This window comes from Ailuropoda melanoleuca, chromosome 1, assembly GCF_002007445.2.
Source record: "Ailuropoda melanoleuca isolate Jingjing chromosome 1, ASM200744v2, whole genome shotgun sequence".
In the NCBI taxonomy this organism is placed as follows: domain Eukaryota; kingdom Metazoa; phylum Chordata; class Mammalia; order Carnivora; family Ursidae; genus Ailuropoda; species Ailuropoda melanoleuca.
The window spans coordinates 154,939,241-155,504,045 of record NC_048218.1 but is presented as its reverse complement, the minus strand read 5'-3'; the positions used below and the strand labels follow the sequence as shown (position 1 = coordinate 155,504,045).

Genomic DNA, 564,805 nt, shown 5'->3' with positions numbered 1-564,805 from the left:
TCCTGCATACGGTTGTGGCAACAGGCCTTTGTCCCTCACTGGCTTTCTGGAAAGTGGCCTCCTTTCCTCACCGATGAGCCTCTCCAGAGGTCCGCCTCAATGTCCTCATGACATGGTAGCAGGCTTCTTGCAGAATGAGTAATCCAGAAGAGAGAACAAGAGAACATTTCGATCCTTTCTGTGACCAAATCTTGGAGGCCATGCACTATCACTTTTGTCTCGAGCCACTCATCCACATTGATGCCCGAATCTCTGCCTTTTCTCTACCTCTGGCAGGGACCATACCTGAATCTTCAGACCCTGGCTTTGTATAGAATCTTAAGTGCCCACAGGTGAAAGAAGGTTACAGATTCTCAGGGACAGTTCACTGTTCCCTCTAGGGTTTCTGTCCCTTGTCTGTTTGATTTCAGCCCCGCTTGTCCAGTGTGTCTCTATCCTGTCTGTGTTACGCTGTGGTGGTCATCTGAGCACCATCAGACAGGAGGAAACGTCACTCTGCTTTTTACAAGCTTCTGATCTAGCTCTTCAGCTCAGCCGGGGAAAACCAGCAAGGCATTTTGTCTCTCAGCACCAGGCAACTGCTAAAAGCTTTTCTGGTTTCTTTTTCCCCTAGCAGCAGGCTTCCGGCTAGGCCAAGCTCACATCATTAGCCCGCACCCGCACCTGGCAAATGCCTTCAAAGGCAATGTGAAAGGACAATAGGCTGAATAAACAAATTGTGGTATCATCGTACAATGGAACACCATACAGCAGTGAGAACGACAGCACTGTTGCCTCTAGCAACAACACGGGTGCATTTTACAGTATTGAGTAAGAGAAGCCAGACACAAAATAATTCAACTTCTCTGATTCCATTTACATGCCTTTCAAAGACAGACACGATTAGTTTATGGTTTAGAATTCATAACAGTGATTCCTCTTAAAGGGTGGCTACTAATAGGGAATAGGACTGGTAATAGGAATGAAGAAGCCGTTCACATGCTGGTAAGTGTCTTTCTCCATCTAGGACTGCTGTTACATGAACACGTTCATGTTTGAAAATTGGTTGAGCTGAACACGTAATGATTCGTATACATTTCTGTATACATGTTTCACTTTCACAGAAACATAAAATGTGTAGGGATTATATTATTGGCGTTTCTGCTTATGTTTACGTGTTTCAAATAATATAACAAGTATATAATATGCTTAATCACAGAGAAGTTTAATAAACAACAGAAATCCACTAGGATTTCTAGAAATACTAGGGGTTATCTCAGTGTCACTGTGAGCATTTGAGCAGGTTCTCTGCCTTTCTCGTCGAGGTATTTTTCCTCTCGTGTTGGAACTGTGTCCCAGTTCAAGGATGTAATAGCCATAGCTGATCTCTTCATGGACCTTACAAACACAGCATCTTCTGGGTCATTGAACACAGTTCTGCAAAAATGGCAATTATGTCAGGAAAAAAAAATCCATTAAGCCACAGTGAAATTTTAATTTAAACAAACAAATGCCATATTTTTCCATGCTATTTATAGCCCAGTACCACTAACAAATAACTTTGGGCCTCTACTGACAAATGATTTTCAGAATAAGAAATGCTATTCTTATTATATATATTATTTATTTTTTTTAAATTCAGTTTTTGAACATATGTGGGATCGGCTATTCCAGTTTAAGCCTCACACATTAATGTGTTTATGATTTGAAACCAGTGTTAAATGAAATGATTAACATATTTGTAGATGTCATATGCATATTAGTATCTTAAGTACATTTTGTTAGAAAGTTATGATTTCTCTATTATGCTATTATTTTATAAATGTGCTTGGGGATAATATTTTTCAACCCTAAATCCAAAGAAAAAAAATACCAAATTTCAAAAGAATGATGATTCTAAAGTTCATCAATGTTCATGAATTTGAAATGTTTTCCATAGTTTAATGAAGTATTTGCTTTTGAAAATGTAAATTCCAGGGAATATAAAATGTTAATCTACATAACTGCTCTCACTGAACTTATTTAGAGAAATATTAAACATTTGTAATTTGCTAATAAGTCTTAGGTTTTATTTTTTATGCATTGAATCAGCCTTTCGTTTTTTTCTGGTTATAATAATAATACTAAAAACCTAAGGATATCGAATATGATTGAGCTTATTCATCATAGAAAGACAGCAATTCTTCCCATCTATTGAAGTTAGTCATTTTTTAACTCATTAAACTCTATTTTGGGAAATGAAGATGATTTAAAGTCAACATAATCAAGAAATAATTGGATAATAAAAGTAAAGTTAAAAATCACTTACTTGTCTACATTATTCGCAAATGCAAAATCTAAAAAAAAAAATTTCTAAATTAGTATTTTTCAAACGTTTATTCAGCATTTAAAAACAATGGAACAATGCTATAAAGGAAAAGTCTAGAGCACGATTCTCTGCTTTTTGAGTGGTTTTTTAGATGACTAGTTTAATCCTTCAAAAATGCCTTGATACCTAAACTCAAACTGAACTTTTCTCGTAGATATAGTGCCTCGGGTTTGCCTTGGGTTTTGAGGCAAATTCTTTAATTCAATACAGATCTCAAAACTCTGAGAACAGAATGCTTAATCAGTTAAGTTACCAGCAGAATCCAAGTGGGGATTTTTGTAATTAAGATATTGGGTCTCATGCAGAAACCAAACCTTTTTTTTTTTTTTTTTTTTTCAGATAGACACACACATCTATAAATGGACTAACAGACTGAATGAGGAGAAATATTTAGGGCAATTTAAACCATTTGGATTCTTGGCATTACTTCAAAGAAATCAAATAAACAAATCCTAGATCACAAGAATCTCTACCTTCCCTAGCTTTGGGAGCTCAAAGTCTAGCAAAGCCGGGATTTCTTATGGTATCTTCCAGAGACCGTCATTGCTTTGTTCATTCCTCTCCAAAGGCCTAGTGCCAGGCTAGACATGGAACTTACCAGCACCTGCTGGGCCACCAAAGCCCACAACATGAGTCCTGCTAATCCACAAGCAGCAGGGAGCACACAGCCTCTGCCTTAGAAGAATTCATGGCATCGTTCCCTTCACAAATGGGTAACCCAAGGCTCCCATTCCCTTTCTGATCTCCCCAGACTCTTTTCCTACATTTTTTTTTTAGAATTTATTTATTTATTTATTTATTTATTTATTTATTTATTTATTTTTAAGTAATCTCTACACCCATTGTGGGGCTTGAACTCACGACCCCAAGATCAAGCGTCCCATGCTCTTTCAACTGAGCCAGATAGGCGCCCCTCCTACATTTTTTTAAATTACAAACTGCACCTTTTGCTTATAATGAATACACACAGGAAAATAGTAGAAAGTGAAATTTCTCTTGAGCTTTCTCATTCCTCTTATCAGAGGTATCACTATTAAGAGTTTTCTATGTATGTTTCCAGCCTCCTATGTACACACACGTGTGTACTCACACACATGCATATATCCAGTTCCAATTTTCTTAGTACTCTGGATTGCATTACTCCATGATGTATTTTTTATACTCAATATATCATAGAATAATTCTCAAGTACAACAGTTCATAGTGTATGAATGTGCCATAACTTAATATTCTATGAAGGGCCAGAATGTTTTCGCTATTTTTTCTATTACACAAAATGTTTCAATGAACAGCTTTATATGCAAATCTTTGTTCATATGTGCAAATACTTCTGTAAAAGAGACTTCAAATTTAATTGCTATGTTGAATGATTTGCACGTTTTATATATTGGTGGATGGTGCCATATTGCTATCTAGTCTTCCAAGAAAGTTGAACTAGTTTACACTATTATCAATAATGTGTAAGTTGTGCTTTTTCTCCCTTAATTATTAACCTTTATTAACCTTTTCAACTTTTATGTATCTGCAGCATGAAAATAATATCTCATTGTTTTATTTTGCATTTATTTGCTCACTAGTAAGGCTGATCATTAGACATCACATTTATTTCCATCTCTAAATGTTTTGTCCACAGCGTTTGTCAATTTTTTTATTTGGAGTTTACAAATTGATTTATAGAAACACTTTAATATAATGGAAGTTTTAACTTTCGCCTATTGTATATATTGCAAAGATTTCTTTCTATTATGTCTTTTAATTTTGTTCCTATATCATACAATGGTTTTCATTTATATGTAGTTTAAATCTGTTGACATTTCATTTTTATAGCCCTGGGTTTTATGTAAAGCTTTGCTTGGCCTTCTTCTCAGAATTATAAAAGTTTTTTTTCAGTACTTTTCAATTCATTTACATAGATTCTTAATCTCTCTGGAATGTATTTTTCCTTATGATGTCTCCCTAAGAAAGTGGTTTTAGTTTCTTCCTTTCTTTTTTTTTTTTAAGCAGGTTCCACACCCAGTGTGGAGCCCAACACAGGGCTTGCACTCACAGCCCTGAGATCAAGACCTGAGATGAGATCAAGCGTTGGGATGCTAACTGACTGAGCCATCCAGACGCCCCAGTTTTAGTTTATTTCTTTGGCCCAGGACGCTCCAAGGCACAACGCTAGCGGCCCCCAGTCATTGTTTTCTATGTAAATGGTGCCAGCCTGGCTTCCACAGTACACTCTGCAGACAGCTGATTTTTGCCTTCACAAATTCTTCTGACCCTGCAGTTTTCGCAATTTCCAAACAATCTCCAGATCTCACACCGGCTTTTGGTACCTCTCTGAGGCTTCACGCACAAAGAGCACTTGGTATTTCCTTCCCGGCGTATGCCTGGTGTTACTGCTACCCAGAATCAGGGATGTCTTTAAAGCCTGGTTTCCCAAGCCTTCGATCCCCCAGCTCAAAACTTTTAATTTTGGGGGTGCCTGGGTGGTGGAATCAGTTAAGCATCTAACTCTTGGTTTTGGCTCAGGTCATGATCTCAGGGTCATGAGATCGAGCCCCACATTAGACCCTGTGCTCTGTGCAAAGTCTGCTTGAGATTTTCTCTCTCTCTCCCTCTGCCCCTCCCACTCCTGCCCTCGCTCTCTCTCAAATACATAAATATTTAGGAAAAAAAACTTTTAGTTTTTACTTTTCTCTGGATTTTGTCCTCTTGCCTTATATCTGGATTCACTCACTGTGGTGAACTACCATTTTTTAAACAGTCTACCTGATTTTCTTTTTGGTTTTCTTCTTCACTCTTCCTCTACACATGCTTCAGCTGCTAGGCCCAGGCTCTGGGACATCATCATCTCCCAGCCTGGTCTCAGCACCAGGAGTTCTGTCTTGTTTAGGGGAGAAGAGCAAATATCACAGAAACCCAGCAGTTTCACTTGGACCACTAGAGGACATTTAAAAATTTTATTGATATTTTCATTTCTTTTAATCGGCCTTAATGTCTTTCCCCACTTAGGTAGCTGGTGGGAAATCTGCAAATACCTACTTCTTTAAAGCCATATAAAAGCCCACAGCATTTTGATTCTGAGGTCATTGGTTATCGTGCAATAAGCACCAAAGACATTAGTGGAAACAGGTGCATGTGTTTTACTCATATCTATTCAACAAGTATGGATAGCTGGGATTTGAAGAAACTCTGAGTTGACCTTTGCTTCTCAAGCTATTGGAATATAATTGGTTTCATTCCCAATTTAAAATTAAAGATAATGAAATCAAAATGTGGTGCTAAAATTGCCTTATGAACAGTTTTAAGTATGGTTTCTTTCTTAAAGAATTCAGAATCCTAAATGTTCATGTTACAGCAAGATGAGATTTATATCAAAGCAAACACAGAAACTATAAAACTGTAAGATTATTTTAAAAACTTACATAGCGGGTTTTATTAGTTTCATTTTACATGGTCAGCTATTAAGATAAGCTAAAGTAAGCCAAACTAAAGTATTGGACTAAAAATACTATGTAGTTGCTATGATATATTGGCATTTTGTAGGATATGAGTAGATTAGAGTCATGCCAATTTTTAGGAATGCTATAGTCAGCATAGCTATGAATTAAGAAGAACAACTCTCAAATGCAATAAAACACTCTCCCTATTCTTTCTTCCTCTGATTTTGTTTTTGGAGGCTTAATATGGAAAAGCAGTAAAGAGAATAAAATGCTAATAGTTTTTTCAGCAATCTGGTTGCACCAAAGAAAAGTGCTAAACGTCGTGATCAGTGGTCCTCCTCACACCTGTAACAGTTGTAGCACTGAATAACGGATGGGGTGGTCTTACATTGCTTGCTATCATTCGAGCTATTTTTAAGAGTGGAGATTTTCTATCCAGAGATTCATTTCCTAGCACAGCATGGCTCACTCGCACTAATCCGATAATACTCAGTTTGCGCATCTTAACAGGAAGTGAAAGAAAAACCAAGGTCGAGGCTAATAGAGCAGCTCAGTTTATCATGCGCTTGATATGTGGCAGATCAGATGTTGCAATGTTTCCATACTAAGTGTCATCACACCCAGAGGAAGATATGGTCCCTATTTTTAAGAGTCGGAAAGCTGAAGCAAATCAATGTCCAGATTCGTAACGCTTCTAATTACTAACACAGCTGGTGTTCAGCCCTACGGGAATCTGATCCCAAAGCTTGTGCTCTCGCCTCTACACTGGTGGTTCTTTAACTGGCATGTGTATCAGGATCACCAGCAAATCTTGTTAAAACACAGGTTTCTGGGTCCCATCCTTGAGTTTCTAATGTAGTAGATCTCTTTGGGGGCAAGAATTTGCATTTGTAACAAGTTCTTACGTGATGCCGCTGTTGCTGGTCTGGGGACCACACTTTGAGAACCAGGGTGCTGCACTACACACTTCTGCATCCAGAACATGTCCTACAGACATTTCTTCCAGTCTCTGGGACATCAAGCTACTAAAGGAACAAGTTCAATGACACCTTGTGGAAACAATCATACAAATTGATGCATTCTACAATGTAACTGGCCTCGTCCCTAAGAAAGTCATGGAAACAAATGTAGAAATCTACTTTACATTTAAAAAGAGTAAAGGTCCATAACAACCAAATGTAATTATGAACCTTGACTGATTTCTGGTTTGAAAAAGCAGCTAGAGCAACCATCTTGGAACAATTGGGAAACTTTGAATATGTATTATTAAATATTAACAAATATGAGTACACAAAGTATTTTTTTAGGTATGATGGTGGCATTATGGGCATATAAGAGAGTGTCCTTATTTTTAAACTTATAGGCTAAATTATTTAGGAATGAAGAGTCATGATGTCTACCAGTGAAACATTTAAATGGTTCAGTGGTATTTTGATGTTTTCCAGCTTACAGAGTTTGGTGATGACCAATCAGATGTAACTAGAAACTTCTGAGGAGGTCCTTCATGAATAAAATGCAAAGCCTCATATATGAAGGGTGAAAATGACAGAATATTAATAATTATATTATACATGGGCATATTACGTATCTAACGTTCTTCCAAATTTTCCCGTATTAGGAAAATTTCACATTAAAAAGTTGAGGTGAAAGTCTTGATTTTGCCATCTTTTTTTTTTTAATCTCTTGCTCATTTTTTACTAACTTAGCTAGTTGTAGAATTTTTGGTTGATAATTACTTTTCCTCAGCATTTTAAAAGTCTTGGATCGCTGTATTCTGATTTCATAATTGCAGTTGGGGAGTTTATTGTGAGTGTATACATTATTATTTTATAGATAATGTCCATTTTCATTCTAATTTTTAGATCATTTTTGTCTTTGGTGTGGATTTTTGTCATCATGGTACGTTATTTATGTCTTTGGATATCTAAGGATTCATAGCTTATCAAAAATCCTCAGTCGTTATCAGTTCAAACATCACCCTCTGTGCAATTTCTCTATTTTTTTCCTTGCAGGAAAAATAAGCTGATACTGGACCTTCTGTTTCTAATGTCTCCTTGTCTCAATAGCTAATTAATATTTTCTATTTCTTGCTTTCTTTATGCTGCATTCTGGGTAATTTCTTCAAGATGATTTCCCAATTTAACATTTTTTCCTTCATTTCTAGAAATTCTTTTTTGGTTTATTTTTTGCAAACCTGTTTGTCTCTTGGGCAAAGTGTCGTGAGGAAAAGGTTTTTGTCTTTGCACTTTTTTTTTGTACCTCTTGTGATGCCTGGTGGTGTAACAGCCACCTCGTAACCAAAAAGCACACTAAGAGTGGAACAAAAGAAAGATATGTTCTTGAACACTGATGATATCATTAAACTTTGCATTAACACTGAACACCCTACCATTGTACTCTTTGCTGTGTGGGAAAAAAATCTACTTCCTTGTCATTGAAGTTGAATTTCTGTTACATATAAGAAATTAAATTCCAACAAATGAAATATTCTGAAGACATTCAAGTTATACTTGTATATAATGACTGTGTATATGAATCCAACCAAAACATTAGCAGTGATTATTTCTGGGTGAAGGAATTGCAGATGATCTTTATTTCTTATTATTTTTTTCCATATTATCAACAACTTATAGCTTTAATCGGTGAAATTGTCCAGTGATAGTGGTAATAGTAACAATCACAGCTTATTTACTGAGCCTTTTATACTGCACTAGATACTGAAGTAAGAACTTCAAGGTAATACCTCATTGTTATCACATTACTTCACTTAATATACACAAATGAAGATAAAATTGCATATTGCTTTACTTAGACTAATAAAATTGGAAAATATTCATTTCACTATGTAGGTGCTTCACTTATTATACATTGCAGTTGTTAGTCTCATAATCAAATTAGCCAAAGTCTGAGGAATTTCAATTTCATTTTTCTTCTTTTTTCAAAATACCTGGAGGGACTCTCTGGGCTGGTTTTTGCTTAAATGGTGCTCTAGGATTCCACGAGGCATCTACTCTTCCTCTGAATGCTATTGATTGAACAACATGAGTCCTTTCATGGTTAAAAATGGTAATCATTGTTCTTCTTTCTTCTGCTGTAACTTCTGACAAATGCAAATAGTAATGTTATTGTGTAACATTATGTAACATTATAGAGATGCAGAGTCATTCAGAATACAATGGAAAACTTTCAATAATGTGTCCATCTGAACTATGTTATATGTGAACACTCTGTCAAAACCGTGAAGGGCAATCACAGTTATTTCCATAATCTTCCAGATGCTCAATATACGCCACTCATGTCACAAGGCACAGATATTCCTAATGCATCCCAAACACTTTCTAACACATCACCATGGCTGGTTGAAATCAACCATGATACATTCCTTCATTTCCTCAGGGCTGGGAGGAATAACAAGAATAAACGTAGTTTTTATATATCTTCATTAGGAAGTTAGTAATTAATAATTAAGAATGTTCAAACCTATAGAGATAGAAAGGTAGGTAGACAGATGGGGGATACACCTGGAGGTAAAAGAGGCTCCCCCAAAAGTAAAGTGTAACATGTAAATTGTATCTTTGTGGCTTATATTAATCAGACATACTAGTTTATCTACAATGTTTAAGATGTATTCATAAAGAAGTTATCATTGAATATATAAGTTTTAATATATATATATTTGTACAGAATTTCAAAGAATACAATTTTTAGAACTTAAATAAGCCTTAAGAGATTTAGTCCAACTCTCATTTTTGAAATAAAACACTAAAATGGCAGGAAAGATGATTTGGCATTCAACACAGTCATGTCAAAATCAGGATGAGGAGACCTATTCTCACACTCAGTTAGATGGCCTTTTCAATTCAGTGACCAAGAGAAATGAATTCCTAAACTAGGGCAAATTTCATAGAGCAAAAATTTCAAAAATAAATCACTGAAAAACTGTCACTTACAAAGAGAATTATTTTCAAAGACTTTTAGCATTTTTGAACTAGTGAGTTATAAGACTGCCTTTCAAATATTTCTCTGCAAGAGGTATCCTTACGTTTTCGGTCAAGAAATTGTACTTCTGGAAGGTGGTAGATTATATACAAACGGTACAGGTTATATTGGCACAAAGGGTTTTGGTGGAGAGCTGCAAAGAAAGAATCCAAATTAAGATGTCAGATTTCAAAACTGGTTTCATTTATCACTTGATAAAAGATAGGAAATCACAGAATTAATATGAAATGTAAGAACATGTAAAACTCTGCTTCATAGACCAAACCAGTGGCCTCACTAATCTCAGTTATTCAGAGCAGCACTTATTTCCCATTTGCGAAATTCATTCATTCAACAAATACTTTCCGAGTGCTTTACTATATACTAAGAACTGTGCGAGGTGCTGGGGACATAGTGTTGACCCAAATCTACCACCAATGAGGAAAGTTTTAACATGTCCATAAGTTTATTAGTAAAGGAAGAGCAAGATAGCAACTCTGTGGAGGTCTTTTTTTTTTTTTTTTTAATTTTTATTTATTTATTTGACACACAGAAAGAGAGAACACAAGTGTTGGCCGGGGGGAGGGTGCTGCAGGCAGAGGGAGAGGGAGAAGCAGCCTCCCTACCAAGCAGGGAGACCGATGTGGGGCTCCATCCCAGGACCCCAGGATCATGAGCTGAGCTGAGGCAGACGCGTAACTGACTGAGCCGCCCAGAAGCCCCCAGGTCTTGATGCTGTTCTTTATTAAAGGATTTGTTCACTTGGTTCTCTTCTTCCAGTTTCAAAGATCACACGGGTGCTGTGTGGGGATGGGCAAAGGCGCAGTACACGGACCTAATATAATTTTCTTTCTCCACTTAAAACCTTTGCACATAGTTCCGAGCACGGAAACGCCAGTAGCCGCTTCAGATCTCAGCAGGAGCAGAGCTGAGCAGGTGCTGATCTTGCATCGTGTCTACCTCTGGCCAGACGCACGTGCCTCTGACTTCCTTCGCTCAGGTGACGGGGCAGCTAATGAATCGCGCAGTCTCTCAGGGTGGCTGGAGGTGGGAGGCAAGCGCAGGTGGAAGAGCTCCCAGGGTTGCTGACGTCACATGCCGTACGCATCTGCGTGTAGGTACATTTTTAAAAACCTTCAACTAGAAGTCGTGAGGGTTTTACTTCTAGGGATAAAGTCTCTTCTCTATTCTTCCCTGGATATATTAAACAGGGTTACTTTAGTACAGTGTGAAATAAAACTTTTATGATTTTCACGTGGGAATCTTTAGCTATTGGATTCTGCCTACATGCAATTTCTAGACACTTCTGGAAATTAGACCTGGGGAGAAGAACCACTAGGTGGCAGTAGTAGAAAGAGTTCCAGCCATTGTATAAGCGCATCATTCCCTCACGAAATGGGGCTCATTTATTGCACATGTTAAATTTAGGAGTAGTGCTGTGGCATTTGACAGTAAAATAGAGAGAGGCTTGATAAAAGCACGAAAATATTAAGCATTAGAAGCCCAGGAAAGAACAGTTGGCAACATAAAGATGGGGGCGTGCTTGGAACACAGTGATTTTGCTAAAAACTGAAAAAGTTAATCATCTAGATGTTTTCCCCATAGGTTATAAAACATTTTGATATTTATCTTATAAACACAAAATTTCTGGCTAATAAAATCATTACATATCCCTCTTCCCTGTGGAAAACTGGAGCTTTAGAAGGACTTACAGCAGGTAACAGAAAGCACCTGGTAGCTCATAGACAAAAGCTATCAGAACGAGGAAGGCATAAAAGAAACTGGACAGCCAGGAGTAACCAAGAATTTAAAAGAAAGGAAATGTGTATGCAGTGGGGGAAAGGAGAGGAAAAATGAAATGGAAGATTTGCAAGATGTCTCGAGTGACAAAAGGGTTTACATTTTAATCTTAAAAAGGAAGGAATTTAAAGTGGTAATGAATAATTACAACTACTGGACAGGGAGCAGAATGGATGTATATGAAACCAGTAATAAGGACAGATTTTATTTTTATTTATTTTTTTAAAGATTTTATTTATTTATTTGACAGAGAGACAGCCAGCGAGAGAGGGAACACAAGCAGGGGGAGTGGGAGAGGAGGAAGAAGCAGGCTCCCAGGGGAGCAGGGAGCCTGATGCGGGGCTTGATCCCAGCACCCTGGGATCATGCCCTGAGCCGAAGGCAGACGCTTGACAACTGAGCCCCCCAGGCACCCCATAAAGACATTTAAAAAGACCCATAGGGATCATGCACTGTAGTTTGAGCCAGAAAGAGAAAAGAACATCCTTCAATGATGGAAAAGCAAAACACCATCATTGTTAATGAGAAAGAGAAAGTCACAAATGCTTTAGTGCAGAAGTCTGCTCTGCAGTTGTGTTGGAGAAGCACATCGGACAACTCATAACCCCGTCGTACATTCAAGCAGCCGGCAGTGGGGTCTGCCGCTGCCCGTGATGGTCGTAGAACGTGTACCAATGACATTTACTCTTTGCATCCCCTTCATACCCTTTTCCCTCTGAGAACATTCCTATTTCATTTCTTTTCTTGGCTTCTTCTCCAAGTCTTTACTTAAGTTACTTCTTTATGTAAATTGAAAACCTTCTAACTTCAGTAAAACAAAACATCAAATTTAGATTTACTGCTGTTACATGACTTATTAAGAACGCGTCCCAACATTGAAAACTCAATGCACTTATTGTGAGTGACCGTTTATCTCAATCTCACGTAAAATCTAAGGGACAGCAGGTCAGAACACTGGGCTGTTAGCCCTGCCTCTGCTTAAATTAACTTAAAAAAATAGAATTAAATAATTGAAGAGGCATCGCATCCTTATGATTTTTCATTTTTTTCCTTGTCTTAAGTTTTAGAAAGAGGCAATCTTATTTTTAACCTTTTTTCCCCCTCTTCCATGCTATTAAACATTTAACATTTTGGATTTATGAGTTTTGGATTGATGCTATAAAAGTACCATAAATTAAGTTTCTAAGATATGAAATCGGTTTCCTGTGTCTGAAAGTTCTGAAAGCCTTCCGTGATGTGTCGGTACATTCCTTTAGAAACTATGAAACAAAATTGCTTACACTTTCACTTTCAATGGGTTAATACTATTTAATCCACTTTCCCTCTAGGCTACTTGAAGAGTACACGGTGGTGGCGCCAGCACTGTCTTGCTTATCTTAATTTGGGATTCTGAGTCTAAGCAATTTACATCTATCCAATAATATATCAAAATGTCTCTACTACCTTACTGCACAAGCTTGAATTACATGAGTCACATGTATGAAGCTACTTATTAGTGAAACAGAAGAGAAAAAAAAAGTTACCTACTTGGCTTCGATTTTTTAAAACTTTGAAAGCTAAATTAAGAGCCATCATTTAAATGAATGTGAGTTTTTCAGACCACCTTTGAAGAAAGTTGATGTGATTGATAACATACCAAAACATCCACTTTTTAAAAAGATTTATTTATGTACTTGAAAGAGAGAGAGACAGTGCATGGGGAGGAGCAGAGGGAGAGAGAGAGAGAAGCAGACTCTGCTGAGAATAGAGCCTGACATGGGATTTGATCCCACGACCCTGAGATCATGACCTGAGCCAAAATCAGCAGTCTGACACCTAACCAGCTGAGCCACCCAGGTGCCCCGAAACAGCCATTTTAATAGATGGGGAAAATGATACCGAGAAGTTAAAAGTAGTTCCATACTATGTCTGTACAGAACAGCCACTGGCAGGGGGTTTAGCTGCCAATGGTCAGACACTATGATTTTGAGATTCTGGCTCAAGGTTACTTAGCAAGGTCAGCATCTCCATTGTTACCCCCATCTTGCTTTAAAACCTTTGGGCCGCTGCACACCACATGCTTGTACTGAGTATGGAAATCATGCCCAATTTTTGAAAGGTGAAGTTGGACTAAAGCAGGGGATGAAGAGAGCTGGAGGGGTCAGAATATTCTCTTCTTCAACACAAACAGCAAAGACCTGATTGGCTCTTTTTATTGGGTGGTTGTTCTGTTTTGTTCTTTGGGAGGGGTGGTCCCACCTTGAAGAGCATTTCAGGTGGAAGCTCAAATGAAGAGACCATTGAGATCATAGTCCCACCCTGATCTCAGTGTCCCTCTTCAGCTCCTGGCTATTTGCCATCAGCCGTGGACTGGGGCCAAGTGAAGAAGGATAGAAAACGTTTAAAAGCAGAACCTGAAGAAGATGGAGACCCTCTCCTGAGAGGGGCGCTCTGCCTTTAATGGTGAATCCTTAAGGCACTGCTAGGAGCAACTCCTAAAAATTATAGAAGGCAGGTGTCTAATTGTACTTTCCAACAGTGGAGCTTAATGAAACAAAGAAAACATGAGAGAAATGAGGAGAGTAAAACTTTAGAAACGGGAGAATCTAAGTATTTTGTGGCTGCTGGTGGTGGTGTTTTCCCCCACGTGTTGGCAAAGAGGAAGAGACTGAAGGTCAAGGAAAGTCACCAGCCAGGAAGTAGGTCCTGACTCAGAAAGACTTGGCAGAAAGGGAAGGAAGAGGAAAATGGAGCTGGAGAGGAAGGGTGTGGAAAGGTAGACCGCCTGGAGAGAAGAGGTGGGGCCCTCCTGACTCAGCCTGGAAGTCGGGAATTCCAGTTTCCAGGACCTCACACTCGGCAGCTGGGTTAGGCCTCCCTGAAGCTCCCAGCCCTGTGTCTCCTGGGCCATCTCTTGGCAATCCTCCTCATAAACACCAATGGAGGGGAAAATGCAGAAATGGATTAAAGGTTTCCCCTCCAGGCTATTTTCTCACCCTCTGAAGACCTTGTAATTGGATTGGAATAATAACAAGACTTCAGCATTTTATACGGTTTTAGGGCTTGAAAGGGCAAAAATTTTAACACTTGAAAGTGCATGGATCTCTCATTTTAACTAATGAGATGAATCTAATCTGTGATTGCAAATGAGGCTCATAGAAACGTAATCTGGGCACATTACTGCCCAAATACAATTAGTAGTCTAGTACTTGGGAACCTTTTTCCCATATTAATATCTTTAACCAAAATGGGTCAAGTGTTCACAGTGTGCATACTTGCTACCAAAACTTTTCTAAAAATGCTTTTTTTTGGGGGGAAAGTGGACATAGCATTCTCTCCATTTCAAAAAATGATCTCACTACAAAGACTCTCAGTAGGAACCATTGTAGTTACATAACTTGAATTATAATCACTTTGATTTTAAGTAGAGGTCACTTAAACTGTCTGGACAGGTAATGATAGAGACATTATACTACCAGGGGGCAGAACAGCCTTTCAGAGAATAGGAAAAGGCACTCCTGTACTCCACCTCAGGGATGACACAATTCTAGGCTCACACACACGCGCTTAACAAGGGAGGCATGGACTGGATTTCAGACTCCAGTCACTCCCTGGGCCAGGCACCTTTGTTCAGGGCATAATTCTGTTGACTATGATAGGACGACCTTGACTGCTAACTTCCAAATCCTATATTGTAAAATAAATTTGCTTAAGTTAATTGACTTCTTATATTTAGCAAATCACCCAATTAGTTTCATATCAAGCTCCTTCAGCTCTCTAAAAAATATTTAGGCTGAAAGTTATAAAACCATAAACCATGGGACTTCCATGTCCCCATGTATTAGAGTGTCACGTAGTGAATGCATGATATTTACTGAATGAATGAATAAATGATAAATATTTATTAAACAAGTGAATGAATAAATGTGAGACAAAGAAACAAGGCATGCTTTTAAGTTTCGACATTTCCCAGTAGTTTGGTTAAAGCTCAGAGACTTGCATTCCCACCATTCAAGAGGAAATCATTCTAATCACATCATAGGATTGCTGTGAAGATTTAAATGCGACTATAATAAGAAAGCATTTTCTCAACAGGAAAGACATTCAATTATGTTGTTATAACGATTATTATTTCAAATGTCAGTTTTGTTGATAAAATCCATTTACTACTTAGCAGACTTTCTAGACTGCGAGCATCTTAATCCATCCTCTAATTTACATAATCCACAGCAAAACCAGTTTTGTTTTTGTTGCTGCTTCAAAATAACATTAATGTCAAGAAGTCTTCTTTAAAAACATGTCTTACAGAGTTAGTCTAATATTTGAGGTGATCCTGAGAGCTAACTGGTAGCCCATTCTATGGAAAAATGAAGATAAGTGAGAATTCCGAATCTAGTGTAGTCAGTCTTTTCATCACTGAAGTGTTTGTTCAGCACACAGGGGCCAGGTAATTTCGGGACACGGGCGAGTCCTGAGTCTTTCACAGACCTTATCACGTTTCAAAAATAAGCATGGTATTATTTGCACGTTAAAAGGTGTCTACGGTGGCAAGGCGGCCATGTTGCCAGCTCCAGGGGCCACCATGCAGTGTGTAAATAGAAATGCACCTCTTGGACCTGTGCTCTGAAAAGGACAAGATGGGAAGTAACCAGAGATGATGAAAACCCATTTAAATGGGGGGTAGCAGAGAAGAAAGGGTGGTGATAGGTACATAGTAACTACTGAGTGGGTAAGGACGGTAATGGATGGTGGATGGTCTTGACCAACTGCCCAGTTTCTGGCCTGAGTGGATGTGCTGAGGGGAGATGTGGGATGTGGGAATCAACTCAGATTATTGTATGTTTGTGAATATCTGCCTCCAACTTCTTTCCAAAGGGAAAATCAACGAATAAAAAAGCGTGGAATTCCCATGAACTTGGTATAATTTTAATAGTTGGGTTTGAACAATCTACGTATAAGCACATGAGTCACTTTTCCTCACTACAGTAGGTGTTGCTGATTAGCACTGAGAGTATATGAAAACTATAATTACTCTATGCATTGATCTGATCAGAACCTACACCATCAACACCAGTTTGCACATATTCAAAACATTGTTTCAGGCAATTCTGAGAAATGAATAGAAAATGAATAGGAAAAAAACCCACATCTATTTCATGACATTATATAAACAAGTCTCCTAGCTCTAAAGTTTGAAACCCACTCATCTGTCTGAGTGTCTTTTCCCCTGGTACACCCAGAAACATTTATCCTCTGTTGCAGTCGTGTACAGGCTATTTACCCTTCAAGATTATAAGCTTATTGAGCAAGAACTGTGTATTATTCATTTTTCCAACCCATTTCACACTTTCTTCCACTACGTACGTCACCTCCTTGCTGGGTGTGATTCAATATACATGAGTGAAATTTGCTGTTCACCCAGTGGAAAGCTTAAAAAAAACTTAATTTTTTTCTGTTGGTGTCAGCTTAACTAATGTAATTCATATACCACATGATTCGCCCATTGTAAGTATACAATTCATGTTTTCTAGTATATTTGAAGAGTTGGGCAACCATCACTGCAGTCAACTGTAAAACATTTTCATCACCCCTAGAGGAGCCCCCAAACCCCTTAATCTTTAGCTATGGCTCCCCGGTCCCCTCTGTCCCCTGGTCCTAGACAAACAAGAATCTCTTTAAAAATACTTAGCGCTCAGTGTGGTTATCCCCATAGGTGTGTCTCTTCTGGACATGTCATGTAGATGGAATCATAGAGTGTGTGCTAAAACTTAGTTCTGAGATAAAACCAAACACACAGATTGAAACAGGTAAACTTTTTGTCCCTTTTGTCACTTCCCTTTGGTATGCAATGTCATCCCTCAAAACTTTTTTTCCACCTGTGATTCTTGCAAGAACATGTTTTAAAAGAGAATAAGATTAAATCTTGTTTTCAAGAATATTTCAATAGTTCGTTATAAACATTGGTCGATTTTGACTTAAAAAATGAAGCCTGTCCTGTGTCCTGACTGCTTTAGCTGGTGGCCATATAGACAAACAAACGGATACTTAGGATCTTCAGGTTTCGCATCCCCTTCAATTCCCTCACTGTGGCGTCAATATTGGTCAGCTCGTTGTGGTGCAGCAAGAGTAAGTACAACGAGGGCAGAGAGTGCAGGCCTGAAAGACATTTTTTTTTTACAAGATTTTAAGCATTTCTAATGCTAATTAAACATGCGAACGAAACAAAAGCAAAGAATACATTTCAGCTGGTACAAGGAGTCATTATTAATAATAATGTGATTTATCATTAAGAATACAACAAAGCACAAGGATTCGAATAATTGAGTGTGATGTGGACATGCAGAGCCAACTTCTTTCCCTTGTTATTGCTTCGTTTTTTTCTGCAGCAATAATTGTTTTTGTTTGATTTCAGAAGGGTTATTTTCTTTACTCTTCTTTTTGTTGTGTTTTGTTTTGTCAGGGTTACTTAGATTCATAATGGCAATCAAAGGAAAAATTACTCATTTAGTTCAATACCTTCCCCCCAAATTGCTCAGCTTAATATTTTCTTTACACAACAAGATGCCACATATTCATATCACTTTAGTTGATTTGAAATTTCACACAGTCCCACATTTTTCACAGAAATAAAAGTGGGTGTGTCTGTACAATAGCTTCATCATAGTTGAATTGGCAAGATTTTCTTTCTCTCTGGTACATGGAATCATGGTGGATCTGAAAATTTATGACATTTTGACTCTACGATACATGATATTTTTTTAAAAAAATGTTTTGTGCTGTACTTCTTTGCATTTCGTGATCCTGGTACATCATGTACTTTTTATACCTGACTTGAATTGTCAACTTAGGGATAGTTACACATGTAAGATTAACTCATAGTGAAAAGAGGAATTTGGCTGGTAAAAATGGCAGCCACTGAAACCATGAAGACCATTTATCAAGTTGTTATATTTATTTTTTTTAAAGATTTTTTATTTATTTATAAGACAGAGATAGAGACAGCCAGCGAGAGAGGGAACACAAGCAGGGGGAGTGGGAGAGGAAGAAGCAGGCTCATAGCAGAGGAGCCTGACGTGGGGCTCGATCCCATAACGCCGGGATCACGCCCTGAGCCGAAGGCAGACGCTTAACCGCTCTGCCACCCAGGCGCCCCCAAGTTGTTATATTTATTAATGCTCCCAAATATTGTTAAAATTTGCTTCCCTAATACCCACTTTGTGTGCAGTGGAATGACAAAATTTCTATTTTAAAAAAAAGATTCTTTTACATTTTCAATAAGGCACAGGACAATATTACATTAAAACTAATCTGAAGCACATTTTTCAAAATGAAATGTACATAAGAGCGTTTTTAAAAATGGGTTTCATCACATATTTTCAAAAGAAATGTTCAAATAGATTTTGGCATGCCATTAGCAGTACCATAGTTATCAGTTACTACTCAATTGAAAATCTATTCAATCAACAGAAAACATTTAAGACATACCTTCTAAGTCAAATATGGCATTGTTGTTTAGATATAGTTCTGTCAGACAGTAGTTTCTAGTTAGAAATGTTATTCCCTGGAGCTGAAAATGAGAGTTCGAGAATAATATACTTTCTATAGTAATTATATATATGTATATATATATATAAACAAATGCGTGTGTATATATATTTATAAAATTATAATAAGATCATAGAAGTTTGATGTTTTCTATTATTATTTCTAACTATTTGGTCTGGGCTATGAGTTTCCATCTGGATTGTCTTTGAGGCCATTGTGATGAAAAGGATGTTTTCAGCTAATTGAAGACAAACTTCTCATCTGTCTCTCCCAAACTTCTTGCATAACTTTCGATGCCTCTGTAATCTGGCCTAGCCCTTTTGCTCTAACCTCGTTTCTCAGAGTTCTGCCGCCTGCAGTCTCATTGCATCTGGCCCCACGTACCCACTAACTCACCATCACACATTATTTAGAGATTAGTATGTGCCAAGGGCTTTCTCCTCAACACTGAATCCATTTCTGCATCTGTGTATGAATCATGCCTTCTCTTTGGCCTGCATGACTTTTTTCCTGGTACATTTCTTATGATTCTTAAGGATCAGTCTTTGTCCAACAGGCATACCAAAACATGCTTGAAGGGCGCCTGGGTAGCTCAGTTGGGTAAGCCCCCCGCTTAGGTCATGATCTCAGGATCCTGAGACCGGACTCAGGGCTTATACTCAGAGGGGAGTCTGCTTGAGATTCTCCCTTTCCCTCTGCCGCTCCCCTTGCTCACGTGCATGTGCTCTCTCTCAAATAAATAAATAAGATCTTTTTAAAAATGCCCCTCAAAGGGGTGCCTGGGTGGCTCAGTCATTGAGTGTCTGCCTTCTGCTGGGGTCATGATCCCGAGGTCCTGGGATGGAGTCCGGCATCTGGCTCCCTGCTCAGTGGGGAGTGTGCTTCTCCCTCGCCCTCTGCCTGCTGCTCCCTCTGCTTGTGCTCGCTCTCTCTCAAATAAATAAATAAATAAAATCTTAAAAAAAAAAAAAACAACCCCCCAAAGCAAAAAATAAACAAGCCCCATGCTTGAGTGGGCCTCTAGAGATTTGTTGAAATGGTCCTTTGATCTCCTTGCTCTCACTACTATCTTCTTGCTCTGTTTTGAGCCAGTTTTTATTTCTCTCAAACTTCCTCCTGCTGCAGCACTTTGAGTCGATAAACAGTCTCCTCTTCTCGCACTCGCTGTCCTTCTACAGAGGACTCTAACGTGAATACACACAGGCTGCGGCCCAGGGCTGACAGCGCAACCAGCCACAAGAGGCAAGGAAGGGCCAAGGCACAACCTCGTCCTGTGGCTTCACAGCTCACCTTCTTAAAAAGGCCTTTCTTGACAACATCTACACCCATGAACCTCCGCTTTCTCAACCACTCCAACCCTTCATTTGCTTTGTACAGTGAATCATTTCACAGTTTTATGTCTTAAGGAAAGGAACCATATTTCTTCAGTATCTTACCCCCTCCCCCTCCCATTTTCCTAAGAGTATGTTGAAGTTACAGATTTATTTTTTCTTAAGATTATGTTTATTTATTTGAGAGGGAGTGGGAGAGAGAGAGCAAGCATGAACAGGGAGAGGCAGAGGGAGAGGGAGAAGCAGGCTTCTCGCTGAGCAGGGAGCCCCACGCTGGACTCAATCCCAGGACCCTGGGATCATGACCTGAGCTGAAGGCAGATGCTTAACGGACTGAGCCACCCAGATGACCCTCACATCTTACTTTTAAGATTAGATTTGAAATTTAGTTCTATGAACTGTAAATAGTCAAAAGCAGTCTTGCAAATTCCTCAAACGAACCATTAAGTACTGTATACAAGAAATGGGATATTCAACTCTAGACTGAGGGTCAGAAGTGACTGTTACTCTGCAGAGAGAACTCCGTTTTTTAAAAAAAAATATTGACTCTATAACCTCGATAAAATTTAACAATTTGTTTGAATTATGAGGATGGTAGAGCCATAGAGGTGGGGCAGGTAAGTTAAATATGACTATCTTTCTACTTAATACAGGATCTATCAGGGAGAATATTCCCATTAAATAGTTATTGACCAGGTGCTTTGTACTTTCTATCCAGAAATATACAGAACTTTCTATACAGAAGTACATGCTCATGATTATAAATTAGTTTCAGGTGTTTATTAAAACGTATCATAGCAATTATTGTTATCAGTTAAATAGAACTGCTTCGGCCTTCAATGGGTTGATTCAGGTAGATGCCAACGCATTTGATTTAGTGAGGATTTATTGCAAATTTTAGTCCTGAGACATAGCTCAGAAAAGCTATTTTAGATTTGTATGAGAAGTTTCAAAACTGATTTCTTTAATGAATTTTCTTTAATTTTATTGTTGTATTTGCAACATTCACAAATTATGAGGCTGTAAAAGGCACATGTGCTGCTCATCTCATCATTTCACAGATTCATCTGCACCCGATTATGTCAGCACCCGTGCGGGAGGACCACCAGCAATTTCCCACAGCTTTTCTTAAGTCGTCAGAGGGACCATGTTCCTCCCAGGTAGGAGACCATGCAACACAAAGGGGGTGCAGGGTTCCCGGTTGGCTTCCTATCCCTTTCTCCTCTTCCTACTGGCCTCCTGACAGCAACTCATTGCCTTCCATCCTTCCTTCCTCTCACCACTCCCTGATTGAATGATAGCCACACCTGACACAAGTATAGAAAACAAACCCCAGTGGAAACCATGACTTCTTCTCTTCTTTTCCAGTTGTCTGCCCGACCACATATCAACAGAACATTTCTAATTACTCAAGACTTTAATTTCTCTTGCATTACTTATTAACACAAGAAGAATACTAATAAACTCAATAGTTTCATCTTGATTGTAGAATCATGATTTTCCCAAGAGCTTTAATACCTTTTGCCATAATTACTGGGATTTTAAGACTGCACTGTTTGTTGGGGTGAGATAGGTAGGCGAATGGAGTGGAAAGAGATAAAGCACGTTCATGAGGACCCTGGAAGTTACTACAAGATTTTGTGCAGAGGACTGTGACTGTCCAATTTTATTTTAGAAAGAAAATGGCAGGGAAGAAGATGGTTCAGAAGGGAGAGTAAGTATAATAGCAGGAGTTGAATGAGAAGGGGGTTACACTAATTCAGAATAGTATATGGTGGCCCAGAGTAAAGTAATGGCAGTGGGAGAAGAAAAAAGAGGGAATTGAGAGACAGTTCCAAGGTAGAATTCACAGGACTTAATAGATACTGCAATGTAGCAAGCTGTTGAAGTCAAGAACTAGGAATGAGAACTGGAAGACATGCTTATTTGACACTCAAGCCATTGTTAAAGTAAATGATATATATATATAACATATATAGTGTTATAATTATCCATTTAGAAAAATCTACACTATTCATTTTGAAGGATCACCATAAGATTTATATTGAATGTGACGTTTCACAAAACATTTATTCTAGTTCAGGGCTTGGCATGTAACAAGTGCTCAATAAACCAGAGCTATTATTACTTAACCATTATTTTTTAGAGAGAGAGAGAGAGCTGAGAGTACTTCCATTTAATGTAAAGCATTTACAGGTAGCCACTGACGTCCTAGTGGAGAAAAAACTATGCCAGCATGAATTCAAAATTAAGGAGGCATTCTTTTAGAACAGGGCTTCTCAACCTCTATAACTATTGACAGGTAGGGCCAGATTATTCTTGGTTGGGTTTGGGACGGCTGCCCTGTGCGTTGTACTATTTTTAACAGCAAATCTAGTCTCCCACTAGATGCCAGTAGCACACACACACACCCTCCACTTGGGGCAATCAAAAGTGTCTCCAGAGATTGCCATATGTCTCCTGTAAGGGATAGATTGTGTGTGTGTGTGTGTGTGTGTGTGTGTGTGTGTGTGTGTGTGTGTGCAAAGTCACTTCTTGTTGGGAACAGCTGATTTAGAGTCGAGGGAAGAGGGGAGAGTCATATTGATTAAATGCTCATTATCAGTTTGCCCTGTGTTAGATGGTTTCACAGACATTATCTAATATAATGCTTACAATAGCCCTGTGTTATTTGTTTTATCCCTTATTTACCTAGGAGGAAACTGGGCTCAGCGAAATTAAACAACGTTCTCAAGGTAACAGAGCAAGGATTCAAATCCAAGTCTGTCTGATTCTCAAATCAAAAACTGGCATATAGTATGTCATAATTGGGTTCATTAAAATAGAGGAACCCCTGTATAAAGTAACTAGAAGACATTAATTTGAACATACTTTGAAGTAATGGAAAATACTGTTAGAGTAATGGAAAATACTCCATAAGTTATTTTTCTACTATTTCAGCAACGTTTTTCACCAAAAATCCTGTTTAAAATAAGTGCAAAAATATTTGGCATAAAATGGAAAACAACAGAAGACTAATCTCTCAACATATATGTCTGGCAAAGTACTATACATATACTGAACCAACTAAAATTCCATGATGTATGTTGTAAAGCTACCTGAAAAAAGGTAGCAATTCAAAAAAATTCTTTACAAATATTTAAAATAACACCTTAAAATTATTTAATTTTTCAAATGCTCTAAGCCATTTTTAGAACAAGGTATATTAGGTAGTAAATGAATGTGTGTATATATATATATAATATATATATATACTGAAACCTTATTGAAGGAACCAACTAAAATTATATATATTGGCGTATGGAATATTTTCCAATACTCAATCTAAAATTTTCCATTGTTCAAACTACTAATATTTTCTTTTCAAAATATTTTCAAATTAATATTCTCGGTGGTATATGTATTATATATATATATATATATATATATACTTATTTAATCTTTGCAACAAACTCACAAGCTTTGAGTACTATTATTACCTTATTTAAGGTTAAACCATAACTAGATATATAGTGTAGATATGTATAATTTCACAACCATGCAGTGAAGCCTTATTTAGGCTATTTATGTTGATTTACTTTTTTTGAAGAGGTTTTAAATATTTGGCAAAATATGATTCTTTCAACAGCGTTGACATAAAGGATAGAATTAATGTTGCCCTGAGGCAACAGAAACATGTAAGAGCCCAAATAATGTGGAATGCATGCTAGTTCATTTTATCCTTTAACAGCTCTTGTGCTCTACTCTGGGATTTGTGCTGCTCTAAATTGTTTTTTAGAACAAAGTATGTTAGTATAAATGAATAAATAAATATATATATACCTAAACCCTGTTGAAGGAACCAACTAAAATTCCATGATGTATGTTGTAAAGCTACGTGGAAAAAAGTAGTAATTCAAAGAATTCTTGACAACTATTTAAAATAGCACATTAAAAGTAATTATTTCATTTTTTAATTTATTCAACAGAGATAGAGACAGCCAGCGAGAGAGGGAACACAAGCAGGGGGAGTGGGAGAGGAAGGGGCAGGCTCACAGCGGAGGAGCCTGATGTGGGGCTCGATCCCACAACGCCGGGATCATGCCCTGAGCCGAAGGCAGATGCCTAACCGCTGTGCCACCCAGACGCCCCTCGATTGCTTTTTAGATGATGAAGGTTATAAGCAATGACTTTGCCAGAAGAGGTATTTTTTTGAATTTAGTTTGTAAATGTGTCAACTGTTTGTTCTTTGCTCCCTGACAGAAACTCAGATTCCATTTTGGACAGCTGCTTGGTGAAGCATTCTACAGGGTTTGCATCAAATGCTTCTTCTAATCTGAGCCAAATGAAAAATACGCAAGGACTGCTAGTTCTTCCCGAAATGAAAGAATACCAGCATTGTGGCACCAGTATTATGAGTTCATTACTGAATATCTGTAAAAGAAAACTTTTGAGGTGAGGAGCCCCAAACACAAATAGATCAAATGGGTAGATCATTTGAAACTTTAGTGTTAAAGGCAAGTCACTCCACTTCTCTTGGAAGATTGGAAAGGATTGACCGTGGACCTAAAACTCCCTCGGTCGGGCTTGCTGGAAGATGAGGCAGGAAGGGAGTCTTTAGAAGGCCTCAGCCAATGTGCATCTAAGAGCAGCTGCCTCCCCCTGATTCTATGAGGGAAGCTGAGCAAAAGGTGATCCAGAAATGGAGGTGATGTAGGACTAGTGACTAACAATGCAGTACGAGAAGCAAATAAGCCCTCAGAGAGCATCCGAAGGAGCCAGAGTCGATTGAGCAAATCTAGCACAGCTGGGGTGTTGGAAGCAACTTGCACCTATTTCGTCTGCTAGTCCGGGGTCAGACCAGAGGCTCCAGTTTGATCACCCACTAGGTAATAATGTGGAGAAGGGCCTCCGCTCCTAGCGTGTTGGGTTCCAAATACATCAAACCATGTTCATTGCCTCCCAAGACTCTTGTTTTCTTGCAGTCCATTCCAGGCAATTTGCAAATGCCGTGCCCTCACCACGAGCACAGCCACTCCCTCTGCCCTTAATTTTGTTATTAGAGCAGGTGCCGTCACATTTATTGTTATAAATTCTATCAGTGGCCTAATGCAAGTACAGAACAAGCCACATCAGATAGGAGGCTTTTGGCTCTGGGTAACTTCTGAGCTCAGCTCAAACTGGCCCATTAATCAGTGAGAAACTTTATTATCTCACATACCAAGAGGTCCAGAGGTTGTGAAAGCCTTACTATTAGTATTGCAATGATTCTCTGGGCTGTGCTTTTCCCTAAATGTCATGTACATTCTCAAGCTGATGGGATGGTTCCTGCTTCATATCTGGGGAGGAAAACATCAGGGAAAAGAGGGACCTCTCTTCTAGTGCTCTCTTTAGGAATGAGGAAACCTCTCACAAAAGCCTCCCCGCAGATCCTATGTCTCTATTACCATAATTGAGTTCTGTGCCCATTCGTTGACTAACCACTCACAAGGACGATGGGATTACCCTGAATGGCTTAGACAATTCAGGATCCGCTCCCTAGAACTGGGGATGACATCACCTGCCTGAGTAAAAAGGAGACATGTGTACCGAAACCTAAATCCAGATTCTGTTGGATAGGTAAAAGGAGAAAATGGATATTGAATGGACAACCAATAATATCCAGTACATACACCTCAGCAAAATTTCTGATTGAATAAATGAATAAACAACAAAGATGGGTTCATTTTACTACTTTGTGCCTTCATTTTTCTCAAATAGAGGGTAGTTTAAGATATTCACTAGTGTGAGAACAATGCTGATCACAAACTCAGACCATTGTTAACAAATGCGGCAGTTCTAAATATTTACATTCTTATGTCAATGTTAATAGTGTTTTTCACAAAACTTCTCCACATTATGTCTGTGCTGGCATAATGACTTCTTAGTGGTGATCCTAGTGCTGTCTGGATTTTAAAGAAAAGTAATCACCAAAATTTTACGTATGAATTTTGGTGAAGTACTATCATAGCCAGTATGCTCATCAGAGTTTGGGATTCCGAAAAAGACTTTAATTTTTCATGGAGTGTGAATACTCAGGCAGCTTAGCGACCAATTACTGACCAATAGGAAGACTCACATGAGCTTATTTACTTCCCCAAGTAACAATTAAAACTTATTTTGGGCAGGATACACTTTCAGCATTATATGAACTAAACAAGTCTGTTATTGTAAAGAACAAAGTCAAGTGATGATGATATTGGAAATCATATAGGTAGTTTGTTGAATGGAAAGAGCCAAGCATAAGAAGAGAATTCAGCCTCTTGTTACATTCTTTCCCCACCCACTGCCCTTCAGAAACAGAAGAAAATGAAATAGTTGGCAGTGTATACAATCCCTTCCTATGTACATAATGTGTCTGTAAGCCAATTGTGTGAAAATTCCATGGCTGGAGATGGGATGGTGTTCACTACCAAAAGCCAAAAAATGTTTTTAAAAATCCCTAATTATATCTCTCTCTTTAGACACACTGCTGACATTTGTATATGTTCTTTTCTTCAGAACTGAACCCCACAAGAGGCACACATGGAAAACAAAGATTAGTCAGTTCTGCCATGCTTTTGATGATTTCCATCTTTTTCTCATCAGAGGTCGCACACTGTGACCCAGGATAATTTCTGGCAGGGTGTTTAAAAGAGTTTTTAACTTCTGTGCCCTTAAGTGGTGTGTGCACTTTCCATTCCAGTTGCTAGTCGCCTGGGTCTTGAAGGTAATTGTGTTTGTTCTCCTAGAAATGATTTCAAGCTTATGAGACTTATGCCTATACTTAATATGAGAAGCACTTTCATTTTCCATTTCCCACTTAGTAGGTTAAAAAAAAAAAGACCGAAATGCCATGTAATATTGCAATGATTTTATAAACATGGCTGCTTAGGGATTCAGCTCTGTGATTCCGGGCTACTGTTGACAAGCTGACTACTGCTGAAAACTGAAATGATTTCTTTTTGATCAGCTGGTGTTTCAAAGTCTAAATTCAAAATGTTCAGATTGGATCATCAATTCAAAAAGAACAAAAACACAAGCTGTTGAAACGTCAAATTTTTGAAAGTTGAGAATAAGCGACTGACTAGTTAACTCCAACGATTGTTTGGGTTTGCATTTTAGTTCAGCCCTGCTCTTTGACGTGGAGGGAACTTGGAGCCCCAGTCAGACACCCACTCTAGGGGAGGCGGTGGAGGGCATCGCCTCCTGAATCCTCGCCTCTAAGAGAAGCTTTAAGGGCCATACTCCGTGACCTTGATGAGAGCTGCCTGCAGTTGGGGCCATGTTGGTTGAGTGTCTGGCAGTTCCTGAGAAAACTAGATCAGCTTGGGGAGCAGCTGGGAGGTAACCACCCCCCTCGGCTTCTGACGGCAGGACAAAGGTGTGTGAGAGCTGGAAAGCGCACGTCAGGCCACTGAAAGCATATTGATCTGGGGTACTTTACGAGGAATCCTGCCCAAGAGAGTAGTTTGCCACGGGCTGGGGACTGTCGGTTTAGGTACCACTGGGATGAAAGGGGAGGGGAAGTCAGGAGTGGCCAGTGAAGAGGAATTAGAGTTGAAAAAACCTACTTCTGAATAATCCATTAAGAGAAAAGAAGTTGACTTTGAACATCTGTTAGTACCAGATGATACAGATCAGATAAGAACTTTGTCTCTCTGTGTAGCCCTTCCTCCACACCTCCCCACTCCATATCAGCCCTGGGTAAGGCTGGGGAGAGGGAGAGGAGAGGAAAACAACCAGCTACAACTTCTGAGCTAATGAAAAGGCGGGTGGCCACCTGCAGTCAACCCCAGCTGGACAAGCAAGGGGATGTAGGGAGATGTCTCATTTACAAATGAAGATTGAAAGTGGATTAATATCTCTCCTAGATATTCTCATTGCCTTTTTTTTTTTAGATTTATTTATTTATCATAGAGAGAGAACACGCATGCTAGCTCACAAGTGGAGGGAGGGGCAGAGAGAGAATCTTCAAGCAGATTCCTCCCTGAGCCTAGAGCCCTATGCAGGACTCGATCTCGCAACCCATGAGATCCTGACTGGAGCTGAAACCAAGAGTCTGACGCTTAACCACCCAGGTGCCCTGACATGCTCATTTCTGAACTGGAACCCTGACCAGGATTCCAATGGACTGTAAGATTTTTAATTACATAAGAGAGATGAGAAAAGTCACTAAGACTGCCAAAGTTTTCTTCCAGGAGTCCAGGAAGAAATAGCCTCCATTGGGCAGTACTGACAGAACATGAGAGACGAAAGTAAAGTTGCAGCCTGATAACATCTCACGGATTGTCCTCTTCAATACAGTAGTGTATGTATGTGCGTGTGTATGAAGTTTCTTACCTAAAGTTAAATCAGGAGTATAAAATATTAATACTTTTAAAGATTAACTCCATTATAAACATGAGATTAAGATAGTGATTTAATTACAGAGCTATTTAAAGATAAAATATAACACTACCTTGTTGTGCTGTACCCATAAATATTTTAATTTTTTAAACCTAGATAGATCGATGACCTCTGTCAGATCCCTGGAAAGGAAAGAAAAAGTGAACATTAGCAACAATTAATTTATTCATGGGTAAGGTGGGTTATATAGTAGGACTTTGGAATAACTGGAAAGGCCTCTCTCTTTGTTCTTTCAAAATTGTTGGCACACCGACCTACTAATTTCTGAAATACCATCATTAAAACTTCATTCATTTGGATTAAGATTTTTGTCAACCAGTTTAAAGGATTACATTTATTGGGATCTCAATTTGAAAAAAAAAAGATTTTACTGGAGACAGGGCAGAGGGGAAAAAGTAAGTGCAGAAGACATTGGATTTGTACCTAAATGTGGAAACATTATTGGTTCCTACTTGGACAATGTCTGCAAGGTTCTTACTTTGGACTTGTCCAGATCTTGGCCACATTGTATTTAAGACGTGGAAATGGCAGTATGCCAAGAGTCAGAGACTAGGTGTTTTATTCTTCCTTTTTGTTTATTAAATATGGGGTCAAAATATTACCATCCTTCTTGAACTGTACAGGTGGTCCTGAACTTTGTTGCTGATGCCGCTCTCTCAGCAAAGGGACAGGCATGGGGTGGGGAGGAGGAGTGATCAGCAAATCTGGCAAAGCCCTGAGGATAGTTGGTCCTTGATTGCTGTGGGCTGCAATATTCGGATCTCTTTTATTTCTCAGGGAAGAAACTGTGCTCAGGTCGGGTGTGTATCCATATGTGTCTCTATGCATCATTTATTTTGATACAATCTGTGATAAATAAGTCAGTAGAGGTTCCACTCTTCCACAGATTCCTCTGAGAAGAGCCCTGTGCCATTCAACTGGTGAATGTCTGAACAAAGTCCCATCTCGTATCCCAGCCAGAGCGCACACCTTCCATGTTGTTCCTGTCCATTGGTTGCTTCCAAATCCAGATGACCTTTATCCCCAAAGTAAGTTCAAAACAGTTGGCTCAGGCATTCCAGAATCTGCACCCCTCTTAATCCCGGGTATATCACCAGAGGAATAAAGCCCCCGCGGATAGCAAACTGGCCCTCCTTAAAAAGCGGCTACAGCCTCTGTGTGGCCTCTTTGCTCAGTTTCACCATACACGAGGGTGGTGTAGCCCTCATAATGTTAAATATTTTGCCACACTTATGCTCACCCTCTCTTATCTATGTAATGTATGGACTTATTGGCTGACAATTTTCTTGCTGAATCATTTGAAAATCAACTGCAGACTTCTCATTGTGAGGGCTCTCCTTCCTAAATACTGTGGCATGCATATCCCTCAAACAGGGACATTCTCCTGCATAGCCACGATACAGTTATCACATCTAAAATTTAAATTGAATTTAATAATATCATCTAACATTCTTTTCATGGTCAAGTTGTCCCTGTTGCTCCTATATTTTTTTTAATAGTTTGCATTTTTTTCCATCCAGAATCCCATCAAGTTTCATGCATTGCGTTTCAGTTGATACAATCCTTTAGTCTTTTTAAACTTAGAATACTCTCCTTTATTACCTTGACATTGACTTTTTGAAGAGTCCAGGACAGTCTGATAGAATGTCTCACATTCCTGACTTGTCTGATTGTTTCCTCATGATTAACTTCAAGGTGGACCATTTTTCAGGAACAAAGGTGGTGATTAAGGCATCAGAGAAGGAGGCAAGTAATGCCACTTTGTCCCCATCCTCTTGGGGAAGGAAGTTCAACCACTTGGTTCAAGCTGCGTCCGTCAAGTCTCTCCATCGTAACAGCACAAATGCTCTCACTGAGAAGTAATATGTGGGGCGAACCTCTGACGACTGTGTGTATGTCTCATGCCCCAACAACTTGTTCAATGGCTTTAGCTTCATCTGATGATCCTTGCTGAATCAGAAGATTTGGGATTATAAAATGCTGATTTTTCCCATGCTCTCATTCTTTTTACACTTATTAGCTGGTATCCTGTTAAACAGGTGATGGGTATTAAGGAAGGCATTTGTAATGAGCACCAGGTGTTTTATGTAAGTGACGAATCCCTAAATCCTGCACCTGAAACTCATATTGCACTGTACGTTAACGACCTGCAATTTAAATAAAAACTTGGAAAGAACAGCCACCCCTCTCCTTTCCCTCTTTCAGTCATTCTCTTTCCCACCCTACTTGTATTTGTATTTTCTTCTTAATCCTTTTCCATTTTTTAAAAATTCTCAAAATATCCCAAGCAAAAGACTTCAAGAAGACTCCACATCCTCTAGATATGCCCTGGTAGTCTTTGAACACTTCTCTGGCACAACAAAAATATTCCAGACTCTTCAAAAGCAACTTCTAATAGGAGACTTATACACAAAATGCATTCTCCTCTGTCATTGTAAATATGTAGCCTATTTCCAGAAAGAAGCATTTGGAGCCCGGTATGCCTAAATTATTGCATTGGGCAAAAAAGATAATACATTAGCTTCATCCGTTCCTGTGAAAAATAAATCATTATGTGGTAGCAGAGAAACTCAAGCACCGCTTAGAGGATTTCCCCAAGGATTTCCCCAAAAAGTTATTCTAATACATTAATACTTTGAAATATCACCTGTGTCAAATTAATGTCATTAGTCAAATTAGTGTCATTAATTTTCCTGATATCGATGCTGAATTTCTAGCTATTATATAATGTAATAAAGTGATTCCCTTTTAAAGGGATTTTAACTCAAGTCAGAGGGTTAGTTCTGCACATAAACCTGTTTGAAATCAATACTGGGCTGCTGCATTTCAAGGTGATACCAATGGAAGACAAAGAGAGGAAATTCTATTAACGACGGGAATGACTCGTGCTGACAATAGTATGTCAGCACTGTTGAATGCCTTCTCCATGATTACTCAGGAGACGTTGATAAGATCCACCCCCACACACACCCAGGGCAACAGAGACTCAGGCAAATAACCTAGTTTACCCAGTGTATTGGTGTCTGGACTGAGAAACATTATTTTGTGTGTGTGCCTGGATGCATTACATGGTAACTTAGTATTTTTGGGATAGAAAATGTATTGTCCTTCACTGGAGAAGACCACTAATTACCTACTGTCAAAGGATCAATATTTCTAATATTTTTCTAGTGTTTTAAAGCTTTTCTTATTGTTCTTTATTTACCCTTGCAATGTATTGTTGTTAAAATCATGAAAGGCTTAGAGTTGCCATCTCTGACCACATAAAATATGTATTGTTATTGTAAAACTCACTGATCTATAGAAAGATTCAAAGTGTGACTTTAAGTGTGTCAGAATAATCTACCATACCTGTTACAATCTAAAATGTATATATTAAAAAATCTTAAATTGGCCAGCTATTTTCCCCCTTACTAACAAGAGATTCAGGACCACTACCAAGCTAAATATTTTTCTCTGCACTTGCAATCTAAAATATATATATTCATAACAAAAGAAATGTGTTTATTAATAAAGGATTTCCTCCAATCACCAGCGATAAAGTGATTAACCTCAATGATAAAGTGGGACATCTTCTTTAGAAAATTGCTGAGTTCAAAAAAAAAAAAAAGGTAGCACAGTTCCAAAGATTACATATGAGTAGAAATATATCAAACCTATTTTAAAATCATACATGGAGTTCATAGAGATTAAAAAGCATGAAGGAGGGAAAGAAGAGTAGGAATAGGATCATTGTTATTAATGCAGAGTCTAGTTGCACATATGTCACTTGCTGGCAGGCAAAAACTGTGGTGTCAGAGTCCCATTCAACCCGTAACTTCGTCTTTCTCTTACACCAGAGTTCTATCTCAGGCACCGTCACTGCTCTGTAGAAGAACCCACTTTGCTGGCTGCCACCTTGGGGAGTTGGAGGGGATTGTTACATACGGGAGTTTTCCTACTTCCCAGTAAAATTAGTATAGGGGTTGTTGGCTAGGGGTATTGGTATCATAGGGTTGTTAGTATAGTGGAGGGGGATAATGAGCCATTATTCTCTAATAATAGCAATACGATTCACTGTATTAATGCTCACTGAGTGCTTACTGTGTACCAGGCCCTCTACTATTTCTACTAACTCACCTAATCTTCACCTAACAACCCCGTGAAGAAGATAACATTGTTCTACTCAGGCAGGAGTCTTGTCAGATGAAATACAAGACCCATTTATATGTGAATTTCAGAGAAACCCAGGGAAGTGTGGGACAAACAATACTAAAGAAAAATTATATTCATTTATTTCTTTGAAATTCACAAGTAACTGGACCTACTGTATTTTTATTTACTAACCCTGACAACCCTAACAGGGAGGTTGATGACATGCCCAAGATTACCCAGCTGGAAGTGACAGAGCTGGTCTCCAAACTCAGCCTGGTCCAAATCTTTGTTTTTATCCATTTCCATCTTGCCTCTCTAATAGAGACTGTGAACACCAATGAATGGTAAAGTAATTAGAGCATGGTACTTGCCTATCCAGTCCTTGGGGGAAAAAATGGAAAAGAACACTTGAATCTGTGAAACATTATAATATGATGCTCTCCTATTTCTTATATAAAGTACACTTACTTTTGAGAAAGGAACAGCTCAGAGACATCAGCATCCCTCTTGAAGCCACATATCTTTAGTTCATCTTCAACTACCTGATAACATATAATTAATCTGTCAAGCCACATTCCACTGAGCAAAAATACGGAGACATTTGCAGTCAATAACAATAACGTCTACAAGAAGATCAAAAGAAAGGTGAATATGGAGGCAACCACTCTAAACTGATAAATTCCAACACTACAATTATATACTGTTTAATCATTTTTGTGGTTGAATTTCATTATCCTTAATCCTGGGCACAGATGTGTAAATAATTTTTAATCAAAGAGAAAAAAATGTGTATGTGTACATATGCACCAAAAACAAGTTTTCAATTCTCTATGAGGCAGAGTGATTTTGTCTTTAAATATTCTTAAATGTTCTTTCAAACATGAAGAATTCATATTTATGGAAGATATTTGGTAGCAACGATTGCAGGTGGAGTAGGATACAATGCACATTGACACTGTGAGTTCTCAATAAATGTCAGACGAATGCATGAGCGAATAAATATCATTTCCCTTTCTTTGCAAAGGAACAGTGTCTTCTTTTTTCATCAGTTACTAACATAACTTGCACCATGGGAATTTTTGCTGGAGAATAAGTAATTTGTATTCCCATAGGCTTTGTTTTGAAAATGCAAATCCAACAACAGCGATTTAAGTGCTTTGCTTTTTCTTCTTAAGAGCCTTTGCTAGATTACAAAATAACATTTACAAGCCACATGGCCTAAGATGATATGGAAAAACTAAAGCCCATCTATAATTTGCCACGAAGGAGTACAGCTAGCAAGACACAACAAAAGGGAAAAGTATAATTGTTGCACTCCTGGAATCTGACAAACATCGTAATTATCAGAGTCAAAACAGTGACCAAATTTCAGTTGGGATTTGTTGTGGGTGGTGAGGTTGTGATGTAAGTGATTTATGAAATTTTGACAAGAGTTTTGTTATTTAGTAGAAGACTTTTAAGAAAAGTTAGATTTAATGGGATGAACATATATCGAAAGAAGTGAGGAAGATAGATATGTCAGGGATTGAGTGTCTCTGTTAATTTATATTCCAAACTTCCTTTGTTACCTTGTCGCACAAGCTGAATCTTGGGGCTTAGAGAATTCGTTGGCACAGGTGGAGGCATTTCCATCAGGGTATTTTGTGACTTTATAAAGAGCAAGCTGAATTTAAGGCTTAGAAAAAAACCTATTGGAGGAGGCTTCTGCATCCGGGTCTGGATGTTTTAACTTAAACATCTAAACTCTCAGCTTCTACTGATAGTCAATCGCAACTGTGTCAAAGTGTTTGGGATGTCAAAGAGCAGTCAAAGTAGATTTGAAACTTTGCAACACTCTATGAAAATTATAAACGTGCTTTTTACTCCATCCTGCCATTCTACATCCAGCACTCCAAAATATAGCAGGATGCACGTGCGCGCACACACACGATTTGGTTTTCACTGTTTATCTCAGCATTATCTACAGTTGTGAAATACGCCTCACATTAATGGGAATATAGGTTAGATTAACATGTAACTTCATAATAGAATCCTGTGTAGTAGCTTAAAAATATACAGAGATAGATATCTACACATCCAAAAGTAAAAATGCCATTGGTGGTATAGGTCTAACATTATTTTTGTTACCAATGACATCTATTTTTTATTTACTTATGTATTTCAGAAGGAGAGAGAGAACACAAGTGGGGGGGGCAGAGGGAGAGGGAAAGAGAAACTCAAGCAAATTTTGTGCTGACTTGGAGCCCCATGTGGGGCTCAATGTGGGGCTGGATCTCATGACCCTGAGATCATGACCTGAGCCAGTCGTTTAACCAACTGTGCCACCCAGGTGCCCCACCAATGACATTTATATGCATACAAATGCACACACTCCAAATTGTTAACAAAATTATCACTTGAGATCATGCAAGATTTTCATGTTCTGAGCAATACATTTAAAAAGACTTATTTGACAAAAATAAAACAAAAATAAAAATAACATTTGAATATTTTAAAATAGGCACCTATTAATTTAGTCATCGGAAATTAATACCAATTTTGAAAATTATAGCCATGGAATGAATATATAAGGATTTAAGTCAAATTTTGAAAATTAAGAGATGAAAAAGGAAATTGAAACTATCAGCATAATATGTAAATTACTGGTATAATTAATTATTTATTTTCACAGCTTTTTATCATGGTATGTTTTATTCCCACCAAAAATTTCATATGAATCCAGTAACAAGTATTAATGTCAAAGTGCCAAAGAACACAAAAACATGCCAAGAAGTTTCGAGTTTCAGTGACTCCGTGGTGGAGCATTTCCAGTTCCCAATCAACACACAACTTCAAGAGCAGTATATTCCTTTCATCTAGAGAAGCACAACAAGCATTCTTTCCCTGAACTATTTTTTTATTGTGGTAAAATATGTATAATCCAGAATTTACTATTTTAACTGTACAGTTCTGTGGAACCATGGCCATCATCCATTTCCAGGAGTTTTTCATCTTCCCCAAATGAAACTGTATGCATTCAACACGAACTGCACATTTCCCCCTTCCGCCAGCCCCTGGCAACCACCCTGCTATTTTCTGTCTCTATGAATTTGGCTACTCCAGGTGCCTCATCTAAGCGGAATCAGACAATATTTGTCCTTTCGTGATTAGCTTATTTCGCTCAGCATAATGTCTTCAGGGTTCATCCTAGTTTAGTGTGGGTCAGCATTTCCTTCTTTTTTAAGGCTGAATCATATTTTATTGTAGGTATATACTACATTTTGTTTTTCCTTTTATCTGTCTAGGGACACTTGGGTCTCATTGATCTTTTGACATAGCGAGGCCTCAAGAAGATCACTCCAGCAGCAGCAACATGTACGACGGTCCCAGGTGCAGAGAGAACAGCAGACAGGAAGCCAGGCTGCCTCTGGCAAATCAAGGCAAGGCTCCAGGAGAGTGGCAAGTGGGAAGGAGCAGTCAGCAGATGTGACAGAGGGTATGCAGAGAGAACTGATGGAAACTGGCAAATAACGAGGCAGAGAATAAGGGAGAGCAAAGTCACAAGTGGTGATGCTAATGTGCTGATGTGATGATGAGAAGGTGAGTTGGAAGAGAAAACGAATTCAGCTGGAAACACTGAAGTTTTGGCGCTGGTGAGACACACGGGTTAAGATGTCCACCGGAAAGCTGCCGCTGGAAGAGAGGAGGTCAGCAGAGACGTCAGGCTGGGCATGGACGGAGTGGGGCCCCAGTTCAATCATTGGGAAGTGTCCACATTTAGAGAGAGGAAGAGGGACTCAAGCTGCAAAAGCATAAGGAAGGGGGTTTGGAGAGATGGTTACAAAGTTAGAAGGAGAAACAAGAGCACAGTGGGCGCCGAGAAAGCAAATTTCCGGGAGTTAGAATTTGAATCTGCAGTGTTACGTAGGGTAGTAAAGGATATACTCAGAAGAGGTATTGAATTTGGACAACAATTACAATTGCTTGATTGGGGTTGGAGGGTGGGGAACAGTCAGATTTCAAATTAACTCATTAACCAAACAGGGAAATAAAAACAATCAAACATGGAATTGAGGGGTGGGCAATTCTGGCACAGGGAGGATAGCAGCAATGTCCTCCACTGCCTGTTCCCTGAGGATCTAGATAAAACAGGGGAAAAATTGTTTGAAAACTGTGAGATTATTAAATCCCAGAAAAATGAAGTCTGTATTAAAATCTATAGAAGAAAACATTCTCTTTGCTGAATTACCTACTGCAATGATAAATTCCTATATGCAACCCACATGCAGGGAAGCTTAGTTAGGACTTAGTGTGAGTAGCTTTCAAATCCTCACAGAACCCCCAGCCTTGATTTACATGGCAGTCCCAAGCTTCCCCAGAAACGTCCTAGAACCCTTCAGCATTTGGCTAGCTCCTATGGCCGACAATTCTGACTTTTTTTTTCCCACTCAAGCATTCTTTAAGCCTCTATCTTAACTGCCCTCCACTCTGCTTGTACTGTTCATCAAAGAAACTCTCCTCCTCCGTGTGTCCATTTGCACTTTAGGGGAACAGGATTTCCAGGTTATTCATATTTGTGGGAGAGTCAAGATTCCAAATTTATGGCTTTATTACCTAATCTCTAACCGGCCATAGTTACATATGCGGCAGATGGTAAGCCAGAAAAGGTTCATGTAAGTCCACCAGTGGGGATCAGAGGCATCCCAAACCCTACCCTGGAGATTATGGACCTCTAGCCCCAGTGGAGGGCCTGGGGTCTGCCATCGTTCCAACCCCTCCGGCCGACCCCAGAGGCAGCCTCGCGCTGGCTGGGGCTTTGGCGCAGGGACCCCAGGGGCTCGTGGCCTGGAGAAGGGGTGCGGCTTACCCTGCGGCTGATCTCGAGAGCAACTTCCGGAGACCTGACTACGCTGGTAGAGTGTCGGGAGATGCGGGAAGGATGGTTCGGGCCCCAGGCCATCAGGGCACCAGGGAGGCCAGCAGCACCTCCCATCCACCCAACCCAGCCCTACAGCTCATTGTTCCGTTACCAACAGTTACCGCAATCTGGGCGACTAAAAGCCAATCCAAACTAGGGAAGATGTGAAGCCAGTCCCTTCTATGACGTTTTCGCGTGTGGCCCTGCAGCGCCCCCCACGTCGTACGGTGGACACACTCGCGTTTCTCCAGCGTGCGGTGAAGCTTGCTGTGGATGCCAGAAGATCGGGTGATCAGCTATGCCAGAGCACCCCAATGACAATCACCCACTAGTGATAATTTCATTGGCCTGAGCTCTAAATATCAGAAAACTTAGCTTTCTGAAGATTATATGTACCACTGGCCACATGTGGAGGGTGGGGGCGAAGGAATGCCTTGCAGAATCGTAGTGGAGCTTGAAGCAGAAAAGAGGAAAAATCAGGACTGCGGGTCCTGTCTTTCCTTAAAATTTTAACATTCTGCTCATCGTGAATGCTGTTGTATTAATTTTGAATTTCTAAAAAAAAAATATTGCCTAAGACATTTGTTTTGATTGCTGAGTTTGGATGCCTTACATTTTTATACTAAGGCCAGTGTCTTACTTGCCTCCTCCTAGACCCAGTGCTAGGATGCAGGTGGAGGTGGCTGTATCAAGGAGCCCAAGATTCCAGGTGCACAGAACAATGGAGCTCTTGGCTGATCTTATTGTGAGGGGGAAGTGCATGTTGGTTCGGTAGCTGAAAAGTCCTCCCTCTAGCAGAAAATGGGTAAGTTGAGCCACTATTTGGCAAGTTTTTTTCCAATCTGTAAGCTGTTGTTGATGTTTAATTGGTGCTCTCCTGGTTCTACTGGCACCTCTTACATAGGCTACGTTATGTCTTATTTATGTGAGTCTTGTTAGCTTGGGGTACTTTGGAGGCAGGATTCTCTCTGTGTCATCGCTATTTTCTGCCCGGGCCTAGTACACTGCATTCAGTAAATGTTGATTTAGTTGAATGAGTTGGTTTCTTGGGTCCAAATTTGACCTCGAAACCTAGAATTAAATGTACCTGTTAGAAATGGGTCAGGCTACTTGCATTAAAAAAATGCTGGTGTTGGAATAGAGCGTTTAAAAATGTCTCAGAAAAATCACACACTCTTTTAGTACTTCTGGTCTGGTGGAGGTGGGTGAGTAGAAGTCCTCCAAGTTATCACAGAAGGAGGGATCATCTGAGAATGATTTTGAAGTGGTTTTATATCCCAGAAATAAAAATCAGTTGAGGAATGATCCACTGAGAAAATGCATAACATAATTTACTGGTCTCTCATCTCCCATTTTTGCCATTAAATATGAGTTATAGAATTTCAAATATCATTCATGTATATGCTACATGAAAAAAATGGAAATAGATACTATTTGTTTGACTTCATACATTACACGAATGTGAGTTTTAGAATTGTATGCAAAATACTTTTACAGAGCGTCTTACTTAACTACTAATCAGTTGATTCCTACTAAAATCACATTTAAAAATTATATTCTTTATTTTTAAAATCTTTTTACTCAATATTAAGAAGAGAAAAAGAATTTTTAAAGACAGCTCTATTCTTAGTAAAGGAACTCAGAGACTCATTTATTATAAGGTCTTAATGTGTTCTCTCTTTGAGAAAAATTCACAATTTAGCTGACCATGAGGACTAAAATAATGCAATTTTAATTATAGAATGTCAAAGATGGAGATTAGCAAAGCACTTATTGGTGAAAAGGAACTTCCTAGAAATCCTCACATTGGTGGCAGAAAATTTTTACAAAAGAAGTATCCCCAAGCAGAGTGAGCAGAGAGATTTTTTACCTCCGTGAGATGGGATTAGAGCCTGAGGAATTCAGCTTGAAATTCTAAAAATCCATGTAGAATGTACATTCTGCTTTACAATCAATCTTGTTTTATTATAAAAATAAAGTGGCCCCCCCTAACTCCCCTCAAATCTTTGAGTAATATTTACATTGAAGCAAGACACCCTGTGTTTATCCTGTGGCTTTACCTCCCTGGCATACTGCCATTGCCTGCAGGGGTGTGCATACCCCAGTTTGAAAGCTCTATCATATCATGTATGTGGCTTTGGATAAGAAGAAAGAGCCTGTGCTCCAAGTCAGGGCATGTGGGGTTTGGTCTCAGCTCTGACATTAACTAGTTGTTGGCCACTTTCAAGTCCCTTAATGTCTCTGGGCGTCAGTGTCTTCAATAATAAAATGAAGAAGTTGAAAGTTTAGCCCAAAAATCTATTTTTTAATTACACTCCTCTAGACAAATAGTATGTATTGTTCACAGAGTAAAAGGTTCTTGTTGAGATGTTGACATGATTGTTTTTTAAGAAGAATTTTCCCGTGGCAAATGTGCGAGAAAAAAAATTAAGTGTCTGATGGCTATCATTAAAGCTAAATAATTTTTTAAAAATCTTCCTAATTTTACCTTGAGTAACTCCAATACTCAGTCTGACATTATTTTTCCAAGTGAGTGAAAAATATTTATTGCGTGAAATAATCATTATGAGCCATTTTCTACTGTGTAGAATGTGCACGAAGTGAGCAACAGAACAGCCACAATCAAAACATATTCTTATATGTATAAAAATATATCTTTTTTATGATATTTGATAAGCACTGTATCAACATTTTCATTGTTATAAGTTTAGGAAAATATCATTTTAGTTGACAGCTACAATTTTTTTGTTTGTTTACACAAAATGAGAACGAAATGGAATATTGAGAATTCATGGAATTCTCCATGAGTCTTTCATGTTTCTGTAAGTCTTATAGGAAGAGACGCTGACTGCCTTTGTTCAGGACTATATTTTAAATTTTTATAATGAACACCGTTAGAAGATGTAGTGTGAGCAAATAGTGGGCGTGTTTTCAATTTTTATTTTTTACTAAGCAGCGTCTCCTGCCCTTATAATAAAGATAAGATCAGGCAGGCTTTTACTGCCTAGTATAAAAGATTCAGGTTTTCTAAGTTTAGCATTCTCTTCCTCTAACACAACCCACTGTATGTGATCACATCACCTGGCCTGCTTCTCATTGCCCTTTGGAAATTGTGGCTGGAGAAATTGGTGCAAATACTGATACTCGGGCTATGCTGTTACTGTGAGTAATAAACTGTCCTTAGTCTCTGACCCAGAAGTTTCATATCATCTGCCAGCACCTATGAAACTGTGACTTGCTAAGTTGCTTTTGCCTGTGTAGGTTTTGTGGGGTTTTTTAAGTTTAATTTAGCTTTGTTTTGTTTTTAATGAAATACATCCCTCTAATTTGTTCTCCAGCTTTCCTGTTTCTCTTTACCATCTCGTGAACTTCCATCTTTTAACTCAAACTACTGAGTTGAATTGTTGCATTATGTTTCCTTGTAATGTTTCTTATGGTCTATTCATTCGTTACTCTATTGATAGACATTTATGTTGTCCAGTTTTCTTTTCTTTTTCTACAATAATCAATGCTGTAAGAAGCACCTTTGTGCTCCTGGATATTACATCAGGTGAAATTCTTTGATGGTATGTGTGTAGGATGATACTTTGTTGAATTTTGCCAACCTGATTGGAGAAAAATGTTATCTTGATGTTTTAATTTGTACTTATTTAGTGAAGTTGAGGGTCATTCAAATGCTTATTGGTCCTTTATATTTTTTTCTGTGAATTGTCATTTCATGTTAATTGCTTAACTTTGAACATGCAAATCGAAATGAAGGAAGCCCTACAGGCTAGATCTATAGTTTCCCAGTTATTTCTTGAAGTCACCCAATGACTCAAGTCATCTTGTAGCATCCTGCACAACTGTCTTTCCTTGCTTTCTCTCCCTGGCTAATGCCTGCTTCTCTTCAGACCACTGAGATAAACTTTATTTCTCTGTCTCCAAAGTACTCTTTCACTAATCTCCGGGATCCCTGCCTAGGATGCTATCACCTGATGTTCTAAGTGTTGCCATTGTTTAAATTATCAGAGGGATGGTGGGTTCTGAGCTAATAGGGAAGCATCAATCGCTCCCCAACCGTATGACACATTTTGTCATCGTGGCTCTGAAGGAAATTTGCCCATATATATTGGTTCTTGAACTCTCACAGAAAAATAGTCATTTCCAGTTGTTCCATATATACCTTATTTCCTCACAAAATTCACACACAATTCTCCAAATAGCTACCTGAATAGGAACAGGAAGTGGTTCAAGTCTGGAAACATTCCTGTACTCTCTGGAAAAGGTAAAAACCTCCAGACAGAACTACAGCTTCACCAAAGAGTATAATTTTCAATTCCAAACCTGTGCTGGATTCGGTGTGATGTTACATTTTCTCCCAATATCAATGGGTCCCATGTCTAAGCTCTATCCATGCCCTCACATAGCCACACTTTGACTAGTCCTTGTGCCTCGAGGAGCACATGCCCATCAGGGTTCTAGGTATAGAGTGTGAAAAAGATGAGGGGGCAAGAACTCCGGGTGGGCTCGTCCGGTTGTCCCATGGGGTGGGTAGGATTGGGGGTGGTAAGTTCAGAGGAAGACCTGAGCAGGGGCTTTTAAATCATGGGACCTAGAACAGAAGACCTCTTGCCTGAAATTAGAAATGGTAACTGGGTGGAAATGTCATACAACTCTTTAAAATTAATTTCCATCATAGGATTTCATTGTGTGATATCATTAAAACTACTAACCCTTCCCTCACTTGGTTCAATTTAGACTTCTTGAATTATTGATAGAAATTTATCCTAAACTGGCAAAGAAGTCTTGATAATACATGATTTGGTGGGGGGTGAGGAATGCTGTGTTTTGTCACATACATGATGTCACAACCAGGCATTTGAAGCATAAATTCTCTCTATAAATGTGTGGGGATGGTGTGTATATATACACATATATGTATGTGTGAGTGCATGCATTCACACACACATGCCCATGCATACGCAGACACACACAGCAGACAACTTCTACAATACCCCCAGTGATCCCCACCGCCTGGTTTTCACATTCTTGTGTAACTAACTCCCTTCCCTTGCACGTGGGCCAGATTCATGGGCTTCTGATAAATAGAATATGGCAGGAGGACGGACTATCACCTCTGAGATTAGATTACAAAAGGACGGTGGTTTCTGTCTTGGGCCCCCTCTCTCTCGTTCTCTGGCCTGGTCTGAGGTAAATTTGCTATCATGTTGTGAGCTGACCTAGAGGAAGACCCACATGACAAGGTATTGTCTCTAGCCAAAAGCAGGAGAGGACTGGAAGCCTGCCAATAGCCATGTGAGTCAGCTCGGGAGTAGACCTGCCCGCTGAAGCCCGCAGATAACTCTAGCCCTGGTCTGGCTCGTCGCCTTGTCGAGACTCTGACCCATGGGCACCCCGGTGAGCCACACCCACATTCCCGACACTCAAAATGGGGATAATAAATGTTTGTTGTTTTAAGCTTTTGAATTTTGTAGTAATTTGTTATGCAGCAAGAGGTAACTAAGTATACATGTATATGTCTGCTTTTGTATTACATGTATATTAAATATGTATATATGAATCTAAATTACAAGTACAAAGAGGTCTGAGAAGCTATATTCCTACAGTCAACTCAGTTCTCAAAAGAATTCTTGTCTCCTGCTACCATATGTAGTAAAAATTTGACACAATTTCTCCTCCTGACAATTTCCAGATTAATATTGAAATCTGGAAAGCCAAATTTACTCTTGGAATGTTAGCTACATGCAACCACATGTTTAGATGTAAAAACAAACCTAACTCTTTTATCATAATAGATGGTAATTTAGTTGAAAGATAATTTTTAAAATATTTATTATTAAACTACAACTTAATCTAAGTTGTGTTGACTTAAAAAATCATTACTGAATGAATACTATTAGCAAGTCAATCAATTTTTTTCATCTCTTTATGAAAATTTTTTCAAATGTGATATATGCTTAAAAAACAATGGGACAGAATAAAGTACTATTATTTTGTCAAATTTGGGGTGTTCTGTTGAGGCTCAGTTTTACCTCTTAACATAACAAGTTTCTCTTAGACTCTTTCTAACTCAAGCATCTGAAACTGCTTGAGTTAGAAAGTGATATCTTCCTTATCCTATTGAATATACCTGATGTATCTAGAAACTTTTTTTCCTTGTTCATGGTATTGGATTATCACTAGCCTTCTATACCTGTTATATACCTTCTCATTCTAAAAAGAATATATAAGTCACACATATTTAGTAAATATAAGGCCATTGATTTGCATTCAAACAAAGGCAACCAAATGTTGGTTTCGCTGTGTAACTCACTGTGTACAACTTTTCTTTCTTTTCCTTCTTTCCCCTCTTTTCCTTTGCTGCTTGCATCCATCTAACTGTTGATGCCATTGAAAGAAACCCTGATCAAGCAAGGAGAAGCAAAAAGAGAGAGAGAGAGAGAGAGAGAGAAAGAGAGAGAGGAAAAACTGTTGGAAAGGCAGAACCTCGGTAGTGACGGAGCCAGGAACTCTAAATCTGCAGGCATCCCTCACCCACTTTCTCCCAATTCTACCACTCTTCATGTGTTGGCTTTTCATTCCCAGCCCAGCCCCTTTACATGGCTGGAAACATGCCTGGCGGCGTCCTGTCCATCGTCTCCTCTTCAAGTCATTGGGAAGGGAAGGAGCCCCACCCCAGGCTTCTGGGGATGACCAAATGCATGACACCTGACTCTGGAGAGATGCAACTGGTAGCAGTTTATTAGTGTCCTGTACTCATAGCCCACGGGAGGACACTGCAGGCCACGCAGGACTACATAGGGGCTGTGCTCTGGAACACAGTGAATGGCCAGAGCCTTCGGGAGGCAGACTTTGTAGTAACAAGGAGGTGTGATGCCTTGGTTCCCATACGTGGATGTGATTGGATTGTTGGAATAATTCTTTGGCTTGCAGGGAAGTGAAACCTGCTACTCAGGGATAAGCAGCAATTATATTTGTTCTGTTGGATAAGGAGGGTTGCTTGGCTCGAAGACTTTACCTGTGGGAAGAGAGTCAGGAAGGGAACATGCAATTCAGTCATTTTAGGCCCTCCCAGTTTTAGATATTAAGGCAACATGTAATACTAACTTTAAGTCTTATACGACATAGCTTCGCCACCAAGAACAGACCCCTCCCTTTCCCCTTGGTTCCAACTGGAAAAATCTAGGACTGATTATTCTGCTTCGCCTATCTTGGATTATATGCCCACCCTTGATGCTGGGACTTTTGAGAGCTATAATTATCAGCCTCCCTGGGCCATATAATCAGGGATAAAGCCGTGCCTCCAAAGAAGGGTGACGCTTTTCAAAATATGAGAAGCTGAGGGTGATCAAAAGACAATAAAATTCCTGATCACAATTGTGTCCCTTCCTTTGCTACTCTCTTCCCTTACTCTCTCACCTGCTTCTCTACATTTGTTTTCTTCTCTTTTTTCTTGACTTCACCCTCTGTCTTCTCTTTTCTCTCCACCCCCTTCCCTTCTGTTTTTCTTCCCTTTTGCTCCATCTCCTCCTTCTCCTTTGTTCTAGTCTCTCACTCCCTTTCCCTTATTGCCCCCCTGTTTTTAATAGTCCATGCTTGCAAAGCCCCTCACAGCCATCACCTATACAAATAGGAATCTGGTGGCCTTGAGCTTGATTTCTGCTTCTTTTGCTGCATAACCCAGATCACTAGGAAAAGGGTAAAGAATTGGGCAAAACCTAAATGAGCTGTTTGTCTATCTTTTCTACCCAAATTTAAGGAAAACTGCCAAACGTCTTGGAAACTGAACCTAATTGTGGAAACACATTTTCTTTCTTTGTTATAACCTGAAATGAATTCGTGAAACAAAAATTATTTTCTAAAACTTTGGAAGCATTAAACTTGCAATGCAAAAAACCTCTTCATGTCTTTGTACTTCTTCTGAAAAAGATTTCTTCTGAACTACTTTCCAAAATGCGGTGCCTATAATTAAAATGATTATTGAACCTTTGTCTCCTATTTGCTTTGTGTGAAAAGTTGGTAATGAAAGCGTCATTAATAAGAACCTTACAACGGAATAAAGGCAATAAAGAGCACACAGTTATTACAGTCAATAAGACAGTTTGGAATTCTGTACAAGGGTAATTGAAACACTTCAGGCTCTAAGCAAATAATAGTAACATCTTTAATGATCCATTTGAATGCCAGCCAATATCAAGCAGAACCAAACACAATTAAAGTATGTTTAGAGCTATGGGTGCTAATACTATTTGCTTCGTAACTCCCTTTCTTTGGAGAGTCTTATTCACATTCTCTATTCCTTGGCAGAGAATGTGATTTATAGTAGGGATTCAGTCAGTTTCAATGCCTGACTGAATGAATGAATGCATAAATGAAGGATGTCGGGACATCTAAAATAGCTTCCTCATGCAGAAAAAAGAGCTCTTTAAACGGCTTGATGGCCCAAGTCTGGCCACACATGGTAACCCAGGCTTCCTGGAGCTAGTTTGGGAGTCTCTTCCTGTCACTATAGTATGTAAATAAAAGCAACAAAAAATCTGTCCCCAAGAATTTTGGATGCCACCGCTAAAAGCGATCTTATTATGCAAAACTAATCCAGGCCGTAAAGGAAAATGACTTCCAAGCTGAGTCTTCATTCTGAACTGTAGTTTAAAAGTTACGGGAGTAACTGTAAGATATCACTTTCCTAACAATCACCCCATGTGGAAGTCAAGTATTAAGAAATTAGACTATAACCTATAAATAGTATTTATATTTAAAAGCACTGAAATTCTTTTTGAAAGCCCCACAGTTTTTCTGTCTAGAAAATGAAGGGGTCTTTAATTTATAGGCTGATGATCATTAGAAATTTTTTTTTATAGAGGTGAAATTCACAGAACATAAACACCATTTAAAAATGAGCAATTTAAGGGCACCTGGGTGGCTCAGTTGGTTAAGCGTCTGCCTTTGGTTCAGATCATGATCTCAGGGTCCTGGGATCGAGCCCGGCATCGGGCTCCCTGCTCAGTGGAGAGCCTGCTTCTCCCTCCCCCTCTGCCTGATGCTTTCCCTGCTTGTGTTCCCTCTCTCTATCAAATAAATAAATCAAATCTTTCAAAAAAATGAACAATTCAGTGGTATTTAGTACATTCACAATGTACTAAAGAGGTGAAACCATCACCTCTGTCTGGTACTAAAACAATTTCATCATGCCCAGAGGAAACCCCATTCCCATTAGGTAGTAATTCCCCATTTCTCCGTCCCCGCTACCTCTCCCCCACCCCCGTAACTACTAATCTACTCTCTATCTTTATGGCTTTACTTGTTGTGGATATTTCATATAAATGGAATAATATAAGTCTAACTTCTTTCACTCAGAAGAATGTTTCGGAAGTTCATACATGTTTTACAATGTATCAGTCATTCATTCTTTTTAAGGCTAACTAATATTCTTTTGTGTTGCTATACCACAGTTTGTTTATTCATTTCTCCGTTGGTGGACATGTGGGTTGTTTCTATCTTTTGGCTATTGTGAATAGCGCTGCTATGTAAATTTATTTGTAAATCCTGGTTTGAACACTTGTTTTCAATTCTTTTAGGTGTGTGCCTGAGAGTGGAATCACTGGGTTGTATGGCAGTTCTGTTTAACTTTTTGAGGAGCCATCAAACTATTCTCGACAGTGGCTGCACCATTTTACGTCTACCAGCAATGGATGAGGGTTTAATTTCCCTGTGGCTTGCCAGTACTCATTATGGTTTGCGTATCCCTGATGACTAAACATGTTGAGAGTCTCTTCATGTGCTTGTTTGCCATTTGTGTACTTAGAGAAATTCTATTCAAGATTTTTGCTCACTTTAAAATTGTTTTGTTTGTTTGTTTGTGGTTTTTGAGCTCTAAGAGTTCTTTATATATTCTGAAGACTAGACCCTTATGAGATCCATAACTTGCAAATATCTTCTTCCATTCTCCAGGATGTCATTATAACTTGAAGATTTTCTGCAGACCGTTTCTACCCCTTCTCTAATTAATACTGATTAGAACTAATCCTATGTTATTATTATTGAGTATTCTTTTTTATACTTTATCCTTATAATGATAAGTTTGGTTAAAGCACAAATAAGTTAGAATATGCATTGCATGACCTTACCTCCCTGGGCACAGTTTTTGGTCTAAACATGGGGACCTAAATGTAACTGGACTTCACAAACTAAACACAAGTATTGGTTAGCCACAGAAGCCAGTACAATCAAAGTTTTTGCCTAGAATCTTTCTATTGTCTTATCATTAAGTGTATGAGTCTAGAAGCTGCTATTAGCCATGTTTCTACATAGAAAGTGGACTTACAGTAGAAGAGAATAAAACTAACATACAGGGCAAAAGAAGGTCAAGTCTAATGGTAGTCTCCCCTTGTAGCTAGCTCCACACCTGCTTTTGGTTCACTGCAGTTTGGTTATGCAAGTCTAATATACTTTCCTTCTGATTTAAGCTAGTTTGCATTAGATTTCTCTATTTTAAATCAAGAGTCCAATCAAGTTCACTGATGCGGTAATATTATCTTGCGTGAACCTCATGATGTCATGGTATTTTCACATATGTGTCATTTATTGGGTCTACATCCGGCCCACACTGACCCTAATTTTTACTCTAACACTTGCCCAGAGCTTGTGTCTACTGACCTCTCTGTCCCTCCCCTCCCCTCCACTAAATTAATAACTAATAGGAAAATGTGAAATTATTTCTAGTAGCATTGTATCTTTTTCTTTCTCTCCAAAAATCTACATTACAGGAATTGGATAGCTGCCAAGAGCTTGAAGTACAGCTGCATTTTTGAATTAATTAAATATCATAATCCTGTTTGCAGCTTCTATCAGTAACTGGAATGAATGTTATAGAAAGAACATTTACTAAAAGGAATGTGTGGTGTAATTTAATGTATGCTAAATGTAGGTGGTCTAAAAATTATTTCACTGCATTCCTACTTTTGCTCATAAACTTTAAAAATTCTGTCACTAAAGTGTGAATACCATTCAACAAAAGGAAGTCAACTAAGCCTTTTATATAACATTATTTTAAGTAATCTTTTCTGTATTTTCGAGGTCAGATTGTATAGTTAGTTAATCCATCTGCCTATTGTAGTATTAGGTGGTGAAAAACATCCTGCATCCTGTCTCTATACATTCTTTTTCAATTTCCTTTTGTTGACTTTTGTTATATTTTGTATCATAGCTTTAGTAACTAGGATGTCTTTGGGTGAAGAAAATCCCTTATTTCCGATCTTTGTCATTTACAAATTAGTGACTCAAAGTATTACATGTGCACTCCCATAATTGTTTATCTTGGTGTGGCCCATGCTGAATATTATTGCTACTATCAAAATTATTTTGTTCCTTGACATGATCTCTTGGTATTTTTTGGCTATGTTTTCTCTAAAAGTTCAGGAATTGCTTGTCGGAAATCCCTTGACAAGAAAATTTACCAAGGACGTTACTGCATTGGCAAACTTGACAGTTTCTTTGCTAAGAAATTCTAGTTTCCAGAGCTTAACTTCTTCTTACCCTACAGCTATTTTTTCCTCTCACATCATTGTCTTCACATACTATTCTTGTTTGAATAAACTATTTTTTATTAACTTCATTTTATTACTTTGATATGGATCATACTTGAACCGTACAGTTATGGTAACGTAACAAGTTCATACTTTGTATTAATTAAGATAATTTAAGAAACTTTATTTAACTGGTAGAATGACCCTGAGGCTCTCGTCTGGAACTCCACCTAGGAAAGACCCATTGGAAAATCACAAAGTCTGGCTATGGCTTTTTCCTACGGCAGCTTCCGTACCCTGGATCAAACACTGTTTATCTATAAATGATCTTGGTGGTTGCTTCCAGTAACCCTGAGCATAAGTCCCTCTGATTCATCGTGCACAGGGCCACTAGCAGACTCATTGTCAGGGACAGGTGCCAGCTTTGGAGTGAAGGGATTATCATCAGTTATGATGTTTTCCATTATAATACCAGGACCCTAAGCTTTACATGTTTAAACAGCACGGAAATATCTTGCATCCATTAACACGAAGTCTGAAGGGAGATCGGTTCTAGGCTCTAGAGAGTCAGGGCCAGAGCTCCAGGTCTCTGCTCATTTTAAATCCTACACTCCTCTGAGTTGGCTTTCTTTTCCGGTTTTCAGTTAGCCTTTCCCCTCACGAGACAATAGGAGCAGCTCCAGGTTTTACATTCTGATATGCCACCATGGAGAGGAAGAAGAGGGCTTGCTTTATATTCACCTTAGGAAACGGGCAACATTTCTCTGAATGCTTCCCTTCCACGTATCCTTGGCCAGAATGGATTCACATGTCCTCCTAAAATCAGTCCCTGGCAAGGGGAGTGGTTTTGCTATGATCGGTCGATAATCAGGATCCACCGTGATGTGTTCTCAGGTTACCCTGCCAGGTGGACTCGCGCATCCCTCACTTAGCTTGGAAGCGGAGAGTTCACACCCATCTGCCTGGACTCCCACATAAATGCCCATAGATGCCTCCTCCACCCGCTGAGCCTCTGCGCCACCCACCAGGCTGCCCTTCTTCCACAGGACGTGATCCTCATGCGGCTTGAACTCTGACACTGTCCACACTTGTCTTCCCATCTACCCTCCCCCACCCCCTGGGGCTGCTCTGGCATTGCACCGAGGCTCTGAATTCCCCGTATGGGCCTGCTGTATGCGTGGACACCTTTTTCACTGGCTTGGGCTCTGACACCTGTGCCCTCCTTCCTACCGCAGAGACTGACTGCTTGCCCAGGGGCGTTTTGTTCCAGAAAGAGTTAAACTTTGCTCAAGGCAATTTTTGTAGCAGTCTATTTAAAGAATAACAAATAGCTATCTATTTAAAGAATGGCAAATAGCTATGTACAAAGTAAAAAAAAAAAAAGTAATGAGATTTTTCCACTCACAGAAAAAAAAGGTGTCAGAATAGAGAGCTGTGATAGTGTGTGCACTGTCGCTATAGTACAGACAGCTAATAAGTGTGGTTTTCATAAATTAAGAAAAATATGTAACTATTTCCCCCACCCATCAGCAGTATCCCAAGTTATAAAAATGGAGAATAGCAATTTCAAAGGATATTTTAACCTTTAAACCTGGGTAGTGATCCTTGCCAATTGGCAATCTAAGAATAAGAATGTGGCTCTGTTGTTTCCAAAACTGAACTTAAAATAAAATAGCTGCTTTTTAAGAATTAATGTCAGGTTACTTCTGATCGGTCCCCAGCATAAGTGCATTACTAGAAGGCAACTTGGAGAGGCAACAAACCTTTGAGGTGGCTACATTACCTGCAAGATTTCCACAGCAGGCTCATTTTACAGACGAGAAGCCTGAGGCACTGAGGCTTAAGTACCCAGTCCAGGGTCACACAGCCGGTAAGCGGAACAGGCAACACCCAGCCCCAGGCCACCTGGCTCCTTTGCCCTTCTTCCCTAGAGTGGGTGCCGATTTGTGGGAGGGACACCTGACTGCAGTATTATCTTTAATAGGAGAAAACTGGGAAGTAACTGGAGAAGAGAAAGGTTAATTAATCCTCCATTCTATGGAAATAAAACAGCTGTTAAAGAATAATGCAATCTAGTCGCATTTATTGACAGGGAAAGGTGTTTCGTTCATCACACAATGTTTGCTGTAAAAACTGAGTAAGGACCATCTACAGATTATAAAGAGAGTATTTGTGTAAACCTATAAATGCCCAAAGCAGGATAGAAAGATTCCAGCCAAAACGTCCACAGTCTGGTGGACAGTCTGGTGAGGAGAGCAGAATTTGGGATGTGAAGAGAGGAATGTCAGGGAATGGAGGTCTATCAACAGAAAGGAAAGGTGGACCAGGTCAGGTGAGGAGGAATGCTCAGGAGGGCTGTGCTATCCAGAGGATGGGGGTGGATCCCGCAGGCTGGAGGTGAGGGCTCTCCTCTCTCAGTTTCATGCAGGGAGATCAGCTGCCCAGACCAGCTCCAGGGTGGTATCAGGCATATCTAGGCCGGGCGTGCTCAGCTGGGTCCCTCATCTTTTCAGGGTTGACAGGAACCCTGTGCCCACCAGCCCATCTCAGGTAAATGCTGCACAGAGCTCGGGTCCGTGGAGGGTCCCTCATCAGAAGGAAAAGTTCAAATAGGTCCCAGAGACTGAGGTGTCCCTTTTGGAGCTTCTGTTGGGGATTGACCAGCCCTAGCTCATGAAAGGTCTACTCAGAATATTCTCACCTGGCTTCAGGAGACGTTCAGGAACCTCCACCATGTTCTGGGAAGGTGGCTGGTGTGGGGGGCCTCACACAACACTGAGACTCAGTTCTTGGCCTGGGGGGTGAGTGGCCACGGTTAATTTGCCAGTCTCTTGCCTTTGAACCTTGTGCCATTCCATTCGAGAGGTTGTGTTTTCTTTCTGACGGTGAGGACCAACTTCCGGAATTCCGGGTCAAATGGGTAAGGCTTGGATACCTCCTGTTATTCTAGCTTCTTCTGTTTTCGTATCAATCATCATATGATGTTATTTGTCAACATATGAGTAACACTGGGCCTCCCTGCTGGAGTTAAACTGCACAGGAGCAGATCCTGTCCCCATGACCCCAGATCCTAAGACCAGGATCAGAGAGGGACGACTCAGCCTGGCCCCTCTGTGTGGCTTCCTCTACCTGGTCACAAGGTCCATAGGATAGTCAGGAGAGCCCTCGGTACTGGTAAAGAGGGAAGGTCCCCACGCTTGAAGTCTCCATTGCTACACTGTGATGGTGGCCCCAGGGTCGGAGAGGATAGAGCTCCGAGGCTTCTCCCAAGATGGCAGGGTGGTTATCCTCATGCCGTTTCATCTCTTAGCAAAGTCGATACTCAGTTTCAGCATTTTCCTAAATTAATCTGTTTAACAAATATCAGAGACATTTTGGGTAAAATTTGATGACTTATGGAAGTTAGAAACGTCATGAAATTAAAACGGAAATAATTTTATGGTGAAAAAAGCCCAATTGGGGTTGCATTAAATTTATAGATTAATTTAGGGAAAATTCAAATCATTATAAATTACTGTGATTTCCCACCCAGGTGCAGGGGCATGAAATCTTACTTGATTTGAGATTGATATCTCAGAGGGCTAGGTCATCTATGCTACTCTCCTCCCCCACCTTTTTAAATTTTAAGGCTGACTTGGCTGTTTGTGGTTAAACATGTGATATTGGGCAGAGTCCGTGACAGAATTCGTGCTTGATCTTAATTGGGGTAAGCCTTCTGGAGCAATTTGAGGAAGTGGTAGCGCAGTCGCTAAGCGTCTGCCTTCGGCTCAGGGTGTGATCCCGGTGTTCCGGGATCCAGCCCCACATTGGGCTTCTCCGCTGGGAGCCTGCTTCTTCCTCTCCCACTCCCCCTGCTGTGTTCCCTCTCTCGCTGGCTGTCTCTCTGTCACATAAATAAAAATAAAATCTTTTTAAAAAAATTTTTTAAAAAAAGATAGCGTTATTCCAGATATCTTTGGTGAATCATTTGACTCTGGAAGTTTCTTACGTGGTGATTTTTGAAATAATAGCTAGTTAGCCATAGTGATTCTATTAAGTAACATTACTATTAGCTCTCTTCTTTCTGTCCATGCTTACTTCTTACAAGAATTTTATTTACCCAAAAATATCCACTTAAAGTCTCCTATATTACAAGCACTGTTTTAAGCCCTAGGGATTTCAATTAAAAATGAAAATCTCATTAAGATTACATTTTAGTGAATACAACTCAGTGGTACAACATGATGCATCTTTGTCCCTAGATGTGTCTGTGAAAACAGGAAGAAGTTGCCTCTCTCTCAATGAAGGTATAGTACCGTGTGAGCTGTGGGTCATGTTTCTGGCCTTCCCCGCTTCCCTGCACACGATTAATTTGTACTGCTTTGCTCTCTTCTGATTGATTGGGGCCAGGTGACTAGTTATTGCCGATGAGTTGTAAATAGAAATAATTTGGGTCATTTCTGGGTGGGAGCATTTAAATGGCAGTATAAGATCGTCCAGGATGCTTCTTCAGCTGGCATGAGGGTGGGAAGTATTTGAGATGGTGGCTGCTTCATCAGTCTGGGCTCCCGACTGACTACTATACAAAGAGACCACTTCTCCCTCACTTACTCCCAATGGATGAGAGTAGGACTGAGACATTTTGTGATATTGATCCTTCAAGATTTTCGGGGTGGGGAGCATTGTTTGTTACTGCAGAATAGCTCAGCCTATGCTCACTGATACAACACATGTAAAGGAAAATGAAGTGAAGCATTTTATATGAAGGCCTGTGAGCGCTCAGGTGCGGAATTATACTTGTACAGCACAAGTAAGGCAGATACTGATTAGGCTTTGTCCAATATTCCTTTCACTAGAATTCACCGGAATCATGTACTAACTGTCTCTCGTCTTTTCCATTTTTCTGTTCCTGATCACTGGCCCCACATTCTGTGCTCACAGCTCTGGGTCCTTCCCTATTTAGTGCCTGAGACCATTTCTTCATACACTCTGTAACCCTGTTGAGTTGGGTCTGACTTTGACCTTTTATTGTGAATACCACCTATTTCTGGTTTCAGTCTTTCTATACTCTACATTGCCCCAAGTACAACAGGAATGTCTTTTTTTGCAACCAAAATAGAACGTTCGGTCTCCATGACATGTTAATTTATTTGAGCGGGCTAAGGTAATGCTACATTGTTCCAATGCATGTTGATACTTAGGCCGACTATCATTTCCAGCATTATTACTTTTTTAGTAAATGACATTTTAGTTATCTATGCCCAGTCCACTTTCCTCCCCAGTTTAAATGAATGGGGATTGATAATAGTGGATGACCACTTCATCAACTAGAACTCTGGGGTATGTTTTGAGGGCAGTATTTTTCAAACTGGCTGTGTGATAAGATCAGGAGATCTAAAAGATCCCAGAGCCCAGGCAGCACCCCAACCAACTGCAATGGAATCACTGAGGTCAGGACTTTGGCATCAGTATTTGTTAAAGCCCCTTCCCCACCCCCCGACTCTGATGGGCAGTTGAGGTTGGGAATCACTCTTTTAGACATTAGTGCTGGGTCGGAGGAAGGCGGGTAGCCTCCGTAACTAGCAGCACAAGGACAGAGAGGAGAACAAGGCCTAGCAGATAAAGTCTTGCAAGGTCTCCCAGCAAAGACTGACCTGCCATAAATGTTGTTCCTGACATGCATCCGAGTTGGGCTTAGACGCACCTGAAGACTGCGGATTCTGTAATCCGTGTGAGCTTCTGCTCCTCTCTTCTGCTGTAGACAGAGCATGAAAAGCTACTAGCAAGTATCTAAAAGTCACATGTAGGTGAATAGAATCATTCTGCAAAGGCCAATGAGAGAGAGGCAAAGCCTAAAGTATGAAAAATCAGGAAGACACTGGAATGGAGTCAGGGAGGTGAGCAAAGGTGAGAGGGAAGGGTGGAATTCAACACACAGGGGTACAGCGAGGCTGGAGAGACCCAGCTCCGTTGTTGGGGCAGCCACCTTCAGAGAGCATGCTGAGCCCGGGCAGGGAGGAAGTAGCAGATGGCACAGGGCGTATTTTGAAATAGAAACCCATCCTTAACAAGTAATAAAACAGCCTTCTAGAAAAATTGCTTCTGTATTTATTCTCCTTGAATAATACAATAGGGCTGCTTCACACGTTTTTTTAGGCAAAGAATATTGTTCATTTATGAGAAAAAAATGTCAAGCAGTTGAATGTCTCATAAAAATGACACATCTTAGGGAGAAAGTAACCTGAGTCCACCTAGATATTGTACCTCAATATATAGGGTATGTGAGGGGTTAAGCATTTTACACTTTAAAGATGTATAAAGGTACTCTGTAGGCTGGTTCGGCAGCCACGTCCATGCTTACGTGCTTTTCCTTTCTCCCCACTCACATCCTTTTTATTCCCTGACATTTTCTCTCTCTCTCTCTCTTTTTTTTTCTCATCTTTTTCTAGCCTTCTGCATTTTCTCGGTCCCCTGTCTGCCACAGAGACGTCACCCGCCACACCAGCACATTGGGCAGCTCTTGCCCTCACTTCTGCTCATTTAGTCCATTCGTCAGTGCCACCCTTTCTGGCCACTTGTGTCTCTTCTCTAATCTCAAATTCTTGCCTCTGTCAGGAGGCTTTGCCTAAACTGTGTGACCTCATTCTCTGCGGCTTCCCTAAGACCCCTGAGAAGCCTGAAGCTGCAGCTCAGCCTTCCAGGACTCCTTGCAGCCAGCGACTGACTTATCCCGTGAGGCTTTGTTTAGCATTCCCAAGAAATGAGTCACTGGAGCCCTCCATGTTCAGGGAGCGCGCCTGCTTGCCTAAGGAGGCTGATGGTGAGGCTGTGTGTTCCCTGAACCGGAAATCAGCCAGCCCCACTTGAGAGTGTCGTTATTTCCTCTCCTTGATCTTCTTGCTTAGGATCTAGTGGATCACCTCCTCGTTCTGTCTGTTCCAGCTGCAGGCAGACCCTGCCAGAAGTCTGTCTGGGCATGATTCCCTTGATGCTTTGTCTCTATATGGTGTAGTGGGAAAAAATGGCGAGGTTTCAGGTAGAGGAGGTTGGGGGTAGCTCCCACATTCATTCTGTCTCTGTGTCTCACTCTTTGATGCCCTGGGACCCCTTGCTTCTCTGCTGTCTGTCTGCTATCTCCCCCACCTCTGTCATTAAATGAAGATTCTTAACTTGGAGATGAGGGGAAGCTGGGATAGGAGGGTGAGAAGAAAGAACATCACAGAATCCCTGCAAGTGGGAAATTGTTTTAAAACTTTTCACTATTATAAGATTACTGTATATTTTTAAAATAAACAAAAAGTCTTGCTTTTTTTTTTAAGTTATGCTCCAGTGATTTCATATTGGTTAACTGCAAAAGTCTTTAGAGGCATCTTATTTTTCTCAAAATAGGGTCAATTTTGTTACTGGTCAGTGTAAAATTCCTTACTTGGTTCATAGTTGTTACAAAATAGATCACTAAATTTTTACTGTCCTATTAAAGGACCCGCATCTCATACACAATATGCCCTTAACAGAATTTTTCAGCATATTCCCATATACTGACTAAATTGTTTTTAAGTATAACATGTATTTTTAAACTAACGAACCCTGGCTCTATTCTTTTTCCCTCATGGCCTTCCTTTATCATCATTATGGATGACATTTTTCTCTATTCTTTCCCAACTTTTATTTTAATTATTTTTTTGAAAAGATTGATTTATTTTGGAGAAGGAGAGAGGTGAGGGAGTGGGAGGGAAGGGCAGAGGGAGAGAATCCGGAAGCAGACTCCACGCTAAGTGTGGAGCCAGAGCAGGGCTTGATCCCAGGACCCTGACATCACGACCTGAGTCGAAACCAAGAGTCGGCTTCTTAACCGACTGCACCACCCAGGCACCCCTCTCAACTTCTAATAAAACATTTCAAACACACATATAGAGATAGTATCTTGCTAATCTTGTTTTATCTATCTTTCCATATTTTTAGAATATTTATTTTCAAATATCATATCATTTAACCTTTGATACATTACTGTAAGAGGCAAAGAATTTTAAAAATGTAAGCATAGGGACAAAGGTGATTAAGACGACTAAATTAAGCATGCTTGCTTACTATCATCTAATCTTCATTTCATGTTCACATTTCCTCAGCTCTTTCAGAAATGTCCGTTCATGGTTGATTTGCTTCAATCAGGACCCAAGCAAGGTCCACAATTAGAATTTGGCTCATGTGTTTCTCAAGTCTCTTCCAGCTACTCTCACTTCCCACCCTGCCCATTTTAATACCACATAGCTGTTGAATAAGCCAGCTCATTGCGCCTGTGTAATGTCTTGTCTTCTGTGCTTGTTTGCTCACTAAAAGATACTATTTATTTTGTATTTCTGCCAGCTGTTTTTTTCCTATAAACTGGGAGCTGGAGTTTTTCAGAGGGTTGACTAAGATTCTGGTGCTTTTTTTTTTTTTTAGATGGGGGGGCAGAAATACTTTATAGATGGCATTTTGTACGTCTTGTTACATCATCCAGAGGACCCACAATGTCTTCTGACCTGTTTTGGTGATCCTAAGAGGGGTCTGCTGGTTCAAGAGTTGCCAGCCAGATGACCCCATTGTCACATTCTTATCCACCTTTTCCCTAAAGGTTTAGCGCCTTTGATATTGCCTAATTTCTTTATTCCATCAGGGATTGCAAAATGGTGACTTTTCTTGCAGTCTCTCTGTATTTATTCACTGTGATTCTCTCTAAATAACTTTCTCCTGTCAATGATTTGTTACCCAGAAGTACAGTTCATACCAGCACAACAGAAAAAGTACTTCATGTTTTCCAATTTATTGATTCATTTTCAGAACAGTGGATTGGTACTGGAAACCTCCAATGATGACCAATGAATTTTTGTTAAAGTTTTAGTCTGAATTCATGGATATTCATGGATTTTCACGTGTTTCAATCCATTGTAGTCATTGTTATTTTTTAGTCTACTGTTATTATAGTTCAAATAGCAGAATATTGGGGCGCCTGGGTGGCACAGCGGTTAAGCGTCTGCCTTCGGCCCAGGGTATGATCCCGGCATTATGGGATCGAGCCCCACATCAGGCTCCTCTGCTGGGAGCCTGCTTCTTCCTCTCCCACTCCCCCTGCTTGTGTTCCCTCTCTCGCTGGCTGTCTCTATCTCTGTCAAATAAATAAAAATAAATAAAATCTTTAAAAAAAAAACAAAAAAAACAAATAGCAGAATATTAAGCTTTTCCAAATCTTCTTGTCTGATGAGTAAACACAGATGACACAGAAGAAATTCTTAAGGTGACCTGTGTGTCTGACCACGATGAGCAGGGGTTGGTAGTTGTTTTATGTTTATGAAAATGGGCGTGGGTAGGGTAAAAGACTAATGATAAAGTTATGGTAAAAGGTAATGGACATACGAGTATTCACTGTAAAACTCTTTCGGCTTTGCTGTAAGTTTAAATTTTTTCACAATTAAAAAAATAAAGAACTTGGATATTCAGTTAATACTCTGAAATGAATAAGTGGGAGTACATCAAACTAAAAAACTTCTACACAGCAAAGGAAATCCTCAACAAAATGAAAAGGCAACCTATAGAATGGGAGAAAATATTTGCAACTCATATATCTGATAAGGGGTCAATTCGAAAAAAAATTTAACAACTCACACAAATCAATAGCAAAAAAGCCAAATAATCCAATTTAAAAATGAGCGGAGGAACTGGATAGACACGATTCCAAAGAAGACATAAGATGGCCAACAGGTACATAAAAATGTGCTCAATGGCACTAATCATCAGGGAAATGCAAATCAAAACCACAGTGAGATTTCACCTCACACCTGTTAGAATGGCTATCATCAAAAAGATAAAAGAGATCTCAAGTGTTGGTGAGGATATGGAAACAAGGTAACTCTTGTACACTGTTGGTAGGAATGTAAATTGGTGAAGCCACCATGGAAAACAGTATGGAAGTTCCTCAGATTAAAAATAGAGCTACCATAAGATCCACCAATCCCACTTCTGGGTATGTATCCAAAGGAAATACAAGATTTCAAAGGGATACCTGGACTCCCATGTTCATTGTAGCATTATTCATAATAGCCAAGCCATATAAACAACGTGAGGTCTGTCAACAGATAAATGGATGAAGAAGATGTAGTGTATCTATATGCAATGGAATATTATCCAGCCACAACGAAGAAGGAAATCCTGCCATTTGGGACAACATGGATGGACCTTGAGGGCATTATGCTAAGTGAAATAAGCCAGACAGAGAAAGACAAATGCTTCATGGTGTTTCTATGTGGAATTTCATAGAAACAAAATAGAAAAGTAGTTACCAGGGGCTGGGAGATGAGGGAAATACAGAGAGGTTGGTAAAGGGGTACAAACTTTCAGCTGTAAGATGAATAAGGTTTGAGAATCTAATGTATAAAATGGTCTCTATAGTCGATAACTCTGTATTGCATAATTGAAATTTGCTAGAAGAGTAGAACTTAGATGCTCTCTGCCCTTCCATGACCACAAAAAAGGTAAATGTGTGAGGTGATGGCTTTGTTAATTAACTTGATGAGGAGAATCCTCTCAAAAATATACATGTATGTCAAATCATTATGATGTGCAGTTTAAATATCTTACAATTGTATTTATCAATTATACCTCAGTAAAGCTGGAAGAAAAAGCCTCATTTAGTGAATGCATTGAAGGTTATAGCATCACACAAGAGAAAAAGAAGGAGTTTTTAGATTTTGAGTATAAAAGGAGATATATAGTCTATCTTTCCATTAGTGCATTGACATTTTTCACAGTGGCACTCACACATCTACAATGTCTGTTGACCTATGATATGTGAAATTTTTCTCAAATTAAATCAAGACTATTTAGCTATGTAGGGATAAAAGAATCTTGATTTGTTTGAGAAACACATTTTGAAAAGTTATGATGAAGTTTAATGGGAAACATACTTGTATAGAAGCCTGGGCATAAGGTTGAAATTGATCATCACATTGTTTGTTTAGAAAAGAAAACATAACATTCAAAGAATATGTTGGAAGCATTGGATTTCTTCACATGAGAACACACACATTGAAAATGATGAGGCTTGGATAAAGCATAAATTACAGCTCTTTTTTTCCTTACTTAGAAGTGTTGAGCTTTAAAAAATATGCATATATTATTGGGTATTCTAAAAATCAGAATATTTTTGCATAGGGAATACTTTTGGGGAGAAAAGATATAAAGTAATAGAAATATTTTGGAATAATACTGATGATCAGACTCTGACAATTAATCTACAAATGGAAGAATAAGATGACAGACAATTTACAGAAAGCCAAATATGTAGATTTTAGGCAGTAGCCTATCATTGCTCGCCTGGGTGGTCTCCCATTTCCCAGAAGAGAGAATCGCTGAACTTCATGATAGTCCATGATATACTCTGTACCTAAGGGGCCTCTGTGTGTGGGGAGGGTGAAAGGAGGGGGGATAACTTTTTAAAATGTCATAGAGAGGGGTCAAAAAATCATAGAAGAAACTTCGTGAGTTATATAAACCAACCTATTTACCCCTAAGAAAAACCACACCTAAATTCTTCCAGACAGATTAGAATCTTTCTTATTTCTAAAGACCTCCTGAGAAGGAGTTTCCATTTCCTTACTTTAGTATTTAACAGGCTTCACTCTCAAGAACACTGCTCTCTTGCCTATGTTACATCTTTCAGGATACTGCCAAGATTTTATTTGTTCTTGTAATTTCCTCTACACGGAAGGAGGACAGTCGACGAGCTTGCTTCAGGAACTCTTCGTCCCTCTGTTCCCCTTGTCCCCCGCCCAACCCCCCGCCTTTTCTACACTTACAATTTCCCCCTTCTAAGGCAGGGATTGCAAAACCTTCAGGGGTCAGGTGGGTAATATCTAACTTAAAGGATTTAAGATTGTAGGGAGTGGTGGCAGAGGGGAGAATCAGTGCTCCTTTGAAGGCATTTAATTGCATGGCCATTATATGCACATTATATGACTTTGGGGTGAATTCTGCTTATGAGCTACACACTTACATCCTTGCTTTAGACCTTCCTAAAGGGTAGAACACGGTAATAAGATTGCATTTGGCTGTGTATACAAGTGGAAAACCAAGTCTTAGTTTAACTCTGGTAAAAGATGCTGTCTGTATTCTTCAGTACTCTGAACACTCTTATAATATAGTTTCTTCTGGACACAAATATTCTGCCGGAGAGTTTAATGTACACATTAGCTCCAAGATGGCCCTCGGTGATCCTCGTCGCCTGGTATTCATACCCTTGTGTGTTAGCTGTGTGTGTGCAGCAGGATGCGGTCAAAAGGAGGATGTGCGCCTTCCGACACTAAGTCGGTAAGTCATGTGCAGCTTTCCCTTTGTCTCTTAAATCACTTGCTCTGGAGGTCGCTAGAGCTGTACCATGAGGGACCTTCAACAGCCCTGTGCAGAGCACCTGAGCCCCCCAGCCAACCGCCGGGCCGAACTTGCCAGTCTGATGAGTGGGCCCCCTTGAAAATGCATCCGCCTGACCCAACCCAGCCTTCAGATGCCTGCAGGACCGGACAACAGCTGCCTACGACCGAAGGAAAGATTCCGAGTGAAAACTGCCCCCAAAAGCCCTGAGTTCGTGACCAACGGAGGTTTTGGAGGAGAGTGATTGGGCAGCCGTAGATGACACGGCAAGTGGAGCGGGTGGGTTTAGAGCCACACGGCAGCAGCTGTTACTTAAAAGGAGTAGACAACTCAGAGGAGCTGAGGAAAGAAGCCGATGTCTAAGTAGCTGTGATTTTTTTAAAAAAAATGCTATATAATTTCTCTACCTCAAAATAGGCCTACAAATCAGCACAGTTTCATAAGGATAAGCCTTACGTGTTTTTCAAAATTCTCTCTCCACAGAGTAGTGAGCCAGTTACTGAGTATATATTTGGTAGGTGTGTGTTTGGTACCCCTTCCGGTGAAAGCTGGTGTGTAGCACCCCCGTCTGTGAAAGTGAGCCCCCTGTGCTTGCGGTTGCAGGGAGCCCAGCTGAGCCAGGGTGCCAGTCCTGGGCCCCTCCGGCCGTCCCTGTCCGCACTGAGGCCATATTTCCCGGGAGCCATTCCTGCTCAGTGACTGAGTGGGCAGGGTCACAAATAGGAAGTTCCATCTGTGCGGGTGCAGGACCCCTCTGAAGGATGACTCTGTGAGGTTCTGCTGAGATCTCTTACAACTACACCGCAGTCCAAGCCTCGCCCTCCCGTCCTTTTCCCTTGCCTCTCTCATTCACCTGAGGTGGGACAAGCATTAGGGTCTAACAGGCACCCCCTTCCGCTGTCCCTCTCCGGGTTCCCCTCACAAGTGTTGTTGCCTCAAATTTATCTCTTGCATATTTACTTCTGTCTTGGCATCTGCTTCTTAGAAGGCATGGACTAGCATGTACCGTAGCACATGGGGCATCTGGATGACAGTGTGACAAGATGTCATGAGCAAGCCTAAAAGGATTTAGGGAGGATTCAAAAGATAAGTAACAAGTTGTATAATTTTGGTTAAGCAACACTGGTGCTGTGCTTACAAACAAATCAAAGATAATTTATGAGGACGTTAAGAGGAGCCCTATTAGCAATAGAAGTGTGATCTAAAAAATGAAGATACATAAGGATAGGAAATGTGGTGTTCTCTCTGTTAAAGTGAGGTAGATTTACACATCTAAAATAAAGGATACTCACATGTAGCAGATGCTTGGTGCCCTGCTTCATCTTGCCCTTGGCCCACCTCTGATTTTAACTGTGGCAGGGGTGGACGATTCTAGACAAGCTCAGACTCGTGATGACAGCATCCTACCTCAAGCATGTGCCAAGAGAAGAGTTACCAGATTTAGAAAATCAAGAAGGAGAAGGAGGAGGAGAAAGAAGGAAGAAGAAGAAAAAAGGAGAAGAAAAAAGAAGGAGGAGGAAGAGGGAGAGAAAGAGGAGGAGACAGTTTGCCCAATTAAATTTGGATTTCAGATAAATAATAAATTTTTTAGTGTAAATATGTCTCATGTAATACATATAATAAAAAAGTATTTACTATTTATGTGAAGTCCTAATTTAACTGGGCATCTTGTATTTTACTGGCGCCCCTGGCCAGGAAGGTCTCCACTTTCCTGTCTTGGAGCTTTTTTTGAAGCTTCAGGAGCTTTCTCGACCTGCACCTCTGCAGCTCAGCAGTGAAAAGGTTTAATGTCCCAGCAGTAACCCTCAACTTAACGGAGAACTATAGCTAAGGGATCAACACTTTGCACCTGTCCTTCCAACGGAGAAGGGAGTGTTCTGTAGGTTTCTGAGTTTCTTGCAATATGGAGCCTCTGTTTCCTACAGCAGCAGTCTCAGGAACACAAGCCTATACCGGCCTCTCCTTGTCTTCTCTCTCTTCCTGATTCTTCTGCTTTTTGTGATTGCCCTTCAAATAAATCTAATTCCATGTCTTAGGATTTGCTTTTGGGGGAATCTAAATTAAGACAACATAATTATGGATAAAGGCGAGTATATGCAATCCCTTTTCCCAAAAATAATTTCAAGCAGCCATAAATTTGAAAAATGAGTTTGCAGAAATAGATGGTTACCTAATTATATGAAGATATAATTTTAGATCCTACTAAATAAAAAATTAGGCAATTTACTTTTCAGGAAGGGGCATTTTTCCTTATTCAACTGTAAATAAAATAAACCACATATTAACTTACAGCTAAAAAAAATTCTCGTGAAAACATTAACCCACCAGTATGTAAAAAGTCAGCAACTAAAGCTAAGCAAATCTGTTTTCTAACATATGCACTTTAAAAGGCAGTACGAGTTTTGTTTAAAGAAGCGATAGAGGTATGGGTTCCTGTAGTGAGTTTGGGAAGTTTGTGATTATGAGCTCTCAAGTACTTCTGATCATCAGTATAAATATTGTGATACTACTGAAGAGTTACGTTTATTTTTGGCACAGTTTTGCATTTCATCACAGTTTTCCAGTATCTTCAGACTGCACAAAGTTGTACATAAAACAATCAATCATCCCCTTTTGGCTGTTTGGCAGAGACAGCCAATGACTTGTTCTGTCATGAAGTGAATTCATATATATTCATGAGACCCAGAGAAACACTTCATTGTTTCAGATTGTTTTGTTATTTTAGAATAAATCATAAAGACACCATCCCACCCATTGCTGGTAAAGAAATATTTGTCCTATGATCCTCACCTTTGTGGTTTGTAGTGTTTTAACTTGCACAGCTTAGCCCACATTACATGTTATTTTTTTTTTACAGTAAGTTGCATACCTTTTTTAAAAGCACCATGCCTGTGTTCCCTTGTATCAGCAAAAATGAGAAAAATCCAAAGACTGAAACGACGTGTGTCCGAAGTTAGAGTGATTTCATTTTCACAGACTGAGGGATTCCTGGAATAGTAAACTTCCTACAGGTAGATATTGTGTAAGCTTCCAAATTCTAGCAATCTCAAACTGTTTGTGCCCCTCATTTATTTGTGCAGAACTTTCCAAGAATCGGTTGTAAGTACATAATTTTGTATTCTGCCAGAATGCGTGAACTTTAGTGAAAGCCACAGTAGCACCAGCATTTTAACACCTCTGATTAACAGGGGAGGGGATGGATAGTTATATTCAAAGCCATCCAAATTCCTCACATTGTGGTCTTTCCTAATCAGTAATCAGATGCTGGGAAATAAAATCCAGAGACAGTGAATCCCAGAGACATAAAAGCCATTGAACACTCTTACTCGCCACCAACATGGTTCTCAGAAAAGACAGTTTATTGGATCGTCCCTTTGAATTATGAGTTCAGCAATAAGACTTGATTCAAACATTTACTGTCTTGGCTCCTAACAATGGCTATTTGTTTAGGTGGCCCAGTGCCTATTGAAGACTTAGTCAAATTCTTGCCATGGGGATCAACAATGTCTAAGAGGACAAATGGTAACATAAATGTGGCTCCACACAGGACTGAAATCAGACGACACGGGTTGAAATCCTGGCCTTGAATGTATTAGCTGGGAAACTCAAGACAACTTATTGATTTTTAACCCTGGATTTTCTCATCTGTATAATATAGATAATAGTGTTTATCTTATTATTATGTGAGTATGTGCTGGCCGTAAAGTAAGGATCTATGCATTTTAGCTGTTGTTTTTATTCTTGTCAATTGGTGTGCTTAGCTGCAAAATGTTGAGCCCACTCCAGCTAGGTTAAACAGAAAAAGAATTTATTAAAGGAGACCAGGTGGCCCAAACATTTTGGAAGCACAGAGAATCAGACTTGAAAGTGACATGAAAGGGGCAACCGTCTATGTCATATTGTAGAGCAGCTGAGGGGCACGTGTACCAGGATTTACTCAGGAGTTTCATAAATTGTGCAGCACAGTGCAGAGGGAAAATATGAGGCTACGTGTTCAAAAGTTAGGAAAATTTCCATTAAAGACACTAAAATATAAATCTCCTTTTTCTCTGCAGTTTCTCCAACAACTTGTCATGGTGGCTTTTTTGTTTGTTACTTCGTGTTGTTCTGAGCAAAGAAAAACTAAATTTTTAAAATTTTTAGTACGAATTTTATTCCTCTTCATGTCGTACCTTGTCAGTCATAAATGTAGATACAGGAGCATTTGGCTCATATGCTGGACGACCGAAATCACCACAGTTCACAGAAAGTAACCTGTTGACTAACATAATATAATAAAAAAAAACATTAAAAAAAAAAAGAAAGTAACCTGTACATGCATATGTATTTCGTTCTTATCAGAAGAGTAGAAACACTGCCCCAAATTAACTCAACTTTTTATTTTTGATGTGTGGGCATTCTACCAAAGCTCTCTACCTGTGGCCTTCTAATGAACAGGAAGAACTGATAAGAAAAAAAAGACATAGGTTGTCCCATTTGTCCCTTTTCTTCTGTATCAGCCTTTTCAGTGTCATGGAGTTGGCGACCGCAGAGGAATAACATGAGTGAGAAGCTATGAGAAGGTTCCTTGGTTGTTTGCATTTTTGCTGTTGGAAGCAATGTCTGGTTCAAATGGGGATGTGCATTTTTGGAACATTTGCATTTTTGCTGTTTTGGAAGCAATGTCTGGTTCAAATGGGGATGTGTGGCCTCTTGGGGCTGTCAGCGCTCCTCACCCCCACACCTATCACTCTGTAGTAGATGTGAACACATTTATTTTGTCTTTGCTTTGAACCATGCTGGACTCCTACACGTCATGGGTCTACGGAATGCTGTGCTTACTGGGTCAGTAAATGCAATATGCAGATGGGCGGTAAGGAGCTGGGGATGTGCATACTGTGCAAATTATTACATGTACCATAATCTGGGTCGGGGTACTCCTTGGAAGGTTTTATTTTCAACCCAGGAAGGCGTATCCTCACTGTCTGAATGTTCTTTTTAAGAAATTAAATGCTAGTGTCAGCAAATGCATCTATTTGGAGAAACTCACAGCAGGCTGCATGAGGCTAAGCGGAAGAAATGTATATAAATTCATCAGGGTCCTGTTAGGTGTAAAGAGCCTAAGGACAAATGTCATCTGACAGAGTATGTTGCTTATGATCCATAGCTAAATAAAAATTCCCTATTGGAAAAATTTGCAGGAGCTTAAGCCATCTTTGTTATCCCATAAAGTCAGTTCCCAAGGATCTTCTCTTGCAACCTATCATCAGTATATACCCTCAATATACACTGATGAGCTGAACTCCTATAAAAAAAAAATGCCTCCCCTCTAATAACTGGGTTTGAATGTGTAAAGTCATCACAGTAGGCTGTCCTGAGTTCTTGAAATTCATTTTCAAATTCATTTTTCATTCTATTTTAGTCTCATATTATTATTACAAGTCAAATTTGTTCTTTAACTTTTAAGGCACATTAATTTTGTTATGTAACATATTTCACTCTATCTGGTGTATTATTCAAATAAATTACATGAAGAATTTCTTGGCTATAAGATTGTTGGAATATTAATCTTCCTTTCTGTTTTATTTCATCATTGTAAAGTCCTTACATTCTGCATGCTATAACAAAATGTTAGGTCAGAAATACACAATTCCTTTTTTCAGGGTAGAAATACTGTAGATAAACTGGCTTCTATTTCTTCACTAATATTTATCAATTCAGATGATTCAGATGAAATTATATAATTCAGATGCACACTGGGAGCCTACTTTGTTACTTTATTTCTGGTGTGTTTTTAGAACTGACACAAGACCCTATTGCTCAATAACTATTTGTTAGGACAGATGATTCTAGGAGTAACTTAACGAGTGTTCTAATGAAGACGTTAACCCACCTCATAACAGATCATGTCTCAGGTAAAGAAACTTCACAAAACCAGTTTCTCATTTTGGGTTACTAGCATTTTCAATTACATTTTAAGAAATTTTTGAAAAGGGATTAGATCAAGAATTTAGAGAAAGAAAGTAAGAAACTTCTCTGGAAAAGTGGTCACATGGGTGTTCTTTGAAACTGAATCATGACGTTATTGACCACAGCCTTTATAGTCAACATTCTGCCCTTAATCCTCAGGAAAACAAAATGCAGGTGGACTCATCATGGCCCATATTAACTTCCAGACCCTCTTGACGCTAGCTGTGGCCACGTGACCGGATTTTAAGACCAATGAGATATGAGCAGAAGAGATGTGTGCAATTCAGATTGTGTTATTAAGGGTAGAAGAATAAAAATCAATCTTATACAAGTCCCTGTGATTTGGGATTTATAGTATATACGGCCACCTTTTTGTTCTAAATAATGCAATAACCCGAGATAGAATGTTTTTGAGTACAAAAATATGGTAAGAACTCATTAAATTTCCAGTGACCCAAATTAATGTAAGATGGGAATAGTTGACATATATATATATGTATGTACATATATATATGTATGTATACATATATATATGTATATGTATATACATATACATATGTGGGCATATACATATACATATGTATATATATGTGTATATATATACACATAGATATGTGTGTATGTATATGGTATAATAATTAAAGATTTATCTTCCCAATAATTTGCCTCAATTCACTACTTGGTTTTGGAGCTCCAGTTTTCATCAAACAGTTGCCTAAGCTGTCTCTGGCCTTTAAGGGGGCTTGCGTGCCAGTAAGGTGGTCCTGAATAGCTTAGAGAATAAAGTTGATTTCCTATAGGACATGGAAAGACGTAAAGACATTGTTAAGAAAGTCAAGTTACAAAATAATGTGTGAAGTATAAATTCAGTTGAGTAACAAGTGTAATAAATAAATTTACATATAGCTTGGTATGCATACATGCAAACTCGTGTGTGTGTTTGTTCATGTGAATGTATAAATTAATAGAAAACACTTTTAAAGATATATGGAGGGGCGCCTGGGTGGCACAGCGGTTAAGCGTTTGCCTTCAGCTCAGGGCGTGATACCGGCGTTATGGGATCAAGCCCCACATCAGGCTCCTCTGCTATGAGCCTGCTTCTTCCTCTCCCACTCCCCCTGTTCCCTCTCTTGCTCTTGCTGGCTGTCTCTATCTCTGTTGAATAAATAAATAAAATCTTAAAAAAAAAAAAAAGAAGTCCTTTAAAAAAAAAAAAGATATATGGAAAATTTTTATAGTAGTTAACCTCCGGAGAAGGGCAGGCATTTGGAAGGGAGGCAAGAGAAGGTGAAATTTAATTTATTAGTGCATATGTTTTTTGTTTGAATGCTGTATAAAGAATATGCATTCAGAAATTACTTGTGGATTTTATATATGTGTCTGTGTAATGAAATTGAAATATATATTATCAAAATTAAATATATATAATATATACTTATTAAATATTTCTACATTTATGACAAAAGTAAAAGCAAACTCAGGAAAGCTTAGTTTAGTTATGTTGCCTGGGGAAAGAGACTTTAGTTTTTTTACTTTATGGTAAAATCATCCCTAGTTTGACTCCTGGTTCAACAACTTGCTGGCAACCGCTAATGGGTGAGTTACATGCATTATTTGAAAAGCATAGGTTATAATGGAACCTTGGAGTGTGGCTGTTAGTACCGTATGTAATATCACCAGACCATTCATACACCATTGCCTGATGCATTAGAGGCACTCAGTGGATGCTATGATTATTGAGATTATTTTTGAATGTGGAAAACGGGAATGAAATCTTTTTGATATATCATAGTTATAATTTCATGAAGCCAGGTAAAAATTATGGTGAAGGAAAAGAGGAAGTTTGACAGGAAAAATGTAGGCAATGTTTTATTTTTTCTTAAAGATTTTATTTATTTATTTGATAGAGAGAGAGCATGAGGGGGGGCGAGGGGCAGAGGGAGAAGAAGAAGGCAACTCCCCACTGAGCAGGGAGCCTGAGGTGGGACTCAATCCCAGGTCCCCACGATCATGACTTGAACCAAAGGAAGACGCTTGACTGACTGAGCCACTGAGGCACCCCGTAGGCAATGTTTCCAATGAGCATAGTTTGTAAATTAAAAATGTTTTATAACATACATAATGTTATTTTTAAATTAATAACATTATGGATCACATGGAAAATAAAATGAAGAAGTCCTATTCATAATAAAGAAACCAATAGCAACAGACATAAGAGAACCAGGAAAAACTTTAAAAAGAAATCTCTCAATCTTATATAAAGAAGATCAAAAAAAGTCATGTTTAATCTTCTTAGATTGTATATATGGGATATATTTCATTAAAGTAAGTAATTTATAAATTATATAAAATTCCTAAAAATCTGATGTGTTCTAGTATAATGTTATCAGTCATAATTTAAAAATGTATGTCATAAATATATTTGTCAGTTGTGTCATTTGTGTGTGTGTGTGTGTGTGTAAATTCTCACTAGATTCTTAACCCTGGCTATGTGTAAGTCTTTTCCCATTCACAGTTATTGTTTTACTCTGATGCTTTTGCAAATGTGCTCCTGATAAAAATGCTTCATCTTCTATGAGATTTGTGGAAAAAAGCCTGACAAGTACTGTAAAATGAAAGATTCTGATAACTTTAAGAGCATAACACTGAACTGGGTAAGAATTTCTACAACTCTAAAGGAAAACTGATTGATTCATAAAGCTGTTAACCAAAGATGGAGCAAAACAAGAATTAACCACATAAGATGAATGAACTGATGAAAATGTTATGACTTTTATGACTTCATTTAAAACATTACTGGTTCTTTAATGCTTTTCTTTCCAGATTTAAAGTACTGCTTTTTCTTTTCTCTTTTAAGCTATCTGGTATTTATCTTTTTCTCCCTACCTAATCCTTCCAGAATTCAGAAACCTTTATTCTTATTTTTCATGACAATATATGTATTTGCATAAATTCTATAAGAATTTGTTTTCCTTGTAACAAGACGCAATTGGACAAGTCCTTGGCTTGGCTTTCTAGCCTAAAGAGGCTTTTGAAAGTCCCATCTGAGGTTCCTTATGAAAAGTTCCAGCAAGGCAGATTTAAAAGAACCTACATGATCAATGACTATTCTTGCTGTACTTATGTAAATATTCAGACCAAGTTTATTGAAACTAGACTTAATTTGCAAACAAATCAGTGTTACTATAGTTATCTTTGATAGAAATGGGGGCGATTATGAAGAGAAGAAAAATTATGTTTCAGTAATACCCCTTTGTGGATGTCAGATTCTAGGTCTGTTAATTGTCTTTGAGGTTTTGTTTTCTACCTGTAAACTGGACTGAATCATAAATTCTTAGAATTTCCTCTAATATTTGCCTAGAACTTTCCAAACTAACATTTGCAATTTTCTCCCACACTTTTGACTTGGAATCACTATAAAACTAAAACTGTCATTTTCCTGAAACCATGCAAGGTAAAGCTAGACAGCTTGATATAAACTTTAGAGAAATCAGCACAACAGCTTATGTGTGGACAATCTTTATGCTTGTTGCTACCTGGCCATTTAGGAAGATCACCAGGGACATTTATACTGCAAACTGGGGAAATCTGTCCGATGGTCACTGTCTGTGCTCACTCTCTCTGAAGATGCTTTGTATTTTCTGACATCTAGAAGTTTTCTCAACTGGCTGCTGTCCAAACTCAGAAATGGAACTTTCAATTTGTTCAAACTATTAACCTTTGTTTTTCTTTTGTTTCCATAGAAATGCATCTTGTTAAAGTACCTGATTGGTCCCATCATATAGAGGCCTAATCTAGGTGGAAGCTTGTCTACAACACCATCCCTTTAAAAAAATATCCTCATATTCATTCTGTCCCAGGTAATCATGAAGATATATGGTTTCTAATACATCGTGTTGTGCCAATGTAAATAACATTTAAAAATCATAGTTCATTTGAGTTATTTGATTGTGTAAATCTTGGCTCCTGGGACTCTTTGCTCTGGGGAATTTTTCAATCCTTGGCTGCTGTTCTTATAGGCATCATATTAACCTCTCTGGTGCATTGTACACTCTTGGGTGCTTTAAGTGCCTGTCGGCAGCTGCTCAAACACCAAGTGGTATCCATCAGGATTGAACAACTGGATGAAATCAACAAGAACCACATGAATGATGAAGATGGTGACTACATGGCCCTCTGGCCTGATGACTCAACTAATGGAAAGAGCGAGTATGTGACTCTCGAGCCAGGCTACATCCATGGTGTAACCGAGCGTAATGATGAATGCTGCTCTGGTTGGTCCTAGTCTCAGCCTGCCACCAGGGGAGAATCATTAACATGAAAACATGAAAACAGAGACCAACCTTGAAAATTCCCTGAGCAGACAAAACCAGTGTAATCTCATGAACAAAGCTTAATTTAGCCTATTTTCCAAGACTAACGTGACCTGGGCCATTTCTTGCTGGTGCCTCTGAAAATCAAAAGCAAACCTTCAAATGCTTCTCAAGACTGGTAGGAGGTAACCTCCGACCAGTTCTTATCACTTAAGAAAATTCCGATTATTATAACCAATCGCTGTGAAGAATAAACAGTCACTGCTTCCTTACTGTGCACGTGGCTTTGTAACAAAATAGCCCTAAGCCTCATTCCACGTTTTGGTTTGCGTGTTCCCCCTCTGCAGACTGTCTTTTCGATGTGTGCACAGTAAAATTTCATAATTACTGCTTCGGGGCCTCATGGGTTTCACTTTGGCTATTTCTGAACTTTTGACAATTGGCACTTCTCCCAGTTACCCACTGGAAGTGGCCTCTGGAAGGGTGAGACCCCAGAGGAGCTGCTGGCTAGAAGGTGTCCATGCAGTCCTCACAGATGGGCCACAAGCCCATCCTTGAAAGGGCAGCTGGGGGGTGCACCTTCGTGTCTGCCACGTTCTGGGGACAACTTGACAAAGTAATTTTAAAGCTGAGACTAAACAAACAAGAAGAGCCAACAAATTTTTGAAAAAGGAGACTAATGAGAACAGATTCTCTCTGTCAGGTATTAAAACATATTTTAAAAGCCTCAGTAATCCCTGCTAGTACTGTCATGGGGATAGACCGAAAGCTCAGTGACACAGCTCTGAAGGCTCAAACTATGTCCTGCTCACCTAAATATTTAGTGCATGGTTGTGGGACAGCAGTTTTGTTTTTTGAGATCCTCAGAAGGTGAAGGCAATGATATAATTCATGAATATCAGGGTACTGTCCGGTAGACTTGCTGATATTAGGGTTTCTAAAAAAAAAAAAAAGAAAGAAAGCAAGCCTGGATAATTTCATGCTCATAAAAATGTCCGTCAATGGAAGCAATTAGGTCGTTGATGTAAGATCTTCTGGGATGACGATATATAAGCCCCAAATCTTTAAGAGTCAGCAGAGCTGGAGGTCAGCTGTTCCTCTGCTATACCAAGCCTGTGGGTGGAGTGTCACCAGTCACTGTGAGTCCGGGGCGGAAACCAAGAAAAAGCACCTGGATACAGTGCACCTGCTCCTGTTCCGTGGGTCTTCGCATTTACGCACATTTAGCTAATTAAATCATAGTTAACAGTACATGTGAAGAAGAGTAGGAATATGAGGCTTAGTCTCTTCTTATTAATCTAGAATTCTCTTGAGACTCTGAAATGTTAAGGGACAAAATCAGTGGGAAAGGTTTAGATATTCAGTAGACTTTATTTAAAAATTTACTTAAAAATCTTTTTTTTTTTTTTTTTTCCCCGAGAGGCACCTGGGTGGCTCAGTCAGTTGAACGTCCAACTCTTGGTTTCAGCTCAGGTCATGATCTCAGGGTGGTGAGATTGAGCCCTGATTCGGGCTCTGTGCTCAGTGGGGGGTCTGATGGAGATTCTCTCTCTCTCTCTCTGCCCTTCCTCCTGCGTGCATGGTCTCTCTCTCTCTCTCTCAATCTGTCTCTGAAGTAAATAAATAAATCTTTAAAAAAATATTTTGAGGGGATGGAACATAACAAAAAATATCACTACCTGCACCCTATCCCAAATAAACTTTTTAAAATAAAGTCTGTGAATCACGAAGAAATAAAATATACGTGTATGTTTATCTGACCCTGGTGATAGGGAAAGCCTTTATAAGCTTGAAGATATAGCTAAAAGATAAAGATAAAATAAATTATATACGTGATCATACATACCTATGCCCATACACGGACATAGATTAAATCTTACTTGCAAAAATCCTAATGATTGCCCAATGGAAGTGGCCTCTAAGCAGAGTCTAAGACAAAGATCCGCGTGTGGGTAGTTTATCGGGAAGTGTGATCCAAGATAGCAGCAGTGAGTGACAGAAGGAGGAATATAGGTCCGCAGAAAAAGCGAACGTGAGGACATAATCCAGTTTGCTGCCCTCTGTGTGTTGGATTACTCTATCCCTAGAGATGTTCTGAGAAGACTCCAAATATCCACTTGAAGTTAAAAGGAAAAAGTTCCACTGCCCCCAGACCTCCTTTGTCAAAGGTCGCAGTAACCAGAGAGTATTAATTCCTCCACATTTTGAGGTTGCAAAAATGAGTACCAGTGCATTCCTGGGGGTACACTACCATGAGAGAGAGAGTCCAGAGCAGGAAGCAAGAGGTTTGGGACGAGGGTTTTAGGTGGATGCTCTCAGGCTGCACCCAAGGGAAGCTGGGTGTAGCCAGCCAGGAACCGGGCTCCATAATAGTGGCTGGAGTAGGAGATGAGGCTGGAGCCCGAGGGGGCGCACAGGAGTGCTCAGTACAGCGAACAAGTAAAACCATCAGCACGATCATGTGGCAAGTGAAAAAATTGAAAAAATACTTTCTATTCATGATAAAGCATTAATAACTTTATAGGTAAAGATCCCTTATAAATACATAGAAAGAATAAAGTAAATACAATTTAAAGATGAAGAGGCAAGGTGTAAAGAAAGAAAAAATCGGACTCCAAGCATGAAAAATGATCCCGTTCGTTGACAGTTTTAGAGATGAAAATGCAATATTTAAGATATACAATTTTCTCCTATTAACTTAGCAATTCAGTAAAGAAGTATTCTTCTCAGGTTTAGGGTGGATCGAAAAAAATGGGCACTTTCACACGTGATTGATGATTATCTAATAGAATATTTCTGAAGAACAACCTGGCATTATTCACCAACGTGCTAATATGAGCACATACAATAATCAAGGAATCATTCTTTTTATTATACTTTCAGAACTTAAACTAAAAAAAAATATGGAATAATTTGCAATATAAGTAAAAATGGCCAATTAATAAATGAAAAAAGCACCGAATGCAATAGTGAGCAAAGAAATGAAAAAATGTAGTATTTCTTCCCCAATTAAATTTTAAGCTATTCTTTATCAATTAAATATCTGGGATTTAAAAATTGGCAATGCTAAATACTTTTAAAGCATATGTCAATCATACCTCAGTAAAGTGGGGGTTTTTTGAAGAAAATAATTTCTGTCTTTTTGAAGATAAAACCGCTATTGAAATATCCTGACTCTGCCCTCCCTGCCCCTCTTTCGTCCCCAAGAGGAGAGCTATGATTTATGCAGCAAGTGTTTCTTCCAAATCACCTCCACTTTACCCCCATCTTGGTCTCCTCTTCCCTCTCCAGTTCTCCGGTCCTCTTACTTCTCCCATTTCCCTGGCCTTTTCCATTTCTCCGTTTCAGTTTTTCTTTCTTTATGGTAGTCCTAACCCACAGAGGTGATGGTTCAACCCTCAGCTTTGGGCCCAGCCCTGTTTCCAAGCCTGGCTTCTCTCCTCAGTCCTCCATTTGATTTGAGATGTGTTCACTCTATGCTAAATATTTCTAAATTTAAAATTCTTCTACAATCCCTCAGAGTTATATATCTAAAACCCCAAGCCAGTCAGTGTCACTTTGCTCAAAATTCTTCTAGGCGTCCACACTGACTTTATTATTTTTTTTAATACTTTATTTATTTATTTGAGAGAGAGAGCAATCACAGAGGCAGAGGCAGAGGGAGAAGGAGGGTCTCTGCCGAGCAGGGAGTCCGATGCGGGGCTCGACCCCAGGACCCTGAGATCATGACCTGAGCTGAAGGTAGATGCTTAACTGACTGAGCCACCCAGGCGCCCCCACACTGACTTTAGAATAAGATTCAAAATCCCTAGGCTGACAAAATACGGTTATTCATACTCTCGCAGTGCTTATTTCTCCTGCCTCTCTTCTAACTAGTCCATGGGATGCATTTCAAGGCAAGCAAGATAGTCTTAGTTCCTAAAACGTGCTGTGCTTTCTCTCACTGCCAGACCTTAGTGCACACGCTATTTCTTCTGTCTAGAATACTGCAACTCACTTGCTTTTTCCTTTGCCTGTTTCTATTTATCCTCAATGCTTCGCTCAGAATTCGCCTCCCCTGGGAATCTTCCTGGTCCTCACCAGCAGCTTTGAGCTCTACTTATAGTCTTTGAGTCTCTCCTCCCCTGACTTAGCTCCCTATTGTAATTATCTATTTGCCTTTATCTTGTGCAGTGAATTTAGGGGAGGTAGCTTCGTTCTATCACTGCAGGGCAAGCCACAATCTCTCGTACATAATAAGCGCTCAGTATGTGTTAGTTACAGTGGTAAATGAAGGGGAACAAAGAAAGTGTATTATAAATCCCACGGGGGGGAGAAAACCTCATCCCTTTGGCATTGATAAGGAAAAAAATCCGTTTTTGGGTCGAACATGGGGAGGTTGGGCAATGAAGATGAGGATTTAAGATGTGAATTCTTGAAAGGCTGTAGGCCTTGTTTTGAATCATATGATGATTTCACTGGATCAAAGAGTGGTTTGGCAAGCAGTTGTTAAGGAACACTGAAACTGTGCCAACATTTCTGAGCTGATCTACTCCAGAGTGAATAAATTTTAAGGAACTGTAATTATCATGTGCATTAGCCACCTTTATAATTGGAAAGGTAAAATAACACTGAAACAGTGCCGTAAATGACAACATTTATGTGCTTAAGGGTTGTCTTTAAAGGCTCAATCTTACGAAGATTTGATCTGCGGGGATGCAAGCCTTTCAAGTGCTTCAGCCTCCGACTTGCATGGTATTCGGAGACAGTCACCCTAGGGCGTGGCTGTGCGCAGTTGTATTTTGTTTTGCTCAACTTCTGAGGCTAGCCAGACTCCCGGGACTACCAAGTATGGCAACAAACCCAGCAGGACATTTAGATGGTCACTAAACAGCTTGCAGTGTCCTGGCAGGAGTGGACTTTCCCCCAGCCTGTTTTAAGTTCTCCTTTGGCTCTCTTTCAGAGGAGCCTTGTCTCCCCAAGCGCTGTCAGGCCAACAGCCCCCAACTGCTGTATAAACAGGCTGCAGAATGAGGCCTGAAGGCAATCTAAACTGTTGGTTGACATAATAAAATTCTAAGCCATAAGACATTTTAAGGATCCTCTCTGTCTTTCCATGTTGAAAGCAATTTTAATCAATGCTTCTTAATCAGAGAATAATGGTTAAATTGTTTCCATGAGATTTTTAATTGACTTAATCTTTTGCCAACCTTAAACCAGGCTAAAGCCTTCAATAAAGATTGCAAAAGTACCAATTAAAGGTAAAAGCAATGGCAAACGAGAAATTAATGGTCATAATGCAGGCATGGCTTTTCCATAAAGAAATCATTTTTCTCTTAAAAATAAACTATTAAACCTTTTCTTTTCATATTATGTGTTCCAAACTATGCTTGATGTCAGTGTGAAATCAGAGTGATATAATAGATCCTCAAAGTAGTAAAGGCATGGTTTATTTTTGTTGGAATTGTATTCTAAGAGAGCAAATGGATATCACAAAATTCGACATGTAACTACGTCAAGATAAAAGAACACTATTTCAAATGGGAATGTTCTCTTTGATCAATGATAAGGAGCTATCCTCTTATGGATAAAGAGTCTCCAGAATTAAAATGCAACTTGAAAAATACAAAAATATTTAAAATAACTTGGTATTTTGGAAATTGCAAATGTTTAGGAAGATGGTATGAATTCCAGGGTAGGAAGTCAGATGTGCAAAAAATATACATTAAATACATGAAAATGGACATGCATTTCTTTATATTTTTAAATCAATTTAATTTAGAGCCCTGGCCCCCATGCTCCTTTCTCTCCTTCCCTTATGCCTCATCAAGGGCTTTGCAGAGTTTCCTCCATAAGGCCAAGGCACCAGAGAGGTTCCTCTAGGCACTAAGCATCAGCAATCATTCCTCACTGGTTACTACCAAGTTATCCAAGTCCAGGCCACATGCTCCCTTCAGGTCCAGAGGCTCTGGAATTACATGTCCTACTGGAATCTCTAATGAAGGTGGTTATCATGCCTTTCTGAACTAACCACCTGTCTGGTACACTGTCAGAGAGTAGGGCTTGGCTTCTGGTCTTTCCTGAGGTACACATACCCAACCCCACTCCTTCACTCCCAATTCTACCCCCTCCTCAATTGCCTGGATGAAGGAAAAGGGGAAGATAGGCTAAATAATTGTTCAGAACAAATGTCCACCCCATACATAAAGGAGATCATCTAAAAACTATCTAAATATTTCATCAGTAGAGAATTAATGGATAGTTTGTCATATCCATATAACCCATCCAATGCTAGGGTTAAAAAGAAGGGGGCGAAGCTGTATGTTTTGATATAAGAAGATGTCCAACAGAGGTCATTAAATATACAATGTAATTTGAGAAATGTATAGCATGATCCAGTCTTTATGACAGAAGTTAAAAATATATATGTGTATGTATACATACACAAATACATATACCTAAATGTGCTTGTAAATGCAGACAGTGTTGGAAAATGTCACAAGAAACTTAACTGTGATTATTTCTGGGCGGTGGGGTTGGGGAGAAATGGGAAGAGGTGGATTTTATCCTACTTGATGAACTACTGACATTTTGTACAACATGCATGTGTTCTTTTCAGAATTTTATAACCCCAGTTTTTAAAAAGGTAGAAATCTGATGATATGACTTTTTTCCATAGTAGAATAATTTTTGTGTTTGTTCAATACGTCTTTCAATAAGCTTAAATATCCATGAGAGCATTAAGAAGGATACTTGTTCAAGAAAATTTAAAAATGTAAAGCAGTATTCTCTTTCAAGTTTCATAAATTAAATAATATTCTGTGCTGAAATCTGCATATATTCTTTTCTCTACTTTAATACTTTATTATACTTTAAATAATTTTACTGATCTTAAATGCATTGTGCTGTATATTAGAGTTGGAAATGTAAATCCCGTGATTTTACTGTGATTAAAATGAATGTCTTTATATTATTTTAAATTGTAATACGTAATTCTCAGTGACCCATCTCCCACATGTTCAGAAAAGCTTCCTTTACCCCCCAATTGTCCTTTCCTTTGTTTCTCATTATTTGTTAATTTAGTCTATATATTCAAGAAAGACTTCCAAGAACAGAATTTTGAATAATGGAAAGAACATTTGCAGGAATGATTGGCATAAAGGCATTAAATCAAATGGTGAGCTTGAGAAACTCCGATAGAAGCATAAAATATAGGGGTGCCTGGGTGGCTCAGTCAGTTAAGCGTCTCCCTTCAGCTCAGGTCATTGAGCCCCGCATTGGGCTCCCTGCTCAGCAGGACGTTTGCTTCTCCCTCTCCCTCTGCCCTTCTGCCCTGCCTGTGCCCTCTCTCTCACTCTATTTCAAATATATAAATAAAATCTTTAAAAAAAGACATAAAAGATAACTAAGGAATGGCAAGAAAGGAGAGTAGCTGGCTCATGAAAGTGTTTGTTCTGCAAGTAAAAGGATCAACTAACATTTTAACTGTTTTTTATTTATTTATTTGAGAGAAATCGAGAGAGCGTTAGCGGGGCGGGGGGTGTGAGGGGCAGATGTAGAGGGAGAAACAGACTCCCCTCTGAGCAGGGACCCCCGGACATGGGGGTCAGTCTCAGGATCTCAGGATCATGACCAGAGCCAAAAGCACACACCTAACTGACTGCGTCACCCAGGCGCCCCATCGACTAACATTTTTAAATGAGATGTTCAGATATGCATTTTTAGAAGATCCTGCTGGATCTTACTGTGGAGAGTGCATTTTAAGGTGATGAGAATGAAAGATGAGAGATCAGTGAAGAAGTTAATGACAGCAGCCCAGACAAATAATGATGAAACTTGAACTAAGCCAGTGACTATCAAGGCAATAAAAAAAGGGATGTTGAGAGATGTTTATCATTTATGGTTTCACATAAAACACAAGGCTTACGTTTTATCAACTTGTAGAAATATATCCTCACAGTAGTTCATACTACTTGGGAAATACTGAAAGTAGGGAATTAGATTTAAAAAAAAACTAGAGGCAAGATTAGATGACGGTGGATATGTAAATGGAAGTCTTAGTGTTACTTGACAAAAGGTTTCTAAACCAAGTCCTATCATTATACTCTAAGAAAGCATCCTACTGAATTTGGTGTCAGTCGCCGGGCAGATTTCTTGAGCTCTGATTCCAGTTGTCTCTTGGAAGACTTCTCTTGGCTTCCCACCAGCACCCTAACCTCATCTCAACCCAGTCTAAACTCATTATTAAACTCTAAGCTCTTCCATCCCTGGTTCCCCTGACACTTCAGTCTTCTTCCTCACCCAGCTTTAAAACTTCGTTTTCACCTTTGTCTTCATTTCCAGTCACCTGCGAACCTACCTCCTGAGTGTCTCTAACCTCTGTCCTAGCCTTTCCTCTTTCCTTCAAGTTCAGGATTTTATTATTTTTCACCTGAGTTCTTGAAATAACGTGCCCCCTTCCTGTGTTCCAGCATAACTCCACCTAACCCGTCTCCCACAATGTAGCTAGATCCAGTGTCCTGAAACAGTGCTGGTCTTGGCCTTCCCTGGCTTAAAATCTGCCAGGGCCAGATTTCAGTTAACGAGATCACTTGGGAAAACTGTTTGTTATTATCTAAAAAAATAAAGTTGAATATACAACATCCTCTATCTCATCCATTTCACGAGCAGATTTATATCTAACAAAAGTGCGTGTCTATAGATGCATCAAAAGACAGGTGCAAGAATGTTTATAGCAGCTTTATTCCTAATAGCCACAAGCTAGAATCAATCCAGGCTAGACTGGATCAATAAATTATGGATGTCTATGAGATGCGATAGCATACAACAATGACAAAAGTCATTTTTGTATCAAATTCTAAAACAGGCAAAATTAATAACTGGTGTCAGAAATCAGAACAGTCATTTATTTTAGTGAGGAGGGAGGAAGTGATTACTAGGAAAGGGGAGACAGGAGGGGGAATTCTGGGTACCGGAAATTTTCCGTCACTTTACTTGGGTACAAGTTACACGGTGTTTTTACTTTGTGGAAATAAAAATAAACACACACATACACATCCTTCAATGGCTCTTCTTTGTCTACCAAATCATATCCAAACTTCCAAACCTGCAAAGCAGGATTGTAGTCAATGACCTGCTCCAGTCTACCTTTTCAATCAATGGAGTCACGCTTGTTTTCCATGTTCCCTACCACATACCCATGGTTCCAGCTACGTGGTAGCTACGCGGCCCCTACACCACAGCTTCCATCTGTGCGTAACTTAGAAGCAGATTAGTTCATTAAAAATATCAAAATTGAACAAAATTAGAAAAATTAAAAAAATATCGGAATTGAAATTAGAAATTTCTGCAGCACCTTTATTTCCCAGAACATACTGTAGTGGTGTTGGGCCAATTTTTCTACTGCATTCTTTCTGTTCTCCAGTTTTCTGACATACCAGGGAGTTACAAACTCTTAAGTTTCTGCTAGTGATGGAAGGACTTCACAGATTTAGGCTCGGCCAGAAGGCCCGCTGGTACCTGAATAAGAGATTCCCCAGGAAAGAGCGAAGCCAGAATGCATGCCGCCAGGGCTAGGAGCCTGATGTGGCTGTGGAATGCTCCTGAGGTTAGTGGACAACAATTAAAAGCCCAGTGATTTTGCCTAAATCTGGGTCAATGCTGATATCTGTGAGAATCGGGTATGGCTGCCAAAATTTCTAGTAAGCAATGATTTCACCGTAGGTAGTAATTGTCGTGTCCATCTCTGTGGAGCAAAGCATTAATCAGTCACTGGAAGACACCGAGAATATCCAGGCCCTGGGGAGAAATAAATATAGGAAGAGGAAATGGGTTCAGGTTTTGGCCAATTGAGCTAAGCTTTAGGGCCAGGCTTCCATCTGACTGTGCAGACTGGAAGAATCCAGAGCAGAGTCCTAGTTAAAGAGATTAGGCAACTGTCACGGAGACTTTGGGGACAGCACACAGGTGTATTCTAGGGCACAGCACCTCAAAGTTTAGCATGCATAACAATGACTAGGAGAGTTTGTTAGAACAGAGGTTCCTGGGTTCTGTACTAGAAGATTCTGACTCAGGGTCTGAGGTCAGGCCTAGAATTTGCATATCTAACAAGCTGCCAGGTAAAATATACTTTTAGAACAACTATCAGGCTTGTGGAACAAAACTAATTCTAGCTCCCACTACTGGGGACAGGTTATTTAATATGCTACCAACTTTGGTCACACTGATTTCAGAGACTCGCATGAGCTGAACGCACAGTGGGGACATCAGTTCCTACCTTGCGAGGTAGCAAAGGCCAGTGGAAAGGACAACTTACTACTCTCCCTACTTTGTACAATCATATGGAAGCCCCGACTGTCTTCACCTGCTCCCTAGAACTTACATGGGAGGTTTTCCTTAATAGTAGCTTGCTGGCCTTTTTAGGAAGTTTACTGGAGAATTTGCCTAAACCAGTAGTTTATAACCCAGGACTATTTTGCACACCGGGGATACATCTGGCAATATCTGAGGATACTTTTTTGTTCATAGTTGGGGGAGGGAGGTGCAATTGGTGTCTGGGGGATAGAGCCCAGGGATGCTGCTACCCTACCATATACAGGACAGCTCCCATAACAAAAAATTACCTGGCCCAGAATGTCAATAGTGCCAAGATTGAGAACTTCATCCAGAAATACATCCACTGGGGTTGGAATGTTTTATTTGGGTTGTATTTCAGGTGACACTGGGCATTATGTCAGTAAATGTTGTCTATGTCGTGGCAGCTTATAACAGCAATAAAAACACATTTATTCTACAAATAAAACCAAAAAGCATTTAAGCAAAAAGAAAAAATAAATAAAGAGATGACTAATAAAGGTGATGAGGGAGGAAGAAAATTGTACAGAAGGATCAGGTTAAGGGGAATTCCTTTACTGGAATTCTAAACAGGAGCTTTTGGGAAAGGAGAGACAGCAAGCTCCATGTCTCATGCGGCTTTGCAGACCCTGGCCTACAGCGTCTTTGACGAATACTGGGCTCAACACATCATGATACGAAATGAATAAAAGATGTTAATCAATCCTCTCTTTAAGGATTTTTATGCTTGAAGATTCTATAGTAGTTCTCTTTTTCTTCTAAACTAATGACAGTCAATTACTTTGCCAGTTAACAAGCTCTATCTTATTAACTGGAACTCTCTGAACAAAGTTTAAATCCACAGAGGACCAGATATAGCTCATTGTTGCATTCAATAAATATAGTTTGTTTGTATTTATATTTATTCTGGTTCTTGCCCTGTTAGAGATTAAAAAAAAAAACACAATTGGTCTGGCTAATTATTTTTAAGCAAAAAACATTTACACATTTTTTATTATTTATTTAATCAAGCTAAACAATCTCCTTCCTTTTATCCTTTGTTCTCCACCTTAAATGGAGTTAATTGTATTTGTTGGAGACTTCTCTAATCTTTCCAAACTCATTTTTAAATTCAAAGACTCTAATGAGAAACAGTACTCTTCAACTCATATTCAGTCACTATTTTTTCCACATTTCTTCTGGGCCAGGTTTTGTGCTAGACACTCTCGTGTTTTTTACTCCTCAGTGAGATAGGTAAGTTTGGTCATGTTTCACACATGAAGCAATTAACTTAGTTTCAGGAACTATAACCAAGTTCAAAGAGGTTATAAAGAGCAGAAATAGATTGAAATTTAGATTTTCTGATTCCAGAGCTAGGAGTCACTGACCAACAATATTATTTAGAGCATTAAAGTTACTTTCCAGCTTTTGCACATCAGACCAAAAGTAGTAATTCTATATTGTTATTTGATAGTTAATAACAGAACAACATTGATGACTCAGCTGAGGACTGGAAAATAGGTTTCAAAGCCCCAGGAACGGAAGTTGCCTAGCCACCATATTGAAGGGTTTCACATCTAAAGCTTCCAAGTCTCTAATGTTATTCACAAAATTAATAGTTTAATTACTATATCTTCATTTTTAAACAGGTAATATCATATTATCTATGGATGTGCAACAAATTACCTCCAAACTTAGTTAAAATAACATGTATTATTTCATAGTTTCTGTGAATGCCTCTGACTTAAAGAGTTTCATAAGGTCACAGGGCCTAAGCCAGGGCTGCAGCCTCACCCAAAAGACAGACTGTGAGGTTTGCTTTCAAACTCACCCCTGTGACTGTGATAGAATTCAGGTCCTCACAGTTTGTTTGGCTGAAGGCTTCATTCCCTTGTTGGTAAGAGACATCCATTCCTTGCCACTTGTGCCAACTCTCTGGGGGAAAGCTTATGTCATGCTAGCTGGTTTCTAGCAAAGCAAGTGAGAGAGCTAGAGCAGGTAAGGAAGCCTGAAGTCACAGTCCTTTGGTAACTTATTCATAGAAATCGTGTCTCATTACTATATTGTATTCATTAGCAGTTAGTCCCTAGGTGCAATGCACACTCAGGGGAGCAGATGGCTTCAGGGGTGTCAATACCATGAGTAGAAGATTATTAGGGGCCATCTTTATGATTGCCTACCACAAATATTAACCAATTTCTGACTATGTGAAAGGATAGCTCTTTTTCTGTTTTTCTTGAACAACTAATTCATCCACTTACTCAATGCTGTTCATAAGATAAAAATCATTCTTGTATCAGAAGGCTTTCAAAGCCATCAGACAACTAGCCACTCTGGTACAATGGATGGGGCACTGACTCCAGACTTGAGGAGTAGACAGCAAGGGAGTTTCCTTGGTCCTAGTTCTATTGAAAGTGAGACTTGAAGGAAAGACATGTATTAGCCAATGAAAAAGGGAATGAGGAATGTATTACAGGAAGATTTTTCAAGCAGAAGGAAAAATATGTACATACAGAGTTTTGGAGATGAAAAAGACCATAGCTTGTTCAGGGGAATACTTTCTTAATCAATTATATCAAATATTTCTACCCATAATCTTAGAGTTTGTGGTTATTCCTAATGTAGTAGTTTTAAACTGGACAGACGAACTGTTAAATAGCAAATTTATGATTACTTCTATTTTATCGAAGTAATTTTCTAATTTGGTCCCCGGGGATGTATTGGACCTAAGAGCTTGGAATTTTTCCTGTCCACATGCACCAGCTATATTACCTTCATCCCTAATTTGCTTCTGTCTGGGGTATTATCAGGCAGAATACTAGGCACAGATTTAACAATTATAAATAAATTCAGTCAATCTGATTAACCCACCACAATAAACCGCAAATTAAAGTATCTTCTCCTTCTGACACACACACACACACACACAGACACACACACACACACAAAATAGTGATGGGGAAGAGATTAGATTACTTTGATCCTCTTACTTCCTTTAGGCATTAGGTCTACTGGTCAACGGTTAATATTAACATGCTTCATGTAATTAATACCAAGTACCCTGATAAGTAGTAAAGAAACTTCTGTTACTATTTTAGAAGGATACCTGTTGTATTATCTCCATGTGCCTACAATCAACTGATAAATTATTTTTCCGAAAGGATATTAGAATAAATGTCTACACATAACTTTAGGATAGGGATCTGATTGTTATTAAGCCATACATTAAATTGATTTTTTTGCTTATTTTTTAAATTTTTGATTATGTAGAATTTTGAATATACACAAGAATAAACAGAACATCCACCTTCCAGTCCTAACAACCGTTAACCCATGACCAGTCTTGCCTCAGCCACACTTCTAACTAACCCCCTCCCGAATTATTTTTGAAGTTTATTCCAGGCATCATATCATTTCATCGAAGACTATTTCAGTATATACCTCTAAAACAGAAGTAGTTGATTTTAAACAACAAAACCATAATAATACTTCTCTTCTAAAAACCCTCATAATTTCTTAGTATTATTAAATAATTAGTCTTTTATTCTTAATTTTACACTCTTTTTATAGTGAGATAGATAGTTGGGTAGGTAATCGGGAGTTCTCTGCTAGGGTGATTTTGGCCTGCAGGGGATAGTTGGCAAAGGCTGGTGACATTTTTTGTTATAATGGAGGGGGTGGGGCTATACTAATGGCATCTAGAGGGTAGAAGCCAGGCATGCTGCTTAAGTCACAGAACAGCACCCTACAACAAAGAATTATCTATTCCTCATTGTCAATAGTGCCACTTGGCAACACGGATAGGCAGGTAATAGGTAGATAGATAGATAGATGATAGATAGATAGATAGATAGATAGATAGATGTGATAGGTATTAAAAGTTTATAAAGGAAAGAGATACAAAATATCCATGCTCTGAGGTCATTTTAGGAACCACACAAAGGGCAAAAACAGATCCAAAACTGAAAAGAGGATTCAGAGTATGTAATTATTCCAATCAAAACGTCCCATAAATCAGATGAAATTTCATGATTTTTTTTTCTTTTTTAAGGAATGGAGAATCGCAGTGTAAATGGCACATCTGTTGCAGGTGTGGATAAAGAAGTTGAGGAAAGTACTAATTTCTTACGTGGGCAGCAGAGTCAAAGGAAGTAATGAACAAAGTGCTTAGTAAATACAGGTAGAACGTGTGTTACGCAGCACATGAAAAGCCTAGCAAAATTATTTTGAGTTTGCTAAACAATAATCTGTCAGAAATGGCTTTTTTTCCATGCAAAATCATGCTGTGAATGTTCATGACTGTGACATATTTTTCAGATGAAAATTGTTAATAGTTATTTTAATGCAGAAAGAGCACTGCTCATTATTCTCCACACAGAACCCCTGGCAATAATTTACCTAGCAGAGCAGCGGTTCACCCAGATCAAAGCTGCATTATTTAAGTGTGTCCAGGGGGCAGATTTGAGCTCCGTATGCTTTATACTTTAAAGGAAAAAAAAATATGTTGGTTTGCTTCTTGAGAAACAAAATATGTCTAATAGGTGCTTCTTGCAAGTCCCACACAACTCACACGAATTCCTCCTATTATCTGGGACGAAACCGCCCCCCACCCGCAATATTTCAGAATCTGAGGGGAGTACAAAACAACCGTGGGAATGTAAATCTCTTCAAATGAACAGCAATGTATTCTCATTTAAATTAAACCCGAATGTGAACTAGATTCAGGAGAGGAAGTGGCAGAGGGAGATGGTCTGGAGTTGCTATAGAATGTGCCTGGCTGCTTTAGCTCCCAGAAACGGATGAAGTACAACTCTGAAATTTCAGGCAATTTGTATACCAGGCTCCTCCTTTTCTGTAGCCTCCTCTTCCATTGGTAAAATTCTTTTGCAGGGTCATGTAGGGATCCCACCCCTTCTCTGTGTTTTCACTCTGAAGCTCTATACAACTTTACACCTGAATGAACGCCAAACCTCACTGGATATATAAAGGGAACCTTGAGGAGGAATTTCACAGTTACAGTGCAGAAGCAGAAGGAAAGGAATTAACCAGCTCTCCAGCCAAGCAAATCCTCTCCTCACCATGCTTCCTCCTGCCATTCATTTCTATCTCATTCCCCTTGCATGCATCCTAATGAAAAGCTGTTTGGCTTTTAAAAATGATGCCACAGAAATCCTTTATTCACATGTGGTTAAACCTGTTCCAGCACACCCCAGCAGCAACAGCACGATGAATCAAGCCAGAAATGGAGGCAGGCATTTCAGTAACACTGGACTGGATCGGAACAGTAAGTGTGTTTTACTTGCCTGGATTTGGTTTTTTTCTTCTTTTTTGGTAGCATTAGCTCACATTCCTATAGAATTGTTTCAGTGCTAACTAACCTGAACCTTGTATATTTTGCTAAACGAGCTGGGAGTAATCTACTGCATGTGGAGATTGGCATTCTTCCCTACAAAGTTAATATAACTAAAGCAGTGGCTTGATAATGCAGGCGTGGACTTAAGTTCTAGCAAACATCCAAAAAAGAAAATGTTTCTAGGAATTAAATTGTTGCTTTTTAAAAATCGTGCAAAATGAGAATTTTTTAAAAAAGTGTTGTTCTAGATAGCTTAAATTCAGGTTGTTTTCTGTGTATTTCAGGACATGTACAATTGTGGTAAAGGGTATAAACATAACTAAGCAAAGTATGTATAGGAAATCACAGGCTTTCCGGGGGGGGGGGGGAATGGCTCACACAGAATTCTAAAATATGTCCAGTGAAATAGTTGAGAGTTTTAATGATGATCAGTGTCAAAGAGAGATATAACCGAAAATACTGGAGAATCATATTTTTCTGAGATACTTACTTATTAACCAGATCAAGATTTGGGTAATTGTATATTTCTGGGAAAGACTGGGGAAACTTTTATAACTTAAGAGATTTAAAGTAATAACAGTACAATAATATTTTGTATAGCGAGTATTTGTTTTCTTTTCTGTTTGCTCAACTGACACACTAATGAACCACTACTTAGAGGGATTCAAATTTCTTCTCCTAACTTTTGCTTCACTTCTTTCCTTCAAGAAAAGTTCATATGTTAACAATCAGGTTTTAAGAGAGACATAGAGAAACAGTGCACAGGAAATCTGACACACATCTTTTGCTCCACCTCAACTCCGTTCAACTGCTAAAAGTAGCTTCTACCTTTAAAAAGCAAATATGAGTATTAATGTCTTTCTAAGAAAACCAAGGTGTTTTCACTTCCATGAAGAGAGTGCTTTTGGATACACAAGAAGGCTCTGATTATTATTAGATTACCGAGCAATGTGGTGGTTATTCATTGTCAATGAGCTGTCACTGCAAAAATGCTGAGTCTCTATGTACATGGGAACAAAAAGTTAGGCAAGGCAAAATCATCTCTGGCTGTTTCCAGGTGCATTTCTAAGGCAGATGCCGGAAGGGAAGCTGGAATCAGAGTCACAGTGGCAGAGCTCACTGACCAGCCAACTCGTTTGTTCTTTCATTTTACTCCCGCACTGTGTACAGATGTGTGTACACCTACATACATTGTTTTACAACTACTACATCCCTTTAGGCTACATCTCTCACCTCCAAAGTACTGAGGCAGAGAGACAAAGTACAACTCCCAAGTCAGTATCTCCTTCAAATTAGCTTTCGGTTTTCCACTTCAGTGCAAGGCTACTTCAACGTTCCCTATAGTTTTTAATCTTTCGGATTTCGGCAGTCTGTACTTATAAACATTCTTTTTTTCTGGTTAACAAGCTTTGATTTCTTTTCAAGTTTGTTATAGGCAATTCTCCTCGAGTTTAGATAACAAAGTCATGGAAAGGAAAACTCAAATGTTTCAAGATTAATTTTTGCTTTAATTACATAAGGCACATAACCAGAAACAGCCAATTAGAGAACATACTTACCAAATTCAAGTAACTAAACAAAAACTTTGCCATGACCAATGTTCAGGAAACGAACACCATGGCTCCTTTTGCAGTTGTAAATCAGACATGTTAGGCATTTTTCTGCCATAAAATTCATGGAAATGTAGCCAAGTTGTTATGGCAACCATACGTTCCTGATTTGGGGGCTTTTATATTCTTCGAATTTTGAGTTGCAGTGACATTTTGCATTTCAAACATTTTAATATTTGTTTTTAAAAGAGAGCTTGGGAATTTATGTTTAAAATGTAGTTATTGAGTTTGATATGCAAAATGTCAGACGTTGTACACATATGTACGTATGATTCTCTGCAGCTGAATTTTTAATTGAAACAAAATATTGTAGAGAGCATAGGCATTGTACACAATATTTAAATACTTTCCACATTTTCCCAGTAGATTAAAAAAAAACCTAATTAAAAGCACTTGCAGATATTAACTGATATGACCTGTGAGAAAAAGAATGTTTAAGTATACTCTTTTTTAGCTTACTGAAGAATGCATATGTCACACAAGTTTAACAGCTGCTTAACCCTTACTGGGGTGTAAGTCTAATAGAAATGGGATTTTCAAATACTTTAGTAAGCTGTTAGCTAATATTATCCATGAAAACAGAAATCAAGCCTAGGTTATTTTGTTTCAAAAAATGTATAGGCATGTAACTGATATAATTTTCATGAAAGTATCTCTATCACCATCCAGGCAGATTTTTGCATTGTGAAAATAATATAGGGGTTTGCTTTTCTATTTAACAATTTGCTATCATTTGGGTACAATTTCTTTTCTTTTTCTTTTTTTTTTTTTTTTAAAGAGTGTTCATTTGCTTCTTGTCTTTAACGCACCTTCTCTTCTGTTTCCTGCAGCTCGAGTTCAAGTGGGTTGCCGGGAACTGCGTTCCACTAAATACATCTCTGATGGCCAGTGCACCAGCATCAGCCCTCTGAAAGAGCTGGTGTGTGCTGGCGAGTGCTTGCCCCTGCCGGTGCTCCCCAACTGGATTGGAGGAGGCTATGGAACAAAGTACTGGAGCAGGAGGAGCTCCCAGGAATGGAGGTGTGTCAATGACAAAACGCGTACCCAGAGAATCCAGCTGCAGTGCCAAGATGGCAGCACGCGCACCTACAAAATCACAGTGGTCACCGCCTGCAAGTGCAAGAGGTACACACGGCAGCACAACGAATCCAGCCACAACTTTGAGAGCATGTCGCCTGCCAAGCCAGCCCAGCAGCACAGAGAGCGGAAAAGAGCCAGCAAATCCAGCAAGCACAGCCTGAGTTAGAACTCAGACTCTCCAAACGAGACTGACTCGTAACCATCTGCTTTACAGATTCGATCGCTTGGAAGACTCGAGCCTGCCATTGCTATTTTGTTACTTGAAAATATATGCTTTCTGCTTTGATCAAACCCACCAAGCTGTCCTAAGTATCAGGACCTTCTTTGGGAATCGCTTTTCAAGTTTTCAAGATGTACGCATATCCAGGAGGACGATTTGCATTTAAATCCCAGGCCACCTGTAGTTTTAATTCCCCATGGTTCTCCAAAGACTGGTGATACAGTACACATCACTGAATCATAACTTTTTAAAACAGAAAAGGTCTTCAAGTTTACCCTCCACTCCCCAGCCCATCCCCCACCCCATCCCCAACAAAACCCCTTCAAAATTAAAAAGTTAAAAAAAATAGTTGCCACTGAACCTTCACAGTAACACTTCGGAAAGGTGCTTTTTTGGGGGGGGGGTAATTTTCATGGAAACAGTTTAGCAGCCATGAGTGATATCCTTTGAAAGAGGGCAAGATATTGTGACATTTCACTTCAAAAATCAGCCCCATAGCTTTTGACAGTCTCATAGTATGAAATTATACCCTGCATGCTGACCCTTGCTTAGAATGGAATGCCAGAAATGCATGGCAGCAGCTAATAAGTAAAACTGATGAACTATTTATTTGTCAATGTTATTATTTAATGAGCTTTCACATGTGATTTTTTTTTCAAACTGTTAATTTTTTATGTTTTGAAGCTTTCCCATGTACCTAAATATTTTCCTGTATGATTTGTGGTTGATCTAGAAATATGAGAATACATGTTGTAGATATGTAAAATAAATATTTTAGTCTCCTTATTACATATATGTTGTATCATGAACTTTATCAATAGTATGGATCTTTTTAAATCAATAAGATGCTTTGTAAAGCTGAAATATGTAATACTTTTTTGTTTAATCTGTGCAATCAGAAGGCGATTTAACCTTCAATTCCATCAGTTTCTTTTAACAAAAATAAACACTACTAGAAGCTATTGTCCTTGCCTTTAACATGTATGGAAAAGGTACATGTTTACAAAAATTAGAATATGTGTAGCAGGATAACTGATTTTTTTGATAAGGCACATTTCGGTTTTGACAGAAAGTTCTGCAGTAAGAGAGGAGAGAGAGGAAGAGAAACAATCTTTCGGTAAAGGGATGATTTAAGAAGTTAGGTGGCAATCCAGCAGTGAGTTGTAATGAGAATATCATATTTATATACACCAAGGATGCCAGGTCCGCTGCCCATTACAATCACATGGAGGAGCTAGTATTAGACCCAATGTCCAGGCTACCATCCAAATTACATCATCATTTCTGGCAGTAGAAATCAGGTATCAGCAGTTTTTAAGGTTTTCCAGGTGATCTCAATGGACAGCTAGGTTTGAGAAAGAAATTGTGAAAAAATCACTATCACATGTTGGGAAAATTTTGAATACTATTGCATGGCCCTGAAAACAACAAAGAAAACAAAATAAAAACAACAAAGAAAACAAAAGCTAATTTTTCAATGTTTTCAAGTCTGTCATGTTATAATATTAAGCAATATAATCACAGTCTTAAACCAGATTTTTTACACACACACGTATATATATATGTGTATATATATATATATATGTATATATATATATATATATATATATAATATATATNAGGGGCTTGGTTATGTACTGATAAGATCTTCTAGGTTTTCCCTTTTGGAATCTGAAGGGAAGGGGTTCTTGGTACTCTTTTGTAGCAGATTGTTCCCTTTGTAATTGCAAGTTTAAAAGTCACATGTATATTACACATGGCACAGTGAGTTAAGTAAGGACATTAATATTGTCCCTTTCCCATGAGAGGTAGGAGAGTCTCAACATATATAAAGACAGAAAACATCTCTAGATTTTATAATAATGTTAACTATTGTACCATTAGATAAAGTGACAATTCATAGTTCACTATCGATTTATCTTCCAGCCTTACTAACTAAATCTTAAACTATTTCATATTATATCATCATATTAATATTTGAGACATTCATAATAATTATATCATAGGTTGAATATACCAAAAATGTATTAGTCTCATATGTTTATTTCAGTTGCTTATTATTGCTCCATATGGGATATTTAACATAATAGAAATTTAAGACACTTTAGCCATTTTTTCCCTCACAACTAGATAGCACCTTTAGTAGATGGCTTTAGAGTTAATCTTAAAAATTAAAGTGTTCCAAAATCTGAGGCATGAAAAGGTCTTGATCTGACAATAGCTTTTCACAATCAAGAAGACTATATTGTTGCCCTTTAATAAGAAAACATTGAAACGGGGTGCCTGGGTGGCTCAGTTGCTAAGCATCTGCCTTCGGTTCAGGGTGTGATCCCAGAGTCGGGGATCCAGCCCCACATTGGGCTCCCTGCTCCACTGGGAGACTGCTTCTTCCTCTCCCACTCCTCCTGCTTGTGTTCCCTCTCTTCACTGGCTGTCTCTCTGTCAAATAAATAAATAAAATCTTAAAAAAAAAACAAAAACATTGAAACAAAAGTTTTGGTGATAATAAAATCATCACTGTTTTGATTGCTAATCATGAATTGGTAAATGAATATACTAGGAAAAATAAAATGGAATAAAAGATTATAAGTAAGACTTCTCTAGTCTCAGCTAAGCCAAGAATTGGATCTATTTCTCATGGTCACATTCAATTTACTGATCTGTTTCTGGCCTTGTTACATTGATGATATATTCATGCATGGTATTTGACATCAAATGAGAGGAAAAGGTCAGCAATCAATAAAAAAGGCCTAGGATATAATCAGGCTTCCAGAGAAGTGCAAATTAAAAGTCAACAGAAAGAGTAGCTTTATAGTTATTATTTTAAAATGCTAAAAAGCACTTGCATCTGAATTGCTGATTATATTTCAGGTTTTTTTTCCTCCGGTTAACTCACATATTCCCATCTGATTAAACTCTGCATAATTGTCTTCTCGCCTTCGTAACTATCATTTCAAAATGGTGAATTGTGATGATTTTAGCAGAGTCTGACCTCTAGTTCACATTCAGTAATATCTATCCATAAAATATTTGTTATCAAATTTATTTTTGCTATTATGAATGAAGGACTTTTTCAAGAGGCTCAATAGATATTAATATTGATATTTATACATAGATGTACAGACTGATGTCAATAACAAGAATGAAAGGAAAATTAATAGCACATATGCAAATAAATAATACATATAGTGTGCTACACCCAAGTTAAACATGGACATATGTAGAGCTTTGGAAATATCTAGTTGCAAAAAAAAAATTTTAACTACAAATCCTTTATATTTATCCATTTATGTTAATTACAAAGAACTCCTAATTGGCAATACTCTATTAGCCATGTTTATTTTACTGTGTATTTTTTGAAAATCAATGAAAATTAAGTCACTTTCTTTTAAATTAAAAAAGACTGAATTTTAATCTACTCCAGCTCAATATCAAATTAGTAAGGTTTTTATAGGAGATCTTGTTGTATCTTTCACTCTATCTGCTACTAGAATTATTATGTTTTAATTATGTAAACTGATATGTCTATTTAGCATGAGATTCACTTTTTTTAAAGATTTTTTGTTGGATATGGAAATCTGGATTCATCAATTCCCCCCCCCAGCACTTTATTTGTTTATTTGTTTGTTTGTTTATTTATTTATGTATTAATACAGTTGACCCTTGAACAACATGGGTTGGAACTGTGCCAGTCCAATAATAAATGGATTTTTTATGGTATAGTATTGTAGATGTATTTTCTCTTATGATTTTCTTAATAGTTTCTTTTCTCTAGCTTGCTTTATTGTAAAAATACAGTATATAATATATATAACGTACACAACGTGTGTTAATTAACTGTTTATGTCATTAGTAAGGCTTCTCATCAACAGTAGAGTATTAGTAGTTAAGCTTTTGGGGAGTCAAAAGTTATACAAGAATTTCTGACTGCAAGAGGTTGACACCCCTAACCCCCCACATTGTTTAAGGGTCAACTGTGGCTGACAATTTATTAACTGGAGCATTCTATATATATTTTTTTGCCTTGTTTCCTCTCTTCTCATTTGTGTTTTTTTCGTTCCTCAAATTTAGAGGGTTAAAAAAATTACCAACTCTTTCTTGCTACATATTTCCTTATTGTAAACCAAAGATAAAAATTGCCAGTTGCGTTTAATAATCTAATGAAAGTTTGCCATTTTGCCTGTTTGATACTATCTTTCCTAAGAACTGATTAATTTTGTGTACTTTGTGTACTAATTAAGAAGGGTTTTACATTTAATCTGTGACAGTTCAAAAATTTTAAAAAAGTAATAAACAATAAAGTTTTTAATGGTGAATTTGCAAGTATTTGCAATTTTTTATGTAGCCATTTTATACAAGTGACTTCAAGACATGTGAACATTTTTTTAAAGTTTTTATTTAAATTCCAGTTGGTTAACATACAGTGTAATATTAGTTTCATATATACAATATAGTGTTTCGATACTTCCATACGATACCTGTGCTCGTCACAACAAGTGCATACCTTAATCCCCATCATCTATTTAACCCATCCCTCCACCCACCACTATTCTAGTAACCATCAGTTTGTTCTCTGTAATGAAGAGCCTGTTTTGGTTTGCCTCTCTCTCTCTCTTTCTCTTTTTTCCCTTTGTTCTCATTCGTTTATTTATTAAATTCCACATATGTGAAATCATACGGTATTTATCTTTCTCTGACAGATGTATTTTGCTTAGCATAATACTCTCCAGCTCCATCCATGTCATTGCAAATGGCAAGATTTTATTCTTTTTATGGCTGAGTAATATTCATCGTATGTGTGTGAGCATGCATGTGTGTACCACATCTTTATCTATTCATCATTTGATGGACACCTGGGGTGTTTCCATAATTTGGCTATTGCAGATAATGCTGTTATAAACATCAGGATGCATATATCCCTTTGAATTAGAATTTTTGTATTCTTTGGGTAAATACCTAGTAGTGTAATTGCTGGATCATAGAATAGTTTTATTTTTAACTTTTTGAGGAAACCCCATACTGCTTTCCAGAGTGGCCGCACCAGTTTGCATTCCCACCAACAGTGTAAGAGGGTTCCCCTTTCTCCACATCATCACCAGTACTGTTGTTTCTTGTGTTGTTGATTTTAGCCATTCTGACAGGTGTGAGTGATACCTCATTGTAGTTTTGATTTGCATTTCCCTGATGGTGAGTGATGTTAAGCATCTTTTCATGTGTCTCTTGGTCAACTGTAGTCTTCTTTGGAAAAATTTCTATGTATGTCTTCTGCTCATTTTTTAATTGGATTATTCATTTTTTCAGTGTTGAGTTTTATAAGTTCTTCATATTTTCTCGGCACTGACCCTTTATCAGATATGTCATTTGCAAATATCTTCTCTCATCCCATAGGTTGACTTTCAGTTTTGCTGATTGTTTCCTTTACTGTGCAGAACATTTTTATTTTGATGAAGTCCAAATAGTTCATTTTTGCTTTTGTTTCCCTTGCCTCAAGACATATCTAGAAAGAAGTTGCTATGGCCAATGTCAAAGAGGTTACTGCCTGCATTCTCCTCCAGGACTTTGATAGTTTCTTGTCTCACATTTAGGTCTTTCATACATTTTGAATTTATTTTTGTAGATAGTGTAAGAAAATGGTGTAGTTTTAGTTTCATTCTTTTGCATGTAGCTGTCCAGTTTTCCTAACACCATTCATTGAAGAGATTGTTTTTTTCCCTTTGGATAGTCTTTCCTGCTTTGTAAAAGATTAACAGACCATATAGTTATGGGTTCCTGTCTGGATTTTCTATTCTGATCCAGTGATTTATGTGTCTATTTTTGTGCCAGTACCATACTGTTTTGATCACTACAGCTTTGTAATATAACTTGAAGTTGGGATAGGCGATGGCTCCAGTTTTTGTTTCCCTTTTGCAGCATTTTTCACAGAGCTAACATTGTGAAAAAATGCTGACTTGTGAACTTGTAAACAGAAGACCTGAGATATAGTTTAGACTATGCTGCCGCTAATTGGTTGGGTGAAATTATACTTGTGTCTTAATGTTCCTATGGCTCGACTACTTCATCTGTAAAATACGGGAGGTGATCTAGATAATATTTAAAGTGACTTCCAGCCTAAAATACTCATATTCTATTAGCCCAAACAATTTATCCATCTTTTCAATCCCACGGACACCCACAAAGTCAGGTTTGACTGGTTCTGATGCTACTCTCTGGTTCTGATGATATTTCCAGTTCACTTAATTGTGAAATTTCAGAACAAGATTTTGATCAGGCTTGTTTTGGGGAATTGGTACATTCCATCATAATCAATATCTTGTTAATGCAAGCAATGTAAGATGAAAGTGGAGACCCAGCTTTAGGAGGAAGGCTGAGACCACGGTCTGTTACTGGGCATTTCCCCCATTTTTATCTAAACTTGAGCAAACACCAGGTACATATTAAGGACCAGGGAAAAGAGGAGGCAACTTTGCACAAAAGGCATTAGAAATGTGCTCTTCAAAAAAACACTATTGCTACTCCATTGCCTACTCATTTCTAGAGAAAATAGTAAGAGAAAGTGGCTATAACTTATACAGAGAATTGGGTTTTATTGTAAAATAATTGTCCTTATGTTCCTGTTGACAGTTTTCATTTTGAAAACCTTAAATATGATTACATATTGTGATGTAAATGGGATAGTGATATTTCTGGTCAAAATATTTTGTGATATTTGGAATTCATTCATTGAGCTATTCATTCATTTAGTATTTGTTGAAAATCTAGTCTGTGTCTGTTAGATTCTCACAACACGTTGGTGGACAAATGGCAATTTAATTAAGAAAATAACAAATGCCCTACTGCAAAATGCAAAAGTAATTACATATAATCTCATTTTGAGCAAGATTCAGAGGGCAACATTGCTATGATCCATTACCTAAATTCCACTCTCTGGACTTAAAACGGGAAGAATATATTTAAGAAGAGAATGCTAACATTGTCAAAAAATTCAAAGTAGACTATAGCAAACAATAAAAGTATACTGGAAAACATTTTTTTTCCTTATAATTGTTAGGTCTGTCAAATAAAGCTGAAGCCTTTATTTTTAAGCAGACATAATCTTAGCACTAACTTCCTGAAAAGAACCTATCTTCTTATATAAAATTGATATAAATTTTATAGAGATTTTCCTTATTATTTAGATATTCCTATAAGTAGCTTTTTTCTAGAGACGATCTTTTTCTTAACATTGATATTAAATATAAAAATTCCTGTTTCCTAATAGTTTCCATAAATTAAGTGGAGCCATTTTCTTGCTGATGACAGCATGAGTAAAGGCAATAGCTATAGACAATTCTAACAAACAAAATATTTAGATATTTGTTCATCTAGGACACCAAATATTGCTTGTACCCAACATTTACATAGAAATTTTAAAATAATTGTAAACTTTAGAAATAATATCATGGTAATCAATTTGCTCAGGAGAGGAGTAGCACGACGATTAGCATGAGCTAAGTACGATGAACTCCCAGCAAAGCAATCTGCAAAAATACAGAGACTTCTATGGATTACAGCAGATGATTGCAGTGATATCATGAAACCCATACTGATATTACATAACTTAAGCGGGTTCTCAGTCATTAACATATGTTCAAGGGTAATAATATTTTAAAGACTGAATTGCATTTGTATAAATGTACATTATAACCCCATTCTTCAATCCATATAATTGAGGTGGGGGGGGGAATCCAAGAGAATGCCTCTGGCAGATGTTGGAACAGGAACAAGGCTCTTTTTTGATTATTGTGTTCTTTTGGAGTTAAGACACTTACGATTCAGTAATATTATTAAGCTGAAAGAGGTGTGCTTTCTGGACATTCTGGGTTAAGAATTTTCTATTGTGTTTTATTGTTTCTTTTATTACCAGTAGTCATGATAAGTACGTTCGATGGGAAGATGACCACAATGCCAGAACAGCCGTACGTGGAGCTGAAAGAAGAGCTGGAAAATGCTGATGACAGAGGAAAAAGGCTTGTAAGGACACACAATCAACACCATAGCATAGCTTTGGAATGAGTTCTGAAAAGCCACAGTCTCTCAGGACTGCTGCCCAGAATAGGAACCTTTAGACACTGTTCAATTTCAAGGCCATCAGAAGACCTGCTGCTCTTCTTCCCTGGTAAAAACAACCAACAAACAAAGCAAATATAAACAAACAAAAATCCACTCTCCAGCGCTTTTGTAACTACTGATACCCAATATTCTACAGTAGAAGATCATTTCCATTTTTTAACATCTTCAGGGTTTTTTAATACCTTTTTAAAATTTCAGTTCAATTAGCCAACATATAGTACATCCTTAGTTTTTGATATAATGTTCAATGATTCATTAGTTGCATATAACACCCAGGGCTCATCTCAGCACTCCATTTTTTAACATTTTTGATCCCTCTCGAATACACATATCTCGGGAAAAGAAAATATACCAAGGGAAGGTTTGCAAAGTCAGTACCTAGTAGGACCAGTAAGTGGGGAGTAAGACAAGGGAAAATGATGAGGATGTTAGAAAAAAGTCCCACACAACAGAGTACTCTGACGTATAGTAGCAAAATCCCATCAAAAGTCCAAATACTTTATATGAACTTTCTTAATTTTTAAATATTAGCAGTAGACTTAAAAAAAATTCCTTACCTGCCAAACTATGCATACCAGTCTACTTGTTAGGTTTAAGTTCTTAAAGCTGTTTAAGATCAGTTTAAACTGGTCTGTGGGCCATATGGGGCTACTTAAAGGATCTCTCAGGAGTTAGGAGACTTGAATTCCAATCTCAAGTCTACTATTTCTGAACAACTAAATTATATACTTCTTGAGATCGGAGTTGACATCTCTGTATTAGTTAACGTTCCAAAAGAAAACAGCACACTCAGAAGAAGTTAAGGAGGATTTATTTACAAGGGGACTAATTATAAAAGTCTGGGTGGGATGCAAGGAAAGCACAAGGCATAGCGGAGGAGCACAGGGCCAGCAACAACAAAGCTGCCACACGCCCAGAGACTAAGAAGAGAGGAAAGGATGAGGTCATTGGATTCTGGCTGGGGAGGGCACACATTGAGAGGAAGAGTGGACTATGGTCGATCTGAGGAGTTGGTCAGAGGATCCCACAAATCTAGGGAGCCAGGGGAATAACACCTTTGTCACTCTCCTTTCTCCTACTTCTTTCTGATTGATCCCCTGCCAAGGCTCTCCATTGGCAGTCCCCATTGGAGGCCATGGGTCTGGGAGTGGTGAATGTAATCCATATAGGTTAAACTTGGGACAGAGGGCAGAGTGAAGGGTAGAGGGTAGATATGCAGAGCAAAACATAAGCTGCCTGGCACAGTCTCCTCAGGCATACTTTTCTTTACTACATTCATAACAGTGTACTACATTAAGCAAGCACTGAATTGTTATAGAATCTTTCTTTGTTGTCATTCTAAGCTTTCTACTCTTGATTTCAGTTCAGGTCATCTTCTCAGGGTTGTGAGGCTCCATGCTGGGTGTGGAACCTGCATAAGACCTCTCTCTTCCTCTGCTCCTCCCCACCACCTCTCTCTCTCTCAAAAAAAAAAAAAAAAGTAAGAAGAATCTTTCTTTGTTTTTCATTTCTAGAATGTAAATACTAAGATGCTTTCCAAGGTTCCTTCCACCATTAATCTTCCCATTTCATTATTTTATACTTGAGATGAGAATCTGAAAGAGACATTTGGGAGAAATTCTGAGATTTTAGATGCCCTAGCTTACGGTTAGATATCATGTAATTCAAAAAGCCAACCAACCTAGTAAAGCCAAAAAGATACAAAATCTGAGATAATTTTTTGAGCAATACTTCATGTAGCACATGAAAAACTGGGGCATATTCACTGTAGACTCCTTTAGCTTCTGAGACACTTTCATATATTTACATTCTATGGATAGAGTGGAGGGTAGGAGTTAGGTGTTTGTTTTTACTATTATTGTTGTTACATATTTAATTATTTTATTTTATTTTTTTAAAGATTATTTATTTATTTATTTGACAGAGAGAGAGCCAGCAAGAGAGGGAACATAAGCAGGGGGAGTGGGAGAGGAAGAAGCAGGCTCCCAGCGGAGGAGCCTGATGTGGGGCTCAATCCCAGAATGCCAGCATCACGCCCTGAGCCAAAGGCAGACGCTTAACGACTGAGCCACCCAGGCACCCCTGTTGTTACATATTTTAATAACAACCAAGTCATTAGGACATGCAGTCACAGGTGAACGATTAACTATAAATCAATTTCTATTTGAGTTTATATCATGAAAGCTATTCAAGCTCTGAAATAGTCTATCAGTTGGAAAGAGAAGAAACCATCAAATCCATAAATCCCTCATGAATTAACTGAGAATGACTCACCAAATATGATAATGCCCACCGAACGGCATTATCTAGAATACAAATATATATTATGTTAAGCCTGTTCCACACACTTTGAAAATAAAGCATTTGAATCTGGCAGTGTTTAAGCTAGGCAGCCATTGTGATCTATGGTGAGAAGGAAACTTCAGAACTAAAACCATAATGTTGAAGGTCTGTGAATTTAAAAAAGGCTGGCTACATTACTCCTGCATGATTTCAAAACGTGTAACTCTTACCCATTCACATTGTACTGTCCAGCACTCATCAGTGTAACCCATGAACTACACAAAGTTGTGGAAGGATATAATCATGGTTCCATATGTAGCTAGTCTCTTCCTTTGGGACAGAGATGATCATATCACAGTTTCACAGAGTGGGACGAATCCAGGGAATGATGGCAGCAGAATGCCAAGACACTTTAAATACACATCAAAGCCAATTTTGAAACTTGGCTTAGGTGTGGAATGATGGGAAATGAAGCACTTGGCTTTCAGTATTTCAAAGACTCACTTTAAGAGGAAGCACTACATAGATAAAAGACGATGAGAAAGAATGAACAGCTGTGCCAGGCTTTGCTTAGTGGTTACACTGCCGAGCACAGCCTTTAGATGTACAAAGGATAAGAAGCAGTGCCAACTTTGCAATTTCTTCTTCACCTACATCTGAATGCATAGCAATAACATCTGTAACTGGAATAGATCCCTGTTCTTCTTATTCCATTCCCTTACACTTGAAAGGCCATATGTTGGGTTTAATCTACTAACGATACTATTACTTGATCCAACAAAGGTTCTAGAATGTTAGGATCCTAGGAATGGGAGTACAAAGAAAAGATTAAATGGGGAATCCATTTAAACCATTTGTAGATTATGTGGCATATTGTTAGATAGTATTGCATTGTAGTCAAGAGTAAAGGTACTGGAGCCATAATACCTGGGTATGAATCCTGGCCTTGCTCGTAATAGTTGACTATTTAAGCAATATGTACCTCAATTTAACCCTATAAAATGGGGTAATTAAATCTGCTTTAAACAAGTTCCTGAATGTAAGGGCTCACAGTGTTAGTTGCTACTGCTATTATTATTATTATTATTATTATTATTATTATTATTATTATGCTTCTTAGTTGAGACGAGCTTGCTGAGGAGGGGAGAATGTAGACTTGGGTAGGAATTTCTTCTCTACGTCTTTGGTCCAGAAAGTAGACTAAGAGTAAAAGGGAGAAACACAGGAAAGAAGGAAGAATTAGATGGTAGGAGAATGCAAGGTCAAGGACAGAAACATTTTTGGAAGATACTCTGGATTTGATCTTATTTAATTTTAAGTAAAAATGACAAGTTCTGGCATTTTGATAACTTTCAAAGAAGAAGGGTGCGTGCTCTCTCTGTGTCTCTTTTGCTGTCATTGCCTTTATCCATTGCCTTTTTGAATCATCCTAAGTTTGCTTTTCTTGGCTATGTTGACATTTCCCATTTATTTCATGTATTTTGTGACACAAAAATTGATATAGGAAACATTTTCATGAATTTATGCTCCTTTTGCCCCTATACTTAATCCTGAAAACTACTGGATTTGCACACTTTACTAATATGTCACCCAAGGCTCACACTTTCTCATTCATTTCCTCAAAAACAGAAACAGTTTTCCACTTCATTTCTGATTTTTTGTAATTCCAATGCAATATGTCAATCCAATTTTAAATGTTCAGACTATTGCTTTATTCTAATTTTTCTTTTTATGATTTATGTTAACTGATGACTTTTAACTCTCTAAAGTCATTCTCTAAATGTTTTGAGCATGGCTCCACAAGAAAAAAAAAACAAAAAACAAACCTTTGAGTACCTTAATCCAATACACATTTATTCACTTACAAATTATGTAGCCATATTAATGTATTATGTACATTATAAAACACAAATTAAAAAACAGGAATAGAATTAAATGAGTTAAAATGAATACAAATTATTTTTCCTGTAGCCCAGGGGATCATTAAAACTTAATAGTAATAATAATAATGACAAAGAAGAACAATAACATGTGAACTTGTCTATATTCTTTGAAAATAGTAAATGTCATATAATTTTGGAAAGCTTGTGCAAGATTTTATACTGTTTCTTTAAACTATACTTCTAAGTATTTCTTGCACATTTCTCAGTCCTCTTTTACAACCCCCTTAAAATGCTCTATGCTCTCAGTAATTGTGTTTTATGAATTATCATCTTCTTTGACAACCTGATTAACATTTCCCTTATTTACTAATTTCTTTGTTAAACATATTTTCTTCTAGATGGCAGGATAGTTTTATGAGGAGAAACCCAGAAGACAATGACATAAATGGAAGTAAAACATTTAACACCATTCTGAAAAGCAATGGCAAAATTCCAGGTTAATATGCCGCTGTATCTGGAAGTATATCTTATCCTTGGCCTCACAAGAAGATATTTAGAAGGTATCAATAGGGGCTTTGTTACTAAAGATTCTTTCAACATAGTTTACTGGCATAAAAAAACTGATGAAAGTTTTTTTTTTATACCAGTATATCCTTAATGTGCTTGGCAAATTTGTTTTATACCTTTCAGAAACATTACATTCCTAATTAACGCTTGTATTAAAATGGATATTAACTCTCCATTTCTATCTTTTTTTATATTGGAAAAGGAAGAAAAACTAGAAACATTAGAATTTCCCTTTCTATAGGTGAAAAAACTTCATTTTAAAAATTATTCTATACTAGAAATGAGGTATGACTTGGTAATTTTTATTTTTTAAAATATTTTATTTATTTGTTTGTCAGAGAGACAGAGCACAAGCAGAGGGAGAGGGAAAAGCAGACTCCCCACTGAGCAGGGAGCCTGATGTGGGGCTCAATCCCTCCACCCTGGGATCAGAACCTGAGCTGAAGGCAGACGCTTAACCAACTGAGCCACCCAGGCGCCCCTGAATTGGTAAATTTTTAGTAGTAGTTAGCTATTTATCACTTTTTTCTCTCCTGTTTTGTATTTGCTTTCCATAGGTGAAAGTACAAGTTATATACAAATTATACCAGCTCTGATTAGTAAACTATTTCAATTATCATACAGCACATAAACCTTGGATTAACAATCCAACTCTTTCGAAATGGAAATAGAAATCATACTATTGAATGCCTATCTCATCTATTGCAACCACATACTCAACCATTTAATTGCACTAGGTTTTGTGTACATCATTTCTTCCCCCTCCAATTAGATTGAAATTTCTTGGAGAGATAAACCATGTTTTGTACCCTCTGCATAGCTCTTACGTAATAAGTTGGTAGGCTCCTGGTGAGGAAGAATTCCTCTTGTTTTTCCAAACCAGGGAATTTCTTAGTGGATGAGGGAGTTGGGATTGACTGTTGCTGTGAGACAGGCACAGGCTTTTGAGACCCTGTTGACGTAACAAGATGGCCAGAAGTGCCACCTCTTGTTCTTCCCACCATTGGGAAGGAGGGAAATGGGAAATGTCTTCCAAACTGTTGCAAGGAGGCATGGCTGCAACTCCCCCCTCCTGCTGATGGTAGGCCTTGCACAATCCTTGATTCCTGGCTGGTTGGGATCCCATTGCAGCAGATGAATGCTACACTGACAGCTGTAAATTAATTAACAGAAAAAACAAAAAGTGTTGGTGAGGTTTGATGGAAGAGGCAGTTTAAAGCAAAGATTGGATCCAGCATCCATCAAGAATTCATGGAAATTACAGGGGATGTACTGTATGGTGACTAACATAATATAATAAAAAAACATTAAAAAAAAAGAATTTATGGAAATTTATCTATTTCTTGTAGATGGTGTTTTCCCCAATGTTTCTTATTTCTTTCCAAATTTTTCCAGGCTCATTATTTCAACTCATTATTTCACACTTGCAATTCCCTTCCATATTTCTTGATTCTAGAGTTCAGTCCTTTTGAGAGGTGAAATCAGCATCTCAAGCAGATTTTTGAAGCCCAGATGACTAATTACACTGTATGTACACTGCTCTTAACACAAAGATTCATTGTCTAATAAAACAGAAAAATCTTAGCAATGTGGATGAAACAAAGCAGGTTTTTGTGCAAGTCTAATTGATGCATGCTCTCTTTGATATGGTTTTCTACATCAACATAGGGTTGGTTGAGTCAAGCAGTAGTATTTTGATTTGTTCCTTCTTTCTCAGTCCTAAGCTTCTTTTAAGGGTGTTCATACAAAAATCTGTTTTCAAACCATACCCAAAAAGATGTCAATATTGCCATATTCTTTTAACTTGATGAAACCTGGGAGAACTTAGGCAGCTCTTCACTTTAGCCCTTGCTTTCTACAATTTGTTATTTCTTTTTGCTACTATAGATGAGACCTGAGATTTAATAGGCCTTAGCAATGGCCTAAAGTGAGTAAGCGGTTTACTCTTACATAGGATCTAGATGGGTGGAAAGGATTCCAATCTGTAAGACATTATAAAAGTCATTTCTGGGCTAGTGGTATGCCCTGTGCCCTCATTTCTCTGGTAGATCTAAGAAGAGTTGTTGATTTTTTAGTGGGTTGTTTTTTTTTAACTTGTTGTTAGAACAGAATGTGATCTCTAAGCTCTTTAAATGCTGAACTGTAGTCCTGTTTTAAGACTCTCTCTAGTTATAACTTGGATAAGCCTCTTCCCACTGATGAGTTGCCCTTGCTGTGGCACCTGCCCCTTTTACCATCTTCTGGGAAGCGTGATCATAATCAAGCTGTGCATACCTAATGATCCTGTGTCATTTAACTATGTCTTTAATGCCACTCCATTACAACAATCACAAAATTCCAATGGCATAACATCATAAGCCCTTATTTAGATCATATGTCTAAGGATTTTCTGGGGGTCAGTTGATCTAAATGTGGTTTGGATTAGCATGGTTGATATCAGCTGGACTAATTTCTGCATCTGGAGGACAACTGGAGTTCAGCTGGTACAGGCTAGGCTCAGCTGGAACATTTGGGTTCTGCTCCTCATGTCACTCAGCCTCCTGCATGACCTGGCCTGCTAGCTGGGTATCTCATGGAAAGGCTTATGGAGAGGCTTGAGAAAGCCTACTAGCACAGGCACTTTTTAAGCCTTGGGTCACTCATGTCCTCTGACATCCTATTTTCTAAAGAAAGTCACATAACTAAATTTAAAATCAAAGGGTGGGGAACTATACTGTGTTTCTTTACTGGAAGAAACTGCAGGTAACATGCCAAAATGTGTTGATACTCTAGAAGGGGTAAAGATTTGATGCAATTAGTAGAATATACTACAGACAGCTTTATCCAAATCCAGTCTATGTCTCAGACCTTGGAACTCTTCAGACTCAACCCTCTTCAGTGTATTTGTAGTTGTTGAGGAAGAGCACAGTAAATTTTGAACTGAATTTCTCTCAATTTTCATTGTATGTACTATAAAGTACCTATTCTTTAGATGAAAGACTGAAAACTTTATTACTCTTCAACATGATTTTGTTAGCTGCATTTGATAAAAAGAAGAGAACAAATAAAAAGTTAATACAAAAAACCCACTGATTCTTAGAACTGATTTTGATCAGACTGTGTAAAAAAGAGAACAAATCTCATCCCAAAGAGAAAATCAAAGCAATTTTATACACTGACAAAAATAATTTGTTTTATTTAAGTAATGAAAAGGATGAAAGTGTTTTGGAGGGCAGTCACAGTAAAAATATGAATTTTATACTAATGGAATAAAATCTCCAATCTGTTCCTGGCCAAACACATTTTATACAAATCAAATAATCATTTAACCCAAAGTTTTAAAGAAACAAAGCATATGTCCACTTATAAATCCCAAGAATGTTTTCTTAATCTCAGGGCACCTAATTTGATTTATTTAGGTCTCCTTGTCTTCGGCTATATAAAGAGAAGCTGGAAAAGATGAAACTAAAATGCCCTCTCACGGGGCGCCTGGGTGGCAGAGTGGATAAGCGTCTGCCTTCAGCTCAGGGCGTGATCCCGGCGTTCCAGGATCGAGCCCCACGTCAGGCTCTTCCGCTATGAGCCTGCTTCTTCCTCTCCCACTCCCCCTGCTTGTGTTCCCTCTCTCGCTGGCTGTCTCTATCTCTGTCAAATAAATAAATGAAATCTTTAAAAAAATAAAATAAAATAAAATGCCCTCTCACGCTAACATATTCTGTTATGTTGTCAAAGTGCTATCACTTATTCCATTGCATTGACTGTGCTTGAAAACAGCATTCAGTGAGGAGATCTTTTTTGCAGGAACAGATTACCTTGGGGTGCCTTTTGGCAAAATTGTGAAGTGGGCTGGAAACTGGTTTGGCTTCTTGCAAACCTGAAACATGAATGAAAAGTTAATAGTCATTTGGATACTTCTAACACCTATCTATTGAATTTATTCAGCCAAAACTTCTTGAGTGCCTACTAGGTGTTCAGCACTAAGAAAGGTGCAAGATATACATGGGTGAATGAACCAGGTATGATTCCTCATTTGCATACTACTGGTAAAAGTGGAAATTGGTTTAACCATTTTGGAAAACTATGTGACATATCTACTGAAATTGAACATATGCATACCCGATGGCCCAACAATTACAGAGCTTGGTATATATACCACAGAGATATGTACATGTGTTCATCAAAAGACGTGTTTTTCATGAACGTATATTTATAGCAGTATTATTTGGAATAGTTCCAAATAGAAATTACCCAAATGCAAATCAATAGTAGAAGGGATAAATTGTGGTGCCTTCACACAAGCAATAACATAGAGCAATAAGGGTGGTTTACAACTACACAAAACAATATAATTCTCAAAAAAGTTATGTTGAACAAAGGAAGCCCAAAACAAAATAGTTACATACCATATAATTTTATTGTTATTAAGTCCAAGAAGAGGCAAAAGAAATTTTAGCTTTTAGAAGTCAGGAAATGTTTACCTTTGGAGTGTAATGACTTAAAACATAGTACCGAAGTCTTCTGGCATGTTGCTAATCTTCTGTTTTTTAACTTGGTTATTTGTTATACAGTTGTGTTCAATTTGTGAAAGTTGGTTGACCTCTACACTAAGGATATGTGTACTTTTCTTCATGAATATTATAATTTGATTAAAACAATTTTTCCCTCCCTAAGAAAAGTGATCATGGGTAGTTTACAGTTTAGAGTGACAAATAAATTAAAAAATAGATAAATGCCAGTAGGTGCAGGGAAGAAAGGGAAGAGAGTGTAGCAAATCTTAATCAAGTATCTACAATAGGGAAACCACAGAAAACAAAACAAAACAAAGCAACTGATCCCTTGTTTTGCTGATGATCCCTTGTTTGACAATGGAAGTCAATATAAACAGAACATCTGGCTATTCAAAACTGCCATTTGCCTTCCAGTACTGAGAGTACTCATTAAAAGGGAGGTGCCCCATCTCTACTGGAAGATGTAGACTGGTCAGTTGATTGTTGTGATTGTTCAGTAATGTGTGATTATGCAACGCTCCTTGCATATTCTTGTTTTAAGATCTCTAATTATTTTGTCCAACATGCCTATGGCTGCTTTTCCCCTAGCATCTGTTCTCTTTTTTATCTCTCCTGCCCCAGAGGAGGTCCTGTCAGCATTTGAGGACTTATAATGGGTTGGGTGACATTAAGAACATCTGGGAATCTGGTACTTTGGCTTCGTTGTAGACAAATACTATTCAGCAGGCCTATTAATTAATTAATTTTTGCTAGCTGAGATCTAGATATTGCACAAATCTTTTTTTTTCAATCTTCAAAAGAATTTTTTTTCTTGGCTATATTCTCAGGCATCTGCAAAATCCATTGCATATATTTAATAATGAGAGTAGCATCTGTCACTTAAAAATATAGCTCCACGGTAATGTAGTAAATGAGTATTCATAGATTAAACTCTAAATTAAGTTCTATTTGAGCCCAATTTAGTCATCCACCCAAGAGAAGTTTAATTATGCCAATCGGCCTGTGAAAATCCCTGGCATCCTAGGATATGAGCATGAGTCAATAACTAAGCCTTCATCATCACTTTTGCTCATAATTAATGTGTGAGCAGAAAAGTCTTTTTTTTTTATAATTATAACAATTTTTAAAAGCACAAAATCTGTTTAAAACATGCTGTTAATATGTAACAGGCTAAGCAATGACTAAGAAGTGTAATTCTGATTAGAGAAAGATTCATTTCCACTTACCCTATGCTACCAAATTTCTGGGCTTGGCCACCAGACCCCTACATGTTGCTTGCTGTCAGTTTACATTATCTGGATGAGAATCAAACTGACAAATTGAACACTCCAGACTGGTAAGGAGACAGCAATTTAAAGTCCTTTTGAAAAGAGCTATTTTAAGTCAACTCTTGGATCTAACTACAGGATCTAATTGTCTAGTTCTTTTTATCCGGGACTTTGCCTTTCCTCTCACTCCTTGCCTTTTGGTCAATCCATTCCTTATTCATGGACTCACCAAGCAGTGGGCAGGCTGAGAAAAGAGAAAGGAATTTAATTGGTCAATTGAGTAACTGTACACAACTTTGAGCCTCTTAGTATTCTTATTCTATAAACCTCATAGAGATAATGTTCAACAGTTTCAAAAAAGTGTTAGTTAGCAAAGTGAGAAATATTGTAGCTGAATTTTGAGTCTTAAAGCACATTTAAACAGTATTGAAAATGAGATATTTTCTGATCTTCAAGTTCATGATTCCATTTCTGAAAGTAAAAATAATGATATCTTGAATGGTTGAACCTTAAAATTCGTCTATAATCTCTTTGGTTTGTGTGTAAAATAATGTCTTGGGTTATATATTTGGAAAAAGGTATGATTGGTCTGAAGAAAGGTACACCCTTAAGAATGGATGTTCAAACAGTGATTGCTTTTTTTTTAATTTTCCTCAAACATGAAATGATGGTCCTTAAAAAAATAGAAGCTTAGATAGAACTGGGTTTTAATTGAAAGGATGCCCATTATTTATGTACATTTAAAACAAACATGCATACACATAAACGCAGGAAAGTAATTGCAATGTAATTTGAATATGGGGAGGGAGTTTAAAACACTGGAAAAGAATTTGGTACAAACTCTAGTTGTTTTTGGTTTTTTTCCCCAATCTTTTCTATAAAGACAGAAATTGGGGGAAACTTTTGCTGAACTGAATCAAATTAATAGTTGGATAAATACTTCAAATTTTTCAGTTGAGTACACATATTCTTCATTTCCATGAGATGTTTAATTCATCTTCCAACAAGTGTATTATTTATTGAGCACCTGGATATATCAGGCATTGCTCTGGCCCTAGAATTGCTGTGGAGATATGGATTTAAATTCTCTATCCACAGAGATTTCATTACGGGACAAAGTGACAAAGAAGCACCATTATGGAACAAACTCAAAGGATCATGAACAGAGAATAGAGCACAAAAATTGCCTTGCTGATTAACTGCCAAACTACCAACACTTCTGTGGGTGGCAGGTTGATTGCCTAGGCAGGTATAAATCAAGCATTCTCTTCAGTACATGCTTTGCCTTTTTACTGATAAAAAGTGCTTGGGGGGGACACAAGTTGGTACTGGTTGGAACCCCTCAAACACCACAATCTTTCCGTTCAAAAGCACAGGCAGGCTTGAAAACAGAAGGCCACCATTCTTTAACCTCCCCCACCTCCCCCCACCCCAGGCTTTTTTTTTTTGTTTTGTTTTTAAGAATTCATTATGGGGAAAGCATTGTGTTAGATCCTGAAGGGAATGCAGCAAAAGCACAAGGCAGGGAGGTACCTTTCCTTCTAGTTGAGTACAGTTTAGCAGAAGATGACAGAACCACAAAAATAACCATCAATGTTAGCATAGAGGGTTTTTTAGAGCTTATGACAAAATTTCATTTATACGATTCACATAAATTTTGTTCTGAAAAGTACCCTGTGAGGTAAGGCAGGAAAATGATATTATTATGGCTCATTTACGAAGGAAGAAACTAAGCTCATCAAAAATGAATAACTTTTTCAAAAATCAGAGAGCCAATGTTGGAGCAAGATTTAACTTGTTTCTTCTTATTTATGATCGTTTGTTTCAAAGCACATCTTGCTCTTTCCTATAAGAATGTTAGTGATATATAGACCTCCATTCATTCATTTATTCATCTATTTATTGAACATATTCTATTTGCAAGCCACTGTAAGAAGTCTCGGGGATACAAAAATGAGCTATTGTCTATTCTCAAGGTGTTCCCACGCATTTGAATAGCACTTTATCTCTTACAAAACTCTTCATAAAAAGGATACAGTCATCACTACATCCTCTGTAATAAATCATTATTAGTTATATTTTGCACATAGAGGAATTTAGTAACTCACCTAGAGTCATAAAGAAGTTAGGGGCCCAGGAAGATCCAGTCATTACTTAAGTGCTAAAATGAGTACAGAACTATTGAATGTTGGCTCTAAATTTTGCTGGATATGTATCTCTATCACTAAAAAATTTTTGAGCATGCACTAGCAATATACATGTAACGCATTTTTAGCTAGTATACGTCTGCTGCTATACTAATGTTAATACATTTCAAAATTCACATAAAAAATTTTAAAAAGATGAAAATGAAAGCAAATCCAAATAGAAGCTTTAATATTTACTTTCTGTCCCCAATGGATGATCTTGCACAACTTTGAGGGTACACATACCTTTCTTTGGAGATCACTATTATAGTAGATGATTATAAATAAGTATTAAAAAGGGTCAGCCAACGTGGGTGGGTGACAGAGGAGGTGGTATTGCACTGAGTTCCGGGCATCTTTTAAGCTATGAGTGAATAATCAGCAATCTAAAAAAAAAACAAAACTTGATCTTCAGACTCTGGTCATAAATGCCTCTATCAAAGACTAGAGAGATGCAAGTTTTTTATGTTCGCTTCTACTTTGTGTCTCAGTTGTGCTTTTCAGCTTTTTGACACCATGACAACAAGAGTTTGAATGCTAATGATTACAGGCAAGAAAATTTGAACAAATGGATGTCTGCCCCAGAAACACAAAAAGGAGAAATACTTAGATTTTATTCTATTCATGTGACAAAACTTAATTTAAAGGGGAACCTTTGAACAAGCAACATTTTATTACAATGCCCAACTAGCTATTAATATAATTTGTGCTGTTGCAATAACTACATGACTTTACGAAAACACTTAGCTATCATTCACGAAGAAGAGATCACTTTCTCTCCCACAACAAACTCCTTAGTGGAGCTCCATTTTAATTGCTTTTTAATAATTTGAACAAACTCTTCCTTCACAGAAAACAATTTTCCACTTCAAACTTAGGGTAAAATTCAATTTTTTAGATGTTAGCTCAATGAATAGTTTTTACCAGGAAAAAATGAGCAAATTTTAATTCATCCTTTCTTTGAGGGATCTAAAACATGCAATTTAGGCGTATAAAATCACTTTTGTAAAACACCAAACCTAATACACACACACAAAAACCCTCACAGTCTTCTAAAATTAGTTAACAACAAACAATGGAATAATAAATGAAAGTTTTTGTCTGTACTGTTGCATTACCCAACTCTAGGAGGCAAAGTTTGCAGCATATTTTCTAGGCCTGGTGTCTCCTGGAATTTTGCAACACGGTGGCTTTGGTCCCTGGGTATTATGCTAGGACAAGCTAGGAAATGAAAATATTGTTTTTGTAAAGGGTAGTGATGTCTCTGTGTTATACCAGGGATCTTTGAAAGAAACAACTGAACATGTTTAAGACTTTCAAAAAACTTTTTTCAAATTCAACAACAAAGACCATTAAAAATTGAGTCACTGTGAAATTTGGGGGACTATTTCATCATGAATATGGAGCTCAATTCCGATTTATTCATATTACACTTCTATTCAAGAAGAGTTGTGGTGGCTTATGTCAAACCATGTTTGAAATGAAAATTTAGAAATAATAGAGGATATTGAAGCCAGGTAAGAAAATGGGAAAGTAGTAATATTTGGAGAAAAAATTTAATTTGTGTTCTAGAATGATGATGTTAAGAGCCATCATTCACAATGAAAAATCTTGATTTCTAGAGCATCTTATAGTTTTCAATGCCTTCTTTGCTTCTAGGCTTAAAAACTTAGCTCATCTCATGTTATGAGTGCCTGCTATAGGAGATATTCCTCATCATTCACTGAAGAATAGTTTATTGTAAAATTTGGTCAAGATCAGCAGTAAAGAACTGAACCTCACTATGAAGAGTACTGAGAACAAACTGAAAACCTTGACCTCCCCTTTGGAGGTCAGCGTAATTTACACAGGCCTGGCATCCCAGCCCACTACTTCTTTTGTCAAGTCACTAATTTCAGGCTCCCCATCAGCAAAAAGGCAGCAACGATCAACTTCCATTTTACACATGTAGTTGTGAGACCTGACAGAATTATTGATATAAACACATAAGACTGTTCTTTGCATGCAATACACATTGTTAGTTGTAATTACTTAACAAGTTTATGGAACTACAGAGAAAAAGTGGACCTCTCCCTTGATTCAGTGCTCAATCCATCATGCAAACCAGGTCAGATTTTCCACCTTTGTATATAATCTAGTATAGTGACTGCCAACAGAGGTGCTCCCCGGAATTAGAACTTCCAAGCTGTCCCCTCAGAATCTGATTCAGCATTTGCACCTGTAAAAGCCCTACAGATGATTTTGATGTGTAGCCTGTCTGAGAACTACTCATCTATATTATGTGCCAAGAAGGAGCTGGACCTGCTTTTAACCTCCCAAGTTTGTAGATCATCAGCTGCCTTTGTCTTAGCTGCTGTTATTACTAAGGGGGGGGGGTGTCTCTGTTTCCACCTGCAGTAAGATCAGAAGTTTGAACATACAGGCCAAAGTCAAAGTCAGCCTCCCTCTCCCACACCATCTGATTTTCCCCATCTGTTGACAGTTTTTTCCACTATTTCCTAGCCTGACATATTTACTCATAAACTTGTCACTTACTCTTCAGAAAATTTGGAACTGGGCACAATGCTCTCAGAACTACTTAATCCAGTTCTAGTCCTAAAATATGAAGAAGCAATTCACAGTTCAAATGTGGCATACATGATTTGAAAAGAGAGGTCTAATTCAGAAAAACAAGGTAGTTGAAATGGGATCACCTGTCCATATGAAAGGAATGAGTCAAGTGCATTATTTTTCTCCAAGTGTTACCAGCAGGGTGTTGTTTATAAAAAATTGAGAACCAGGGAGTCATTCCATCGAATCAAGTTTGTGCATCTGTAACAGATATTAGATGCTTTGGCCGTCTTTCCAAGACAGCGTAGATTTAATGTTCAGAAATTCCTGGTTGGCTGAGCCTATAACTGTAGCTGAAGAAAATAAAAACCCATATCATTTTGTAGAAATGGCTCTTTTTTAGAATAAAGAGCCACAACAAATTGTAATAGAGCTAACGGTTTTCAGTTTGGGAGTAAAGGAATTTGCTTTCCAAATTGTTCATAGACTTTGAAAGAATTGTGTTTGTCATCTCTGTTACTGCAAGTACTTCCTCATATTTTTAGCTTTATTGAATTCTAAATTAAGAACACCATTAACACCATTTGAAATAGTTTTAACTGATTAAAGTTGAATTTAGCACTTGTGATTAAAATTTAAAAAGTGAAAGAAAAGACAAGTAATGAAAAACTGTCACCACCACCATTTTGCCCTCTAATAAAGTGCTAGCTAACACAGTATGGCTCAGAGGAGAGCTTCTCTTCGGAGAGAGACCAAAAGTTGTCAGATCTTGGAAATTTAGTTTTTGGACTACCACTTGGTATGTATAATAACAAGGCCTTCATTTAGTAGCAGAAACAATTTCTTTGGTGCATACTCAGTTTGCTAATATTTTAGCCCTAGTTTTGGCTTTTACAATAGTAAAGAGACGGTTTTGGACTGTTATTGATAGCTTATAGTATAATCTGTAGAAACAAATTCCAAAGAGCAGATAGGGCCATTCAGATCGCCCTGCATTTCTTTGACCTCTTTCTCTCTTAGGGAGTACCCTTTGAATCCTCTGCTATGCTGTGGCCAGGAATCTATGGAGTCTGTAAACCTGAGTAGATGTTGCCCTGATCTAAAAACACGTGAATCCCCAAAATGGGTGACTGCTGCCTTTAGAAGGTTGTCTGCAAAGATCGTCATTACTAATTACTCCGTCCCTGTGTGTGCTATTCTTTGCATCAAGGTGTGGAGACATTTCCCCTCTTCTTAAATTTGGGCTGGTCTTGCAACTTCTTTTGACCCATAGAATGAGAAGAAGTAATGTTCTGCCAGTCCTGGGTATAGAATCTAAGAGGCCTAGTGCAATCTACCTTTGATTTCTTAGAACTCATCTGCTATGTAAAGAAGGCCATGGTACTCTGTTGGAGAAAGATCACGTGAAGAGAACTGAGACGCCCTAGCCAACAGCCCAACACCACGGCCCCAGACCTTCTCCAGCCTCAGTTGAACTTCCCCAGTCAACCCCAAAGGAGAGGGAGATGAGCTGTCTTCATTCAACCCAAGCCAAATTCCTGATCTGCAGAATTGAGAGCAATAAAATGGTTATTTTAGGACTCTAAGTTTTGGAATGGTTTGTTGTAAAGCAATAGACAACTGGAAAAAAAGTACTAAAATAATATACTTCTTGTTCTTCAGAACTTAATCTGATTTAGCAATTTCATAGCATACTTTGACCATCCATTCGAAATAAAGACTAGTAAGTGGATCATTTTTAAGATTAGACTCTCACTGGTCTCATGTGTAAGGTGTTTCTTGAGTCCTTTTTATTATTTCTAGGCCTTGGAAGTTTCCTGAATTAAAATATCATGCTTTTATTTTTATTTTATTTTATTATTTTTCAAAGATTTATTTACCTATGAGAGGGAGAGACAGAGAGCACACACGTGCACATGAGTGGAGGAGGGGCAGAGGGATAGAATCGTTAAGCAGACTCCCTGCTGAGCGTGGAGCCCAACATGGGGCCCCATCCCCCAACCAGTGAGATCATGACTTGAGTCAAAACCAAGAGCTGGATGCTTTACGGACTGAGCCACCAAGCTACCCCAAAATATCCTGTTTTTAGATTATGATTCTGATATTTACTAAAATGGAAATGTCTCAACTTTTATTAGTTGTCATTCCCCAAGATAAATAAGATGGTTAGATTTTCATCACTTTGAGGTCCGGGTTTAGTTGGGTAGAAGGGCCTTCATGTCATAACTCAAACAATCCTCCACCTTAGCAGCAGCAGCAGCCCGTGTGTATGGAAAGTAAATTAAGGCCAGGTTATAGAACATCCCAAGGAAACCCAGGCGTCAGAATTCATGGGCCTGACACTGTGGTGGCATCTGTTTTTACGTGATTAATTTTTTCAGAGAAGTTATCCAGCCAATTAGTTGGAAATCAGCCTTCTGGTGACTCAAGATTTTCCAGTCAAACTGGGGTCCTGTTTCACCTTATGCCAAAGAGATGGGGAATTCTAAGCAAGAGGAAGGTTGCAAGAAGGTAGGTATACCCCACGAACAGTAAGGCAGATCTTCTAGACAATGAGACAAATTCAAAATGGAACCATCCCACAGGATGGAGCTGCTTGTCCTGGTCAGGCCTGGCAGGGTTGAGTCCACAGGTGAAAGCCACAGATGAACTATACTGGTCAGAGAGCTCATGGGGAGATACTCAGTTCAGGAGAGAGTGGGGAGAAGGAGAAAAGGATCAGGAAGGCAAGATGCCAGGAGGGCCAAAGACAAACATACAGAAATGTGAACATTTGTCCAGGATCAGGAGACTAATTGCTAAGGAAAGATTTGACAAAAGGGAAATATTTTTCTTTTTAATCTTTTGTCGGGGTCTTGAGGTCTTTTAAGGAACAAATGATAGGAGAGGTAGAAGAAATATGAAGCTGGGGTGAGGAGGGTGAGCGCAAAATTAAAATCAAATTTTTTGTTTTCATTTGGGAATAGTTTTAAGCATTCAAATGTTTCTGAAGACTAAGTGAGAATTGGTCTTTATGCATTAGGTTTATATCCACCAGCACATTGAACATTCTTTCGTTTATTCATTCATTCTTTCACTTCTGTCTTAAACCAATTAGCGGTAGCCATGGTCATAAATGGAAATATTTAATTTTTCTATTTAAATTATTTCTATTCACATACAGTATAAACAACAGAGTGACCTAATTTCTCCCTCTTTGCGATCTGCCACAAGTTATTTCTACATGAAACATTGTCTCTCTGTCACCACTAAGTGCCTCTTGTCTAAGCCTGTCTAGTTTATTGTTCTAAGTAGAATTTCCAGCATCTGTCCAAACTCTGTGTCCTTCTTGTCCTCCTCCGCCCCCTTTGCTTCTTCTTCCCTTCATCTTTTTCTTCTTTTTCATCTTTTACTTTCTTCTCCTTCTCCTCCTCCTCCCCTTCCTCCCTGTCACTAGCCCAGCAAGTTCCCTATAATAGAGAGCAATGAAGCACTTTTTAATTTTATTTTTTTTACAAAAATTAGAAACTTGTTTTATATCCTCACATCCTTCGGATGTCACTGAAGAAACTATTTTGCCAATGTCTCAGTCTTTTCTCTCTCCCTTCACCCTGCTATCTCACTGGCCTCTCTGTACCTCTAACTTACCATAGTGTCTTTTGATCTACTTAAGATCAAGATCCGGTATCCTCAAGGTTAGGGGATTATTAGGCAATGATGTCCCACAATCAGATTCTATCAGACAGCTCACCTCCTATATTTATTCTGTACTCTGCAGGGTGGTGGTAGTTGTGGTCATAATGGCATGTCCAAATGTCCACATTCTTCTTATTTCTCAGAAGATACAGTAATGATTGAATTTTCCGGACGCATTAAAGCCTGTTTTTTTTTTAAGTTATTTTAGTAATGAGTTGCAGTTAAAATGTATAGGAATAGCTGCTATTAATATCTTGCCTTGCACAAAAGCAAATCTTCCTTTTCTAGTTTTTGCTCTTCCTTGATGATTCTGATTATTCTTCCCTTCCACAGATTATGAAAAATAGACTAGTCATCTGTTTTCTAAACAAACTTTTCAAAGATATTACCCCTCCCACATTCCTTATGTGTAGAGATCATTCCCCTCCTTTAGTTTCTGGAGTTATGTGGCATCAACAATAGAATTGTATCCTTTAGTTCTATGCCCAGATGCAGAATTCCAATTTCATTTCTGCTTAAGTTGTGGTCAAAGATATGGCCTTTGGTGGCTCTCAGAGGTGATTTGTTTTTAAATGACAGTTCTGTAGAAATACTAGGGAGATAATTCAATTTTCCATTTCTCTAACATCATTTTCTCCCCCAGCCTTTAAATATTTTTCCTTTGTGTTTCCTCCTTATATATTAGCAAGGAAATAGAACATAACTGTTTTAATGGATTTCTTATGCAAGTTTTATATGGCATGTTTAATGTATTACATGCCTTTGCTTTAGGTCTTGAAATTAAATGCATTGAATATAAAGTGAATTGGGTGTAATTTTTTAAAAATTCGGTGTTTATTTTTATTTATTTACTTTTAAAGACTTTAGTTATTGAGAGAAAGGGCATGCATGTGCACAAGGGGGTAGAGGCAAAGGGAGAGGGACAAGCAGACTCCCTGCTGAGCAGGGAGCCTGACTTGGGGCTCCACTCGGGGCTCCATCCCAGGACCCTGAGATCATGACTTGAGCCAAAGTCAGATGCTTAACAAACTGAGCCACCCAGGATCCCCTTAATTGGTGTTTATTTAAGTCTGGTCAACACTTACATAGAATCACCTAAGGAAATATTTAAAAAAGCAGATTTCTGGGCCTACTCCAGATCTACTGAATCAAAATTTCTGTCAGAGGTTGCCAATAATACATTTTCTGAGATTATTATATAATACGTAATAAGTAAATGATATTATGTAAAACACATAAGAAATACTATATTTGTTAACAATTGTCCCCAGGTCATTCTTACGACAAGGGAAACTTTGGTAGCATTAATGTTATCAAGTTTATCATCCAGTCCTAAGGCTATTTATCATTGTTTCCTTTTTTAGCTATAATAGGAAAAACAAAGTAGGCAGTTGAGACAGTTGATAATTTGCTGTGTAAGAAATATTGAGAAATGAAAGATGGTAATCTTGTTGTCATGTGGTGTTTAGTCTGAATTATCCACAGAAAAGCCTCATTGTGGAGCATCATTTTTCTTATGTATAAAAATGAGTTAAAGGTCAGAGGTTAATAGGCTATAGCATTTACATAAGACACAATGGCAAAACAGGAATTAGGATTCATAGACTGACAGAAATACTGGGACTGGCCCATGGTAGAACAATAATATAGTCTGTTTGGCTCCTATTTCAGCAGAGTTAAAGGGTAAACCATTAAGCTGTTCATTAGCATTTGTGAGCAACACCCCAACTAACCTCTAGAAATGCTGTTAAAACAGTAAGTGTGGTTGGGGAGGGGAATGACTGGCAGTGATAATTATACTTGGATTAACACTAAAAAAAACCCCTCAGTTTAATCTGAAATTCACTAATAATAGTAATAATAATGTCCTCAAGGTAATCTTCCAGGGTACACTGACATAGAAACAAACAACAAAAGGGTGTTTTAGGCCTTTCAGATATAAAGATGAGAGCCACTTTCATCTAATGGGGACTTCTATATGCTTAAAAAAATAAAGACATGTTAAAGTGAGTTTAAAAAATTGTGGTATACATTTAACAAAGCTATGCTTTGAACATTCGTGGTACAATAAAACACATTTTATTAGTCACAGGATAGTTAAAGGGTATTTTAAAAATTATAGTGCACTGAGAGTGTAGTTATGGAACATAAATAAAGTCAAATGGACAGTGTTTTCTTTCTTCAGTCCCATCAGTATACTTCCAGCTATGTATAACTTCATTTGGAGATTATAGTCAACCTGTTGTTATGTTGTAACCCTAACTTATTATCTAAGTGTAGATGTGAGCAGTCTCAAAATGGTTTGGCAGGGCTACGTTTTCTGGTTCCTTGCTCTATGCAGCTTCTAGAAGCTCCTGGAATCTTTGACTCGTGCTTCATATCACTCTGACCCACAACTCTGCCCTTACACTTTTTTCTCTGATTCTGACCACTCTCTTATAAGGACACTTGCAATTATATTGGGCTCACCTGGATCATCCAGGATACACTGTGGCTCTGAAGGGCTTTAATTTAATCACAGCTGCAATGTTCCTTTTATAAGGTCAGGTAACATATTCACAAGTTTCAGGGATTAGAACATGGGCAACTTTGGGAGACCATTATTTTACCTACCACAGAAGCCCAGGCTGAAAACCACTCCAAGAAATTTCCCCTTTGTGTGCTCTGCATTGTGATATAGCTGGGGTTTATTTTTTCTAAACTTTACGGAAAAGTGGTTACTACCAATGGGTCACAGAGGATCTCGCTTTCCAAGGTATGCACTTTTAGCTACTCATTGCAGAGAAGATAATTTCATAATGTGGCTGCTACAATTGGTATAAAACTACATGGAAACTACCATTTTTACCCAAAGTATGCATAATAAGGAACTAATTATTTATATCTAAAAGATACAGAAAAAATGTTGCTTTTTCATACTGTGGTAGACAAATGAACAGTCTGTCCTTTACTTTCAGTACGAGTCTGTTAAATATTGTTAACATGCAGTATAAAAGATCTAAGATTCATAGTGAGCAGAGCAAAATTAATTGCTCTAAACCAAAACTAAATCAATAAAACACGATTCTTGCTAAAATTTTTTGAGATTTATTTATAATATATAGCAATTAATTTAAGACTTTTATTACTATGCTTTTTTTGCCGAAGATTAAGAAAATGAAAAGTAGGGTTGCCTCAGTGGGTCATTTGGTTAGGCGTCTGCTCAGGTCATGATCCCAGGTTCTAGGATAGAGCCCCACATCCCACATTCAGCTCCCTGCTCAGTGGGGAGTCTGCTTCTCCCTTCTCTCCCTGTGGGATTTCTCTGTCTCTCAAGTAAATAAATAAATCTTAAAAAGAAAAGATAATGAAAAATAGCTTAAACTCCACTGCTAGATTAAAAAGGGAAGCTAAGATCAATATTAATAGAAACAATTATTTGATTTGGATTTCTGCCTCTGTATAGATTCCTTTATTCATTTATCTATCCAGTTAGTCAACAGGTATTAATTGAGTGTCTAGTATAGGCCAGTCACAGGTGTGGTGGTGGTGCTACCAAGTCAGGTGTATTATGATGCTTATTTTTCACCTAAGAGTCAGCAATAAGACAAACTGCAAATATAATGGAGCTAAACACTAATTATAATAAAAGCACTTTTTTGTTACTTTTGTATTGAAAGTACTTCTATATTGAAACTTGTGTACTGAAAATACAAGTGTATTGAATGTATTAAGAACATGTTCAGTCACTGATAAATGGAGAAAAATTATATTTTAATTTTGTATGCTTTAACCTAAATTGGGAAAAATGGGTAAAAATACTGAGTTGGAATATTATAACATAATATCTTCAGCACTTAAAAGATTCCTTTTTAAAAAAATCAATCTTACATTAACTGTAGGTGAAGATTAAATTAGCAAACATTTAATAAATATACTTCAATTATGATTGACTCAATCAGTAGTTCATTCAATACATATCTATTAAATTTCTTTTATATTCCAGGTTCTGGGCACAAAACCTAAACCAAAAAAGTAAGCATCCTACTCTCATGGAGTTTGCAATCCAGGAAGCTAATACAATGGGTTCTGACATTCCAAATACTTCACTACATTTTTCTGGTAAACACTGCCAGCAAGGACAGTACTAAATAAGGGCATATATGCTCCAGGCCTGGAATTCTTCAACTCTGGCTGTATTTCTGTGCAAGGGCCTAAAGGCGGCTCTGCCACTAGGTGTGCATTTTTACAAAAGTTATTTAAACATTACAACCTTTTTTCTTTCCCCGTAAAAACAAAAGCAAAACAAACAAACCCCAGTAACAGGTTGTCCTGGAGATTAAATGAGCTGATGTGTGTTGCTCGTTCAGCAATTATTAGTATTATTGCTTTGGCTCTGTGGGCCCAAAACGTGCCCGCTCATTAGAATGAGCTAGGGATCTTTAAAAACATTCTAAAACTCCGGCCACAGACCAAACTAATTAAATCCCAATCTCTGAGAGTGGGACGTAGGTGTTAGCACTTTCTGACCTCCCCAGGTAGTTCCAATTTGCAGACAAATTTGAGATCCGTGGCAGTTTGGCATATGAATATATACGGTTCATAATAACAATTGCCCATCCACCTGTCTTTTCCGAGGTGGAACCAGGAAGCCTCACGGGCTTAAAGGTAGAAATCGAGGTGCACGTTTCTCTGCCCCATTGTGTGACTTGAATCCTATATGTCTTTAAGGGGAGAGGGACTGGAGAGCGTCCTGACCTCTACAGCCTACGCACAGCTGTTAAGCTTAATGGGACCCGTAGATATGCAGGGAGGGCTGACGCTTCCACCTGGGGCGACCGCCCGGCCCGCCAGAGAAGCGAGGCGGCGCGGAACTCAGGCCTGCCGGGGGCGCTGGGCTCGGTGCAGAGGCCGTGGACGCCACAAGCAGCGGCTCCGCGCCGGGAGCGTCCTGGGGGACACGCCGCGGCCCGGCCCTCGCGGCTCTGGTAGGCGCCATCCGCCCTTCTCCCATTCCCCGGATCCCCGCCGTGGGCCGGGGCAGCCGCGGGGCGCTTGGGCCCAGGGCAAGCCAGGCCTGCCGCGCAGCCCGCCGCCATGGAGCCCGCGCCTGCCGCACCGGGGCCTCGTCTGGGCGACTCGCGCGGCGCGGAGCGAGCGGCCGCGTCCTCTTCGCTGAACCCGACCGGGGCGGAGGCCCAGCCCCGGCGCCGCGCTCCCGCCGTGGCTGCCGTGTTGCCGGCGGGGGGGAGCGGGGAGAGGATGGGCGTCCCCACCCCGAAGCAGTTCTGTCCCATCCTGGAGAGGCCGCTCATCAGCTACACCCTGCAGGCCTTGGAGAGGTAATGCGGCGCCAGGCGCGCCCCGGTCCCCCGCCCGGCCTCCCGTTCCCTCCCGGCCCGCCTAGGGCAGCCCGCGACACCTGCCCCTGGCGCCGCTTTGCGCGGGCGCCTTCTCTCGGCGGACTGCGGGGCCGACTGCGCCGGCTCAATCCCGCGGCCTCGGCTCCGTCCTGGCTTGCAGTTTAGAGATGGGCAGCTCTGCTCCTCTAACAGACCGGCATGCAAGCGGGGGCTGCCCCTCAGAGCCCTTCCAGTGCCCGGGCCGTCGGTGGGGGGAGCCCGGCTCGTGGAGTTGGACTAAGGAAGGAGAGATGGGTTGGGACGAAGAGGCATTTAGTTTTAACAGCGGCCCCAGTGTGGCCTAATGATAGGCCCTTTCAGGAGTCCCCTCTGCCCGTCTGCTCTTATTTGACCTCTCCGTGCATGCGTGAATTGGAGTTTTATTCGTACATCTAACTATACGAACCTTTGTTCGCTTTATCCATTCATTTATAAACATTAGCTGAGTATCTCTTATAACCCTGTGTTGATTACGAAGTGCTGAAGGTGGACTGAGGGGCAGAATTTAATCCAAGCTTTTCAACGGTGGATATGGATTTAAGGGTGCGAGATTCTGAAGGCCAGTATACGCCTTATCCTGTTACAAATGCACTGACTTGTAGGGGAAAGGGAGAGGGAGTGGAGATAGGGAGGACTAGGAGAGCCTCAGTGAGGTGAAAAGGGGGTGTGTGGTTTATCTTGTTTTAGCGCCCAGTAATAACAGCGTGCGGTGAGGCTGGAGGGGTAGAAATAGGGCAGTTGAAAAGGTCTATAGACGTGTTGGTAAGGTGTTGAAACGTCTTGAAGCCAGTGTGGTGTTGTGATAGGACGTTAAACCGGCGAACTGAGCCCTTTGTATCTCCAGAGATGACCTCCTTTAGCATATCCTTTGCGGGTAGTTTTGATGAACACTAAGCTAATGAGCTGCTACTAATTAAAGGACAGTAGCCTATTATCGAGGAAAGATCTCCCTGCCCCACCATGCAGGCATGCAACACAGAAGCCAAAGGGCCCAAGTTGCTTTGTGTATGGTTATCTTCCTGAATGTTGGCATTTAGAAAATGGAAGCATGAAGAATCCTAATCACCCTTGATTCAAGTAATCAAGCCAGTGGTTCCATCTGAAACTCAAACACTGAAAACAGTTTCAGGTGCTTCCCCTGTTCTGTGGTCTACCTTTTCTCTGTGTATGCATCATGTAACTACAGTATTCTGGACCTTGTGACAACATAGCTCATGATGTAGGTAGTGTTACGGGACACAGTGGATTTTGGCCAGCAGAATCTAACTGCTTAATTACCAGGTGTAGGGGAATATAGTGTCTCTTAACATTTAATTTTCCTTCCTATGAAGGAAATTAGCATTATTAGCATGTTCGCATCTTCTGAGGGAACCTGAGTAGATGGTCACTGGAAAAATCTTTTAAAGGAGAGGAATGTTTGTGGAAAACAAGGAACACTTGTTTTCTATTAATTGATAACAGCAGTGATAGAATTCTAATAGTAACCACTTCAACCTTCATTTTGAAATACTTCACGGCTCATTTTTGTCACAATGCCTGAATAACTTAAGGAATGCTTATATTTGGGGTGTGTTTCAAGAAATCCTTGGAAACCTTGCATTACAGGGGTTGAGGTATGGGAGTTTGTGCTCTTTGATGAAATTATGCCCCCTTACCATTTACTAAGGGGAAGCACAGCTCTCAGTATCCCGAATCAGAAAAGCTGTAATTGGGTGTCACCACGGTCTGTCATCTTGGTTTATTTTAGGACACTGTCCACTCTCCTTGCTCTCTGAGGGCTGTGAATATGGGTTGTGTCGAATTTGATTTCAAAGCTCCTTTGTCCCTCATAAGTTAAGATGTTCCTTCCTCAAACTTTTGCCATCTCACTGAGAGGTTGCTGTGAGTAATCTGAATTTCTTAGTTAGTCTTGACTACAAAAGATAGTCATTGATAAATGACCCTTATGGTTTGATCTGTCTTTTGGAATTTTGAGCTCATATAAAACTACAGTGTACGAGAGATTTCACCTCTGAAATTTGGTCCAAGATTCTTAAGTTGGGATAGGGAAATGTAAAGACATGTAGCTAGTCTTGGTTTTCGTTAAACACGTTAAACACAATTTCCATTCTTGAATTTACCCACCCAAAGAGACTAGAAAAAGTATAGCCACACAAGAGAAAATGAATGTAAGAGGTGCTAGATAAAAGATGACAACAAAATGTTGGAAGAACAGCATGGTAATCAATCAGACTTAACAGTCCTAAGAAAGTGGGAACAGCTGCGAAGAAGCCTGTTGGTTGAAGTCCTGGGATCTTGGAAAGGTTCAGGAATTAGAGGTACAGGGTACTTCTGAAAGTGGGGTTAGACAGCTGAAAAAAGAAACCCCCGAAACAACAAAAACAACTGGTGGAAACCTTCAAAAGAAACGTTTAAGCTCCTAGATTGCTGTCAGAATGCTGGAGGCTTATTCTCTGACTCAGCGCAGCCAGTGGCAGAGTAAGGGGTTCCATGGCCATAGAGGAATTAAGAGCAAGACTGCTGTGTGGAATGATGAGATCCTTAGCTTCTAAGGTAAACTCAAGGGAGTTTCTTCTCAACATGGTATATATTAAAGCACCTGCTTTTCAGTCACTGAAAAGTTGGAGGGGACTTTCAGAGAATCTATCTTGTGAGTTGGCCGAGACTTTAGGTTGTAATCATTTTTGGTGAAATTGGAAAAATACTTTTTTCTAGTTTAGCCAAGTTCTTGGGTGCCACTGAAATTTCTTAATTACTGAGTTAAATGAGATTCAAAAGAATCTCTGTACCCTCATAAATCTGAGAGAAATTGGCTATGGTTCTGGACAAATGGAGATTCGAAGTCGCTCAGTTGTGTGTGCCTGTACTTCTGTTAAACACTACAGCTGGTGTGTTCAGATCTGTGCATGTGTGTATAACTAAAAGGATCAAGGAACGAGGGCCTTTCAGAAGTTGATTAAAAATGTTTCTAGGATTTTGAAAGTTTCCTTTTGGCCTTGTAGAGGGAATTGAAGTTTAAATTATCAAACCACAGATGATAACTTGAGCACTTTTTTGCCCCCATTACACTAACAAGGAACTGACAAGGGTCCTAGTCCCTTATGTAACTATCGATTTATGACCAGAGTTTCTAAAAGAATTATTGCTTTAAGAAAACATAGGTGACAGTGCTATTGGAGGCATAAAGCTCTGACAGTTAAATTGTAAAATATACTCAAAATTGGTCCGCTCAATTATTTTACTATCTAAAACATGTTTCCCAGGTCTTAGGAAGTAAAAATTCCTGCCAGCAATCTTATTTTTGTTTTTCAAATAAAAGAAAGCAACTGTCATTAAGAGTGGTGAGTTAACCTGGCATAGCTGGATGAATAAAACTGCAAGAAAAGCAAGCCATCGAGGCAAACACGGGCTTTTGCCACTTCAGATTCATGGTGGAGGTGGGCTGGGAGTGGGTGTTTTCTGCTAATAACCTTTGAACAAGGTCTGGCACAGCGTTCTCCGTAGTTGGTGAGGTTTCTCATTTCCTGAGGTAAGAGGACACTGCCCAAGAGGACTTGTTCCTTGATAGGGCTCAGTGCACATCAAAACCTTATAATAAACTGGCAGCCCGTATACATCTTCTAAGGGGAGGAAATGGGCCGTCCCACTAATAAAAAAGCATTCTAGATTTATGATTGTAATGTGTATCATTTTATATTAACATGTTGGCCTTCTACTTCAGGTTTTAGTCTCTTTTAGTTTGGCTAATGTGCGTTAGTCAACATAAGTGTGATAAGGTCAGATGAATTAGAAATCTGTTTTATTGATTTATATGTGTTTGTCTTAAGGAAACTGATATTTGTGGTTGAGCTGGGTTGCCTTCTTGCCACTTGGAAAATCAGTGCAAGTCCAGTTTCAGTAACTTAAGCTCCGTGGGGTGTGTGTTGGTTTTATTTGGTTCAGTCTGTATGCTTTTTTAAATTGAGGCATAATTGACATATTAGCTTCAGGTGTACAAAGTAATGATTCTATATTTCTGTATATATTTTTTGTTTGGTTTTTTAAATCTATTTTTGTTGTAAGTGTACTCTTTAATCCCCATCACCTGTTTCACCCATTCTCCCACCCACCTCCCCTCCGGTAACCATCAGTTCTCTATAGTTAAGAGTCTGTTTCTTGGTTTCACTCTTTCTTTCCTTTTGCTTGTTTTGTTTCTTAAATTCCACTTATGAGTGAAATCATACGGTATTTGCCTTCCTCTAACATATTTCACTTAGAAATATATTTTGCTCTCTAGCTGTGTCCATGTTGCAAAATGTCACGATTTCATTCTTTTTTAATGGCTAAATATTATTCCACTGTGTGTGTGTGTACACACATCAGTTCATGGACATTGGGCTGCTTTCTTTATTTGGCTATTGTAAGTAATGCTGCAGTAGACATCAGGGTGCATGTATTCCTTTGAATTAGTGTTTTTGTATTTTTTTGGTAAATCACAGTACGATTACTGGATTTTACTGTAGTTTTATTTTTACTTTTTTGAGGAACCTTCATACTGTTTTCCCCAGTTTGCATTCCCACCAACCATGCATGAGGCTTCCTTTTTTTCTACATCCTTGTCAACACTTGATGTTTCTTGTTTTATTAATTTTAGCCATTCTGACAGCTGTGAGGTGGTATCTTGTGGTTTTCATTTGCATTTCCCAGATGAGTAATGTTGAGCATCTTTTCATGAGTCTCTTGGACATCTGTATGTCTTTCTTGGAGAAATGTGTGTTCATGACTTTGCATTTTTTTTAATTGGATTATTTGTTTTTTGGGTGTTGAATTTTATAAGTTCTTTATATACTTTGGACACTAACTCTTTATCAGTTATGTCCTTTGCACATATCTTCTCCCATTCTGTAGGTTGACTTCTTGTTCTCTGTCTCTGTTTCTCTTTCTGCCTCTTTCTTACGAAGGGGCGGGGGTGGGGGTTGGGGGAGAGAATATTAAGCCGGCTCCACACCCAGGCCAGAGTCCAACTCAGGACTCGATCCCAGAACCCTGAGATCGTGGCCTGAGCCGAAATCGAGACGTGGACTGTTAACTGACTGAGGCACGACTTTTAGTTTTGTTAATTGTCTGCTTCACTGTGCAGAAACTTTATTTTGATGTAGTCCCTCAACTCAGGAGACATAAGTAGAACAATATTGCTATGGCCAGTGTCAGAGATTACTGCCTGTACTCTGTTCAAGGACTTTTATGGTTTCAGATCTCACAATTAGGTCTTTATTTTGAGTTAATTTTTGAGTGTGGTGAAAGTGGTCCAGTTTCATTCTTCAGCATGTGGCTGTCTAGTTTTACCAACATCATTTGTTGAAGAGCCTCTCTTTTGCCCATTGTATATTTATTTCTCCTTTGTCGGATTAATTGACCATGTAATTGTGGGTTTGAGTTTTTTTCTGTTTTATTGATCTATGTATATATTTATGCTGCTACCATACTGTTTTATTTTTTTATTTTTTTTTTTACATTTTATTTTTTTAAGTAATTTCTGCACCCAACATGGGGCTCACACTTATAACCCCAATATCAAGAGTCACATGCTCCACCAATTGAGCCAGCTGGGTGCCCCCATACTCTTTTAATTACTACCAATTTGTAATATAACTTGAAGTCAGGAATTGTGATACTTACAGTTTTGTTTTTCAAAATTGCTTTGTCTATTTGGGGTCTTTTTTGGTTCCATACAAATTTGAGGATTGTTCTAGGTCTGTGAAGGATGCTGTTTGTATTTTGATAGGGATTGCATTAAATCTGTAGATGGCTTTGGGTAATATAGACATTTTAACAATATTTGTTCTTCCAATCCGTGAACACAGAATGTCTTTACATTTCTTTGTGTCGTCTTGAATTTCTTTCATCAGTTTTTTTGGAGTACAGGTCTTTCACCTCTTTGGTTAAGCTTATTCCTAGATATAATGCTGTGGGTAGGACTTCCAGTACTGTGTTGAATAAAAGAGGTGAGAGAAGAAAGACATCCTTGTTTTTGTTCCCGATGTTAGGGGAAAGCTCTGCATTTGGCACCATTGAGTATGTTCACTGTGGGTTTTTCATACAAGGCCTTTATTATGTTGAGGTATGTTCCCTCTAGACCCGCTTGGCAGAGGGCTTTTATCATGAATGGTTGCTGTACTTTGTGAAATACTTTCTCTGCATCTACTGAAATGATTATATGGTTTTTATCCTTTTTCATGTCAATGTGACCTACCATGTTGATTGGTGAATACTGAACTGTTCTTGCATCCCAAGCATAAATCCTACTTGATAGTGGTGAATGATTTTTTAAAATATATTATTGGATTTGGTTTGCTAGTATTTTGACGATTTTTGCATCTATATTCATGAGAGATACTGACCTGTACTTTTTTTGTGGTATCTATATCTGGTTTTGGTATCAGGGTGATAATGGCCTCATAGTTTGAATTTGGAAGTTTTCCTTCCTCTTTTATTTTTTGAAATAGCTTGAGAAGAATAGGTATTCTTTAAATGTTTTGTAGACTGCCTGTGAAGCCATCTGGTTCTGGACTTTGGGAGTTTTTCAATAACTGATTGAATTTCATTGCTGGTGATTATTGGTCTGTTCAAAATTTCTATTCCTGCTTTAGTTTTGGGAGGTTATGTGTTTCTAGGAATTGATCCATTTGTTCTAAGTTGTTCATTTTGTTGGCCTAGCAGTTTTTATAACCTTTTAAGATTTGTATTTCTGTGGTGTTGGTTATTTCTCCTCTTTCATTAGTAATTTTGTTATTTGGGTCTTTTTTTTTTTTTTTCTTTAATCTTCAGCAAGTCTTTTTAAAGGGTAATTTTTTCCCCAAAGAACCAGCTCCTGGTTTCATTGATCCTTTTTTTAGGTTCTATAGTAATTATTTCTGCTCCAATTTTTATTTCCTTTTGCTGGATTTAGGTTATGTTTGTTCTTCTAGCTCTGTTAGGTGTAAGGTTTGGTTTTTTTGAGGTTTCTCTTGCTTCTTGAGGTAGGCCTGTGTTGCTATAACCTTCCCTGTTAGAACAGCTTTTGCTTTATCTCAGATTTTGGACCATTGTGTTTTTATTTTCATTTGTTGCCATGTATTTTTTAACTTTTATTTCCTGGTTGACCCATTCATTGTTTTGCAGCATGTTACTTTAACCTCCATGTGTTTGTGGTCTTTCCAGATTTTTTTCTTGTAGTTATTTACTGTTTTCATAGTATTGTCAGAAAGGATGCATAGTATAACTTCCATCTTTTTCTGTTTGTTGAGGCTTGTTTTAAAGCCTAATGTGTGATCTATTCTGGAGAATGTTCATGTGCTCTTGAAGAGATTGTTTAGCATTCTGTTTTAGGATGGAATGTTCTGAACATGTCTGTTAAATTAATTTGGTCCAATGGCTCATTGAAAGCCATAGTGTCATATTTTACATCCTTTTTTTCATTAATGCAATGTTTAATTTATACACTAATGAATTAAGTAAAATACATCAGACAACAAATTTTGAAATTTTAAAATCACCAGCAAAAAGAGAAGAGAGCTGGTATTTTTGAAGGCCTATCAACATGTCAAGGGACAGGCTTTTGCTAACAGGATCTCCTATACTGCTTACAAGTCCATCAAGCAGCTGCCAGTTTCCAGGGGAGGCCTGGGAGGCCTGGAGAAGCCAGGTGACTTTGACCAATGGGTACTAATTCTTTTCAGTGTGCCACACTGCGATCAAAAGTCAGAAAACACTATGAAGTCAAGGAAAAGCAGAAAGCAGTTGTGCTGATCACGAAAGGCATCCCCATAGATAGTCATATGGTGTGGTGATCCTTGTGGTTAAAAATTAAGAACACTGAATTTCAATCTGTGAACAATTCACAACGGAATGTTTAGACAACTTTCTGCCATTATAAAATCTGAATGCTTTGGGGAGGACCTTTTTGCATTTCTATGGCCAATTATAGAAAATTTTGGCATTTGGTTGGGGCTTAGAGTTCCTGAAAACAAAGAATTCCCCCCCACACCTTTTTTGTTTGGAGAAGGGGACAGATGTTACTATGCAAATCTTCAACACAATGACAATGGGCATAACTAGCTAAGCATACTTTTATTGGCAAGGAGAGAGTTTTTAAGTATTTTTATGTACTGGGTACTTTTTTTTTCCCCAGATTTTTGATTTCTTCTTGAGTGAGCTTTGTTTTATTATTATTTTTTTTATTAACATATAATGTATTTGTTTCAGGGGTACAGGTCTGATTTATTAGTCTTACACAATACACAGTGCTCACCACAATACCCCCACCATGTCCATCACCCAGCCATCCCAACCCCCCAAGTCTTCCAGCCACCCTCAGTTTGTTTCCTGAGATCAGAAGTCTCTTTAGTTTGTTTCCCTCTACATCCTTTTATTTTATGAATCCCTTGACTGATTTTTTTTTCGTTTTTTTTTTTTTTGACAGTAAAAGATACTTTTACTGCTTTTTTGTTTACTTTTCATACTCTGACTTAGTGTTCCTTTTCACTGGCGTCCCTTAGGGCTGGTTTAGTGGTCATGAACTACTCTAGTTTTTATCTGAGAAACTTTTATTCAGAATGACAGCCTTCCTGAATAGAGGATTCTTAGTTGCTGATTTTACCCTTCCCACACTTTGAATATATCCTGTCACTTTGTTCTGGCCTGCAAAGTTTCTGCTGAAAAAACCCCTGATAGCCTTATGGGTTTTCCCTTGAATGTAACTTTTTTTCCTTAGCTGCTTTAAATTTTTTTTCCTTTCATTACTTTTTGTAGTGTACTTAAAAAAAAAAATCTTTTAAATTACATTTTAATTTACATTTAATTACTATATATCTTGATGTGGACCTACTTGGGTTGAATATTTTGGGTCGGGATCTCTGTGCCTCCTGGATCTGCATAGGTTTCTCTCATCAGGTAAGGTAAATTTTCAGCTGTTTCTTGAAATTTTCTGCCCCCTTACTTCTCTGTCATCTGACATCCCTATAATGCAGAGTTTTTATGCTGGGTGTCGTGGAGTTCCCTAAGACTTTTCTCAATTAGCATAATTCTCTCTCCTCTACTTTGCTCAGATTGATTATTTATGTTCCATTACTCTTCCAGGTTTTTAAATTGTTTCTCTGCTTCATCCAGCCTGCTATTTATTCTGCTCATCAAGTGTATTTTTAATATGACTTACTGTGTTCTCGATCTCTGATTGGTTCTTTTTTCTCTGTTATGGTCTCACTGAGGTCCTCCACTACTCTCTCAAGTCAAGTGAGTATTTTTATGTTCATTACTTAAAATTCTCTATGAGTCCTATTACTTAAATCTGTTTTGGTTTGGTCTCTTGCTGTGGCTTGGTCCTTTTCTTTCATTTGGGAAATGTTGCTGTGTCTCCTCATTTTGTCTGTCTTTCTGTGTCTGTTTCTCTATGTTAGGAAAGTTAGTTACTTCCCTTGCTCCTAACCATAATAACCTTATTAAGAAGAGGTCCTATAGTGCCCTGCAGTGCAGTTTCCCCTATTCCCTAGGTCCTGGTGCTTCAGGGACTCCTGTGTGTGTTGTGTGTGCTCTGCTGTTGAATCTTAGCCTCTTTTTCCTTCAGTTGTTTGCAGAGGCCTTTTCTGCCTGTTGTGGGCAGCAAGGTGTGTAGTGGTTTGCTTGTGAGTGAAGACTTACCCATGCAGGAACTGAGGTCCTGGAGAAGCACAGGTCAAGAGATGGGGTGTTGGTAGGATTTGTACTGGTCTTCTGGGGGAAGGGGCTGCTGCAGTGAGACTGAGGTAAGAGTGACTGAAAAGGGGTGTGTTCACTGAAATGTGTTGGGGTGGCATGACATGGTGGGGCTTTGTGCAAGCAAGTTAGGAGTGTCAGCTCTATGCTGGTTCTCACAGGTGGCCATTGCTTATGCTGTGGGGTAGGAGGAGGAAATGGTACCTGTCAGCTCCTTTGCTCCTGGAAGGGTCTCCTAGTTTTAGCTGTCTCCTTAGGCTGTGCTCTGAGATGAGCAAATCACTCTCCGTCTGACTTGCCCCCAGTATTTTTCAAACTGCTGGTTCTACAGTGTATCCACATGGGGTATTGGTCCTGCTGTCTCTTTAAGGGCAGGGACTCCATTTCCTTAAGTCTTTGGGGCTCTCTCAGAGTGGAACCTGGGGATTTTAAAAATTCCAGGCTTTAAGTCCTGCTGGTTTTTAAGAACTCAGGAAAGGTGGCCCATTTCACATTCAAAGGCAAATAAGAGATTCCTTCTCCCAGTGCATGGGCTGCTGGTGTGAAAATCTGTTTTCTGCCCTTCTCAGTGCCATCAGCTCCCTCCCCACCACAGGTGGCAAGGTCCCTTTTGCTCTCAGACTGTGTCTTGGCCCTTCTTACCTTGGCCTCCTCCCTGCCTTTAGTTGTGGAGTTTGTTCTGCCAGCCTTCCAGTCGCTTCATGGGTTATTGAAACTGATCACATTGTTAACTAGTTGTATTCGTTGTATTCGTTGGATGAGGTGAGCCTAGGGTTCTCCTATTCCACCATCTTCCCAGCTTATAGGTGTATTTGTGTAAGTTGATGATCTCATGGCTTATTAGATTTTCTGATTTATTGGATTGTCTCTAATTTTTGCTTTCCTGTGTACTTGTTCTATCTTACTACTCTTTCTGAAAACCCCTGTTTCTATTTAAACAAAATAAAAGAGAAATACATAAATGTTAATTTAAATGAGCAATGTTGATTGCTGGAGTTAAGCTGAAAGTTGGAATGGAGTAGGGGCGACAGGAGAAATCTGTAGACAGGATTGACAGGTTTTAGTGACTAATTGGACTAAAGGTTAAGAAAGAAAAAGGCACTTAAGATAGTTGAATGAATATGTTCAAATACATGAATTTGATATTAAAAAATTATCTTAATGCTTCATTAAGAAAAGGGTCAAATCTGAGTCAAGGGAAGCAAGCAATAGGCCTATATTATGTATTAAAAATACAATAGGACTGTGTTTTGTGTAGGTCAGATGACTAGATGTTTTTGTTAAATTCCCAGTGGGAAGTCCCTCATGGGGCTACTTCAAGAGGAGATTAGGACTGGTAGGTTGGACTTGACAACTGGGAGTCCTTCATGGACCATGATAAGGAGAACTGGCCTTGTGAGGGCAATTGGGAACCAGCCCCTTCACATCAATTCAATACTTTGTTGCTAAAATATGAGGGTGGGTATGGAGGGATGTAAATCTACCAATAATGGCCACAGTACGATCCACGGGTCAGCTACAGTTGCCACTTCCCTTGGGGCCAAACTCCTGCAACCTGGTAAGAGCTCTTTAGAGGGTTTAATAGGACCTGATTTTCCAAATGCTTTATTTAAAAAGCATTTGTGTAAATCTTCTGTTTTCAACTGATCATATTAAACTGCCTAAGCAGAATATTCGAAGTGATTTTTTTAAATTGTGGGAGAAATAAGAGGAACGAAAATCTTCTTCAAAATGTCTGTAGGTGTAATGGAGCTTGAGGTTAGACTTGTAAGTGCCCATGGAATGTGCTAGAAAGGAAATGAGAGAACTTGATAAAAATCCGGCTACAGGAGTTCAGTGTGGACTTGCCTTCAGCTAAGGAGGTCAACCAGATTCATTTATTCAGCAAATATTTGTTCAATAGGCACTGCGTGAGGTAGTTAAGGTTTTTTTCAGTCTTATGATTCTACATTATTAAACTTTAATACTGTAAAAGGCTCTTAATTCTATAACTAGAAAAGAATGTGAATAAATCCTTTGAAATATAAACAGTACTTAAAGGCTTGTACGTGCTGGGAGTATGCTTGGTTGCTGAACAAAATAGCATAACAACGTCATCTCTCAAGAGTGGTCTAAAACCATGTCTTTAAAAAAATTTTTTATTGTGACTTGTTTAAAAGAACATTTTGCATGATGACTCCATTAAACATGTACCTAAATACACACATGTGCATATATATGAAAGACTTTCAAGAAGACCTATCCTTACTCTTTGCTATGTGCTCTAACTTTACTGTTTGGATAATTTCTATTTCACAAAGTGTTAATCTAAGCTCACTAAACTGGCACACTAATAGGTCTTCATCTACAGTTTGAGAAAGACTAGTTTAAAACACTTCACTATTTAGAATTTCCTACAACTTTTGGAAATAGTCAAAGGCCATGGGTATATCTAATTATTTACATCTATTTTGACTGGCTTTGTTTGGAACTTAATTATTTTATAGCTCTTTGAGGGCATTCTAGTAAAATTGGGATTTGTCTTTGGGAGTTCATTAATTCATTGACTCATTGTGCAGATATTTGAATGACAAGTCTAGCAATGTCTTGTCTATTTCCCTCTTACTCAATATCAATATTTGAAAGCAATTTTTGTGAAAAATAGCAACGTGGTCTTTAAGTCTTTAAAATAGCAGGTCTTTAAAAGTTGCTTTTAAGCTATTTTTTCTGGTAAAATTCACTATGAAAAGAGATGCACAGCTTAGGATACAAGATAAGCTCTTGATTATGGAATAGTCTTGCCTACTGATTTACTTGAGTATGTTCTTAAGATTTCTCTAAAAAAAAATGAAACCAAAACCTTAGTGTGATGTCATATTAATAAACTGAGGTCTATTCGATCCCTGTAAATAATTCTTTCCTCTAAACTCAGTCAAATCATAGACCATTATGTCAAATATGTTAAATGAATCCCTGAATAGAGTAAAGGCTTAAACACTTAAACTAATAATTTATTCCTTTCTAATTAAGTCTTCTCTATTCATGGACTCATTTAACAGATATTTTTTAACATATGGTCTGTGAGGTCAGGAATTCTGCCAGTCTTGGTTCATCATTATATCACAATTGTCTAGTATACTGCCTGGCAAATGTTAGATGTTTATTTTTGCTTGAATTACAGAAAATTACAGGCAACTTGACATTTTGACTACAAATGCAACAATATTATATGGTTCATCACTAATATGATGAAGTGCTGGAGACACAGTGGATGCGGACATGCTCTTCTTGCTCTTGGATTTTACCACATCCTTCTCAGAGACTATTAGTTCATTTGCAGAGGTTAACCATGTGCTCCAAAATGAGATTTGGGTCCACCCAGTTCCCATCATTTCCTAGGTGTGAGATTATGGGCAAGTCATTGCTTCTGTGTCATCTATAAAGTGGTAATGACAGTGACTTCTTACAATCTGATAGATTTTGCAGGCTAGTACTCTACACAGTATGTATCACCTAGCAAACCATCAATCTTGGTTGCTGTTAATATTACTAATTCTACTTGGTATAGAATGTGCCAAGCTCTGAGGTGTAGACTTTGCTTTTTATGAGTTGACAGCTTAGTGAGGGAGATAGAAAAGGCAAACTGTGGAATACGATGCTAAGTCTCTCTAGCAGTAAGAGTACTCTGGAAGTGGAGAGTGGGGATGCTGCCCCCAGAATGACTAGTAAAGCTTCCTGGGGGAAGCCATCTTTGGACCGACAGCTGAACAGGTGGGACCGAGCCTCCTACTTTCCTCCCAACCCAGAATGGGTGGTAGGTGTGCTGGGAAGGAGACAAGGTAGTGTAAGCTAAGACCTGGGTGTGAGAGAAAATATCCTGAGAGTAAGAGGGACATGATAGAGATGAAATGGTGTAGGGACGAGTGGGCTGAGGTCACATCTTGAAGGGCCCAGCTCAAGAACCAGCGGGGGGTGACCTTAGATTTGCACATGAGAAAAATCCTCCAGAAGTGGTGAGAATGAGTTGTGTTGGGATAAGATGGGAAGGAGACAAGCCAAGAGGATGGTGTAATGGGAGATGAGTGCCTTGATCACAGTTGTGTCAGTGAAGACAGAACCTTGGGAAGCTTCACATTTTGGGGATACAAACTATCACTTGTCACTTGCAGGGGGCTTTAAGTACAGTATAAATTCTAAACTGTTAAGTATGCTGTGATCAATGAAGTTTGCAATGAAAGGAATGTGGGATGGATGGACTATGAACCGAAGAGCAACCTACACTGAGTCTTATTCCCTAATACTTTTTATTGCCTGCACGTAATAATGCATACCTGACTCTCTGGTATTTTGTGAATATTACTGCATTGTCTTAGTTCACTTGTGATTAAAATTCCCCCCCAGTGTCTAACAAAACATAAGTAATCTTGGCCTTAGAGCAGCCTAAAGTTCTGGAAATGAAGGTAAGGAGTCAAATGACTCAACACACAACTATATCACATAGCAAAAGTTAAACTCATTGCTGAGTTTCTATAGCTAACCAGGTTAACAAAGAGCTTCTTGCATTGTCATAACCCTTGAGTCCATGCTGTCTTGTCAGATGTTATGCTGTTTCTGGTAGATAAGACTGACCATGGTCATTAACGCAACAAATAAATTAGTGTTTATTAGGTACTAGGTGAAACGCAATGGACAAAACAGATGTTGTCTGTGCCTGCTATCATGGCACCTATCTTCTAGAAGATGGAGCGTCTTCTTTTGATGAAGAGTGGTGAAACTATTTCAAGTACGTTGTAGTCTAAGATGGTAGTGTAGGAAAACTAAGTATGATGTATATATCATCTAATTGTTTCCCACGTAAGAGATAGGAGAGGAGGAGGACTACAGGAGTTGAGAACATGACTAAGGCTCAAACCATAGTAAATGCTTAATCTAGGTTAACTGTTTTGTATTCTGTCATAATTGATTTATTTTGCCAATCTTACTAGGTTATTAACTCTAATTTATCTCTTAAATGCCATCTACAAACTCAGTTTGGTAGCCAGGCTACAATTACTGTATTGTCAAGAATGCAGCAGCAGCCGCCTCCTATCTGGTCTATCTGCATCCTTTCCCTGTCTACTAAATCTCTTCTCCACCTTGCAGCAAAAGTAAAATTGAGGCTTCTAAATTAGTTTACTATTGCTGCTGTTGAAAGAAAGAAAAAAGCCCATGAACTGAGTAGCTTAAAGCAACATGAACTGATTACCTTAAACTTCTGTAAGTCAGAAGATTCAGAAGTTTGAAACAGGTTTCACTGGTCTAAAATATAAAGGTGTTGGCAGTGCTATGTTCAATTGGGAAGCTCTAGGGGCAATCCATTTACTTGCCACTTTCTAGTTTCTGGAGGTCATTCACGTTCTTGGACTTGTGGTCCTCTATCACACTGAGCACTGCTTCTGTTAACTCCTCTCCTGTTTTAACTCTTCTGCCTCTTGTTCATGTGTAAGGACTCTGGTGATTATATTAGACCTACCCAGAGAGTCCAGAATGACTCTTCCATCTCAAGATCCTTAACTTCTGTGAAGTTCCTTCTGCGTGTAGGGTTATACCTTTGCAGGTTTGGGAAATTAGGAGGTGACCCTATTTTAGGGGCCTTTCTGTCCTAAAACAATACCTAGAACATTTGGGTGGGTGAGCATTTTTCCTCCTTTTCCTCCCCCTCCTCCCCCTCCTCCCNGTGTAAATGTCCTTTTCTGCATAAAGGGTTTTCTGTTATAACATTAAAACCCATAACATGGTCTGGGACGTCCCTGTGGCCTAGCCCAGGCTGGCTCTTGCCTGGACCTCCAGCCTCTTCATAGGCTCTTCTCCCCTTTGCTTAAAGGATATGACTCAAGTGGTTTCCTGGCCATCAGGATCTTGACATGGCCTTTGCTTCCATCAGCCTTTCGTACCCCTTTGCCTTTTCTCCCCCTGCCACTCACCATCTGCATCCTACAGCACATTTAGCTTCCTTGGGGAGTGTCATCTTGGCCTTCCCTGTGCTGGTCAAATAGTCCATTTGCTTGCAATCCTGGAGCCTGGCTTTCTTCATAGCACTTGATCACAGCTTGTATTTGTTCCTTGGTGTTCTTTGATCTGTAAGCTCTGCGAAGTCAGTGTTTACTTTCATTGTGTACTCAGTGCTGATCATGGATTCAGTGTACAATAAATACTTATTAAGGGAATGGACTTAAAATGAAAAGACAGTGTGCCTATAAAGTAGCTCTTAGTGTTGTTCATCTGCGTACTGTTGTAGCCACAGGCACAGTGGGGTTTGGATTATGGAAAGGGTTGATTGAATAACAGAAGATTGGAGGTTAATAATTGAGTAAATCAACTGAGTTCATATAAACAAAGTTAATTTCACTAAGTAATATTCAGACCCTTGCATCTTTGTAAAAATGTGCGTAAGACTTGAACTATCTAACATGAACGTGTATCTCACAGGCTAAGAGTTCTTAAAAATGTTTTTGGAGTTCTACTGAATTTTAAAGTGACCTTTATTCAGAGTTGATAGGATGGGTCAGAGACAGTTGGCCTGCTTCAGGCCTGTTGGCTGTGGAACATAGAGTTTAATGACATTAAGCTCTATTAGCACTGGTGTTGAAGAGAAAACTGCCAAGATGTAACGCAGTTGCCTCTCAGTGCTGTGTGCTGTGCAGAGCAATAGGTCAGGGAGTCTTCAGAAAAATGTTGTACAACAGAAAAATTGCTCAATACTTTGTATGACTCAATAGGTTAATTCTCTAATTTTATATTTTATTACAAAGTCTATCATTTTGAGTTTCAACTTATATTTATACGATCTTAGTTTCCCTCTTTCAGCTATAATGTTTCACCTCGATGTAGGCAAAGTTTGTGTTTGATAAGTGATTGAACTTTTTTAGCAATTTAGTGGACTTGACCAAGACACAGAACTCTGGGTTTTTGAAACTGCTTTGAATTGTTCCTAATCTATTGAATACATTATTTGGAAAGAATCCATTTAAAGGGCTATTACTGCATTCTTTTTTCTCAATGTACTGAGATTAATTAATTCAAACTTAATTACTCAGGAATCTGTATTTATTGTATAATGTCTATATAGATGTAATGTTTTATAGTCCATAGTGAAATTATGTTATCAAGTAGAGTATGGAATACTGATGATCAGCCTCTTTACTAGACCTGACAAAATGCATTAAAATGATTTTTTCAGTTTTCAATATCCCTAAGAAGTTACAGTAGTACTTACTAATTCAGTTTGTTATTAGCTTAACTTGTGTAAGGCCCTTTATGTTAAATGTATGCACACTTTTCTTTCAGAGTATGTTGGATAAAGGACATTGTTGTAGCAGTAACTGGAGAGAACATGGACACGATGAAGGGTATCATTCAGAAGTACCAGCATCAGCGCATCTCCCTAGTTGAAGCTGGAGTGACCCGCCACAGGTCAATTTTCAATGGACTGAAAGCGCTGGCAGAGGACCAGCCTGACTCTAACCTCTCTAAGCCAGAAGTTGTGATAATCCATGATGCTGTGAGACCCTTTGTTGAGGAGGATGTCCTTCTTAAAGTTGTCACAGCTGCTAAGGAACATGGGGTAAGTGGTTAAACTTCCAAAAATGGATAAAAGACACACATGCTATAGAAAATGTTAAATTGCTGGGTTTTGATGAAATATTTAAATGTCCGTTTGTTTAAAATAGGCATGTTGACTTAAAGACGTAATGCTCAATTTTTTTAGGAAGCTTGAAGTGTTCTATCATGAGACTGTAATAGAATTTATCTTTTCTTATAGTCCCTCATTACATGAGCTTTTTGGAGAAGAATGTAGTAATGTCTTCAGAGTATGGTTCTGAATGTACATGGAAGGAATGAGAAGCATTGTGCACTTACCCGAAAACACCCAAGAACACTCAAGTCTAAGATGCACATAATAATAAAAAATCGAACTCATCACACCTGAATTGTGTTTTGACTTTTTGGAGGTGGTTTACTTTCCAGCACAAATAGCAGAACAAGATTTTCACACCCTTTAAAGTAAAATCTTTTAAGATGACACAGAATTCTGTGTTCTAGTTCACCAGAAGAACACAGGGATAGCCAAAGCCCTATTATAATCTCCAGAACATCTTTGTTTTAATATTACGAGATAAAATCGTAACGAGTTGAGGTTTATAGTCTAAATTTGAGACAGAGTGAAAATTACTGTATGCACTTGGTACAGCATGGTAGCAACAGGCTGTGGAGTGGGCCATGCGTAGGCCCAGTTTTCAGGCTTTCTAATTAGTGGCGTATGAGCAATTTGCGCAACCTCCTCGAGCCCCTTTGCCTTGTAAAAATACAGATGCTAATCCTTGTGGTTTTTTTAGGGTTGGAAATTAGGTGTTAACTACTCAGTAGAGTGCTAAGTACTTAAAAATAAAAAGGTATTAAGATGAATTACAACACCCAGGATTGTAGACGGAGTCCTTTAAGCCTTCTTTGCCAGGTGGGTGGTAAGTTGAAAAAAATACCTATCTGGAAAAGATACTATGTGATTTCTCCTTAGTTACCTATATGGAAGTGCAATCTCTTTCTCAGGAAATTGTTGCTAATGTGTTCTCTCCCTGCAACATGAATTCCTTTTAAACCTGTATGAGAATTCCAAATTCGAAGAAAACCTTTTTCTTGAGTGTAACTTCAAAAAGTTACCTCGATGGAGTGAAAATTGTGATAGAGGTATGTTAGGTGACCTCAAAAGTGGATCAGGGCTCCCCTACTTCTTCTGTGACTCCTTCCTGTTCTGCCGGCTCCTCAGCTGTGCTAGAGGCAATATAATCACTTAGAAGTGCCCTAAGGAGGAATCAAGCAGTACAGGACTCTGTACCTTCAGGAATTAGAGTGAAACTTGACAAATTTGATAAGTTCCTAGGGAGGACTAGATAGTTGGGGCAGATAATTAAAAATTTATAGTCCTTGGTGAGTATAGAGGTCTTTGCCTATATTACCTTTTGGAAAACTATCAATCAAGCTCACTATAGAAATTAAACATTTGGAATTGTTGGTCAATTACTCTTTTTGAGATCTTATTTCAAAAATTGCCAGTAAAGTGATACTTTTGGTAGTAGGTCTGAAACTGAAGAGGATTCTCCTACTGCTGTGGTTCTAAGCCAAGATAACCTAGTTTAACTGGTGACTTAATGAAACATTAACATGTATAGCAGTTATGACTTTTTTTTTTTGTTGTTGATTTATTGGAATTCCTTGACTATCTTTATAATTAACATTAATCAAAATAACATGTACTATGTACATGATTAAATCATACGTGGTATTTTCATGAAATTGCTGGAACTTGGCATTAAGAAGCTAGTTGTAAGTGCTATCTTCACAATTTATTTTGAAGCTTCAGAAACCTGGCGTCTGCTAGAAACAAGGTCTTGTTTTGATGGTGTTAGGGAATAATTTTCAATAAAGTAGAAAATGAGTTTCATACAGATACATAAAATGCTTAACATGCTCATGTTACTAAAGAAGGAACCAGGCACATGTTAGAATTGGAGAAGCACACATTTTCATGAAATCAATACTGAAATGAACTCACGTAGGCAAAACTGTTCTTCCCCCCTTCCCCCGCATGTGAGGGGTGTCAGTCTTCAACTAGGCAGAGTTGATTTGCACCCTGATAGGCAAGAATGATTTTTGCATTGCTGTTAATTACCTGTAACTTACGAAAGTTGTAATACAGCTCAAAGGCAATGGAAGGTTACATTCAGCTAATCTAGAAGGGTTGTCTTTAAACGATACGTAGTCTTACTTTGAAGACGCTCAGTATCTCTTGGTTATCCTAAATTTTAAAGGTTAGGATAGTGACCTAAACCTTAGGTAATCCAGGTACTACTTCATGCCAATACCCTCACACCGTTTTAAATTCTAATTATAAAAACATAAATGGAATTGAGACTTGGCACTGGTAGTTGAAGTTCTTGTATTGGTGGAAAGGAATGACACCTTCTTACCCTCTAGGCATTAAACTGCCCAAGACTGGTCTGAATTGGATACCATCCCAAGGCAAGAAAATGGTGAAGGCTCAGCTTAGTCAGAGACACTAAACCACTCGTTTTCCATGACTTCTTTTGAACTAATTCTCCTTTGTCCTCTTAATTATGTTGCATAGATTCTTAATGGATTCATTTTTGTTCTCTTAGCTCTTAACTTTCAAGCTGTACCCAAAGTTCCTTTGCAGATAAATCCTTTCTTGCATAAGGTAGACCCTGAGACCACCCCTTGGAGGGCATACATGTTAAAGGGAATTGTGAAATTTTAACTTGTTGGTTTAAAAAACATTTTCAAATTGAAGTTGGATTATCTCAAAATACTAAGGTGTCCCAAATTAAGGCTGTTAATTGAGTTATCTGCATACAGGAACTGTCACAGGGACCCAGGTCATCTTATCTGTATAAGCTTCATTTCTGGGTTCCATGGAGGGGAGAAGACTTTGGTAGAGCTAGCAGGTAAATCCTTTCAAGGTTATCTCTGCCTTTTATTTGATCATTTGCTAGGGTATAAATATCTAAGTTGATAACTATTTTTTCTTTCTCAGTGCTTTGAAAATATAGTGTCTACTTGTGAGAAGTCTGTTGACCAGTATAATAGTATCCCATTACCAGTCTAATTGTATCCCTTGAAAGTTACCTGCCTTTTCTATCAGGCTGATTTTTGAAAAATTTATTTTATTCAAGTTTTTCTTTAAATTCCAGTTAGTTAACATACAGTGTAATATTAGTTTCAGGTGTAGAATTTAGTGATTCAACACTTCCATACAGCACCTGGTGATCATCATAAGTACCCTCTGTAATCTCTTTCCCCCCCATATGTTCACCTGTTGTTTCTTAAATTCCATACGGTATTTGTCTTTCTCTGATTGACTTACTGCATTCCGTGTAATAGTCTCTAGCTTGATCCATGGCCTTGCAAATGGCAAGATTTCTTTTCTTTTTCTTTTTCTTTTTTTGTTTCTTTTCCTTTTCTTTTCTTTTCGTTTCCTTTCTTTTCTTTTCCTTTTGGCTGGGTTATACTGCGTTGCACATATATACCACATCTTTTTGATCCATTCATCAATAGATGTTTGGGCTCTCGCTGTAGTCTGGCTATTGGATAATGCTGCTATAAACATCGGGAAGCATGTGTCCCTTCAAATCTGTATTTTTGTATTCTTTGGGTAAATAACTAGTAATGTGAATCTTAGGGTAGTTCTATTTTGAACTTTTTCAGGAACCTCCATACTCTTTGTTAGAGTGGTTGTGCCAGTTTGCATTCCTACCAATAGTGTAAGAGGTATCCCCATTTCTCTGCCTCCTTGCCAACACTTGTTTCCTGTGTTGTTAATTTTAGCCATTCTGGTAGATGTGAGGTAATATCTCATTGTGGTTTTGAATTTCCCTGATAAGTGGTGTCAAGCATCTTTCACGTGTCTGTTAGCCACCTGTATGTCTTCCTTGGACAATGTCTGTCCAAACTCTTTATCTCTCCTTCTGTTATGAAAGATAGCTTTGTTGAATAGATATTCTTGGCTGCAGATTTTTCCCATTCAGCACATTGAAGATACTATGCCACTCTCTTCTGGCTTGCCAAGTTTCTTTGTGGAGATCTGTGTAGAACTCTAGACCATAAGGCTAGACTTATGGGTCTTCCCTTGTAAGTTAGGGACTTTTGTTGCTTTTAGGATTTTTTTCTTTTATTACTATATTTTGCAAATTTAACTACAGTGGTGTCTTGATGTGGCCTGTTTTTGTTGATTTGAATGAGAATTTTCTGTGTCTCCTGGATTGGGATCTCTGTTTTCTCCCCTGATCAGGGAAGTTTTCAGCTATTTCCTCAAATAAACTTTCTGCCTCCTTTTCCCTCTCTTCTTCCTCTGGACTCCTATGATAAGAATCTTAGTATGTTTGATAGAGTCATTGAGTTCCCTAAGTCTACTCTTGTGATCCATAATTCTCTCTTTCATTCAACATTTTCTATAATTTTATCTTTTATATCACTTACTCATTCCTCCGCTTCTTCCATCCCTGTGGTCATTACATCCATTTGGTTTTGAATCTCAGTATTGCTGTTTTAATTTCTGCCTGATTGTTTTTTATAAAGCTCTTTTCTTCTGTGTTGTAAGGTTCTCCCTGATGTCTTCCATGTTTTTCTCAAGCCTGGGGAGTACCCTTATGACTGTTGCTTTAAATTCTCCATCAGGCATATTACTTGTATCTGTTTTGATTAAATCTCTGGCCGTGACCTTTTCTTGATCTTTTCTGTGGGATGAATTCTTCCATATAGTTATTTTTGTATAGGTCTCTGTTGTCTTGTATGTTTTAGAAAAGCCTGTTATGGACAGGAGAGGAGTTAAGATAGCGGAGGAGTGGGGGACCCCATTTCAGCCAGTCCCCTGAGTTGAGCTGGATAGGTACCAGACCAGCAGGAACATCCATGGAATCAGCCTGAGACGCAGGAAGATACATCTAGATCTCTACAAATGAACATCTCCAGCGCTGAGTATTGAGGTATGAAGCAGGGAGCCATGAAACTGCACACAGATATCGGAAGATAAATGGAAGGGGGAGGGAGACCGGGAAGTGGTAGCCACCTGCACGGGGGAGCGGGCGGACCGCGGACCTGCACCCGTGAGCCAAGGGCACGCACTACCAAGCATCTCACGGAACTCCGGAACTCCGGTGTGCTCACTGGATCCAGACTGAGACCGGGAGCTCCGGGAGCGTGCACGGGGCGGCTGGCGGGCCACCTGCACCGGGGAGTGGGCGGACTCACGGACAGCACCCCGAGACAGCAGACTGAGACCGGGAGCTCCGGAGGCGCGCGCGGGGCGGCTGGCAACTGGCGGCTGGCGGGGTTAGAAACACAAAGGACAGAGACACGCCGACCCTGGAAGTGAGGGCTGGGACACCAGGTGTGGGGCGCACAGCCCGGGATGCTACAGGGTTGAGCAGCACCAACAGAAACAGAGTTAAAGTGGCCAGAACATCAGTGGAGAACGGGCCGCAATCCCTCTGTTCTGTGACAGAGGCTGAATTTCGGCCGCTGCTGCTCTGACTCTCAGAAGAGGCACAGCAGACCATCAGGGAAAGCTGCCAGAGAGCAAAAGCCCGGAAACACCGGCTCACAGCGTGCCCATCCCCATCCTCCCTCGCAGGAGACACGGAGACTCTACCCGAACAGGCTTTCCTGAGTACCGGCCGACAGGCCCCTCCCCCAGAAGGCAGGCTGAAAAATCAAGAAGCCCACAACCCGGGGCACCTGAGTGGCACAGTCATTAAGCTCCTGTCTTCGGATTAGGGCATGATCACAGTGTTCCAGAAAGGAGCCTCTCATCAGGCTTCTCCGTGGGGAGCCTGCTTCTTCCTCTCCCACTCCCCTGCTTGGGTTCCCTTTCTTGCTGACTGTCTGTCTCTCTCTCTCAAAATAAATCTTTGAAGAAGAAGCCCACATCCCTAAGATCTCTATAAAACAAGGGTGCACGGCCTGGGTCCCAGTCAATAATTTGGGCTCTGGACAACTCTGCAATCTCTCCTCATCAGAATGACGAGAAGGAGAAGTCCCCCCCAGCAAAGAAAAGATAATGAGTCTGTGGCCTCTGCCACAGAATTAATACATATGGATGTATCCCAATTATCAGAAATGGAATTCAGAGCAACAATGGTCAAGATGATGAGTAAACTTGAAAAAAGCATCAGAGAAAGCGTTGCTGAGAATATAGAATCCCTAAGGGCAGAAATGAGAGCGAATCTGACAGAAATTAAAAACTCAGTGGGCCAAATACAGTCAAAACTAGAGGCTCTGACGGCCAGGGTCACCGAGGCAGAGGAACGCGTTAGCGAATTGGAGGATGGGTTAGTAGAAGAAAAAACGAAAATAGAAGCTGGTCTTAAAAAAATCCACGCCCACGAATGTAGATTACGGGAGATTACTGACTCTATGAAACGATCCAATGTCAGAATCATCGGCATCCCTGAAGGGGTGGAGAAAAACAGAGGTCTAGAAGAGATATTTGAACAAATTGTAGCTGAAAACTTCCCTAATCTAGCAAGGGAAACAAGCATTCGTGTCCAAGAGGCAGAGAGGACCCCATCCAAGCTCAACCAGGACAAACCTACGCCACGGCATGTCATAGTGCAATTCGCAAATATTAGATCCAAGGATACAGTATTGAAAGCGGCCAGGGCAAAGAAATTTCTCACGTACCAAGGCAAAGGTATCAGGATTACGTCAGACCTGTCTACAGAGACCTGGAATGAGAGAAAGGCTTGGGGGGGCATTTTTAAAGCTCTTTCAGAGAAAAACATGCAGCCAAGGATCCTTTATCCAGCAAAGCTGTCATTCAGAATTGATGGAGAAATAAAGACGTTCCAAAATCGCCAATCATTAACCAATTTCGTAACCACGAAACCAGCCCTACAGGAGATATTAAGGGGGGCTCTATAAAGGTAAAAAGGCCCCAAGAGTGATACAGAGCAGCAAGTCACAACCGATACAAAGACTTTAAAGAGAAATGGCATCATTAAAATCATATCTGTCAATAATCTCTATCAATCTAAATGGCTTAAACTCTCCCATAAAACGCCACAGGGTTGCAGATTGGATAAAAAGACATGACCCATCCATTTGCTGTCTACAAGAGACTCATTTTGAACCCAAAGATGCATTCAGACTTAGAGTAAGGGGATGGAGTACCATCTTCCACGCAAATGGACCTCAAAAGAAAGCTGGAGTAGCAATTCTCATATCAGATAGACTGGATTTTAAACTAGAGGCCATAGAGAGAGATACAGAAGGGCACTATATTATTCTTAAAGGAAGTATTCAACAAGTGGATATGACAATTATTAATATATATGCCCCCAACAGGGGAGCAGCAAGATACACAAGCCAACTCTTAACCAAAATAAAGAGACATATAGATAAGAACACAGTAATAGTAGGGGACCTCAACACCCCACTATCAGAAATAGACAGAACACCCTGGCAAAAACTAAGCAAAGAATCAAAGGCTTTGAATGCCATACTCGACGAGTTGGACCTCATAGATATATATAGAACACTACACCCCAGAACCAAAGAATACTCATTCTATTCAAATGCCCATGGAACATTCTCAAGAATAGATCATGCTCTGGGACACAAAACAGGTCTCAGCCAATACCAAAAGATTGAAATTATCCCCTGCATATTCTCAGACCACAACGCTCTGAAATTGGAACTCAACCACAAGGAAAAACCTGGAAGAAACTCAAACACTTGGAGGCTAAGAACCATCCTGCTCAAGAATGACTCGATAAACCAGGAAATCAAAAAACAAATTAAACAATTTATGGAGACCAACGAGAATGAATACACAACGGTCCAAAACCTATGGGATACTGCAAAGGCAGTCCTAAGGGGGAAATACATAGCCATCCAAGCCTCACTCAAAAGAATAGAAAAATCTAAAATGCAGTTTCTATATTCTCACCTCAAGAAACTGGAACAGCAACAGAGGGACAGGCCTAACCCACTGACAAGGAAGGAGTTGACCAAGATTAGAGCAGAAATCAATGAATTAGAGACCAGAACCACAGTAGAGCAGATCAACAGGACTAGAAGCTGGTTCTTTGAGAGAATCCATAAAATTGATAGACCACTGGCAAAACTTGTCCAAAAACAAAGAGAAAGGACTGAGATTATTAAAATTATGACTGAAAAGGGAGAGGTCACGACCAGCACCATTGAAATTGCAAGGATTATTAGAAACTTTTATCAACAGCTATATGCCAAAAAACTAAACAATCTGGAAGAGATGGAGGCCTTCCTGGAAACCTATAAACTACCAAGACTGAAACAGGAAGAAATAGATTTCTTAAATAGGCCAATTAACTATGAAGAAATTGAGTCAGTGATAAACAACCTTCCAAATAATAAAACTCCAGGCCCAGACGGTTTTCCTGGGGAATTCTACCAAACATTCAAAGAAGAAATAATACCTATTCTCCTAAAGCTATTTCAAAAAATAGAAACAGAAGGAAAGCTACCAAACTCATTCTATGAGGCTAATATTACCTTGATCCCCAAACCAGGCAAAGACCCCCTCAAAAAGGAGAATTACAGACCGATTTCTCTAATGAATATGGATGCCAAAATCCTCAACAAGATCCTTGCTAATAGAATCCAACAGTACATTAAAAGGATTATCCATCATGACCAAGTGGGATTCATACCTGGGATGCAAGCATGGTTCAACACTCGCAAATCAATCAATGTGATACATCATATCAACAAGAAAAGACTCAAGAACCATATGATCCTCTCAATTGATGCAGAAAAAGCATTTGACAAAATACAGCATCCTTTCCTGATTAAAACCCTTCAGAGTGTAGGAATAGAGGGTACATTTCTCAATCTCATAAAAGCCATCTATGAAAAGCCTACTGCAAGCATTATTCTCAATGGGGAAAAGCTGGAAGCCTTTCCCTTAAGATCAGGAACACGACAAGGATGCCCACTCTCGCCACTATTATTCAACATAGTACTAGAAGTCCTTGCAACAGCAATCAGAAGACAAAAAGGGATCAAAGGTATCCAAATCGGCAAAGAAGAAGTCAAACTGTCTCTCTTTGCAGATGACATGATACTCTATATGGAAAACCCAAAGGAATCCACTCCCAAACTATTAGAAGTTATAGAACAATTCAGTAAGGTGGCAGGATACAAAATCAATGCCCAGAAATCAGTTGCATTTCTATACACGAATAACGAGACTGAAGAAAGAGAAATTAGGGAATCCATCCCATTTACAATAACACCAAAAACCATGCGTTACCTTGGAATTAACTTAACCAGAGACGTAAAGGACCTATATGCTAGAAACTATAGATCACTTTTGAAAGATATTGAGGAAGACATAAAAAGATGGAAAAATATTCCATGCTCATGGATTGGAAGAATTAACATAGTTAAAATGTCCATACTACCCAGAGCAATCTACACTTTCAATGCTATCCCGATCAAAATACCGAGGACATTTTTCAAAGAACTGGAACAAATAGTCCTTAAATTTGTATGGAACCAGAAAAGGCCCCGAATCTCCAAGGAACTGTTGAAAAGGAAAAACAAAGCTGGGGGCATCACAATGCCGGATTTCGAGCTGTACTACAAAGCTGTGATCACAAAGACAGCATGGTACTGGCACAAAAACAGACACATCGACCAATGGAACAGAATAGAGAACCCAGAAATGGACCCTCGGCTCTTTGGGCAACTAATCTTTGATAAAGCAGGAAAAAACATCCGGTGGAAAAAAGACAGTCTCTTCAATAAATGGTGCTGGGAAAATTGGACAGCTACATGCAAAAGAATGAAACTTGACCACTCTCTCACACCATACACAAAAATAAACTCCAAATGGATGAAAGACCTCAATGTGAGACAGGAATCCATCAAAATTCTAGAGGAGAACATAGGCAACAACTTCTATGACATCGGCCAGAGCAACCTTTTTCACGACACATCTCCAAAGGCAAGAGAAATAAAAGATAAAATGAACTTATGGGACTTTATCAGGATAAAGAGCTTCTGCACAGCCAAGGAAACAGTCAAAAAAACTAAGAGACAGCCCACGGAATGGGAGAATATATTTGCAAAGGACACCACAGATAAAGGACTGGTATCCAAGATCTACAAAGAACTTCTCAAACTCAATACACGAGAAACAAATAAACAAATCATAAAATGGGCAGAAGATATGAACAGACACTTTTCCAATGAAGACATACAAATGGCTAACAGACACATGAAAAAATGTTCAAAATCATTAGCCATCAGGGAAATTCAAATCAAAACCACACTGAGATACCACCTTACGCCAGTTAGAATGGCAAAGATAGACAAGGCAAGAAACAACAATTGTTGGAGAGGATGTGGAGAAAGGGGATCCCTCCTACATTGTTGGTGGGAATGCAAGTTGGTACAGCCACTCTGGAAAACAGTGTGGAGGTCCCTTAAAAAGTTAAAAATTGAACTACCCTATGACCCAGCCATTGCACTACTGGGTGTTTACCCCAAAGATACAGACGTAGTAAAGAGAAGGGCCATATGCACCCCAATGTTCATAGCTGCATTGTCCACAATAGCCAAATCATGGAAGGAGCCGAGATGCCCTTCAACAGATGACTGGATTAAGAAGCTGTGGTCCATATATACAATGGAATATTACTCAGCTATCAGAAAGAACGAATTCTCAACATTTGCTGCAACATGGACGGCACTGGAGGAGATAATGCTAAGTGAAATAAGTCAAGCAGAGAAAGACAACTATCATGATTTCTCTCATCTATGGAACATAGGAAGTAGGATGATCGGTAGGGGAAGGAAGGGATAAAGAAGGGGGGTAATCAGAAGGGGGAATGAAACATGGGAGACTATGGACTATGAGAAACAAACTGAAGACTTCAGAGGGGAAGGGGGTGGGGGAATGGGATAGTCTGGTGATGGGTAGTAAGGAGGGCACGTATTGCATGGTGCACTGGGTGTTATACGCAACTAATGAAGCATCGAACTTTACATCGGAATCCGGGGATGTACTGTATGGTGACTAACATAATAAAAATATCATTAAAAAAAAAGCCTGTTATATTTCCTGCTCCTGGGTATAATGGCTTTATGAAGAAGATATCGTATAGTTTCCAGGGTCTGGTGCTTCAGGGAGTGTCTCCAGTGTGTACTCTGTTCTCTGCTGTTGAGTTTTGGCTGCACTGTCCCTCAGGTCAGTCATCTGCAGAGGCTCTCCTTGCCTGTAGTGGGCAGTGTTTGGATCTTGCCAAGAATGTGGCAAGTTTAAACTAGATGTGCTTTGGTCTGCTTGTTAAATGAGACCTGATGATATTTACACTAGAACTGAAGCCTTTCAGAACTCAATGGTTGGAAGATGTGTGGAAGGGGGATAGGGTGGGCTGGGTTGGTCTTCTGAGGGGGATGGTTTTGCTACACTGGGATGGACGCAGGTTTTACCTAGAAGGGCAGTCACACCAGAGCTTAGGGGCATGGAATATGCAGCAAAGCAGGCTAAATACCCCATTTCTGGGTTAGCTGACTTCAGTAGGTGTCTCTGCACCTAGGCGGAGGGGTGGGGGAATGGTGTCCACTGGCTCCTTTGTCCCTAGAGAAGCATTTCTGCAAAATCCACCTCTCACAGATGCTAGAAGAGCAAACAGTCTCTCCCTTTGTGCATTAAGTGATCTTCCCATCATGCAGTGTTCCCCAGGGTGGTTTGCTTGCCGTCTCTCCAGGAGCAGGGCAGTGCCCTGGGACTTGATTCCAGCCTGACCTCTAAAAAAAAAAAAAAAAAAAAAAAAAACTGCAGACAATCAGCCTCTCTAGTTTTTCCAGCCAGTGGCTTTGGGGAAATGTTCTGCTCCTGCATTCCCCTCTGCACTGTTGTCTCTCTCTCTCTCTGAGCTCTCTCTGTGACCAGGGCTCCCTCACCTCCATGGTACTTGCAGTGCGTTTCTCCCCCAAACTACATCTCAGCACTGTGTACTTTCCTCGATGTGACCTCTTCTCTCCCTCTAGTTGTACAGTTTGTTCTGTCAGTACTCAGGTTGATTTCTTGGGTACAGAATGCTTTGATAATTATTTAGTTATGTTACAGGGACGAGCCAAGTCTAGGGTCCTCCAATTCCATTGCTATCTTAGCTATGGAGTGTCTGTTAGGTTGATTTTAAGGTCCCTTATTTTTTGCAGGTAATGTGCACTCTCTCTAATATGTGACTAGATGAGAATTTTTTTGTCCCTTGCTTTGGATTTATTTAAGAGTTTTGATTTACATCTTAACATTTCTAGAAACTTCTACATCGTTATCCTGTAAATGTTGACCTTGCCCCATTTCCCACCCTACAGCTTTAACTTTTGATTGTACATCACTGTATGTATGGTAAACCTTACCTGTCCTCTTATCACCTCCCCCCCCGTGTGTGTGTGTGTGTGTGTGTGTGTGTGTGTGTGTGTGTAGAATGGTGGTGTCTTCTGGGGGAACTTCAGTTATCATTTTTTTCAACCCTAATGTGATCTCTTGTTGAAGTATTCTTAAAAATAAAATTTCAATTTCTAGAAGTTTCAGTCCTTTTCAAATATCATTGGCCTCCTTTTTCTTAAGATTTTATATTCTGTTTTTCAGTGTTTAAATATGAATATTTAATCCATTGTAGCTAATGTAGTTCTTCTTCGTTCTTCACTTATTTCTTCACTTGTGATTTGTTTTCTGTTGAGTAAATTGTATTGTAGGCCCATGTTTGGCAAGACATTGTAAGTAGGAGTCCTTTGGGCATGGGATGAGGATGTGTTTCTGGAAGAGATTTATGTTGGTTCTGCTGGGGATCCTGAGGGCTTTACCATTTTGGGATCTCTTTATGTTAATTTTTGGCTTGAGGTTTTATCCATCTTAAGGTAACGTTAAGCCAAAATCTGAACTCACATCAAATTAAGGTGTTAGGACTTCTCAGGGAAGGTTCCCCTCCCCGTCAGAATGCAAGTCAGGACAGCAAATAGTTCTCTGCAGTCTCACCACACTGGATACTGTACTTTAGGTGGTCCACCTTTTAAATGGTTATAGGCATCTTTATGGGAGGATCACAGTTCTAACTGACCAAGTAGCATGGGCTCAAAATGTCACTCCTCATTCCTTCTCATTTGTTTAAACTAGAACCTCTTATTAACCCAGAGCATCTCTGCTGCTGTTTTCCTTGGATTCTGGCTCTGATGTTAGTCCTAGGGAGTTATCTAGTGAGTCCTAGTTCTAAAAAAATCTTAGGAAAAAAAACCCCAAAAACCTTTAAAAGTCACACTGGGGAAAAAAAACTGTTAATAACATTTTTCCCGAAATTTTTAAATAGCAAGAGATTTTGCAAGATAATTTATCAGCTATACTGCTGAAAGTACAAAAGTTTTATTAAGTATAAATTACTTGTGTATTTCTGCATAATTAAAAGCCCAGAGATGAAAAAAGCAGTTACAAGGACATTGTTCTAGGAGAGATGTTGGCAAGGGTAAAATAAGTTGGAATACAGAAATGTGAGAGAATCATTTAGGACTTCTAAGCTAGCTATTATATTTGCAGAACTGCCAGTAATAACACGAATTTGAAAATGACAGTGCATCAGGAAAGCAACCTCCTCGAGATGTGCTCCTGAGGGAAGATACTTCCTTAATTACTTGCACGAATTTAAGCCCTCTGTTCTTGCATCTCTAATCATGTTTTATTCTCTCCTCCCTAATCAACTTCTGACAATAACAGTCACGTTATTGCTCCTGCTTTTGTACCTTCAGTTTACTTCTCCGTGCACAGCAATCTGGATTTTTTCTCCTTTGACCACTCTGTCCAAACTCACCTGTAACTTTTCAGTTCCCAAATTAGATGTGCATTTTTAGTCTGTTGTAAAATAAGGAAGCGGACTGGTTTTTATGCTTGATTCCTTGAAGGGAGAAAGGAAATATGGGGCTTTCCAAATAATAGGATGGTCTTTTTTTTTTTTTTTTTTTTTTTTTTAATGAGCGCCTTGGATCTCTGCTGATCATATGCTAATAAGATTACTCAGGGTGGAGGCTGGTCAGCAGAAATACTAATGGTGTCTAATTACCCACTGTGATAGGAGATTTGAGACTTTGAATCAGCTCCACCTCTGGGGGAGAGGAATAGGGCTAGAGACCGAATTAAACCTCATGGTCAGTGATTCAATGACTCAAACTGCCAAAAAGATATCCCAGTAAAAACTCTGGACCCTGAAGTTCAGGGGAGCTACCTGGTTGAAGAGTGGCATGCAGACAGACAGCATGACACTTGCTTATTCCATGAGGAGAGGGCACTGGGGAAGCTATGTCGTGCACTCTCCCAGACCCTACCTCATATGTCTCTTCATTTATCTGCTCTGATAAAATATCCTTGGTCATAAACGTGTAGTCCGAAGTAATCGTAATCAAAATGTAGTCATAATCATTTTCCTGAGTTCCAGGAGTTTTGGTGAACTTCAGTGGTGCCTGTGAGAGCCTCTTAGACTTGGAGCCAGTTGGTCAGGAGTGTATATGATGTGAGGACCCCACTTGTGTCTGGTGTCTACAGTATAGGCAGTCTGGTTGTGAATTGTGGGGATGGTGCTAACTCCAGGTAGCTGACATTAGATATGAATTACAATACACGAGTGTATACAGAATGGCTTAGTTAAGTTTGACAGTGTTAACCAGATCTTCTGTCTGCAACTCTTTCCACCTTGTCTTCTGTGACTGTAGTCTTTTTTTTTTTTGATTGCTCTTTTCAGATCCATCTTCCAAACTCTAAATATTCCCTTTAACTTCTGTTACAACTTAAAGTACTTCTGAACAGTGAAAATCATGTTCACATTACTTAATTGAAACAATGAATGACATACAGTAAAATTCACTTTGGGGAAGGTATGTAGTCTGAGCATTTATATCTGTACAGATGATTGCAATCACAATGGAGCTTTCTAACACTCCAAAGAATTGCCTCCTGGTGCTGCTTTGTACTCAGACCCTTGCTCTCTTCTTAATCCCTGTCAACTATTGATATGTTCTCTGTCCCTATGTTTTTGTCTCTTCCAGAGTACTATATAAAAAAATTCTACAACATGTAACTTTGTGAGACGATTATTCTACTTGGCGCAGAGCATTTGCATGTAACCATTTTAACTACCACTTGACGTGTTCTCTCTAAAATGTCTCTCATGCTACACCTTCTCTGCTATAATTCCAGACCTTGTACGTTCCACTTCCAACTGAAAAGAACGACTTAAACTTGTCTTTCAGCATGTCTGAAATCATGTGTAGGTCTGAATTCATTAATTCTCCCTGATCTCTTTCCTTGAATTAGCTTCTGGAGACAAGGCGGGGGAACCATTGATTTCCTGCCTTCTCCCCCACCTCCAAGAAGAAAAAACCTGAAACTTGAAGTTTAGAAAGATGACTATCTCCCTGGTTTGATAGGTGGAGTACAGGAGGAGATTAAGGGAACTGAAATTAATTTGGGATCTACAGTATTGATCCAGCTGAGTGGTGAAGTTCTATTTAAGCCAACTGAAATAGAGAAAGAAGTACAGAGTGGGGGGAAAAATGTTAAGGGACCTGGATTGGCTGGACCTGATTGGACGATGTGATCCATGAGGTAATAAGACAAGAGTACTTTTGTATGCTTCAGTTTTTCTTTGCCATTCCCTGCCAGTAGAACTGATTTTCTCTTCTCCTAAAATCCCTGTGCTCCTGCCCTCCCTGCATCCTTGCAAGGTTGTGTAAGATTAATTCAGACACTGAATTGCTTGCCAAACTAGGCTGCCCTACCGATGGATATAGTACTTAATTAAAGAGTTTATTTATAAAAATACTTTTTTATTTTTAAAGACTTTATTAGAGTGTGCAGGCTTAGAAGAGCAAGGGGGAGGGGCAGAGGGAGAGGGAGAAGCAGACTCCCTGTTGAGCAAGGAGCCCGAATCCTGGCTCGATCCCAGGACCCGGGAATCATGAACTAAACCAAAGGCAGACACTTAACTGACTGAACCACCTAGGTGCCCCTAATTAACGAGTTTCAACTGCTTGTGATCTTAACACTAGACCAAGTTACATCTTATTGCTTACCTCATAAGAGTCCCCTATACTTAATATATTGGGTGGTTTTTCCAGTATTTAAGGCAGAGGGATTTTTTTTTTACACTTCCAGACTTTAGTTTTTTTTCTGTATCTGAATATGGAAGTGGCACAGGGTTTCTCAACCTTGGCACAATTGACATCTTGGGAAAGATATTCTCTGTTGGGGGGCTATCCCAGGTCTTATAGGATGGTTACCAACATTAGTCTTCAGTTAGAAAATCTGAGTTCTTTTCTGAAGAGAAGCGATGTAATTTAATAACCAGAAACTGACACGGGGGTGTGTGAGTGTGTGGGCAATCTGTGTTTTACAATAGGGCTATACTTAGTTATGATTAAAGTACACTTTAGAAGTAAAAGTTAATATGTGTGCATCAGGAAGAATGTACTCTTTGCATAAATTTCTAATACTGGGTAGTCATAGTATTTTGGGCTTATTTTAAAAGAGCTGAACAATGACTTGGCAGATGATGTTACTTTCCAAACAAAGAATCTTAAGTAGAATTGACCAAGGCTAACAGTAACTTGTACTGGCTTTCTACGGGTTAGTTTCGATCATGATCAATTACGTTGAAGCTCAGAGTTCAGTATGAGGTTGGGGTCAGGTAATATGTGCTCCTGGGCCATTGGATTCTGTATCTTACTGGAGGGAAAGAAACGTTGGTGTTAAGTCCTATGTCTAAGAAAACAATTTGATTTGTGAAAAAGCAGTGAGTTCTGATTATCTGGTGGGAAAGTTGAGGCTTATTTCGACAAAAGTTGAAGTGCCAAGGGCAGGTTGTGAATTATTCCCTGACTACTATGGAATGAGGTAAAACTTGATCTGTTCCTGATGTTGAAAAAGCTACTGCATGAAAAGCTTTTGTTTTCCTTATCTAAAACTACTACCCCTGTATATTCTATGTATTACTCTCAAATGAAGTTGGGGAAGAGGGGCAGATCAAGGAACCATGGTAAGTCTTGGGATTAAAATGTAATAAAGCTTATTAAACACTTAGAACATATAAGAATTCTTCAGATCATTTTGATTTAAGTAAAATGGTACTACTTTAATTTTCACGAATTAAAGTTGACTATATCAAATGCGGGCCTTATACTTGGTACATACCCTTTTTTAGGGGCACTTGGAGTGATAGAGCAATTTGGATAGGTTTTTATAACATACTTGGATTTTTGTATTGAATACATAATTTTTTTTACAGAAGGAGATCGGAGGTATTCTATTATCAAAATAAAAAATATTCAAAATCTCATAATGGCCAATGATTACCTTTAGAGATGTGATTGTGTAAACATTTATTAAGTAGTCTTGGAATAAAGACAACTCAGCTAAATGAAATTGTAATTATATAGTCAAGATTTCTATAGTGCATTGTCATAATTAGCTTGACCGCAGATATGTGAGTAGGAATGCATGTCAGCACCTGCTCTGTGTATGGGTAAGTATTGTTCAAATGTGCTTTTAAAAGTAAACAGAAGAGGTGGGGTTCATTTTTACAGTTTGTATGATCTGTATCTATGTTGATTTCCTTGCATTGACATGTGGAAATACTTTGATAGATTAGCTGGAGAGGCAAGTAATCACTTTGGTGCTGAGCTGTTAAGCTTCTATTCAGGGCTTATTATGCTAATTCCAAATGAAACAGTGTGTTTGACAATTTCAGAATTATGCTTCACATAATCATATAACAAACTACCCAGATAACTCTATTGTAGAGGCAACTGAATGACTTTGTCCATACTTATATCTTAATTTTGATACTTAAAATTTCAGAAAAGATCAATATAAATGATGATTTATGTTTCTGAACAAAAGTCTTTCTCTGGAAACAGCTATGGAGTACATGCCTGTCAATTTTAGCATCTTTCTTCTCTGTTTAAACCAGATGGTTGAGTGAGTGGTAATTGGAGGAAAAACAGGGTCAGCCAAAGAGTGATTGATTGACTGATTGATTTGACATCCTTTTCATGTCATTTTGTTAAGCTAGTAGCCACTTTGTGCTTTAAGTGGTCTTCCTATTGTGCTCCTCGATAGCTGATCTCTAGGCTTCCATTAAACCAGAACCTTACTAAGTCTGGAATATTACATCCGCAATGTGGATGATTTTCTTCTCTTGAGAAGTTTTTCGTAGTCAAAATGAGAGTCCATAAATACACTTTTAGAAATTAAAAAAGGGGAACATGAACAGCACTTTGGACACTTGCAGATCTACCGCCGGAACATTATAGTCAGTAATCCCTGCCTTGATCCTGTTTATTTCCCCCACATGGATAAACATCCTGGAATTTGTTTTTATTCTTGGGTTTGTTTGTTTTTCCCATTTTGTGGCATGAATCCCTAAAGGACTTACTAGGTTTGTATGCTTTTTAATACCCCTGTTAAAAAAAAAAAATTGTATCACTCAACTTCTGCTTTGCTTTTATTTTGACAGTTCTTTTGCAAAAAAAAAAAAAAAATAATAATAATACATTTAGGGAAATGTTTTCATGTAAATCTTTGCAGCGATCATGTGTTTGTGATCACTTGCTTTATATCACCATTCATCTATTTGTATTAAAGTAAACATATGTTTACTTTAATTTTTGCCAATGTAAGCATTGCTAGCATGAACATTACTATTAATGTCTGAAGCACATGAGCAGGGGTTTCACTAGAGTTGAGATAAATGCATGTTACCATTTTTGATCAGATGATGCTAAATTACTTTCTAAATGTGTGCAAATTCTACTCAATAGGGTATAACAAGAATTTGAGTTAGAGCCATGTCCTTACCAATTGATACTGTTAGACTGAATTTTTCCTTACTCCAGTTAGTAGAAAATGCTTTCTCTTTGTGGTTTAATTTAGTCTTTTGTTAATACGTTGGACAATTTTCAAGTACTTAAAGATTTATATGTTCTCATTGAATTGCCCATGAAAGTCTTTTGCCCATATTTCTATTTTTTCAATTTAAATTTTAGTTACACATTTGTATTTTTCAAATAAAAACTGATTTCTAGGAATTATGTATTGTATGCACAAATACTGTGCTAGTTATATGCCTCATAATTTTCTTACAGTTAATTTTAATGTAGTGAAAAATACTAATGTCTTCTTTTATGGCCTTTGTTTTCTGTATGAGGTCTGAGGGAGGAAGGATGGGTGCCTGGGGTTCAGACGGCGGCAGTGGGAACACTGAAGTGTATGCCGATGTGGGCTAGTTTGTAGATAATGGGGCCTGCTGATGGATTCAATTTGGAATATGAGAGAGAAATCAATGATGAGCAAGGTTTTTGACAAGAAGAACTAGAAGAATAGAGTTTACCTTTATGAAAATGGCAAGTGTGTGGAGGAACAGGTTTGGAATGTGTGATATGTGTGAAATCAAAACTGATCTCAGTTATTTTATAGTTGAGGCATAGCTCTTGATCTGAGAAGTTAAATAGGGTATTTGGTTATGAAAGTCCAGAATGGAAGAGAACATTCTAGGATGGCCGTATAGATTGGGAAGTTCTCATATAGGCAGTATGTGAAGTGTTGTGACTTGATGAGGTCACTTACAGAATGAGTGTAGCTAGAGAACTTTGAGGTCCCAGCTTATGAACATTTGACCATTTAGAGTGAGGCTTTAGAGCGTGGCAGTGAAATGGTTGTTTGAAAATTGTTTTCTCAAAGCCAAGTGAACAAATGCTCTTGAGAAGACAGAGCTCTCCATTGGATTTGGCCATGTGGGGATCATGGGGGACGTTGCTAGATAAGTTTTTGCATTTGGGGAGACATAATAATCCTCATTAAAGTAGATTGCAAGAAAACATGGGAAGAGGCAGACACAGGAGATCCTAAGTAGTACACATGAATCAGCTGCTTCAACAGAATTTCGTTTGAAACTGACTAGGAGAAATTCGGTCCTACTTGGAAGATCGGTGTGATCAAAGGAGGAATGACTTGACTGGAGGTGTCACAGAATGCCTGGACACTAATGAAGATAGTTGAGTAAAGTAATAAAAATTGATCAGGCAGGATAGGAGGAGGATTGTTTCTGTAGAGAAAGATTTGAGAGGGAATGGTTGCCAGTGAGTAGGTAGAGATGCTGGCTTTTGCATGGGACCTTGGGAATTTTTATAGTTCTAAGAGAATAAATTGTTAACTTTTTTGTTAAATCTTCTTACGTGTTTTCTTTTTGACACTACTGTAAATGAATTTTTTCTTTTCGAATGTTTCATTACTAATATAGAGATAGAAGTGATTTTTTTTAATGTGGATCTTGTCCTGTGCCTTTTTGCTGAATGTATTTATTCCTTTTTTTTTTTTTTAAAGGGGAATTTATCAGGATTTTCTAGTTTCACTCCTTTTGGATGCCTTCTATTAGTTTTTCTTGCCTAACTTTCCTGACGAGAACTTCTAGTACAATGTTTAACAGAGGTGGTGACAGTGGATCTATTCTTGTTCCTGATATTAAAGTGAAAATTCGGAGGATTTATCAAATATGTTACCTGTGGGTTTTTCATAGTTGCTCTTTCTTGGCTAAAGCAAGTTCTATTCCTAATTTGTTGCATGCTTTTTTCATGAAGGAGTGTTGCATTTTGTCAGATGCTATTTCTGCATCTGTTGGGGTGTGTGTGTGTGTGTGTTTGCTCTTTATTAATGTGATAAATGACATTGATTTTTGGCATGTTGAATCAATTTTGCATTCATGGGATAAATCCCACTTGGTTATGGTATGTAATACTTATTATATATTGCCAGATTTGGTTTGTTAGTATTATATTTGGTTGAAGATTTATGAATCTGTATTCATCAGGGGTTTTGGTCTGTAGTTGTACTTTTCTGTGATGCCTTTGTCTGGTTTTGGTAATACTTATCTTACAGAATGAGTTAGGAAGTATTCTCTGCTATATTACTTTTTGGAATAATGTGAGAAATTGGAATTCAATTTTTTTTTTCTGGTTAACGAGTGAAGCTGTGTGGGCTTTTATTCTGTGCAAATTAAAAATTCCTAATTCTGTTTTCTTACTTGCTATAGGTCTATTCGAATTGTCTATTATTGAATAAGTTTTTGTACTCGATGCCTTTCTATGAAACAGAAATTCCATCTAATTTGCTGAAATACACTTGTTCATGGTTCTGTATTTCTTATTTCTGTGAGGTTGGTAGAATACCATCACTTTGATTCCTGATTTCACTAATTAGAATCCCCTCTCTGCCTTGGTTTGTCCAGTTAGAGGTTTGTCAATCCTGTTAATTCTTTCAAAGAACTGACTTTAGATATTGATTATTTTTTTCTATTTTTATATTCTCCATTTATTCTAATCTCTATTTACTACTTACACTTGATTTAGTTTGACGGTTTCTTGTTGTTGTTTCTTTCCAAAAAACTTCAGATAGGAGTGTAAGTCTTAAGATAGAGTTTTTTGCCTTGAGAATGTCTCCTTATACGTAGACATTCACAGCGATAAATTTCCTTCTTAGAACTGCTTCAGCTGCATGTTGTGTTTCATATTGTATATTTTCATTTCTATTTTCTGCTCTCCTAATTTCTTCTTGGATTCATTATTAGTATGTTCACCTTCCACAGTTTTGAAATTCTCACATGTAAAAGTTTTTTGACAGATTTTCTTGAGGTATAAGTGATACACAACATAAGTTTCAGGTGCACAACATGTTTCAACGTTTGTTTACATTGTGAAATGATCACCAGAATAAGTTAACATCTGTCACCAGACATAGAGAATCGTTTTCTTAGTATTTTTTAAAATCTCTAAGCAACTTGATACTGTGGAATATTATAGCCCATACTGTACATTGCATTCCCAGGACTTAATTCGTCACTGGAAGTTTCACCTTTTGACTATTTTCACCCGTTTTGCCCACCTCTGTCCCCCCACTTCTGGCCACCACCAATCTGTTGTATCTTTGAGCCTTTTTTTTTTTTTTTTGGATTACATATATCATATATATGTGAGATCATAAGGTATTTGTCTTCTCTGACTTGCTTCACTTAGCACATTGCCCTTGAAGTCCATCCATGTTGTTGGAAATACTTCCTTTGTTGAAGCACGGAGGAAAACAAATTTCCTTATGGCTGAAAAATATTTCCTTGTGGATATATGTAGCATATTCCTTTATCCATTCTTTGGTTGGTAGACCTTTAGATAATTTATCAGTTCTAGATCAGTTCTAGATGATAGTCTCCCATTTCCTCAGGACTTACTGTTACTGTTGTATGTGGCTTTGCAGATCTATTTCAACGAAGTCTTCCCCCCCCCCCCCACCTGGTGAAGTCTCTGAAGTCCCTTCAGAGAGGGTGCAGTCTTGGGCATGAATGTAGCCAGGCTGGAATGAAGGTGGTTTCGTAGGGTTCCTTTTGTCTTTTTTGTTTATCTCTTACTGTCTCTGATATCCCACTCAACTGATAAACTCTATTCATTGCCTACAAATTGCTTTCTTTTCTTTTTCTCCTTTCTTTTTCTCTTTTCTTCCTTCCTTCCTTCCCTTCTTGACAATGACTGAGGTATAAAATGCTCTATAATCTGATTCACTTAAACTTTGGCTCTCTTGCAAGGGTAGTGTTTGAGGCCAGTATTGGAAGTTTGCTCTGATTCCAGGGGGTCTGTTGTTACTTGTCTTTTGCTGTGGTTATCTCTGGTAGACTAGCTTGCCAACAGTTGAGCTTTTTGCTGTCTTGTAGCTACCACCTTCCTCTTAATTACTTAGCGTAATGGTCTCGGTTTCTCTTGCGAGTGCACTTTGGTTTAAACTTGGTCACAGTCAGTTTCATACAAGGTGAGTTCCCTTTGGGAGAGCTTGATAGCTCTGTTCTTACAGCCTGTCTCTATCCCTGTAGAAAATCACCATACTGCTACTTGGTGGGGCATGATACCTTGTTTTTCTAAGTGATACTCTTACTTCATGAGCAGAGTGGTCCATGGAGACATTTGAGGACTCTGACCTTTTCGTTACGCTTCTCCTGGTGCAAAACCTATGCCCTGTGTGAGATCGGTGGTTAAGGGTGTTCAGGGCCCAGTACACATTCTGTGCTTACTGTGCCGGGGGTAGATAGTCCACTTGGGAGGGGAGTCTATGTGCTAGGATGGGAGTCTCCTATCTCTTGTACACAGTGGGCTTTAATTTAGCCTATGTGACCTGGGGCTGTGTGGAATGGGAAGTGCTAGCCCTCTACCCTTTGCCCTGGGAAGTAGGAGGAGAGGAAAGCCCCATCTTCTCAGCCATACCTACTCCAAGTGGACCTTCAGTCACACTGAGCTGGGTGGATCATTAAGGAAGAAATAGATCATGACTTGAGTACCACAGCTCTGTTTTTACCAAGATTCAGTTGATATTCTTGAAAAAATGTTTCATCTGCTTCACTCCCTTTAAGGTTTTTAAAATGGTTGTTGTAAAATACTTTTCAGGAGTTCTTTTGCTGGAGAGCGAGTCAGCTAAAGTCCTCATGCTGACATTTTGTGACTTATTCTCTCTCTCAAATAGATTTGCCTTATGGCCTGGTATAAAATTCCAGTATTATGTATATATGGTTGCAATAGAAAAGTACAACTTTTCCCTTAAAAGGCTGTGTGTGTGTGTGTGTGTGTGTGTATGTATGTATGCATGCAGATGTGTTTCTTTTGTCTTCTAACTTTTATTGGTATGTGTCAGGCTTGAACAATTGGGTTTTCTTATTTCTCTTTTGCCCACTTGGACATCACTCCCTTGCTGTCAGCCCTGGCGGTCTCCTCATTTTTGCCTTTATTGCTGGGCTCCAGACTTCTACTTGAGTCACTGGAAATGGTGACAGTTTATAAACTGTCCACTTGGCTCACATATTAGCTTTGATTTTCAGCCAGTCTCTGGGGTTTTATAGGCTAGTTTATGGGCTATCTAGCACAGATACTGGTCTTCTCAAGACCAAATTGGCTGGCTCATTGGTTTGATGTGCTGTAATATCTCTCCGTATTTGTTACATGGAAGATAAGAACTTTTGGAGGAGGTTTGGTTAATGGCCTACCATAGGAACTATATTTTAAAACTGCTTCTCCAAAACAGTTGTCTGGTAATGACCTTCAAGACGACAATGAAACACTACTAAAGATTAAGGGGACAAATTGTCAGGTGTGAATGTGCCTTTGTGTGGTGTTGAGATGCATCTATAAAGGGGAAAGCTTTTATCAGAGCAATTGAAATCAATGGCTACTTTACCTGAGGGAATGTTGCTCTCAAATGGTTGAAAGGGAAAGGTGTTTTATAGGAATGAGAGTGAGACGTAAATCATTGTTACTTAGGCTTGGTCTCATTTTGGGGATCTTAGGGAATAGATGTGTTTCCTTAATTATTCGTGTTGAAAGTAAAACTTTTGAAAGCACACTAATAAATATTGATGTGTAATCCATGTCTGTTTTCCCCCCAGTAACTTTCTTCACCCTTGCACCTTCATGGAATACCCACTTAGATCTTACCATTCTGAACTAGTATTACATTGCAATGGCCAGTGGGCCAAAGGATTTGTGAACCTATAATAGAAAAAAGAATCTCTCTTTCTTACATGGAACCATAATATTAAGAAAGAGGGTTTTTGATTGTGAAATACTGATTTATGAACCAAATCAACACTTGTTCAAATATTTTCTTGAGGTTACTTGTTAAAGCTAGGAATAAAATCTCCCCAAAATGAGAGAGTTCAGAGTTTGACTTTGAAATATGCTCTAGGTGAAATAAATGCTAACTGGGTCTCTGTTTGTTCTTTAGGCAGCGGGAGCAATTCGACCTCTTGTATCTACTGTAATCAGTCCATCTGCTGATGGTTGCTTAGACCATTCACTAGAACGCGCCAGACACAGAGCAAGTGAAATGCCACAGGCTTTTCTATTTGATGTGATCTATGAAGCGTATCAGCAGGTAAGAATCCTGGTTTCTGAAAATGGCTGTGTTGGGGTCCTTAAGAATACTCCTGTTTTGGGAGATTTGCTGGAGGAACACATGCAGAGTCTGGGAGAATCCAGGTGTACTCTTGCTTAGGTTCTCACCTTCCCCTGAAGGGTCACACAAAGCATCTTTTTTTCCCCCAGGAGCAATGAAAATTTAGCAATATGTGGGTGATGGTTTTCTGCAGGAAAACCCATTAGGGAGTGGTGTTCAAGGTGTTTATTGGGGTTGGCCACATAGGCGTCCCCTGCCTATGTACAAAAGATTCAGATTCCCAGAAGGAAAGCAGGTGTCCAACATGAGCAGTGTTGTTCATGCAAATAGTGTGAGCATAGTGAACCACACTTGCTGACTGTTCACTGAGAAAACTGCAGAGCCAATGTCCCATATCCAGGTGCAGGGGTAGTCTTTCTATTTAAGGCCTGTATGCTACGTTTCCTGCACAGCTGTAGATATCTTTAACATATGAATTCACAAACTAACTTCTTTTAAAATCTCACATAATCACTTCATGTTTAGATGATCTGGATTACTTTTTTGTTTTTCATGTTCTGAAAATGCTTTGGGACCTTTTATTGACATGTATTGCATATTTATGCATTAAATAGTTACTGATTATTAGGTATTATGCTTGTCAGAAACTTCCCAATGGGATAAGTTAGAACTAACTCATTGTTAGGCTGATGTTAAATAATCAGTGAAGAGTTTGGAGTAGATGGACTTGTAAGAACGTGAAGGTAGTAGTGATAGGAATACTGACATTTCTGATACAACAATGCCTCTTACCTTGGAGGGAAAGTGGTCTCATCCATAATAAATTAACTCAATCTTGATGGGTTAGTTTTAAAATGAGATAATGTACATAAGAAACCATTTTAATGATACGAATCATCTGCCACAGTAGGTACTGTTTTCTTAAAGAGTTTGGTGTATAGGAATTTACCTGTATATGGCCATTAATTATATCAATGTTAAGCTATAGTGAATTTTTAAAAATTTATTTAAATTCAATTAACATAGTGTATTGGTTTTAGAGGTAGACTGCAGTGATTCATTATTTGCATATCACAACCGTGCTCATTACATCACGTGCCCTCCTTTAATGTTACAATTTTTTATTCAAAGACTATATATTGTAGCCTAAATGTTGCAGTTAGACAACATCTGCCTTATTACCTGAAATTACTCATCCTTAAATTCTTGGAGTTATCACCTGTCAGTCTTCCTAATATATTTTAGAAGAGAAATTGAATATAATCTCATGTTCTGCACATCAGAGAAACATTTTTCCACGGTTTTTGTGGAGAATTAAGTGCTAATGCACTGAGGTACTGGTTCTCAAAGTGTGGTTCCCAGAGAGCATTGGTGTGCTTTGGAAGTTGTTAGAATGCAAAATCAGGGGCTCTGCCTCAGACTTACTTAATTAGAAACTATGGCAATGGGCCCCAGCAATGTGTGTCTCAACAGACATCTCTGCCACGTGATCCTAATGCACACTGCAGTGGGGACCACCACCCTAAGGCATTCACTGTATGGAATGAATTAAACACTCTTCTATTGCATTCTTGGGAGAATTCAGAAAATAGTAACATGATGATAATTATCTGTGTTCTGTGGTTCAGATGAGGAATTCTTAATTATAGAATTGTTTTAAAGGTTTTGCTGTAAGATCTTAATTTTTTCCCCCAGGTTTTTAATAAAATTCCAGCTAGTTAATACAGTGCATTGTTAGTTTTAGGTGTAGAATTTAGTGATTCATCACTTACATAGAACATCTGGTATTCATCACAGCAAGTGCCCTCCTTAGTACCCATCAGCTATTTAACACCCACCCCCAACTCCCCTCCAGTAACCCTTAGTTTGTTCTGTATAGTTACGAGTCTGTTTCTTGGTTTGCCTTTTTTTGTCCCCCCATGTTAATTTGTTCATTAAATTCCACCTATGAATAAAATAATGGTATTTGTCTTTCTCTGACTTGACTTAGGTTAATACTTTCTAGCTCCATCCATGTCATTGCAAATGGCAGGATTTTGTTCTTCTTTATGGGTAATATTCCATTGTGTGTATGTACGTATGTGTGCATGTAATATATATATATATATATATATATATAAACACACATCATCTTTATTCATCAGTTGTTGGTCATTTGGGCTTTTTGCATAATTTGGCTATTGTTGATAATGCTGCTATAAACATTGGGATGCATGTGTCCCTTTGAATCCACGTTTTTGTATTCTTTGGGTAAATACTTAGTGCAAATGCTGGATCACAGGGTACTTGTATTACCCTTTGAGGAATCTCCATACTGTTCTCCAGAGTGGCTGCATCAGTTCGCATTCTCACCAACAGTGTAAGAGGGTTCCCCTTTCTCCACATCCTCTCCAACGCCTGTTGTTTCCTGTCTTGTTAATGTTAGCCATTCTGATGATGAGTGATATTGAGCATCTTTTCATGTGTCTGTTAGACATTAGTATGTCTTCTTTCCAGCAATGTCTACTGATGTCTTTTGCCCATTTTAAAACTGGATTATTTGTGGGTTTTTTTTTTTTTTTTTTGCATGTTGAGCTTGATAAGTTCTTAATAGTTCTTGGATACTAACCCTTAATCAGATATGTCATTTGCAAATACCTTCTCCCATTCCGTAGGTTGACTACTATTTTTGTTGATTGTTTACTTTGTGGTGCAGGAGATTTGTTTTGCTGAAGTCACAGTGGTTTACTTTTGCTTTTGTTTCCCTTGCCTCAGGAGACCTATCTAGTAAGAAATTTATATGGTCCAGTTCAGAGAGGTTACTGCCTGTGCTCTCCTTTAGGATTTTGATTCTTTGCTGTCTCATATTGAGGTCTTTCATCCATTTTGAACTTACTTTAGTGTATGGTAGAAGACAGTGGTGTAGTTTCATCCTTTGGCATGTTGCTGTCTAGCTTTCCCAACACCATTTGTTTAAGAGCATCTTTTTTTCCATTGGATATTCTTTCCTGCTCTGTTGGAGATTAATTCTCCATATATTTGTGGGCTCACTTCTGAGTTTTCTGTTCTGATCCATTGATCTACGTGTCTGTTTTTGTGACATTATCATAGCGTCTTAATCACTACAGCTTTGTAATACAACATGAAGTGTGAAATTGTGATGCCTCCAGCTTTGCTTTTCTTTTTCAAGATTGCTTTGACTCTTTGGGATCTTTTGTGGATCCATACAAGGTTTAAGAATGTTTCTTCCAGCTCTGAAGAATGCTGGTGATACTCTGATAAGGATTGCATTAAATGTATAGATTGCTTTGGGTAATGTGGTTCCTTGATTTCTCTAACTGCTACTTCATTATTGGTGCATAGAAATGCAATAGATTTCTGTACATTGATTTATGTATCCTGTGACTATACTGAATTTGTGTATCAGGTCTAACAGTTTTCAGGTGGAGTCTTTCGGGTTTCCCATATAGAGTATTATGTCATCTGCAAATAGTGAAAGTTTTTGATTTCTTCCTTGCCGATTTGGATGCCTTTTCTTTTTGTCTCATTTCTGAGGCTAGGACTTACAGTATTATGTTAAATAACTGAGGTGAGAATAGACATTCCTGTCTTGTTCCTGACCACAGAGAAAAAGCTCTCAGTTTTTCCCCAGTGAGGATGATAGTACCTTTAGGTTTTTCATATGTGGTCTTTATGATGTTGAGGTATGTTCTCACTGAGCCTCCTTTGTCGAGGGTTTTTATCGTGAATGGATGTTGTACATTGTCAAATGCTTTTTATTTATCTACTGAGAGGATCATATGGTTCTTATCCTTTTATTAATGTGGTGGATCACGTTGACTGATTTTTGAATACTGAACCACTCTTGCATCCCACTTGCTTGTGGTGCATGATTCTTTTAATGTACTGTTGGATTTGATATTTGCTAGTATTTTTGAGAATTTTTTCCATCCATGCTCCTTAGGGATATTGGCCTGCAGTTCTTTTTTAGTGGAGTCTTTGTCTGGTTTTGGAATGAGGGTAATGCTGGCCTCGTAGAATGAATTTGGAAGTCTTCCTTCTATTCCTGTTTTTTGTAATAGTTTGAGGAGTCTTTAAATGTGCGGTAGAATTCCCCTGGGAAGCCATCTGGCCATGGACTCTGTTGGGAGATTTTTGATTATTGATGTAATTTCTTTGCTGGTTATAGGCCTGTTCAAATATTCTACTTCTTCCTGTTTCAGTTTTGGTAGTTTATGTTTCTAGGAATTTACCTGTTTCTTCCAGATTGTTCAATTTGTTGGCATATAATTTTTCATAATATTCTCTAATTGTTTGTATTTCTGGGGTGTTGGTTGTTATTTCTCATTTGTGATCTTATTTGGGTCCTTTCTGTCTTTGATAAGTCTGGCTAGGGTTTTATCAATTTTAATAGGTTTTTTTTTTTTTTTTTTTTGGAGAACCAGCTCCTGGATTCATTGATCTATTTTTGTTGTTATTGTTGTTGTTGTTTCTGTATCACCAATTTCTGCTCTACTCTTTATTGTAATTTTCCTCCTTCTGCTGGCTTTTGGCTTCTGTTAGTTCTTTTTCTAGCTGCTTCAGGTGTAAGGTTAGGTGGCTTGAGATTTTTCTTGTTTCTTGAGGTAGGCCTGAATTGGTATATACTTCCTTCCCTTCCTAGGATTGCTTTTGTTGTGTCCCAAAGGTTTTGGACTGTTGTGTTCTAATTTTCATTTGTTTCCATGTTTTTGTTTTTTGTTTTGTTTAATTCTTCGACTTCCTGGATAACATGTTCATTCTTTAGTAGTATGCCGTTTAACCTCCATGTATTTGTAGACTTTCCAAAGTTTTCCTAGTGTTTGTCTTCAAGTTTCATAGCATTTTGGTCAGAGAAGATGCATGGTATAGTCTTAATGTTTTTGTAGTTAATGAGGTCTGATTTGTGACCTAGTATGTGATCTCTTCTGGAGAATGTTCTATGTGCACCTGAAAAGAATGTGTATTCTGCTTTAGGATGAAATGTTCTGAATGTATTAAGTGCATCTGGTCCAGTGTATCATTCAAACCCATTGTTTCGTTGTTGATTTTCTGCTTAGATGACCTGTCCATTAATGTGAGATGTTAAAGTCCCTTAGGATTATTGTATTATTAATGAGTTCCTTTGTTTGTTATTGTTTTATATATTAGGGTGCTTCTTAGGGACGTAAATATTTACAATTAGATCTTCTTGTTGGATAGTCCCCTTTATTATGATACAGTGTCTGTCTTCATCTTTTGTTACAGTCTCTGGTTTACTATCTAGTTAATCTGATACAAGTATGGCTACTCCGGCTTTCTTTCGACATCCATTAGCATGATAAATTGTTCTCCATCCCCTCACTTTCATTCTGCAGGTATCTTCAGGTCTAAAATAAATCTCTGGTGGGCAGCATATAGACGGGTCTTTTTTTTTTTTTTTTTTTAAATCCATTCTGACACCATCTGTCTTTTGATTGGAGTGTTTAGTCTGTTTACATTAAGAATAATTATTGATATGTATTTAGTGCCATTTAATATTTGTTTTGTGATTGTTTCTGGAGATTTTCTCTGTTCCTGTCTATTCTTTGTCACTTTTGGTCTATTTTTCCCCGCTCAGAGCCCCCTTTAGTACTTCTTGAAGGGCTGGTTTAGTGTTGATGAACTCCTTTTGTTTTTGTTTGTCTGGGAAAGCCTTTATCTCTCCTTGTATTCTGAATGTAATTTTGCTGGATAGAATATTCTTGGCTGTGGATTTTTCCTACTGGGCATGTTGAATATAGCGTGCCACTCCCTTCTGGTTTGCCAAGTTTCTGTGTAGAGATCTGTGGGTAGCCTTATGGGTCTTCCCTTGTAAGTTAGGGACTTCTTTTGTCTTGTTACTTTTAGGATTTTTTTTCTTTAACATTGTATTTTGCAAACTTAACTACAATATGTCTTGGTGTTGCCCTGCTTTTGTTGATTTTGATGGGAATTTTCTGTGTCTCCTGAAGTGGGATATCTGTTTCCTGCCCCAGTTAAGAGAAGTTTTTAGGTATTACTTCCTCAAATCTTCTGCCCCCTTTATCCTCTCTTCTTCTAGAACTCCAATGATAGGAATGTTAATCTGTTCGATGTAGTCACTGAGTTCCCTAGGTCTACTCTCCTGATTCATAGTTATTCTCTCTTTTAATTAGCTTCATTATTTTCCATTATCACTTACTCATTCCTCTGCTTCTTCCATTCTTGTGGTTCTTACATCCACTCTGTTTCGTATCTCAGTTACTGCTCTTATCATTTCTGACTGGTTGTTTTTTTAGACCTTTATCTCTGTGAATAAGGGTCTCCCTGATGCCTTACATGTTTTTCTCAAGCCTGGCAAGTATCCTTATAACTGTTGATTTAAACTCTTCATCAAGCATCTTACTTGTATCTGTTTTGATTAAATCTCTGGCTGTGGCTTTTTCTTCGTCATTCTTCTGGGATAGACTCCTTGATCTTGGCACTTTGTCTAAGTCTCAGTCATCTTCTCTGTATTAAAAAAGCCTGTTGTATTTCCTGCTCCTGAGAGTAATAGCTTTCTGTAGAAGAGGTCGTAAGGTGTCCAGGGCCTTTTGCCTCAGGGAGTGTCTGTGGTGTGTGCTGCATGTATTCTACTTTTGTGCTTTGCTGCTCTATCCTTTAGGCCACTTGTCTGCAGAGGCTATCCTTCCCTGTAGTGGGCAGTGTTTGATCCTTGGCGTGAATGTGGTAAGTTTTAACTAGGTGTGCTCTGGTTTGCTTGTTAAGTGAGACCTAATGGTGCTTGCACTAGTCGTGAAGCTTTGCAGAACTCTGGTTGGAAGACATGGTGTATGTGGGGATTTCTGCTTGTCTTCTGAGGAAGGGGCCTGCTGCACTTGGACTCAGGCATACTTCCTTGAGAAAAGTAGCAGAGCAGAGTCGTTCTGCTGTAAGTTCTTAAGAAAATTGAACACAAATGCACACAAGGACTCAGACCTGAAATAATTTGCTCTTCGGTTTATGTAATTAGTATACATGTTTTGATTTCACAATCTAGTAAAATAATACTGAACGCTTGGGAAGAAAGTGAAAAAAAAAAAAAAAGCCATGCTTAAAGTTCTAAATCCTCACTTCCCCCTCTCCCCAAAAACCCAAACCCATCCTTACCAAAGAGTGGCTTCCAGTTTTTGAGCACAATGAATAAGTTTTAACACGAAATAACTACATTGAAAGCAAAAACCCACCAGTTAGAATTCCTATACAAGTTAACTGATAAAAGCTAAACATTTTGAACTTCTTCTCAACTTCTGACATATTTTGTAGAAATGTATTGGTAAACATTGAATATATATTTGGTGCTGGGATGCAATACTGATGAAATGGACTATCTTTTATGAAGGTTTTTATTGCAAACATACCTTATTAAAGCTGAAATAATAGTCAATTATTTCACAGCACAGGTTTTTTTTTTTTGTTTTTTTTTTTTTTTGGAGGAAAGTCCTTCTCCATTGTGTATTCTGGGCTCTTTTTAAAAAAATGAACCATATACACCTGGGTTTATTTTTAGGGTATTTATATGTGTCTGCTTTTATACCAGTACCATACTGCTTTGATTACTACAACTTTGCAATACAGTTTTCAATCAGGAGATGTATTACCTATGGTTTTGTTCTTTCTCAAGATTGCTTGGGCTGTTTGCAGTCTTTTGTGGTTCCATGCAGACTTGAGGATTGTTATATTTCTATTGAAAATGCCATTGGAATTCTGAGAAGTGATCTACAGAATCAAGTAATCCTTTAGGTTGTATACATATTTTAACAATAATCCTAATACATGAACACAGAATATTTTAACATTTGTTTTCAAATTCTTTCATCAACGTCTTAAAGATTTTGGTGTACAAATGTCTTTTTGATTCAGTTTATTGCTGAGCATTTTATATTTGATATTGTAAATGGTTTTTTTAAATTGAGATAATTTCTAATAGTATAAAGGAAAAACTGATCATTGTGTAATTTTTGTATCTATGGCTTCACTGAATTTGTTTACTCATGTAGTTTTTTTGGAGTCTCAGGTTTCTTTATATAATATCTGCAGAGAGTAACAGTTTTACTTCTCCAGTCTGGATGCTCTATTTCTCTTGCCTAACGTTTGGCTAGCACTTTCAATACTAAGGTGAATGGAAGTGGCAAGATTATGTTTTGTCCTGTTTTGGAGGAAAAGCTTTCAAATCATGACAGCGTATATTGTTATCTGTGGGCTGATCATATATTGGCTTATATTATGTTGAGGTATGTTACCTTTCTACCCATTTTGAGAGTTCTTTATCATGAGAAGATACTGAATTTTGTCAAATGCTTTTTCTGTATCTATTGAGAAGATCTTGGGGTTTTTTTTTTTTTTTTGATAGTTTTCTTAATGTGTTACCACATTGTCCCCCCCCCCCCCCCCCCCCCACACCTATAATTACAGTATTACAACAGCTTAAATTTTAGAGTAAATAAAATAGCTTTCATACTCCAGTAACAAATTTAATGCAAGGATTAAAGAAANGGTGTATGATACCTTAATATACTTTGAATTTGGCTTGCAAATACTAGGAGGATTTTTTCATTTGTGTTCGTCGTAGATGTTGGTGTGTAATTTTCTTCTAGAGTTCTTATTTAGTTTTGATGTGAAGGTAATGCTAGTCTTATAAAATAAGATTGGAGGTATTCCCTCCTGTTTTTTAGAGTTAGAGGAAGATTGGCATTAATCATTTAAGTATTCGGTAAAATTATCCACTGAAGCCATCTCATTCTGGACTTGGGAACCCACCATTTCTTTTAGGTTGTACCATTTACTGGCATATAATTGTTCAAGGCAATCTTTTGTAGTCATGTTACCTCTTACAGTGTTTGGTATTTCACTTACAATTGAGACTTCTCTTTTCTTGGTAAGTTTAGCTAAAGGTTTGTCTATTCTACTTATTTTATCAAAACACCACTCATTTATGGAACATAAGAAATAGGAAGATTGGTAGGAGAAGGAAGTGAAAAATGAAGGGGGGTAAACAGAAGGGGAAACGAACCATGAGAGACTGTGGACTCTGAAAAACAAACTGAGGGCTTCAGAGGGGAGGAGGGTGGGGGATTGAGGCCGGTGGTGGGTATTAAGGAGGGCACGTATTGCATGGAGCACTGGGTGTTATACGAAAATAATGAATCATGGAACACTACATTAGAAACTAAGGATGCACTGTATGGTGACTAACATAACATAATAAAAAGTTATTTAAACAAAACAAAAACACCAGTTTTTGCATTGGTCTTTTCTATTGTCTCTATACCCCATTTCACTTTACTCTGATCTTTGTCATTCCTTCAAACTTTGAGCTTACTCTGTTTCTCTGTTTCCTTGAGGTGTAAACTTAAGTAGTTGTCCTTGTTTCCTTTTTTTTAATTTATATTTTTCTTTTTCTTTTTTTTTTTTTACTGTAGGGACTTATCACTATAAACTTTCCTCTTAGAACTGGTTTTGTTATATCCATCCAGTTGTGGTATTTTGAAAAATTGCTGGATTTTCTATGGTCCTGTGGGACTCATGTATGCATGCCTTTTGACTATCAGAGCTCCTGGGTATTTTGGGAATACCATCTGAAAAAGCAGCTGCAAAACTGGGCACCAAAATATGTCTACAAGCTTCTTCCAGGGAGATACTGGTGACTGTTTCATTGTTGGAGCAGTCCAGATGGTGGGAGTGAGGCAAATGTCTACTGGCTTCCCAGTCGACAGAGAAGAATAGCCAGTCTGTATGTGTGCCATATGAGAAGCCAGATCCTCCTCAGGCGTAGTTTGTAAAGTTTGCAGTTACTTCCTATCTTCCATCTTCCTTGAAATGAGTCCTTTCCTTCTCTGTTCTTTGTTTGATCCCTATGGGGTTAGCTGCAGTTTGTGTTTACATGTGCATGCCTATTTAAAAAACTGCTGTTCAATTTGCTGTAGTGTAGCAGTCTGGGTCTTGTGACCCCAAACTTAATAGATGTTCGGCGTTTGTCTCAGGATCCTGTCTGTCAGATGGGGGTCTTAAAGATGTGTGATACAAACCCTTTGCTCATTAGACAGAAGCCGTGAGTTGGGAGTGTCCTCCTGATTATATGATGCTGTGCTGGCTTAACAACGGTTTAGGATTAGTTTCCAACTTTTCTGACTCTTTTGATGTAGTCATTTTTCTCATTTACCAGTGGATAGGAGTCACTTAGGTGGGCTCTAGATAGCTTTCAGATGAAATCGCTTCTGGTGTGGCTACACATTTGGTACATCGTGGGAGGAGGGAAATTCAGGAGCCTGTGTTGCCGTCCTGTTTGACTCCCTCTGTGAGGACTGCATTCTAATGAGGGAGAGTCTGATCTTTTTCCTTCCTCTTGAGAGACTCTTAGTGACTATGTCAGGCCCACTAGGGTAATCCGTGACAATCTCCCCATCCCACAATCATTAATTGGATCATACCTGCAAAGTCCCTTTGACATATAAGTTAATGTATTCATTCTGGAAAATAGGACACTCATATCTTGGAGGGGCCTTATTCATTCTACCACAGAAGATAAGGAGGAATTATCTAAGAGGATAGAAGATAGGTTGGCCATAGGGTAATGTCACAGAAGCATAGTGAAAACATTTTTCAAAATAGAAAATTTGTAGTAAATGCTGCATATTGATTTAAAAAAAAATGATCATAAGACTTGGCAGTGTGAGTTTACCACTGTTGGAGGACAGTGGTCAATATGGAAAACTCTGTGGATTTGATTTACTAGTGAAAAGGAGGTCCTCCCTTTGGAGAAGCTTCCATGAATATTGAGCAGAGAAATGGACAGGTGGCTGAAGGAGATTACAGATAAATTTAAATGGATGATATAACATGCTGATATTGTGATGGAATGATTTAGTAGAGGGGCAAAAAGCGATGCCATATTGACAGGTGACAGGGTATAGTGTATTAATGGTTTTGGAGTTGATTTTAACTAGGAGAATGGGTAGGTCATCCACAGGGACAGTACTTAGTATGTGTGTAAATAGATACGGTGAGAGGGTGTGAAGTTTGTCTACTCTTTGTTTTTTATTGTCCTACTGATACAGGGAATAAATCATCAGCTGACAGGGAGGTGGGTGAGATGTGAAGGCTTGACGAAAGAGAAGGTTGGGAATGCTAATTACTTGCTCTTATTCTTTCCTATTTAGCCTAAAATACAAAAAATTATCCCAAGGAGGGGAAAAAAAAAAGATCTATTTTCCAGGGCTATTTCTGGGCATTTCTGGAATAATGATTAAAAACCCAACTTAAAAAAAAAAACATAGAAGACCTTTTTTTATCCAGGTTTAACTTGCCTTGTGGAACTGATGTAGAAAATACGTAGTATTAACCATTTATGGAGAATTGAGCTAAAATTGGGCTGTTATTAAGGTCATATAAAATTCAAATACGTAGAAGAAACACCTCTTAATATGGTATAAATAAAGTGGGAGATATGAAGGTTGAAGTTATAGATGACTTTCCTTATTAAATGATACTGAGAGGTCATAGGTATCAAGATGACATTGTGTATGTCCACCTGCTGGCCTCTTGCTTCCCCACCGTTTCTGCTGTCTGGTCTCCTTCATGCTCTCATTTGAGTTTTCCCCTTTCTGAAACTCAACTTTCTTCCTGTGTTGTTATATATCATTTAGATATACCTAAATTATCACTTAGGGAATCCTTTCCTGTCTCCACCCCCCGCCCCCGCAACTAGATTAGGCCAACTCCTGTTCTGTTTTGTTTTTCCTGCCCAGCATCAAAATTAAAATGGAAAATTACCTGGAATTTGGCATGTAAAATGTCTAACTCCCCTACTAGACTGAGTCCTGGAAAGTTATCTGAGTTAATAGCAACCTGCCTGGTGTATTAGTCCCAAGTAAGTATTTTTTGACTGGAAAAGATATCCAATAGTGTATGTGCATATAAATACACAAAAAAAGCCAATGTACTGGTTCTTCTAGGCCACTTTGTCCAGGTATGAACAATGTTTCCACTGTTGATTTACATCCCTGTGCAAATGTCACCTCCTAAGAAACCTTCACTGATCATCTTATGTAAAATAACCTTCTCTATCACATCCCTCAATTCTGTTTTATTTTTCCATATTAGATACCACTGTTTTACATAATTGTATTTTGGTAAGTACTTGTGGCTTCCTGAGTGCAGGGTCTTTGTCTTGTAGCACCTGGCAGACTTCAAGGCTTCATGGCTTAGACTAGGTTCTTAATACTGTGCAATGAAAGAATTTCACACATACCTATGCATATGTAGATACCTACTACTATGTTGATACTAATGTAAATTGAGTTGAGATGGGGATAATACATATGCGAATATTTGTATATTTATAAATGCTTCCTGATACCTTTAAGAAACTCACCTGAAAATATGAGAAATATGGGTGAATATTAGTCTAAAGTTGGTGATTGGCAGCATTTTTATAAATGTGAGCCTCTCATGCTGTGTTTCTAGAAATCAAATTGACATTTGTTAGAAACTTTAAAGGTCACCTAAAGTTGTGTTTTTGGAAACTTCAGTGGAGCATGAAAATGCTCATGATTGCATATTGATGGGACAGGATATAAAGTTGTATTGACTACATATGGTACATATTTATGCTTATGTCTAAATGTAGGTATGTGTCAGTATGTAAAATTGAAACACTAGTACATATGAATAATGTGTGCCTGGAATGATACTAAAGCTCATTAAAAACCTGTAAGTGTAAGAGAGTTAAGATAAATACTTGAATATTTGATTTTTGGTTCTTAAGATCCTAAAATCTATTTTGAAGGAATATTTAATGGCAAATTAGGAATTTGTTAAAAGAAAAAAATGGTAACTTGAACAAAGAAATTCAGTAGTAAAGGATGCTGTCTTTAGGAACATGATGAAAATTTCAGATTTGTCTAGAGAATTCTTATGAGGTAATATGAAGTATTTTTGTGCAGCTTTATGAAAGAGATTTTCCTACAATGGAGCTTTTCAAATTGCATAAATTCATTTCTTGAGAATTGGTGTAGATCGTATTCTGAAATGATACACAAACTGTATTTCAAAATTTCTTTACAGACCTAGCCTCATTTCTAATGGTCCAGCTTTTAGGTTTTCAGAGAATTTTATTTTGAGAGAATTTTAGAAGGTAATTTGTTTTCATGAATACGTACATATATGAAATACACAGCAGGACTCAACCATTGGCAGGGGTCCCCTGTGGCAATAGGTAGTTTTGGTTTGTATTATAGACTTTACTGTGGAGACAGTTAATATTCAAATAGTCTTATAATGGAGATTGAAAAGCTGTATTATATTAAAAAGTGTTTATCTCGAAAAAGTAAAAACACCTTTAAGGGAAAAAGCAAAACCCTCAAATGGGAGGGAAAAATAATCTTTTCCCTTATGTCTCTAAGTACAGGGATATAACGACCATAAAATTAAGGGAAGATAATAGGAATTTCCTGTTGTAATACATACCCTGTATACATATCCCACATCCAATAGAATAAATAAGACCTGTATCTTAACACTAAGTGCTCACAAGTGTGGGCTTTAAACACTAAGTTGACAAGAAACTTACCAACAAGACAGAATTTTGTTAAGAGTGTCTTTTCTTCATGTCCACAAGCATTGGAATTTTCAGAAGTTTTACTGCTATTTTCAGAGTTGCCCATTTGTTCTCCCTTATCTCTCATGTGCCAAAGGAGGGGGGCTTTAATGGATGTTGACTTGGACCTGGATTGAATTAAGAGGTGGTCAGGAAGAGCCTCAGAATGAAGAGTCTCAGAAGAGACTCACATTCCATGGGGTTTTGAAAGGAAAAGTAGGAAGGGATAAAAAAAAAAAAAAAGGGCATAAATTGTATAATGAATGGAAAACTGAGGAAGGGATAGAAATTAAAAGATCCTCAAGGGGAAGAGTGCACGAAAGACAAAAGAAAATAGGAAGAAAAGGGAGTCAGAAGGAAGGGATCTAAAGATAAAGCTTGTGAATTGGAAGGAGCTGACTTGTTCATTAAGAACTTACTACCCTCAGTTTGCCTCATAAGTTTTCACTGTAAACCACACTAGCAAGTTGCACATCTCCATTACTAGTAAAACCATGATCTGTGCAGTATTTATATACTTAAGATAAAGTAAGTCCACAATCCTGCTGTGTTGGGAGAGTTATCAAACACTTTACAAAGTTCTGCTTCTCCCCATTTGTCCTATTTCTCCTGATTTCCGCCCCCCCCCCCAACTTCTGTTTTATCTTCTACCAATTCTTCTAGGTAGGCTTGTATAAGCCTTGTGATTTTTCTGGTCCCATTTTGAGCAGCTTTTAAAGTGTGTTAGAAGAAGTATTGTAACCTTCTCTGGGACCTCCTTTAAGAAGAATCTCTTACTTCCAGAGAGTAATTTCTTAGGTATTAGCCTGAAACTAATTTTTCTCCTTTCCTTTTTATGTATGGAGACCAGTGTATAACTGATTGCTACACAAACTTGCTTTTTTCCTGTATCTTCCCTTGATTTAAAACTGCTGCATCAAATTTCAATTGGTAAATATCTTGACTTAGCTCTTACTATCTTAAATGTGGACTTTGGGAGTATGGGGAGAAGTCTCATGACAATGTCTCCTGCCTTCCTTGTCCACCTTTATTAATGTTTCACATCAGTAAGCACCCTCAAGTGATCTTTTTAACCTGCCATTCTGTCCATGTTGGTCCACAGCTTGATGACTTGATGTGGTCCTTGGTGGCCATAGCATAAAGTATCAGCTCCTTAGCAGGGCCTGAAATTATCTTTTACTGTTCAGAACTGCAGTCTGTGGGGATCCATAACTTGTGGTTCCCCTACTTTATATGTACCTTTTATCCTGCCATCTCTCTTTTTGGTATAAGCTTTCCACTTTTCGTTAAACAGAAAACACTTTTGGCTTTACCACCCTCTCCTCATTTATTGAACCCCTGAATTCTTGATCATTTTCTCATGTATTAAAACCATTGAAATCTGTTTCTGTGCACCCCAACATGTTTTAATACTGAAAATAGTACTTAGTTTGTACCTTAATGTGTCTCTTAATACATATTTTTTTTTGAATGTTTCAAGTTTTTTTGTTGTTGTTGTTAGTCACCATACAGTACTTAGTTTTTGATGTAGTGTTCCATGATTCGTTGTTTACGTGTAACAACCAGTGCTCCTTGTAATACGTGCCCTCTTTAATACCCATCACTGGGCTATCCCATCCCCCCACCCCGAAACCCTCAGTTTGTTTCCCAGAGTCCATAGTCCCTCATGGTTCATCTCCCCCTCTGATTTCCCCCACTTCATTTTCCCTTCTTTCTCTTAATGTCCTCCATGCTATTCCTTATGTTTCACATATGAGTGAAACCATATGATAATTGTCTTTCTCTGCTTGATTTATTTCACTTAGCATAATCCCCTCCGGTTCCGTCCGTGTCAGTGCAAATGGTGGGTATTCATCTTTTCTGATGGCGGAGTTATATATACTCCATTGTATATATGGACCGCATTTTCTTTTGGACTTAGCTACTTGGTATTTCATGTGGAATTTTCTGTTTTTAAGTGAAACTGTCATATGTTTCTTGTGCTGTTCTTATTTGATTTTCATGGCAACAGTGTATTTCATGAGGTAGGTCATTTTTCCTCATTTATTCTCTGGAACAATTTTTATAAGAAATAAGTTTAATCTTCAAATTCTGATAGAACTTCCTAATAAAATTGCCTAAGCTTGGAGATTGTTTTGGGGGTGATAAGGTTCAGAGAATGACTTTTTGGTGGTGATTGAATTAACATTATAATTTCTGTAATAGTTACTGAATTATCTAGGCTTTCTCTTTTGAGCCCATTTTGACACATAGTTTTAGAAATTGACCTGTTGATATCATTTATTGGCATATTAATTAAAAGTCTGTAGAAGACCATTTGTTTACAAACTACATATTTTCTTTGGATACCTGTCTACCAATTTTTTAAAAATTGGGTTAGTTTTTTTCATTTTTCTCAGTTTTTAATATACTCTGGATATTAGGCCCTTACCAGATATCTTGCAAATATTTTCTCCCCTTTTTTGGATTTCCTTTCCTCTTTGATAGTGTCCTCTAATACATAAGCTTAATATTAATATGGCCTAACTTACCTATTTCTAATATTATTGCTTGTGCTTTTGGTATTAAATCCAATAAATCATTGCCAGAGTGAATATCATAAAGTTTTCCTCTTACAGTTTTATAATTTTTATTCTTATAGGTCTTTGTTTTATTTTGAACTTTTGTATATGGTGTTATATAAAACCCAACTTGATTTCTTTGCATCTGGATATCCAGTTTTCCCAGTGCCATTTGTTGAAAGATTGTCCTTTCCCATTGAATGGTTTTTGCGCCCTTGTTAAAAAAAAATTATATAAGCAGGGGTTTATTTCTGGGCACTCTTTTGTAATCTGTTGGTCTACATGTCTTTATGTCAGGACTATACTTATTTGATCACTCTAGTTTTACAGTAAGTTTTGAAATAAAGAAGTATGAAATGTCCAACTTTATTCAAAGACTGTTTTGGCTACTTAAAGTAATAAAGCACTCTTTAATATTACAGACATTAACCATTTCTCTTTCATTCTGTCTTCATTATGAAGTGCAGTGCCTCAAACCTAGTAGGTATTTGATACATATTAACATGAGAATTTAAAAAATCGGGGATTTCTTGATAGTATAGAATTTGGAATGCTCTTACAGAAAAATGAAATTCTTCCCCTTTTATAGGAGTAGAAAACTGGACTTTCTGTGGAAACTTTACAGAGGAATACTATAAAATTTTTTCTTACTCTTAGTTCACACTTGTTCTTAAAGAATTATGTCTTAAGATTTGAACTGCTATTTTGACTAGTGTTGTGTAGTTACAAAAACTGTAGATGCAATCTAATTGCAAGTGTCCATAAGAATAAAAAAAATAAAAGATGAGGCAAACAGTGTACACCGAATCAGACTGGATGGAGCATGCGCATATGTGTGTGTGTGTGTATATATACACACACACACACACACACACACACACACACACACATAAATGGTTGGTACATTGTTTCTCTTCATCCAGGTATCGGTTCATCCAGAATCAAGTAATGAAGTAAATTTCAATCACATTTAGTCCACCTACCTTTTATGTTACCTTGTGTAGTATAGGCATTAACATCCAGGTGGTAGCTTAGCAGTTGATGGCCAAAACTGGCTTCTTGGATAGATCTAAGAACTTTGATTCCTATCTGAAGCTCTTTTACTTCGGAAAAACTGGAGAGTGATGGAAAAAGTATGGTGAGCTGTTTTGAGGATTCATTTTCTAATGAAGGAATATGGTTTTTAAAATCTCAGAATTATAATCACATCTTTTTCATATACTATTTCTATTTTTTTTTTAAGATTTTATTTATTTATTTGACGGAGATAGAGACAGCCAGCGAGAGAGAGAACTCAAGCAGGGGGAGTGGGAGAGGAAGAAGCAGGCTCATAGCAGAGGAGCCTGATGTGGGGCTCGATCCCATAATGCCGAGATCACACCCTGAGCCGAAGGCAGACACTTAACCACTGTGCCACCCAGGCACCCCATACTATTTCTATTTTATTAAGCAGATAGGTGACTTAATAGAAATCATTTTTTGTGTATCTAAATTACATACTCATCCATGGTAGGTATCCATATGCTAGTTTGGTTAAATTGGGAACTCATTTATTTATTTACTTGATTAGATTTATCAAAGGAACAAGAGTGAAATTTGGAAGGCTGAAGTGAAACAAGCCATTTTTCCTACAAGGTCTTTGTGCTGTCAAATGAGATGACTGATAGACAAATGGTATCTCGTGGGTTCCAACCTGTCATTCCCATCTCATTCCACCATCTAGCTCATCATGATGGCTTGCCATCAGTGCTGTTTACCATCATCAGTCGTGGTTCAGCACATCCACTGAGGCAGTAGCTTCCAGGAGCACCTGTTGTTCACAGACCTCTTCGTGACTTCTCAAAGTCCCCCTTTGGTGTCCGGCTAGGTTTGGCTTGTCAGATTGACTACTTGATGACGACTTCTCTTTTCCTTCTCCCTGCCCTTTAGTCTGCACCTTCCCCAGCAATTATGACAGCTGTGTAAGGTCTGATTCCTATGTGACAAGGGATTAGATCACTTACAGTACCCCTGCTCGCCAGACTAATCCTCTAATTCAAGTGTGGAGTTGTGTCCACACTTTATCTAGTATCTGAGGTACAGCCAACACTTACTGAGTGGTGAGCACTGCTAAATTTTCTTACCTTGTTTACAAAAGAATACATTTTTAGAAGACACATAAGTCTTTCATAAAAATATTCTGTGGTATTTGGTCCAGGGTTATTTGATTTTGTAATACAGCTTTCTTATTGTTTCACAAAGTATTGCCACAAGAACTAGAAGGAAAGTTTTTCTTTCAAGTGGTTCCCGCAGGGTTGTGGTTTATTGGTCTGCTGCCTAGAACTTTGAAGTCCTATATAACGACATAAAAAAGATCACTAACTATGTAATATTAAAGTTGGCATGTTTAGGAACAACCTTTGTTATAGAGAATACTCCCTGTCTGAGTCAGTTTTGTGTAATCTGTCCCTTCGAACTACATGCCCTTTAACATGTACTTAAACTTTATGGATTTTAACACATAAAAATAGTGACACATGATTTTAAAGTTTGTTTCATTTTATGGACATGATTTTTTTGGACTTTACCGTCTTGAGAGTATTTCAACTTGATCTAGAAATGTTACTTTGGCATTATCTGGCCAATTTGAGGAGGCCATTTCATATGTGTTTGAGAAAACTCAGTTTTTGCTTTTTATTTTTTTGTTTGTTTTAGGACTAGTGGAAATGTGTTTTTTCCCTGAGAACATTTTGGATAAGGGTTTATCAGCGAAACTTAAGGTGTACCATTGAATGCCAAGATGGCCATACATTTCATAAACCTCACACTAGGTAGTCTGAAACATTAAAAGAGTGGTAGTTCTGTGCTGAAAGTATTCTCTACATTCTACATCAAATCATTATCCCGAGCTTTTGACTTCTTTTAATGCCAGAATAGCTCAAACAGCCAACCCTCAAGTACATAAAATATAAAAGCTATGCTACCTATATGTATTAAGAGAGATGAAATACAGAGAGATGTATTTGTGTTATGTGTACCTGATGATAGATACACTTGTTTGAAGGAAGTCAATAACAACTCAAAGTAGGCCAGAAGTGAAAGAGATTCAGCCCTTGAAGAGAATCAACCATGGGTAAGATCCACATTTGCATATGATGCCACTTAATTTATTGTCTGCCAGCTCTAAATCTACTTTTTACCATCTTGCTATATCCCATGGACATCCCTCCTTGGCCAAGAAAATTTTAGTTTCCTCAGTGGAGGGTGCTGAAGGGGCCCTGTGGGAGGATGGTGTTTCTCTTCCTGGTTCTGGATGCTTGCATTCCTGCTGCTCCACAGCTGCCATTAGCATGTGTGTGTGCAGCACGGAGTGGTATTGATTCTCTAGCAAGTTTCTGGGGGTAATTGTGGCCCTCCATTCCCTGCTTTCCAGCTTTTGTTTGCTGATACCCTAGGGGAGGTATTCCCGTTGGCCAGTCCCAGTATGTGGTTCCGTGCCTGCCAGCCTTACTTCCCTAGCCCAGCAGTAGACTCCAGCTTGGTGGTCCCTGCGTGCAGTGCCCTGTTGATCAGCCTCAGGTCCCTGGCCATCTAGTTTTAGCCCATGGTTTCTGACATCCCAGCCTTGGCTTGCTGATGGTGCACTGTCTCTGGCCCAGGTCAGGTTGCTAAACTTCTTGACCATCCAGTGAGCTGCAGCCAGACATTTTTAAATGAGGTTTGAATTTCAGCCTTGGAGAGGGGGGACCCCTTCTTTCTGTGTTTGTTCCTTCGTTGGGTTTATTTGCTCAAGGAGTTTATTTGCTTAAGGAGTTTTATTCATTGTTAGTAAACTATCATATATAGTTAATAATACTTTATATTAAATCTTTTCTGTTCAAATTATGTGTAATGTAAAAGTCCTATCTAAAGAGTGAACGATACAGTTTTTGTTGTTTACCCTAAGGCCTCTTCTCCCTCCCTGTAGTGGCAAGGAAGAAAGCTACAATTTTTGTAATGAGAAGCCAGAGCCTGGAACATGAGGCTCCCAGGGCAGTTGGGAATTGAGGGAGTTTAGAATGGCCACAGAGGAGGGGGCAGGACCATATGTACATATAACAGCTCAAAGCCTTTGCTGACTCCAGAACTGTGTGTGCATGGAGCAGTATTCCAAGGGACCTAGGGAGAAAACATTAACTGGAAGACTGAAAGATGACCAGATACTTAAGCAGGTGCTCACCCCAGGGGAGACAGAGTTGGGGGTTGGAGTCCTGCCATGTTAAAGGGAGTTAGTGAGTACCTTTGGATTTTTATTACTACTTGAGAAGGACTCCATCTTTAGAGTGTAGACTGCTTACCAGGCAACAATCACCACTCTTCAGAGGAAGAGGAAAGAATCTACAGTCTGTAACACATATCTGTAGAGTGGGCACTCTATAGTTCAAAATTACTCTATGTTCAAAAAAATAAATAAAGGTGGGGCACCTGGGTGGCACAGCGGTTGAGCGTCTGCCTTCAGCTCAGGGCGTGATCCCGGCGTTATGGGATCGAGCCCCACATCAGGCTCCTCCAATATGAGCCTGCTTCTTCCTCTCCCACTCCCCCTGCTTGTGTTCCCTCTCTTGCTGGCTGTCTCGATCTCTGTCAAATAAATAAATAAAATCTTTAAAAAATAAATAAATAAATAAAGGTGATTCATAATAAGAGAGTCAGTCAATTAGAAACAGACCCAGATGTTGGAATCAGTAGTATAGGATTTCAAAGTAATGATGAAAAAAAAAAATGTTGAACCTACAAGAAAACCTTGACATAATGGATAAGATCTGATGAATTTCAAGACAAATACAGAAAGTGTACAAGAGAATACAGTGAAAACTGAGGACTGAAAAAACATCCAGGATAAAATTATATTGAAATCTATTGGCTGTGGTCAACAGTGAAATGAAGAATGGAGTGAACTTGAGAACAGACTGCGTTCTATGATACCAGGTGGCAGCTGCCTGTCTTGTTACAGCCTGGGCACAGACCTGGAACCTAACACTTCTATTTTACTTGGTAAGTCAGAACAGTTGGAAGCCAGCCAATATATTTAAGGAGAGGCAGGACAGACTTCCCTCTCCCAAGAATTTGTGGCTGTTACACTATCACAATCATCTTGTTGTAAGAGTAAGAAATGGGGCAGACAGCTGAGTTTCTGCTAGTTTCAGCAACTTACGCATTGTGTTCAGTCAGTTGCTATACTTCTTGGAGTTTGTAATCTTGTCCATGAAAGGGAAAATACTTGAGAAGTAAATGTCTAGAAGTACTATACAATTAATTAAAGTTACATATGAGCAATTCCATTGTTCATTGGTTGAATTGTTTCAGCCCATACTAAAGTTCACATGTAAATGTGGTTAATTACACAAGCACTTTTGTTTCATAATTTTGAGATAGATTTAGAAATAGAGTTTTTTTTCTGTGAAATGTTTTTTTCTGGTTCCAATTACATTTTAATATTGAGAATAGATAAGGGTATATAAGTTGTTGAACCAGCCATTATAATTGTGGTCAGAAATTTTGGTCTTAGACTATATATTACGTAATATAGACATAATAGAGGCAGTAGTAGTGCCTTGAGGTCATCACAGTGAACTCAGATTTTGTACTGTGATGATAAATGAACTTGGACCTCGAGCAGTTGCCTACTCAAAGCACTATTCTGGTGGGTATTCTCTTTGCTGGGCTTGCCTGCCTTGCCACTGCAGTGTCCTAATATACCCTTATTATTTAAGCCTGTTTGTCCAGTGATGGGAGGAGTCAGAAATAATAATGGCATTGGGAATCAAAAATGCCCTACTTCTATTACTAGTTCTATGTCCTTGAATAATCATGGGCATAGTTTTTAGTTTTTCTGGGCCTATATTCACACCTGTTAATATTAAGGATTTGGATTAGATAATGTCTAAAAAAATTTTTTTTTTTGGTCTCTGATTTTACGGTTCAGAAACCAGTAATGAGCTGAGGATGGCAATGATTACCTATTAAGAAAAACTGAGTACAGGTTGAAAAGATATCCAGTGTTCATTTGGTTGGTGACATAAGCTTATGTTAGTAGGAAGTATTAATACAGCCCAAACACTGAGATGGAATGATGCAAAGTATATGAGAAGTCGTAGTAGTCGTTTGCCAGGTGAATCATGACAAGGGTATTCTAAATTGTGTTAGAGAATAAACAGTTGCTTTGAAATACATTTTACACTTTATTGCAGACCATTAATATCAAAAGATTTATTTCAGTGACAGAAATACTGGTCTCAGTAAAGCTCTAGTAATAACTGATCTTTTAGCTTACAGAATTAAAACAGATTTAGCTGTGTATTTCTATTCAATGTTAGATTTCTTAGAACAGCAATTAAATATTAAAATGCATTGTTAATTGAACAAAAGAAGTAAATCCCTATTGCTTGATTTAGAGCCATTTGCCCTTTTCTCTGATTGCAGTTCTCATTTGGGTGTTTGCTGTGTCTAGGCTTCTGTTTTTCTGCAGCATGTTCATCTGTTCTTTACTGCTGGACTAGTTGGGAGTTTGTATAGAGTGGGGAATGACCAAGGAGAACTATACATGTGTTTTTAAGATTATTTAGAGACAGTCACTTGAAACTGATTGAAAATGTCCTTTTCTGCCTCACCTTACAATACTCTTAACTTGTTACGTTAACATGGCCTTACCCATTCATTCAAAAGGAAAGGGAAATGCTAGTTCACAGAGTACACACTTTATGGAAGGCAGAATAAATAGTATGCAATATATTCCTGTTTTGTAATTAAGAAGTTAAGGTACTTGCAAAGGGTCAAAATCGGTTAAATGGCAGACACAAGATCCAAATTGCTGCAGCATTATAATACCCGTTAGGTTTCCTGAAATTTATAGTTACAACAATGTCATGCTTTATTCTAATACATCCTGCTTATAAAAAGTATAATTACTTATACAAATAACTTTTCAATAAGATTGGCAACACAGGATGAAAAGACTGGAGTATTTCCTTAGCTAGTTGGTTGGAAGGTATATTCAGCAGTTCAGTTTTTATTAGCATATTATCTGTCTTTTTATCTCTGGTTTTCATCTTTTTGGTTTAACTTTGTGGGTTAGTCCTGATGTTGAGTATGTTTTAGATATACATGCCTTAGGGGAATAAGCGTATTTGAAATGGAAGAAAATAGGATGACTAACTCCATTATTTTCTGATAGAGTTCAGTGGAGGAGGTTCAGGAAACACCCTATTTGTGTTTAATGATACTAAATTCCTTTCTTGGGAGCACACCTTTTTCTTAACCATAGTAGTCTGCAGGGTAATGAGAAAACTGCAAGGAATAAATGTTTTATCCTCTAAAACTTCTAAGATGCTTTGGTCAGGCTTTTTTCTTTTTCCTTCAGGTAATCGGAAGTTCTTTATAAGTTAAAAAATGTCTAAAGCCTTCCTTAATCTAATGAAGATAGGTTACATCATTGGTGCAGTCTGGGTGTTCCCTACCACAAAATACTAAATGGAATTAAGAGTATAAAGAAGTTACACTTTTTCCTTTCATTAGAAGTAGGCTAGTCTACTTACTGCATACCTGATTTTGATGTATTTTGGAATGCATAAATGCCCTTTGTTTTTAACCCTACTCCAAATCATGTTACATCATGTCCTCCTGGTGGTCTATAAAGCAGTATAATATTATGTGAAAAAAAATCTTAAAATGTAGTACTCGATATACAGTTAAGTAAATTTTACTTTTTTAATGATTTTTTTTTAAGATTTTATTTATTTGTGAGAGGAGACAGAGAGAGCACAAGCCAGGGGAGTGGAGGCAGAGGCAGAGGCAGAGGAAGAAGCAGGTTTCTCACAGAGCAAGGAGCCCCATGTGGGACTCCATCCCAGGACCTTGGGATCATGACCTGAGCCGAAGGCAGATGCTTTAGTGACTGAGCCACCCAGGCATCCCAGTAAATTTTACTTTTTATACTTACCATGGCTTTATTCATTCAGGTGAAGGAATATATTAACTTTTATTTCTAAAAGGAGTATCTTTTCTTGAATAATTTTTCAAGAGGAGTTTTAACTATCCAATTGTGTAATTAAAATGTCCACCTATTTTCAGTAAGACATCGTAAAATACTCTGTTTAGTATGCTCCCAGGTAAAGTAAAACCTGAGAGAGCAGGAACAAAAACAAATCAGGAGACCTCAGTTAGAGTTCTCAGCTTGTCTTCTGTAATTGACATTGTAAGTGCGAGACTAGAAACAGGATAAGGATATATTTGTGAATGCTGTTGCTAATACACTGAAGCCAACTATGAGAAGGGGGTCTATCACAATGATAAAAATCCACAAACTTTGAAATTATGCTTTTGGGGTTTGAATATTGGTTCTTAATCTGTCCATCTGTTTCCTTACCTCATTTTCTTAATGGTTAAATAGATACTACTTTAAACCCTTTCTCAAAAGAAACTTTGGATGAGCTAACCCATGTGAAATTTTCTAGCACAGTGCTTCATTTTAGAAGTGATTGTCCGCTGTTGTTAGGTGCAGAGATTCCCAAAACTCAGAGCATGAAACAACAATCATTTATTTTTGCTTGCCTGTCTGCAGATTGGCTGGATGTTGGTTGATCTAGGCTGGGCTTGACTCGGTTGTTGTTGTCATGTCTGGTGTTTTATATATGGTTCTTTGCTGGAGGGTTATACTCAGGCTTGCTCTGTGTGTTTCTTGAGCCCAGGCTGAGAGGGCAGCAGCTACCTTGGAGAACTTCATATAGCCCTGGCAGAAATTAGATTCTGCAGGTACACCTTATACTTGAGATGGTTGCAAAGGCATGCGTGTATCATTCTATAGGGAAATGAAAAAATTATGACCAATTCTGAAATCTTCAGTAGTCAACAAATACTAGGTATTGCTTCTGCTTTTCTTTTAAAAATTATTTTTAACCTCTTTAATTTTTCTTACCATGGACTTTTTGGCTTGAACAAAATGGGTGCTGAACCTGTAACATTCTTGTGGTATTAGCAGCTTTACAAGTCTGGCTAGTCACATATCTTTTCTTTCTGCTGACACAAGTGCTTTTTCTCATATTCTGGCTTAATTTCATCCTTTAGATCACACCTTAAATATCAACTCCTTATGAAGTTTTCCTGTCTATGTTTTGTCCTTATTTTCTAATTTCCTATTTAACTTCCTTTACTTTGATCTGTAATAATTTGGTTTGTGTACTTGTGTTAACTTTATTCCCTGAAAATATGTAGTCCATGAAATCAGGGACTTTGTTTTGTTCATTGTGTTTGCTTCAGAGATCTCGGTTGTTTTTGATAACTGACCATTAGGGCCACTTTTCACTTCCTGTGCCTTAAATTCTTCCTTTTACAATTTAAATTGGCCAACAAAGAGTGAGCCTCCAAAACCTTAGGCCCCATTCTTGACCCCAATACAGCAGAACCATTGACCTGTGCATACGTGCTTTCTACTTGTGACCTAGCTATGTAGCCCTGGGTGTGCTGTATCATTTCCAAGTCTTGTAAGTGATAAACCTTTATTTTTTCCCCCAAGTTTCCTGATGGTTGTTGCTGAAGGGTGTCTTGGAATCATAGTAAGAATCTCCAAGGTTGGTCCAGTCATAACATTGGTTTGGAGATAAGAGATGCCTGTGGAGGTTTCCTGGGTGTGCCCCTGTGAGGGCCCCTGGACATTTGTAGCTGATAGCATTCCTATCAGTAGGTTGAGACTGGCACAAAACAGTAAGAATAATAAAATAAAATAAACATAATAAAGTTGGAAGAAAGGATAGAAGAAGTTTATATTTTTATCTTTGTCTCATGTTGGTATAGCAGTTTTCTACAAGCATTTATTAAACAGCATATTAGAACATTTAAATACACAATGGACTTTGATGAAGCATTTTTATAGGGAAGTGAATTTATCAACACCTCAGCAAAACCTTTATATCTTGATGCAGAGGATTCAAGGAAATCATGTGGGTTCTGTAAGGAAATAACCTAAATAAACCCTGTCTCCAGCAGCAGATTGCTTATACTGTTTGAAAGTGGATTTCTGATATGTAAAATGGGCTAATTCTACATTCTTTATATATCTTACAGGGCTGAGAATGACATTACAGTTCCCAAACTGGTGACTTGAGAGTTGAGTGCTGCCAATGTTTTTAGCATTAAGAAAAACAAAAACATGTTCTTTAACAACAAAAGATTTAGCAATACTGGGTTCTCTGTACTTCTTTGTGCTATATTGTCATACAAATGACATCTTAATACACTATATACCCTTCAGTACTCATTTATAATTACCCTTCTTTTTAAACCCAATAAAAAGGTGCAATATGCTTTTTTCTTCTTCTTCTTCTTCTTCTTTTTTTTTTTTTTTTAAAGACTTGATTTGAGAGAGAATGAGAGCAGGTGAGTGCAAGCATGAGTGGGGTGAAGGGCAGAGGGAGAAGCCGATTCCCTGCTGAGCAGGGAGCCCGATGGGGGGCTCCGTCCTGGGATCATGACCTGAGCTGAAGGCAGACACTTAACTGACTGAGCCACCCAGGTGCCCCTATACTTGTCTTTTGTATTAACTTTTGTATGTAGTTACTTTTACTGGTTGCTGTCTATTGTTTTGTTAGCCTCAAAGACTCCCTTTGGTGTTTCTTCCAGATCCTGCTGGCTAGTAAAACATTATATTACTGTTCGGTTACATGGAATGTTGTACTTCATTTATGAAAGATTTTTTTGTTGGATATGAAATTCTTGGTTGACAGTCTTTTTTCTTTCAGTACTTAGAATATGTTCTGCCACAGCCTTCAGGGAGTTAATCAGACATGGTTCCTTTGGCTCATTAAACATGTTGAAAATAACTTGAGTCTTTATCTAGGAAGTCTGAAGTCTAGTCTTTCTCAGGACAGTTGTATGATTTTTTTTTTCCTTCACATATACCCTTGTTTCTTGGCATATCTGCTAATTTTTAATGAAAACTGGCCAGTTTTAGTAATATGGCAATTTTGGAAATCAGAACCCATTCCCCTAGAGTTTGCTGTTGAAAATACTTGTTTCTACTATTGATTTGTTAAATGACTTACCCAAGTTCTGTAGTACATGTATTCTTCTCTACTTTGTCATATGTAGCCAGTGAAGTCTCTGCTAGGATAGTTTAGTGGTCAGTTAATGAGAAGAAATTTTTTTAAGTATCGGAACAAACCATGTTCCATGCTTTGTCTGTGTGTAGGGGCACATTTGCTATGCTCAGGGAAGCATTTCACACTCTGGCTTCATTCTCACTTCCTGCTTGTGAAGCACAAGGTGAGTCAGAATTAAGATCGTAGGACCTTCTCAGGTCTTTCATGGGCATGTGGGCAGCCCTAGGCATATTCATGGTCTTTTCTAGGTACCTAGGAATAGCATTTGAGCTTTTCAAAGCCTTATATGGATATCTCATTCTTTAGCTTTTCCTTTTAACGGTTCAGGTTAGCTTATTTGCCTCAATTGTTATCACCACATTAGGCAGCTGCTATGGAAAGCAATTACATTTGATACTTTTTAGCACATGTTCCCAGGGAAACAGTCACGGGAAGTCTCTGACTTAAATAAAAACAAACCTTGGAATTTAGGTTTGCATGGAACTTGTGGACAACTGAATGGGTGAAACTATGGCAACTATCTGGGGATTAGAATTTGGAAAAGCTCTAATTTTGTTCTGCCTTATCCATTGGCTGCTAGGCTTCTGTTTTTCACTGTGGATGTAGGCTGTTGGTTTTCAAGATTACCATCATTGTCAGAAGAAACTGTGGGGGTGGGGGTTGGGGAGAACAGGGTAGGTTAAAATGGTACAACATTCACTGTTTTTTCTTTTAACCAAGATTTAGCATTAGCTCCTGGAACAAACATCGCATGGACTGTCACTTGGCTTTGATTAATTTCCAGAGTTCTGATAAAGTTAATTTTCATAATATCTGTCAATGTTCTTGTTGCTTTTATGGAGAAACGAATTATGGTGCCCCCAACAAGTAACTATATTTACTTGATTTAGCGCCCTCATCAAATAACAATATTACTTGATTGTTGACATGACTGTTGTCTCAGATGTCTTAGTTGAGGAGTGTCAAGAGCCAAATATGCCAAGGTTGATTCTTGACCATATACTAATTACTTGCCATGTCTATCTTGTTACTTATTAACTATATTTTGATACTAAATACATATCGTTTACATGTCTTTTCCTTTAAGTTGGAAATCTATTTCTCTAAAATGTACATTTGTGCCTGCTTTTGCCTTTTAATTACCATTAAGGAGATCTGATTTGCCTGATTCAAACAGGTGGGGATTTTGAGTGTATTCTGTAGAAAAAGAGTGAGTGAAAATGCTGAACCCGGAAGGGTTAAGTCATAATTTTCTAATCTGTGTTCCATGGAATATTCTTTAAGATAAGTTTTTGGGAAAAGGCTTCATGGTAAAATACATTTGGGAAATAATAGTCACAATATCCCCCACTTGAATATTTAAAATGGATATTAGTAACCAAAGATGGAAAAGAAGTTGCTTAAGTTTAAGGTAGCATTTGCCAAACTTACCTGCATAAGGAGAATTTTCTGCTAGTAATACCCTGAGGAACAAGTACATTTCTGCACAAGAAACCAGGACACCTCTAGACAATTTCATCCACTTACTTTAACTTTCTATTTCAACTAAGTTACAGAGAAGATACACATAGGTGAGTAGTGGTGACAAGTTGAGATAAAGGCAATCTTACATACTTTCCTGAAGAATAGAAATGTACTTTGTTTTGCTAAGTTGTATCATTAACCATACTTTTTATATAATGAGGAGTTAACAGATTGACAAAACTAAATTTTTATTTGTGCTGTAGAACTTTAAGAATGCGGCGAATTTGTTCTTACTGCTTCGCACAGTTCCAGACATATGACACTTTTTAATGTGTGTGTATGTGTAATGGATTAGTGCATTTTATTGTTTTTAATATGATTTCACAGACTTTATCACTTGGAAGAAAGAAAGCTACAGGAAACTGAAATAGAATTTTGAGCTCCTGATTCTTGGTGATAGACCATTTCTAGGTTGTAAATTTAGAGAAAGCTATTGAAACCTTTTGAAACAGGCAAGAACATTTTCTGGTATAATCTGAAAATCCCACAGAGTTTAATGCAGTATTCCTTATACTTATGGCTTACATTGGGGTTTCTAGATACTTGACCTTTATGTCTTTGTGATTGTAACCAAATGGGAATTAAATTTTATTTAGGCCTTTGGTTTTTAATAACTGAAGAGATTCTTTTAGAAAACACATAATCTTAGGCTTAATCTGACCATAAAGTCCCTGGCTTTTCTTGTTGGTGTGCATGCATATGTGTGTGTGGGGTTTTCAGTAGGCTTGTATTATATGCAGTTTACAAATGAGAGGAAAAGACTGGGCACAGTGGGAAGCAGTACTTCTAAGGAGTTAATTTTCCACTTTATAATACCTTCAAATTGAAGTAAATGTATTGTTTGTATATACTCAATATTTGATTGAAAAAAAATCTGAGGACCTGATAATATTCTGAAAGCAGTTTTAGATTAAATATTTGGTAGAATGTGTGAATTTTTAAAGAATATCAACCCTTCTCAAAGTCATCCAAAACATAGAAAAGGGGTATCTTCCAAACACACTTATGAGGTCAGAATTACCCTGATATGGAAACCAGGCAAAGATGACACAAGAAAATAAAATTATAGGCCAGTATCTCTTATGAACAGAATGCAAAAATCCTAAACAAAACATTAGCAAACTGAATGCAACAACACATTGAAAGGATTATTCACCACAGTCATCGGGGGTTTATTCCAGTGATGGAAGAAGGGTCACCATCTATGAATGAGTCCACGTGATATCTCATGTGAACAAAATGAAGTATAAAAATCATGAACCTCCCTTTTTTTTTTTTTTTTTTAAAGATTTTATTTATTCGACAGAGATAGAGACAGCCAGTGAGAAAAGGAACACAAGCAGGGGAGTGGGAGAGGAAGAAGCAGGCTCATAGTGGAGGAGCCTGATGTGGGGCTTGATCCCAGCACTCTGGGATCACGCCCTGAGCCGAAGGCAGACGCTTAACGACTGTGCCACCCAGGCGCCCCCATCAACCTCCCTTTTTAATGAGTCAACAAAGTAGAGGGTTTATAGAGCAGATATATTTCAACATAATAAAGATCTCAGATGACAAGCCCACATAAACCATCATACTGAATGATGAAAAGCTGAAAGCCTTTCCTTAAAGATCAGAAAGAAGACAAGGATGCTCACGATCCCCACTTTCATGCAACATAATTTTGGAAGGTCTAGCCAGAGCAGCTAAGCAAAAAAAAAAGGGGGGGGCATCCAATTGAAAAGGAAGAAAATAACTCACTATTTGCAGATGACATGGTATATGTAATAAACACTACAGAGTCCACAAAAAAAAACCTGTTAGAATGAATAAATTACAGAATACAAAATCAAAACACAGAAATTTGTTTCTATCACTAATAACAAACAGAAAATCCCATGTGTAATTGCATCAGAAAGAATAAAATATGTAGGAACAATTTACCAATGAGGTGAAAGACTTTCATATTGAAAACTAGGATAAAAAATATTGAAGACATAAATAAATGGAAAAATTTTCATGCTAATGGATTAGAAGAATCAATACTTAGGATGTCCATACTAAAAGCAATCTACAGATTTTGTGCAATCCCTATCATGGTTCCAGTGGCATTTTTCATAGAAATAGAACAAATCATCCTAAAATTTGTACAGAACTACAAAAGACCATGAATAGCCAAAGTAGTTTTGAGCAAGAACAAATGTGAAGACATTATGTTTTTTGATTGCAAACTATATTATAAAGCTATAGTAATTAAAGCACTGTGTTATCAGGATAAACACATAGTATCAATGGAACAGAGCACCCAGATACACGTATATGGTCACTTCATGACAAGTCAGAAACACATGGGAAAAGGATCGTCTTTCCAATAAATGGTATGGGTGACATGAGGCAGCCATATGCCTGAGAAAACTTGACCACTATCTTGTACCATACACAAAAAGTAACTCAAAAATGTATTGAACACTTGAACGTAAGATCTGAAACCATAAAACTCCAAGCCAGTCTAGGTGGGAGGCTCCTTGACGTTAATTTTTGGCAATGATTTTTTTGGATCTGACACCAAAAACAAGAACAGACACAGAAATGAGACTCCATCAAACTGAAAAAAGCCACACCGTGAGGGAAAAAAACAAAATCAAAATATAGCCTACTGAGTGGGAAGACGTATTTACAAATCATCTGACTGATGAGAGGTTTGTATCAAAAATACATGAAGAACCCCTACAATTCAATAGAAAAATACCTAAAAAAATAGGCAGATAATCTGAACACATTTTTCGAGAAGACCTGCAGCTAGCCCATAGGTACGTGAAGAGATGCTCAACATCACTAATCAGGGAAATGAATGAGCTGTCGCCTCACACGTCAGAATGACTAGTATCAGAGAGCCAAGAAATAACAGGTTGGTGAGGATGTGGAGATAAGACGGAATCCTCCTGCACTGTTGATGGAACGTAAATTGGTGCAGCTGCCCTGGCAAACTATGGAGGTAGCTCAAGTGGAGAAATACCATGATTCAGCTCTTCCGCTTCTGGGTATTGATCACAAGAGAAGGAAAACCTTCAAAAAGATATCCGCACGCCTACATTCACTGCAGCATTATTTATGATAGCCAATATATGGAAACAACCAAAGTGCCCATAAATGGTGAATAAAGAAAAATATCTTATGTGGAGTCTTAAAATCAAAACTCAAGTTCATGGTTATGGAGAGAAGGTGGGTGGTTGCCAGAGGTAAGAGGTGAGGAGTGGGTGGGAGACGTGAGTGAAGGGGGTCAAAAGGTAAAAAAGAAAAATATTAAAAAAAAAATCTTAACAGCTAAATTACTGTTTTCTCCCTCAAAACATAGTATGGAGGATTTCCTCAACAAAATATAGGTAGAGAGTTACATATTTATGATTGTTAAAAACAAACCAACAATATATGAATTGTCTGTAAGAGTATTATGACTTACTCTAGGTGTAGGGCTTTCGCGCTTCTCACAGAATTTGAAGCATTCTGGTGGTACTTTAGACTTTAACTATTTAGATTGTTCTGCATTTAATCGGAGTATTGGCACAATGAAATATGCAGGATATGTAAATCCTTCAGTTAAAAGTTAAGGCAGGCTTCTAAAATCTCTCAGGAGACTGAATAAACTTTAAAAAAGGGGGGGCATTAAAAAACCCCTCAAAGTATCGTGGTTGAATTGGAAGATGTTTTCTCCTACTAAGGGTTCTACAGTGAGTGTGGTTAATTACTGTCTAATGTGAAATACATACGTGGCTTTAAAAAATATGAGAGGAGGTTAGAACAGGAAGCCTCTTTGAGCTTTATAGAGAACTGAAAAGAGACTAACATTATGTAGAGTGTGTCTTAGCCTGAGGCAAAAGCAACTCATGGGGGTGAATATGGCCTAGCATTTTGTAGCAAGTTAGCGATGGGACACACCCTGTCAGCTGTGTTGAATTTCCACTCCTGTGTAAAGTAAGGTAGAAAGAGTATATGTTGCAAATTGCACCTTTAGTGCTGAGCCAAGGAGCTTCCCCGTCCTCTTTTTGCATATATTGATAAATTATATGTAGATAAGGATACATACATAATGATATAAATATACTGACATAAAAAATTCAAGATGAAAAACACTGTTTACCTTAAGAACGTTTTGAATGAAATGAATATATGAAAGGGAGAGCATTTTACCCTGGGGAGAACACATGCTTATCTCTAGCAGCTATTCCCTTGGAGTTTCCTTTTTTTTTTTTTTTTTTTGGCTGCACAAGATGCTCTCTGAACCGCAGTGTTCAAGGTGCTTGTTACTTGACGCCATTGAGTCCTGGCCACCTTCCCTTGTTTTCTCCCAAGGCTGTGATCTATTTGAAGATAATCAGTTTCACCTGGAGTGAATTGGAGACCTCCCCACTGTGGGAAATGAGTGAAGGAAAACTGTTTCTTTCAGGTGGATGATTGAAAGGATGCTATGAAATATTTCTACTCTTGCAGGAAAAATGTGACACAGTTAAAACCTGAAAATGAACTGGAAGGTCCGATTCCAGGCACTTACTTTCACTTTGTTTTAACCTAGAAGGACATCAAGATTCAAACTTCTGTTTTTCTTTGACACTGCAGCAAGGCATCCAGAAATGGTATTGGCTGTGGAAAATAAAATGGCTTTTTCATAATTTGGTAGTTTTCAGGCACTACACAAAATTGGTCCCAAATTGGTCCAATTTAGAGTTCGATCAGGAAGGCCATTTTACATCTTTTTGCTGTGTATATGAGTGATCAAGAGATAGTTTGTGGTCTCTAGTGTTACCACTCTGAGACCTTTAACAAGCACACTTTGTGGGGAAAAAACCCCACGCAACAGAAACTCGCAAGATTGGAAAAGAACTCTTCAGGTATGTTTTGGATTTCTCTCTCTCTCTTAACCTCAGAACATAACACATGCAAAATTAATGAAACATATCTAACATCAGTCACTTTTTTCTAGGAATTTTGCTTCAGCTTTCCTATGGTCCCAATGCCTACAAATCTGGATAATTTTAGCTCATAATGGACTTTATGACTCTTAAATCTTTTCATGAGGATTCCCTAGAGAAACAGTACCTCTGTGATGGGTTTGTAGGACAGATGATCTATTTTGATCTTAGGACATTAACATTTTAAGAGAGATTTCTTCAGCCTCTACATATGTTTCCTCCTACTCTTGATATTTTCACAATGAAAACTAATCAGCTGTGTGTTTTGTGTTTTTTGTATTTAATTTAGGCCTGTGTCTGTCAGATGCCTGTTTAATATCATGTAAATCCTTTGGGGGGAAGAATGTGATTTTGCTTACATTGAATAGCAGGGAATAACTGTTAACACTTAAGGAATAATAATTATTAATCAAGGAGGGAATGGAATTCCTTCAGAGGACTGAGACCTGGCTGTGGGTAGGAATCCTGTATTTTATTCTTAGTGCTGTCACTGAACTTTTTTTTCCTCTAGTTTTTCTTGATGAATATATATTCTAATCTTTGTTACGAAAGAGTATTATTAGATCATGTTTTTTTGAGCATGAAGATTAAATTTCTAACAGTTTTGGACACACTGTCATTTCCTTTTATGTTGCCAAGTCTATATTTTACCAACATGTTACCCTAAAAGGAGTCAGTACTCTTCCTTGTGATGTTGGATGTTTAGATGTGTTCTACTTTATACAATTATTTACAGTTAAAAATGAAATCCTATGAACCTGAGATCATGTAAGTTGCCCTAGAACCATTAAGCACCATAGAATCTTCTATCGGTCAGTGTTCATGCTGATGTGACTGCGGATTTCACATGTATTGTGCAAGAGGTACTAGGGTGCAGTCTTGCTGAGTTTCAGTCTGATACTCGTCATTTTGGTTTGGAAAAGGTTTTTGGGTAATTGGCTGTATTTACAAACAATCATCAATGATGTTCTTGTGGTTACACAGTCCCCAGTTCTGCAGGAGAATTTTGAGGTAATTGCCTCTAATAAGAATTCTTACTGTTGCTGTAACTTTCCAGTGTCCAGGGAACCTCCCTATCTCTTGTGCTTGCAAAGAACACGGACTTCAAGTTTTTAAAGAAAGACCTGTAAGTTTCTGGAAAAATGTAATTGGTAACTGGCAAGTTGTTGAGGCCTTTGTTAGAGCCATGTTTTTTGTTGCTTTATGTTAAATCCTTTGTTGTTGTTGTTGTTGTTTTGTTTGTTTTTGCTATTCCTCTGCTTCCTTTATGATTTCTGTTTCCTGCAACTTGAGTTTTAGTTGCCATAGCTCTTCAGCCATAAGAATAACATGTGCCATTGTAGGATTGGCTTCCTTGTCCAACTTGCAGATTCTTTTTTTATGTTGTAGTTCAAATTTCTTGCAGATGGTATATGATTTACTCTGCTTTATTTGTCCACCCAGATCATAAGCCGTGGATCATCTGATAGACGGGCTACTGTGGTGATAGGTCCCCACCAACAGACTGAACAGCAGAATGGGGTTGGGGAGGGAAGAAATGACAGGAAATAAAACAAGGTTGCTGCTGCTTTAGCTAGGACTGTGGATTAGGCATTCCCTCAAAAAAAAAAAAAAGGACAGGGTAAGCACTCAATATATGTACTATACCCAAAACCAGTTCAGGTATACAGTATGTCATCTGATGATGTCCTAATTGTGATAAAAGCAGGCAAATGGAGGCAAATACTGAAAACCTAACATTATTGTAAGTATTTCCACTACTGAGATAAAAATGAGGATGACATTAGAATTGTTTGACAACTCAGTTGTTACATTGTGGGCGGATTACACAAGGAGAATGAGGATAGAGGTTGTGTAATGGAGAATGTACTAGAGGCAAGGGCCAGTGTAGTATATGAAACACAAGAGTCTAAGCACATCAGAGGCTGGTGTGATGGCCTGGATCCTTTGCTGTTTGCCAGTGGCATACTCTGCTGATCCATGATGCAATCCATAGAACATGCAGAAAGTGATCTATCTATTGGGCTGTGTTTTTACTCCCGTGTTTTATATACTTGTTGATAACAAATAAAATCTCAACTCCTTGTAGCTAAGGGGATTTATTAAATTCTTTAGAATAGGATGTTAGCTATTACAGAAGAAATATTGCAATTGAGGTGTCCCTAGATGATCTTCTAATGTGCCCAGATGATCCTGCTGTAATAATTTCTTTCCAGTCTGTAGCTCTCTGTGCTATGACGTTTGTCCAGCCCAGGGTCCAGGGTGGGTGAGGGGCAGTTATGCAGGTCTTAGTTCATTCTCTGCTCAGCAAGCCTTTTGTGGATATATGTGTTAATATGCATGTTGGGCATACTACATTCCTTAGCATGTATTGCATATATTTGATAGACTGATCTAAAGACAAATAGGTGTTTTTGTTTTCATTGTCTAGCTAATGAGGTGTAACATTGCCAGTATATTTGACATCTTCAGTGTGCTCTTTTTTTGTTTGCATCCCTGTCCTGATTGTGTTCCCTTCCCCACTATTAATGTGTTTAATTTTGTGTTAATAATTTTCTTGCCATCCTCTATAGTCTTAACACGTAAGTTGAGTGTCCAAATATTGCTTGGTTTTGAGTATTTCTATGAAGAGAGTCATACTTGTAATATTTGATTTTTTGTCCATCTCTGAGATTCCTGTTGCATATATTTGTAGTCTGTCACTTAGAGTTGCTTATTATATGATACACTATTCACCGAATTCTTCCTAGTTGTAAATTTGAAAAAAACATTTTCAACAACTTAGTTTGCCATTGCTGTATCATTGGTGTGAATACACCATCCACAAACATGGTAGTTCAATGTTAATTTACACGTAGGGATCTGTGGGTTGGCTGAGGTTCTGATCTTGGACTTGGCTAGATAGCTGTGTTTTGGGGTAGCGCTGCCTCATATTGCAGGTATAGGCTGTACAGTTTCCCATTCTTCACCCTTCTTTGACGAGCAGTTTATCCAGGCATGTTCTTTTATGGAGATGGCAGAGGTGGAACAGAGTGGAAACACCCAGGGTTTCTTAAAGTTTAGATTTGAAACTGCGACACTGTCACTTCTGCCTCCTATTGGGTAATGCAAATCATATGGCCAGACTTGCAGTGAATTCATTTTCTCCATCCTCAGGCTTTAGCCATCATGGATCTGTTTTCTGTCTCTATAGTTTTTCACCTTCTAGAATGTCCTACAAAGGAATCATAGATGTGTAGTCTTTTGTGTCTGGCTTATTACAGGAAAGCGTAATGATTTTGAGATATAGTCATGCTGTTGTACGCATCAATCTTTGTTCCATCTTATCACCGAATAGCTTTTTGGGGGTTCGTATTTACCTCAGTTGTTTATCTTCAGGAAACTTTAATTCCCACTCTTAGTTATGACTTGTATTGGGATGGAGATCCAAAAGAACTCAGTTCATAAAAAAAAGCTACAGAGTTTCATAGGTAATGTGTCAGTTAAGAGTTAGTGCTGGCGGAAGTAAATTGCAAAGTGAAAAACTTGTAAAGGTGTTAAAGTGTCATGGGAAATAGGAGAAAACTAGAGATAAGGCTGAAGATACTAAATTATTACAAGGAGTGAGCCAGAAAGGCACTACTGGGCAAGTTGTGTAGAAAAAAGGTGGGTTAATTTTAAAACTGTACTTCTGGTCAATTGTTAAAGTTTTAATTACTTACACTGAACTCTGGTTAAATTTTCTGCAACTTCCACAATGTGCCGATTAAAAAAAATAATCTCTTGAAATGATAAATGTTTCTCTTCAGTTCTCCCAGCCTATGAGCATACCTCCGATATGCCTGGGATGTCCTTGTGTTAAAATTGCCTGTGTGATTTTCCCCAGCCTTTCTCCTCCTTCTCAGTACCTATTGTATTTAATGCCTGGTAAATTTTCCATAAATATTTGCTTAGTAAATGTATATCAGTTTTTCTGATCATTCCTTTTCATGTTTCTCCCCATGAATGTTTGGTATATATTTACAACTTCTTAGTATTTTTACTAGATGTCCTACAGGTAGCTTAAATCTAACTGATGCCATTAGCTTAACCAATATACCTACTCTTTTTTTCTACATCTTTCAGGTTGGGTAACAATGTCACCAATCCTGTAGCTACTGGAATAACATGTGGCTTTGGATTCTTCCTTCTATTTCCTGGACTTATTTCAGATAACCATGATCTCTTGACATTCTGGAATCGGCCTTTTAACAGTTCTCTCTGCATGAATTTAAAGCTGCCTTGTGTCTGGGGTTGGATAGTGCTGAAGGGTTTCCATTTTTCCCTTAGTTTATATTGGGACTAGAGAATGCATGCATGTGTAGTATGTCCAGTCAATGTGTTTCTGGGCAATATTCTAATCTTAATTTTATCACTAACTTTTGATCAGTTTACTTTTCCAAAGATGGTCCATAAGAGAGAAGAATAGAATATCCTGGTGAAAGTTTTTAATAGTGCTTGACAATATTTGATTGTGAAGGTCAAAAGAATGGCTAAATACAGGGTTTTAGAATTACTGGTGAAACTCATTTTCCCATGTTAACTTTTCTCCCCATTTATCTGAAAGCCAAACAGGAAATAACATCTTCTAGGTAGTAGTCAACTGATACGAATGGCTAGTATTTGTCTCTTAAGTTCATAAAAATTTCCTTTGGGTAAGGTTGGCAAAAATGTAATAAAGTGACACTTTTGTTTTTCAGTTGATAGGTGCTTGAACTTTATGTAACTTTATGAGGAGTATAACCTTATGTAAAATCATTTAAAAACTTGTACACAAAGAAATCCTGTCCTCAGCCAGGTCATTTGTGCTTTGTTTTCTGAAGCATGAGAGTTGCTTCTCTGTTATCAGCCTCATATGGGCTTAGTCTGAAATTGCTTATTTATTCATAAAACGATCTGATAAATTGTAAGAACCAAGCTTCTTGGATAACTGTCTCTCCTGCAATTCTAGAATGCATTGAATAATTCAAACAATGTAAATGTATGCAAAATGCTTAAAGTTTGATTTTCAAATGATAAATGGAATGCAGGTGTTCATTGTTTACCTAATTGTAAGATAGGCTATTTTGTTTCTACTTGAAACATTCTGAGCGTGGATATGTAACTGCAGAGTGAGAAACCTGTGCAAGCATGCCTTTGATTTTTTTCTCTAATGTATATATTGTTCTTTGTTGGGCAAACTTCCCAGGCTGCCTTGCAAAAATAATACTATGAATGATGTTAAAGCTGGAAGGATAGATAGGTAATTGGATTATTTGTAGCCATGGACCATGACATGATTACCATAAAACAATGGATCCAAACTTCGATGTGTGTTATAAAAGTCCAAACTTGTAGAATCCTTTCCCAGAAAAATAACCGCATTATACACAGAATATTTTATTCAGAGGTTTTTCAGTCCCTCTGAGACCTATTCATTTACCTCATGTTAACAACTTTGCTACATTCTCATATACTGTTTATGGGAATATAAATTGAAATCACCTTTATGGAAAATAATTTGAAATTAAAATGCACATACTCCAGCTTCTGGGTAAAGATAACTGACTGGACACTTAGCTAATTTTGATCATTCCTGAAGCCTAATTTAAAGCTACTAGAAAGCTGGGGTGCCGGGGTGGCTCAGTCAGTTAAGCGTCTGCCTTTGGCTCAGGTCATAATCTCAGGGTCCTGGGATGGAGCCTAGTGTCAGGTTCCCTCATGCATCTCCCTCTCCTTCTGCCCCCCATCCCCGTGGTTGCTCACTCACAAATAAATAAAATCTTTAAAATAAAAAAAATAACGCTACTAGAAAGTGATTAAAAATATAGACCCACAGAATAAGGAGAATAAGAGGGGACAATGGTAAACAAATAGCTAGAAAGCAGGTGAATTAGTAAGTAACTGGCACGTTAAATCTGAGAAGGCTCAATTAGAAGAGTGGTAGGGAAAGCTAGGAATTAAAATGATCTACAATAGAGTTCCCCAAAAGTTGAGGGTCCGGCAGCACCTTTAGAACTGAGTGAAGGGGTACAAAATATGAAGGGTTCACTGGAAACTACTTAAGAAGCAGTTTGGTGTATAACTCACCATCTCCTCTCCATGACCTACTCCCTACCCCCAAACAAAGGAAAGTGGGGGGTGAAATATTCCCTATGTCTGGGGAAAACTTTGGGTATAGCTGATGGAATGAGTGCCTTGCCTAAAATAGTGACTCACAGACCACGTGTTTACTAGTGGCTGAATGGGGAAAGCCATGGCCCCTTATCCCACTAAGCAGCTGGTATCTTCGTGGCTTTGCTTTCCCTCTTGGCTGATAATTGGAAGAGTTTTGTTTGGATAATCTGTCCAGTCTAAAAATAAAGACCTGAAAATACTAACTTCAGAGGTTCCCCTGTAAGCGTCTTAACCCCATCACACTATGGTGAAGCTTACTGTTCACAAACTACAACTCTGCCCCCATTGGTTAATAGCTTTTGAATCTTCCACTCTTAGAGGCTGACAAGTATTACTGGGCCATCTAAAGAATGCGCTTCCTGTGGAAGATAGAGACCGAAACAGGGAAGAGTAACACGGAGGTTGCAGCAAATAGGCTGGGAAAGAGAAAGGTTTTAAAAGTTAATGTCATTACAAAGATCAAGTTATTGTAAACAGGAAACAAGTTCACAGTGGTAAAAAACAAAACATTTAGAGAATAAAAGATCTGGGATAAAAGCAAATCTGAGAAATGCTTCCCCAAAGGACAAAAGGATAAAATACAGGAAAGAAGAGAAAATTAGAAGTACAGTCAAAGAGAGCCAATACTCAATAACAAAATTGTCAAAAAAGAGAAAATAAAGGGGAGGAAATGACAAAGAAATGAGGCAGTAAAAAGCGATTTAAAAACTTAACTCTTGGGGCGCCTGGGTGGCTCAGTCGTTGAGCATCTGCCTTCGGCTCAGGGTGTGATCCCGGCGTTATGGGATCGAGCCCCACATCGGGCTCCTCTGCTGGAAGCCTGCTTCTTCCTCTCCCACTCCCCCTGCTTGTGTTCCCTCTCTCACTGGCTGTCTCTCTCTCTGTCAAATAAATAAATAAATAAAATCTTAAAAACAAAACAAAACAAAACAACTTACCTCTTAGGCTCCCTTTCTCAGAAAGCTATTAGAGGATTTGTTCCGTAAAAATGATATGGTCATTCAAGAAAGATTACATGGAATACAGAAGAGAATGGATTCATGACAGCAGAGAGATGTAGATTATCCCCACTACGATGGTATAGGGCGATTTTAGAATGATAGCTGTGTAACTGGCAGAGGACAGAAAGCTCTGAAGACTCCAAGGGTGATTACTTCAGGAATATAAAATTGGTGAAGTGTCTTGTGTCTAAATATCTGGAGAGTAGAACTAAAATACCTAAGTATTAGCTGTTGAATGAGTCCTAAGTATATAGAAAACTAAACACTTGGTTTAGAAGATAAGTTCTAATTCCAGGGAAGACAAAGGCTTGTGAAAGAAAGGAATTCTAATCTATGACTTACCTGGGAGGAATGCTTACATAGTGATGTAAACACTCAATACTGATTTAACCAAAATTATGATGTTGAAGGGATGGGGAACAGTAAGTATTAGTGTGTATTGTGGTGAGGTTGGAAGGAGAGGGGACAAAATTAATTCTTCAACAGATGGCCAAAATTTCAGAAGATGAAGAGTATGTTCACAAGTATGTTCAGAGATAGGTTGTGGTAAGTAGGTTAGTTGACTCCAGTTTTTCAGTCCTCTGACACTTCTAATGTGCCCTTGCCATGTCCTCTTGGTGAATGAAGTATATTTCTCTGGTTGGTGATTCTGGATTGGGCCTTTTGACTTGCTTTGGGATTTTTCACAGGCATGATTAGGCAGAGGCTTAAATGTGATTTGCTGTTGGGCTTCCCCTCCTGTGGCTCTAGTATTGCCATTAGGAAGGCGTACACTGGTTGGTTGCAGCCCCTCCAGTTTGTCTTGCAGAGGGTGACCAGTAGGTCAGAGCTGCTACAGCCAACTCCGCACTGCAGCTAGAAGCACAGTTGTCGCAGCTAACCCACAGCTGTGTGAGGGAGATGGAAGCTTATTACTACATGCCACCGAGGTCTTATCTTTGTTCTCCTGCAATCGTTGACTATTAAACATGGAAACGAATAATAATCAGTTGAAAGAAGAAGTAATTGCATCTGGGCGAGGTGAACTATTTTATAATGAATCTTGTAGGGATATTTGGTTCTTCAAACCATGTATCCTTAAAACTGATAAAAGTAAAATTGAAAAGGGAATCAAACAACAGGATTGATTAATAGTTGGAGTTCATAAAGGAGATCTAGTGGATAGATAATGGATGGAGGCACCTAGGATGCTACTAATAAGTTTTTAATGCCTTCAGTTGTACTTCCCTGATTTTTTTTTTTTAAGGGCAGTCTAAGAAACTGGAGGTTTCCAACCAAGATCAAATGGTAGTTTTATGGTGTTGGATGCCTCAGTGAGTTAAAAGGGCAAGTTTAATGTGCAAAGAGAGTAAGAGAAATGATAGATTGAGGTTCTGATCAGAGATTTGTGTTGTAGAAATTAAAAATGTCAGAAGAACCGAAGATAGAGGTGGCTGCCAAAGGGGAGGATAGGTATGGGGGACTGGCAAAATGGGTGAGGAGAATGAGAGGCACAGGCTTCTAGTTACACAATGTGTAAGTCACTAGGATGAAAGGTACAGCATAGGGAATATAGTCAGTGGTATTGGAATAGTGTCCTGTGGGGACAGATGGTAGCTCTGCTTGTGATGAGCAGAGCATAATGTATAGATCTGTCAAATCACTGTCGTGTACTTGAAACTAATGTAACATTTTGTGTCTGCCCTACTTGAATTAAAAAAGAAAAAACAAAAACAATTGAAATAAAGGAACAGGTAAGGGAAAAGGAACAAAATAAAAGCAAGTTTGCAGGGTTGAATTGGTAGGGGGAGTAGAGAGCAAATTCTGGGCTAGTTACCCTCACACCCTGGGAGGAGCCGCAGCCTCCCAGCAGTTGGCCAGGTCACTGTCACTGTGACCTTGGGCAGCGAGGCGGGGACCCACCAGCTGCTGTTGCCGCCCCTGGTCAGCGCTGCCCACAGGAAGGCTGGCAGCTCGGGCTATGGTGCGGAGAGTGCCGGCGCCTAGCAGCAGGGACAACAAAGTAATTCCAATGAAGGTTCGGGAAACAGTAAAATGGTTCGGTGTAAGGAACAGATATAGTTTCATCAGGAAGGACACCGAGGAAGATGTGTTTGTGCACCAAACTGCCATAAAGAAGAACCTGGGAAGTACCTTCGCAGTGTAGGAGATGGAGAGACGGTGGAGTTGGGTGATGGTGAAGCAGAAAATGGTGCAGAGGCAGCAAATGGGACAGGCTCTGGTGGAGCTCCGGTGCAAGGCAGTAAGTATGCAGCAGACTGGAACCGTTAGAGACTCTATTTATGTGGCAGTGGTCAGCCACACAGTTACGAGCAGAATTACCAGAAGAGTGAAAGCCGGGGGCAGAACGAGGGATAGGAGAATGCTCCCGAATGCGGGGGCCTCCCACAGTGCAGGTTCTACCACCCTACTACCGGCGGAGACCCTATGGGTGCCCACCCCTCTGTATTCCGCCCTGTTGTGCAGGGAGAAGTGATGGAAGGTGCTCACAACCAGGGCGTGGGAGAACAAGATTGACAATGGAGATAGAATGTGTATCGGGGTTATAGACCAAGATTCCGCAGGGGGCTTCTCACCAAACAACCTGGAGAGGACAGCAACAAAGAACATAAGGAAAATCAAGGAGGTGAGAGCCGTGGTGAGCAGCCACCACAGTGTCCATACTGCTGCAACTTCAGTTGCAATGCAGAGGCCCAGAAAACCCTAAACCACAAGATGGCAAAGAGACAAAGGTAACCCATCAGCAGCTGAGAATAAGGTCCTGAGGCTGAGCAGGGCCAGGCTGAGTAAATGCGGGCTTTTACCATCTCTACCATCATCAGGTTAGTCATCCAACATGAAGGAATGAAGACGAAATTCCAGCAATAAGAAATAAACAAAAGACCAGAGCTGAAGACCTTAAGTCCTTGCTTTTTGCCCATTGACCAGATATATGGAACTATCTGTATTATCTCTACAGCATGGGATTTTTATTATTTTTACCTAAAGATGTCTCTTTTTTGTAATGACAAAGGTGTTTTAAAAGAAAAAAATGCCTCATTTTTCTCAATACCTCTTTATAAAGGTTTTTAAATAGTTTCATATCTGGTCAAGTTAAGATTTTTAAGAACCTCATTTTTAATTTGTAATAAAAGATGATAGCCTTTTAAAAAAATTTTTAAGTCAAACGACAAGCATCTGTTAAAGTTCTTCAATAATCGTCAAAACCCCCAAGTTTCTAGGATTGATTATAGTAAGTAGTTGTTCAGGTGAAGATAAAAGGTCAAGGAAGCTTCTAGAGGATCTGAAAGTTTTTGTGTATAAACTTGGAATTCAGCCAGCGTAATGTCAATAGTTAGAATAAAAAGGAAGACTGATCCATGTGCATAAAACTGCAGAGCCTGTGAAGTAGTGAGAGATGATAGTACTGTCATCTTCATAGTACTCTGATGGCATAAATTCTGGAAGGATAGGACTTTTTCTTGGAAGAACAGCGGGGATATGGAATGCTGACTCTGACTTTAAGCCCTATCAGTAGGTGGTGGTTGGGAAAGGCAGTAGGTACTGCTTCAGAATGATGTCAAGCAATTAGTATATCTTCAGATGTAGGAGGTGAAGAACCTGTTAGGTCATAAGTTGGAGTGTACTGCAGCATAGCAGAATGGTATAGTAGAAAGGGTAGAGAAGGAGGTTAACTATGGGGTGAAGATCCATGAAGAAAGACTGAAAAATGTGGGACAGTTATTACTTTGGCATTAGTCATAAAACTGTACTACTACACACCAGAAAACACCAGTAAAGGAATATATAAATAACAGAAAGCTTCAACTATGTGTGATTTACAGAGCACTTTAAAATGGGCAGAGAAAATCCATTACTCTGATGGTCACAATTGAGAATTCATAATAGTTAAACGCACTTTTTTTTTTTCCTATCTTTATTCTTCCAATTACAGTCCTATTCTCATCTTTCTTGATGGAAACTGGTGTAAAGGAAAGCAGAAGGAAAAGATCAGTACACATGGTCAGAGCTACTCCAATATTGGTACAGAAGAAATAGAACTTTACATAAACATTAGATGTTATCAAAAAGCTTCTGGCTATGTGTTAAATCCCGATTTGTATAGTTAACTATCTAAATTCATAACCACTATCCAGCCTTTATCAAGGAATGGCCATAAACTAGACACTAAACCAGACACCTCACGTGTCTGTTCCTTTTAATAATTCTCATTCTCCATTTCTTAAAATGGAACAAACAGGAACAGATGACTTAAATATCTTCTCCACAACTTGTCATGTGGAAAGACCGTAGCTGGGATCCAACTGACTCCATTTGACTTTACTGCCCATGCTCTTAAACACTTGGCAATAGGGCTCAAATTTATGAGAGTATACATATACTTCCATCAACTCAGCAAACCCATTTAAGGAATTGTTATAAATTTTAATATACAGTTTGCAAATTTCTTCAAATTGTTAAATTGAAAATACCTTTCATTTACTATGATGCCAGAGTTTGTTTTGTAATAGAGTAATACACATAAACTGTTATTTTTAAATTCAATGTTCAGATTTTTAAATGTTCTATAACTTAATTATCAGAATATTAGATTGGTTTGTTGAAAGCATGAAGTATATTGTTTTTTGTTTTGTTTTGTTTTGTTTTAAAGATTTTATTTGACAGAGACACAGAGAGGAGAGAGGGAACACAAGCAGGGGGAGTGGGAGAGGGAGAAGCAGGCTTCCCACTGAGCAGGGAGCCTGATGCAGGGCTTGATCCTAGGACCCTGGCAGCCGAAGGCAGATGCTTAACGACTGAGCCACCCAGGCACTCCGAAATATATGTGTTTTGAAACAAAATACTTAACTCAGAAACATCTGTTTCTTGAGAATACTCATGTTTCATATAACATTATACTATATAAATGTTACATGATTTTTTTCAGTATGATACACAAGGACAGTGTACATGTAGTAAGGGTAAAAAGAAAGCCTGTGTGTCAACTCTGTCCCTTGTTCTTCCTTCTTAGAGGCAGTTTGTCCTGAGACCCTCCAAAGAGATTCTCTTCATTCTTAAACTACGTCTGTGCATTTCTTTCCATTTGTAGGCCCCTTCCTGAGGAGGCACAGGGCCTTCTTTTACTTGGTTTCTCATTCTGCCGTGTGCATAGCAATCATCTTGAGACTCTGCTTCACCACCGTGTTAAGATATCCTGCTTTCTATATCCTAGGTCTTCAGTTGACCCATTATACTCCCCAGTTTTATGGAGCACCATGTCCTGAGAAAGAGTGCATGGGGAAAACTTCTGCTTTCCTATGCCTGTAAAGAGCTTAGAAACTGTCACTCCTTTCTAAAAACAACTGACAAGTTGAGCAAATTGAAAAATCAGCATTTCTTTTTAGAGCCATCAGAAGTGAGGCCACAGGGCAAACTGCTGTCCTCACGGACACAAGGGAAATTTAAAATATTTTGAACTAAACACAAATGAAAACACTTATTTTTAAATACAGCAGAAGCAGTCCTTAAAGGGAAATACACGGTGTTGAATGTACATGGTGGAAAAGAAGCAGCATCTAACTGATAATCTAAAACTCCATATTAGGGATTTAGGAAAACAGCAAATATATTCCAAAGTAAGCAGAGAAAAATGGTAAAAACTAGAGCAGGAATGAATGAAATGGAAAACTAAGACAACAATCAAACCAAAAAGCTGATTTTTTGGAAAAAATTAGTAGAGTATACCACACAAAGAAGAGCATACTCAAATTACTAACCCAGACAGGAAATAGGAGACGTCTTCATAGAACTGATAGAAATAGGAATAATATGAACAACCCTGTCCTCAAAGTTGATAACCTAGATGAAATGGAATGGTGACGTGAGAGAAACAATCCACCACAATTCACATGGGAATAGACAAACTGAGTAGGCTTATGTCTATGAAAGAAATAGAATCAATTTCCTAAAATAGCCTGAAATCCAGATGCACTCACTTGTAAAATCTAACATGTTTAAAGAAGAAATTATTTCAATTCTCTATATTCTCTCATAGAAGATGGAAGCAGAGGGAGGGATTGCTAACTCATTCTGATGCCAGCCTAATAGTATAAGTGGATAAGGACATGATAAGAAAACAGCCCACTGTCATGAACATAAACGAAAAAATCCTCAACAGAACATTAGCAAGTAGAATTGAACAATGCATGTAAAGAATTAAAGACTTCAGCCAAGTGAGCTTTATCCCAGGTATTCAAAGCTAGTTCATCTATAAAAAATCAACTACGGTACATCACATCTGCAGGCTGAGGAAGAAAAAAGAAAAAAATAGAGAAAAAAGAAAATATTTCAATTTATGCAAGATTTGACAAAATCAAGCAGCTATTCATGGTAAAATATTAGCAAACTAGAATAGAGGGAGCACTTCCTCAATTTGATAAAGATTAGGTACAAAAAACCTACAGCCAACATCATACTTTTTTAAAGATTTATTTTAGAGAGAGTGTGCACACGAGTGGGGTGAGAGAGGGAGACAAGTAGACTTCCTGCTGAGTGGGGAGCCCAATGCGGGGCCCAAATCCGAGATCATGAGCTGAGCTGAAGTCGAGTCAGATGCTCAACAAACTGAGCCACCCAGGCACCCCTGCTAACACCATACTTAATGATAAACTACAAGCTTTTCCACTAAGATCAGCAACAAGGCAAAAATGAACTCTCATGATTCCTTTTTAACATTGTACTAGAATTCTTAGTTAATAAGAAAAGGAAATAAGTACTCTGGGAAAGGCAAAATAAAATGTTCTTTGCAGATGACATAATTGTCTTTGAAGAAAATCACTAAGAATTAAACTGGAAATAAGCGATTGTAGTAAAGTTGTATAATTCAAGGTTAATGAACAACAGTGTATCACTTTCTTATGTAATAGCAACGAACAGGTGAAACTTGAAATTAAATGCATCATTTGCATTTAGTGCCCCACAAATAAAATACTTAAAAATCTGCCCAAGTATATATTAGATCCATAGGAGGAAAACTACAAAAATCTAAGCAAAATTAAAGAACTGAATAAATTGGTATCTATTCCGTGTTCATGAACAGGAGGACTTAATATTACCCAGATGTCATTTCTTTCAATGTGGTGTATTGACTCAAAACAATCCCAATGAAAAACCCAGCAAGTTTTGTGTAGATGTAAACTGATTTTAGAGTTTATATGGAGAGAGCAAAAGATGCAGAACTGTCAGTGCAATATTGAAGGATAAAGTTGGAGGACTGACACTACTCAAGTTCATGACTTACTGTAAAGCTACAGTAATCAGGACTGTCTAGTAGGTGGAAGAATACACAGACTTTATTTCTTTTACAAAAATTCTGAAGGGATTATAGACCTGAATGTAAAGGAAAAAACCAGAAAACTCCTAGGAGAGAGGATAAAACTTAGTTGACCTTGGGTATGGTGATACCTTTCTAGATAAAATGCCAAAGGCATGATCTACAAAAGAATTGATAAGCTGGACTTTGTTAAAATTAAAAACTTGTGCTCTGCCAAGGTCACCCTAAAAAACAAATGATAAGCCAAGCCAAAAGGGGAGAGAATATACCTATAAAAGACACATGTGATAAAGGACTTTTATCCAAAACATATTAAACCTATCAAAACTCAACAAGAAAAAGAAAAAAGGGTAAAAAACCTCAATTGGTAGCTCACCAAAGAAGATATACAGATGGCAAATAAGCATAGGTGCTCCACACCCCCATGTTGTTATGTAAATGCAAATTAAAGCAATGAGCTATCACTACTCATCTATTCAAATGGCCAAAATTTAGAATGCCATCACCTAATGCTCGTGAGAATATGGAGTAACAGGAATTCTCATTCATTGCTAGTGAGAGAGCAAGACAGCACATTCGCTTGGGAAGACCATTTGACAGTTTTCTTATAAAACTAAACATATTCCTACCATATGATCCAGTAATTGTACTTCTTCGTATTTACTCAAATGAATTGAAATCTTAGGTTTACACAAAAATCTACATGTGAGTATTTATACCAGCTTTTTTCGTAATTGCCAAAACTTGAAAGCAACCAAGTAGGTGAATGCATATACATAAACTGGTACATCCAGCAAATGGAATGTTATCTGTGGCAAAAAATGATCGATGAAGACATGAAAGACAGAGGAAATTGAAATGCATGTCATTATGTGGGGGGAAAAAAGCCAGTCTGAGGAGTGCAGAGAATTTTAAATGTGGTGAAAGTACTCTTTAGGATACCAAAATGATGGATGTACATTGTTATACATTTGTGCCAACTCATAAAATGTAAAAACACTGAGGGAATCCTAGTGTAAGCTGTGGACTTGGGGTGATGATGATGTGTTGGTGTAGGTTCACTGATTTTAACAAATGTACCACTCTGGTGTAGAACTTTGGTAGTGGGGGAAGCTAAGAGTATGTGGGGGGTTGGGGACATGTGGGAAACACCTGTACTTCCTGTTCAACTTTGCTGGGAACCTAGAACTGCTCTAAAAAGACAAACCTATGAAGCTTAGAATGAAAATAGTGCATAGGAACTAAAATTTTGTTGAGATCTTCAGTGTTCGTAGAAATCCATATTCTATCCTCAGGTGATAAATAAGTTTTCTTGAAGTACAGTTTTATATTGATGATGATTATTTTCAAAATTATGGAGAAACCGTTCCTTTGTTTTTCTAATTTTCATTATTGCTATTATATCTCAACTAATTTGGGTTCCTGCTTTTTAGGAGACCTTTTGTTGTTGCTGTTAATTGGGTTTGGTGTATTTTCATCCATTAGCTTCTACATTCTTTGAGACTTTTTAATTTAGAAACTCATGTTCTTAATTATTATTATTATTTTTAATACTTGGTTCTTTCTCCTACTTTTTTTTGTTCTTTTTTTCTAGTTTTTCTTTTTCTTTCTTTCTTTCTTCCTTCCTTTTTTTTTTTTTTTTTTTTACATATTGGGCTTTGTGGTTACTGTTTTTTTCTGTATTTTCCACTCTTTTAAGTAACATCCTATTTTATGAGTGTAAACACTTTCTCATTTATCATGCTGAAGTCTTTTTTTAACTGCGGAGTTCCTCCAAAAGATTTTATTTTTTGCCTTTTTGACCTTACATTTCATGTTAGTCTTGGGTTTCAGTTAAATCTGGGTTTTCTCGTCTTGTTTATGTGTTGGAGACTGATTGGAGTTGGTGAGTTGTGTAGATGGAGCTTTTTGACTTTGACTTTGAGATGGTCTGTATTTGGGGATCTCTGACAAAAGTATCCTTAGAGCTTCTGCCTGGGAGGATTATTGCTTGGCATTCTTTTGGGCTGCAAGTTTAAGGGGGCAGGGGGTTCTTAGCATCAGCATGTGGATGTTATCTGTGATATTATTATGATCCCCATGCTGATTGCCATGATAAAGATAAAATTTTTCAGCAAATACACACTGATTAACTTTCTTGATTTAAAATCTGTTGTCCTAGTTGTTTTCTATTTGTTCCATATGTTCTGTTTGTCTCTGTCTGTCTGCCTTTGTGTTAATTTCTCATTTTTTAATGATTCTATCTTACCGATTTATTTTTAACTTAAGAATGTTTAGCGTATGCCTTGAGTGTAGAATGTGCATGTGGTCACAGTCTCTTTCAAACAGTAATATGCTATTCATTAGCCCATAGTCACAGGTTACTGAAGGGAAGCCTGTAAGGATGTAAACACTCCTACTGAGTATGTGACTTCCAGAGGTTCTGTATTCTCGTAGTTACCTTCACTCAGTACTTAGCGATGTGTTGAAATTCTCCATTTATTCCTTCTTACCTGCTTGTATTACATCTTCTATCTCTTGTTCTTGTGCTGTATCGTAGGTGAGCTGGTGATGGCACCCTCTCTGTCCTTGGGGGAGGCATGCCTTTTCTTAGATTTAAGGCTACTTGGTCATCTTGTGACCTCACCTATGGTGGGTTCAAGAAAAAGTTAGGGTTTTGTAGTTTATATGATTTTTCTTCAGGAAGGAACATTACTTTTTCCAGTTTTCCATCTCTTACACAAAGTAGTAGTCATCAGTGTTACTGATGATAAAAATAAAATTCTTATTGTAGAAATTACCAAAACCCCCCATAAATAGTTGTAATAGTAGTCTATATGATGAATGACAAATTCAGGCTACTCTTTCTGCCAAGATTGCTCAGCCTCTGTTTTCGGAATATATTTCATATATCCCTGACCCAGAACTTTCTGTGTTTCCCATTGATTCTAGTGACTGGTATCCTAAAGACTTCATACAGTTTGTGGGCTGCTGCCATCTTGGCTGGTACAACATGTGACTGGCAGGAATAGAGCATCAAGTAATTCTCTTTTCACCACCTAACACAGGAGGAAGTACCTGTCCTGTGGTCTCCTCTCAACATGTATTTTGTGAGCACTTTTAAGGCTTTCCACAAATGTGTTCAATATCTTGCCTCTGAAAAGAGTCAGGAAGAGGGTTATTGCTGGTCATCGTTGGGATTTGACCATGTGTTAAAGAGAGCATTCTGTTGACTGTATGTAGAACTCACATACTGCTAAACGAGTCTGTACAGATGTTGGAAGTACAAAGAAGAGGCTTAGCATTTGTCTTACTTAAATATAACTAATGTTGATAATACTTTTTAAAAAATTACTCTAAGAAATATGTGATATTAAGTAGTGTATCAGAATAGAAGATTTATGCTGAGATACCATTCTGGTCAATTTGAGACTATGTACATTTGGTGGTTCTGTTTCCTTCTCCATTACCTTAACAAACCGTTAAAGTTAGAATTTTTGGAAACTCTAGTACAGCAAAGCAGCCCTGGCAATGGGTGCTAAATGGCATACTGATATTTGTGGCTTTCCTGCAGTCTTCCTTACCTGGGTATGTTTGTTCTAAAACATAAATCTGTCAGATGTCTAAAACTTCTATGTTTGTATGCCACCTTTTGCCCTAAAGGTATACCTCTTTCCAGTTTTATTCAGGCTTTAGAATGAGATCAGAGATCATTTCCTTTGAAATTTCTCTCCAATGCCTTCACACAGAATTAAGTATTTTATCTCCTGGTCTACTTGTAGATATTCTTCCAGTGTTGCATTTATCATAGTCTTTTCCAAAATATTTGTTATAGATCAGCCTCCTCTTTAAGATTTGAGTCCTTGGGGCACCTGGGTGGCTCAGTCAGTTAAGTGACTGCCTTTGGCTCAGGTCGTGATCTCAGGGTCCTGGGATCGAGCTGAGCTTTGCATCGGGCTCCCTGCTCAGCAGAAGTCTGCTTCTCCCTCTGCCCATCCCCAGTGCTTGTGGTCACTCTCTCTCTTTCGAATAAATAAAATCTTAAAAAAAAGATTTGATTTCCTTGAGTACCTAATACACATCTCATTTATCTTTAAATGCTGCTCCTTAATATAAAGCTTGGACGCGATCAGCACACAGTATTGTTCAGCTGAATTATACTGGTCATTTTAATGGTTTTGCTTAAAATGCTTAAAAAATGTTGCTTGTACTTTATTCAGTCTATGAGAGGCCTGTCCTTTTTTTTTTTTTTTTTTTTTTGGTTATTTATTTGAGAGAGAGAGAGAGAATGCACACAAGCGGGGAGAAGGCCACAGGGAGAGAATCTCAAGCTGAATCCCAGCTGAGCATGGAGCCCAATGCAGGGCTCGATTTCATGACCCTGAGATTATGACATGAGCCAAAACCAGAGTGGGATGCTAAACTGACTGAGTCACCCACGTGCCCCAGGCCTTTCCATTTTTGTCTAATAATGGAATACTGAACTGTTTTCATGTTCAGAATCAAAATATAAAATTTTTAAGACATGATGTATTGACATGTAAAATATTAAAATGAACAAAAGCTGTGACTTGGAAATATCTTACTATAAATATAGTGTAGGGGTTGGAGTTCAATGGATACATATATTTGTTAGATAAAATCTTTTTTTTTTAATTTTATGATTTTTATTACAAGGCAACATCTTGACAAACTAAGAATGCATGGGGTAATTTTGTCTCCTTTACCAAAGACTCCTGTGATTGGAAGACAAGACACCTGACTTTCAGTCTTTAAAATCCTTTGCTTCTCAGCTTCTTCATCGATCAAATGGGAATATTTTCTTCTTTTCTTAAGGAGATTTTTCTTTAATAATGATTTTTTATTATGTTAGTCACCATACAATATATTCTTAGTTTTTAATGTAGTGTTCCATGATTCATTATTTGCGTATAACACCCAGTGCTCCATGCAATATGTGCCCTCCTTAATACAGTCTCTCGTGGTTCGTTCCCCCTCCACCCCCCTCCCCTCTGAAGCCCTCAGTTTGTTTCCCAGAGTCCATAGTCTCTCGTGGTTCGTTCCCCCTTCTGTTTACCCCCCCTTCATTCTTCCCTTCCTTCTCCTACCGATCTTCCTGCTATATCTTATGTTCCATAAATGAGTGAAACCATATAATTGTCTTTCTCTGCTTGACTTCTTTCACTTAGCATAATCTGCTCCAGTCCCATCCATGTTGCTGCAAATGTTGGGTAATTGTTCTTTCTAATGGCTGAATAATATTCCATTGTATATATGGACCACATCTTCTTTTATTTATTTTTTATTTTTTATTTTATTTTTTAAATTTTTTTTATTATATCATGTTAGTCACCATACAGTACATCCCCGGTATCTGATATAAAGTTCGATGATTTGTTAGTTGTGTTTAACACCCAGTGCACCATGCAATACGTGCCCTCCTTACTACCCATCACCAGTCTATCCCATTCCCCCCCCCCCCCTCCCCTCTGAAGCCCTCAGTTTGTTTCTCATAGTCCATAGTCTCTCATGTTTCATTCCCCCTTCTGATTACCCCCCTTTTCTTTATCCCTTTCTTCCCCTACCGATCATCCTAGTTCTTATGTTCCATAGATGAGAGAAATCATATGATAATTGTCTTTCTCTGCTTGACTTATTTCACTTAGCATTATCTCCTCCAGTGCCGTCCATGTTGCAGCAAATGTTGAGAATTCGTTCTTTCTGATAGCTGAGTAATATTCCATTGTATATATGGACCACAGCTTCTTAATCCAGTCATCTGTTGAAGGGCATCTCGGCTCCTTCCATGATTTGGCTATTGTGGACAATGCAGCTATGAACATTGGGGTGCATATGGCCCTTCTCTTCACTACGTTTGTATCTTTGGGGTAAATACCCACTAGTGCAATTGCTGGTTCATAGGGTAGCTCTATTTTTAACTTTTTGTGGAACCTCCATACTTTTTTCCAGAGTGGCTGCACCAACTTACATTCCCACCAACAGTGTAAGAGGGATCCCCTTTCTCCACATCCTCTCCAACATCTGTTGTTTCTCGTCAATTTTTGCTATTTTAATTGGTATAAGGTGGTATCTCAGTGTGGTTTTGATTTGAATTTCCCTGATGGCTAATGATTTTGAACATTTTTTCATGTGTCTGTTAGCCATTTGTATGTCTTCATTGGAAAAGTGTCTGTTCATATCTTCTGCCCATTTTATGATTTGTTTATTTGTTTCTCGTGTATTGAGTTTGAGAAGTTCTTTGTAGATCTTGGATACCAGTCCTTTATCTGTGGTGTCCTTTGCAAATATATTCTCCCATTCCGTGGGCTGTCTCTTAGTTTTTTTGACTGTTTCCTTGGCTGTGCAGAAGCTCTTTATCCTGATAAAGTCCCATAAGTTCATTTTATCTTTTATTTCTCTTGCCTTTGGCGATGTGTCGTGAAAAAGGTTGCTCTGGCCGATGTCATAGAAGTTGTTGCCTATGTTCTCCTCTATGATTTTGATGGATTCCTGTCTCACATAGAGGTCTTTCATCCATTTGGAGTTTATTTTTGTGTATGGTGTGAGAGAGTGGTCAAGTTTCATTCTTTTGCATGTAGCTGTCCAATTTTCCCAGCACCATTTATTGAAGAGACTGTCTTTTTTCCACCGGATGTTTTTTCCTGCTTTATCAAAGATTAGTTGCCCAAAGAGCCGAGGGTCCATTTCTGGGTTCTCTATTCTGTTCCATTGGTCGATGTGTCTGTTTTTGTGCCAGTACCATGCTGTCTTTGTGATCACAGCTTTGTAGTACAGCTCGAAATCCGGCATTGTGATGCCCCCAGCTTTTGTTTTTCCTTTTCAACAATTCCTTGGCGATTCAGGCCTTTTCTGGTTCCACACAAATTTAAGGACTATTTGTTCCAATTCTTTGAAAAATGTCATTGGTATTTTGATCGGGATGGCATTGAAAGTGTAGATTGCTCTGGGTAGTATGGACATTTTAACTATGTTAATTCTTCCAATCCATGAGCATGGAATATTTTTCCATCTTTTTATGTCTTCCTCAATATCTTTCAAAAGTGATCTATAGTTTCTAGGATATAGGTCCTTTACGTCTCTGGTTAAGNACTTTTTGTGTCTTCTTCAGTGTCTTTCAAGAATCATTTGTAGTTTCTGGAATATAGATCCTTTATGTCTCTGGTTAAGTTAATTCTGAGATAACGTATGATTTATGGTGCTATTGTAAATGGAATGGATTCTCTAATTTCTCTTTCTTCAGTCTCATTGTTTGTGTATAGAAATGCAACTGATTTCTGGGCATTGATTTTGTATCCTGTCACATTACTGAGTTGCTCTATAAGTTCTAGTAGTTTGGGAGTGGAGTCTTTCGGGTTTTCTATGTAAAGTATCATGTCATCTGCGAAGAGAGACAGTTTGACTTCTTCTTGGCCAATTTGGATACCTTTGATCCCTTTTTGTCGTCTGATTGCTGTTGCAAGGACTTCTAGTACTATGTTGAATAATAGTGGCGAGAGTGGGCATCCTTGTCGTGTTCCTGATCTTAAGGGAAAGGCTTCCAGCTTTTCCCCATTGAGAATAATGCTTGCAGTAGGCTTTTCATAGATGGCTTTTATGAGATTGAGAAATGTACCCTCTATTCCTACACTCTGAAGGGTTTTAATCAGGAAAGGATGCTGTATTTTGTCAAATGCTTTTTCTGCATCAATTGAGAGGATCATATGGTTCTTGAGTCTTTTCTTGTTGNCTTTTCTTGTTGATATGATCTATCACACTGATCGATTTGCGAATGTTGAACCACCCTTGTAACCCAGGGATGAATCCCATTTGGTCTTGATGGATAATCCTTTTAATGTACTGTTGGATCCTATTAGCTAGGATCTTGTTGAGNTCTTGTTGATATGATGTATCACATTGATTGATTTGCGAGTGTTGAACCATGCTTGCATCCCAGGTATGAATCCCACTTGGTCATGATGGATAATCCTTTTAATGTACTGTTGGATTCTATTAGCAAGGATCTTGTTGAGGTTTATGGCATCCATATTCATCAGGGAAATTGGTCTGTAATTCTCCTTTTTGAGGGGGTCTTTGCTTGGTTTGGGGATCAAGGTAATACTGGCCTCATAGAATGATTTTGGTATTTTTCTTCTGTTTCTATTTTTGGAAACAGCTTTAGGAGAATAGGTATTTTTTCTTCTTTGAATGTTTGGTAGAATTTCCCGGGGAATCCGTCAGGCCCTGGACTCTTGTTTTTGGGGAGGTTTTTGATCACTGACTCAATTTCTTCATAGTTAATTGGCCTATTTAAGAAATCTATTTCTTCCTGTTTCAGTCTTGGTAGTTTATAGGTTTCCAGGAAGGCCTCCATCTCTTCCAGATTGTTTAGTTTTTTGGCATATAGCTGTTGATAAAAGTTTCTAATAATCCTTGCAATTTCAATGGTGCTGGTCGTGACCTCTCCCTTTTCAGTCATAATTTTAATAATCTCAGTCCTTTCTCTTTGTTTTTGGACAAGTTTTGCCAGTGGTCTATCAATTTTATGGATTCTCTCAAAGAACCAGCTTCTAGTNCCTTCTAGTTCTGTTGATCTGCTCTACTGTGCTCGTGGTTTCTAATTCATTGATCGCTGCTCTAATCTTGATCAACTGCCTTCTCGCGTGTGGGTTAGGCCTGTTCTTCTGTTCCAGCTCCAGCTTCTTGAGGTGAGAATATAAAAACTGCATTTTAGATTTTTCTATTCTTTTGAGTGAGGCTTGGATGGCTATGTATTTTCCCCTTAGGACTGCCTTTGCAGTGTCCCATAGGTTTTGGTCCAATGTGTTTTCATTCTCATTGGTCTTCAAAAATTGTTTAAATGGATTTTTAATTTCCTGGTTTACCCAATCATTCTTGAGCAGGATTGTTCTTAGTTTCCAAGTGTTTGAGTTTCTTCCAAATTTTTCCTTGTGATTGAGTTCCAGTTTCAAAGCATTGTGGTCTGAGAATATGCAGGGAACAATCTCAGTCTTTTGGTATCAGTTGAGACCTGTTTTGTGACCCAGTATATGGTCTATTCTGGAGAATGTTCCATGTGCAGTTGAAAAGAATGAGAGGCCACAGACTCTATCTTTTCTTTGTGGGGGGGATTTCTCCTCCTTGTCATTCTGATGAGGAGAGGTTGCGGGGATGTACAGAGCTCAAATTATTGACCAGGACCCAAGCAATGTGCACTTGTTTTATATGGACCTTAGGGATGTGGGCTTCTTGATTTTTCAGCCTTCCTTCTGGGGGGAGGGGCCTGCCATGCTGATACTCAGGCAACGCTGTTTGGGTTTAGTTGCCCCATCCCCTGCGAAGGGGAGTGGGGATGGGCACAATGTGAACTGGTATTTTCAGGCTTTTGTTCTATGGTGGCTTTCCCTGGCGGTTTTCTGTGACTCTTCTGAGAGTCAGAGCAGCAGTGGCCATATCCTAGCCTCTGTCTCAGAACAGAGAGATCGCAGACTGCACTCCACTGAGCTCTCATGGCCACTTTAACTCTGTTTCTGTGGTGCTGCCAGAAACCCTGCAGCATCCCGGATTGTGTGCCCCATAGGCACTCTCGCAGTCCTCACTCCCAGGGCTGGTACGTCTCTGTCCTTTGTGCTTCTAACACCACCAGCTGCCCCCGGTTCCCAGCACATGCTCCCAGTTTCAGTCTAGTTTGAGTGTACACTCCAGAGCTCCGGTTTTCAGTCTGGTCTCACGCATGCTCCCAAGCTCCTCATTTTAGTCCGGTTCCAGTGAGCACTCCGGAGCTCCGGTTTTTCAGTCTGGTCGCATGTGCGCTCCCAAGCTCCTGGTTTCAGTCCGGTTCCAGTGAGCGCTTCGCAGCTCCCTTTTTCTGTCTGGTCACGTGCGCGTTCCCAGGCTCACGGTCTCAGTCTGCTGCGCAGTGCTGGTCTGTGAGTCCTGCCGGCTCCACAGTGCAGGTGGCTGCTGCTTCCTCGCGCCAGAGCATAGCTGCTCCCTCCCCCTTCTGTTTATCTTCCGATATCTGTGCGCGGATTCTCGGCTCCCCGCTTCGTACCTTAATACCCAGCACTGGAGATGTTTGTTTGTAGAGATCCAGTTGTATCTTCCTACGTCTTGCTGATTTTGTGGATGTTCAGGATGGTCTGGTAGATAGATACCCAGTTCGATTCAGGGGACCAGCTGAAAGAAGGTCCCCTACCCCTCCGCCATCTTTTTCTGACCCCTAGATAAAAATCTTGATAATGAAATTTCAGCCATACTTTAAGTCATTTTAGAAACATATTTGGAAAGGTAGCTTATAATAAAAAAAAAGTATTCTATTTATTTGACCCCTGAAACTATTGAGGACGTTCAAAACTTAAGGATGCAACTTACCTATTTCATATATCTTTTGACATTTAGGGCATAGGGACAATTATTATGGAACTTGATGAACTTCCTGTTCCATAGGAAAAGTAGCTAATCAAAGAGTTTGTGAGTTCTCTAGGCCCTTCCTTTTATATATTGATTATGAAATAAAGTTTTACATAACAGTATATTGAAACTTTTTTTTTTTCCTACCCAGTGTAGTGACTATGACTTGGAATTTGGAACTGAGTGTTTGCAGTTGGCTCTAAAATATGGTCACATTAATGCCAAACTTGTGGAGGGATCTCCTGACCTCTGGAAGGTAAGGAAGTTGCCATTTTGCTCTGGGTCTTGGCTGTGTTTATGTGTCATTCCTAAGACACATTCTACAAGTATAAACACTTTCAGGGGCTTAAGAAAATGGACAAGTAGTATAGAAATGCTTGGCTTCATACTAAAACAGTATTTTGAGATATAAGGGTATGCATGTATGTATACATTAAAGGTACTGAGAGTTTCACTGGGTTTCCTGAGCATCAAAGTGTGTATCATTTGTATTTCTTTGTTTGCAGAAAATTCACTTTGAGATAATTTATTCAAACAAATTCCATTTTAGCTAATAAGATGGTTTTATTGAATTTTTTTTCTTCTCTCTCTGTATATATTCTTATATTCAGTTTCCTTGAACTCCATTGGTTTGAGGCTGCAACTCAGCTTTCCACAGTAACAACCTTTCCTTCCAGGCACTGGGGGGTGGTAGCTCTAACTTAACAGGGTTCAAGAAATATCTGCCGTAGTTCTGACTTAGTGGGGTGAGTGACTGGACCCACTTGGCTGCCTCAGCGAGGAGTTAGACTCTTGAATATGGTAAGGTTTGATTCCTAGGTACAGACTTCTTTGTTTTTGAGGGAATGAAGTGAGTGTAGCACTAACACGTGAAAGCTTCCTGTGGAGGCTGGAGTGTTTTACAGTGTGGCTTTCCTTTCTTCTGAAGGTAGAAATGTGTTGAATTGAATAGTATATTCTGAAAGAAGGTAGGGTAGTTTTATTTTTTGAAGTATTGCTGCTTTTGAAATATGGGATGAAATCTTTATAAAGCAGCCACCTCAATCTGATTAGGAAAGATTCATCCTAACTAAGGTGATATGAATCCAAAAGCATATTTTCTCATTGACTTAAAAACAAAACAGAAAGCCCTGTAAGTTCATTAGGTATTTTGTACAGTATCGTGATGGGCCTTGCTGTATGCTAAGATTGTCTCAATATACTTAAAATGTTCTGAAAGTACAAAATACTGGTATGTCTGGATTATTGGCGGTGGAGAAAATTCACATAGTATTGTTAAGGGTATCCAAATGTCTTCAACCCAGCAGACAAACATTTTATTCATTTTTTGTATCCTTTTCTGTCTATGGCTCTGATGGTAGGAAACATATTGTGAGGACTACGTTGTTTACCAATTAGATGTTTTGTTACAGATCCTGACTCACATCTCTGTACAACCCCTTTGACTGTGGGCTGGACTTAATTTGTAGGCAACGGGAAAGGGAAGTGGAAACTCGCACACAAGTTTTATTGCTACTGACATTTTTAATTACTACTCTCTGGCCTCAGTTTTGATGTCTTAGGGTGTGTGGTGATCTATTTCTGTGGGTGTTCAGAGCCTTTTTGAAATTTGTCAAGCCCCCTGAGATGTGCAGATGAAAGTAACACATCGCTCTTGAAATTTTCCACTTGTTCCTCACAAATTTATTTCAATTTTGTTTGATTTTTTTTGTGTGTGTGATACAGTATTAGTTCTCACGTCTTGGTGCTCTGCTTCCCTTTCATGGGTACCGACTGTCTGCACTAAGGCAGGGATTGGCTTTCCCAGGGCTTCTCCTCCTCTCCCTGGTGAGTCATTTCATCATGCTGTTGTGGGTTGAACTGTGTCCCCTATGAAGGGATATTCAAGTTCTAACATTGGCACTTGGGAATGAGGCCTTATTTAAAGAGTGTCTTTATAGATCTGATAAAGTTCAGTTGAGGTCATACTGGCATAGAGTAGGCCCTGAGTTCAACATAATAGAAGGAGGGGGAGAGAGAAAGGGAGAATGCCAGTGATGATGGAGGCAGGGACTATGGTGCTGCATCTAGAAGCAAACGAAAGCCAACGATGGCTGGCAAGCACAGGAAAGTAGGAAGAGGCCAGGAAGGGTTCTTTTCTATATTGTAGCCTTCAGAGGGGGCATGGCCCTGCTGACACCTGGATTTGGGACTTCTAGCCTCCAGTAGTGTGAGAGAATAAACTGGTAGCCACCCAATTTGTGGTACTTTGTTACAGGAACCCTAGGAAATTAATAAACATCCACACACTTAGGCCCCCGAAGGACCATCATTCTAGTATCACTTTCCAAACTGGGAGGGATGGGGTGGGAAAAGCCCCATCCTTTACAATGTTTGAATAATGGGATCTTGGATTCTAAAAGCACACACAGTGCAATGGATTGGGCAAAAAGGTCTTTCGAATGGCAGTTAGGTGGTTTTTTTTAGGTACTATATTTTTTTCTGATAATTGAGGTGAAATGATTTTGAGTGCAAGTACTGCAGTTGTAGGGTCCCTGTTTCTTCTTTCTGTCTCCTGTCTCTCAGCATCTTCCCCCACCCCCTTTTTTCTTCTCTCCCATACTTTCCTAGCTTTTGGGGTAGTCCTCTTTAGCTTCTTCAGGACACTGTATGAATTGTCTTCAGTGTACGCTTCTCATTTAATTTTGTGGTCTTGGCATTTTGTAAGGATAAGTGTTATTCAGTTTTTGTTAAAACCAAGCAATGGAGTCTACACTTAGAAATTAGTGTTCTTTTTTTTTTTTTTTTTTTAAAGATTTTATTTATTTGACAGAGAGAGAGAGACAGCAAGCGAGAGAGGGAACACAAGCAGGGGGAGTGTGAGAGGAAGAAGCAGGCTCATAGCGGAGGAGCCTGATGTGGGGCTCGATCCAAGAACACCGGGATCACGCCCTGAGCCGAAGGCAGATGCTTAACCGCTGCGCGACCCAGGCGCCCCAGAAAGTAATGTTCTAAGTCTATACGAACACCAAAAGTGCTACCATTTTTAAAAATTGGAATCTGAAAAAAATTTAGTACAATGAGGCTAAAACCAGTACTGGACTCAGGTGGCTGAGCCAGCTACGTGGCTCATGATTCACAATTCTTGAAACGGTGAAAAAGCATTTAGGAGGCATTTTACTACCATAAAAAGTAAGGCAAGGGAGGATTCTGAAACACGGATCCAGGATACCTTCCCTTAGCCCTCAGAAGTCAGGAAGTTCGCCCCCACAGTGGTGTGAGGAATGACTAGAAATGTCTCATGCCTACCTGTAGGACTATTTGAACTGCTACCAGAAATCCCGGGAGGGTTATTTTGTCTTTTACATACTCCTTTGTAGAAGTAAATGCAAGAAGTAAATGTTCAGAGTTATGTCACACCTCTTGCAGTGGCTCCTTTGGGGCCTGGAGGAAGCATTAATTGTTTTAAATCACCATGCAGGGTAGAGGACATCCCCCACTCTCCATGACAGAGACTAACCGATCACAGAAGAGAACAGGACTGATTTCTGGGACTTCAGCTTTCCCTGAGGGGTGGTTCCTTGCCAGACCTTAGTGAATACACTTGTTTGACAAAATTTCATCCACTGGACACACAAACTTCTATTCCTTTAATTTATAATTGTACCATATTTTTGTCCCAATATACTTAAATACTTGCTCACTTTCCACAGTATACAGAACTAATTGAACAGACTTTTTGTTTCTAAATGTAACAACTATCCTTGGGGCATAAAAGATTTATAACCAGGTATTGAAGAAATTAAACTGTGTTCATTGTCTGAAAATACTTGTTTAGGAGGAGTTTCTGAAGTATTTGAGTCATCACATATTATTGAAATAACTGACTTTTCAGGAATTCTTTTGATGGGGACTTTTTTTTTTTTTTTTGGGATCTAAGTGTTACGGCATCTTTGTTTAAAAACAAAAACGTCTGGGTGGCTCAGTCAGTTAAGTGTCTGCCTTTGGCTCAGGTCATGATCTCAGCATCCTGGGATTGAGTCCCACATTGGACTCCTTGCTCAGTGGGGAGCCTCCTTCTCCTTCTGCCTGCTGCTTCCCCTGCTTGTGTGTGCTCATGCTCTCTCTCTCTCTCTCTGACAAATAAATAAGATCTTTAAAAAAAATAGTCTCACTTCTTTTAAATCTCAAAAATACAGTGTGGTAACATTTTTTCTTTTAAGAGATTATCATCTAGTCATCCAGTTTAGAGGAAAGAAATATTTTGTAGACCTAATTTATGAAATGGAAATAAATAAAACAGATATTTCCCCAAATTTAAATCTGTATCTAGTAAACATAGTATATTTTTTAAAATTTAGGATTTTCTGACTTATAATTATTGGAGCTACATACTCATTTTCTTACAGGTGGAAAGATAGGAAAGACAGAGACTAAGTGCTGTCTGATTCACGTAAGATGAGGCTTACATGAGGCTCTGAAAAGTCTAAGTTACTATATCGTTAATACAGAGTGACACAGGTGGGTGTGATAATGTCCTCTGGAACCCACCTTGAGGCAGCTGAGGGGGGCCTGGCCGTGGAGTCAGAAAACTGTCACTCTGGCTCTGAGTTTCAGGTTCTCTTATATTGAATATTCTTTTCTTTTAGTTACACACTTGACTCAGATGAAGTATTGCACAGACACACAAAGAAAGACAAAAATTGAGCTAAACTAGGTGAGGGGCAGCTGTGGGGCCCTGAGCACTGGCCTTGAGGTGGCTCCTGAGCCTCTGCTGAGCACTGTGAAAATAAGTGAATCAGAGGATTGAGGACTGTCTTCCATCACTAAAGGGTTGTTTTTTTTTTTTTTTTTAAGTAACTAATTTTCATAATGTATTGTGCAAGGTCCAAGGAAAACTACAGATCATACAGAAGGAAATCAACTTCAAAACTGATTTAATAAACTTTTGAAAATTAAAACAAATAAGGAAAGGGCAACCCATATTACTGTAAAAGTTTGACAGACAAAGTGTAACTCATCAGTTCAGAATTGCAACATTTTCCAGTGCTGTTCCCTTTGAAGTACATTAACTGTTTCAATTAGGGAAAAAAAAGCTATTTTTAAACACAGTGCTTTACCAGTCTTGAGAAACATTTTCTACTTCATTTTTGTTAAATCCATGTTTGGTGAGAAGTGGAGTTGAAGTATTAAATAGGCTTTATGTAGAAGATATTAGTAAACAATAAAAAAGCTATAATCTGTGTAGGGTAAGTATCCACAGCCTACAAGAAAAAGTAGACAAAAGGACGTTTAGGAGTCTTTCCTGTTTATACAGTTAATGATTTGATAATAGTGGAGAAAGGACCTTTAGGTGTTACAAATTTGTATCTTAACTAAGATGAATCGCAATGTAAAACAGATAAGTTGCAGGAATGCTAGAAAAGGGAGTTTAGGATTTGGGACCAAGTTTTCTTTAACTTAAAAAAATTCATCAAGATACCTTTGGGGAAAAAAATGTAGAAGGTACTTTCACTGTTCCTCCGTTGTGATTTTGAATGCAGTTTTATTCCTCAAAGCCAGAAGGAATATAAAATGAGTAACGATAGTTAGGCCTCTTCTTATTTCAGTTCTGAGTTTACCTATACAGCAGAAAATTATTAAAAACACTGTTTTCTCGTTTGAATTACAAATATTGGAGCCTGATTTCAGTGATCTAGTTAACTTTGGGTTTTCGAAAAAACAGAAGAAAACTTACCTGATGGAATTTTTACAAGACAATTTTTCTACCAAAATACTGTTTCTACAGATTAAGGAATTTTGTTTATTCTTTTCATTGCTCTATCCCCAAAACTTAGAGCAGGACTTAGTTATTTGATAAATATTTGTTGAATGAATGAATGCGATCAGTATATTGTTTAATTTGGTAAAATACATAGTATGGACCTTTAAATGCCTGTTTTCTATTTTCTATCCAGACACTGGAATTACATTGTGAATCAGTAACTATAGCACTAGTTTTGGTTGGCGTGTGCTAGTTTTGTCAATAATATAACAATGTCATAAGTGACTTCAATAGTTTAGTTGAAGGCTAAAGCAATTTTCTAACTTTTTAAAGATTTAGTTATTAGAGCACAGGGAGGGGAGGGTCAGAGGGGGAGAGAGAGGGAGAGAGACAGAGAGAGAGAGAGAGAGAGAGAGAGAGAGAGAGAGTCAGAGTCTCAATCAGACTCTGTGCTGAGTGCAGAGCCCCATGCGGGTATGGGAGTGGCTTGATATCATGACTGTGGTGTCAGGACCTCAGCTGAAACCAAGAGTCAGACACTTCACTGAGTCACCCAGGTGCCCCAATTTTCTGTCTATCTTACGTGTTAGCTACTACTTGAATTGTGGGTTGTAGGGTAATGTTTTGCACGAGTATTTCCCAGCCAGGATAAAGGCATAGCAGGGGAATCTATTTTGGGTAGAAGTGCCCTGAGCAACCTGAGCCGAAAAAAGTTTTTGTACAAGATTAGTTAAGAGATAATCTGAAGGAAAAAAAAAGTATATGAATTATAGGCACAGAAACATACTCACTTGGTAAGTACTTTCCATAGTGGGTTTTCAGACCACTTTCCTCATGATCATCTTGGCACTTGAATGATGAATCAACCCCTAAACTTACAGTAATTATTAATAGAGTGCGTTATCTTCTAGGTTTTTCATTTCTGACCTAAGAACTAGTTCTGCGTTGCCAAAAACCTGACATATTCTGTACTGAGCTTATGGAATATGTTCTGGGAAGTATCTGCCCTAGGTCTATGGCAGGTTACAATTAGAAAGAGGATGTATGATCTTCATGAAAGATAATGATTGTTCTTAAATACATGAAAGTACCCTCTAGTCTCTGTCAGATCCATGTATTAATAAAAAACTTGGAAGATGAACCTTATCTACATAAAGATACCTGCTTCCTTTAATTCAGAAGGAAGTCCCTCTTGATGTGAATTAAACTGAGAAATATCTCATTTCAACTAAAAATGTGATTTAGTGATTTTTATTATGCATACTTTTTTTCCTTACAACATAAAACTTTACTATTAAACAGTAATAAACAGTGCTAGTACTTTTATTTAAACACTACCACATTATCTTTGAAATAATCCTTTACTTATGTTAATAAGATTCTGATAACCACTGACACATAATACCTCAATTTAAAGATTCGAAAACCAATATTCAGCAATTTGCAGAAATAGGATGTATTTTTCTGAACTTGCAAATGTTGTTATAATTTAGAAATTGTCAGTACTGTGCGTTTATATGTTCTCCAAAATAAATCATTTCCTTTGGGGCATAATTTTATTGCTCTCACATTCCTTCCTGCTCTGTTAAGTCTAATGAGGTTTGTTTGTCCTTTAGGTGACCTACAAACGAGATCTGTATGCAGCTGAATCGATTATTAAGGGTATGTTTGGCCTTATGACTGTCAGTTCCTGTGTTTCACAAATGGAAGCCAGTTCAGAATTTCTCATGACATTTTAAATTCTAGAATTCTCAGAAGTAGAAATTCCTGTAGGCCACAGACGTCTGTGATTTTTTTTTTTTTTTTTTGGAAATAATTACATTTTGTGTTTCCTGCTTGTGAAATATCACTTATTAGTTATGTCATATTGGTTTTAATTTTTATAAAGGAAATGCTTAATTTATGAAAAGTATGGGATACTGATACTATGAGAAGTAAAAAAACGATTTTAATAAATTTTAGATACTTATTTTTACTAAGAGGCCTTGTTGTCCCCCTCCCCCTCATAACACTGCCATATCAGTATGTGATATAGCCTCTTTCACATGAAGGTATTTTTCCCCCAAATATAGAAATAAGACTAGACGATGTGTTAAATTCCTTTTCAGTTTTGACAATGATTGCAATTTTGTTTTGTTATTCAGATACTACATGTGTAATAACCCCTTTATCATGTTTTCCATCTCTAGGCCTCACAGCTACACACAGATAGTTTACACAGTAATCAACAAATATTTGTCGTTGTGCTTAACACTGAACTAGGAATGTAATGATGATGCACAGGGGACATTGATTTCCTACCTTTGCAGCCTCCATCATTTCAATCAGGGTTTCTGAGCCTAAGCACCCTTTGTATTTTAATCCAGGTAATTCTTCATTGCAGAGACTGTTTTGTCCATTGTAGGTTATTGAGCAGTGTGCCTGGCCTGTATTTTTTTTTTTTTTCAAAATGCTCTTTAGATTTTTCATTTTCTTTTCATTTATTATTTATTATTTTTATTTATTATTTTATTTTTTTATTATGCTAGTCACCATACAGTACATCATTAGTTTTTGATGTAGTGTTCCATGATTCATTGTTTACATTATTACCCAGCGCTCCTTGGAATACGTGCCCTCCTCAATACTCATCACCAGGCTAACCCATCCCCACCCCGTCCCCTCTGAAACCCTCAGTTTGTTTCCTGGAGTCCATAGTCTCTCATTGTTTGTCTTCCTCTATGTTTTCTGCCCCTTCATTTTTCCCTTCCTTCTCTTAATGTTCTCCATGCTATTCCTTATGTTCTACATATGAGTGAAACCATATGATAATTGTCTTTCTCTGCTTGACTTATTTCACTTAGTGTAATCCCCTCCAGTTCCATCCATGTCAATGCAAATGGTGGATATTCATCCTTTCTGATGGCTGAGTAATATTCCTTTGTATATATGGACCACATCTTCTTTATCCATTCGTCTGCTGAAGGGCATCTTGGCTCCTTCCACAGTTTGGCTATTGTGGACATTGCTGCTATGAACATTGGGGTGCACGTGCCCCTTCTTTTCACTACATCTGTGTCTTTGGGGTAAATACCTAGTAGTTCAATTGCAGGGTCATAAGGTAGCTCTATTTTAACATCTTGAGAACCCTCCATACTGTTGTCCAGAGTGACTGTACCAATTTGCATTCCCGCTAACAATATAAGAGGGTTCCCCTTTCTCCACACCCCTGCCAACAATTGTTGTTTCCTGTTTTGTTCATTCGTGCTATTCTAACGGGTGTAAGTTGGTATCTCATTGTGGTTTTGATTTGAATTTACCTGATGGCTAATGATGTTGAACATTTTTTCATATATCTGTTAACCATTCATATGTCTTCTTTGGATTAGTGTCTGCTCATATCTTCTGCCCATTTGTTGACTGGGTTATTTGTTTTTTGAGTGTTGAGTTTGAGAAGTTCTTTATAGATCTTGGATACCAGCCCTTTATCTGTAATACCATTTGCAAATGTCTTTTCCCATTCCGTGGGTTGCCTCTTTGTTTTGTTGACTGTTTCCTTTGCTGTGCAGAAGCTTTTTATCTTGATGAAGTACCAAAAGTTCATTTTTGCTTTTGTTTCCCTTGCGTTTGGAGTCATGTCTTGAAAGAAGTTGCTGTGGCCGATGTCGAAGAGGTTACTGCCTGTGTTCTCTTCTAGGATTTTGATGGATTCCTGTCTCACATTGAGGTGTTTCATCCATTTAGAGTTTATCTTTGTGTATGGTGTAAGAGAATGGTAGAGTTTCATTCTTCTGTATATAGCTGTCCAATTCACTAGATGCCAGAAGCACTCTTCCCTCCCTTCCTCCTTCCCTCCATTCCCCCTGATGTGACATCAAAGATGGGTCCTGACAGAAACACTGTTAAAACTTGTGGTCCTGGCAAAAATTACAGCGCCAATCCTGAAGTAAGGATGGGGCTTTACAATCTGTGACTGACACCTTCAAAATAGATGAAAGATAGATCTGTGGGCTCAGGTTTTGACTGAGAGGTGAGCTTGGAATTCAGACTTGGAAGCTGGGAAAAGTGCTGAGACTGAACTCTGAATGCATCAATTTGTTAAATAGGTTTTCCCCCAAATTTATTTGAATAATCATTTGGCTTTATATTCACAAAACTGAAATCTTTTCTGTGGTCATGACATCATATATTTGTAATCTATCCGCAAGGTTTTTGTCCTTCAAGAATATTGTGTTGCAAACCATTACTGTACCATAATTTATACATCTGTGTATCTGTGTATGTAAGCAGATTGTCTATTGCTATAAATCAAAATGTCGACATGTATTTACACATCAGCCAGGCATTGTGTAAACATGACTGTGGAGAAGTTGGCTAAAACCATGATGTGGTTGGTTACATTCTCAGCAGAAGGAAATAGAAAACTAGTCTGGTTTCCATACACAGTCATACCTTTGTTACCTAGGTACATGACCTATTTTGTGAGTAGTTGGTAAGTGCTCCTACTGAGAATTGTGCACATTGTATTTTCCTACAATTTAAGTGTACTTGTTAACGACTATAGTTTTGTAAATTGCATACAGAGAGAAACTGTTTTTCTTCTGTAACACGTTTTATTGTGCTGTGTTTATTTTTAAGTATTTAAAAAGTGTTCTTTTATTCTCAGGGAAAGTAATCTGACTAGATGTAAATGGCTGATCAACCATCTCCAAAACTTTCTTTATGCTCTAGGGTTTGCATTTCTAATAACTTTCCAGGGGATTGTGATGTTGCACATATACTTCAAGGGCCACTTCTCTGGGGCCTTCCCACTCTCTTTGGGTCTCTAGATCAGCAGCATGGTGATTACCTGAGAAACTGAATGCGGGATATGTGGCTCTACCACGTTAAATCAGAACATGCGTTTTAGCAAAAACTCTGCTTGATTAGTTTGTACGTTAAATTTTGGAAACATTCCTCTAGGCTGCTCTTCAGTCTTTCACAGATCATTTCATTTTAGATAATATTTTTATTGCATTAAGAGTGCTAACTGTCCCTTATCAGTTCCAAATGCTTGTTTGCTTACTTGGGATTCCTACTTGGCTCTGTGATTTGCACTAATGCTATTTCTGAGGCTTGATAGGAGAAACAACACTAGGCAGAGAGGCAAATGAACACCCTTGGATTTTTTTTTTTAAATAAATTTACAAAATAAAATATGATATATAGCAGATTGTCTGAGCTTGGTATTCACCAGTTTGCCAGTTCCTAGTAAACGTTCACAGTATTTTTCTAGGCACTACTACAATTGGGTACTTTGTGTCAGACATTGTTTGAAGCATGTTATGTGTATCGTCTTGTACTTTTCCAAGAACTTAATGATGTAGGTCATGTCATCGTGTCCATATTATAGGATAATCAAGGATTCTAAGCAATTACTGATTTAAGAAGAATAGAAAATAAATTCTTAACTACAAGTTTCTGTCTTTGGTAGTTTACCTCTTTTTACAGCTGTTAACTCTTTTTTTTTTTCCTTAAGTAGAGTTTGTTCAGATTGCCTTCTCTGAAATCCTTGAACTATATATGTTTTGAAATTTGGAATATTTATATTTTCATAAGTTAATGCAATATATAACATATTAAGTCACATCAGCAATGGGATTAAGGACTTTACAACATAACGAAAACTATAATGCATGAACGTTTACATTCAGTACAGGAATAAAGACTATAGAACCTCTAGTCCAAGTTCAGGTCTGATTTTACCACCAAATTTATATATGAAAACAATTATTAAATTTTCTATTTAAAGACGTTCTTGAATTTTAGCATTGCTCATAACTTGGTGTGAGCCTCTTTTAGATTAAGTGAAGGTGAGAGGATGTCGTCTTGTTTTTTCTTTTTGTTTTTGCTTTTTTAGTATCTGATATTGAGCTTAATTGAATGTAGTTGTATGTTGTAGGATACAGCTACATTTTTTCCTTAGAATCGAAAAAATTTAAATTACGGGGATAGGTGGTTCTTTTCTCGCACCATACCACTTGACCTCCTAAGAGATGTATATTGTTAACCAGTGTATCTGTCTCTATTATTACATATTTATTTATTTTTTTCTCAAAGATATAAAATTGGGTGTATATGCTTTTGTCAAAGTTCAAAACCAGGATTTGGAGCACATGGCATTCATGACAATTGTTTTAAATAGGTTACCCTCATCTATTTACTATAATGTTGTAACGGACACAATACTACTCCCATTTTGAGGATGGGTAAACTGTGGTTTAGATTCATGACTTTTCTCTTGGTCCTATAGCAAGAGCAAGATGCACAATTTAAACTCAGGTCTCTTTTGTCTTTAAGCCTGACTTCACTCTGGGGCATGGCTGCTTGGCACCTCTGAGTCATAATCTACTCAAGCTGACTGCTGTGCTGGATACTAGATTCATTAGTGCTCTTTTAGTCAGTACAGCCAATGGTTGGTAAAATTCAGCCTCCCCAGCTCTGATTAAAACATTCTCTCCAGCTGGCCTGTTGAAGAGTAAGCACACAGTTGTGACTGGAAGTATTCTCTTACAGTGCTGTGCTAAACACATGGTATAATCTTCTAGAGACTTGGGAAAAACATAATACTGACACAGCAGATTTCTGGACATGCCCAGAGTATGACTAAAAATTAAAACTGAAAATCATAGATTCAGAGTGATCTGTTGGTTACTGTTGAGTTTTCTTTAATTCTGGTAGTTGAAGACTTACCCAGCCATGGCAATCTTTACTTTTCCAGGATGAAGTTTTTTTTCATCCATGATCGAGTGGTTAGTATTCTATAAGTGGTCCTTTCTGAGCTGCTTTTTCACTTGAATGCCAGTTATTGCTGATCAACAAATTATAGTCTCATGGAAGTATTTTCCTCTTTAGACATTTTAACACTCTACAAAGCATTTCCTTGATAAATATCTTGTCTTGCAAGTGAGTTTTGCTCTCCCAAATTTACTTGTGACTGGAACAGCATGTATGTTTTGATGAATCTTAATGTTTAAGTCTATATGTTTTGTTTAGTATGGGAATTTTGATGTAACTAACTTTAAGCAAACTTTTGATTAAAATCCCCAAATTGTGGCATCCAGCAAGTGTCAAAGTCTGACTTCCATTTTTGTATTTTTAGGTAAGTCTTATTTTGAAGCTTAATTTATTTTAGCATCAGTATATTTATATGGATTTCCATCTGTAGTGAAGTATTTGATAATAGGAAATGTGTATATAAAGTAGTCTTACATTTATTCATACAGTTGTCTCCATTGGAAAAGTTACAGTTAATTGCAAATTTACTGTGAGGTAAAACAAAGCATTTTTTAAAGTTTTTATTTAAATTCCAGTTAACTTACAGTGTTATATTAGTTTCAGATGTACAATATAGTGATTCAGTACTTCCATATATCCTCTGGTGCTCATCACCAGTGCTCTCCTTAACCCCCATCACCTATTTCACCTTTTCCCCCACCCTTCTCCCCTCTGGTAACCACAGTTCTCTATAATTAAAAGTCTGTTTCTTGGTTTGTCTCTCTTTTTCTGCCTTTGTTCATTTGTTTTGGTTCTTAAATTCCACATATGAGTGAATTCATATGGTATTTGTCTTTCTCGGTCTTATTTCAATTAGCATTATACTCTCTAGCTCCATCTATGTCCTTGCAAATGGCAAGATTTCATTCTTTTTATGACTGAATAACATTCTATTGCATATATTCCGCATCTTTATGAATTCATCAGTGGATGGACACTTTTCCAAATGAATGGCTTTTTCCGTAGTTTGGCTATTGTAGATAATGCTGCTGTAAACATAGGTGTGCATGTATCTTTTTGGATTAATGTTTTTGGACTCTGTGTAAATACACAGTAGTGCCATTGCTGAATCATAGGGTAGTTCCATTTTTAACTTTCAAAGAACCTCCATACTGTTTTCCAGAGTGGCTGCACCAGTTTGCATACCCATCAACAGGGCAAGAGGGGTTTCTCTTTCTCCAATGTCTCGCCAACACTTGTTGTTTCTTGTGTTCTTGATTTTAGCCATTCTGACAGATATGAGGTGATAACTCATTGTGGCTTTGCTTTGCATTTCACTAATGATGAGCGATATTGAGCATCTTTTCATGTGTCTACTGGCTGGCCATGTGGATGTCATCTTTGGAGAACTGTATGTTCATATCTTTTGCCCATTTTTTTAATTGGATTATTTGTTTTTTGGGTGTTTTATAAGTTCTTTATATATTTCACCTACTAGCTCTTTATCACATATGTCATTTGCAAATATCTTTTTCCATTCCATAGGTTGACTTTTAGTTTGGTTGATTGTTTTCTTTGCTGTGCAGAAGGTTTTTATCTTGATGAAGTCCCAGTAGTTTATTTTTGCTTTTGTTTCCATCAACTCTGAACAATAAGCCCAGGAAAATGTTGCTATAGCCAATGTCAAAGAGGTTAGTGCCTGTGTTCTCTTCTAGGATTTTTATGGTTTCAGGTCTCATATTTATGTCTATGACCCATTTTGAATTTATTTTTGTATATGGTGTAATAATAAAGCGGTCCAGTTTCATTCTTTTGCATGTTGCTATACAGTTTTCCCAACATGATTTGTTGAATAGACTCTTTAACTCATTTGATATTCTTTCCTGCTTTGTCAAAGATTAATTGACCATGTAGTCCTGGGTTTTCTGTTCTGTTAGTGTATGTGTCTCTTTTTTGTGCCACTACCATGCTGCTTAGATGACTACAACTTTGTAATATAACTTGAAGTATAGAATTGTGGTATCTCCGTCTTTGCTTTTCTTTTTCAAGATTGTTTTGGCTTTTTGGGAACTTTTGTGGTTCTGTACACATTTTAGGATTGTTTATTCCAGCTCCGTGAAAATGGCTCTTGGTATTTTGATAAGGATTTCATTAAAAATGTAGATTGCTTTGGGTAATGTAGACATTTTAACAGTATTTGCTCTTCCAACCCATGAACATGGAATGCCATTCCATTTGTTTGTATCATCTTGAATTTTTTTTAATCAGTGTTTTAGAGAATACAAGTCTTTCACCTCTTCGGTTAGGTTTATTCCTAGGTATTTTATTATTTTGGGTGGAATTGTAAATTGGATTTTTTAAAAAAATTTCTGCTGCTTTATTATTGGTGTATAGAAATGCAGAGTTTTGTACATTGATTTTGTGCCCTGCAAATATACTGAATTCATTAATCAGTTCTAGCAGTTTTTTGTTGGAGTTTTTATGGTTTTCTGTATATATGGTACCATGTCATCTGCATATAGTGAAAGTTTTACTTCTTCCTTACCAATTTGGATTCCTTTTATTTCATTTTGTTGTCTGATTTCCTTGGTTAGGACCTCCAGTACTATGCTGAATAAAAGTGGTGAGAGTGAACATCCTTGTCTTATTCCCAGTGTTAGGGAAAAGCTCAGTTTTTCACCATTAAGAATGATATTGGCTGTGAGTTTTTCATAAATGGCTTTATTAAGTTGAGGTATGTTCCCCCTAAGCCTATTTTTTTAGGGTTTTTATCATAAGTGGATATTGTAGTTTGTCACATGCTTTTTCTGGATCTATTGAAATGATCATAGGGTTCTTATCCTTTCTCCTATTGATGTGATGTATCACATTGATTTGTGAATATTTTTTTTTTTTTAAAGATTTTTTATTTATTTATTCAACAGAGATAGAGACAGCTAGTGAGAGAGGGAACACAAGCAGGGGGAGTGGGAGAGGAAGAAGCAGGCTCATAGCAGAGGAGCCTGATGTGGGGCTCGATCCCATAACGCCGGGATCACGCCCTGAGCCGAAGGCAGACGCTTAACCGCTGTGCCACCCAGGCGCCCCTGATTTGTGAATATTAAACCACCTTTGCAACACAGGAATAAATACCACTTGATCATGGTGAATAATTTTTTTTTAATGTATTGCTGGATTCTTTGCTATCATTTTGTTGAGGATTTTTGTTTCTGTGTTCATCAGGGATATTAGCCTTTTTTTTTTTTAATGGTTTCTTTATCTGGTTTGGTATCAAGATAATGCTGGCCTCATAGAATGAGTTAGGATGTTTTCCTTCCTTTTCTATTCTAATAGTTTGAGAAGAATAGGTATTAAATCTTCTTTCAGTGTTTGGTAAAATTTGCCTGTGAAGTCATCTGGTCCTGGACTTTTGTTTCTTGGGCGTTTTTTTGATACTGACTGAATTTCTTTCTCGTTATCAGTCTGTTCAAATTTTCTGCTTCTTTTTCAGTTTTGGTAGTTTATATGTTTCTAGGAATTTATCCATTTCTTCCTGGCTGTCCAATTTGTTGGCATATAGATTTTCATAATATTCTCTTGTAATTGTTCCTATCTCTGTGGTGGTGTTAATTTTCTGCTCCTTTGTAATATTATTTGAGTCTTTTTTTTTTTAATTTTTATTTTAAGTCTGGCTAGAGTATTGATTTTTTTCAAAGAAACAGCTCTTGGTTTTATTGATCTGTTGGGGTTTTTTTTTTTTGTTGTTGTTGTTGTTTGTTTCTATATCATTTATTTTTGTTCTAAACCTTGTTATTTCCTTCCTTCTGCTGGTTTTAGGTTTTGCTTGTTCTTCTTTTCTTCTTTAGGTGGAAGGTTAGGCTTTTTGAGGTGGTTCTTGCTTCTTGAGGTAGGCTTGTATTGCTATATACTTCTCTCGTAGAATTGCTTCTACTGCATCCCCAAGGTTTTATACCATTGTGTTTTCATTTTTGTTTGTTGCCATGTACTTTTTAATTTCTTCTTTTATTTCCTGATTGACCCATTCATTGTTTAGTAGCATGTTATTTAACCTCCATGTACTGGTAGTCTCTACAGATTTTTTCTTGTGGTTAACTTCCAGTTTTCTAGCATTGTGGTCAAAAAAGATGCATGGTATGACTTCCATCTTCTTGAATTTGTTGAGGCTTGTTTTATGGCCCAACATGTGATCTATTCTGGAAAATGTTCCATGTGTGCTTGAATGTGTATTCTGCTGTTTTAGGGTGCAGTGTTCTGAATTTGTCTATTAAATCCATCTGTTCCAGCGTGTCATTCAAAGCCATTGTTTCCTTGTTGATTTTTTGTTTGGATGATCTGTCTGTTGATGTCAATGGCGTGTTAAAGCCCCTTATTATTATTGCATTATTATTGATTAGTTCCTTTATGTTTGTTATTAGCTCTTGTTATTTGGGTGCTCCTATGTTGGGTGCCTAAATATTTACAATTGTTAGGTCGTCTTGTTGGATTGTCTCCTTTATTATTAGATGGTGTCCTTCTGTCTCTTGTTATAGTCTTTGTTTTAAAGTCTGTTTTGTCTGTTACAGTGTTGTTACTCTGGCTTTCTTTTGACATCTATTTATGTGATGACTCTCCATCCCCTCACTTTCAATCTGCAGGTGTCTTTAGGTCTAAAATGAGTCTCTTGTAGGCAGCATGTACAGGGTCTTTTTTTTTTTTTTTTTAAAGATTTTATTTATTTATTTGACAGAGATAGAGACAGCCAGCGAGAGAAGGAACACAAACAGGGGGAGTGGGAGGAAGAAGCAGGCTCATAGCAGAGGAGCCTGATGTGGGGCTCGATCACACAACGCCGGGATCACGCCCTGAGCCGAAGGCAAACGCTTAACTGCTCTGCCACCCAGGCGCCCCAGGGTCTTGTTTTTTTAATCCATTCTGTTATGCTGTGTCTTTTGATTGGAACGTTTAGTCCATTTACATTCGAAGTAGTTATTGATAGACACGTATTAATTTCCATTTTATTACTTGTGTTTTGGGGTTGTTCCTGAAGATTTTCTGTGATCCTTTATTGCTTTCCTTCATGGTATGTTTATTTTCTTTAATGATCTATTTGGATTTCTTTCTCTATATTCTTTGCATATTTATTAGTGATTTTTGATAGGTGGTTACCATTAGATTTGTATATAACCTCTCCTGCATATAACAGTCTATGTTAAGTTAGTGGTTGCTTAAGTTTGAATCCATTCTTTATTCCTTTCCTCCTGTTTTAGGTACATGTAGTCATATTTTACATCCTTTTATTTTGTGAGTTTCTTGACTGAGTTTTTTACATTAATACTCATTTTTACTGCTTTTGTGTTTCCTACCTTCATACTGTCACTCTGGTCTCTCCTTTCCTTTCAAAAAGTTCCTTTAAATTACCCAACATATACAGCAACATGGATGGGACTGGAGGAGATTATGCTAAGTGAAAGAAGTCAAGCAGAGAAAGACAATTATCATATGGTTTCACTCATTTATGGAACATAAGAAATAGCAGGAAGATCGGTAGGAGAAGGAAGGGAAGAATGAAGGGGGGGGTAAACAGAAGGGGGAACGAACCACGAGAGACTGTGGACTCTGGGAAACAAACTGAGGGCTTCAGAGGGGAGGGGGATAGGGGATTGGGACAGGCCAGTGATGGGTATTAAGGAGGGCACATATTGCATGGAGCACTGGGTGTTATACGCAAATAATGAATCATGGAACACTACATCAAAAACTAAGGATGTGTACTGTATGGTGCTAACATAACATAATAAAAATTATTATAAAAAAACCAAACCAAAGCAAAACAAAAACAGACAAACAAGAAAACAAAAAAACCCCAAAAAGTTCCCTTTAATATTTCTTGCAGGACTGGTTAAGTGATCATGAGCTCATTTAGTTGTGGTTTGTCTGGGAAACTCTTTATTTCTCTTTCTATTCTGAATGATAGCCTTGCTGGATAGAGTATTCTTGGTTGCAGAATTTTATCTATTCAGCATTTTGAATATATCATGCCACTCCCTTCTGGCTTGGAAAGTTTCTGCTGAAAAATTCTCTGGTGGCCTTATGGCTTTTCCCTTGTATGTTACTATCTTTTGTCTTGCTGCTTTTACATCTTTTCTTTATCATTATATTTTGCCAATTTAATTACAATATGTCTTGGTGTGGATCTGCTTTTGTCGATTTTGTTGGGGGTTATCTGTACGTCCTACATCTGGATATCTGTTACCTTTCCCAGATGAAAGAAGTTTTCAGCTATTATTTTTTCAAATAATTTTTCTGCCTCTTGTTCTTTTTTTCTTCTTGGACTCTTGTAATACAGATGTTACTATGTTTACTGGAGTCACTGAATTCCCTAAGTCTATTCTCATGTTGCATAATTCTTTTCATTCTATTGTGTTCAACTTGATTACTCTCCATTACTCTTGTCTTCTGGTTCATTAATTTGTTCCATTTATGTAGTGAGTCCTTTATCTCTGCTATATTATTCCTTTTCTCTGTGTTAAGGGTCTCACTTATGTTTTCCACTGTTTTTCTCAAGTCTAGTGAGAATCCTTATGATCCTTGCTTTAAATACTCTATCAGGCATGTGACATATCTATTTCACTTAGATCTCTGGCCATGGCTTTACCTTGTTCTTTCATTTGGGATAAAATTTTCTGTCTTCTCATTTTGTCTAAGTCTTTATGCCTCTTTCTCTGCTTTAGGAAAATCAGCTACATCTCCAGTTGTTGAGGATAATGGCCTTAGGAAGATGAGGTTCTGAGGTGCCCTTCTGTGTGTTGTTCCCTGTTCCCCAGGGCCTGGTGTTTCTAGGAGTGTCTCCAATGTGTGCTATGTGCGCTTGGCTGTTTTGTCCTGGCTACTTTATTCTTGAGTCCAGTTGTCTGCAGAGGCTCTCTCTCTGCTGCGGGCAGGGTTTGGTCCCTGGGCTGAATGCGGCATGTTTTAAGTAGGTGTGCTCTGGTCTGCTTGTGATGAGACCTGTCATCACCAGTGCTGGAACCTTGTGAGGCTCTGCAAAACTCCTGATTTGGGAGATGGGGTCTGAGCAGGGATTAGGCTGGCTTCCTGGGGGATGAGACCCACTGTGCTGGGATTGAGACAAGTGGGACTGGGATCACAGGGGAGTTAGGGCTTGGTGTAAGCAAGTGAGGTGTAGGTGCTGTACTAGTTCCTGTAGGTGGCCCTGTGCCTATGCTGAGGGATGGGAGAGGGAGATGGTGACCGCCAGTTGCTTTGTTCCTGGAGAAGTCTGTCACTGAACACTGCCTATCTGGGAAGTGTTCTGAGATGAGCACCTAACTTTCCCAATATGTGTCCCAGGTGCTCTTCCGATTGTTATTTCTAAGCTGTCTGTCCATGGATTGTTGGTTTGCCTTCTCCCTAAGAGCAGCTCAGTGGCCTCGGGGCTGTATCCCCGCCACATTGGCTGTCCTTTAAAACTCCGGGTTTTAAGCTGTTGGTTGCCAGAAGTCACAGAATTGGGGCCCTCTTGCTCTCCAAACCAATTGCTGTAGGGATTCAAAACAGCATTTTACTACGACTTTTTCTGAGGTAAAGAGTTGGATCTGATCATTGTTCTTTATTATTTAACCCTTATAGGTTTCTGTGAGTGAAATTTAAAACAAACTTTTGTAGAGAGTAGCATGATTAATAAGCTCAACAAGACACTGAATTTACAGGGTAAGTTTAAAAACAGCTACTTAACAAAGAGGTTTTAAACTTTGGACACACAAGCTGGTTGAGCCCTGCCCTCATCCCCACCGCTGCCTGCTCATACCTACCCAAACCATTAAAGTACTAACAGATGCCAGCGGTAACATATTTTATCTAGATTTACATATGACATACCATCACAACCAAAACTTAATTTAATATGCTCACAGACCCTATCTTGGCAAAAGGAGCAGGATTCTAAAATTTTCATAGAAAATACCCCATGGAATTTTAAAGTAAGAGATTGCATTTATTTTCTTCTATCAATCTTCTAACATCTAGTCTTTTAATTAATTTTATGGCTAAAGACTGTTTTAGAAAGTGTTTTATCCTTTCTGGATTATAATTGTACAAACCTAAGTAAGCTTGTGCTATTAAAAAAAGCCTCAGGATGCCTCTTGTCATAGGGTTTATGTAAACATGAAAAAGTAAAATAGTGAAAACAGAAAATAATTGAATTTTTAAATGACTTTAGTTAATAGTAGTTAAAAATAGTTAATGTTCACATAAAAATTCATGTTTTCCCAGTCATTATGTAATGTTTTCCATTTGTTAAATTAATTGACTCTGATTTCTCAAGTACAACATCTATTGATTCGGAAACTTAGAATTTATTATGAAAATGCATTTTTTTCCCAACATCACTGATAAAAAAAAAAGCAATTGTTTTATTGTTAAGCTTTTTTGAACAGGTAAGTTATAAATCCCCCATATGGCTGCTTTTTGTTTGTTTGTTTCATATAGTGTTTTAGAAAATCGGTAGGTAGGCAAGGATTTGAGTCATTTTGTGCTTATACATTGAAAGTAGCTGAATATACTTGTCAATTGGCTCTGACTGAAAGGAACAAAATAAAATCACATGTGAATAAAATTGATTCAGTGTTAATGAGAATGAGGAAGACTCATTGTGATAGTATGTGTTTTATACATATGAAGAAACTAATGCCTTCACATTTTTGTGATCCATATTTACACTTAATATGGTAGTTTATATGCAATATATTTTTAACCTTTTTAATCAAATTGAAAGAATGAGAAACTTTAAATCAGGTTTTCTCCATCTGTAATTGGACAATATTCTGCATCTGTGGCATGTCTTCATCAGGTTTTTCTTGTTAAATACCCAATGATGGCACCATTTATGTCATTAACCATGCTTCTTGGACAATGCAGTGTGACAGCTAAGATTTACATAGAAACTATAATTTTTGATGTATCTGGCTTTTGACTGTGATTGTTCATTTTCCACATTTTCACATTAATACCATAATCCTTCGTACATAATAGTTTTTGTTCTTCACTGTCTTGAAAGTAATACCGTGATTGTATCTTACGTGAATCTCTAAGAACATTTGCGTCAAGCTTTAATTAGTTAGAACAGGAAGGTTGCAATATGATTTAATAGCAGTTTGGTTTCCTTGGAATCTTACTGTAAAAAAAATGTAAATTGGAAAGTTAAATATTTGGGTGAAGATTAGAGAAAGTAGAGTTCACTTTAGTTTTATAATTTGTTTTATTTGTCACTAGTGAGATGTTAATTAAAACATAGGGGAGTTAATCTGTCATATTCAAAAACTTCTAAGGTCACAATGAGTTATTAAGCAACTAGCTAAATAAGACTTGATAAGACAAAAGCCAGCCAGTTATACTTGACTCTGATGTAGGTAGAATATAAAACAACAGAAACTCCAAACAAGAAGTTTACGCTTAAAGCAATAATACATTTTGTAAATATCCTGGTGAGTCATTAGACTTTAAAAATTGCATTTCCTTCACATTTCTCTTAACTCAGAATATATACTTTGAAAAACAACATATATATTGCATCATTTACTTGGAAAATAGTAGTATGTTACATGTAAAAACGTGTTCATGAAAGAGACAAGATGTCACATGTCTGTTCCTTACTTGTAGTTGTAAGGTAGGAAACTTCATCCTGTATTCAATGACTCATTTAAAAATGTGGTGAAGATCTGATATAATAAGTCTTGAAAAAAAAATCTGCCTGTGTACCATTACTATTGCCCTCCAGCTGAAACATGTACAGTCAGCAGTAGAGGTAACTTCGCTGAAGACCATTTTGACCTTTTAAAGTGGGTATGTGTTGTGTCTTTTGCAAGTCTCTTTGTACCATTGCTGTTGTCCTCTTGTCCTGTAGACCTAGCTTGTTGGCTTTTTTCCTTGATTGACCAGATTCTGCCTCCCTCTCTATTCTAATAGTTTCCTGTATTAGAATGTTTAGGGAAACCTGAGTCTTCTTCCTAACTATTAAAATGAGACAGGGACCTCAGGGCTCAGCAGTAATGATTCTGTTTAATACTATTTTAAAATCCTTGCTGTGAGACAGAAAATACTCTCAGATTGGCTGTTGATTGAAGGAACTAAACAGGTAAATGGAAGATGACTGTCCTCATTTTGAATGGATTAGGGCTAGAAACATCTTTTGGATGTGAATAGTGTTGGATTTGATACAGTTGCTTATTTATCTAAGAACACTAAAATTTTGGCTCAAGAGGTCAGTGTAGTGAATAATGAGCCTTGATGAAGTCATGGTGTTAGATGTTTCTAAGAAAGTAAGGCTGGTGTGGATTTTTTGTCCACTTGGTGGTGGAACTAACATAGTATTTAGGTTTGCCTCTACTTGATGATGTTTGAAACCTTCTTGTAAAATACACCATACTGAGCACTCTTGAGTCGTTATTGATTATTATTTGTTTTATGGATTTTATTTATTTATTAGAAAGCCAGTGAAGGAGCAGAGAGGGAGGGAGAGGGACAAGCGGACTCTGCACTGAGTGCAGAACTTGACGTGCTCCATCCCAGGACCCTGAGATCATGATCTGAACTGAAACTCATGACTGAGCCACCCAGGTGCCCTGAGTCCTTTCTGAGTATTCATTGCAGGCATGTGTCTAGATATTCCTTGGTCCTCTTAGTGTGTCATTGGGTCTTTAATGTGGTAAAGAGAAGGGTGCGCATATTAGAAAATTTTCATATTACTGTTTTTCTGAAGTTCAATGGGAAAACTCCAAATTTGTATGTATTTTCTAATCCTTGAAGGAGGCCCTTATATTTCATGTATACCAAGAGGTCCAATGTTCAAGACCAATAAGAGGAAATTTAAAAGATGTGTATATTACATTATTAGTTTTTGGCCTTATCAAAATCTGTATATGATATCTCCTATTTCCTATAAAGGACTTTAGAATAACACTGGAATTAAACATTTTGACATGTACATGAATATGTTTTGCTAAACCACGTACCCATGGGTATATTATATACCAGTTCTTGGACTCATTTATAAAGTTACAAATTTATACATGATAGCTCCTATTTTGTATAAAAGACTTTAGAGTAACACTGGAATTAAACATTTTTTGACAACACACTGTACATGAATGTATTTTGCTAAACCATTTACCCTAACCAAAGGTGGCTAAGTTTTAGATTGCAAAGCATATTAAACCAGGGGATTAAAAGCCCTGAAGAAAGTCCATTGTATTTACGACTTCACTAAATGTTGAGAGAATTTCAGGAGTTTGTCAGATGAAGCTATGATCTATTAAAAACATTGACATTCTGGATATCATGTTAGGAGTCCTTTCATGCACCGTGCAGAGTAGATGGTTGGAATACTGATAGACCCTATCAACTCCTTGAAGAGCAATGAAATAAACAGAGGCAGAGGACCATTTTCTGTTGGAGGAACTTCCATGTCTTCTCTCACTTTAATTTGGAACTAATAGTATGTAATTGTACCACTGGAAAGTCTAGCACAAAATGACAACCGACCTTCCGAGAAGTTGTCCCCTATTTTATATATCTTTGTGTGCTTCAGTAAATGCTTAATTGGTTTTGGGATTTGGGAATGTTGTCTCTCCAGTACATTGTGGACAACTGAGCCAGCTGACTTCTATGTAAAGTTCTTACATCTTGAAACATCTGAATTAGTGTTCTGTTGGAGAGTATTCTTAAGTCATGTATGATTAATACATATGCGAATGAGACTGTGACTGTGATTTTTAAATTTAAAGGTTTACATGGTCTCTACCGTTTTGGTATAACATTGGATAATATTGTTCTGTTCTGTGATAAACAGTCATTGACCACAATGTTATGTTCTGTGACTGGGTAGGCATGTAATAAGTACTTCATTTCTACCATGTTTCAGTGACTCTGAGGTGCCATTGATTGCAAGCAATATTTTTCTACTATGGGGTAAAGATAAATGCTCCCAATAAACTAAAGTAGAAAGATTTATACTCACTTAGAACCTTTATTTTCTTATTTTAGGGGGAGAGAGAAAGAGAGTGCATGGTGGGGAGGGGCAGAGGGAGAGAGTAACTTAAGCAGACTCTGCTTTGAGCCCATAGCCCAATGCGGGGCTTAATAGCATGACCCTGAGATCACGATCCGAGCTGAAACCAAGAGTCGGATGTTTAACCAAGTGCACCATCTAGGTGCCTCTAAAAGTTTAGAAACTTTTATAAAAACATCAAATGAGTTCTGTATTAAGGCATAGAATTGTATTATAATTGTTCTTGCCTAGAGAGACACAGGGTTCTGGTTCTGGGTGAAGTGGAATAAGAATACTCTACCCTCATCCTCCCACTGAATGAAACTGCAAAACCTGAACAGAATAAATAGAGTAGCTATTTGAGGTTATAAATAAAGTAGTAGCAGGTACAATAATGAATAATACCCAACTTTCAAGGACTACGTAATTGGCAGTGAATTTTATCATTTTGTCCCTCTGCTATATCTTGACTTGAATCCAGTGCAGCCCAAAGCTGCCAAGTGAGCATTGGAGGAGACAGAGCTCCAAGAGAAGCCCCCTAACTCTGGCTAGATGGGCAAGAGGGGATCTCCTAATGTTCAGATAGTGAAGATATCCTCCTTTTTTTTTTTTTTTCTCTCCCTACTCTAAAGATTGACTCCCCAAGCAGTCCTGTGGCTGCAGTGGCACCGACAGTGGCAACGGTTGGTGCCCAGAGATTTATAAAATTCTGAGAGAAGTGAACATTGCTCTGGTATCAGGATTGCCGTGGCTTGAAGAGGTGGGATAAGCACTGTTGCTGTACTTGCTGTCTTCCTTTTGCTTAACTTTGCATGTGGGTATAGTCGTGGGAAGTGTGTGCAAAGTGGGATAAAGTCCCAGCTCTTTGATAGAAGTTCTGAAAATGGATGCACTAGAGAAATGGAATATACAGGAGAGACTGGTGCGAGAGGATATTACCTAGATAACCAGGATATAATCCAAGATCTGTGGGCATACAAAGAACTACAAAAATAGAAACTTAAATGGGGAAAGATAACCAGTTAGATACTCATGTTGAGATGACACTGATGTCTGAATTACCTGACAAATATTTTACAATCCTGATTATAAAAATGGGGAAAATACGGGGAAATGCTCTTGAAAGATGGAATGTCTCAAGAAAGGCATAGAAAATATAAAGAAAAGCCAAATGGAAATTCTAGAACTGAAAAAAATACATCAACCAAAATGAAAAACTTACCAAAAGGGCTTAATAATAGAATAGAGATGTCAGAGAAAGTTCCAGTGAAGTTAAGATAGATCATTGGAAAATTTCCAATCTGAACTACAGAATCAAGAGGTTGGGGGTAAAAATGAATAGTGCTCCCATCTGGCAATATCATACATTGCTGATAGTAAGGTAAAATGGCACAGCCAAAGTGGAATGCTGTTTGACACTTCTTAAAGAGAGAAATGTACATTTACCACATGAGCCAGCATCCTTGTCCAGTCCATTTACCCTAGAGAAAGGAAACCTTACATCCACATAGAAAACTGGGAATGTTTTTTGGCAGTTCTGTTCATAATCTTCAAAAGTATTTAGCAGTCCAAATGTTCTCCTTTGGGTGAATTGATAAAATGTGGTACATCCAAATAATGGAATGCAACTTAAAAATGAAAGGATAGACATTGTCAATACGTCAAATAATTTAAATCTCAAAAGGAATTTTACCCAGTGATGGATGATATTCTCAAAAGGTTACATTTTGAGTCATTCCGTGTGTGATAGTCTTAATGAGACAGAACTATAGAAACAACAACAACAAAAGTCAGAGTTTGCCCACCGCGTGGCAAGGGTAAGTACAGAGATGGCATGAGGGATTGAACTGCTTTTTATCCTGATGTGGTTACGCAAATTTATAATGTGTTAAAATTGGGGAAATGACACAAAGGTAATTGTAGTGCATACCCATGCAGAGAAAGTTAGAGATCAGTATATCTTCATTCGGCCCTGAAGGGTAGCAATTCTAAGATGCAGTTTCTATTTCAGGGATGTTATACAGAAGAAACATGGGAGTTTTAATTAATGAAATAAAGTATGTGTTGGAAGCTTGCCAGCTGCTTAATTAAAAGCAATGAAAAAAGACATCATATTTTTCCCCACTGTGATGTCATTTTCTATTACAACCTCCTAGGCCTTAGCACTTGGAAGAGAAGGGTTTGCTAGAAACTGCAGAGAATCTTGTTTACTCCATGAATGTGTGAGACTACCATTTGACATATGTGACTTCAGTTTAAAAAAAAAAAAAGTGGGAAAACTCCTGAATTAGGAAATTACCTATATTCTTTATAGGTTCTATTAACATGTAGAGTGTTTGAGGTTTTCAATTCTAGACTAGATTGCCTGGTTTGAATCTTGGGTTTTCAGTTTGCTAGCTGAATTTAATCCCAGGCAAATCATTTAAATCTTTATCTGTAAAGAGGACATGATAATTTTGCCTGCATCATAAGATTTTGGTTAGAATGTTTATTATAATATTAGACATAATATTTGTCAGCTACCCAGTGAGAAATCATCCAGTGTTTGGCTGAGTTACTCTGGCTCAATTGTTTTTACTGAAAGGGTGCTAATATCTTTTATTTATTAGTAACATTGCTTTCATGAACTAGAATTTAAAGGACTCTCTATGGTAACTTGAATTTGTAAGCTTAGCAGCTTGTGAATAAAAATAATGATCTTGTTACTTTATGCTTTCAGCTTTTCTCTTTACTATTTTTAAAAATTTTTATTTTATTATTTTTAAGTAGGCTCCACACCCAGTGGGCGACTTGAACACAAGACCCTGAGATCAAAAGTCAGATGCTCTACTGATTGAGCCAGCTAGGCATTCCTAGCTTTTCTCTTAATTTAAATATTTAAAAGTTTACCCATTGTTTTAACATTTGTTAGGTATCCTTACGTGATATACTGAAGACCTTTATTTTGTCCCTTGATCTTATATAAAGATATTTCCTGAATAAATGGAAGTATAGATGAAAGGACTAGTATGCTTGCATAAAGTTTTTTCTACTTCTTATTTTTTTAAGACATTTTGCTATCAAACCACAGATAATAGAAATCCAAACCAGATCTGTAACTTAAAGAGTAATGTGCATATCTGTGTAATATCACACAGATCAAGAAAAAAACTTGGCCACTCACAGCAGAGGCTTTTCCTCATAATTTTATACAGTTAAAACCTCCCTTCTCAAAAGTAGTAGCTATCAAGATTTTACAGCAATTTCCTCATTTCTTCTGAGCTTTATCACTCAGATTTACATTTCTAGACACTATGGTTTAGTTGTGTTTTTTTTTTTTTTAATGACCTGTGAAATCTCACTCCATGGGTGTAGACTGATGAGTGTATATTCTTGCATGGTGCAATTATGCATATTTCAATATGTTTTTCTGTCTTCTACGAAGTGACAGCCAGCTCTAGAAGCTTAATCAGATTTAGTTTCATGTCTGGTAAGTCTAGAGGTCGTATGAGTTTTTAATTACGAGACACCAAATGTCTGGCTATCTTTTATTTTCTGATGATAGTAGCCATTGATATTCAATGTCTAGATTTGTTAATACATGGTGGGTGTGTGCAAAATAATGACATTTTAATTTGATCAATTAGTTTTCATATATTAATTGAGGTACTTTCACAAACACTTCTCATGTACAGCTTACCTACCCACTGTACAGCTTACATAGAAAGATAAATGTTCATTTTCCTTTTTCAGTATTCAACTGAATTCATTCTGTCATCCTCTAAACTTAAGTACTTTTTGTGTGTGTTCACATGAAGATGAAATGCTTCATAAATTTATATTGATACTTACAATTCAAATTGTATTTTACTTCCACTCCATTGAGAATTCTGGTTCTCAAAGATAGAGGAATTAACAGAATTAGAATATTCTATAATCATTCAGATATTTTATTCAACAGTATACCCTCTAGGTCTCAAAGTATAGGCACTATCAACCAAGACTATTTCTGAAAAGAGTTACATAATTTTTTTTACATATTCCATTCATTTCTATTGCATTTTCTTGTTTGTATTGTATATTTTCATATTATACAGCCAGTTATATACTGTATTCAGTTAATTTTAGACCTTAATTAGTCATAGTTCTGAAAGTAACTTTTTAAAAAAATTATATTATTTGAAAGAGAGCGAGTAAGAGAGAGCATGAGCGGGGGGAGGGCGAGAAGCAGACTCCCCTCCTGAGCAGGGAGCCTGATGTGGGGCTTGATGCCAGGACCCTGGGATCATGACCTGAGCCGAAGGCAGATGCTTAACCAACTGAACCACCCAGGCGCCCCTGAAAGTAATTCTTTTATGCTGTCCCTCAGTCATTCTGTATATGTCTCTCTAGTCTTTGGTTGTCTGAGACCTTGAGCTCTAGCACATTCCTTAAGAGATATTCAGAGGAAAATAGTTTTCTTCATTCAAGTTGATAACTGTGTGCTCTATACTTGAACGTCAATTTTGCTGAATATAAAATCTTGGCTCATTTTTTTTTTCCTTGAATAACTTAAATATGTTCTTTTGTTTTTATTGAATAAATTCTGATGATTATCTTACTACCTCTATTATCTATTCTTTTTGTATAGGGGACCAAAAGAATGATTTTTTTTTTAAGATTTTATTTATTTATTTGACAGCCTGAGAGATGGAACACAGGCAGGGGGAGTGGGAGAGGAAGAAGCAGGCTCCCAGTGCAGGAGCCCGATGCGGGGTTCAATCCCAGGGCTCTGGGATCACGCCCTGAGCCGAAGGCAGATGCTTAACGACTAAGCAACCCAGGCTCCCCAAAAGAATGATATTTTTAAAAGTCTAGTAACTTTACTAGAAAATGTCTTCGTATTGGTTTTTACTGGCAAATATTTGGAGACACTTACTGTGAGATGCTGGAGTGTGTGTGTATAAATAAAAATTTCAGTATTCTCTTCTTCATGGATTCCTATTATGTTTGTGTTGGACCATCTTTACCCAAGGTCAATATTTGTCACATTTATTGAATCTTTATTTCTTCTTCTTTTTTTAATTTAAAAATATTCCTTTTTTTATCTTAAATTATTATCTGTTAATTTTGTACCTGTATCATATCTGTATAGTCCTCATTTCTGAAATAGTCTTTTATTTTAAATTCTTTCCTGACTACTGCCACTTAATTTATGAGCTTTTAAAATTCTAAATTACATAGTTCTTTAATGTTTGGTTTCATTGTCTTAATGTTTTTTTGACTCATTGTAAAATAGTAGATTGCAATTTTAACTGGTTTGGTAGGCATATCATTCTGGTATGTGTTCATTATTTTTAGAAGTGTTTTTCTGCTCTTATTTTTTTTATGTAAGTTTTATGTAGGGATTGACTTTGATAATTTTTCCATTGTTAGTTTGTATTTGCCTCTTTATAACTACGCCAGTCATATTGGCTTAGGAATCACTCTAATTGTCCTCATTTTAACCTCATTTTATGTCTTAAAGTCCCTATCTTCAAATATAGTTACATTCTGAGGATAGTCAGGGTTAGAACTCCCATAGTGACTTTGGTAGGGGAAAAAAATTCAGCGCATAACAATATGTCTTAGTCATGGTCCTAGCACAGGGACTGGAAACTATTAAGTGTTCAATACCTTCTTGTTAGTGCCCTGTGTTAAAATCTGGTGGGGGGGGGGGGGGTGTTGGGAAATTAAAAGTTAGCAAGTAAATTCTAGTTTCCTGAGTTTAGGAGTTACTGATTTTGTGGGAGAGGAAAACTAGTAAATGACAAAATACAAAGTAAAAATTTTAGTAAAAGTAAAATAAAAATGCAGAATAATATGAAAGAGAAAAATAACCCTTTAGGATACTAATTTCACAAAGATTTGAGTTAGAAAACTAGAAGTTTACAATTTCGTGGCTCTGTGACTTTGGGCAACTTAATAGCTTTATAGAATCAATCTATAAAATGGGGAGAATAATTCCTAATTGCTATGATGATGAAAAGAAATGTATAAAAGTCTCTACTGTAGTAAAAAGCAAAGACTATATTATAACTGCTTAATATGGCATGAGTACGTAATAATCAGAATAAATGCACTGACTACAAAAATGATTGCTGCCTATAAGGATTCCCATGAGTCTGTTGCTGTGTACTGCCTGAACATCAGCTTTGTGAATAGGCTTATTAGAGCCAAGGTACATGTAAATTTCTATTTCTGAAACTCAACACTAAGGGCCTTTCCTTTGGAACACTGAGATTCAGTAACACAGTGATTCATACCTAGATGTGAGGAGAATCCTGTGTGCTTACATGTGTTTTTAAGAGGGATCTTTATGTATCAGAATTGTGGGTTTGGAGATATGGGGGATACTGTAATTTCAGAGTCTCCCTGGTTTGTTACCTCCCTGTTGTTTTTTTCCCTCCTGCTGCTCCCACCGCCCCACCTCCCCCAACCAGCTAAAACACTGGCCTATGGTTATTAAAGCAGATGATGCTTCAGGTGGTCCTTTTTGGAGAATTAGACAATGACATGTAATGGCATTGCAGGTAGGGGGAACATGTACATTCGTCCAAAGGTCAAAGTATATCTAGGGAAATGTAGGTGGTATGATCTGGCTGAAGACTAAGGTGTGTTGCCCAAGGTGTGGGTGTTCATTTATTGCCTTTTATAGAGCAAAAGGAGGTTGGAATTCTGTGATGAAGACTTGGAAATAATTTGTTATCTGTTGAAGAATACTTAGAATTATTTGCCAATCAGGGTTCTCCAAAGAAATAGAACAAACAGGATACACATATACACATATACACCTGAATTGGCTCATGTGATTATTGATTATGGAGGTTGGCAAGTCCCAAATTTACAAATCCAGAGTCACAGTTGAAGCTGTAAGGCTGACAGGCTGCTGTAGAACCAGAAAAAGCTGGTATTTTAGCTCTAAGACCATTAAGCAGGAGGTTCCTTTCTTACTCCTGGCAGGTCAAACCTTTGTTCTATTCAGATCTTCAACTGATTGGATGAGGCCCATCCATGTTAGGAAGGACAATCAACTTTATTTAGTTTACCTATGTAAATGTAAACCACATCTAAAAATACCCTTACAGAAACACCCAAGTTATGTTTGACTAAATCTTTGAACACCCCATTGCTCAGCCACGTTGACATATAAAATTAATCATTACAGTCAATAAAGTAAAATCAAAGTGTACTTTATTTTTGGCATAATTATTGTAATTATACATATACCCTGACCATTTAAAAGTTCTCACTCATGGGGATGAGATATTAACTGAAAAATTTGAGCTTATTAAATGATGCTTACAGCTTTTTAATACTAATATGTAGACTACAGGTCATGTTCCATTAGAATTTTCTTTCTATTAAGTTACATTGAGTTGTGTGATACCTAAATGCTATATGTAAATAAAGTTATCCAGTGTAAATCAGACTGTGTGTTAAAACAGATTTTTTGGGGGGGAAATTACCCTACAGGTTTAGATATTAAAATACTTCATGTGTTATAACCATCCTTTTAGGAAGATTTAAAAAAAAGATACTGCAGCAACTAAAACTAAGAAGTTAATATTAGTAATAAAGTTGACAGGTCAGGTCTGATCTGAATTTAACTCCAGTATTTTTCTAATTTATCTTTATATCTTTTGGGGGGGAGAGAACAAAGATTGGATTCTTGTAGTAGAGTTTTTATGATTCTGGGAAGCAAAATGATTTTATGGTCCTCCCCCTATGCTATTGTTGTGTTTATTTTAACCTCTAAAAATTTCTAAGAAGTGGTTTATTAATAGTTAGAACAACAGATGAACATTTCTAAAGGCTCCTGTTTTTGTTGATTTCATTATTTACCTCAAAGAAGTTGTTAAATTCTTTGCTTTGAGAAATAATAAATATTAATCATATTTGGAAAGTTTTGTGCTTCATGAAAAAAAAAGAATTTTAAATGTTACATATATTTTTTTCTCCCTCAGTTGGGGGTTACTAGAATAAGTGTGGAATTGAGGAGGTTGAATTTATTTGAGACCTGCTTCTCCAGCTCCATTCTTTTCCATTTTGGGTTTCCACCTGCATGGCCCAGGTATAGTCACTGCTGTTGTCTTTTGTTGGTGAAGATCTTAAGTACGTTAACATTCCTGGTTAGGGCTGTCAGTATGTTTGTGGGATTATTAGTAGAAATCACATGAGATGCTTCACCCTAGATCTAATGGATAAACTAATATATGAATGATCAGAAGCTATCCATTTTAGTTTTCAATTCAGGGATGAAAACATAGGACTGTTACTCAAGATGTGTATTTCATTATTATACATAATTACTGCATTTTGGGTGAAATATTAAAACTTGGAAAGTATTAGTGGGACAGAACTGAGATGGATTTTTAAAATTTTTATTTATTTAAATTCAATTACCATATAATGTATTATTGGTTTCAGAGGTAGAGGTCAGTGATTCATCAGTCTTATATAATACTCAGTGCTCATTACATCCTCCTTAATGCCCTTCACCCAGTTACCCCATCCCCCCACCCCTCTCCCCTCCAGCAACCCTCAGTTTGTTTCCTATGCTTAAGAGTCTCTTAATGGTCTGTCTCCCTCTCTGATTTCATCTTGTTTTATTTTTTCCTCTCTTCCCCTATGATCCTCTGATTTGTTTCTTAAATTCCACAGATGGATTTTTAAAAAAAGATTTAACTATTTGAGAGAGTGGGGAGGAGCATGAGCCCAGGGGAAGACCAGGGGGAGAGAGAGAAGCAGACTCCCCACTGAGCAGGGAGCCAGAGGATGTGGGCCTGGATCCCAGGACCCTGAGATCATTACCTGAGCCGAAAGGGAAGAATCCAACCCTTAAGGAACTGAGCCACCCAGGCGCCCCTCCTCCCTTTTTCTTTAAACAAACACTGAAATTATTAAGACACAGGGAGTATTTGAAGTTAGAGATGGGTCATTTTTAAAAATTGCTTGTGGCTTAATGATTTAACGTTATTGAATGCCCAAGAATGGCCTTGTATTTGTAATTGGTGAACATTGCCTGTTTTTTCTTATATTGCCTTTATAATATTGGGTAAGAAATGCTTAAATTGTGAACTCCAGTGAGCCATGTGGATTAGAGTAGGAATTTGGGTAGATTTAGGTTTTTTAAATAGTTTGACACTAGAAATATCAAAGGCAGTTGACTAACAACACTTCTTTCTCACAACTCAGCAGTTGATTCTGGTGGGCAACCAGTATTGAAAACTGTTGAATTTGGGAACTGATGAAGATTCAACCTAGTGTAGACTGTGGATGACACTGGTTAGGTGGAGGATTTTTTATTACTAGGGGAAGGACAAATCAATATCTACAGTGGACACTATGAAGGAAATGGCAAGTCTGGCATAGACTACTTGGAGTATGAATAACTGGGAAATATAAGACATTGGCAGACAGTATAGAAATCACCATGATAAAAGATTCACCTCATTTTTTGTTACATTGCCTTGAATCTAGATTCTTAGGTTTTCTTCAGTTGATCTTCACTGAATAGAGGTGTGAATTTATTTTTTATCCAGTTTCATTGAGATACAATTGACATACAACATCATGCAAGTTTAGGGTATGCAACGTAATGATTTGAAATATATGTATAGTGAAGTGATTACCACAGTAGTATTAACACTTCCACCACATCCAGTAGTTAAAATATTTTTTAAAAGATGAGTTTTAAGGTTTCCTACCGTGAGACATATATACACATACGCATATATATACACACACACACATATATATGGTTTTTTATTGTGCCTTATTTTGAGGTGGTAGGATATTTTTTAGTATGCTTTCAAACAAAAGGTGAAAGAATAGTACACTTAAGTTCCATTTCTCTTTTATCTAGATAGACCTGTTCACCCATTGTTTACATATTGTCCCATTTGCTTTATCATGTCTGTACATGTTTTCTCTTGTTTGGCCTACAGAATTTGGAACTAGTTAATGGGTGTTTGCTAAATTTATAGTAATTTGTACAACAAACACAAAATAATAAAAATATGCTATGTAATTCATGAGAACTTCATGAGAAATAACATGAGAAATTAAAGTAGAAATTACAAAACGTTAAAATGAAAGGAAAGTGTATGAAATCTTTTAAACTGAAAATGAAATAACTTGAATGAAAATGTCACAATGTTTGAAATAAAGCTAAGGGTTTCAATTAGAGGAAAATTTAAGGCTTTATATGTAAATATAAAAATAAAGGAAAATCTGGACGTAAACAGTTTAAGCATCTTTTTCAAGAAAACAGCTAACTAAATCCAAAGATAGTGGAAGGAAGAAAAATATTGGATAGTAGAAATTCAAGAACTAGAAAATAAACATACAAGAGAATCAACAAAGATTTTCTTTGAAAATGTTAATAAAATCGATAATGCCTTGGTAAGAGTGATCATGAAAAAAGTTCCTTTCTGTGAAGTCAGGTTTCTGGAATCTCTAACGTGGCTTCAGAAAATTATCATAAAGGTTCGTCATGAAGATTGGTACTAACAGAACATATAGCTCCAGCACCATATAATATTTTTGGTAAGTAGAAGGTAGTAATAGGAGTACTATTGGTGATATTGTTAATATTTTAAGTGGTCTGTTGTCCCCAGCTTTGATAAACTCTCACTGTATGATAAAATGATGAACTATCACTGTATCAATGTTTATATACACCAAATTATATAGACCTATCCATGTAAGAAGGAGCTGGGTTAAATGTTAATCGAACTAATTTGATTTAGGTTTCTTATTTAAAATTCAGCCTTTTTTCTTCATTCTTCATATAATACCATGTAACGTCTTCTTAATTGGCAGTAATATAGCTATATCTTAGCATTTTAGATTTGTCTACTATAGAGGAGGACTGCATATCTTTTGGGAGCATGCATCCAGGGTTAACAAAGGTGAAATTATTAGGTCATATGGCTTCTGTTTTTGAATCAGATCATGTCAAAGAGGTCTAACAAATTTGGAGAAAATCGGTTTTGCTCTTTTCACTTGTGGTAACACTTAAACAGGTGGGAACTTAATTGTATTTAATTGACAAAATTGAGAGGAATCCCAAGGAAACTGCTGTACTCACCCACCCAGGGCAGTAGGTGGCACAGTGAGCTGAACACAGGAGATAATCTTCTAGCCTGAGGAAGGGATCTACTTGAGAGATGGGATTTTATCGGATTCTAGGAGACTCCAAATAAATGTAGGAGGATTGAATTGTCAAGCCAAACAGCTGTCACTTCCAGTTAGTCCTTCATAATGTATCCTAAGATGGCTTATTTCTGTTGCTTACACAACGTTCTGGTTAGCCATCTACACAGTGTTGAATACATACCTTTACTGACTTGGGTGGTAAAGGGTCAGGGACTTATAAGTGTGACTTCCAAGTGACTTCACTGGCCTGAAGGTAAAACCTTCCTAGTTCGACAGTTAGAAACAGCAAGTTAGCCTTGATTTTAGCACACTAGCGCCTTGTTCCATTTTCTGTTTGAAACAATATCTTTTTTCTTTTTTATCTCAGAAAGAATTTCACAATACATTTGCATAGTAATGGACACAAAAGAAGATGAGAATCATGTAGGTCATCATCTTGAAGAAATACTAAAAAACGAATTAAATGTAAGTATTCGAAGGTTGAGTTTCATGACATCAAGGAGTTGAATTCCCTTTATTCCCCGTTTTTGAGCTGATGAACTTCTTAGTTGAATTCATACCTACGTGGGCTAAGGAAATGAAAGAAGTAGTAATAAGTGTGAGGAGGTCCATAGGAATTATTTGTAACTTTTATCACTAACGACTTGGATTATTTACTTCTTTGACAACTTTTTGTCTTGAAATGTTTTGTTTGACAAAATGATTTTATTTTAGGTCATTTCCCTGTTTCTATTAAAATATATATCAGGGCTTAGGATGAACATGTGATGACCTTTTAACAATATATACGATCAAATTCTACTTAAAAGCCAAAGGAAAACGTTCATGTTAGTTAATTTTATCATGATAGCGTAGTTAGAAGGGGAATGGTCTCCCTTAGGACTGTCTGTGCTCAGAGGGCAACTTTACTGCCTAATTTCCTTATCTTAAATTGAAAATGCCAATAACATCTGCTTTGTAAAGTTATTAGGATTGAATAAAATAACTATAAAGTTTGAATTTAAAGTTTAAATTTGAATAGAATTTCAAGTACTTTGGAAGACATCTGGCTTGTAGTAAATTTTTGGTGAAGATGAAACTATAATAATTAAACTTTTGATGATGAGACAGATGTGTATTAAGTTATGAATACTGCTAGTTCCCAGACTTTAGTCCTGATTTAGATACACAAACTGTTAAGAACATAGATCCCTGGAATATATGAAATCTTAGTGAAGAATAGTTTGGGATTTGTTTAGAATCCAAATTTTTATACTTGATCTTAGCCAAAAGGTGGAGAAGCAATAGAATCCAAATTTTTAACAAGCTGCTCCAGGTGATATTAATGGCACTCAGTGCCAAATTCTACCAGTAGCACTTGGAGCAACTACCCAAAGCTGAAAGAAAATGACCACCATATCCACTGTCTCTTTGGTGGAAAGGTTATACTATAATCTACTCTTCTATATTCTGTCTATTGACTTTCTGGACATTTTCCCTTCATCCTTGGAAATTTTAGCATCTTGCGCTCTCTTTCTACCTCAAATTCACCTGTTAAGAATCTGTTCCTAAATTTCATTCCCCAGTTTCACTGCTGTATCTTGCAGAATATTTAACTCTCAATAACTTTCCATTGTCTGACCCACTGAAGCACCTTTTTTGCCTCAAAAATAGTCTTTTACCTTTGGGTAGCCTCATTTATTCTTTATCCAGTCAATGCAGAAGTCACTGAGATGGAACCCTGAAATAATATTACTGGAACTCTGGCTATCAGTCAACCCTAAGTTTAGAGAGTTGGGTTTTTATACTCTTGCCAAGTACCCAGTTGTTGTATTCTGTGTGACTAATTCCTTTATTGATCTTTCTAGTATTGGACCCTATAAGAAGTCCCTTTGGTTACAATTACTACAGTACTCACTCTCTGTTGCTTCTTTTTCTGTGGCTGTTTAGTGATGAAATGACGGATGTAGGGATACACACAGTAGTACATTACTGGCCTTGTGTGATTTCTTCATCACTCTGGCCTCTCAGGTCTTTACCCTTTTCATTTCCAGTGACCTTAATTTACCTACCCATCGGGTCCAGTCTGCATATTGCCATCATCTTAACTGTGCTGACAGAGTAAGTACTAAGACTATTCCGTAAGTTCTGACTGCAACATTTTGTCCTTCCATGTCTTTTGCTAAATTACTCCTGCGCGTATATGGATTTTAAAGGAAACTCAGGTCCCTCATCTCCGTTTCTTTTGGCTACGTTTTGTTTTATACCCTTCCTTGCCTAGTTTAGATGTCATGTTCTGGTGCTTCAGCAGATCATGGATATTCTCAGTTCCCTTGTCCTTCAAATGCACCCCCATTGTTAAAACTCCAAGTATTAGTCTAACTTTTCACTTCTCTAAGCCTTGACTCAAACGTCATAGTGCTGGAGAAAATTATAAAGCAGTGCAGATTGTTGCCATTCAAAAATATCGTCTTCATTTTCCAGGAGGCACAGAATATTTTAAAGCAAGTATACTATGATTGAATAGTCAATTCCCCATCCTCCTCTGTGAATATTTTAAACCTCCCAAACTTTGCTCAAATGCTGAACCCAGGCTTTCTTAACCTCACTGTGGCGTTTTGAGCTAGATAATTCTTTGTCGTACAAGCCTGTCTTCTGCATTGTACACTGTTTAGCAGTATGCTTGGCCTATACCCACCAGATGCCCCTAATTGTAGTAAATAAAACATCTCCAGTTATTAGTAAATGTGGACTGAATGGGGCAAAATCCCTCCTTCAGTTGAGAAATGCTGGTCCAATCCCATTATCTTTACCCCTATTGTTAGACACAGTCTTACCTCCAACTTCAGAGCATAATTATGCACTCCCACATGGCAACATCCCTGCCATCTTGGCACCAAACCTATAAAGAGTCCTACATCTGTAACCATACTCTTATTAAGACTGTTTCCTCTTCTGAGCTCTGGTTACCCTCCCTCCACTTCCCCCATTGCCATCAACATCCCAGCATATTCAAGTTCCTTCCATTAATTGAAACTAAACAAAACAAAAAAAATCCTCTTAACTCAGGTTGCCCTGAAGCCAACCTTGTCTAGAATAATTTAACTTCTTATTCCTCATTTCATTGTAGCCTGAGTTCCATTCCCACCTTCTGTTGGAACTACTCTCACCAAGGTCCTCAGTGACCCTTTGGGGAATCCACGAGACGTTTATCAGTCTTTACTTGATTTATTGCAGCACTGGACCCTCTTGTCTGATATGTTCTTCCAGAAGGAATCTCATTCCTTTTTTATAATATCTTGTTTTTCTGAACCTCCTTTTTGTTTGTGGCTTCCTCTTAGTTTTGTTTATAGGATCCTGTTCATAATTTTTAGGTTTCCCGTACATAGGTGAGTGGTTTTCTCTGTAAAACCGTGCTGATGGCTTCATTTATTATCTACTTGTTCAAGATAAAATCATTCTCTAGCCCTCTGTTTAATTATTCACCAGCCTGTGTTTCAGATCTGTAAATTCAATTAGAAGTTCCTCAGACCCTCAAACTTTAGTGTTAGTAATATTTAACATTTCACAAATTCTTTTCAAAGCAGTTGTCTTCCATCTGCTAAGGTTTCTGCCTCTGATGTGTATATATTTTGCCTAGTTCCCTAAACCTGGTGTAATCTTCCACCCATTCTCTATCTCACCCCTGAAGCAAATAAAATTCCAAAACAGTTGAATTCTATCTCACTATCCTTCAACTGAGGAATCTGGAGTCTTCCCAGAGCTTAGTGCAGTCTTGATACGAGGGGGAGATTTATTGAATGTTAAATAAACAAATGGATAAATGATCATAACTTGTTATTACTAACTTGAACTTTATATTATGTATTGTACTATGCTTTCTGCATAACCGATCATCCCCAACCTAGTGACCTTAAATAACAAAGGTGCATTGTCTCACAGTTTTTGTGAGACATACGTCTAGGCACAGCACAGCCAGTTGGCCTTGGTTCAGGGTCTTTAATTTGATTGTAGTCCAGCTGGCCTCTGCTGGCTGACGCTGTAGTCTCACCTGAATCATCCATGTGCAAATGGATCTGCTCCCAAGTTTATGCAAGTAGTTGTTGGCAGGCCTCAAGCTTTTGCCCTGTGGACTTACCCAGAGCTGCCTCACTACTTGTCATTCAGGAATGAAGGCGTGGTCTTTTTGTAACTTGATCTTACAAGTAACACCCCATCACTTGTGTCCTATTCTCTTCATTCAAAGCTAGTCAGTGTATGCAATGCACACTCAGGAGGGGATTCTGTGAGATTGTGAGTATTGAGAGGTGGGGGAATTGTTTGTGGGTCTCTTTAGAAGTTGTCTGCCACAAACATAAATTTGTTACTAAGTTAGAAGATACCCATTATCATGGCTGTCCTAGCTTTCTTTTTTTTTTTTTTAAATTTATTTATTTGACAGAGATAGAGACAGCCAGTGAGAGAGGGAACACAAGCAGGGGGAGTGGGAGAGGAAGAAGCAGGCTTATAGCAGAGGAGCCTGATGTGGGGCTCGATCCCATAACGCCGGGATCACGCCCTGAGCCGAAGGCAGACGCTTAACCGCTGTGCCACCCAGGCGCCCCATGGACTGATGCTTTGACTTAGAAGGGGCTTTCTTAGTTTGGGCCCAGACTCCTAATAATTCCCAGCAGAGTGAGAACCTTCATGTGGCTCCTTTGTTTTCAACTTTGAATTGGAGACTAGTTGGCCCCTTTGAGTTTTTGCTCTTCTTTCCAGAATGACCTGCTAAGCTATCCAGAGAGTACCTGATGATGGTTTTGTATTACTCTCTTTGGGCTCCCTTCCCCCCTCCTCTTTGGTCTGCACATTATCTTAAACGGCGGTCTTTATAGTTGCTGGCAGTTTATCCTTACCCACTAATACTGGTTTTGTGATAGATAGTATCTACAGGTTTTTGGTTTTGAAGTTTTTTCTTGTACTGTCTTTTTAATGGAGAGATCTACAGAGACTTGAAGATTAAAACAACTGTTTCCAGAATCTTCTTCCCTTTATTCTTTGTGTGCTCTGCTTGATATTTATAATTTTTAAGCACTTAAATTTCTCTCTGAATTTCAAGTATCAAATTGATCGATAAATATAGATGATAAATTTAGAAACTTTAAAAGATTAGTCTTGATTTTCATTTAGGGATTTCATTCATATAATAAAGCCAGGGTGTATGTGGATGTTCAAAAGAAAGAAGTACCACTGATGGGGTGCCTGGGTGGCATAGCCTCCTAAGTGTGTGAATCTTGGTTTCCCTCATGTCATGATCTCATGGGTAGTGAGATCGAGTCCTGCCTTGGGCTCTGTGCTCAGCATGGAGTTTGCTTGAGATTCTCTCTCCCTCTCCTTCTGCCCATCCTGCTTGTGCACTCTCTTGCGTGAGCACTTGCTCTCCAAAATATTTAAGATATTTAAATATATCTTTAAAAAAGGTGTTTCTCAAGCACCTCTTAATTGTAATGTACTCCTTTGAGGAGATATGTTGGACTTTTCTAAACTAAGAGTTAATGTGGAACTTACAGAAAATAACTGTGTGTCCTGTAAACTTAGAGAATCTTGGTTGACTTGGAAGGAGATGTCATTCATAACTAAAAAATCTGTCCTGGGTTCCAAATTTGCCTAAAAACTGTTAAACCACAGAAGGACTTAACTAAATGTTTTTTCTCAAACAGCCACAACAGTAACAATTAGAGTGCCTTCTATGTGCCAGAGACTATGCCATGTACCTTAATCCTTTAAAATAATCTTACATTACAAATAGAATTCTTATTTTACAAACAGATTCTCCCACTACTGTCTCATGTACACCTGGAGTGCTCTGGCTCTAAAGTAGGTGTGGTCCAGGAAATACTTCAAACTCCTTAAGAAGTCAAAGAAATATAACAAGCCTGATAATAAATATTTTACAAATAGAAGAAAACTCTGGTTTAATGATTTACCTGAGATCACATAACTGGTGAGTGCAGGTGCTAACTGATTCATTATGATTTCTACTAAATATCCTTCTAAGAATAGGTAATGTAAAATAACTTAAAAAACAGATGATTAACAGGGTTTATAGCTAATGTGAGGAAGAAGTCCCCTTGTAAGGAATTGCTTAATTTTATATATTTTTCTCCCCCATAAGGGCAAATTTATCTTGTGTCATTTTTCAGCCCATAACTTACAGACAGACACAGAACACCCCACTTTCTAACATTTTTATCTCCCAGAGCTTTTGTCTCACTCTGAAAAGAACACATAAAAAGCCTGAAGTCACCAGTATTGAAATCAAGGCAGATCATTGAGGTTGTGGAGCTGCTCAGTATACAGTGGGAGGATCGTCTTATTGGCATGAAAAGAAAAAATGATTCTCCTTGAAACTAAAGGAAGAGATAGGGTATGTGTGTTTTAATTACGTATGCTAGATTTTTGAAACATACCTTAGGAGGTGAACTGAATATCTAAACTCTAATGATGCACACCAAATACATGAAAGAGGTTGGCTAAAAAGTAAAATAAGGAACTAAGGGACACCCTACCCACCCTCCATACACATGAACATTTCACTCATACTTGAATTTCAAGGCTTTATTATCAGGCTTGTTATATTTCTTTGACTTCTTAAGGAGTTTGAAGTATTTCCTGGACCACACCTACTTTAGAGCCAGAGCTTTCCAGGTGTACATGAGACAGTAGTGGAAGAATCTGTTATCATTATTTTCTAGTTCAAAAAATGTTGAAAAATAGTTTATGATAAATACTGTGCTAAGTAATAAGGGATTTATAAGTAAGAGATTTATAAGAATGTGGTCATTCTTCATTACTCCTTATCAAATAATACATGCCTGTTAAGATTTAGTCACTGGATATAGGGAGTTGAACTAAACAAGTATGTTTCCTTCAAGGGTTATCTCGAACATACTGTCAACTTGGGGATAACACAGAAAATGAATACAAAAAGATGTTTAGTTACTAATGGCGATAACTATTAGAAGCAAAAAGTGAAGTTTGCTAATGTGAGAGAGAGCCCTGGAAAATCATTTAGATTGCAGGAGGACAGTGAGCTAGAATCTCTTGCCAGATGGGACATTGAGTTAAACTTAGAAGTGTAATCAGGAATTAGCTAAGAGAAATCCAGGAGGAAGAGTGTGTGAAAGGCATTCAGACAGCTTTGTTGAGTGGGCTGAAAGGAAACTCCTGTGGTTGAAGTGGAGGTGAAGTGTTGGGATGTGGGGACAGGCTCTGTGAAGGTTACTACGAACTGGAAATGACGTAAACCAATTATATCTATAAAAAGACTATATTGTCTATTGCTTCTTAAAGTAAATTTCTGTGGAAGACAACATGTAGTATTTAATGTTTTCCTACGTCACATTTACCCTTAGAAGCCCAGGCCTTTTCAACCCATTTTTCATTCATATAATAAAAGAAATGAAGTTCTTAAATAAAGAGTGCTTGTCTTATATTTGGAACGAACAGGATCTATAGGAAATTTTCTTGTTTTTGCTTATCCACTCCTTCCTGTTTCCTGGAGCACATAATTTCATTACTGTTCTGTGTAACCTCCAATGACTAGCAGAATATGACTGAGACGTATTTGTTTTCTTGGGAGTAAGGAAGGCATCGTTTGGTTTTGTTGAGGCTGTGATACTGAGTTTATTTTGCCTAATGCCCTCAAGGTTGTGTCCAGTGAATATATGGATCTCTGCTTTTTCTTATAGACCTAACTAGACTCAGTGTATGACATACTAGTTAAACAAAACATCAAAAATAGCAAATGAATTAGAAGAGCAAAAATGAAAGAAACAGAGCAAATTAAGTCATTACAACATGGTAAGACCCGTTCAAAATGGGGTTATTTTATGCTTATTTTGACATATAACACAATATTTTGCTTTAAAGATAAAGGATTTGTTCATTTTTTGAAGCTGAACACAGTGAAGTACAGTGAAATAACACTGTAAACACTACTGTGGGACCTCTGACTGAACAGTACCAACACAATTAATTCAGTTAAGAGTATATGGTTTTGGTGTATATACAAGACTACAGAAACTAGTTGAAGGCCATCCAATTAATTTCTTTCAGTTTATTTGGGATGTTAGCCAGATTTCCTGATCAGTTTTCCAGAGGTTAAAAAAAAAAATCAAAATTATTGGACCACCTAGTTGCTTGGGATGGTATTCATTATATCCATGCTGTATTTAATAAAATTAACAGTTTATAATTGCAACTGCTTGTCATAGTTTTAGAGTCATTATTAATGAGGGAGTAAGTATAATCCTCCTCAAATACCACTTTGTGTACTTTACATAGATATCCAAGTCTTTTGTCTCTGTATGTTTTTGAGTCACAGGCACATAATGAAATATTACCCTTTCTCAAGGAACCAGATGCTTAATTTGGAAAAATGCTTTTCTGCATCCTTGTCCACTTAGGAATGAGGTCATTGTTCACAAGTTCTAGACAACTGTTACGCTGAGTTAAAAACAAAAGAATACCCAGCATTTACTTTGGGGCATGTATTTGTAAAAATCAGCTCTTCTAATTCAGGAAATTAATTGATTTGACATACATACATGGTAAACATGTTTAGGAGGAAAGTCTTTATAAAAAGTTGAAAAAATGTTGTTTGGAGTGTAGGTTATAGTTTCTATCCTTAATCAGTTGATATCGATGAATATATATTCACTAGTTTTCTTATGCTATTTAAAGTGAGATAAAGTTTTAGACCTTATTTACTGTGATTTCACTTCACTTTATTGATTTTCTTGGTTCCAAATATGGGATACATGTTTTTAAAGTATCATTTTATACTTGGAATTACTGTGTCTCCCCTAATGAGTTTGGAGAAGAATTGCATTTCAACTATTTGCATGCAGTATAACTGTTTTGTAATACCATGAAGTAGTTTATTCTATTGTTCTGGTGGCTTTAGCTAAATAATGGCTCTGGGGTTTTTGTTGTTCGGGGGAAACTGAATCAAATATATCCATTTTAGCTTGTGGTCCTAATAAATTATCCACGGCATCTTGTTTCCAAAGCCTGGAAGTACTTGCCTGCTTAAGTTCAGATCTCTTTTTCTCTTGGGTATACTTCGTCCTTTCAGTGACTGTTCAATGCCTGTGAGTCAAAGTCTATACAGTTTGACCAGTTATTTGATCTCTTTCATAGTCTAGACTGAACTTTTCACTCGCTATGTTCTATTGTATCTTGCTCATGCCTTGAAATTCTGTCATTTTCTGTCCTTTTCACTCAGCATTCTGTTTAATTCTATTTCCATCCCTGCTAGTCAGCTTCAGATTTCATTTGAGGCTCAGTTTAATATAATTTTTTTTCATGAAGTTGTCCCCATTTTTCTGGCTCTTGGACTTCCTAAACTACTCATCAGCAGTGGTGTCACTCTGCATATTCTGCCTTTTATTGTTATATTCTTATACCCATCTTTTTCACCATTTCTTTTATCACTGATCCTTGCATAAGGCTGTGTATTTGGTGAGAACCAGATACATAGTTGCAGTTAATGGTGATAGGATGATGAACAAGCAAACTTCTGGAAAACCTCTCCACCTGGACGTCAGCCAAATACATTTCTGGAGATAAAGAGGTAGCCGCGGGGCATCCATCAATCATGCGAACCATTGAGAGGAGTTTAGAACACAAAGTACACCCAAGAAATTCTAATTGATTTCCCAGCCAGAAGACAACTATTTTCACAAAAGGAGGGAAGGGAAGGGCAAAGAGCAGATGTTGGAGAGATGAGATGAACTGGAGTCCGCAAAAGTGATGAAGTTGAAGTTGGTGTCCAGTGGCCTTCTGACAGGAAAGGAGAGAGAGAGAGAGAAAGTGAGTGATGAAGGAATGAGCTGTGCAGACGGAGCTCTGAAGTGGGGTGAAGAAATTGGTCCATAAGCAACACTATAAGGTTTGTTTTTTAGAATCTAAAATAGGATTCTTCATCAATATCCGAATCTACCTTTCTTTATTACGTGGACATAATACGGCTTAAAAAATACCCTGAAGTGTACATGTGTTCACACACTTCTGAAATGTCACATGATTGTTTTAATTACTTTTGTCTAAAAAGTAAGTTATCTTTAATATCATAAAAGCATTTTGGACCTATACACTAAATAATGTATATTCAATAGGATACTAATATGCAACTTATAATGAAAAGTTGTATGAGATGGAAATTTTATTCTCTACATAAATATGGGTATTACATTTCTTGGTAGAGAGGAAAATATAATGAAATTTTTTTGGTGTACTATGTAGGATTTGAAAAATTACAATGGTAGCATTTGGATTATACAAGTGTTGAGATGGTATTAAATATTTCCTAAAAGTTAATCTAGTGGATACTTCCTCTGTGATAGAAGAACATGTGAAATCACTAAGCTGTTCATACATGATTGTAGCTGATTATGGGTTCTTATGGTGTATTTCATATCTAATTTAAAATTAAAGACAGTGGAAAAGCAAGCTACAGAGCTTACTGAGCTGCAAATCTGGTTTTAATATATACCTCCCCTTATCTACTCATTTTGAATATACACTTGTCACATTTGTGGTATTATAAAAAATATTAAAACACTTGATTAAAATCAATTTTAGTATTTCCCTTGTTAAAAGAATGACTATATTAAAGCCTTAAAGTTGCTAGAATATTACTGCTTTTGGTATGACTTATTGATTCACAAATGTTGAATACCCAAAACTAGAACTCTCCATCTAATGCAGGACTGTGCAGTAGCTATGCTTTTGACTTACTTGTATAGATAATTTTTTTATCTTGGAGGTTGGCTGGTGTGTGCATTGTAGAATATGTGACAACATCCCTGTCCTCTGTCCACTAGGTGCCAGTAGTAGTTTCCTATCCCACCTGTGACAACTGAAAATATGTCCTGATATTGCTGACTTTTCTTTGAGGACAAAGTTGCCCAGAGTTAAGAACTACTACTACAACTTGTTAGGTTTCGTGAATGCTCAGATTTTACAGTGGGTTGGGAGTGAAGCCATATGTACTGTATTTGTAATTTCTAATGAATGTATAGCTACATGCAATAAACTATAGTCTTCGGTAAAGTATTTAAATCATGTATAAAACTGACTTGAAACTTTTTGTGGTGCTGATTCTAATTAAAATCTGTGATGTTTTGACTAGAATATAACCTATACGTACTTTATTAGTGCATAATTATATAGGAAATGGACTCTAATTATACTTCTGTATATACCTGGACAGTGTCTATGTTACTTAGAAAAAATTAAAATTTTGTAGATTAGATTATGCTATAAATTTGGTTAAGAATTTGGGGAAAAAAACAGTTGAAGTAGTTCTTTAATTGTACTCGTGTATCTGCCATACTGATTAAATCAAGAGATGGGTACTTTATTTTAGATGATGTGGAAATGCAATGGCTTCAGTAGAGTCAAAGTTAAAATTATCTTCTGATGGTTGTATGGAAGCACACTCTTGAGTATATCTAGTGAAAATGAGTGTGAGCTTTTAGATTTTAGGGTTCAAATTCTCCAACCTCTTGATGCTTCAAACTGGGTTCCATGAACCAGTTTTAGCAACATCAGCTGGAAGCTTGTTAGAAAAGCGGATTCTTAGACCCCCCCCCCCCCAAACACGCATCTACTGGAATAAAAATCTCTATTTTTAACAAGATTCCTGGGGATTCTTATGCATATTGAAATTGGAGAAACACAAGTCTAAACTTGATTTCATCTTTCCAGTATGATGTAAGCTCCACAAGGACAGACACTTTGTGTAGTTCATTGCTACGATCTACAGTCCGGCTCAGAGCCCCCAACAAATACTGGTTGAATGAATGAAATGCTAATCCATCAGTGGATAGGATATTCTCTTCTTGCCTTTTATATTTTTAATTAAGACAGAAGGTTTGTTTATGTCATCTTGCCAGTACTCAGCTTCCAACTGTTTTATGTATTACCAGGAAAAAATAAAGAGGTCATATTACTGCACATACCTTTTTAACATATTCTTTGTCATTTACAAAATGACAAAATGGGTAATACAGAATATGCCTGCCAAAAAATACTTAAGAGCTAAAGCCAGTAATTTCTCATTTTACTACAAAATTGCCCATTAGTTATATAAAGTATAACATTCTGTAGTGAAACTCAGTGGGAAGATAAGTTGAGCAGATGTGCATTTGGTAGATTTACCTTTTATAAAAAAGGTATCCAGCTTTGGATGTATACTTTGTAATGAGATGGGAGCCTTGAATTTGCTGTGGTAGTGCTCGGGTTTGTAAGGCTTGCGGTCTGTAGTGTCTATTGCACAGTCCTTGTAGTTTTGCATCAGAACCATAATGGCCTTCAAAGGAATTTTAACACAGAGAGGGGGATGTATAAAGGTGTGGAGTCTTTAAAGGTTTTATAACCACAATAATCATTTCTGCTACCATCACCAGCTACTTGGCATGCATTAAATGCAGTGGTTCAGACACCCTTAACTGTTTTCCAGGATAAAATGTAAGAACCAGTGTTGGAAGACCTTTCTTAAATACTTGGTTCCCGGTCCAGGACTCAGAAAAATGATCTGAGTTAGGAGATTGTGTATGGCAGCAATTAAGCTTCTTAGTACTCAGATGACTTTGTACAGATGAGGTGTTCCTCCTGAGCTGACTTTGGGATCTGTAGTATCATTCTGAGTAAAGGTCTTGTGACTTTCATGATGAGGTAATAGTCATCTGGAGTAAACTGACACCCAGTGTATTGTGGAGGTTAAGGAAATGGGCCTGGGGATCCAAGAGACCTTAGTCTGAGTACTACCCCTCGCTGGTTGTATGATCTCAGACAGGTTATTTAAACTTCTCTGCTTCAGTTTTCATAGCACAAGTATAATGATTATATCTATCTATCTATCTATCTATCTATCTATCTATCACAAAGCACACCTATATATATGTGTGCTTTGTGATTTCAATAAGATAATTGTTTAAAGTATTGAGTTAATACTTAAAAAGGGTAACACCTCAAGTGTAAGGTATAAAATGCCAAGGGGTAATGGGAGTGTGGTGTGCTATTTAAAAGTGGGTGTTAAATGAGAGGTGAGTGGAATAATCATAGCAAACACTAAATACAACACTATGTGCAAGGATGATTATTAGTGCCTTAAATATATTCAGGCAAACAAAGATGAATGACATGACAGTGCTAGACTTCACTAGACTTCACATAGACCTTTGACTTCTATAATAGTGATTATTGGGGGAAGTTCTTGGACTCGGGAATAGAGGCAGTGATCATTGCATTATGTAGTGTTGCAAAAGGAGCTGAAGGGCTAATGGTAGACTCCAGTCTTTGTGCACTGTGGCTTTTAAGCTGCATAAGTAAGGGAATACCAGCCCTTCCCCTGGTGTGATAAGGTACTGGGACCCAACATTGTTGTGACATGGCAGAAGCTTGGTTCTAGTGCTGTTCTGCCTTCCCAGCATTTAGGACTAAGTGAAGGTCAATACGTTGTTTGATATATCGAGTGGGCTATGGGTCTGAGTCTTTGGTGGCAGCTGTGAAGTAGCAGGCTACTGGTATGATGTACCAGATCCCGTTGATGTTCGGATGTCCATAGTTTACATAACACGGCAGAATGGTAATCTGGTTTATTATTACCTCAAAAGTGCCCTAAGATTTATTGCCTTAAAGCTTTTTTCCCTCTAAAGCTTCCCAGGAAGCTCACTTATAGGGAAAAAGTTTTGGAAAAGTTGATCCTTAACTCTCATATGTTAATTAGCTTTCTTATCAATTCTGAAGAGTTTATTTTACTGATGGATAAACTGAGCCACAGGGCTTAAGTAATTCACCCAAAGTCACACACAAAGCTGGTTGCAGAGCTAGATTCAGAGCCAGGGAACTTGGCTCCAGAGATCATGCTCTTAACTACAAAAGGAGCTTTAATGCTGAATCTTAAAAAAATAAAAAATAGTAAATGCTCAGTGTTAGGTGGACGCAACCTCCACAAAAGCCTAAAAATAACCGTGAAGCAAAGATTAATTGGCATTTTAAAAGTAGAAAATAATGAATGCTTATTAAAGGAGTTTCTCAGGTGAAAGTTACTAAAAATGGAGAAGGAGACTATCTGGGCTGTTAACCTCTGAGGGTCCAGGCACAACATTCACACGCCAGTGATAAACACACTGATTGGTGAACTGATGGCCCAGTCTCAGTAGTCACAGTTGGCAGAAGATGCCTTTCAAAAATGTGGATTTGCAGTATAGAAAGATACTTTTTCCTCGGCTTTATTGAGATATAATTGACAAAATTATACACACACACTAAGATATACATATACACTTTGAAATGATCACCATGGTCAAAGTAGTTCACATATCCATCACTTCATGTAATTATTGTTTTTTGTGCTTTATTTATTTTTTTGGTTTTTGTCAGAACTTAAGATCTATCCTTTTAGTAAATTTCAGGTATACAATACAGTATTATTAATTATGGTCATCATGCTGTGCATTAGGCCTCCAGAACTTAGGTATCTTGCATAAGTGAAACTTTGTACCCTGAGACCAGCTTCTCTCCATTTCTTCTACCCCACAGTCCTTGCCAACCACAAGACTTTTGTTACTATTGTCTGCAGAGTGGAAAGTGTATCTTGCTCTGACTTGCTGGTTTATGCCCACATTAGTGCCGTTGTTTGGATGGGAGGGAGGTGAGAAATTAATGGAATCAGATTCAGAGATGGTCCAGCCAACATGTTCTGTAAAAGAAACATTGACTTTTCAGAAACACATTTTGGAACCTCTGACTCATGGGACTTGAACCAAAGTCTTTCAGCCTTAGTTAAGTCTTAATTCTACTTGAAATGGAAAACATTTTTTGACAACCCATCTCCTTTTCTAATAGCCATGCTTTAAATAGTATATTTAGTATGCAGATGGTTGCACATTTCATCAATAGTAAATCTTCTTTAAATTCTTATTTGTCATGACATAAGGAAAGTACTTATGGTTTTTTTGTTTTTTGGTATACCGCTTTAATTTTACTGAACACACTTGAAGGTTGTTTTAAATTTTGTTTAAATGTTCTTTGAACCAAAATATTTACAGAACAAGGAGTTCTTCTAGCCAGCAGATTGTTCCATTTGTTGTGTTTGAGTGTGGAAACATTAGGAATGACAGCATGAGATGATACCATAGAGCGTTTTCATAAACAACTGAACAGCATTGTCTAATGAGGTCTTTGTTTATTAAAGGTGTCCAAGACTCCTTTGCTATATTTAGGTAAATCTAAGTTTTATTTTTTATTTTTTTTAAACTCAAGCATGGAAAATATTTTCTGGTTGGTAGAAAAGGAGTATGACAAAAAAAAAAAAGAATTACACTTAACTGGAAACAGTTCTTTAGAGTGTCAATTTTAGGAAGAAATCAATTGCAGCGTTATTGTTTGTTTTTAAAGGTGGTAAGAAAATGCTACTATTTAATACTTGTGTGTGTATTTCTGTCTTAGTTCGTAGACCCTAGATGATGAACCTTTTAACTGGAATTTTAATTCATTAAATAATAGTAGAACAAATATATTTTAATAATAACAAAAGTTAACCTTGGCTGGGTACTGTGCTTCCATGTATCTGTATCCTGTATTCTAGCAGCTACGTTGTATATATTAACTGTTAATAATTAAGTTTAAGAAACAAAGCTTTAACAAGGGAACAGGTATATATTGAAGTCAGTATGGGCTGAAGCCATCGCAGAGCAAGAAAGAGTCCAGTGTTTGTGACAATAGAAGAAAGTGGCCACAAAGAATATTTTTGTTGACAAGTAGTGTTGATGAGTAAAGTTGGATGGTTAGGATTTGAGCAGAATATAAGTAGATTGTGGAGGACTTTAATAACAGTTTTACAATTTGAGATTTAATCTAAACACATACATGTGAATATGTAATTGTTCTTAAATGTTTTTAATTGAAAAAATGAAATGAAGCGCAGTTTTAGGAATATTAAACATTTATTGAATACTGTTTTTTTTTGAGCATGTGTAATATGCAAGTGCTGTAGACCGAATGTGTTCTCTCCTACAGTTTATATGTTGAAATCCTAGCCCCAGTGTGGTGGTATTAGGTAGTGGGGCCTTTGGGGGATGATTAGGTCATGAGTGTGGAGCCTTCATGATGGCGTTAGTTCTCTTACAAAAGAGACCCCGAATAGCTCCCTTGCCTCCCATCATCTATGTGATGACACAGCAGGAACACTGTTGTTTTTGAATCATAGAGGGAGCCCTTGACAGTCCCTGAATCTACCCGAACCTTGATCTGCCTCATCCTGTTTTCTGAACCCCCCTCATGGATCTGCAAGACATTGTTATAGGGCAATGGTGATTATCCAGATAATCCTTAAATTTTAATTGAGGGAAAAGCAGTTTGACCGCTCAAATGAAGGCCAGGGAAAAGTCAGAGAAAATCCTTTAAATCTTTTTGGTACAGCAGCAGAGGCAGGGAAAATTTTTAGTGCCCACCATTTTTTAACTCTGCAACTTGTGAAAAAAAAATTAGTGAACTCTATAATTCATACAAAAACATAATTGCAGCACATGCAAATCAGATTTTAGAAATGCGAAAGAAACATCAAGGCTTTCCCTATCCCCAAAATATTCTCATAACTTTTGTTCTGTAGAATTCAGTAAAAATTTGAATTCAAGAAGGTTAAAAACACACTTTAAAGATGGCATTGCAAGAGATTAATACAGCTATCAGAGGACATGAGACCAGAGCAACACTACATTAGAACTACTTAGCAGATGGGAAATAGAATACAACTGATATCAGGTTATTATCATAGTAGGAAACTTGAGATAATTACAGGGTGCTCTAAGTCAAAATTAAAGAGAATAGATAAGAGCGATGATAAAGGCATCCAACACAACGATAATGCTTATTCTCGAAGCTAGAAGAATATTTCCTTGAAATAACTGGTTCTGTGAGACCAAATGGGCACAGCTGTGGGAAAAATTGAGGGATAACAATTGCCAAGTAAGCATGTGCTGATTTTGGTCAGGATTTTTAATTTCCTCATAAAGAATTCTTCAGATAGGGACCTAGGTGCAAAAAAGTAATCAGAATGTAGAGAAAAACTCTGCTTGACCTCTTGCATCTCTACAGTATTCAGTATCCAAACACAATGAAGCTGTGCCTATGAATTTTGGAGGGAATGCAAGTGGAATCCAAGAATATGACCATCAGCCAAATTGCCCGTTAAAAAGATGATGGGGGGAAATAAAATACAACGTCTACATGTATTATTAGAACTACTGATGTTGAGATCTACCAGGTAACACAATGAATGGTGAGTGGGTGAATGAGAAATGGAGTATCAGGATAGTACACAACGCTTGGAGACACTGGAACAGTGACTACAAATCTGTGAGGGAGAGAGTGAACCAAACTTATTTCCAAACAAGCTCTTCTTTGAGTCTAAAAGCAAAAACTCAACATAAAAATGCCGAGGCTTTTGTAAAAAACAAAACCAATTAAACAAACTCCTTGCAGATAAGGTTCATCATAGGAAGACGTGAATTAAAATGAAGAACTTAGAAAGGCAGAAATTTTGTGTAAAAAGTGTTTTGGGATATAGATATGCCTACATAGTGTATATTATGCTTCTAGAATAGAATGTAAATTTAATAAATCCTGTCAGGGTGAAAATGAGTGACCAGAACCAGGCTTGAGGTGGAAGTTAAAATGTGCTGTTTGTTTCCCTCCCATAGAAGGAGGTCAACAAATACAAATAAATGTGTTGCCATTAAAAATCCACTGTCTTAATCCTCTCCATGCTACCTTTTCTTAACATTCAGAAGCTTAGTGCTCTGGAAGTGAAAAATGATCTGAAGCTTAGCATCATCTCCAGGTTTACTCTATTCAATTTTCTTTCCTAAGCGGTTAAAAAAAAAAAAAGACACAAATTTCATCTCATTAGAGTGTTAGAGTGTATTATTGCTTTTGTTTCTGCATCATTTTGTCCTACTGCATGAATTAATAAAGAGTTGTGGGAATGGTGTTTAACGTTGAAGTTAGTAGGTAATGAGTGATATATTTTTTTTTAACCTTCTTCTAGTTCTTGGTTTTAAGAACATAGACCATTTTTCTTGAAAGTACTTATTTTCTTAAAAAAAATCTGTTGTGAGTTGAAATACCTATTAAGTATTTGCTAGTGGTAAAAACAGGATGTTTTTGTGCAAAAGGATCTCATACCTTGTCCTTTAGAATTTTCTCCATTTCAGCACTTAAACGCTAAATATCTCTCATGTTCTCATCCTAGACCTTATTTACATGTATGGAAAAAAAAATTCTGAGTCAGTTTTTAAAATTCAAATTTCATTCATATTTGTTGAATTTGTTAAGATCTGATGATGTGATTATTTCCTATCTGTCAAGTCAAACTTTGCAGAATCGGAGGAATTATATGGTATGTGCATGCAGACATTCGTGCTAATACCTTAAGTATTGTGGTAAGATCTGAAACTCTGTGGTCCGAGAAAAGACAATTTGTTACAGCAGTAGCATTAGGGAGCAAAACAGGGTAGCATTGATTTTCTAAATTGTAGTTCCTTCCTACAGGGAAATGCAGGTGCTGTCCCAGTGGGGTACATTAAAGAAGAATCTTGCTATTGGGGAACATTTGCATTATTTAGGGACTGGGCAAACCAGCACATCCTCTTGTTTAAAAAAGACATTGTCTTTATTATTCTGGAATGTCAAGCAGATCTGCCCTAGGGGGAGAGATGACTCTACCTTTATTTTCTGGAACATAAGCAGATTTGCTCCAGGAAGAGAGTACCTATCTTTGCAAATCTGCCTGCTGTGCAAACAGCTTTGAAAAGCCAATCTGGAGTAAATTAGCTATTAATGCCTTTGAAAATGTTTGGGTATATGAGAAACCCCTTGGAAAATTGTCCCCCTGTAATATCTAGAAGATGTGATTCCTTGAACAAACTAAATGTTGCATAATGAAATCCAGTTTCTTCCTATTTTATTATCCATATAGGGCTGATGCATATGGAACTGTTTTGCTAATTTTTTAATGTTCTCTCTGAACTTTGTACTCAATAAGAACTTTGGGTTTTTTAAAGATTTTGTGTATTTATTTGAGAGAGAGAGACAGAGACAGAGAGCACAAGTGGGGAGGAGAGGGAGAAGTAGGCTCCCTGGGATCATGACCTGAGTGGAAGGCAGACACTTAATTGACTGACTGAGCCACCCAGACGCCCCTCAATAAGAACTTTAGACTGAAAGAAAAGTCTTGAAATTTATGAGCCAACTAATTTGTAGCACTGCTAAGACCTCAAAACCTTTACTTCTCCTTCTCTAATATTTTGTCAGAACTGCATAGAATTAGGATGAATTCTACTTACTGTGTAAAGCTGTTAGAAGTACAGGGTTTAATGTTTTACTAAGTAACAAGCTTTCTATTTTAGAATAGTAGATTGTAAAGACTTCTAAATGTAATGCCAGTATTAACCACTGAAATGTGACTTTATGGGGAAATTAGAATAATATAGATAAGACACTTCCCTTGTTTAGTAATTAAGTTTTTGTTCATATTGATGTAAGAAGAAAAAATGGAAGTTAATTAGAATATTGGGCAGTATGGAATAAAATTGGCATTAGGGAAATTTTTCTTTTTTAAATGATTTTATTTATTTGAGAGTGAGTGTGCATGTGTACAGGGAGGGGCAGAGGTGGAAGGAGAGGGAGAAAGAACATGAAGCAGACTCCCCACTGAGTGGGGAGCCCCAATGCAGACTCCATCTCACAACCCTGAGATCATCCCCTGAGCCGAAATCAAGAGTCAGGTGTTTAACTGACCGAGCCATCCAGGAGCCCATCATTAGGAAAATTTTTGTAATATGTCTGCTATTCTAGATCTAGTCTGGGACCACCTCTAGTAATAATCTCTTCATCTCTTGCTATCATTCTCTTAGGTCAAGTTTTATTTCTCTCATACTTCCACTATTATAATAATTTCTTACTGCTTTTCCCACTTCTAGTCTTTTCAGGTTTAGTTAAATCTATGTAGCTGTAGAATTTAACATGTTTCCAGAATCATCCAACTATCCCTGACTAACCAACCTTTTAATAATAATCTAGCATTTTCTGCAGTTCATCCTTTGAATAAGAAAAAACAGTTATTTGGTTGTCCCTGCGTATATCCTATACCTTTTCTTATTTAAAACTATTTACTTTAGCTATATCTGTGTTTATCAGAATAGTAATCATTACTCATGGAGTCGTTCAAATGTCTTTTTCTTAGTAGCTTCATAAACTTGAGACTGAATTATTTTTATGTACGATCCTCTAGAAGTTTTGTGCTCATTTGTAACTGTCATTTAGGTTCTGGTTTTGTCTTTCTAGTTTATAAACTACTTTTTCTTCTCTCTCTCTCTCTCTCTTTTTTTTTTTTTTTTTCTCCTCCTAGCATGTAAAAGTCACGTCTGGAGCTCTGTGTCCTCCTTGCAGAGATCTTGAGCAAATCATCTTAGAGCAATGCTACAACTATGTTTGTGTGAATGTAAGTAGTAAGAGCACTTGAGGATCTGTATGAATGTAATGTGGAAGATAATTTTTTTCTTGATTCTTAATTATTTGAATTTAAGTTTTGATAGATGAGTTGTGTTATTTGGAAAGCATTTGGAAGTTTTAGTTTTTAACTTATGGAAAAGTAATATTTTCTAACAAGCTAGTTCCCATAATGAGAAGAGAGTGTATTTCTTTAGACACTATTTTCAGTTACCTGGTATGAAGCAGATAAGATGGAACATGTTTGAATGAATGGTTTAAATTTTAATAGATACGACCTTAACAGATATCCTTTAAAGTTGTTCAAAAAGTGAAAACTAAGCTTGATAAATGTTTTTGGATGTTTATGTAAAAGCTCTCCATTTTTTCCCCTTTAATTTTTAATTATCCTTGGATTAACTTTTAAATCATTTGAGAACTTATTTTTACTTTTTTTTTTTTTTTTGGTTTTTCAGGTTATGTCCTTTGATTTTGAGGAAACCCGGAGATTACTGAACATGCTTAAAGAGAGTAATCTTTCTGTTTTATATCCCGTTGTTGTTATTTCAGTAAGTGAATTAATGCAAATATTTTTAAAAAATTTAAATTCAAGTTAACATATAGTGTAGTATTGGTTTCAGGAATAGCATTTAGTGATTCATCAACTTATATACAACACCGAGTGCTCATCCCAAGTGCCCTCCTTAATGCCCATCACCCATTTAGCCCATCTCCCTACCCACCTCAGTTTGTCCTCTGTAGTTAAGAGTCTTTTATCTTTTGCCTCCCTCTCTGTTTTTATCATATTTTATTTTTCCTTCCCTTCCCTATGTTCATCTGTTTTGTTTCTTAAATTCCACGTATGAATGAAGTCATATAATTGTCTTTGACTGACTTATTTTGCTTAGCATTATACTTTCTTGCTCCATCGACATTGTTGCAAATGGCAAGATGTCTTTTTTTTTTTTTTTTTTTTTGGGGGGGGGGGGGGGGGGGGGGGAAAAAATTTTTTTTTTTTTTTTTTTTTTTTTTTTTTTTTTTAAAGATTTTATTTATTTATTTGACAGAGATAGAGACAGCCAGAGAGAGAGGGAACACAAGCAGGGGGAGTGGGAGAAGCAGGCTCATAGCAGAGGAGCCTGATGTGGCTCGATCCCATAACGCTGGGATCACGCCCTGAGCCGAAGGCAGACGCTTAACCGCTGTGCCACCCAGGCGCCCCGGGGGAGAGAGAATCTTAAACAAACTCCATGCCCAGCGTGGAACCCAGTGCGTGGCTCGATCTCACAACCCTGAGATCATGACCTGAGCTGAAATCAAGAGTCAGATGCTTAGCCACCTGAGCTACCCAGGTGCCCCTCATTCTTTTTGATGGGTAGTAACTTTCCATATATATATGTATAAAACACATTTTTTTTTTTAACCAATGCAGATTTAACTCTTCAAACTTAGGCTCCTTCCTTGAAATTCAATTTTTTTTTTAAACAAAATTTCATCCTTGAGGAAATCCATCCAAGCTTAGAAGAATCTCCTCTTTATGGATTCTTGAGCTTATTCTCTTGCTATGACCTCTAAGACTTGTTCCTTGTTACTTCAATTACTTGTTTTAATCCACAAGTTTAGGAAAACAAATAATCTAGCAATGGATTTCATTTCTTTTTCTTCATTACCATTACAAAATATACTGCTGAGTTGACTAGTTGTTTGGGTAAGATGAAAGAACTTTATTAGCATGTTAGCAGAATGCCATTGAAAAAAAACTTCCAAAGTTAAAAAAAAAAAATTGAGAGGGAAAATATGTGGAAGAAAGTGGACTGTTCGATAGTTCTCTGTCATATGGACAGCAAAGGTAGAGCGAGAAACAGGAAAGAAAATTTCTCAAAGAATGGCCCATGAAAATTTTGGGGAGGTCTTTCCTGTGAAAGACTAAAAGTGTATGTTCAGTATACCATTTACTTAATTGGCCTATTAAACTGCACAGAAGAGGGGGATCTCAGCACAGCCAGGAAGGAATAAAATCAAGCTAGCCTAGTAGTTTGTGACACTTTGCCGTGGGAAGGGGTTCCAAATGTGAAATTCTCAAAACATAGCAATTGTCGAGCTTCTAAAGCTCAGGCCCATCCCATTAGTGTAGGAAATTAGTTCTCCTAGGTAAGATCATTAATACAGAAGGAAAAGATAATTTTTACTACAAATAAGTTGTAAGTCTAGCATTGCAAGTATAAACAAATGAGCAGTTGGGGGAAACTGATTTCATTGGCCTATTGTATTTGGTTATATACCCTAAAGATAAGTTTCATGAATCCTGCTAATTATGGAAACTCAAGTTCCACAAGTGATTGATTTTATTGGATGTTTGTGTCTTTCACTGGAGTGTTTTGTGGGACATTATGAAATATACTTAATCCTGGAAGACTCTAAGGCTCTGTGGGGTACAAGTAGGTTAAATATTCTGTGTATGGCCCCCTCGTCCTCCCTGTACGTTAACTTGCTTAGAAATCTCCTTCTCTCTTTGTTGCTAGATAATATTATAAAGTTTCATGTATCACTATCATGAAGGGAGCAAGCGCTTTAACCTCAGAATTCCTCAGTTTCTTGGTCAAGTTACTCAACTTTCCTGAGGCTTGCTGGCCTCATTTTAGAAATGAGGCTGATAACTACTTCTTCAATCATTGTAAGGGTTAAAATGAACGAACGAACGAACGAATGAATGAAAGCATAATCGGAAAACGCAGTTGCTGTCTCTTCCGCAGGCATGCAACACCGCACATTAACAGCCTGGCTCCTCCTCTTTCCATTTTGGATGAGATGACTCAAAGGTCACTACCACTGCTCGAATTTGATTCCTGAGGTTGAGTCAGACATTTTTCAACATTCTATTAGATACTTCAGTTTGAGTACTCTGTTATGTTCTCGTACGTACTGTATTAGATCTAACACAAAAGCACGTTTCCTATGGGCCGACTTTTCTTCGTGGCAGTAGTTGTGGCAGGCACGGGGGGAATCCGTGCCATCTGTGAATTTTCTCTTTACATTTTGCCTCTGCCTTCTGCCGTCAGACATGCACACCTGTGCATGTGCACACACACAGATTTAAAACTGTTCTTTTCGTTGCAACTATTGTATCTCAAACTCTGTTCTTTGTATTTTTTCCATAAATATTTGAATTTAATTTTCCATTTATTCCTGTTGAGTTCTATTTTATGTATCCCAGTAAGTGCCAGAATTTTTCCCCCCCACTTTCTGGTGTTCTGTATTAAACTAAGGAAAAAGATAGATAATCCTCTAGTTAAGGAGCAAATGTCTCCCAGAACTACTTTGAGGATAGTACTATTATAGGTATGTATGCTGTAAACATTGTGAAATGTTACTTAAGATAGGAGAGTTGTTACTACTCCATGAGTAATATTTGTTCACCCATTCTTTTCTCGTTGTATATAGGTAGACTCAGTGTAGCGTAGGGCTATTAAAGCTATTATTAAACTTAATAGGAAAGTGTTATTAGAACACATACAGAATCTGTATCCTTAGGATGGACTGAATCACTGAAAAGGTAGAATAAAGAATGCTGCCTTTCTGGATTGACAAGCAAGTGAATTTCTCTGTATTTTTGAATTGTCCTATAAATGATTGTAAAAGGCATCATCCTATTTCTTTCTGATAGCACTTTACCCCAAATGGCTACAAGGCCATTTCAATGTTCCTATGACTTAAAATTGGGCAGAACCATTCAGATATTCCCCAAATTAGTAGTTGTGTGTAAAATATTATTTAAACTTGGGTGCAAATATCTGGGGACATAATTTGCACACAGTCAAGTGGAAAAATACATATATACATGTCTGGGGGTATAAGTGTGCACACTACATATGTATGTAATTAGATGTTGTAATAGGAAGCTTATAGACTATGGTGTGCCTACTTGGCTTTTATCAGAATTACTTTGCTAGAAGATTAAATCATATCATGGGAGATTTTTTGTTTGTTTGTTTTTAATAAGGCTTTTGTTAAGCAATTCTAAATTCTGAGGATGGTCAAAGAAGAGTTTGTTTATTTGCTTCCCTGAGCAGGTAGGTTTTATTAACCAGAAAATAAATCTAAAATGACATCAAGGTCATGGGAAAAATACATCCATTTTTATTTTGGAGTTATGTGATTCAGTAGTTATTGAATGCATATACTGTAAATGTTTAAAAACCTATTCTATGTGATGGTGTATCAACTTCCAGTTTCAGCATCTGAGCAGAGGAAGGCTTAGTAGGAATCAAGCAAATGCGAAGTAAAATTGTGTTTAATTAGGTATTTGTGAAGATTTTTTAAACTGATGGACTACTTAAGGTGGTCATTTGCAATGTGACCATGTTTGACTCTACAAGGACAAATTTTTGGAAGAAATGAGGCTGAAGTTAAGCTGGGGCATTTGTTTGGCAAAAGCAATGCTTGATCAGGTTTTAAGTGCCGAAAATTGTTTGATGTCTGCCATGCTGGTGGAGCCCACATTGTCTCTTCTTTTCTTTTCTTTTTTTTTTTTTTTTATGATATGTTAGTCACCATACAGTACATCATTAGTTTTTGATGTAGTGTTCCATGATTCATTGTTTGCGTGTAACACCCAGTGCTCTCTCATTTTCTCAAGGAGATACAGGAAAATATTTTGGAATTCCCTATTAATTGTCATTCAGTAGTCATTTAAAAGGTACATGTGACCTTCAACCTCATCTGGAACGTTTATCCCTTGGAGGGAGCTAAGCACTGAAGGAGTGACCAGTGAGTTTGTTGAATTTTTGTTACATAGGTATTTAGTGTAATTAGATTTCATTTCAGGGTGTTGATTATCTGAAGATCAACTTCTGTGTTAGGAAATACTGACTGTAGGAGGTTCCTGTTGTCTAAGATAAACTGACAGGTAAGATGCTACTACTTTAAGATCTACTTAAAAAGAAGAAACAATGTTTCACCATGAAAAGTGGAAAAAATAATTAGGACTTTATCTTAAAATAACTGTTATTTATCGAAATAATTTCATCTTTTTAAAAAAGGAACATCTTTGCTTAATCTTGTGAACATTATATAAGTTGTGGCATGCTTCATTTCAAGTGGTCATTTTTACAAAAAAATATTTTTGGACATTTTTAGTTTTGTAAAAATATTACAGAATTACAATACATTGTTCAAAATTCTCTTTGGCACCATCTGTTAGGTCATTATTCTTAGTTTCTTTATTTTAAGCAGTCTAATTTGGCCAAGTTGTCATTTGTCAATGGTGTTGAGTAGGATTTATAAGAGTTTACCAATGTTAATTTGATCAACTTAATAAAATCCAAAGTTTTGGTAGATGTAACTTAATTTTATTGTAATTATATCAAATCATGAGAATTGTTCAAATTTCTTTGATCAGCTAGAGACTGATAATGTTGACAGGACTAAAAATAGATGTTATTCTTAATGTGGGCAGATACAGTTGTGGGGGTCAGTTTACGAATTTTTATTTCTCATTGAATCTATGTCTATTTTGGGATGACATTTGTTATGCTATGTAGCCTTTTAACTGTGAACCTTTGGAAACAAATAATCAGATAACAAGCATGTCCTGTACTAGGAAAATGCTCCTAACCTGAAAGAAAAAAAAAATGTGTGTGTTTTTTTTTTTTTATGAGACTGATTGGCATAAAGGAATTTTAAAAATATGGATTATTTCCTATGTCTTTTAACAAGAAAAAACTTATAAACATGAAAACCAAAGCTTTCTTTTGTTAAGCTAAATTGTGTAGGAGTTATGTTTTGAGAGCCCTTTTCAAATGTCATTTCTGGTGCTGTTTAATCTATCATTCATTATAAGTTATCAAAGAACCAAGTTTTTATCTTCAGTTGACTAAAGTTACTGTTGGCTTCCCCTCCCCTCCCTTCCCCTCCCCTTCCCTCCCCTTCCCACTGAATTACCAGTTGGGGGGGGTATACGGTTAGCACCTTCTTCAGATTGCAACTCTCAAGAGGATTATCTGAAAGCTTTCTTTGGAATCACCTGATACAATAGCTATCAACATGGGACATGTTCATTTCTTTATTTTCTACCCCTGTCGTGTGTTTTTGTTCACTATATAAATAACTGAATAAATATTTAGAAAAATCAAGTAATATATTAAATGTGTTAAAATAGTAAAAGGTAAATTCATAAAGTTTCTGATCTAAAAATCACTCCCTCCACCAAAAAATAGGCTTTTACCTAAACTAAACAAGACTCAAAAGTGCTAAGAATCTGAATTATAGGCTGAGTTTTTTGCTTAGTGATTAATGATAAGGGAGCTGTTTTTTTCCAGCAATGGAGAAGAGAATTTCAGGAAGCAAAAGTGTAGCTGTTTTCCAGCCAAGATTATGTAAAACCAATTGTAAAACTTTCAAAAAATTCCATTTCCAGGTGCAGAAAGTAAAAGAGATTTTAATTCATTTGGATCTGGCAAGGTTTGCACAAAACATCCTTTCCTACTATTATCAGATGAGATAATGGACAGTTTATTCTTATATAAGGCTTATTTTTTCAGTAAGCAAAGCTGTTTCATATAATAGACACCAATGAAATGTTTAATTTTTTAAAGCGGAAATTGGCAATACACATAATTAGAAGTTCAAAACTGAGAAATGAAGCAAACTCTGTACTTCCAGTTGATAAATTTTTTTTTATCACTTCCTCATTACAGAATAATTTCATGGCAATTATCTGTATAATTGCATAAGAGCTCTAATTTTTTTTTTTTGACTATGTAGACAAAAATTTTATTGGTGCTTTATGAGAGATCGGAATCTTTTCATGAATTTACTTTAGCAAAAAACAAATTATCATATGGAATTTTAATGCTTTAAAAAACATAAATAAACCTTCAAAAGTGCCTAATTTAGTTCTAGTTACCGGGAAGTAGTTTATTGACATAACAGATCAGAATATATGATCTTTAAAATACTTCAAAATGTTTAATATTGGAACATGTCAGCAAATAAAAAAATAGAAAACCACCATCCATTGACACTTGATACTTTCACATCTGGGGAAACTGTCAGCGATGTAAATTGTTTCCAGAAGGTTCCACGGTTCACCAATGGCAGAGCCAGGGACAGAATCAATCCAATGTGCAATGTATCATATACACTTGTTACTTTTATGCTTTCGTGAATGTGTTAAATAATATGGAAAAAGGTTAAAAATATGCATAAACACATATATGTATTTAATATTCCTTCCAAATAAAGAACAAATGACAATTGGAAAAACATATTGTTTCCTTCTTTTAAGTGCTAATGGTTTCTTTCTTTGCTTCACAAGGTATTGTGGCTTTATTGAATTTAAGTCATAAAAAAAATCTGTGGTCCTGTTAAATTTCTTACCAGATCCTAGACATGTATCTTCATCACCTTTTACTTAACTACATATTCTATACATTTCCTCCCATTAACCCTATTACTACTAGACTGAGAAAATTCGTTTTTAGGTCAAACGTTCTTAAAAAACAAAAGAGAGTTGGCTCTTGTAATTCTCCCTGCCATCATACTGGATTTACTTTTTATGATGTGTATGTTTCAGGCCCTGAGTTTGTGTTTATTTTTGAATAGATATTCTGTGTGTGTGTGTTTAATGGCCAAAGAATGACCAACAGAATTAGTCCAAATCCTTCTATTCCAGTCTTAACCATTTTGCTACTGTAGTTCTTATTTTTCCTTCAGAAAATGATGATCTTACTGTGTACTGAATTTTTTGATGTTTCACTTAGGATACATTAAGGTTTTTACTTTCATGGTTGTAGATAGCTTTAGTGGTAGAAATGCAGTCATTTCCATGAATTCTACAAATGTTTTCATTTGTTTTCTGGTAGTAAACAAAGTCTAAAATATTTCCTGCCTAAAATAATAATAGTTCAGTCCTGGTGTAAAATACCTTGAGAACCTTTTTGAAATTTTAGTCATGAAGGGATTCATACTGAGCTCCAAAATGAGGAATGATGAAATCCTTGTACGAAGTGGTGAATAGAAAGAACTGTCTGCTATTACAAGTTTTAGGGGATCTTTGCTTATGGGTAAATGGTTAGTAGAAAGTTTTTGTTGCAGGATATTAGAATTCCCTGAGATGAGTTGTGTTGGGCATGTAACTGATGCTGTGTCAGGAAGTGATTGTCCTGGGGCATACCTTGCTAGTTTTCATTGATTCTTGTAATGAATTATGGTTATTTTCAGATAGTGATGTTCTAATAGAATATGGAAATAGAACAAATTCCAGAGTACTTTTTCTAAGTTTAATGAATTAATTTTTCTTGATTAAGCACAGGGTTTGAAATTGCTATTTATTTTCCTAATTTGTGCAGTTTACTGAATTCAGTCAGATGAGCAAAATTGTTAATGAATTTATTTGCTGGTGCTTTCCATCTAAATCAGTTCATAAAATTTAACATGAAATGTGCAGGAGGCAAATAATGAAGCTAGCCCTCTTTGTTATGCAGCTTACATTAATTTTAGGCCTAGAAAAGGAGTTGAACAATTGGTTTGATCACTCACTTTTTAAAAAAATATGCCTGGGGATTTCTCCTACTAGTTTGTTTGTTTGTTTGTTTGTTTGTTTTTTGTATACTGGATTCTATTTTAAATATGGACCTTTAGCTCAATTGTGTTATGCTACTTCTTTACAAAGATGGAACCAAATATCTTTTCACTATAATTTATTTTACAATTACATGTCATACTTCATATATATTATGTTGACTTCTTATTATATAGATTCAGTCAGGCTTGGTATATGTTTATATATATTTTAAGATTTACATATATACGTATTAAGATTTTATTTATTTGAGATAGAGAGCATGAGTAGAGGGGAGGGACAAAGGGAGAGGGTGAAGCCAACTCCCTGTTGAGCAGGGAGCTAGACAGGAGGCTGGATCCCAGGACCCTGAGATCATGACCTGAGCTGAAGGCATATGCCTTCACTGAGCCACTCAGGTGCCCCTGGGCTTGATATATTTTTATTATACTATTTTAAAAGATTGTATTTGTTGGAGAAAATAAGTTACATTGTTATAAAGGTGGTGTTAAATACGAATAATTGACTGTTATTTTAAGTTTTAGGAGATCTTTGGCATGGTAAGGATGATATGCCTGGAGTGGGGCTCAAGGTACAAGGAGTAGGTCTGCAAATAAGTGTCTATTAACCTTCATGTCTGTGAGTTTAAATTGAGATTCTTTATCTGACAACAGATGGGATGCCCTTGAAGCCATTTAAGTGACTTCTCTTCCTAAAACTATTTTCCATGTTAGAATGTGTCGTTAAGGCCTTTTGCCTTTGTATAACCCAATATGTATGTGCTTTATTTATGCACAAGTATAGGAGAGCAATTCCCATTATAGCAGTCATGTTATATCATGAGTCAGGTGGTATAGTATTCCTATCTTGAGCATTTTTGAGAATTTTTTATACTTTAATCCTTATTTCAGGACTTCTGGCTTATTGATTGATTGCTTAATTCTTGCATCTGTCCCTTTCTTATTTATCTTCCTCTTTTTGTAGTCCACTTTTTATTAGGTTAAGTCTAAATCTTTTCACATTCATTCTTTTTTTTTTCCTTTGGTCTCTTTAAAAAAACAGTTGCAAAATGCAAGATTAGTCTTCACTCCAAAGAACCTATCCATTCATGTCTATCCCAGGCCCTACCTTCTAAGAATGATTCCTTAATCATTAAAGTACTAGTGCATCTTCTTCTCTATTCATTTTAAACTTATTTTAAGTGTAATGTACTTAGTGCTCTACAGTGAACTATCCTATTCTCTTGATTACCTAACTGATGACTTATTATAGATAAATTTAACATTTGTTGAACATCTGTGTGACAGGCATTTTGACGTACACGTATGCTTTTTAGTAATCTAATTTTTTAAAACTGCATCTTTAGAAGAATGTTTCAGATTATTTTATCTTACTGTGTTAAGTAAGGAAATAATTTTATTTTCTTTCAAAGATGAAGGTTTTTCAATAACATAAATTTAATCCAATGTCCGGAGTTAGCTTAGGAAGTGATCTGGTGGCTGGGAGTTCACAGCATATCTTGGTCACTGTTCTTTCTATTCACCATCCCATTGTATTAGAGGTTTTAACTAGATCTCTTTGGAAAAAAAGGGCAGAAATTGTGCACCTAGGTGGCTCCATCCATTAAGCATCTGATTCTTGATTTTGTCTCAGGTCATGATCCCAGGGTTGTGAGATGGAGCCCCCCATCAGTTCTTATGGTTCTCTCCCTCCCTCCCATCCTGTCTCCCTGTGTGCTATCCACCTACCCCTCCTTCTCTTAAAAAGAAAAGAAAAATGGGCAGAAAAGCCTAGAATAGATGATCAGAAGAGATCTGAAGGCTATGAGAGGAATCTGAAATTGGGAAGACTGAGCAGGGCCACGACTTTTAGGAGTAGGGGGAATATCATTTCTCTATGGCCAAAGCAGTGCATGGAATAGTCAGCATTAGAAAGAGCTGGATTTGAAACAGACTAGACCGCACACTGGGGAGGTTTGGGGACTAGGCAGGAAAAGGTCAAAGTGGGCCTTCTACGTTTGAATGCTATGAAGCATCCCTGCTCAGTAGAAACTGATGTGATTAGATTTCTATGTACATTCTGGATACAGCACAGAGAACAGATGAGTGACCAGAGAGTTTCCTTGATGCATTTGGTTGAGTTAGGAGGCTATGACAGTAGTCTGAGAAATAATGGTGGTGGCTGGGACTAGGGTTGTTTTAGAGTGAATGGGCAGAAATTGCTGGAATCAAGATATATTTAAGAAATAGAAACACAAAGAATTTGTGCTTGATTTGATAAGAGAGAGGAGGTATAATTTCAAATTTTATGTCTTGTGAAACTGAGTGAATAAGATAGGGGACATTAGAGAAGAATCTTTCTGGTGTGTTTCTGAAGGTTGAGTTATAGGCAGGCGATTACCACACATTTGTTCACCGAGATAATTAAAAAGATTCCATTCATATTCAAAAGCTTTCTATTCATCTGTGTGTGTGTGTGTGTGTGTTTGTATGTACAGAATCTCTTACCCTAAAACCAACTTGGAAAGACAAGTTACATTCCTCCAACGCCTCCTTAATACTTGAGTTTTAATAGAATTCCAGGTAAAGGTATAATTTTTAATAAATCTTCATATTATAATGCTTTTGCCAAGTCTTACTTGATGGATCACGTTGTACGAACTATTTCCTGTACCACGATTTGATATTCAAAGAAAAACACAATTGAAAACAAAAACAAAAATCAAAACCTTGTTCATGGATTGAATCATTAGTAGGCAGGAAGATGGTAAGAATATTATCAGGCCTAAGCGCTATTCCTTTAGGATAAAAATTTATAGCCACCTAAAAATAGATTACTTCTGCAGTTTTCTGGAAAGCCTGAACTGTTCTTTTATTCAAAGTATAGAAAGGTGCTGGAATCAGTGCAGAAAACTTCTTCATCCCAACATGCTTTGGCTTGAACCCTGTTTGCAATAAGTTTGTATGTGATACTTTTGAAAAGTACAGTGATTAAATTTTCAGGCAGCAAAGGTTTTATTTTATGGGATTTTGAAGCTTATACTTTACTTAAATGCAGGGATACTTGATTCACTAGTGCCTGCTAAGGTGGAATGTAGCTAGTATTGCCAAGATAATCCTAGTGTTGGCATTGGAAAATTCTTATTTGGAAATGACTGGACTGGTTAAAGTCACCTGCATGTTTCTTTTAAGTACTCTGAGATTGTACCCATTCCTAGATTTTTTGAGAGAGAATTATGTATTTCAATTTTTTAATGTAATGTGTTTATGGTAATGACTGAGTTTTGGTTTTTTGCCCAACCAGTGAGAACTAACTGTGATCCTATGTGTTTTGCTCTTCCCATTTCTAAGAAATGGAACTCCCACTACATTTATAATCCTCAGACCCTCTTCTCCCCCTGCAAATGTGGCCTGCTAATGCTTATTAGTATAATTATGTTAATGTTGGTAATAACAGACACTTAACTGAGTGCTTGAAATAATGAATCACTATTCTTTCCTTTTAATATAAATGATCCCATTTAATCCTTAGAGCAGTCCTGAGAGTTGAATAGCATAGATGCCATTATCCTTGTGCTCATTTTACTTTACCAAATGATGTTTTGTTTTTAGGGATGTCAATACTTGCCCCCCTTGAGTAATAGAAACCTGGATTGTTGAAGAATAAAAGGATCTGAAAAACCACTCAGTAGGATGCTTTTATAAGAGATAATTCAGGTCATTTTCTCTGCCTGGATTGAGATAATTTTTTTTATATTAGGGGTTGGCAAATTTTTCTTATACAGAGCCAGGTAGTAAGAGTTTTAAGCTTTTTGGGCCAATACGGTCTTTGTTAAAACTACTGGACTCTGCCATTCTAGTGCAAAAGTAGCCACGGACAAGATGTAAAGGAAAGGGTGTGGCTGTGTTCCAGTAAACCTTCATTTACCAAAAAAAGGCAGGAGGCTGGATTGGACACGCGGGCTGTAGTTTCCTAGACTTTGGTTTAGATTTTCAATCCTAAATGACCAATTTGCCACTGTTACTTGGTACCTTTGTCTAAAATACCTGTTAGATGTTTCTCGAGTAGGCATATACTCTCGGGGTCATCAAGTCTCCTGATTTAAAGTATCACTCATGTGCCAATTCATACTTTCTGTCTCCAGTCTTCATCATTCTTCTCAGTTTTGAGAAGAATGTTCAAGTGCATAATGTTAAAAAAAAAAAAAATTGGAATGTGTCGTCCTCTCTCCAAGAGCTGTGTCTCTCCTGGCAGTCTCTTCTGTTTCAGTCTGACCTCATCATTGCTACTATGACAGCGTTTGCTAATCCCCGCTAATGGGGAGGTACTGTATTTATTAAAACCTTCTAGAGGCTCCTCATCCCTTGCTGGACAAAGCTCAGTCAGATCCTAAAGCCGTGGCCTGGCCTGGTTCTTGCTTACTTTCCTCACCCTACTTCTCATTGCCTCGCGGTGCAGTTGGCTCTCTGCTAATGAACTCCTGTAGCACGCGTATTGAGTTTGGTGAGTTTTTTGACCTGAGACACCATTTTTTCTAGTGTTTCTCTTGCCTGACTCTTACGATCCTTAGAATTTGAATGATCATATTTCTTTTTGGAATCCTTCCTTTGCTCAGGGTCTTTTCCCGTTTCCCAATGAGCATGTGTAGGCATTCAGAAATGTTCATTGACTTGAACTTGCCTTGGCATTTCTAGTCATGATGGCTCCTGTTCTATCCGGTTGCAGCGTTGCCTACCACAGGGAGATGCTCTGTGGTGACTTGCAGGAATGAGGGTGGCTACGTATGCATCTCAAGGAATAGCTATGTTCTCTTAAGGAGCATAATACTACATCTATCTGAGTTTTAAGGATATTATTTACTATGTATAAATTTAAACTATAAATTTTACTATCTTGGTTTATGTTATCTTTCTCTTTAGTATGGTTCAATATTTTTTCCATGTTGCCTTTTTTGAAAAAGAAATTTTATTTCCATTCAGCAACTCTAATTGTTTAATTTACATATACATTTTTTTAGATTTTGTGAATCATATCTTTATGCTTCATGTTAGGAAGCACATCTCATTGTGTCTATAAAAGGCTGATTGTATCTCAAGTTATTTTCTATATTTACCCTAAAAAGTAGCTTTAACCTTTGAAGTGTTTCTCATTCCTAAGAAGAAATCTATTTTTCTCTTAAAAATTGAACTTGGGGGTAACATTTTGGGCAGAGGCTTACCTTTTATATTTATTTCAAAATAACTTCTAAGTGGCTTACTACTATATTAAGCAAATTGTAAAATATGTATTTGTGAGCATTAATTTGATCTTTTAGTTCACGTTAACAGCATTTACTTGTAAACTTAAGAAGAAATATTAGGTTATTTGAAGACAAAAATTTGAAAGCAAGGGTTATGGATTATAGTTGGTGATTTCTTTTCTTAGTCTGTTCCTGCCTTTTATTTGGATTGTGCAATACACTGATCTGCTAGATAATTATAATATTAACAGATGAAGAAGATTTTTTCTTAGAATCTTCTTCAGTTAATCCAGAAGCCTGAAAGTGAGAAGGTTGTGCACTTGTCATAAATATAAAATTGAAGAAAAAGTTACCTTCAACCCTATAATAAATGTTAAGATTGCAGTATATCAATAGAATGTGATATTTCTCTCATTCATCTGTGTTTCTCAGTTTATTCTTATTCTGTGATGAAAGCATGTGCCAAGCAGATGTTTCTTAGCTCTGGCTGGCCATTCATTTGAGCTCAGCACACATATGCTGTGAGGGTGTACTTCCTTGTACCATTCTATGTATGCAGACTTGCACAGGCCTGGATTTTAAAAAATATGCAGTATGTCTTTCATTTTAGGCATTGTAGTTTTTATTTCTAGAAGTTTGATTTTTTTCCTTTTTGTGTCTTCTATTTCCCTAGTTAACTTCTGAACAAATGATAAAGTTATGGTACCCGTTTTAATATCCTTGTCTGCTAATTGACACATTGAGTTCTGAGTTAATTTCAAGTGATATATCCATCTCCTTTTTATGGGTATGTTCTTCGTGCTTTATAAACCTGAGAGAGTGTGTGTGTGTGTGTGTGTGTGTGTGTGTGTGTGTGTGTGTGTATGTGTGTTTAAAGTGTGCTATGCAGATTTTTAATTTTCATCTAACTTGGAAAATTTTCCAGCTATATTGTTTTTTGTGCTTTACACTTAACTGGATACTCCAATTATCTATATGTTAGATTGTTTGAAGTTGATCCATATCTCACTAATTATCTGTTTATTTTTCCCTTTTTTTCCTTTGAGTCTTTTTTTTCTCTTTCATTTTAAACAGTTGCTATTGCTACATTTTTAGATTCACTAATTTTCTGCAATGTCTTATCTGTTAATCCCCTCCAGTGTATTTTTTTTTTTAAATATCAGATGATATTTTCATCTTTATAAATTAGGTGTAGGATTCTTTTACAGCTTCTTTTTTTCTACTGAACACATTCATTCTTTCCTAGAGCTTTGTGAACACGTGGAACAGAGCTGTCAAATTGTTTTAATGTCCTTTTTTGTTCCAACAAATGTGTCACTGCTGAGTTGGTTTTGATTGGTTTTTCTCCTTAGGGGTCATATTTTTCTGCTTTTTTGGACTTTTGATATTTTTTGATTAGCTGTTAGACTTTGTGAGTTTAACCTTATTGGGTGCTGGATATTTTTTTTTATTACTATGAGTATTTTTGAGCTTTTTTTCCTGGAACATAGTTAGTTGGAAATATTTTGATCCTTTTAGGTGTTGTTTCTAGGATTTTTAGGTCAAACTAATTTAGTATGTTTAACGTAGGTCTAATCATTCTTCACAACTGAGGCAAGAACCTTTTTAATATTTTACCTAATGCCCTGTAAATTATGAAGGCTGATGGCTTCCACCATTATTCCTGTGCGTCAGGCACAGTTCTATCTAATCTCCTCCAGTGAATTTTTCCCCACCTCAGCTTGTTTGTATTCTCAAATGCATGTACTGATCAGTACTCTGCTGAATATGGGAGAGAGTTAGTCTGATAATCATCAGCCTTCTCACTCCTTGCACCTCTCTCTCCTCTGGAACTTTGCCTTGCTTACCCACCTTGGTCTCCCTAGGCTCTGAAACCCACATAGCCACCTCTCCCTTCAGTGTGCCATAGGCTGGAAACTGTTTTAAGAAAGTAAGTTGGTACAGACATAGGGTTTGTCTCATTTGTTCTCCTCTCAGAACTGTCCCTTGTTGCCAGGTGTGTCATATCTTAAAAATCTTTGTTTTGTTTAGTTTGTGTACTCAGCTTATTTGTTTGAAGTGGAAAGGTAAGTTTGGTCCCTATTACTCCTACTTAGGCAGAAATAGAAGCTGGACCCATCTCAGTTTCAGTTTTATTTTTGTACGTTCATATTGATCCATATCTTCAGAAATAAAATAAGAGAAGGCTCAGTCAGTTTTAGGTCAGACTCTGTAATAATTTTTTATATTCCAGATAGAATTTTTCCAGTACTTTTACTAGTAGGATTTTAACTAGTAACTTAACATGTAGTCAGGAAAGAAAATCCTTTTTATAACGCAGGCACATAAGTTAATGACCAAAAAAAAAATAATGTGTTATGTGATGAGCATGACATTATACAAGCTTTGTTTGTTCTAGACAAGTACAGTCCATTAGCACTTTCTGCAATGATGAAATGTTTGATTGCTATACTCAGGTCTACGGTAGCCACTAGCTACCTGTTGCTAGGAGCACTTGAAGTATACCTACTGCATTTTCAGTTTTATTTAAATTTAATAAATCTGAATTTCAGTGTAAATAGTCACATACGGCTAGTGGCTATTTTAGTAGACCAGCCTTTATATTGGATCAGTTCTATTTTTTTTTAAAGATTTATTTATTTGTTCTTGGGTGAGGGTAGGGTGCAGAGGGAGAGGGAGAAAGAGTCTTAAGTAGACCCCCCCACACATACTGAGCCCAGAGCCCGATTTGGGATTTGATCCTATGACCCTAAGATCATGACCTGAGCTGAAACCGTGAGTCCGATGCTTAACCAGCTGAGCCACCCAGGTGCCCCAGGTCAGTTCTCTTACATGATGTAGTTTCATGAAAAAAAAAAAAAATGTTCTCAGAAATAAAAAGTTTAGTTAGCACTTTATTTTAATCAAAAATAGTCCAAAGCAAAGCACCATTGATCTTCTAATTTGTTATTGGAAGCACTGTAATTAGAATTTCTGGGAATTATATTTTCCTCTGAGGCTAATGTTTTTAAATTTCCTTAAATTAGCACAGTTTTTCTGTATCTTTTACATAATTATGTAAGTTTAACATTATCAAATCATTCAAAAGCAATATTGATAAGATCTTAATTTGCTGTGTTTCTACTGCTTTTGGTTATTACAGTATGAATTTCCTGGGATCAAAGAGAGTTGAGGTTATTGAATGCTCCCAAATGACCACTCCTGAAATTGTTTAAAAAATGTTAATTACTGAGATTGTTAAAATATTTTTGCCATACTTAAAAAAAGGCATAGGATGAATCTGTGGAGGCTATGCTAATATGGCTTCCGTGCATCATATACCTGCATTTTGATCTCCTTGATCATGTTTTTGAATACTTTTTGTTTTTGCTATATAGTATTCAAAACGTTTCCTCTTCTGAAAAGGTTTTTTATGGTTTTGCTTTTTGAAACAAAAATGTCAAGAACCACTTTAAAAAGTAGGTATATAAGTAAAATAAATTGTTATAAGTTTAAATGGACTTCGTAGTGCCTAGGGTGAGGTACCTTTATTCGTGAACTCCAAAAATACTCATTATTTATTTTTTAATGTAATGCTTATCTAGATCATCTGCAGACAACCTTGACAATAATTGCAGATTGTTGATTAATGTGTAATAAACTTATGTAAAATAAAATTTTGACAAGTCATTAAAATATATAAAGAGGATTATACTAAACTACATGATACTAGTCCAGCAAGTCAGTGCTTCATATTAATCATTGGGCTTGCTGTTACCTTTTGATTCTAAAATTTGTTACAGATGGTACAGATGTTAACTGTAGAGGTGTATAATGCTTCAGGTAATTGTCCCATAATACAACAGGGGCAGATTTCTGTTCTTATAGGAGAAATATCTTGTGAAATCTGAAAAAAAAATCATTTTTAAACATGTTTGCAAGCTAGTTAGGTTTTCCTATTACCTGTTTAAAAATGTGAAGTACTGGTTTCATTATTTCTTTGATCTTTTACATAAGGATCTGAAACAAAATGGGTGTACGAGTATAACATTTGTGTTGATACTATAAAACTTAATTACTTTTTAATTCTTTGAATCAATAAAAAATTTGAATCTTTTGTATGGCTAATATTTTAATGTGAAATACTATTTATTTGCTACTTTGGTTAAATGCCCTCATTTCTCAACCTAATAGTTTTGCTGGTATTTTAAGATTTATAGATGAGTTGTTAAACATTTGCTCTGAATTTTTATGATAGCTTACAACTTTTAATTAGCTTCTATTCATCAGAATTATGCATTGAATTGCTTGATGGTGTTGATTTAAACTTGTCCCAAAATAGGGCTCCTGGGTGGCTCAGTTGGTTAAGCATCTGCCCTTTTGGCTCAGGTCATGATCTCATGGTCCTGGGATTGAGTCCCAAGTCCTCTCTTCAGTCAGGCTCCCTGCTCAGCAGGGGGTCTGCTTCTCCTTCTGCCCCTCCCCCCCAACTCATGTTCACTCACACTCTCTCTTGCTCTCAAATAAATAAAATCTTAAAAAAAATAAACTTGTTCCAAAATGAAATGATTCAACATTAAAAGTTCCTTTTTCTTTTTAAAAGTACAATTAAAAAAATGAAAGTATAGTTCATTCATTTTCTTTAATAGAATCCATGTAATTCATAAATATTTGAGGTGAGGTGACAGTTTCTCTAAAGTTATTTTTTAGTACCTAAAATAAACTCTTAGTTTGATCTGCTTAATATTGATCAGTTTCATCTTTTGTTAGATCTCCCTGTATCTCTTTTGAAAAATGGTGCTGTGAGATGCTGGGCTTGATTGACACAATTTACTTTCCTATACAGATACAGATAATTTTGCAATATCTGTTGTGTAGATTCAGAGAGTCTCTGGTCTATCTACCAATTCTTTCTAACTTATTTGATAATTAGCATAACTTTGATTTTGACCATCCTTCCTTCCACTTTGGTGGGCATTAAGCAGTACATATTTGGATATATACTGAAGCTTCGAAAATTGACTTTTTATTCAATTAACAAAGACTCTGTTTCCTCTCCTACCACAATTCCTGACTCCCTTCTCAGGCCTGTTAACTTGGGTTCTGGAATGAGGCAGAAGTGTTAAATGTGGGGTTATGGAACATTCCTGAGGTTTTAAAGAATATTGTACTTGATATTAATTTTTGTCCTTTAGTTAATGTACCTGTCCTCAGAGACAAATGAAAAATTACAAATTAAAGTATAAAAAATTAATTGCAATTCATCTGGGGCCAGGGATATATTAAATGGTTACTAGACAAATATAAAGCATGTGTAGAACTGAACGTAGAAGACATGAGGCACAGAGGAGCATTTTCCAAACTCTGAGTGCCAGAAACCTTGCCCACACACAAAGCCATGAAACTACCCATATGTTAAATGTTTAAGCAGTTTACTAGTTTATAGGCGTCGATTTGCTATGTTAAAAAAAAAAAAAAAAAGAAAGACCTCCTTTTTTGGGGGGGAAGTGTAGGAAGATATTTTTACCTTTCTTATGTATGCATGAAAAAAAAACTGAGAAATGGCATTCTAAGGGAGAAATATTATAACTGTACTTTATAAGCAATAACTGAGTGAACAGTTCAAAAAGAGATCAAAGAATATCTACTTGATGTAGCTATAAGCAAATCTGCAGAACTCAACCTAGATGAAATGTTTTGCTACATTTCTTTGGATGCAAGACTATCCATCCTGTAAGTTTGTTTTATTAAGACAAAAACATTTACATTTCTCTTGAGCTATCATCATTTTGTAACCCTCTCCTGTAGTTGTATAAACCTGCCCTGTCTTTAAAATTAAAATTGATTGCTTTATTGTACCACTGGAATTTTTCCTGGAATTCATAAGTAACTGGCGTATTTTAGAAGTTCAAAATTAGTAGCACAATGTAAAGTACATGCTTAAGTTCCATGGTATTGGTATTAGTAAATACGTCTTCTGGAGATTTTCTTCTGTTAATCATGTCATCAGACCCATCTGGTGAAAGAGAATTTTGAGAAGCATCTGACTTCTTCATGCTTGAATTTTGTTAACCTGCTAATACATTTCCTAAGGTCAATATCCATATCTGTTTCTTTAAAAGTTGATTATGTCAACTAGTACAATGTTGAGCACGTTCTTATGTTTTAGTACATTTCTTAAAGTTTCCTTATAATTTAAGTACTGGTTACTTAATGGGCAACATAGGTTGATGGTTTGATGGGATAACATAGGCAATTTGTAGATGTGTAAATACCTTGCCTAGAATTCACTTTTATGCACGGTTTCCTTAATTCATGGAATGTGTGGTAAATAGCATTGCCCTACTGATTTCTTTACATGCCATTATCTTTTATCTTTCCAAAGAAATAGGGTGTGTTGTGTCTAATAGATCTTCACCTGGAGTGAAAGTCTTCCAGTCCTTGTTTGACATTTCATGACTTGGTGAGAACCAAGTCATGTGTGCTTTGTTTTTCAAGTCACCGTTTTTGCTACAATACATGTTTCTGAAAAAAAAAAATTAGCTTCTATGTGATCGGTAAATAAGGGAGTTAGGTCTGTGTATTTTGAAAGTGGCATCAGTTCATACGCAACTTTTCCTAGATAAGAGCAGTCAGAAATACAGGAAAAAAAAATTATAACCTTGGAAGGAGAGGAAAAACCCCTCAGTTTAGCTGCTGCACTGGAAGCAGAATCTGTTCCAACTCTGTTTTTATATGTTTGGTACATTAGTTTTTAAGACAATGCAGTAACATCTATGTTCATTGATTTGGAAAGTGTGTTCTCATAATTCAGTCGAATATTTTGTCTTATGTATTCAAATCTATGTTCTTAATAAGGTTATTTTATAATTTGTTATTATCCACTATTCGTCTTTATGTGAATTAATAGTTTTTGCTTAAATTAAAACGATTCATCTTGCTACAACCTTCATTTTTGGTAGTGTTTGCAAGATATGTCTTGTTCATCCTTTTATTTTGTGCTTTTTGGAAGAGTTTGCTTTATACATTTTAACTAGCATATAGATTTTTCTTAAAAATCGAATCTGATAAATCTGTTACTTAGGAAACAGTTAAATGTGTTCAATTTATTTGTATTTTATATTTGAGATTCTTTTTACAAGCTTATTGTTACTGCTGTTGTCCAGTTGTTATGTTCGCTACTTTAATTTCTGCCTATAATTTGCTGCATTGATACAAATAATCCTTTCCTCCCTCTGCAAGTTGAAAAGCTATACAATAGAGTTGTATATAGCTTTAATTAAATACCATTATTTTTAAATATACATAATTCACTAAGTTAACTCAGTGTAAGATCATTAATTTGTCCTTTTTTTTTTTTTTTTAAACAAAACAGTTTCAGCACACTTTTTCTCTTGAGCCTTCTCATTCCAATATAATTTATTCTTGTGGAGAGTTTTAGTTCTACCACTTTTAAACTCCCAAAGTTATTAAATTTAGGCTCTCTTTTAGGATGATTTTTTAGGAAAATAGAAAAATGAGCACCGGCTCCCAGCTCTGACTTCTAAGAGAGGTTCCCTTGGCAGGTGCACTTCCTCCTGAGCCAAGTTCAATGGCAGCTTTGCAGTGCAGAGCTTCAGTCCCCGATTGTATCCATCATTCCTTCGCCAATTAATACATTACCAGCATTTCTGTTCTTTAATTTCTGTGCATTTTAAATCTGTAAGGAGGCTGTAATTACAAAGTAGAGTGGTTTTATCTTTTCTGCTGCTTGTGCTTTTTTTCCCCACAAACCCCTTCTGCACCCCCCTTTATTTTACTCTGAGATTTTTCAGAGCTGAAAATTTGTTAGGAAGACTTGTATTAAACAAGAAATGTCTGTTTGCCTAAGTTTCTAGGCTAGCAGTAAGGTTGCCCAGACTGTGCATTGCAAAACTCTAGAACATTCCATTCACATAAAGTATGTTGGACATGGTAGCTCCTGGTGTTTCATGGCATCTAAATATTACAGATAATTACACAAGTAAAAGTTAAATAGTACTATGAGGCTTGTAACAGCAAACAGCAGTGTTGTTCCTTAGTCCAGATGGTATGGGGCTATATGTAATGACCTGGCCGTATGGGCCCAGGAGAGAGTCTTAGTCTCAGCCAGTTCGTTAACTTTAGATTAATAACATGACTGCAATTTCATAAATTGCCTGGAGTTTGGAGAATTAGCCTGTTTTTTTTTTTTGTTGTTGTTGTTTTTTTTGTTTTTTTTTTTAGCAAGCCCACAACCAGCAATTTTGGCTTCAGAAAGATATTTTAAACTCACAATACTAGAAGAAGCCTGTGGCACTAGTTTATGCAATGTCATAAAAGACTACAGGACAGGAGAAAAGGCAGAAATGGACATATCTCTTCAGCTTTTGCCCTTGAGCTTGTAATTTCACATCAGTATAGGGCCTGCCTCTTTTCCCCTCCACTTTTCCTCCACCCTCTCAAGGGGGAGCGAAGGAGATCACAGGCTCAGGCTACAAATAGGAACTAGTATCTTTTTAACAGCTGATAGGTGTTAGCTTCCAGGTCTCAGCTAGGAGAACACCTGGTTACAAGTTAAATTACCCTGAAGGAAAGTCTAGTATTTATAGTTCATTCACAATTATTCCAGCCTGGCTGTGGTTCACCAGTCTCAAATTATATTTGCTGTAAGCATTGTTGCCTGGTGAAAAATCTGAAATTTCATTTTTATAAGTTTTCAGGGAATCGCTGCTAGGGGAAGGTGAGCTCAAGGTCACAGGAGTCACATTGTCTTTTCGGTAGATAATAAAGCCTGAGACCCCTTTGTGCTTTTTATCTTCCAATATTTCCTTTTTTTTTTTTTTTTTTGCTTTTTTGTCTGTTCTTTTGGTTTCTTAATGGATAGAGCATTTTAAGGAAAAAAAAGTCTTCATTGTCACTTTAGATTTTAAGAGGGGTATTTTATTTATTATTTATTTATTTATTTTTAAAAGATTTTATTTATTTATTCGACAGAGAGAGAGACAGTCAGCGAGAGAGGGAACACAAGCAGGGGGAGTGGGAGAGGAAGAAGCAGGCTCCCAGTGGAGGAGCCTGATGTGGGGCTCGATCCCATAACGCTGGGATCACGCCCTGAGCCGAAGGCAGACGCTTAACCGCTGTGCCACCCAGGCGCCCCAATAGGGGTATTTTAGGAGGTAACTATAATGAAAAGGTCCAAGAAATAGTAACTGAGTATCTATTGAATTAATATACATACATGTCCTCACATGATTTTCTTTTAAAATGGATTTTAAGTGCTTTTTCCTAGAAAAGCAAAATGCGATGTGGTAGGTGAAAACTCATTCCCGTGTGTTACAGAAAGAGCATAGATTTTGTTTCGTACTTTCTGCAGAGCATATTTTTATATGAATGAACAGAGGAAGAGAAGGGATTAGTATACGGGTTTCAGAGTAGAGTAGGTTTTAAAATGCTTCTAGATAGTAAATACATGTAATTGAACAAATTATAATTCTTGAGAGTTTCTTCAATTTGGTATTGTGAAAGAATACAAAAGTTGGAGTGTTCATTCTGTATGTGCATTTGCATCTTATTTGATACTATTGTGATTTAGACATTTTATGTCCCACAAAAATCAACAATACTATACAACTGCAGTAATTTGAAGGAGCAAGCTCACCCTGAGCTCCTTAAAATTTAAATGAAAAATAATGTTTAAAAAAATAGTCATTGGAATAATTTCAAGAAAAATACTGTTTAACACTGCTAAAAATTATATATAAAATTCTGGATTTAGTCTAAGAAATAGATGATTTATTAAGATTTCAGTTATTTGAAAGGGGTTCTTCTAAAAATATTTATGAATGTAATAGATAAGCACTCCCCTGAGTTTTATTGATATTGATAATTCATATGTAATAGTTCTATGTAGCCTAGTTTCAAATTATAAATTAAATTGAACAAATGGTTGAAATCATATATTCTTTATACATTTGACCCTGACAGAAGTAGAATTAGAATATTAGCATTTTATATTTTTCATCATTGTGTTCTCAATGACTGTTCACTGCCTTTGTATTTGTAAAGGAAGATTCATCAGTTTTAATGAGGAATTATGGTTGAAATGCTTATCTAGAAATTAACACAAACTGATAAAAATTACAATAATGTAATTGTGTTTTGAGCTTCTTTAATGTTACATTTTTCAAAGGAAAATGAAAGGAATGGTTATTCTAATGTTACCTACTGTATTATTTTGCAGGTATATTTTCTTGATTATAAATCAGTACCTTTTGATCAGAAAATGGAAAACCTAATGCAGATTAGAGACTATGCAAAGGAAGTGAAAAAAAGAAATATTTTATTATGCGGTCTTCTTATATATTACCCACAGGTAAGTAATATTTTGTCTTTTGTAGACTACAGTTTTAATGGAGGGAACCTGATTTGTTAAAAGGAAAAATACATTAATGATAAGAAAAATTTTGGCTGGAAAACTGTCCATGTTCTTTCATAGGTAGAACCTCTCTTGAGGTGAAAATTAAAATGAAAACAAGTGTTCTGATGAAGGAAAAACAATAAAAGATGAAATTGGTGAATATCTTATACTAAGTAGCCCACATGGGATTGCCAGATTTATCAAATAAAAAAATACAAAATGCCTGGCTAAATTTGAATTTCAGATAAACAAATTATTTTAATTATGTCCTAAATTTGGAATTTGAAATTAGAAATGCAAATTGAACCAGACTTTTGTATTTAACTGAGTTCAGAACGCAGCCATTTGTATAATTTGAAATGGCTTGTTTCTTTTATGTTGTGCTAAAGATGTTGGTGATCAGGTTTTTAATTACTTGAAAACAACGCTTGACATTCATATAATAAGAGGGCGTGCTGTTTAACTAGAGAAAAATTCTTATTGTCACTCTATTAATAGCAGAAAGTTAAGCTGAAGGCAAAATGAATTAGCATTATAGATTCTCAGTGCAAAGAAATGCTATTTAAATCAAACTCTTTGGAGACTCTGTTAGGGAAGATGGATTTGCCCTTTGTGCATAGATACCTTTTGTTGAAATTGCAGACTGCTTTGTAGTGTCTTAGAGGTACCCCACAAGAGTCAAGAAAGTGAAATAGTCTAGCGGGTTTTTATTGGTCTGGAATAAAAGTGATTTGGTTTTGACCAAGGAATGACAGGCATTTAAAGTTGTATTGTTGAAGAATAACAGTTTTTATTTGTGAAATATTTAAGGTACCCTTTTAGCCTGAAGGCAACAACATTTCTTTTGAAACAAATGGATTTTAATTAAATATAGGGACCATCTTTTAGCCAATTCCTTGGTTTTCTTTGAGGTGGTTTTCTCTGCTTCCATAATGTGTAAGTATGACCTCCGGTTAGTCATCAAGAATAAGGCAAAGCTGAATTTACTTAGGGTCATGGAACTATAATGTATTAGTGTTGTAGGGGCTATTGAAGTCAGGGCAGCCAAGGCCTGAAGAGATAGATGTATTTGCCCAAGAACAATGAATAACTGGAAAAGTAAGAATAAGAACTCGGGTCTGTATCTTTGTTCAGGAACATTCCGTCTTCAGCAGATTGTCTTTGGTTGTATTCCAGATCATTGTGGCTGGAAAAATCAGTTCTTGTGCCATGCAAAGGAGTCATGGATGCACACTCCTAATGCTGCACTATGCAGATATAAAAATAGGTCATTGAGAAAAATCCCCAAAGCTAAGGGACTTTCTTTTTCCTGTGATTTAGGCTAAACACAAAGGGTCTGTCTGCACTGTAGTTGATATTCCAGGGGGAGAGTATGGTCCAAATGAAATACAGCATGCCTAGTGAGATTTGAATTTCAGATAAACAATAATTTTTAGTACAAGTATGTCTGAAATATTGTAGGAAACATACTTGCACTAAAACTCTTTGTTATCCTGCCTGAAATTCAATATAACTGGGCATCTTGCGCTTTTATTTCCTAAACCTGATAATCGCTGTGGAGTTCATATTCACAACAAAATTGTTCATTCTCTACACATGAATGACATGGAGTTGCGTATCTTTGTGACTCAGCACCTGTGAAGGCTCCCTGATTGGAAAAGTGGCCTTGTTGAAAAAGAGGAGACTTTGTAGCCTACTACTTTGCAGCTACCCATTACTGTTTTGAGCAAATTTGGACCCGTTAAGCAAGCTGCCTACTTAGCTGTCAAGAGTGTGAAGAAGATGACCCTGCAAAAAGCCTACAAAATATGTCTCTCATCATTTTAAGAAACAAAGATAGCTTACTTGGGTGTTGTTTTCTTTTCTTAAAAATAGTGAAGATATCTGAAATATGTAAGAATGTTTAAAATACAGGCTTTACTTTTGTTCTTAAAGACACAGGTGCCAGTTGACTCTTACTAGGCTAATATGTCCAGTGCATAATTCCACCTTAAAGAGCATTTACCAAAGGATTCTGTGATGTTCATTAGGCCATTAAAAAGAAGCTATGGTTAAAAAATTGGGGAGGCATCAGTGAATAGAGTTAAGCAGATGTCTTCCACGAAGGGCTTCTTGCAAATTCTTAATATGCTGATGAACATTTCATATTTCCAAATTTGGGGACAAGGGGGCTATCATTTTCCATTTTGTACTGTAATCCTTTAAACATAGGCAACTCTGAGGCTAATACTCTATAAATGAAACTTCAGGATACAGTCCTCATAAATAGGCCCTACATAAAGAAACCACTACTGCTCAACAGTCTTTTGCTTTTTTTTTTTTTTTAAACTTCAGTACTAGTTTTTCCACTTAGCTAAATCAGTCTCTTTATTTTTGCGTGCCTACTTGACGAACATTCTATCAACACTAAGGATATGAAGATTCATAAAGTAGAGCTTCTGTCACTGTTAAGTGAGAAGACTTTGGTTCGTTCTTTCCATGATGCTGTCAGATACAGTTTTTTATAGAGTTCATATGTTGAACTTCATTCCCTAAACTAATGCATCGTTGTAATAGCCATTAGAGTGTTTTTGTAGATAGCTAATGTGTTTCCTTTTCAGTCTCTGATCAGTGAAACATAGATCAGTGAAATCTGGAAGGATTTTTAACCATTTTTCATAAGACATAGCATCAGGAGTTTCTTTGGATTGGCTTTCTGTCGATTGGTAACTCTTCCTTGGATGAGGGAATGCATTGGCTTCAGTGTCTATGCTAGACATACGGTCTTTCTAGTTTAAAAAAGACCTGCATTGTTATGTATATAGTATCACTGTTAATGTGCATGGTCTGGACGGCTTGGTGACTCCTTCACAGTGTTGATATATGTGATATTTATAGTTAAATAGAATTACATTAACTCCTTTTTTTTTTTTTTTTTAATACATGAGGCTGTTAAGTCTCTGTGTTTCTGTAAAGTTCTACACACATGTAGGACTTTCTGTGTTTGGTGAATTTAAACTTATTAGTTACATTTCAGTCTTTTATCTTTTTGAATTTATAATATAGCCTCTGATTAATTAAGCATACTTTCTTCATAAGGAAATAGTTCCAATTTGTGTACACCTTTAGGGAAGAAATTGATTTGGAAAAGGATAAGGATTGATTCCTTATTGAATATCTGTAAATGTTCTGCAATGTTACCCATGATCAATTATTGATAATTCTTTGATAATTCAGTTACCAACAAATGAATCTAATTGTATAATATTTCATCTCCATTTCTCTATATATTCTTTTTTTTTTTTAAAGATTTATTTATTTATATGAGAAAGAGAGAGAGAGAGCACAAGCTGGAGGAAAAGCAAAGGGAAAGGGAGAGGCAGACTCCCTACTGAGCTGGGAGCCCCACATGGGGCTCCATTCCAGGACCTGGTGATCATGACCCGAGCCAAAGGCAGATGCTTAACCAACTGAGCCACCCAGGAGCCCCATCTTCATATATTTTTTATTGATAGAAGAAATTTCGACAGATCCTTTGCTTAACAATGGATTTTTTTCTGGTCAGAGACATCATTTGTGAAATTACTGAATATGCTATTTCCTTAACTGTATCAATGTAGTAAAGCACAAATTAACTTTTTCCAAAATTGACTTTAAAATAATGTGCTTCCCTCAAAAAATTAATCATTTAAAATAGATTCTTAATGAGTAGCTTAAACTTAGATTTACGAATCAAGTGGCTGACTTGACCATTTATGTGTAGTATAAAGTTTCCTGACTTTATTGCCTACTGCTCAGTTTCTCAAGTTGTAAATGAATAAGGAAAGACTTGAAATTTATGCTCTAGATGAGAAATGTAGCATCAAGTTTGCCCTTAAAATTTGTTGAATGAATTTAAATCAAGTCCTATTCCCCTTTCTAAAATAACTCCACCCTCATAACTATGAATAATTAAAGCTAGGTTTTATAGCTTTATCCACATAAAGGATCTTAGTCCCTTTTTAAGTTTTATTTTAAATTTATGTATAAAATAATACTCTTCATCCTTTTACTCTAAGTTTGTGATGCAAGTCATCACTGAAGTCTATGATACAAAATGATGTATATTGGGAACCTGTTCTAATTATTTGAAAACCTATATCTGATGATAAAGCAGTGACGTTATAGACACTTAGTATTTCTGGCATGAAATGTTCAGGCCCAGAGTTTAGAGTTTTCAGTTTTAATTTTGCTGAAGTCAAATATTTTTATCCTTTGTTTTTTAAGGCAAACATTTACAAATATATATTTTTTTTAAAAAAATACTTCTTATAATGAACTGGTGAAATTACGTAAACTGTTTACTTGGGTTCTGTGAGCCATTCTAACAAATTAACAAATGCCGGGAGGGGCGTCATGGGAACCCCTGATCTATATATAGCCTGTTGGTTAGGAGTACAAATGGCCTTGACTTGGATTGCCATATGAACTGGCAGACAGTCATGTGGGGTTGAACCCTTAACCTGTATGGTCTATGCTAACTCCACGTAGCTAGTGTCAGAATTGTTTAGTGTGGAAGAATAAAACTCCACACATTTGGTGCTAAAAGTGTTGACAGTAGAAAACAGTTACCCATTTGGTCAGTATAAAACTTGATGTATCTGTTATCTACTGACTACCACTAGAGATCTTACAAATTGTGGACATTCTTTCAGCTTAAGTCCCTAGAGAAAATGCAAATCCGAGCCCAGCAAATTAACAATAGGTGTGTAATATGAAAAAATAAACTTTGTGTTACTGTAATACAACTTAAACTATACTGACCATTTCACAGAAGGAGCTTCTAGGTTAAAAGGATATTATTCCATTGGTAAGTATCTTTTTTTTTTTTGTGTAGACATTGCACCATTGAATGATTGAACCAAATGAGTTTTGCATTCAGCTTTATTTGTCCGCCTTCTTCTCAAAGATATCATGAAACATCTTTGTAGATATTTTCCTGAGGTCCATACGGAAGATTTGTACACTTTTCTCTTTCTTGAATAATCTACTGTTATTCTCAGAGGAAGAAATACGTTTGTTTTAATGAACTTAAAGTAGGCCCAACTGATGAATGATTTTCTGGGCCGATGGCTTATAAATACTGGTTTTTGGAAAAGTCCTTAGCTGGCAGTAATATAGTCCCCTGAGGAATTTAATAAATACAGATTCCTAGTCTGTACCTTAGGGAATTTATTTCAGTAGGTCTAGCTTATATCTGGGGCTCTATATATTTCATAAGCTCAAGCTCTGATGAATGTCTAATGTGAATCAGATTTGAATGACTGACTTAGGTCAGTGGGTCTTAAGTATATTGACATTTTGGAGTCAACTGTTGACCCTCTTTAATCTATAAAGGACTGTCACATTGGAGGAGGCTCTGGGATACCAGATGGCAGTGATGGAATGTTGTGATGAAGTTGAGTAAGGGAATGAAGAATGACCATTTGAAAAAGTTTCTAAGCTAACTGTGAGATCATTTCTTCTTGTTCATTAAGGACAAACATTCTAAGCAATCACAAGCTGTCTGGTTAATGGGGCAATTCTATTGATGAAGGTTCTTAGTTGTAAATATAATCCATGTCCATGATTATCTAAAAGAAAGATTTTATGGCATTTTGTAACTTAGAGAATTTCTGAAGAGTCATGGAACCAAATTGGATAATACCTAGCCAAGAACTGTGCAAGTGGCAGAAATGTTCAACCCCTCTGGGACTGTGATAGTAAAAATGCCTCCCATTACTGACTCTGGGTACATAAGATGCTAGGTAACCACAGATAGAAATTCTACCATAGCTGATCCAGAAAATACAAAGTCTCTGCCTTAGTCCTAGTTTCCCTGTTTCTGGCACCAACCCAACCTGCTCATTGCCACCTTTTAAGTTCCTACGTGTACATAGTAGAATCTGTAGAATGTTGATAAAGCAGAATCTGAGGAAACATAGTTTTTTTCTTCTGTAGTGTGTATAGCATGGAAATGAAAGCCGGAATTTGGTTGGAGAAGGTGTTGGTTGAGCCACTTTGCAGGATTAGCCCCATCAGTGGAGGTCATAGAATCTTGTCCTAGGTTGAAATCAGAGCACCTTTAACACATTATATTTACTATCAAGGGCTTGTCATTTGCCTGCATCCAGGATATCTGTATGGTGTCTTACTGTCACAATTACACATTTTTAAATAAAATTTTACACAGGAACTTTTATGATAATAAAATTTATGAATTCTATAAAATATACAAAGTCCTTTAGCAGTTTATTTAATCTGTGCATTCTACATGCTCAAGGATTTAGAGATAGAAGCACACAGGTACATGGTTAAAGAATTTTCCAAAACTATTAAAACTGATTATTTCTTAGTCTAAATTAGCATCAGCCTGTGTAATTGAAACAACTAGATATGTGACCTTCAACAAGTGATATAAGTTGTGTAGGCCTCTGATTATTCATTTGTAAAATGCATAAGTCAAGTTCTTAAAGCTGTCACTAGATAAGAAGATGGAGCCCTAAGAGGGGGGCAGTCTGTGTTACGTGACACCATCACTGTCTCTCTGACAGGGAAATTCTGAAACTGAGCCTGGATTTTCTTTCCTTATGTGACCATAAACTTTACCCATACTATTATTTATTTTGTTGAGAAATTATTTATTGTTGTTCATATATTTCATTTTAGTTCATAGAGGGAACAGTTTGTCTTTTTTGTTTTGACACATCAAAGTAAAAATCAATGAGGAGAATGTCTTAGTCTATTCTGCTGCTATAACAATACCACTAATTTGATAGCTTATAAACAGCAGAAGTTTATTTCTGATGTTTCTGGAGGCTGGAATTCTGAGATCATGGTGCCCACATCGTCAGGTTCTGGTGAAGACCCTCTTCCACTGTTGCAAACCACCATTTTCTCATTGTATTGTCAAGTGTCAGGGAGAGAGTGAGGCCTCTCTGGGGCCTGTCTTTATCACAGCACTAATCCCATTCATGAGGATTCCACTCTCATGACGTAATCACCAATCAAAGCCCTCACTTTTTAATGCTATCATGTTGGGGGTGAGGATTTCAACCTGAGTTCTCGCGGGACACACACATCCAATTTGTAACAGGGAAGGAATTACCATCCATGTTAGCATGGCAGGGAGTGTGTACCCTTTTAGTCTATCCATTTTCCTGTCTCCTTTCTTCTCTGAGCTGTCATTACACTGGGTTTGGTGCAGTGAGAAATAGGACTTTGGGAACAATGTTTGGCTTATTGAGTATTTTTTGTAAGATGAGACCATTGGAAAGGACTGATGCAATTGGCAGAAATAGAAAATCTAGGTTCTGGAGAGGTCAGGAGGTAAAGTGGATGAGCTCAATGACCTTCTCATTGCTCTTGAATTCCACTTTTTCTTTAACTACAACTATAACTCTGGAAGGCATATAAACAAGGAAGAAAGTTACCAAAACAGGTTTGTGATTTTGTTTTTTAAAAAATAATTATTTGTAAAAGAGTAGAGAATTTTTCTGTAAGCCTCCAAAGTAGGATATGGAATGGTGAGATGAAGTGGTTTGGCAAAAACATTAAATGAGATAAAGCTGTGTAAATTGATTTTCTGTCACAAAGTATAAACCAGATCTCTGTGCTTGATGAGTTAAATATTATTGTCCTTCTCTATTGTCTGGATTTTGAATGTTTTGCATGTACTGTAAAGGATGTCTGAAATATTCTTGTTGATGGATCTGTTTGTAATTAACCCCAGCTAAATTCAAAATGAAACACTAAGAACTATATGAACAGGTCCAACTGCTGTAGGATACTTTTGTGCCAAAAGACCTGAATTTGTCGGATACAGTTGATAGCACTCTTTTGCTTTTAAATACACTGCATTTGCTCTGTGTCCTCTGGACAAGTCATCCTTTAAGTGTGCATGACCATTTAGAGAATCGGCATATACTGTCAAATAGCAGTGTTTTTTTTCTTTTTAATGGTAATATTGGGGGAGTTTAGACTTAAAACTCCACTTCCTGCAATGAACAATTACTTGCAGTTTAAACAGGAATTATTACTAACCACATAGTACTTCCTGTGGTACTGAATCATGTGGCATGCACACCAAACATGCAGTACTAGATCTGTTAACAAAAACCCATCATACCCTGTTCAGAGTAATCAGGCTTTTTGGATGTGGGAATGTTTTTGAGACTAAATATTTTTCACTTTCAAATATTGTTTTGGCTTCTAATGTTTAGACTTAGTCATTCTTTGGGAAAATTTGAAGGTCATAAAATGTTTCTTCAAAATTGTGTGAGTTTGAAAAACAAAACTTTTTAGGGAGTTTGGGTAGCTTACAAAACTCATTCGAGTGGCAATAAGCTATTATACTTAGACAAATTTAAATGAAATGGAGTATTAGATACGACCTTCTGGTACAGACCTCCCCTTAATTTTTTTAAATAAGTGAAGCAACATTATGAATGAAAATGGCCATGGAAAATTAACGCACTTACTTCTTTCAATAGTGTTATTAGTTAGCTAGTACTGCATAACAAATTACCCCCAAACTTAGTGGCTTAAAATAACACTTACTATCTCATAGTCTCTGTGGTTTGACCTTCTGTGGGCCTTTCTCAAGACTATAGGCACCTCAAGGACCCTCTGGGAATAATCTGCTTCTAGCTCACTTAGCTGGCTGTTGGAAGGACTTGGTTCCTCTGAGCTGTTGCACTGAGCACTCAGTTTTTCACAAGGTTGGGGGCCTGTTCATAGAGTATCTCCTAGCGTTACACATGCAAGAGAGAGGACTGAGACAAAAGTCACAGATTTCTGTAACATAATCACCAAGTGACATCCCATCACCTTTATTGTGTTCTATCCATCGGAACCAAGTTATTAGGTTCCATCCACTCTTAGGGAGGTGATGACACAAGGGCATGAATACCTGGAGGTGGTTATCATTAGGAGTCAAATAACACTCTGTCTCCCACGGGAATACCAGAGTGTTAATATTAAGGTTAAGAATTTCTTGATACCCCATGTAAATTAAGGGGTTAGTAACCTAAATAGGGCTAAAAATGTTTGAATGAAAAATATACACACATATATATGTAATATATATATATATGTAATATATTTACATGTGCATATGATCATACACATTTTTTTTGATATGTGAATAGAGTAATAACAGCTGGAGATGGTATAGCAGGGAGATGGAGAGCCAAAAAAATGGAAACATATTTTAATGTTTATAATCTTTTTTGAGGAACTTGATTTAGGTCAGATCCATATCAGATACATTAGGGAACATATATTTATAGATAGGCTATCTTATTTCAGTTCAGGTTGGTGATCCTTGTATTACCAAATAATAGCTGTAAAATGGTGGTGCTGTCTTTGAAAAGTTGAGATGTGTTACGTTAAGAGCTTATAACCTAGAAATGTTGTGTCTTAGAGGTTTGGAAATGAGTTTCCAGAAAAGAGAGGTGCTGTAGGAAGCCTAAAGGACTAGAAATAAAAAGAATCCAATGACTCTGACATCCTATTGGTAATCTCCAGGGAAGACAAGTTTGTGGGCTTACAGAAAATACTGAGAAATTTCATGGAGAGTCATGATTTTCTATAAACTGTTCCCCTAGTAAAATTGCTATATTACTAATATCAATGCCAAGTCTCTGTCCAATTTCTGATATTTTGACTATGAAACAAACAAAAAGGCACGGCAAGCAGGCCAGAAGAGCAAACTAAATAATTAGTCCCTGGAAAAGTGAGGGTTTTCTAATGTATGTGGCATTATTTCAGCCCTTTGAAATAAAATGTGTTGTATATATGCTTTGAGTTTTATGTAGATTTTCCTTAAATAACATTAGAGGGAGATATCTTTCTCGGTTTATTTTCATTTTATGGAAGCCTAATTATCCAAACTTCAGAAGCAGCTGTACAAAGAACTCTGAAATTGCAATGTTTAACTGAATCGAGTGGAGAACATCCCATGCATGCTGGAGGATGTGAAAATATCAAGTGGGGTGGAAAGTGAAACTATGTAAGAGAAATGAGAAGTCAAAATAAGTATTTGAACATTTGCCATTCTTAGCTGTTGGCAGTAACTTTGAATACTTTGAAATATTTGGAGCATGTTGACTATTAGCTATTTCATATCATTGAGAATTAAAGGTAATATTTTTAAAACCAGAGACTATTTAAGGGCCATCTTCCTGGAATGAGAGTTGGTTATATATGAATTCCTTCTTTTCTGCCCTGGTCCCTATTTTGGAACAAGGATAGTTTGTAAACTGAGAACATGTGTTTATTGTCTCTGAGAATTCTATCAGCATTTCTAATTATGATCATAATGGAAATATAGAGGGACCTTCTCCACTGAGAATCAGGGAGATATGAGTAATGTTTGGCAAATAGATTTGTGTATGGAAAATGGTAGGTTTATTAGTTTTCCACCCATCTCATTACTCACCTTTGACAACTGCTAGGGAAATGTATTTTAATTAAGCTTCAACTTCCTCTTACTGAATGCATAATGGCAATTATATACTAATGCTCTTAGGAAATGAGTTGGTAACAAATGTATCTGCAGTCACTTTTAGAATCTGAATTTTAATGGACAGAAAAAAAACAGATGTTTTACAAAGATGCTATTCATGATTATTATTCGGCTTCTGTTACTGTGTACATTTTGTATGTTCCTAATCACAGTATCATGCTAAAACCCTCTTTTAGGAAGATACAGAAGGAAATACTGTTCAGAGTACCAGAGATCATTTACCACTTTTCAACTAAAATTACATAATTTAATCTTTTGCATGTTTACTCTATTTTTTAAAAAATCATTCTCAGTGTGTGCATATGGCCTAAAAGGTTTAAATCATACTATATTTTTTTTAACTAGGCCACAGATCTGCTATATGAACAAATTTTTTTACAAGGTTGCTCAGGAGAGCAAGCAATCAATTTTTATTATAGGACATCCTCTGTTTTTGTTTACCACAAGAGCTTTTTCCATTAAAATTATTCAAAGAAAAAAAGGTTTTTTTACGTCTATTTGCAAACTGAAATTGGGGCAATGTGAAGTGTATTAAAATAGGGACCATGACAGTCATCTATATACCTGCCACCTACTGGTTTGTTCTTAAATTCGGTTTGCAGGTTTGAGCCAATTTTACTCCCCCCTCTTTTTTTTTTTTAAAGATTTTATTTATTTGAGAGAGAGTTCTAGTGAATGAGCACAAGCAGGGGGAACAGGAGACAGAGGGAGAGGGAGAAGCGGGGGCCCCTGCTGAGCAGGGATTGGGGGGTCCTCAGGGCTCCAGCTGGATCCCAGGACCCCCAGGATCATGACCTGAACCGAAGGCAGATGCTGACTCTGAGCCACCCAGGCGCCCCCTACTCTCTTCTTACTGTAAAGATAGAAAACAAAAAACATTTTGATTATCTAGTGAAGATATAGGTTTGTGAAAAGATATAAACTGTTAAATAGCAAGCTACATATAATATTAATGTATGAACGTGTGCATTCGTGGTTTTCTGATGCATCTGCATCTTTGTTATTTCTAGTTCCTTTTAATGAGAAGTCAGTCATTTCTTGCTTGTCTACTGGTCAAATGTCTTTGATTCTGACTTGATCTGTTTAGTTTTGATTTTTAAATAGGAATAATAGCACACACGCAGGTTAAAAATGTGCCGTATTCGTATTCTTCACCATCTTAATCCTCTTATCCCTTGGTTAAATTTCTGACTTAATATTTAAAATGTTTTGTTGCAATTAAAGGATTTAGGCTCTTCAGAGAGGGTGGTCTCTCTCTCTCTCTCTCTCTCTTTCAATCTCTCTCTCTCTCTCTCAAAAAGACCGGCATTGACATAGACCTCCCAGTTTGTTTTCTGACCTTTATGAGTAGAAATAGTCTAAAAATGTAGATGAGAAATTACGGAAGATCTAGTTACCGAATTGTCAATTCTGGGCCATGGAGAAAATGGGCATGTTCCCTAAATCTAATTTTTTTAATTTGGATGTTACATAAAATTTTCCCAAAGTATGCTGAACAAGGACAACAACTGAAACATGCAATGACAAATATTTCTGAACCTTGATAGCAACTTTAATAATGAGGGCAGTACATTTTTAACCTAAAAGTAACGCGTTTGAACAACTGTATAAACATAGTTGGGGAGTGTCTTAATGATTGTCAAGAATGATCTGGCCAGTAAAATTTCAAAAAGCCTCTATGTGTATTTGCTAACGTAGTGCCTTCCATTTTATGGTTTGTTTATTCATAAACTAAAAGGTTTCCAGGCTTTGCCAAAAACATCACAAAAACGTGGGTTTTCTTCACAAATACACTTTCCTAAGTCAAGTAAATTACAAGTGAATGCTTCTACCATTCCTCAAATTTTTGCAGATTGTTTTAAGACCTTGGAAAGAAAGACAAGTTTTGTTTTTGTTATTAAGTATGTACAAGTCCCTTCGTAAGGGGCCTTGAGGGAGTCAAATGATGGCTGAGACCGTTGCCCTCAGGCAGAAGTTTCAGTGAAGGCGCTCTGTCAGGTTAACTGGGTGTTAAAAATGCATCACTTTTGCTTTTTAGAGCTCAGTTATTTCCACAGGTATGTGTTTCCCAGAGGTTAGCTAAGCAATAGCAGACGCAACCCTTGTGGTAAATTCATGAAGATCAGTAATGGGGAAATAGTTATCTTGCCTTCCTCCAGCAGGGCTGGTTCTGGGGAAGCCTCTACCTTTCTAGCACTTGAGATTACAGATCTTTTCAGCTAGTGGATCTTAGGGCCTTTGCTTAGTAAGAAGGGATATGTACTAAGACAAAATAGCAGAGAGTGATCTTGTCTTGGCCTTTGAGATTAGTGAATTTCATGTACAATAAAGGAAAATAATCAGTAAAAATACCCAAAGCTTACCAAGTTGCATTTTTTTTTAAAGTCTTAAGAAAAGTTTAAGAAACTGAATTTTCTTCTCCTATAGCTTTCCTTTAGCAAGGCTTATGAAGGAAAGGGAATTTTTCTTTCGGGCATTTCATTTAATTGTCTCATCAGGTATCCAAAGTTTGACTTAGATATGGTGGCTAAATTTCTGCTAACTTAAAGCCTTCTCACTCAAGAGTTTTAATTCATTGGTGTTATTTGAATATTAATTTGATTCAGGTTCACTTTTGATTCAATTCAAATGTCGTATATTTCAGATGCTTAAGAGATTTTAGATGGGACACATAAATGTTTTTAGTCAAAATGCTAAGCTCAGTAAAATTTTTCTTTGGAAAAGGAAAGTGTGGACAGTTGGCAAATTACAAAATTATAACTTAGGTAAACAAATAATAATTTTTAATGAGCTGTAAAATGTATACTTGCCACATAGTTTGTTACATAACATAGAAATGTGAATTTTAATTTCATATTTAAATGTTCTACCAGTTAGCTTGAAATCTTAAAATGTGATTTTTTTTTTATATTTGAAACATTGGCTGTTAATAAATGTATGTGAAGCTACTAGCTTTGTTAATGTATAGTTTCAGTATTCTTTTTGAGCAAAATTTTATTATTTCAAAACTTAAAAAAATGCAACTTACGCCAGTTTCAAGGAAATTTACTGGGTGAATATCACAGCAGAATAGAGTTTTAAGTATGTTGAATTAATTAATGAACTACTTGGGAATTTTTAATTGCAAATGTCAGAAACAAAATACAAATGATTTAACAATGTAACTGACAAATCTAAGACTCATAGCTTTAAGCTTTGTTAGACCCAGATGCTCAAAGGGAGAATACCTCTTTTTCTCTGTTGTCTGTCTCTCTTCTACCCCTGCCTACACCCAATAACTGCATTCTTTATTTTCATGTAATTTTTTAATGTTTTTAATTTAATTCCAGTAGAGTTAACATACAGTGTTATTAGTTTCAGTTGTATGATAAGTGATTCAACAATTGTATACATTACTCAGTGCTCATCATAGTAAGTGTACTTTTAAATCCCCATCACCTATATTACCCACCCCCCACCCCCTCTGCTCTGGTAACAACCATCAGTTTGCTCTCTCTAGACAAGAGTCTGTTTCTTGGTTTGTTTCTCTTTTCTTCCTTTGCTCATTTGTTTTGTTTCTTAAATTCCACATGTTACTGAAATCTTATGATATTTGTCTTCCCCTGACTTACTTGGCTTAGCATTATACTCTAGCTCTATCCATGTTGTAAATGGCAAGATTTCATTGTTTTTTTTTTTTTTATGGCTAAGTAGTGTTCCATTGTGTGTGTGTGTGTGTGTGTGTGTGTGTGTGTGTGTGTGTGTGTGTATATCAATCTTCTTTATCCATTCATCAATCGATGGACCCTTGTGCTGCTTCTCTAATTGGCTATTGTCAATAATGCTGCAATAAACCTCGGGATGCACGTATACCTCTGAATTAGTGGGGTTTTTTGTTTGTTTGTTTGTTTTTGGTAAATACCTAGTAGTGTGATTACTGGATTACTGGATCATAGGGTAACTTTTCGTTTTATTTTTAACTTTTTGAGGACCCTCCATTTTGTTTTCTACACTGGCTGCACCAGTTTGCATTTCTCCTAGCAGTGCAAGAGGGTTCAATTTTCTCCATATCCTTGCCAACACTTGCCTCTCCTTGTATTGTTGATTTTGGCCATTCTAACAGGTGTTTGCTGTAATTTTTTTAGTATCAAACATAACCATCAGCTGTTACAAGTTTATATTCCTTTAGTTTAGTAAACTCCATGGGAAAGACAGTCTTTATCCTAATATTTTTTGCCAAAAGTCTTTGTTCTTGCTTTCGTTAAGCTTGTTTATAAAACATGTCTTTATTTTCTGATTGAATTACTGTGGTCCAAGTGGATATTCATTCTTTTAACAGGCTTAGTTAATATACCCACCTCTGAAGCCAGGTCAGCTCACCCAAACAACATGGATGACTATAAGGACTGGGTATATTCCCAAAAGAAAAGTGTGGAGCCATTTCACACAGCATGGGGAATAGATGCTGGACAGACCCAAATTCTGTATCTGTTAATGCCATGGACTGAGTGTTTTTGTCTCCCCCAAATTCATATGTTGAAACAGTAACCCTCAATGCGATGGTATTAGGCCTTTGGGAGATAACGAGGTAATCAGGGTAGAGCCATCATGAATGGGATTAGGGTCCTTACCCTCTGCCATGTGAGGATATAAGAAGACAACAATATGCAACTCAGGAAGTGGAGCTCACCAGATACTGATCCGCCTGCACCTTGATTTTGGACTTGCCAGCCTCCAGAACTGTGAGAAATAGATAATTGTTTAAGCTACCCAGCCTGTGGTAATTTATTATAGCAACCTGGACTGAGATGTTTCGTTTTTTGGGGCTTTTTTTCTATTTTAGTAAATATATAAGATAAAGACACTAAATATTTGTGTCCACACGATGTGAATTTGGGTGCTTGTTTACTCAACTGTGGAATTAGAGTATCATACCAGATTTTTAGGAGATCCCAAAGTACAGCTAGGCAGGCTGTTCTTGAACTGTTGCCAACCAGTTATTTTTAGCCCCTTGTGAAACATACTTTATATATTGCTAAAAATAGTTCCAAAGTTTAGAAAATACTGACTTCAATTAATAAAAATGATTAGCCATTATAATAGTAATACCCATTTGTCTTACCTTTATTCCCACATGTTCCTGGTAGAGGAGGGAGAAGATAGGTGACACTGTGAACATGATTCCTTATTTTTGTTGCAATGGAAGGAAATGGGTTGAAAACTGCTTTTCTACATATCTATCATTCTTGCCATAATTGCCTTTTTTTCTAGAAAAATAATAGTTTCCATATATTTATCCTGTTTATCAAAATATTTAACTTTGGTTGCCTTTATTGTATTGATTTCTTTCCAGAGGTGATTAGTAGTGAATACATATTGACCTTGTCCTTCCATCAGTCAGGCATTCATCACCCATCATACTTCTCCACACCCATTTAACACACTCTGGAGCACAGGGTCTTTTACTTACATTTATTTATTATCCATCTCCCTTACCTAAAATTGGAACCCCAAGAAGGGTATGTATGTGTTTATGTGCATATGTGTGTTTTGTTCTGGGTTAAGGATTTATTTCTAGAATCTGGAATAGTGCTTAAAATAAGTACCTGGATACCAATATGCTGATTTACTAACATGTAATATGCAAAGATGTACATATACTTGCAAGTATTATCAGAAAGAACATCATAAAATTGAGAAGTATCCTTGTTTACTTCTCTTGTTGGTGTCCAGGCTACACCTGTTGTATTCCTGAAAGTGTATAAAAAATTCACAGAAAAGTGGCTAAACTATATATTTATGTTATCAGTTGAATTTATAGAGAGGTAAAAGTGAATAAATTCCAATGTTTAGGTCAATGTCATTCATAAGTAAGTGTCAGTTGGCTTATTCTGGGGATTAGAGATAGTTTATTGTTAAGCCCAGTACAATAATTTACCATTTATTCAAACTAAAGAAGAAAAATATCTCAAGTTAGAGGAAAAATGTGATAAAATTCATCACCCAGTCAGGATAAACTTTTAGCTAACTGGAGGTTGAAATCATTTCTTAACCTGACAAAGTGATATACTGAAAAATTAAAGCAAACATCAAACTGAGTATGTGTTGCATCTAAAATAAAGAGCAAGAAAAGAACGGCCATAATCACTACTCTGGTTGACTTCGTTCTGGATGTCCTACTGGAGCAGTAAGGCTAAAGAGAGAATAAAGGTTAAAGGATTGGAAAGTAAGAAAAAAAAATCCAAATTTATGAATAATAGGATTATCAGTAGAAACTTTAAGAATTTGTAAATTTTCAAATTTAAGAACTCAGGAATATATGTTATATAATCAACATATTAGTAAACTTTTACTTCAGCACGAAAGCAACAAACTGTTCCAAATTTTCAATGCTAGCTTTTATTAAATAGACTTAATACTAAGTGTGTGTTTTCCCTTGATCTCCTCTTCTTTCTTTTAGGATCTGTAATTACTATTTCATTAACGTAAATTAATGTGTTTTTAAGTGTATTTATATTTCTGTTCAAATTCATTCTTAGCTCAAAAGTAATGAGATAAAGATGTTTAGAAAAATAAAAAAGGAATAATTAAAAATGGAGAACGAAACTTTTTGATTGCGAAGAGTTCAGTACTAATCTTCCCCTGGTGAACTATTAAACAACAACTTTTATATCGGTGTACTAGATGTTTCTCTTTCAGGTTTCTTCATGCTTTCTTACCACATTACCGTGTGAACATTCATTGGCAGGTAGCTGCTTTGTTGCTTAAGGGAATTGGTGATATGCCAATTTATTAATCTTTCACAGTATTAGGAATTTAAATGTACATGCTACTTATATTTTGGAAAAAGCCTTATACTGTTTTTTCAAAAATTTTTGCAAGAAAAATTTTAATTGATTTATAAAACATCCTAAGATACCATAAGGTAATGCACCTGGATTAATTATATGGTGTCTAGAAATGAAGTTAGGCAGTAACTTAAATATTTAATTGGAACCCTATGCCTTGAATCATTCTAGAATTTTGTAAGTGTTATGAATTTGTAGGAGTGTGAATGTCATACAGAAAATATTTAAGGTTGATCATGTTTATAGTATTTCTAGATGCTCATTATAATGTAGCTAATATTGTGTTAAAATATGGGTCCTGGTATAAAAAATTTTTTAAAATATTATGTAGATTTGAGGTTTGTAGACGAACATTACCAATTTCTACTATGAGGCAGTGCTTTTCAACATCCATGACATATAACAATTTTTTGTCACACTGAGGGCTGAATTTACATCACTGCAAATCACTGTAATGATGAGGAATGCATTCTTAGTATTTAAGCATAACCATGCTACTTTATTGCACAAGAACTCATGTGAAGTGATAGAAATTCATTTGTAGAAAAATATTTCTGTCCAGCAAAGTAAATCCATTTCTTTTGGATGTTTATAGATCTTAAGGTGATAGTTTTGGAAGAAATTAGAGTGGAATGTCTGATTGACCTGGGTCCATGAAAATAAAATCTGGAAACCAGAAAGACCATTAATGAATCTGTCATAATGAATTCTCTAATCCGTGCAAAAATACTTCAAGTGAGAAAAATCTTTACTGAAGTTTAAAAAATTTATGCTTTGAGCATATACGCAGAAAAATACATAGGAATTCTCCATGAAGTATGATTCAGAAGAATTTTATTTCTATGGTAATATAAAAAAGATTTTAGTCTTTGTTTACAGAATTAATTTTTTCTTTTCTGGGCTCATTTTACAGAGTTGGAACTTCAGAATCCTATTAAATGGCCTCTGTGTGTTAACAGAATTGTTGGAAGATTTATGGCCATCAATTAAATATTTTAGTTCTTTGATTAGTTCTAATCTATTTTATTGGGAAATTTTGTCTTGTGATGCTAATCTGGATTTTTAAAATTAATTAGGGTCTTTGGATATAATTTTTACACATTCCAAAGTTACTGCTGTCAGAGATGAGCAAAGCCAGACATTAGGTAAAGCGATGAAAACAGATTTTTTCAGTAATTCCTGACAGTAGGAGAAACAGCTGAGCTCCGTTCTGATTTGTGCACAGGTGACTGGGGCATTTAAAGGGACATGAAGGAGTAGAGAGGAACAGAGAGTGGGGCTCAAGTAAAAAGTGACAAAGGAGGTCAATATGAATGTGATTGGGGCAGATGTGTCTGCTTGCTGGTGATTGTTGGGATGTTGTCCTCCCACAGAGTCTGGGAGATCAGTGATTTATCCTTCCTGATGATTATATAACGGAAAGGACTTGAGAAATAGACTCTTGACTTGTAGGAGACACACATGCATCTCAAAGGGACAGAGAAGGGATTCATATTTAGCCCTTTTCAGTAAATGCTGTAAGGGGAGATCAAGGGGCCTATCCTCATTGATATTGGTTAGAACAAGTGGTAAATTCTACTGGCATTGTTGCTTTCTTAGGCATTTTATAGGGGGTTGGGGTCGTCCTAGGAATGTGGCCTTAATGGTGCTAGAAGCTGTGCTAGAGTCTTATATCTTAGTAAAGTGATATGCGCAGAGTCTTATGTGCAGTTCTCATTCTTAATATTACATAAAATTCAAATGTTAAAAGACATTTCTAGTTTTCCAGTAGAAAATAGAATTATTAATTTGACATCTAAAGGAATGAAGGAGCTATGTTGTCCTGAATTGGAATTTCTTTTTTTTGTTTTTGTTTTTGTTTTTGCATGAGACAATGTTAAGGGTTACAAACATGACTTTTTTTTTTTTTTTTTTTTGAGGGAAGGTGAATTCACATGATTTTAAACTTAAACCATATACAATTTTATCATGACCACAGTGGAAAGCCTGCTACCACCATGCCCCCATCAGTCTAGTCCCCAACTCCCTCCCTTGACAGTAGTATCTGTCCTTTCCAGGTGTGTGATTGGGTTTCATAACTAGGTGTTCTTTCTGTGCCCTCAAGCTTTCTTCAGATTCACAATGATGTATTCATGATGCGGGTGTGTCGTGTGTAGCATGTTTCCCTTACTCTGTTCCATCTGGGTTTGGTTAAGTTTTTGCCTTTTTAAAAGGGGTTTTCCCAGCTGTGTTGTCAGATCAATAGACTGTCTTTTGTATTTCACTGAAGAAACATGATTGTCAGTATTTGAGTAATCAGCACGGTTGGCATATTTTGCATATTAAAATAGTGTACATTATTAGAACATAAGAGACATTATTATGGAAACAGCAGCAAAACTCTGAGAGTAATTTAGTGTTTGCTGTCTTTGCTCTTCAGGGAGAATGAAACCAAGAGTGATGGCTACTTTTATGTGACCAGTTTGATGTAAAGGGAACAGACCTCACCTGATCAGTGAAGGGGACTGTTGTTGACAGTGAGCTGTGGAATTTGGGGATCTCTAACCTGAGCGTCTATAGAGAGACTATATCTTTAAGACTTTGAAATTTGATCAGCCACATTATTTGGAAAACAGAACTGTATTTCTCTTGAATGAACTTGGTCACAATATCTACAGTATTACTTCACTAAAGATAACCCCACTAACTCTGATTATTTATCCTATTTTCTTCTTTGGCCCATGCCTAGCTGAGTGACGCTGCTAAATGAAGGGCGTTTGTTAAAATTAGCCATTCATAGAGGATGGGAAGATGACTAATATTTTTGGGCATGGTGTGCTCTAGGCACTTTTGTGTACACTCTTGTAACTTCAAAACAGTCCTGTGATATGGGCGTTAATGCCTTCACGATATACTGGTGAAGAATCTCAGACTTAGAAACTTAACTCCTTATACCATAAGCTTATAAGAGGTTGAATTGGGTTTTCACTTCAAATGCACCACAGTGTGCCCTGCTCAGTGATGCTTCAGTAGAAGAGTTTCTTTAAAAAAATTCCTCTCAAATGAGAGCCATGTTACATTATTAACATTTAGTGGACTTACGATTTATCCTAAAAACCAAACTTAAGTTCTCTAGATTATTTTGCAATCTAGTCTCTTCTTCTTGGCTATTGAGGGTGGGATGCTGCTGGGTATGGAGGTTGGCAGGATCTTTCCTTGATGATAGTGTGGACCTGGGAGGAACAAAAGTAATCCTGGCCTTGGTATTCTTACAAACCCATAACCAGGCTTTGTCATCAGTTTTTACAGAGGAGGGGAGAGCAGAAAATGGAGCTGAAGCAAATGGTCTCTTCCTGTGGAGGGGCAAGAATGGATGTGCAGGGTGGGAGGGGCCTTGGAGAAGAGAGCCCAAAGACAGCCCATAGGAAAATGGCCTATCAAGGAGAGGAGGCTTTTATACTGGAGTACCCACAGCCTGGCCCCAGGGATGAGGAGGAAGATGTTAAAATTGCTTGACCACCTCAGGTATCCCTGAACTTTCTCAGTCTCTAACTCTTGGCCTGAGTGAAGCTGAGGACTTGGCAGGACTTGTTCTGCAGCATCCTGGAGGCGGGAGGCTGAGGCCCTTCTCTTCTAGGAAATGCCTGTCTCTGCATTTGGATCTGACATTGGCAGTAGCATCATCAAGACCCAGACAGATTGTTTCCTGGTCTGCGCTACCTTAATCAGTGCAGGTGAGACTGTATTAGGGGGAAAAAAAAAGTGTTAATTTTTCAAAGAACTAGAGTAAAATTTTAAGTCAGTTTTAAAAAGTAACCCCGTTAAAAAGGCAAAAAAAACATCTATGAAAAACTTAGTTCCAGGAAGAATAGTTCTTAGGTACTTGATTTGTTTCACTGCCAGAATTGGCTTGGTGTGGGATACATTCCAGAGAGTACTAGGGAGCCATAACACTGTTTTTCTAATACTGCTCACGTTAATTATCTGCTTATCTTAATGATCTTTGCTTCCAGGGATCATTGTGTAGCTTACTTTGTTTTGGGTTGGTCTCCTAATTGTATATTACAAAGAACATTGTAAACAGTGTTTTTCATGCTTTTTTTTTTTTTTTTTTTTTAATTTGCTTCCATCATTCTTTGTGAGGTGTGGTGATAATTGGTGTTGGTGCAGGAACCTATCAGAATGACCTGGGGAATTTTTCCGACTGCAAAAATCTCTACTCTTTAGGTAATGTGCCACCATAATCTTTACTTAAGAGTGCCCCCGCCACTGGCAAAAAAAAGAAAAAAAAAAAACCCACCAAAAGGTAAACGAAGTGTTTAAACTCACAGAACATAATTGTGAAATTTTGTGCGAGTTTCAGAGTGTTATGGTAGACAGACTGTCTGGTCGTGATTCAATCCGGTCATGATTATCTTCAGTACTCTTTATCCTCACTCTTAAGAGAAAGTGTACCTTATATCCATAGAACTTGAATTAAAAAAAACAAAAAAACTCATGAAAACTACAGCAAAATAAAACGTGATATAAGAAATGAATTCTAAATTAGTTTTCTTTGTCACCTAGATTCTTTGGGGCAGAGAAATATTTTCCAAAGATCTTTCTCTTTTCTGATAGATGTAGTTAGGTTTGTGATGACAGAGATCATAGCTACATGATTTACTACTTTGTTTAGAAGCCTTGTAATCAAATTGAGGAAAAGGTTAAGAGGCAAAGGAATGTGGATAGACATGCTAAGGGAACTTGAAACTGGAAAATAAGTACTAACAAGAACATGTGTGGATGTATAACATCTCCTTAGTGGGGAGAGCTAGGAAGTGTCTCTAAAGAGAGGCCCTCCTTTACGGGCTCATTGGAGGGCTTCTACGTGAACAGAGTAGGCTCCATATTCTAGAAGAAGCCAGAGATAAAAGTGCCCTGTCTTACCCACTTCTAGAAGGCTTCCGTAGTGTGTATCTCAGGACATTGGTGGTATGTCTGGGAAATAAATGCCTATGTTCGTGGTCCTCTCTGCTTTCAACATAGCTTAAAAGGCCTACATTAGCTTTCCTCCAGGGCTGACAGAGGAATCCTCAAGTGATTTTTGTTGTTGTTGTTTTTAATTTAAATTTTTAGGTAGTTAACATACAGTGCCATATTGGTTTCTGGAGTAGAATTATGTGATTCATCACTTACAGTACCCAGTGCTCATCACAAGTGCCCTCCTTAATACCCATCACCCCTGTAGCCCATCCCCCACCTACTTCCCTCCATCAGCCTTCTGTTTGTTCCCTATCATTGAGTCTCTTATGATTTGTTTCCCTTTCTCCTTTTTTTCTTTTCCCCCTTTCCATATGCTTATCTGTTTTTTAATTACTCATATGAGCGAGATCCTATGGTATTTGTTTCTCTTATTTCACTTAGCATAATACACTCTAGCTCTATCCGTGTCATTGCAAATGGCAAGATTTCATTCTTTTTGATGGCTGAGTAATGTCCTATTATACACACACACACACACACACACACACACACACACACACACACACACACCACCTCCTCTTTATCCACTCATCAGTTGATGGACATTTGGGTTCTCTCCATAGTTTGGCTATTGTTGATAATGCTGCTGTAAATGTCAGGGTGTATGTAGCACATGCAGGAGAATGAAATTGGGCAACTTTCTTACACCATACACAAAAACAAATTCAAAATGGATGAAAGACCTGAGTGTGAGACAGGAATCCATCACAATCCTAGGGGAGAACACAGGCAGAAACCTCTTGTGATCTCAGCCACAGCAGCTTCTTAGTAGATATGTTGCCACAGGCAAGGGAAACAAAAGCAAACATGAACTGTTGGCACTTCATCAAGATAAGCTTCTGCAAAGGAAACAATCCACAGAACTAAAAGGCAGCCTACAGAATGAGGGAAGAAATTTGTAAACAACATATCTGATAAAGGGTTAGTATCCAAAATCTACAAAGAACTTAACAAACTCAACATTCAAAACACAACCCAGTTAAGAAATGGGCAGAAGACATGAACAGACATTTCACCAAAGAAGACATCTAGATGGACAATAGACACATGAAAAGATGTTCGTCATCACTTACCATCAGGGAAATGCAAATCAAAACTACAGTGAGCTGTCACCTCACACCTGTCAGAATGGCTAAAATGAACAGCACAGGAAACAACACTTGTTGGAGAGGATGTGCAGAAAAAGGAATCCTTGTGCCCTGTTGGTGGGAATGCAAACTGGTGCAGCCACTATGGAAAACAGTATGGAGGTTCCTCAAAAAGTTAAAAACAAAGCTACCCTATGATCCAGCAATTGCACTATTAGGTTACAAAAATACAGATTTGAAGGGAATCGTGATTTTGAGGCCTCTTTGTTCCCTTCTGTTGCTCTGCCTCTCCATCTTCATGCTTGTAATTTTTTTGTCATAGGTGAACAGGTATTTATAAATATCATCAAGGCTTAAATTGTCTGCTCCTGGTCATTTCTTTTTCGAGTATTTTAGTTTTAGTAAAATCAACCAATCAGCCACAATGTAAAAAGTCAAATTCATTGCTGTTTGATTGAAGGAGAAGATTGGTATTGGTGGCAAAGAGGTCAGGAGAGTTTTAAATTCTTGGAGAGAGTTGGGAGAGAGAATCTTGGATAAGTGGAGACATGCACAGTGAATTGACCCCATTCACACACAAGGGGATAAGCACAGAGGACTTGTGCCTTGAGATATTTTGTCCTGTCTCTGCAAAAGTCGTGTTACTTTACTGATTTATGAAGATATTTTTAAAACAAGATTTATATTTAACCCCTCTTATATTTATGGCATTAATGCTAGAATGTTTATTCAGTAACTTTCTGAGCTTACAGAGCAGCAAGTTAAAGTAGAATTGTTATGTTAAAGTTTGTATCTTTTAATTTGTGAGCAATCTGTGGTTGAGTATTAAGTATATCGCAAATTACAAATAGGATTGTTTATTGAAGCAAATTTACATTAAAGGGAAAACAACTTTTTCTCTATTGTGCTATATAGAATATTCCACAAGTTTTTAGTAAGTCATGAAAAATCCCCATAGTTAACTAGCTTTAGAAGAATATCAAGTTTCTGTAGCTATAAGGTCAATACAGAAAAATCAATTTTATTTTCATATTCTAGGAACCCAAAAAAATGGAAACTGAAGGTAAATAATGAAACAGCATGATAAAAAAATGAAAAAAAATTAGAAATAGGAAAATACTGAAGATCTCTATACTTAAAGCTACAAAATGTAGAGAGAAATTAATACCTAAATAAATGGAGATACATATTGTGTTCATGGTTTGTCAAGATGACAGATTTCTACCAAAGGAGCTACATAATTCAGTGCAGTCCCAATCACAATACGAAGAGTCCTTTTTTCTTAAAAATAGCAAACTGATTCTCAGATTTATATAAAAATGCAAGTGGCCTGGAATAGCTGTAGTTATTTTTTTAAGAGAACAAAATTGGATGACTCACTCTGATTGATATAAAGGCTTGTAAGGCTACAGAATCAAAACTGTAGAATTTGTGTAGAGAAGCGGAATAGAGCAGGATAGTCTAGAAATACATCCACACATAAATAGGCAATTGATTTTTACAAAAGCATCAAGGTGACTTGATAGGGAAAGGAACATCTTTTCAGCAACTGTTTCTGAAACAATTGGGAAGAGTTATCAGAGAACATTGAACTTTAACCTCTGCCTTTCACTGACAGGAAAGGAAATTCAACATGACCGGAAACCTAAATATAGAAGTTAAAAACTAAATCTGTAGATACACAAAAACATAGTTCAGTCTCAAAAAACAACATGTGAAGCATTAGAAACCATTTATGAAAGGGGCGCCTGGGTGGCTCAGTCCGTTAAGTGCCTGCCTTCGGCTCAGGTCATGATCCCAGGGTCATGGGATGGAGCCTTGCATCAGGCTTCCTGCTTAGCAGGGAGTCTGCTTCTGCCTGTGCTCCCTCTACCGCCCAGTTAATTCTTGCGTGCACATGCACTCTCTCGCTTGCTCTGTCTCTGAAATCTTAAAAAAAAAATTATGAAGGAGTACATATATGTGAACTTCTGTGAAGTTCTATGACAGGTGAAACTATGGTAATAAAAATCAGAGCAGTGGAAAAAGGCAGTGTAGTGATGGAAATGTTCTGTATATTGATGGGGATGGTGGATATATAGTTGTATTTGTCAGAGTTCATTAAACTTTACACTTAATATCTGTGCGTTTGTAGTACGATTTATGTCTCAAAAGTAGTTCCTTAAGCAATAACTTATTAAATTGTTCATGTTGCCTTTGCCTCTCTTCGCAGGCATGTCACTACCATTGTTCCTAAAACTTCATGTGCTTCAGAATTCTATTATATTAACGAGGGTTTTCCAGAGAAACTGAACCAATAGAAAATATATGGGGAAAGAGAGAGAGATTGCCACTTAATTGTGAGAACCAACAAGTCTGAAATCTGTAGGGAGGCTGGCAAGCTGGAAAATGAGGCAAGATTCCTATGCTTCAGTTTTGAGGCAGAACTCTCCCTTCTCGGTGAAACCTCGGTCATGGCTCTTAAGGCTTTCCGTTGTTTGGAAAGGGCCCATCACATTATGGAGGATAATCTGCTGTGCTTAATGTCAATAATGGTAAATATTAATCACGTCTAACACAGGGTTCTTCATAGCCAATCTAGCGTTAGTCCAAAACACCTGGGCGGGTTGGAGAGTTTTCATTTCTCCTCCATAGATGAAGGATCGAGATCAACAAGATGCCATAATTTGTCAAAGATGTGATCATTTTAAAAAAAAAATGTACCATGCCAGGTGTTGTTTCAGAAGCTCGGAATGCACCAGGGGACAGAGGGCAGGAAAGTCTCTGAACTTGTGGAGCCTGCATTCTAGTGGGTGGGAGACAGTAAAAACACTAGAAAATTCTGTATTGATTTAGAGAATGAGAGTAATAAGTGTTTAGGGAAAAATGGGTGGAGTAAGGCAGGGGGCACTGAGACTCTCCCATGGGGGTTTACCTCATTAAGAAGGTGGCATATTTCAGCAGAGGCTTGAAGGACCCTTGTGGATATCTTGGAAGAGCCAGTCCACTAGAGGAAGTTGCTAGTGGGAAACTCCAAAGCCTGGTAACTAAGGCTCGAACCCTGGTTTTAAGTTGTTCATTGTTCAAACCTAAGCATTGAGCACACTTCTGCTGTAAACATATTGCTAGGCATTGGAGCTATGGCAGTAAAAACACATATTGTGCCAAGGAAATTCCTAGTTCTTTATTTTCATGATAGGAGTGGTTTCCTCACCCATGAGCAAGAAAGTCTTTAGAAAGGTCTTCAAATCTATTTTGTTCTCAGAATTTTCTGTAGATGATAATTACATTATTTTAAATATATGTGTTATTGATAAAAAGAATGTAGACATTACTAAATTCATAATTATGCATTATTCAACTGATAAATATCAAAAGTTCCATTCTAATCATGCTGGGTGGTATGTAACCTGTCGGCAATTTTGAAGTTGAAAAGGGCCCTCATTCTTGAAAATGTTTGAAAACCTCTGTTCTATACCATGAGTTTGCCAGATTGAATTGGCTCTAAAAGCCACACCAAAAATTTGCTGTTTATAAAGACAGGGGAGGCCTTTGGAAATTTTTAACTGGAGGAATAGCATGATCAGACCTGTGTTTCTGGGAAGATTTCTTTTCATTGTGAGTTATCCAGAGGAAGTCAAATGGAATAAATCTATTGAAGAATGCTTATGGTTTAATTATAGTTACTTGATTCGTAATGCAGTGATGCAGACTTAACTATACTTAAATCTTTGTTTCTAATACTGAAAAGAGCTTCCAATCTTGATTTCTCTGCAGTATACCTTACTTAAAGCAGTATTTCTAAGTTACAGTTATCATCTATTTAAAGTCAACAATTAAAACTAGATTTCTAGCCTAGCCTTACCTGGAATACTCTAAATGAAGTGATATCAATAGTTAAAACGGACCCTTTTGAGGTATACATACATGCTAGCGGATAGATGTCTGGTTTATGTGTCTGCAAGCTATTTTGACATTTATATGTTGGGATGAACTTTCATTTTAGCCTTATGTTTGAAAGTCTAGCTTTCAGAGTTTGAACTTACTTTAATTCGATCTTGATGGTGAACCAAAGAGTTACTGTTGAGAGATTTGTAAATATATTTACTATCATTACTATCATATTACTGTGCTTTACTGAAGGTCCCTTTACTGATATGTAATGTCGAAGGTTTTAAAGTAGCAATAAATACATAAAAGAATTGAGAAAGGTGGAAATCAACATACTCAGATGTGTCAGAGCATTTATATCTTTGTAAAAGATTTCCAAAGCCTGCATTTTACCTTGGATAATTTTACTTGGGATTCTCCCCGTGTGTTCTGTATTCTATTCCTTTGCAGTATTCTTTCCCACTCAGAAGGGCCATTCCTTTGTGATTACTACTCTGATTCATTTCTTCACACTAACTAAATACATACTCTTGATAAATTATCCTATATCATGCTATATTTTGATCTTTGATGTTGCTGTCAAGCAGAATATCAATATGAAATTGTAACAGTTGTTTGCATTTGTGTTTAATTCAACCTGTGTGGTACTGGCAACACTATGAATATTCATTCTTTGGCAGAACATATGCTTCTGGCTTTGTTGCTGATTCAGATTTTCCAGGTATGTGGTGGTTCTTGCTCAAACATCTAGATGCTCGATTGCTAATGCTTCCCACTTGCCAGATGGTAAATATACAGCCATAATTTTCCAGACAATTGTTGTCTGGGTAGAAATCTATGTGCATTTTGAATTTTCTTGTATACTTTTTTTTTTTTAAATCACTGTAAATATTAAATCTGTCCTCCACAAAATGGCTCTCCTATGCCTAACCCAGTTCTGTGAGTCCTCAGGATTCTGTATTTGGAGGGTTTTTTTCACCATTAGGAAATCTCTTTCCCTGTTAATACCCCGGTTGTTATTGAGACTAGTGAGATAGGCTCAGGAACACTCATGCTGAGATTGGCTCTAGTAGTGACGCTTATATCAGGTAGCGAGAAGCAATTGCCATCATTGAAATGTACATAGGATTATTGATGTGTGCCTATCCATCAAGGGCCAGGAGGTGCTGAACAATGTGGCAACATGCTAAATGTATGCCTGGGAGTCAGTCATTGAGTCTGCATTCAAATTGCCTTTCTTTTCTTTTGTTTTTCTTTTTGACTATTATGATTAGAGGAGCTGAAATAATGGTCCTTTATATCTTAGAACTTGTTAAGGAACTTGTCAAGAGGCTAAAAGATTTGGTATATACTAGTTGATTATTTATAAATACATTTGGATTGGAAAAATGACAGTTAAAATCTTCAGACTATCTTTGTAAAATAAGGCTTTTTATTGAAGTATAAACATTACATTAGTTTCGGGTGAACAAATGGGGCATTTATTTTGAAAGTTGTGCATAAAAGCATACAATTCAATATAGATTATACTGTTTTTGAGAAGTTGGGAAGACAATGTTGAAGAATTACATTATTATTTACTGAGGGGCTACTGTGTTGTGACACCGAGCTTAATTTGTAGGTTCATTATGTAATGTTATGCTTACAATGACCCGACTAGGAGCATTATTACCATAGGTATGAAAACTAAGGCTCAGAGAGTTTCTGTAACTTGCCCAAGGTTATACTTCAAGAAGCAGACAGAATAGAATCTCAAGTCAGTCTGATATCTAAGCCTGTAATATTAGCAACTACAATACTGTATGATACATTGTTTGAATATGTATGTGTATACATATACATAGATATATGTGTGTTTATATACACAAAACAATGTTTCAGTCAGCGAATATGGTTTTGAAACCTTACGGCCATCTGTAGCATTGAATATGCCCTTAAATAGATGAGCATCTGTTGTATACCACTCCCTCTTCTTGTCACCTCTTTGTGTTACCACCACCCATTTGTTTTCATTGTCCTGGTTATAAAGTAACACAAAACAAAAATTACTGAAAGGTTAAAATAATAACTTCATCCAAATACCTTCCATCTTGTCTCAGCTTTGAGGCAGATCCTCATTTATCTAAGACCACAAACTAGATCACATTATCACCTGAAGTGCTTATCCTCTGTATTTGCACTTGTCAACCTCAAGTGTGAATACACCTGAAGGTGTTTTTTTAATCTCCAGTGTAACTGTATCAACTATATGATCCCCAGACTCTACCTAACGCTGTTATTCCTGCCTTTGTTTTTGTGAAGGTTTTCTTTTCCATCCTCTTATCCAGTCCATCACCTTCCCAACTTCTTAAAGAATTCCTATTCATCCCCTATCCCCTCCAGATGGCTGAATGCTGTATCTATCAAATTATGGTTGTATTTCTCTTTATATGGAGGCTTCATTGTTTTTCTGATGTTTTATGTATCTGTATTTCCTTGGTGATATCAATAATTACATCAAAAACTGAAGATACTTATTGTTCAATGAGTTGCTTTGGGTCTTTTAAGGTTCCTTGAAAAATGAAATAGCTACAATATTTTAAAAAATTGATAAGCAGAAGTTAGGCTTGAAAATGATTTAGGAAAATGCCTCATTTTATAAGGTTTCTCTGCTACATTCCTTGTGCATGCATAGATTATTAAAATGCTAATATAATGTCTTTCTGTCTAAAGGAAACAAAAAACTATACATGGGCTTATTGGGCCATAATTCAGAAATATTACCATGAGGTTCAAGTTTTAGGAACAGAAAATCCCCTAGAAATTTGTGTAGAGACTGGGTGTGTGTTTTTACTGTACCATGACTAATTAAACACATATGAAAAGAACACAAAGGAAACTATGTGATACGTATGCTTGATGGACCTAAAGTAATGAGCTAAATACTGGGAAGGTAACACCTAAGGAAAGAAAATGCTATCTTCACGATTTAGTCTGTAAATCACTGGATATTATTTGATGATACATACTAAAATTATTTGATATATTGTTTTTAACTTGGTATCATTATGAAATTGAAAAGGAAAAGGTTCTATTGACTGATTATAACATCTCCTCTAAATTATTATTCAAAACCATTTTCTGAAAAGTGAAAATTATAAAAAGAGGAGCTTTCTTTCACTTAAATATTTGCAGTTTTTTGTACATGAAAATTAGTTATAAAATTTTAGACTAAAAATCAATAAATATTAGACTTAAAATCAATAATAAAAGATCTTTCTTAGATCTTTTCTGGTACGTACGTTCAGCAAACTTGCCATGTAAGTTAACTAATACTGCTAAATAGATTGCAGCCCTTTTGATGGGACCAAGTCTTTGATATTTCCGTTCTCCGAGTCTGTCACTCAAATGACTCCTCCTCTCTGTCCAAAAGTTCCTCTAAGTGTGCATAGGAACTTCAGGAGCACACTTGGTCTTGCCTTTATTAGTAGTAGAAAACCAGCAGTCAAGATGTTTGATAAACCTAGATTGTGTTGAACCATATGCTAAGACTTCTTTGATAGTCATTACCATTTTTATTTGCCTGAGTAGGCTACCATTTTTAACATATTTGCTGTAAAATAATAAATACATCATACATCAACTAAGAAGTTCCTTTTAATACCACTCCTTTTCCAAAGAAGACGACAGCTAACATTTTAGTGGGTATCTACCTGGATAAATTCCTATGCGTTATCAAATCTGTCTATATTTATGTGTGTATGCATAGGCATTTTTACATCCTACAGGACTTTTCATGCTAATGTGTTTCAGTCTGTCATTTGTTTTAACTGCTATAAGCTATTTCATAGCCTTTTAATTCTGTAGAGAAGAATAAGGTATATGAGCATGTGCCGTCATGCTCACGTGTGTTTATAAATGAGAAATAGTCTATTCTTAGGAGTGGAATTCTTAGGTTAAATAATATGTACATTCTTTTACAGATGCCTCCTTATTCATTGCTTCAATAGCTAACTTGTTATTGTGACTGCCACTGCTTTTGCTTGTTCCATTTTCCAATGCCTTGGAGCTGTGCCAGTAGTCATTAAAAGTATTTCATATATAACTTGTCATCTGGAGTATTTATTTTCCTCTGATTTTTCAACCCCCTGTGGAGCATAAAATAAGTATTTTCAGTTGTTCTCATATTGCCATTACTGTTACTCTCCTAATCGTCAACTGACCTTGAGATACACTTTAAATGATCTTTTATTTAATTTTAAGCTTTACGTATCCATATCAGGAGGGGCCACATACAAGATCACTGAACTTCTCTATTTCTATTGCTACCACCTTTGTTATGCCACAATTAGACAATTATAAGAGGGAAGATATGGAGTAATCAAATGTGTCTTGGAACTATATATATGTCTTAAATTGTCTACATAACCTAAACCCAGTTATTTTACTTTTGACAGTCTATCCTATTTAAGTCATCTTAAGTGTAGAAACTATATGCATAGAAGTGTCTCAAACATTGGAAATCACTTGAAAGACTCCATAGAAATGGTTAAGTAAATTGATATACAGCCTGAATGGTAGATAAAAGATTTATTAAAAATTGTTCATTAAAATTATGAGAAACATGGGGAAATTTGTTACGTCAAGTAATCAACAATCAAAATTACATGAAAAGATGATTCTAGCTATAAAAACTCAAACCATCTAGAATAAAGGAATGGGAATAGTTTTTTTTTAAAGTTTAAAACAAAACAAAATTCAACCCACCTAAGCATTGAGGCAGACTGGGGGACTTTGTGTTTTCTTCTTGTTCTTTAAAACTATTTGTTTTATATAAAGTCTATAATAACTAGCATGCGTATTTTGATTTTTATCCCTCAGAGTGTCTTTGTCTTTGAGAAACAGTCAAAAAATTATTTTCCAGACAATATCTTCTGATTTTCTACTAAAACTAATGTGGTTGTTTTATTCATATTAGGTTTTTAGCTCATATGAGTCCATTTACTTTTTTGTCAAATTTGATACTTGTTAAGTAGGTGGGATATCAAGAAAATGTTAAGAGAAAAATTAGTTCTACAAATTAAATATGAAAATGGGATGAAACTGCAAGAGTGTAGATTTTATGCATTACCTGCTAACTTGGAATATTGTATATTGTTTTCGTAAGCCATTATAATATTTAACTGGAAAAAGGGATAATGTTTGGTAACAGGTTGCAGATCACTTTACGTGTGTGGGAAAATTTGAGGTTACTTTTTTTTTCTTGCTTGAGCTGCTTTAATAAACAAGTGTTGATAGTAATTACATTATGTAATATGTGGATTTGTTCATTAGTACCTATTAAATTTTACAAATCTGGGCAACTACATAACATGGTTCTTTTAAAATTTTTTACTGAATAGTTGGGGAACTTTAGATTTCTTTTTTTCTTTTTTCTTTTTTTCTTTTTTTTTTTTAAAGATTTTATTTATTTATTCGACAGAGATAGAGACAGCCAGCGAGAGAGGGAACAACAAGCAGGGGGAGTGGGAGAGGAAGAAGCAGGCTCACAGCCGAGGAGCCTGACGTGGGGCTCGATCCCATAACGCTGGGATCACGCCCTGAGCCGAAGGCAGACGCTTAACCGCTGTGCCACCCAGGCGCCCCCCTAGATTTCTTTTTTTCTTGTCTCTCTCTTGCTCTCTCTCTTTTTTTTTTTTTTTTTTTGCCTTTCTGCAGTTGACTTACTATACTGTTATAATAATTGTGCATGCTTTTAACTGTGGAGCTATATGCATGATATATATATGATTGTACTTTTTTGATGAAGTCCACTTCAGTAAGATGCTTTAGACAACAATATTACTAATGGATTTTGAAATAATTTAGTAATGATAGGGACCTACTCTGCTAATAGGATAACTTAGTATCTTATTGGAAAACTTAATCTTTGTGGATAATTATGCTTGGTGAAATGGATTGATTTAAAATGAGGAAATTGATGAGAATACATTGTGTTTAAGAAAGGAAAACAAATAGAAGTTCATTATCTAGTAAGTACAAGGTACTATCCAGATGCTTTATGCACGCTATTTTGCTTGAGACTCTCAGAAGCCCTGTGGGATGAGTTAGTATTCGTATCCCTATTTAACTGACGAGGAAACTGAGCCTCAGGGAGTTTAAGCAGGTTGCCCTAGATCAAATAGTAAGTAACTACAAGAGCTGGGACTTAAGCTGAATCTGTTTGTTGTCAAGTCCCATGTGTTCTTAGAACCTCCCATGGCTTTGTATTGTAACAGGAAGAATATCCAGCCCTAAGTAATGGTAGTAAACAATCACTGTAATTGTTTATTATATTACCCTGATTCACAATTCTTAGAGATGCTTGGGAGATTCTGGTGGAAAGACTATGATGGAGGCAAATCATGTTTATTTTGCAGATAAGCCCTGCTATTCAAGGGCTTTTGCTTCAGAATTGTTCTCCATATGTTCATTACGTCTAAAATTGAATAGTGAGCAAAGTATTTGTTGTGGTCATGGTGGTTTGTTCCCTACATCAGATGTATTCTAAATTGTTTGTCTAATCTAATCAGGACATTCCTATTTTCCATGCTGATAATTAGCTTAACAATGGGCATTGAAGCTAATCCTATGCACTGAGACCTAAAGAGAATTCTGCTGCAGGCTTATGGGAAAGTCTTCCTTAATCACAAGAAAAAATGCTAGAGAATAAAGGTCTTCCTTCTTTCTCTGTACACTGTTGTGTCAAGATGTGGGTTTTAAAACCATTCGAGCTGTCTTAATAGCAGTTTGTTAGTGGAGCCAACATTAAAAATCTGAAAGCAGAGAGAACATTGGACCTTGGTGACATAGTCAAATTGCTATATCAACCAACTCTAGAATGTATTCTGCATTTGATTTCTGTTACGTGACCTAATAGACATCTTTCTTATATAATCTGACTGGAATAAACAATATTTGTTCTTTGCACCAGATATGTGCCTTTTTTTTTTTTTTTTTTTGGTATAGTATTTGGTTTATGGAGTGGGGCACTGCCAGTCAAGGGTTCTAAAATGTACTCAAATGAGTGGAGGATCTAGGGAGTAGAATATCAAGGCCTTATTTTACAGACTGGTATGTAGGTGATTGTTGCTTTTTGGCTTCAAAAAATTTGGAGAACTGTTGCTTGTTGTGCCTTTACAAATTGACTAGGTACCTAAAGATGCTGCAACATTAGAGGAAATGGTGTGAAAAATTAACAGTACTGAACCACAGTGGCTATTTTTTTCAATCCACAATAAAGAAACAAACATAGTCTGAAGAGTGGCTCATTTGAAAATTGACAGAAAAAAACACGGCTTTACTTGGGCAGTACCTTTCTATGTGTGGCTTTAAAATTAAGTTGAAGGAGAATTTGAAAATTTGAAACTTTCAGGGTTAGAACAGTTGAATTCTTGTCTTAAAGTGCTGACAATGATTATGAGGTTGGAGACTTAGCAGGAGATAAGTTTGGAACAAAAGACAAACCTTATTTCTCTGTCTTGTTACAAGCACTTTCCGTTATCTTCTGTTCCACCAAAGGGACAGAGCTAGGGTTGTATGTTACATACAACATGAGGCGATTTTTTCAGTTGCCTCACGGTAGAGACTATTCAGTTGAGGGTGGTGGAATAGACAGTTACAGAGCCGCAGGCCAGTGGGAGACTGGAGTTTGCAGACTTTCGGATTGGGTCTAAGGAAACTCACTGGTTGTAGTTAGAAGCCCCTAGGTTTGATCAGATATAGATACACTGGAATCTTCCTTCCTGGGGGGGTGTGTGTGTGTGTGTGTGTGTTTCTTTATGAGAAACCTATAACCAAAGAAATGCCAAGCCTGGTAACAGCCTATGACTGTTCAACCCTTAAAGTGAGTTCCCAGGCTCCCCAGTCCTCCAAGGAAATGAGCTAATAAATATACAGCCCCCTCCCCCCCAAAAAGGCATTCTCCACCATATTTTGCTCTTTGTGGCCACAGAGGAAAATGGATGAGGGTAAGCACAAACATGGGCTACCCAGGAACATATTCCCTTCCCAGACTTGGAAATACATACTTTTCTTGTCTAAGAACATAAGCTATGAGGGTGCTAAAGACCAGTGATTACTTTGGGTTGCTTTTTATTGACTCCTTTACTGACATTTTATGGTTGCTATTTTTTTTAATTCCATTGTTAATTTGTGTGTAAAAGTGAGGGACTAGTTAACTTCATCATTTAGGTAAAGTTCACTAAGCAGTTTAGAGCTACTGGAAATAATGGCTCTTACCTGGAAATCCTAGTCTTGGACCTTGATGCAGTGACTAGTTGAGACTTTGGGTCTTGTTCTTCAGGGAAGGGATAGAAACAGGTAGGGCAGGGCAGTTTTGAAATTAAGGCATTGAAGCTGGTTATAGGAATAGGTAGCTAAAGGAGTAGTTAACACTGATGGCTGACTACCTAGCAACCATGATTCCCCTCTTTTTTTTCTAACAGAACCCAAATTTTGTTCAGTATTTATCCTTATTGCATAAAGTCATGTGTCTGAGAGAAAACCAACCCATTCTTTGTCTCAGAAATATAGTGGCTTGTTTAAAGATAATGTCCATATGCCCTGCTGATGATTGCTTCAGGTCATGACTGAACTCTGGCTGTGGGGATGCAAGCAGTTTTCTGGAAGCTGTTGGGAAGTTTTTTCACACTCTTAAGTGAAATCTTTGGGAAACCATGCTCTCCCCTGTTAGGTGTGAATAGGGAAATCTCCATTCCCTCTACCTCAGCAACCACAAAATAACCTCAAGGTGAAGTCAACACTGTTGACAATGGATCAAATTTTGGAGAGCATCCTTGAGACATAGAACTGGTGCTCTGACTATAAAGCACTTGGAACTTGAGGTAATTATGGCCTCATTCTTTAAAAGTTAAGTGAGCTCATGAGATGTAGAATTTTCTGTTACTTAAAACACAAAGTTCTTTACTGATAAAGTCTGCCTTTGGTCATTTACAGGAAGTGGCATAAATTAATCAAAAGGCAGCTTTTCATACTCCATTGACCCTGTGTCATTGGAGCAGTCTATGAGTGTGCACTTAACAAGGGTAAAGATAGATTTGTCAGACCTTTCTTGTCTTGATTTTTTTGATTTGAGGTTGAGCAGTGTATTACAAGTGGAGAGACGTAGGAGAAGTCCAGCAGGGTAAGAAGAAGAAAAACTTGGCACAAGTTACAATTAAACTTTGGGTGAGTTCTAATTGATTAAAAATGTTGTGGCTCAGCACGGTCTTGAAGTGGAAATTGGGGAGCAAGGACTGATGCTTCACTAATAATGACCTTGGCTGTGAAAATAGTAGTTTTTTGAGTATCTGTTTTCTTAAAATGGGAGGGCTGAAGTACATGCTCACTAAAGTCCCATCCACCCCAAATTATTTTGGTCAACTTAACAGTGGGGTTTTCCTTGGGATAATTTATGAAATACCTCATTTATTTAACAATTTGTTACAGAGGGCTTTGTTCCCAATGGGCTGACTTATTATGATGTACATTTCAATTACGTTTCAATTCTAAGAAAACCATAATGGCATTCTATACTTCTGTAATTCTTAAATCATTTTCTGTTTAAACAGGACATTTTACTGTAGCTTGTTTACCAACAGCCCCCATCCTATTCTCCCCCCCAATAATTCTTAATAAACTTCTCTGTATTTCATAAGATTTTAAAGTTTTAAACTTAAAAAAATTTAATATTAAAATTATTTCAAGTATACAATAGTTGATACAATTTAACCAGGGAAAAATATTTTTCCTCTTAGCCCTATTAAGATGGCCTAACACCAACTTGTTGGCCAATTTTAGAAGAATTTGAAATAATGTATTTCAGCCAGATGCCAAGAGATATTTTATGAAACAGATCCAGAGTATGGATTACATAGGTTTTTACTTATTGTTCAGTGTTAAATGTTCACTGTTCTTTATAGTAAGCGAACATTAGGTTTACAGATAGAGAAATAAATATTGATGAGAATCAAAAATTACACTACTTCTCTTGTTCATTAGATATTAATTACACTGTGTATGCATATAAATTTTATCTGGAATAATTAAAAATCTGTGTAAATTATTTACGGTAAATGTAATTGTCAAACAATTTACATTAGTTAAAAGATACACAGTGCTTTTTGTTTGCTAATATTGAGTATTTCTAATATTTCTAAAAGTTTTAAAGTAAGTGTCTTAAAAGCTGTTAAATCTGTGGATGAATAACGTTGCACATTGTGGAATAGCAAGTGCCACATCCTTGCATTAATTTAATAATTTCCACTTTAATTGAGAAAAGGGTTCCCTTATTTTTAAAGGGAGTATCAGTTTGAAAAAAAAATACTCTGACGGTAAAATTTGGATTTTAGCACTGAAAATTGTCATTAAGTGTGTGTTTTTTTTTTTTTTTATTATTTTGGTGCATTTGATTCCACATGTGTTTTATTATACTTTGAAGTGGGAGGTGGAGTATGTAAATCCCATAAAGAGTAATAAAATTCAACAATTTGAACTGTTTAGAATCCTGTATATTCTTCCACTTGTAAATGTGATTGTGGTGATAACTAATGAATGATATAACATATTCTAAAATTGTAAGGTATTTTAAGATTAGAGCATCTTAATGGGTATTAGTACATTTTAAATGCATTTGCAAAGTATGTGATTAAAGGTCTCTAGTATATAATTTTTTTTCTCTTCTAAGAAAAAGTCTTTGAGTTTAAATGTAGTGTATTCTTAAGAATAATTCCCTTATGCCTCAACCAATATGTCATAAAATATAAAATAAAACTTGTTCAATCATATAATTAGGTTTTTAAAACTTATAGAATTAGAATTAGTTCTGTATCTTGACTTTAGTGAAGATCAAAACACTGAAGAAAAATTACCAATGATCAAAGTAAAGTCTTTAAGTTTATATGATACTTTTTTCCAAAATTGTTATTTACAATTAGAAGCTTTTCTAATCATTTGCTAAAATGAATGTATTTCTTAAACAAATTTAAAAAACTTTTGACCTATAATGTTATAATTTTATTGCTGATGTTCAGAAAGTAAAGATTTCTTCATACAAATATTTGCCAAAATGAATGTAATCTAACAAAATGTAATAGATATGGCTACTAATGCTGCTCAGTCTTTGGAAATTTTTCTGTTGACATAAATTAATTTCAAGAATGGTTTGTGGCTAAAAAAAAGACATGGGCAAATAGCCATGGATGCTATTTACTGCACAAACGTAGGCCGTGGTGTATTGGTTTCCCGTTAGTGCTGTACCAAAGTACCACCAATCTGGTGTAGTGGCTTAAAACAACAGAATTATTTTCTTTCCATTCTGAAGGTCAGAAGTCCTAAAATCAACATGTCAGCAAGACTTCATTCTTTCCAAGGCTCTAGGAGAAGATCCCTTTTCTTTTCCAGCTTCTAGAGGCTGTTTGCTTTTCTTGGCTTGTGGCTCCTTCCTCCTTCAAAGAGCATTACTACAATTTTTGTGTCCATGGTCATATCTCTCTCAATTTCTCATCCTTCTGCTTTCCTCTCAGAAGTACCTTTATGACACTTTGGCTTCACCCAGATAAAGATAATCTGGGATAATCTTCCCCTTTTGAGATCCTTAACTTGATCACACTTGCAAAGCTCCTTTGCCCATGTAAAGTAACAAACTCACAGGTTATGGAATTTGGTCAGGAATGTCTTAGGGAAACATTTTGTCTATCACAAGCAACTGTGAACTAGTATTTTTTCCTAAAATGCAACATTTTTTTTCCTTTTTTGCTTTGAACAAAGTGTCTGCAAAGAAAGGAACAAAAAGAAATTGCTGGAGTTTCAAAAGGGAACAGGACAGTGACAAATGAAAAGTTGTTCAAGAAACTCTTCACTATGATTTTTACCACTTTGAATCACATAGAAATATTTTAATTCGTTATTCCACATCACTTCTCTCATTGGTTTATTACACAGTTAGAGTTTGGGTTTTCAAGAGTGTCTAAATTGAGGTAAGATTTGTGTGTGCCTGAGACATCTCAGCATACACTCTGTGGTTATGTTTCCACACCCCTTTACGTCTTCATATTCTTCATCAATAAGTGGACACTGAACAAAATGTATGGGGGTCTTGATGCCTAACTGATTTATTGGTTAAATCAGGAGCTCTTTCTCTTCACATAGCAAGAGCAACATAGTAAATGAACAATAAATAGTACTGCTGATCAATAAAAAAAAAAAGGTGCCTAGGTAGACATTTTGTCAACATTTAATTTTTGTTATCTTGGTAGATATGTGTATCTATTTGGCAAAGAACATGTGTCCATTGGATGCTTTTATGTGTCACGTGCTTTTTTTTTTTTTTTTAATGTTCTGAGGTAGATATAGGATTTAAAAAAAATCACTGGTATTCTGCCCTCACCTGAATATGCAATATCCTATTGAAACAAATTTAAAGGCACTCTAAGGGAGGTACAGAAAAATGACATTAGTTTGGAGGATAAGAAGTTTATGATAATTGTGTATGCTACATTTTTTTCTTAAAACTAAAATTATTTACCCCATTTCCCAATAATTCATGTAAGAATTTGTGTGTGTATGCATGAATTTTTTTTTTTTAGTTTTGATATTCCGCCAATTACTTCTTTATTTAAAATTCTAAGGCATTATAGACATCGGTATGACCCTTAGAAGTTCTGCTCAACAACTGCACTTCATATGGTTTTGGAATCATTAATAAACCATTTTGAGTTCCTCCCTAAATATCCCTGCCCATTTCCAGATGCCAGCCTACAAAACTCATTTGCCAGTATCATCTATTCTTTGTGTATGTCTCTTCCATCTTTTACTGCCCTGAAACACATCCTACTTTGTTTCCTAGGTGCCCAAATCTTCCAAATAAACATCCTCTCCCTAAAGTCAGCAGCCAGACATCTTCAGCAGCAGCCAAGGGGAAGGCCTCAATGCTGTCTTCAAAAAACATTCCAATGTCTTCAGCAAGTTCCAGTTAGGCCTGCCGTTTGTCCACCATCCTCTTTCCCCCCATCCTAGGCAACAGCCAGAATCCTTACTTAATCTCTTTTCTGCTGTTTACACTTGACTGAAATTATCTTCTGGCTCTTGATGTGATGGAAAAAGTTGGTATAGTGGGTTTACAGAAATATAAAAAAGAAAAAGTTACTTAGTAGTTACAGTGCTTGGCAGAACTGCAGTTGCTAACAGTAGGTCCACAAAAATTCCAAAGGGAAAAGAGCTCTTCAGTTGACGGCCCGTGTAAATGATGCCCTGTTTTATAAACTGCCGTGTTTTTGCTATTGCTATTTAAGCTCCTGTACTTCTATTTAAACAAGAAAGAGAGGTTGTATGAGGAAAACATTTAATTCGGAGTATGTGTTTTCACAATTCAGTGCTCTGAATTTTTTACCAATTTGTCTTTGAACTTTTTGGTGTTGAAAAGTATTTGGTAGAAATACATACATTTATTATTTTCTTCTCCGAGTTACTATGTTGATTCTTTTCATCCATGTGGAGACAACCTTCAACTGATTATCTCCAGATGTAACTGATCATCTGACTGTCACAGTCTTAGTTATAACTGTTTCATAGAATTAAGATTCTGTATGTTGCACAGAGGCTGTTGAACAGAAAATTCTCCATCACTGCTTTTTTTTTTTTAAAGTGAATTATCCCTTTCTTTAAAAAGTGAATTCATGAATGAGGTTGACCTCAATAGACCATATTATATGCTTCATCTCTTTTTGAATATTTAATACTTTTTTGTTTGTTTTAAAACTTATGTTCAATACCTAGATGTTTTTCTGTAGTGTACAGTTCCATTAGTTTTAAGAAAGGTGTCCAGGGACATCTGGGTGGTTCAGTCGGTTAAGCGTCTGCCTTTGGCTCAGGTCAGGATCCCAGGGTCCTGGGATTTACCCCATGTCAGGCTACCCACGCAGCAGAAAGCCTGTTTCTCCTTGTCCCTCTCCCCCTGCCCCCTTATAAGCTCTCTCTATCTCAAATAAATAAAATCTTAAAAAAAATAAATCCAGTATCCAGTAACCACTAGTACAATTAGAATAACAAAACAGTTCCCTTACTTAAAAAATCCCTTACCTGTTCCTTTTTAAGCATACATCTCTCCACCACTAACACCCGGCAACAGTTGATTTCTGTCCCTAAAGTTCTGGCTTTTTAGCAATGTCACATAAATGGGATCAAACAATATGTAACCTTTTGTCTCCTCTCATTTAGTATAATGCATTTGAGATTAATTTGTGTTGCTGATTGTATTAAGTTGTTATTGCTGAGTAGTATTGTTTTTTGTGGATGTACCATGTTTGTTTGCCATGTGGGAATATATTTGGTTTCAAGATTTTGGTGATTATAAATAATGCTGTCACATATATTCCTGTACAGGTTTTTATGTGATCAGATGTTTTAATGTTTTTAGGGTAAATACTTGGGAGTGTGATTGATGGGTCATATGGAAAGTGGGTATTTAACTTCCTATGAGTTGTTAAAACTGTTTTTCAGAGTAGTTCTCTCACTTCGCATTACTATCAGAAGCGTATAATTTCTAGTTGTTTCACTTCTACTCTATCTAGCACTGGATGTTACCTGTTCTATTTTTATTTCAGCCATTATAAGAGATGTGTAATGGCATCTCATGTGGTTTTAATTTATGTTTCCCTAATGGCTAATGATACTTTAACATCTTTTTATCTCCTTACTTGCTATCCATATAGCTTCTTTGCTGAACTGTGTGTTCAAATCTTTGGCCCGCTTTTTGTGGTCTTGGTATTTGTGTCCTGAGTGTTCTTTATATATTCTTCATTAAAGTCCTTTGTCTAATACTTGATTTTTTCCTGTTTTTATCCCAGTCTTTGTGTTCGTATTCTTACAGTGAGATCTTTTACAGAATAAATATACTGATTTTTATGAAATCCCAATGAATTTTTTTTTCTTTTATGGAGTGTCTTATATAAGAAATATTTGTTTAATCCAACGTCACAAAGATTTCCTTTTATATTTTCTTCTAAACATTAGTTTTAGGTTTTACATTTAGATATGTGACCCATTTTGAATAATTTTTATTTGAGACATGAGGTATAGATATTGGTTTTTCTTTTTCTTTTTTTTCTTACAGATAATAAATTCTACCACTATTTGTTGAAAAGACTATACTTCCTTCCTGGAATTGACTTTGCACTATTTTCACATGTAAACTGGCAATACTCATGTAGGTATTTCTGAACTAATAATATGCTGTCTTGATTATTGTGGCTTTATAATACTTAAAATCTGTTCATTCAAGTTTCCCATTTTATCCCACTTTTTCAAAATTATTTTGGCTGCTCTATTTCCTTTCATTTTTCATAAAAATTTTAAAGAGTGTGTCAATATCTATAAAAATCCTTTCTTGGGTTTTGCTTTCTGTAGGTCAATTTGAGGAGAATTGATATCTTAACAATACCCATTGTTCCAATCCATGAACATAGTATATTTCTACATTTACTTAGAACTTTTATTTATTTATTTTTCTTAGTGGTTTGTAGTTTTCAGCATACAGATCTTAAGTTATTCCTTAGAATTTGTTTTTTCTTGGTGGTGGGAGGGTAGTGGTTAGGAGAGCTTTAGTGAGTAGTAATTTTTTTTAATGTTTTTTCCCCCCTGTCATTAACTGTTATTGCATAGAAATATCATCGACTTTGTTTATATATATATGTTCACCTTGTGTCTTGTGATATTACTAAACTCACTTATTAGTTCTAGAATCTCTTTTTTACATTCCTTGAGATTTTCTGCAAAGGCAATCAAGTCATGTCTGCAAATAGAATGTTATTTTTTTCTTAATCTATCTTTTATTTCTTTTTCTTTCCTTGCTGCATTGGCTAGGACCTTCCGTACACTGTTAGAGGAAAGTTGTCAGCAACAATATCCCTTGACTTATTTCCAGTCAGGATGAAGGCATTCAGACATTCATTATTAAGTATGATGTTAGCTGTATGGTTTTCATAGATGATTGTATGACGTTGAGGAAGTTGAGGTTTATCAATTTTATTCTTATCAAAGAACCAGCTTTTGGTTTCATTGATTCTTTTTCTACTGTTTTCCTCTTCTTAATTTTATTGATTTCAGCTCTTTATTAGTTTCTTTTTTTTTTTTTTTTTAAAGATTTTATTTATTTATTTGACAGAGATAGAGACAGCCAGCAAGAGAAGGGAACACAAGCAGGGGGAGTGGGAGAGGAAGAAGCAGGCTCATAGCAGAGGAGCCTGATGTGGGTCGATCCCATAACACCGGGATCACGCCCTGAGCCGAAGGCAGACGCTTAACCGCTGTGCCACCCAGGCGCCCCTCTTTATTAGTTTCTGCTTGCTTCAGGTTGGTTTACTTTTCTCTTTTTAATTTTTTTTTAAAATTATTAACTTACGACCATTCTTCTTGTCTAATATAAGCATTTGCCATTATAGATTTAACTCTTGTCACTTTTTTAGCTATGTTTCAAAAATTTTGATGTTTTGTATTTTCATTTTTTTTAAAGTTCAAAATACTTTCTAATTTCTCTTAGGATTTCCTTTTTGATTCATTCCACATTTGTAAATACGTTGTTTATTTTCCATGTTTTGGGGATTTTCAGGTATATGTCAGTAGTCCTTTCTTATATAATTCTTTTCGGGTCAAAGAATATACTTTATGACTTCAGTTCTTTTAAATGGTTAACGTTTGTATTAGGACACAGGATATGGTCCATTTATGTGCACGTAAAAGATGTGTAATCTGCTTTTATTCAGTGGAGTGTTTAAGTTGCTTGAGTCTGTCTTTTCAGGGTTTCTATATATTCATAGATTCTATGTCAACGTCTCAGTGAGTAATTTTAACATTTCCGAATGTAATTGTGCATTTGCCTACGTCTGCATTTAATTCTATCAATTTCTACTTCGTGGGTTTTCTAACTCTGTTGTAAGGTGCTCCCACATAAGTTCCATCTTGCTGGTGAATTGACTTTTACCACTGTGTAATGCTCTCTTTATCCCTAGGAATTTTCCTTGACCTAAAATCTTCAATGTTTGAAATTAATGTCATTAAAGCTTTTTTTATAGGTCATGGTTTATTTCTTTTCCCTATCATTTTACTTTTGTCCTAACAATATCTTTTTGTTTAAAATTGGTTTCTTATATGCAGTGTATTGTAATTTTTTTATTCCAGTTTCATTTTTTTTTTTCTTTTATCAGCTCTGATCATTTGCATTTAGTGTTTTTCTTGACAGGGGCAAATTTAGCTCTCCCACTTATAATTGTTTTATGTTTGTACCCTGTTTTTTCATTCTTTTACTTTCCCTTTCCTGTGTTCATTTGTATAATTTCAGTATTTTTAATACTCCTATTTAAGTTTTTAGTTGTCTCTGAATATTTTTGGTTGATTGGTTGATCATGACATACTTAACTTTTATAGTCTACTTAAGGTTAATATTTTATCTCTTCAGATGAAATGTAGAAACCTACAACCATGTAGTTTCCTTAAGCCTTTATGTTAACAGTTATCACATGCATTGCATGCACACGTTGAAACCCTTCCAGCATTGTTATAATTTTTACTTTATACAGTCATTAATACTTGACAAACTTGAGAAAAAAGTTTGTTATATATACCCAGATATTTACTGATTCTATTGATCTTCCTTTGATCCTGAATTTCAAGTTTGCTTCTAATATCATTTCTGTTTTCCCTGAAGAACTTATATTAGCATTTCCTGTAGAGCAGATATGCTTTCAATGAATTCTCTTTTCATTCCTTGGAAAATGTGCTTATTTTGCCTTAATTTTTAAAGGGTATTTTTACTGGTTATAGAGTTGTAGGTTGTCATTTATTTTCTTGGAGCCTTTAAAGTGCACCGTCATCTGGCTTCTTTGTTTTCTGTTAGGAAATCTAAAGGCATTAAGTTCATTGTTCTCCTATATGTAATGTGTCATGTTTTCCTTTGGCTGCCTCCAGGATACTGCCTTAATCTTTCTTTTTTTTTTTTTTTAATTTTATTTATTTATTCGACAGAGAGAGAGACAGCCAGCGAAAGAGGGAACACAAGCAGGGGGAGTGGGAGAGGAAGAAGCAGGCTCATAGCGGAGGAGCCTGATGTGGGGCTCAATCCCACAACACCGGGATCACGCCCTGAGCTGAAGGCAGGGGCTTAACCGCTGTGCCACCCAGGCGCCCCATAATCTTTATTTTTCATCTGTGAGATTATTTAGTTTTTACCTATGAGATGCATCTATCTGGTCATGATTTTCTTTTTTAAACTGTTTTGGAGTTTGCAGGCTTTTTCAATTTGTAAAATATCTATATCTATAACTATATATGTATGTACATATATACACACACACATATATGTGTGTTGGGATATTTATTGAAGTATAATTAACATAATATTAGTTCCAGGTGTACAATATAATGACTCAGTAATTCTATACATTACTCAGTGCTCATCAAGATAAGTGTACTCTTAATCCCCTTTATTTTAACCATCCTCCACCAACCTTCCCTCTGGCAACTGATGTTTTGTTTTCTGTATTTAAGAGTCTAGTGTTTGTCTCTTTTTTTCTTTGTTCATTGATTTTGTTTCTTAAATTCCACATATAATTATATGGTATTTGTTTTTCTCTGACTGATTTATTTTTCTTAGCATTATATTCTCTAACATCATCCATGTCATTGCAAGTGCCAAGATCTCATTCTTTTTATGGCTGAATAGTATTCCGTTATACAGACACACACACACCGCACCTTCTTTATCCATTCATCAATGAATGGATTGCTTGGGTTGCTGCCATATGTTGGTTATTGTAAATAATGCTCCAGTAAAAAGAAGTGTGCATATATCCTTTCAAATTACTGTTTTCATTTTTTTTTGGTTAAATATCCAGTGCTGGATCATATAGTAATTCTATTTTTAATATTTTGAGGAATGTCTGTACTGTTTTTATAGTGGCTGCACCAATTTGCATTCCCACCAACAGTGCAGGAGGGTTCCTTTTTCCCCACACCCTTGCCAACACTTGTTCTCTCTTGTGTTTTTGATTTCAGCTATTCTGATAGGTGTGAGGTAATATCTTATGGTTTTGATTTTTATTTCCCTGATGATGAGTGATGTTGAGCATCTTATGTGTCTGTTGACCATTTGCGTGTCTTTGGTGCAAAATATCTTCAGGTCCTCTGCCCATTTTTAATTGGATTATTTGGGTTTTTTGGTGCTGTTTTTAAATATATTTTGGGTATTAACCCTTTATTGGATAAATCATTTGCAAATATGTTCACCCATTCCATAAGTAGACTTACTGTTTTATTGATAGTTTCCTTCACTGTGAAAAACTTTTGTTTTGGTGCAGTCCGCTAGTTTAAGTTTGCTTTTGTTTCCCTTGTCTGAGGAGACATATCTAGAGGAATGTTTCTTTGGCTGATGTCAAAGAAATGGCTGCCTGTGTTTTCTTCTAGGGGTTTCATGGCTTCAGGTCTCACCTTTAGGTCTCACAGTAGTCATTATTTTCTAAAAAAAGTTTTCTTCATCAGTCTTTCCTCCTGAAACTTTTAGGGTAACTCATGTCAGATTTGATATTTATATGGTCTTACAGGTTTCTGAGTCTCTGATGAACTGTTTTAAGAATTTCTTCTTTTCAGATTTGACAATTTTTTAATGGTCTGTTTTGACAGGAACTTTCTTCTCTTCATTCTGTTATTGAGCTCATCCAGCCCAAATTGCAGTGTTTTGTTTTTAAATTATAAAATTCCCTTTTATTTCTTTTTTATAATTGTTTTTAACTATTTTAAAAAATTGTGATAAATATACATAACACCAAATTTACCATTTTAACCTTTTTAATGTGTAGTTTGGTGACAGTACATTCACATTGTTGTGCAACCATCCCTGCCATCCCTGCCAGTCACCCAGAGTACATTTTTCATCTTGCAAGACTGAACCTCAGCACCTGTTAAAGAGTGACTTCCTATTCCTCTTCTCCCCAGTCCTTTGAAACTACCATTCTACTCTCCATTTTTATGTATGTGATTATTCTAAATACCTCATCAGAGTGGAATCATACAGTATGTTTTATGACTGGCTTATTTCAGCTAGCATAAGGTCTCAGGGTTCACCCATGTTGTACTGTGTGTTGGAATTTCTTTCCTTTTAAAGGCTGAATAAAATTCTGTGTTTATATGCAACATTTTGTTCATTCATTCATTCATTCACTCAAGGACACTGGGTTGCTTCCACCTTTGGGTACTATGAATAATGCTGCTGTGAACATGGTTACATAAGTATCCCTTCAAGACTACTTTCACTTATTTTGGGCATATACTCGGAAGTAAAAATGGTGGATTGTATGTTTAATTATTTGTTTAACTTTTTGGAAAACCGCCACACCATTTTCCCTAGCAGCTGCAGCACTTTACATTTCTACTAATGCCCAAGTATTCCAATTTCTCTACATCCTTGCCTACGCTTTTATGCATGTATATTATTAATTTTTGATGGTAGCCATCCTAATGGATGTGAAGTGGTATCTTATTGTGACTTTGATTTGTATTCCCCTGGTGATTAGTGATGTTGTGTATCTTTTCATTTGCTTATTGTCCATTTACATATCTTCTTTGAAAAAATATCTATTCAAGTGTTTTGCCTATGTTTGAATTAGATTGGTTGCAATTTATATTTTCTTTGCCAAGGATATCTACCATTCCTTTAAGAGTTCTAGTTCTCAATTCATGGGGCATGGTTATTGCATCCACTTAAAAGTCTGATAATTCCACCATCTGGGTCATCTTGAGGATGGTGTCTTTTGATTATTTTTTACCTTAAGAGTTGAGATTTTTCTGTTTTCTGTGCACTGAGTAAAATTTGTATTGTATCCTGTATATTTTGAATATTGCATTATGAAATTATATTCTGTTGAAATCCCATCAATGTTGATTTTTTTTTCAATAGTCAATCCACCTAATTATTTTTAGCTTACAGTTCGCCTCTGACTCTTCAGTGCTGTGGTTTCAATGTTCAGTTCAGTTTTTCAGACCTCTCTCTAATGTTATCAGGTCATTCCATATGTGTGCCGGCAGAGCCAAGTCTGGTACCTTGGCAGTGTTCTGTAGAGTTCAGTTTTCAAATAGTCTGCAGTTTTTATTTGATTCAGTCCACACATAGGCAGTTCAGAATTTACCAAGGCTTCATATGTAGATTTAGAGAGTCTCTTTTTTGCACCCCATCATCTCTGGTTCCCCTGTATCCTTGGCTCTCAGGGACTTCTGTGAATTTACAGTTCTGAAAGAAGACTTGGATCTCTATTGCTTAATTTTGGATAAAGAAAACTCATTGTGAGAAACATGAAATTTGTGTATATTGTAAAACAAATTCTTGATGCTATATCCATTAAAGCCTACATATGATTTTTTTATGAGAATTTTAAGGTATAAATATCCCTCCCCCCAAAGTGGTGAGTTCATGTTTCCAACAATGAAAATAATGGAAAATTTTAGGACTGCCTATATTAAAGCAAAATCTAGTTTTTTATTAAATTTTATATCTGAGACAAAGTATTGCTTTGGGTGATGTCAGGGTTCAGAGGCATTGTGACTGATAACAAAACCTCAACAACTTTAAGTCCAGAATGACTCATAGTTACAAGCAAGACAGTTTCTTCTAGTAATGAAATTGACACTCCATCTCTTCTATTCAGTATTTTATTTTAATCATGATCCTTGCATTTTCCCGATGTTTGAGATTACTCTGTAATTCTGTTAAATCAGGATGATGTTCTCAAGTGACCACTTATTTTCACTGGAAACATATTTTCAGTATATCATTCAATGACACTGTGCTTAAATATTTAAGCTATTGTCAGGGTCGTTGTTTCAGAGGTGTCTGTTCACTTCATCCGATTTTTCATTCTCACCACTGAAAAACATTCTGCCTCAGTAACCAGCTCATTATGTCTTATTATCTTAGCTGACTACTTTGGCTTTGTTCAAACTGACAGCCAGCTTGATTATGCATTTATTAGTTCAATTACATATTTATCTGCCTGTATTATACACATTTTCATAATGTTTAGGTTCTATGAAATGATTTTTGTTGACTTTTTTGCATTTTTTGTGTAATAAGGAAGGAATAATAAGAAAGGAATAATAAGGAATAATAACAAAATTAATGGGATTTTATTGAAAGAAGTTGTGACCCAGGAAGTCTCTGTGTTAGAGATATTGTAATCCACATACATCTGTTTTCTAAATAGTTTTAGTGGAGAAGTAACCTTTTAATTGAACTAAGAACATTATATAGAATTTTAACCTTAAATTGTAAATGTATTAAATGGCAACCTGGTCAATATTGTTTAAAGTGTAAAAGTGTAAAGTATGCTTATTAATTCAGAAATATATCCTGAATTTTTCAATGTTGTATACACTGTTTGAGACTTAAGAGGTACAGTAGTAAACAAAGTAGACAAAACCTTCTGACTTCACTATGGTTCCATAGTATTGGGAACAAACAGACAACATCAAGTATCAGAAGGTGAGGAGTCGGATGGAGAAAAAGAGAGAAGGAGATGGAATCAAGCGGGGGAAGATACTGATATATTAAAATTGGAAGTCAGTCTCCAAAATGTCTTCACTAATCTACACTTCCACCAACTGTGAATCAAAGTTTGTAAATCTTCACCCACCTCCCACTTTTGATGGTATTTGGTCTTGCCTTTACTAATCTGTTGGGTATAACTGATACTTTGCTTCACCTTTTCCATGTTTTTCCATGTTTTTGGACATCACAAGTCTCTTTTTCCAAATTTTCTCATGCTGCTTTGAATATAAATTTTGATATTTATGTAGTAATCAATTATCAATCTTGTAATTTATGGTTTATAGTGACTTTTTGTCAGGCTTATTGAGGTATAATTTGCAATCAATATTATACATTTTAAATTTTACAGTTTATTGAGTTTTAACAAATGTTTATAATTGTGCCGTTGCTCTCAGAATCAGGATATCAAACATTCCTGTCATACCAGAAAGTTTTCTTGTATCTCTTTGCAGTCCTTCTGTCCCCTCACCTCCAATCCCTGGCAACTCCTGATGTGTTACCTTCTGTTAGAGTAGTTTTGCATTTTCTAGACTGTTTTGTAAATGGAATCATAAAGTATATAGTTTTTTTTTTTGTGGAGTTTTTAAAGAAGTCTTTCCTTACCCATATATAACAAAGGTTATGTATTCTCCAATACTTTTTTTAATTTAACACATTGATTTGCCTTCCACACTTAGCAACTTGAATCCATCAGGACTCCAATTTTTTGGTTAGTTAAGAACTGAATTGTTTCAGAACATAGTGATGGACTTGTTTCAGTACCATCTGCTAAGCAGTATTCCTAAAGAAATGCAGCTGGGATTTTTATTGAGATTGCACTGAATATATAGTTTAACTTAGAAAGCATGGCTATATTAAGTCATCTCATCCAGTAACATGAAATGACTCTTTATTCAGTTCTTCATGCCTTCTAAAAAGGCCTTTAATTTTTTTTTCTAAAAGGATCTTTAAATACTTCGTTAATTAATTCCTCATACTGAATTGTCTTTCTTAGTATTGTGAATTGCTTCTTATATTGTATATGTATTTGTTGGTAAATTATAAGAGTGCTGTTGATTCTTACAAATCAGTCTTCTACTTGGTCTTAGTGCTGAATTTTCTGATGAGTTTTAAGAGTTTGTTGATTTTATTAATTTTTGTGAGCAGATCATGTAGTCTGAAAATAGTAACAATCTCATTCTTCCCTTCAGGCTATTACATATGCTATTTCTTTTCTGAAAACATTGATCAGGACTTGCTCAATTACATTAAATGTAATGGTAAGAATAGAAATATTTATCTTATTCTCTATCATTAAAAGAATGCTTCAGACATCCATAAATATAATTATTATCCTTGGTTAGGTCTCAAATGTTTGACAGTGGGATACTTTTTCTCACAACATCAATTACAATTTTCCACAGAAGAGCTAGATAGGAGACCAGAACAATGATTTTCTCCCAGTCTGCCTTAATATCACCTTAGACAACTTAGCTATATTGTTTGGGCTATATTTCTTGAGCTCTTCATTGAATTGGTCTGGAATAGGAATCAGGCATCTATAAGCTTCCCAGGTGATTCTTTTATGCAACTAGTTTGAGAATCATTGGAGTGGTCCTAATTAATCTCTAAAGAATATGTATCTAAACTAGTTTAAAATTTTAAATATCGACTCCATAGTTTAAAATATATTGACAAAACTATAGGGAATTGTGGATTTCTCCAGTTAAAAACTAAGACACACCAGTGTTTTATTCATGGATATCATGAATTTTAGTATGTTAGGAGATACAGTTAGTTGGGGTAAAAAGTGTTCTATGTTGGTTATACTGATGACATACTGAGACTAAAATTACTGTTTGTTAAAAAGTCTTCTACCCACCCCAGGATCCCTCATATCCTATATAAAAGTTTCTAACATGAATTGGGGTTAAGATTTACAAGTTAAGTATCTTTTATCCAATACCTGCACACCTATTCTAGACCTGTATGCTTGTCCTGTAGGATAGATAATGTGTCCACAGTATGAAATATTTATAACCTCATGTGTAATTCATAAACGAAAAGCTGCTTAGTGGTCTTCATTTGTCTGCATTATTAGAATATGGGTTTACTCACCAAATATTAGCAACCTCCTGTTTAAAAAACCTTCCCTAGAAATGGCCCTTATATCCAGATGTCATTTCAAAGCTCAAGCTCTTGGCCAACAGGGCTATCTCTACGTGAAGAAATATCCTCCCAGATTCCCTGTGTTATGGGACCTAAGTGTCTTCTACTTTCTATCCCTTTTAGTCCCTGACTGCCCATTTCCCGTGTTGCATGCCACACTGCTTCTGACTGTTGCCAGTCTCTAAGGATGGAGCTCCTCTCTGCAGCTGCCTGGTAACCATTCTTTCCTTCTAGCTGCAGCTGCAATTCCAGAACATTGAGCATCAGGCTCCTTCGTGTCTACTCTGCTCCCTTCTCTTTTTATGGTTACAGGGAAGAAATTCTTCATTGTCTCTACTGCCTTATTTATGTTGGAAGAGGAACTGAGAAAGAATCTCTTGTAATTACTGAATGGAAAGTATATAGCAGGTAAAAGAGCAGCTGGACTCCGCCAGTCTGGGAGGGAGGTGAAGAAAGTGTATGGGACTAAAGTGGCAATTTTAATAGGAAAGGAAGAAAACTATGGTGGTATATGTAACATAGTTGACCTTTATTATCTGTTTAAATAAACTACTTGAAAAAATTTATACTGTGATTATCAAGAGGGTTGGTGCAAGGAAGGGGCCAGTGAACAGCCTCAGCTGTTAAGAACATACACTACATCTTGCATGTCTTGGCAAGGGAAACAAATGGAGAACCACGGGGAGAAAACAATTATTTCTAAGAGAAAATTCATCCTTTGTTCTCAACAGCTTTTCTTCAAAAGTACTTTTTGATTAGACTCAGTGAGTTGGGGCAGAAGCTTTGAGGTAAAAATCAACCAGATACATTTTAAGCAAAAATTATGTAAAAGAAACAATATAAAAATCCACAAAACATATTTCATTGTTAAAATTTCAGTATAAATTAGTTTTTTAATGACAAAAATGCTGGGCAGTCAGTTCTGTGATACATAACAGTGGAGGAGACATTGTAATTGTTTGCTGATGCCGTATAAGTGCCTCATGATATGCAGTAATGAGAGATTTAATAATGTCTCTCAGCTAAAAATCTGTTCTGTAAAAATTTTCTGAAGATCTTGGGTTGTAATGTATATTCTCTGGCTTCCTGTTTCTTAGTTGTTTGCTAATTAATTATATACATTTTTAATTGCTTTCTGCTGCTGCAAAGGAAATAGAGTATGAGCGAGTAACACTCTCAGAGAGATTACATAAAGAATCAATTCTATAAATTAACAGAAATAATTCTACTTTATGGGATGCTTGTGAGTTATACTTCCATATTTTATTTGGTTATAACAATTTAAATTTAGGGTCTAAACACTCTCTTTAATATATGGACTAATTAGAAATGCTAGCCACTGGTCACAGAAATTTAGAGCTTTCTAAAACTAGTATATTATCATGTCTACCAAGAAAACCTAAATCATTTAATAATACTAACATTTGTGTTAATCTTTATTTTACTTCAGTACAATGGTTTCATTTTTCTGGCTCTAAGGAGGGTTTTTTTTTTTTTTTTTTCTGTTATCTAAGTAGACAAAAGGACCTGTTGTTGGAAATAACCTCATTTTGCCAATCGTTTGGAAGAAGCATTTGAATTTTATAATTTCCTTTTCTGATCTGATCCTTGAGAGGCACCCTGTGAAATGGTGATGCACCATGGGGCAGAAAGATCTCTGGCTCAAGACCCGTATTCTTAGGCAAGTGAGTCACACTGTGAGTTAGCTGAACATTAAATGTCATTGAATTTACTTTTCTTTCTTGAATTTTAAAGCCTTAGTATTTCATGCTTAAACTGCCCACATTTTTGTTGTCGAGTAAGCATGATCCTTTATCAAAGCTTACTCTATTGTAAAAGCAGTCATACTATCATTTTATGAGAAATATTTTACTTAGGTAAATCCACCTTCCTAGCTCCCAGATTTAGATTATGTTTAGCAATGTTCAGTTATATAAATGTTTGAGACAAAAGGTGGGATTAGAGTATGTAGCTCAAGTTTGTTTTTTTCCAACAAAATTTTTCTTTGAGAAGGGATTGAATTTTTTTCTATCTTATGAAGTCCTATAATTACTTCATTCCTTTTTTGTTGATGTAGTACCTGTACTTTTTAATGTGCTCTGGCAGTATTTATCCATTCGAATGATGTCTTCCCTTTTATAAATTAGGGATTATATAAACCACCTATTAAAGTGGCAGTAAGATGTAATTCCCATGGTCTTTTTTTTTTTTTTTTTAAATCTGTGTAAGACCAGTATGATAGTGCAGCAATGCCAGCTAAGAAGTACAGAAAGTCATGTTTTTGGAAGTTGGATTTCAGTTGTTTAAATCTTCGGTCCTTGCGATTTCCCTTAAAAAATTTGGCATACATATGAGCATCGACTACAAGTCTTTAATGGTGTGGGCTTGTGATTTTATTTGAGAAGCCCCCTCAGGGACCATTGGTTTGCCAGGTACTGTCAGCCAAATCTTACTAACAGCTTGGGTAGTTTCATTACCTGTTTGTTGAGAAACTTTATTTTCATTAACAGTTGTGTAAATAAAGCCACACAGTATGTATTTCTTTTTTTTCCCCCCTTTAGAATGCACTGGTTAACCTTAACCTTCAGTCTGACTAAATTGAATAAGTGAATTTGTTTGTCTAGACTGATGTCCTTTAGAATTTTAGATAAATTATTTCTGACTCATTGGAGTTAAAACTTTATTTTGTAAATAATTTTACTTATTTTTAGAACTCTCTTAATAGTAAGTGTCTTCTCATTTTATTGAGAATGTCAACGTCAGTTCTGATTTTGGTGCCATGTCAGTGGTGTGTGTATTTTATGTTGGTCTTAATAACTTTTATCAGTCTGGATTCTTGTTTATGCAGGTTGAATGAGACTGAAAATACTGATGCTAGGTATTAAAATATTAATACCTATCAGTTTACAATTTTTATATTCTTAGTCATGGAAATCTATTCCAGCGTAGTGCATATTAGTAATGGTTTGTATACAAGGAAGCGTTTCCAGATTTACCTTTCATACCCATCATGTAGTGTTTTCTGTCTGTTAACTTAATTCTAAGTAGCTTCATATTAAGTCATTAAAAAACCAATATCTGTCATGATTCAAGTTGTAAGAAGTATTTATAGATATTAAAATGAGCAGCTTACTTAGTTATTCTCCATAAATCCTCTGTTTATCCAGTTCACGCAAAGAGGATGTGGACCCATGATTGGATTATTTAGCCTGATCTTGTCATTCTCCCTGGATAAATAACAAAATTTTGTGTTTTCCCACTTTACGTTCTTGCTTGATGGTTGATGACCATCCTTAAATGCCGAGAAACGCATCAAGGAATAAGAAAAATCACTCTGAGATTTTAACTGCAAATCATACAAAACAAGAGAAAAGAAGCAAATATTCAATAATGAATATTCATATATTTACACAGTGCACTGGATATACAGTGTGGAGTAACACTACATGTGATCCATGCTTTCTAACAGGGTACAGTTTTACCAGGGAAGATGGCAATTGAGTAAATAAAGTGATGAGGAAGGTGTAAGAAGGAAAGCTTCTGTAAGACTGTTACATTTAAGGATAGATAGGAGGTAACTAGATAAACAGATGGAAAATAAATAGACAGAAGGAAGAGTCTGAGGCAAGATATGCACGGTATATTCAAAGAAATCAAAGAAGTCAGTAAAACGTAAACATTCTTATCCTTGATTTTAAAGCTGTTAGTGGCTCAGAGGTGACCTTGCTTGCCTAAGTAAGACAGCTAATAAGTAGAAATCTTTTTTTTCTTACTTCTTGGAAAATCTGGGGCACAAAATGTTTTTGGTTTGTACTTTTTTGGGCGGGGGGCAGAAAATGTTTTAATCTCTTATTATATTTGGGATTACTGATCATCTTCCATGTAGGTAAGAGATGTCCAAAATAAATTATAAGGTGTATTTCCTGTGCTTACACAGTGCATAACTTAGATGACAAAATTGAATCAAGTCTGTGCAAATCACTAGGAAGGAGCAAATAAATAGATGTCAGTTCGTCTTATGACCTAATGAATTTTCCATGAACTTACAGAAGTTGGTGATGAAAGTAGGTTGGAAAAGATGGAGAAAGCTCTCTTGAGGAGTTGATGAACCATTTTAGGACTATATTGTTATGTTGAAAAACAAGCAACTAGAAGGGCACTAACAAAGGTGAAGAGATGGATAGAAGCAGGACAGCTCAGTCAGGGTGGGGGGAGGGTGTGCTGGGTTCATCTCAATGAACAGAGACAGTCAGGGCCCATGGAGATTTTTGGGAAGTAGTCCAAAGAGTTTAAACTTAGCACAGTAGATAGTGAGGAGATACTGGAGGTGCTTGAGAGGCCAACACATAGCTAACTGATAAATAACAAAAGTCATGGAGTTTCCATTCCTTATGGTCTGCTAAAAATAGTCTAGGCAATAATAACAGTATTGGAGACATTCATTACAAAGAACCGTTTAAACAGAGAAATATTTACAATTTACATCTCCTCTCTTTTAAGTGTTTCCAAGTGAAAATAGGTTAAACTGGTATAGTTAACAAAGCTTGCTGAACAGAAACATAGGTTTAATTTTGTGTACAAACAAGGATATTTTAACCACTAAGAAATAGTGAATGAAGGGGGAGCCATAAAATGTTCATGTTTAGACAGAATGCTATCAGGGGAGTTTTGTACTTTGTTTCAATTGAGAAAAATTTAACGGCTTTTGGAGCTTTTAAATGAAGAGAGAGTGATGATGATGTAGCTAGACCCTCATAGCCTTGTTCACTCTGAAGATTTTAACAATATGAAGATAGACTGAGTCTGATCCCTCAGTCTCCAGAAGGCTCTTCAAGTACATCTGGCAGGACCACTATAGAAGTGTATCTGACCAGGTTTGCCAACATGAGCTATGCATTTTCATGTTTGGGTACTAGTGATCTTTATCGCAATCTGATCAGAGTGGATGGGGTAGGGGGAGGAACAAGAGAGAGAGAGAAGAAAGCAATTGTGGCATTTTCAAAACCTCATCCTAAGTATTTTCTAAGGAAATGGCTATTTTTGATTTTGCATTTGCATGTGGGTTCCATCTGACAAAATGAACATAGGAAGTGAGTTAATTGGTGCCTTCCCGTGTGTGATGGTTGTATACACGGATTGCTCCTATAGCTAGCACACCCAGTCATGTTGCTCTTCACTGGCAAGGATATGTTTATGGCATTGATCTAGTTCCTGGAACTGATGATGACTGAACATATTTTAGAAATATGGCTCTCTTTCTTATATGTCAAAAATCAAGTATCTGGGTTTAATTTATAAAACGAATTTAAATACACTGTGCTCCTAGTACTATTGCTAGTTCATTTGTAATACTTAGATCATTTAATCTGTCAGTGTTTCTCTTTTGTCATATATAATCATAAATAAAACTTACAGACTTAATTAATTAAAACTATCCATATGGTTGGGTTTTTCTTGGAGAAAGGGTTAGGGAAGATGGCTAGAGAAGAGTTGTAATCTTATGGTAAGAAAGAAAATGATAAGAAAATAGACTTCTGAAATCATTCTACAGAAAAGTAGATTTCAGAGTCAGCTCTATGTTAAGTTTTCTTTCTGCTCTGCTATGTTTTCTATAAATAAGGCTTTGGCAGTGTTACAGAAAATTATATTTAATAATAAGTTTGAAATACATTATAAATTTCTTAATCACTAAAATATCAACTGTGTTTAATGGACTATGCAAAAGTGAGAATGCTTTTTGAAAAAAGTTCTAAAGTAAAACAGTGTTTCTTATAAAGCATTTAGCACCAAATTTAAGTGAATGTTCCATCACTGGGATATTTGGTCAATTGAATGCTTGCCCACTGGGAAAATTAATTGGATTTAGATCCCTACTCAGTAATTTACTAAGAGCAAGAATAATTAAGAGAAGCTTTTAAGGCTGACAGACTTGAGTTCAAATCCCGGTTCATATCCTCAAATGACTGGCTTACTCTCTCCACACCCTCAGTTACCTTATTTGAGAAAAAAGGAGTTTAATCACATGAATGTTTTAATGATTAAATAAGATAATGTGTATAAATGTATTAACTAAATGAGGCACCACAAAATAAACATCATAACTATTCTGTGCCTTTGGGCAAAGCATTTAAACTCTTTGAACATAAATATCTTCATTTATAAAATTAAGGTAATATGGCCTCACAAGACTGCTACAATCAAAACACTGAGATATTACAAAAACATTTGGGAATTGTCAAGAGGGAGAAATTGAGGATGATACCCATGTTTCTGCCTGGACTTCTAGTTTATGATGGGGCCTTTTACTGTAATCGTGACACAAGGCAGGAAGCAGGTTGGAGGGAGCAGATGATGAGTTCTATCCTGGGCATGATGAATTGGAAACTGAAACAGCTTTAGAAAGTCACACACAACTGAAAGTCTTGTTAAAAATAAAATGATAAGAATTTCTGCCTTGGTCATGTGCATACCTGTTATGGATAAAATGTCATTTTGCCAGCTACCATGGCTAAGTCACTTTTTCATGTATCTGTGGTATCTAAAATGGACATTTTTTATTACTACTCTTTCTTCCTGAGTTGGAGCAAATACGTATATTACCTTGTGAATGATCTTTGGTCTAGGCCTTCTGTGTTGTGATTGGTTAATCAGTGTGTGGACCAGATGGTGCAAATAGCTCTGTGTGAATCACATGCTTAAACAAAAGTGAATATTACATGTATTCTGAATTTTCATGGAATTTATTTCCTCTAAGTCAGCTGATGTCTGGCATCACAAGTTGAGAAAGTATTCCAAAACATTATTTTCACCTTGGAAATGTCAGAATTAAGTTTATATTTAAATTATGTATTCAAATCACATTTATGTGAATGAAGTCAGAACATATTTCCCTTTAACTTGATTAACCTTCATGTTGATCATGTTTAGGCCTGGGCTTACTCAGTTGATCTCACTTGAGGTTCTCTGTTGAGCAAAGACTTTACCTGTGCACACCAGCTGGTTATGTGATTGGCATTACATAAAGTCAGCTGAATTTGGTGAGGGTACATGAGAGGCATGTATTAAGATCTCAAGTCCAAAAGGCGGTGTAGATAAGGCTTAGGGTATTGACTCGGAGCTAGACTTGAGTTATGCCACAGTAAGGTTTCAATACGGTGGTATGGGAAGCGTCACAAGGATACTTGGAGGGTAAATATCTGGTTTAAATTGTGTTTCTGTCACAATGGACAGGTTGCTTAAAGCTCAGAACTCAACTACATTTTTGAAACTGGAATAAAAATAGTACTTTCCTCATGGAGTTGCTGTGAGGATTGGATGTGTTATGTTAACATAACTAAAATGTGTGGTAAAATGTGAGAGTAAGAGAAACAGTATCTGTTACTACTATTATTAGAATATGGTCATAGATGTTATCAGTGTATAAGCCACTGAAGCCATAAATGTAATAGGGTATCCCCTACCGACAGCAAAGATTGGGAGGAAAGCCTAGGACAGAGTCCCAAGGAAGGTGACATTTAAGGGATGGGTAAAGGAGTGGAGACCAGCTGAGATGTAACCATACAGGTAGGAAGAAAATCAGGCAAGTGTAATAATGTGGGAGCTAAGATAATGGGACATTTCAATTAAATAGAATTGGTTAACATTACCAAAAACAAAAACAAACAACCTCCCCCCCCCCAACAAAAAGAGATTACAACATTCCGCACTTCCACGCCCCCTTAGTAGGTTGTAACCACATAATTAGAACTGACTGTCCCATATTCAGATATTACAGAGTGAATGGTGCGCTCAAAGTTGGTTTTTGCAGGGGATTCTCAGATTTACAGCAGGTTGTCAAGATAAGCATTTTCAAACATTTGCTTTACGAGGTAGCAAAGTAGACACCTTCACAAGAGCTGTTGGAATGTAATTGTTAGGGACAAGTCTAGTGGCAATAAGCTGAGTCTGAGCATTAGGGAATTGGAAAACAATAGCAATACCTATGAAGAGGCAGGCAGGAAGGTATGGGCCTGAGGGAGACTGGCAGGTTTAGGAGATTTTTATTGTTCTAGGGTGGGAAAACATTCTGATGTTAAGGAGAAGTTAAGAAGGTGGCAATATGGGTGAGAGAGGAGATACTCAGTAGCATAAGGATGTCAAAGCAGTAGGATACACAGCATGGTTAAGCAGTGGGACTTCGAGGGACAGTGATAGAAGGGACACTGTTGAGTGTAATGGGATACATGGAGAAAGGATGGTTCCAGTGAGGTACTTTGTAAATTGGTATCAAGTTCAGGAAACTCCTGTCTGATAGCTAGCACTTTATCTTTCACGTAAAGAGAGGCAAATTTTAAGAAGGGCATAAAAATTCAATATCCAACTGGGAAGAATTGTACCACTCAGTACTTAGGAGTAAAATGTGACAGTAATAGAGCCAGTCCTGTTCGCATTTAATGGGAGTTAGTTACTTAAACTACCAGACCTCATGGTTTAGCTCTCTAATGGGACCCTGTCAGTGCCAGGGCACGGCGGGAGCCCTTGAGCAGTGGCCTGATAAGCATCCCCAAGGAGGCAAAGTCTGCTTTACAAAAGGTGGCCAGATTATATAAGGCCATGGAAGCAATACCAGAAATGATGCTGTAGAGCTGTCCATTAACTTTTTCATTGAATATAAAAATGCTAGGAAATGAGTATTCAAAAATTACTTATTCCTTTACCTATTTATTTGTAATACCAAGAAATTCTGTTCTTTGACTACTTTTCTACAGAAAATCACTTTGTCTTGATAGCTCTATTTTGTTTTTTTCAAGAGTGAACTCTGGCCATAAAAATAGAAGAGAAACTTTACTATAGGGTTCATTTCTGAAATGAATTTTAAAAAATGAATGATTGAGACAAAATGGAACTTTTTATTCTGAATGAGGTCGACTTGAAAATTAGCAGAAACTGGATTTGAGGTAACTATCTTGTATTCTCACATCTCTGTCTTTTGAGGAGATAGTATCCCATTAATAATTAAGTATTTCATGTGTAACAAGAAACTGGCAGTCTCCTTAGTTTTTTTTTTTTTTTTTTTTTAACGATTCAGAAGTTATGCTCAAACTTCAAAAATTTTTAAGGTAACGTGACCATTTTTGGAAAACATCATCCTGTTGGGGTTTGGATCCTATGGTTTTTTTTTTTTTTTTTTTCCTAGCATCTTTGCATTTGTCTTTCTATAGGGCTTCCTACAGGAAATTTTATCATGTCCATTCTACATAGAAGTTTGTTTCCCTTTATCAGCAAATCATTTATAAATGTAGATAAAAAGCTAAATTCTTTTATATCAGGTTTTACAAAATTTGCTCTCGAAATTTTGAGAGAGCAGAAAATGAGTTTTCTTCAGAAAATGAGTTTGTCATTATAAATATTAATATTTGCTAGTAATAAAAGTTCTGCTTTGAGGATTTATTTAAATTGGGTAAAAATATAATATATACAGGAATATACGAAGATTTATAGTCTTCTAGTTCCTGATACAGTATCAGGGTAAAGAACTAAGCTCCTCTAACAAAGACATCCTGGAGCAGTGGCTCCAACAAGATACAAGTTTATTTCTGTCTTGGCTAACAGTCCAGATATATCATCCAGGTCTTTAAGTAGCTCTGTTTCACGCAGGTCATGCCTCTGGCATTTTAATATGTAACTTCCAAAGTCAGTGGTTGCCACTGCTATAAATAAAAATGGAAAAAGAACATAAGCCTTGGGCCAGAGATTTCCTCTTAAGCTAGTCACATAGGAGTTGTTCACATCATTTTTGCTTGCACTGCATTAGCAATGGGGGATGAATCACATGGCCAAACATGTACCAAAGGAAGCAGGGAGTGTGGGCAGCCGGCAGCCATGTCTCCACTACACTTTACTGTTAACACAGAAGGAAGGAGAAAGTCTTTAGTGGACAGCTAACAACATCTGTCACAGATACAAATGAATGTAAAAGAGAAACACGCTGTTGTAAGAGCATTATCCAACTCCTAGAGATTTTTGAAAAGTAAGATTTTGTGTTGTCACTTTAATATTATTCCAGATTACTCTATGCTGTTGTAGATTCAATCGTAATGCGTGAGGTTTGTGTAACATGTTTTATATAGGACTAACTTTAAGGTGAGAATAACAGTGTATCATGAGATAAAAAGCCATGTTATACTGAGATTTTCACCTATACCTATTTTACCTATACCTGCTTTCCAATTATTTCAGATATTTTCCTGAATTAACTGTGCATTTGTAAATGTATTCATACATATGCATTTCCCCCATCCCATGTTTGGTATCGGGCTTCCTCCTACCTAGAACTTGAGAGTTCAGAAGGGGAAATGTATCTGGGGATAATCATGTGTAATACATGAACGAGAGGGGTGGCAAAAAAGGAGGTGTTTCAGAGAATAGACCAGCCTACTCAGGATGTGAAAGATGGATAGAAGTATCAACGTTTACAACAAGGAAACTCAGAGGAACATTATAGGAAGAAAAAAAAGTTATGTCCAAGGACATGGGGTCTGGGGGACTGCAAATAGGTGATAGGATTAGAGTGAAGGGCCTGGAAATGGGACAGAGTGTTCAAAAGGACCTTGGGTGCCATGCTGATATGTCAGCATGACCTATTTGGTGATTCTAAAATCCGTGGCCTATGTGAATATATTTCTGGGATTTATGTCCTTATGGAGACATCCTTGCAAATGGTAGTCTAGAATATTTCTCTTTTTTCTTAACTTTTAAACATAAATCATACCACCATAAAAAATAAACCAGCTGATTTTTTAAGCTCAAAATATGAAAATTCAAATTTCAGGGTATAATAGTATTTTTTAAATCTGTTTTTTATTATATAACAGAATAAAAGGTCAGTCTACATTTTAATATGCAATATGCTAAATCTTTTTTCTTAAATAGTATGTAGCAATACAATTGCATCCATCCTTCTATGAGAGGAACACTTTATTTTTACATGTAAAGTGAGTGTAAAGACCCTATGAGATAACTTTTGTTAGTCTCTGCTAATCTAGTGATGTTAAATAAGCATTCTTTTTTTTTTATTCAACCATACAAAAGAATCAAGTATTTATCATATGACATGTTGAAAACATTTTTGAAGTCCCATAAAACTTTCAAAGGAAATTTGTTGTAATGGGTAGCCATGGAAGGTGTTCTAGCCAGAGAGTAACGCAATTACATTGCTTTATAGAAAGACCCGTTTCAAAGCAGCTTGGTGGATGAATTGAAAATAAATAGAAAGATAAATGAGTAGAAAGAAGGCAAGGCAAGGTGAAAGGTGAGTGCAGGAGGGATGGGAAAGAGCATGGAAAATGGAGTAAGGAGATACCCACTAGGAGCAGAAGGGAGAAGTCTTAGAGAATGAGAGGGCCAAAGAGGGGAAGCGGGTAGTGAGGGCTCTGGGAGGCTGGGATGGTGTGGATTTCAGCCTTCCAGCCACTGCTGCTGGAGGCAGTGTTGACTAGAGAAGGCTCTGGGGGAAAGGGAACATCTAGAAGGGAAGCTCACACATGTGTTCTGTTTTAGAAATTTAATTAATATTATCTTATTCATATAATGACAATATTCATGTGACTTGGTTTTATCCTAATACTGATTTGTTGCAGAACATATTGTTTCCATGTGAGAACCTTCTCCCATCTCTTAGATGTCCTTCCAAGTACTTCCTTTAATTCTAGTTCCTTATCATCCTTATGTCTGTGTCTCCAAATCAGAAAAACAAGAACATGCTTACGAATCTCACTTCTTGGCTCTGTGTTTGTGTGTGGGGGGACACATTTGTGCTCTGAAAGATTTCCCCATGCCTCAAAAAGCACTAGAATTATTTCTTCTCTTTCTCAGAAGCTTCCTGTGACTTCCTTTGAAGTCTTTGTGATCGAGAGAATTAATTTGAGTCTCTGAGGGCATTGGGTTTGGAGTGAAAACCTTGTCTTTGCTGTTAATTTGCTGCGTTGTGTGAGGCAGAAGACGTCACGCTTTTGGAGCTTTATTCTGCCATTTGTTGAATTAAAGATTTGGATTAGAAGAGAGTTTCTTAACTCCGTTGGTTGGCCTCATTTCAGGGGATCTATGAGCTCCCTAAAATTATATGGAAAATTCTGTGTCTGTTTATGCAAACACTTTTCTACAAGAAGACCCACAGCTTTCATCAGATTCGTAGGGTTTTGCGACTCCCCCCAAAAGTAAAAACAACAACAAAAAAACCAGTATTATGATCATTTGACATAACAAACGGATTTCTTGCTGTAAAACTTCCATCATTTGATGGCAGCAAAACTATTCCACATGACATGTTATGCAATTTCCTTAGATATAGACCTATCATTTTATGAATTCATTCTTAAGTTGTGTTGTACTTTTAGTGCCTCTGTGATCATCCAAGATGCCATCAATAACATCCCAGTGTCTGGTCTCTGAGGGAGAGGATGGAGTGGGGAAGATCAAGTGAAGATACAAAGGTCACCCGAGGAAGGATTCTTTGTGGTCCAAACATGTGTCACCTGATTGTTGAGAGTAGGAGCATATTTAGATTTTCTTCCCTTCACTTAGGCAAACCACGAGAAAGGATGTTAAACCCTTGGCACTGTCCTTTGACAGAGCTGCCAATGTCTGTCCTAGACACAGAAATTGGCTGCAAAGTACAAGTGTGGACAAAACTGGCCAAACCTTGTCTAACGCCGAGCAGTGACAGTTATGGAGATAAAGTAAGTGAGATAAAACAAGAATGAGTGTTGACCCCAGAGCTGTTTTTAAGTCTGAACCTTGGCCAGTGCTCTAATAAACTAACCCAAACATACCTCGTAAGTTCCACATAGCATGCTTATATAGTGATTACTTTTTCATTCTCAGTACTCAGTGAGAATATACAGAGTTTAGCTTCATTTCTGTTTGCTTAATTTATAAACAGTGGCTTAGTCTTTAAGAAATTTATACAGGATCTATATTGACCGTAATCATATTTATTTATACTGTCCCCTCCCCTTGACTTCCTCTTATATCTTTCCCATATCCTGGAGACTATTGCTTTTCAAACTAACTGAGGTTAAATAACCCATTTTTGTTCATTTGTTTGTTTATTGTAATTTTCCTCAATTTATCATTGTGTTTTTACCGTACATACCTAGGAAGCAACTTGTTATGTGACTCACCACATTAGATTCAGCAATGTTTGAACTGGTCCATAGCCTGTTCAGTGAAGTGAGTCCACTGATCACTTGCTTAGAAATTGCATGAATATGGTTTGCAGGAATTTTTGCAGGACTAAAATGAGAGGACAATTGATATATGTGGAATATATGATGGTGATTGTATGATATGTAGAATATATGATATGTGGAATGTATGATGGTGATTGCTGGCCCGTGGTTTGGTAGAAGACATAACTAGGACAATGCATCCAAAACAGCACTGCATTAGTATGCAAGTGCAGTAATGTTTTTCAGGTTCGTAAGTAAGAATCATTGGAAAATATTAATATAGAAAAGCTTCAGTCGAAGATAACTATATTAAAAGGACTCTCAGGCTTTGCCAAAAAGTCTCAAGAACAAGAAAATCTCAAATGTAATCTCCAGTTTCTAAACTGGTTGACTGGAAGGAATTAATTTATCAGTGATAATATATTTAATACTCAGGCACACATTTTTACTCTGGTACGGCAAAAGTTTACTCTCGTTACTGTCAATACTTGAACATGATATATAAAAACATCCCTTTACGTTCAACATATAATTCCACATACAATTCACATGGGGAATCAAGTCTGTAAAACGTAACCAGGCTCAATAAATGTGTTTACGTTAGATTCATGGAAATGAAAACCTTGAGTTCTGTTTCTGTTTGGTTTCGGCTCACTGCATTACAAGTAGGAGGCGGGCCATGCCCCATGGTTGCATCAAGTCAGGGCATTTAATGTGAGATGGAAAGAGCAATTTAAAAACTTTCAAAGTGTGACAAGGGATTTATTCCGTTTTAGTACTAACACTTAGCAACTTGGTGATTTGTTGCCAGGATCACTTCAGCATCTTCCACTGAATAGCCATCCTATTAATCTTAATAATACCCTCCTTAATAAGACAGAGAGATGTTTGTTTTAATAAAGTAAGTTTTAAAAATTCTAAAGTACAAAGGAAGTTGCTGATTGTCCCCAAATTGAGGGGAAATAACACTATAAAGTGAATCCTAGTTACTTAACTATTCCGTTGAAATTGTACAGTACAGAGTTTTTGATAAATTTGTTGTTAAAACTCATTTTGCTCATTTAGTTATAGTCTTTATTCAAGTATTAAAGTTTTAAAAATAATTGTGGCCCCAAAAAGCACTCTGACTGTATCAAATCACACCAGTTCTGTATGTAGAATGTATCAATGAGGTGAAATGAGCTTCTATTAATACTTGATGTTTCTATTAAAAGGCTAAATGATTTGATAGATGTATCTAGAAATTGCTGGTCTCCTAAGGAACTATTTCAGCTAATAGGGATACTGCATACTGTCTTTTTAAATAAAAATATTATGCTTGAATGCTAAATTTTGAAGAAATGGAGAATACTAGATAAGGGTCTTGATATTCTCAATACTGAACACACTACCTGCACTTTGGTGGTGTCGTGTTTATTACCACGGCTTCTGTGACCTTAGTGAGAAATCATTGGCACTGGCATAGAAAGAATATCTGCGTTGTCTCCTGTGCATTCCCTGTAGAATGTTCTTGTAGATACGGCATTCCATAATATTATCATAGCCTTGGTCTGTCGTTCCATGCTGTGGCAAGATAGAATGCAGATGTTTCAACTTTACCACCTCATAGCCTCTCTGGAAAGCATTTAAAATAGAGCTTTTTAGTGGTTAATAATAAAAACTCAAGTCGGGGCGCCTGGGTGGCACAGCGGTTAAGCGTCTGCCTTCGGCTCAGGGCGTGATCCCGGCATTATGGGATCGAGCCCCACATCAGGCTCTTCCTCTATGAGCCTGCTTCTTCCTCTCCCACTCCCCCTGCTTGTGTTCCCTCTCTCGCTGGCTGTCTCTATCTCTGTCGAATAAATAAATTAAAAAATCTTAAAAAAAAAAAAATTAAAAAAAAAATCCTTTAAAAAAATAATAAAAACTCAAGTAAATTTTAAGGATCTAGTTGGTTTTACTAATCAATTTATGAGTCAGCGCCAATCTAGTGAGTAAAGGGGAGTTCTGAGAAGTTGTATAAAATGGAAGGATTTTATGGGACAGGACAATTAGCAAAAGAAAAGAAAGGATTGTTTCAAGCAAGGTCACATTCCCTTAGGGAAAGCGAAAGTGATCTTATTGGGTGGATTACCTCATCATCCCTTGAGGATTGGAGGGGGGCCCCTATGACAGATTACCTCCTTGGTGTTGACCAGAAAAATCCTGACTGACCCCTTAAGACTGTGTTTCTGTGGGTGGTTCAGACTGTAAGTAGGTTAGGTATTAAGTCCTGGTTTGGTGACTTGGCCTAGCATAGGTGACTCCATTGGAGGCCTGTGTGTTTTGTTTTTTGTTTTTTAACACTGGAATCCATCCCAGGTGAATCTGAGTCAACTCAGTTCCTTCCAAATCACCAATGACTTGGTTCGTGGTGACGTGGTGAAACAAACCATATGTAGACCTAATTTTTTTAAAAGCCCATGTTTGTTTTTCTAAAATCTGGTTTTGTTGTGCATATATGAAATTATGATTTGAGTTTGCTATTGATTTGCCTTTGCTTACAGTAATGTTGTCACAGTCATGATGACTTATGATAACATAAGGGGCTGCTTATGTTGCTTATGATAACAGAGGGGCTGCTTCAAGATTAGTTTTCTTCCTTTCTGAAGATAAAGTATAAAGGAAATAAAATGGAGGAAATTTTCAAACTTGTAAAGAGTAAACTTTAAAATTAAATTTTAGGCTTTACTGATCCTTAACACACAATAGTCGTTTTTCTGGATACCAATTGCTTCAAGTCTAAAGGGTACATTAAGATGTTTCAGAAACTTCACTGAGAGGGCTTTATTTTTGTTTACCATTTAAAATTGTTTTCTTCTGTGCATGAAGTGAGACGTTTTGGATGTAGTTATTGCTTATCCACTTGTTTCACTGTAGCATATCAACTAGCTTTTTATTGTATTTGGCAAGCTCATTTATTTAAGACAGGCTTGAAGAACGTTTTGAAATATTGGTTGGCAAGAAAATTAAAAACAACAACAACAACAGCAGACGTGTCCCTACTCACAAGTTTGCCTCGCTGCCCTCTCCTGAGGCGACAGTGTTGTTACTAATTAGAAGGGTTAGAAAAAGAGCTGACAGTCATTTGCAGATTGAATCCTACTTCACTTGGCAGCTGGCCACATTCTCTTGGGCACAGTCTGCTTAATCTGGGCCACACATCTATTGTCATCTAATTGACGGTTTTTTAGATTCAGAAAACATACTCTAAGAAGGGCCACCCTTTACTGTCATGTACTTGCAACATTTTTATGCCCTTTTTGTGTTAATACCATAAAATATTATAGAAAACACTAAGGTATTTACGGAAAAACTTAAGAGATATGCGTATAACATATACATCTTGCAGTTTTTTTTTTTAATTCTGTTTGTAACTGTTTTGTGCTGCCTTTGCTCCCCTCCCTTGTGATGGGAAGTGTGATGGGATTAAATTATTGTTGGTACAGCTGACCCTTGAACAACGCGGGTTTGAACTTTGTGGATTCGCTTATATGCTGATTTTCTTTTTTTCCAATAGATACAGTACTGTAAATGTATTTCCTCTTTCTTAGGATTTTCTTAATGTTTTCTTTTCTCTAGCTTTATTGTAAGAATACAGTATATAATACATATGACATACAAAATATGCATTAATTGACTTTGTATTATAAGTGAGGCTTCTGGTCAACAATAGGCCATTAGTAAGTTTTTGGGGAATCAAAAGTTATATGTAGATTTTCAACTAGGCGGGGGGGTTTGTGGGGGGGTCCAACCTCCACATTGTTGAAAGTTCAACTGTATAATGATTACTCCGTATGTCTGTCATTGCTACCACATCATTAGGAAGAACAGATGATAATGGTTACCCCTTGGAGGAGAACTTAGTGTTTTATAACTTCTCTAGGATACAGAGATAATTGAAATGAATATTATCCATCTACAGAATAATAATTACTGTGTATCTACCCATAATACCCCAGTTTTACTTTATAATCATGCTCTAAATATTTTCTATTGACCAGGAATTCATAAATATTTCACTGTTGATAAAGAGAAAAGAATTACACTCAGTGAAAATGAGAATTACAGTTTCAGAGTAGAAAACATATCCTTCCCAAGTTTTTGTGGAAATTTTATTTTTAAGAGAAAAAGGCATGTGTGTCCAACTATGCTGAAAGTGTTGTTTCAAAGGGGTTATTAAGAAATTGCTTTGGGGGAGACATAATATGCATGTAAATTAAGTGCTACATGAAGTAGTATAAATGGCAAGGGGAGTAGACGGTATTAAGGACTAGAAGAGACTGGTCATTTCTGCGTGAGGGAATTGAGAAATACTTCATGGAATGGATATCAACATCAAATGCGCTAAGATCGAAAAATCTGAAAGACCAGTTACATGAATGAGGGCTGGAACTAAATCGTCATTGTGTTAATTGAAAGGTATGACAAGCCTTGCACATAATTAGCAGTAAATAAATATTTGTAAAATATGACCACATGATGGATTTTTACCTGAAGCCGAACTTCTATAATGAGAGTAATAGGAGATTTTGTTAGGCAAGTAAAGACAAAAATGGTAGAAAGCTGGAGTTACTTGTTACGATGCCTTCATTTATTCTTCGGACAATGCTTTTTTGGGTCTGTACTATGTGCTGGGATTGGTGGAAGGCACTGAAGTAAGGCAGACATGTTCCGACCATCAAAGAGCTTAGAGTACAACTGGGTTTAAGTAGGGGAATTTTGTATTTTTTTCGGAAGGGAAGTTTTGTCATTTAATTCTTGGATGCATATAATTGAGCCACTACTGCATAAATGGCATCAGTCATATGAAGGCCATGCTTGTAGAGATAGCACAGAACACAAGCATGTGTGATTTTGAAGTTAGAGTGTTGTTGTAACCACACATACTTACTTCAGGCTACTGATAGGTTGGGTTTAAAAGGTGACTCCTTGGGTGTTTATTAGGAGATAGATGAGAGGCATGTGGCCTGCATCAGGTGAATGCTTTTCCTAAAACCAGGGGGTTGCCTCTTTATGGGAGAGGGTGGGGTGTCGCTTGTGACATCATCCCAGTTTTATGATTTCAAATGTGATGAGTATAAAGTTCATTGGAGTCTATTAAAATTGCTAAAATGGTAAATTATGCATAAGATGCTAGGTTGCTTAAGGCTTTTGTCTTCAAGTGTTAGTACAAAGCACGTGCTATTTTACTTGTTATTTGAAGCCTTTATCTACTAAACATTCTTTATATAGAAATGCCATTGATGATAAATACAGATACCAACCAACAGCATATAAAGTATAAGCTTGTAGCCAACTTGGTAATAAGAGTTGTGGCCCCCCAGAAAATATCCAGGCCCTAAGTCCTGGAACATGTTACCTTAACATGGCAACATGTTACCTTAACATGGCAAAAGAAAATTAAAGTTGCAGATGCAAATAATGTTGCCAATCAGCTGATCTTAAAATAGGGAGATTATTTTGGAAAATCTGAGTAGGCCCAGTGTATTCACAACAGTGCTTAAAAGTGGAAGAGGGAAACAGAAGGATCGGAGACATGTGAAGTGAGAAGCCAAAGAATGGGGGTAACTTCTAGAAGCTGTAAAGGCAGGAAAATGGATTCTCCCCTAGAGCCTTTAGCTCAATGAGATCAGTATCAGTTCTGACCAATGGAACTATAAAAAAAATAACTTTGTATTGTTTTAAGCCCCTGACTTTGTGGTCATTTATTATGTCAACAAATAGAAAATTAACACATCAACATTTAATAGTGGTAAGAAACATTTACAGCTTATTGTTAGAAAATGCTTGAAACAAAATACTGTATATTAATGACAACAAGGAGTTGGAGAATAAAATGTCAAAATTATTAGAATTTAATACCATAGTTTAAAATCATGATTTGTTTAGAGTAAGGGTGAGTGTAACTTTAATAAAAGCCTTAGATACTATAGTTGTTTTGTTTTTGAATCCTTGCGGATGAAGCAACAACAATTTGAGTCAAACCATGCTGCAGTTTAGTGGCATCATTAAAGGACTTTAAAAGGGGGAGATATGTATTTTTAAATATAATAACAGCATTAAAAATATCCTGGTACCCAGATTAATTGGATATTAACGGTGCAATAAAATACCTCAAATCTGAGGAATAATGTTTTATATGTCATGATCTTGCCGAAAAGATTTCCCCAGTACTTCATATTTTCTTAAAGTTCCCAAAATTCATAATGAAGTGTGTGTACATGTGTGGGGATGGGGGATGTGCTTTAACAAAACAAGAATCTTTTTTTTTTGAGGTTGAAAATTACACCATAATGAAATTTCCCAGGAAAGGTTTTGGTGTTGAGGCCAGGTTTCTCACATAAGGGATTGAATACATGACTATATGTTTCTGCAATTTAGAATGAACCATGTGCAAAATGTATTTTCACTCTTAAATGTGCAGTTATTAATTTCTTAAGAATTTTAAAGAGCTTCTCATGAAGATTGTCAGTGAAGAGCTAGCAGCTGATTATCCTTTCTGAAATGTTACTTATGTTTGAAAAGCTTTATTTTACCTTTGTCTTCCAGCCACCAGTCTCTCCCAAGAGAACTTTGAATCTAGATATTACAGAAAGTTCCAGGAATATCAAATACCAAATACTTGGTACTTTAATAACATGGAGTGCCTCCACATTTGGCTTAACTTACGAAGTGTATTTCCCAAAGCTTTGATTTTTCAAAGTTAGCTGGTAAGCTGCACTGTGGCTATTGTATACAGTACAATAAACTGTCATATTTGGAAGAGACATTAATTTCTCCCACTTCCAGGTTGATACTCTCCTTAAGATCAGAAATCTTGGCTCAGTTCATAAAATAATATTTCTAGATTGAGATTCAGTACATCTAAAGGTAAATCATACTACATGCTATTTGCATTATCTCTTTTAATTTTAATTTCCTTATCTCTAATTGGACCCTTCATTGTTCTTCCTTCTTTGCGGTTGTGTGGCTCAAATGACATAATATATTAGAAACACATGTGACATAATCTAAGGTGTGGATGCCCAGTATTCCCCCCCCCACTCCCCAAAAAGAGTTAATGACTACATGGTGAAATTTATTTTCAAAATTATGTTATTGTATTACACTGATGGAGATTCACGTTCTGAGTAGTCAGGCAACAAAGAAGCCAATTTAACCCAGCATTTCCTATGCTTAGTAGACTGTGATGCCCTTTTGTCACAGAATATTGAATACATGTCAGTAACATTGTTTGGAGAATGCCTGCACACGGAAATTTATACGTGAGGAGACTGAGGCCTCAGGCTTATGGCTTGGACATGGGGAGGAAGGTACCTCACCTTTACACTCAGTCAAATTTCCTTTATTTTCTTCTTTACATTTTGCAGGTAGAAAACTACAGAGGTTTAGTAAGTTTTTTATGAGATTAGGGATTTTAGAAATAATTCCTAGTATCTTTAATTGTATAACTTTATTATTTTTTTTTCAAGAAAGGGAGAGAGAAGGGTGGGGAGGGGCAGAGGGAGAGAATCTTTTAAGAAGACTCTCCACTGAGCGTGGAGCCCAACACAGGCCCTGTCTGATCTCACAGCCCTGAGATGATGACCTGCCTGAGCTGAAATCAAGAGTCGGACACTTAACTGACTGAACCACCCAGGCGCCCCTCATTGCATCAGTTTAAAATTTATTGTTGTTACTATTAGTGTCATCATCATTATATCCCATTTGATCCTAACTTGCCTGTTTTCAAGCTTTTGTGATGACTCTAGTAGAATTTGTGATATTTAGTTTATGACTGCCTACTAATAATTTTACAGAACCATGTCTGCGTCCAAAAACGTAATGTGATGGTTTTGTGGAAAACTTAGATAAGGTTCAAAAGCTCTACTCATTTCACACAATTATATATATTGTGTGTTAATTTAGTTCTGTGACACCTATTGAATAAATTGTATGTAAAGTTTAGTATATGCGACTATAAATCAGCCACATGAATCAGCTTCCCCTTGATTACAAACATTACCGTAATTATGTTTCCTGAGGACCATCAGTTCTATTTAAACAATAGATGGCTGCAAGTTGAAGGCCTGATTTTGTGTGCTGCAGTGCTTAGCCTTCATGCTTTATCTCTTTAATTGCCATGGCCTGTCCCTGAGGTAGTATTTATTCTAGTTTCTTAGGTAAGGAATCTGAATGACTGTATATTCTCCTGTCTCCTCTGTTCCTTAAGAGAGCCATTGTTCTTCTACTTACCTGAATGCCTCTAGGAATCACTCCTAATTATTCCTCTATGCCCTACAGTCAATAACTAAGTGCTCTGAATTCTCTTTCTTTCTGGCATTTCCCACTTCCTTTTTTTTATTCTACCATGACCACTGTAATTCAGGTGTTGCTGACTTCTGGAGAGCTGCTTTCTCATGAAGCAATAGGTGGTCCCTCCAGTAATGTCTTTTCCGAAAACTGTCCTACATCCCATAGCTACAGTGTCTGACCACATCTCTAGATTCCATTGCTCATACCCTTGTTACTGTGTTGTGCTGCTATTATGAGACAATGATGGTGATACATTAGTGCTTTGCACATGCCTGTGGAAACCATAGCTAGTCCGTCATTCCCCTATCAGAGAGGAATAGACTTTATTAATATTACTGCAACCAGAATTAGATGTTCATCATTCAACAATTTCTTTTGGAGATAAGTGGCAGTTGCACATCTAGTGACCTTATTTGTACTTTTCTCTCTCCAGTTAGGAACTTGTTTGATATTTAACATGCTACTTAACCTCTGGCTTAAATGGATCTCATGCATATCCATAGGTTTCTGTGCTACACTTTTCTGGCTTTGGACCTTGGATTTTTACTGACTTGTGTCTCAAAATTGTTGCATAGAGAAGTGTTTTTTTTTTAATAATATTTATTATGTTAGTCACCATACTGTACATCCCTAGTTTTTGATGTAAAGTTCCACGATTCATTACTTGTGTATAACACCCAGTTCTCCATGCAATGAAGTTTTTAATTCTTTGGGTATCTTACAATAAAATCTTTCCTGAATAATGGAAAGTTTTACCCTCTAAATACCCAGAAGCATGTATTTCAAATCACTTTCATCTTCAAATACTTTACTCCCAGAGAGGAAACATATACATATGAGGTGGGTTTTTTTTTTTTTTTTTTTTTTTTTTTTTTTTTTTTTTGCTCATGTGGCTTTATTTCTAAGATGGGGATGATGGTTATGGTTCTGACGATCATGATGTGGACTTAGTATACTCCTTGCCATATGGCAGTGCTGTTCTCAGTGCTTTGTATTCATCAACTCGGCCAATTACAAGATAAAGAATATCTTATATTTTTCCCAACCTCACTTTTTAACCATGAGCTGTAAATAGAGTATAAAACTGACAAGCCTACCTGGTTACAAATATTTACTATAATTTTTTTCTTGATCTGTTTCAAGCACTTGTTATTCATTTTTAAATCATCTTGGTGAAATCTTATAATTTTTATTAAAGGAAGAAGAAACTAAGTTATAGGTGAACTAGGGTTGAGATTGATTACTCTTTGCTCTGGTGATTTTATAATACATTAATGTGTTAAAATCTAGAAGTACTTAAAACCTCATTAGAATTTTGAATTATACATTATTCTCAAGAAGAGATTTATTACAGACCTATACTTGTAATGTAGATGGTGCATTTTGAGTAGACTAGGAATGTAGCCAAAGAAATTTAAAATATTGGCGTATGAATATAAATGTGGAAAACTCTTAATACAAACTAGTGTTTTTGTTTTTTAGGAAATGGGACTGTTTTGAAACAATTGTTTTTCCATGACTAGCTCAAAATCAATAGTTTTATTAGCATTTATATTTGAATTACCAGAATCTCAATGTGTAGTCTTTCTCGTACTCTACATAATCTCTTTTATACAATATAGAACTTAATTCTTGAAATTAGAAACCTTTTCACATTGAGTGTGGTCCTGTATTTAAATTAAGATAAGTACGTGAATATGTTGTACTAGGTGAAAGATACAAGCTTGTCTAAAATTACTCATACAAACACTTTGCTGGCGTTTTCTCATGAAGCAATTTGAAATGTAGTTAAATAAATAGTCTTTCTAGCACTCTGATAATTATTAGCCTGGAAAAGACAAGAATTATAGTGAATGGTAGAATATATGATGCCTTTTTGGTATGCCCTTTAAAATGAAATATTTTAATATTCATATTCACATAGCTTACTTAAATCTCTCACGTTTAATATTTTAGATTTCTTAGTCTTTGTAAGAAAGTAAATCAAAAGTTCTGTACAGCTTTTAGCTCATTTAGGGTCCATTTTCTTAACTAATTTACATAAATTAGAAAAGAAAAATACAGAAAAGTGGGTTCTTGGTATTTTGCATGAATTCAGACATCAAGTATTGATAAAATATTTAAATTGTATTACAGCATAGGTGTCAGAATAATTTTTATAAATTATTACAAAATTTTTCTTATAAAAGGTGAAAGACGATACAGGGGCTTTGTGGGTGCTCATCTCTACTATTGTAGCCACAGACAAACTGTAAATGAACGGTTAGCCATATTCCATGTCACGTTTCAAAGACAAGAAGTAACGTTGATTTGCTCTGAGGGCCATAGTTTGCTGACCCCGGTATAAGATCACAACTGACACAGAAGGAGGAAGGTGCAGGAAATAGAATGCTAATTGGACACTTAGGAAGGATCAACCAAACAAGGTTCTTAATCTCAGGTCCACTGACCAGTTTTAGACATTAACATGCAGCATGTTGTACCTGGGTTTTGTTTTTTTTTTTTTTTCTTTTCAACTAACATCTTCCCCCCGCCCCCATTTCAAATGTAGAGTTCAATAATTAGTTGTGTATAACACCCAGTGCTCATCACATCACATGCCCTCCTTAATGCCCATCACCCAGTTACCCCATCCCCCCACCACCCCTCCAACAACCTTCAGTTTGTTTTCCTAGAGTTGAGAGTCTTTCATGTTTGTCTCCCTCTCTGATGACTTCCCATTCAGTTTTCCCTCCCTTCCCCTACGGTCCACTGCACTTTTGCTTATATCCCACTGGTTTCTTGTGAAATATGTCACGCCTGTTTTCACTGCCTGAGGCATACACTGCTTGAGGATTTGTGCTTCCCAAATGTTAAAAACCATTCTGTTTGTTAAAAATGGCAGACGTTTTAAATAATTGTGTCCTGGATTATTGAAACAGATATATAGGAGATACTGAGAAATGTTCAAACCTCATCAAAGTTTTCCATGAATTAGAAAGGCTGTTCCTACAAGACTGCGATAAGAAGGATTATAAAAGACCATGGTTTTGAAACTGTGCTGTAGAGAAAAATCTGACAGGTTGGTCAGGGGCTTCTGTGGATGGTGAGTGGGTCAGAAAAGAAAGTGTCACTGCTGCTCCTGATTCTTCAACTGAGGCAATTCAACTTTAGAGTTCATTTCAAGTCTCTGCCTATTAATTTATATAATTATATGATATATAATAATAAAAAAATAAGAGAATACTTCTTAAAAACTACTGTAAAATAGTAAATAATATAAATACAGTACATATATTTTCTTTTTTTTTTTTTTGTCCTAGCCTGTACAGTATTTCCTTGGATACACTTTATTATGGGCAATAATTCTGCTTGACCTTTTAAAAACAAGGTATTTAATAATGTCAAAATAATATTAATCTTGAATTTAATTAGGTCTGTGGGAAATATGGCTGACCAGACTATGAGTCTGAACCATGGCACCTCTTCGTATTTTCTTGCAGGTTTTTTGCTCTGGAACAACAATGCAACTGTTGACGGTTAGTCTTGGAATTCCAATGTGGAGAGTTGTGCCAAGTATCTAAGTTGGGATTATTTAAGTAATGTTATTAACTCTTAAGCCGTATAGCAGATTTCAGTCTTGGTAACACAAGAGATGCATTTTACGTTCCTTCCTTCCTTTATTGGTGAATTTTTCTTAAGTGCCTAGTATATGCTAAGCAACAGGGTCTGAAGGCGAGTCTAGTTTCATTGCAAGAGGAAAAAAAGCATTTGATTGCTGTATCACATTTCTATTTTGAATTATTTTAGTATTAATACTATTCATTTGGAAAAAACTCATGATATAATTTATAAGTGTTAACTTCTTAAAATGTTATATTTGATCAGGACTTTTTTGGATCTTCTGTTTAAACCTTAAAAAATTCTAGCGCGGATAGGTTAGGCTTAGGGGTGGACGTGTCAGGTTTTGTTGTTTCTTTTTTGCAGATGAAAAAGAAAATGAGACTGGAAAACCTTAATGAGATATCCAAGGGCACACTGTTCTTACATCGCAGGTCTACTAGATTGCCCATTTCTTCCTCCTCCTATTCTTGACTACATTCCACTCTTACCTTCTTCAATCCCTAGCCCTGTGGCTTTCTCATATAAAGTGAGCTACTGATAAGGCTAGAATAGATCCTTTAAAATGTTCAGTAAATGTTTTAACTAATGATTCTTACTACCATTCATCAAAGTACAACATAATTTTAAAGAAGAATATGTATTTTTAAATGTTTTCATAATATGGAGACAATTTTATAGAACTAGAAAGTATATTAGGCTCATCAAGTTCCTTTATTCCTTGTGTTTATGTTTTGATGCTCCTGTAGGATTAGTTATAATAAGCTCACACACCTCGTTGATGTAAGATAAAACATGAAACACAGGTTAATACAGGTAAATGCAGACTTACGGCGTAATTTGGATACCCTGTGATGATCTCTTAAAAGCTCTTGAAAGATTCTAAAACATACTTGGTTAATAGTTTTTACAGGTAGTTCAAATTTATTTTTCTGTTTCTCATGCTCTACAGTCTAACATTTTCCCGTCACCCCAAGATACATACAGTGTCTTTGCCAGTTCTACCCTTGCATAGCAAATCCTTTTCTTGATAAATTATAGTTAAGCTGTAAATGATTTTTCTATCTGAAAGATTATTGTAGGTAGTAAGTAAACAGCAGACATTCTCTAGAAATGATGATCTTGTTTTCACATAAATATGTTCAGTTAGAGAAATATACCAGAGATATATGAATAGTTGACATAGTTTATGTTCTATTAACCTTGCTTATTTTTACAGCATGTTGGTTTTATTGTCTTAATATTTACATTATCTATTTTTGGTCACTTCAAAAATGACTAAAGCTTATGCCATAAAATACTTTTCCTACGTGGTATTTTCCTGAAGTTTTAATAACACGTTACTAGTTTAATCAACACTCAGTGCTCATATTTTGTGCAGAATGATAATTGCAAGCATGCACTGTACGATTCATCATGGGTTGTTTGTATACTGCAAACGGTATTGTAATGAAAAAGCAGAGGTCATAATCGCTATCTCTGAGTCCGGCTCAGAATTGTTCATTAGGCTTATTCTCATTATTTTTGTGTACAAAATGCTTATTAAAAAAAAAAAAAAAACCAACACCTAAGCAGTGGATATTCTAATGAAAAACTGAGTATAGTGTCAGTGAAAGTTGAAGGGAAAATTCAAATTCTCTTTGGAATAAAATGATTGAAAATTAAATTTAAATAATATGTTGTGTTTGGTTTTTTCCCTCCCACATCAGACAGGTAATGTCCCATGGTCATAACAAGGTTTGAGGGAGGCATGTATCACACAGTGGTGTGAAACCCAAATCATCACGCTTTATGCTAATAAAGGGAGATTTTGGGTAGCTGTCTCTAAACTTCAATCCTCCTTTGGGAATTTAATTTTGAATACCATATGTCTTCAGTATTATCATTAAAAAATAAAAAGTTAATACAGGAACTCATACATTTCATAAAACAATTTTTACAGAAGTATAATAAAGAGCAAAAGTCCCTTTTTGTGCACCTATTTCCCTCCCTTCCATGCTTAATCACATCAAATGTTAAAGTATAGGTCACTAGAGTTGATATCTCTGTTCTCCTTTCTGAAGTAGTATCTTAATCTTGTTTTCTATAATATAATGCTTTTGTAGTCTTGTTTTCATAATACAGATGGTACAAATCATAGATCTCAGAGCTCTCAGATATAGGGAATACTTTTAAAGATCTTAATGTAGACATAAATCTTAAGATATGTACATACATATATGAAGATATAGGTGATGTGTAGATATATGTGGTGTGTGTGTGTAGCAGATACATGGAAAATCACTTCACAGAGATTTCATGGAAGAAAGTAGGTATCCATTGTTTACTGGGGTAGAATGAGAGGAGGGTAGTGGAAAGATAAATCCGATACGTGTGTGTGTATGTGTATGTATATATGTGTATATATGTATAGTATAAACATTTATAATACTATATATTTTTACTCTATACATTAATCATAAAACTTTATATTATATGCAATGTTAATAAAATGTTATTTATAATGTATTAAATATATATGTTATTTAGAGTATGTTATTTATACTATATATGTTATTATAATATATAAATATATTATATATATGTTATTATATATATGAAATCTTCCCATTACCCTCCTCTCATTCTACTCCAATAAACAATGGATACCTACTTTGTTCCATGAAATCTTCTCCATGTAGTGCTGATGTTTCATGCATTTGATGCAATAAAGACACCATGGGGAAAAAAAAATTGTCTCCAACACTATGAGTTCCTTAAGAATAAAGACCATTTGTTGCTTAGTAATTTTTAGCATTAATTTGTGACTGCTCAAGTTCTACATATTTGAAGTCAGTCTAGTTGGTAATTGGGGACTTCTTGAACTTCAGAAAGGGTGGAGCTTAGAATCATAGAAAAATAGTTTTGAAACGCAGATGGAACTGGATTTAATACACAGGACGCTCGCTCGGTTATTTGTTCTGTAAACTTGGATGAGATACTTAATTTTTTTAAGTTTATTTTCCTCATCTGTAGAGATAAAATAAAATTCATATCATATGGTCATTAAGTGTATTTAATGAGTTAATTTAAAACATTTGATAAAAGGCATGTAAGAAACCTTGGTTCAGATCTATATTTAAATATCTTGAAATGATTCCTGTGCTTTAATATCAATTACCAATTTATAGTAAAATATTTAATACTTAAATTTTATACATATGTGGTCAAGGTGAAGTAAGAATTTCATTTGCCATTTACTCTTCCATAGTAATTGACCTCAAGTATTACACAGTTGCATTTTTTATCTAAGAAGGTAAAATTGAAAAGCCATTGAGAAGTAGGCCCAAAAGTGTGAGAATTTGGGAAAACAGAAAAGAAAGCAGTGTGCCTCTCAACTTTTTTTCTGGAAGGAAGATAGGGAGACTTACATCTGCCAAGGACATGGAAGGGAAAACGGTACATAAATACATTATAAAGGGCACTGTAAGAGCTTGCATGCTTCAGAGATAAACAGATAATCATTACCATATACAAGTTAAAAATAGTATGGAAATAGTTTTTCATGGAAGATTAACAACTGAAGCCAGAAATGTTTGTGGTTGCTCATATGGAAATTGCTTTGTTAGATGAATGTACTGACTGGGCAAGAAGTAGTCAGTAATTTGTGTGAGCTGTTACCCTCCAAGTTCAAAATCCTGTACAGAGTGGCTCTGATTTCAGATAAAGTTGAATATGTTGGTAGAATTATCATTTCTCTTTTGCCTTTTGAATCATTTATGAACAGGATTTTTTTTTCTTTAGTAGAAAAGAATAACCTTCCCTCTAGCCTTGTTTATTATCAGAGTGTAATGTTCGTGTGTTCTTGCTTAAGCGTTCATAACAAGCTTGTAGATACCAAAAGGAGCTGAAGAATTATTTTTTTTTAAAGATTTTTTATTTATTTATTTGACAGAGGTAGAGACAGCCAGCGAGAGAGGGAACACAAGCAGGGGGAGTGGGAGAGGAAGAAGCAGGCTCACAGCAGAAGAGCCTGATGTGGGGCTCGATCCCATAACGCCGGCTCACGCCCTGAGCTGAAGGCAGACGCTTAACTGCTGTGCCACTCAGGCACCCCTGAAGAATTATTTCTGGTGGTCTTTGAAGGTGTAATTGCTACCAGCTGAGGAAGCAAAATTCCAAATCAGTTTAAGGAACTTTCACAAATAACACTTAACATAATTAAAAGGCATAAAGCTCAGTATATAGTTTATATAATAGAGTCTTACCTAACCACAGACTAGTCAAAGAACAGTCAAACAGAGGTCTTCACAGAGCTATATATTAACCTTTTGCGTGACACTGTGTTTCTTAAATTTATTAAAACCTTCTGGCTGTGCACTTGAAATCATGCCTGTTTAAAACATCCATGTATGAATTTTCTATTTTGCTGTGAGCATTTCCAGGAGCATCTAACAATAATGATAAAAAGGTGATCATCAAAAGGCAGAAAATCCTCACCTTTGCTTACGTACATTGGAATAAAGTGGTTTTGAGAACTTGGCCAAGGACACTTAGTGTTATTTCTTTACTTTCCAAACAGTGTGTTCAACTTTTAGGGAAATAAAATTTAAAAAATTCACACTCCAAGATGGATATATTAGTAAGTAATCATCCTACAAAATTGTTACTTTTCAGAAAAGTTGAATATAGTATTCACTTAAATGTGGAACTTCTCATGATTCCTTTGTTTTATGGTTAGATTTAACTTTGTACAACTTTTAAGGACCATTTCTAATATTTTGACAAAGGGTAAATTTGTGTTGTGGCTAAAATTCAATCATAATTTACAAAAGCATGTTTCAAAATGTCAGGATTGCCCATATTCTTCCCATATACATTTCTGTATCATTTAATCCTATGTTCATTTTTGCTTATCTGTTAAAACTTGAGAAAGTGTTCTGGAAGATATTATTATGCACAGACAGGTTTCATATGAAGAAATCCACTCATGGTGTTTTTCCACACCTCCCTCACCTCGTTAAAACATGTGCTTTCTTGTCTACTTTACCTTTTTTGAGTAGTATTTTCCCATTTGTAGATTAGAAACTGGAATCATTGAGTTAATTCTGAATATGCTTTCCTTGCCATGTATGTAAGACCTGTATACATCGTGTGCTCATCATTTTAGGCAGGGTCTCCCTTTATCTTTCCATCTACAAATACCTTATATCTACAAATAAGTACTCTCCCCACCTTTAATACAATGATTTTCAACCAGAGGCAAATTTGCCTCCAGGAGACATGTAGCAACAATATCTGGAGATATTTTGAGTTGTCATGACTGAGGGTGAGGTGATATGGGCATATGAGTAGAGGTTATGGGCGAGGTGATATGGGCATATGAGTAGAGGTTATGGGCGATGAAAAAGTTGCAGGAAACGCAGGATGGCCTCCAGTGAGCCTTCCTCAGCCCACAGTGAAAACCATGCTAAGCTTGAAAACCCCTGCTCTCGTTTCTTTTTAATCATTTCTCCTCCAGATGATTCTTTTCAAAATACTGCTTTTGCTGCATAAATCACCTGATGAGGCATCTTTAGGGGTATGGTCTTGAGTATATGATCTAACTTCTGTACTGTGGTTTCAAACTTGATCAAGTCATACATTCCCACCCTGCTGCTGTGGGGTCTTCTGTGGCCTTTATAAGTCAGGCTGTCGTCTTCACAGTCGCCATGCTCTGGCATGTATTTTGGGCCCCTATATCTTCACAGCATCTCCCCCACCCCACTCCTATTCAGTGGTGCCAGAGAATTCGCCCTGTATTTCTAAACTTCCAGCTGAGTCCTGGAAGATAGAGTTGACCACTGTAAGAAATCGTTCCAATGAATTTATGCCATTATCTGTATACTACTTATTAACAATTTATTTTCTCATTTCTGTGGTCATCTTTGTTTTAGAAAATCCTCTCAATGAAATCCATTTTGCAATAATAATATGGATGGATTCCCTTTTGAAACCAGAAGTCTTACATACTCGAGGAGCAAAATGAAAACTTCAGCCTCCTTGCCCTCCTGCTAGATTCCTGAGCAGCCTTTGAGGCATTATCAGGGACTATGAAGATGTTCACCCTTGTATTATTTTTTAACTTTTTGATATATGTTTCACCACAAAAATATTTAGAGACTATAAATCTTTTTATGACAGGACCTACCTGTTAACACATCGCTGTGTATCTCATGCTTCCCTATATAGCCCTGTGTATATACACAATAGATAGTTACTGTGTGAACAGAGTGAGATGGCCAAGTCATCAAAAGTAGTACCAGAAACAAAGATAACAGAAAGCAGAATCTTAGCCAGGGAAGATTTGTAGATTATAAGGGCTGAATAGATAAATATATTCATCTTTTTTTTGCTGTAAATTTACTAAAAATAAACTAAAAAAAATTAAAAACAGGATATATATTCCATTCTGAGAATAGGGAACCTACTCATCCTTAAATCCCAAACTTCTAGGCATATCTTCCAGATGTTATTCAGTTTGGACCTAATTTTTAAAATAGGGTACAGAGATTCATTACTTATGTCCCATAAATAAAAGAGTTCCTTCGCAGTATACAAAGGAAGAAAGTTAGTTCAAGGGAGTTTCCCAATTATTCCACTTTGGCAAAATGAGGCTGGGTCAGTGTTAGGAAGTTCATACTTGCCCTTTTGAAATCCACTCTCCAATTTGGGAATGGGCAATGTAAGACAGAAGGATGGATTTGCAGTCATGGAGTTTTTTTTTTAGTTTTTTGGTTTTTTTTTTTTATTGTTTAATTTTGTTATAAGGATTAAATAAAACAGGCAAGACAGATTCTGCTAAGTGCCCATCTCCTCACTTCAGAATCCCAATTTTATTTGACAGAGCAGCATCATTTCGTAGCCATGCAGCTTGGGATGGTCTCTGTGGTATAAATGAAGATTTTCTAGAGTCTTTGGTTAAAGGGACCCTTTTATCTCTTCTTCCCATCTGGAAGATATCCACTGTGTACCATTAAAGGAACATAACTCTGATTTCAAAAAAGAATATCATCTCTTACCAGTAACCAAAATATCATAGCATATCTATTAGTTTTAACATTATAGTGACCTCACTATTCCAAGTTTTGTCTTGCACACAACTCCTATCAAGAGTTGGATCAGGACAACTGATTTTCTGGAGGATATGATAGGCAATAGGTAGAGTCCTAGATGACTTTAGGTAGAATGCAGGAAAAAAAATTAATTTCATAGTCATTTATTTGATTGTGTGCATTCCCATTCTTGTCTCAGGTCTTATGTGAAGCTAGGTCATTACTCCAGAAAGAATGGGTCCTGTGACTTAGAATGGCAATCTGTCAGAAATGGTAGAATGCTGAAAGAGAAATGTCCTTTCCGGTCCCTGGGATTACTACATATTGAGGAGGAATGGGAGAGAAGAGGAGGGAGATGAAATGTAAAGGTAGAATTGGAAAAGAGACAAAGTGGCATCCTGAAAGGACTGCAGAAATCTATCAACAAATAGTGCCAGAAACCTAAATTTCATTCCTTACATTTTGTTTTTTTCATTCAAAAATATGTGCTTCCCTGCACAAATATGTACTGGCCCCTACTCTGGTGTAGATGTCATGAGAGAAACGTGATGCAGTGGTGAGCCAGAGCAGACAAGATAACATGGTATCTGGTGTCAGCCGAGAGCTTCAGGCCAGGAGAGAATTGCATTAACAAATACAAAATTGGAACAGAGGCAAGAGCTAAAAAGGAGAGGTACCGTGAGAGCCACGATGGATGGATTTGACCTAAGCAGGCATGTCAAGAAAGACTTTCTTGAGCAAAAGGAATGAAAATAAAAAACAACTTTGTCACCCAAGCTGAGATCTGAAGGAAGGTAATGGTGGAAGAGAGCATTCTAGAGAAAGGATAAGAATGCCTGTGACTGAAGAGAACTTAAAAGGCTTAAAAATAGGTTAATGAGGTTAGAGTGGAGAGATAAAGGAGGTACATAATTGTAGAGAAGCACAATGTTTGATTGGCAAGATGGATCAAGTCTTTTTTTCCTAAAAAATAATGGATTTGGTAATACTGATTAAAATTGGATGGATTCCTTAAACTTTGAATTTTTTTGTTTCATGCTTTTAGTCTCATGGATTAGCTACAATAATTAAAGCAATATATACCAGTGTTTCTTATTTATTATAACTATACTATAAGACTGAAAATATATATTATCCATTTAGTCATGAAGTAAAACTAATTATTTTCTGATGTCTTTGGGTTGCTCATTACTCTTCTCCTTTCTTCTCTTCTACTTATCCCTAATCTTAATAACTTTATTTTTGTGACTATCATAGTGTTTATAAATGTAACATATTTGGCATGTTCTTAATTCTATCCATTAGAGAATCCTACTAAGGTGATATGTTATATGGGTCTAATTTGTCCTGCCTTATGACTTGGAAATGGTGAAGATTCTTCTTTTTCTTCACTGCCGTGTCTTATGTTCTAGTCAGAATCTAGCTTTCTTGCCAACTTATTCCTTTGGCTTTGCTTCTTTGTCATCTGGTTTCTCTTCTTTATATTAGAAGCCCCCTTTCTCTGATTTACCACTTACCTGAAAGTCACAGATTAGCTGTAACCCAGATTAGTGAACTTCTCGTTTAAATACAATTTTGATTCCCCTAACCATAGGTTAGATTTCTTGAAGTTCTCTCTGTCACTTTGGGAAAAGAGAAAATGGCTTTCTTGGCCACTAGTATTGTTTGGGGGAGGCTGAGATGAATTTTAGCAAACTTGTAAGGATATGCCTCTGTTCTTTTTCCATGTAACACCTGAGAGCAGAAAAAATGATTTCCTTTGAAGCTGTTGTCATGGGGTTATGGCAACATCAAAAATTGCATAAATTGATTACTCCTGTAACTGAAATCTTAACAAAAGATTTTTTTAACATATTTTTTCAGTCTAAAAAATGAATCCATTAACTATAAAACTGCATGAGTAAAATTTAACATTAATTTCGTGTGTGTGTGTGAGAGAGAGAGAGAGAGATTTACTCTTTTGGAACATCCTACGAATGTAGAGTCAAATTACTTGTTCTGAGTTGCAATTACTAATATTTATTGTTGAAAATTCTGTTTTAATTTGGAATTGTCAGTGCTTTACCTGACACTTTTCAAGACTTAATTGTAACTATTTTATGAGTTTTTATTTGTTTTGCTTTGTTTTTGCTAATGTGAAAATTATCTTTTTTATTATATTTTGTAATTGGTTATTGCCACTGTTTTGAGAGCTACCAAGTTTTGTGAATAGGGTCCTTGAAAATATTAAATTTTATAATTGGTTATTGTTATTATATAGGAAAGTGCAAATTATTGTGTGGATTTTATACCTAAGGACTTACTGAACTCTGTTCACAGTTCAGTTCTTTTATATTTTCAAATGATTACTTTTTATGTTTAAAAAGGAGGATACATTATATCTTATTTTCCAATATTTAACCTTTATATTTATTGCTATTGTTACATTACGAAATCCAGTACACTGAGGGGCGCCTGGGTGGCACAGCAGTTAAGCGTCTGCCTTCGGCTCAGGGTGTGATCCCAGTGTTGTGGGATCGAGCCCCACATCAGGCTCCTCTGCTATGAGCCTGCTTCTTCCTCCTCCCACTCCCCCTGCTTGTGTTCCCTCTTTCGCTGGCTGTCTCTATCTCTGTCAAATAAATAAATAAAATCTTAAAAAAAAAAAAAAAAGAAATCCAGTACACTGAGATATGTTAGGAGTGATGTCAGTTATCCTTGTGCTTTCTTAAAGGTAATTCTTAAAATAATGAAAGAGATTCTTCTCCCCACTTTTTCTTCTTTTTGTTAGGGATTGATGTTGAATAGTACAAATACTAAATGTAATTAGAAGTTCACATCGTAGGGGTAACTGGGTGGCTCAGTCCGTTGAGCGTCCACATCTTGATTTTGGCTCAGGTCATGATCTCAGGGTCGTGGGATCGAGCTCCGATAAGGCTCCAAGCTTGGTGGGAATCTTGGTATTCTGTCCTTTTCCCTCACCCTCTCTCTCTGCTCCTCCCGCTCCTTGTTCACACAAATGTGCACACACTCTCTAAAATAAATAAATAAATCTTAAAAAAGCTCCTATTGTGTTTTCCCTTAATTTCATAGTGTGTTAAATCACAGATTTTTATATGTTGAAAGTAAACTAGAAATCTTAGTATAAACTCTTCTTTTTCATAATGTGCTGTAGTGAGAGAATTGTACGCATATTATCATAACTTTGAGTTAACACAGTGTGTTCACATTATTATTACTGTATAAATGTCAATTATTTTTAATAGCTTGTTTCCCTTGTAGAGGAACCTTTTTCCTTCTGAAATTCTCTGACAACTTAAGACATTGTCATTTTGCTAGATTAAGTGTTCACATGATCATCTTTAGGCTGTGGGTAAACATCTTTATTGCCAGTTCTTTAATGCAGATGGGGAGTGAAGGATCTGCCACCCCGCTGACTCCTTAGAATATAGTGCATGAGTACTTACCTTTAACATTGGGCCAGGATCTTTTTCTGCTCCTTGAATTTGTTCACTCTCACCTGGAATCAACCCAGAATTGTCTTCTGCAGAGCCCTACCTTTTACATGTTTTGGTCTGTGGTTTTTGTTTCCAGTCTAATCCTATCTCTTTTTCTTTTTCAGAAATTCTCCAAAATTTCTAGTCACATCATAGCATTACCCATTATTTCCCAGTATTCCATATGTATATTTGTGTGTGCATGTGTGAGCTTCCAAGTGCATTTAATACCACCATCACCACCAGTACACACTTCTTAGGGATTTAAAATGAGGAAGACTTGTCCTCATGCTACCACCTTGATTAAGCTTCTCAGTGATTTATTTTAATAAGAAACCCTTACAAAAATAGTTTTGTTCTTTTGGTATATTCTTAAATTATAATCCATTAGACAGCCTACTTCATAAAATTAAAAAGTTATTGATTTCTTCCTTAAAGGTACACTTAGAATTTATAACACTTTCTTTGGGAGAGGGTCCCCAAAGGGTCCGCCATTATAATTCTTATTACTTATAATGAGTAAGTGTAATTATAAGTAATTACTTGTAATGAATAATAAATGACTCTCATTACTTATAATCCCATCATTGAAAGGTCATCTTGTCTTGGCTGTTATCTTTCTCATATTATCTTCAAATTTGTGGTGATTACTCTCTAGTTGATTCATTTAGTTTATTCTTAATGAACTTAGAAATGATTCTATTGGGTTGCATGAAAGAAATGAGCTATTTTTAGATGAATTATATATTATATAGATGACTCCAGAGTAAATAGAGGAAGATATGCTTGTCTGTTTTACAACTGGAAGCAAGAAATTGAATAGTTACTATATTTAATGTAACAAAAACTGTTTTGTGTTTATTCAGAGTTTTAAAAGATCAGGTTTTAGTTATGGTTTCAAAAAAAAAGAACCACTCTTTTGTTGCTTTCTCTACCTACCCCTCAGTAAGATAAGAGGATATTTTTTTTGCCATATGATGTACTCAGTTTTTGAGTAGCACTTGAGAAGAGGTGATGAACAATTTAACGTCAAGATGAATGTTAAGTCAAATTCAATTTAAATTTTTTATTTTGCTTATATTAATATATTTTGTCAATTTTTGGGTGCTGGAAAAAACGTTTACATATTTGTTCCTTATTTGTCAAGCTATTTTATAAAATGATGAGAGTTACATGTAAAGCAGTTAAAACCCCACAAATTCAGTATCCCTTTTAAATCTCGAATCCGTGGTTTTCTGTATAGTTTAATATGGCGTAGTGACTTCTTCCATACCTCTCAAGCCCCATACATCTTGGCATATAGTACATATCTTAGAGCTCATTATCACCATTGCATGATATTTATTGGGTGGCCTGGTGAGCTGGGTGGCTTCTTCTATGAGCTATAAAAATGTTATTTTTGAAAAATATCTTTGGCTTCTTGTGTTTGATAGGCAAGTGGATATTGCTGGACAGAGCTCAGAGTTACTGGGGCTTTTGAATCATTTTTCTTGACAAACAAGATAGGTCTGCATGAATTTAACATAGTTTGCCTTTGGACTTACCTAAATTTGAGTCTCTTGTGGCTTATCTATATTTGCTGTCCCTCTTCTAAAACTTAATTTGATCTTGTGCTGTTTTATACTCTCTGGGGATTAGTGTATCAGACTGCAGGACATGACAATTATTTCTTTTGTCCTGAAGGGGAGAAGAATAAGTATTTAGAACCCTACTGTCATTTCTTGGGGTGTTTAAATGTCAAGCATATTAAAATATAGCATATATCAATTATATTTACATTCTTCTTACAACTTTGTTTTGGATTCATAAGACTATTGTAAGTAACTAATGTTATGAGATAGTAAAAACTCTTTGCACTCTGTTGTATTCTCTTAACATCTTATGGCTAAAATGTTCCTGGTTGAAAACAAGGAATGTTTTAGTGTTCAATTAAATCTATTTTGTTTCCATCTTAAAACATTTAGTTTTTTCCTTCAATTCATCACATAGTTAGTTGAAGGCAGAAAGTTAATATGCTCTAGAGAGATGTACAAGAAATGGTTACCACAGAATGAAAATGATGATTATAAATTAGGCTGTTATAGTAGTATTTATCATCAAGAATATGAAAAATAAACCCAAAGGCTTCTTCCATAATAATTAGACAAACTTCTCCTACCCTTTTCTTCCTAAACTTCACAAGACTTATTTTAAAAAATGAGTGCTAGAATGTATAGAAGAGCGTCAATGTAAGTGACAATTCTCATAAGGAAGATGCGTGAATATATGTTTTTGTTTTTGTCCCGTGATGCTGAGAGCTTACTTCCAAGTAAAGTGCTCAAATCTAAAACAAAACAAATCTGGACAGGCGAGTTTTTCTTTCATTTTTTAAGTCAGAAAATATTTCAGTCTATGAGAAGATTATATTTTTATAAGAATAACGTACGTAATAAGAACTTCCTATCATCGAAGTTGACATTTACTTTTAAATGCCTTTTAATATATTCCTATAAAGATTATCAATCATTTTTGCTTTCATGATTTAGTGCTCACTATTCAGTAGTGTCTCTCACCCCTTTCATTGGACGTGTGTATAATCCAGACAGACGTTTTCTTTCTTGTAATTATTACTCCTCTTTGCTGGTATTTTAATTATTTATAGCCACAAGCATTTATTTGTCTTTTAAAAGCCTTCCAATCCCAATCAGAATGAATAAACAATTAAAAGGAAGAAAGGTTTTGTAGCTCTTCTTCTCCTTTTGATTGTGTGTGTTCTATACAACACTTAAATTATTCTTTATGAAATTAGTATATCCAGGAAACCGGAGAATTATGCTTTAGGCTGAGTGAATGGAAAACATGTTAGTGTTTCCTTTGTAAGGTTTCCAGGGTGTCACAGGAGATTTCTAATGTGCTGCTTATTTGTGTTCTCCCTAGATCTTTTTCAGTTTATTAAAATGCTGGAACAATAATTAAAGTGTTGTTTAGCCTTTCATATGTTCTACACCTCACTGAAAACACGTCGGCAGAGAAAGCAAACGTTCATTATGGCTCAATATAAAACAGATCCTGCCAGGGATCATGCCAAACCCAACCAACCATGACAGTCAAATCAATGTATGTTTTGTTTTAATTTTTTATTTTTGCCTTTGCTTTAGCAACTTGACTCGGTATTTGCTGTTCCCTATGTCTTATCATTTTATGGCATGACAGTTCCTGAAATTGACAAGGCTTCCTGCCTATCTTTGCAATATATATGTGTGATGCTATAAACTATAAGAGAAAATAACATTTTGACTCAGTAAACATTTGCTTTATGTCCCCTACATCTGTTTTACAGAACTCCTTTTTTATTCCTCCATCAATACTCATTGAAAAGTGCTTGCTTCTACCTTTTGTCTGGATGTTACAAATTCCAAAGTCATTGTCCCAATTTGCAAGTTAGGATTTTTATTATTGTTAAGCAAAGAGATGTAATTCTCTCATCAGTTTGTAGTCACATCATAAAATATGAATTACCCTAGTGATCTTTTTTTTCTTTTTTGCAGTTGTGGAAGCAGGATACGCATACCATGGAGGTGTGAATGTGTGTTAGCCCACACACCCAACTTATTGCTGTTGAGTCATTTAAAAATCTCACGAGGGATTATATTTTTTAATTTGTTATTAAATTAGACCCTCTAAAAATAATGGATGTAAACTTGAAATAGTCGTTTAGAAGCAAGTTTTCTTGGATAATAATGTCCCTAACGTTAAATGCTTAGACTCTACAGATTCTGATTTTGGTTTCAAGTCTGGGTTTCTCAGTTATCATCTGTGTGATGGTAGACATGTTATTCAACCTTTGTTGGTGTCAGTTTTCTAAATAATGGAATTACTTCACAGGGTTTTTCTATTTTCTTTATTTTTCCCTAGTGATTCTGAAAATATCCTGTTTCATACTACTGCTGATGTTTTGTTTTGTTTTAAGGTTTTTATTTATTTCACGGAGAAAGAGAGTGAGCATGCGAGAGAGAGAGAGAGAGAGAGAGAGAAAACACAAGTGGGGAGGGGCAGAGGGAGAAGCAGACTCCCTGCTAAACAGGGAGCCAGATGAGGGGCTTGATCCCAGGACCTTGAGATGGTGACCTGAGCCGAAGGCAGATGTCTAACTGACTGAGCCACCCAGGTGCCCCTGCTGATGGTTTTTGACTTTTATATTCATATTTACCTTTTTCTTATTAACTTAAAATCAATTATAATTTAATATATATTGCCTTGACCTTGTGTAAAATGAAAAATTCAGTATGATTTTCAACCCTGTTTATTACTTTTTCACATTCCAGTGTTTTACGATGCATGTTAACTTTTTTAAACCTTATCTGCAGAATAATTATTATTATCAAAGCATTGCTTTGCTTTATAACCAATTTAAAGCAATTATCCTTATCTCTGTATAACTGATTCATTTTTTCCTGTAACAATCTGTAAATACTAATGGATAACTAGGTACCTTTTCTTCTTCGTGGCCTTTTTATGTTAGGTTCTATGATATTACACTCCTCTGATTTCTTTCTATAAAGTGTTTCTGCTCCTTCTCAGACTCCTGGCCTGCCTCTTTACTTCTGTTATATCCCTAACTGCTGAAGATTCCTAGGACACTGTCCTGTGTGATTCATAAGAATTCTCATTTACTCTGTGGTTTTAAATACCCTTCATGCGCAGATGATTCATTTCCATGCTCCAAACACATATACAACTGCCTATTTGATATTTTCTCTTAGATGTCTCCCTAGCATCTCATATTTATCCAAAATGGACTTCCTAACTCCCAGTATCCAAAACCTGCCTCTGGTGAATTAAACTTTTTACAACTTTTATAGTGACTATCTATAATAATTGCTTTTTGTCTTAAAGTCTATATTTTTCTAGTGAATATTACTGAACATAGTGAACAAAACTTACTTTTCGTTAGTGCCTATCTGGTACACCTTTTTCAATCACTTGATTTTTAGCTTTTTATGTCCGTGTGTTTTAGATGTGACTATCTAGCTGTGTTTAATTTGTAATCCAACCTGAGAATCTCTGTGTTTCCATCCATGAGTTTAGTCATTTACATTTGTTGAAATTAGAAAAATATTTGGAACAGTTTCTCTCACCTTATTTTTTGACTCTTCTGTGTTCTGCTTTTCTCCTATTTTTTCCTTACTGGGATTTTTGTTTGGTTGCTTTTCATTTTTTTTCTCAATTATTCACTTTAACTTTCATCCTGAAATAATTTCAGACATAGAAAAAATTTCAAAAAGAGTACAAAGCATTCCTGTACACCATTGACCCAGAATCCCCAATATTATCATTTTATATCACTGTAGTATCAAAATCAAGGATTAATTGATATAACACTATAACCTACAAATCTTACTAAATTTTTCCACTATTAGCTTTTTTTCTGGTCCAGGATCCATTCTTGGAACACATGTTGCATATTGTTGTCATCTCTTACTGATCTCATTTAATCTGGGATACATCATCAGTCTTTGTCTTTCATGACCTTTCCTTTTTGATGAATACCGGCCTGTTGTGTTATACAATGTCTCTCACTTTAAGTTTGTCTGATTCCCTCTCATGATTAAGTTCAGGCTATGGATTTTTGGCAAGGATACCACGGAAGTAATTTATTCTTCTCAGTGCATCATATGGGGGGGGGGGTCACCTAATGGTATTTAGAAACCAAGATCTGAGCACCGTGGGTGTTCATTGCACCTGATGATATGTCATTATTTGCAATCCCTCTCAGTGGACATTGCTGGGAAATATACATGTTTTCATACACCTATTTCTAGATCTATATATGTGGGTGTTTGTATATATTATGTAATTTATCTCAAAACAACTGAGTTCATACTGACATCTCTGTTTTCAACACAACACTCTGGATCTTTCTAGCCTCTTCCTTTTCTTATATGTGATCCTTTTCTCTACCAGTGAAGAACCTTTCATTCTCAGCAGTATGTTTCCTTCTTTGTTCATACCTGGAATACACATAAGTGTAATTGTAGAAATGCTAACCCATACCTCTGGGAATACAAATTTACTAATTAGAGTACAATCGTCCTAGACAGTTCTTTGTCTTAAAGTATGGAACAAAATACTATTTTCCAAAATTACTTAGGCTAATTATTTTATTGGCCATCCTCTTCAGGTTGGTTATTATAACATGTTGGAGTTCATTTGAACTAGTCCATCATCCACTTTGGACGTCTCCCCTCTGACTTGGTTGAGTCCACTTATTTTTTTGAGTATGTGAAGTTAGTATGGTTCTGAATGTCACAACTGTGCAAAAATTGTATTCAATTTGGAGTGTTACAGTCTTAAAATTTCTTGGTTGGAAGGTGGTTTATTAATTGAGGTGGTTAAGTTCTTTTGTGTAATAATTCTGTATAGATGTAGTAAGTCCTCTCCTGTTTGTCTGTTGTGGATTCGGCTAGGTTATAGGAGACCTAATTCCGTGCCACCCTCACCTGTCAATATAGCAAAACCCATTTTCTTTTCGTTAATTTCTGTTATTTAATGGTGGAAGGAGGAATTTTCTGTCCTTTGCTTTTTCATTCTCTTTGGTATTTCAGAACCCTGTTGCTTCTTTCCCCTTCATCACTCAGTTCAGAGAGATGGCTTCTCTCTTCCTTTATGTGTTTTTCACCACTAGGAGAAGACTGCCATTTGAAATCAAGCATAATTTTAAGTCCCTTAAAATTGGTCATGCTTGTCAGATGTGCACTCTTTCTTGCTATTTTCATAACTTCAGGCAGGCTTGCTCTTTTTAGTGATAGTTTTAGATCAGCTTTACCCTCATCAGTAGCTCCCCTCTTCCTCCTTTCTAAGTATTTCCAGACTGCCTTTCATCACCGCAAGGCTTGCGACAAGGCACAAGATATGAGAAATTGCTCACTTAAATTTGGTGATTATTTTTCTATTTCTCTTTTAACTTAAAGTTATTTTGAAGTTTGAAAGTTCTGTCTTCAAATTGCACTGAGGTGGTGGCTGTTGTGTATGCGTACGTGTGTGTTTCTGTGCAAGTGTAGTTTTATTTGATCTTCTCACTGTTTTGTTTTTCTTTTCAGTCTCTCTCTCTTTTATTTTTAATTTTTTTAGAAAATATTGTGAGAGCTGCCTTTGGTTTTAGCTGCCTGGAAGCCCCAACTGTTTCTTACTCTATTTTCTCTTAACTGATAAATAAGCTTCACATCCTATTGTTAGATATTTGTAGGCCTTCTGAAATTTACTTTGCATATGTAAGTAAAGATCTAAAGTTAGTATTTTAATCACTCTCCCAACAACTTCATCGATCTTAGAACATCTTGATCACTCACCTTCCACTTTTGATGCTACTGTTCTTAGCCAGTATTTTTATTTATACTGTCTATTTAAATGTTACTTTTATTGATTTTTTTGGAGACACTGCTTTCAGATTTATTTATTTTAAAGTTCTTTCATTTTCCAAAGCTACCTGCCCTATTAGACCTTTCTTTTGAAATTATTTTTCTTCCACTTGAGGTACATCCTTTAGTGTCAGAGTATTTTTAGGAATAAATTTACATTTTGTTTAAGTGAGGGAGTGCATATTTTATTTTCATTCTTGATACATAGTGTTTGTTGTGGAAAGTAGAAAGTATTCTAAGTAAACACTCTTTGTCTGTTGGAGGGAGTCAGTGTTTGCTTTTGGTCTTTAGCATTTTGCGGATACTTCATTGTGTTCTTGCTTCCACTGTTTCTGTGAGGAAGACTGTGGTAAGTCTAATTGTTAGTCCTCTATTGGTCTGTTCTGTCTAGCTGTTTTAAGATTGCCTCTTTATATTTAGGTTTCACAGTTCACTTATTTGTCTACTTGTTGAATTTCCTTTTTTATCAACCTCAGAATTTACTGGGTTTCCTTTATGAATGAGCTTATGTATTCCATAACTTATGGAAATTTTTTTTAGCAATAATTCTAATTTTTATTTTTCCCCATTGTCTCTATTCTCCCTTTTTGGAGTTCTGATTAAATATATGTTGGGCATTCTTATCCATAGCTGCCAAATTCCATAACCTCCTTTTACATTTCCTATTTTTTGTCATCTCTGATATGAATTCTGAGTCATTTCTTCAACTCTGCCTTCAGTTTCAGTAATAGTCTTTTCAGTTATGTCTAATCTGTCTTTTGACAGATTTTGAGTTTGAGATTTTTTGTTTGCTTAAATTCAGTAATATTTTTCATTTGTAAAATTTGTTTCTTATATTTCAAATCTACATATTTGAGAATCTAGGTTTGCTTGTTCATTTTTGTGTTTCCATCTTTATTTGGATTTTTTTTTTTACAGTTTTATAGTTTGAAAAATATTTTGTACTTGAAAGTTTTAATGCTGGTTTTATTTTCGTGATAAATTGGTCTTTTGTTTCCCTCATAACTTGTTATTATGAATATGTTTTTGTGTTTGTCTGACTTAACTGATGACGTATTCCATAAAGATAGAGAAATAGGTGTGCTGTTCACATCTTAATATATAGCTTACTGTCTGGTATCAGGTAAATTCCTTAAATAGTTGTTGAAAGGAGTCCCTATTCTTTTTTCCTCATTTCATCATTGGATAAGTTGTTAAATACTTTTTTTTTTTTAGAGAAAATCTCCACTGATTGGTAGTTTTTAGAGCCCTTGCATATCACAAATGTCTTCTTTTTTATTCTAACACTCAGGATTCTAAGGTAACAATCTTTTCCTTGAATGCCATTTTCTTATGGTACTTAGCATTTCACAAAAGGCCATCATTGCCTATTGAAAATAATCTGTCTTGTCTGCGCAAGGCCTTTTAATTCTTATATTTAAATTTGAAGGTAATATGTGAATATGGCTTCTTTGGGGATTGTCACTAATTTTGCCAGGCCCTAAATGATACCTCTGTCTGTATTTTCTGACATTAAATTCAATTAAGGGAATTTTTTTTTCTGCATCATTATGACTTCAGCAGTATCTACTCTATTTTCTCCCTAGATTTCTTTTATGTAATTAAATTAATGCCTTGACTTTTCACGAACTATTTTCAGTCCTTTATTCTTCTGAGTTCTAAACATTTTCAAGTTTGACTTCCACTAATTGAATTCAGCTTTATATAGAAAAAGTAGGTTGTCTACCACCTCCAATGAGATTTCTAATTCAAAATATATTTATGTAATACCTACATGAAATCTCTTATGACATAAAATTATTCCTACTTTGTTCTCATTCCTATGACTGAAGCAACTTCTTGAATCTTACTGTTGTCTTCACTTAGTTGTGTCATTTCAGAAAGATTTAATTCTGGTGATTCCAGAAAGTTCTTTCCACCTAGAATATTATTTTGCATATCTGAGTTTTTCTTTCTCCTCACTGGGAAGAAGCTTTATAGCTTCTTATGACCTTCTTATGACCTTCTCCATGAGAAAGAACTCCACTCTGATGCTGGAGGGAGCTTTGCCAGGCTAGTTTTTTGGTAGTCAGTACTGATAAAAATTAGCACCAGTCTAGTCAGGATAGAACTCTCTCTATAAGTAGTGATTTAAAGCTTCTGTCTTGGAAGGAGATAGAGTTTTTAATACAACGATAAGCACTTTACTGTGGAACCTGGATATAAAGATTTGGGATACTAATCACCCATTTAACCAGTATTCAGGAATCTAATGGTCATTAACTAGGTGTGTTTTTCTTTTTAATTGCCTGAAACTATTTCAACAATAATTATCTCTCTCTCTCTCTCTTTCTCCCTCCCCCCTACACTGCTGCCAAAAAAAAAAAAAAAAATACGTTTGCATTGACCCATTTAAATTCCTGCTTAAGTTTGTAATTAAAATTTTCAATATAAATTTTATGGAAAAAACTTAGTCTTTCTGCTCTAAAAGAATTATCAATTTTTTTTTTACTAATAGTTTTTCTGCCTAGACCATCCACTCGAGAACAAACTCTTCTGAATAATCTTTCTACCCCTTCTATCATTTCTCATGCATTATGGAAACAGTACCCATTCTCTACCAACACCTATATGTGTTGCTTTTCTGCTTATGCAGCCATCCTATCTCAGAATGTTTGTCTTATCATCTAATTTTATCCTCTTGACTTGGGTATATTAGTGTAAATTTGTCAGTGTCCCTTAAACCTAACTCCCAGACCAGGTATTCTATCATAGGCGGGGGAGTCATGTAGTACAAAATTCTAACTTTTGACATCTTTCCAGTTTCCAAATACAGATACAAGCTTTTTTCTTATTTTGGGGAGGTTATTTCCATAAGGATGCATCCTTTATCTATTTCAAAAGTGTTTTAATAGTCATATATAAAGCCAGATCTTTATAGAATTCATTAGCACATTGACCCAGTTTGTATGTATTTATTGAGTACCTGCTGTGAATATAGTACTTTATTTGAGCTTATAATTTAATTTGGAAGAGTTGCCTTTTACTATCTGCAATTTAATAGAATAAGATCTATACATATGTAAACTTAATAAAAATATTATTAAGGAATTGTGAGACAAATTATGATCACGTAAATTATTGATGTTCACTAAAACAGATAATAGTCACCACAGCCAGGTTTTTGAAAATTGATGTGAAGTAGAAAGACAATTATTAGGAAACCATTTTACTATGGAAGGAATAACTGATTATAGCAGTATGGCTACAGAAGTGAATTCTGTAAAGAAGTAAGAACTATGGTTAGGGTTAATTAGGTTGATTGTGGACAGTCTTAAATGCTTAAGTGAAGAATGTGCTAAAAGTAATGTGAGTTTGATCTAATGAAAATGGTGTCCTAGTGAGATGAGAGCAGTAACCAAAGGCCAAGAAAAGTAGTCAGTCAGGACAAACTCGAGGGATCGAACCACAGGATGATTTGGATGTGGACTTGGAGCAGTTGGAGTGTGACTGGCGAGGGATGTCACAATAGAAAGCTAGCAGGACTTGGTAACTGCTGGGAGAGTTGTGTAGGATCAAAACATTTTGCTAATTAAAAGGGACATTGTATATGAGACCACTTTTTCAACTTTATTAAGTTGTAGAGTTGATAGTATGAATGATGTTATAAGAAAATAAAGTATGACAGTGTGACAAATCCCAGATCCAGAAATAATTGACACAATAATGAACTGCTTGTTTCTCATGGTAGACATCTGCTTTTTGGCTGCCCATGTTTTACCGCCTTGTACTCTGGCTGAACACTGCGTGGTTCAGGTCTTTCCTATCTTTATTCTCTATTTCTATTGAGCAAAGTAACAGTGCTGTGCCCCAGAGTTTTGACCAATTCCTTTTAGTTTATTTTTTTTTAAAGATTTTATTTATTTGAGAGGGAGTGAGCCAGCATGAGCGGGGGCGGGGGGGGGGGCGGAGCAGAGGGAGAAGCAGCCTGACTCATCTCAGGACCCTGAGATCTTGACCTGAGCCAAAACCAAGAGTTGGACGCTTAACCGACTGTGCCACCCAAGCACCCCTGCCCAGTTACTTTTTCTTAGCTCTTTCTACAGATACTTATTGAGCACCTACAGTATAGCAAGGCATGGAGAGTAAAGAAGACCAAAACTATGAGGAGTATGTTAATAAATAAATCCAGAGTATGTTAATAAATAAACCCAGCATTTTCATAGTATTGTATTACTGAGGTTTTTGGGAGATAGTTGTTTAACTCAAATGAGCAAGAGGCAAATGCTTTTCATTTGGAGAGGACTGTTTTGTTTTTCTCAAACTCTGTCAATAAGTGACTGCTTTTTCCTGAAGTTTTGGAAATTTACACACGCCAAACATTCATTTTCATCTCCACTAGGGGGCAGTGTTTTACTATTAGATTTTTTTTCCCCTTCTGCATGAGAAAAAGGTAAATTTTTTGATTTGGTATTAGCTTGTAAGTGTAACAGAAGTGTTAAAAGATTCCTAAGTCTAATTTGGCATTTTTATATATTATGTATGCTATATTTTTGTATATTGTACATGCTTTCTATAAAGATATATAGATATCTATGTATGTATGGATATAGATTGTGCACTTTTATTTGTTAGGAAGTTTTTGACATTTTCTGACATTTTGATAGTTTTTGCATGAGTTAACCAGAACAAGGATAGATGGCAGAAGGATATTAATAACAAATTATGAGCAACCTCAATTTCAAGACAGTTTTTAACTCATGGAAATTGAATTAGGCTTTAGGTATGGAATTTGCTGAGACAATGTAATGTTTACCTTTCCAAAAGGACTGTGTAATCTCCTGAGACATCTAAAGCCTAAATATATATATACATATATTTTAACTTTATAGTTTTCCTTTTAACAGAGGACATTGTGTTCTTTAGGAATGATGTGTGCGGAGGATGAATATCTCTAAAAGATTTCCTTTCAGGTTGTCTATAAAGATTTGGACAACAATGATGTCATAGCTTTTCCTGCTATTCTTTGAGAGCATATTCCACAAAATCCACATAAATTCGATTCTAACAGCATACTATAAATCTGTTTATGCCTCTTTAATTCAAATACTGAGAGCTGTGTAGTAAAATGATAAAAATAAACATTTTAAAATAAACCTTTTTAAAAAAGTTCTTCAAGTTTATGTACACTGGGAGTAGTTTTGCCCTAAGTTGTCCTTGAGAAAATGGAAGGGAACATTTAGTAAGTAAGGAATTTGGAAGACATAGGCATTATAGAAAATTGACCACTTATACATACTTGTGAGATGTAATTTCTTTGGAATTGCAGACTTGTTGTCCAAGCAGTAGTAAGTGATGGGAAGAGGGGGAAAGAAGAGCTACTATAAATTATGGAGGTGTTCCTGTCATTCCCAATCATCTATGAAAATAGTGACATCTCCTACTTACCCTGATTTCCCAAATTTTTTCAATGGCTTAGAAGTCCCATGAGAATTTCTTTTTTAATTTTTTTTAAAGATCTTATTTATTTATTTATTTGACAGAGAGAGAGAGACAGCCAGTGAGAGAGAGAACACAAGCAGGGGGAGTGGGAGAGGAAGAAGCAGGCTCGATCCCAGAACACCGGGATCACGCCCTGAGCCAAAGGCAGACACTTAACGACTGAGCCACCAAGGCGCCCCCATGAGAATTTCCACAGTAAAACTCTACTACTCTATTGAAGTTGATAGATGTATACAACCATCGTAGGGAAATCTACCTATCAACCAGAAAGCAAACAAACTGCACAGAAATACACTAAAGTCCATGATTCCACTGACAAGACTTAATTGCTCTGGAGTAAATTTAGAATTACCTAATGTGTTTAAGTGATAATATTAATTAGAACTTCTGTGCATCTTTCATCTAAACATAGTATATTTCATCTTAATCTTGAAATGACAAGGGATAAAGAGATAGCTAAATTGGGTGTTTCTAGATAAAACCCATGTGGATTCTCATCCTAAATAATTCAGTTTGAGGGTAAAGAAAATTTAAAAGAGCTACTATACATGTGTGTTTCATCTAATGTTCTTCCTAATATTCAAAAAATCTGACTGTTGAGAAACTCTTCAGGATCTCAAGGAGCAATTGTTAATGTACTGAATAAAATTAAGTACAAAATTTTTGTTGTTTTCTTGAGCTTGACTTCCACGATATTTTTCTTACCCTCTAAGTCAGCAGAAAGCTAAGGCCTTGTGAATTATTAATATAATTCTTTCTTGGACTTTTTATTGAAGACTAAAATAGTCAAACAAAAAATGTTTCCTTTGTGCCGATTTTGAAGATTTTTTATGGAGATAAATGTTTCCTGGAAATTTGGACACTGTTCTATATTATTGATTTTATGCAATAACAAATGAAATTTAGTTTCCAGGATTTAAACAGTCTTGAAACTAAATTTAAAACAACTTATTTTTCTTATTAGAAGAATAAGTTGTGTTCATTTTGGAAATAAAACACACAGAAGAAATAAGAATAGCAATAAATCCATCATCCAAAAATAATTCTTGTTGGGTTCAGTGGCTCAGTCGATTAAGCATCTGCCTTCAGCTCAAGTCATGATCTCAGGGTCCTGGGATTGAGTCCCACATTGGGCTCCCTGCTCCGGGGTGAGCCTGCTTCTCCTTCTTCCTCTGCTGCTCCCCCTGCTTGAGCTCTTTAGCTCTCTTTCTCAAATAAATAAATTAAATATTTTTTAAAAAATATCTCTTGTTAACATTTTGGTATTTTCCCTCCTAATATTTTAAGAAATCAGACCCACTTGTATTCTTTATTTCCTTTCTGATTGGCTTCTATTTTTTAAATACATTTGTAACCAAGAAAAAGAGTGAATCCTGCATTTTTGAGCTAGAAGTATGTTTTTATTATTTTATGACAGGATAGAGTTGGTAATTTTTAAGATTGTTCTCAAAAATTTGACATTGTTGTGAAGTGAATAGGATAATATGAAACAAGGAATTATGATGACGGTCATTTAGATTTAAGAGAGAATGTAGTCTAACTCATCTTGCCTCACTAAATATCCTCCTGTTTTTCTTTAAATTCAAGAAATGTATTCCTTTGATTTTTATGTGTAATTATGAAAAAATTGGTGTACCGTGTTTATAGTTGACGCTCAATATGGCTGATAAGTAGACATTAAGGTAAATGTGAAGCCTGGAGATTGCTAGAGTTATAGATAGTAAATGAACTGTTGATAAATTTACTTTAAGTAGTTATCTTTCTACTTTTTGTGTGTGTGGGAATTTGGGTATTCACCTTCCCTGCAATGTCTTTGTGAGGTCTAGCCTATCACATTGCTATGCCACAATGAGAATCAGCCATGATTTCTTGTTTCCTCAATATTTCTTGTCCATTCTGGACTTTGCGGTTTTTGCCGCCTCTTTTTCTCATCCTTTGGTTCCACCTCATTCAGGAGTCTTTCCAGCATTACGTGATCTTACCACACTCTGAATTTCCTCATCCCTTTATGCCCAGCTGTAGCGATATTACCTTCAGCCTAGTTCTTTGCATATTTACATGACATTGGGTTGTTTTTCTAGAAATGGGGTTGACATTTTTTGTACTTGTTAGTTGCATGCAGTAAACATTCCCCAGGTGACAAGGCTACTGAGAGAACCCATATGTGATTGTCTAAATGTCCCAAACAGGTGTTTTGATGGTGGCGGTGGGGTGTAGCAGTAGGGAAATGGAATAGTAATATGGTTGTAAGTATTAAGATGGTTATAATAATAACTCACCGTTTTTCTCTCTCTGTGCTTCAGTTTGGATACACACACACACACACATATATATACACACATATATATGCATGTATATATTTTAATCTGTCAGCAGGATCACTGTTTTCTATTCTGCCCATCTCATGTTAAACCAATCCAGTTGTTAATTTCAAGCATTGTATTCTACAGTTGTAAAATATTCTTTGTTGTAGATTCCCATGCTGTATTGAAAATGTCCATTTTTCATCAGTGTTTCCATCTCTCCCTTTATATTTTTTAACATATTAGTCATAGTTATTTTGAAATCCTTGCATGTTAATTCCAATATATGGATTATGTCTGACAACAATCTTATATATGGATGGTTTTGTCTCCTTAAGGGTTTTTTTTTTCTGTTTTCTGCTTCTTTACTCATCTAGTAAGATTTTATTATATGCCATACTTGAGTTGTAAAACTTTTTAAAGGCTCTAGCTTATTTTAGCTTCCTCCAAAGAATATTAAAATTTATTCTGGCAAGGATTTGTATTATTGGGAGATCAACCTGATCATGTGGAGGCTGTTTAAACTTTGTCAGGGCAGGTCCAATTCCATTTGTCTTTATTCCCAGGCCGTAGGCACGGCCTTTTAGAGCTCTCGACCAAAAGCCATGGGCATTCACCAAGATCTTTTCATTCTAGCTGGACTCAAATCTAACCTCCTTGTCCTCAGCACAGTGTGGCCTCTGAATCTTTGCTAAGCTTCCCAGCTTTCCAGCAGTAACTCTCTGCTAGGCCCCACTGAGTCTTCCTGCAGGAGCCCAGTTTAGAAGTTGACCAAGGGATGAAGGAATTCTTAGCAGATTTTTAGGACTTCTCAGCAACTCCTCACTGTCAGGGACTTCTGGCTGCACAAATCCACGCCACCTTAATTTAACTCTAAATTGTAATCTGTCTTTTCTACCTGGAGAGACTACTATTCTCTTCTTGGGCTCTATTTCTCTACTTTATGGTTTGGAAAGATTCTCTCAACAAGACAGCTGGGGTGAATGTTACCTAATAGGCTTTTCTTTCAAGGATTGTAGACATGCGTAGGTTACTGTCCAAGAGCTGCAACAGTATTTTTACATATAGTAGATAATCAGCTTTAATGGTTATGTGTGATGAGAGGGTAATATCAGTTACTATGTCATGGGTGAAGTTAGCGCACACCATAAAAATAATTCTAACAGCTGTTATGAACAGATATCTGCGGTTTATGTGTCTTTTTTTTTTTAAAGATTTTATTTATTTATTTGATAGAGAGACAGCCAGTGAGAGAGGGAACACAAGCAGGGGGAGTGGGAGAGGAAGAAGCAGGCTCCCAGCGGAGGAGCCTGATGTGGGGCTAGATCCCAGATCGCCGGAATCACGCCCTGAGCCGAAGGCAGACGCTTAACGACTGAGCCACCCAGGCGCCCCTGTGGTTTATGTGTCTTGTCTGATTTAGTCCCCACAGAAAAGCGGTGAAGCAGCTAATACTGTTATCGTAGTTTTAGAAGAAAAAATGGAGAACTGTGAAACTTACATAATTTGCTCAAGATCACTTGAAAGTTGTCAAAGCCCGTATTTGATACCAGCAGTCTCATTCTAGAGTTGGTGCCCTTATGAATTGCAGAATTTATGAAAAGGATAGTGTATTTTATTTAAGGAATATAGAAATGGGCTGGAGCACACAAATAAATTAACTTCGTAACTCAAGTTTTCTAATTCTGGCACAGAAACATCATTAAAGCCAAGAGAAATATTTCGAAGTTGAACACATACTTTTTTGAAAAATAATACACTTTAGTTTGTCCTGTCTCCTTGGGTTCCTCTTGGCTGTGACAGTTTCTCAGACTTGTTTTTGATGAACTTGTCAGTTTTGAGGAGAACCAGTCATATATACTGTAGGATGCCCTTCTATTGAAATATGTGTCCTGTTTTCCCGTTGATGAGACTGGGGCTATGGGTTTTGGGGAGGAAGACCACAGCAGTCAATGCCATTTTGTTACATCGTATCAAGAATGTGTGCTGTGAACATGATTTTTCAGTATTCATGTTGACCTTGCTTACTTAATTTTAACTTTAAATATTTTTATTATATAATATTTGGACAAAGGAATATATGTGTGTGTGTGTATGTGTACACACACACTGTGTGTGAATGATAATAAAATGATCAGCCGTAAGGACCTCCTCCCCCACCCTGTTCCTTCCACCTCCTCAATTAAAAACACTGGTTTGCATATCTACTGGCAGCAAGAAATGCTTTTTTAAAGATCTGTTTGAAGAGAATTTTGAGATGAGTTTGAAATCCATACATTGTTTGAATACCTGCTCTTTGTACATAGTAGAATTTTCTGAGTATAGGTGGGTCTTATCATCTTGTTTAATCACTTTTTGAATTTCCATATTTTTCAGGAATAAAATGATTGAGCTCAGGCAGAAAGGGAAAATAGTGGAAAAACATAGGTTCTTCTCACTGAATTAAACTCATTCCAAATGATGCCCATAGAAATTGCACCAATAAATTAACCTTTAAAAGAACATTCTGAAATTCATTAGCTAATGATATTAAGTTATGGAGCTACCAAAATGGGAATAGAAGATTTATTCTTAGATTTAGAAATGTGATTTTTCTTTTTTTTTTTTTTTAAGATTTTATTTATTTATTCGACAGAGATAGAGACAGCCAGCGAGAGAGGGAATACAAGCAGGGGGAGTGGGGGAGGAAGAAGCAGGCTCATAGTGGAGGAGCCTGATGTGGGGCTCGAACCCATAACGCTGGGATCACGCCCTGAGCCGAAGGCAGACGCTTAACTGCTGTGCCACCCAGGCGCCCCAGAAATGTGATTTTTCTAGCCCTAGGATCTTAAACAGATTTTTTTCCCTTCTTCATGTGTTGCTCTGCTGCTTTCATTATGGCAGGTATAAACTGGTTTTCAAAGAAGCTATGCAGATAGTCCTTTTCTGTTTATTTTTAAAGGGTAAATTTCATGATCTGTTGTATGTCTCAATTTAATAAATGAGACTTGGATGTAGATGTGTCTTATAAGCCCTGCAATAATATAATTGATTAATCATTAAGAGTGACAAATACGTAGAGTTAATTTGTATTTTGTTCAGTTTTAGAATATTTAGTTATGAATTTATGAATGATGTGGCATCAATGATATCTACTCCCATATAAGTGAATCATGTTTTAAGCCTAAACATATTTGGCTTTAGAATGGTTTATATGTGATTTAGGTGTTGTGATATTAAGGAAACCAGTACAGCATTTGAAATCTAATACTGAAATGTCATTAAAACTAACTTGCAAGATGCGAAGTAGCCACCATTCAACCTCTTGTGGGTTTTCCCCAACTCCACGCCTTAGAGCACAATCAGAGAAATTGATGGGAAAGTACAGTTTAAGCAGAGGTGGTCTCTCACCACCATCCTCCCAGGATGAGGAACCTAGGGCCTCTAGGCTGATGAAGGTGTGGTAGTGGAAAGATTTTGATGATATTCTTTGTACCATTGCCAGGCTTCCTGACAAATAGGCAAATAGTAGTAAACAAAGTAACCAAGGAGTGGTTAATGTTAACAAATGAGTTAAACTGAAAGGGTGATGATACTTCTATCATAGCCTCCTTTGCTTTGAATTCATTATTTTTATGGAGTGCTGCCATGTGGTAGGCATTGAACTAAGTGTTCCATATTCAAAGACAATATGAAAAATTCCTTACATCAACAAACCATCAGCCAGTGGAATAGATGGTCAACTAAAAAGACTATTAGAATTCAGTGTGCTGGAGGAACTAATAGCTGTGGAAACTGAGATTTGCCTCACCCAACTGGGCCGGGGGAGAGGAGTCCAGGTCGATTGCAACCATTGATAACTGGGTGGAACCACAAAGAATAACTACGGTCAGCTAAACTAGGAAGGGAGTGAGATAGCTTTCCTGGCAAAGGGGTTAGCTGAGGCAAAGGAATGAGAGTTTAGAAAAATAGCTTGTTTGGGCAATCTTAAGCAGTTCTTTGTGGCTTGAAGAATTGAGTGTTTACAAGGGAATGACAGGAAGAGGATGGAAGGATAAAAAAGTTAAAGGCTTCTGACTTGATCCTGAAGTTCAAAGGTAGCCTTGAAAGGATTTTAGGCAGAATAGTGATGTGATCAGATCTACATGTTAAAATAAGTATTTTGATTGCTGTGTAGGAAACAGGGTAGAAGAGGACAAGACTTCAGAGAGACTGTTTATGAGATTGTTCCAGTAATTTAGGATGGAGATGTTTTGCTGGCAGCGGCAGTTTGAATGGAATAAATGGATTCAAGAAACATGAAGAAGATAGAAGAAGTCGGTGCTGGTGATACACCGAACATTAGGAAAAGGCTAATGCCAGCGTTTAGAAGTTGGTTACCAGGTCCCTCTTTTTGAGCCTAGCACAATTCCTAACACAGAGACCCTACCTCTGTTTTGATTTTCCCTTCCCCTTCATATTGTCATCCCCTCATCCCCGTCAAGAAGCCTAAACATTGGAGTAAACATATATTCATAGGCAATACGATTTCACACAAAACCACAGTTTAGCAACTTGTGAGAAACTCATTTCACTAATGTGCCTGATCCTTACTTCACAAACAAACCCTTTTTATTTTTCCTCCCAGAGCAGTATTCACAGTTTATAACAAAGTCTGTTGTTGGAGAACACTCAGAAACAAGATGAAGGAAAGGCTTGCATCATGGATGAAATATTCACACTTGAATGAAGAGCCAAAGTTGGTCAGATATTGGATTAAGGGAAAATCTTTTGTTTCATACTGCTAGCATTTGAAATTGTCTCAGTGTTTTCTTGGTATCTTCAGCAGATAAATTTTGTATATAATGAAAAGTGCTTGCAAAAGCATTTTTCCTCTATTTGAGGGATCATGTACATACCAGTGGCTATGACCTGAGTTCCATACAATGCCAAGTCCAGAGAAAAGGGGACCTTGAAAAGTGGCTCCTTGAGCTCATAAAAACAGGAGGATATTGGTTGACAGGGGCCGAGTGATGGAAGAAATGGGGAGATGTTGATCAAAGAGTACAAACTTCCAGTTGTAAGGCAAATAAGTTCTGGGATTTAATATCTAGCAGGGTGATTATAGTTAACAATATCGTATACTTGAAAGTTGCTAAGAAAGTAGATCTTGAATGCTCTCACTAACCCCCCAATGGTAACTGCATGAGGTGATGGATTAACCTTTCTGCAGTAGCCATTTCATAATACATTAGGTATATCATATCATTACGTTGGACACCTCACACTTACACGATGTTACATGTCAGTCATATCTCTATAAAGCTGATTTTAAAAAAGCTAAAAATGAAGAAATAGTAAAAGATAAAAAGTAACTATTAAATTTATTGTGTGACATTTTCTTTTTAAAATAATTATTGTTTTATCCTTTTTTTTTCTTTTCTTTTTTTTTTTTTTTCAGGATGAGCAGAAGCTACAGGCAAGTTTAAGGCAAGGCGCCACGATTATTGCCACCTTAATCAAAGAAAGAAATTCTGGACTTGTTGGTCAGCTACTGGTAGCATGAAGAGCACAGAGAAAATTATGTACTGGTGTTTTAGAAACATTTACCTAGGTATCTCTGTTGTGCTTCCCTCCCTATTGTATGTGGTAGAATGTTTAAGTTGTCTTTTATGTCTCACAATTTGTAGGATGTGATGTTTGGGTTATAGAAATGAATCAGTGTTTATATCTGTGAAAAAAAATACTTTTGTGCATGTCAAATATAAATTAATCAGAAAATATGCAAATGGGAAGTAATAACCTTCACGTAATCTTTTGCAAAGGCATGAAAAATCAAATAGAAATCATGATGGATGAGTGAATCCTCCTAGGAATGAGAATTTAGAAAACTTCAACTATGATCTTACCTCTGTGTTAATTAGTAAATCACACTATCATGAAATTAGTAAAAAAAAGATTTAGAAGATCTTTAATTCTAAAATTGTCCTCACTAGGTGATATTTGGACTTGTTTTGTAATTTTCCACACCTTAAAAAAATAAATAAGATAGCAGGGAACTCTAGTTCAGATAGTTTCACTGTTGGCCTCACATCACTCTAGATCCATAAAGGAGATGTAATTCCCTCCTGCTTTTCTGTTTTAAAGAGTAAGACTCTTAACCAACTGAGCCACCCAGGTGCCCTGATACTGCTGCCTTTAAAATCAAGTTCTTATTCTTTCAAATTTCCACTGGTATATACATCTTAAAAGCATAAATGATTTTCCCTTACATTAAATTTTGCAAAAAAATATATATGCAATCATTAGAGATAAGTTTTATTCTATTTTTTTTAAAGATTTTATTTATTTATTTGACAGATAGAGACAGTCAGCGAGAGAGGGAACACAAGCAGGGGGAGTGGGAGAGGAAGAAGCAGGCTCATAGCGGAGGAGCCTGATGTGGGGATTGATCTCATAATGCCGGGATCACGCCCTGAGCCGAAGGCAGACGCTTAACCGCTGTGCCACCCAGGCGCCTCACTTTTATTCTATTTTTACAGTTATAAAACACATTAGATCAGATTCCAAGGTTTAGATTATTTGTGGAAACTATAAAAGTTGCATGAGATGTTAAAAGTTAAACTGTGAGAATTTCTATGAAATTTCTTCTTAACATGTTGGATGATTTTCCCTGTTTTTACCTAGGATCTATATTAGTAGGGGAGTTAATATTTTACATTTAAGTAATAGAATATAATGGACATGGAGTAATTACTTCAATTCATTCTCCTAAATGAAATGTGTTATTTCAGTGTAGCTTGGATCTAAATTCCTGGGCTTGCCACTTTTTTTTTTCTCTTTCTCTAGGGATGTTAAAAAATACAAATGACTGAATTCAAAATCGTGACGGTAAAAGTCTGTGGGCGATGTGTAGATTTGTGACTAGAACGTCTGTGTCACTGTTAAGGTGGTGGGTAGACTGTGTTGTGAAAAGGTCCACACCTGCACCTTTTGAAGTCTTCAGGTGAAAATGTTTAAAGAATTCGGAAGTGGTTATAAACGCAAATAGGAAAATATTATCAGGGCTTTAAAGTTATAAGCGAGTGCCTTTGAGTAAAAGGCAAACACAGTATATCTATGGCATAGCAAAATTACTGTATCGATTGAGTGCGGGTTGAGTTACCTTAAATTTCAAATTATTGGGCTGTTAAGCCAGACAAGAATTTATCCAGGAGCAATGACTAATGACCTTACCCTAGGCAAGTGGAATGTTTAGTATAGTGAGGTTTTAGTTAATAAAAATCTTAAATTGTGACTGCAGTAATCACCGTCGTCATCATCACCGTTATCATCACATTTGATTTTTTTCCTTACAGTTTACAAAGTGGTTGACAGCTTTGAAAATCATTTGAAGAAGTCTTCCCACATCCTTTATTGTGTAGTGGAACTTGAGATTCAGGAATCTTAACTAACCGTGTTGAGAGCCCTGTGGCTGCCTAGTAACAAAAGGTAGAGATTAAACTCAGGACCACTGATAATAAGTTTGGAAGCTCCCTTTTAATTATGATGCTGGCAAAGGACATCCAGCTGAGAGGCTGTGGGAGGTAACCAGAGGTTCCCAGTGAGCACTGGATGAACGGACGAAGAGGGACAGATCAACCCACTGATCAGAGGAAAAGTCGTGAAGCTTGTGACTTTCCAGCCATCCTTCCAACATATAGAAATTGTAGGTAGGGGGGAAGGAAATAGAGAGAATTATTGGCCAAGAGAGAAAGATAAATTGGTTGTTCTGAGTATTTAATTGATCCAGAGGCAACTTTATTGTTGAGTTTTCATCACTGCTTCTTTCATGGGAACTGTTTATTTTCACTTTATTTTCTAAAATGTCTTTTAAAATAATAGTAAATTATGCTTCAGCATTGCTCAAATTGTTTCCTACCTGTGGAAAATTTTGTAAATGACTATTTTCTTTCTAAATGTTTGCTAGTTAATTAAATGCAATTTAGTTAGACTTTTATGGATTTTAATAGTGTGATCATTGGTTTAGTTAATGACATTGGTAAGAGGTACAATTTTTTTTTTCATAAAACTGCTCAATTTGAGAGATAGCTTGTTGCAAGTATATGAATTTGTGGGTAAGAATTGGACCCCTATATTCTACCCAGAGCCATTCTTACTGTGGTCACTTCAAATGTTTTGCATTGTTTTAACAGGTAGACTCTTTTTTTTCATGCTGGTTATCACTATCAAATTTTACTTAATACAGGTAAATATAATGATCATCTTATAAACATCAGGTTGTAGCAGAACATTTTCTTATATTAAATCTGAAAATTTTATTTTCTTTTAATGTTGAAACTAATTAGACCAAGAAAGAATAAATACTATTTGAATTAAAATGTTATTGCCATTTTGATGAAGAAAGAGTGAACTTATTTTCAAAGTTAATTAAGAAATAAACAGAATAAATGAAAAAGTATATATCATTTTAGAATTTATTAGTATGGCTTAAAATAAGTGAACTAGAACTGGCTGTGCATGTGGTTTGGGCATTGTACCATTATATATGTTCTTGTACATTTTTAGTTTCAAAATTGTGACAAATGTATGCATTTTTTAAATGAAAAGTAACACACAAAGATTCTTAGTATATTCTCTTAAGACAAAATATGAGTGATTGATAAATAACCAAATACTTATTGGTATTTTAAAATCCAATGGCAATTATCATTGATATTTAGTGTATATATACATATTTTTTCCTACTAACTTGACCACAGTTGAATAACTAAGTATAACATGTACTCTCAAAAAATAACAATGTGATGTTTTATATTACAGATAGAATTCGAAATCCAGATTTATTATTCTGTAAGATATATTAAAAATCTGCAAAATGAGAAGTCTCATTCAGATTTTTTTTCCTCTTCCCCTCATATTTAGCAGGTTTCCTAGCAAGTACAGTGTCCACTAAGGATATAAAAGCTCTCTTCAGTCACAGTGGAAAAGATTATTGTGATCACTTCACAGTGTCTGCATGGGTGTGGTGGGTTGAATTCTGGTTCAGAAGTATTCTTTTTCTCCACTCAGCTCCCATAGGAGGAATATATATGCGTTCGTTGACTTTGGGATTCATTGTGTAACCTGCTGTGAGCAGTAGAGCGAGGCCAAAGTGGCAGCGCATGACTGAGGCCAGCCTCGAGAGACCTTGCATGTCGCTGCTTGCTCCTTTCCACTCTTGCCCCCACCATGAGAGGAATGTGCCCTGCTTGGCCCGGTGTCTCCAAAAAGAAAATGAGAGCCCTGATCAGTTGATCTCCAGCCAATCAACCAAAAGATGAAGCCCAGCTGGGATCAGCAGGGCTCCCTAGGCCAGTTCAGGTGACCTCCACCAGACAAGTGAGCTCGATAAATGCTCCTTGTTTTTGGCTAATAGTAAGTTTTGAAACTTTTTGTTTGCACACCAAATAGTAGTCAAGGAAAGAAGCCCTCTGGTGGTGCATGACATATTTGTCCTCACAAGCCTGGATGTATCTGGAGACACACATGTAGCCAACGTAGAACGCGTATGAGGAGAAATGTTGGTCAGAGTCATGGGCCCAAAGTATGAGAAGGTTCTGAAGGTTACCTCCTTCCCTTTTCAGTAATTACGAAAAGCGAAAAATAGACCTGAGTGTTTTAGAAAAATTTACAAAAGATTTTAAACTTCCTTAGGCCTGAGATGATTTTGAGTTAAAATATGGGCACTTAAAATAATAATAAAAATAGCTAACATATATTGAATGATTACTGTTGTTCTAGAAACTGTTCTTCATGCTTTGCATATACCTAACTTTATTTTTTCTTCATAATAGCTTTGTGTACTAGGTACTATACCAATCTGTATTTAAAAAACGAAGAAACCGAGGCACATACATTTTAAATAAACATATTCAGACTCACCCAAACAGCAAGTGGGAGAAATGAGATTCAAATAGGCTTATCTCGCTTTAGAGCTTATATTCCTAAACACAGTGGAATGCAATATTACAAAACATATTCTAAGATCCCTTAAAGAATGACCCTCAAAGATGGGAATCTCAAATTTCTTTTTCTTAAATAGCAAGAGGGGAAAAAATAAAAAAACCCTCAACCCCCTTGTCTTTCACTGTTTCTGTAGTATTCCTTTCCTTTGCTCATCACCATCCTCAACACACAAACATATTTTGGAACATCCCTGGATCTGCACATGCCAGTAAAATAAACAAGGACTGATAGTGACATACAATTACTATCAATGCCATCTCTGTGGGCTCTCAAGTCTCAAGTTGTAGGAGTTTCCTCAATCAGTGAATGATCAAACATACTTGAATAACAAAAGTGTAAGATGAAAGTAGAAGTAAGTACTTTTCTTGGTGAACTAGAGTTGCATTGAGCCATTTGTGTCCCAGCAACACAAGACAACATGAAGAGAGAAGCAGAAATCCATCCATCATGTTTATAGGAGAAAGGAAAGTCTAAAAAAATGCCTAGGCATGACAGAGTATGAAGTCTTCCCTTGCCATTGGACAGTCCTAAGCATATATCATGATATTTGCTCAATGGGAAGCTTTGGGGGGGGGATGATGTCCAATATGATGAGCTAGACCTGAGAGGAGCCAGATTGTTTTCTCTTACCATCTGAAATATTGGGGAAACTGATTTTTAAAAATGTCTTCACAGCTGAAATGCATTATGTAAATTCATTGTCTACTTAGTTGAGGATGCTACCACATAATCTGAGCAGTTGTTAAAACATCTGGGTCTCTTTAGCAGCACGGATAAAGCCTGACTTGTCAAATGAACTTTTTTCTTCCACTTTAACCTTAATTAATCCTTGCAGGGTCTCTGTGAGGTAGGTCTGTATCAACCTTGCAACATGACAGTTGGAAAAAGGCATCTGCAGAGATTAAGGAATGCTTGATCGCCCGGCACACTGAAAGCCCAACTGGGTTTGTGAATGCAGAATTTCTGACTGTACTTTGAACAGTTGTTCAGGGAATTAGATTATAACTGGGAAGGGTTGTTCTTAAGGTTTTTTTTTTTTTAATCTGATTTAAATCTACATCCAGAATTTTACCTGGATGCATTCCCTCATTTTCCATTTTGCAAAAATTGCAGTTGAGCCCAGAGACAAAAACTTCACCAAGGCAGTCCTAGTGATCTTTTTGACCCGAGTGGAGACATGATTTGAGATTCCATAAGGAAGCCAATTTTGTAAGAATTTCCACTAGTCTGTAGACTGTAATAATTGGGTTATTTGGATAAGGTTTGGCAAAGCATCTTGAAGATTAACTGAATGAGGTTTCTGGAGGTTTGCCATTCTGGAGCGATCCATTTTGTTCTTTGTTCTGCCTCATTATAAAATGGGCTGTTGAAATTGGTTGGTTTGTTGGTATGTGAGGTTTTTCTTTTTTTCCCCTTTCTTATTCTTTACATCTGAGCCCTTAATTTGGTTGAAGGCAAGCTCTTCAGTCTAAGTGGATAACAAAACATCCCTTTGAGGAGAAGGAAATAGATGATAAAATCTGCATGTTACTTATTTTTTCAATAGTTTGAAGGAATTTCTCTTCCATCCTGTGTGTGTTTTTAAGACCCTGTTAAGTTCATAGTTCCTTTTTCTTTTCTTGTTTGAATAGAAAATCGTTCTCTTTAATCCCCCCTGAGTGTTAAAAATGTATTATTGAACTGCCCAGTTCAGGAATTCAGTTCCCTGTTATACTGAATGGAGGTATGTATGACCTGATAGTAAAAGAATGCTATTCAAAGACATTTCCGCCTGTTTGTTTCTTGGATCAGTTACTGTTCACATAAAATCTGGAAAGAAGCCAAAATTTGTAAACAAATTAAGAATTTTGAGTATCCCAGTGGGAATATCCGTAAGTCCTACCATGAATCAGGAATTGAAGATCAGTGCAATATGCTTTCATGAGACAGCTGGGACAAGCAGCTATAGACCAGATATTCTTGCCTTTGGTTTGGGAATCTTAACAGATATTAAAAGATTTGGGTTAATCATGTAGTCACGCATACCACTACTTTTTCCCAAACGTCTGTATGTTGCCTAAATGGAATTTCATTTTTGTTTCACTAACTTTTAGTTCTTTAATATCAACAAACTTTCAACTCTGAAGCTCTTGCTTGATGCTATTTTAGCACATAAAATATGTAATATGTAAATTATCTTCATCACTAATAATTAGTGATCCTACACACCTGCATACATCTGTGACTACAGTGAATGACAGTTTGGTAGATTGGGGATTTTTCCTCTAGTGGGTTTTTTGTNGATAGCTGGAAGAAGAGAATATATATATATATATTATATATATATATACATATATATATGTGTATATATATATATATAATATATATATATAATATATATATATATATTCTCTTCTTCCAGCTATCTGTCTCAGCATATGAATTGAAAATTGTGGTCTCTATTTCCTTTGACTCAGAAATAAAACTTAAATGTAAAACTTGCCCTTAATTTCAGTTTCCTTTAATCTGTTAAAAGTTTTATCCCCATTATGATATCTTTATTAATTTCTTCTTGATTTTCTGTGTGTGTGTGTATGGTTATATGTGGAGAGAATGTAGAGAAGGAGAAAAAAATGTGGATATGTGTTTTTCCTGTCCATCTTTTTTTTTTTGAAAGAATTGTTCTCAAACAATTGCACTGTGACCTTGTGTTTTTATGCATGTGTAAGAAGAACTTATAGAGATAATCTACCACTGATTTAGCAAAGTGTATCTCAAATGGGGAAAATAGAGAAAATATGTTGTACCTCCTCATACATAATAAATACATATTTGCACATAGTAATTTGTATAATTAATGCCGATTGGCAATGCAGATTCAACACAATTTTTAAGTAATTGTGTAAATTTAGTAATGGAGGCCTCACCTAGCCCATGATGTAAAACGATTCTACACTCTTGTTTTTTAAACCGATGCTGTTAAAATGAACTCGTGGTTTCTACCAGTGGCCAACCTGACTCACAGTATCCTCCCTGCAATTTCATCAGTGCTCTAGAAAAAAGGCCCTTAGTTTCTTTGACTCTTTATTTTTCATTGTGTTGCCATGCTATAACCTCTGTTACTAGTGACGATCATGAGAAAGCCACTGTGGGCTCTGCCACCTCTAGTCTTGGCTCTCCCTGTATGTCCCACTGCAGCCCCAGAGGAGGGACCGTCCTTGTATCCAGGGTATCGATCTTGGACATTCTTACAGCTCACTCAGAGAGCTTGATCAAGAAGCAATTCAAGAAGATAGAGGCTGGACGTTCCCTAAAATTGCAGTCATCTTTCTGTTGCTGCAGGGATACATTCTGCCTCGAGTGAGAAGCAAAGGTAGGTTTGCCACTCACATCAGGCCTGTCTCCACCTGGCTTACTATCAGATTGCTGAAGGTTTGGGCCCCATTATTTCTGGACCAGAGAGCAAGCAGTGCCTACCCTCTACTGCACCCCCACTTGAAGGTCCTGGCTTATGTCGTATCTCAAGATGAGCCCACTCCCCCGAGAGGGTGAAAGCACCATCATCCCTTCTCTTCAAGACAAAGGGTCATATGGCCAACAAGTTAACCAGAAAATAGTGTGAATATTGATACATTTCCTAAAGTCTGGATTTTTTTAGCCTTAGCCACGGTCAACTTTAATTTTTTTCCCCAAAAATATCTCCTATCTGGGAGAAATATTTTATGAGACTTGAATAAATTAAGACCATTTCACAAAGTGACACGAAGTAAGGGTGAAGTACGTAAAAGGATTCTGCCTTTTTTCTCTTTATAGAACCTCTGTCATCTTTATTAGAGTAAAAGTAGCTTAGAGACAACTATTCAATAACCGTTACCATCAAGTTGCACTTTAATCTTTTCCTAATAATTTTTGCATATCTGGTGTACCTGTCATGAGAGCTCAGTTAGCCATCTGGTGAATGAGCTTGAGGCTCCTACAGGCCAGTGAGGTTCTGAAGACCACACAACTCGCAGGCGGCACGGCCAGTACCGAGATCCTGAATTTTTTAAATTTCCTCTGTGCTGCTTCTCATCAATAGGATAGAAAAGTTATCAGTAACTATAAGAAACGTTATAAATGACACTGAGAAATGACTAATAATAGATATGGTAATAAAAACTGTTGGGAACTGAATGAGTTGTGTTCCACTTTTTGTTTTGATTTCTTCTGTGGGCCTCAGGCCAACTGGCAGAGTTAGTCATTAGCAACAGATGTGTGTCTCCTGGTGAGTAAGATGAGAACTACACAGCAGACCAAATCCCGAATTCCTGAGCGTCTCTTATATTCAAGACCTCCAGGTCCTGTGGGAATTCTGCAAGGAGAGAAATTAGGATTCCTATTCGCCATGGCATTCTCTCTGGAAAGGTGAGAAAAATAAGTGAAAATGATGACAATAGAAAGATGGTGGAGGGAAATAAGTGGTATATTTGGTATTGGTAGGAGTTCAGAGGAGAGAAACTTTGGGCATTTGAGGTGGAAGATCCTTTGTCTTATCATGTCCTTAGTTGTTAAGATTTCACTTAGGCTCCTACTTAATTTCTTCCCTAAGCCTTCATGTAAGGCAGCACATCTTCGTTTGCCAGTCTTCACATAGCACCAGTGGATACGGATTACATATTTCATTGAAATGTTCCCTTTATGCATCTCTGTCCACTTTAAAGATGTAATTTCCTTGAGGCTAAGCATTAAGATTTTACTGTCTGGTTAATGCCAGTTTTCATCAAATGTAACAGTAACCTGCTAAGGTCCCTTTCAGGCATGAAATTTAATTTCAGTTTCTCAACAGTATCAACACCCTTTAATTAAGCCTTTATCTGTTGCGATATAAACCCTTGAGAAATGTACAGTCTTGCTTAGCGAGAGAGATGGAACACCTAGATCACGTGATATCTAAGAATCCGTTGGAGTCTCTGTAATGTGTCGGAATCTCAATTCATAAATTAGTGTGTCTAAAAATACCTATTTTTAGAAAATCAACTTATCTCTGATTTCAAGCCTCAATCCTGTGGGGTTATAGGCTAGAAGTCGACTTCAGGCATCCTGCAGGCTCCTCTCAAATCAGGGATGTAGGGAGTCCCTGGATCTCAAGAAGCACCAGGCATCATAACTCTCTGGTCCTCAGCTGTCAGTCCCCACTGCCCTCACAGGGCCAACATTACAACCCCAACCGGTTCCATTATCCCCTTCCTGATCTCCAGATCTCTTTCTCTTCCTGCCTCAAAGTCTTTCCTCTGTTCCCGTTACCCAGCTGTCATTAGTAAATTTAATGGAGTTTGGCTTTCTAATGGAATCTAATGGAATTTGGCAGAACCAGCAGCACCTGTAATTTTTAGGTTCTTCCTGCTTTCCCCCTACCCAAAATCCCTGCAGCAAGAATAAAGCCAGGGTACAAACTCTAAGTGGGAAGAAAAAGCACAAAGAACAAAACACACATGAATTACTCAAGTAATCCTGACTTCCATAGAGTTAGTATTAAAAGGGATGCAGATGATGAATGATACTGATTTGAGCACCCTTGTCTGGTCTCTCTCGAACTCCCTCCCCCACCCAACGAATATCACTTGAACTTAGTCATATCGCCAGTCGCTTACCGAAAATATTTACCCTTGGATTTGTTACTATTAAGTTAAACTTAGTAAAAAACTGAGGTTCTCCTTTCCTTCTCAAGTTTGATTTGTTCCCCAAATTCTCATCTTCTCAATATTACTAGTGCTCACTGTTCTCCCACCTTGGGAGTTTTGGACCCTTTTGTTGAAACTTGTCCCTCAGTTCCTGATGGAACTCCGTATCTTTCTTTGAATTAACCATTAAATCTAGGCTCACTTCTCCATTTCTGCCATCATTTCAGTTTCTGCTGTCATTACTATAAGCTACTCATGACTTATATGCCACACACACCAACAAACCTCTTACCATTTCCTGGGAATGCTGTTTTTTTGCCTTGCACCTTTTAAGACATTGTTACTGTCTGACCTGCTCTAATTCGGTATCTTTTTATACACATTTTAATCATTGCCTCTGCATCTGTACTTATGTAGTGCTTTTCCTGCTGTTAGAAAATTTGCAGTATTTTACCACTAGACAACTTAAAAGTAGAGGGCATGTTTCACACACCTCTATTTTTCTTGAATCTAGAATAGTAATTGTTGGTAACAGGTGTAAAAGAAGTTTGGCAGGCAGGCACACTTCATACCGAGTAAGCCTCCCAGATTTTCTTTCCCTTCACTAAGCCACGTAAATGATGCTCTCCTCACTCTGCATCACTGACCCACAGTCTTCAATAATATTCTATCTACTTCTTTCGCAAGCAAATCCACTTTTGTCTCTCACCAGGGCCCATCATCTTAATCCACCTCTCTATTTCCTATCTAGCTGTACTCTTCAGGCCAAAATTCACCTGCAGTGCAATCGGACCCATTGCCTTCCTGACCACACAGCAGCTGTGCACTTTGACTTGTGTTACTGCTCTTCCCAGGAGCACGGCACCTGTCCTCTGTTGATTAATCCCCACCCTTCGTACAATACTCAGTCCTGTTCTGCTCGTCTAGCATACCTTCCCTGACCTCCACATTCTTAGAGTACTTACCAGGTATAAATTCCTAACAGTTTACACACCCAGTCAGGTACGCTAATTTGTATAGCATTTTTCTCCTCGGTTTGAGGATAAACACCATATCTGAGTTTATAATTGGCTGCTCTACAAGGCCTAGGTATTCTTTGAGCGCACAGTGAGCGTTTTGTAGACTTGGAGAACATTGACTTGGTAGGGGTTAATCATGAAATGGTTGTCTCATTTGCAACTGTGGCAGAAACAACTTTAATTACCAACTGTTTTGGGCACTGCATTAGATGTTTTATGCATTGCAATTTAATTTCATCTAATGGAGGATACATGTTCTAATGTAACTTACACATTTCAGTCTTTACATAATTATATGATTACACTTTTTTGTAATTTTATTCTTTAGGTCCTGTTATGGTGATGTCTGTGATTTTTATTTAACAGCGAGTGCTTAAATGGTTAGGAATTTAACAACATTTTCCTAGAAGGAAAAGGAAAACGGCAGGAAGGAAGTCAGTTGTCAGACCATTTCTGAGTGGCCCCTGAGCACCCTATCAGTTGTGTACTCTCATGAAAAATACTTAAGGTCCTTGATAACTGGCATTTGTAACAGGCTTTTAGAGCTTAGTCTTCTTTAAAGTTTACTTTTTACTTCAATCTTGTCTTAAGGTATAGAAATAATTCAAACAAGCTCTTGAATTATTTTTAGGTACTGCTGTTTTAATGGAAGCTAAGCTCCACCTGGTGGTAGAATTTGCTAATTTTGTTTGGGCTTCATCATACACTGATCATTTCAGCAGGAAAACAGAATATGTATACATCTTATATGTGCATGCATGCACACTTACATACAGTCGTGTGTGTGTGTGTGTGTGTGGCAGGCTTGTATTTATTTTACTGACATTGACCTTTAAAACATGGCATTCGGCCCTCGATGATTTAAAAATGTTTTTTGATGTTCAGACTCTCAGCAATGACCAAAATGATATTACTGTGAAAATCACAAACCAAATATTTCCTCTCACACATGTCTATAACAAAATTGTTTTTGAAAGAACTTGATTGATGCTTTGATAGTGAAGGAATTTTATTTAAAGGCCCTTATGATTCATAGGAAATCATAAAAATAAAATGAAAGGTTTGAAAATATTAAGTTGTATTTTAATACTTGATAGTCCAACCCTTTACTCTGTACACAACTGTGTTCTTTCTCACAAGCACGTGAAAACATTATTATGTATACCCCTTAGGTTGAGTGACATTGGATCGCATTTAGCTTCATAAGGACTAGAAAATTCACCACAATTCACACACTGAAAGCCCTCCACCTGGATTTTACCCATGGTTATGATTTTTTTTTCATATTTATATTAAAGTATGAAATTGTTGCTTATGTTTGAAAATTGGGAAGTTTCATTGTCAAGATGCAGCTATCTAGTGATAAAGGGACTTTTTTTTTGTTTTTTTTCAAGGCCCATGGTCCCAGCCTGAGGAGTAGCCACTCCTTCTTCGCTGGGGCACATGCTCTAATCTTCCAGAATGCCCCTCCCCCCAAATGCTCAGACTGAGTATCGTCATCTTCATTGCCTGGCTTCTACAGGTATCACCTTTATGACCCCTGTTGTTCATGCCTCTCTGAGAAATCTATAGTCTAGCAGAAGGAGAAAATAGAGATGGATTAGTAACCATCAAAAACATGAGGGAAGCAACCCAAACAAAAGGACAGAGTCGCTTTCCCTCCAGTTCTTCACACAGGCTCGCGGAATAGCAGTGCTTCACATGCACGATATGTGAAGGAAAGAAATGCTCCCCCTAACTAGTAGCTGACACAGATTTTAAAGGTTTCATTTTCTTTAAAACACAAACTTCTGGGCTGGGAAATATCCGAAGCTATATTATTTATTTTCACTCTGAGATTATTTGAGTAGTTTCAGGCACTATCAGATCCAAATGTTGATTTCACAAGGGACCTGGACTCCAGACGGAGTGGCTTTGACAAAGGCACACAAGTCCCATGCTGAAGATTTAAGGCTAAAATCTAAGCTCCCACATAAATGTATTTGCCTTCTCCGCCCAAACAAACCACCTCCCGAACACTTAATAGTATTACTTAGCCGCTTGCCCAGCCTTCAAAATCTGGTCCCCGTCTGATGAAGTTAAATGTTTGATGCCCCACCACTTTTTTGATTTGCATTTTGCAACTCCCTTTAAAGGGAGGGCCTCTTCTGTGATGCGTAATTACCATTTTAGGACTCTGCTCATGATGGTGGTCCGCAGGATGGTCCCAAAGACATCTGCATCCTGATCCCCACAACCTGTGTATGCATTTCCTGACATGGCAGAGAATGATTAGGATTGAAGATGAAATTAGGGTTGTTTTAGCCTACTTTAGGTAGGTTCCACTGCATTATAATGGGGGGGAGACCATAATCACAAGGGTCCTTAGAAGTGGAAACAGAGGCCAGGTGGAGAGTCAGAGGGAGGCTTGACAATGGAGGTCAGGGAGATGTATCACTGTTGGCTGTGAGTGTGGAAGAAGGGCCACAAAGCCAGACATCAAGGTGTCCTTCAGAAGCTGGAAAAGGCAAGGAAATAGACTTGCTTCTAGAGCCTCTAGAAATGCAGCCCTGCTACCACCTTGATTTTAGCCCATTGAGATCCATGTTGGAATTCTGTGCTATAGGACTGTAAGATAATAACATTTGGATTGTTTTAACCACCAAGTCTGTTGTAATTTATTACAGCAACAATGAGAAACTGATATACCAGCAAAGAAGTTTTAGTTGAAGTTTGCTCTCTGAAGTCTTAGTTATGAAAAAAAATTTTTTTTCAAGGTAGAAACTTATAGGACTACATCATAATTTTTATTTTTTAATCATAATTTTTAGATAAATGTCATATTCTTACCATTCCCTTTGTCTCCTCTATCTTGTCTCAATAATTGTTCTCACCCATTCCTACACCCATAGGGCAGAGGCAGAAGGTGGGCTTAAAGAACCGTGTGGCAAGGCAACAGGAGGGGGCTAGTAGGAGACATAAGGCAAAAATAGGTAGAGGATATCAAAAGATAGACTTTCTTTTACTTTCCCCAAGATTCCCATCATCTGTTCATAGATTGCTTTCCTTTAAAAATGACATATGGACAAATTCTCAGAATAATACAGGTGATGTTGCCACAGTCTATCTAATGTTGGAGAGGCCACGGTGCGGTGATGCTGTAGACACGAGGAACTCAGTGATTCATGTTCACAGACTTTTGAAAAAGTAAATAGAACAGGTTGAGAAGGAGGTGTAGTTGATCTATGGTGTGTAATTAGGAATTAAATGTGAAAAGCTTAGATATCAGAATATTGAGAATTCATCGATAGAAATGGATTGAAGCACACATGAAGGATTTCTATGTAAATACGTAGCAGAATGTTCTCTCCACTTTGAAAATGCCCTTAGAGCAAAAAGGAAGTTGGTATCAATACTCTTCTAGGTTTATGATAGAAAGAGTGCTGAGAAAATAAAAGCATAAATTCATGGAGTTCTTTGAATGCCCCTGCAGTGGACTTCCTTAAGAATAGAGAATGTGTTTTTAATTATGATCACTCTGGCCACACTCTGCTGTTTCCTGGGAGATAAATGATGTTTATTAGGAAGATTTTCTTTTTCTGTTGCTTTTGAACCACAAAACTGCTGACATTTTGCAATGCACTGAAAGTGATGCTCTATAAAGTTTTCCATGAGATGATGGCACAGTAAGACTATTTTGTGGTCCATATGATATTACTGGTGGACATAGTGTCTGTCAGGTATATGTGGGGCAATGATGCCTTTACATAAAATCAAGGAACATAGAAAAATAGTCAAGCCCCAGACCCAGCGATTCATGTAAATTGACCTTACAGTACAGTATTCAGAATCATATACCTTATTTATAAGGAGGAGGTTGGTGATAACTATGAAATATTTAAATAGCTAATAACATCAACTAAACAGGCCAGAAAGCCATGACTGTTTAAAATGAATAAATAGATCATTCCTATAGAAAAATGGGCTTACTGCCTTCTTTTATCACCTATAAATGATTAAAACTCATCTGTTTATCTCCACGTACTTGTCCTTATGGTTTTCTTTCACTTTACTCGAATTCTTGATATATTAAAAAGTATCAAATTGAAAACAAAGTATCTGTTAAGAGGTTTCTCACCCTAAGCTTATAGTTTTCATGATGCTATTTTCTGGAAGTACAGCAAACTCTCATTAGTTAGGATTACACTAATTTAACTCATCATCTTGATATTGTGTCATTAAACATAACACCTATATACAGTTGTTACTCAGTGTGAGTAAATGAACTAATAAATCAGTAAATCTGTCTTTTCGGTTTATTGGCACTTTCTCTGGTTTAGCANTGTTTTAAAAAAAAAAAAAAAAAAAAAAAAAAAAGTATCTAAAGCTTCTGCTTTCCCAGCAGGTGTCTATCTTGCCCAGGGTTTCTCAGGGTATAATTTCTCCAAGCTCAAGTAGTTCTAGATTTTAAAGATAAATATTTTTTGGTATGGTCTTCAAATGTTAGACAATTACGTAATCTAGTGCTTATTCAAAAAAGCTAAATTCTCTTCCCATTTAGTAGGGAAATCTAACTGAGAGAGAGTGTTGGTCTCCAAATGGCAATTTCTAAGGGATTTGTAAAGGATTGTGCATGATTTTCCCCATGGTAGTTGATAACTTTAAAGCCTACTTCCCCCATTCCCATTGCTTCTATGCTCAGCTCTATATAAGAACCTGTGAAGATGTTTTTAAAATCCCTGGTGCCGATATTCTTACACTTGAATATTTGTACAGAAAATCAGCTGGGATCTTGTTAAATATGTTATCAGACAACATCTTTAGAAATTCGGACTGAATAGGTCTTGGATTGCACTTTGGAAATTATGTTTGTAAAAGCTGCAGGTGGATGTCGTAGGGGACATCCCAGGCCATACTTTGAGAACTGTTGCCTCAGATTGCTAAGTGTGTTTGCATGGTTGTGTGGGTGTACAAACATCAGAGCACACCCTTGCAATCAAGTCTACCAAGCAGTCTGCTACCATCTAATTGTCCATATCCCAGTATCTCTCCTCTGCCTCACACCTGCCCCCTCACCCCTGCAATTATGTCACAATTTTACAAAGCCTCCCAGGAGACCTACGGTAGATAAAATTAATATTATTATAGAAAAAGTCCTATTGTTTTCCTCTGGGTTAGGTGATACTTTGCTTTTGAAAAAGGCTGAACTTCCTTTTCTGTGGGATAGTGGAGCTGGACTGCCCTTGGTAAGTATGTCTCTTGGATGTTCTTACCTCTTTCTTTAAATGCCTCTCTTCCATCCTACATTGATAGTGCCCTGTATGCCAACGTTTTCTCCACCATGATGCACCCTGAGACCTGTCCTAATTCTCATTGCTCTCTCTAGTTTTTCAAACCACTTCCATGGGCAGCAGGTGGTCTGAAAAGCAAGTTAATCTGTAATATTGTATAAATGGGAATTAGTAAATATTGGTGAACCCAAGTGTTAAATCTGGGCCTACATCTTCATCAACAGTAAGTTGTAGGTTTTCTGCTCGCTCAGAGGGATAAAGGGGCAGGGGAGTTTTCCTGCTCAAGGGGCGTGTAATATAGTGGTGGGAATTTCAATATGAAGCCTTGAAGCTGGGGAGATGAATTGGAGCAAATGTAGGATAGGTATGCTTTGCATCTCTTTCCTGTGTGACTAAGTTCTGTTCCTTCATGCAGATGTTTTTGCTTCACATTTGGGCTGTAAGTCCCTCGAGGTCCTTATGTTCTACACACAGATCCTGACCACTGTGGGCTAACAAAAATAGTACGCTGCACTAGACCCCCCACCCAACAGAGTTTAATGCTGTGTTTTCAGATAAGTGAAAGGAACATTTTTCAAAAACTTAACAAGAATTTATTGGGCATATTTGTCTTCATAAACTATTTGCTGTTGTGTACAGCACTCAGTTTTGGATATTATAGGCAATGGTATTATATAATGGCAAATAACCATGTTCTGCTCGTGATTTTACAGATTATCAGTAGTACATTCTTACTTTGTTACTCCTGCCCGAAACTATATACTTCTAAAATGGCTTCTTAATCCTGTTGTTTTTCACCTGTTTAGTATCTGCTGTTACTATGAACCATTTTCTAAATATGGTTGAAGATGGGCAAAATGGAAAAGGAAGTACGCTCTTCTCAGTTTCTTCGAGTCCAAAAGTACATGTTACAAATACTGGAATTTGGATTCAATAGATACGTAACTGGCTAAGGATAGTTACCCCAAGATAGAAACAGTAGCTTTCTTGAGGGAGTGAAACTTAGATCAAACATGATCTGGCTGCCTTTGAGGTTCCTGCTTTACAGGAACTGTTGACTAGACAATGTTCAAAAATTCTTCCCAGTCAGGATCAGGACAATCCCGAAGCTAGCTTTCATTGCAGTGCGCCCAGAGGGTACTGAACTTTCCATTTATAAAATGCCCACTAGAGGGAGTATAACATCATGAATATTTCCTTCCAGATGCCTCCTTTCTGGTAAGCAGGGGGGAAAGCAAGATTGAAATGCAAATACCTAGAGTTTATTTCATGCTCTCTTTAATATTTTTCTCATTGAAATCTTATGGAATATTCTGATAAGCAAATATATTTTTCTTCAGAAAATTTAGTGCAGTATACTGTAATGGAACATTAGTATCTTTACATGTCAAAGTTCAGAATTTAAAATCATGTGGGCAGAAAATCTAGATCAGTTATTTATGCCTATCAATATAAAACATCTTGATTCTACACATGAGTATGTTTCACCAAATTTTCTTAGGTTTTTTATTGTTTTATTTGCTGTGGATATGATTCCACTATTTACCTGTGAGCTGCCACTTTGTTACAACTTTCTCAGACATTTAAGATACACTTTTTCACTGAAGAACTCGTTTGATCATACTGTAACAAAGTCAAATCTTCAATTCTTAACTTCCATTTGTCTTAAGAAAATTAAAAATGGAAATTTCTCAGTGATAGAGAGTGCTACTCATTCTTGTATGAGTAGTTGGCATTTACATCTTATTTTCTCATATGTCTGTTAAAATATCTTACATTTTCCCCAGTTTTTCTAAGTAATTTGAAATACAGACAAAATTTGACACAAGTCGCCAAGTTCTGTTTTGAACTTTTTATTTTTTAGTATTTGGAGAAAAAATAAAAATAATTTATAAACTCTATTGAAGCACTGAACATTAAAACATAATTTTAAAAGTCAAAAGTAAAATATTTATGAAAAGCTAAGATGATATTAACTTTTTATTGGTATAATACATTTTAAACTGCATTTACATAATTCTCATCAAAGAAAAAAGTATATGTATATTATTTGAAATATTTTTTTAATGAAAAAAATTAACTTCTTAGCATCTTAACTATTTGAAAAACATGTCCAACTGGTTTTATCACTCACCCTCCTGTGAGCATCAGTGATCAAAAAAGTTTTCTCCTAACCTCTCAGTTCACTGAAAATTGTTACTTTTATTTAGATTGAATTTTTTTATTTTCCTTTTCCACTGCAGTAAAAAAGAAAAAAAAAATAGCACCACTTTGTAAGTAAGTGACATGTCGATGTGGAAATAGCTAAGTTATTTTGACTTTACATTGCCTTTTAATAAGTTATTTGGGGCAAGGGTGACTCCTTGATCTCTAGATCTGCTCTTTTATTCTTTTCTCACATTTGCTTCTATTCACCTGAATGATGCTGTCACTCGGTCAACTCCTTCATAACCTCACTTGTAAATAAAATCAGTCTCCAACTTGCTTCAAAAGTCAGGCTTATTCATTGTACTTTTATTTATGTTTAGAAAAGTTAAGTATGAAATTAATACATACTTGTTGCAAACAATCAAACATACGTAAATGGTACTACAGGACAAAAATTAAAAGGTAAAACTTTTTTTTCCCCGTCTCTTAGACTTTGTTCTCCCTCTGTGGAATTTGAATCTTCCCAGATATTTTCTAGTACATGCAATCCTGCATATATACACATTATTAGATGGGTGTATTGCCTTTCCTTTTTTTTTCTTTTTTTTTTCTTAACAAAAATGGAATCTCATGAAAAATACTCTTCTGTGGCTTTCTTTTTTCACTAACAATGTATTTTTAAGATGTTTCTGTGTCCGTACTTAAGGAATTACTTCATTTTTTACAGTTCCATGAAATTCCGTATTTTATTTAGGCTCTAGTTTCCTACTGATAGACATTTAAATTGTTTCCAATATTGCGTTATATCATAGTGCTGCAGTGTAGGAATTTGAACAAAACTCTTTGGGATCTTGTGCATTTCCTATCTTTTTATAATTAAAATGCTATAGTTGCTTAAAAATGGCTATTTATGTTTTATTCATAGCCTATTTCCACAAAGTTTATAAGATATCTGTGTTTTATATCATTCTGTGTCTCTGAACGACATTTATTTTTATCAACAAAGCATGTTGGATGTCAACAATCAGAATTCAAAACAAAAAGTGCTTATTTCTCTGAGTATATCTTTACTCGAAAGTGAAAGAATCATTTGTCTTACTAATTCAGGTGGAAACACTTACATAAGATTGGAGGAAAAAATTCCCTCAGTGAATTACCAGAATCACTGTGACTTTAGATCAGGTTGATCAAATGTGAAATCAACTATTGGATGTTAATATTTTTGTTGTTAATTAAATGGCAAGCATTGAGTGGTTAGGTAAAACTGCCATGACAACATACTCCGGAGTACTCTGTAGTAATTAAAAGCAACAAATTATATGTACATAAAGCAAGATGAATATATTGTAAGAGCACTATTGAATGATTAATAGTGAATCAAAATCTGTATAAATCAATAACCTTTGTTGATTATAAGGTTATAAATCAATGCATTTTACATAAAAATATACACAAAACATTGTGTATTAAACAAAAATTCCTAGGAATTCAAGGCTATCCAATATGTTAGCATGGTTTTAGAAACAAGAGTGAAACGGGACTGGGTAATAAAGGACAGAAAATAAAACAGGTAGAATAAGCATTATAACAATGTTTTCATGATTTGGGGGGATACTGATGTGTCTTTTTGTTGAAATCGATGATTTCCCCTGAACACTTTCTAAATTGATCTGTTCTTTGAATGTTTTTGTTTTTCTTTTTTTCAAGTGGACCGTTGCTGGAATAGGCTGGAAAGATGCAATACATTCCTCAAATGCAGTGACAGGAATTAGTTTCTAGCTATACTTCTGAGGCTGTGAATGATCGTATATTTCGAAGATGACTGTAGTTGGGGTTACCTGAGTTCTGGGTCTATCTGGCACGTTGTTCGAGGTGGTTAAATTTCTAGAAAGATAAGAGATGCGTGATTGTATTAAAGCTTTGTTAGAACATGACCCCAAAGTCAGGATACAAGAATAGCCCAGGTAGCTAGCTGTTTGAACTCTTCTTCCAAGCTCTCTGAGGAGATGTTCCAAGAGCTGGGAACTGGGCCTGAGGTGGGTAGAATGGTCCAATAGTCAAGGTTCAGAGCCAAAGGGAACTAAAGACTGCCTTGTGAGTAAATGGTAAGAACAAACAGCTAAAATTTGCATTGCACTTCCAACGTGCCACACCTGGTTCTAACCACACAACACACAGCTGTTCAATCTTCATAGCAAAGCCATGAGGTTATAGATGAGAAAACTGAGCCACAGAGAAGTAAAGGACTGGGCTCAAGATTATTCTATTAGTGAATGGTGGAACTGATACTGCAATCCATCATGCTGATGGCTAAAGGGTCTATGAGCTTACCCAATATTGCCTCTCTGAAAAGGGTAGCATTGGTGAAATAATCTACATGACCTGTTTCATGTGGTGGGTTCCGGTGGGCTTGGAGAAGCAGTGGTGGAGATGGAATCCAGAGATGTGTAGGGAAGACCTGGTAGCACACAATAGAAGGGTCAGCAAGAAGTGGGAGAAATCCTGAGGCCATTCTGTGGGGGTTAGAAGGTTCATATTGTGTGTTCTGGTCTTGCTGAGCAAGGTAGGAGCTCTGAGGGCTGGTCAGCCCATTTCTGTAATAGGAAGATTTCAGTTCCCTCCATCTCACAAGCCTTGGAGCAGATTTCTGAATAATAAGTTTGGCAGTGTGGAGGCAGCCAAATCAGCATTCTGGAAACGTGATAGTCTTTGTTTTGGTGAAGTTGGCAGCCTTCTCTGTATCTTCTTTCTGGATGAATAAAAACTCCAAACATCTTGAGCCGGATGTTTGAATGTTTTTAAACCTTGTAATTTTGTGGATTGTTCCTGGCCCCCTTCCCCAGACACCCACCCCAGTGATGTCATGAGGCTTTTGCACTCAGTTTCTTCATTTCTATTGACTTTCCAACAAAGAAAGTGTGATTTGAGTTTGTTTTCTCAGCAAGGTGATGGCAAAAGGATATTTATAGTGTTGAAGAATTTTTATTTTCTGTCAGACATCTAGGATGAGTAGTTTTAAACCCTACTCTCCAGGATATCTCCCTTCTGCTGAGATAATAAAATTGATCAGATGTTTTGAGGTTAAATAAACTGTTGTCATACTCTGGCAGCTGCCTGCTGGTTGTGGTTTTCAAAGGCAATTACTCACTCTGGAGTCAACTTTGAACTCTGCATTTTAATTGAAAAAGCTAATTGTAGGCTATTGCTCCTGATTGAGCATTTGATTTGGCAGATTAGGAAGTTAAAGGACATTGAGAAGGGAGGGGGAGAGGAAGAGAAAGTGTTGTGGAGCTCAAATTCCTGTTTATGTATGATTGTTTTCACACACAACTCATCGTATGCAACCGGAGAAATGGCAGTTGGACTAAAAAGTCTCTGAGGCATCCGTCTGAGACTGGTCTGCAAAATTCTTATTTTTGGTTTATTTGCTTATTTCTCAATCTCTTCTCTCTCTCTCTCTCTCTCTCTCTCTGTGTGTGTGTAAGATGCTGCAAATGTTAATTTCTTAAATTTAATTCAAATATGAAAATTCAGAAAGAATTTTCAAGATAATTATCAGACCATGCTCATATGCCTAATCAGGAGCTTTTCTCTTAGTTTTGGAGATGCTAATGGGTAGAGACTGCTATTTGCTTTCACCAAACCATAGCTAATGATTTTACTTATATTCAGTGAGAGGTGGGGATTATCGATATGAGTGTCCAAAAGGACAAATCAAGCCTCTATGGAATCATTAAGTATCTGTATTAGTAGAAGAAAGATACCAAACATCCAAAAAGAAATATAGCTACACCAAAATTTACATCCAGGACTATTAGTAGCATTATTAAAATGGCAAGAAAATAGCTGTTAGAATGAAGCTAAAAAGTGTGAGATTTTATATTTCTGCAGTCTTGTCCCCGTCTAAAAGCAAAGTTAGTACTTTTAGGTTTATTTAGCGCAGACGATACTGTGCATTTTATAGATATACATCTTGTAAATTAAAAAATATATGTATGTAATATATAAATATATATACATATGAAATACATATAGGTATAAGTCATATACCTGTATGACTCCTTTAGACTTTATGCTCTAATATCAATTGGCAAACTGTGCTGGGAATTTCCTGTGACTCTAATAAATTGTAGATAGCCTAAATTACGGCTGAAATGAAATGCATGAGTATATGAATAATTTTACACAGTGTTTTAAAATGCTAGTTACATATCACTGAGACATCTAATTTATTTTTAGACTTTTTGTGGAATGCAGATTTGGCTCATCACAGTTCTGTTGATATTTTCATTGACCTCATAAATATAATTTAATCTCTATGCATCAGCTTTCTGATCTGTAAAAATAAGATAAATATTCTTCCCACACACTTTGCGCTCAGATTCCTCCGTTGAAACAATAAACAGGGTTGTAATGTATGAATCTGAGTCCTGCTTCATAATCCAATGTTCTCTTTATCAACAACAAAGGGGGGCTGACATTTATTTGGTGTTTCAGTATCAAATTTGAAGATACTATAGTTAATGAAAAAGAGAAACATCTGTGTTGATATTATGAGGATTATTCTGAGTTATGGATATCACTGGAAATGTCAGTTGCCTGCTACGTGATTTTCAAGAGCCATTTTTGTGATCTCAGTATTCATAGAGGTCCTCAAGTAAAAATGACACAAGGCAAGCCCTTATAGAGATGAAGACTTCAATTTAACACATTTAATTCTTTCAAAATATTTTAAAACAGAGTCTATTTATGTATTTGTACTCATAGACCTCTACTTTTAGCAAAATGCTTTCTTAGTTTAGAAATTAGGAAAAAGAGAAAAGAGATGATTCCTGTGATAAGATGAAAGAGAATTTTTCTCTTTCCTTTGAAAGAAAAAATTGAAGAAAAATCAAGCTTTTTAGATAGTCATAGTAGAGACAGAATTTAGAGACAGTGGATTAAGATTGGTCACGGGAAAGATTCATTTTTGAAGAAGGAAAAATATTTAGTTGCACGATTTTTTTTCTTTTTTTTAAACTATGGATATATTGAGGTAAATAAAATTTTCTACTTTGACGGTTTTAGGATGTAGAGAAGATGTGTTTGAAATGACAATTCTAGAGTCTGGATTTCAAAAACCAAACAAAACCAAAGACTCGACCAGCACGATGGTGAAATAGACATTCCAGAATGTTAGTTCTGGAAACAAAAGATGGGATTACACCTCAGCTCTACTGGCTACTTTTGACCTTGGATATGATTCAGAATCCCGATAAATCTCAATTTCCTCACCTTTATAATACAGGGGTAATAATAGTGCCTATGGTACTAGATTATGGTAAAGATTGAATGGGTTACTACAAACTGAGATAAAACTGCTTAGTATGCCCTAGCTATTATTCCACTACACACTATGTTTTGTAAATAATGGTAATGCAGTTTCCTTAAAATAACCACAAATTGTAGGAATCAAAACACAAAATTACATTTGATATGAAAAATAAAACATATTTTCAGAAAAGTCACAAAGAAGTAAGTATTTTGAGTATATAGATGGACTTTAGTTGTCAAAGCTTGAAGAAAAAGAAAATTGAGGATTAAGAAACTGTAGTTATAGGAATCCTCTTACCCCATTAACAGATATACACCCTTATGAAAAAATTATTAGGATAGAAAAAAAATTTTAAAGAAGTGAAAAAAATTCAAACAGGAATAACTTCATGTCTTTAGGTAATTTCCCATTTTTTTCTATAAGTGCATTTGATTATGGACTAAATTAATGGAAAATATGTTCCTTTTCAAGAAAAATGAAAGAAAAGACCAGAATTAAGCTTGTTGATATAAATGGAAATTTTTCAAGTACCAATGGCTGTTGGGGTTTTATTGTCGTTAAATCCCATACCCTTATTAATTTCTATAACAGTACCTTACTGCTCTAGGGGATAAAATACACTATTCCTTTCTATTGTTTGTCCGACAGACATTACAGTATCTCACCACCAATGTTACCTGAATTTCTCCCCACCACAAAAGACTGTGGTGGGTGTGTGTGTGTGTCCCTCAAGAGACTTCCGAGAATGGCATGCAGGTCACTAGCTACTACCTGCGGTAGGATCAGGTTCACCGAGAGTGCTAGCCAAACCAGAGGCACGACGCAGCGTCTCTGGTGACTTGGTCCATCTGCTCTCAGCTCCGGTGGAGGTTTGATTATGAAGACTGCATTTTGTTTTGCAGACATACACTTGAGTCTTATTGAGATAATTTGCTGCAAAGAAACTCTGGCTACCGCTCAGGTGAAACAGCTTTCTTTCCATACGGTTTCACTTTACTGGAGGTGAGATCCAAGAACTGCTTTTTAATGGGAGAAGAAGGATTTCTCCAAGATGACTGCTAGGATTTCTTTGTTCAATCTACTTTCTTTCGTTTCGAGTTGATTGAAGGCCATCAGATAGGATTCTTGTTTTACTCTACATGCTTCTTGTCAACTATCTTGCCTTTCACAGTCTGACTACACAGGGACATTTACAGCCTTCCAGTGGAGTCTGCCAGACTTAGGTGTTATGCGCCATACCTCCAGGGATCATTACCATATGGTATTTTAGGAGAGGACACAGTTCATTTCAATGCAATTCAAATGAGCAGATTTCTTTTCTTTATTGCACCACTGCATTTGGAGGCAATCCACCAGAGGCAGAGTCTAACTCTCAAAGGAATGCTCTGCCCACTCTGTCCATTTAACAGGACATTTGGCTCAAAAATCTAGTCGGTTGATCACACATGTGCAACAGATGTGTGAGCATGCGTAGCGAAAATAAAAAATAAAAAATCCCAGCAGTGTACTGTGGGAAATGTAGCAGAACTACTGGAAAACAGGACACAAAGAAGTCTGGTACTAAAACTTTGATTTTTGTTGTTGGAAGGGCAATGTTTCTTATTAATCTTTCCCTCCTTTCCTAGGAGGAAAAGGTGTAGGTTTCCACTATTATTTTGCAGTGATTATTCATGTAACACTGGTGAGGAAACTTTGTTCATTTTCACAGACCTCATCTTATAAAGATATAATTCTAAATATTTTGACCAGACTTTCTTGGGCCTCTGCTTCTCAGGAACTGAGTGTTGGCACACTTCCACCAAAAAAACCACCCATTTACAAGAGAGGATATCAGAAATATACATCCTTTCATCCATGCCCCACAGGCTTACATGGAAAGAGAGAGCACCAGCTGTTTTTCTCATGGTGAATAAGGGTTACTTGGGGAAATCTCTCTTCCTGTTTTTATATGGACAACTAAATTGTTGCATAGGCAGTTAATTTTGGTTAGGTCAACAGCACAAGGTTAATTATTGGAACCTTCCTCTTTTGCCTGTGTGAGAGTAAAAGATTAATAGGAACCAAAAGAAGAAAATGAAATACAGTGACTTATTCTAAAAGAACTGTTTGATTTGGGAAATACTTGTTTTGTTTTTATTATATTTGAGAAGATTCTGCATTTACTCGTCTTTGTCTTCTAGGAAATCATAGAAATTTGAAAACCTGAGTGATATGAAATTAATTAGTTTCAGGAAAGATTTTGTATTATGTTAAAATATATCACTTTATAATGGCAGTATTTTTTAAAAACCAGAATAATTGGCTGACCTATGCAATAACTTTGAAATTGTCTTTCCCTGCTGTCTTTTGTGCCTCAATTTTTTGCTTAAATAGTTCTGTATCTTTTTTTTAAAGCTCTGTTAGGATTTTACATTCTCTTTTTAACCATCGATTTAATTAATGCATCAAAGGACACATGGACTGATTTCTTTCACTATACCATATTTTGATCCAGCTGCATGTTATTATATAACCTCAGAATAAAGCAGCCATATCACTGTTGATATATTCTACTTATGTCCTTTGGATTTGGTCAGCATTACATATGGAAGCAGAAACCCACCCTGTATTGTTATAAGGATGGTTTTTCATTCATATCCTTGTTACTCTTAATAAACGTCCCAAAGAAAAATATTCTCCAGCAGCCACTCATAAAGAAGTAGAAAATGGCAAAACCACAGCATAGAAGGAAACCTATGTGAAAACACTGGTTGTGTCTTCCTGGATACAGAAAACAAATAGAGCTTTTGAAAGAGCTTGCCAGTATATGCCTGCCAAATAAAATATTGTTTTATGAAGTCAGGAAAAAACTAATTTTAAAGGTTATTGTAGGTTATTTGTGGTCACTTCTGGTGTGCATACAATATGATGTCATCCTGAACTCTTCTCTATTTATATTTCAGTCTTAGAGGTCTTTTGTCTAAGACTCGATCCCAGCTACTAGAGACATTGAAAATACTCTTATTCAATACTCATAAAAATCTAGACTGAAAAAAATTAGGATAGATGGAAAAAAGTCCCAGCCAAGTCTAGGCAAGAAATCATTTAGGCAGATCTATCTTCTGAAATCATACCTACACTGTAGACATCTTCTCAGGACACATTTTCTGGAGAGCTTCTCAAATGACTGGAAAGTAGCCACGTGTCCAAATGGTTCTGCTGGAAAATTATTGTCCTTTGAGTGGGAGCACATGGGACCCTTGCCAGAGACATCTCATCTGAGGAAGGGGAGCAAGGGATTCCTTAGCTAGTCCAATTTCTTTCTCCTTCTGAGTGGACCTCTGCCTATACTACCCAGATATCTTTCACTTGTTTACATGATCTCCTGCAACAGATTCTCTCTTCCCTATATCAGAGTTGATTTTTTTTTCTTTGTGGGAATTTTTTTGCTTGGAAAACCCCTCTTTGTTGAGGTAGTCCTTGGTGAACTAGGAAATGTCAAATAAATACTGGGAAAAGACAGAGTGGAAGGCCAGAGAGACGTTAGCAACTGGAAATGGGGGAAGCTAAGAAGTCTCTTGAGGAAAAAATAAGACAACATTTAATATTGGAAAGAGAACTTGATTTTACTAAAATGTAAAAGAAAATGCATGTTTATAGTGGAAATCTGAAGCTGTAAAGATGTTATCAGGATGCAAGCTGATATCATTTGCATTGTCTTTAAATTCATTTTAACAAATTCAAAGAATGTTTTTAGAGCATCTTGATGTTCCAGGCATATTGTGTTAGAGAACAAATGAAGTAAAGCAGTTACAGTAGAAGATACTGAGTGCAATGGAGAAAAATGAAAAAGGACGGAAACACGTGGAGTGCTGTGATGGAGGAGTTGTAATTTTTAAGTTTGGTGATCTGGTGACACCGCACTAAGAAAGTGATGTTTGAACAAACCATAAAGTTGTGGAAGGGGGTCAACCATTATGCTGTCCTCATCTGGAAAGCATAGTAGACGAAACTGTAAATAAAAAGCCCCAAGATAAGGGGACATGTGGTGTATAGGAGGAACAGCACCAAGGCCAGTGTTCGTGGCCTGATGTCTGTGGTCATATTAACTTCCTTTGCGCCTGTGTGCGAGTGCACTGCTGCAATCCGTGCATGCAGGCACTCGAAAATGCCGGAGACATTTTGAGCAAATACACATTTCAGTAACATAATTTTGTCATTGAATGTTAAGGTGTACTACTAACAATTCAGGTTTGAGTAAACTGCTCTTTGTGAAATGATTTTCTCATCTCTTTGCATAGCTTTGAAGATGATATGAAATACAAGATTCAGTTGATAAAGCTTTAGAGAATGTGTAGTGAAGAATATAAAGTAAATGTGTAGTGTAATATAGGAATATGTAATGAGTTAGTAAACAAGATGTCGGGAAGTCAAAGCTGGGATATTAATTTTTACTTTAATATAATTCCCGACTTCACTCTATGCATGTCTGCCAATGTGGGGATAGTTTTAGAGAATTGTCGTTTGGGGTTTCCATCTTCCTGGGTGGCTTTGCATCAGCAGTAGTCTCTTGGAAAGAAAATTGGAGGGTTGGGGCGCCTGGGTGGCACAGCGGTTGAGCGTTTGCCTTCGGCTCAGGGCGTGATCCCGGTGGCATTGTGGAATCGAGCCCCACATCAGGCTCCTCTGCTATGAGCCTGCTTCTTCCTCTCCCACTCCCCCTGCTTGTGTTCCCTCTCTCGCTGGCTGTCTCTGTCAAATAAATAAATAAAATCTTAAAAAAAAAAAAAAGAAAATTGGAGGGAAGACTGAATAAAACTAACAATAGTAAGATAAGATTGGAGCTTTTTTTTTCTTTTAATAGAAGGAAGAGAATACATTGGGCCCCTTGATGAGATGATGCACCCTCTTTGATAATGTCTAGAGGGCTCTTTCCTTTTGACAGCATAACAGCAAACCACCCAGTGAGGCATCCTGTCTCCCTAGGAAACAGGTTTGCAACTTGTCATTCCTGTTTCTACCTGAAGAGAGGAGAAAAAAAGAGGTTCTGTCCTCTAAGGTTTTCTTCAGTTATAAAGCAAAAAATAATAATAACAACAATAATAATCATAACAACAACAACAGTAATAATAATAATAAAGACAAAGGGAACTTTGTGCAAAGTTAACTAGGGACATCATGGGACTGACTCAGAGATGAGTCAGATTCTCTGCTGCCTGGTCCGGGATCGCTGCAACGTTCACTGAGTGAACCTCAGACCTAAAGCATCGCTGTCCCCCTCCGGGAGTGTTGCAGTGAAGATGGCTGAGCTGCCAGCTCTGCGGCCTTGAGGAACTCTGCAATCCCACTGTGCTCTGGTGGTGCATTAGCTGGAATGATTCCAGGGACTCTTCAGCTGCATCCTTCTCTTCCTGCTCTACGGTTGATAAGCCAACTCAGCTCACTTACGATGATGTTTATGAAGTATTTTACAAGCTACTGAAAAAGTGTCCTGCATTTAGCCCTGGGGTTTAGTCGGGTTCTCTTCTTGAAAAAAATATAGATATCATTATACCTCATGGTATGGGATAGCGTATCTTGACAAAGAAGTAAAAATAATACCAAAAGGAAAATATAAGCCTGGGGTGGCCATTAGTCACATGAATGATAAACGTTCTGAACAAGAGTCATTTTATTTTGGTTTTGTGTTATTTATCATTCATTGTTTAGATGGAAGTGGTTCATTTTAATAGGAAAAAGATCACCTAGTACAGGAGGGCTTATAATGAGAAACAGCAGTTCTCTAACCCACATGTCTTTCTATCCACAGTCCCATTCCAAAGAGGTAGCTGCTTGTAATTTTTGATTTTGTTCTGCTACATGTTTATTTTTTAAAAATCTGAAACATTCATTTTCCTAAGCCTTATCAGAGTATTTTACAGAATATATTCAGTACCCTAAAGGTCCTTTGTGCTCTGTCCCTTCATCCTTTCCCTCCCCAATCCATGGCAACCACTGATCTTTTTTAATGTCTCCGTAATTTTGTCTTTTCCAGAATGTCATGTAATTGGAATCATACAGTATGTAATCTTTGCAGATTGACTTCTTTTACTTAGTAATATGTCTTTAAGGTTTCTCCAAGCCTTTACGTGGTTTGATAGCTCATTTCTCTTTAGTGCTGAATAACATGCTATCGTTTGGATGTTCCACAGTTTAGGTATCCATTCAACACTGAAGTACATCTCAGTTGCTTCCAAGTTTTGGCAATCATGAATAAGCTGCTACACAATATGTGTCCAGGTTTTTGTCTGGATTAAAGTTTTCAACTCTTTTGGATAAGTATCAGGGATACCGGGGCACCTGGGTGGGTAAGTTGGTCGAGCGTCCAACTCTTGTTTTCAGCTCAGGTCATGATCTCAGGGTCGTGAGATTGAACCCCGTGTCCAGCTCCACGCTGAGCATGGAGCCTTCTTAGGATTTCCTCTTCCACTCCCTCTGTCCCTCCCACCCTGCTCACTCTCTCAAAAAAAATCAGGGAGAATGATGGCTTGAATATATGGTAAAAATATGTTCAGTTTTTTAAGAAACTGTCAAATGGTCTTCCAAAGTAGCTGATCCATTTTACATTCCCACCAACAATATATGAGAGTTCCTGTTCGTATCATCAATTGGTGTCGTGAGAATTCTGACCATTCCAGAGGTGTGTAGTGGTGTCTCTCTTTTGTTTTAATTTGCATTTCCCTGATAATGCATGATGCGGAGCGTCTCTTCATATGCTTGTTGGACATCTGTGCATCTTTTTTGGTGAGGTGTTTTTTAAGGTTCTGGCCTATTTTTTAATTGGGTTGTTTTCTTATTGTTGAGTTTTAAAAGTTCTTTGTATTTTTTTTAGCTTTTCTTTTTTAAAGATTTATTTGAGAGAGAGAGCATGTGCATGCATGAGTGGGAGGAGGAGCAAAGGGAGAGAATCTTCAAGCAGACTCTTTGCTGTGCTCTGAGCTCAACGCAGGGCCCATGACCCAGCAGATCATGACATGAGCTGAAACCAAGAGTCAGACACTTAACCAACTGAGCCACCCACCCTGTATGTTTTAGATAATATTTCCTTATCAGATTTGTCTCTTAGAAATATTTTCTTCCAGTCTATGGCTTGTCTTCTCATACTCTTGACATAGAAGAAACCGTTTTTGTTTTTTTTTAGTTAATTCATTTTAATGAAGTCTAGTTTATTGATTCTTTTTTTCATGGATTGTGTCTTTGGTGTTGTAGCTGAAAGTCATTGTCAACCCAGTCATCTAGGTTTTCTCCTATGTTATCTTCTAGGAGTGCTACAGTTTTGTGTTTTATATTTAGCTATGTGATCCATTTTTAGTTAACTTTTGTGAAAAGTGTAAGATTTGTCTAGATTCAATTTTCTTTCTTTCTTCTTTTTTTTTTTTTAAGTGTGGATGTCCAGTTGTTCCAGCACTGTTTGTTGAACAGATTATCTTTTCTCCTTGTATTGCCTTTGTTCCTTTGTCAAAGATTAGTTGAGTGTATTTGTGCAGGTCTATTTCTAGGCCTTATAGTCTCTTCTATAGATCTGTTTATTCTTTTGCCACTATCATACTATCTTGAATCCTATAGCTTTATAGAAATCTTAAATTGAGTAGTGTTAGTCCTCCAACTCTTTTCTCCTTCGAGATTGTATTGGCTCTTCTGGGTCTCTTACCTCTCCATATAAACTTAAGAATCTGTGTATTGGTAATCCACAAAATAACTTGCTGAATTTTGATTGAAATTGTGTTGAGTCTCTGGATCAAGTTGGGAAGAATTGACATCATAACAATATTGTATCTTTTCTCTTCCTTTGTGTAGTTAGTTTTAATTTTGTCAGAGCTTGTTTGTTTGTTTGTTTGTTTTTTAAGTAGGTCCCACACCCAACATGGGGCTTGAACTCACGACCCTGAGTTTGAGTCTCATGTTCTACCATCTGAGGTAGAGGGGACCAGTCAGGTGCCCCTCATTCATCAGAGCTTTATAGTTTTCCTCATGGAGATGTTGTACATTTTTTGTTAGTTTTATAACTAAGTATTTCATTTTTTGGGGTGCTGATATAAGTGGTGTTGTGTTTTTAATTTCAGATGCCACTTGTTCATTATTAGTGTATATGATAGTGATTAACTCTTGTATATTAACTTTTTATCCTGCAACCTTGCTATAATTGCTTATTATTTCCAGGAGTTTTTTGTTGTTGTTGTTGTTTCTTTGAGATTTTCTACATACCTGATTATATCATCCACAAACAAAGTTTTATTTTTTATTTTATGATCTCTGTACCTTTTACCTCCATTCCTTTTCCTATCTTATCCATTAGCTTGAACTTCCCGTATAATGGTGAAAAGGAATGGTGAGAGGGGACACCCTTGCCTTGCATCTGATCTTAGTGCGGAAGCTTTGAGTTTCTCATCATTAATGATATTAGTGGTAGGTTTTTGTAGATGTTACCAATTTAAGAATGCTACCCTTTTATTCCTAGTTTAATCAGAATTTTTATCATGAGTAGGTGATGGATTTTATTAAGTGCTTTTTTTTAAAAGATTTTATTTATTTATTCAACAGAGATAGAGACAGCCAGCGAGAGAGGGAACACAAGCAGGGGAGTGGGAGAGGAAGAAGCAGGCTCATAGCGGAGGAGCCTGATGTGGGGCTTGATCCCATAATGCCAGGATCACGCCCTGAGCCAAAGGCAGACGCTTAACCGCTGTGCCACCAAGGCGCCTCTAAGTGCTTTTTTTTTTAAATCTATTGATGTGATCATGTGATTTTTTCTTCTTTAGTTTGTTGAGGTGATGGATTATGTTATTTTTAAATGTTGAACCAGACTTGCACACCTGGAATAAATCCTACTTGGTTGTGGTGTATAATTCCTCCTATGCATTGTTGGATTTGATTTGCTGATATTTTGTTCAGAATTTTTGCATCTATATTCATGAGAGATACTGATCTATAATTTTCTTTTAATGACTTTAGTTTTGGTATTAGGGTAATCCTGGCCTCATAAAATGAATTAGGAAGCACTCTTTTTACTTTTATCTTTTGAAAGAGATAGTGGAGTGTTGGTATAATTTCTATCTTAAACGTTTGATAGAATTCACCAGTAAACCCATTAACACCTTTTGGTTTTGAGGGTTAATTACTGATTCAATTTCTTTAATGGATATTGGCCTATTCAGATTGTCAATTTCTTCTTGTATGGGTTTTGGCAAATTATGTCTTTCAAGGAACTGGTCCATTTCATCTAGGTTTTCAAATTTGTTGCCATAGAATTGACCGTAGTATTACTTTACCCTTTTAATGTCCATGGAATCTGCGGTCATGCTCCCTTTTTCATTTCTGACAATAATAATTTGTGTCTTCTCTCTTTTATTCTTAGTCTGGCTAGAGCCCTGTCAATTTTATTGAGCTTTTCAAAGAACCGTCTTTGGTTTCATTGATTTTTCTCTATTGACTTCCTATTTATAATTTCATTGATTTCTGCTCTATTTTTTTTTAATTTTATTTTATTATATTATGTTAATCACCATACAGTATATCCCCAGATTCCGATGTAAAGTTTGATGCTTCATTAGTTGCGTATAACACCCAGTGCACCATGCAATACGTGCCCTCCTTACTACCCATCACCAGTCTATCCCATTCCCCCACCCCCTCCCCTCTGAAGTCTTCAGTTTGTTTCTCATAGTCCATAGTCTCTCATGTTTCATTCCCCCTTCTGATTACCCCCCTTTTCTTTATCCCTTTCTTCCCCTACCGATCATCCTAGTTCTTATGTTCCATAGATGAGAGAAATCATATGATAATTGTCTTTCTCTGCTTGACTTATTTCACTTAGCATTATCTCCTCCAGTGCCGTCCATGTTGCAGCAAATGTTGAGAATTCGTTCTTTCTGATAGCTGAGTAATATTCCATTGTATATATGGACCACAGCTTCTTAATCCAGTCATCTGTTGAAGGGCATCTCGGCTCCTTCCATGATTTGGCTATTGTGGACAATGCAGCTATGAACATTGGGGTGCATATGGCCCTTCTCTTTACTACGTCTGTATCTTTGGGGTAAACACCCAGTAGTGCAATGGCTGGGTCATAGGGTAGTTCAATTTTTAACTTTTTAATTCTTCTTATTTCTTTCCTCCTTTTCACTTCGGATTTAGTTTGCTCTTCATTTTCTAGTTTCCTAAGTTGGAAACTTAGATGATTAATTTTAGATGTTTCTTCTTTTCTAATATATGCATTCAATGCTATAGATTTTTATCTAAGCATTACTTTTGCTCTATCCCACACATTTTGATAAGATGGGTCTTCATTTTTTTTTCAATATATTTTTATGATTTCTCTTGAGATTTCTTCTTTGACCCAAATGTCCAAGGTATAGTGTTTAATCTCCACATATTTTGGGCTTTTCCAGTGATCTTTCTGTTACTGATTTCTAGTTTAATTCCATTGTGGTCTAAAAGCATACATTTTATGATTTCTATCCTTTTAAATTTGTTAAGATGTGCTTCATGGCCCAGAATGTGGTCTGTTTTGGTGGATGTTTCTTATGAAATTGAGAAGAATGTGTATTCTGTTGTTGGATGAAGCAGTTTGTAGATGTCAACTATGTCATTCATTGATGGTGCTGTTGAGTTCAGCTATCTTTACTGATTTTCTGCATGCTGGATCTTTCCATTTCTGATTGAGGGATGCTACAGTCTCTAGCTATGATATGACTTCATCTATTTTTCTTTGTATTTCTATTAGTTTTTACCTCACATAACTTAATGCTCTGTTGTTAGGTGCTTATATATTAATGACTGTCATGTCTTCCCAAAGAATTGATCCCTTAATCATTATGTAATGCCATCCTGTATTCCTAAGAACTTTCTTTGCTTTGAAATCTGCCTGTCTGAAATATAGCTATTCTTGCGTTGTTTTGATTGGTGTTACAGTGGTATATTTTTGTCTGCTCATTTAATCTGTATTCATCTTTATATTAAAAGTGGTTTTCTGGTAGACAGCGTATACTTGGGTCTTATTTCTTGATTCACTCTGAGTCTCTGTCTTTTAATTGGTGCATTTAGACCATTGACTTTCAAAGTGATTATTGATGTAGTTGAATTAATATCTACTGTGTCCATTACTGTTTTCTATCTGTTGCCCTTGCTCTTTGTTTCTATTTCTGTCTGATTCTACTATTTGTTAATTCTGCTGGCTCTCCTTCATGGTGTTTGATTTCCTTAATATTTGGTGACTTTTGAGTATAAGTTCATATTTCTTAAATGTTTATCTGGCATTTCATTAAATCTTTGGTTTTGGATCAGTGTCCCTTGGAAAAGATATGAAATTTTTTCTACCAGTGGCTCTACTTCTAATCTAAGACCATTTCAAAATAAATTCATGCTTTAAGATTCTTCACACATTCCAGACAGTATATCATTGGTTTGTAAAACTCATTGAGAACCTATTTGTTTTTATAAATGCTTAAGAAAGTTAACTTTTTTCCCTCTGCCAGCACCAAGTTTCAAGACACACTTTTTTTCTTTTACAATTTGCAGAAAAGGTGTAGTTGGTGGTAAGAGATGGAGGTGCGGGGTGAGAGTAAGAACCTAAGAGAGTATAGGATCCAGACTACACCTGTATTCTAACCAAGAATATGGCACCATGTCCTCTCCAGTTCATGTAGGAAAATCATCTATAAGGGTTTCCACGTTGGCTTGGCTCTAGGGTTTATTCATGTTTGCCATGATTGTGAAACTTTGAAAACAGGAGCTCAGGATTACCTGGGTTTGCCAAATATCTTCCAGATAAAAACATTCTCTTTTGCTTAGTTTCTGTCACTTTATTTTTAAGCCTCAAATAATCCTTACCTTTTATAGTATACCCACAAATTTAACTGAAGCAATGTACATTGCATTTTTAGTTATTTTTAGAGCAGGTTATGTTAAGGTATCTAGGCTGCCCAACTGCCAGAAAGAGAATTTGCCTCATCTGCTTTTTGCTTTTTGGTAAATTTTCTAGTATACTACTTATTCTCCTTCCATTTCTTCAACTGTTATGAGTGTATTCTTTATTTTGTATTATTACTGTCATTTAAGTGGTTACAACAGGAAAGAAAAGCAAATATGTGTGCTTAGTCAAATTCACTAAGTTACTAAAAAGCCAAATTTTAATTACTTTGAAAATGTTAATTTTCAAAATAGAAGGAAGAAATGTTTAAAAATTAATATGAATATTCTTCATTTTTCATTATTTTGAAAACGGATTTTTAAAGTGGATTAATGAAAAAGTGTTTTGTATTGTACTGAATATATGAAAATTTAGTATATTATAGTTCTTATGCTAATGTGATTAGACATTTTTAAAGTTATATACTCAAGTTCTTCTTTCAGTAAATTTAACAATCTTTTATGAACATGAATTAATTGCCTAATGCCAGATAAAAATATTCACAAAAGTATATTACTTTTTCAAGAATGAGAATTTTTTTTGAAATGTACTTAAAGAATAATATTCTTCTATTTTAGAATATTAGGCATGTTTTAAATACGATTTGAGGCTACTTATATAACTGTAAATTTTTAAAATGCATTAAGTCATAATATCTGGATTTAATATGGAACTTTTAATCTTGCTGTTCTTTTAAAAGCACAAGCATGGCAGAAATTTCCAGCCTCTGATCAGAACACATATATTAACATTTCAGGGAGAAAGGGAAATTTGGATCATATTTAGGATATGGCAAATAATAAAATAAATATACACTAGATAAGAATATTTCTCTGTGGTTTGGCCCACATAGACACATTCCCTGGCCAGTTGACAACTGCTCTCTAAGGAAGTGTAAACATCAAAAAAAATTGTATACGTATATATTTGGTATTATCTGCTCTAGAGTAGGCTTGGCTGTGGCTGTAGGAATACCAGCTGTCAGAATTGGTAGTCTTCTAGGAGATAAGACTAGATGGAGAAATTAGAAAGTATTTATTTTGGACTGATAGAAATTTGAGTTTGGCAAACATTTGCACAGATTGTACGTTTGGGGTACCGTAATCCCTGTCAGTTCCATGGATCCCCTGTAGTTAAGTTTGCATTAATTGTCAAGTAGACATGTGTTATATTAGACAAGGAAGAAATAAGTCTTCAACAAAGTATTCCTTTATTAAATTAGTACTACAATAACTCTGGTCTGACTCCAGACTAAAATTCAGTAGATTTGACTCACTGTTGAAATTTAAAGGTATTCAAATTACAAAAAACCTTGAATTTGCTGCAACATGGACGGCACTGGAGGAGATAATGCCAAGTGAAATAAGTCAAGCAGAGAAAGACAATTATCATATGATTTCTCTTATCTATGGAACATAAGAACTAGGATGATCGGTTAGGGGAAGAAAGGGATAAAGAAAGGGGGGTAATCAAAAGGGGGAATGAAACATGAGAGACTATGGACTATGAGAAACAAATTGAAGACTTCAGAGAGGAGGGGGGTGGGGGAATGGGATAGACTGGTGATGGGTAGTAAGGAGGGCACGTATTGCATGGTGCACTGGGTGTTATATGCAACTAATGAAGCATCTAACTTTACATCGGAATCCGGGGATGTACTGTATGGTGACTAACATAATACAATAAAAAATCATTAAAAAAAAAACCTTGAAAATGCAGCTGGCTAATATTTGAACATCTATTATCATCTGGTCCAGTTGTTGGCTATCTTAATGACTAGAATGAAGTTCCTGTGGAAAATTTTTCTAAACCAGCTGATAACAGTAAACATACATTAACAGAAATAAAAGTTCCTGCTCATTCAATTTGATTGTTGTTGTTCTTCAAGATAGGAATTCAAAGCTAGGATTTTTGCAGTGGAGGTTTGGGGATTCTATCCCAAGTTTTTTCCCTGAAAGGATATTATAAGATCAGTGTGGAATCTTGCCAAGGAGTTCTTGGTTATTTCTCACAGAAGCACTCAGAATATTTAGTGAGTTATGGAAAGTAATTTGTAATATACTACATTCATTATTACTTTTTGAGTATTAACATCACTTGCAGGCCATCATGATTAACTTCTTAACAATAAATTTAGGTGAGCAATTTGAAAATGTGCTATCTATTGTATGACCATGCTTTAAAAAGTACTGACCATCTTATAGAATGATATAATTTCTTTATTACATTTAATATAGTTGAACATTAGCTGTTGCCATCTACCTTGTACCATGAAATTTTGGTTGGCTTCATTTGCTCGTGAAATTACAGCCTAAGTGCGTTCAACTTAAGACATGGAAAAAAGAAGATAAAGTTTAATTGTTATAAAAAATTTATTAGTATGAGGGGTTGTCTGGGTAGTTCAGTCAGTTAAATGTCCAACTCTTGATCTCCACTCACGTCTTCATCTCAGGATTGTGAGTTCAAGCCTTGCATTGGGCTCCATGCTGGGCATGAAGCCTACTTAAAAGTATATATATATTAGTATGAAAAGTATGTCTTTTGATTTTAGTCTAAGCTAATGTTCAGAATAATCTTTGTATTTTAGAAAGATTATATCAGAAACAGTGTTATAACACAACATTGCAATTAATAAACTTCAAAAAAATTAATGGATTTAAGTTTAAGAATAATCTACATTTTTCTCTACATTATAACAAGCTCAAGTTTATCCATATCATAATGTCACATTTATTTACTATTTATTTATTTATTTATTTATTTATTATTTATTTATTTACTGAAGCAGGTGTGTGCAAGTGTGCCCAAGCAGGGGGTGGGTACAGAGGGAGAGAGAATCTTAAGCGGGTTCCTTACTCAGTAGGCGCTTGATCTCTCAACCCTGACATCATGACCTGAGCCAAGATCAAGAGCAGGACACTTAACCAACTGAGCCACTCAGGTGCTCCTATCCTTTTTTATTTTTATTCCTCATCCTTTAAGAGCAGAAGAAAGTTTGAGTTGAGTTAAACCTGATACATAGTGGATCATATTTAATCTTAGATATGCCTGTGGGAATGTTTTGTTTTAAATTACCTCATAGGATCCTATATGTTCATTGTTGTAGCACTTCTTATGTTTACTTTAACTTTTATGTTTACTTTCGTACATTTCCATAAACTGTAAGCTTCATGATGGCAAGACCATACTTGTCTGGTTCACATTATATCCCTGGTATTTATCACAATGTCTCTTGGAATAAGTTCTCAGTAAATATTCACTGAACAGATAATTGATTTAACACATTACTTTTTGGTTTAAGAAAAAGTTTTAACATTTTTTTCTTTAATGTATAAATTCAGAATAGTTCTCTCCCACAAAGATGGCTAAAAAAACAGAAGTATAATCAAGGGAAAATACAGGCATACATTATTCTTAAGCTTACAGCTACTTACACCCTCACCTACAAAGTTTATTTTTATTTCTTTGGGCTCTGGGTGTGTTACTCAACCTTATTTTTATAGTTGAACTAGGCTGATTCTCATAGCTATGGATGGAGCTAAAATTAAGTAGGAATTGGAAGAACAGCAGAGAATAACTGGATTTTTGCCACCAATCTTCATCCTTCGCTAACCCTGTAGACCATTTTCCAAGACTGTGGCAATATAGGTCTCCTTAGAAAAAACTGATGAGACAGAGGAACAAAGAATACAAGCCAAATGTCCTGTAAATCTAGAAGCAAAAGCCCTCTGATCCAAGCAGACGGTGTTATGACATCCTGTACCTGGCTTCATAAAACTCCCTAAGGTAAACACATAATTCAGGCAAAAGATACCTCTGAAAACATTCATCAGTTGCTCAGCTTTTAAGAATGGCATTGTGTTAGATTTGCAGTGAATGGCATTGCATATTGTAGTTTTGGTAAATGACCTAATTGTCGAGAGTAATATAATATATTGTTTATTTCAAACAGACATTTTTCTTTACCTTTGTATCTTCTTAAACTTTTGCCAACAATAATAATTAAATTTGGAGACACGTATAACTGGGAGAGAATCTTGGATGAATTTCTAAGCCATCCATTCATGGTCCCCAAATGGCTGCTGGACCTCAGGACTTTACAAGTAGGTTTTGGGAAAGAAAAAAAGAAGAGGGAAATGTAAAGTAAAGGGGCACCTGTCAGCTTAATGAAACTTTTCCAAAAGTCTCATCCAATGCTTTTCTTGTAAGATATGCTTACACTTTATTGACCATCCTCTGAGCAAATGAGTTTGAGAAATGTATTTTTAGCTGAGTCCATTGCCTATTCCTATCCTCTCATACAAATGAAGGAGTAAAAACATGAGTATTATGCTGGTAGTGAAGAGTTACCGCTACATATATGTTACATTTCAGTGCCCTCTTAGACTCTTCTGAGTTAATCATGTGAAGCAAAAGAGAAGAGACAACTTCATCCACTCACCACCTTTGTTATAGGAACCTGCATTCTCCATTACTGGTGGAGCAGTAATTAGACTAAACTCTCCTTGGTGGTGGTCGTAGGGCAGTATGGACAGGGATGGACTGGGAAACTCTTATAGGACAGACCTTTGGCATTTAACATTTGAGATTTTCATTGTTCAAGAGCAACCTTGAATATCCATCACATATGATATGTCGTATCAGTTTTAGCAGTCTTCACACCAAGAAGTATGAAGTTTTCTTGCACCAAAAGGTGTATTAGTTTTCTAGGCCTGCCATGCCAAAGTGCCACATACTAGGTGGCTTAAAAAGTAGAAATTTATTGTCTCACAGATCTGGAGGCTAGAAATCCAAGATATTGACAGGTTAGCTGTGAGAGACGATTTGTTCTATGTCTTTTCTGGTGCTTTTCTGGCAATCTTTGGTTTTTCTTGGATTATAGATGCGTCACCCTGATCTCAGCCTTTATCTCTACATGGTGTTCTGTCTTTATCTTCATGTAGTATCTGTCTCTATCCAAATTTCCTCTTTTTATGAGGACACTGGATTAAAGCTCTTAATGACTTCACCTTAACTTGACTATATCTGCAAAGACCTTTTTTCCAAAAAAAGATTGCATTCTGAGGTACTAGGGATTGGGACACGAACATATCTTTCGAAGGGACACAATTCAACCCATTACAGACTGTATGCAAATTAATTAGAAAATGAACTGGTGGCATCCACATTATGACATTTTTTCTCCTCCATTTTATCCGGAAATTTTAGAGTGTAGGAGTATTTAAGAATTTTTTTTTAATATAGTACTTTTTTAACTTTTGAATTTATTTTTATTTTAACTTTAATTCCAGTATAATTAATATACAGTGTTAAATTAGTTTCAGGTGTACAGTGTAGTGATTCAACAATTCTATATATCTCATCAAGATAAGTATACTCATGGGACCCCCCAGGTGGCTCAGTCAGTTAAGTGTCTGCCTTTGGCTTAGGTCATTATCTCAGGGTCCTGGGATCGAGTCCCTTGTTGAGCTTCCTGCTCAGTGTGGAGTTTGCTTGTTCTGCTTGTCCCTCTCCCCCTACCCGTCCCCTGCTCATGGTCACTCTCACTCGCTCTTTCTCAAATAAATAAATCTTTTTTAAAAAAGATGAGTGTAGTCATAATGGGATATTTAAGAATTTTTAAGGGCCTGGGGCGCCTGGGTGGCACAGCGGTTAAGCGTCTACCTTCGGCTCAGGGCGGGATCCCGGCGTTATGGGATCGAGCCCCACATCAGGCTCTTCTGCTATGAGCCTGCTTCTTCCTCTCCCACTCCCCCTGTTTGTGTTCACTCTCTCACTGGCTGTCTCTATCTCTGTAAAATAAATAAAATAAAATCTTTAAAAGAAAAAAGAATTTTTAAGGGCCTACTTAATAGCATACATTGAAAGTACTGCTTTTAATACATTATCGTGAAAATATATAATGTATCTGAGTCACAGTTGGATTGTTCTTGAATCTGAAATACAGGTATTTCATATTATGTCTGTTTAACCACTTTTCACTGCAACAGCTCATTTTTCTCAACACTTTTTAGGAACAACAACTTTTTTTTTTTTTTAAACTCTCAAAACACATTGAAAACAATACACTAAATCAGCAATATAGTTTCAGGAAAAGGCACACCACTTACTTAACACAGTAGTTTCTTCATTTTGTCATAGTCTTAAGGAAAAGGAAATTCTTATCCAGGGGTTTGGATTGTGTCCACCAAAAAGATAGGTTCAGTTCTAAACTCCAGTACCTGTGAATATGAGCTTATTTGGAAATAGGTTCTTTGCCCATGTGATCAGGTTATGAGGGGACTTATAATGGAAGGTGAATGCTCATCCAATGACTGATATCCTCATAAGAGAGGAAATTTGGATACAAAGAGGAACACGTGAGGACAAGTAGAGATGGGAATGATGCATCTGTGAGCCAAAGAATGCCAAGGATTGCCAGCAATCACCAGAAGCTACAAGACAGACATGGAACAGATTCTCCCTTGAGAATTCAGACAGCTTGCCAAGCCTTTTGGACTTGATTTTGGATTTTTGGCTTTCAGAACTATGAAAGAATAAATTTCTTTCAAGCCACCCAGCTCGTGATAATTTGTTATGGCAGCCCTGGGAAATTAATATATCCAGCATATCCCATTTTGATAACAAATGGCCTGTCTAAAGATAAGCTCCAACTGCCACCCCCTATCCAGTCTTATCCAATCTCTTCCTTCCTTGGTGAGTAAAATAAACTTCATTACCATTTTTATTCAAACTTTATTTAATGTTCACATTATTATTTATCTATATAAACTTGTTTTCTTTTTTCACAAGTTTATATATTCCTATCTATGAAAATTGAGTATTTTGGACTGAGATAATATGCTTTATAATTTCCTTGTAAAATTAATGATTTTTGTTTTCAGTTGATGGCTTTTCACTTTAGGGCAAGGGTTTCAGGAGCAAAAAGAAAATTATTAAATGAGACATAGTCTTTACTATGATTCTGATTGTCACAGCATGACTAAAGAAAGTGTTTCCAGCAAGGATAAGGTAAGTGGGTATGTTGGTTTCCTGGAACAGTAATACAGTAGTCCCCCGGCCCCCCTTATCCACAGTTCTGTTTTCTGCACTTTCAGTTACCCAAGGTCAACTGCATCTAGAAGCACATGATCCTGAGCATACATAGCTTGACAAATGTCACTTAGCGCTACATCACAATGCCTACGTCACTCACCTCACTTCCTCAGCACATAGGCATTTTATTACTCACATCATTACAAGAAGAAGGGTGAGAACAGTGCAAGATATTTTGAGAGGGAGCACATTCACATAACTTTTATTACAGTTTATTGTTATAATTCTATTTTATTGTTGTTAATCTCTTACTGTGGTTAATTTATAAACTTTATCATAGGTATGTATGTATAGAAAAAGACAGTATATAAGGGGTTTGGTCCTGTCCATGGTGTCAAGTATCCACTGGGGGTCTTGGAATGTATCCCCCATGAATAAGGGGGGACAACTGTAATGTATTATTGGAAACAAGTATAGTTATTCATATAGTTTTTAAAAATACATGTAAAGAGGGAGAGGAAGCATGTGAATTTTTCAGGGAAGGAAAAGAAGAGCAAAACAGGAAATGAGGGGAAAGAGAGCTGTGGGAAAAAAGCTGTTGGGAAGAGGAAAGGGAGAATTACTTGAGTGTATTTTTTCCATCGTTCTTGCTCTCTGATACTTTATTACTAGTCTTCAGCTCTATTCATCAGATTTTTATGCCATTTATCAGACTAACTCTTTAGACTTTCATTTGAATTGATAATTTAGCATTAAAATATAATTGTTATTCTCCAACTATCCTTCAAGTGTTTGTTCAAATATCACTTTGTCGAATAGTATCCTGATCACCCAGATTCTGTCACCAGACAGTCCCTGTACTTTGGAGTTTCCTTATCCTGCTCCACTTGTTCATCTTTTCATTGCACTTATCACCTTTTAGCAAGATTTGCAATTTACTTATTTATTAGCTTTGTTTTAGCCTCCTTTTCCACCCCCCACAATATAAGTTCCTCGAACTCAGGCACCTTAGTCACTGATAAATCCCATGAGTCTAAGGCAGTCCCTGGCATACCATAGGTGCTCAGTGGTTATTTTTTTTAAATGAATGAGTATATTTTCTTCAAAATAATCATCTGCTGTGGTACTTTCAGGACTTCTGTAATCATTCCCCTTGTATTTTATATACATTTGTGATAGTTCCATATTGGACAAGGAATTTGGTGACTTGTGTGTTCTCATTTTATCATTTGACCTGGAATTATGTATATTTAAACGGGAGTTCTTGTGGCCTGACCTATTGTTTGCCTCCTGAAATATGTCTATAGCATAGCGTAGTAAGATGTTAACACATCTCAATGAAACACATCTGCTGTACTGTTGTCTCCAACTCCTGGTCTCTTCAAATTTTTAAAACTGTCATAGATTACTGGAAACACGGCTGCATTTGAAATTAGTTCAATAAAACAGTAGTTGCAGATGCTCCATTAAGGGTTTAAAAACAAAATTGTCAGCCAAAGAAAATGGCTTGTAAATGTCTGGCCATCACTCCAGTGCTGCAGAAGTAAGTTTTCTGGCAATGTGGGAAGTGGGGCTCCCTGCTTGCTGACACATAAATGACTAAATTGGAGAGATTTCTTAGTCTGTCTGCTAACCAGTGGTGTGGATATGTAACTGGATGCTGGCATTACAGTGCAGTTGTAGGTAAAAATCCAGAAGGTGATGAAAGACAATCTACGGTAATAGAATTGGAAGAACTCGGGGGATTGGATTAACCAGGTACAGTCTTGCTGCTCCCTCTTTCTCAGTTGTATAAGCATTTTTCTACCATCTAGAAAGTATAAGGCGATGCTTTCCAATTTAATTGATGGCTTAGTCTGGCATAAGTGATTCCACATGGTGGTTGATGAATGGCTCCTGGGTTAACCCCCTCCTTTTGTTTAAGAAATAGACAAATCCAGCACAACTTTCTCTTTTCTCACTAGAACTATCACTTGCACATCAATTTATCTATTTTAGATGAAATTTAAAATATTTCACAAATTGATGAAATATCTTGTTCTTGGTTTTGGGAGAAATTGAAACATCATAAAAAGAATTTTCTTATATTCTCAGTCATTGAGTTGATGGATGGTTGAAGGAAAAGCATCATCCTGGGTTTTTCAGAGGCATGTCTATGCTTAGGTCAGATTATATGGTGACTTGCAGTATTATTATACTAGTATCCCTTTACACAAGAAAAATTTCTTTTAAATAACAATATCAATTTGGGGTTGCTCAGGGATTTAATAGAAAGGTTTGGAATATGACAGTGGTAATATATACTCAAAAGGTCAAAAATTCTCAGCTAGAGGCTAGTTGACTATGTTCATTCATCACATTCCATTTTTGCTCATGTGAAACAAAGACATAGAACTAAATATAAGTTAAAGCACTGGACTGCACATCAGGTTTTAAAAAAAGGTACCAAATCTCAACCTACTACTGTCAATTCACAGGATTAATCTTGATATTGTCTTTGTTTAATAGGTATTTCTGATTGTGTTGTTCCCAAAATTCACAGGCAGAAATATGCTGAATGACAAAGAATGTTAATATCCTTCATGTATATGATACATTTCATCTAAAAAATTGCCATGCATTACATTATTAACCAGTTAATAATTTTATATAAAATATTGGTTAAAATATTCTGAACTTACCCAGAATTAGACAAAGACAATGGAGCAGAAATAAAGTTAAAGATTTCTTTAATCTATTGGGTAAGCTAGATTGGAGAGATGGCTTTTACAATATTCTTGGGGTAATGAACAGTTTAGGATTTACAGGCTGTGATCTTCAGGTGAGGACAGCTGGTGCTCATATGCATCACTGAAGCCAAGTGGTGAGATGATACACTGTATCCAAGGTACTTCTATGAGTGAGTAGGCCCTAGATTTTGTGGCTTGCTTTCTCAATGCTGAAGGAGACACCACACATTCTTTGGAAGTTGAGTCCAAACCAGAACTCCACTAGATGTCCTATCCTGCCTTTGTGTGGTCTTGGGTGACCCACTTTAGCTTGAAGAAGCTCTGGGAAATTTGGTACGGCTACCTCCAATTTAAGGGCTACTTCTGGGTGGTCCTTAGCGGTTAAGAGAGATTGATTCTGGTGCCTTCATAAGAGATTCAGAGAAGTCCAAGAATCTGGGCCTGGACAAGATCCAATCTATTAAGAATGATGATTATTTCTGAACATCTCAGTACATAATTTGGAAGAACTAGAGTAGTTCTGGTATGTCTAGATATAGAGATCACACCAAACGTACATCACCAACTCTGCTGCCGACTTTAGTTAGCATCTTGCAAGTCCAAACTCAAGGAAACAAGTTTTCAGATTGAACAATACCTGGGTCGTGCCACAGCAGATGGTCAGAACTTTCTAGGAGTTGCCTTATGGCTAGGCTGACACAAAGACATTTGTTTTAATATACTTAAGTACAATAACTTCTCTAAATAATGTCAACTCTTATATATACATTAATAAGGGGAACTGAGGTGTGGGTAATATAAAAACCATTTCCGTTTTACTATAGAAAACACTGTAGTGCAGTGGGAAGAGCATGTGCTTTGGAGACAACCAATCCTGGCTTTCAGTGCTTACTCTGCTATTTCAGTCTCTGATAGAGACTGGCTGAGACTTGAGACATTATCATCCCAAGAGATAGTATATACAGAAAGTATCAAGAAATATTTAAAAAGTGTTCAGACATATTTGTATGTGTTGATCTTTTGAGAAAAGTAATATTTCAAAGGTAAAAAGAATGATAGCAAAATCATGGGGTTGGGGCCAGAAAATTTTGCATTGACACTGAGTGACTATGAATGATTTCTTAACTGCACCCTGAATCAGGGGTCTTTGTATATAAATGAAGTCAATATTATGTACATTGTGGAATAGTTACACGGACTAGATGTTAAGTGCCTAACAGGACGTCTGACGCATTTTAGGTGCTAAATCAGTGCTAGCTTACATTTCCTCCATTTTCCACTTTATAGCCTTGTATAGCTACTTTGGGCCTCTGTTGGCAATAAAATATTGAACATATAAAGTGGGGGTATGGATCATTCTGACAATTTTTTTTTAACGTCAAGAAAGAGCAAATGGAAGCTTTGTGCTCTTGGCATGGAATACACAACATACAAGTCTAAGGCAAGAATCAGGAAACAGAAGATTCCAAGAAGATCCTGCATCTCTTGTGACATGGGCAATACAGACTCCAGTGAGGGTTTTTACAACTCCTGTGTACTGAGTCCTCAGCAGAGGTCTGGGAGCAGGCAGTCATTTTGCTGGTACCTTGACAAGACTTTGACCATCTTCCAGCTGTCTCTGTCCTGGTCCAAGAGCCCAAACTACTGAGCTTTTCACTATTCAGGAGATTGACACCATAGGAAGTAAATCCCAAGGTTGCATCTGAGCTTCAATTAGCAGCACAAGGAATAATATGGCTTCTTAGGGAAACAGCAGGCAAAGAGTAGAGATTCTGGAGAAGAAGGGACCATTTAAATTAACACAGAATAATAAAAACATTTCAGGACATTCACAATGAAGTGTTTGTGTGCACATATAAATACTTTTTTTTATCTTGAATTACATTTTAAATTAAAAATCATGTGAAGTGAGGGTGAGTGTCTCATTAAGATATGAAAATCAAACATAAGAAATATCTGATAGCATAGAAAAAACATAAGTAGATAAAATATGAAAGAAAAAAAATACTTCAGGGAAAGTGATCAAAATGATGAAGGGATAAAGGGTCTTCCTAGGAAAACTAGATGACAGCTTATTTCCACATCTCAGTAGAAAAATCTGTGCTTGCGCTGTCCATAGAATTCCAGACTCATGTTCTTCGTTTGACACTTTCAACTTAAATGGGTAGCAATCATTTCAAACTTAACAGGTCCAAAACTGAACTTTTGATCCTCCCCTGGCCCAATTTTACTTGTGTGGCCTTCTACACCTTTGTTAATGGAAACCTCGTGCGTCAAGTTGTTCAAATAAAAAAAAAATCTTGGGTTGCCTTTGACTCCTTTCTTTCTTTCACACCCAGTCTCTGATTGATCAGCACATTTTGTCAGCTACACCTGTGCTGAATTTGTTCATGTCTAACATGTTCACTGGTGGCATTGTGTTGAGAATCATCATCATCTCTCGCTCAGATGATTTCAGTGGTCTACCAACATGTCTCTCTTTCCCTCTTCTCAATACCCAGAGGAATCCTCTTAAAAAGTAAGTTAGATCGTGTCACTCCACCAATAAACCCTTCAGAAGCTCACGTCTTCACTAAGAACCAAATTCCTGGCCATGACCCATATGGCCTTATGTGAATTTCCCTTTCTGCCTATCCCCACCTTCTTACCCTGCCCATAACCTAGTGGCCACACCTTATTATGACTCTTTACTCATTCTGTTGTAACCCCATTGGTCTCCTCATTTCTTAAACATGCCAGGTATTCTCCCTCCTGGAACTTTCTTCCATTGGGTATCAACAAGCCATGCACCCTTCTCTCCAACAACCTATTTAAAATTGCAGACCTCCTTTGCTTTGTGTGTCTCCATAACAATTATCAGCATATAACATAATATCTATTTTACATATTTACCTTGCTTGCTTCTTATCTCTCATCCCTACCTTACCCCTAGAAGTAAAACATCATTACTGTAGGAATTTATTGTCTCATTTGTTCACTGTTGCATCCTCAGGAATGACAGTAGAAACTGTTACATAGTGTTGGTTGAAATTTACTGACTGTGCCTGATAGATCATTTCTGGAGTGGTGTTCTGGAAGTTAGTCCTGCAGATCCACTTGAAGGCTGCTCTACTGACTTGCCAAAACTTGGTAAGTGCTAATAGTTGTCCTCACCTTCTTTACTAAATTCATCTTGAGTCCCTTCTTTACTCTTATACCCACAGTAGGTCCTAACTGGGGGACTGAGTTTTGATCACTGAATGTGAATAGATCTTCTGATTGAGCTCTCTTTAGAGACTCAAGGTAATAGGAGACTTTCTTCTTATTCATAAGTGGCCATTGCTTTATAATAACAAACTAGAAGTATCATGTAAAAAGCTTGCCATAAAATTGTAGCTATTTGGATCTTAGAGATCACCCTTTTGGTAACTCTTGAGCCATACAGAAAGTCAAGTGAGATTTGAGAAGCAAGCCTGATTAAGACAAAAGAGAGGAGCAAACTATGCAAGAATGGGAATAAGATATGAAACATTACTGGAGGTGTGATTAAAACAGTAGTAAAATAATAAAGCATTTCTACAGACAATTTTGCGGCAACAAATCTGCAAACCTTAGAGACATCAAAGATGCCCCTGTAACAAAATTTAAATTTCTAAAATTATCTCAAGAGAAGGTAAAAAACTTAAGCCAATAATCATAAAAGTGATTGAGGAGTTTAAAAATCTGCCATTTATAAAAGCCACTGAGACCAGAGATTTTTCACAATGAGCGCTATCAAATCTTTGAAAACAAAACAAAACGAAACAGATAATCCCCATGTTATTTAACTAGTATAATCCACTGGAAAAAATCCCTAACAAAAAACCTCATGAAATTAGAAAAAGAAAAAATATAGCCTAATCTTATATACAAATGCAGATGTAAAAATCTTTATAAAATAAGAAATATTTTTAATATCTAGAAACCTTTCAGTATAATTATTCATGCCAATCTATAAAAAATCACAGGCTTATGGTAATATCAACACATCTTGAAAAAATATATATAAATTAAGTAGGAATAAAAGTAAGCTACACAATATGACAAAATAATTTCCTTCAAACCAAAGCTATCATTCTAAATTATGAAACTCTTATTGCAATTAATATAAAAAATAAGATGGAAATTTCTACTGCTATCACTGTTTTAGAATAGTGAGTTAAAAAAATTGAAGTCGAAACCCTGGAAAATACAATTATTTTCCTAATGAAAATATTGTATGCCTAGAAATCTCAAGATTCTAATTTAAACCAAAATCAAGGAAAAATTTGAATAAGATAAGTTGTTAAGATAGAAACAAGGTAAATATGTGAAGATCAACAGCTTTTATTTATATTGTCTAGGCAAATGACAATACTAACTGAATATCTATTTACAGTAAACAATATTCTTACAGATAATTTTAAGAGGAAAACATCAGATCTATATAAAAATATCTATGAACCTTACTGAAGGACATAAAACAATATTTGAACTATGGAAAAATGTGATCTTAGATGGGAAGAATTAATATAGTAAAAATGCCAATTCTTTGAAATATTCTATAAATTTGAGCTGCTTCTAAATACAACTGCATCAAGGTTGATTTTAGAATTGGGTACAATGACATAAAAGTTTGCTTAGAAAAATATATGTCTGCAAACAGCCAAGAAAAGTTTCATATAGAAGAATGAGAAGCTGGGAAACTTGCTTTACACATTATTCATCAGGCTATAAAGTCACTATAATCAAATCAATAGGGTATTAGTCATATGGAGCCATAAAAAGAGAATCTAGAAAATAGATGTCTGTATATGAAAATTTTATATATGGCACATTCAGTTGGAAAATAATTACTTATTTTATAAATGGGGCTACCAATTAGCTCTTTGCCCAGAAGAAAACTAAGTTGGGCCCACTCTCACCATATGGGCTGATCAATACTATTGCCACTAGACATAGTGCTATTTAAATATAAATTAATTAAAATTAAATTTTAAAATTATGTTTCTCAGCTACATTAGTCATGTTTTAAAGTGCAGCCAGTGTCTCCTTTATTGGGCAGTGCAGATTATAGAAGATTTCCATCTTTGTAAAATGTTATATTGGACAGCACAGATCTCCCCTTTCTCTCTCTGCTTATGCATATAATATTTACTATATAATATTTAACATTTATACACATATAAATGTGGACTAAAATATGTATATAAATATATATATGAGTATGTACATTTAAATGTTACCAATTCATTTAAAATTTAAATATGAAACACTTAGAAGAAAATCATCAAGGCTATATAGGCAATATAGGAGTTGAGGGGAAACTTGATAACATGACCAGAAACGCAGAAAAAATCAAATAAAAAGATGTATTTGATATAAAAAATTATAACATCTGTATATGCCTAGATACCATTATCGGTTGAGGTTCTTGATTGAAAGCAACAGCATCTATTTTAGGTATATGTTGCAGAAAAACAATTTGGAAGGCAGCTATGCTCACCACTAGACAGACCACCAATGCTGCACAGCCAGAAAAACAATTTGGAAGAGAAAACACCTAAACCTCATTGAGAGACTACTTTTGAGAAGATACCACACTGCTACCTTCTTAGGACATCGATACCACAGCTACTGTGTAAACTCAATCATTTCCAAGTTGAAGTTATGTGCAGGTGAATCCGGTAGAGGCTGGGGCCTATTCTCTTGTCCTCGCTGCAAGGGAGCATGTGAAGACACGTTTCTATTTTCTAGTTTAGGGGACAGGACTCATAAGTGAGAAGTTCTCACCTAGAGAAAAGGTGTTCAGTATTTCCTGAAGGAACCACTAGCATGACAAATGTCCACCACATTAACTTAAAGTCAGCAGACAGAGGTTCAAATGGCAAGGGGATGATTGCAACCCAGGTGAAAATGAATGTTCAATGTTTCTATAATGTAGAAAAAGTCCCTACACATTGTAAAGAAAAAGGCAAACTACCTGATATAAAAAAACACATCAAGGATATGAAGAGGGAATTCACAGAAGAGTAAATTCAAATTTCCTATACTCAAAATAACAAAGAAATGGCACTTTATTGAGCAGACTGACAAAATTTAAGTTTTAATAAACCTGCTGGTGGGCTGTGAAGGAAATGGTATATTCTTTGCTACAGGAATATAAATTATTCCCACCTTTTAAGAAAGTAATTTAACAATGTAAGATTTAAAATAACCATAGTCTTAGAAGCAACTCCATTCCTTAGAAGTGAAAGCACCTCCATATAAAAAATATATATATACAAGGATGCTTATTGTACCTTTTTTTGGAGGAAAAGACAAACTGTGAATGGACTTCAGTTAAAAAAAATACATGATATAGTTACACTATGACCTGTTACAAAAGCAATTACAAGGAATAAGAAAAATCTATGTTACTTCTCTTGGAGTTATTCTGGCAATGAGTTGTTGAGTAAGAAAGAAAAGTAAGATGCAGAAAACAAAACAACATACAAAACACACTATAAGAAACTGGAGACATTGAGTTTTTAAAAAGACTCCCAATGGGTTGTGGACGTGAAAGAGGGTAAATTGATGCAGATGGAGGAGGGGAACAGAGACGTCGGGAGGCAAACAGAAAAACGAAACGAGTTGCAAGTTAAAAACATAATGTTGAGCACTGGGTGTTATATGCAACTAATGAATCATTGAACATTACATCAAAAACTGATGATGTATTATATTTTGGATAACTGAACATAATAAATAATAAAACATGGACAAAACTCTCATTATGGAAAACTGCTTACATGAGTTATATGAATACATATCTCAAGAGAAATTATAAAGGAGTTTAGGTTTCTAAACTTTAGACGTGTCTAAAATATAGTCAGGTAAAAAATTATTTCATAATATTACAAAGTAATATGTAAAGAATGATTCCATTAAAAAACAAGTAAACAAACAAATGTTTGTGGACACACCTACTGATACTGGTTTCCTCAGAAAGGAAGAATTGGAGAGCAAAGAGTGATTGTACTTATTTTAGTAATCCTAATTTTGAAATTCAAAACATTTTTTATAACATATGTATATTATATGTTAAAATATATGTTAATATCCTGGGATGTATTATAAAAGGAATAAACTCTATTTGATTCAGAGGATAATTGGGAAACATCAAGTAAGAGAGGGTGGTTTGGGACAGCCTTGCTGAGACCTGAAGGATAACAATAAGCTGTATCGTGGAGGGCTGAACAAAGAAGGTTTTCAGCTGAGTCCATGGGCCTGATAGCTCATTTGAAGGGCAGAAAGGAAGCCAGGGCACCTGCTGTGCTGGGAGCAAGTGGGTGGGTTGTGCAAGTTAAGGTTAGAGAGGCAGGGCCTTGTAGACAACTACTAATAAAAGTTGGGTTGTAGACCACTTCTCCTCAGCAAATAAGGTAAGCACTTAAGTTTAAAACCTTTGTAGCAACTTGGCATTGCTGAGGCTCCAATGTGTGGTTTTTCTCAGTTCAGGTATTTTCAGACTTGCCTGGTGTATTTCATGTTGGAAGTTGCTACTGGTCATGTGCAGCAGGACCACATGTCAGTCCATGATGGATTAGGAAAAAGCAAAAACAGAAACAAACTCATCCTCACCACAGGTAGGTAGAGAGGCATTGTTGTAAACCCTGGAGAGCTGTTTTGTTGCTATTCTTAGAGTAGTGGGAGACCACTGAAATTTTTAAGACGAAATGAGACTTTAGGGGAGTCTAGGTGACTCAGTCAGTTAAGCAGCCAACTCTTGATTTTTGGCTCAGGTCATGATCTTGGAGTCCTGGGATCGAGCCCCACGTTTGGCTCTGCGCTCAGCAGGAAGTCTGTTTAAAGATTCTCTCTCTCCCCCTCTGCCTCTCCCCTTGCTCATGTGTGCATGCTCCCTCTCTCTCCCTTTCTTTCTCTAAAATAAATAATCTTGAGATGAGCCTTTATATATGTTTTACAAAAAAATAAAATTCCTAGTTTAAAACTGGAGTTATCCCAGCTTTCACTGTGCAGAATGGATTGGAAAGGATCACAGGTTAAAAAGAGGAGAGTAGTTAGGAAACTTTTGTGGTGGTGCCAGTAGGAAATGATGGAGCCTGAGCTGGGTGGCAGCAGCTGTATAGAGAAATGGAAGAGGAAGAGTCATGAGGAGCCATACATGACTTCTGATTTCTTTTGCCTTAGGGACTGTACCTTATAACATCTGTGGAGATAAGGGATAATAATAAGAGAAGAAGAATTTGAAGGTAAAAATCAAGAGTTCTGTTTCAAACAGATTTAAATTTGAAGTGTATATTACAAACCAAATAAAAATACAGCTCATCAGAGAGATCTGGAAATAAACAGCATGGTTTGGGCTTTATAGCATGTAATTACAGGGTGAACAATGGTCTGGGTTTGCCCAGGACTGTCTGCATTATAGTACTGAGAATCCCAAGTCCTGGGAATCATCTTAGTGCTTGGCAGACTGGGGCAGTGGTTCACCCTGTATAGATGACATTTACACCATGGCATTGGATGAGAACAACCTAGGAGATCACACTCGAAGATTGAATCAGGCAAATACTAGAAGGGAAGGATCTTAGACGGTTATAACTAGGGAGGTAGATAAGCGGAAGACAGTCAAATATCTGGTACCAAGGGAAGAGAGGATGTCAGCCAAAGAATGCTGCTGAATGTCATGGAAGAAGAGGACAGAATAGTAGATTTGGCAAGATGGTGGTCACAAATGACCTTAACAAGAAAAGATTTTTGAGAGTGGTTGGGGGAAAAACTACTGTGTTGTAAGTTAAAGAAACCAGCATGGCAGAAAACAGGATTAACCTGTGCTAAAAAACAAAATCATCTCAGCAGCTTTGCAATGAAGGGGAATAGAGGAATGGGCAGTGCTTAAGAGAGGCTGGAGAGAGTATAAAAGGTTGTTTATGATTCAGTGTTAGGAAGTGAATCTACTACAGGAGTGCTGGGGGTTTGCCAGCATTGGGTATCCACATGAAAATTTTAGCATAAATCTAGTGTTGTGGTTTTTTTTTTCTTCCTACTTGGTGATCTACAATTATATTCCGCTTCTCAGAAGCTGGCGTGAAAAAAAGTTTTAAAGTGGATTTAACTAGTGTATGCACTTTTTCAGGGGAGGATGCTAGAGAAAACAAAAGGCAAGCAATAATTAAAAGGGAATAATTTCAATTAGAAAACATGGACTCAAGGCCAGGTAAAGAGGGAACAGGACACAAATTTAGAGGGTGAAAAGCGCTCAGTGTTTTAAATGTTTCACTGAAGTTGGAGAATGCAAGCTGAAACAACAGCAGGTGGCAAGCAGAGAAAAGAGTGATTGATTTTAAGATTTCACGTGCAGTGAGTTCTGCCGGCGCAATGTCAGCGTGACTAAACCACGCTTGGCCGGACAGCCTCCCCAGAAACACTGGCCAGGCTCCAGGGCCAAGGTGACAGGAGGCATGGAAAGAAGTCAGGCTGGGGACCTGCCCCGCGGTGGGCACTAGAAGCACACGCCCCCAATGTGAATAAGGTCGTCCGTGAGTGCTGGGAAGGGGATGGAAGAACAGGTGATTAGAGGTGAGGAAGGGAAGAATCTGTCAGGCAGGTGAAATGGTTCATCCACATGAATTCTGAAGTCACCAAGAATGATGGCATGAATAAGAATGGAGAAGAGGAAGAGAACGAGTCCAAAGCAAATTTGAAGGAGTGACTGAGTCAATATATGAGAATAAGAAGGTGTAGCGGGGGATTTTGTCTGAATGTGCAAGCTTCAAACAGGAGGGAGCCACGCACACCAAACTCCTTCCCTACTCGTCCTATGGTATATGGTGTATGATAGAAAAAATACTTTGCTTTAGACTTTTTCAAGGAAAGTGATGTCATCAGGACTTAAAGATAATATTCACAGAAGAGTCTGAAGGGATAGGGGAATCTCAGGATGACATATTGACTACATAATTTGCAGGACCCAGTACAAAATGGAAGTGTAGGAAATCGTGTCCAAAAATCAGAATGTCACGATGGTGACACAAGAACATTACATCAAATGCAAGCCCTTTTTAGTGTGGGGTCCTGTGTGACTGTGTAAGTCCCATACCTGTGAAGCCACCACTACCTTTTTTGGGGTTTCACATGGCTAGGAAAAAGATTTGGGAGGGAGGTCAGCATTTGGTCAGATTAGGGGATATATTATATTTCTGTGTTTGGAACTGCTCTGTGCATAAATGCTTAAACACTATTATCATTTAATGCTTCTAGTAGATGAGGTAAATATTATTTCCTCCTTTTACAGCTAAGGAACATGAAACACTGGAAATTCAAGTGATTTGCCCAAGGTCACAGTAAGTGGCAGCCTGGTTCTAGATCTGTGTTCCTAACTAGCAAGTTCTGTAGCCTGTCAGCGGTCCCAGAGATAATAGGTGGTTTGGGAGACTCAGAATTTGGGTTGACCAAAGTGAACAGGAGTGCAAGCTGTGATAGGATTAGTCCTTATTAAGTCCTTAGAGAAGAAAGAAGAATCAGCTGCAAAATATAATTTTTTTTGTTTGATTTTTCTTTCAACTACATCGAGGTACAATTAACATGTAAGATTTTAGGATTTTCAAGTATACACTGTGGTGATTTGACACACATTCTGACAGTTTCCCCCCATCTTGTTTGTTAATACATCCATCACTTCACATACTTATCTTTTTGTTTGGTTGGTTGTTTTCTGGTGAGAACATTTAAGTTCTACTCACTTAGCAAAATTTCACTACACAGTACAGCGTTATCAGCTGTGACCACCATGTTTTACATTAGATCCTTCGACCTCATGTGTCCCAAGAAAATGAAAATAGGATATCACAGAGGTATCTGCACAAAGAGATATGCTCTTTGCAATGCTTCACAATAGACAAGATATGGAAATAAGTGTCCATCCGTGAATAGATAAAGACGTGGTATATATTTTTTAAATAGATATACAATAGGATATTATTTAGCTCTGGGAAAGAAGGAAATCCTGCCATCTGCGACAACGTGGATGGACCTTGAAGCATTATGTGAAGAGAACTAATCCATAGAGAGAAAGACAAATACTGCTAGATATCACATATACATGGAAACTTAAAAAAAAAAAAAAGTCAAACTCCTAGAAACAGAAAGTAGAGAAGTGATAGCCACGGGCTGGAGGGTGGGGGAAATAGGGAGAGATTGGTAAAAGCGTATAAACTGTCAACTCTAGGCAAATAAGGTCTGAGGAGCTAAAGTGACCCATGGTGACTGTAGCTGGTAACACTGCAAGATACAGTTGTGAATACTTCACATGTAAGTATTCTCAGTTATCTCTCATGTTTACTTTCTGAAGAAGAAAGATACTTTCTTGGAAGTGTGCTTTTCAAACAAAGTGTTATAAACAGAAATAATTTAATTCAATTATTTGATGAAAGTTTGAGAAACAAAATTGGGTAAATGAAATCATCATTGACAGAGGCCCCACAAAAGGAAAAAATAAAAGTCCTCACATATGGATGAATTTTTACACTTGGAAAAATATTTATGTCCCTTGGGAAAATTTGTGATCTACTTTCTTAGCTCTCTGGTTTGCTTTGGCTCTTTGTGTAAGAACCCAATGATCCTACCAGGTACTACGTGGTTTGTAGACAGAATTATTTTATTTATGACTAAATCTCAGTTTATTCTTTGTCTCCAGACTCTGTGACACTGCTATGTGTGTGAGGGATTGGGGGAAGAAAAGATGCAATTAATTTCAGTCCAACTGATTATTTACCAATGCTTTTTGAAAAAAGACACAGCTGGTTGCATGATTTATTGGCCTACGTAATCTATGTATTTATTAAAATATGAATTGATTAATGGTCTCTGTCTAAACTTTGCTTTTGTTTTAATAGGCCAATTATAAATACAAGTTTTGGTCTGTTTGATATAATCCAAGGTAGAAAACAAAGAACAACTAAGGAGTAGGCCTCCTAATGTTTTTAATGCATTCCCTGAAGTCTACCATTTCCTCTCCAGCTCTGTACTTGAGATGAGTGCATCTGTTCGCACACTTGTATATGTGACCCAGCTAGATTAAAAATGAAGGAAATACACTCAGCCTCTTCCATTTGCAGCATTAATGAAATGAAGAATCTTCAATTAATTATGTTTCTTAGTTAATAAAGATATAGATAAATTTTCAAAGAATTAGAATATAACAAAATATAGTGCTACTATATAAATTGTATCACTATTTTGATACCGTCTTTCTGGAATTTAAGTTTTATTTTAACTTATAAGGTATATTTAGTTATTGTTAAGGACTCAGTTGTGCTTCCTTCAAAATTCATATGTTGGACCCCTAACCCCAATGTGACCATGTATGCAGATAGGGCCTTTAAAGAGGTAATTGAGGTTAAAGGAGGTCACAAGCGTGAGGCCCTAGTCCAAAATTAGGAGTGTGATTAGCAGGAGAGGAAGGGACACCGGGGCTGTCTGTGCACAGAGGAAAGGCCACATGAGAACATAGTGACAAGGCCAAGCAGAGAGGCCTCAGGAGAGGCCAGCTCTGCCAGCACTTTCATTGTGAACTTCCAGCCTTCAGAACTGTGAGAAAATTAACTTGTGTTGTCTAAGCCTCCCAGTCTGTGGTATTTTGTTATGACAACCCCAGCAAACTAAAGCAGTTCGAAACGGTTTTATCTTTTAGAATTTAGTGCGAAAAATAATTTACATCCATCTTTTTTTAGAAATAGCATATGTGATTTTGCATAAATGTCAAATGGAGACTAAAAAAAACCTATTTGAATGAAAATAGACATGATTTCCTTACTCTAAATTTAACATGTTACTTTACATTAAAGCGGGAAAGATTTTCACCTTTACAGATATTTTTAATCTTATCACAAATGTTTATTATATAATATTTAGAAAATATAGAAGGATAAGAAAAAAAGTAAAACAATTTCTTATCCTACTATGTAAAGATAATTACTAGAAATATTTTGATATATCAATATATCCAGTAAAAAATAAAGTGTAGGGATTAATTATACACTCTAATTTGTTTCTTGAATTTAAAATTGAATACATGGATATTTCTTTGTCATTAAATATACTTCATATGGACACACAGTTTTTTGAAACTATGACATCAAATGTTATTGTATGAATTTAGCAAAATTAATTTATTCTTACTGGATAATCAGATTTTCAAATATTATCTATGATAAATAGGAAAAATATGATAAATGTGCTCTGACAGTTTCAGAAATTAACATATAAATGTCAGCTGTCTCTCTTCTTCTCAAGCCTCTCTTCTACCTTCTAAAGACGAAAGATACTCTATTGGTTCGGCAGTTGCAGGCACTGGTATTTGCCGTGTTGATCCAGGAAATTAATGAATTAGAGCTTTGTGTGTGTCTAGGACACTATATTAACTCATGTGAGGAGGAGACATGCAAGAAAAGGAAAGAAAATTGAGCTGAAAAGATGGAGAAAAGAGGTGACAGAGAAGAAATGGCCAGCCCTCAGTTGTAGAAAAGTGTTTTGGAGAGTTTTAATAGAGAATCAGAGATATTGGGAGCAGCTGTCAAGTTGTGATGAATAAGATTTTAGGGAAAATAAATGGAAGTAGAGGATTTTTAGAACTTCTATGGTAATAGTATGACTAGAATTACCCATTCAGAAATCCTTTTGAGAAATAGTAAAAATTTAATTTTGAGTAGTTTTGAATATTTGTAGATTTGGAATATGTTTTCTTTAAAATTAAAAAACCCGAAATGCTAAAAACTACTACTTCATTTTCAGTGCAGTAGAGATGTACGTATTTGCCGCTGAATTCTTGAATGTGCCATAATTTATTACTAACGTGCTTGATAAAAAGAATGTGCTGGTGTGCCTGGGTGGCTCAGTCAGTTAAGTGTCCAACTCTTGGCTTCAGCTCAGGTCATGATCTCAGGGTGGAGAGATCAAGCCACGTATTGGGCTCTGGGCTCAGTGTGGAGTCTGCTTGAGATTCTCTCTCCCGCCTCTTTGTCCCTCCCCCTGCTAGCAGTCTCTCTCTGTCTCTTTCTTAATAAATAAATCTTAAGAAAAAAAAGTGTGCAAATTTAAAAGTTTTAATCTTTATTTTCTAATTCTAACAAATTACCTTTTATCTCCTCCAGCACTATTTAAAATGCTTGCTTCTTGTTTTCTTAGCACTTCGACTTTGCCAATCTGACAGTGATATCAAATTATTTTAATTTGTATTTTTATTAAATGTGTATGGATATTTTCTCCTCTTATCTCTCTCTCTCACTCTCAATATTGTGAATGGTAGGGCTATAAAATATCTTTTTAATTAAGGTTGAATAATATGTATATTTTCCAAGATTTACTCTGTAAGATTTTTAGAACAGTATTTTCACTTTTAAGTGAAACAAAAAGCTTATGTGTTACATGAAGAATGTATTTCAGGTTATGGTACAGATCTAACATTTTCTAAAATGATGAAAATGTATAGTTAGAACTCTCATGTAATATTTTTCTTATCACTTTTCTATAAATATGGATTATTTCTCTAAGGAGGGTTGACTTTCAGATTCATTCTTATTAAGTGCAATCTTTGTTTTAAAAAAATCTTTTAGATTTTGCCTGACAGATTCTAAAACTCTATCTGGTTTCATAGAAAAGTTGATGATTACAAACTCATTTACATTTCACTTTTTCTTATCTACTCTGTAATTTCAGAGTATTAAATTCCCTACCTCCCATTTAAGCCTTAAGCTCCCACCTATGCTCTTGATCTAATTACTTTTTCTGTGTTTCTTATTTCAAGTAGTAAAATCTACCAACCAACAAATCACTCAAGATAAGAACTTGGGAATCATATGTGACACTAGCTTTTTCTCTCTCTTTTCCATGTGAAATCCTAGTGATTTTATTTCTGGATATATTCAGTGTATTTATTTTTCCTGTTCATGCCAAATAGTGCTTAGCATATGTCCTTATTACCTCATTGTGAGATTCTTTTTCATAAAAATTTTAAATGTATCTTCATTATCTCCAAACTTCCAAACTTTATAATCTGGTACGTAAAGCCCTCCTTTATCAGTCCCAGACTTCTCTGCCCGTTTCTTCTTCCATTTTTCCATTCCTTGAATTTTGTACTGAGTTGTTTGTTCCCTAAAATTCAACATATTTTATATCTCTGGTTTTTTTTGGAAGGTGTTTCCTTGGAAGCAAAGTGTATTTCATTCCTATTTCTTTGATTTCCTTAACTTTGGTTTTCTTTTAAGAATTAGTATGCCTTCCTTCTGAGAGCTTATCTAGTATGGGTCAGTGCTCAACCTGTATATTTTTTTGTGATACTTTTTCTTCTTACAGTCTATATCACGATGAAGCTCTTGGCTCATTTTCTACTTCGTCAATGATTAGAAGTAGCTTGACATATGAGACTGTCTTATTTTCTTTGTTTTCATAATATCTCATCTTAAAGGAGATAGATATGCTTAATAAGTGATTTTTGAACTGAACTGAATGCCGCATCTTTTATTTCTCATCTGTTATAAGATATATAAGAACTGAGCATCTCTAGTTTAAAAACAAAAAAGCTTTAAACCACAATTTTAAGAAATTTTTACTGATCTTTTTTATTAAAATAAAGAACAAGAAAACAAGAAATCTTTAATTCTTAGCTTCAGATATATATATCTGAAGCTAAGAATATATGTGTGTATATATATATATATATCTCCAGTGAAAAGAGATCTATTGTGTAGGTATTGTTGGTCAGATAGAAGTTCATATTTAAATCCAGATTTTTTTTTTAAATTTTGATTTGAATTTTGTTAACTTTATTTTTAAAACCCTACTTTATAGGCCATGCCCTGCCTTCAATTAGCACCACAGCATTATACAATAGAGAGGAGAAAAAAAGAAGAGAGAGCTAAAATATGGAGAGGAAAAATAGGAGCTCAAAGGGAAAATTTGGAATTCACTGTTCTTCATCAAACGTACTATAAGTTTACTGGCTCCATGTCATAGTGTGAATTTACACTCCACCTCTGGATTTCACACAGGCCTTCCAATGCTTGATTTTGTGGATGGAAGGGACCCTTCTGAAAAACATCTTAAAGTAGAGCCACATCATGTGAGATGATGAAGATCTCAACTAACTCACTCTTCCTTGACAGTTCTAAACCAAGAACTCTCATATCTAAAACTCATAATTCTTTTTCACATCAATTATGTAACTTTATGTACACATACATCTATTTTTTAATGTATTTGTCATAATCTTGGTTTCCTGACTTAATTGTGAATTCCTGAAAGATAAATTATAGAACTTATACTATGTTTTTTTTAAAAAGTATCATGCACATAATACATTGGTTATACTCTAGGTATCTACTTGATAATTTTTATTTAATTTTTTTTCTCAATGAATATTAAGTCGGTAAGTCATCATCGTACTGGTAATATACATATCTCAGTAGTTTTCTCCTATCTCACCAAGTTGGCAAAATAGCTAGAAAGAGCAAATGACAGTTTTTCTCTCACTTGTGTAATTTATGGCACCACAGTACTAGAGAGTGAGCAGAAGGAAAAAAGAGGAAAAAAAGCATCTTTCCTCTCTTACATTTGGGAAATTATATGTCTCTGAACCCTAGCTTCCTTGCATGCAAGGACTCTGACTCATTAATGTTTTATCCCTAGTGCCTGGTGCACAGTAGGTGCTTAAGACACCTTTGAATGAGTTAATGAAGGAGAAAGATTTAGGTCACTGACTGTTAAGGAATATCTCAACAATATAATAAAATGAACAGAATCTGGGGTAGGAATTCAAATCAATCAACAAAGGCAGGGACAAACGAAGTGTTTAGATTAGTCAGAAACAGAAACAGCTCCCCTTTCATGGAGTTGAGTTTGGTTTGATCTGAGGAAGTTTCAGATCACATCTGCCCCTTGATTTTGGATCTTGACAAAGTGACAAAGGAGTGGCCTTCAATGATGCAATAGAGAAAAGAATCTCTTCACCATTTCTTTTTGGTATAGTCCTTTATTTCCTTATCTTCTTCCTGCTTATAAATATTTCCTAGCAAGAAGGAACATAATCAGCATAATCTCTCAATGTCATAACTGGACATAACATTGACCATTATAATACCAACCAAAATTATTTCTAGGGCATTTTCAAAGCACTCTGTGAGATGAAACGGACCTGGCAGCTTTCGCTGTTGCAAACAGTTGTGGTATGATATATTTGCACATGCATAACAACTGAGCTGAGCCTCTTGGCTGGGAGAAACATAGACAACAGTATGGTGTTTAAGTCGAGGCACATTGTGAATAAATACCCAATGCTAACATTAATACTGTGCCAAAATCAGAATTTGTTTGAATTCTTGAACATGACATTCATTCTCTTACTGCTGAGTAAAGGAAGGTGCAAAGAAAGACTTTCCTGAGCTGGGCCTATCATTTTGAAATTTAGCCCCACTCATCCACTGCAGGAAGAGGGAATGCTGAAATTTACAAAGAATATTTCTTAAAATAAAGGACATGTAGTTTACAGTGTTCAGAAGCCAGAGAATTCAGCTAGGCCTCTCACTTGTTTTTCAAGTTTTGCTTAAATTGGCTTACAGATTTATCTACAATGCATTGCACATGGATATTTTTGTCACCGCGTATTTTACAACAGCTGTGATCCTGATGGGGATTTAGTTAACCGAAGGCCCCTCCGCATGCAAGCGGTCACCAGGCAGCTAATGGATTGAGGGCCGAAACGACAATAAAGTGAGCAGAGCCATGCAGCTGTGGACCAAATGTAGGATAATAACTAGCAGTTGGCCATTACGGGGTTAACTGCTGGTGTTCTGTTAAGTGTAAAAAAATGTTGATGTCCTGCTTAAAAACACAGCCAAAATCTGAACATTTCCATTGGGTCAAAGTAAAAAATGCCTCTGCTTCCTTTTCAACTGGTGATTATTTTTAGTACACCAATCTTGTTGGAGTGTCTAACACATATATTATTATAATTATGTATTTTTTGATAATTATGTTGTACTTTTCCAATATGCTTTTAATCTAAATAAGGATCCTTGCAGAGTATCAGCTTCTTAGTCTCTGGGGTTTCAGCCACCAGTGCCTGTGCCTTTATAATTTCCAGACTTGTTACATTTACTCTGGGAAGAATTTTTACCTACATTTGTTGAGTTAAAGAGCCATCCATTCTGTTGTTTTAAACAAATGAAATTGTATCACTGCAGTGTCAGTCCAAACATGTGTAATTAACATGGAAAATATGTCTGAGCCATATTGGTCAAGATAGATGACTTCCTTACATGACTTATAAACAGTAAGAGGCATAAAGCCAGGATGTCAAAACCAAGTTGTATATCGCAAAGGTTTATCTGGGAGGACTTTCAAATTACAAAGGAAAAGAAAGAACCAGCCTGCCATACTTTCTTAACAAGGAGAGCAGCTTTCTACTATCTGTATAAAAATAAGCCTTCTGTCCTTCTTTTCGACATATGTTACTCACACTGCAAAGGTCAAAACAGACATTTTATTCTTCTGGAAATGTTCATCAAACAATATAATGGTACATGTCAGAGTGTTCAAATTATTCTGGCTGGAAATGGGTCTCTAATCTCCTTTTAAATTTTAACGGTGACTGTGCACAGAATTCTCTTTGGAATTCTTTGATTAGTGGCATAGGCTCTAAAAGAAGGAGTTCCAACTTTTTCTCCTATGTGTTTTTCTGAGTCTGCTGAAAGCTACTAGCTCTGACCTTTTTCTAGTGTTGTTTTCCTAGGTAATGATCCAGTAATACCACTGGCGAGGTAGTAGACTTGTAGCCCATAGGAACTTATCTGCTCCTTTGCTGGGTAAAATGAGCTCCTCCTCAGTATACCTGAAGATGCTTTCTATCTTCAAGTATAACCCAGTCCTGGTTTTATGTCATCAGGGGCATCAGTTAAAAAGTTAAAATTAGGTGTGCCAAGAACCTCTGAGAAAATCCTGTTCTGTGAGTGAATCACATCCAAGGAGGTTTAGTTACTGAGGCACCATAGGTAACTCAGGACAAGGAGAATGCAGTTAGCTGTAGCCCCACAGCAAGACCTTCCATTCCAGGCAGTATAATGAATTGTCAGTATAGAGCTTAGTAGACTTACTTATTAAAAATAACATCATTAGAAATTCCTCCTTTGAGAAAAATCCCCTGGTTCCATTCTGGTGCTACCCTGAGGAGGTTCTTGACCACTTGGTTCATGAAAACTTGCAGTTAATGAACTAAACCCATCTATCATCTAATCGTAATGGTCTTAAGATATGTAGTTCATTCTGTAATTGTCAAGCAGCTTGGGTTCTGAGCGCTCTTCACACACATGAGAGGGAGGAAGAGGGAGAGGGAAAGCATGAGAGAAAGAGATACTTAGGGATGTGTGGCTGTACTGTTTCCAAAGGAAAACTAATTGTCCTATCTCCTGAGGTTGCCTGAAGAAGGGTGCCCTTGAAACAAGACTGCTGTAGAGGTCACTTTCACTGTGGATTGCAGGAGAGTTTTAGATGGAATTTTGATACTCATCAAGGAAGGGGGTTACTGTGGTACCACCTAGATATACTCATGGACAGGAAAGACAAACATACTGATATAGTCATGGGCTCCCCAGGAATTCAACAAAACCAGGAAGGCTTAACTTGTCCTTGGGAATGTGGTAAAACAATGAAAGCAGAAACATAACTCCATTGCTCTTTCTTGGCTTTAGTCACAGGTTAGCCTTCTAGAAAACCTTCCCTGTACTCTTACCCTCCATTCCACACCCCTGATGAGATCTGACAAGATTAGTAGGATAGAGCTGAAAAAAATCATAGAAAAGGGACACATTCTTTTCTGTCTTTATCCTGCTGGTTACCTCGGTAGGATTCAAAGATAGACACCTTTATGGCAGGCACCATTCCTCAGTTACATCCAAGTGAAGGCTGGTCTTTAGGATGTTGATTGCTGTGCTTTACATGAGAGTGGGCTAGTGTCCCCAGAGTCTTAGAGTCAGTTGGCCAAGCCCCAACAGCTGGGTAGTTTCACCCTATTTTTCTAAGCTTAGCTCAACTCTGAATATTGTAGTTTAACAATACTCACTTTTATCTGGATTGAAAACCTAACAGAAGAGTGGGAAATGTATCAGGCATCCTTAGGAAGGGAAAGTAAAGAACTTAAAACAGGGAGGTTTCTATCCTGTAGCCATAAACCCAATTTTATTTTTTGAGGCACAACCTGATGCTATCTTTCATGTAAGCAGTTGACAACAAATCAGTAATTATCAAGAAATTTATTATTGATTTTTTAATAGTTGAAGATATAAGGTAGTAAATTACCATAAAATATATTCTCAGCCAAAGCTAACCCAGGGATGTGTTGCATAAACATGGTGTATACCCAGGGGCATATGATTACATATGCATATTTCAAGGGATGAATCTGTCATTCTGACTAGATTCAACCTCTTGTGAAGTACTGGGCATTGGAAGTTGGTAGCTCCAGCAACCACAACATATGCTATAAGCATTTCAAATATTAAAGTATCTGACACTTGGCAGGTGTGTACAAGAATGACAACTCTTGGCAAGTTCATCTTATCCTTGCACACAAATAATAAAGAGAAAGGTATACTTCCAGTCTGGCAGAAATAAGCAACAGGTGCCGAAGCCCCTGTGATGTAGTTTAACAGGATGGAGTATATTAAACAGTGTGATATAAGCAAACATAATTATAACATGCTATAATGAAAATGATGGCTCCCAGTTAATTCTGGTCTAGACTGGTTCAAAGACCAACACACCTTAGGAGGGATTACACCCTTTAAAAATAACAGAATGCATAAAATATTTAATAGTGTACCCTTCAATAATAAAAGTCCTTCAGGGATTCTAAAGTTTAAGGGCTATTTTTTCAGACATGGAGATTTAAGGGTTATTCCATATGTTCAGGGCTGTAGAGCCTCCAGTATGTCCTTATCTAGAATCTTTTAATCTCAGGAATTTAGTCCAGTAACAATTTTAGTCTCATCTTTTATTTATTCTGGCTCTTGAAAGTGATTATTTGGTGCATCGAAACTGCTATTCACCATGCATTTAGGATTTTTAATGTCAAGAGCAGTTATCCTTGAGTAAATCCTGTTCTGGAAGCTAATGACCCTGTTATGCCCCAAAGTTTATACAAAATTATATCCCTATTGTATCTTTTGTGTTTAGTCCTTTGTTTGGGACTAGGAATGCAGTAGAGCAGTCTTGATAATTATAGCAACATTGACTAAAATATCTAGGTCTTAAGTGAGATCTACCAGTTCAGGATTCTGTTTCTAAATCCTGTATATGTGGGTTTGACTTGATTAATTAAATTCTCCAAGCCTGTTTCTTTTTTTTTTTCCATAAAGTGAAAAATAATAAAAATATTTACTTCATAAGCACTTTTGAGGGTTAACTTATTTATTTTCCTAATAAAATGTCACATTGTGATTATTTGAAAGTGTTAGCCAAAACAAACAAACAAAAACTGTTTGCCACTTTTATTTCTGTTTTCTAGAGTGGATTCCATTGAAAATAAAAGAGTGGTGGCAACAGTTGGTGAGACAGATCCTTTGACTTTCAGACTTCCCTAGGTGCAATTTCTAGGATCTGTATTTTAATGAGATACCAAATGATCTGTGTGTACTTCAAAATTGGAAAAGCCTTGGTCTATCCATCTAAGTCCCTTACATATACTTTCATATTTCCTGATCTTACCTCTAATTATGTCTGTCATTATACCTGTATATTTTCGTTAACCCAAATACTTGCTTTTTAAATTCCTGGATCACTATATAAATCCTTCAGAGTAAGTGATACTTTACTGATGCACATTATTTTAATGTTTTTTAATACACACTAGAACCCAAATAATATCAATGCCAACTCCTTCTCCCTCTCTTATTCTGAAACACTTTACTATTCTCATCATCTGATTCCTAGTATTGATTTGTGTGTTTCTAGAGATATTACTAAAATCGATTTTTATCTCCCTTTTCTGATTTTGAAGTTTAAATAATATCTTTGTTGGTTTTTATGGGAAAAATGTAAGAGAGGTATGGATCACTAACATGCTTCTATAAATTATTTTTCTTTTGTTTTTATTAAATCATTGATAAATTTATTTGTACCATGAAGAAAATGTTTAGTTAAAAAAAACACTTCAAGGGGCGCCTGAGTGGCTCAGTTGGCTAAGCATCTGCCTTGGGCTCAGGTCAGGATCCCAGGGTCCCGGGTTAAGCTGCATGGGGGCTCCCTGCTCAGCAGCTCAGCAGGGAGCTTCCTTCTCCCTCTTCCTCTGCCCACCTCCACTCCCCAGGACCCCAGCTCCTGCTTGCTCTCTGAAATAAATAAATAAAATTTAAAAATATATATACTTTGAGACAAATTTTGGTTATGCTCAATAGAAGACAAATACATTAAAATAAATTGGAATCAATTCAAATTAGTCATTTAAAAGAACAGGTAAATATTTGCAAAAAAAAAGATGATTGCAAGTTTCTCCTAAATTTACATTTCTGTCCTCTTTTAAATAACATTTCAGAGTTACATATTGTGTTTTGTTTTTCTGACTTTAAGACTATCCTGGTTTCAACTGATAGGGGTATGTCCATACTGATTTTTTTCACTTGCAATAGGAATGATATCACAAAGACAGCTTGAGAATGCGTGTTAACAAAATCAAACATTACAAATGAATTTTACAGTACTCTGCACTGCTCATTCTCACATCATGAATCCAGAAGTGTCTATGAATTTGAAAGATTGCTGTTGGTAGATGATCTCATCTTCCATACTTATATAGTCTCTGGTTACATTTTTTTCTCCTGTAAATGGTTCCCTATACTTGGAGCTGCAGTGCCAAACTTTCTAGACAGGTGTAAATTATTGCTACCTCTCCCCTCCTCTTTTTTTTTTTCATTTATTTTTTATACTGTATGACAAACTAAAACATTGAGTGATGGATGGTGCTAAGGGACAGTGACTATTGTGTTTCTTCATACTTGGGGTATTTTGTATGTCTCACATAACAAATTGTATGATACTGGAGATCAAGCAAGAGGACTTTAAAATTTTCATTTGTAGGAGGGAAGCTTTGGTTTTGTAAAGGCAGCTGCAAATTTGACTTTAATTGCTAACTGAAAGGAATGGTTGCAATATGTAGCCAGACAAAATATGAAAAATATTGAAAGGTCAAAGTAGTAAAGTATACGTTTCCTTTTACATAGAGCATAGACTCATTCACTGAGCCGACATTCCTGCAATAAATTCTCACTTTCATGAAAAAAAATTTTTTTCCATTTATGACGGTGTCATACTGGCCATAACACCTAACCCATGTTAATGGGGAGGACAACACAGCAAAAACCTTTCTCCTACATGGTTAAATTTTAATTTATAGGCTCTAAAACTATGTATCAACTAAATTCCTTCCTCCCTTCTTTCCTTCTATTTTCCCCCCAAATAATCTTAAGACTTCTCTCAAGAGGAGCATCATTTTTTTTCCTCACTGTTCATGTGGTACATTTTCTCTGTAAGTTCTTTATTTTTACCCTAACGAAAGAAGCTGTCTTTCTGCTCTAAGACAGACTGGATGGCAATTTAAAAAAAAGTTTCAAAACAGCTAATAGTAGTAAAACTCTATAATTTCTTTCCTAATTTCTTTCTAGAATTAAGTCTTGACATATTGGAACAGAAATGCTCGAGTTAAAAGAAGGAAGGAAATGAACATTTTTTAATGTCTATTATGTGCCAGAAATTTTCTGTACATGATTTCTTTTAGTCCTCGTAACAACATTGTGTAGGACCTGTTATTCTCTCTAATTTGCTGTTTAACAACTGAAATTCAGACATTTGGTAGCTTACCTAATATCATATAACTACTGAGTCTGTATGACTCCGAAGTGTTCTTTCTCACTTTACACCATGTCCTCATTCTTAATTTTGCAAATGAGACACCTAAACTATAAAGAGACTAACGGGTGAATTGGTGTCTGAGTTTGGATTGGGCAGTAGGTCCTCTGAACTCATCCCACTATACCACTGGGAATACAAAGATGGGGAAAATACCTGTGAAATTGGCCCTAAAATTAAAATTCACAGTAACAAATCTGTAAGTAAATTTACCATGTTCATCTTGGAGGAATGGAATATATTAAGTTATTTTCTGTTACTAAATATAAAATCTTGTGTGATTCCTTGTGTTTCTATCTTTTCCTTTCTTCAATGCCATGAGATGTTCTGACCCCAGAGATGATGACTGTTATCCCTAAGGAATTTTGTATGTGATTGTAGGCAAGAGAGCTTTCTCTGTTTCCACGGAGGAATTGGAGCATAGGTCAGATTATGCTAGGCCAAACTCCGAATCTATAACATGGATTTTCATTTTCCAACAATGAAGGCAGAGTGTCCTAATAAATTTATGCAACTGTTCAGAGAATGAGCTTTATCTTATTCATATTTCTCTATTTTCTTCCTCCCGGCTCCACAGTTGGCCCACAGTAGAGACTTGCACTGCAATGAATATTTTTACATATTTATGTTAGTCTTCTTTTTCCTTTCATCAGAGTTTACATAGAACTAGCACTCCACAGATGCTAAACAGATAGAGATAGATGTTTTACATAACTAGTATTGTATTTACAGATGAAAATACAAAATTCGGTAGCTGAGAGTTAGATTTGGGGTAAAGGATTGAAAATAAAGTAAGTTTCAATATTATGTTGCCTTCATATACCCACTGTTTCTGGAGATTTGGTAAACACACACACACACACACACACACACACACACACACACACACAGAGCAAATTCTGAACATCTTTCGGCCCCAGGAAACATGCCTCAGAAGTATGTAGAAAATGGGCTACACATTCTATACTCCCAGGTTAGCTTGAACTATTCACTATGCCTCAAATATACCTTGCATTTTCCCTTCTCAGGACTTCTTTATAATATGTTCCCTCTAATATAAATCTCTTCTCTTCCTCTCCTTTCATCAATCACGTTTCCAGCCATCTCTCAACATTGGGTTTAAAATCTTTTGTAGCCCTTACCACTTATTATACTAAAAGTGGAATATTTTTATATCCTTTTATCTTCTTTGTAAGCTAAAGAATTCTTTGCATATATCACAAAATATCCTCATTTTATTTAATTTTTTTTCACTTGGTTTCTAGACATCATGCTTTCTCAACCCCCCCCCCCACCTCAGTGGACATTTGTTTTTAGTTTGGTGTTGTTTTTTGTTTGTTTGGGTTTTTTGTTTTGTTTTGTTTTTTGCTTTTTCGTTTGTTTTTTTGTTTTTTGGTATTGGCTCATCAGTCCGGACTCTTAACAGAACACCAGCAGTTAACCTTGTAGTGGCTAGGTGCTAGTTATTTATCCTACATTTGGTCCACAGAGGCAAGGCTCTGCTCACTTTATTGTCATTTCAGCCCTCAACCCATTAGCTGCCTATGGTCCCATATATGTATGAATCATCTGATGGCTCACAAATATGCATGTCCAGCCTGTAGCTCTACCCTCAACTCCAGATGGTTGTCTCTACCCTCATGAGGAATCATCTTCACTTGGCATCTCAAATGTAATATGTCCAAAACAGAAATCCCAATTTGCTGAGCCCCCCAAAATCTGCTTTATCTCCTATCTTCCCTTCATTAGCAAATGGTAAGTAGTATCTTAGAATCATCATTGATTCATCTCTTTCTCAATTCATTCATCTGACCTTTCAACAAATTCTGCTTGTTTTCTCTTCAGAATATACTCAGAATCTGACCCTTTTCACCATTCCATGTCTATGACCCTCATCCAAGCCATAATCATCTCTCATCTGAGGTACTCAATGGCTTGCTAACTGGTTTCTCTTCTTCACTCACATCCTAGAGTGTATACATATTCAACAGAGCAACCATACTGATCGAGGTATTATATTAAAACTTAAATCAGATATTGTCTTCCCTCATTCTACTCTTCTAAAAGATCCCATCTTGCTCATGGGAGCAAAAACCGCAAGTCTTTATAATGGCTTACAAGACCCTACATAATTTGGTGCCCTGTTCCTCTATGTGCTCATCTCTTACTGCTTCCCACCTCAGGCATTTACTTGTGGTATCACCGGCCTCCTTTCTTTTTCTTTAAGAGTGTTCAGCTTTCTTCTACCTCAAGGCTCTTGTTGATCTCCGTGCTGGGTCTTACCCAAAGACCTGCATTGTTTACACCCTCACTTCCTTCAGATTTCCCCATTATAATCTTATTTCTGCAAATACAGGGGACCCTGATATCCTACTTAAAAGTCATCCTACCCTCAGGACCCTCTACTTCCTTTCTTCCCTACTTACTGTTTTTGTTTTTATAGCCTACCTTTTAGATCATGCAAGACAGTCTGACCCGGAGTGGGTGCTCAATAAACATTTTCAGATTTGTTGAATTCTATGGCAGCTTCCTTGCACGTAGTAGGTGATTGCTATTTTTTTTTAATCAACAATGTGAAGCTCCAAATTATATTTAACACCGGCATGGGGAACACAGATTTTTTCCATTTCATGAATTTTTCACAGCTAACAAGAATTGAAAGTGGTTGTATATCAGAAACAGGTGTGTTTCATCTGTGTATAGTAAAACACTAGGTTTCGAAGAATGGAAAATTTTGGTCGTCCATCGCAAAAGGAACTATTGAACCAACAACAGGGACATTGAGCCAATGGCCATGTTAAAAGAATACAGACAGCACCACATAACTAGGAAAATGCTCATTCAAATGCTGTAAGGGTAACTTTGATCATATTTAATTAAAGAAATTATAAAATGCACTTTTTACTTAAAGTCTCGCACACCACAATTAGGCAAAAAAAATATTTTTTTTTCAAGAATAGGAGCCAGGAAAAGATAAGGCACAGTGGCTTTCTACTTTAAGCCCCATAAATAATTTTATATCCCCAAAATGAAACAGTTAACAGTAAAACACTTTTTTTTTCTTTAGGGAAAGGAAAACAGTTTTAAGAGCCACACATACCATAAAAGTTGTTCTGTCTCGCATTGGCTTTAGTCTTTTTTTCCTTTAACCTTTCCTCTCATGGAGAACCCTATGGCATGAAATTTCATTTCAAAGATTTAAAATAGGACATGGAATCCTAAGCAGACTTAAGAGCCATTGCACAGAACAATCTATCATGGATTTTGCGACTCTTACACACCATGCATAATTTCCCTGGGACCAGGATATTTTTGCCCTCAAGCTGGCCCAGTGCCCCTGCACAAGATCATTCTCCTTGCCCAGGGAGTAATAGTATAATTGAAATGGATACCACTCAAATCAGAAGAGCCAGTCAATTCTAATCCAGAAAAACCATTAGCAATTCTCAGAGGTTGTTGACTACAGGATCTAGAGATAGAAATTTTCAACTTCGCTTGTCAGAACACTGATCTGCAAAAAGCTCCAGATACAATTTTGAACTATCCAAGCAATTTTCAGCACCTCCAGTGTAAGCACACGGAGGATTTATTGACAAAAGTATGCTGTGCATGTATTTTTTTTAATAGATTGGCAAAAATACCCAGGATATTTGAGCATAGGCTCCTTTGTCTCTTTCCCTTAACCCTGCCAGACCTCCCTAAGATATATGCCAAAGAGAAGCTCCCATCCTTCTCTGTCCATAATGAATGATTTGGGAACAGTCCAAGCAGTAAGGGAGGGATTTAGCCCAGTTTCCTTGACTCTTACCCCATTTATTTATGAGAAGGTTGTGAGAAGATTTGCAGGGAAAGTAAAATATTCCATAGTGTGGCTTTTCATTCAAATCTGTACTTAGCAATAATCATTGCTGTCACCGCTTCAATTTTGAAGGGAGAAAAAATCTGTAACCCATGTAAAATAATAAATGAAAAACTAGGAGCTGTGTAGTTCAATACTTTCTAGCTCCCTATTTTATCATTAAATCCTTTTTGCTCAAAAACTTTTCTTTAAATTCCATCAAGATAAATTCTTTTCTTTCTCTGTTCTCCAGGTGTGGGTGTGTGTGTGAATGTGTATAGTAATTATTAATACCTGTAGTACTTCGGTGGCACCTGGGTGGCTCAGTGTGTTAACCAACTGCCTTTGGTTCAGGTTATGATCCCAGAGTCCCGGCATGGAGCCCCACATCAGGCTCCCCGCTCAGCGTGGAGTCTGCTTCTCCCTCTCCCTCTTCTCTGGCCCCTTCCCCCTGCTTGTGCTCTCCCTCTCTCTCACTCACTCACTCTCTTGCAAATAAACAAAATCTTAAAAAAAATGTCCATAGTACTTTGGTATTCCTCAGAATAATCCTCAGTGGTGCATGCTAGTAATTCCCCCATTAGGTAAATAATAAAAACAAGATTTAATTAAAAATATCAATAACCAATCAATAATAATAATTTTAAAAGATTCAATAATGTTTACAGGAAAACAAAGCTAGTAGGAGGAGAGCCTGAATTCAAACTTAGATGCCCCTGACTTCAAAGCCTTATTTATTATTTAGCATTGGGTTTCATCATTGGGTCTTCCTACCCCTACATATAGAAGAACTTCTGCCATTTGTCCATTGGTATGGTGTAGGTATGGATGCCTATATGCCAGGTTCATCACACATTTCCCTGATTAACCCACAGTCTTCATTGTTTTCTGTGCTGTTTGTTGTGAAAACAGTTCTTCTGGATAAGAAAATCATTTACTTCCATGTTAAATAATCATGGGGATGCTGGTTTAAGCCAAATAGCTAGCGGTACATCACAGCCCTACTTAAAGACAGCTATATTCAATATTTCTTTTGTTGTTGTTGTTGTTTTTCATTTTAACTTTTAGTTTTCAGGAGCAATGCAAATGAAGAAAGGAAAAAATATCTGCCTGATTTTTTCTAATATTTTTTTATGACAATATCCAAATGTATAGAACATTTAAAAGTTTTACATGGTGGATACCAGTAATCAGCACTATGTTCTATAGTTTTGCTGGCTTCAGTTTTCATCTATCCATCTATCAGTATCTCTATCCATCCATCTAATTTTTCTGATGCATTTTAAAATTAGCTGAGGATAATCAATATTCTTCACCTCAAAACACTTAGCATGCATGTCATCAACTAGAGTTCAGTATTTATTAACTTTTCTGATGAGGTAAATTTTATGTAAGGTAAAATGTACAAATCTTATGAATCATTTGATAATTTTTTTTAAATTGCAGCATAGCTGACATATAATATTAGTTATAGGTATACAACTTAGTGATAGAAAATTATATACATTATGAAATGCTCACTGTGACAAGAATGTTACAATACTATTGATATATTCCCTATACTCTACTTTTCATCCCCATGGATTTTTTATTTTATAACTGGAAGTTTGCATCCTTTAGTTCCCTTCACTTATTTTGTGCCCATATCCCCTTTGGAAACCAGTTTGTTCTCTATATTATGATCCTCTTTCTTTGTTATTGTTTACTTATTCATTTGTTTTATTTTTTGGATTCCACATATAAGTGAACTCATACATTACTTGTCTTTGTCTGGTTTATTTTACTTGGCGTAATACCCTATATGTCCATCATGCTGTCTTGAATTGCAAGATTTCATTCTTTTTATGGCTGAGTAATATTCCATTGTTTATATCTAACACATCTTCTTTATTCATTCATCTATCAGTAGACACATAGATTGCTTCCATATCTTGGCTATTGTAAATAATGCTGCAATAAGTATAGACATGTAATGTCTTTTTGAATTAGTGTTTTTGTTTTTTTCAGGTAATATGCAGAAGTATAATTACTTGGTCATATGGTAGTTTCATTTTTAGTTTTTTGAGGAACCACCATTTCATGGTGGCTGCACCAGTTTGCATTCCTACCAACAGTGCATGGGGGTTCCTTTCTCTCCACATCCTCACTAACACAAGTTATTTCTTGCCTTTTTGATACCAGCCATTCTGACTCTTGTGAGGTGATCTCTCATGGCTTTTGATTTGCATTTCCCTAATGGTAAGTGATGATGAACATCTTTTCATGTCTGTTAGGCATCTGTATGTCTTCTTTGGAAAAATGTCTATTCAGGTGTTCTCATTTTTTATTTTTTTTAATGTTTCAAGTTTTTATTTAAATTCTACTTAATATATAGTGTAATACTAGTTTCAGAAGTAGAATTTAGTGATTCGTTACTTAAATATAACACCCCATGCTCATCACAAGTGTCGTCCTTAATACCCATCACACTGTTAGCCTCTCCCCCTGTCCACCTCCCCTCCAGCAACCCTCAGTTATATCGTATAAGACATCTGCAAATATTGACAGTTTAACATCTTCCTCACCAAATTGGATGCCTTTTACTTCTTTCTGTTGTCTAATTCCTGGCTCTGATTTCCAGTACTATGTTGAATACAAACGGTGAGAATGGACATCCTTGTCTTTTTTTTTTTAATAATTTTTATTTTGTTATATTAGTCACCATACAGTACATCCCCAGTTTTTGATGAAATGTTCCATGATTCATTATTTGCATATAACACCCAGTGCACCATGCAATATGTGCCCTCCTTAATACCCACCACTGGTCTATCCCTATCCCCCACCCCCCTCCCTCTAAAGCCCTCAGTTTGTTTCCCAGAGTCCATAGTCTCTCATGGTTCATTCCACCTTCTGTTTACCCTCTTCATTCTTCCCTTCCTTCTCCTACCGATCTTCCTATTTCTTATGTTCCATAAATGAGTGAAGCCATATGATAATTGTCTTGTTCCTGATGTTAGGGGGAAAGCTTTTAGCTTTTCACTGTTGAGTATGATATTAGCTGTGTGTTTGTCATGTGTATTTGCCTTTATTAAGGAGGTATGTTCCCTCTAAATCTACTTTGTTGAGAGTTTTTTTTATTGTTAATGGATGTTGAATTTTGTCTGATGCATTTTCTGCATGTGTTGAGATGAACATAGGGTTTTTATCAGGGATGTTGGTCTATAATTTTTTGTAGTGTCTCTGTCTGGTTTTGGTGTCATAGTAATGCTGGCCTCATAGATTACATTTGGAACCATTCTTCTTCTTTTTTTTTTTTTGGAGTAATTTGAGAAAGATAGATATTAACTCTTCCTTAAATATTTGGTAGAATTAACATGTAAGCCATCTGATACTGGACTTTTATTAATTGGAAGATAATTTTTGTTCTTAGCTGTTGGTCTGTTCAGATTCTCTCTTTCTTTCTGATTCAGTCTGGGAAGATTGTATGTTTCTAGGAATTTACCCATTTCTTCTAGATTGTCCAATTTTTTGGTGTATAATTTTTATAGTAATTTCTTATAATCTTTTGTATTTCTGTGGTGTCAGTTGTAACATCTCCTCTTTCATTTCTGATCTTATTTTTTTAGGTCCTATCTCTCTCTCTCTCTTTTTTTTTTTTTTTGATTGGTCTTGCTAAGGGTTTACCAATTTTGTCTATCTTTTCGAAAAACCAGCTCTTGGTCTCACTGATCTTTTCTTTTTTGTTTGTTTCCATGCCATTTATTTCTTCTCTGATATTTATTATTTCCTTCCTTCTGCTGACTTTGGACTTTATTCTTCTTTTTCTAGTTCCTTTAGGTTTAAGGTTAAATTGTTTATTGGAGATTTTTTTCATGTTTCTTGAAGTAGGCCTGTGTTGCTATGAAGTTCCCTCTTAGAACTTCTTTTGCTGGATCCCAAAGATTTTGGATGATTGTGTTTTCATTTTCATTTTTCTCCAGGTCTTTCCTCATTTTTTTCTTTGATTTCTTTATTGATGCATTGGTTGTTTAGTAGCATATTATTTAGCCTCCACATGTTTGTGTTTCTTTCAGGTTTTTTTTTCAGTTTTTTTCCCCTTATAATTGATCTCTATTTTCATTCTGTTGTAGTAGGAAAAGGAGCTTAATATGATTGCAGTCTTCCTAAATTTATTGGGATGTGTTTTGTGGCCTATCAATGTGATCTATCCTGGAGAATGTTCTACATGCACATGAAAAAAATATGTAATCTGCTGTTTGGGGATGGAATGTTCTGTATATATCTGTTAAGTCTGTCGGGTCTCATGTGTCATTCAGAGCCACTGTTTCCCTCTTCATTTTTTGTCTGCATATCTGTCCATTGATGTGGGTGGTGTGTTAAGGTCCCCTACTCTTATTGTATTGCTGTCAATTTTTCCCTTTATGTCTGTTAATATTTGCTTTACATATTTAAGTGGTCCTATGTTGGGTGCATAGATATTCAGAATTGTTATATTCCCTTGTTGGGTGATCCCTTTATCATTATATAATGACCTTTTTCAGTCTTTTGTTAAAGTCTTTGTTTTAAAGACTGTTTTTTCTGATATGAGTATTGCTCCCTGCTTTTTTTTTCTCCCATCAGTTTGCATGAAGTACTTTTTTCCGTTCCTTCACGATTAGTCTGTATGTGTCTTTAGGTTTGAAGTGAGTTTCTTGTAGACAGCATATACATAGGTCTTATTTCTTCACTCAGTCACTTTATATCTTTTCATTGAAACGTTTAGTCCATTTACATTTAAAGTAATGTACTTACTGCCATTTTGTTAATTATTTTCTGGTTGTTTTTATAGTTCTTCTCTGTTCCCTATAATCCCTATAGCTCTCTTCCCTGTGTTTAAAAGGGTTTCTTTAGTGTTATGCTTGGATCCCTTTCTCTTCATATTTTATTTTATTTTTCTTTTATAGGTTTTTGGTTTGTGGTTACCATGAGATTCACATACAACATCCTATATGTATGGCAGTCTAGTTTAATTTGATGGTCACTTAAGTTCAAACATGTTATAAAAGCACTACATTTTTACTCCCTCCTCCCTCCATGGTTTATGTATATGGCATATTTTACATCTTTTCATTTTTTGTATCTCTTGACTAATTTTTGTAGACATATTTGTAGATTGTACTACTTCTGCATTTTAACTTCCCATTGGCTTTTTAAGTGATTATTCTACTACCTTTACTGTATATTTGCTTTTTCCTATGAAGTTCTTTTCTTTCATAGTTTTCTACTAGTTGTGGCCTTTTTTTTTCCTACTTAAAGAAGTCCCTTTAACATTTTTTACAAAGCTGATTTAGAAGTGATAAAGTCCTTTAACTTTTGGTTTTCTGGGAAACTCTTTATCTCTCCTTAAATTCTGAGAGATAACCTTGCTGGGTAGAGTATTTGGGGTTATAGTTTTTTTCCTTTCAGCTCTTTGAATATATCATGTTAGCTTCTTCTGGCTTGCTATATTTCTACTGAAAAGCCAGCTGATAGACTTCTGGGGTTTCTCTTGAATGTAACTGTTTATTTTCTCTTGCTTCTTTTAAGATTCTCTCTTTATCTTTAATCTTTAACATTTAAGTTATTATTATCTCAGTGAGAACCTCCTTGGATTCATCTTGTTTGGGGCTTTCTGTGATTCCTGGACCTCCATGTCTGTTTGCTTCTCCAGATTAATGAAATTTTCAGCTATTATTTCTTCAAATAGGTTTTCTGTCCCCTTATCTCTCTCTTATCCTTCTGGGCTTCCTATAATGTGAATGTTATTATGCTTGATGATGTTGTAGAGACCTCTTAACCCATCCTGATATTTTAATATTCTTTTTTTCTTTTTGTTGTTCAGCTTGGTTGCTTCCCATAACTCTGTCTTCCAGATTGCTGATACATTCTTTTGCATCCTCTAATCTGCTGTTTATTCCCTCTAGCATATTTTTCATTTCAGTTATTGTGTTCTTCAGCTTTGACTGGTTTTTTATTATTTTTTCCTTGTTGAAATTCTCACTGAGTGCATCCATTCTTCTCTCAAGTCCAGTGAGTACCTTTATGACAATTACTTTGAACTCTTTATCCACTGTCTTGCTTATCTTCATTTCTTTTTCTTGTTCTTGTTCTTTCATTTGAGACCTATTCCTCTGTCTCCTCATTTTGTCTAACTCTCCATGTTTGTTTTTAAGTATCAGATAGGTTACTTATATATACTGGTATTAATAGAGGTGGCCTTGTATTGAAGGGGTCCTGCGGTGCTCTGTAGCACAGTTCTCCCTGTTAACTAGGACCAGGCATTCCAGGAGTGTCCTCTATGTGGCCTGCATGCATTCGCTCCCTTTCTGGCCAACTGAGAAGCTCAGCAACAGGAGCTGTAGGCACACTGGTGTGTAGGGTTAGCTTCCCCCTTCTCCCCCGGGCAAGAGTTGCTTTAGAGGGCATGGGTCCCAGCTGGGGTTGCCTGCCAGGTGTGGGGAAGGGGAGCTACTTTGGAGTGTCTACCAGCACAGAAAGGTTGGGTTGGGCAGGGATGCTGGAGTATGGCACACAGTGCGAGCAAGGTAGATGGAGAATGTTAACACAGGCTCCCACAAGTGTCTGGCTATCGAGGCTGGGGGAGAGGAAGAAAAATGGTGCTCACCTGCTCCTTCACTCCTAGAGAAAGTTCCTGTCAATGTCTATTCCTCTGGCACTTGTCATAAAACTAGTCATTAGATCTCCTTCATGAAAGTGCTCCTCCAGGCACTTTCAAACTGCTACTTCTATTTTGGGTCTTAGGCTTAGTTATTTGGTGTGTTGGCTCTTTAAGGGTGGGGACTTAGTTTTCTATTGCCCTTGACTCCTGGAGTCAAGCCCACTGGTTTTTTTAAAGACCCTCGAATAAAGCCCCACTGATTTTCAAAGCCTGACATTATGGGGACTCACCTTCCCAGTGCAAGTCCTCAGGGCCAGGGGTACCTAGTGTGGAGTCTGATGTCCTTGCTCCTCCATGCTTGTGATGTCTCTCCCATTTGTGGCTCATCACACTGGAGGTTTGGCCCCCAACCACATCTCCACTCCACCTATCACTTTCAAAGTGACCTTCTTTCCATGGCTAGTTGTGGAAGATCTCTTCTACCAGGTTGTAGGTTGTTTTCAGGGAAAGTTGCAATACATGAGTTGTTTTCTTGGTGTGTCCATGGGAGGAGTTGAGTTCAGGGTCTTCCTACTCCACCATCTTCCTTCCCAGCAACCACTCATTTCATGATTTTTAATGAGTATATACATCTGTGTAACTAAAATGTCTTTAAAGGTGTAGAATATTAGTACATCAAATCCAACATAATCCTCACCTAGCCCTCTGTCCACAGTGTTAGTCATTGTTCCAGTTTTTATAGCATAGGTCAATTTTACTCATTTTAGACTTCATGGTCATTCCATTTAATCATGTAGTATCTACTCATTTATGTAATGGTTCTTTCACTCAGCATAATGATTTTGAGATTTATCCATGTTGTTGTAATGATTTGTTCCTCTCTATTTCTGGTAATATCCCAGTGTATGAACATACTGCAGTTTGTTTATTTATTCTTCCCTTGATGAAAACTTGGGCTAGTTTTCAGTTTAAGCTTTTAGCAAAAAAGCTGCTGTGAATATTCTTGTGCAAGTCTTTTTGGTGTACACATGTTTTCATTTTTCTTAGGTAAATACCTAAGAGTAGCATTGCTGGATTACAGAATAGACGTTTGTTTAATTTTATAAAGGAAATGCCAGTTATTTTCCCAAAGTGCTTGTACCATTTAACATTCTCATCGACAATGTATGAATATTCTGGTGGCTCCATAAGCTCGCCAGCATTTGGCATTTTCAGTATTTTAAATTTTAGATTTTCTGGTAAGTGTTTAGAGGTATCTGTGGTTTTAATTTGCATTTTTCTGATGATTCATGACATTGAACAATTTTTCATGGGCTTATCAGTCATTTGATTATCTTCCTGTATAAGCTGGTCATTACTTTTGCCTATTTAAAAAAATTGGATTGTTCTTTTTCCTTGCATCATTTTGAAAACTGAGAATATTGAATACAAGTGAAATCACTGTGTTATTTAATTAGTTTTCTCTAAAACTCAGTCATATAAAACTATCCAAATTGCATAGCACATATAAATAAATCAGGTAAAGGGCTATTAGGTACAGTCTATAATTTTAAAGAAGAAAATAATTTATGTTTTATTGCAGTTACCCAAGCACTGATAGGGGCTTATCTTATCTGGAGCAGAACATGACAGCACAAACCAGCCTGAGACCTCTCAAGCTATCTTTAATTTTCAGTTTAACTTTCAGAAATTGTAAGATAATCATCTGATTTGGTTAATGCTTCTCTGAACATGTCCTTCAAACCTGGCACTCTTTCTCCACCATTTATTATTTCCTTGTGAAACTCAAGTGACCATCTCACTCATTGCCCTCCAGATTATTTAATAATTCTATATTATCGATAGCCAAATGCTAAACTTAACAATGGGGGATCAACTTGAGAAGGAGCAGAGGGGTGATAAATGCATTCCCCTTATTATCATAAAGTTGGAAAATTATGACCATATGCATGGGCTGAGCCAGAAGGGCAGAGAATTCCCTTTGTCTCCTTATTATTCACCCATTGTGCTGTTATAAGTTTCTTTAGTGGTCAAAGGGTGACAGAAGCAATACATCAGGCTTTTGCTGTAAAATGTTATCTAAAGGCAAAAAGTGGACCTGTAGGACAGATAGAATTCTACACTGAGCCATGGGATTTATGACAAAATTCTGTAACCATATAAAAAATATCTGTGACTACATTTATGTGAAGCAATGGTGCCATTCTTTGGCTGGTTTAGGTAATCACAGGTGCACATTCTTAGTCATACTAGAGATATATCCCAGTAGACATTTTGGGATCTGTTTTGAATTTAAAGTGGAAGTTCCAAGACAGCTTTGGCAATTCTTTTCAAATTCTCTTTTCCAGAGGAAAATACACATTATGGGAAAACACTGGAAAAATATAGATTGTGGTTCAAAAATAATGTGCTACATGGATATATGCAAAAACATGTTCTTTTGGTTATGATATATTATTTTTTTGTGACACCTCTGGATGTGCATTGGGCCATGTAAAAAGAGACATGGAAATAAATAAATTCCATGAATATGAAGCAGGAAGCTTAGCAATGAGCACGGCAAACAAAGCAAAGACTGAAGGTCAGAGGGATCCAAATTCTAACTTAATATTGGATACGTTACTTTATGATAAAATAGCTGCAATAGTGTTTTTAAATATGCAAGTTGATTATCTGGGGAACATCGGCTATTATATATCAAAGAGAAATATTAAGGTGTTTTGAGAAAAATTGTGAAATACTAATTTTCTTTCCTTATCCCTTCAGTTAATAAGCCTGTTTCTCTGTCTTTATAAATTTAATACCATCATCTAAGTCAGGCAATGAAACTGTGCTGCCTGAACTAATTTATTTTTTTCCTACTTCTGCAGGGTAGGGAAGAAATAAAGAATTGGGAGCATTTTTGTATTTTTTTTTTCTGAAAAAGTCCAGAACATGCTATATTGTAAGTATCAGCCAGAAATATATACTAATGAGAAAATGCAGTAGTCCTCTTGGAAAAGCAGTCATTTATCCTTTCTCTTTCCTTGCACTTCTCTCCCTTTCCCCTTGGCCTATTGGAATGAGTGTATCAAAGAGAACTCTCGGCTTATTCCTCTATTGGAGCATTACTGGGCCTATATGGCCCAAAGTCTTGTGTACATCTAGTGAGGTAGCTTCCTGGTTCAGTGACTGTTTTGTAAAGTGGAACTTTCTAGAATGTGGTCTCAGCACTTAGTTGCAGATTTACAGCAAGTTATTCTCTCAGGCCTGGAAAGTCCAGCAGGTAGGGCCAAAGGTGGCTGGCATCCTGGTTCAGTAGCCTCCAATGAGGAGCAACACTGAAATTATCCTTGGATGATGACCACGAAACGCTATGTTTGAAGGAAGGCCCTACTAGTAAAAACTACAGCCCTCTGACCATCTGACTAGTCTTTCTTCGTGCTAATAGGTATTCTATCCGTGGGTATGTAACTCTTCAGGACTCAGGTTCAGGGTGTGCTAGTTGTGGGACCCTACCAGTTTATAGCTGAGTTCAGGTCTCTGATACCCAAAGACCATGACATACAGCCCTCAGTGGCTGGGAAATTTTACAAGGACTCTTCCTAAGCCCAGTTGTGAGTGGCAGTCCCAATCTCTGTCTTCACATAAATGGGATACTTAGGTCAGTTTTTGACATGCATGCTCTCTTAGTGACATTTAAGCTTGTTGCATGCTCTAAACATGTATACACTTTCTGAGTCTAAGTTTGAAATAACATATGAAGAGGTTCAATTGGATTAACAATCATTTTGCCCTCCAAAATGCCAATATTGATTATGTTTGTCAGTGAAAGACCTGGATGAGTTCTTCAAATGCAGGTAGTTTAAAGATGAATGTTAGGGGCAGCTGGCTAGCTCAGTTGGTGGAGCATGCTACTCTCAGTCTCTGGGCCGTGAGTTCGTGCCCCATGTTGGGGGTAGAGTTTACTTAAAAAAAAGATGAAAGTTAAGTTTTTCATAGGAAATTTAAAAAGATTTTATTTGAAAGTATGGTAGAAATTCAACATTTAATATTTTCCCTACTGCTTTGTGTCTTTGTAATTATATAATGTCAAGAAAATATAATGCTTTTTTAATCCCCCCAAAAATATTTATAGACACTCTTAAATCCCTTCTAGTTTCCTCTAGTGAACTATACAAATATTGTCATTTTCTCTGTGTGCCATGACAAGAAAAGCATAGGGAAGCCCTGCAACAAGACATATTGGTATCAGCTTCCTTTAATTGGTGTCAGTAACTGATGGACCAATGTTGTTCATCTTCTTCCCTTTACTAGTGAAAGATTTCATCCTCTCATGTGAAATTATAAAACACAAAAGAGTTGATAAACACTGACCTGTACTCTACAGCAAACTGTATGTGGTTCACAATGTAATCATCTATCAATAGCAATTATAAATGATATACAGGCAGGACTATCTAGTAGCATCTACCAACTGCTACTCCCAGAACCCTTGCTCTGGGCTTGGTTGGGAGAGCACTTTCAAAATTCTTTGTTACAGATTGTCCTTCAAAGAGCCTCTAATCTGTCTGGTCTACTCTTCTGCTCCATGCTCATTCCTTCTTTTTTTGATCTGATACTGATGGCGGAAAGTCTCCAGACACACTTTTCAAAAGTTTTAAAATAATTTTAAAGTAAACTTTCTTCATTTATACAAAATACAGAGCCATGAATGCATGCTATTTATAAAAATAATAAGCAAAAATGTGTAGAAGAGAATTGAGTCATTTTTTTCTAAACCCCTCCCCAATCTCACACCCATTGCCCTAGTAACCAACTGACCTCCCTCTCTCCCTCCCTCCCCCACATAATATATAGAACTTCACCTCAGCAGCTCAGATTTCATCAACTGCAATTTATTGACCAATGGATGTATAACCCCACCTCATGCCACAAAGATTTGAAACCACTTTTAAAACGGACATTGCAGAAGTAATTCATACGTGTCTCTGAGTTCTGTACTCCGCTCATTAAATAGTTAGAAAACACACACATACACACACACACATTGTACTTCACCAATTTATATGCTTTCCTCACCAAGGAAATGCTAGTGGGAGAACCAACATTTCTGATTAGAGAGTTGAGGGTAGAGAGTCATTGACTGAAATACTTTAACCAGAAGGTTGGGCTACTATACCACAAGGACTAGAAGGCTGAGAGCCTTTCAGGATTTCTCTGGGGATTTGGTAGGTGTGAGTCACATTGCTTTCATTTCTACTTGCTTCCACTGCCACCACTCTAACTGAACCACTATCATCCTTCACTTGGGCAGCTCAATGCTGTCCTGGCTGATCTTCTTGCTTCAGTTCTTTCTCACAGATCCAGTATTCTCCACAAAATAGCCAGTTACAATGTGTTGCTCTTCTCCTTACTCTGACTCACAGCCTTGCATCATCTACTGTCATTTTCTGTTCTCTTCCCTGCTTACTGTGGTTCAGCCACATTGTGTGTTTCTTACTTTTTCTCAACCACTTTCAGCTGTACACACACTTTGGCCCTTTATGCTTGTTTTTCTTTCCATCAATCATATCTTCTCTATCTACCTAGTTTTTTTTTACTAGCCTATTTTTTTTTGTATTAGTCATATCCCAACTTTTACATGACTTCATTGGGGAGCCTTCCTGATCATCCTACCTCAAATAGCACCCTCATTCAGAAACCCTCTTGGCCTTCTGTGTATACTCTTTATAGCATTATTGCAATCTGTATTTCTTTATTTATGTGAATCAGCCTACATATATGTATTTGCTATAAAGATAGGAAAGCTGTCTCTCTTAATCACTCAATTTTCAACATGAGAGGGAATAACACAATTTGATGAGTAATTCTTACAAAAGAAAAATAAACTCTTCTTACAAAAGAATCACAGTGGGTTATATAAGAACATAGATCTAAGAGCCAACAAGAAAATTATTTTTACTTTCAAGCATATCAGTTATTATCAAGCATAAAGGATCCAAGTATAACTGAGCATCTCTCTTTTGCAATTATCTACCTTGTCTGCTTCTATCCCTTTACAACCACCCAGGCACCAGTGGTATTTTTGCATCAGGGCAAAATCTAGCTTAGCAGTACTTCAGCCAAATCCTTGCTATAAAATGTCTTAGGATCTAAAGTTTTTGTTTGTTTGTTTGTTCTTTTGCCTGGATTTATTTATCTAGAATTAAAGTGTCCATTTATTCAGTACCCATGATCTCCAGCAAGGGGGCAGGAGGAAAGCAATCTGATTAAAGTGGCTTCCAAATGACCAACAAACTTCACCCTTCCTGGGCATTTCGCATCTTTACAAAAGAAACTTATTGATACAGATATTTTCCCTAATAGGAAAAATATTTGGAGGGGCAATTTTGAGTACCCCTGACTCCCACGTGTCTGAGTCTTGAGCTAGAAGAAAAGGATTTAGGAACTTGACATCTTGCATCTAAAAGATTGCCAAGATCTTGCTTAAAGCATACCAATCTACATTAACACCCAGTGAAAGTATCATGCAAAATTTCATCTTCCTTTTAAATTCAGCATATCTTACCAGCCATCTCTTTCTATAAATATTGTGTTAGTGACTTTGGTTTGTAAAATACATATACTATATTAAATAATCAGACCAGATGCAATATTGGATGCATATTAGCATTTTATTCATATGCATTATGCTTGTACAGCCTTGGTGTATTTGTATCAAAATTCCACTGGCAGTGTTTTGCTTTTGATCTGTGAGCTATTAGAAGTCCCGTTACTGCAGATGAAAGGAGTTAGAAAGTTCTATATCATAATGCAGTGTGATCAGTAATTCACAGAGCAGGTAATTTGCAATGACTTGCCAAGCCTTTGATTGCACCGGGTTTATGGCTATTAGCAGTTTCCCCTTTCAAATTTGTATGGTTCCATACTTCCTTTTTGACCTCTTTTTCATCATTTATGGTCCAATTTGGTAGTGAAAAAACATAACTGCTTGCTTAGCGCATGGCTGTCATTCAAACCCCAGTGACTTACTGAGCACTTTGACATTTGTGATGATGAAAAAAACATTAAGCAGGTGTACAGAACACTAACCAGGTTCCTGCAACAATGCTTTATGGGATTCACAATGTACCTCTGGGCTATAAACCGATTCAGACTTGATTTTCTCTATCAATTTAATCTCAGTGTTCAAACTCCCATTCAAAGAAGGAGGCATAGTTTTCACTAAAATTGAAGTTAAATAAAATCCCCAATAATAATGTTAATATAGGACCTCATAGGAACAATTGGAAGGGCAGCGACTGCTTGCCACTAAAATAATATGAAAGTAGGGCTCACATGTCTACTTTGAAGTCATGCAATTAGGAGTACTACTTGATACTGGACTATATAAAATTTAAGCCCTACAAAATGTCTTTAGCAATGAAAACTTACAGCTAAATGGCATGCTTTAGCCCCTTAGCTGTCTGAATTGTACGTACACCACGTGAAGGAAACATCATATTATTTCGTGGAGGTTTTTCTTTGCACATTTAAAATTGGTCATCTGTTGTACAGGTGTGCAGCACATCTTGGTGTGGGTTAGTCTGCCCTCATGAGCAGTTTGTCTGGGCGATGTGGAAGCCTGCAAACTCAACATAGTCCAGGTCCCCAATTAGTGTGTTTGGGGAAGCATTCAAAGTCAGGACCACTGAGCACAGGGGACGAGTGTCAGTGAGTTCCCAGCTCAGTGCTGGTTAGACAGATCAGAATCTGTCATTCAGGCCCAGAATGATTTTTAGTTTAAAGCTGTTAAAACGTCATATGCACATACAGCCTCAAACACACCTAACAACAGAAGAAAGGTTGTCATCAAGATCATCCATTTCCTGTCATCATTCCGATATGAACAGAAATTATTTTTGCAATAATATGGAACGGACAAGCATTGCACTTTGACTTTCTGGATGTTTAACTTATTCAGAAAAATTCTAAGCCTAGAATAGTAAATTTTCAGTTGTTTCATATTTGTAACTGATGGTTTCAGTAGGAAACATAAAAGTTGCATCCATTTATATAATGCAGAAATACCTTATTGCCACGGAAGCCTCTGGAACAGTAATTATAAGCAAATTGGGAAGACATGACTGCAGATTCATGCTTACCTGTGGATTATGAAGACTTTTCACATAGAATAAATGCACTCAAAGCTCAAAAGGCTATACAAGCAATCCGTGCACAAAAGTGACTCCTATATGCAAAGCATTTTGTAAAGTTATGTGTGTCTTTTTCAGCCACAATCACGCACATGGAAGGCAAACAAAGTTTCTTTGACTATAAAATAGCCATAGTCATAATATCATAAAGTAAATTATAAAATTATATAATTATAAAGTAATATTCAATGCTTGCCTACTAAAATACAATGATATTGACACCTTCACATGTCATTACCATCTTGCTATTATATTGCAACATTTTTGTCTTGTTTCTCTCCATAACCATTTCATACTCAATGCAATGACCATGAACTCTTGTTATCCACCTTCCTCCTGGCCAAATGTGTTAGTTAGAGAGCAATGATGTGAATGGGCCTAAGAGGGGAAGTTCAATTAAAACACAAGGCAATGGTGATGCGTTATGAGTTTTACAGAGATGGCAAGAAATTTTATATCTGCTGTGTCCCTCAGGTTGGTTGTAATTTCAGTGTAGAGTGGAAATGTTCCTGAGAAATTATTGATCTTGACTTTTACCAGGCCTGCAGTAAAGTAAAGGTAACAAATAATGTCATGCTTGAAGTTGGTGAAAAAACATTTGCAGTCATGGTTGTAAGTTGGGGTCAAACTCAGGAGCACTGAACCCAAATCCAAAAAGCACCCTGACTTTTTCCAGTCTCACATAATATTTTTATTTGTTTAGTTTTATTGATGAGATTTTTAGGTTAGTTAACTAGTACTTCCTGCTAACCTGTCTTGATGTTTTCCCAGGTCTTACCTAAAAACACATGCTTGTTTTGAGTATACATGCTGACAACTACTTAAATGCATCACTCCTTATTTATTGCAACCTCTGCCTGTGCTTTCATCTTTTCAAAGATTTTGCATGATCCTTTGGTGTGGTTTATTGAGAAAAATGAATAAATTGATGAAGTATAACCTTCCAGGAAAGAAAAATAGAAGCATCCCATAAAAAAGTGCAAATATAAAACAAACAGAGGAGAATAGGCAGAAACCATTTACTCACATGTAGAAAACTAGTAGATTGTATTTCTTTAAGAGTTCATCAGACTGTGGCTATGATTATATATTTGCATTATAATGTGAGATCCGAATGAATTCCTTCCTAAATTGGAAATACCAAGGAATATTGTTCCAGTTTATGAGATTACACTTAGCAGGTTTATTTGTTCTCTCTCAACTTGAAACCCAGAAGTTTTTATTAAGGCTATGGTTCATATTTCAAATAGCAAGAAATCTTCAGGTCTTTCCCTTTTCTTCCCCCTCAAAATAAATCTACAAAGCACCTGGATTTAGAAGAACAACATAGATATATCGCCCATTAACTCTGAAAACTAGCAAGCACTTCCATGATAAAAATAAACAGCGTGCACTGTAATCGATGAGGAGGCAACATTCCACATTGTTTATTGATTCATAAGGTTAAGATTAAAGTGGGATTCTTGCCTGTGTTTATCAACAGATTTTTTTTAAGCAGTGAGTGAACCTGGAATCCCACAAACCAATCAATAAAGTTTAAAAGCTTCAGTGAATCTAACCCATAACAGGTCCTTGTTTGGAGAACACGCTCAAGAAACACATGTGTCTTTAAGAGGTCTTGAAAGACTTTACACCCATGGACCATTACCATTTCCAAACACCCTGCAGCATTACCAGCCCAACATATGCGGACTGTATATCACCGTGACCCTCTCACTAAAGCTCTTTTGACTGGAGTGCTTTTAATACCCACTTTCTCAGCTGAGCTCAGGAGTGATTTGTTTTACATGCCACATTAATCCTTTCCACATTTTCTGGATGAGGCAACCACAATTCCACTTGTGAGGTGTTTCTAAAACACAGTTATAGGAATAAAGCAGCAGGGTCCCAGACTTGACAACGTCCCTCTAGGCAGCCGACAAAGTGGGCTATCGTGCCTCGGTTTAACTCTTCAATGAGCATTTGTGCCCAGCCACTGGGGTGGGCCAGTTTTCTAGGCCAGTAGGAGGCCCCATTTATTGAAGGCAATTTGCTCTCAATTAAAACGCTGTAGGGATCTTCGTAGACGTGATGCCTGATTGATACTAATGCATATTAGTAAAATTAAAATCAAGAATAAATGGAAAAGAGCCATAGAACTGAAAATATATAAAACACACCTCAGTGAAACCAAAGAAAGTTTATACATCACACCGTAATTATAGGAAAGGAGGTTTTTTTAAAAAAAAAATAAATAAATGGGCAATTAGTGTTCAAAGCACAGCATTTTATTATGTGGTAATTTTACAGTTTTAACTTTAAAGGCAACTTCCCCACCCCCCAAATGTATTCCAAGACCAGTGAACTTCTGTTGCATGCATCCATGAACTTTTCTACATTTTTAATGTTCATCGAATATAAGTAATGTAGGTTTTCAAAATTTCAAGTTGTCAACAAGGCTAACTGATCGGACCAACCAATTGTTAAAAAAAAAATGTTTTTACATGTCAACACTTGGCTGATTTTATTAACTTGTTAGCATTATGCTCCCAATTTTATGTGCTAAAATCTAACTGTACAAGCAACTTGAGGCCGAAAATTATGCCTTTATCCAATCCTAATTTATTGTTCTTCCCTCATAAATTTTATTTGCAGCTTCAATGGTATGAAAGAACAATAAATCAGAGTGAGGTGAGTTTTACATAGTTTAGATTGAGTTCCTTATTTTCACTTGAAATTAATCGAATCCATTCCTTCTGGTGTCATCGTCATGTCGCTTAGAGTGTGTCTCCAAGCAAAAGATCACTTGAGCCAAAGACATTTCTTCTAAGGTATAGGATATCCGTTACACATGCACAGGTGGCAAGTCATTTACATAAATTATAAGATCGATGCAATGTTTATAAAATAGATTTCTGTAGAAATCCGAAGAAATGCTCTCCTACTTGTTTCTTGTCTTCAGTTGTTTTCCTTTGATAATCGGAAAATGATTTTCTGTTTTCTGAAGAAGCATTCCAGAGGAGTGATGTACTGAGATTTCATTGCCACTGTTGAAACCTTAGTTGCTGAACTGTGGCTGGCATACTATAGGTGCTCATTAAATATTTGTAAAATGGATGACGGTTCAAACATACCCCTTCCCATTCTGAACAGCACTCTAGTTAATAACAATAGTTATTACCCACTGTTTATTTTAACACTGGAATGCCTACCAACAAAAGTTAGACATTCCCCAATGATTTTTAAGACAAAATCTGGTCAAGTGAAGAAAAGGACACTGAATTATAATCTCACTCTCTTTTTCTCTGTATACCTACTCACACAGGCATACACAGCACACTTATAAGAGACTCTGCTTAAAAAGTAATGTATACTCATATGTAGAAAGCAGAATTAATACTTAACAGAAAATTTACAGAACTGAGGCCAAACTGTCACTACTTTAAAGATATATTTTTAAATTTTAGAATTATATATATTTTTAGAACTTTGAATAGCTGAGTTTAAATGAATTGGCCAACAATTGACAACTGTGAATTGTTTCATCTATCTGTGTTTGAAAATTCATTTTTAAAAATGACATTTAGCTCTTGGACTTCTTATCTCAATATCTAGAATAATCTCAAAATGAGAGGATACTTTCAAGGGAAACAAAAATGCCTAAGTATAAAGTCGACTGTCTTAAACTTTATTTCCAATGCTTTGCTTCCAGTATCTTTAAAGAAAACCTTCTAGATTACTTTCTTTCTTTAAATTTATGTTTAACAGGATCTAGAAATCCTTGGCTAGCTTAGAAGCATAAAAACATTGTTTTTTACTCTGCTTGGACATTTGCTCATTTGAGTTTGGGTTCATATTTAGTTATATCCACTAAAATTGCCCATTCCTCTTTCGCCATTGGGCATTTTTTCAATCTTAACAAAACCAAGTCCATATTATAGGCCTGCTGGCCAACATTCCAGGTAAATGAATGGTTTTAAAGAAAAATGGTGCTATTTTTCAAAAGCCTGACATTTAAAAAATACAAGTCCAGAATTGAAGCCTTCAATAATTTTTCCATGCCTATATGCTACAAGAAGCAAATGGTTACACAAATGAATACATCTGGGATTATTTTCAAGCTGTTATTCCCCACCAGGGAAAATATTTAGAAATAAGTCTTAGTCTTTGTGCTGGAACTACAAAGAGGCCAGCCATCTTGATGCTTTTCCAGATCATTTAATGATTTTCCTCATATTGTGTGGTGGCTTTACGGCCCTGTTTCGTATGCCTTCCTATTCACTGTTGGTAACCATTTATGTTGGGTATGTTCCAATTTCCAAATCTGTTTTGTGGCATTTATAGCTTGCAGCTAATAAGGCCATTCAGTATTTTTTATATAAAATATTAAAAAATATACTTTACCATGGAAAGCTAGAGGAAATGATTCAAAATTAAAAAACAGCCCTAAAGGATGAAGTAGCTTAGCCTTTAAACTGCTAAATCAGGGTGAGTGTGGGCGAGTGTGATTGTGAGGTGGCATTCTGCTTCTAGAGTCCAGGAGATGCAGTATTAAATGTGTGTGTGTTATGTATATGTATGTATTATATGTATACACATATATAATGCAGTAGTAAGGAATGGTAATCCATATATTTTACCTTGCAACCTCTGACTTTATAACATAGAGCCTCTAACGAATATGTGTATGTATGTGTCTGTCTGTCTATATGTATGTATGTATGTATCTACCTACCTACCTACCTATCTATTTCCTGGTGTTATTTTCTTATCAACTTGAATTTTAGAGTTTTTGAGTTTTTAGAGTTTTACCTTCTTGTGACTTTATGTAAAATGAAATTATTTAGAGTTTGTAAGATGCATAAATATTATATAGGTAACTAAGACCTCCAAAATTAAGTCCAAATTAAACCAAAACATTAACGTTATCATTAAGGTAGTCTTTTATTCAATATATGTTTAAGAAAATCATGTTTATCATGCTTTTATGGTCTCTTTTCAATCCAGTATAAATTAGATATTTAACATATTTACTAACTTGAATATATTAGATTCAGTTCATATATTACTTTGATTTCTCATATTTAAAATGTACCTTACTAAAAAATAAAAAAATAAATGAAATTTACCTTGCCAAACTAAATTTTTATATTTAATTTTTTCCTTAACTCACAAAGTAACACTGATAAAAGATTTTAAGTATGACCAAAGTCTGAAATAAGATAAAATCTTCTGAAAGCATAATTAACTCTTCTTAAATATTATCTCTGTGAATTTCAGTGTCAGTGTCATAATACCTTATGGGATTCAAGTTTTTTCACAAGAGAATATAAACTCTAATTGTTTAAGAATGGGCACATAGGGGCGCCTGGGTGGCACAGCAGTTAAGCATCTGTCTTCAGCTCAGGGCGTGATCCCTGCGTTCCGAGATCGAGCCCCACATCAGGCTCCTCTGCTGGAAGCCTGCTTCTTCCTCTCCCACTCCCCCTGCTTGTGTTCCCTCTCTCCCTGGCTGTCTCTATCTCTGTCAAATAAATAAATAAAATCTTAAAAAAAAAAAAAGAATGGACACATAATGCATAAGGTGGAAGGTGGGTTGGTTAGTAATGATGTGGCTCATTCGTTTCTACATTCGGACTTCTGAAAAAGAAAAAATTCTCACGTACAACCACAAGAAATGAGGATGGAAAATCTTGTCATTAAGTACAATATTTATGTTACTGACTGAGGGAAAAATACCAATTTTAGGATACGGGCATTGATGCAAATATTTGTAGTATGAAGGTCTACACAGAGATAAGCTAATTTCTGTGAAAATAATGTGAAAGTGTTCTTACCCTTTAACATCACCTGAATGAGTGGTGTGATTTGTACAACTAGGCAATATTTGAGCTCTTGGGTATTTATATTTTAATAAGAGTGACAGCAAATTAATAGGTACTTACATATATTAAAGTGTCATTTGACTTTTTGCAAAGAAGATAGCATATATTTAATTTCACCCAGATATGCTTCATAGTAAAACATTGCGTGGACTTCTAAAAACTTAGGTAGTTTTGAAATTATCAATAATATATTCTTATTTTTCTAATTTTAAGAGTACTAAATAATTTTTTGAAAGCATTTAACAATAGGAGAGCAGAAATTTAGAGAATTTCCTTAAGCTCACCCTTAAAATATATCAAAGATTATATATGTATATTAATATACAACATATATATGTTACCAGATTCATGTATATTATTTCTGATTTTTACCTGTATACACCAATGTGGTATACATTAACAGTTCATATCTTTATTATGTAAAAAATATTATTACTTTATAAAACTAGATAGAATTTTAGGTCCTGTCCTGCAACTTCTTAGTTTTGCTTACTAATTCATGGACCACTTTCTCTGCCAATACATGGAGATACGCATATGTATATATATATATATTNCTTAAGAATCTTAACAAGTTCCATGCCTAGTGTGAAGCCCAACACAGGGCTGGATCTCACAACCCTGAGATCGAGACCTGAGCCAAAATCAAGAGTCAGAGGCCTAACCTACTGAGCCACACAGGCACCCCATATGCACCAATATTTTTAATATTGCACTGTATTCCCTACATAAATAAGTCATAATTCATTTAGCCAATTCATTATTGATAAAATATTTAGGTTGTTTCCAGATTTTGACTATTAGAAATGGTTCTCCAGTGCGTATTCTCTCGTAAACAGTTAAGCATACTTGGGTTTATATATAACATATAGTATATATCTAGAGAGAGAAATATGTATGTATATAATTAGACTTATGAGGCTGCTACCAAATGCTTTCCAAAATCTATAATTTACATTGCCAACAAAATTGTCAAGAGGATGCCTATTTTATCACTCCTATACAAACATGAGCATTAGCACAATTTCTTTTTTTCTTTTCCTTTAAAAAAATAATACAAATAGTATGTGCTAATTTAAAAAACAAACAAACAAAAACCCTCCTAGCAATACAGAACTATATATAAGATTCAAAGGCAATTTTTACTGTTCTCTCTACTGTTCTTTTCCTTCCCCTTCCTGCTGCTCACATACCAATCTTACTCCCCTCTCCACTACTATCATCTCTGTGCATTTCTTTTTTTTTCCATAACAATATTTTTATTATGTTATTCACCATACAGTACATCCCTGGTTTTTGATGTAAAGTTTGATGGTTCATTAGATGCGTATAACACCCAGTGCACCATGCAATACGTGCCCTCCTTACTACCCATCAGCAGTCTATCCCATTCCCCCATCCCCCTCCCCTCTGAGGCCCTCAGTTTGTTTCTCATAGTCCATAGTCTCTCATGTTTCATTCCCCCTTCTGATTACCCCCCCTTTCTTTATCCCTTTCTTCTCCTACCAATCTTCCTAGTTCTTATGTTCCATAGATGAGAGAAACCATATGATAATTGTCTTTCTCTGCTTGACTTATTTCACTTAGCATTATCTCCTCCAGTGCCGTCCATGTTGCAGCAAATGTTGAGAACTCGTTCTTTTTGATAGCTGAATAATATTCCATTGTATATGGACCACATCTTCTTAATCCAGTCATCTGTTGAAGGGCATCTCAGCTCCTTCCACGATTTAGCTATTGTGGACAACACTGCTATGAGCATTGGAGTGCATATGGACCTTCTCTTCACTACGTTTGTATCTTTGGGGTAAATACCCAGTATTTAGTGCAATTGCTGGATCGTAGGGTAGCTCAATTTTTAACTTTTTAAGGGACCTCCACACTGTGCATTTCTAAAAATCTCAATGTGGGCATGTGTCCTTAATTTAAATACTGCTTTCCCTGCATGGGACTCTGCGATCAGCATGGAGTTGGCTTGTCCCTCTCCTTCTGCTCCTCCTCCCCTCCCCCGCTACCCATGTGTTCTCTCTTTCTCTCTCTCTTCCAAATAAATGAATAAATAAATAAATAAATAAAATCTTTAAAAATACATAAAAGTTACTTGTCCGTCATAAATAGGATCTTATTCTGTATTTTATTCTACAGTATCCTTTTTTTCATATGCAAATGTATCATGCATATATATTTTATTTTTGATGGCTTCATGCTATTATGTAGTTCATATGCTAATTTATTGAATTCTTCCCCTTTTGAACAATGTTTATGCTATTTTCAGGATTTCCCTACTACAAAAGTTACTCCATATCAAACTCATGCAGAAATCTTTGCCACTTGTGTATTTGTGAAGAATAGATATTTAGAATTGAAATTAGGGATTCAAAAATATGTGCAACTGAAATTTTGGTAAATACTGCCAATTTGCCTTATTCATCATTTAAAAATATTTGTCAGCCATATGGTAATGGTATTTCACTGTTTGTATTCATAATTTTTTGCATTGTTGAGATGAAGAAACTAATTATATGTTTTAAGGTCATTGGATAATTTTAACTTTGAAATGTCATTTTGGGAAATTTTGATAAATTTTCTTTCATGTCAATCTCTGCTTACATTATGATTTATAGGACTTTTCTCTCTATTGTAATTATTACCCATTTGACTATCATATTTTTGTCTTCCTACTCTATTAAGGGTTTTCCTTTTTTTCCTTATATTTTTTAATTTTTATGTTTTAAAATTTATTAAATTTTTTCTTTATGCCTTTTGAATTTTGCAGCATATTTAGAAAAGTTTCTCTACCTCAAAGGTGAAAGATATTTATAAATAATTTCTTACAATGTTTGTTGTTTTTTTACATGCATAACACTTTGAATTCCATTTGGAATTTATTTTGGTGCAAGAGCTGTCTAGGTTTATTTTCCAGGCTTTCCCCTCCCCAGTTTATAAGCTGTTTGGCTCAATACTACTTGATGAATGATCTAGACTATGTAGAAATGCCAACTTTTACATATATTATTTTCCCATGCATATTTGCATCTATTTTTAGATTCCTTCTTTTGTGCCATTGATATGTTTGTTTCCACAACAATATCAAGTGTTTCTAATCACTTTAACTTTATAATAAAATTTAATGCTTTGTAGGATCAGATCACACTCATTGTTTATATTTCAGAGAATTTTCTTAGTTCATGTTTGATTTGAGACCAAAGAGACAGAAAGATTTGCTTTCATTGGGAATGCATTGAATTTTCACATTAATTTAGGAAATTTTTAAATATTAAAAAATTTACTATCCAGTAACATATATCCCATTAAAAATTTTTTTAATGTCCCTCAGTAAGTTTTATAATCATGTTCATGTGGACATTAACTATTACTTTTAAAGTTTCCTTATAGGTATGTTATATTTTTATTGATTTTGTGAATGGAACATCTATTTTATATGTGATACTGTTGGTAAAGGAAAATAATTTATTTTGCAAGTGGCTACCTTATTGGGAAACTGTTATAATTTCTAGTAATTTATGCAATTATTTTGCTTTTCTAAAGAAATTATAGTATACAAAAAATTAAAATTTTGTGTCATTCTTTCCTTTTATATATATATATGATATATATTTACTAGTTTAATATTGTGTATATTTATATATACACACACACACAATAATATATTGTGTATATATTTGCCAATGTATTTTGTGTCATCCTTTCCTTTATATATACATATATATATTTACCAATGTGTTGACTACATATGGAATAATTATGTAATAGTAGTGCTAACCGATACGCTTATCTTAATTTTAACAGTGATGCTTAATTTTGTGTATCAACTTGACTATGTTAACGGATAACTGGAGAGCTGGCAAACTTTATTTCTGGGTGTGTCTCTGACAGTGTTTCTGGAAAAAATTAGCATTTGAATCAGAGACTTAGTAAAGAAGATCTGTCCTCAGCAATACAGGCAGCAGCATCCAATGCATTGAAGGGGCTTGAATAGAGCAAAAAGGCAGAGGAAGGCTGAATTCTCTTTCTGGCATTAGGCTGGGATGCCCATGTTCTGTAGCCCTTGGGCATTGAAGCTTCTGGGCCTTTGGACTATGGTACTTATATCCTTTTCTTATACCTGATTTTCAGGCCTTCAGCCTTTGACCAAATTATACCTCTGGCTTTCCTGGTTCTCCAGGTTGCAGATAGCAGATTCTGGGACTTATCAGCCTCCATAACCTCGTGAGTCAATTCTTATAATAAATCTTCTCATATATATCTATATATATTTTATTGGTTCTGTTTATCTAGAGAACCCTAATGTACTAACTTTAATACTAATTAAACAATGTTTTATTCCAAAGTATGTTCTTACTGGCTTATGTTAGAAAAAAATTAACATTATTAAAGAACTATCCATTTATTTCTGATTTATTAGTGGATATTGAATTTTGTCAGATGGTTATCCATTTATTTTGAGCTGGATGTGCCATTTTCATCACTTATTCTATTAATGCAGTGAGTTTTCTTAACAGATTTCCTAATACTAAATATACTTAGTTTTCATGAAAGAAAAGCAATTTTAAATTAAAAATTTTAAATTGCTGGATTTTCATGTTCATTGTTTTATGATCTTCATATTGCAAATTAGATCGGATTGTGATATTTTTGTCATATGCTGTTAGTTTGAATAACTTAAGTTAGATTGGAATGAAAATTTCCTTTTTGTATGCTATTTTTAAAAAATGACAATATAAGCTTATTTTGTTCTTTGATATATTTACATGGCAAAAGATTTTGTTTTATTGTTTTTCCTGAGAATTTCTACAAATTTACTGATGAAATTGTTCCTGGCCTCCTTGTCATCTAATTCTCGACATGGGATCAGTATGGAGGCTTACATTCTGGGAAGAGCAAGAAGATTCACATCACAGAAGTATTACTGGAAAGTAAAAAAAAAATTGGTGTTGGATTATACAAGGTATTGCTTGAATAGTAGATTAAGGGCAAATCATGGACATTTATGCCATGCTAATAATTTTGAGCATCATACTGATAGTGTAAAGTCATTTAAGACTTTAAAAATTAGCATGTAACACAATTAAATCATTCATTTAGAACAATAACGGACTATACAGGAAGTGAATTGACAGAGAAACAGTGGACAGTATCTCAGGACACTGGGTGAGAGATAATGAGGGCACATAGCGGTGCCATAAAGGATAGAGAGGAGAGGATGGATTCAGAAGGCATGATTGATTGATGTAAAGGTTAAAGAGAAAGGTGAGAGGGACAATAAAGGAACTCAGCTTAAGTGACAGAACAGATAACACAAAGCCAGGCACTGTGTTTGGTTGTGGGAAAATGATGTGCCTCCTTCACTTAAGGAATCTAATAGCAAGAGAAATACTAGAAGGTGCATTTCTTTGATTTAGAATGGTAAGGATTTCAGCAATAATTATCCAATCAGAAGTCTCCCCGGATGGTATTCATTAATTCTTCTTTGTTACTGTCCAGGACAGAGGTGTGGAGCAGTATGGTGCATGTAGGAACCTGATCAGACATGGCCAAACACTGGGTGTCCTTAGGGAAGTGAATGGATACGTGGCTGGTAAATAGGTTAGGAAGGAAATTGTGTTAAGTTTGTGGAATGCCCAGAAGAAGGCTGACTCCTCTCAATCTGGGCTAGAAATATGAATATGATGTCTTGATCTCTTCTCAATTTCACAGTTTTGCAATCTTAAAAAGTAATGTGTTACTCCAGTCCTATGAAAGGTAGCATTTTTAGCAGGATCCTGACAGCACCATGTAATAACCCAAATACAAGTTCTATTCGTGAGATGTATTTATATTCACAGGGCATGAGGTAAATAAAGGTTATTTTGTCATTTCAGGTAATGTTTTGCTGCCAATGAGTTTTGTAGAAAAAAGGAGCTTTAGAGATTTCAGGATGACAGATAAGGGATTATGGGTCTGTATATCCCCTTGGGAATAATACATTTTAATTATGTTTGGACTTGTGGCTGTGAGTGAAGTTATCCACATAGGAAAATGAATTAGAGAATAAAAAAGTGTTGGTGGACAAAACTAAGGAAAATTATCATTTAAAGGAAATGTATCCACTGAAGAAAGTCCAGAGGGATAAGCCTGAGATGTTAGAGTGGGACATTTAAGAAGGAAATGTCAACCAGATCAAGTGTGAGCCAACAACAGCCATGTGAACAAGGAAATATAAGGCATTTATAAACATGATGATGAAAAAAAATCCAAAAACAGGATGTTGTAAAAAGCACCCAGGAAGCTGCTTTAGGGTGGGTGGTCAGGGAGACCTCTGAAGAGTTGCCATTGAAGCTGAAGCCTGAACGTCATAAAGGAGCATGCATTAAAGAGAGAAGCTTGGTTGAGACAGCATTCTGAACAATTTTATGTTATAAATTAGACCTCTGTGGCATTCTGTAGAAGATTATAGAGTAAAAATATTTATAAATAAGAGACATAAAATGTATAAAACTATAAAGGAAATATTATATCAAGTATGTTTAACATGCATTTTTGATGCAGCAATAAATGTACTATTTAATTAAATTCCTAAAAATTAAGAGCTAGAGGCAGTTCTAATAACTCACAATATTAAAATAATGTATAAAAAGAATAATTCAAGGTATATGTGATAACTATAATATGATATAAAAATGCCTATGATTTCTTTTAATGAAAAGTAACAGGTATTGCCTAATGCAACTGTGGAGCATAGTTGAAGGAAATGCTAAATAAAGAGGTAAAAATGTTCCTGTCCAAGTTCATACAGCACCAGCCCAAAGCAAAATTTGCTGATAGTGGACCTTTAATTTAAATAAGTTTACTAAGAAAAAAGCATAGAACTCACTATTCTGAAAAAACTCTGAATTCTGTAGCTATCATCTTCAGCACTTAGGAGGAATAATGTTCCAATACATCTTCTGGATGAAGGAAGACTACCAGTTTTTAGTGGGACTTAAAGCAGGAAAAGGCATAATATACTGTAAGCACAATGCCACTTGAGCCATATTGTACTGTGATACCAGAAGTACCTGTACTGGGAGAATGAAAACATTGCCCCTATGGTACTGTAATACCAGAGGTATCACTGATGGGAATATTAAAACATAGACCCTTGGGTTTCTGGAACAAGAACATATCATTTATTACAGTGAACTCCATACCTACTGAATGTCAGCTCCTGGTATATAACTGGGCCCTGGTAGGAATGGAGCTTCTGGCCCTGTGAGATCCAGTGATCAAGCAGTCAGAGAACTATGTTTTCTCAGATTATTTAAGTAATATGGTCAGAGGGACCTCTAGTCGTAGGATGGAAATGGTAAATTCAGAGTCAGGTGTAAGCAGAGAGAATAAATTCAACCCCCTCCTCCATCCCATGTTATCTACCACTCTTGTACCAGCAGATCTGCCCCAAGTCACACCTATGGCAGTGTTGAAGGTCACTTATAAACAGCTGATGGAGGAGAATGCCTCTCAGTAATGAGTTCCCTAAGGGGTTGGTATGTTATCTTGGTGTTAGCTGAAAACGAATGGCTGAATCACAACTCCAAGCAGAGGTTTCCCTGAAAGACAGTGGTACAGGAAAAATCTCCCAATAAGTAGACTAGGAGTTTTATATTTGGTATTCACTTTGTGTGGAAAGAGAAATACTTCAAGGTCCCATGCACCCATAGACAGTGGCAATAGCCCAGCTGGTTGGTCAGGGACATTGGAAAGGAAGAATGGATAATTGAGGACAAGGAGATCTGGAGAAGCGACATATATTTGGACTTATGAAACAAGCACAAAATGTGAAGGCCTTTGATTCATATGTCAATATCTATCAGAGAACACACACACCATCCACAGAAGAGACACCAGCCAACCAAACTGATACAGTGACTTGACCAGTAGACATCACCCAGGCTTCATCATAATCCACCCTTGTGCTGGCACAGTGGACAGTGAAGACTGTTGTCATGGAGGCTATGCATGGGCTCTGGATCATGGGCTCCCACTTACCAGTGTTAATCTAATGACTGTCCCTGCTGAATGTCCACGTTGTCAGCAAGGAAATCAATCCTGGACTCTACTACACCACTGTCCCAGTCAGCTTCTTGACTACATTGGATCCTTCCACTCTGAAAGTAACAACAATTCATCTTGACTATAATTGACACATATCCTTGGTATGGGATTGACTTTCATGCCAGCAGAACCTTCTCTGGACCCACTATCTGAGGGCTTACAGAGTGTTTTATTCACAAATAATACCAAATAATTTTGATAATTATATCAAAGGAGGTATAGTATTAGGAAAATGACCAAGAGATCCATTGGTTCTTTTCCATATAAGACCACACAGAAGCCACTAGCCTGGGAGCACACCATCGTGGCCTCCTAAAGATACAGCTGAGACACAAGTTTGAAATTATACCCTACAAGCATCCTCCTCCAGGACTGATTATTCTCAGGGCTGAGTGGATACTCTATATCAAACCATTATCTTAGGTTTTCATCTTCAAGGAGAACACATGGATCCGGGATCCAAGCAGTCTAAGTAAGAATATTTCCTGTTAGCATCACTCCCAGTGACATACTTGGGGTCCTTGTGCTTCTCATTGCCACAAATTTAGGCTTTGTGAATCGAGAGGTTCTGGTTCTCAAAAAAGACTTCTTCCATCATTATACACCGTAATAGTCCCATTGAATTCTATGGTACAGCTATCAATCAGTTACTTGAGGCTCCTTATGCCAGAGACCATGAGGAATGCAAATGAATCACAATACTGGTAGGAATAATTGACATCACTCTTTAAGAAAAGGTAAGACTCCTGCTACACAAAGAATCAGAAAATGTTAGGTTTATTCTGGGGTTATTCATTAAGCCATCTTTTAGAGAGTAATTAATACTCTAATCCCTTCTTCTACCACCTGTTTTAGATGCCCCTCACCCTCAACGAGTAGCTTTCTTAGTCTAGGTTGCTTTCCTTGTGCGGTGATCCAGACTCCTATTCTTGCGGGGTTTGGGAAGAGGAAATTTTGCCCTGTGATTTAGGAAGATGGATATTTTGTAAAGAGTGAATCAGGTAGGTATGAGAAGAACATAAATGGTGAAATGGGAATTCCTATGAAGATAGCTCCAGCTAATATCATGTTTGTAATGGCATTTATTAATAGAGTTAGGACATTTTATTTTTCCTGGTAATCACTGGTAGAAAGTAACAGAGAAAGTAACTGGTTGGAATAAGCCAGAGATAGAAATTGACCCTCTAAAAAGTAAAACAGAAAGATATTCAAGGGGCAAAGAATTTGAGAGTAGTATTGGGACAAATCATGGAGCCCAGTTCAAGTAGGGAAGAAAATAAATATGGATTGGCAATGAATGTATGAGAGAAAGAGGTCAAGGAACTAAAAATCTAAGAAGTGGGTTGACTTATATAAGAGACTGAGAAGAGAATTAAAAATTGTCATCAGAAAATGAGATAGAATATTTGCACAACAAATCATGGACAAAATTAATGACAGAAATGATCTTAGAGATCTTTTTTTTTTTAAGATTTTATTTATTTATTTGACAGAGACAGAGACAGCCAGTGAGAGAGGGAACACAAGCAGGGGGGAGTGGGAGAGGAAGAAGCAGGCTCATAGCAGAAGAGCCTGATGGGGCTCGATCCCATAACGCCGGGATCACGCCCTGAGCCGAAGGCAGACGCTTAACCGCTATGCCACCCAGGCGCCCTGATCTTAGAGATCTTAATAAAATATGTAATGTGACTTATCTATGTTGGTCTTCAGTGGTAAGATAAAGAATGTAAATTGCCTTGTGCTATTGATATTAGAAGAAGTAATTTTGTTTCTTTTCTTAAAAGGTTATATTTATGTATTTTTCAGAGAGAGAGCAAAGCAGGGAGAGTGTCAGGCAGAGGGAGAAGCAGGCTCCCCGCTGAGCAGGGAGCCTGATAGGGGACCAGATCCCAGGACCCTGGGATCCTGACCTGAGCCGAAGGCAGATGCTTAACCAACTGAACCCAGAAGTAATTTTTGTTTAAACTACTCTGTGTATATGTAAATCTAAATTAGATAAATGCGTTGGGAAATAATGCATTTTTGTTCTTCCATACATTTTGTATTAATCAAGGGAAGATGAGAAGATCTTAATAATAAACCATACCACAGAGTTTTACTGACAATAACAAAAATTTTTAACTATCATAACTGGCTCCTACATGATAGAATGTATAAAGTTTGGTTTCCTTAATCTGAAATAGATTCTCAGCTTTAATCAAGGGAGATCAGTTACTTTCCCTAGAGTTTGTCTCCACATATAATGGATACAATTATTGAAATAAATCATGTAATATTCTCCAAAACTGTCAAATGACAGCTTAAAAAATAGTTGTTTATTATGTTTCTGACTAACCATAAGACATAAGGATATAATCTTTATTTCAGATCCATGTCTTAAATTAAATGAGGTTATTACAGAGAGTATCCTAAAGAAGTGTTTGGGTTTTTTCCAGGTCACAAGTAAACATCACAATTTTATACACTAATTTATGTTTTTTTGTACCAAAGTCTCTGTATTGTTTTTAATTGAGGTATAATTAATGTACATTATTAGTTTCAGGTGTATATAATGATTTCATATTTGTATATATTTTTGAATGATCACAATTAAGTTTACTTAACATCCATCACCGCACAGTTACAAAAATTGTTTTTTCTTGTGATGAGAACTTTTAAGGTTTACTTTCTTACCAGCTTCAAACATGCAATATGATGCTATTAACTATAGTTGCCATGTTTACATTACATCTTCATGATTCATTTATTTTATTACTGGAAGTTTGTGCCTTTTCACTTCCTTCACCCATTTCATCCACATCTACCCCCACCTCTGGCAACCATCAGTCCCTTCTCAGTATCTATGGCAAAGTCTCTACTTCCATAGAGTTTTAACAAGCAGTATCTCTCTGCTTGTCATGACTTTTATTTTTTAAGATTTTATTTTTAGGGGCGCCTGGGTGGCACAGCAGTTAAGCGTCTGCCTTCAGCTCAGGGCGTGATCCCGGCGTTCTGGGATCGAGCCCCACATCAGGCTCCTCCGCTATGAGCCTGCTTCTTCCTCACCCACTCCCCCTGCTTGTGTTCCCTCTCTCACTGGCTGTCTCTATCTCTGTCAAATAAATAAATAAATAAATAAATAAATAAATAAATAAAGATTTTATTTTTAAGTAATCTCTACACCCAACATGAGACTTGAACTTACAACCCTGAGATCAATAGTGGCATGCTCTACAGACTGAGCCATCCTTTTTATCTGATGACATAATTTCTTACTTGTACCAATCTAAGCACATCCTTACCACCAGGGAAATTTAATAGGCCAGTCTACACATCCCCTTGGTATATAATCCCAAGAATGTATTACAGGCTTTGAGGTTTGTGCTTCCTATTCTTAAATACATTGGCACTCAAAGCTGCTTAAACAAGCATCAACAAAGGTGCCTGTCTTCTTTGAAGTTATTTTCTGCGGAAATCACAGTCACTGACCAAATGATTTGGAAAGATTAAATTGTGCTTATTTTATGGCATTCTAAAACAGCAGGGTTAAATACTGGGCCAGCTGCCAGCCACTCAGCACCCACACTTTCATGTTTGGCTGCCAGATATATCCACATGAATTATTCTAGAGCAGAAATGTGCAATGGCGCCATCCTGGAGGGCAGAAGTTAGTTTTTGAGTTTAATGCTTTGATGAGTGGATAATTCAAGTATTATCCATTTTTATATGCATAAAATGTGCTTTTCAAAATTTGATTGGATTTTGGTTTCTGGAGGAAGTTTTCTGTTTTCTCTTGGAGGAAAGATATCCCCTGCACTAGCTGATTTTCCCATTTCTCTGTTCCAGAAGAATGTGGGATCCCTTTCTCCAAGTCTATATAAAAAAATCAAGATGTGTACTAAGCCATTTTATTTATAAGAAAAGCTGTATACATACATATATGTATATATATGCATCTATGTGGAACACATTTAAAATATAAATGTAATATGTGAAAATTATAAAGGAATCAAATAAGTATGCTTGCCTAGTTTATTCTATGTTAATTTACACTGGAAACATTTTTTCTCTAAATTCTTCCATAGTCACCAGGCTGAGGTGTGGCTGTACACTCATAGACATCTTGAAGACAGGATGAAAAAGTTTCACAGGGCATGCAGATCTCTGCATGGGGGCCTACAAAGAAGAATCATAGCCTCACACTCAAAGCTCATGCTCTAAAAACACATAGGTAAAACTTCATCAATACTATGAATGATTTAAAAATACAAGAAGTGCAAAAAATTTAAAAAAATACGAGAAGTGCAATAACAAGATGGCTAAAACAAGTGTATACTCAGGGAAATAATAAATGGTTGAAGAAAAGTAAAGCTGGGAGTTTTCAGACAAGAGGAGCCACTGTCTGTAAAAAAAAAATAAATAAAAATTGAGGCACACTTTTTTGAAGAAGGTAGGTCTTTACCTGGGCTTAGAGAATATTGGAGGTTTCTCCAGGTGTAGAGGAAGAGCCATACCATATCCTAGTGAAGTACTTTACATACAAACAGAGAGATGGGGATCTGTAGGTTGCATAGAGGGCACTGTGAGTGATTGCCTACATGGATTGAGTTATTTTGTTTTTTTGCTTGTTTGTTTTCTTTAAGAGATGTCTCAGGACTTACCTTGGCAGTGCAATCACCAATGCAGACAAGGGAGGAGAAATTACTGGATCGGAGAGAGATTAGAGAGTAAAGTCTAGTGAATGATAAGGTCAATTATAGTTTGAATTCAAAGAAACCAAACAAAAATTAATAGGAAAAAAAACTACATCATGTGCTCCATGACCTCCTAGAATGGGTTGCATTGAAAAGGTAAGATAAAATATCTTGCATATTTTGGCTTAGTTAATATTAAAATTTTTTAAACAAACTTTTCATTTTTTAAAATCATTTTTCTGGCAATATTTAGTTTAAATATTAAATAGCATTTGTGCTCCCTAGAAATTTTCTCTTCTCTTCATTCTAGGCAGACAGCTGACTTTGTTATTCTTTTTCTTGGAGGTCTTTGCAGGGCAGAAAATGGAAGCTGCAGGATGTAGACTTCTTCTGGCATTAGTGAAGGTATGCTGTTGCGGTTCTGTGGAGGCAGAAGACAGGGGTATGCCTTTGAAAAGCAGAAAAATATGTTGTTTTTTTCTGTGACCCAAGAGAGGGGATAAAGATCCATAGGTCACACAAGCCTCTGAAACTTTGCTGAGAAGCGGATTCTCAGCTCTCCAAATATGCCTAAAAGGAGCACTAGGGCTCCTGAAAGGAAAAGATATCACGCCTCCCTAGGGCAGCCAGTCTCAGTTGCCAACAAGTGATTAGAGAGATTTCCCATTTCTTAACATTGGGACCTTTGTACTACTCTGGGTAGGGAAACTCCCAGAAAAACTGAGGTAGTAATTTCCACCATCCTTACAGGATGGAACTCAATTTTGATATTAGTTTGATTAAATAAAAAACAGAAATACAGTATTCTTGTATCATCTATCAATGAAAATTGGTGAGTTGGAGAATTAAAGATCCAAAGTTGTAGATATTTTCCAGTTCTTTCTTCTACTTATCCATAGACATAGTATACCTCTCCAAATTTCTTTCAGTCTTGGAATCTGTGTTCTAATACTTTGTTACATCAAGGACTGAGTGGTGGCATAATTCAAAAGTCTTACTTATTAGTGGTAGCAACATTTTTTGATGTCATGTCAGTTCCCATCATTTTTTCATACTATGAATGAGGTAAGTGCTAAACAATTTCCCAAAGGGAATTCTTGCTCAAGTTCTGAGTAGCATGGTCTTGCAGAATAATAGTTGAACATTTTTGATACTGGATCTGATGTCACGTGTGATGACAGCAACGACAGTTCTCTTTCCGAGCAGAAAACACTTGGTGAGATACCACTTTTATCCTTTGACCAAAGAACTAAGATTCTCCTCTCCCCAGTGGCTTCTGATCATTCACATTTAAAACATTAAAAAAAATTTTTTTAATTAACATGGGTTGCATTATATTTATGCTATACCATCTCAAATCATTTTTAAAGACAGCTGAAATATAAGCTATAAATTCAACAATAACAAAACCATGGAAGATGGTGTTCTCCCTTATATGAAAAATGTTTATTAATTTTTTCTTCTTAAATTGAAGAAGGTCTCATAGAATCATTGTCCTCATTTTATAAATCATTCACTGCCTTTTCCAATTATTCTACAGTATTACTAACTGGCTAATAAAATGTGTATTACATTATAATTGAAATTTTAACTGCATTGGAAAAATGTAAATGTGTCATATTGTGTGAAGCAATGTTGAAATCTTGCCATAAATAGTCCCGGTCAAGCCTGAAAAACTGTTATTAATATTTCATTTATTAATGTCTAAGTAATATGCATTTTTGATAACTTGACTAAGCCTCATGCCTGTCAACATTTGCCATTTACTTTTACTTTCCTCCCAATTATTTTTGACATTTTGTTTTCCATTTAACAAGTAAGCAAGCTTCCATTTGTGGGGATGTTTCTTAATAGATACCACATGTACAAGGCCATAAGTAAACACCATTTACTGGAAAGGTTAATAACTCAGTGCAAATATTTTGCTGTAGTTCTATATCATGCAAATGAGCAAAACTGTTGTAGCAATTATCTGAATTCACCAGAATACAGCATAGACTACCTTGCCTCAGGTGGGGATCAACAAAAACTTAAATTTGTACTAATCTCCCTTTGAGGAAGGAAGCATTAGCAAATGCTCTGTGGCAGCTACTTATTTTACTATACAGCCAAATGCCACAACAGGAGGGAATACTTAGGAGACCAATTTGAATTAACATGTATGGAAAGTTAGTGAAAGTATAAATACATATGTTAGCATGGAAAAGAAAAGAAGAAAGGAAAGAAAGGGGAAAAAAGACCTATATATACAATTCTTACACTTACCTTTTTAAAATTTCCCTGATAGCTCCATTTCTAGGAATGCTATCCAGGTCCACACTCTAGACGTGATTCTCTACAGTGAGAGCTTATTCATAAATCAATAAAAAAATCTGAACTTCTGTGTAATGCAGGTTAATAAAATGTGATCACTTTCCTAAAGAAGTTCAAGTATGCCTCTTAGGACTGCTACAAAATAAAAATGGTAATAGTCTCTTTGGGACTATTAGCTGAAAAGAAGGCAAAGAAGGAAGCTATCACATGCCCCCATTTAGTAAGAAAGGATCCAATTTTGGACAAGGAAAGAAGGCTAGGGAAGGGAAATTGTAAAGAATTATAAAGAGAGCAGGGAAAGCCGTATTTAGTCATTTGTATAAAGAGGATATTGGAAGATTGGTTTTATCAGACCAAGAGGTCCATGTTACTTATAATAACTTTAAAAGTTGGAAAACATGTTACATGATAATAAGTCAAATAAATAAAATAAGTCAAACAAATAAAGGAAATATTTGTTTGTTGTTGTTATAGCTTTATCTCTTTATGGGACTTCAGAAGAACATTGGTTGTAAAGTTTATTTCCTTGGGTAGTTATATAATTTGTATAATTTATATGCTCTTCATCTATAACAGAAACTAAACACTGGTATATGGCAGGTATTGCATTAGGCGCTGGGGATTTTCATGCAATTCCTGCCTTCACGGATTTTATAATCCGTGATACTTGTGTAATAATTTAAGTTTGAAGAATGCTTTCACTGACTTTTAATTGTTGTGCTATTCCATTTTCCTATGTATTCTTTGAGCACATGACCTTGGTATTCACGGCAATGAATTTTGTTAAAAGGAGGGTGATTTTTCTAAACATGAGGAATTATATTACAAATAATATACTGATTATCTTAGCTTGTGCTGCCATAAGGAAATAGCATAAACTGGGTGGATTAAAGACAGAAGTTTATTTTCTCATACTATGGGAGACTGGAAGTCTGAGATGAGGGTGCCAGCAGGGTAGAGTTCTGGTGAGAGCTCTCTTCCTGGCCAGCAGATGGCTGCCTTCTGGGTGTAGTCACACATGGTGGAGAGACAGTGAGCCAGTTCTCTGATGTCTCTTCTAATAAGGGCACCAAGTCCATCATGAGGGTTCCACCCTCATGACCTCATCGGGACCTAATTACCACCTAAAGGTTCCATCTCCAAATATCACCATATTTAATTGAAGACTTCAGTATATGAACTTTGGGAGGACACAGTTCAGTCCATACCGTTGACTCACATGCCGCATTTGAAAATGTAGATTTACCTCCCCCCATATTTGCTTCAGAATTTTTCAAATAACAACTTTATAATTGAAGGTCCCTTTATACCACTTTCCAATCATATCACTTTGCCTATTCAAAAATTACCCTGTCCTTGAATTTTGTGTATCTTTTCTGTCTAGGTTTTAATAGTTTACTACTTATTTATATATCTGTAAACAATATTTACTATTGTGATGTGTGCTTTCATATATTATATAAAATGGTATCATAGTTCATAACTCATTCTTTAATTTGTGTTTTATTCTTAGTATTTTCAAGATTCCCTGATAGGTATGTATATATGTATGCCTAAGTTTGAGTATATAATATATATACACATAAACATGTACCTATGTACATATATATACCTATGTTTGAGTATATAATCTATACACAGATAAGTATACACATATTAATTATATGTGCATATATAATATATATTAAATTAAATAATATGATATGATATGATGATATATCAAGGAATCTTAAAAATCAGTGCCCAGCATATGATGCTATATCTTTCATATTCAGGACTCATGGGTCCAGGAATCTAAGGGTAGAAATGGAAGCAGCTCCACTCACAATTACCCGTAGTGATCCACTAGCAAAAATTTTCTTCCCTGCCCTCACCGTCTTAGGTTTTGCTGGTCTAGGGGGTCTTAGTTTTCATGGAAGAAATGCTTCCATCAGGAGACACAGCATGATTCCATTGAACTGGAAGTTAAGCCTGCCACCTGGCCACTTTAGGCTCCTCATGCCTGTAAATCAATAGGCAAAGTAGGGAGTTAATATACTGGTGGGGGTGATTGATTCTGACTTCCAGGAGGAAATTGGACTGCTACTATAACATGAAAGTAAGTAAGAGAATGTCTGAAATATGGAAGCTCTCCTGGGCATCTCCTACTACTACCATGCTCTGTGATTAAAACTACAACAGTGCAGGGCACCTGGGTGGTTCAGTTGTTAACTGTCTGCTTTTGGCTCATGTCATGATCCCAGGGTCCTGGGATTGAGCCCCAAATCAGGCTCCCTGCTCGGCAGAAAGCCTGCTTCTCCCTCTCCCACTCCCCCCTGCTTGTGTTCCCTCTCTCACTATCTCTCTCTCTCTCTCTGTCAAATAAATAAAATTAAGGGGGGGGGGAAGAAACTACAACAACACAATTCAGGCAGGACTACTGATGGCCTAGAACCTTCATGAATGGATGTTTGGGTCACCGTACCAGGTAAAGAACCATGATCCACTGAGATGCTTCCTGGGGGCTAAGAGCATATGGAATGAATAGAGGGAATAGGTAGTTAGAAATACAGCCACAACCAGGTGATCAAGTGCAAAAATTGTAATTGTTATAACTATTTCTTCCTTATTTTGTAAGGAATATATTTGTGTGTGTCTCTGCATGTGTATACAATCCTATTTTTTCTTCTTATATCAGATTATTAACTTCACATATAATATTTAAGTTTTGTTAGCTTTACATCATAGAATTTAAGTTAGAGGATACCAAGGGAAGAGTGACTATCACCAAAGATTTTGCATCATCTTCAGGTAAAAGAATTAGTGAATTCTGGGTTGCACACAGGATAGTTGTATCATGTTAAGCAGAAGTATGATTTTGAAAATGTCTTTAGAGATTAAATATGGTTTAAGGAGATGTGTAGGGGTGCCAAGTTGACAACAAGAGGTAGACTGTGATCGTTAATTTTATGTGGAAACTTGGCTAGGCTATGTTGCCCAGTTATTTAATCAATACCAGTCAAGATGTTGTGAAGCTATTTAAAAATGTGATTAATGTTTAACTCATTAGACTTTGAGTAAAGCACATGTGGAGGACCACATTCGATAAGTTGAAGAGGCCTTAAGAGCAAAGACTGAAGTTTCCCCAAAAGAAACAATTCTGCCTCAAGATTGCAGTATAGAAACTTTGCCTGCTGTCTTGCCCTAAAGATTTCAGACTGAAGAATACAATATCGAGTCCAAGCTGAATTTCCAGCCTGTTACTCTACAGATTTCATACCTGTCCCCACAATTGCATACCCCATTTTCTTAGAATAAATCTTTCTTTCTTTCTTTCCTATTGATTTTGTTTTTTTCTCAAGAACCCTAGTACAACCTTCTATCCAGTAGCCCTGTTGTAGTCACTTATTCTAATAATTTACATGTAGATTTTCTTGAATTTTCTGACGCTAAGAGTAACAGTTCTGTTTCTTTCAATGCCATATACATTTTATTTCATTTTTTGTCTTATTGTAATGGCCCGGGAGCCCAATAAAATGTTGTCTACAGTATTGATAACAGGACATTAGTGAGAAAAACTTTTAATATTAATAATTTTATATTTGGCTATGGATTTTTGTGGATACACTTAGTATAGAAGGAAGGTTTTTTGTTTTTGTTTGTTTTAAAAGGAAGTTTTTTTTAATTTTATAAAAGTTTTTCTAAGTAATGGATATCAAAGTTTGGCTAATTCTTTTTCTGGATAATAAGATATTTTATTTATCCTGTTAATGTAATTAAATCCACTGATTGGTTTTCAAATGTTGAATCAATCTAGATTACTGGGATAATACCTTCCTGATTGGAATATTATTTTTATTTTTTGCTAGATTTGGTTTTGACATCTTTAAAATTTTTACATTATGGTTTATATTATTTTTAGTCCTTGCTTTATAGCTTGGTATATGATTATTATTTATAAAATATTCTACATTATTTTCTATTTTTCCTTGAATTTTTGTTACTTTTTGTCCCATAATTGAATCTACAAAATGAGGTATTGAGAATTGTTATATCTTTCTGGCCTATTGAAACCTTTTTATAACCATGAAAATTTTCCTTTTATTGCTACTAATGCTTTCAGACTTATAATACATTTTGTTATTAATCACTACAGTTGCTTTGTTGTTTCTACTTTTCACATTTTTCTATTTTTTATTTTTAATTATTTTCTTTGCTTTTAGGTATATTTCTTGCAACACACAGAGTTGTGCTGTTGATAAGTTCAGTATGAAACTCTTTGACTTTAATAAGGAATTTAATTTAATGTATTAACATTTACTATGATTACTGACATATTTGTGTTTGAAGCTACATTTTACTATTTTCTTATAATGTTTTCCATATTTTGTAGATACATATTTGCCCAACTTTCTACCTTCTTTTGGTTTGATTTTTTTTTATTATCTAATCTTACTAGCTTGAAAATTTTAACTGATTATATTGAAGTCAGAGTTTACCCTATGCATAAATTTTTACCTGTATTCGAGACTTGAACATCAAACTCTCCTTGACTTGAAAGTCAGTATTCAGCTGTTTTTTCAGAAAGAACCAAGTGACAAATGCCAATGAATAAAGAACACAGGGCCATGAGGGTATAATTGAAATAACCCACTATAAAAATGATATTTTCCAGAAACTTGGAATTTTACCTTAAAAATTCCTATTATTTTCCTCACAGTGTATCTGTTTGCTTTAATATTTTAAAAGTATGTTAGGTAGCCATTAAGAAAAAATACTTAAGAAATGAAACCAAACAACTCCTCTTTGTTATTTAATGCAATTCTATATCATTGGCTTGGTTGAGTCCCAAAAAGTGAGATGAATGGAGAGAGATTTGATCCCACATTTTGAGATCATTACCTGCATGGTTCTACTTTTCTGTCTCACTATCATAGTATTTAAAAGAGGTTCACAGAAGTGGAAGCTTACAAATGTGTGTTTTTTATTCACTGTTTTTCAGGTTGTCAGACTAGTCATGAAACGCTAACAGAAATATGCTAGCTTTGGCAAAGATAAAAGTTGTATAATTTTGGAGTTGGACAGGCTTCTATCTCGGTCACTTCCTATCTAAGGAGCCAGCCGCATTGTTTGGCACAACCCTGGTACTCAGGAAAGGGACATTGCCGTTGTGGCGTTTTTAGTTATGATTTTCTTTAGTTTTGAATTGTGCATACCGTAATGATACCTAGCATCTTAGACCCAGAAGGAATGTAATGCAACTTTGAGGACAGCCCCCTCCTTTAGAAAAGCTAATATCTAACTTATGGTGTAAGTTGCCTATATTTTTTTCTTTTTTCATTTACTCTTCAAAAATATAGTTAAGAAAATGAAAAGGCAAATGACAGCCTGGTAGGAACTATTCAAAACACATCTATTAGACAAAAGATTTAAATCAAGAATATGTAGGGGTGCCTGGGTGGCGCAGTCGTTAAGCGTCTGCCTTCGGCTCAGGGCGTGATCCCGGCGTTCTGGGATCGAGCCCCACATCAGGCTCCTCTGCTATGAGCCTGCTTCTTCCTCTCCCACTCCGCCTGCTTGTTTCCCCTCTCTCGCTGGCTATCTCTGTCAAATAAATAAATAAATAATCTTTAAAAATAAATAAATAAATAAATAAATAAATAAATAAATCAAGAATATGTAGAGCTCCTACAAGTCAATTACAAACAAACAAACAAAAAAAAGACAATCCAATCAAAGAAGAAGCAAAAGACATGAACAAATCCCTTAGAAAATAGTTTAAATAATGAATAAAAATATGTTCACTGTTAGAGAAATTCAAATTAAATCCACAACGAGATAGTAAGTGCTTCACACCTGTCAGATTGTCTCAAATTAAAAGGACTGGCTATACCAAGGGCTCGTGAGAATATGGAGTGATTGGAATGCTCATGCAATGCTCAAGGCAAAGGAAATTGTACATTCATTTTGGAAAAGAGTTTGGCAATTTCTTAAAAAGTTAAAAATACACTTTCTATCACTTAGTTATTTTACCCCTAGGTACATGCCCAATAGAAATGAAAGCTTATGTCTATACAAAGACTTGTGTATAAATGTTCAAAGCACCTTTATTTGTAATACTAAAGACTGGAAATGACTCAAATGTTCCTCAACAGATGAATTGATAAACAACTGCAGTGTATCTCGCAATGTAATACTATTCAGCAATGAAAAGTAATTAGCTGTTAAGGGACGGTTGAGTAATCTGGCACTCATGGGTAGCTTCATGTTTGGAGAGAGTGACTATAAATCAAAATGCAATTAATTATGAAAATATTGATATCTAAGTATGAAACAAACTGAAATGTGGCTGCGACTTAGAGTTCTCAAAGAAAAATTGATTTCCTGGCAAGTAGTTATTCATACTTGTGAATCCTGAGGATACTTACAATAAACTTATCTGAGCAGACTCAGACACTTGTACATATGTGCATTTCATATTTCAATTATTTTCTTTTGATGTTAATTTGAAGCAAATAATGAATGACCTGGCTTTGTTATTTGAAGTATTACACAAATATAAGTGTGCTTAACATTTTTATAACAGTTTTTTCACATATAATATTATTTTTGTTATTTTTTAAAAGTATGTTATATTTACATTAAAAAACCTAACACTGGGGCGCCTGGGTGGCTCAGTCGGGTAAGTCTCTGACTTTGGCTCAGGTCGTGATCCCAGGGTCCTAGGATTGAACCCTGCGTTCTCCCTCTCCCTTTACCCCTCCCCCCAGCACTCATGTTCTCTCTCTCACTTGCTGTGCTCTCTCTCTCAAATAAATAAATAAAAATCTTGAAAAAAATAAAAAATCTGGCACTAAGTAAATGTAGTTTTAAGCAAAACTGATATGAGCAAAGTTGTGGAGTAAATTGATCTCCCTTTTATTTCTGCTTTAACATCTGTTTTTTTGTTTCCAAACAAACAGGGGTCCTCTCCCTTGAGCTCCCATCCCAAGAAGCCTCTCAACCCCATGAGACCTGCTCAACTTCACCTCACTTCAGCGCTTACTCTTCAGAATTTCTCAAGCAAGAAGGTAAAGGCTTTTTACAAATTCAGAGCTCCTCTGAGGTAACTGTTGGTAGTCATGATGGCTGTTACTAAATGCTTTCCCACCGCTTCTGGCGCATATTGGAAGCCCTTGCTGGCCTGTGTGTGCTTGTGGGGACTATGGAACAGGTGCTAGCTCAGGAGTTGTGAGTACAAGTGGCATGTGTCAGTGTGGGGATCTGTGCACCAGTTTGTGACTGTAAGACCCTATTAATGATTTTTTTTCTTTTGGAATGATGATGAAAAAAGTCTCTGAATGATTGTGATGAACAGAATCCCTCTCCCCCAGTGATGGACATATTGTGCACATAAGACAAAATTAAAACTTCTATTATTTTAAATCACTGTGACTTGGAGGTCATTGGCTACCACAGCATAAGGATCCTGTCCTGAATTGATGATGCAGCATCATATATTACATTGTTATAGTGACATTGCTTTAATATTCTTAGGAATGACTCTGATCATAGGTATTTTTTGCCATGGGAAAGGGATCAGGAGATCCCAGGCTGGGAAGTCATTGGGGCAAACAGAACCCACATATGCACCTGAAGGCAGGTCATATCAACAGCTACATTTTCAGCCTGCCTGGAGGGTTGGTTGTTGATGATGGTTATTTTTGTGTCTTCATTTTTTGATTGAGAACAAAAATACAGGGTGTTGGCTGAAGACTATGTCTGCCTCAAATCCTTTTCTTCCCACAGCGATTTCTTAACATTTTGGTTCTCAGGCATTAAAAACAAAAGAAACTGGTGGAAGCCATTGACTGCAGAATCCACTACTCAAAGCACAACATTGTGGAGGGTTTCTGCTTTCTCTGACAATTGGGCTTAGTGCAAAGTGAAGTATGTGGAAGCTACTTTGCAGTTATCGAAAGGCTTAGCAATAAAACTCTAGAGTTTACATTGATAACATTCTCCAAGTTCTCTGAAAAGAATTTCTGAAGCTTAAGTAGGAAAAATGAATCGTATGAGTGATGACAGTGGCTCACCAATAATTCTGTAAAATATGACTAATATTATTGGAACAAGAATAAAGATTTAAAAAATTTTGTGGGGGGGGAGGGAATGAACACACACCAACACAATGACTGGTCTTTGGTTATAGATAAATCAGATCTAACTGCTTACCTGCCAAAAACCATTTTTCAAAGATATTGTCAAGTCTTTCCCTAAATAAAGTGAGATGTCAAATCAACAGAGAATTAAAATATACTTATTAAAAAAAAGAAACTGAAGCAGAAGGGCATCTGATGTTTTACAGACATTCCAACACCTTCAGGAAATTTGAACTCACACCAAAGGGTCTGATAGTCATTTGAGTCTCCATCTGTACTGGAACACATGTGCACACACAATACACATTGAATCACTCCAGTGGAAAAAAACCCAAAACCCTGGTTTTAAATTATAGAAGCCTTCTACCATTCTTCTTAACCACAAAGTCTTTGGCAGCTTGAAATAGAGTGACTTAGAGTGATCTGGTCAAAAAGCTTCCTTTGGTGCTAGCAGCCACAATGCTGAGCCACAGGCCATTGCCAGTCCAGGGACATAGTGACTGTAAACTAACCCAGAAGAAATCTAAGACTGAGGGACAGTTTTGGAAGCAAACTAAGAAGGAGGCATGACTTGTCCTCATTTGTCTCAGAGAATCATTGTCTCAGTGTCATCATTTGCTTCATGTTGTCAGCCTGATGCCAGGATTTGGATGTGCTAGGGTTAATTTTCATACTTCTTTTGTAACCAGAAACATCCCTGCATTCTTAAATTCTTGAAATATATAGAACAATCTTCTAATATGTATTGTGGGAGTGAAATCATTGGAAAGTTTAGATTTCACTGGAGTAAATTCATTATAAAATTGTTTAGGAAAAGTATATGTTAAAGACATTAAATCAATTGCTGCCATTTATTGTAATTTTATTGTCCTGGTATGTGCTACCTAATATGCATCACCCCATTTATTCTTTATGGTAAATCTGCTGTTATTATCCCCATTCTATGGATGAGAAAACTGAGTTTTAACAATATTGCTATTTGTTCAAGGTCACATAGCTTGGAAACAGGCAGAAGACAGGATCCAAACTTAGTCCTAACTCTTAATTACCGTGCTCTGTTGCTGTCTTAGATACTTCTTCCTTTTGTACTTTTATAAAATGTTAGTTTCTCTTAAAAGGAGCATCTATGCATCTTTGAAAATGATAATCAGTATTCATATCAAGGTTTTCTTTGAAAAGGAGATGCAGATGGTCGAGTGCTTGAAAGCACAAAGTCTGAAGCAAGGACCACCATTTCCCAACTGTGAGATGATAAGCGAATCCCATACATCCCCCGTGCTTCCATTTCTCTGCATATAGCCTTCTTGTAGAGATGTATTTATTTTATATGCATAAAGCCCTAAACACGTTCAGTGGATAGTATGCCAATGTAGGTGTTGTTATTAATGTGTCTGTGAATATCATATTCACATATTTAAATAAATCATAACCTACAGAAAAATTATCCTAGCTGAGCCACCCAAATGACACCGAAAATCTTTTTTTTAGGAGGTTAAATAGAAAGCCTCACTACAGCTCTGACTCAAAAAAAGTCTCAGCCCAGGGCAGGATGCAATGAAAAACTGCTGGTGTGCCACACTGACTCATAAACTTGTAACTCAGACTCTACCCCCTCACTCCCCCCCAAAAAAGAAACATGACATAGTAATCCCGTTCTGAACTTTATCTTGCATTTCAACAGCTCTTTGGGCCATCTCAGTTGATACAGTTCAAATTTCCTGCTGGTCAGGTAGCACTAATATCTGCTTTTCCCTTTTATTCCTGCCACATCATCTCAGGGCTTTCTTCACTGAGGAGGCACTTCCAGATTTGGGGTGAAAATTGAAACTGTAGAGCAGCAGAGGGGGCAGCAAAGCAAGGAGAATGGAAGGACTCATTAATCAGGATCCAGAACTGCCACTGATTAGAACTCTGAGAAGTGGGGCACATTCTTCCCCCAGGGTGAATGTGGAAGTGCTTGCCTTCTTTCTTCTTTTCTCTTTTCCTGTGGTGCCTCAAAAAATGTGCAAGCTCTGGCTCCTAGCCAGTGGGGTGATTTCTTTGTTTAAGGGAAAGTGTAAAGTATTTTCACATTAAATGAAGAACTTCAGACATCTCCAGGAATCTGTCCTTTGAGGGCTTGTTAAAATCCAATAAAGACCCATTTATACTTTAAGAGAAGCTCTTCTTCCTTCTCTGGGTTGCCTTGGGGATTTTCATTTCTTTCTGCAATACCACTCCATTTTGTCTTAGCTCCTCCTCTCAGAAGAAGTATGGTCAAATGCATTTCTTAAAATTTTAAACCCTCAGATCTTTCTGATTCTTACTTAATCTAATCTGTGTTATTAGTATTCATGTTAAAAAATAAAACCAAAGACATTTGAGTTGATTTTAACTGCTTCCACCCTCACTAGGGGTGACAGAGATGTTTATTCTTGATTTTTAAAGTCACAAAAATCATGAGAGATTTACTAAGAAAACTAGTTTTCAAATTTTGTAAGACTCCTATGTATCTTCAGGGTTCATAAGAGGCATCAGAAAATAAACTCAGGAGTAAATGTCCAAATGAAAGTTAATTCCTGCCCTCTGTAATTATCAGGGCACACACATGTATCTTGCCTTTTTGGGTGGTGAGTAAAAAATATTCTTGGGAGTGCTTGGGTGGCTGAGTTGGTTAAGTGTCCAACTCTTGGTTTTGCCTCAGGTCCTGCTCTCATGGCTCTTGGGACTGAGCCCTGCATGGGGCTCTAAGCTCAGTGGGAATCTGCTTGAATATTCTCTCCCTTTGCCCCTTCCCTGACTCTCTCTTTCTGTCCCTCTCTCTCTCTCTCTCAAAGAAATAAATTAAAAAAATATTCTTCACAAGAGTGAAGAAGATTGTAAACCTTGGGAAGTTAGAGTTCATTTGCTGCTGTATGCCCGTTAGCCAGCAGAGTGCCTTGCATATATTAGACACTCAAAACATGTTGTCTGAAGGAATAAATGAACAAATTTTAACATGATACAATATCCAGTCTTAAAAACAGTTTTGAATTGGTCTTCCACCTCTTATTATTATTATTATTTTTATTTAAATGCAATTAATTAACGTATGATATATTCCTAGTTTCAGAAGTAGAGATCAAGAATGATTCATCAGTCTTATGTATTACCCAGTGCTCATTACATCTTTTATCTCTCATTATTAAACACTTGAACTTGTTCCCACCACCATTTGTATGTTAATTCACCATAGGCTGTACACCACGACCTCTTGTAGGAAAAAAATGAATGCAGCATTTCTCACTAATGTGGTGGGCTCACGTTGTATTTCTAGGTCTTCTTGGGTATCATGCCTATAAGATCGATGCAGCATGGACATTTAGGTCTACATGGCTGCATGGCCTACCTGCAATTATTATCAGTGGCCATCTCAGAATTGTACCCAGTGACACACTCATTTCTGTACCTTTGGTGTAACATCTGTAGAATTAGACTTTATCATTGTTGGAGAATTTCCACTCGAAACTAAAAAAATGTTTAAATGAGATTATTTCCTGCCTAATTACATTTCGTTAATTCCTCTGAGATAATATAAACTGATTAGGTGCAAGACGGTATTTGGTTTTCTCACTGCATAAAGAAGATGGAAGTAATGTCACTCATGTAATTTAATTGACTACAAGATTACTTGTTTTAACCGTGTAACAGACCTATGAGAATTTTGAGGGAAAAGTTTAAACAGTGAAACCAGAAAATATTTACCTAAAATAAATCTATCATCTATCCAACAATCAATCATCTATCTAACCTATCTATGAGATGAGCAGCCAAGGTTGAGAACCACTCGCATAACAAATTGATTCTTCCTTGAGGACACTGTTTTTCAAAAGTCCTCTTAATTAGTCACTTTTTCTCTTCCACACTTTCATATTCCGGGGCCTGGAGATGGGGCAAATGCACTTGTTTCTCTTTGCCACTTCCAGGCAATCTTTCCTCATTCTTTCATCAGTCTTTCCAGTTTTAAAGCTCATGCTGTGAGCTCTTATTACCCTTCCTTGTTGGATTCATTTACTGACCTCCAAATTATTCTCCCTTTTCCCTTCAAGAGATAAAAGTCACTGTGTCCTAAACCACTCCTCTTTTATCCTTGGTCATTTCAAAATCTATGTAGATACTGCTTCACTCTAGCTTCTCTGTACCTTGACTTCATCTTCCCTAAAATGATCATCTTCCATCTACATAGGACAATTAGTACTCAGGTTATAGCATATAGTTTCTTTTTACTAACGACTCTTAATTTCCAAAACTTCCAATTTCAAGAATCTCTCTGCATGACCATTACCTTTTTATTTCCAATTCACACATATTTATATCCTACTGGGGCAAAATCACTTGATCATACTACTTTTACATTGTCACCCTGCAAACTCCCTTTCTTTTTCACCAACTTATATTCCATTATAATTACTCCCTCTTTCCTTGCTTTGTATCTGTCATAGAATTTCATCCATGGTTAATCCATGGTTAAATTCATCTTTCTGCCTACTCTACATCTGCTCCCAGACAGCTGAATATGGCTGCAGAAAATCACAACCATAATGATTGTCTTCCTTTAAATTTATGACCTCAAATCTCAAGTGGGCTCTTAAGGCTGCCTGGCAATCATATTATATTTCCCTAGTCCATTCATTCTCCCACTCTCCCTGAAAAAAATATTTCCTACTTTTTCTTCTTTCCTCAAACTCCTAATACTTCCTTTTAAATCCTAACTCACAGCTGATGACCATGTTTCCAGAGAAAATAGAAACAAGCAGAAGAGCTTCCACAGAAGCTCAGAAGCTCAGAAGTGAGCTTCTACCATAATAACCAAGCACCTACTTTCTCATCTGTTCCTTTGACAGTGGTTGGCTTAAGGTGTTCCTATGCAAAAGCAATTCCTCCACTTGGCAGGAGACTGCTTGCTTTCTGTTCTACTTCTAGACATTGTTCTCCCTCTTTTATCATTTCCCTCCACTTTCTACCAAATCATTTTTATCAGCATACAAGCATGCTCTTGTTTCTTTCATTGAAAAAAATGAGTTTATTGACCCTGTCCCCAATTAGCTACCACTGAATTTCTCATTCCTTTTTATATAAAAACTTTCAAAACGTCTAAATTAATAGTCCCCAATTCTTCTCCTACCTTTCTCTCTTAAACCCTTTCCAGTCAAGCTTTGAGCTAACCACTCTAATGAAATAGCTTCCATTAAATCACCAATGAAAATCCAAATCAGTTTTTGTGTACTATCTCACTTAACCCATCATCAGAATTTGGTATAGTGGATCGTGCACTTTTCTTGACGTTTTTCTCATGTGGATCCCAGGATGCTACACTCTTCAGGTTTTCTTTCTTATTCCTGTCTGTTCCTTCTTCTAGGGCTTCTTTGATGAATTCTTTTATTCTCTGTGACCACTAATTACTGGAGTACCCCAGAACTAAGCCCTCAGACTCTTCCCTTCTGTCCTTACACTCAATATTTTGACAGTCTAATCTTTTTCATGATTTCAGAAATCATTTCTCCACTGACAACTCCTAAATGGATATCTCCATCCTAGACCTTCTTTCTCAACTCAAGATCTCTCCATTTAGACATCTATTAGGCACCTCAAATCTGGCAGCTCTAGAGTCATACTCTTCCCCTTCCCTCCAATCCTGCTCCTCATAGAGCCTTCTCCATATCAGTAAATGCAATTCCACACTTCCATTTGCTCAGGCCCAAATCACTGGAGTTAATCTCTCCCTTTCTTTCATAACCGGCTTTCAGTCTATCACAAAGTACTTCTCCCTCTACCTTTGAAATACATCTACATTCCAAACATTTTTGCGTTCCCTTTACTTCTATCAGTTTAGTCCAAGTCCATCATTTCTTGAATGAATAGTTGTGCTAACCTTCTAGCTGGTATCCCCATCTCTGCATTCGTTACCCCTATAGTTCAATATCAATATAGCTGACTTACACAGCCTAAATTCAAACATGTCACTCTTCTACATAAATACTCCAGTGGCTTCTCATCTCCCTTGGAGTAAAATCCAAAGTCTTCACATCGGTCTATGTGATCATATAATCTCTCTATAGCTCTGTGATCATTTTTGCTCGTTTCTCCATTCTGATCATATTGGCCAGTCTGTTCTTCTTCTCACACTCTCTGTATAATCTGCCTTCAAAACTCTTGCACTTGTTTCCTCTCCAGTTTTCTGCCATAAATGCACATGACTAGATTCCTGTCTCTTTTGCAGTACAAATAGCCTCACTGAAATATTTCCTGGCCATGACAATTAAAATTCCATTCCCTACTTATCTTCTTTTATTTTTCCCTATAATACCTATCAATATCTAGCTTACTATATATTTTACTTGTTTGTTTTATCTATTATCTATCTCCTATTTGTAGACTATGGACTTCATTCTCTTGTGTTAACTACTATACTTCCAGGCATTCAGTAAATATTTGTTGAATGCATAACTGAATGAATAAATAGATATCACAATGCTCCTGATTACCCATGGCTAAAGACATGATTGAGATCTCAGAGAGGAAAAAGACTACAAGGTAAAAAAGGGGAAAAACTCATTTTAAATGTTCAAAAGAAATTGCGATGAAATACAAGGCTCTTTACCTGAGAATTGTGTTAGTATATTCAAAGAGCTAAAACGTGAGTACAAATTGTGTAGGATTCTTTCCTATATTTATAGCTATAATAACTTACATGAGAATCACTTACTTTTAAGAACATTTGTTATTCATAAAAGTTTAATGGAATGTTAAGGTGAAATTCAGCATTTTCTAATACTCAATAGCTAAACACCAATTTAAATAGAATAGAAAACTTACAAGGCTCCACTAGCAAAAAGAGAAATAGAATAAGATGATTTGGAACATCCTACTTAGTAATATTTATTAATTTTATGGTATTATGCCTTTATGGACTAAAATGGATAACCTAACATTCAGGGACAAAATGAAGTACCACATGAAGTGAGGAAACCTGTCACACATGATGTAAATTTTGTGCTTGGATTTTATGTAGAATATTGCACAATTCCATTAGCTGTTACAAGTTCCTTTTTACTCTAATCAGTTATTAGCACTTATACGCTTGCAAGATTTTTGTACCACATTGTTAATCAGTCTGTGCTGCTTCTCCTGCCAGTAACTATAGAGTTACTTCAAAGACTAGATCTTTCTTCAGTGAGGGAAAAGCAACCAGAGACAGCTTGAAGAATTCCAAATGCTGTCAAAAAAAAAACCAGACTGAGTTAGCTGAGGGAGGAGAAAGGAAGTGGAAAAGAGCAGCCACATGAGTTCATGGGCCTGGCTTTTTATCATGCCTACTCTTGGGGCCACATCAGTGGCCTTGCTTTTGTGCCAGAAGCAGTGCAAGTCATAATTAGAATATGGAATATTGCAAAGAAAGGGGAAAAGGCCCCATCTGTGCAGCCACTTTAACTACAAGCCCAGAACCTGTTTTACAGCTGAGGCACAAAGACGGTATTAATACATGTGGTTAGTTCCTTCTCCATACATACTGTAGATTCATTGTGTCTGCTTTTCCTAGGTGGAGCAAACACAGACATAAAATATTTTGTTCTCTTTTTGCTATTACACTTCCTTTCTCACCAGATGCAGCAAACTCCTTCCTAAGCCCTTCTGTCTGTACTGCTCAGCATGTTGACACCAGTCCGCTGGCAAGTGAGTGGGCTGTCAGCACTGGGTATTTTCTCCTCCATTGTCACTGGTCTAATGACATCCTCTGGTTTATGCACTTTTCTCTCCAACACCACCATAAGCTAGAATAACTCACTCAGTCTGGGTGTTAGGCACCTCTCCTATAATTCATGCCAAGTAAAGGAAATCCCTAGACTTAAGGACAAATAGTGTAGCATATGTACAGAGTACTGTGCAGTCTCCATGCGTGAACTTTTCATTTAATATAATGAAATAAAGCATTTCAATGTGCATGGTACTTTTTTTTTTTTTGTAGATAAAGAAGCAATAGGGATGAGAGATCCTAGCACAATAGGACAATTATTCCTAAAATCACCATGAGAGTGAGAGTCTTTTATATTTAGGTGGATTTCAGAGTCTTGAATGCTATGGAGATTAACAAATGATTATTAATAATTAGTTAAACACAAGTATTTACTGAGTCTTAATACTAATGGATATCTATGTGGGTATTCTTAAGATAATAATAATTTATTGATATCAGGGTTTGGAAGAGAATAGAAAGCCCTGAAATTAGCCCATGCCTATGCCATCAACTAATCTTTGGCAAAGGCACCAATGGCAGATAATAGGAAAAGGATAGTCTCTTCAATAAATGGTGTTTGAAAACTCAATATCCATCTGAGAAAAGATAAAACTGGACCCTTTGCTTACACCATACATAAAAATGTAAGCTCAAAATGTATTATAAAGTTAAATGTAAGACCTGACTGTAAAACTCCTACAAGAAAATATAAGGGAAAGCTTTTGACATTGGTATTAGCTATGATTTTTTGAATATTTTACCAAAACACAGGCAACAAATGCAAAAATAAGTAAGTAGGGCTACATCAACCTAAAAAGCTTTGTTTAGCGTAGGAAACAATAAACAAAATGAAAGGGAACCTGTGGAATGGGAGAAAATATCTTCATTCCATATATCTAATAAACTGTTAATACCTAAAATATATAAGGAACTCATACAACTCAATAACAAAACACAAATAACATGATTAAAAATTGGGCAAAGGACCGGAATACACATTTTTTCCCCCAAAGAAGACATGTATGGAAAAAGTGCTCAACAGCACTAATCATTTGGAAATTGCAAACCCAAACCACAGTGAGATATCACTTCACACCTGTTAGGATGGCTTTTAACAAAAAGGAGATAATAAATTTTGATGAGAATGTGGAGAAAAGGGGACTCTTTTACATTGTTGGTGGGAATGTAAATTGGTATGGCTATTATGGAAAACAGAATGAAGGTTCTGAAAAAATGAAAATTAGAACTATTATATGAACTACCAGCAATGTCGCTCCTAAGTATAAATCTAAAAGGAATGAAGTCAGAATGTTGAAAATATACCTGCCCTCTCATGTTTATTGTAGCATTATTCACAATAGCCAAGATATGGCAATAGTCTGTGTATCCACTGAGAGATGAAAGAAAATGTGATGTATATATACAGTGGAATATTATTCAGCCATAAAAACAGAAAGACATTCTGCCATTTGCGACAACATGGATGAAATATTATGAGGACATTATGCTAAATGAAATAAGGCAGACACAAATAAAAATACTGCATTATCTCCCTTACATGTGGAACTCGAAAAAAATTGAATTCATAAAACCAGAAAGTGGAAAGGTGGTTGCCAGGAATTAAGAGTTTAGGAAGTGGAAAGCGTTGGTGAAAGGGTATAAATGTTCAGTTGTAAGATGAATAAGTTTTGGGGATCTAACGTTCAACATGGTGACTAAAGTTAGTAATACTGTACTGTATGCTTGAAATGTGTGAAGAGTAGATCTTCACACACAAGGTAACTGTGTGAGGTGATGTGTTAATGTACTTGATAGTGATAATCATTTCACATTGTATGTATTATTAAATCATCACATTGTACACATTAAATATCCATTTATTCTTGGATCAGTAGTCATCAGTCTAAGTGGCTAGAAAGATATCAAGACCCAACTGTCAATTATCAATCTCATTACCACAAAGTTATTGCAGGATTCCTCTCTACTTTATATGATACATCCTAAATAATGTGACAAACTCCACCCATGTGTTTACCATGAAATTCCCCCCCTTTTTTTTGTTAAGTTTTATTAATTTAGAGAGAGAGAACATGAGTGGGGGGAGAGGGAGAGATCCTGCAAGCTGATTTCTCGCTGAGCATGGAGCCCAAGGCCTAATCTCACAACCCTGAGATTTTGACCTCAGCCAAAATCAAGAGTCAGATGCTCAACTGACTGAGCCACCCAGGTATCCCTCCTCTTCTGTGGTACACAGGAATACAATATTTTCTGGCTTTCCTTGAGATTAGCTGCAACCTGAAGTTGATACTGTTGTTGCTCTGCTCATTCCCTCAGATCTCTTAACGAATCTGTGTGTTGAGGCTGCAGCTTTGACATACCTTCCTGCTAATGGCTGGTGCCTTGACTTCAGACCTTTGCTTTGGGCACTAGTGCTTCCTCCCCTTCATGATGCGGGACTTTTACAGCTCTTTCACCTCACCACATCCAAAGGCAGAGCCCATTATAAGTGACTGAAATTGCACCTGTATTGGCTTTCTTGTTTCTCACACCCATTGCTGATTTTGGGGGGCATTGCTTCCTAAATAAATGACTTGGATTTAAATCCTTAGTACAGGGTCTGCTTCTCAGAGAAACCAACCTAAAAACAGTTACTGAGTCTGATAAATGAAACTATAAAAGGAAACGTAGCATTTCTAACCTGGGATATTTAAGAGCCAATGTGCCTCTTCAGCATCTCTTTTCTCCATTGGCAGCAAATTTGGAGGCCATGTTTTGGAAGAATCATCCTGTATGCTTGAGTCACAGTTTGGTGGAGCGTTGTTCTCTGGAGCAATGCTCGTTGTCTTTTAGACTTTTATGACTGATAAATAAACCTTTATTTTGTAAAGGCACTGATTTATCAAGGTGGTTCTTTTAAATTACCGAAACACCGCCTATCCTCTCTTGACTAATAAAAGCCCTTTCGTTGCATTTATATATTAATATCTTATTCCTTCCACTACATTTGGAGAAGAGTACATGTGACTTGGGTGTCTTTATATTCTACTTCATGCCTAGGCATAATTAATGCCATAATTAATGGCTGAATGGTTGATGGTTGAATGCTCAAATGAATTAATGAAAAGTAAGTAGCAGGAATATTCACCTAATCCAGGTAAATTGACTCTTTGCAGTGTCAGAAATAATAGTTCATAGAATTTAGCAAAGTCTATTACCATGTAAGAATAACCTCATAAAGTCTCATAGTTTTAGGATAGAACCAATACTTAGATCCTTAGAAATACACTGCCGATTCAAAATAGTGGAGTTAGAAAGTCTTGTGAGAAGCTGACCAGATTTGTTTTTCAGATATTATGCTATTTTCTTGGCCTCTGATCTTGGGGAAGTGTTGGCACATGGCTTCAGTTCCTGCTTCTTAGATTTGCTTCCTGAATGGAGAAACCCTGGGCACTGTTTTCCTTTGTTCGGGTGGTTAATTATGTTTCAGGGTGGTACTCACAGGGCAGAACACTTTTATAGCTACTTGCTTCAATCTGGCCTCTCTGCCAATCCTTGTTCCACTTGTGGTCAGTGAACCCAAACCCTGGAAGGGTTAGTTTCCCACCCAAACTGCCCACCCAGGCTGGGAGCTTGAATTTAGCATTTGCTTTCCCTGTCAGTTTCATCTTTTTCCATTTGCTTTTACCCTCCTCTGGTTCTCATCGAGTTGAACCCAGCATGGTTTTCCCTTAGTTAACTGCTCTGTTGTTCTAGGCATTAATATCATTGTCAGCACAGTTGTATGAACAAGTTTTATTGGTTATTTTGGGCTTTTTCTGCCAGTAGGAAGACTAAGTTTATAATAGCAATCAAATGCCTCAGAGAACTATTCATTCCATATTTGTCATTTGCCAATTCCATTGAAGAGGATTTCAACTTCCTATTTGTTAGTACTATTTGTGATTTAAAAAATTGGTAGAACATGAGTGGAAAGTATAGAAAAGAAAATAAATATCACCTATAACCCCATCACTCAGTAATAAACACAACTGAAGTTTTTCTTTTTCAGTCCCTTTCATTCCTTAGCATTTATGAATAATTAATAAATACATAAATATATATGCACAGATACCCAAACCTTTTTCTTCAAAATTGAGATTATGGCACATATGCAATTTTTAATTTAGCATCATATTGCATAAATTTCCAAAGTCTTTAATTATTGTTACGTGATACGGTTTCTAATGACTTAAACAGTTTCTTAGGTGATGGATTCACCTTATATTCAAACCATTCACTTTCTGATGCATGTAGGGAATGTTTCTCAGTTTTTGCTATTATGGAAACTTTAAGATGAACTGTTCTTATATTTCCATTTGTGCATGTACAATTATTTGCTTAAGAGCATTTTCCAGAATTGGATTCTCTGCAAAAATGTGTAAAAGCTTTTGGATCTCTTTACTACTCCAAATTTCTTTCCTACAAGGTTTTGTCAATATATTTCACACCTTTTGGGGCATTAATAATAATTATTCATAACCATCATTAAGCATATAAAAATTATATGTCATTGTGTATGTAATTTGCATTTCTTTAATGTATTCTTTATATACTTATGTCACAGATTCAGTACCTCCCTTAGATTATTGATACATTCTTTTTTCCTTCTCTTTTCATCCTCATTGTTTTTGTTTTCTGTTTGTTTGGTCTCTTATCTTTCATAGTAGAGACTTTCTTAAAATGCTTGAGAATTCTGGTTTCTTTACTGTATTTAAGAGTGAAGAGCCTGAAAATCTGATTATAAGCTCTGTGCATAGGCTAGGGCCTATTGATCTCAAGATTCACAGGAAAGTTATTAGACCAGGCCATTCCTGGGACTCCCTCAGTGTCAGTCTCTTTAACCCTCTTCTCTTGGGGTGATCAGATTTCCCACTGAAAAGTTCTCTGAGGGCAGGTCACAGGTGTTCCCCTGGTCTCTGTGGGTTATTGTTTTGTTGTTGTAATACCTGCCCTGACTTTTCCTCATGTTCCTCAGTCCAAAGATCTGTTCTTACAAGTTTCCAGAGAGTGAGCCCTTAGATATCCCATAGGGCGAGGGAGGGGTAGTTACTCAGCGTGGAGTGGGAGAGCGGTCTAGGACAGCTGTTCTCATCCAGCTTTCCATTTCCCAGCCACCTCCCCCTCACCCAAAGGTGTGTGTGGATGTTAATTACTGAGTCTTTTGAAGATTCTGCACTGCACGTTAGGCCAAGGCACTCACTCATATGCTTTCCATGTTGTCGAGTCCTATTGCTATTGTCGCTATTCCTACTTTCTCTATCCTTCTGAGTTTGTCTTTTAAAAAAATATCTTTACTGATGTAACAGTGGGGTTTCAGGAGATGACAATGTTGGATGGCCCAAAACCATCTTTGAACTTAGGCATTTGTCTTATAACAGCATATGATAAATTATTTTTAAAAATGCAAATGGGCAGTTTTATAATTTAAGTGATTGAACTTATTAGCTTTTATCATCATAAGCAATATGACTAGACCTCCTTTAGTAATTGTTTTATGTATTATATTTAAACTACTTTCCTATGTCTTTTATTTTGTCCTTTGCTTTCTTTTTCTTTAATTAAAAAATATATATTTATAATGGTTTCTAGACACTTATTTTACTTTATATATTATTATAAAATCAAATGCTTTAACAAATCACTTTAAGCTTTTCTTAGGTAAATTTAAAAGCTGAGAATGCTTTTAATCTTACTTCCCCATCTTTGACTGTACATTTGTAAGTATAGAACCAAATGATGAAGATTACCTTTGAAGTATTACTCTTTATTGTTATTATTACTCTATTGAAGTACAGTTAACACACAGTGTTACATTAGTTTTAGGAATACTATATGACGATTTGACAAGTCTATACATTATGCTGCTCACTGCAAGTGCAGCTGTCATCTGTCAGCATACAAGGCTATTCCAATACCATTGACTGTATTCTCTATACTGTACCTTTTATCCCCACAACTTATTCTATAAGTGGAAGCCTACATCTTCTTTTCTCTTTCATCCATTTGCCTGTCTTCCCACCACCTTTCTCCCTGCACCAGCAGTCATTAATTTGTTCTCTGTGTTTAAGAGTCTGATTTTTTGTTTGTTGGTTGGTTTCTTTGTTTTGTTTTTAAGATTCCACATATAAATAAAATCATTTGTTTTCTCAATCAGACTTATTTCATTTAGCATAATACCCTGTAGGTCCATCCATGTTGTTACAGATGGCAAGATCTCATTCTTTTTATGTGTGTGTGTGTGTGTGTGTGTGTGTGTGAGACATTTTTTTTATCCATTCATATATCATTGGACACTTGATTGCTTCCCTATCTTGGCTGTTATAAATAACACTGCAGTAAACATAGGGGTGTATATATTTTTTCAAATTGTATATTTGTTCTCTTTGGGTATATACCCAGTAGTAGTATTACCAGATTATATAGTATTTCTATTTTTAATTTTTTGAGGAAGCTCCATGCTGTTTTCCACAGTAGCTGTACCATTTTACATTCCCACCAACTGTATATGAGAGTATCTTTTTCTTCACATCCTCGCCAACACTTATTATTTCTTATCTTTTTAATTTCAGCCATTCTGGCAGGTTTGAGAGATATTTCACTGTAGTTTTGATTTGCATTTCCATGGTGATTAGTTATGTTGAGCATCTTTTCATTTGTCTGTTTGTCATCTGCATGTCTTCTTTGGATAATTGTTCTTGTATTATCTTTTTTGAGAAACAACTTTTTAATATTTTAACAAACAATTTAGATTTAACTGTTCTTTGGGCTTCCATGTGATTTCTTTTTATACAGTTTATTTTCTAATTCTTGACTTTTTCTTTGATTTGCCTCTAGATCAACTAATAATCTTTTAAGCACCGCTTTCAAGAACGCTGTTATGTTTTCTGAATTTTGCAAAGAGGAGACTCTTTCTTTGGTGGTCTACACATGATTTAGCTCAGTACAGAAGTTGAGGCTAGTGATTTTTCCTTAGAAAACTCTATTGACATTCTTTACTTTTATTATGGTATTCAAATATTACAGATATCACTTTCTTTTGTAAGGTTTTGTGTAAGGAAAAAAAAAAGAACTTTATTTTCCATATTTCCTTTTGAATTTTGACTCTCAATCCCCCTTCCTTAGAACAGGTGGAAAATTTAGTTCTTGAAATATCCATTTTAGACTTGTTCTATATATCCAAACATTGTGTGCAGTGGGGAGGGAGGCTTGGGGGATGACACATGTCTTGGTTTGCCCAGAACTGAGGGGTTTCCCAGACATGGAACTTTCTGGGCTAAAACTACAGAAGTCCTAGGTAACCTGGGACATGTTGGTCATTCTAGATATAGACTGTGGTCTTTGATTCCTGTGGTTTGCTTTTCTGATGACTATTGTAGAGGGCTAACAGACTCTTCAAGTTCAGCTGTTCTCTGTTGCTTACCCTATGTGCTTGGCAGACAGAACCCTCCTGTACACCTTCCAGGTGCATGTGCCTAATTGACTTAAATAACCCTTCTTTTTTTCTTTCTTTTTTTTCTTTCTTTTTCTTTTTCTCCTTTCTTCCTTCCTTTCTTTCTTTTTTCTTTCTTTTTTCTTTTTTTAAGATTCTGTCAGTTCCACAGAAGAACTGCTAAAGAATAAGATGTCGTTCCATCCATCTCTTATTCATAGCCTAGGGCATATCTTCCTAGTCTAGAGATAATCCTTCTGCCTTTGTGGTCAGAAACTTATGCCTATGAAACCAAGGAAGCTTTGGTTTTATCATAAAATCCTCTAGGTTCTCCCAGGAGCTTAAATATTTGAGGAAAATGTCTACAAATACTGGTGGCTCCTTCCTTTTTTCTGCCCTGTCTCATGTCTTTCCTGGAATGATCACATGTAGAGCAGTTTACCTGTTTGACAAGGAAAAGAGAAAAGAAGTTGAAATCTCAACATGGCATCCAGCCCCATAGCTTTGAATACATTGATTCTCTACCAAATTTCATCCTCCATAAGAAACTTATTTATGGTTAAAACATTGGGATTTTTTTCTTTAAATTTTAAAAATATTTTTAAATAGAATATTGGAAGCCCTTTGAGTTGCAATTTTAGATTTCTGATTAACCCAACAAAAAATTGCCAATTAATCAGCTACAGGCTGTGATTTAGTGTATATTCCAAAGCACAAGGGGCCCATGTAAGTGTCATCCATGATCTTTGGGATCCTTTGGTCATAATGTATTCTTATTTACTTATCTGACACTATGTGATGGATTCTGCTCTTTTTAAACACTGTATACAATGAACATAGGAAATAAAATGAAAGTTATTTTTCTGTAATCAGTGGTTCTATAACCTTCTCTGCTTCATTTTGTAACCTTACTGTACATAAAATTTCAGACTATTCTCTATCTCAAGAAAAAGTCAAGCAGCTTGACTGTTTCCTAGGAATAGGTAAACTGAAGTTAATGATAGAGACTTTTTAAAGATAGAGACTTTTCTTCCTTCCTTCCTTCCTCTCTCCCTCCTTCCCTCCCTCCCTGCCTCCCTCTCTTTCTTTCCTTTTTTTTCTTTTCTTTTCTTTCCAATTTTCTTTAACAATAGAAAATCAGCCCCCTCCAAGTAGTCTTAGAAACCTTCCCTTAACTATGTGCTCTTCCTCACAGATCTGCCTGTATGGCTGTGCTAGTGCCCACTAGAAGAAACAGTCCTAGTAAGAAAGAATAATAAACGTTCCTTGACATATTTGAAGCTGCCAGTCACATAACGTTGCTTTTCCTCCTTTTTAAATTCATTTGGGAGGGTTGATGGGTACTATTTAGCAAGGAATAAAATCTAAAATTTTGCTGTGGAAGACCTTATCTATCTGTGTTGCTTCTGAATCTAATCAAGTAACCCGAAGTCTTCACCATTCTCAAAGAATTCATTGATCTCTGCCTCCAAGTTCTGGGAATATTGTGACCAATAGGGATGCTAACGTTTTGGTCATAGACATTTACTGCATCTGTCAACCCATCCAGTTTTCTGACAGTATCTAAAAGAACCATGCCTGTGCTGTGACTTTAGTTCTGTTGTTTTCAGTTTTGCACTATATTCAATGAACATCTGTGTCTAAGTTTATATCCATCAATGACTGCTAAGTGTTTTTTTAATTTCTGATCATCTCTGTGGTTTCACGTTTAGTATTAAAGTGTTCTGTCAATCACAATGTAAGATATGTATCTAGGAATTAATTTGCATGCCTTCCCTTTTCACAGTTGATGTGTTATTTGCCTTTCATTAACTTTTTTCCCCCTTTGGTTTTGACTGATTCCATTAGGTTTTATTTACATTTATCTTAACAGACTTCTGCAGTTAATCAAATAACTTTAGCAGTAAACCTAAGATGACTGTTAAAATGATTAAATAAACTTTCTCAGCCATGTTGCAGCTCTCCAGCCATTATACCCTTTGCCTGAATGTATTTATAAATAAATGCCTGCATCACAGCTAGCCAATTGTCAGTGGGTATTCTGGGAGAAAATGATTCAAGGAGAGCTGTTTCATGTCATGTGTTTTTATTGGAGATTTTTACCACTGCTTCTGTTTGGTAGCTCCTTTTTGAATCCAGGATTATAGTATTAAGACTAAACTGATCATTAAAAACTTTTGGACATAGATACAACTCACATTGCCAAGCTTCTACAGTATATAATTCTTCATTTCTCTCTTTGTTTACAACCGATTGATAATAAGGATATTATCATTCTCTTTTTACTATTGAGAAAATCAATCCAATGGGGCTACTTAAGTTGCCTAATGTACTTGAAGAGTCAGTTATTCTGACTCAAATTTTGGTATTCTTTCAATTTACTATTGGCTACCTAATTATCTTGATAATAATACATTCAGGTGCTCAAAATCCTCTTAAACCTCCGACTTACACTTTCCATATTGGTAGGGAAAAGAGGAACATATATGATTAAAACAAACTGTCACAATCTAAGCAAAATTTATTCAGGATGGTTTAAAAATAGAATTTATTAAAAATCAAGGAAAGCAATTGAAAAATATATCCAACTCAAGACTAACACAGATGATGCTTTGCCTTCTTAAACACTGCCAAATTTCTAATGATGTATGTGAGTACCACATAACAGCAGCTTTGCAATGCTGCTAAATGTTGTCTGGGATCCAGACTTCATAGCAGAAAAAAAAGCAGTAAATACCAGGGATGCATTAATTTTCATTTATAAAATTACATTCAGTAAAGCACAATAACTCACTTAAAAAGTGATCCTCAGTTATACATAAATATATACTTGTGTGGAGTTGACTATCATTGAGTTATAAGAACAGAAGAACAAACTTGCATTTTGGAACATTTCCACCTATTGGGTATATTCTTTCTGCACAACAGGAGGTCACAGCCAATACCATGAAAGATCGAAAAGAGCATAGAATCTAGTACCTCTCAAATATTTTAACATCATGGCACATGTAGAAAATCATTATGTTTAATCGGCATACATTACCTAGAAGTGATGAAAAACACTAATATATTTTCTTTATGTTATTTAATAGTAATAAAAAACCTGAAGGCAAAAAGTCTAAATTGACATTTTCAAAAGTTTTAATGAGTAACTTAAACTTGCCAAATCAACATAATTTTTTTGCATCACTTTTAATGCTTGAAATGGCTACGTGCAATAATTTCAACTGATACATTTTTCAAGAGGCTATGAAATTGATTTAAATTGTGTTATCTCTTATGACGCTACCTGTAATGTACTCATGGACCACTAATAAGCCATGGCACATTGGCTGTAAAATGGTGCACTACTTCATGTTCCCTGACTTCAGATTGGTATACTCTTAAAACATTGTATGTCCTGTAATACTTTGCAATTGAATAATGATAATAGGGAGAGCAGATTGTATACAGAGTTTTAAAGGGAGTTTACAGGTCTGTTATAACCCTCAGTGCAATTCTTCAATCCCCTGTATTTTTTTTTCTTAATTTCTTTTTCCCATTTTCATCAGATTTTTCACCAGCTCTGGCTTTTCAAAAATATTTACAGATATTTATTGAGCATTTAGCTTATGCTAAAAATTCATCTCAGTGTTTTGTGTTTAAAGTAATTACCATAAACCAATATAAAATAGGTGGTATTATTATTCCACTTACATTGAAAGAAAACTAAAGAACACTGTGTCCAAGACTGCAGCCTCAGGCAGTGTGACTCAGCATTTACTCCCAACCACAATCTCTCAGACTGCTGCTCTCCTGCTTGAAGCCTTCCAAGGGATGAGAAACTAGCTCACTTGCGGAGATACCCATTTTTTTCCTAAGCCACTTTTTATATTTACATCTATTTTTCTTCATGTTGGGCTGCTATCTGATTCCTAATAATTACCAAAGTCTGGTTCTCCCTACTAGGTAAAGCAAAATGATGCCTCATTGAAGATTGCTGAATTCAGGGCTCCCCTTGAGATATTTGAAGACAACTCTTCAAATGGCATTTTTTTCTTCTCTAGTCTTAGTATGCCTCCTTGTTATTTCGTTTGGAATATCGATGAGACCCTTTACCTCTCCAGTGACTCTCCAGGCAAGAATAGTTCTCTTAAGGAATGAAATCAAGTCTTTAGGCTATAAAGTATCTGGAATGCTTTGACTCTTATAGAACAAAGTCATACATGAGCTCTCCCATTTAGACACCTAAACTTCCATTGGTGAAAAATCAGATTAGCATTTTGGCAGCCTTGTTACAAAATTGACACCCAGTTTTGTATGGATAGGAAGGAAGGACTGGGATTCTTACTTAAGATCTCGTGATGTGTAGGGCGTTTAGGTTATCACTCCACAGTCAGGGAGTCGATAATGGAATGTCATGGAGTCAATAATGGAATGTCATGGATTATGGAGTACCTCATTGTGAGTTCTGTCCTTTAACCCTGCTCCCTACAAATGAGCCTACCCTTTCAAGTACTCCCTTGCAAACAGCAGTGACATATGGCATCAACTGTGCAAGTGAGAGAAATAGTGTGGTCACAGTGGGAGGCGATCAGCCAAAACAAATTGGGGGAGAGATGAGAGATTGTGAGACTGAAGGCTCTTGTTTGAACTTGGAGTTGAATGAGACCTGCCTGGGACAAAACTAGCACATGAGACAAATTAAGGAAATAAAATATTTGGAAATGTACTCTTGGAATAATAGGAGACGTCGAGGTCTGGCTTTTACCCAGGGCCTGGAATTGGTGGTTCTTTGGTCTAAATGAAACATTCAGTCATTAAAAACTGAACAAATATGGTTAAGTCATGTTCAGAAGGAGAGTTTGACTCATTCTTCAACTCCTAATTCTCTGAAAACAAGAGTATACAATTTTCTAACAATGTGATTTTAATGGTATTGAAGTGAGATTTTATTTTCCAGTTTTTAAACCATTCTTGACAATTAAACTGAGGGTAGCCATAAACAATCTATAAAGAAAATGCCCATGTTGAGTCAGAAAATCTAAAATTGTACCCTTGCACTACCATTAGATATTTTATCTCTCTGCTCTAATTTCTTCTTATGTACATTGGGATTATTTGTTTCACACAATTAAATGTGATGTTCTACAGGAAAATCATTTGTAAAGTATAACCTACTATTTAAATGTCAGTTATTATCATCAATATTTATAACATGATCCATATTTCTTAAAGATTCTTTCCTATGTATGAAGTTCTTCAATATTATAAACAATCGTTAAATTGGGAATCTCTTAAAAAGACTTTATTCTTATATTAGAGATTGGTGGCCAACGAGCAAACCCTTTCTTCTCTTCTTCCACAGCAATAGAATTGTAGTTGGTACAGTTCCCAGACTTCCTTATGGTTAGATGTCGCCCAATATCTTAGTTTATGTGAATGAAAGTGACATCTGCCGCTTCCAGGACAATTTCTTAATTACAGGTTGTGCTTCCTGAGTTTTTCTTTTTACTGCCCACCAGTTCTAACTTGGACATGGTGATATATCACACATAAGAAAGACACCTTAAAGGATGGTAGGAAAATATAGCTATGAAACCTGGATCTCTGAATCGCTCTGTGGACCAAAGTTGCCTGATACCATGGAAGCTTTTTGGGGTAGAGAAATAAACTATAGTTTTTCAGCCACTGAATCTTTGGTGCCTTTTTGATACAACAATTTAGTCAGTCTTAACTATTAAAAAATTATATCCATGATGCCTGAGATATTTCCATTTTTCTCTATAATCCCAAAAAACATAGAGGAAAATTAGGAAATGTCCTAAATAATAAAAACTCTCAAATCGGCAGCATGGAATGAATAGCATTGATAACTTACTACTGATTAAATGATCAAGAAGTTTGACTTTTTAAATATTGACATAATTTTATACTTATAAAATAGTTGCAAAAAATAGTTCAGTGGGTTCCATTTACCCTTCACCCAGCATCTTATGTAACTACAAAACATTTATCAAAAATGAAGAAATCAACCTTGGTACAATTTTATTAACCAAAGTACAAGCCTGATTCACATTTTACCAATTCTTTCATTAATGCTCTTTTTCTGTTCCAGATCTAATCCAAAATTCCACATTGGATGTGCATGCCTATGCAATCTCCTCTAATCTATGAGTCCTCAGTCTTTTCTTGTCTTTTATGACCTTGACACATTTGAAGAGTACTTTTCAGCTATTTTGTAGAAGGTTCTTCAACTTAGGTTTAAATAATGTTTTCTCACAATTAGATTGAAATTGTGAATTAATGAAAAGAATATCACAGAAGTGATGTGTCCTTTTCAGCACATCATATCAGGGTGGACATGGGGTTGATGTATATGACTGGTGATGTTAAACTTAATCACTCAGCTATGGTAGTGTCTGCTAAAGTTTTCCACTCTAAATGTACTATTTTTTTTCCTGTTGTACACTGAATACCATGGAGGAATAACATGCAAATATTTTCTTTCAGCTTAAACTTTTGCCCACCTATCTTATTATGCATCTGTGGATCTTGTCTGTGGCAATTTTTACTCTAGAGTTCTAATGGTAGTCTTCTGTTTTCTCTTAGTACTTTTAAATTTGTTCACCAACATTCTTTTTATTTATTCTAGGTAGATATCTAAGAGCGGGGTTCCTTGGTCATATAGATATATGTTGAATTTAAAAGAAACCCTCAATATCTTCTCCAGCTTGGAAATGGCTAAGGCATTTAGTAAGACTGCCAGCAGGATTTGAGAGTTTCAGGAGCTCAGCATGCTCACCACTTTTGGTATTGCTAGTTGTTTTGATTTTAGACATTCTAAAAGGTGTGTGATGATGTCTCATTATGGTTTTAATTTGTGTGTCCATAATGACTAATGATCTTGAACATCTTTTCATATGCTTATTCCTACTATAACCACAAAGTCTGCTCCTTGAAAATGAGGTTAATAAGGACTTTAAAAAAAATTCATAACTTGCAGAATCTCAGATGATTGAGAATTCACAAAAAGAATGTTAAGCTAAACCTGAAGTAAGTGTTACATAATCAGGAGAAAGAAATGCCAAAGGCACAACTAAAGAAGGTCCTGGGACCCTTTAGTTTTTACGTTCCTGAGCGGCCTGAGTTCTGAATCTATCCCATCCAGGTCTGTTTATTGTTAGTATGAGAACAATCTGTGAATATAAGGATATAAGTAAACTTAATGTGTATTTGGACAAAATGGTCATATAATGATAGAATATAGAACTTGAAAGAGATCTAGATACCTAGACCATCTTTTTTATTTAGCCAGATGATAGTGATAATCTGGACTGTAATAAATATCTCTTGCCTGTTTCTGTCTTGTGTAATTTTTTTTTTTTTGCTCCTAATTTTTACATAGCTTTTATGTCCATATCTGTGTTTCCCAGTTACCAATCTAGGCAATTCTTAAGCTTTATCTCCCAAAGAGTAAACTGATCCTGTCATGTCCTAAGGCATTTCTTAGCTAGGATGATGCAATAATCCATGAGAGAGCTCAGGGTCCTTTCATTTCCTCAGAGAGTGCCAGTCAGCAGCTGAGATCATAAACAGCTTTCATTTGTTTATCTAGTAAATATTTATCAAGCATCTGTGTCAAGTCCTGAGCTAGGCACTGAGATGACCATAGTAAATAAAATAAAGGTCTTTTCTTATTCCCTGTGACCTTTACATTTAATTCATTAAAAAATATGTATTGTAGGAGGGAGAAAACAATGTTTCTTTTCAAGAATGTGTGTTTCTCAGCCCAGCTACAAACCCATGTTGGATGACACAACAACTATGACAGGTTTCTTTAAGGAAAAAGAGATAATAATCATTTCAGATCCTCACTTCCTGAGCCACCAGATGCAAATATTTTCAGCAAATTGTTGAGATACTTCCTGTTGTAAAGCAGTTCTTAAAGACTTGGAAGAGTTATTTGCTTACATCAGATTTTAGGAAGTAATTCAGAGAAGAACAATTCAAATACAAGGCCTAATATTGTTCCTCAAGCTACACCCTCTCTCCCTTCTTGCAGAAAAACACTGCCCAGACTTCCTATGAAATACAATCTTTTCCTAAAAGAAGGTGAGTGGCATCAATTCTGAAACAATGGAATGCCATCTGGGATGATCGTTTATAGAAGAGAAGCTAGCTAAAAAAATGAAAATTATCATTAGGGAGACTATACATACAGAAAATGAGTATTTTGTTAGATTCTAACAAACTACTTATAATCTTATTAAAAGCAGACTCTTATTCAAAACTTTTCAAATTGAAAGTCCAAGCAGAATGGAGTAATACACAGAAAATAATATTCTCCAAAGTATATATGTATATACACATATATACATAAATAGTATATTTACACACACTTATCGCACATATAGTTATACAATATATGTAAATAAGATATATTTATGGAATGTTTCTGAATCTTTAAATGTGATTCTGTATAGGTGACATGAGAAATTTAGAAATAAAGAAGAAAATAATTTTAAACACTTTAATTCAACATTAATTTTAAAAGATTACTCAACTGCTATCTTTTTGTGAACTTTTAATAAAATAGTTTCCAACTTGCTGAAAATATCTTCTGGTTACTATTGTGAATTCTCATGAGTTACATTTATGATGTTTCCTTCAAAGTTTTATGTTTAAATCATAAAGGTACTTTAAAATTACACATGGAAAATAATTTACTAGGGGTACATTAGCTGAAAGAGACGGAAGACTTGATGATTCTCACATACATTACTAACAACTTTGTGGTCATGTGTATTCAGACACAGGCAGTCATCTTTTTATGCACTGAAATATGAATATTCATCCTTTGTGTTTCACTGTGATGTGTGTGACAGTATTATATGCCACCTTGACCTCTGACCATCACCAGAGATTAGAAAGATGTTACGTTGAGTGGCAATGGATTGAATTTCATGGCACACCTTCTTATGACAAGAAACCATGACCCGCACTAGATGTAATGAGTGAGAGAGTTTTGCGTTTGGAAGTGTCAGGAAACAGGGAGAACTACCTCAGGACATGCAGGTCAAAGTTTGAAGGAAAATATGTCTAAAAAATAAGAAGAGTAGAGGTATGAGTAAAATAAATATGGAAACAGAAATCATGTTAACAACACCCATTTTAGAAGGTGCTTCATACATACACTTTCACACGGCCACATTTCAATCTCTATGGAGACTTCAACTAAAATGATTCAGTGTAAAGCTGTAGATTTTAGACAAGAGATAAAAACATAGGTACCACCGAGAATCCATGAAAACCTGTTGCTAAGAAGTTTACTGATATTAACCACTTCTTGCTATGTTCCAGAGGAATGCTTTCAATTCCATATTAACTATTTACATACATTTTCTAAAAAATGCTTTTCTTCATAGTTTTATAAACCTCTAATTACTGGCTTTTACTTTTAATATTCTTATAAAATCCAATAAATACATTGAAATTTCAAGAATATTTATTCCAGAAAGGTAAATATAATGCTGAACTCTCTAAGGGACAAGAATTTTTATACATCACCATATAAAAATTATCACTTAGAAATTGTTTTATGAACCTTTCATGTATTAATTTATGAAATTTTGGTATATCCCAAAAATAATTCCTCTTGCATCTGCTAGATGATCATTATATTTAGTGACTAGGAAGACATACTACCTATTCCCAAAGTGGACTAAATGCAGTCTCTAAAAAAGTACAAAAAGATTTTTCTTGCCTAATTATTTTCTTCTGTATTACTTAAATGACTTGTTCTCATTGATAATTCACATTTTTTGTTCAAATTTTACTTGTTTAGCAGAACAGAGATTAACGTTCACATTTAGTTAATATTTACTCCATATTTTATTTCATTATGATTATTCATAATGCTTTGTTTTTTGCTTCAACATTTGCTACAGAGAAGACTGGATGTGTCAAATTTGTAAATTTGTATAAGTTTATAAATGTACAAATTTAAATAGAAACTACAGAAGGATCAAAGTAATCTGAATTATGTTGTCCTCTCTTCTCTGCTTTTTTGACTATAGGGAAGAAAATTCTACATTCAATGGATATGGGTATGACAATGCAGCATCAGCCATGGGAACATCAATTGCCTTGGGAACTGATGCGGGATAAAGCTGTAATTTCAGTATATTAAGTAACCTTGAAGAAAATAATTCAGGTCATATACTTTTTCTCTAAAATATCTATTTTTAACTAAATATTCTTTGTTAAATGTGATACTATACTATCACTAAGTCACCTTGATTTATTCTATGTGTTTAATGCTTTTTGGAGGTGAAGAGTCATACCTTCTTTCCTCTCCCTTTCCTTCAGTTTCCTTGTTAACTGTTTGTTCTGTTCTGCCACCAACTTTTGCAACTGCTAATGTCATTTAAACTTTTTTTTCCCCAGCACTTCTAAGGTGCTGAAAGGAAGCTCTCAGATGCTAGAATCAAGCTCTGGAAACAGACTGGAAAGGACTAGAATGTCACAATGAGGCTTGCCTGTTCAAGGTAGGACAAAGGCATCTAGGTCAGGTCATTGTTTGGGTTGCATGGGATACAGTAATGAAAAGAGCTCTCTGGCTTTGAGAATTTTATACATGTTCAGGAGACAAGATAATAAATTGTATTTCCACATTACCTTAATAATTTCTAAAATCAGTGATTTTCAACTTTTTGGAAAGTGGTGTATAGAATAGCTGCTGTTCAAATGCATCATACTGCTTTGAGAATATAAAGAGTCATGAGCGTTTCTATTCCACTAGTTACTGGTTGTAATTCCAAAGTGATCGTTGTTATCATAGAGGCAATAACAGATTGATGGCTAGATACTGTGGAGGTCAGCACTACTTGCCATATATTGGCAAATATTAGGACTAGACCCTAGCCTCTGAAGAAACATGGTTAATGTAAACAGGACCAAGCATTCTTGAAGTAACTGAAGTATCAGGTCAGTACGGAGAGAGGAGGACTCGGACACAGCCAAATAAACATGCACCCACCTAACTAAAGCTACTATAGAGGTCAAGGACTTGGTCTTAAACCTAAAACAGAATCTTTGAATTTAGAACTATAATTTATGGTCAGAAAAGATCTAGTGAATCCAGTGATTAGAAAACAAGTCATGCTTTAGACTTCCTCTTCACTAAAGGCAGGACTTGTTGAGGACCTCAGAAACAATCAACACTGTTAGATGGAACAATAGCACTTGGCCTATAGTCTGGCACTTGGTCAATATATACATATTATATATATATATATATATATATATATATATCTTCTTCTTAAATGCCATCCAGGAAATGTTAAGATCATCCACAAAAATTCCAGGATAGCTCTGTAAAGAATTGATTAATATTATTCTCTCTTAAATCATGGGAAATTTGACTTAGAGAAGAAAGAAATACAGTCTATATCACACTTTATCCTGTGTTAGAGACACTTAACAACTACATCAACCCCCTTTGAAAATAATTTATTTCTTATTTACCACAATATTGATGGAGAAATTAAAAGAAATATTATTTAGATGTTATTAAGCTAAGGAATCGATTCAAATAATATTAATTGTAGGTGACACTTAAATTACTTGAGTTGAGAAATTCTCTCCATCCTATTCCTTCTATAGAACTATAAGCTATGGGTACTAAAGAAAGGAAGGATATCTGCAACTCGAAGCTCTCTAAGGGAAACCAGCATATCAGGAAACTGACTCCTGGTATAAGGAGACAATCTGCACATCCCCTTTCTCTACTAAATTTCAAATATTTGTCACAGAGCAACACCCAGCCAGCACATCTGACTCCCTATGAACTGTCAGTAAGATAAGGCTACAAGGTTCCTACCCTGATTTTTTCCCCAGAAAGAACATCACTTCAACTTCATGACTCATGGTTTACATTCGCTATGTAAGCATTTAAATATCACTCTTGTTTTATGTGTATATTTGAATAACTCTTTATATTGACATACTTTCTAGAAAAATCCTCTTTAGAAATCTGAACAAGATGTTCAAAAATGCAAAAGTGGTGTTTAGTAAACCAAGGTGAACTTAAAAGTGATGCTGCATGGAAAAGAGCAACAAAATGTTTCCTAGCGGTTATGTACGATTGTTTTATTAGGTTTGATAAGACTAAACAGTCCAAAGATTTGACAGTCCTGACACCTGGCATATGAAAGATGGAATTCCTGAATGGAAATTATTCTTATTGAACTTCTCTGAAGAGTTTTGGCTGGAAAGAAGTATCTTTTCCAATGCCAGTACATTCTCGGCGCTCCTTCAACTGGCTGAAAAATGAGGTACTGAATTCTTTGCTTAATGGGAAATCTACTGTTGTTTTAATACATTTTTTTGGAAACTTTAAAAAAAAAATTTCTGTCATCACATTTCCTTTGTGGAAATAAATATGACACCATATGGGAAAAAATGTTATAGCTCCATATGTATAGAAAAATATTCTGAATTTAAAGATGAACTAACTCTAACCTTCATTTAATGATCAGAAAAATATTGAAAATAAATAACCCATACAGTTTATATGCTTCATGATTGCTATGCAAAACACTAGGGTAATATGGTTACTCTGCACTTGGCTATGTTTAGGTAACACCAAAAGTGTTTATAACATGAATAATAAGGTATTTTTATACAGCTACATTATTTATCTTACTGGTTCTACTGTGTGATGCACAACAGACCCGTTATTGTACTTCAGTTCAGATATTTATATACAATATAGTTCAAAGAACGGATTCCTATTCTTCCACCTATGGCTTAAAAAATGTAAGACAGAAAACCAAATAAAAAGAGGCTCATAAATCACAACAGTGTAGATGTTGAAAAGGAAAAGTGGGGTTTCTTCTGGTCTTTCAATGTATCACATGAATTTTTAAGTTATGAAACCCATAAAGAATAGTTTCGTGGCTGAAAGCAAAAAATGGATAGTATGGATTAATTGAACAAAGAAATACAGGATTCTGTAGAATTAATTTAGAGCCCAGTGAAGGAAGCTATCCATTTTGGAAGGTCTAAGACACAAATGTTTTGTGATTCTGAATATTTTCTCTTTTCTGCCTAAGTCTCAATAATAGGAGGTAATATAAGACCCCTACTACTGGTAGAGAGAAAACAGGTATCCTAAAATATTTGCCTCTTTAACCCATTTAAGTATTGTTCCATGAGTCTAATGTGGTAGAAGGTGATGGACCAAAATTCATGAACCCCCCAACAATGAGGCAAGTGCATGACTAACATCTTGTATCAAAACACCTCTGATGGCAGAGAGCTCTTTTCCTCCTGAGATACCCCATTTTATCTTTGATCCAAACATGCTCTCCCTCTACCTTTTGCTCATTTTTCTCTGGTCTTCAAGAAACATTTATCTCCTGTTTCTCCCATGTCTCCTGTCTATACGGTGGTTTCAAACATGTAAAGATAGTACTCATGTTCCTCAGCCTGCATGTTCAGTTGAACACCATGTTCTCCAGAAAAAAACATTCTCAGCTCGTTCCATCATTTTTAAAATGTGAATTCCTGTCATGTTTGTTCCTCATCTTAATTCCACATCTTTAAATTAGTTCATAAGTTGTTCATCCTATTTTAAAATGTGTCAATGAAGACACCCAAACACACTCCAATTGTTATAAAAGATGAGAACACTATTATGACCTCACTTATATTACCTGTTATCAGAAAATACCTCTGTCCTACACATTTACAGTGAACCACTTTTCCTCCAATATTGCCAGTCTGACTGATCAGCAGAATTACCTTCTTACCATTAATGAACTCTCTCTCTATATATAGATTGAAATTCTATGACAACCTAAAACAATGAAGCATGAGAAAAATAATTTTGAATTGAACTAGATGAATGTTCATCATATTTGAGGGAAGTAAGTGCCATGGTTAGTTATCCATTTGGCAGTGAAATATTTCTTTCCTTCTCCTTATAATAATTTATGTATAAGATAGCAAAACAATACTCTCACGTATAGTGGAGTTCCTTTTCCACATGACCTTTTGGGCTTGTTGGCTTTCAACTTTACATTTTATCTGAAGTCTCAAGTAATTGACAGCATAGTCATTTTTTATATACTTCCTCATTCTAATACTTGTTTCAGTTCCAAATTCCTGTTAAGATGCAGGAATCAAAGCTTCAGCTCTGAGACCCGGGCAAGTGTTTCAGAATGGTTCTTGTCTTCCTCTTGTGTGAATTGAAAAATAAATGGTTCGCCAGCGATAAAGAGAATCCTCGTTTGTGATTCTTCATTGCATTATATGAATAAGACTCAGATACAATCACTTGATATCAGATATTAGAGAAAGAGGAGGAAAAGAAGAAGAAGAAAAAATAGCTTCAAGATGATGATGTCAGAGTATCTCTGGGAATAGCCACAGATTGTTAATTGTGATTATTGGTTTTGTTACATTCATCCTCAGTAAGTTTTTAAATTTCCTTTTGAATGCACATAGTATGTCCAAGGAATGTTACAGCAGTGCCAAAGATTTACCATTCACTGAAAATGTTGTCTGAGCTTTCAGATACATTGAATATTAGGGAACTGAATATTTAGGGAACTCAGTCTCCTGGCTCCTGTTTTGCAGGCTACAACCTAAATCTGATCTAAGCTAGAGATCAATGTTTAAGCAAGTTAAGAGTTTTAATTAAAGTCTTGTTCTGGATATAACTGAAATAAGACAGTGTTTGTGATAAAGTGACTAATTACATAAAGATGAACAGAAAATCAAGGGCCTGTTTCATTTTTTGTTCAAGAATGGGGAAGAAGTCTCCTATCACATAAGATTTGAAGGAGCTGCAGGAAACAAAAGTAAAGTTGCATTTTGATTAGTTACTAATTCATGATTCTTGCTGCTTTGGAGGAGGTGGCAAAACCCGAAAGGTAATAGCCTTAAGACACTCCTAGGAGGACCAGATCATGGGCACTGAAGCTGCAAATTTAGGCAAAATGCCCTCTCCTAACTCTGGTGAGGTCCTAACCCTCGGGAGACCATTCCCACTTGATCAATGTGTATTGACAAATGGAAAATGAAATCCAAAATTCCAGTAAGCGCTCTTTAAATATTCTGGATTATATACAGTCTTTGGGACCTGGGGAGCTGTAATATGAGAGATCAGATATCTCACCGGTAACTCAGAGTCAGATGTATTTTGATTTGGAAATATGTTTTGAAACCTAAAGGTTATGATTTTATTAAAAAGAAATTATACTTTGTTCATTCCATAAAGTTAGTGGAAAAGAAAGAAATGCATGGCAACAGTTGAATCAGGACACATACTGGGTCAAGAAAGAGGCCATTGGGTGGGCATGTGTCAGCAGTGGGTAATACTGAAGCATTGGTGTCTAAGGACAACTCATACACAGCCTGGACTTCCTGTGCATTGCTCTATCTCTGTGGCCCCTAGGATGCGTTGCCCAGTCTGCTGTGTAGTTATACACAGTTATACACAGCCTGGACTTCCTGTGCATTGCTCTATCTCTGTGGCCCCTAGGATGCTGCAACAGCATTTTAGAAGATTTCTGATCTTGATTCACTTTCCTTCCTGGCAAATTCTCTGTGAGTGGTTATTTTTTTATCCTTAATAGTAGGAGTTTTATGCCTCTAGAAATATACTGCAACTTTATGGCTCTTTCTGATGAGTGAATTTTTCAGCAACCATATGGCGTGGCTGGCTCTGACTCTGTCAAACTCTAATGACCTTCAGTCTGCAGAGCAGCTTGTTCATTCCGATCTTTCTTAAGCCTTGCTGTATTGATTGCAGTCTTTGATAAGTCAAGTTGTTGAGTTTTCATTCTGTGCCAGAAGGTTTAAATAAGAAGGTTTGAAAGTCATCCTTCGGTTGAGCTTTATTTTGCAAAACTTGCTTTCTCCTTTGCCATGGGCACAGTAAATGTATGCCATAACTTCTCATTTTCTTTTTGAATATTTTAGAAAATAACTCTCCAGCCTCTTCATGTGAAGTGTCTGGAGTAGTCATGCCATCCCTTCTCATATAAATGTATCAGAATATTTTCTACTATCATCTCAGTTTATACTTATGGATCTTCTTTGAAATATGCTTATTTTTGTAATTATTTCAGAGCCTAAAGTAGTAAAATATTAGGTAATATCACAGGTTTCTTTTATAAAGTAAAACTTTCATTTTTTATCCATACAATAATCACTTTAATTAGCATCTACTATATGCTTAGCATAGCACCTTCCCTGAAGAAATTTAAAGTCTAGAATGAGATAGTACTACCACTGTTAGTAATAATAATATTAAGTAGAGGTAAAATTTGTGTAGTGTTTCCTCCTTGCTAGGCACCATTGTAGAATTTTACATGTCAGATGTCAATTCTTATGCAAACACAAATGGATTATAAAAAAATGAGATGGGAAAATTTGTTCTCTTGCTTCATAATACATGTCACATAGATGGTACGCAACAAATTTAAATTTAGACAGCTTGATTCTTTGAAATTATCCTAACTTTCTGGACAAGATAGGGAGTGATGATTAAAATATTTCCGGGGCACCTGGGTGGCTGAGTCAGTTAAGCATCTGCCTTCTGCACAGGTCATGATCTCACAGTCCTGGGATCAAGCCCTGCTTCAGGCTCCCTGCTCAGGGAGGAGTCTCCTTCTCCCTCTCCCTCAGTGCCTCCCCCTGCTTGTGCTCTCTAGCTTTCTCTCTCTCAAATAAATAAATAAAATCTTTTTAAAAAATAATAAAATAAATAAAATGAAATAAAATAAAATAAAATTTCCGGGGTGCCTCTCTGGCTCAATTGGTACAGCATGTGACTCTTGATCTTGTAAGTTTGATCCCTGCATTGGATGTAGAGATTATTTAAAAATAAAATCTTTAAAAAAATAATTAAAAAAATAAAGTATTTCTGGTGAGAGAGGAGTTTAGCACCTGAAAGGCCAAATGAAGCAAACAAAATGGAGCTTTTACTTGGGTAATGTAGATCAAGGAGGGCATTTAAGTGAGGGGCTGACATAATTGGCTACAATTTCAAAAAGCTCTATCTGGTAGTTGTGTGGTGAACTGCAGGCAGGAAAGGTGAAAAATAGTTGAGAATGATTCCCAAGTTTGTGGTTTGTGTTGCTTGAGTGAATGGAATGTTGATATGGCAGTGCAGGAAGAATGAAAAAGAGAATGAACTCAGGTTTAGAATTGTGAGGTGGCAGTGAGGGGAGTATGGAATGGAGTAGAATTTGACATTCCAAATAGAGATTTGTGCTAGTTCTGGATGGAGTAGAAGAGGCCAAGGAACTGAATGGGGTTCTCCTTTGAGCATTATAAAACACTGAAAGAGAGCCAAGGACTCAGGAAAACTCCAACAACATGGGCGTCCCAGAAGACAGGGAGTTGACACCGTTGCTTGACAACCATTTTGAACAGTGATGGGAGGAATACAAAATAAGAAGGTGTTGTGAAAGCCAAGAAAGGAGGCATTTCAGGAGACAGGATGACTATCGTGGGGTTTGTGTGTGTGTGTGTGTGTGTGTGTGTTTTATTTTTTTAAGGCTTTGGGATCTGATGATTGAAAAGATTCTTTAGGATTTATTACCAATGAGATTCTCGGCAATCTTGGTATGAGTAATTTCAGTGAAACTATGGATTCCATAAAGCAAGCTGAATTTGACTGGGGAAACAATAGAAGGTGAAGAAGTAGAAATAGTATGTAACAACTCTTTCAGAGGCTTGTCTGGGGGCACCTGACTCAATTGGTTAAGCATCCAACTTGGGCTCAGTTCATGATCTCATGGTCCTGGGATCAAGCCCTGGGCTCTGGCTCAGCAGGGAGTCTGCTTCTCCCTCTCCCTCTGCCTCTCCCCTTGCTCCTGGTCTCTCTCTCTAATAAATAAATAAATAATCTTAAAAAAAAAGGCTTGTCTGTGAGGAAAAAAAGAAGCTTATCTGTGGGGGGTGCATGGGTGGCTCTGTCCGTTAAGCATCTGACTCATCTTGATCTCAGCTCGGGTCTCAATCTCAGTCAGGGTCATGAGTTCAAGCCCCATGTTGGGCTCCACACTGGGCCTGGATCCCACTTCAAAAACAAAAACAAAACCAACGAAACAAAAAAAAAACCTTATCTGTGAAGGGCTGGAGCAAGAATATGTGCTTGCCAAATGGGACATGCATAAACAGTGCCAATAAGCTTAGACCAAAAGTGCTCATAGTTGATTTTGCCACCAAGAAAGTAGGTATAGACAGCAGCATAGGTTTATATGTTTTGCAAATGTATATAGCATGAAGAAGCTGAAGTCCTCTGCAAAGATATAGGAGATTGGAAAGTCTGAATTAGCTGTTTGTGGCAAAGGGAAAGCAGCCATTTAAGGGAATGTGAAAGGTAAGCTATGTTGAGGAACAAGATGGGGCTACAGATCATGTCAGGATCTGCAAGTTGGTGCTATTTTCTCCAGAAGAATTTAGCATCCGGGAGAAGGCAAACAACTACATTTACTCATGCTTGAGGTTTTTCTCTACCGGTGACTAAAAAACTCATTAGAGAGGAAGGTGAATGTATTACTTAGAAAGGAATTGAAAAAACAGATCACATTATCTAGTTTGAGCAATAAAAAAATAAGAACTATTTAATAAGTATGAGTTATGTGCCACATGCAAAGGGAAACAGGGACCAACAAAGGACTATGGGTCTTGTTCTCAATCATGTTAGTAGTTGAGATAGAAATACTTATACAAGTGTACAATTATGAGTGATATTAATTGCTCTGAAAGAAAACCAAAAATGTGATGAGAGTCTAAATGTCACATGGTGGAACATTTTAGATTAAATATCCTGGTTCCAGAAGGCAAGCATCACAAAGAAGCACACAGCACTTACTGCTGAGTGCTCTCAGGAGACTTGCAGAGCCTGGGGCTAACAGGATTGGGTTGAGGGAGAAGGTGGGCCACAATGTGGTTGCACCTGAAGTCTTAGCTGACTCTTTGGGAAGTCTTGTTGCTTTGATGGCCATTTAAATCTGTCCCAAATTAAGGCAAGGGGATAGAGATTTGCATCTTCATATTACGTACCCATTGGCCACAGGTTGCCCCCAAAAAGTTGATAACCATGGGCAAAGCACTCACCGCCGCACCTGAGGGAAATTCATAGGGTTGTAGCAGAGAGCTCTCAGCAGCCCATATTTCCAATAGCTGAGGGTGTTGTGTTAGTCCTAAAGAGGGTATCTAAGTGAAGTGCCATATAATTGATTATAATCTACCACTAAGTGATACAGATCCACGGGCATCTTCTAGTAAGTTTTCCCTGTCTGGGAACAGCTCCTCCAGGATTTCTGTTGACCTTCTTTCCTAGTAAACTTACAAGGAAAGTGTTATGGGATCAACTGTAATCCCTATTGCTGCATGTGAGCTCTTAGCAGTAACTGATACTCTTCACCCTCCTCTACTACATATCCCAGATCATTCTCAGCTAACTCTTTTGCTTGTTGGGTGGTCTGCCTGGTGGAGTGACTGAGATTGTTATCCCTGAAGGATCCCTGGTTACCATGCTATTCTTTTCTTTTTTTTTTTAAAGATTTTTTTAAATTTATTTATTCGACAGAGCTAGAGATAGCCAGCGAGAGAGGGAACACAAGCAGGGGGAGTGGGAGAGGAAGAAGCAGGCTCACAGCGGAGGAGCCTGATGTGGGACTCGATCCCATAACACCGGGATCATGCGCTGAGCCGAAGGCAGACGCTTAACCAC

General features: G+C 36.8%; 3 protein-coding genes, 2 long non-coding RNA genes, 1 other non-coding gene and 2 pseudogenes across 9 annotated transcripts; 5 read left to right on the top strand and 3 right to left on the bottom strand.

Moving 5' to 3' along the window:
* Positions 1-1,250: 1,250 nt before the first annotated feature.
* LRRC72 (leucine rich repeat containing 72) lies at positions 1,251-37,987 on the bottom strand. Its single transcript, XM_019797697.2, has 9 exons — positions 37,798-37,987; positions 33,420-33,493; positions 28,870-28,939; positions 19,021-19,102; positions 17,581-17,691; positions 9,821-9,910; positions 8,726-8,878; positions 2,288-2,315; positions 1,251-1,416 (listed from the first exon to the last, which is right to left on the bottom strand). The coding sequence occupies exons 1-9, from the start codon at positions 37,921-37,923 to the stop codon at positions 1,251-1,253; spliced, it is 900 nt and encodes a 299-aa protein (XP_019653256.2). The 5' UTR covers positions 37,924-37,987.
* LOC100474956 lies at positions 29,706-30,001 on the bottom strand (annotated as a pseudogene).
* Positions 37,988-38,095: 108 nt separating the features above from the next.
* On the top strand, positions 38,096-71,576 carry LOC109489334. The gene is made up of 3 exons (XR_002142286.2): positions 38,096-38,136; positions 38,503-38,653; positions 71,450-71,576. It is a non-coding gene; the product is annotated as an uncharacterized LOC109489334 (long non-coding RNA).
* A 15,664-nt stretch (positions 71,577-87,240) lies between these two features.
* On the top strand, positions 87,241-91,379 carry SOSTDC1 (sclerostin domain containing 1). Its single transcript, XM_019797689.2, has 2 exons — positions 87,241-87,614; positions 90,124-91,379. The coding sequence occupies exons 1-2, from the start codon at positions 87,410-87,412 to the stop codon at positions 90,537-90,539; spliced, it is 621 nt and encodes a 206-aa protein (XP_019653248.1). The 5' UTR covers positions 87,241-87,409; the 3' UTR covers positions 90,540-91,379.
* Positions 91,380-122,643: 31,264 nt separating this feature from the next.
* Positions 122,644-413,511, top strand: CRPPA (CDP-L-ribitol pyrophosphorylase A). Of its 4 annotated transcripts, none has more exons than XM_011222602.3 (10): positions 122,644-122,922; positions 139,996-140,272; positions 165,059-165,208; positions 224,008-224,112; positions 231,216-231,261; positions 259,884-259,981; positions 279,957-280,049; positions 280,513-280,605; positions 304,055-304,186; positions 412,570-413,511. In XM_011222602.3, exons 1-10 carry the CDS (start codon positions 122,678-122,680, stop codon positions 412,672-412,674), a joined length of 1,344 nt encoding a protein of 447 aa, XP_011220904.2. In that variant the 5' UTR covers positions 122,644-122,677; the 3' UTR covers positions 412,675-413,511. The 4 variants fall into 4 exon arrangements, with proteins under 4 accessions (XP_011220904.2, XP_034524514.1, XP_034524505.1 ...); XM_034668623.1 differs by lacking the exon at positions 412,570-413,511 and adding an exon at positions 354,047-354,653; XM_034668614.1 differs by lacking the exon at positions 412,570-413,511 and adding an exon at positions 324,863-325,632.
* On the top strand, positions 207,572-209,065 carry LOC109489332 (annotated as a pseudogene).
* LOC117795589 lies at positions 383,124-383,229 on the bottom strand. The gene has a single exon (XR_004619662.1). It is a non-coding gene; the product is annotated as a small nucleolar RNA U13 (small nucleolar RNA).
* Positions 413,512-518,747: 105,236 nt separating the features above from the next.
* LOC117803811 lies at positions 518,748-555,236 on the top strand. Its single transcript, XR_004627905.1, has 4 exons — positions 518,748-519,566; positions 519,756-519,815; positions 528,665-528,772; positions 555,123-555,236. It is a non-coding gene; the product is annotated as an uncharacterized LOC117803811 (long non-coding RNA).
* The last annotated feature ends 9,569 nt before the right edge of the window (positions 555,237-564,805 follow it).

What these genes read in the sequence shown, in the direction of transcription:
- SOSTDC1 (XM_019797689.2), top strand. Translation starts at nt 87,410, where the DNA reads ATGCTTCCTCCTGCCATTCATTTCTATCTCATTCCCCTTGCATGCATC. An exon ending in CACTGGACTGGATCGGAACA is followed by an intron (nt 87,615 to 90,123) that starts GTAAGTGTGTTT and finishes TGTTTCCTGCAG; the next exon opens with CTCGAGTTCAAGTGGGTTGC.
- CRPPA (XM_034668614.1), top strand. Translation starts at nt 122,678, where the DNA reads ATGGAGCCCGCGCCTGCCGCACCGGGGCCTCGTCTGGGCGACTCGCGC. An exon ending in ATCCCGTTGTTGTTATTTCA is followed by an intron (nt 280,606 to 304,054) that starts GTAAGTGAATTA and finishes ATTATTTTGCAG; the next exon opens with GTATATTTTCTTGATTATAA. An exon ending in TTCTTATATATTACCCACAG is followed by an intron (nt 304,187 to 324,862) that starts GTAAGTAATATT and finishes CTTTGTCATCAG; the next exon opens with TTTTTACAGAGGAGGGGAGA.
- LRRC72 (XM_019797697.2), bottom strand. Translation starts at nt 37,923, where the DNA reads ATGGGAGGTGCTGCTGGCCTCCCTGGTGCCCTGATGGCCTGGGGCCCG. An exon ending in GAGCTGTTCCTTTCTCAAAA is followed by an intron (nt 28,940 to 33,419) that starts GTAAGTGTACTT and finishes TTTCCTTTCCAG; the next exon opens with GGATCTGACAGAGGTCATCG. An exon ending in TGCCATATTTGACTTAGAAG is followed by an intron (nt 17,692 to 19,020) that starts GTATGTCTTAAA and finishes AATGTCTTTCAG; the next exon opens with GCCTGCACTCTCTGCCCTCG.